We start from the raw sequence: 503707 nt of genomic DNA on the forward strand, positions 1-503707 counted from the left end.
GAAAGGATGGATGGATGGATGATGAGTGGGTGGGTGAAAGGATGGATGGATGAGTGGGTGGGTGGATGGTGGATGGGTGAAAGGATGGATCAGTGGATTGGATGGTGGGTGGGTGAAAGGATGGATGAGTGGGTGTGTGGATGGTGGGTGGATGATGGGGGGTAGGTGGATGTGTGAAATGATGGATGGATGGATTGATAAGTGCAAGGGTGAATGAATGGACATATGAGTGAAAGGGTGGGTGTAAGTATGGATGAGTGAGTGAAAGGGAGAGTAGATGGACAAAAGGATGAATAGATGTGTGAAGGAGTGAAATGATAGATGGATGAGTGATAGGGGCAATGGATGGATTCATGAGTGGATGAGTAGATGGATGGATGGGTGGGTGGATGGATGGATGGAAGGAAGGAAGGCTAAGTGAAAGGGTCGATGGAGAGAGAAAGGGAGGATGGATGGATGACTAAAAGAGTGGATGGGTGGAAGGATTAGTAAGTGAAAGGATGGCTGGATTGGTGAAAGGGTAAATGGCTGAATGGATGAGTGAATGGATGGATGGGATGAAGAGTGGATGGATAAGTGTACAGATGGATAGGGTGAAAGGGTGGATGGATAATGGAGGATGAGTGAAAGGATGGATGAGGGGATGGATGAAGGGATGGATGAGTGAAATGATAGATGGAAGGATACATGATGGATAGGTTTGCAAATGGTTGAATACTTTTGGAAATGGCTGGGCTTACTTATATACTATTGCACAACCTCTGATGTGTCTGTAAAACGTACCTATTGTCCTAAAGTTTTGTCCTGAATTTTGACCTCCTGTCCTGAATTTGTGTCCTGAATTTTGACCCTTTGTCCTGAATTTTTACACTCACCGTCCTGAATTTGCACCAATGCCAGTTGGTCACCCTAATTCTTTGTGCGGTAGAACCAAGGCTCTTTAACCCCTTCGACGCTCATGACGAGCTGGGCTCGTCATGCAGTAGCCTCCCAGCACGCTCATGACGAGCCCAGCTCGTCATGAATAATGGGTTTTTGTAAATCCCAGCGCAGCAGCAGAATATGATGAGCTTCCAAGTGGTTAACACAGCAGCATGAGAGTGACGAGAGAGAAACCTGGCAGAGTGCTGCCAAAGAGCTCTCCCACTCAGAATATTTCATTATTCAAGTGATCGTGAACAATTAAGGGTAAACTGAGATGTGAAAAACTAAACACAATGCGATGCGGCTGCACGAGACTTGAGGAGTTAATTAAGTATTAGTACTAGCAAGTGTGCTGTAAGTTAAATGAAAACATTTTACATGCACTGTGCGCCTCGTGCGTGTAGAATCAGAGTCCCACTAGACCCGGCCCTGCCAATTAAGTGCCGGCGCTAAGCACTGGCACAAATTACGCCCTGCATTGAACAATTGACACCAGGCTACAAAATGTAAGTAGTATGATGGTGTACCCTTGTGTGTTCTTCCGTGTGTCGCTGTTTCCACATGGAATGTTTAATGATGACAGCAACGCCCCCTTCTAGTTTGTGTTGTTGGTCTGAATTGTATAATTTTGTGGAATGGGGAGGTGTAGGATGGTGCTGGATTGTTCATTTAAACATGACTCCATGATGACGTCTGACTTGGCATTACGTATGTCAGTATATTTTTAATTTAGGCTCAATCCTGTCAGTGTTTGGATAATTGCACTACTGGATAGGGGGGCACAAAGTTTTGCAAAGGTTCTGCCCGCTTTCTTCAAGGGGTCCCCACAAAATGACATCATGAGCTAGGCCCACCCCGATTTTATAGTAAGTAGTCTCTGTAAAGGGGGAAACAACCATTACAATGCATGAGTCATAATCGGCCCTTTTTTTAGGAACTATCACAAAAATAAACAGTATTAATACAAAGTAAAGCAATGTTTATATTTTGTTGCACTGAAGTAAATTAAGGCAAATAAGTCAAACTAAAATATACCAAAACTAAATACATTTCCTAAAATAAATAGAAATAAATAAATCTGCTAAAATAAATACAATGGCCAGTTAATATATCTAAAATTTAGGCATTGACCCAAGCTAATGCCCCGGCAGCTCCATTGTCTTCAGCCAAGATTCCCAATGTTAGACTAATGTTCTGATTTGTTACCTTTGCTGCAAATTGTAAAGCGTTCTGATATCCTTCGGGATCAAGTTCGCGCTATATAAAACTTTATAAATAAAATAAATAAATCTAGCCACAGCTAGAGAGAGGCAGCTGGGACAAAACTATTTAATACAGAGTCGCTAGTTTACAATAGGTGGGGAGATAACATATAACACTCATCAATAGAATAACGTGAATATGGAGCCCTACTGTGTGTAATAGTCATTGTTGAGTGTGGGAAGCAGCCTCTCTGGGAACCTGTAATGTATACTAAATCTTGCAGTTAAACTTTCCTGTAGCGTTTTGAAAATGTGTTCATGTCACCTTCGCCAAACTTCATCCACATTTGGGCTGCTAATTCCTCCATGCAGGGACCTTAAGTCACAGGCTTAAGTACCAAGCAGCTTCAATTGTTAAATCTTGCATTATATGCAAATGATAGATCTGCCTTACATGTGATGTCACTTCCTGCTGTGATGCCACTTCCTGTTGTGATGTCACTTCCTGTCGTGATGTCACTTCCTGCCGTGATGTCACTTCCTGTGACCACGCCTACCTTGGAGAGTCCCCCCACTTCTTTTTTTAGGACTTGTGCCCTGGTTGTGATGCTTAAAACACTGGACTCAGCAGATAAATAACATACTCAAATGTATTCATTCCCCCAGGGCCCAGCGTGATGGCTGCTCACTCGGGGAAAAACACATTCCGATCATGGGTAATTAAACAACCCTCCCTCTGTTATGCAACAATATGCTGTGTTTTGAGGCACCTGTACAACCGCTTTGCTATCTATCTCAGCTGCACTTTTTTTATGCATTGTACCCCGGCTCCCTCTGCTGGACAAAAGTGGTATCAATCTATTCACGTACATTTTCTGCAAAAACATTAGTGAGAACTTGAATGCCCGTAACAGTTTATGATCACCAATAAACAATGATAAACATTGTTCATGCCATTGCTACCTCCATAGTGCCAATATAGGCAACCTCACCCCGCATGAAGAACATAGCTTGCACAGCGATAAAATAAACACATAAGACATGTTTGTTGGAAAACATTTTGCTGCAGGTTTATTTCATATAAGAAATATGCCAATGTGGTCAGTTAACTTACGGGCGATCCAAGGGCAGGCAGCAATGACTAACCTAAGCTGCCCTGCCACCTGAAGAGCCAACTGCACCATGGCCAACCCAATCAGTGCTACCATTTGATGGGGATTCTCCCCCTTAAATACCGTGGACCACCAGTCCATACGTTTACTCATCCATTTTTAGGGGCGGAGCGTGTCAAGGCAAGACCCCGGTTGCTCAGGCTTACAACCACCCGAAGGACTAGTGGGGTACCGTTGTTTTCCTCCATTGTCCTGCCGCAAAGACAGCTGGAGTTTGGCATAGGCACCCCTATTGTGCTCCTGAAGAGGGTACCCCTATGTACCATTCAGCCTCCGGATCACCCTGTAACTCCGCCTGCAAAACAAATTAACAAGTTAACATGTTCTTTCCCTGGCTACTGCCCCCAGCGAACACGCCGGGTATGTGGAAGGGAGGGAGATGGCGTGACCAGGAGGAACCAAAATTAAGGCAGATGGGCGGGGGCAGGCATAAGTACCTTGCCTCAACCCTCTGATGTGCCGGAAATGGCACGTAACCGTCGCTGGCCTTTGGGACTCCCAGGGGGTCCCCACCACTAGCCGTGTTGATGTACATAATGTGGCACATGGGTGGCTGCCCTCTTGAGTGGGCACACTGCGTGTGCCGCGGGCAGCCTCATAGTGGCAATATGGCAACTTCACCCCACATGAAGAACATAGCATGCACAGCAATAAAATAAACACACAAGACATGTGTGTTGGAAAACATTTTGCTGCAGGTTTACTTCATATAAGAAATATACCAATGTGGTGGGTCAACATATGGGCGATCCAAGGGCAGGCAGCAGTGACTAGCCTAAGCTGCCCTGCCTGCCTGATGAGCCAACTGCACCGTGGCCAACCCAATCGGTGCTACCATTTGGTGGGGATTCTCCCCCTTAAATACCGTTGACCACCAGTCCATACCTCATCCCTTTTTAGGGGCGGAGCGTGTCAAGACAAGCTCCCGCTTTCTCAGGCTTACAACCACCCGAAGGACTAGTGGGCGTCGTTGTTTTCCTCCAGGGTCCTGCTGTAAAGACTCCTGGGGTTTGGCATAGGCACCTCTATTGTGCTCCTGAAGAGGGTACCCCTATGTACCATTCAGCCTCCGGATCACCCTGTAACTCCGCCAGAGCCCTAGCTGTGGCTGCTGTCATATCGGGGCCCCCCCACCATGGCAGGCTTCATAACCTGCAACCTACCAAAACGAGTCCTTTCAGCTGGAGCAATTCCCTATCAACCTCTGGTTGGTGTGCCCCATCTCTATTGGGGTGCCATGTTGTATTTGTGCTAAAGAGGCCATGTTTACCAAGCCCTTCTTATTTTATTGATTTTGAATTTGAGTTGAATCAAGTCCTCCTGCTTGGTGGGCTTTTACTCGACTTTATTTACCTTTCTGTAGGAAAGTTTGATGGCATCCCCGTAAGCTGGGAACTACTGTTACCCTATTTAACCAGAGTTCCAAGATATGTCCCTCAGGTGCCCTCTGTGCTAATATGGGCCTTCCATTTAAAGGTGGCTGGGCCCTGTATTTACCCCTTACTGCCCAGGCCCCGGATTCAGGATTCGCTGGTAAGCATAGAGGTGTCCGCCTTCAAGGCCATAAGTACATATGTTTTACTAAGTTACTGTTTGTGGCCAACACATTACCCTTATCTTTATCCTCTGACCTCCATTTATATGGGAGTACAACGCCGGCAAGAAATAGGACCCCTTGGGGATTTAAAACAGCTCTCTTTGTAACCATAGTTATGTGTGATACAAGCCATTGCGCACTGTGTGCAAATTTGTGCATTTTCATTTGGAGGTTGACTTAGCCCTTGTTTGCCCCCATTTCTTGGATGGTCCCAAATATCAAGGTTCAGACTGATTACCATGTGCCTCACCAGCAAGTGAACATGTAGTCATATATTGAATTTAAGCTGTGTCATGTCAATTCGAGGACACTTAGTGATCCACTCCCTTCTAAAACAAGACAAAGGTGGATCTAAAAACAGGGGGTGAGGCCTGAGGTCCCCGAAGTGTACTCAAATATTCTACTACATATCATGTCCTTATTGCCTGCAACCCATCAGCCTGACTGCAATATGCATATGCTGTGTTGCCATTGTGGTGTTCCCATCGTATGTAGCCCATAGCCAGACTTTTGCTAAAGGAATACCAGTGTGCAGAAAAGAGGTCAATGCTTTTGGATAGTGAGAACCAAGAGTAAAACATATGAACAAAATTCACCTGCCCCTTCTCAACTAAGAATGCCAGATGTGTTCTGGTGCTAGTTAGCTGGTTGAAAGCTTTATTCGATATGCAAAGATATCTTACAAGCATAACATACATTAAAAAGACAACATTTAGAAAAAGTACAAATATGTCATAGAATTTAAGATAATAAAATTTTAGGGAACTCCCTAAGATAAATTAGCTAAAAAGGATTAAATCGATATAGACAATCTATTGCAACGAATCAACCAAAATCGTTTAAAAATTTTTGAGACACCACAGATTATAAGCGGAGAGGTATCAGACAATAAAATTCGGAGTGCCACCAAATGCATACGCGTTCCCAGGCATTTAAAGAGGGGTTTCAACCAGTATCTCCTTGGGTGGATATAGTCTGGGCACTCAAAAAGTACATGTGCCACCGTCTCAGGTCTGGTTGGACAACAAGCGCAAAAGGGAGATAAATGGGTATAGGACTTCCACTTCGATACAATTGCTCCTAGCAGAAGGGTGCCAACTCTAAACTTGAAGTAAAGGGCCCTATCCAGTGGCATAGTAATTAGGTCCATATAGGGTTCATATGATACCACATCCTTTACTTTAAGAAATGCTACAGTCGAGTTACAATGATGTGGATTCCCAATTTGTTGACGAGAGACCCAGTCCCAATATAGTTTTTTGAGGACTGCCTTGGGAGGGGCAGATCTTGTGGTCCAGCAGTCTCCTAGGCCCAATTCCCACAGGAGAGTTTTTATGTCCCTCAGCCACTTGATCTTATTCCAACCCCCGTATTCAATATTTCTGTTAGGCCGTCGGCATAGGATTTTAATTCCGGGACCCTCCATATACGGGACCATAGGAGCAATGGGCGAAGACGGCCTGGTCTCTGATGCTTTTGCAGCCCAAGTCCAAGAGCACTGGAACAGTAGGGGTGCTCAAGGGAAGAGCTAGAAGGTTCTTCAACAGCTTGTTTTCAGTCTTTGATAGGGAATCCAGGTTACAGTGGCCCCATAACTCCGCACCATACAAGGCTGAAGTGACCCCCCTTGCCTTGTAGATCTCAATTACAGGCGCCACTGAAGATCTAGGGGATGCATAATATTCCTTGAGTAAGGCACCCCCTACCCTTTTATGACAGAGGACCATCTTGTCGATGTGGGAACGCCAGCTCATTTTGTCATTCAGGCGTAAACCCAAATAATCAAATTCCGTCACTTTCTCCAGAGGGACGGAATTCAAAATGGGAGGACAACCTAATTTCCTTGGTGGACGTAGTATCAGGTATTTCGTTTTTTCTACGTTTATCACCAGCCCTCTGGTTACACAAAAGTCCTGGAACCGGGTCAACAGCTTCTGGAGCCCCTGGGGGGTCTTTGAAATTAGGAGGGTGTCGTCCGCGAATAGTAATGTTGGGATCCGCACACCCCCCAAACAGGGTGCGTCCGCAGGATCCTGTTGCAGGTGCTCCACCACACCGTTTACATATAAAGAGAAGAGTGTGGGGGCTAACACGCAACCCTGCCTGACACCCCTACAAACAGGGATCCTATCTGTAGTTTCGCCATTTCTCCCCCAGCGAACCTGGGCAAAATTGTTCGTGTGGAGTTTCATAAGAAGATACAGGATATACGGGGGCAGACCCAAGCAATGGAGAACCCTCCAGAGTTCTTCCCTGGGAACTAGGTCAAAGGCAGTCTTCAAATCGATGAAAGCTAAATAGAGACTGCCCTTGCCTAGTTCCACCACCTTCCAGTGCAGTAGAGTTAGCCTAAAGACCTGCTCAATTGTACCTGTTCCTGAGCGAAAGCCTGCTTGGAAGTCCGATAGGACTTGTCTCTCATCCACCCATTGAAGGATTCTCCCCAAAATGACTTTTCCAGCTACCTTTTGTGTAGAATCAATCAGGCTTATTGGCCTGTAGTTCCCTGGAATGTCTCTACTTCCCTTCTTATATATGGGGACTACCACTGCCCCTCTCCACGACTCTGGGACCGGGCTGCCCTCCAAGATGGCATTCAAAAGGGCCGAGATCATTTGGCCCCATTCAGATGGGTAGGCCCGCAGTAAATCCCCTGGGAGCCCCTCCGGGCCAGCAGCTTTCAGTGGGACCACGGTTTTGATGGCATTCTCAACCTCCCGGGGTGTGAACAAGCAGGAAGAGCTATCCTCCATAGGGAAGGGAAATAGAGCTGGCTCGTTTAGGGGCCCTTCTATCACTGAATAGAAGGCCCCGAAATGGCAAAACCAGTCCTGGGGTGGAATATTGCAGGTTCTCAAAGTATCATTGGGTCTGGTGCGGGAACCTATCAGTTTCCAGAACCCCTTAGCATCTTTGTCTTTACTAGCAACCAGCAACTCCGCCCAGAATTTCTCCTCCCATTCTTTCTTTGCTATCTGGATCAGTTTGGAATAGGCCTTCCTAGTCTCCTTTATCCTAACTTGGGATTTTGCCTTGACTGCCTCGACTAGGTTTTTTTTGCCTCCCCACATTTGTGGGTGTACCAACCATCTTTTTTATTGGGCCTTTCTTTCATCCCGCCATGCCTCTTGCCTGCAGTAAACAAGTTTGTCAAGGCCCCTGTTAGGCCACAAAATACTTCACAGACCTCCCCCGTGCCCCCTTCAGCTGCGCTTAGATTCTGTTGGGCTAGGGCCAGCAACTGAGACACAGCCTCAAGTTTTCCAGCAGACAAGAGAAGTTTTGACCACCTCAGGCGTCTACCGCAAGGGGATACCTCCGCCTCACCCAAATCAACTGTAGGGCTAGATACAGGACCCCCACTACTAACAGACCACCAAGGGGCTAATGTGAGGGATAACAGATTGTGATCACTTTCAACTGAAGGTAGTATTACCATATCCTTCACTGAGCTCCATAAACACACATCAAGCAAGATGTAATCAATTCTTGATGTGTGGTTGGGCCTGTTATATGTATGGGCACCCCCCCTATCCGAGCTTGACCTCCCGTTTAAGGCCCTTAAGCCATACTCTATACTAAGGGCATTTAACTGTAATGCCACCTCCGTCCATTTTTTGATCGGGGGCAGATCTAGGAGAGGTATCCCCCTCCTGCCATCCTCCTCATCCTGATCCTGGGTAACATCCGAGCCCAAGGGCTCGAACGTACAGTTTACATCTCCTGCAACCAGGGTGCAGGCTTTGTGTGGCGTAGCCCCCAACAAGTCCTCCAGCAAAGCAATTGTGGGGGACTGCCTCCCTCCCTTGGTGCCACGGGCATAGACATTGACTATATTCAGAACAACACGACCCCTGGCGTCCTTCAATGTAATGTTAAGTAAATCTGGGCTATTGGTCTTAATTTCCTCTACCCTACAGTTTAGGGATGAAGCTACCCAGATAAGAAGACCCCCCGAAGGTCGTCCTCTACCAGAGTCAGGGCAGACAGCTGGAATAGCATAAGTAGAATACCCCGCCCTGTGTACTGGCTCCCTGCTCCATGTCTCCTGGAAAATGCATATGGAATACTCTTCCACTAATGCATTCCAGTCTGGCAGTGTTAGTTTCCTAGTTATTCCTGCAACGTTCCAGCTGAAGACCTTTAAGACTTGGTCCGTCACAGCAGGAGCGCAGCAGGAAACTATTTCTTGACATGGAGCCACCCTATCAGTACCTGGCGATGCTCCCTACTGACCACTAGCAGCCAGGTCCCCCAAGGGGTCCATAGTAGCCAGCGGTATAATTTGGATTTCATTTGAGGAAGAGGAGGTAGGTGACGTTACTGAGTCGTGTAGGGGCTCGCCCATTGCCCCCCTATCTAGGCCTCCCGTTGCCTCAAGTCAGTAGTTCATGGGGCCAAAGTTATAATCGAGCCACCTAATCTGAGGATAGGGAGAGGGCTCAAACACACTACACATTCCAGCAATAGCACCCTTTCTTGATTCCCCCGCCACAGGCCTAAGAGTGGTATGGTTTGTATGCCGCGGGTAAAAGTAGGTCAGATCCACTGCACTAACCCCAGTACCCCCCACCGTTTGATCTTGACTGCATATCAATCCAGCCACTCTATTTCCTGGAAGTTAATAATGATGCAGTCCCCCTCCAGCTGCTTCTTACACTTTCCAACCCAACTCACCCTGCGGACACCGAGGATTAGTCCATCAACTCCCGCAGGGAGTGGTCTATTTGTTTTTAGCCAGTGAAGGCATTTGTTTTTTAGGGCCTGGTGGGTCTCCAGTTGGTTATCTTTTAGTGGTGGGACCTTAACCAGTACAACCACATAGGGATGGCAATCCGGAGGAAGGTCAGTGCAAGGAAAGCGGGGAGTTTTTCTCGGGGCTGGTGCAGCAGGAGTATGTGCTTTGACGGGGTTAGCTGGCAGAGCTGCCCCAATTCCCTTAGTCTTCGCACTGTTTACCTCTAGTTGCTTGGATTTTGAATTATGATTTTGCCCACCCACTGGAGCCTTTGGTTGCGTTACTATCTCATGGGCTTTGGGGACATTAGTAGAATTCCCTTGCGGTGGATTAGTTTGCGAAACAGGGCCTGGTTTGGACTTGGGTGGGGCAATATTCGTTGGGGTTGGCGCCACACTTGGTGCCATTAAGGCCACCGTCTGTAGTGTGACTAGATCTTGTAACGGAGTGGCAGAAACTGCTGCTCCCTTTCCCAACTTGCCACATGTGGGGTCCTGACTATTTCTAGTCTGTTGTTTAATCAAAGTTTTGAGTGAAAAGAAGTTGTCAAGGGTCGACTGTTCAAGACTATTTACTCTAGACTCCACCCTCTTAATTTGGTCTATGAGCGGGATCAAGGAGCGGTTAAGTGCGTTAATAAATTGGTCTAGGCACACTGGGACTTGGATTGGGGATGACATGTCATTAGTATCAGGACCCCTTTCCGGGGACAAGGACTCCCCCAACCCATCACCCGTGGCCCTTAGCCCTTGTTTCCTAGAGCGCTTGTACAGTTTATGGTGACTACCTTTACGTGAGCTCACAACTCTTTTCCTCTTAGCACGTTTCAAGGCAACCTGGGGCACACAAGGGACTGAGATGGCCACAGAGGGGACAGTGTCTAGCAACGGAGAATTTTGAATAGTAACAGGAGAAGATATAGGTGGAACACACACTCCCTCAATTTCGTAACAAGCAACACCTGGTGTTAGCTGTACTACTAGATTTTCTAACCTATCAATACTACCGCCTATTCCGAGTAACCGGGATGCTCTGGCACTTCTACAATGGATGAGGATAGAGCCCTGACTGTGGGAGGTGACAAGACTTTAGCCACAGGGCCCAGAGAGGATCGTCTAGTTGGTAAAAGATCCCCGGAGAGGCGACGTTCTGTCATTGCAATCTCCTTCTCTATAACCGCCGCTACTCTAGTAATGAACTTATCCATAGCACCTATCGTTGTGTTTCCCCCAGCCCCTTCTCCTACAGCTCTTAGTGGTTTCCCAGAGCGTGTGGACATGGTTAGTGTTTTGTCCTCTGCCAATGTCACAGTACCTTTCAGGGCCAGTTAGGACGATGTTGGGGACCTGGCCCAGCCCAGCCTCTGGCAGCCCCTGACTGCCACAGACTGCCCGCCCTTTGCCCGGGCTTCGCTCGGCGTCCCGCTCGCGTCCCGCTACGCGCGATCCAATCCTTAATAACGGGGCGTTGCGGGCGGGGGGCGTGGTGACCAGGGGGCGGGGCGGCACTTGCAGGCGTTGCGCTGAGCCTTCTGGTCAGCGTAGTTGGATGCTGCCGCTGCACCGCTTTCTCTGCCTCCTCGCAGCACCTGGACTCAGCAGCTCTTCAGCGCCCAGGGGAATTCAGAAAAACCGGGCTGCCCCTCGCTGACTGCACGAAGCGGCACCCGCGGAGCGGGTGCGGCGAGTGGTGAGGCAGTCAGCAGTAGCCCTTAGAGAGGGGAAGAGCAGAGCTCGGTCGAGGGTCCTGCTCCCAGTCCGTGTCCTCACCCTCCGGTATGTTGTCCCACAGGCTATCCTGCAACACCCGCTTTTGGCCGGGCGGGGGGCGTGGTGACCAGGGGGCGGGGCGGCACTTGCAGGCGTTGCGCTGAGCCTTCTGGTCAGCGTAGTTGGATGCTGCCGCTGCACCGCTTTCTCCGCCTCCTCGCAGCACCTGGACTCAGCAGCTCTTCAGCGCCCAGGGGAATTCAGAAAAACCGGGCTGCCCCTCGCTGACTGCACGAAGCGGCACCCGCAGAGCGGGTGCGGCGAGTGGTGAGGCAGTCAGCGGTAGCCCTTAGAGAGGGGAAGAGCAGAGCTCGGTCGAGGGTCCTGCTCCCAGTCCGTGTCCTCACCCTCCGGTATGTAGTTAGCATATCTGTTCCAAACCCAATTTCTCAACACTATAGAAGCACCAGCACACTTTTCGGAATGACAAACTAACGGAACCCACCTGGCTGCAGGGTTTAATAGCTTCCTTGCAGGAACCCTTTACCCACACTCATTCTTCCAGTAGTCTGCTTTATGTCATCATTGTCTGGAAGCTCGTCACCATCTGACAGCGATCTTTAGCTACTGAGTCACACTGCTGATGTCCCCACCCTAGCATGAGTAGCCCTGTGCTAAACTTCTGGTAATTTATACCAGAATGCAGACAAGAGGATGTAAAAGCTTCTGGATGGTGAGAACAGGAGAACCATATGTACAGAATCCACTCCCATTCTAATTGCAGACTTTAGGTGGCTGCTGTGTTGCCATACTGATGCATTCACCCTGGCGTGGTTCGCCCAGCACCCAAATTCTGATACGGATATTGCCAAGATGCAGACAGGCTTTTTGCTGGAAAAATTTGGGTAACTAGGAGCTCAAATCTTGCCTGCCCGCTCCGAAATTATGGAAATGTGAATTACTTTAATACACTTTGACAGCCATTGTCCTTCACACAAGTGTTACCCGCACCTTGAGAACCCTGCCCTCTTTCAAGGGCAACCACTCCTACACCACCTGACTGTACCTGCCATAGGGCAGTCTCTAATTTAAAAATAAGCATCGTGTGGCACACTCTGGTTTTGCTGAGAGCACATTCCTGTTGACTGGCCACTAAGTTTTTCACCCCAGCAGTTTTATTGCTGCACCTCTATTAAACCAATATTGTGCTATATCCAGTACCAGTGGGTACTTGTCTTTTGTGCATCACCAAGTCAGTCCCTTGGTTAGTTTAAACTTATTAAAATCTTGTGGTTTCTTTACACTTTCTTTTCCTTCTCAGACTGCATCCAGTCCCAGTGTTGAAATTAATTTAAATTTAAAGCAGTATTTGTCTGGGCATTTCCTCCCATTCGACCTCTACAGATGGATACTTAACTTGATCTGGTAGCTGGGATACCTAATTTGCTCCTTCTCAGTGGTAATTTGTAGTAAATCCAAGATGTTGTCAACAGCGAGGACCATGCGACAAGAAAACCCCTCATGTTCCCATAGTTCCATCTTGTGACACCTCTGCTAGCTGGGCTAACCCATCTTCTCCTATTCAGTTGTAACTTAGTAATCCCTGGAGCTTCCAACCGCAGGGGCCTATTACCGGGCTGTGTATATGCGGCACAGGATGAAAATAAACAATCAGCTTAGTGTGGATGTGTTGTCAACGTTGCCTGGCTGTAGTGCAATACCTTTGCCAAAGCAATTCCTGACAAGATGTGCCAGTACAGGTAACAGCACAAGTTATATCCAGCCCCCCTTGCTTTCCACTCATCAGTTATCTGTGTATGACGCTTCCTCCTACCCCTTTACCCTATCCCCTTACCCCTCCTTGCTCCATTCACCTTGTCCCCTATGTTCTTTAAATGCTTTTCTTGATATTTATGTAACTTTTAACTGATGTTAATTGCAACATTATTGTTCCTCATGTTATTAAGCACTCTGATTCCTTCGGGTCTAGCCAGTGCTATATAATAACTCATTAATTAAATATGTTCCCATTTAGTACTCTTTCTCTCTTTGTCTACTTCCATAGCTCCTATCCCCTCTCCCCTGAATCTCTCCCTTTGCCTGCTACTCTGCCTAACCCCCTGTCCTTTGTGCCCTTTGACTAAGCACTCCTCTCCCCTTGTTGGCGAAAGATCCAATATTTATACTCTGGAGTCTCAGCGAACACGCTGAGAGAGTCCACTGCGCCAAGGGAGCCACTCACAGCTGAGGTATGGTATAGTGATGGAGAGCGGTAATTTCTTCTGGTAGTTTCTCAATGCAAAACCCTCATGCTACCTCTAATTTACCGCTCAAAAGGTGTTGGGCCCTTCACACCATGTATTACCTTCAGGAAACTTTAAATAAAGATGAACAGTCAAAATACAATTATTATTGTAAGCCAATAAAGAGAGTTGTTGATTATTTTAAAGGGTTTTATTTTCTAGTCAAAAAGTTAATTTTTCTCTGACCCTTTATTCATTAGTAAAATATCAATCAGGTTACAGAATTTGGAAAACAGGAAAAATATCAATAATACAGAACACATTACAGTCTGCATATAAGCATTACATGTAGTTATGAAAAATGTGGCGCAAAAGTCTTAAAGAGTTTCTAAGAAAAATAGTCTTGCAAAGCTAATCAGTACTTAAATAGTTTGCAAAAATATGCTATTAAGAGAAATAAATGCATAAATCAAATAAATCTTTTCAGACCTAATTAATTAGTCAAAACATATTAGCATCTAATCCTATCCTGATCCACTGCACTCTCTGTCTGTCTGTGTCTAAAGAGGAAAGCAGCCCGCCCTTCACAGGCCTCAAAGGAATGTGGCATGAAGTGCCAAGATATGACGTGGAAGCAAGAAACCTCCCCCTGACACTCCTCGGACGCAAGCCCGCCCTTCAGCAATCTCCCGGGACGTTTCTCGTACCTAACCCATAGAAGCCAGCTGAGCTGAGAAAAAGAAGAAGGGCCAGCCCCCATCCAGAGAGGACAGTATTTATACCATAATTATTGGCAGAGTACACAAAGATGTAACATTTTTCAGTAAAACCTTTACGTGATTGGTCAGTCATGATGCATGAGGTCACACTTCCCTGACTCATTCTAAAAACCTGACTTCACTAGTCTTAACAAAAGAAGCATACATGAATAACTACATTTATAAACTTTTGCAACATTTACTAGGAAAAAATGTTTCAATCTAATTCATCCTTCCTTCCACAGTGTAGTCAGAACGGATACTTTTAACTAACTGGTACATTGGCAGAATTACAAAAATGTAGAGTTCAGGTTGTCCTTGACTTTTTGTCATGAGGAAAGCTGCCACAGTCTGCGCATGCTCCCTTCTCATTAAATTGCAAGTCATAGCCTTGATGGATTCACAGGCAGCCATGTTTTGTGTAGGCCCCAAAAATAAAACAAACACAAAGATAATATTAATTTCATGTAAATCAGTCCATTATGTATCCCAAGTGCATTATTAATTCACACACATTATAAAAAGAGGTGTTATTAACTGAAAATGTTTATCAAAATATGCAACAAGTCAAAGTCTATTAAGACAGGAATAATTAATGTAGATTATATGGGATGGGCTGGGAAGAGAGAAACACATTCTAATAATCTTCAAAGCTAAAAAGGCCACGTTTCTCTAGACTGTAAAAAATACACATGTAAATTCAGCAAAAGCATTTTCAGGCCTCACTTTCATGTTTTTCATGTGCCATGTTTTTAACCTGCACCAAAATGTGCGTTGCAATTTAAATGCAGCCTGTCTGAAGCACAAAAAAATAAACAATGCAGGACTGCAGATGAAATCTGCTCCATCAAATCCACCCTTCTGATAATTCAAATCATAATAAAATGATTTATAATTCATCACACATATTTAATTTCACAAGTGACAGTATTTTTTTTTTTTTTTTTTTAATTGCAAAAGCTGAGCATATAACAATGTTACTTCTATTTCTAAGGCAAACACAAGTTTGGTCTGTAATCAGATCATATATAGCCAAGTTCAATTGTTTTAGTGCAGAGTTCTGTAAGTAGCTTTTTGGAACAGTTAGTCTTCTTTAAAATAAGTAACTAAAATAATAAAAAAGGAATTCAATATGACAGTTTCAGCATTTCTTTGCTCTGTGTCATCAGCTTGCCATCAGAATGGCTCATAAAGTGTGGCATTCTGTACTTTTTCCATGCAAATTAGACTACTTAGGTGCTGATAAACTCTGACAGAGCACCATCAATTTTTCAACCAAGGCCTTTCACTCTTATTTTCACTTTGATCAGATTCAGATGTTTCACCACAGCATCTCTCAGATCAAAGCCGTTGCACCATCCATTATGCAGATCTTGTGTAGCAGCTGCAATCTGGTGAGAAACTGCACACTGTACATCAACCAGACCTATGTGTAAAGAGAAAAACGCATTTGATAATACAACTAGGGAACAGACCAATATGTAAAGCACAAAAATCAATTAAAAATTTAACAAATTCAATTTATTAATAAAATTACAGTTTCAAATTTTAAAAAACATAATCACTACAATGTTATTAAAAGATACACAAAATTATGTATGAAAGAAATATTCGTGACACAATTATACAAGAAAAATACATAAGACGTAGGTGGCAAACAATACAATTTATCGTAGGTGGCAAACAATACAATTTATCGACGCGCGTTTCGGCGTTGTCAGAACGCCTTCATCAGGAGCCACATTCAATCTAGTGAACACTGGATGGGTGCTCTCTATTGGTTCTGGATAAAATCCAACATCTGTTTTCTTAACGGTACTCTGAGTCACCTGGTTAAAAAGTTTTGGTCATATATATTAAAAAGTGTCGGTGTCGACGCGATCACGACCCAAAATTCTGCTGTAATACCGATATGATTACAACGTGCAAAAACACTGGCAAGGCGAGCCGTGGCTTCAACCTGTCAAGAGCCAAATAGGTCACAATCTGTGGTGTTTTAGTAGCGTCTCGCAGCCGTTGGTATCTATGTGTCAATTCCCGGGATATAAGGAATGCAAGCCGCAACTTCAGCCTGTGAAGCCCCAGGGAAGTATCCGTCTCTTTAGATCTATAGCTGCGTATCACAGCCGTTGATTTACACGTCTTTCTTCCGAAAAAGATAAGATTCGGTCCGTGTCTTCAACTTGCGCCAGGGAAATCTCAGTCTCTTTAGATCTATAGCGGCGTGTAACAGCCGTTGATTTGCACGTGTTTCTTCCGAAAAAGATAAAGTTCGGTCCGTGTCTTCAACCTGCGGGCGCCGCGCAAAAGGTCTCGATCGGCGTCCCGCATCCTTTTCCAACGGCTGCGGGACGCCGATCGAGACCTTTTGCGCGGCGCCCGCAGGTTGAAGACACGGACCGAACTTTATCTTTTTCGGAAGAAACACGTGCAAATCAACGGCTGTTACACGCCGCTATAGATCTAAAGAGACTGAGATTTCCCTGGCGCAGGTTGAAGACACGGACCGAATCTTATCTTTTTCGGAAGAAAGACGTGTAAATCAACGGCTGTGATACGCAGCTATAGATCTAAAGAGACGGATACTTCCCTGGGGCTTCACAGGCTGAAGTTGCGGCTTGCATTCCTTATATCCCGGGAATTGACACATAGATACCAACGGCTGCGAGACGCTACTAAAACACCACAGATTGTGACCTATTTGGCTCTTGACAGGTTGAAGCCACGGCTCGCCTTGCCAGTGTTTTTGCACGTTGTAATCATATCGGTATTACAGCAGAATTTTGGGTCGTGATCGCGTCGACACCGACACTTTTTAATATATATGACCAAAACTTTTTAACCAGGTGACTCAGAGTACCGTTAAGAAAACAGATGTTGGATTTTATCCAGAACCAATAGAGAGCACCCATCCAGTGTTCACTAGATTGAATGTGGCTCCTGATGAAGGCGTTCTGACAACGCCGAAACGCGCGTCGATAAATTGTATTGTTTGCCACCTACGATAAATTGTATTGTTTGCCACCTACGTCTTATGTATTTTTCTTGTATAATTGTGTCACGAATATTTCTTTCATACATAATTTTGTGTATCTTTTAATAACATTGTAGTGATTATGTTTTTTAAAATTTGAAACTGTAATTTTATTAATAAATTGAATTTGTTAAATTTTTAATTGATTTTTGTGCTTTACATATTGGTCTGTTCCCTAGTTGTATTATCAAATGCGTTTTTCTCTTTACACATTGTTCATTTCCCTGCATTACAAATCCAGTATTTGAACAGGGGGTCCTTGTTGTTCACATTCATCAACCAGACCTACACAGCAATGGCTAGTGTTCTCCTCAGTGTTTTCCACAAGTGCATTTGCATATGCATTTTCAAGCCACTTTAGTGTTGCTGAAACACAGTCTTTTGCAAAAGGTAACTCTGTGCTGCCATTGTGTTGCTTTATTATGCGTGACACTTCAGGCAGATGGCTACAATCCATTTCTTGTCCAATCTGTTGTTCTGCACTCATTATCTTTGAGACCACATTATGATCTTATTTCAGAGAAACTGGCAATCTATACCTGGGCATCAGTCTTTGCAATAACACATTTGCCACTATGCAGTTGTCATTTCTCTCAAAAACAGTTCTGATACGACCCTGTTGTGCTGCTTCAAAAACATTTTCTTGAGCCTCTTTTAATTCATCTGTGAAGATTCCATAGAATGTACATGCTAACAGAACACAAATTTGTCCAACTGAATTAGCATTTCTCTCTCCCATGACTACAGTGACTCCCAATTGAGCAGATATACTGCATGTTATGGTAAGGGCAATCAATTTCGAATTTTGGGCTGGGGTAATTACTAAAAGCCATGAAGCTTTGACAACATCATGTATAAGGAGCACAGCATGTGCTGCTTTTAATGTGTCACCTTTCAAACTTGGGCCATCTACAAAAAGGACACTGTTGGGCTGACTCAGATGTTCATCCTTCAAGTCTGAATTTGGCTTTATGCATATTTTCATGATATTTAGACACTCATATTAATTTTCATCATAATCCAATTCATTTGCTGACATTTCTGTGAAGTTAGGGTCAAAGGCCATTGGGCAATACATCACAGACCTTTGAAAACATTCATCTTTTTGAATAAGCAATGAGAGAGCGCAGCCCTCCCTCTCACTGCAAATTAGTGTATTTTCTTTCAAATAAACTTTCATTCCTAGTGCTGGGGCGCGCCATTTTTTCTCTTTCAACTCTAGGAATGCTTTTGTGCAGTTGTTGTCCAATGGAAGCGGATCAGACACACCTGAGTGTGTCAGCCTCAGTAAAGGCTTAGCCACAAGGAAAAAGTTTAGTAACCACTCTCTACAGCAGCTAACCATTCCCAAAAATTTCCTGACTTCTTTCTGAATTTGAGGTGAATTCATCTTGGAAATTATTTCCACCCTCTCTGGGGACACCTTTCTACCTCCCTTTCCAATTTTGTGTCCCAGACATTCATCTTCTTTTTGACAGTACTCCTGACTATTCTCATGCAATGGCACTGTGACATGAGCTTGGCAAAAATCAATAAAAATAAGCCATTCTTCACCACATGGAATGTGAAAAAATATATTGGCTGGATTCGGTACCACAGGACAACATGGAAAAATATGCTTTTAATCTCCTGCACTATTCTGTTCTTTTCATTTATTTTCTGTGAACCTATGATCAGAAAGTTACACAAACTTCTAATCAATTCCATCAAAAATCCTTTTATTGGTAAAATTCCTGCAACTGATTGTGTTCCTGAATACATGTCATCTGGTTCAAATTTTAATAAGACATGTTCAGCACATTTTATTAGTCTGGCATCCTTCTCTGTGAACTCTCTTATTTCTGTGTTTATTATTTTTTCCAAAGCAGAAGGTAATTTTTCAACTCTCTTTTCTGAAAATAATGCTACAGCTGTCTCTTGTTGGGCCATTTTAAAATGTACATCCTCATCAGGAATCTGAAAATGAACATTATCTGATGTACAGTAATCTGTGCTGCTTAATTTGCAAAATAATTGTTTTCCTGCTAGGCCTGAGTCACAGACAACAGTTTTGCAGTTTTCCTCAAATGGGCCTATTTTTGGTGCACATTTTTCTAAAACTAAGTTTGTAATTTCTTTCTTTAAAACTCCTGCATCTAAATCTGGACTTTCCACTGCCTTCACAATGGACTTGGTAAATTCAGAATTGTGAGTGTTAAAACTCTCATTTGCAAACAAAGCAACCTGTTTGACTAAGTTCTGTTTTTGTCTCTGGAAATAATTCACATTTGCTCTGGACACCTTATTTAAATTATCTTTAGCATTTTCCATATTTTGTGGGACCATCTGTTCTTGACAAATTACTGCCATAGGTACCTGTTTCTGAACTGACATTTGCATTTGCTTAACTGGCATAATTTGCACCTGCATTTCTCCATGTTTTTGTGCATCATGTTTAAATTTATATTTCTTCTTCCAATGCTCAAATCTGTTATAAAGATGGCAAAAGGACACATCTTCCAGCAGTACAACATCCATTCCTGAATTTGCACTAACCAAACCGCCTATACTTCCATCCTGTGCTCTTTTAATCTGTACCAAATCAACATCCTCTGCTGGCACTCTGCCCTTCAGGAAAGTAATCACTGCTATATTTTCCTCCATAACAACAGAAAATGATGGTGCATTCATGCAAACCCTTTTCACTGTCTCCTCACCTGGCCCTTGAACAACATCTTTAGATTCAAACCACAATTTAGTCAGCATGGCAATATAAAAGAACATTTCCAAATTAATGCACAACTCTTTTAAAAAGTCATCAAATCCATCAACTTGTGGGTACCACAGCACAATTTTGTCTCTCATTTGTGGGATTGTGTTCAGAAATGCTGCAAGTTCACTTTTATTCTGTAGCATAGGAACATACATTTCTCCCACCTTTTCTCTCAATGAGTAAGCAAAAGCTTCTCCCTCATTCTGCTTATTATTTTTCTCAACTAAATCTGGTGGCTTCTTTTCCTTATCCATTTTCCTTGCTATTTCTGGTTGTTTCTTTTTCTTCTCATGTTTTCTTGCCCACTTGTCTCCTAATTTTTCAAGCTCATTGCATTTAAAACCATATTTTATTTCTGCAATGTGCAAATGCATTCCTGAAGAACACATTTTCTCATTTGCTTCATCATCCATGTGTACCCTGACACTTTTCTGAAATGGAAAACTTCCTGAAACATCAGTTTCATATTTATGAGCCAAATCTGTCAGTCCATTATGTGTAGTTAATGCACATGCAGCTGTTTCCATACTCAGGGAAATTAATTCTTTTTCCTGACACTCGTTCACATTTTCATTATTTAAACAGCAGGGACAGTTAATTTCTTCATGTTCAAATGTTGAATTTAAAACACTAAGCTGTTTCTCTTTTTCAGGGCCTGTGTTGTTATGTTCTCCCATGTTCTCTATATTTTTAATCACTGCTGCTTCCTCATAGCAGGTTTGAAAAATCCCATTTTCAAATATATTTATTTTATCCTGGGCTGCAGAAGTTGTAAATACCATTTTTCCCTCACCTTTTAGTGCTTGGGGTAATTTCTGTTCACTAATCTGTGAATTCTTAGTTTCTGAAATAAACCTTTCCACAATCACCTTTTCTGCAGCTCTTTCAACCTTTTCAGTAGGGACCATATTAATTGGGACAGTCATAATTTTTCTAGGCACTATCTGTACATCTGCAGTTTGCAATTCTTGGACTGAATCAGTCATATTTAAAGCAGTAACACCTGGAGGTATCACTGTCAGTACTGAATCAACAGGTAATGGTTCAATATAAAATGTCTGCACAGTTCTCTCAATCTGTATTTCTCTCTGTTCAACAGAAGCAGTAACCCCTGTAGTATTTACTGGTTCATTATTTTCAGTCTTTTTCATGGGAACCACATAAAGTGGTGGACACTCAGTTAACAATTCATCCATTATTTCATCCCCTGAATCATTATTTATTTGAAGCTCTTTGTCAGCATTAATTCCCTTCTCCTGTATATGGTGCTTTACCTTTTCATCCTCACTTGCTTTCTCTCTTGCTGTCTTCTCCCACAGGCTTAAGGCCTCAAATTGTGCAGCTTTAGATGGTGTCTTTATTTCACATAAGACTTCCCTTAATTTGTCAATGATTTGCAATTCAAAAGTACCATCTTTTGGAAACCTCAAAGCACCCTCTTTTTCAGTAATCTTGCACCATTGGTGAACCCACATACATGTGTTTTGTCCCAAATTGGTAGACTTAAAATGCACAGGTGTTCCTTCAGGAGCATCACCAATAAAAAACGAATTTTTCACTTTACCTCCTAACAGCTTCTTTAAACCTTCAAACAGTTTCATTTTTGCAATAGTTCAATGCAATTTCTTTTCTCCAAAGCTGTCAGTCTCAATTTTAGTCAGTTTTACTCCTACCACTGACCCTCCACAAAATCTTACTGCAATATTTCTCTTAATCAATAACTCTGTTAGTAACAACATAAATACATTCGCTACTCTGTCTGTTGTGCTAAATAAAGGATAGATTTATATTCACTGCGAGTAACACATTCCGCTTACCCTTCACAAAGTAAGACCTTCCGTTTACTCTTCAAACACTACAGGTAAATCCCTTCCGCTTACCTTTCACTCAAGCTCAGAAGAACCTGCTACTCCTTTGGACTTATCCTTCAGGATATATCTTAGTCCAAAGTTTCACCAGCGAACCCTTTTGCTGTCAATCAAGCTCAGAAGAACCTGCTACTCCTTTAGTGTGACCCTTTCTAGGTGATATCAGACCAAAGTTTCACCAGCGAACTCTTTGCTATCAATCATTCACACAGAAAATAGTCCCTAAATTAACACTGCCAGCCCTACCTAGCTTCTCAGTGTTATTCCAACAGACGAGTAACCTCAGTGCAGTGTGGCTTCCATTTACCACCCGCTATTCCTTCCCGGGATTCCACAGGTGTGCATACCTGCGTGTTCCAGACAACATAAAACAAGACACTAACTTAACATGAAGAGTTAAAACATGTAATCAATAACCAAAAAATTATGTCCTATGAAATTACCAATATAATCAATAACACCATCAATTCAAAATGAGCAAAATATCACCAACAGTAAAAATCCTTACTATTTTCAACACTTCAAAAAAAACATGCTAGCATATTAACAACATTTCACAACCCTATTGATACTCACACCACTTCTTGCATCACCTGCCAGTACTGCTTTGCCAGTCTTCAGGTTCTGAGCATTGGAGTCAGGAATCAGGACTTGGACATTTATCTAACTTGGGCAATTATTTTATTTCCCTCTTAAGGTCAATGATCCATTAGTTGAGTAGTTGATGGTGAAATCAATAATTACTAATCACCAAACTAATCAATAATGACCATCCTCTGCTTACCAAAAACTGATGGAGAGCGGTAATTTCTTCTGGTAGTTTCTCAATGCAAAACCCTCATGCTACCTCTAATTTACCGCTCAAAAGGTGTTGGGCCCTTCACACCATGTATTACCTTCAGGAGACTTTAAATAAAGATGAACAGTCAAAATACAATTATTATTGTAAGCCAATAAAGAGAGTTGTTGATTATTTTAAAGGGTTTTATTTTCTAGTCAAAAAGTTAATTTTTCTCTGACCCTTTATTCATTAGTAAAATATCAATCAGGTTACAGAATTTGGAAAACAGGAAAAATATCAATAATACAGAACACATTACAGTCTGCATATAAGCATTACATGTAGTTATGAAAAATGTGGCGCAAAAGTCTTAAAGAGTTTCTAAGAAAAATAGTCTTGCAAAGCTAATCAGTACTTAAATAGTTTGCAAACATATGCTATTAAGAGAAATAAATGCATAAATCAAATAAATCTTTTCAGACCTAATTAATTAGTCAAAACATATTAGCATCTAATCCTATCCTGATCCACTGCACTCTCTGTCTGTCTGTGTCTAAAGAGGAAAGCAGCCCGCCCTTCACAGGCCTCAAAGGAATGTGGCATGAAGTGCCAAGATATGACGTGGAAGCAAGAAACCTCCCCCTGACACTCCTCGGACGCAAGCCCGCCCTTCAGCAATCTCCCGGGACGTTTCTCGTACCTAACCCATAGAAGCCAGCTGAGCTGAGAAAAAGAAGAAGGGCCAGCCCCCATCCAGAGAGGACAGTATTTATACCATAATTATTGGCAGAGTACACAAAGATGTAACATTTTTCAGTAAAACCTTTACGTGATTGGTCAGTCATGATGCATGAGGTCACACTTCCCTGACTCATTCTAAAAACCTGACTTCACTAGTCTTAACAAAAGAAGCATACATGAATAACTACATTTATAAACTTTTGCAACATTTACTAGGAAAAAATGTTTCAATCTAATTCATCCTTCCTTCCACAGTGTAGTCAGAACGGATACTTTTAACTAACTGGTACATTGGCAGAATTACAAAAATGTAGAGTTCAGGTTGTCCTTGACTTTTTGTCATGAGGAAAGCTGCCACAGTCTGCGCATGCTCCCTTCTCATTAAATTGCAAGTCATAGCCTTGATGGATTCACAGGCAGCCATGTTTTGTGTAGGCCCCAAAAATAAAACAAACACAAAGATAATATTAATTTCATGTAAATCAGTCCATTATGTATCCCAAGTGCATTATTAATTCACACACATTATAAAAAGAGGTGTTATTAACTGAAAATGTTTATCAAAATATGCAACAAGTCAAAGTCTATTAAGACAGGAATAATTAATGTAGATTATATGGGATGGGCTGGGAAGAGAGAAACACATTCTAATAATCTTCAAAGCTAAAAAGGCCACGTTTCTCTAGACTGTAAAAAATACACATGTAAATTCAGCAAAAGCATTTTCAGGCCTCACTTTCATGTTTTTCATGTGCCATGTTTTTAACCTGCACCAAAATGTGCGTTGCAATTTAAATGCAGCCTGTCTGAAGCACAAAAAAATAAACAATGCAGGACTGCAGATGAAATCTGCTCCATCAATAGCACACCTTGCCAAAGCACTCCCTCTCCCCTTTTTGGGGAAGGATCCAGTATGTAGGCCTTGGAGTCTCAGAGATCCCTCTGAGAGAGTCCACTGCGTAAAGGGAGCCTCTCGCAACAGTGACAGGGAAGTGATACCACTTCCCCTGGGATCACAGCTTACTGGACTTTGGACGTTGCTTTGACTCGTCTACCAGTTTGTGTCCCCGTCGCCCTTCCCCTCCTCTTTCCATGGGGTGTCTCTCACCCTCCTCTCCTTTTTCCTGCCTTCATTATTTGTTTACTTCACCTGCTCCTACCCCCCTCCCCTGAATCTCTCCCCTTGCCTGCTTTTCCCCTTACGTATTTGTGCCTATTGTTCATCTCGACCTTACAAGTAACTATGTTGCGTGCCCTAATAACTGTGTAACCTTTGTAATGATGTACCGTGTAACTATGATCTGATATTCATGTAAAGCGCTCTGATACCTCCGGGTCTAGCCAGCGCTATATAAAACCTTTAAAATAAATAAATAACACTAGTGAATTTGTGAAGTGCAATTGCTCCCATAGGCATGTTGGCGCTGAATAGGAGATATGTGTTACCCCGCCCACTGATACTCATTTCAACAACCTCAGGAGGATGAAAGGTAGATTCAACCCAACGGGGTTCGGACCTATGACCATGAGGTCGAACCCACCACCAGACCCAATAGATAAATCAGTCCAGGTTTTTTTTGCCATTGCCATCACCCCTCAAGTGCCCTTTGAACTCACCATTTAACCTGCAAGTGGCAATTTGGCTGACACCCCAGCGGGACCTGGCAGTCCTATTTAACCTTCATATCCTTACAGCATTGCAACCCTCACTGTTGCAGATGCGTTGGTGCACGAGCATCCACTGCTCACACTAGTTAACTCAGTAATTATTTAAATTAATTAAAACAGTGTTTATTAATAAAACGATGCACAGGCAATTGAACATTTCACATTTTCTGTAAATGTGAAGATATTTTTGACTTGTCCGTTAAAATTAACATCAATTTGTGTGAGCGGTGCAGTGCATCAAACAGAACCAAATATGGACGATAAGTGACACCAGTTAAACTTAGACAGGAGCTTAGTGTCGGTGGGATGTCCAAATGTTGCCTGGCTGTGGTGGAATTGCCCCCCCAATGTGTAGCAAATTAGTGTACGGATCTGCTCACACTCTCCCCAGGCTGTATAAATATTAACAATGTGCGTGGTTCAATGACATCAATGCCGGGATCCCGATACCCATTTTGTTCTAATGCAGCCCACCTTATTGAGTGTCCTGCAAGGAACCATGGGAAGGCATTCATTGTGTTGCACCTGCTCAATGAGGTCATCTGGTACTTTGCTATCTCAGCGTTGTGTCTGGCAGATGCTACCCTCTGTATGTGTTTCTTGTCCTTACTGGAGAAGGAGGAAAAACTGCCAATTGTGATTGCCATAAACCACGTCGAACATAACACGCATATTGGTTGGCACCTTCACCCCGAGGGATCCCTGGCGCTGATTAACATGTGTTTATTGATACCCAACTAAATGGTACTCATTTTATTGACCTCAGAAGGATGAAAAGCTGAGTGGGTCTGCTGGGCTCTGAACCTGTGACCAGGGGGTCAAGCACAGATCCCTACAGTGGGTGCCCTAGTCCGCTAGCCACTAGATCGTGTCTGCATTCTATACAGGGAACTAATGGTTTTGTATTTCTAGAGCAAGGATGGTTCATGCATGCAGTGCTCCATAACTACTGATAATAATGATCTGCACTGGCAAGTTGGAAAGGAAGTACAGGTGGGTATTGCCTGCAAAATGCTGTTGCGCCGTGCGAGGCTAACCTCAGGATGTCATGGGGTGATACGTTTTCTTTCGGGTTTTTTAGGAGAAATTGTTGCATTACCGGACCCTAGCTTCAAACATATCTGAGCAATAACCCCAAGACCCAAAGGCTACTCTCAAACACCAAGACAAGTAAGGAGTGGTCCAACTTTGGAGCTTCAGCAAGAACATACGAGCAGTCGCTGCATCCGTCAGCCTCGCAACATTCACTTGCAAATAATGAGTGCGATCCACAACCTTAACCTGCAAACAAAAAAAACGCAGGATTAACTTGGGATGAGTTTGTGCTCGTGTTGTGCAGAGGAAAGATTAAACCTGTTTGGAAGACAAGAATCATGAGAACTCCATATGGCCCTCCTTGGCAAACCCGGGATCTCCCTGCCGGTTCTATGATGACCAATACCACATTACCCAAGGCAGATATGTAGTGGAGTTGTATTTGTGAGTGGCTGCCCAAGGGAGAGACAAACTGTGTGTACATTATTGTTGAAGCAGTGACACACTAAGCAAGCTACAGAGTAATGGTGAGACAATCGAGTGTTCATCTGTTGCCAAGTAAGGTAACACGTCAGAACCGGAAAGCTTAACTATCATCATGCCCACTGCTTTGTTTAGTACAGTGGTGTCTGGCTGTGCCTGTGCAGTAGGGCAAAATAATCAACAACTTAAGTTTTGCAGTGCTTGAGTATGGATCCCGAATGAATTTCCATATCATTTTCCCAGACACCAACGTTCCATTGAAGCACAAAGACGCTAACTGTAACCTCCCAGATCCATGGGCCTCCAAGATGGAAAGGTGAGAGGAGGGGACAAGTTCTGTAGGTGCCATAGCATGTACTTGCTATCAGGTTCAGTGCACGCCACAGGCGCCTAGTTATGATAAGCCGACTATCGGCCCACCTACCCAATGTACCCCCATGTTAACCCACTAAGCGGACCATTTTGAAATGGTGCGACAAAACATTTTCAATATTTGTCCGCGATTAGCACATAGCAGCTTTACCTTTGAAAGCCTCACAAGAAATGCAAGTCCAATTCTCGTCGGCATGATATATAGGAACCATCTTCGTACTACTGCATTGAATTTTACAATTAATGAAAATATTTATGTGATAGATAAACTTAGAACAAATAGCTCATCAAATAAATTAAAAGAACATACCAAACCGCTGTAGCCTTAGATGACGCAAAGGATAGGACAATGCCCCATCTGATCACTATTAGCTAATAAATAGAATTAATCCTCCACGATCAGCCAAAGTAAGTAACAGTGCCACCAAGTGGCCTTAACACTTTATAGCACCATTGCAGTATAGTTCGATATAACCCCTTCCGTGCTCGTGACGGAACCACTCCGCCACAAGCCACGGACGCTCTGTGCTGGTGACGGAGTGGTTCCGTCACGGCGCGGCCGCCCCGCCATGCTGCAGGAATTCCACGCCTGTGCGGCAGTTTCATTGAGCGGGCGGGCCGTGATGGAACCACTCCGTCACAAGCACAGCACGCCCATGGCTCGTGACGGAGTGTTTCCGTCACGAGCATGGCGGCGCCAGGCGCCCCCCCTCCACCCCCAGCGCCACAACGGAATTACCGCCTCAGCCAAGGGGTTAAAGCGACTAATATTATTAACCTTTCTGTCGAACTCGGGCTGTGCTGCCCCAGCCAAGCCACCGCGCCCTGTACACTAACAAACTGAAAACATGCGAAGCACGTCAGCCATAATGAAATGCAGAGCAATCCTCTGCCCTGGGCAGTCGGTTCCCCCTCCCCATACCGATAATAACTTTTGCTGAAAAAAAGTTAGCTTCTTGCATAGGACCAAACCATTGACAAGAGGTAATCTACCTGGCCATCTGCATGCCTCTGCCCCCAAGCCCTACACTCAGCTGAAGATAGGGCCCAAATATATACTAGGTGATGTATCGTCCATGCATCCACATCTCGTCGGATTCGCACAGGCACGAAACACAACTCAATCGCTCTCATTTACGTTCGGCAAGATCCAAATACCACAAGCACATCTTCCATGAAAAAGCATCACATTTCAGATCCCTCCTCGATTCAGCCAAAAAAAGACCCCAAAAACTTTTTGACCTCATAAAAATCCCAAACTGCTCTCCCCAAACCATCAAGCCTGAGGATTCGTCAAAGAAAGCAGCAGAATTCACTATATTCTTTGATGAAAAGGTCAAATCACTGGTTGATCAGGTCACCCACCCCACCCCCATTGAGGAGCGAAAATCCTTAGTCACTTGGCAGAACTTTGCAACCATCTCGGAAGATGACCTCCTCAAATGCATCCTCGAAACCAAACCCTCCAACCATTCTTCTGACCCCATCCCTAGTGTCATCGCCATTGATACTGGACCAAGCTAGTTAATATCTTCCTCAGCCAAGGCTCCCTCCCAGCTGCCCACAAACCAGGACAGGTTACCCCTCTTCTAAAAAAAACCTCCGCAGATGCGAACAACCTCAACAACTTCCACCCCATCACCAACCTCCCTTTTCTTTTGAAAATCACAGAAAATGTGTTGCAAAACAACTTTCCCTACATATTATGGACAATAATCTACTTGATGTGTTCCAGTCTGGCTTCATTCAAAATTGCAGCAATGAAACAGCCCTGCTGCAAGTGATTGATGATGCGCTGCATATACTTGATTCTGGGGAATCGTGCCTTCTGATTCTTCTTGACCTCTCTGCAGCCTTTGACACTGTTAATCACAACACCATCCTTAACACTCAACAGAGAATGGGCATTGAAGGCACAATGCTTAAATGGTTTGCCTCATTCCTCTCAGACAGACCCCAAATGATCAAGATAGCAAACAGTCTTTTGTCTCCATTGGCAATTGGTCAAGGCGCACCTCAAGGCTCTATCCTGCCACCCACTTTGTTTAATCTCTATCTGGAACCATTAGGTAATCTCCTAAGTACATCTGGGATCCACTACCATCTCTATGCGTATGACACTCAAATCTACCCCAAGGTGTCTTCCTCACAAGATCTCTCACTACTCAACTCTACTCTCAACTCTATTCACAACTGGATGTTAGTTCACCAACTCATTCTCAATCCCTCCAAAATTGAATTCCTCTTCCTATCTACCTCTCTCTCCCCGCCTCCTGTTCAATCCTGGATGGATCAGCCGAATTTACCCAACAATAAACCCATCATTGTCGACAGCGCTAAATCCCTAAGTGTCATACTTGACAAAAGACTCAACCTAATCTCCCACATCAACTTCATTGCCAAGAACGCACGTTACCAGTTACGCCTTCTTTGGGGGATTCGTCAGTTCTTCCCGGAGAAAGACCTAAAAACCTTGGTTCAATTGCTAGTTCTCTCTAGACTGGATTACTGCAATTCCCTTCTGACTGGCCCACCCAATTCTCACCTCTCCCCCCTCAAATCGGTCCTCCATTCAGCAGCTTGCATTATTTCAGGGTCCAAACGAAGTTACCACATCACTCCTATCCTGTCTTCTCTTCGATGGCTTCCAATCAAGGCAAGATCTATTTACAAAACGGCCTGCATCGCCCACAAAGCCTTGCAGACTTTCTCCCCTCGTTACCTGGCGAATAAACTGAAAATGTCTGGAGGCTCAAGACCTTCTCAGAATGCGGAAAAGTTTCTTCTTGAGCCCCCCTCCTTCAAAAGGGAAAGATCGATGGCTCAATCGTTCTCAGGTAATGCGGTGAGAATTTGGAACTCGCTTCCTCCATTGCTCTGTGCCACCACCTCTATCCGAATCTTCAAAGCTGACCTCAAATCTCTTCTCTTCCAAAGACACTTTCAGAACTAATACCTTCATTCTCATACCCCTCTAGGTAGTTTGTTCATCATTGTAAATTTGTAATATTTTCTTGTACATTCCTCACCCTTGCTTGCTGTGTTCTTCCCTTCTATGGTTTTACCCTACCTCTTCTAGTCTCCTGTTTATTTTTGTAACTTTCTATTTTGTAACATTTCTCTCATGTAACGTAACTGGTTCTATTGCACAGCGCTCTGACACCTTGGGGTAAAGTCCGCACTTTATAAAAATGCATTAAATAAATAAATAAATATCTACCCTTTTGGTAAAGGCGAGGGGTAGAGAGCACTCTCAAAATGACTTGACTCTGGTCTGGGTCTGTGGCAGCTAATGCGGCAGCGCCATCCTCTCTCTGCCGGCGCAAAGCTCACCAGGAGGTAGGGGCAGCCATCCCCGAAGGGGACACTGCCAGGAGGTAGGGGCAGCAAAGACTTGCCCTTGTCGCATCTGCAGACGTCAGGCCCCACATAAGGAAACCTGCCCAGAGGCAACCATTGGTAATGGGCTTCACCAGGAGGTAAAAGAAAACTGCCCCCCCAGCTTTTCCAAGGCGTGCTCTATGTCTTTGCACCATGCCACCCACAGTGCTAATACCCATATACAGAAGCCTCCATATATATGAACAATATAAAACAGAGACAGAGCACAGCACAAATAAGTATACAACTGACTATCCCCAGTCAGAAAAAGTTATTTAATACATGGAACATGGGAACACTGTATCCAGCAAATGATCTTCACCACGGTTGTTAGATTTTTTACAGCAATGGTACAACCGATTGTCATCATCCCATATCAGGAGCTATATAACAGATCCTTCCACTGTAGCAATAAATCTTCCCCGAGATCATCAAATGGCGGGAAGATGATAACTCTTAGGCCCCTCAAGACTTGTTTCATGTCAATATATTTTCTGAGTACAGTAGCATCCCACCATTTCGATGCCTCCTGTTTCCCCAATCGTTCCAATTTTATAAATTTAGATTTTAAACCCTCTTCTTTGTTTATGGTGGGCATAGTGCCCGCATTTTTACTGCCGCTGAACAGTTCATCAAACAACTTGTCTCTGTCATCTTTAATGTTAGACATTTAAACCCTAGGCAATTTTAAAGTTGCTCAGCTCTTGCGCTATTGCGTCAACACCAACTTGTAATGTAGAAACAGAAAAACCTCTAAGATCCAAAGTAAAACTCAGTCACAACCACCTGAGTGAAATAAAGACAATTTATTAACATGCACAGAAGACTCAGTTGGGTGCTGAGTGTTCAAACAGCAGAAGTACAACACAAGCATTTATAGTCACAAACCACATTTCATTATATTTTATCCTACGTAACAGGTCATGTCCAGGTCCTTATGTCCCGGCAGATGGTGAAGAAACATTTTGTGCTCGGGAACTTTCAGTACATCATTACACAAGAATAGATTGGAAACCACCCTACGTGTATGTGACAAGTCCCTCGTACCTAATGTCGGACAGTTAACAATTACATTTAAGCCCAAATCCAAGCAATGGCCTACATTAGCTGATATGTCTGAATATACTTTTGAGGCCTACAAGGCCTGTTGCTAAGGCAAGCAGGCAGAATGCAATATTATATAGAAAGTTACTCTTTTTGCAAGCTTTGCAATGTGTCGCGTTACAGGCAGCTTACTAAAAGCAAAGTGCAAACTCTTATTAGGACTGCCACATGAGATCAAGCAATTAATATATATTTGTATATAATTCCCATCATCATTGAATTATCACAATGTCAAGTTATACAAAATGGATGCCACCATTGTTATCTAAACTTAGCTTCCACAGTATATCCCGAAAGTATATGACTAAATCATCGGCAGACAATGATATCACATGCATTTCACCCCCCAAAGGAGTACCCCCGATTCTTCCAGAGTGGCGCAGCTTCTGAGCCAAGGGTTCCATGGCCAGGGCAATGAGCAGCGGTGACAATGGACAGCCCTCGCGTGTTACCCAGCCCTCTGGAAATGGGGAAGATATAATTTGATCAATCTTTACCCTGGCCACCGGCTCCATGTAGAGCTGCTTGATTGAGCGCAACATCCTATCTCCCATGCCCACGTGTTGGAGTATTGCGAACATATAATCCCAATCCAGCATATCAAATGCTTTCTCAACATTAAAGACCAGGAAAGAGAGTATGGCCATTGCAACGGGGCCTCCTCGATAATCCAATGCAAGTGCCACAGTATAAGGGAGGTAGATCTACTCGGATGAACCCATTTTGGTCAGCGTGGACCAGATGCAGCATACTTTCCAGTAATCGGGTTACGAAAATTTTAATAACTATTTTATAATCACATTCCATCATGGCTAGGGGCTGATAGGAGGCTACATCTAAGGGGTCCCAATCCCGGTGGGGGAGTGAAACTAGAAGAGTTTCACAGATAGAATTTGCCAAGCTACCTGCATCCAGTGCTGAAGCATGTAACTCAGCCAATTTGGGAATCAGTAAGTCTGCGTACGTAACGTTACTTGATGGGCAGACCATCATGCCCTGGAGTTTTGCAAGAAGAAGAGTCTCAGATTGCATATCTAATCTCTTGCTCCAAAATCGGGCCGTTCAAGGTCAAGCCATGTTCTGCTGTCATAGCCGAGAGTTATATATTAGACAAATTCAGTTTGTCCCCTGAGCATTGCGGGCATGTCTCGAACAATAAAGGAATAGGTAATGGGTTACGAACACCTTACGGATATCTGCTTGTGAGTATACCACTATACAGGAGTCTGTACATATGGTAGTCACTGGCATGTGCTTCTTCTCTCTTTTGAGGAGCCAAGTGAGTAGACAGCCTGACTTATCACCCTTCACATGTACTTCTGCTTGTTATGTTTTATAGTCCAGAAATCGTAAGGACTCGCCCCTCCTGCTGTTTGGCACAAGCATTTAAAATGGCATTATCTTCTAGACACTATAGGGCCTTCTCAAGTTGGTCTAGATCCCGAATCAGTGCTTCTTGTGCACCAATGAGAGCATCTATGCAATACCCCCTAACCACTGTTTTCATCGCATCCCATTCCACTGCCTGTTGTTATATTCCATAGAGGTACCCTAATATAGGCTCAGGTAACATTGTAACCCTTCACCTATATTCTTCCCTGCATTACATACACAACGGTTCTTAGGGACTGGCCTTTTACCTTGATACAAACGCTGGATTTTCCCTGGTAAAAACCCTCATACATTATGCATTAGTATTCTTGGAAGCACAGCAGGACTAACATCTCCTGTATAATATCTATGTACAAAGTTTATTCTCAACGTCATCCTAAGTCCGACAAAGTAATACAGTGAGGTAGAACTCCCAGGGAGACCTATGGGTATATATACATCACATCTTGCTAAGATAGAGAGAGGAGACCAGGACTTCCCGTCAGACACACTGACGCGAGACGCTGAGTTTCCTACATGCAGACACTCAAGCTCGCAGTGGTCTAACATCCTTGGCGGGGTGTCTAACCCAAGACCAAGATGGGGTCCCACAGTCTCTTGATTCAGGTAATTGGGTTGACTTTATCCTAGAGGGATTCTTGGCTTAACGCCTAAACACATGCTAGGTACACTTAGGTACATCTAGTTAGGGAGGCATCGTAGGAGTACGCATCTTTTTATTATCATGTATTTTATATACTTGTATGTATTCATGATTATTGCAAGATGGTAGAGCTTTACCATCCGTTTACTTTCATAGTGCTTCTGATCCTATATATCAGCTACTGTCTAACGGTTGTGGCAGCTCATCTATTTTACACCAGAATAACAACTGTTCAATAAATACTTGTTGAAAACGCCCAGACTGTTTATTCTGTGTATCTCTCTAAGGCAGACAAAGAAAGCACGAGTGACTGAGCAAAAAGTTGTATTTTGTTTCCACAGTCCAGAGGGATCAGGGTTGTCATGTTCGATGGTTGCCAAGAACTATTCTCTCCTTGGTAAGAAGGGATTCTAGTGGCACTGTGAGCTAGCTGGAACAAAAGGCTAACATATGCGGTGAGGGTGTTTAGAATCAGTCTGACGCCAGTCCTACAGTGTATGTTATCCAAACGCGCAGATCCTGTATAGGTTTTACAGGAACTACACAACACCGTGTAGAGACAGTTTTTGCATTTTAAGTAAAATAAGTTGTGAGTGTATCATGCGTGATTGTGCAAAACACTTGATCCTCCAGCCTGGTGGGATGAAGATGCCACGTGGGATCTGGTGGAGTGTATCCCCCCCCAATTGAGATGCAAGAGGAGGGGTTTATGATCACAGAAGGTAATACCCAGGTATTCAGTATCTCATGCAAGTAGTTGTATAGCCAGGTGACACAGGAAATGATTGAGGTGAATGTGTAAATCATAAGGAAGGAAAAAGAAGAAGTATTCTCTAACTCCTAGGTGCATCACTCTCCAGCTGTCAACTAATGACCATTGAGTGGCCCACTGTAATAGATAGGCTGCTGCGCTGACCATGTGGGAATTCGGGAGGGGGGTGCAGGGGATCTAGTGTGGTATCAAGGATGCAATTGAAGTCCATCCCTAATATCGAAGGTAAATGCGACCAGCACAGTAAACGGGCCAATAGGGTAGCCAAGAATTGGGATTGGCCAGTATTCTGCAGATATATGCTACCCAGCAATATTGCAGTTCCATCTAAATTTCCTTCAACCAGAATATACCTCCTCTATAAGTCTATCTCCACTGCAACTCGCCAAAAAGGTGCTGCCGGTCAGATCCATATGAGCACCCCCCCCCCCCTTTCTTAACCAGAGTAACCAGTGTGTAACACTGCCCTCTCCAGAGCTTTTGGAGTTTTGTGTCTTCTCCCCAGGTAAAATGAGTTGCTTGCAAATAAGTGATAGTGTGCTCCCTAACGCTCTATGTATTGCTATACGGAGTACCGCCTCTGCGCCGTACTCATCCTGCAAGTGTTTATAGTCAGCAATGTTAATTTACCCATTCAATGTGGTGTCTAAGTGGGGTCGAAAGAAGAGGTCTTAGGGAGAAAAGGTAGGGATGAAGCACACCGGTGTTGCCCAGCCCTCCAGAGGCATCCCGGACAACACAGTACTTAGCAGGCTCCACAACTTGAACTTCCCAACTCCCAAACTCAAAGGGTGGAAGAGCAAGATCTGGCTGAAGAAAGAAAGACAGTAAACAGGTTCGTGAAGTAGATGCATCCTTTTGGGTATAGCCCCACTGGGCCATTGGCCATAGGGCTGCAATAGGGGGCCCAACAGTTGGCGCACAAGAAGGGAAGGCAGGGAAGGGCAAGGGGCCATTCTGAAGGAGATCATGTTAAAGGCAGACTATACAATAGCACTCTAATGCACACATGCGATTGTCAATGGTTATGACGTGAGAGGCCACTGAAGCGAGTGGCAGGTTATGCAGAGGGGCCACACCACCTATGGCGAGGTCAGGACCCAGCACCACCAGCAGGAGTGCTTCTTGGGCTCTCAGGTGTTGTGTGTCAATTTAGATACCGTATATAGATTTCCCAATGTATGGCCTTATATAGACATAATTCGCATTGCCCATATTTAGGCATAGAAATCCAGCCCTTATTTAGGCATTCTTCATGCTTACCAAATACAGGCATGGCCACCTACATCTGTTCATCTATGTTCTTGCAAAACCAGACTCTTAAGCCTTTAGGACTTCTCCTTGCTTGGATATTGATTTCTCTAAGAACTTATTTATTATGCATGAATATCTATTCCTTAGGGGTTCATTCATGATGTTCTTTTGCCCGACTTTTACGTCAATACTGGCATTCCTAAACATCTTCAAGGTATAAATATACCTTCACTTGCCATGGCAAACCACGGTGCGGTGCAGGTTCAGCTGCATACTTGCAAGGCGCTGTTCGCCACGGCAAGTTTGGAAGGAAGTGGAGTCCTCAACTGACGCACGGACCAGACGCTGCTATCCTCCATGCAGAGAATCCAGCTCCAGTGTTTCTGACTCCCCTTGTGGGTTGTTAGAGATCGAGACCCGGAAAGAGATTCTAACCTCACTCATTCTAAGGTATGGAGCGGACTAGAACCTACAGAGAATGTTGGCAAACTTGGCAACTATAGCTAAACTAGATTATAGCTAAACAGCACCTACTTCTTCCCTCGTACTACACTTAAGTTAGGTACACTGGGGTAGGATTATTTTAGAAGCACCAGATGAGTATTTTAGCCTGTGTTATTTATGTATGTATTTTTATGAATATATGTCATAGCTACAAGCCATGCTATTGCACTATTATTTCATTTTAGGTCCTTTGGTTAGAAACCTTTGTAGTATGGACAGAATGGATTCCAAGGCTTCAGTGGGGAGGTGCTCATAAGGCAGCAGCAATAGATAAAGCTAGACAGAAGCTGAACGAACAATGATTCATATTTAACTTACTCAGGATTTCAATAATATGTGAGGGCAACACTAAATAGTGTGAGCAAATACAAATATTTTTTATTTAGAACACCTAAAAACAGTATCAAAAGTATAACATGTTGATTCACATCCACATTCCAATCATGTCTACATTCACACTCTATTCATCCTCATAATTAAAACCGGGTAAATAAAAATATTGGTATTTGCTCACACTATTTAGTGTTGCCCTCACACATTATTGAAAGCCCAAGTATGTTAAATATGAATCATTGTTAGTTGCCCTAGGTTCTGTACACTTGGTGTATTTCCCTGCCTAGTGGAAGTTCTCCCCAAACGCAGGGGCCCCTTGTCTTTACACTATAAGGTGACACATCCTGATCTATGTTATGATGAACCACAGTTTTTCATGTGGTTGGTGTCCATTTATCCCCTATGGGAATGGATTAGTATATAATGCAATTGCAGGAGGCATTGACCGATGCATTCGGTGTACAGATGTGTAAAGGCACGTAAAGTTACTGAGGGGTAAAAAGGGGGGGGATGGAGTCATGCAAAATACCTAACAGAATGGGGTTTTTGAGTGGTGGTTTGATGAGATGTTTGGAGCTTTATAAGATTTGCATTGTCTTTTGGGGTGAGTGAATTAGCTTGAACAGAGGAGGGGGTAGATAGTCCGTTTTCAGAAGACAGGAAGTTAAAGTTTTATAGGGGCAGAAAGTTCAAAAAGTTCAGGAGGCGGGTTAGAGTTACCTCAGGGAGGTTTGGGGTGCTATTTAGGGTAAGGGAGGTGGAGGGGAAGATGATTGATAATGTTTAGTGAGCTTGCTATAGGCTGTTTGGCTTTTTTGCCTGGGATTATGTTTTTGTGATATGCATCTGCTTCATTAAAGTGGCCTTTATCAAACTATCGTGGAGTCTGTATTTCACCCTTCCACCCAAAGGTGTACTGCACAGATGCATCTTGCAGGCCTGTTCCAGTAGATTGTGCGTGGAGACTGGGTACGGGGAGGGACCAGGTGATGAGCCACATCGATCGGACCAGGGCCGAAAATACCTTTTATCACCAGACATTTCCCAGTAGGCTGGAGCCGATGGAGGACGGTTTTGAAACCGTAGGGACACTTTTGGTGCCTGTACTGCTTTTCTCCGCTCACTGAGGTAGATTGCAGAAGTCATGGACTTGAGGTTTCCATAAAGAGTAGTAGAGAGAAAGCAGTCAGAGAGAGAGGAGAGAGAGAATAGATGGAGCGTAGGAGATTGGGCGACAAAATGAAAGTGAGGCAGATTGGAGCATTTTTGCCAGAGCTGATTTTGGTTTCCCAGTCGAGCTCTGGCTCTGACCAGGCTCCGGGGAGTGGAGGTGCAGGCCAGCAGACAGAGTGTTGTGGTTGGCCACTGTGTTCTGAGAGAGGATAAAACAGCATAACAGCACAGGCAGGTATGTGTGGTCTGGTTAGGCCGGTGTCTTTCCTGAGCCCAGCAGTGATCCATGAGAACAGTGAGGCCAGATATTGACTGGTCATGACAGCCAAAAGATGACGTAGGATGACTGATCAGCCTGGCCAGTGTGAAAACTGAGGCCTAGAAAAGAGCGAGGTGCTTTGTCAACAAGCATTTACAATGCAACAGTCTCGCCTTTGCAAAAGTTAGAGCAGTTGGCATTGTAAATGTCAAAATTTTTATTTATGTGTTGGTTTTGAAAACAGATAAATAAATGGCATTGTCATTTACAATGCCAATAGCTTAATCTCTCGCAAATGCGAGACCTATTGCATTTGCGCACACACACACACAGAGCCACACACACACACACAGAGTCACACACACACAAAGCCACACACACAGAGCCACACAGAGACACACACAGAGCCACACACACAGCCACACACAGCCACAGAGTCACACACACAGAGCCACATACAGAGCCACACGCACACACAGAGCCACACACACACACACTGAGCCACACACACAGAGCCACACACACACAGAGCCACACACACACACAACGCCACACACCCACACACAGCGCCACACACACAGAGCGCCACACACACACCCACACAGAGCCACACACACATACACAGAACCCCAGAGCATAATTCCGTAAGCCAGCAAAGTCTTGAAGCATAGGAACAAGGTTACACAGTATTCCCTTTTCATGGCTGCCTGCCGCCTCCTTCCTCCTGCCCCCACTCTCCTCTCGGCAGCATGTTCTGCTCTCTGAATCAATGATCAGTGAGATTTCCAAAGCTGGTCAGTCAGTATTCAGGCAGTCATTCCCCAGTTTAGGCTGATCACCTACTTACCTACTCATTGCCCGAGTTGTCTAACCTCGTTCCCACAGCTGCCCCGCCTCAGCAAATCTACTAAATAACACAGCAGCATTGCACATTCCATAACAGCTGCACTAACACCCCATGGGTCGCCAGAAATGTACAATAGCTGCTTACGAGGCATCTGCAATTACATTTCCTGGGTGTGTAACACTCTTTAATGACATTTCCACAATCGTAAAGAATCTAGAATTATGCGGTTAGGCTTCCTTGTAACTTTTGACATTGGTAGCCACACTGCAAGCGTAACAGGATATATACAGCTACATACTATAGGGAAATTTACACACCTATCTTTCCTGGCTGTGGAGGTTACATCATCTAGTAATTCCAGTGTGTACACATGTATGGTTACATTCCATAGTCATTCCCTTGTATTAAGACATCTGGGACGGTACTTTCAGGGCATCCAGGCATCTACAGCAACAATGCTTTGGCAGGCAGCCATCTAGGCTTACATTCCCTTTGTAGGCAGCCGCTAGTTACATTCCCTTCACAGACAGGCCTCTTGGCACTGTCCCCTGTGAGGACAGACTTCTAAGGTTACACCCCCTTGGTAGGGAGCATCATTGGTTACATTCTCTGGGTATCCTGGCAACCTCCGCTACCCTCCTGGGATATTGTGGTCCCTACACTGAAGGAGACCCCGAGCCCTTTATAAGTCTGGGGCTGAGACCCCACAGGGTCACCTTGAAGGGAACAAGGTGTCGACCACCTTCTGCATATTTGCGACTTTGTGAATAGCGATCCCGTTGCTGTTTTGGCGGGAGGGGTGAAGACTTGGAACATATGAGAGTGGGGGTGGGGTGTCAAAGGAAGAGCACACACTTCAGTAGGAGAAAGCCTTGTGGCAGATTAGGAAGTGGGCATGACCGGGTCACTGGCGAGAGGCATCCACTGCAGGGTAAGAGGGGGCTGTACTCCCTTTAGCTGTGAGGAGGGGGCACAAATTAGTCAGTACATGTGAAGGCAAAGGTGTAAATTAGGACCATCAGACTTTGGATCAATCAGGGTCTGACAACGGGAGGGGGTGCTATCTGGGACATATGTCTGGATGGAGAGAGATAATCCTGGAGAAGGCGGGACAGTGAACAGTGAAGGCACGCTATACAGTGCCCCCTACAGCCCTGCAGAATGGACCAGCCGCAGCGCCTAGATGCGACTTCAGAGACCGTGGGAACTAAACACACCCTGCGCTCTCCAAGTGAAATCATAAACACACCCTGCGCTCTCCAAGTGAAATACGCAGCATTTTCAGAGAGCGGTAAAACTGTTTTGTGAGCCCAACTCTCCCCTCACGAGCCAGGAGTTTACAAGGGAAGTCGTCATCCCAGGCAAGCCATGTCGGTGAGGGTGAGGGTGAGAGGGTGTGTGAGGGTGAGTGAGGGTGTGTGAGGGTGTGTGAGGGTGGGTGAGGGTGAGTGAGGGTGTGTGAGGGTGAGTGAGGGTGTGTGAGGGTGAGTGAGGGTGTGTGAGGGTGTGTGAGGGTGAGTGAGGGTGAGAGGGTGGGTGAGGGTGAGAGGGTGAGTGAGGGTGTGAGAGGGTGTGAGAGGGTGAGTGAGGGTGTGTGAGGGTGAGAGGGTGTGTGAGGGTGAGTGAGGGTATGTGAGGGTGTGTGTGGGTGAGAGGGTGTGTGAGGGTGATAGGGTGAGAGGGGGTGTGAGGGTGAGGGGGTGAGAGGGTGAGGAGATGTGAGGGGGTGTGGGGGGGTTTGAGGGTGAGGGTGTGTGAGGGTGAGGGGGTGAGGGTGATGGGGTGTGAGGGTGAGGGTGAGGGAGGGTGAGGGGATGTGAGGGTGAGGGGGTTTGAGGGTGAGGAGGTGTGAGGGGGTGAGGGTGAGTGAGGGTGGGAGGGTGTGTGAGGGTGTGTGATGGTGTGTGAGGGTGTGTGAGGGTGAGAGGGTGTGTGAGGGTGAGGTGGTGTGAGGGTGAGTGAGGGTGTGTGAGGGTGGGTGAGGGTGAGGGGGTGTGAGGGTGTGGGGGTGTGAGGGTGAGGGGGTGTGAGGGTGAGGGTGTGTGAGGGTGAGTGAGGGTGAGTGAGGGGTGTGAGGGTGAGTGAGGGTGAGGGGGTGTGAGGGTGAGGGTGGGTGATGGTGAGGGGGTGTAAGGGTGAGGGGGTGTGTGAGGGTGTGAGGGTGAGGGGGTGTGAGGGGGTGTGAGAGTGAGGGGGTGTGAGGGTGAGGGGGTGTGAGGGTGAGGGGGTGTGAGGGTGAGGGGGTGAGAGGGTGAGGGTGTGTGAAGGTGTGAGGGTGAGGGTGTGTGAGGGTGAGGGTGTGTGAGGGTGAGAGGGTGAGGGGGTGTGTGAGGGTGTGAGGGTGAGGGAGTGTGAGGGTGTGTGAGGGTGAGGGTGTGTGAAGATGAGGGGGTTGGGGATGAGGGGGGAGAGGGTGAGGGGGTTGGGGATGAGGGGGGAGAGGGTGGGTGTGGGTGAGTGAGGGTGTGTGAGGGTGAGTGAAGGTGTGTGATGGTGAGGGTGAGAGGCTGTGAGGGTGGGTGAGAGGGTGAGTGAGGGTGTGAGAGGGTGTGTGAGGGTGTCTGAGGGTGAGAGGGTGTGCCAGGGTGAGTGAGGGTGTGAAGGTGTGAGGGTGTGAGTGTGAGGGTGTGTGAGGGTGAGGGTGTGTGAGGGTGAAGGGGTGAGAGGGTGTGTGAGAGTGAGGGGGTGTGAGAGTGTGTGAGGGTGAGGGTGTGAGGGTGAGGGTGTGAGGGTGAGGGTGTGAGGGTGAGGGGGTGTGAGGGTGAGGGGGTGTGAGGGTGAGGGGGTGTGTGGGTGAGGGGGTGTGGGGTGAGGGGGTGTGGGGTGAGAGGGTGAGGGGGTGTGAGGTTGAGGGGTGAGGGTGAGGGGCGGTGAGGGTGTGTGATGTTGAGGGGGGCTGAGGGTGAGGAGATGTGAGGGTGAGGGGATGTGACAGTGAGGGGGGGTGAGGATGAGGGGGGGTGAGTGTAAGAGGGTGAGTGAGGGTAAGTGAGGGTGAGAGGGTGCGTGAGGGTGAGTGAGGGTGTGTGAGGGTGAGTGAGGGTGAGAGGGTGTGAGAGGGTGTGTGAGGGTGAGAGGGAGGGTGAGGGTGAGTGAGGGTGTGTGAGGGTGAGAGGGTTGTGAGGGTGAGGGGTGTGAGGGTGTGAGGGTGTGTGAGGGGGTGTGAGGGTGAGGGGTGTGAGGGTGAGGGGGTGTGAGGTGAGGGGGTGCGGGTGAAGGGGTGTGAGGGTGAGGGAGGGTGTGTGTGAGAGGGTGTGTGTGGGTGAGGGGGTGAGGGGGGTGAGGGTGAGGGGGTAAAGGTGTGAGGGGGTGTGAGGGTGAGGGTGTGAGGGGGTGTGAGGGTGAGGGGGTGTGAGGGTGAGGGGCTGAGGGGGTGTGAGGGTGAGGGGGCTGGTGATGAATGGGGGTGGGGGTGAGGGGGTGTGAGGGTGAGGGGGTGTGTGAGGGTGATGGTGGGTGAGGGTGTGTGGGGTGAGGGTGTGAGGGTGAGGGGGTGTGATGGTGAGGGGGTGTTTGAGGGTGAGGGGATGTGAGGGTGAGGGGGTGTGAGAGTGAGGGGGTGTGAGGGTGAGGGGGTGTGAGGGTGTGAGGGTGAGGGGGGTGAGGGTGAGCATGTGTGAGGGTGAGGGGGTGAGGGTGAGGGGGTGTGAGGGTGAGGGTTTGTGGGTGAGGGTGTGTGAGGGTGATGGTGTGAGGGTGAGGGGTGTGAGGGTGAGGGTGTGTGAGGGTGAGAAGGTGTGTGAGGGGGTGAGGGGGTGTGAGGGGGTATGTGGGTGAGAGAGTGTGTGAGGGTGTGACTGGGTCTGTTAGTGTTTCTGTGATTGTTCTCTGCAGACTCGTGCCTGTTTTTTTAAGCTAAAAAGATTCTTGGACTGACCGCTGTAGCAATTGATGGCACTGAAGCAGAGGAGAAAGGGTTTGAGAGAGCGACCTTCGTGAAGGGGAGGCGGGGTCATGGTGGGACAGGGGAGGGGCTTCAGAGATCATATCTAGCCTTGGTGAGACCGGAACTGGCAGGGAGGTGAGAGAAGCGGTGTGTGGAAGAGGGGTCGGGGTGGGGGAAATGTTTGTCTAGGATTGGGAAAAGGGTGTGTGTGAGCTGTCAAGCCCCAATTGGCCATGAAGGGGATGGTTCATTTGGAAAGAAAGGGGAGGGGGTCGCTACAGTATGGGTTGGGTAGGGAGAGCCTAGACGAGCCCAGGAAAATGTGCTGCTTCAGTCCAGTTTGGTCTAATCTGGTGCAGTTGACTTGTGATAACATGTTACTTGTGCAACTGTGAACACATGCATAGGCAAGGACTTTGGCCCTCCTAAGCCTCACAAATTCAACCCACAGGAGTTTTCTTGGGAGGAGGCCACAGTGGAGGCTGACAAAACCTAGGTATTGGGGGTTGGCTCACTAACAAGCATTGGCGGCTGCGAAATTAAATTAAAACAAGCATTCACCATTTGTCTCTAAGCCCTGTCCTTTTCAGACTGGGCGCCCGGACTTCCTGCTGGGGTAAAAGGTTCCTTATCTTCTTTATGGGGCCACCTCGACCCATAAAGAAGATAAGAAACTTTTTACTTCAGCAGTAAGTCAAGGAACCCAATCTGAAAAGGACAGGACTTAAAGAGAAAGAAGAACGTCACTAGGAACTCTTCTCCAATGGCTGGCCACAGTTTAGGAGGCCAGCCAATGGAGAAGAGGGGCGGAGCTTAACCTCGCTAGTGATGTTCTCTCTATCTCATTAAGTCTCGCCAGCGAGACTGCGCAAGCTCAGCCATCACAGGCTGAGACCTAAAAGGGTACACCTTGAGTGGGAGAGACTACATCTACCCATTACCCAATAAGATGAATCCTAACAGCCACTGTAGAGAGGAGCTGTATATGAAGTAATTACCTGAACCTTAGACCAAACAAGAAATACTACAACACAACACTGGTACCAGGCATAAATTGACAATGAAGAGCTCAACAAGATGTTGCTTGGTGGAAGCGCCACCTGAAGTGACTTGAAGTAGGAGCAGATATCTTTTCTGCCCCAATCCAAAATGGACAAAAACATCTACATTTCTATGCAAAGCCATACAAATATCAATACACAGAGATGATGGGGGAATACAGTGACGATGATGATAACAAGATAGTAGCAGGATCCTCACAAACATAAATACTGCAAGCAATACAGATCAACACTACAAGAAAAGAGACGAAATTACATTAGATATCAGCCTACTTAGGGCTGGCCCCAAGAAATGTAACAGAAAGAGTGAAAGAAATGGATTAAAATGCCGCACACCTACTGGCTGATGTGGCAGAGTTGTTGAAGAAGCTGCTTCTGCTCATTCACGCAGTGAAGAATTAAGCTGAGGTTGTGAAAGGAAGGAATGTCGTCAGATTCTTAGCTATCCCGGAGCATGCAGAAGGCACTTCAACCGACCTGTTGGCTGAAGAGTTTCTTAACTTTTTCACTTCTAAGGACCTATTACGTCTATTTACGTTGTATGACGCACTAAGTTGATGCCTTACAAGCGTGTTTTACAATATGCAGGGCTAATACTGATGTAGAAAACATCCATAAAATGGTAATTAGTACACCAGTTAACTCATCTTGTGTGTCATCTAAACTTACCAAGTATATGTTTCACAGATAGATGCAAATAACTTTGTTTTCACGCACTAAATAATGCTTCTGTCGTCTATTATATTTTTACAATATGGAGGCAATAAAGGGCCAAAGTATTAAGCATACTAGTCTACTTTATGTTGTGCGTCATTGTGAAGCATGGAACACACATTTTACAAACGCGTTTAAAATACGCGAGGGCAACACTGATGCGGAAACTGGAATCATGGTAGGAACAAAGACGGGCTCGGCTTTGATGCGAGAACGCTAATGCAGAAATTTGGAAAATACTTGGACACAGAAATTTCAGTGAACCACATTATATTCAATTTTTCAACATGTATGCAGTAGGAAGTATTGTTTAGGGCATTTATTGGTTTTAACGACATTTGTATTGTACTGTAACTGAAAATAGTTTCGACATTGCATACCTATTTACAATGTTTACACTCTGGGATTGCATTTGTAAGATTTAATCCCTGGTGCTTTTTAAAACATTTTTTACACTTTTGCTCATTACAACTATTGTCAATGGAGTGATGGTAATCATGAATGATTTTATAACCTAGTGCCAAATGATTGATTATGGAAGGTACATTGGTTTAATTTATAATGGAGCACAAATCTGATCAAAGTACATGGTGTAGGCGTGAATTTGTCTTACTGTTGGTTAATTTTGTTTTGTAGATCTTCTTGTATTTTCCCCTTGAAAAGGACCAAGCAGGAAATGTATTGGGGATCAGGACAGAAAACATATATGAATTGGACAATTACCAATTTTGTGGATACATAATGATGAAAAACAATTGGTGTCATCACAAGTTATGTGGAACTTAATTAAAAAACAAGTGATGTGCAATCGCCACGAAGAGTATTTAAACATAAGTATAATAATTATAACTTACATCAGCAAAGAGTTTGTGTGTTGTGAGTTTAAAATTGGCCGTATTAGCATACCAAGCCAGTGCATCCGAGGACTGCACTTGAGAAAGTACAGCTAATATTAGTGAATATTTGATGTGTCAACAGGTTGGCAAACACACTGATTTGTTTACACTTGCATTTTAAAGCAATTATCTCAAAATCGATGATAACGATTTCCCCAGGTTACACTCGGAAGGTGCAAACACTTGCAAATTATTCGAAGACGTGAAACAAAAACTGCGAGCACTGTTCGTAAAGTACATTTGGTTATTCTTGGCAAAGCACAAATTATCCATGAAGGAAAATCACTGTTCTACACTGATATAGACAAAGTGTGGGAGTTGGAAATATGGAGAGAGGAAGGCAACCAATAGTCAAATGGGTTGATCTTTTCATGTCACAGGAACTAAGCCCAGCCATGCAAGTGGAAAGTATTTTTATCAGGACAAGTGTGGGAATGATGGGTGGTAGGAATTTTGTGGACCCATGCAGATTCCAAAAGTCTACATCACAGAAATGCAAGGAAAATGTGTGATTTTAGGCAAAGTTTGAAGTTTGCAGGCCATTATTGGTAAAAAATTGTCATGGAAGGCACATCACACTGGACTCCACATGGTGTCTAGTTTCCAGAAATGTCTGGGTTTGGTAAGCTTCCAAAGGTAGCGGACAACTCCAGCCCCAATTACAGCAACTACCTTATGCCAAAACAGGTGATTTTTTTAAATAGGAAAGGCTGATAGCTCCATATTGCATTTTGGGGCCTTTCGTGTCACGGTCGTCCCACTCATACAAGTGGGGTAGTATTTTTATCGGGACAAGTGGGGGAATGCTGGATGGTAGGAATTTTGTTGATCCCTGTGGTTATGTGGTAACATAATGGTTATCTGTGCACTACTTGTGTTAATATAGAGCTGAATGCTTTTTTTAAATCAACTTCAGAAAGAGAAAAAGCGGAGTCTGTATCGGCTGAAGTTAAACCTTTCATGTTCAAGTAAAGCAATTAGATGACTAGGCGTGAACAACTGATTAAAACTGAAAGCCCTATACTTCCATAGTTCACCACAAAGTTCCTGTGAAACCCAGTGAATCCTAAAAAGGCCCTTATGGCAGTCTGGGTAGTAGCCACTTTCCACCAGTGGCGGTTTTACCATTTGGGCGGTGAGGCGTTGCACCACTAATAATTATCGGGCAATTTATTGGAGCGGCGCGTTAATAAAACTTTTATTTATTAACGCGCCGCTCGAATAAATTGCCCGATAATTATTGCCCTGCGGCCGGCGTCAAGCGTCATGTCTGACTTGAACTTCATCAAATAAATTAATCACTGAGTCAGACTGTGGGTAGCGCTGGAGTGCCGGCATAATGCGCACTGCGCATGTGGTTTTTGCCCGGCTGCCTTTCTGCAGCTAGGATCCCAGTGGCTTTTGAAAAGCAAGCACCCGCTGAGTACGGGGTTTGCCTAATGCCACAGACCGCAGTGGTTGCAAAATGAGCGGCGTTTTTTTAATGCTCAGTCCAATCCTGATGCTGCTCTCTTTAGAGAGCAGCTCTCCTCTGAAGAGAGCTGCGTCAGGATTGGCTACTGTAGACCAGCATGTAGTAGTGTAGTACTGTACTAGACAGTACTACTGTGTGTTGTTCCCAGTCTAGTCTCGCACCGCGGGGGTGGGAGCATCCAACGTGGGGCAATGGCAATGCCCAATCACTGTACTAGCTTAGTGTTAAGCCATTCAGTGATTGGACATTCTTAGTTACTGGGCAAATCGGGCCGGCCCACGGCCAGCCACCCTTCCTCCTCCATGCTTTTTGCCGGGACTCGTGAGTCGTGACTCGTGCGCATGAGGAACACACTGGCCTGAGGCCTCACCTAGCCTCACCTAGCCTCACCTTCACCTAGCCTCACCTAGTCTCACCTAGTCTGAGTCACCTGCACTAGAATTTTGGAACGGTGTGAGTTGGACCGGGGACGTGTGGTGTGAAATTCCGACCTGTTACATTAACATAATTGAGTATGCGAGCACTGCAGTCCGCGCGGTCTGACATTTTGACAATGTTTTTGGGACGGGTGGGTGCGTGCATATAGCGCCATGCGCCAGCCAGAGTTATTTCACCCTGCAGTTGAGGTGGAGCCGGCGGGGCTGGGCTGGCTGGCCTTTCATTCCACCGGCTGGATCCAGAGGTCGGCTTGGAAAGTCCTGGGCCGGGGCTTCAGGTCCACACTTAAATTGCAGCAGGCACGCGAGGCCTGAAGAAGGGAGAGGGCAGAGGAATGGGAGACAAGGAGCGGAGAGAGGGGGAAAAAGAGAGGGAGGAAGGAAGCGGAAAGAGAATGGACGGACTGAAAAAGACATACATAGAGCGAGCAGATGAAGCGAGCAGGGGGGAAGGGAGATTTTTTGGCCCACTCGCTTTAGTTGAAGCTAGCAGGGGGTTAAGATTTTTTGCCCCACTCGCTTGGGCAGAGGCATGCTTTTCTCACATGTAAATTTAAAAGCACAGAAATGAAGGCCGCTGTGTGAGGAAACATATACACGTTTTGCATATTACTCGAATTATTGTTGAGTTCATTTCATTAATTACGAATAGCAGCTTCAGACAATGTATGCTCACACGGCCTGGCGATGACACGCGCATCTATACATGCATAGGTGTGTTGCAGCCAGGGTAATGTCTGCCATGTGCATGAGGCCCCTGGCACACTGGGTAGAGAGCTGCAGCTGATTAGCATTGCTGTGGAACTCAGTCTCATAGCGGTAGGAAGAGGCCTGTGAATTTCAATAAACACTGTCTACAAAAGTAACTAACATGAGCTGTGAAAACCGCTAAAGCGGTCTAGTCTGGGCACACCTAAAATAGGCTGACCCTGTTCGGTGTCCGTCCTTTCCAGTGAGTTCACATTAAGGTTTTGCATGTCTGTTATTCAACCATTCCTCCTTTCGCTGGTTTGGACCGGACGTCTGCCAGCACCTGTTCTAAAGAGCAGCTGGCCAGCATGACCCCTGGTGCGGGGTGCACCTCTCTGGACCGAGGACCGCAGTGATCGGACAAGACCCACCGCGGGGAGGTGAGTTCCGCTCCTGGGGGTCCAAGCTGTGCCTCTCATCCAGAGTAGAATTCCCTCGTGGTGTAAAGGGATCAGGAACGTGTTTCATTGAGACACTGACTGTGTGTGCCCTGGCACAGGAGCTCCGTTTTTTTCGAGCGTTATAGGGGATTGGGGAAGGGAAATCCTTTAAAGAGAGTAATTTCTCTCTGGATTTCCCTTCTCTTCTTGGAACTAAGGAGCAGCAACATTGTTGTGGTGTCACCAGGGCTTTATGTGGAAGCTTTTTCATTTTTATATACAAGCCACAGTTGCTGCTTATTTATCTTTTGCAACTAACAACCATTGACAAAGCCAATAGTCCTGACTTCTTGTAAGTATGATGTTACTTGTTGTATCATATATCTGGATGCAATGACAAAAACAACAAAATATCAGTTTTCAGTCTTCCTTTGAATTTGTATTTGTTGCATATTTTCCATAGTGCATGTATTGTTTCAAAGGAAGATTAATTTTCACTGGAGAAGATTTTACCTCTATAATTTATACATCAACTGCTAACTAAGTGCTACAGCTGTTGTGTGTTAGGCAGTACTCCAACATCCTACGCAGAATGTGTTTTTATCGTTATCGAAATTGTGCCAAAGTGCAAAGCTGTCCTCCTGGTTCCAGTGTCCGTTTTCCTAATGGAATGTCTAGGAGTGTGATCCGAGGCCTGGGGTTCTTTACAATTAAAAGTCTGTGTGTTGGGTTGACACAACTACATTTTGTTGTATTTGCTTTTCAGCATTTGGTAAAGCCTCAGGCTGCCGAACTAATTTTTAGGCAAATAAGAAGAGGCGCCAACCTCCTTTTATGCTACAACACAGCCAACAACCCCAGTGTTTAAGGTAAGGAAACTGCTGCTATATTTTACATTCTAGTAGTCAAGGGCTATGTAAGTTGTGTACATGGTGAGTGGCGTCTAAATACATGCACCAAACCTCATAGGTTGTACTTTGATTATTGACAGGTAAAACTAACATTGGTAACACCATGAATACAGTACAGCAACTACTTGCAAAGCCCTTCATTGGGCTGAAACGTGAAGAGAAACTAATTGTAAAACAATTAGGACCTCACCAGCCAGACCTAAACCTACAACAAAATTCCCTAGACAGAGGGAAGATTTACACACGTTGTTTCTCAAACACCTGGTACACAAAAGTTGATTGGCTTACAGGTTGTCTTTTAAAAAATACTCTGTTCTGCTTACCCTGCCTGCTGTTTGGTGGTGAAACTCCTTGGACCAAAAAAGAAGTAAAAGACTTGAAGCATTTGTCAGATAAAGTAAAGAAGCATGCACACACAAAAATACATATGGAAAACCTGACAAGACTGGGAATGTTGGGAGATACACCGATTGAAGCCCACATAAGCGAGGCCTACCGAAAAACAATAAATAAGCACAATGAAGCAGTTGACAGGAATAGACACGTACTATCAAAAATCATTGATTGCATTTGTTTCTGTGGTGCTTTTGAACTGGCTTTACGAGGGCATGATGAATCTGAAGGTTCTGCAAATCCTGGGATATTCAAAGGCCTTGTGGACTTAATAGCAAGCATAGACCATGAAATGGAAGCACATCTATCAAGTGCTACAGGCTTCAAGGGCACCTCTAAAATCATACAAAATGAACTGCTTGAGTGCATGCTAGAGATTGTAAAAAGCACTATCGTACAAGAGTTGAAAAACACAGACTTTGTGGCTATTCAGGCTGATGACACCACTGATGTGGCCACTAAAACACAGTCAGTATTAGTCTTTCGGTACCTTGACAGTGACAACAAAATTGTGGAAAGGTTCTATGGCTTCACCCATTTAAGAAACTCTAGTGCAGAAAGCATTTCTTCAGCTATTCTACATGAACTAAACTTGATTTTTCCAGAGCAGCCTCAAAAACAAAAACTGATTGCACAAAGCTACGATGGTGCTGCAGTAACGAGTGGAACCTCCGGTGGCGTACAAAAACAATTAGAGATGTGTACCCTAATGCCCATTACGTGCACTGATATGCCCACCAACTAAATCTGATTATGCAACAATCAGTAGGAAAGATCTCTGAGGCAAAGATATTCTTCATGGATGTAGGAGGAATGGCAGCATTCTTCTCACGCTCCCCCAAAAGAACGGAGGTACTTCATACCATTGTTAACAGAAGGATTCCAAAGGGAGGCCCAACTCGTTGGAATTTTCACATTCGTACAATCAGCCTAATATACCAATATAGGGTTGACCTTGAGAAATGTTTCGACACCATAGAAGCCAATGGAGAGCTTGACTACAAAAGCCGGAATGAGGCCTGTGGCTTTGCTAGAACACTGCAAGACAGGGAGTTTCAGTTTTTGCTGTGTTTGTTTTATGGAATAATGCCTCATGTTGACGCACTGTATGAAAAGTTACAAAAACGTGAAATAGATACTGTCTATGTGGAAACAGCTATCAACGACTTTGTCACCAGCATGAACAAAATCTGAGGAGGGGTTGACAATTTAGACAGCAGACTGCCAAATGATTCAAGTTTCTCTAACAGCAGAAAAAACATCAGCAGTCTGGTCCGAATTTCCAAAGAGATATGTGACACTATAATTATGCAGGCAAAGGAACGCTTTTCTTTTACAAAGCATTTGGTGAGTGCCACATTAGTACGAAGTGGTCTGTTTGCAAAATATGATATTTCCTTCCCTGAGCAAGCACTGAATACCACTGTGGATGCTTACCCTATGCTCAACAAAGAGGATCTGAGAACAGAATTAACTGTACTGTATGGAATGCATGCATACCGGCAGGCCACTAGTGCAATTTCTTTGCTTGCTTTAATTCTGAACCTTAACATGGAAAAGACACCAACAGAAACAGTGACTTTACTAAAAATACTCATCACTACTCTGATGACAACAGCGGAGGCGGAACGTTGCTTTTCCGCTTTCAATAGAATTCAAACATTCCTGAGAAATACCATGATTCAGGAAAGGCTGAATGCCTTAGCGATGCTTTCTATAGAGAGTGACTTAGTTAAAAGAATACCAGACTTCAATGTTCAAGTCATTGAGAAGTTTGCTTCCATTAAAAACAGACGTGCTGATTTTATTTACAAAAAGTGAACACTCTGTTTGAATGCTGCTAGTTTGCGTCCTGTTTATTTGTTTGTTATTAAAATACATCTGTGAGGTACTCAGCAATGCATTGTGTTTCAAAGTCTGTTATGAAGCTCTGTGGTTATGCTGAATAAGCAGCTACCTATGTTATATGACACCACTTTATTAATGTAATAACTGCACTTTCACAATTGCTTTATTAACCTTCTTGCTTTCTCAAATTTGCTTGAAAATGCACCATTTGTCCACTCTTTTTTCAAAATTTTCACAGGGGAAATTCCCCCAAACCCTCCTTAGGAGGTTCGTGCTCGCTCGCTACGCTCGCTCGCTACAGTGCAGTATAATTATCATTTTACGCCTCACCACCTTCAAATGTCACCAGCCGCCACTGCTTTCCACTAAATCACAGACAGAATCTTGGCATTCAGCGTGCAAATCTTCCTATTCCTCACCTCATGCCCTGTTAAATCTCACCTGTAGTTTCCGCAGGGACATTATGCAAGTTTCAGAAACAAAGGTCCCAAATTACCTTACCCACCATCTATGCCCAACAGTGTCATAGCAAAACTGGTGTAATTAGGAAAGAGGAGAAACAAGGGAAGAGAATAAAAATCTGTCCCACAACGTGCCTAGTAAAGAACGTAAGGTTCAATGTAGTCATATATATTCCCTGTATGTAAAGAGAAGAAAATGTTTGTTAGTGTATGTAATAATCTATAATGGTCATGACAATTCTAACTAAAGTGTATGTTTTGCAATGGTGTTGCTACCTGCTTAACTCCCCTCTTCCACTTATAAATCAATCACTTTATATACAGGAACAGTGTGTACTGTTTAATAAAATAGAAACGGCTTGTAATCACAGCATGGTAGAGAAAACAGAAAAAATAGAAAGGAGTATAAAAGTATAACATCTACCAACAATTAGGATGAAACAGCATTAAGTATAGACCCAAAATGTCATGAGTCCACAAGAGCATCAAGAAACAAGCATAAAAAACAGGACAGATTCCCTTGAACTAAAATCTTTAAAAAGCAAAAATATGCAGGCTATTTGTTACATCTACTTAAATTCAGGAGACTCTAAAGCACTGTTCTTATATTACAGTTACCACAGACATACATGCAGAAAACGAGATCTTCAAGTCGTGGGGACAATAATCAGATAAGTAACTCATAGGAATATATTTGTCAGCGCAGAACGCTATTACCGCAGTACAGCCGTTCTGGGTACTTTAATAGATTATTTCCCTTTCTTTTTCCATTACAGCGGAAGCCAGGTATTGGTACTGAAGAAACGTCTAAGGAGGTCCCCACCAGGGGCCAGGAAGAGAAATGCAGAACTGCAGCTGGACAAGGAACACTGACCACAGTGTAACGCGACAACCCAGAAGCAACATGGTAAGTGAAACCGGATGCAGGAGAGCCGTACGCGATCACTAGAATGTAAAGTGCTTTCTGCGTTCTCAGAGCCTCTTTATGCCTGCATTGCTCAGCCTCAGCACAGGCTGGAGGTGGGGCATTCCTGACAGCCACCCCCCCCCCCCACCGACCCCTCCCTGACGAGGGTGAAGCATTCCTGACTACCCCCTCCCAAGAACCCCCTTTACTGGTTTGAGCTTCCAAGGGTAGCATCTACGAAATAGACGCAAGAGAAATGGGGCATGTACATGGCCAGCAGGTTCCCAGGTACGATCCTGAGGATCATAGCCTTTCCAATGGATCAAGTATTGCACTCTACATTTCACCCTCCTGGAGTCCACAAAGGCACCCACTTCATATTCAAGCTCATCATCCACGGCCATCGGCGCAGGCTGGACTGACAACCATGTCTCTGTCCACCACGGACTTCAGTGAAGACACATGCAAGACTGGATGTACCTTCAGTGTAACACGGTGCTCTAATTTCATGGTCAATGTATTGACAACCTTAATAATCTTATAAGGGCCAATGAAACAAGGTTTACATTTACGGGTTCATTTTACTGCGATGTTATGAGTGGACAATCAAACCACGTTCCCTATCACATAATCAGGAACTCATAGGAATATATTTGTCGGCGCAGAGCGCTTTTACCGCAGTACAGCCGTTCTGGGTACTTTACTGGATTCTTTCCCTTTCTTTTCCCATTACAGGGGAAGCCAAGTATAGGTACAGAAGAACCGACGAAGGAGGACGCCACCAGGAGCCAGGGAGAGAGCCGCCAAACTGCAGCCAACGAGGAAAGCTGACAGCAGCGTGACGGGACAATCTGGAAGCAACAAGGTAAGTGAAACCAGACGTGGAAGAGCCATGCGCGATCACTATAACGCAAAACGCTCTTCCGCGTTCTCAGTGCCTCTTTATGCCTGCATCGCTCCATCTCCGCTACAGCGCAGGCCGGAGGCGGAGGATTCTGACAAGCCCAATGTACACTACAGAGGATTGCCCCACCTGACACTTGGTTGTCTTGATGGTCATTTTCACCTCCTGTATCCTAGTCAACACCTGTTCTAGGTCCCTCAGTTGGCCATGCCATGAACTGTTAAATTGAGCAGTATCATGCAGCCCTGCGAGAAATTGGTTTACTGGGCGCCAACCCAAAGGGCATCATTTTAAGCCCCTCAGGCATAGAAAATGTGGTCTTCTCCTTGACATTTGGTGCCAAAACAATCTGCGATTATCCACTAGCTAAATTTAAGGTGCTCAAGTACTTTGCATTACCTAACCAATCCACAAGCTCATGCTCTCTGGGAACTGGATGGACATCAGTTTTGGTTACCTCATTGATGGCTCAGTAGTCCATACAGAACTGCAAGTCAGTAGACCTTTGTTTTGGGACTAGTACCACAGGACTAGACCAAGGACTATGAGATCTCTCAAGACCCCCGTGGGCAAACATTTTGGCAACTTCTGCCTTAACGCATCTCCGAACCTGGTCAGACATTCTGTACATCCTGCACTTCACTGGCAGGCTTTCACCTGGGGCTATGACATGCACACAGACAGGTGTCAACCCTGGAGTCACTGAAAAGAGTTTGGCAAACCATCCCAACACCTCTCTACATTCTCTCGGCAGCTCAGGCATTAGAGAGCCTTGTTCAGAAGGAGGTTCGGTTTAGGAGGCAGTGCAAACAATATTTGGGGGGCAGAATAACGCTGTCCAAAATGACAATGCTACCCGGGTTTTCTACTTTTTTAATGGCATACCTGTGGTAGGGCCTTGACCATTATTAAAAAACCTAGATGCACTCTTGACAATGTTGATTTAAAACTGTGTAGGGTAACATTGGACAAACTAAGACTGCCATGACTGAAGAGGAAACTGGACCTTCCAATTATGAATCCTACTATAGAGGGGAACATCTCCAATTTGTGATGAATGCGCTCCTCCCCCCCCACTTCCCCAATTCTAAACAACTGGTGGGGAAATATCTAAGAATGGGAATCGCACCAGATACACTACTGGGCACAGTATGCGGTCCAAGATGCAATGGTGGATAAATGCAAAAACTACTCATAGTAGCAGTACACTGTTTGAATAAATACATTTGAAAAAAGTTAAACAAATGTATGCTCCTTGAATCATATTTAGATGTCTAAAATGTTGGGCTGACAACTCGCTTAGTTTGTAGTAGATGCATACGCAAACTCATTGTTTGAAACAGAAGGGGGCACATATTCAGAAGGTAAATTAAAAAATGTGGGTGAAGTACTGTTAAAGATTGCAGGAATCGCTGTTAGCATGAGCTGAAATCCATTTTGTACTTGGCAGTCATTTTAGGTAGCCATGTGCTTGCCATGTGCTTTCTCTCTCTTCCAGAGCCTTGCACATGCTCAGAAAGGCCTAGACGATAGAATGCACCTGCTCCTAGTATAGAACTGTCAGGCTATTCTTGCTTATGTAAGGAGAAATGTCTCCCATCCCACTTTGTTGAGCAAGCAAATTTTGTATACCCATATTAGTCAATTTGCATGCTGGTATGTGCCAGGACCTCCCCTTGGTTTTATGCTGACTAATGTAACCTATACATATATAAGGCACCTGTTCTCTGTACTCCTTAGACTGGCTCCTACAGTGGCCTGAGGGTACCGTATGACGTAGTCACCCTCATCTGAGGTTAATAAAAATGTTATTTTTATATTACAGCTTCTGTGCCAATCTCTTCTTTGTTGGTTTAAAAGGACCAAGTGTATCAGTGAACCCCTTAGGAGGTGGAGAAGTGTGGCTCAGTGGTTAGAGGCGGCAGACCCGGAAGCTGAGATCGGCCGTGGACCAGGGTTCGATTCCCCGCCTCGGCGGGTCTCGGGCTCTAAAATTCCACGGACTCGATAATTCTCGCTCCGGTGCCTACTCGACTCACGGGGTCACACTCTGCGACTCTGGGCAATAGCTTGCTTAATCTCCACTACGGCCCCTCGCGGCAGGATGCCTGGCTTTCACCTTGTGGATACCCTGCCGGGGTATCTCACAGGGGAATACCAGGACAGGTTCCCTAAGCAAGCGCTTAGATACCGTGTCGGTGATTTGCGCTATATAAATACATGTACATTTACATTTACATTTCTTCAAATGGCGCCCCACGTGGATCTCATCAGAAAAGCGACTATCCAAGGGAGTGGTCTTGACAGGCGACAGGAATCTACTGAGGAGGACAGGACAGGAATCTACTAAGGAGGTACCCTGCGCACGGAGATTCTCTGTCTCTGCAGCCCAGAATATTTCTGGTCTTCCGGATTTGATCCTCCAAAAGTTTACCGCTCCTGACTGAGAACCTTTTTGCCGTGAGTATTCTAAAATGACTGTTAAGTCACTCAGAACTTGGCAGTGAGAGGCTGGAGATTTGTGCTTGGAAAGGTCGTCGACAGGTGATTTGCTTTGGTTCGGCCAAAGATTTTGGAATTTGGAAATATATGAATTGCAATTTGTGTAGGCAGGTAACGAGGAGACTTTTCTCTAACTTTTGAATAATTCGTAATGGCACATATTGTGTTAAGTGCCACCTCTGTATAATATTGTATATGCTACAATATTTTTAGCATGCCTGTTTCAAGCGCACATTGAACAATGTGTGGCTTTCTTGGAGGTACCATAATAATTAGAACAAAAAAACGTATTTCTTCCTTGGTGACTCAGTACCGCATGGAATTAAAATATGTACATAAAAAAAGGGTCCTGATTTGTGCACTTTAACTTTTATAAGTAGTGATGCAGAGCGCTTTTTGAGTGTTCTGCCAGCTAAAACTAGCAAATTTGGTGTATTTTGGCTTCTTCAAAAGGGAACAGTCTTTGCGCTGTTTTGGTGCAGTTTTTTCTTGGACTACTTTTGAGAAGCTCTTCTTGTAAATATGACTTACAATTAATATTTAAAAATGGTTTGGTTTAAGTACAGTCTGTGGGCTGACTTTTGTTTATGTCCTATGTGTTGATTTGTGGGTTAAATGTGTGTGTCTAAAGTCTATGTGGTTTGTGATTTGACATTGGTGGTACTTGTGTGAGTAAGTAGCGATTGCGCTCTTTGTGTAAGAATGGTTAGCCTTAATCGCGCTGTAGTGTGTGTTCTGAGTGTATGACATCCTTCTGAAAATGTCTGGAATGAGCTCAGTGTGTTTTTTGTCATCATTCTGTTATGCAAAATGTAATTTAATTAATTACATATTAAATAAAAAATGCAGAAATTAAATAACATATGCTAAATAGCTGCATGCTACTATTAAATTGACAGAGTAAGAAACTATACATGTGTGCACATTTCTGCAATGCTAAAGATAAAATTAGAATTCACTTTCAATAGGAATACAATAGGCCTAAAAAAAACACGAAATGGTGTTCTTTGCGATAATTACGACTAAAATGCAAAATGTTACAGCATTTTCCTTAGATACATTATATTAGATATCAAAAGGCATTCACGCCATCTGAGTTAATTGGTTGTTGCTGAACTAAACACGACATTACAGAATGATAGATTTGTGCTGGCTTGAAAGGCATGAGAATTTGACGCCTGCTGGTCACAGCAACAGCTGCGTCAATAGCACATGTCTATTTCTGACCGCAGGCCACAGAGGGGAAATGCTACTAGATTTTAAGTTAGTGTAAACCTGGTATAAAAGCCTGCATAACAGACTGTTGATTTAAAAAAGTTACAAAAGATAGTTTCATTATTTTGGATAACAGAGAAAAGATTGAAAGTAGGGATTTCCTTTCTTAATGCCTTTTTACATAAGCAGATCAGTGGTTTTGATGTTAAATAATAACTGCCCTTTAAAAAGTGGCGCAGACTTTTCATATTTCAAGTAAGGCTTCTGTGCTTAGGGTTATAAATGAATGTGTTTAAATATGATAGGGAAGGAATGAGGCTTGCTTTTTATACGTGGAACCATCAAAAGAGTTGGTGTTTTTTTTTTTAAAAAGCGGGGAATTATGATGATATGAAAAAAAATGTTCATTAAAAATAAGTGCACTAAAAACGTTTTTGATCTCTATACTGCCTAATTATCATACTGTGAACTCCTAGCATCAAAGTTGAATTTAAGCGACGCTTTATTACAATGGGGGGGCCTAAAATATGCAATTGTCTCTTTACCCAGGCGTACAAAACTCATTTTTATAAGGGTGTACCCTATACAGAGAGGGGGAGACAGAGAGGGGGAAACAGAGAGGGGGAGACAGAGAGAGGGAGACAGAGGGAGACAGACAGAGGGAGACAGACAGAGGGAGACAGACAGAGGGAGACAGAGGGAGGGAGACAGACAGAGGGAGGGGGAGACAGACAGTGGGAGGGGGAAGACAGACAGAGGGAGGGGGGAGACAGAGGGAGACAGACAGAGGGAGGGAGACAGACAGAGGGAGGGGGAGACAGACAGTGGGAGGGGGAAGACAGACAGAGGGAGGGGGGAGACAGAGGGAGAGAGGGAGGGAGGGAGACAGACAGAGGGAGGGAGGGAGACAGACAGAGGGAGGGAGGGAGACAGGCGGAGGGAGGGAGACAGACAGAGGGAGGGGACACAGACAGAGGGAGGGGGACACAGACAGAGGGAGGGGGACACAGACAGAAGGAGGGAGGGGGAGACAGACAGAAGGAGGGGGGGAGACAGAGGGAGGGGGAGTCATACAGAGGGAGGGAGACAGACAGAGAGAGGGAGGTAGGTAGGGAGACAGAGAGAGGGAGACAGACAGAGGGAGAGAGGGAAGGAGACAGAGGGTGACAGACCAAGGCAGACAGACAGAGGGTGACAGTCAGAGGGTGACAGTCAGAGGGTGACAGTCAGAGGGTGACAGTCAGAGGGTGACAGTCAGAGGGAGACTGAGAGAGGGAGACAGACAGAGGGAGAGAGGGAGGGAGACAAACAGAGGGATAGAGACAGAGGGAGAGAGGGAGGGAGACAGACAGAGGTAGGGAAAGAGAGGGAGGGAGACAGAGAGATAAAGACAGGTAGACAGAGGGATACAGAGAGAGAGGGAAGGAGGGAGAGAGACAGAGACAAGGAAGGAGAGAGACAAGGAAGGAGAGAGAAAAGGAGGGAGGGAGAGAGAGAAGGAGGGAGGGAGAGAGAGAAGGGGGGAGGGAGAGAGAGAAGGAGGGAGAGAGAGAGAGAAGGAGGGAGAGAGAGAGAGAAAAGGAGGGAGAGAGAGAGAGAGAGAGAGAGAGAGGTAGAGAGAGAGAGTCTGTTGGCTTAGTGGACGAAGGCGTCCACTGCAGGGGTTTGTGTTCAACATCATGGTCACAGTTTTTTTTTTGTTTGCTTCGTTATAATAATCGTATTTTTAAATAATAATAATAAAGAATAAAGTTTCAGTAAACCATTTCTTTCCTTTGTTTGAATGTAGAATTCTTCATTGTAACAAGTTGCTTTGATTGCACCTGTTGTATCTGCTAATGCCAAATGGTATAGAACTTTGTTGTCTTGTTTAGCTGTTTTGTAGTAGGTCTTTGTTGAACATTTGGCAACATTTACTTTGATTGTTTTTGGATAATTGTTGTCTTCTGTTGGTTTGTTGATAATTTCTTGAATAGTAAGCATCTGAAATGAGAAAAATAATTAGTCATATTTCAAATTGATACCCATAATGCTTTGTGATCACTATAATAGCATTCTAGTGTTCCATAGGCTTGTAATACTTCATTTGTGTATATGCGATCTAATAATGATTGGTAGTCTGTTGTGTAAGTGTTTATAAGCTGTTTGCATTGTAATTGTTTTTCCATAAATTGTTGTAGTGTACTTTTTGGGCAGTTTGTTTTTAAATCTATGTTAAAATCTCCCATGATTATATATTTATAATTTGGGTAGAATTGGGTTATGGGTTGTATTGCTTGTAATAGTGTCTGTATTAATATATGTGGTAGTTTAAATAATATTACAACTAGGTAGCTGTTATTATTAACATGCAATGTGAAATGTACTTTGTCAATCCCTTGTTGTGTTTCATAAATAGGTAGAATGAAAAGCTCTTTTTTGGGGTCGATTCCAATCTCGGTCGGACAGCTCCCCGAGAGTTGTCTGTAGCCTTACCTTACGGCTGAATCGTACCAGGAGCGGGACCGTCCGGGTGAGGAAGTACGATGTGAAAAAGTGCCAAATTCCCGACCGACACGTATGCTCTGACTCCATCTACATTTTCTGTACGAGTCTGATTCGATAACCCACAATTCGAGTCGCACGGCACCATTATCCCTGCAATTTCCGGCCAGTCAAGTACGATGCTTACTTCCTACGCGCCGGACGGGTTGCCACGTACAGCACGTCACAGCATCCGGTAAAGCTGCACATCAGGTACGATTCGCACCAGAACACAATACATGGCTACGAGACGGACCAGCTAGCAATGGGTACGCATCATGAATCCCATCGCGCAGGTCATACCAGTCCTGTACATCTATGACTGGATCAGGAACAGATGCGGACAGCGCAGACGGTAAGTCGGACACCCCCACACAAACGAACAACACGTACCCGCCAAATGTCACACACACCCAGGGGGTCCAGACCCTGTCCACTAGCAACAAGCCTCCATAGGGCTCGCAAGGCTATCACTACTGCCCCCCGACTCATAGGGGCATGTTGCCCACCACTACTGCCACCCCCACCCATATGTGTCATGTTGCCTAACACTACTGCCCCCACTCATAGGGGCATGTTCACCACCACTACTGCCACCCCAACCCATATGTGTCATGTTGCCTAACACTTCTGCCCCCCACTCCCCCCACTCATAGGGGCATGTTGCCTAACACTACTGCCCCCCACTCAGAGGGGCATGTTGCCCACCACTACTGCCACCCCACCCATATGTGTCATGTTGCCCACCACTACTGCCACCCCCACCCATATGTGTCATGTTGCCCACCACTACTGCCACCACACTCATAGGGGCATGTTGCCGAACACTACTGCCCCCCACTCATAGGGCCATATTGCACACCACTACTGCCACCCCCACTCATATGTGTCATGTTGCCTAACACTACTTCCACCCCACACATAGGGGCATGTTGCCTAACACTACTGCCCCCCCCACTCATAGGGGCATGCTGCCCACCACCACTGTCACCCCCACCCATATGTGTCATGTAGCCTAACACTACTGCCCCCCCACTCAGAGGGGCCTATTGCCTAACACTACTGCCCCCCACTCATAAGGGCATGTTTCCTAACACTATTGCCCCCCACTCATAGGGGCATGTTTCCCACCACTACTGCCACCCCCATATGTGTCATGTTGCCTAACACTACTGCCCCCACACTCATAGGGGCATGTTGCCCACCACTACTGCCACCCCCACCCATATGTGGCATGTTGCCCACCACTACTGCCACCCCCACCCATATGTGTCATGTTGCCCACCACTACTGCCACCCCCACCCATATGTGTCATGTTGCCTAACACTTCTACCCCCCACTCATAGGGGCATGTTGCCTAACACTACTGCCCCCCACTCATAGGGGCATGTTGCCCACCACTACTGCCCCCCCACTCATAGGGGCATGTTGCCTAACACTACTGTCCCCCCACTCATAGGGGCATGTTGCCTAACACTAGTGCCCTCCCACTCATAGGGGCATGTTGCCCACCACTACTGCCACCCCTACCCATATGTGTCATGTTGCCCACCACTACTGCCACCCCCACCCATATGTGTCATGTTGCCTAACACTACTGCCCTCCACTCATAGGGGCATGTTGCCTAACACTACTGCCCCTTACCCATATGAGTCATGTTGCCTAACACTACTGCCCCCCACTCATAGGGGCATGTTGCCCACCACTACTGCCACCCCTATGTGTCATGTTGCCTACCCCTACTGCCACCCCACCCATATGTGTCACCTTGCCCACCCCTACCGCCACCCCCACCCATATGTGTCATGTTGCCCACCCCTACTGCCACCCCCACCCATTTGTGTCATGTTGCCCACCACTACTGCCACCCCCACTCATAGGGGGCTGTGTGACTATCAATATCAACACCCCCACCCATAGGATGGGTGATGTGCCACACATCCATCATACATCAACATCAGGTATGTCAGCAAAATACATCCCCCTAACATCATGACAACAGTGTGTAGTGTTTGACAATTACCCCCAACAGTGAATATGAGTTAGAACATACAATGTAACTACATGTGTGACCAAAAACAGAGTATGGACTACACAAGTCAAGTATCACAATAGCACTGTGTCAATGTGCTCTAACCCCCCATCACTGTGTAGATCCAATGTCAATTGTGTGGTTACAAACTGCAGCAAATGTTGAGCATTGTGGTAATGGGGCTAAACCCCCATCATCACAGTGACCTAAAGGTAAGTGTCATAATGGCAAAAGCAGTAAATTCCAAACAGCATGTATGATTCCTAGTCTCAACACACAAAATACGTTTGTGGCAAAGTAGTGGTTGTATCACATACCCACAGAGATGTGGTGAGGCAAACAGTGCTGTGAAAATAAATCATACTCACGGCCCTGTACAGACAAGCAACACCGATGGGGGCGGACATTGCATACAGTGTACAATGACACAAAAGCAGAAGTGACCATCATAATGCATACACACATCTCGAAAATAGACACACAAAGCAATACCTACTGTGTAGACTGTAGGTGTCACATCACAAAATCCCATTCCATGGCAGCAATGGGACACAACAACCAGGATCAATGTGCAGAATGATGAGACATGACTCAAAGGGACAGCAGGGAAAATCACTAAAACAACATCCAGACAATTGCCAACAACAGCAATACCAATGCACTGGTGCAGATGCACAAACACAAACAGGCAACCTCACACTGCACATCTCACACAACAGGTGTCTGTGTTTGTCTCAGTATCCCCAGGCAACTACACATGAGGGGGGCTGAACCACAATGACACAGATGTCAACACAGTTCCATACAAAACTAAGCCATCAATTGTGCACCCCTTAGTGGGCAATCAGGCATTGTAAGATGAGAGGGATCCCAACAGATACATGTGATACAAGCTGGAACAAACAGTAACTAAAACAGCATGAGACAGACCCACAACAGCACTACCCCAGGGACCAAAAATTGGGGTGACACAAGCCTGGATGAAAGGTCTACTGTGATGCCAAAGGGAGATGTTGTTCAAACTGGGAAACTCTGATAAGTGTCCTGTGCCACAAACGTACATCACACCTACACAAACTCAAATCACTCAGCATGGCCCATCCACCAGGGACAAAAGGGAGGTAGGGGCCCAGTCATGCAAACATTCACATCTGTCCACCCTCAACACCACACTCCCTGAACTGCAACGATGTGCATCAGTGAAGCCCACATGGACTGGTAACATTGCACAGGCATCCATGATAATCACAGTAATGTTGGGAGGATATAAGGTGCACATACACATCACACAAGGACAGTCTACAACCAAGGGGAATGACAGACATACTGCACAGTATGCGGTACATGGCCATGACGTCAAATCTCGAGTAACCTTTGGAATCCCTGACACAGTCCCAGGACAATGCAGAAGCCAAGGAGAACCACAAGGCACACATGCTGAAACCAGCCAACATTGCACCTCTGAACCTGACGAGTGGGAGCAGTGACACACACATACACATGTCTCAATAACTGAAAGGTGCCACCTATGGACATCTACATGATATTGCGAACAAACAAGTGCCCTAGGGAGCCCTGACTGTGTACCATCTGCGTGACTACTTCATCACCATTCAGAACTGACAAATCATAGTGATGACACACAAATGAACAGTAGTGTCTCATGCACCTACATATCTGGAAGACACGGACCAAGATGTGTGATGAACACAAGACAACTCAGCAAGCATCACCAACACACATATATAACGGAACACAGCCTCTTGTAGAACAAGCACTTGCAATGCAATAGGTCTCGCATTAGGAAAGTGTGAGCTATTTGTATTGTAAATGACACATTTTTTAAAATATGTGTTGGCTTTAAAATATATAAATTAATAGCATTGTTATTCACAAAGCCAATAGCTTACACTTTCCTAATGCAAGTCCTATTGGCTATGGCATTGCTTGTTAGTAGCAAGCAAGGACAGTGCTGTTGTGGTGCTGAGTGATGATGTTGTTGGGTTGAGTGATGTGGTGGTGTATTAGAGTGATGTGGTGGTGTCCCCGAGTGATGTGGTGGTGTCCCCGAGTGATGTGGTGGTGTCCCCGAGTGATGTGGTGGTGTCTTCCTGAGAGATGTGGTGGTGCCCCTGAGAGATGTGGTGGTGTCCCCGAGTGATGTGGTGGTATTCCTGAGTGATGTGGTGGTATTCCTGAGTGATGTGGTGGTGTCCCTGAGTGATGTGGTGGTGTCCCTGAGTGATGTGGTGGTGTCCCCGAGTGATGTGGTGGTGTCCCCGAGTGATGTGGTGGTGTCCCCGAGTGATGTGGTGGTGTCCCCGAGTGATGTGGTGGTGTCCCCGAGTGATGTGGTGGTGTCTTCCTGAGTGATGTGGTGGTGCCCCTGAGAGATGTGGTGGTGTCCCTGAGTGATGTGGTGGTATTCCTGAGTGATGTGGTGGTGTCCCCAAGTGATGTGGTGGTGTCCCCGAGTGATGTGGTGGTGTCCCTGAGTGATGTGGTGGTGTCCCCAAGTGATGTGGTGGTGTCCCCAAGTGATGTGGTGGTGTCCCCGAGTGATGTGGTGGTGCCCCCGAGTGATGTGGTGGTGTCCCCGAGTGATGTGGTGGTGTCCCCGAGTGATGTGGTGGTGTCCCCCCCGAGTGATGTGGTGGTGTACCCCCGAGTGATGTGGTGGTGTACCCCCGAATGAAGTGGTGGTGTCCCCCCGAGTGATGTGGTGGTGTCCCAGAGTGATGTGGTGGTGCCCCCGAGTGATGTGGTGGTGCCCCCGAGTGATGTGGTGGTGCCCCCGAGTGATGTGGTGGTGCACATTGAGTTGGTGGTGCCCCCGAGTGAGTTGGTGGTGCCCCCAAGTGAGTTGGTGGTGTCCCCGAGTGATGTGGTGGTGTCCCCGAGTGATGTGGTGGTGTCCCCGAGTGATGTGGTGGTGTCCCCGAGTGATGTGGTGGTGTTCCGGAGTGATGTGGTGGTATTCCTGAGTGATGTGGTGGTGTCCCCGAGTGATGTGGTGGTGTCCCCGAGTGATGTGGTGGTGTCCCCGAGTGATGTGGTGGTGTCCCCGAGTGATGTGGTGGTGTCCCCGAGTGATGTGGTGGTGTCCCCCCCGAGTGATGTGGTGGTGTACCCCCGAGTGATGTGGTGGTGTACCCCCGAATGAAGTGGTGGTGTCCCCCCGAGTGATGTGGTGGTGTCCCAGAGTGATGTGGTGGTGCCCCCGAGTGATGTGGTGGTGCCCCCGAGTGATGTGGTGGTGCCCCCGAGTGATGTGGTGGTGCACATTGAGTTGGTGGTGCCCCCGAGTGAGTTGGTGGTGCCCCCAAGTGAGTTGGTGGTGCCCCCAAGTGAGTTGGTGGTGCCCCCAAGTGAGTTGGTGGTGCCCCCGAGTGAGTTGGTGGTGCCCCCGAGTGAGTTGGTGGTGCCCCCGAGTGAGTTGGTGGTGCCCCCGAGTGAGTTGGCAATTTCTACCTGGAGCAAAGTGACCCTGTTCAAGCAAAGAAGTCGGTTTAAGAGGATTTATTTCTTACAAGTAGATCAATTGCACGTCTAAAATAAAGATACACGCCCCACCAAGAGCTGTACAGTTCTTCAGTCTGTCTACTATTCACTGATGCTGGTATTCTGAATCACTCGTACTCCAAAGACATGACATACTGCTAAAGACCCTTACACCAAGACTGTTGGACCCACTGCAAAACCACATTAGAGAAAAGAGATGGCAGAAAGCCCTTCCTCTACATCGACTCCCACTTTTGTGGAGAGTTATCTTTTGCACCCTTGATGCTGAATTACGTCACGTAACAGCAATAAATCGCTAAACATTTCTACGGTTGGAATTGGTCAGAACATACATTGTGAATTCCAACACGTTTAAACTTGTGAGTATGCACACTCTTCTGGAGCATTCCTGCCTCGGTATTACAACTCCACGGGAATATTAAGTGACTAAATCCATGTACGAGTGTGAAGCCAGGTTTTCTGAATTGCAAAAGGTGGCTTTGGTGCTTGCATATCAAGCTGTTAGTGTGGCAAGTTTGGCTTTGGTGTTAAAATAGTTTCAAATATTAGGCCCTGTATGTTGGACACAAACACTCCGAAAAAGCACACTCTACATTTACTGTTCGTATAACACTGAACAAATTGACCAGGCTTACGACTGAAAGGCAGGTGCTAGATTTCAAGTTTATCTTCCTGTTTTAAGTAGCAGAATAACGGAAAAATATCTCTATCGACATTTGTAACTTGAATGACCGAAAAACAGATGCACAATTGCTTCCCTCTCCTGCTGTATTGTGATATCTTGGCCATTCCGAGTTCCTTGCACGCCACTAGCACTCATTTTGCAGATACTAAAGCAGCCAGCGATAAAAAAAATGAAACCCTGAGCAATAGGATCACCTTTGAAATTTTATAAAATGCAGGGGGTGGAGCATGGACATAAATAGTGCACGGCGAGCACGGCACTCCCGCCAGAGTTAATGAAATCAAATAGCTTAAAAAAAAACGCTGAACGGCCAAACCCAACATAAAAGCACAGAGGGTGTAAATTGTAGGTTTGCTACATCGTTTCTGTACAAATTCCCCACAGTCGTAATTTGCATACCAAAACGAAAGATTTTTCGCATACTCTACCCAAATATCTTGACGATATTAGCACGGTCCGGACAAGGCGTTAAATATCCGGCATAACATTTGCTGTGCTTAGCTTCAGTACAGGCAGTGTCAAAACAGATTTACATCGCACTGAGGTGTTCTGGAGGTGTAAAGTATTAGTAGACAGACTTGGTATAGCGTGCTATGGCCATAGAGTCTCCAACTCCATACAACAAAATTAGTTAAAAATAACGTCCACGCCCATTTATTTCTTTGACGACCTGCCTCTATAGACAGTGGCGCTGCTGCCATTATGTTAAAGCACCGAACGGGGTGCTTGTAAAACCAGCAACACAGAACAGAAACAGAAAGCAGCCCGGGCTGAGTGAGAGGGCGGGGGCTGCCCGCGCATGCGCACTCCGAGCCCCGGCGCCAAAGCGGAGTGCGGTATCTGAAGTCCCGGGTCCCAGGAGGGGGCCCAGGTGAAGACCAGCGCTGCGGAGGAGACACGGAACACGCCGAAAGAGCCCGGTGAGTGGTGGGGGGGGTGTACGCGCGTGTGTCTGTGTGTTCGAGTGTGTCTGTCTGTGTGCGCGTGGGTCTGTTTAAGGGGGGGTTCGTGTGTGTATGCAGTGTGTGTGTGTCGGTGTATGCGTGTGGCTGCGTATGTGCACATGCGTGAGTGTGGCTGTGTGAGTGTTTGCACACGGGAATATGAGGCACGAGAGGGGCACGGCGCCGTGCGCGCCCACGAGGTGAAATCTGCGCTCGTGCCCCTCTCGTGTCTACATTCCCAAATACGGGCAACAATAGGTCTCGAGCAGACGCAACGTCTGCTCGACCTAAAAAGGGATTGGAACGCACACAGACATGCCCACACAACACACACCATGGGCCCAGGCAATGTCACGGAACATCACACTAACTTGAGGGGACTCAACTCCTGTGGAAGCACAGCTGTGCAAAACAAAGTTCCAGCAGATCACAGTCTTGTCAGCACAACACTTGTCCATTTAACCATCAAATACCGCTCAATGTAGGCACTAGTCACATCAGCCTGGGTATGGTAGTGTCCCTTAAGTCATCTGCACATATTCAATACATATGTCTAGCTCGTTGCACAGAGGACACAGTTGACTCCTACACCAATGATGCCCACACCTGCATCTCCAGTGGAGATAGGCCCATAGTCAGGGAAACAGACTAATTTGACAATAGGAAGCACATCATATGTGCATGGGTGCAAGCCACAGATGTGACCATGCAAATGAAATGTTGACATCACTGTGCAAAATTACTTAATCATGACACACCCAGTTAGCTGCAAAGGATGACATGGATACCAAACAGAACAGGATACATATCTCATGGACCACATGGAGTACATCACATCAACACCTCAGTATTAAACATTGGAAAACCAGCATCATAACAGCAAGGTCAAGGCAAACAGCATCAACATAATGTACAGCAAAATCAAATTCACAAGGATAACAAACAAGCATTTGCAATAGGTCTCGCATTAGGAAAGTTTGAGCTATTGGTATTGTAAATTACACATTTTTTATTTATGTGTTGGTTTAGAAAATAGCGAAATTAATAGCTTTGTAATTTACAATGCCAATAGTTATAACTTTTGCAAATGTGACACCTATAGCATTTGTAATGCAATATGTGTTATATTTACGTGACTTAGATGTATTGATATTACAAATAACAATGGCTTTTAATTTTTGTTTAATAATTAATACTTAAATAAAAGTTATTGTAATTTATAATGGCAATAGCTTAAACTTTTGAAAATAACTTTTGTGAAGATTATATTCAGTGTATTTTATTGTGACGAAAATCCAAGAACAGAAGTGAAATATTAACATCTTTTTGTGACATTTGTAATAAACCTTGAAACATTGAGAGAACATATTTGAACCAGTTGTTGTTGAATGGTTGCACAGATTGATGCTGTGGTGGCGCTGAGTGATGTTGTGGTGGCGACGAGTGATGCTGTGGCGTTCAGTGATGCTGTGGTAGCGCATAGTGATGTTGTGGTGCCCCTGAGTGATGCTGTGGTGATGCGATAGAGTGAGGGCGATAGATAGATAGAGTGAGGGCGATAGATAGAGTGAGGGCGATAGATAGATAGAGGGAGGGTGATAGATAGAGTGAGGGCGATAGATAGAGGGAGGGTGATAGAGTGAGGGCGATAGATAGAGTGAGGGTGATAGATAGATAGACAGATAACTAGAGTGAGGGCGATAGATAGATAGAGTGAGGGAGATAGATAGAGTGAGGGAGATAGATAGAGTGAAGGCGATAGATAGAGTGAGGGCAATAGATAGATAGAGTGAGGGCGATCGATAGATAGAGTGAGGGCGATAGATAGAGTGAGGGCAATAGCTAGATAGATAGTGTAATTATGTGTCGTGTAATTATGTGGCACTGAGTGGTATTTGGAGTGTATGTTTCGTTGAGCGCAGTGTAATTATGTAGCATATAATTATGTGGCACTGAGTGGTATTGTGTGGAGTGTATGTTGTATTCAGTAGAGTGTAATTGTGTGGTGTGTAATTATGTTGCACTGAGTAGTATTGTTTGGAGTGTATGTTGCATTGAGTGCAGTGTAATTATGTAGCATATAATTATGTGGCACTGAGTGGTATTGTGTGGAGTGTGTGTCGCATTGAGTGCAGTGCAATTATGTGGCGTGTAACTATGTGGCACTGAGTGGTATTTGGAGTGTATGTTGCATTGAGTAGAGTGTAATTATAAGGCACTGAGTGGTATTATGAGGAGTGTATGTTGTATTCAGTAGAGTGTAATTGTGTGGCGTGTAATTATGTGGCACTGAGTGGTATTGTTTGGAGTGTATGTTGCATTGATTGCAGTGTAATTATGTAGCATATAATTATGTGGCACTGAGTGGTATTGTGTGGAGTGTGTGTTGCAATCAGTAGAGTGTAATTATGTAGCGTGTAATTATGTGGCACTGGGTGGTATTTGGAGTGTATGTTGCATTGAGTGCAGTGTAATTATGTTGCATATAACTATGTGGCACTTAGTGGTATTTGGAGTGTATGTTGCATTAAGTGCAGTGTAATTATGTGGCGTGTAATTATGTGGCACTGAGTGGTATTTGGAGTGTATGTTGCATTGAGTGCAGTGTAATTATATGGCGTGTAATTATGTGGCACTGAGTGGTATTTGGAGCGTATGTTGCATTGAGTGCAGTGTAATTATGTGGCGTATAATTATGTGACTCTGACTGGTATTTGGAGTGTATGTTGCATTGAGTGCAGTGTAATTATGTGGCGTGTAATTATGTGGCACTGAGTGGTATTTGGAGTTTATGTTGCGTTGAGCGCAGTGTAATTATGTAGCATATAATTATGTGGCACTGAGTGGTAGTGTGTGGAGTGTATGTTATATTCAGTAGATTGTAATTGTGTGGCGTGCAATTATGTGGCACTGAGCGGTATTGTTCGGAGTGTATGTTGCATTGAGTGCAGTGTAATTATGTAGCATATAATTATGTGGCACTGAGCGGTACTGTGTGGAGTGTGTGTTGCATTGAGTGCAGTGTAATTATGTGGCGTGTAACTATGTGGCACTGAGTGGTATTTGGAGTGTATGTTGCATTGAGTAGAGTGTAATTATAAGGCACTGAGTGGTATTATGAGGAGTGTATGTTGTATTCAGTAGAGTGTAATTGTGTGGCGTGTAATTATGTGGCACTGAGTGGTATTGTTTGGAGTGTATGTTGCATTGATTGTAATTATGTAGTATGTAATTATGTGGCACTGAGTGGTATTTGGAGTGTTGAGTGCAGTGTAATTATGTAATTATGTGGCGTGTAATTATGTGGCACTGAGTGGTATTTGGAGTGGTGGTGGAGGTTGTGGCTGCGAACGTGGTGGTGGTGGGTGTGGTGGTTTATGTGGTGGTGTTAGTGGTGGACATGGTGGTGGTGGTGGGCGCAGTGGTGGTGGACGGGTTGGTGGTGGATGTGGTGGTGGTGGACGTGGTGGTGGACGTGGTGGTGGTGGACGTGGTGGTGGTGGACATGGTGGTGGTGGACATGGTGGTGGTGGACATGGTGGTGGTGGACATGGTGGTGGTGGACATGGTGGTGGTGGACATGGTGGTGGTGGTGGATGTGGTGGACATGGTGGTGGTGGATGTGGTGGTGGTTGACGCGGTGGTGGTGGACGTGAATATGGCGGGAGGGGGGGAGGAGACTCTAAAACAGTTGTAGGGTTGCTGCAGGTCAAAAGTAATGGAAGAGCGCCGGCCTAGTGATTGGTAAATTAGAGTATGCTGTTAAAAAGTGAGGACTTGCAGCAGAGGCACTAACACTATGAAAGTTTAAGCTCCAACCCTGTACTCCTAGTGCTGTAACTTAAGTCCACCCCCCTCTACCCTATGTTATGTGCTTGTACAGGCAACTGTTTAAAGTTTATACTGCAGTAGAATGAATTTGTACTGGGCAACGCTTTGCAAGTTTGTTCTTTCCCTAAAAATAAGGTGGTTTCTAACATGGCTATTAACTGTTTATTATTGTTTTGAGTAAGAGGATTTTTTTTCTTGTGTCTAGTATGTATAAGTTTTAATAGGAGCATTATACTTTTGTGACTGGCTGTGGATTGGCTCTGTTTTGAACCTGGCTGTGTGCAAACCCATATAAATGCTTTTACAGTATTATTTCATAATAATATTTTACTTTTACTGTACGCACTTTACTTTATAACAAGTATTGCAATTGTGGCAATTCACTTCTCTTGCACGAGAAAGAGGACTGCTCAATAAATAACAACTTTTATTGAAAACGCCTGTCTCTCTATTTCTCTGCACTCTGGTGAAACTAAGCATGCACGATTGACTGAGTGAAATTGCTGTCTATTGTTTTCACATGACTCTGGAGATATACTCCTTATTCTGGAGGGAGCAAAGTTGTCATGTTTATGCGAATGTCAGAAGCTAATTCCTTCTTGTCTATTCAGGGAAGTTAACACCTCCTTGTTTACTCAAGAAAGTTTCTAGTGACCTCTGAGCTAGCTGGCATTTATATTTAAGTCTAACATATTCAATAGAGACCTAGTCGACCTCAGTCCTACGTCTAAACTATCGTTTATGTTATTCCAATGCGCAGAGCCTATTGGGAGTATAGGAACTACACTACATGGCGCCCAACGTTTGCTAAGGCGATAATCTAACGCAAGATACTAGAGTAACTCAGTCGTGCTTTTCACACAGACCCCTTTTTCCCGTAAAAACTCCAATAGACGTCTGGAGTGGGTGAAAGGTTAATATCCGCCGGAACTTAGTAGGATGAGAATCCTATGTATTAGTTTTTGGTTTAGTCAACGTTGAAGGATACAGTGTTCCAAAATATTGTGCACCTAATCTTTGTTCCCTTGAAACTTGCTCTGCAACAAAACTTTCAGTCAGTAAAATGTCGAATGACGACAGAGAAAGAGAGGAATTAGCAGCTCAACTTTTAGCGGAAGACACAAGTCTTCGACAAGATGACCCGGATGCTATACTCATCCCGGTCAATGTAAGGAAGAGTATAACTTACAAACTAATAAATAATGGAGTATCACCAAGAGGTGGTACAGTCATATTTGTGGTAGAGGCCCATGAATATCGGCAGACAGAGGTATTCTATTCCTGGATACATTTTCCAGCAGCACACGCTGTGACACACGAGTTCCACTACTACAAAATAGAGGAATCTCCAGCGGAATACGCCCCTTTCGAGGTCGTTGAAATTCCACTAACATACCAAGAGCACCTGCTCTGGTTTAATGGCACCCTAAAACATCAAAATCACATCACCAGGCTCGGTCTACTAGGTAGACCAGGATCCACATGGCCGGTGCTAGCCTGCTATACACCACATCCCGACATTGAAAAAATGTCAGACCGAGAACTTTTAGCTCAGCTGATAAAAATACATAGACAATTAGTCCAATATGTCATGCGTACTGCAACAGTCCAACCAGCAATAAAAATTCCACAGCACATCCCTCACCAGGGGAACACAAATAAAATTACACCACAGAATATACAATCAGCCATTGGCAAAATACCCGCAAAACGGGAACAAATTCCAGTCTGGTTAGCTCAAAAAATTACTCAAATAGAGGCAGTATTCCCTGATACTACACCTCAGGACAAACACAGAATTCTGACTATCTGTCTTCCAATAGGGATCGCACCACATGTGGAGGACTGTGACACTTGGGGCACAGTCTTTGCTTCGATATACACAAAAACACATGGTGTTCCGTCTATGGCGGTTATACCTGACGTACTAAGACAGATTCAAAATGAATACGGTCCAGAACCTGCTTTAACTCTAGGTATGAAATTACTGAAAGACTTTAAGAAAGTCTTGGCTATACTACTAGCCAACATAAAGGAGAAGCAGCATCTGTGGCGATCCGCCAAAAATTTAAAGAAACAGATATAGCAGAACAACCTTTTGAACTTGCCAGAATCATAGAAAAATCCTATGAAGAATTAGGTAGAGATAGTTTGGGTGGGAAACCACTAAAACCACAACTAACTGAAAATCCTGAAAAAACGTTTATTAAAAATAATCTCAATACTTCAAAAAAGAAGTGGGAAGGTAATAAACAAACCACTCACAGAGAAAAACAGTTCCAGTCCAGAGGAAGGTCTCCTCAACGGAGAGATAGATCTCCAGAACGAGGAGGCAAGTCTCCCCACAGGGAGCACTCTGAAAAAAGATACAACCTTAGAGATAGGGATAAAATAAGAAAACCTGACAGATAAAGATAATGATACTCGTCCCTCTCGATCTTTTCAGACTTCCTCACAGAAATCGGAAAGAAGAGGACGGTCAGAACACAAAGAAGAGCACGTCAAGTCCAAAGACAAGGAACCTGCTCATCAAAGTAAAAAATCACAATTTCCAAAGAAGAAGGTAGCCAGTATTAAATAAAACATGCAGAGGATTTTGAGGACACAACTGAAAAACGGAGAGTGGGCCCAGACAATGCTAGGCAGCGCAGCAGAAGTGACCATAGGGTCTCTTTTGGGATAACCTTTCGAAAGGCTATGATATCTTTCTAGCAGAAAAAGACTGGCCACCATAGTTTGTCAGGGAGCGCCCACATGGCGAAGAAATGATTATGCCTGCCTTCTCAAATCAAATTCCAATTCATAAAAAATACACATTTGCTAGAAAATGGGCAGTGGCCCAAGCCCCTGCATTATATAAAAATCATGTAGGATGGGATGAGGATTCTCCTCACCACAAAATTCAGTTAAAAAAATCAACCAACTGCACAGAGGCAGTATCCTGTTAAGCAAGAAGCTAAAAAACAAGTCAGGGAGATCTTAGATCAACTTGAATATCAGGGGGTGATTGAAACATGCACCTCACAAATGAACAATCCTTTGTTTCCTGTCTCCAAGCCAGACGATTCATATCGTCTAGTTTGGAACTACAGACACCTAAACTCTTGCTGCAAAACATTTGCAGTACAAAACTCACACAGTACAGCACTAATGAGTAACATAATGCGCAAAAAATATAAAACAACATTAGATACCTCAAATGGTTTCTTTTGTCAAAACATTGCACCAGAAAGCAGGTATTTGACCGCTTTCTCCTGTATGGGGGCACAAAAACAATTCTGTCGACTCCCACAGGGATTCAAGAATAGCCCAGGATTATTCTCAGCCAGGGTAAGAGAGTTACTACAAATGTATGATGATGAGGCATTATCCTATGTCGATGACATCTATCTTACAGACGACGACCTGGAGACACACTTGAAAAGAATGAACACCATCATACTTGGGTTCGCATTTGAAGGGTATAAATTCAACTTTAAAAAGTCACGAATTGCCCATCTAACTGTCCTGTTTTTAGGATATGAATTATCAAGTGAAGGCAAAAGCCTAGCAGACAATTTCCTAGAGAAATGTGCAGTACTCCAAGCTCCAAAAACGCTGAAAAACTTACAATCAATTCTAGGTTTCTTGAATTTCGGAAGAACATACATTCTAAATTATGCAGAGAGGGTTAAACCTCTCTCCGAATTAATAAAACCTGATTTCAAACCAATCAATTGGACTCAGAAACACACAGAAATTTTACGTTTATTACAATCAGACATGTTAACTAAAACAAAACTGCAAACACGTGCAAACGAACGCAACCTTGTAATCAGAGCCATCCCAGGAAGATGCGGATTCACGTACCTGACCTCTAATGAGTGAGAAACGGTACCAATAGCTTATAAATCACACTTGTACACACAAGCTGAAATGAAATTCAGTTCTACTGAAAAAATTCTGACTGCGGTTTAAACTGCTGTAGCAAAAGAAAGAGCCCAAGCCCAAGGCAAAAGCATATCTGTTTTAACAGCAGTATCAGCCCTTGAGGCAGTAACGAGACCACGCATTCCAAATGCAGTGGCATTAGATCCAAAATGGATACAATGGGAAAGTTCTCTTGCTGCAGAAGACGTGAAACACGCTTTTGATCCAAAAATGAAAAGACTAGAAGATCTGGAATACGAACATGAATGTCCTCTGTCAATCGAAATTCTGCCTCTCGAACAATACACCTGTGTAATCTACACGGACAGATTTGCACAACACTACGTTGTGAAAAAACAAGTTTATAATGCAGCATGCGCGATTGTTAAAGGTCGTTGGCGCTTAGGTAAATTCAGACCGATGGTAACCAAAACTGAATCAATCAGAAACTGTACAGCTCAGCGCGCTGAAATAAGATCTTTAAAGATGGCGCTTGAAAATGCCGATCGCGAATTCCCCACACTAATAGTGTGCGATTCGAATTACTGCGTCCAGTCTTACAATAATGACAGGTAGACCTGGATCAAAAACGGTTACAAAGATGAGACTGGTGCCACAATAACGCATAAAAAACTTTGGGAACAAGTAGTTCTTTTACAAAAAGAACTACAAAAGACTCACGTGATACATACACTGAGTCATCAACGTGATGGCGTTCACGTTGCAGGGAATTCATTGGCTAACAGAGCCACACCGGCAGCTGTCAAACCGGCTTCCGTAGCCACAAAAAAGCGTACTAAAAAACAGATAGACGGTGAAACGCTACTAGCAGTAAAAGCTTCAATGGAAGGCAACTATGCGGCGTTACCTCTAAATTATCCACTCGGAAATAAATACATAATTGATGCGAACTCTGTTCCGTTTGCTCGAATCCCTGGAGTGGGGGATAGAGTAATTCCAAACACGAACCGGAGAGCTTACTTGATTCAAGAAGCACACATGGGAATGGGTCTGAGGCACCAAGAGATCTTGAAATCTCTAATAGAATTACAATCACAATACTGGTGGCCGGGGATGAACGTGCAAATTTACAACTTTGCAATCAATGGTCAGGACTGCAATAGAGATCACAGTGGTGAACCGGACGAGACACCAGCCCGGATACCTTTATTAGAAAGCATTAGGCTATCTATACGCAAAAATCCAGATGGGAAAAGGCGATCCCATAATTATTAAGACGAGATTCATTTAGATGAGGCCCCAGCGCTCGGCTGACGCCAGAACTGTTATAAAAGATTTGCGAGTCTTTATCGGCACATACGCAATTGGCATGCTACACTCTGACCAGGGTCCTGCGTTTAGCTCTCGAACTTACAAGGAGGCCATGGCCAGCATGGGCATTGCATTGCGGTACTTTAGTCCATTCCATCCCGAGGGAAATGCGGTAGTGGAGAGTAAAAACCGGGACATAAAGTAATCTATAACAGCGAGGGTATTAGGTTCGGGTGATGGGTGGGTCAAACATCTAACAAGTGTCCAACGTAGTCTTAATAATCTGCCAAGAAATTCTCTAAGAGGTATCACTCCATACGAACTTTTGTTCGGTACTAGAATGATAATCCAGGATTTAGATTGTCAGACTTCAGTGGTAAAAGAAAAATCCTTTGATATCAAAGATCGTTTGGCTGTTTTACAGGACTTAAGTGAAACAAGAAGAAGTCTAAGTAACACAAAACTAAAGCCAACGACCACTGAAGAAAAACCACCTGTCCCAGCAAGACCTGTCTGGATTCCAAAGATTGGGGATCTGGTCAGAGAAAAGATTGCGGTGAAGAAGGAATTTTGGCCTTCTTACAGAAAAGCAGTACCTGTCTTAGCTGTCAGCGGAACAAGATCAGTAGTACTACCGCCCCTTGCTGGTAAAAAGGAGAACAGAGTTGTATCAATCGACCTAGTAAAACCACAATCATGTGGCCAATAATAAGTAGTAGGCCCAGTGGACTCCCAAGAAATAGCAGAAGACCAAACCTTGCTACAATCCAAGAGGTTCAAACTGAGAGACTAATCACATTTGATAAACCTGCAGTGAATAAAAAAGGACTATGCAACAAAGCCATGGAACTTGTGCCTCTTGAAACCCAAATTGCAACAGTTCGTCAAGAAACACCAGTCTACAATGATGTAGCCTCTGAACATACAAATTCAAAGATTAATGAAAATCCGGAAGCAATTCCAACAATTGACAGAACTGCATCTGGCTACTTCATCAATTTCGATGACTTTTCGGATGATCCAAGTGAACATGAAGAAACGCCAGCAACAAAAACTTTGAAAGAAAAATTGACTGAACTCTTTCATCAGCTCAAAGAAACATATCTGATTTCACCATGGATTGAATTATGGATTGTGTTAGGTGTACTTTTCCTCCTACTCTGGCTCATTTTGGTTTTATGTTTGGGTAGATTTATTGATGGAAAATATAGTACAATGGACACAGCAAGCCAGAACATCAACTTGGCCCTAAAACCTCACAGATCGTCTCACATTGAAAAAAGAGTACTGCAATCAGTGAACATCATAGCCAATCCTATACCTGGGGGTGAAGCATGGGACAAAACGGATTACGAAATCTATGGCCCGGTTGAACTCTTGAAATATCCACATCAGTTCAAGGTTTCATTAAGTGACTTTGTGACACCAAGTACTTTCTCTGATGATTGGGACTTTGAAAATATTAATAATATGATGTCAGATTTAGAAATGTCAGCAAAATTCACAGAGCATGATTATTTAGAAGGCTCATCAAATTATGAAGAAATTTATTGTGATAATCATTATGGTCATACCTATTTGCATAAATCTGCTAATCCTAGAAATGTTTTTACTTAAAACCAATGGGAACATTGTCCAACACCGCCAAAAGGCAGTTCAAAAACATTTTATGAGAAATTCCCATACTTCTCAGGGTTTAATACAACGGATCCAGAAATGTTTTATTTTAAAATGTTAAATAAGACAGGAATGAAAAACATGTTGACAAATACTAAATTGATTTATTCTGAACAATTTTATGAGAAAATGTCTACATTTGGTTTTGAATTTTGGAAAAACAATATTGAGACAAAAACTATCTGGGGTACAAAAGACTGGCAGGTACAAGGTATAGAATCATTATTTAGAGCCTGCATGATCCCAGAACAAATAATATTCCTGAATGACACCATTCAACAAACAACATGTCTTGGCCTAGCCAAGATAAAGGACTTAAACAAACCGTCTATTCCAAAGCCCATACCTGATAGTAATAGCACTACAGATGTGGAGATAGACGTATCACACATTTTACACCAAAACAGAACAAATCCTGATTGGAAAAAATGGTTGATCTGGCCCACAGACACTAATAACTGTCATGAAAGATTCCTGAATAAAAAACAGGGGTTCAAACAGACCAGGCCAGACCCAAGATATTCCCAGAGACAACATACAGGGATAGTTACAACATACAGTGTAGGGAAACTATGCCTCGAATGGCTACAGAAATCCACACTGCAGGAAATTAAGCAACACTTGACTTTACTTAAAGAAGGTGCTGACTTGCGAGATTTCATATTGGGACCTCGCAAACAGCGTCAAAACGTTTCATATACGCCGGTATATACGCAGCTTGGAAAGTAATGCAAATTGAAACTGCAGAAAAAATACGAGAAATTGATCGTATTCATTTGGAAAAATCACTGTCTGTAGTGGACAGTGGGTTAACGACTCTGTCCTCCAGAATTTATTCACTGGACCGCATTGTATCATCTGCTATTGATATAATAGAGCAAGACTTGCTTATGCTACAACATGGCCAGTCCCAATTACGTTCTATTGTACAGCTAGGCTGGACGTTACAAAATCTGCATTCAGGTCACGTGCCATGGCGTCTAATCAACAAAACGTCATTATTTTCTATCTTTAACCTTACTGATAAACAAATCAGTTTGGCACAAAAAGAAGCAGATTATACGATTCTGAGCATTGAAAAACTTGAGAGACTACCATTGACAATGTCAGAGAGACCTGTCATTGAATGGATAATACATGGTACAATTACAATTCCGATAACTTTTCAGTTTCAGTATTGCCAAAAGTATATACCAGCAGGCCTGAATGAAAGGTTGGGTAAAGGATACATCAAGTCAACCTGGAAATTACCTTATACTCATAAATGTTATAGTGAAGGGAAAAAAAAGTGTTTCTTAGTGGCAACAACTGTAAAAATACACTAAGCGGTACACTTCTGTGTCAAGGTATTAACTTGCATGGAGCCTGCGAAGGTTCATCAAATAACCTTTCATGTCACCTGCATGGCACTTCTGCAACACAGATAGAACCTTTTTTCAGACAGCTTTCCAACGGCAGCTACGTTGTAATAAATGACCGCAGCTGTTGTGGCATGGTCCCAGGATTAGCCTATCTCGTGAGCGTTACTTCCAGGGTCATTTGCTGTATGCAAGTATTGTATCCAAACAGCAAACCAGACATGGAGGCAGCAATATGGCCTTCTCTGAATATCTCTTCTATTCGAATTGATACTTTAAGCAGAATGAAGTCTATTCTTTTACAGACAATTGGGCCTTTAACCTCGTCCAAAGAGACGTATGATCTGAAAGTTGCAAGGACAGCGGCAGAGATACATTCCCTATTATCGACAAATTGCCCCGTACATTTTGTAGAAATGTTAGGTCAAATTTTAAACATGTCTGATACCAGTGGCATCGCACATGTATTTAAGACCATTTTTTCGGGACTGTTAGCACCCTTTGAAACAGTTCTGGGCATCTTCCCGAATTTTGTGCATTCTGTATTTGGCGGACTGCCTCTTCTTGTGGGACTCGTAGCAGGAATTTTATTTTTGTTCCTTCTGCTCCAATATGGCAAGTCAAGCCCCAGACAAAACTCAGGCTACAATGGAGGAAACGATTGTGGCTATACGATACCGAGAACGGATCACTAATGTCCTCGGCTTTGCCCGGCTAAGAGATCTGAGTACTACCTGGTTTCTTTCATTCAGACCAATCTGGCAAGATTGCATCTTACCTGTGCTTCGATGTCTGCTATGCGGAGAAGAATGCGTGTTGGACGTATGTCTTACACTACCATCAGCAGTATCCAAGGATGTCGATACTTTGCTTGGTTCGGTAACGGCTCATGCAACGTGTTGTCCCCAGCGGCTACCTATTCTGATGACGGCATTCGTTGAGACTTCACCATTACGATTAGGTGGCGGTGAAGTACGAGATGAAAGCAGCACCACACAGGTACAGCCTTCTGAGAGCATTGCTGATCCAGACATCGATGATAGCAATCATTCTCACATATGCACAATTTCAGCTTTTTCGAACTTGGTCGAACTTTCACCTACTGTTGTAGACCAATTCTTCGCAAGCCTGTCTGATTTGATGTTCTCTCCTAACAACTAGAATAACATTTAAAAACAACGAGCACACAGCGTCCCCTGAACTCTGAATTCGGCCTTCAGTTTTGATAAACAGAACTACTGAAAACAATTGGAACTATTTTTTCCCCTGAAAACGAAATTATTTTTTTCTTTCCATTTTCCAAAATATTTACCTTTTTTCTGGCACATTGTACTCTGCTTAAAGTAGAACTATTCGAGAACAGAACTTCTATTTTGAAACTCGAGACAATATTTTGATTCAGCCTCTAGCACATGTACAGTATTGTATAAATATGTGATGAAATGGTCTCGACCTTCTTTTCTGTATTAAGAGCCATTTCATAAATGTAATTTTCGCAATTCATTCAGCAAATATTTACGTATGCATTATCTGAATGATACCACTGCTTGAAAAACGTACAGTACAAATACTCATTTTTCGTGTATATACCATATACCATTTCGAATGCATTTTATGTATTTTGGGGTGGGTTGGAAAACACATGTATCACTTTATGTTTAGTATTGCTTAGTATTTTAGTAATGATTGACATAAAATGTGGAGTGGGTGTTGTAAACGTATCTAGGACCCTAATGAAATATTCCTGATTCATGCCCTTATGTGGTTATAACAAATAATATCCTTATAAAGGCATAAGAATCACATCCATATTTAGTCATAGCCAATGCAGTCCAAATACGGCAAGGCTACTCCCATAGACTCCTAGAAAGTACAATGCGTTCTTTAAACAAACCAAGCCTCCAGCAGCCCAGGAAATCCCCTGCTTTTGTTTTGATTTGAACAAGAACTCCTGGAGTCCAGAAAGAATTGTAAGTTCTTAGTGACGTCTTATGTCCAACCTTACGCCAAACTCGGCACCTTTCAGGTATAAATATACCAACGTTGCCTTACGCAAACACACGGTGGTTTGGAGCAGAGCGGCTATCTACTTGCCCGAAGCCCAGCTGATGCGAGAGCCGAAGGAAGCCGACCCTCCCATTTGATGCACTGAGAGAGACGCTGTCTTTTCTCTTGCCGAGAAATACAGCTCCAGTGTTTCCAGTCACCCTTGCGGGTTTCTGGGAGATCGAGTCCTGAGAAAGAGATACAAGACCTCCTTCATTCTATAACCAAGGTACGGAGCTGATTAGATCCTTAGAGAATTCTTGATTCAGATTCTTGGCAAAAACTAACTTAACTTAAACTGCAGCTCACTTACTCCTTCCCACGTACTAGGCTTAGGTACACCGGGGTAGGCGTATCTTAGAAGCAATTGTGGCAATTCACTTCTCTTGCACGAGAAAGAGGACTGCTCAATAAATAACAACTTTTATTGAAAACGCCTGTCTCTCTATTTCTCTGCACTCTGGTGAAACTAAGCATGCACGATTGACTGAGTGAAATAGCTGTCTATTGTTTTCACACGACTCTGGAGATATACTCCTTATTCTGGAGGGAGCAAAGTTGTCATGTTTATGCGGTTGTCAGAAGCTAATCCCTTCTTGTCTATTCAGGGAAGTTAACACCTCCTTGTTTACTCGAGAAAGTTTCTAGTGACCTCCGAGCTAGCTGGCATTCATAAATTTTTTTTTTTTTTTTAAACCTTTATTTCAATTGCAGTATTACATTTGCGAGCCTACAACCACAGGAGCCGGCAGTCGCTAAAACAATAGAGGACAGTTGGTATTGCCAATGTACACAGCTTTCAGCTGACAGCCCGGGGTCCCAGCAGCAATTCAACGTATCGTTTCAACAGGAGCAGAATAGTGGTGTAGGATATAGTGAAGGTCTTACTGTTTTAATTATTATAAAAACAAGAAGAAACAACAATAACACACGAAACAAGAGGCAATGCGGTGAACATGCTTCTCATGGGGGAGAGTCATATCATACAAACATATAGAAATAAGGATGAAAGGTAAAGTGAGAGGGGGGGCCCCGGGTAATCGGGCACATAATACGAAAATCAAAATATTTATAGGAACGTCAGGTCACGAGGACTGTGGCAGTACCGGGGCCCCCGCGAACGGGGGGCACAGATCTCCCCACGATACGAATTCCATTGGTTCCAGACCCTACCCCACTTCTTGGGCCTACCACGTGCAACATATACCGTTTTTTCCCTGAACATGCACCAGTCCATATTTTCTTCCCACGCAGAAGTAGGTGCCCTCTGGGACCCCCATAACTGTGCTATGTCTCTTTTAGCCACCATGTTGCCAAGCGTAGCCCATTGCGTTTGTGCCACAGTGTAGTCATTCGGCTCCCATATATTCAGCAAACAACGGCGGGCCTCAGGCAGCAGAGAGACTCCCGTGACCTCTTCCATAATCGCATGCACACGGTTCCAGAACAGAGCCACAGCCGGGCATTCCCATATAATATGTAGGAAGGTACCCAGCGCACCACAGCCACGCCTACATACTCCATCCGCAGCGAGACCCATACAAACCAGACGGGGACCAGTTACATAGACACGGTGTAAAATCTTTAGTTGCACCAGCCGGAGACGAGCCGGGATCGCGACCTCTTTCGGGGAGGATACCGCCGCCTGCCAATCTTCATCGTCCAATTCCAGTCCATCGCCGGTCCACGCCTCACGGAGCTGCAGAAGCAGATCCGTTCGGTCGTTAATCAGTTTTTTATATATGAGAGATATGGTGCTGTCAGGAGTATGGCCATCAAGCACCCTATCCTCAAGGGGGGAGGATTCCGGAATGACAGTTCCGGTCGGGAAGACCGAGTGGAGCGCATGTCGGATCTGTATATAGCGGAAATGCTCCCTATTACTAAGAGCATATTCCGACTGCAGCTCCTCAAAGGTCTTGATCCTATCTTTGACCCATAGATCCCCAATCGTACTGATACCGATAAGGTCCCACTTCTCGAAGCCCTTCGTCGTCCACAGGCTACCCAGTCTCTCCGCCGCATAAAGCGGGGTCGCCCTGGTCAATTTGTCAGACCATCCCATGGCTGCGTTCGCACTTCTCCACACCCGCACGGCCACTGCGGTGGGCCCCGACACTACTTTACAATTCGATTTAGAATATAGTGCCCTGTTATAATTCCCTCCTGGCAACTGCCATTTGTCCATTTCAAACGCGGGGTTCGGCGTAGGGCCATACATGGCATGGTTAATTGCACTCAGTTGAGATGCCCAATAGTAGCGCCTTAAGTCCAGCAATGCAATGCCCCCATCGTACCAAGGCAACGTCAATTTTGCAAGAGCGATACGAGAACGCCCGCCCCAAACTAATTGCCTCTGCAGACCCTCTACCTCGCGGAACTATCGTGCTGGCACGAGATCAAGTGTATTCTGAAGGGCGTATAAGAACCGGGGCAGGGACATCATCTTAAAAAGGGCAGCCCTTCCGAGTGGGGACAACGGCAGGCCACTCCAGGCTGCCACATCAGATTTAAGCCCGAGCAGCGGGGGGAGCAGATTGCGCTCGTAACGTACAGCGGGGTCTAATGATATAAAGATCCCTAAATATTTGAATCCAATCTGTGTTATCGGGCAGTTGCGCGGTAGCGGGGACATATCACCAGTGAGTGCATAGACGCAGAATTTAGCCCAGTTAACCACCAGGCCGGAGTTTTTGCCAAATGAGCTGAGGACATCAAACAGCACTCCCAGCGATTTCCGTGGGGAGGTGAGGTATAGCAAAATATCATCCGCGTATAACGATAGGCGGTCCTCAAAGTCAGGGGTCCATCTGATTCCCTTAAGTGACGGTTCCCACCGCAGCCAAGCAGCTAGGGGTTCCAGGGCGAGCGCGAACAGCAAGGGAGATAACGGGCATCCCTGTCGAGTACCCCTCCCAAGCACAAAGGACGTCGAGACCCTACCATTAACCACAACCTGGGCAAGCGGCTCCGCATACAGGAGTCTAACCCAACCGATGAACCCGGGGCAGAACCCAAACTTCGCGAGGGCGGCCCATAGATACGGCCATTCTACGGTGTCAAAGGCCATCGTGGCATCCAAGGACACCAAGATGGCCGGCTCACGTAAGGACCCCGCCCTCACCAAAACGCCATGGAGACGACGCAAGTTGAGCGCTGTGTTGCGGTGCGGAATAAATCCGGACTGATCCGGGTGTATCAAGTCGCCAATCACCTTTATGAGGCGATTAACCAACAGTTTCGCCAAGACTTTGGGTTCGGCATTCAAAAGTGATATCGGTCTATATGAGGCACATAAATCCCGGGGTTTACCCTCTTTGGGAATCACAACGATGGATGCAAGTCGCTGGTCTCGTGGGAGTGACCCAATCTCACGCGACTCCAGGAACATCTCGCGGAGATAAGGCGCCATTTTATCAGGACGTAACTTGTACAGCTCGATAGGGATACCATTCGGGCCCATAGCCTTACCCGAGCAGATGGAGCGGATAGCGAGCGCCACTTCATCATTGGAGAATTCCGACTCCATGAGTTCTTTATCCGAATCAGACAGACAGGGCAAGGCGATATCCCTAAGCAACAGATGCAAGTCTTCCTCCGGTCTGTCTGAGACTGGTGCGTACAACTTCTGGAAATAACACGCAAAACTCTCCACAATGTCAACTGGGTCAACCACTCGCACTCCATCAGCACGTTCTACCACAGGCACAACATGACTCGCCCTTTCTTTCTTATCCAACCAGGCAATCAACTTTCCCGCTTTATCCCCTACATCATACAAGCGTCCCCGCTGCTCCAGGCTCATAGCCTTGGCAGCGTCTGTCACCAGAGCACGATAATCCGACTGTTTAAGGCGCAGCGCATGCCGTTTTTCTTGTGTCGCACCAGACTCCAACTCTCTCTCCAAGCTACTGAGGTCAGCCTCCAATCTTTTCACCTCCTCAGTCTTCCTTTTCTTAGCATCGACAATCACGGAGAGGGCTTGACCACGGATCACAGTCTTAAAAGCCTCCCACAAGGAAACAGAAGAGGACACCGACCCCACATTCTCAGCAAAGTACTGATCGATGGACTTGACCATACCCGCCCTAGTTTTGGGATTACGAAAGTGCCAGGGATTAATCGGGGCCAATCTACCCTCCGCCCCAAACTGAGCATCAATGGAGAGCCACACTGGGGAGTGATCGGATATACCCCGGGCCAGGTGTCTGACCTCCCTAACCGAGACGGCCTGCGCCGCCGGCCCTAGTATGTAATCAAGTCGGGAGAGGCTCCTGTGCGCTCCAGAGTGAAAGGTGTACTGTGCCTGCCCAGGGTGCATCAACCTCCAGCAATCCACTAGACCCAGCGTCTCCAAAAAGTTGCTCAACCAAGACTGCGATTTCGCAAGGTCTCTTGGGGGGCTACGATCCTCTGTGCCACAGACCACCGAGTTAAAATCTCCGCCCACAATTAAAATACCCTCTGGGAGTCCCAGTATTATCTCCCCCAAGTCCGCAAATGTCGTAGTTTGTAAGCCAGGCGGGACATAGACAGAGTATGGAGATCGTCTTCCCCTCCCATCTACCGGTAACAACAGCATATCTACCTCTATCATCTAGAGTGGTCACATCTATTGCAAGGGGGAGGGAGCTTCTGACTATAATCCCCGCCCCTCTCGACCCAGTGGTGAATCCGGAGTGGGCGACCAGACGATACCCTTGGCGGTTCATTGCGCGACATGTGTTCCCAATCAAATGCGTTTCTTGTAACACCACCACATCAGGGGAGAAACGTTTCATGAATTGCGACACTAAACCCCATTTGATGCCATCCCCCAGGCCATTGACGTTCCAACTGATGACCCTCAGCCCCCTACCCCCCCCCCCCCATCCCAACAGTAAGGATCGACTCCCCCTTCCAGCGAAGCAGACATCAAAATCAAAATAAATCGTAAAACATTGCCTTTAAACCCAACAAAGCCTAACAAAATTCCCCAGTCCACCCCCAAGAGAACTCCTAGAACATATCCCCCCACCCTGCACCCCTGCGCTAGTCCAAAGAACCACCCCAACTTGCAGTGTGCCTGTCGCCCTCACAAGAAACTAGTCTACAAAAAGAAAGAAACCCCAGGAGGAGGAAGAGTTCCGTACCCCCCCGCTACCCCTGGGCTCAGCAAACAAGTGTATTCACATAGAAAGTCATCAAACCACTGCTGCAAAATCCATTCACTTGGCGTGCCGTAGTCACCTCTCACTCCTGTTCCTGCAGGCCACCTTCTGCGCCCTCCGAGAGATCCGGGCGATCTCGACGCGCCGGTAAAGTGTCTAGCCAGTCACAGACGACCTCAGGCCGATCAAAGAAAAGCGTTCGCTCGTTGTGTTCAACTCGAAGCCGGGCAGGAAAGAGCATAGAGTACTTCACTCCCATGTCCCGCATCCTCCGCTTGACCCCCATAAATTCCATTCTCTGCTTCTGAACTGCTTGGGTAAAGTCCGGGTAAAAGCTGATGGTTGCATTCTCAAATTTCGTGGGACCTCCAGTTCGCGATGCCTGTAGAACAGCGTCCCTGTCCCTGAAGTTGAAATGTCTAGCTATTATGGGTCGCGGCGGAGCGCCTGGCTTATGAGCCCCACCCGGAACACGGTGGGCGAGCTCAACTGCAAAAAAGAGACTGAGGCCTTTGGGGGCCAGATGGTTCAGTATCAGGTCCTCCACGAGGAGATCTGTAGTCATCTCAAAGGACTTCTCCGGAACCCCAATAACGCGGACATTTTTGCGCCTTGCACGACTCTCGGAGTCTTCCAGCCGGCAGGCGAACAAGTCGTTAGTGGAGCGTAGGTTTCGGACCTCAGTTTGAAGATCAGACACGTCGGTCGTAAGACTGGCGGTCATGATGTCCAAAGACTTGACCCGTTCATTGGTCTTCGCCAGATCTGCCCTGATCAAGTTAATGTCGATCGCCACCGTGTCTAACTTCAAGGCCAGTGTCTCATACTGCTGGCCCACAGAAGTCTTGATCTCCGCAATGGCGCCCATGACGTCCCGCAAGGTTAGCTCCGCCGTTGACGCAGAACCATCTCTGGTCTCGTCCGGTGTATGGCACGCACCACTGGGGGAACCTTTAGGACGGGTGTAGCGATCCATGTTGTTCGATTGAGAGGCACCCCCTCGGTGCGTGTTCTTGGTCGTCCGCTTATCGCCTTCAGGCTTGCCCGCCATAGTGTGCAACGTGCCCCTGAGGGCCCTTTGAGACCTGGTATGTATGGCTCCTCGTCAGGTCAATCTCCGAAAAGTCTAAAGCACAAAGAGCGGCGGGCCAGCGCACATGCCAAGTGCAGACCTCGGGAGACTGGAGTAAGATGGAAACTGGGTTCAGCCCAGAGAGTCCGAAAATGAAACCGAAAGTACCACGGGGGCACAAGACAACCTCCACTGGCCGTTGTTGTTCAATTACCAACCGGGTACTTCGGGGACCTGAGTCCCAGGCTGCTCCCCGTTGTAGGCCGCCAACTTGCAAACAGAGTAAGTCCGGTTCCCGGCATCCAAATCAAATTCGGAAAAGAGCATTCAGATCAGCAGGGTTAAATCTTCAATAACCCGTCATCTGTGGCAGGATATATGCGGGAGGCGGCGAGGGTCCCGGGAGCCCTGTGCTCACGCGACCATCTTGGATGCGCGCTAAGCTCCTCCCCTCGGCATTCATAATTAAGTCTAACATATTCAATAGAGACCTAGTCGACCTCAATCCTACGTCTAAACTATCATTTAAGTTATTCCAATGCGCAGAGCCTATTGGGAATATAGGAACTACACTACACTATAACCTCGCCAGCATCCCTAACGGGATTGCTGAGGCAAGACCTAAAAAGGCTTTATTCAGAAAATTGAAAACTGAAACTAAAAGTCCATAATGAAATAAAGGCCAATGTCCAGTCCATTGAGAAAGTCCAAATTGGGTGTGAGTGACACATGTCACCCTATGCTTGCCTGCACTGTGAATGACAGGGGACATCCACTCTGTGGGGCATACATGGGGGCATGCCAGGCACCGTAGGGACAGGATCAGGGCTCAGCAGAAGGAGGCAGTGAAGGGGTGAAGGGTGCAGGAGAGTCACTGGCAACTGCAGTGGCGGTGTCTGTCGTGGTGTGTGCCGTCACATCTGTGGGGCACAAGTCTGAAGGGGTGGGTGCAGGAACAACTGCAGTGGGCAGGTCAGATGTAGTGGACTGGGTCCCCACTGCAGGGCCCAAGTCAGACTGGGTGGACGTGGACTCCACTGCAGTGCCTAACTCCATGGGAGCGGAATGGGGTTCAGGTGAGGTTGGCCCGAAAGAGGGGGGTGCCACGGTCCCCACACCAGTTGCACAAAAAGGCTGACTGGGGGTGGTGGTGGAGGAAGAGCAAGTGGTAGGGGGAGGACCTGAGCATTTTGGGGATGATGTATCTGTGGGTGGGGGAACCTGGGGCAGGGTGTGGTGGGGGAACCTCTGGAGTGCTTACCTGGGGGATGGAGGAAGGAGACTGTGCAGTGGAGCTGTGGGGTGGGGTCTTGCTCTTCCGGGTACAGGGAGACTTGCGGTGGGGGCCTCAGTCTGCCTGCGCCTGGGGGAGGGAGTCCGGTAGTGAGGGGCACTCCCCTCTGTGTGTGGGGACACACAGAGGGTACCCTGGACCTGCTGGATCGCTGGGGAAGAGGCCAAGGTCACACAGGAAGAACTTTTTTGGAGATGGGGTTGCAGGTGAGGCAAGGGAAGGGCTCTTGGAGAGAAATGAATCGGAGGACTGCGGAGGGGTTGTGGATGCCTATATGTGTGTTTGCAAACCATCCCCTGTGAGTGTGGTATCAGTCTCCTGACTTTGCTTGCGTGCACGTTTGGACTTTGGTTTGGGTGTTTGTGTGCTGTCCGTGTCTGTGTGTTTGGGTGACTGTGCTGGTATGTGTGTGCTTGGGACAGGTAGGGTGCTAGGAATTGTGGATGGGGCAGAGGCAGGAGGGGTGAGGGACTGTTGGAGGGGGGAAACTGCTGCCGTCAGGGAGGAGGCCATGGACTGATTGGTCCTCTGTAGGGCAGACATGCCCGATGAGATGCCCTCCATGAACGACACCAGTTGTGTCAATAGACTGGTGTGTGCATGGAGGACAATCAGCCTTGATGTCTGCCCTACATGGATCTGTTTAAGCAAGTCCACAGACTCCACACTCAGGGCAGCAGGGGACACAGGGGAGGTGGTGCGGTGCCTGGCATGAAGGAGACATGCTCCTGAACACGGGAGCCACCACGGACCTCTGGGATGGGAGCCAATGGGAGGGTGGTGGTGGTGGTGGCAGGAACAGCCTCACTAGTTGGGGTTTGCTGGCTGCAGACACCCACCCCCACAAGGGAGCCATCCTCTGAGCTGCTGTGGTCCTCAGCTGAGGTTAATGGTGTTGAGGACTCCTCTGTGTGGCTCCCCTCACCCTACGTGCCACTGGGTCCCTCCAACTCCTCGGTTGCTGGCCAGTCTGGCTCTGTGGCTCATCCTGTTCCATGGCGCTGTCCCCTCCTGTGCCCGTGGATGTATCTGGATAGAATTAGGAAAATAAGACCCACATTAGTCGCCTGCACTGACTGCACACAACATAGTGATTACAGCACATCACAGGGCAAGCTCTGGCATCGTCAGCTGATCATTGCTCAAACTGCCCACACTGGTTTACATAGGGCAATTGCCAGTCTGACCATCAACCATGGCACCCATATCTCTCCTGGACTTGCACCCATATGTCTGTTGCATGTTGGCTGCTAATTCCCCAATGTGCACACATGCACCACCTACACAGTTGTTGGACATGCAATTGAACATGTAGAAGTTTGTTACTATACATACACATCACATCTCATGCCACTCACTCAGTACAGGTGTCAGGATGGATGCCCAGAGTCTCAGTTCACATGCTTGTGATGCCTAGCAACACCACACACAACGATGTCCTCATGTCCTGATAGTCAATGACACAATGGGGTGCATGGAGCACCTTTGACTCCAATGCAGGATCCCTCTTAGCAAGTTCAATTCCCTGGCACAGGCTTGCATGGTAAGTCAGTCATCACTAGGGGCAGTGCAACCAGACAACAACAGTCTGCACTGTGTCACAATCATAGGTCATGACCAAAGCAAACTCTGCAGCTGACAAGTGCACTTGTCCGTCCCCTGCCAAAAACATATTCTGGACTATGGTGACCCCACATCACAAAAATCAGACATATGAGTGACTGCAAACACAACTCCCTGAACATGAGCACCTCACAGTCTGCTGCGAATGAAACACAGCTTCCTGAATTTCACTGTTGCAAACAGCTTTGTGCACAGTCAAGTCAAGTGATCACACACCTATATGGTGCACAGGTATTGTCTCCTATAGTCACATCTCAGATATCCTGCTGACCCAACAAATTATGGACACACCAGTTGTCCCAAAAAGGAAGCCACACCACAATGACAGAGTCAGACACCTGATGGCACATTTCACTAAGCACAATCAGTAGGTTGATACACGGGAGTGTGAGTAGAGTCTCCCAATGCCCTGGAGTGGGCATGACTGCCCAGGTAAACCTGAAACAGTGTATAGGCCTGGACAGTAGGCAGGTGTCTGGGCAAGTGTGACACACTTGATATACATACTCTTGAGGCCACTAAATGGACTCACCTGCTGCATGGGTGTGTTTTAAATACCCCAGACACATGTGGCGAGTCAGACCAGCAATTGGAACACATATCAAAGGCACACACAGAACACATGTCAGAGATCAGGCATTGTGCAAACAATTGACCCACTCACAAAGCACCCATCAGAGTCCCAGTAACGTATGCTGTCCAGAACCTTAAGCATAGCTGACTGCAGGGACACAGTGCCCAAGTGAAAAAAGTCACAGACTGTAGGGGCCACAACTGTGGATCAGATGAGGAGTGTGCATTACACAATTGAGGGACACGAGTCCAGGACTACAAGACCAACTTAATGTGGAAGGATGACCCGGCCAAAAGACTTCAAATAGTATGTCAGACATAGTTCACAGATTGGGCATGGACTTACCCCCTCCTTGCTGCTGTCTGGCCTTCAGTTGCCCATCCAGGTCCGGGAATACCACCACCAGAATCCGGAGCATGGGGGGGGGGGGTCAGGGTCCAGTGTCCCCCCTACGGCGAGAAGATGACCGCTTCAGCTGGAACCTTGCGATCCTACGGGTCCAGCCCCGAAGGTCCTGCAACCTCTTCTGGCAGTTGCGGAACTGGCGCTTGTAGACCACCACTGATCTTACTGCCCGGGCGATGGTCAGCCAGATTTCCTGCTTCTGGTGGATATCAACCTGCGAGGATGACAAAGTGAAAAGGACATTACCACACATGCCACATAATTGTGCTGCACACAGTTGAAAAAACATGTAGTCATCACAAAGCTAAAAGAGGTACACAGGTAGTGCACCCATGGAAATGGACATTTGTGCTGCAGGTCTGACATGGTAACATTTCCTGGGAAGTAAAAGCTAGCACTATTGCACTTTTGCAGCAGGACACCTGTCCATCACATGTACCTACACACTTTGGGTGCTGAAAGTACTCAGTGCATATGCTTGCCACTGCTGTACACACTTCTATTACTGCTAGTCAGACAACTTGCACAATTAGGAAGGCAGTGGACTGCACACTCACCTGCTCCCCTGGTTTCCCATACAGCTTGCTGTACTGTGGAAGGACCCTGTCCAGCAGGGCCTGGTTCTCCTCCTCTGTGAAGGCTGGGGCCCTCTCCAGAGTACATGCCATTGCAGTAGCCAGAGGATGCAGAGACAGTAGCAGTGGTAGCAGAGATGTGGTCCTGTAGCATGTAGTGCAGGCAGGTGAGCTCTCTGGGGGCCTGCCAGCCTTATATCAGTGCTGCAGAGGCAGAATCTGTGCCATGTCTCCTTACTGATAGGTCCAACATGGTTGCATTCTATGAATCTGTCCAATCCATGGAATTGTAAGACTCGTACACGTCTTCCGCATTGTTCAAATTTTCACCTTCATGACACCCTAGGATTGCAACATTGTTGTAGGCATCCAACTGAATTTCCAGCGCACGACTCGTACAAGTTTTGAATTTGCGTCCGTCTCCATGACAGTCCATAGCCAAGGAGTGCGCACGGCTCGGCAAACTGACTGTACGACGAGTATTTTGAAAATCCACACGCACCCGTCTCCATACGATTCAATGAGCTATGCGTGTGCATGTCTCGGTCCATGCCTGTACGACGTGTCTGCATAAAAGTCACCCGAGTTGGTTCACATTGCAGTCAATGGCCAAGCCCCGTGCACGGCTCGGTCCAGAACTGCACGACGCGTCTGTAGAAGTCACCCGCGTTGGTTCACATTGCATATGTGTCGTGCAGTTCTGGACCTAGCCATGCGCACACGGCTTGGCCATTGACTGCAATGTGAACCGACCCGGGTGACTCAAATGCATACGCATCGTACATGTATGGACCGAAACGTGTGCACGCCTTGGCCACTGACTGCAATGTGAACTGATGCGGGTGACTTCAATGCATACGTGTCGTGCAGTCAATGGCCAAGGCATGCGATGGACTCCGTCCATGCCTGTACGACACGTATGCATTGGAGTCACAAGCGTCGGTTCACTTTGCTGTAAATGGCCAAGCCTTGCTCACGGTTCGGACCACAACTGCACGACACGTGTCTGTTGAAGTCACCTGCGTCGGTTCACATTTGTGTGACTTGCTGACGGATTCCACACAGATTTACTTGCCAGGGACTCAGGGGCACACCTACAACACCACAGCATGTGCCACACTTCATCCCATAATACCAATGAAAAAATACATAACTACTATTTTGTGCGCCTGTATTTTATTTAAACAAGTACAACAAACAGAATCCAGCAATGTGTCTTGCATGGATCTAGTTTTTGATTAATTTTTGTTTCTTTTATCAAATTTTGACTTTGTTCGGATCTTTCAAAAGGTTGCAAGATCAGGATAAACATTAAAAACAAATAAAACATTTCATAACCAAATCGACTGTCAAAAAATACGAGACATATACATAAACATATAGAATACAAATATGCTGTAAAGCACCAATTGCCACAATATCATTTCACAAAACTTGCGAAACTTTAATTTCATTCCAATTAAACAGTTCAGTGTCTACACAGTAACACTTCTATAAATGCCAAACACTATTCTCAAAGTGCCGTTTCTTTTATCAAATGTTGACTTTGTTCGGAACTTTTAAAAGGTTGCAAGATCAGGATAAACATTAAAAACAAATAACAAAACATTTCATAACCAAATCGACTGTCAAAAAATATGAGACATATACATAAACATATAGAATACAAATATGCTGTAAGGCAGCAACTGACACAATATAATTTCACTAAACTTGCGAAACTTCCATTTCATTCCAATTAAACAGTTCAGTGTCTACACAGTAACACTTTTATAAATGCCAAACACTATTCTCAAAGTGCCGACGCGTTTCGAGTTCCAATCTCACTCCGGGAACTCTCATCAGGGCTTCTGTTATTTCTAGAATGACTGTTTTGTGTGGAGTTTTTTCTAAATGAAAATACAAACAAAACCATGTGTCAAAGTGTGCAAAAAATGTATCAACTCTTTCTATGTGCCATTAACTTCTACGTGCAAAAATGTCCTTTAATTAGAAGCGTCAATCTAATTATGATGGACTCTATGGGGGTACATATCTTTCCTCCCAAGTCGGGACAGTGCGGGAATGTTTGGACGAATCCTACAAGTCAATATTGGGGAAGTTAGGAATTGAATAATTCTCTGTTTTTGACAATCATGTTGTAGCTTAGACAACATGCATGCTGCCTCATACGTTTATGCTTTTCTTCTGGGGTTTTTTCTGTTCAAAAACTCGTCTGATTCCAAATCGTTCTTCATAAAAACAATGTGTCCAATTATTCACTAGGCAAAATTCGTTCTGAAAATACCTTGTGACATGTTGCCGGTTGACATTCACACGAACTTGTACCTTTTTGAATTGGAGTCATATCAATGCCTCTTCAACGTTTCCCGCTAACGTCTGACACGCTTCCAATCCTTTTCGGTTAATTCACCAACGTGATGCAACGTACTTGTATCTGTCACAAACAAGCAACTCATTAAAAAACCTTCTCAGCTCAGATTCACACAGTATTTTCAATATGTGACATCAGTTTACCTCTTCCTTATGTCGGCTGTGGCTCCTCGCGGTTTTACGTCCTGATCACCTCTTTTGAAAAAAGCCATCTTCTGGGCCTAGCTTATCAACACAGATTTCCGGTTAGGTCACTTCCATTCCTTTTACCCTACAGTTGCGTTGTGGGAACTGTGGTTTCATTAGTGATTGAATTTTCTAAGCCGCATTTAGTGCATTTTCCATGCTGGAACTGTGTTATGTAGTGAACAATTATCAAGCATCTTCATCCCGTGGCATGTAAGGCTGCATTACCTGTGTGTGTATGGGGGGCAACATTTGTTTTCTTGTGTGGCACTTTGGTGCAGCCACTCCAAGGCTGGGAACGGGTTCATGGGGACAGAATCCTTTTTGTGTTGTGCACCTCACCAATGTAATGTGCAACTGTTCAGTTATGGGCATGAGTCATGGACACAATAGCAGTTTGGATATGTGTATGACCTGTCACATACACCCTGAGTCCAGGGTGGGATGGTATGTACGTCACAGCAAGACCCATAGTCACAATTCTCATGTACACCCACAGTCTGTGTGCATGTTGTGTCTCAGATGTCTCTGGTTCCATGTGCTTAATGGGAGTCAGTCTCCACCATGTGCTTTGCGCATCAACATTGATGGTGTGTGTCTCAGAGACGTCCATGTATGGCCTGCAGAGACCACAGGGGCCACTACCTGTGGGACTCATGCGTTTTTGTGGGGTGTACATGATACGCCACGTCATGCCAATGTCCATGTGGCAATACAGAGATCATGGCTATCTTTTTGTCAAGCAGATGTGATGTCTGTGAAACATCAGTTCTCACTTGTGACTGTGGTGTGTGTTTTGTACAGGACAGCAGTACATAGGTACTGTGCCAGTCCAATGATTTGCCATTGCACTCCATGGAACTTATATACACATGTTTAATTGATATGTGAAATGATGGGCATGAAGGTGACATATGTGTCCATAGCGATACCAAAGGGGATGATGGACGGAGTGCTTGAGCAAATCAAACACTCACCCCCCCAGTCAACTGATCTGGGTTTAATCCATTATCATTCTTTAGCTTACTCCGCTACCCCAGTTCAGACATGGCCATATGCAAATCAGTCTGACCCTGTGTCTCATGGGAACAGTCCAGCCTGAACTGCCAAGCCAGGTCTTCCCTGGACCAGAAACAAGCATCCTGGGACTGGTTTCGGATTCATAATCCTGATCAGCCAGGCTATCTTGAATCCAGTGGTAGAGTGCGCAAGGGACCCGCGTCTGGGCATACCCTGCCAACAGCACACACCTCAGTTCATTGTGTATTGCTATGATGTATCATGTGATATTTTGCAAGGTCAGTGCCACATGGGTGGAGGAAAGTAAAATCTTACTTTGCACATCTCTGTACTGCAGGGCACCAGCTGTCCATAGACCGTTCCCAGACCTTGAAAGCATGGTGGAACGCAATTTCATCTTACAGTACCGCTTCACCAGGCCACTGATTGAGGAGTTGGCAGAACAGTTGGTGTCACATCTGCTACCTGGCCGGACATACCCTACAGCACTGACCCCAAAGGTGAAGGTGATGGCAGCCCTGTACTTCTTTGCTACCGGTACCTTCCAGTACACTGTGGCTACTGCTGTTGGGATGTCACAAAGTATGTTCAGCCGTGTGCTTTGTGATATCTTGGAGGAGATGTTGCATTTCCTTGACTTATACATCAAGTTTCTTAGCCCTGGTGAACTCACTGACATAAAGGATGCTTTTTATAGACTGGGGAGGATGCCAAACGTCATTAGAAAATTGATGGTACACATGTGGCCCTGGTACCACCACGGGCACATGAGCAGACATACCGGAACAGGAAACATTTCCACTCCATCAATGCTCTGGTGGTATGTCTATCGCACATGTGTATCACATGTGTGTGTACGTTTCCCAGGTTCTGCGCACGATGCCTACATCATGAGGAGTAGTCGCATTGCGGTGATGATGTCACAGATGCCAAACCAGCGTGCCTGGCTGGTTGGTGTGTACTGTTTACCATTGTGTGTGTTTGGCAATTTTGTATCCCACCCTCTTACAAGACTCAACTAATGCGCAATTCTTTATATGTAGGCGACTCTGGATACCCCAACATGCCATGGTTGCTGACACCCCTCAGGAACCCTGTGACAGCAGCCGAGATGCACTACAATGATGCACATGGTCGAACCAGGAGAGTGATTGAGCGGACCTTTGGTCTCCTGAAAGGCTGCTTCTGCTGCCTGGACAAGACCGGGAGGGCCCTCCCATATGAGCCTGCAAAGTTGTGCAAGATTATCATAGTATGCTGCATGCTACACAACATGGCAGTGCGGATGAAGCTGCCTCTCATACAGGATGAGAATGACCTACATCCACCACCTGTGGAGGATCCTGGCCTGGGCCACGATGCCAGTGATGATGAGGATGACGTCCGCACACAGCTCATGAACAACTTTTTCAGCTGAATGTGAGTTTACAGGGTTGTTATGTCAATGTATTGAGTTAGCCTGAGATGTGTTGGTGCTGCCTAGTTGCTGTTTGAGTTTGTCCGTGTGGTACTTGACTGGATGCATGCAGTGATGTGTCTTGTCAGATGGTCTGTAGTCCACAATAGTGTTGACATGCTAACTGTTTCTGTGTAGGTTTCTTGTGACATGTTTTGTGCATGTGTATTGCATTTCTATCCTGTTCTGATGTGGTTCTGACTGTGTCTTATGTCTGTCCTTCCCAAGGCACTTTGACTGTTGCTTGGTCAACTCTGACACCCAACAACCAGAATCCAATCCCAGGGTGGAACTTCTAGTATCCCATCATGTGATGTACCACACACCCGTGAAGCTCAATTCTACAACACTTGGTGACCGTGTGCCCACTGTCACGTGGAATTACCTTGCAACTGTTGTGTAATAAACTTGTTGCTGATGTGTAATGAACCTGTGCTTCACTTAGATATGTGTGTTGTCCGTCTTACACATCTGACTGACATTTGCTTACCTCACCTATGGGCTTGTTACCACAGACTGTGGATAGGTGTGATGGCTGTGCATTCCACTGTATTTCTGGGAAACATCTTTGTAGGCAATGTGCCACATGGCCATGGTGAGTATGTGTTGTGGTGTCCTAGTGGTGTGTCTCCCTCATATGTGTCACATCAACATGAGTCACATAACGATAATAACATTGCTGTAGTAGTTGGCATGCACTGTGTTCTTCAGCAGATCATCATCCCCATGACACATATCAAGTTTGAATCACAACATAGGCAAGTATAGTGTAATAGTGAGTTTATTTACATACATGTGTGGAGATAGTGCACAGGATTGTGGGTGCTGTACATAAGGTTTGGAATCCAAAGTTCACAGATGAGTTAGAAGTCTTGGTAGCTGAAATACCCAGAGTAAAGTCCAAATTCATCTGCTACATTAGAACGACATGAACCCTCCATGTCATGTTGGAGAGTTGGGTCATGTGCAACAAGGTGAACGATTTGCACACAAAGGCCAATATCCAAAACAGGTTCTGGGTTCCTGGGGGATGTGCATGGACATCTATGTCTCACTTGTCCTTCTTCGGACTACCCCTCTTCTTCTTCTGGGAGGGATCCTCAAGTGCAGGCATCTGCGGTGCATCAGACTCTCCACCAGATTAATCATCCCTCCCTGTGGCATTTGCAGATCTTGCAGCAACAGATGTTGTGGGCACACAGGGAGGTGTGGACATATTTGTGCTGATCTGGCGGAGACATGTCAATGTCAATGCACCGCAGTAAGGTCGTCCCACCTGGCCTCCATGCGTGCATGATGGCCAACCTGCTCCTGTTGCATGTCCTTGAGGATCCCCACTACCTGGCCGAATCCTCCGGTGCTATCCTGGAATGCATCTATGATGCGTAGCAGTTGGGGGTCATCATGCATTCCAGGCCCCTCTGCAGGGCGTGACCTCTGCCTCCCACCCCTAGCCACAAGGGCAGGACCTGCGGTGCCACGCATAGATGACCCTGGGCCCCCTTGGGTGTTGCTACTGGTGGTGTTGTCCATAGCTTACTGGCTGGCCAGTGTCCCTGTGCTGTTTGAATTCTGTTTCCTAGGTCTGTCCATGTTGGCAGAGGTGCTCGGTCTGTTGCCAGATGTTTGTGCTGCTGGGGCTGCATGATGACTCACACCGGACGTGCCAGGTTGTTCTTCATCATCCGTAGAGGACAGAGCCAGATACACACCAGAGAGCTCAGCCTCCACCAGAGTATGGGACAGGGACTCCCCTTCACTTGCTGCTGTGTCCCCAGCACCACCTGTGTTTGGAAGAGACACACATTGTCAGTTATGTTACTACAGGTATCAATAGTTCACATATGTATTTAGCAACGGGGAGGGAGGTACTGATCAATTCAGCTTGCAATGGTTCGTACTAAAAATCAAGGAGGGGGGAATGGATCACTCGTCCTGTGCAACCAGGGTATTTACGTATTTTCATTCCTTACTAAAAACCCTCATACGTACACAAGCATGGGGCGGTATGTCTTGGTTCTCTGCCTCAGTGTACTGTAGCAGCATTATCATTGGGTCTCCATTGTTGCAAATATGCTGTGCCTCTACTTGGAGGTAGACTGGTTGCTTTCCCAGTAGTGTCCAGAGAAGAAAAAGCCTCTAGGATTGCATGGGGCTGAAACATTTTGACCAACAGTGGACAACCCTAGTGCGGAGGATCAGTAGCTGGATCCACACACGCAACACCTTTGTTTGTAACTTCATACATCACAGTGTTCACCATTTAACACTAGCCTTTGAGTGATGTAAGGGATTTTGACTCACAACACTTGAGCACAGAAACACACTCTTAATTTTCATCTCTGGACACTACTGGCAAAGTAGCCGGTTTACCTCCAGGTGTAGGCACAGCTTATTTGCAACAATGGAGACCCAATGATAATGCTGCTTCAGTACACTGAGGCGGAAAACCAAGACATATACCGCACTATGCCTGTGTACGTATGGAGGTTTTCAATGAAGGTGACACAATACGTAAAGACCCGGGTTGCACAGGACGAGTGAACCATTCCCCCGCCTTGATTTTTGTATCAATGGTTCATATACATGACATTTGCAACGGTACGTCAGGATGCGTGCCTGTACACTGCATTATCTTAAGTTGTCTCAGACAGATTGATATTGTTGTTGCACATTGTCCAGCCAACATGAAGCATTTCAATGTGCATGTTGAAGTGTGTGCATGTCCAGCTCATGTATGGATTTCACTGTACATGGCCCTTGGTACTCAAGGCCCATCAGGTGGCTGACACAGGAGTGTCATCCCTGTTCACATTTGACTCTGCTTCCCTGTGAGGGGGTGTGCCTGTGCTGACAAGATGGCTGACAGTGCGGCCCTGTTTGTTGGTGGCCAGGTCCCAGCAGGGCCTTGTGCTCCCCACAACAGAGCCCAGTCACAGAGTTCTTGCCAGTCCATTTCCACCCCCTGTGAGGTGAGCGTGCTTCAGTGTGAGCTTGCTGGGCCATGTAGGTGGCTGAGGATTGTCAGTGACTGCAAATCCCACCATGCTCTTGGCTACACCCCCCTTCCCAGCATGCCCTCACTTCCCTCCTTTGGACTCTGCTTCCCTGTGAGGGGGTGTGCCTGTGCTGGCAAGATGGCTGACAGTGCAGTCATGTTTGTTGGTGGTCAGTTCCCAGCAGGGCAGTGTGCACCCCACAACAGAGCCTAGTCACAGAGTTCTTGCCAGTCCATTTCCACTCCCTGTGAGGTGAGCATGGTTTTGAGGTGTTGATGGTCCAATTGAGAGCGGGAGCATTATCTGTGACAACAATCCCATCATGCTTTTGGATACACTCACTTCACCAGCATACACACTAGTCCTTCCTGTTAGTCAGCTTCACTGTGAGGTAGTGGTTGTGGTGGCAAGAATGTCTGACAGTGTTTATTTAGATTAGTGCCACTGCCTTGCTCTATTTGTTGGTATGTTTGTACATGTCATGACCATGGGTGCCCGCAGGGAGGGCCGCTTGCCCCCCCGGAGCACCCCTCCTTGCTCCCCCTGCGGTCACCCATGCTTTTACGGATGCCTTTTGTCTGCAATTCTGGGCCCTGCAGGGAGCAGAGCTGGTCCCTGCCAGAGGCCTCAACTCCCTGGTGGGGCACCTTGCACGCCTCCTGGCAGCCCCCCGCCCATTGTCATTCGGTCTGTGGCTGATAATCACATACAGAGTGACAATGGCCAGTTTGAGCTGCTAAAGCGTACATCCCACCCTGAACCAATGAGGCAGCTCAGCGGGTTGGGTATGCGCTGCCGAGACCAGCGGACACAGAGCAGTGTTGTGTGTGCCATGATCGGGTTTTTCTCCCTAAGGCCATGAAACGAAACAGGCTCTGCCTCGAGTGTAACTTGACATCACCACTGCTAGAGTTGGTGCGGAAATACACTCACCCCCTTCAAACTCGCGCTCAATGGCATTCTGGTTCGTGCATTCCTTTCCTTAATCAGCCATAGGTGAAAGTGCAGGCTGCATCCTAAGGGGAAGTGGCAAACTAGACACCAAGACCTCCTTTTAACACTGTGTAGCCTGAGAGCAAGGGGGCTTCTGAATAAAGTCCGGGGGGGGGCGATGCATTAATCTCCCAAGTCAAAAATTGAGGTTGCAGCATAGGCCGGATTTCAGATCCCACTAAAACATACACAGTCTTGTGTCAATAACATATCTATCTGCCAGTATGCACCTTATCATGTCTGGTAGGACGTCCCGACTCTGTGTTTCACTGTCTTTTGTCCCTCTGTACCTTACATCTCGCGGTCACTGCCACAACATATCCCTCTGTACCCCACAGCTCACGCTCACTGCCACAACATATCCCTCGGGAGGGAAAGAACAACTGTCACCAGGGCATGGTCTGAGAGGTAGGCGACTCCCATTTCTACCTCCGTCGCCTGGGCATGTACCGGTGCAGATGCCATCCTATAATCGAACCCGCATATGTTTTGTGTGCATTGGAATAATAAGAAGAGTATCCACGTTCCCGAGGGTGAAAGGCACGCCATAAATCACTAAATCCTAAGTCATATAGTCTAGTCAGAGGGCACTGTGGAGAGGGCACCTGCCTGGTGCGTACGTTGACATGATCTGTCTAAGTCAGGGGTCTCCAAAGCTACTTCTGGTCAGTGAAAATCGTTGTGAGCTACTAAACCCCAAGCAACTCGCGCATTTTTCCGAGTGACCTCCCCCGCCCAGTTTCATTGGCGTTAAGCCTATTTCTTCATAGTCCATGGGCCCTATACTGTGGTTTGAACACAATAACACTGAAAGAAAAGACTTTGCATGACAGCACCTTGAAATGCATAAGTTGAAGGTGCACTGTAAAACATCTATGAGGCCACACAAAGCCACCCTGTGTGGCCTTTAATGGCCTCAGATATGGAGGCAAGGCAGCGTAAATCGATGTGCTGCGTTACTCTACCCCAGCAAGGTGTTCCATGAGTGGAGCATGGGTGCCCTTTCCTGTGTAAAAAGAAATCTGTGTGCAACACAGGAACCCTTGCACCATGGCACAGGGGTGCCTGTGTTGGCACTAGGGGGCAGCAGTGTGTGTGCCAGTGCAGGGTAAGAATAGGAATGCATCATATTATGTTAAAATGTAAATGCAGTGCATTGACTTCCACAACAGTGAGACAAACAACTAAAGCACAAGCCACAACAATGACACAACAAAAGCACAAGCTGTGCAAGCGGAGGCCAATGCTTGTTGGACTGGGACAGGAAAGAGGCCCTGGCACCAACTTAGAATAATTTGCCCCATAAGCCGGGTCTGTTGGTTCAGTGCACTAAAGCAGCCACTGCAGGGGCCTGTGTCCGACCTCATTGTCACAGGTTTAAATCCCAGCAGGTCCACTCAGCCTTTCATCCATTTGAGGTCAATAAAATGAGTACCATTGAGTTGGGTAACAATAAATATCTGTTATTCAGCGCCAGGACACCTTCGGGTAATCGTGCGCTTTACAAATAGACCTGTTCAGTTATGTTAGGTTGTTAATATAAGGCAGGCAAATCAAATAGAGGCCCACATTTGCAAACTAAGTTTTTAAACTTAGACATGTTGTATATAGGAGGTGTTTTTCAAGGTATGGAAGACTTCAGTAGGCTATTTGTGCTTTCAGCAGGCAATGTTGGTACTATCTGAAAAATTAACACAAAAAAGCCCACCAGGCAATAAAATCGGCACACAAGATGCCGGAAATCCACAGACAAGCATTGGCACAGACCACCAACCAATAAAATCGTCCCACAAACAGCCCAAAAAACAACCAACATATAACACCCCGAGTGGCCACACGACACCATGGAGCAGTCAAAGCCTCACTGTGGAGAGGCCGGAGCTGGGAAGCCAGAGCTGCCTGTGTCCCTGAAGAGCGCACAGTGGTCAGTGAGTGCAAAGTGGTGACGAAGCAAAGGACTGTGAGCTGTGTGAGGAGGTAGAGCAGGTGCAGGCTCAGGTGGCTTGATGGCCCTGTACTGAACAGTTTCTGGGGGGGGGTCGGGGGTCTGGATTGGAGTCTCTGTCTGGACTCTGGACTCAGTGTGGCCTTTGCCAATGTGGAGTGGAACTGTGGAGGACAGGGGGGATGGTGAGGAGGAGCACACTGTGACCAGGGCCAGTGGGTATCTATTGCTCCCCCACTGAAACTGAAGCAGTCAAGTGTGGTGTGGGTGAGGGGCCGAAAAAGGTCTCAGGGTGGCAATGGTGGCCCACAAAAAGAACTGAAATGAATTTGGGTGCAAAGACATAATGTAATCACCTGTTCACTGCACCACTGAGTACCCTAAAACTGTGTGTGCTGCTTTCACTGCAAAAGAGCTCACCCACCTGCTTGCAACACGAAAGAGCACCCCAGCTGCCACCGCAATGTGGGCCCAGTGCTCTGGTTACCTGTCAACTGAGACTCACTGATTGTAAAAGGCTGCACTTCACCTGGCAGCGAGAGGGCTGCGTGGTGAAGGAAGTCCTGCACAACTCAATGTTACTCAGCAAGAACCCCCCACCATGCTGCCCCTCCCAGGGCAAAATAGACAGTGATATGAACATCCACCTACCAAGAAGCACAGTTCTATGCCAAGGCTGGTGGGCCAACATCTTATTTTGCGAATGCACTTTTGATTCAGTATTTAGTTCTCACACCTAGACAATGCCTACTCTGTGACTTGGAGACCTTTTGTTTTCTACTAGTGGGCTTTCTTAGACATCTCCTTACCATTGGTTGGCTTCACTGCCACGCTCATTTGTTTGCTTGGTATTGGTCAATCGCTGTAGTCTTCCTTCCCCTTACAGTTTTTGTACCTCACACCCACTCCTCCAGATCATGGACACATTACTTGTGTCATTCCACTGCTCATTTTTATGGAGTGCTAGGTAGCTTCTTCTTTGTGTTTACAATTGTATCAGTGACTCCCCTTCAGTCTCCCCCCCAAATCTGCCCCCATCTTTACGCTGACTCCTGTGTTGCTGCTCCCTCCCCCACGCCTTCTGTTGCCCGTGTTGCTTGCCCCCTCCCTCCTGCCCTCCGTTGTTGCTGGGTCCCACCCGCCCTCTGTTGCTTGCCTCAACCATCCTCCATTTGTTGTTGATTGCCGACCCGTCATCCACCTGCGCACCCTTCCTACTTACTTGCATCCCTCTGTTGTTGCTTAACCCCACCTGCCCTCCCACCATCCGTTATTGTGAACTATTCATTACCAATTGTAAGCAATGGGACCCAAGCGAGATCTTGTGCAACTCCATTTTCTGCTTTGCAAAAGGGTATTGTGGGGGTGAGCACTGTAGAGGTGCGGTCTTCAACGGGTCAGGCAATGGCTCAAATATGCATTATTGAGGCCTAATGATAGGATAGGAACTGGAGTAGGGAGTGGAATCTGAGCCCCAAACCTGTTGTACAGTACCACTGCATTTTTTCCTCGAGTCTAGTATCTCGGGATACTAATAATTATTGCTCGCTATTATAAAGGAAGAGTCAAAGCTTGTGATGGCAAAAATGTGGTCATGGTTAACAGCTGGGAGAAAAGGAGGCGTGAATATGGGGAAAAGTATTGTAGTTTACTTAATCATTTTAGCACATTTTTCTGTTTCACTGGGAATATATTTCACCCCAACACCCAACCTCAGACACTTGCACCGTCGAGTCTGCACTAAAAAAATGACTGACAATTTTGGGATCTGCGCATATATGCAGCGCGGTGCAACGAGCAAAAAGGCATGTGTGGGTCCCAGCAGTACTTTGATGTGAAAACGAGCAAGGAGAAACCAGGGGTGCGCCATAGAGTCACAATGACAATGCATATAGGAGAGGAACCGGGCAGACGTGGCAATCGAGAGCGGTCCATGCAGGGTCATTGCACATGGTACGACGTCACTTCACTCTTAGTCTTACATTACTTTTAACGGGGGGGGCCGTCCTAAACTGTGGTATAACTAAATCTTACCTGCTGCAAATCGGGTGCAAGTTTGTACGCGCGGGTCCCGGCCTGCGAACTGCTCCTCAATGCTCCGCCCTACCGTACCTGCCTGAGCTCCGCACCCGCACAATGGACAGTGCGGTGCCAGTGACGAAAAGGCAGTGGGCACGTAAACATCACGAGACTCTGCGAGCGCTTGGTCACGAGACTCTGCAGCAGAGGAAGTCATCCTCTTCGGCCCGCCCGACCCCAGCTAAGCTCAAGCCAATCAGAGCAGCTGCTTTGGGTGAGGGCGGGCAATGGACACTGAAAACAGCCTGAATAGCCCAAATAATGCTAATATGCTACTAAATTGAGCAGCCCTCGGCGCGAGCTACCGGTAGCTCACGATCGACCGGTTGGAGACCCCTGGTCTAAGTTGTTGTCTAGGACCACATTCAGGTCTCCCTCTAGAAGGATGTGGCGGTCTGGCATCTCAGAGGTCTCTGTAAGGGCCAAGTGAAAGAATTGCCCCTGACCATCGTTGGGGCCATACACAGAACCAATAGTAAACGCCAAATTGCCTAAGGCAAACCTATAGGTCAGCAGTCTTCCCTTTAGCTAAGCCTCTTTATGCAGGAACCTACCCTTGAACCGCTGTGCCACCAGAAAAGAAACCCCCGCCGTTTTAGTGTTGCCTGAGAACAGCTGAATTGGAAACTTTCGGGACCGGAGACGGGGACAACCTCTCAATAAAAGGTGCGTCTCCTGTAGTAGGCAGATAAGAGCTTGAGATTGCTCTGAACACAAGAGGACTGCTTTGTGCTTCACTGGGTTGTTAAGACCCCTCACATTCAAGGTAAGAACTTTAAGCGTGGTGGCCGGTATTCACTCAGGAATAAAGGTTAAGAAGAAATATTGGTGCGCGGAACCGGACCTCATCAATGCACAAGGGCGTAGCAACTCTAGCAAGCCTAAAGAACGCAGGCCTATTCAAGCCCTAAGTGGAAGGTGGACAAGGAACACAGAAACCCTCCCCCCAACGAGCCCCCCCAAGAAACCCTACAATATGAAAAAAGAAAAACAACAACATATTGTCCATCATCCGTAGGTGATTGAAAAAGTACTGAATCGGGGTAGTCCGTCGAGTTCTGAAAAGCCCCCCCTCCCGCCAACGGCCCAGGAGCAAAAAACAAAAATTATTTGGCCTCATGATGCCGTACAACTCAGCCAGGTTGGGACGAGGACAATACCGTTGACGTCGCTTCCAGGGCTGCTCGCTGTCCCTTCATGATCTTTGCTGCAGGAGGCCTCCGGGCTCGTCGCCTCCGCCCCTGTTGACACCACCGGGGCTTGGAGTCGTCCACTTCTGTGGCGGAAGTCGCCGTGTCGTTCTCCTCAGCAGGGGGATCTATGCCTAACGGCCGGCAGGCCTCCGTCAGGGATCTGAGCTGAAAGAGTTTATTGTCCATCCGGAACACCAAACGAAATGGGTGATCCCAGCTGTAGAAGATGTTCCGTTGTTGTAAGTGGGCAATGATAGGTTTAAAGGTTCTGCACTTCTGTAGGATAAGAGCTGACAGATCCGGATACAGGACTGGAGATTGATCCCGGAATTGCAATGGATTCATTTGAAGTGCTTTTTAGAGGATCTCCTCTTTGGTGCGGTAGTCCTGCACACAGACCAGGATGTCTGGCGGCGGTGCCGAGGAGGCACGTGGGGGACCCACCCTGTGCGCTCTGTCTAGACGGAGCTCCGTTCCCAGAGGCCTCCCCAAGATGTGATTGAAGAGCTCTTGTGTGTACTTGAAAAGATCTTTCGTGTCATCCTGTAGCTTCACCCCACGATTCCGAATATTATGACGCCGAGAACGATTTTCAAGGGCTTCAAGATGCGTTTGTAGGTCGACTTGCTGATCATGGATTCGGATGATTTCCTGCTGAAGTGCCGCGATTTCAGTGTCTTTCCCATCGCATTTGTCCTCAAGTTCTGCAACTCGCTCTCCTATGCGGTCCACGTCTCTACGGACCTCCTTAATTTCTTCTATAAATTCTTACTTGAGTGTGTGGATGTCCTCCCGTAAAGCGACAAACATTGATTCCAAGAACGCCTTGATGATTGGTTCTGTTCCATCCTCTCGCTCAGACATGGGTTGGGACGCTCCTGAAGCCATGCCAGCTAACCGTTGAAGCGCCTGAGCCTTGGCAAACAAGTCTTTTAAAGTCTTATCTTTCCGACCTCTGAACGTAGACATTTCACCTTTTAGGCACCACATTGGATGTAAACCGACCCCGATCTCTCGAACAGCAGGGCCGCCCCTTCAGAGAGAATCAAGGCCAAGGCACCCGACAAGGACGTGAGACTCCATGTTAACGGATGAGTGGGAGCTACAATTTGCGGGGTCAGGAGATCCAGAGGCTGCACCGTCTCTCAATGTGGGGGCCCCACCGTATCTCCACTCACATATCCCCGGTAGTGATCTGGGCCACTTTGCCAAACACTGGCCAACTCCCTACTCCGCTGAGCACTCAGTGCTATCCTCAAATGGCGATACCACCTCGCTCTCACCCCTCGAAGGTGCCCGAGCCCCCTATCGGCCACCTGCTCCAAACCCCAGCTTCAGCCCGTCCAGTCGCGCTGAGGGTAATCGTCAGTTCCACCACTGCCAACCACTCTCAGGCAGGTCCAGCCGACTCTCTCCTATGTAACCCTGCCACTTGGTTCCCCAGTGCCTCAGGCTGCCGCCACAATCGTGCCTCCGGCTGCCGCCACAATCGTGCCTCCACAGCCTTCTTCAGGCTCCCCCTGCACGGTCTCCCAAGGGCAGACTCCTCTGAACTTCTCTCAGCCTCAGGCCTGGGCCGCCGCCTGTGTCACCCCCATTCACGTGCTACTGTAGACTGTCCGTTGGCGACCTCCCTTCCAACTTCCACACCAACCGCTAGGCCGCTCACCAGCCCACTTCTGCCCGGTGGATGCTTTGCGGCCTCCAGATCTGCTCAGGGTTCGGGTCTAGACCAAGACACTGACCGTCCGTCTTCCTGCCTCTCAGGTCCAGCAGGTCCGCACCCAGCTCCTCCCCCACACACAGTACCTGTCTTGCCAGGAGTCCAGTATCAGGCAACTGCTGCACCTCTAGGGGTGGACGACCATTGCGCCACCAGGCCCTCTGTAGTTGCTGTCCAGGGCCAGGAACCACGTGTGCACCACCGTAAAATGGTGGAACTGCTCACGCGCCCACCAATCAAGACCACGCTGCGTTCCCGGGGGCCCCACACCTCCTCACCGCGGCCTGCCAGCAATCCAGGGACCTCCGCACTCCTCACCAGCAGTCCACTCCCGCTGCTCCCATGAGGCCCACCGACTGGGCTTCTAGTGCGCCCCCTCATGCTCCACTGAGCCGCCGCATCTCCAGTCAAACACGGCTGCCCCTGGAATGTGCCGCCTTCTGGGACCAGGGTTGCAGTCCCCTCCAATCGGCGCACACTCCCGCTAAGCAAGGCAGGAAGCACAGACTTTAGAACCGGCAGCCCATGTGTCCCGCACCAGTCCGGGAAGCCCAGCGGGCAGCGACCGCTCCACCACTCAGCACCCAGCAGCTCGCCTTCGCCACAGGAGACGTTCCTTATCTTGTACAACGCAGCCCAGGTAAGCTCACTCTTGGGCCAGCCCCGGAGCGACAGTTTCCTTCACCAAAATGGCGGCCTAGGTCTCTCTCCGCTGTGCCCCGCAAGGCCGCAGTCGCAACAGTCCGCTGTTAGGTCCGCAACACGAGTCACCACCGGCGAATGGGGTCCCACGGTGCCAGCCGCCAGACACTCTGTTCCGCTCACCCCTTCCGAGGAGCGCCGCAGTCCCAGGTGAGCTCGCCCACGGTCTCGGACCAGCTCAGGGGCGACAGCCGCCTCCCTAAAATGGCGGCCCAGCTCTACCTCCGCCGAGCCTCACAAAGTCGCGGTTGCGACAGTCCATTGCGAACTCCGCCGACTGGGTCACCATTGGCAAACAGGACCCCACAACGCCATCCTCCGTGTCTGCTCAACGATACAAGCGCCGTCACTCCGCTCCCTGGCAGCTTGCGATCCACTTGCCGTCAAAAGGCCGCCCGACCCGGCCTCAGTGGCACGTCAGGGCCCCGTCACACTCCCTGGGGGGATACCGCAGTCCGTTCTGCTCATCCGCTCGCTGAGGACCTCTCTGTCCGATGGGGATTCCACTTTGTCCACCGGCCAACAGTAGTTTTAGACGGCCAAGAAGCCGGTGCTTAGACAGGCCGTCGGCGGGAGCTCCAGAGCAGGACGTCTGCTCACGCCACCATCTTGGCCACACCCCCGCCTACAATGTTTAAAGTAGAAAAGCTTAAAAACAGTGCTAAGCATCCCGGCACACACAACCCTAAATTAGGCTCCTTGCACGTACTAATAGTACAGCCCTAATTTGACTACGACTCAACAGATTTGCCTAATAAACTGCAAAATAGGCATAAAACTGGTAAACAAAATATGATTACGAAGGAGTATGCAGTGTTTACCACAAGCTTAATATAATGCCACAGCACGTGATAACATGTAAGGCCCCTGAACGAGATAATATTATGGTCTTTGATACAAGATTTCTTTGGGAACTACGTAATAATGTGAGGCAAGCGGGGGGAGCAGAGGAAGAGTGGGCGGGCAGATGCCAGTGAGAAGCAGGTGCTCACATGCGCAACCAACAATGTTTTATATATATTTTAATAGGCCTACCTACGTCTGTATTGTAGCCCAGACCAACCCAAACAGGACGGGGCGTGAGAGAAGCCAGTGAAGGGTAAAACTTATTTTAAAAGCCCATTTGTTTTGCTTTAGTAAGCTGGAGGAGACACAGCCTTGCTTATAAACACCTCGTTTGACTGCCTAGAAACAGCCTAAGGTGAGGTGGGTGGGGAGGAGGAGAAAAGCTTTAAAAAAATTCTAAGCGTCCCGGCACACAGCACCCTAAATTAAGTTCCTAGCACGTACTAATATTACGGCCTAATTTGACAACGACCCAACAAATTTGCCTAATACACCGTAAAATTGGTATAAAACAGGTAAACAAAATAGGATTACGGAGAAGTAGGCAGTGTTTACCACTTGCTTAATATAATGCCACAGGATAATTTGTTAATTTATGGTAGTAGGAGCGCCCGAAGCAGTGATTACATTTGCGGTCAAGTGTGGTGTTAGGTGAACTAAAGTTTATTTGAAGTGGGTGAAGTGTGCTGTGTATGCTTGCAGAAACTGTAAACGAGCTGGCTTGAAAAAGGTAATTTTAAAGGCAGGAGCCTTATAATCCTAATTAGCTTATAATTTTTAAATAGAAAAGGAGCCCAAACAAACGTAGGCGAGACCTAATGATACCTCAAGATATTTTTGAAAGTCCAGACAATAGCTGGATAAGATACTAAACAAAGCTCTGAGAACAAGCAGTCTCATATATATACAGCTTTGAGAGAAATAATGGAGCGCCCGAGGCCATGATTACATTTGCAGGAAAGTGTGGCGTTAGGTAAACTGAAGTTCATTTGAAGTGGGGGATGTGGGCTGAATATGCCTGCAGAAACTGTAAACGAGCACAATGAGAAAAAAAAACACACACACAGCCTTTCCCTTGGGGAAGTCAGCAGGGGCACCATCTGTTTGCCAGAAAATTACAAACAGTGGTCGCCAAAGCTGGCTCCCGCAAGGGAAACTCCAAACGTCCACGCGTTGCAATTGAAAGCAATGCAAAGAGTGCACGTTTTTTGGGCGAAAAAGCTGATCGATTCCAAGAGGTCCCCTCCTATGCAGCGCGCATCGCATAGGCGAGACCTAAAACTGTCAACAGGCTTTTCGGGCCATCCAGGAGCTGGTTGTCAACCATAAATTGACCAATTATCTGACCTGACACCGCGGATACACCATGTCCAGGGTCTAACCAGACCATCACTCAATCTCACCGCCCTAAACTAACCCTGTTTCAAAAACCATGAGTTGCTGCCACTGTTACATTGGCCCGCCGCCCCCCCCCCGATCCTTTTCTATATAGTGGGTGGAAGCAACTGAGTTTCAACCGGATTTCACCCAGCGCAAATTGTATTTCCCGGTCCTTGAGTGACTCACTTTATGTCTTGTCAGCAAAGTCCCACCCCCTCCAAACTGCGTTGTTCCAGCCGACTGACAGGACAGCTTTAACAGCGTGTTTCAGAGGCACGTGGGATTCCACAGCCAATAAGCGCTTAAGAATTATGTGCAGGGCGCCAGGATTTGTTCTGATGTCGGTAATGCTCCAATCCCAAGCCGCCTTACACAGTTGAGCCCCTGCCACTCCCACAAGACGCCCACGGTACGTTGCGCCATGGAGTTGGCTGTCATGCTACCCGGAAGTACTTAAATTACGGCCAAGTGTCTTGCGGAAAAGATCAATAAAGGGTAAAGGACGTTGAGCTGGATTTACGGACGGTCATGTAAGTAGCGAACAAGATTGTTGCATACCACTTTTACAACTCATCCCGTTACAAAGAGTCCTTTCTGCTAATGTCCATGTATTGTTATAACTTCATTGGGAATGGGAATGGGAATGCTACACAGCGCACATTAATCGAAGTACAGCCCATTGGTTCCTGGTACTTCCTTGTTGAAGGCGTTACATGGTTTACATAACCTGTAGGCAGCCTGGAACCGTTTAAAAGGGCACATTTTAAGTTAAACGACAGTGGGTTTCAGTACCCTTAAGCAGAACCTTCGTGGCCTCGCAAACATTTTTCAGGTGGGTTGCAGGTTCGCCATTTCTTTCGGACTAGGATAGGCTGTCCTCCCCCAACTGTGTCTCCGATGGACGTATTTTAGTCACGGCTTTCTGCTGTTGGGGGCTGTTGTGAATTTCCTGCTACACGGAATACCCCCTAAAGGACCCCATTCATGTTCCGCTAAGGGGATACAGGAACCGCTCAGCTCAACGAGAGCATGCCATTACATTGCTGAATAGGTATAGTCGTCTAGCCCAGTGCAACATTTGTGTGCGTGCGAATAAACCAGAAGATGGAAGCCCGTGTGCTGCAGAGTGAACATTAAATTAGGACGTATTGCTCAGATCTAGTTACACTGGAGCAGTAAGTGTCCTCAACAGATCGGGTGTATTCGCTCTCCTTGTTACTTCTCGTTCCCTAGAAGACTGGAGATGCATTTTTGACAGCATGCATGGGCATTTCAGTTTGTGTTTCCATGGAATCAACCCCGTACAGGAGACACGTTGACCTGCTTGTTGCACTGAAGACCTACTGCTATGAAATGCAAGTGAATTATGTTACTCCACATATTTATTCACACCTTAGAAGAACACACACTGTGTTCTGAAAGAAGTAGTGGACTGTAACCGTTGCTTTTCGTTTCCTTAAGTGTGTTTTGGGTGAATGCAACATGCACAATCTCTTCTTTTTGGTTGCCGTTCAGTTCACAAGCTTTGGATTTTTGTGCTTTGGGTGATGGGGTGGATGATTGTTATACAATTTACCAATTACCATTATCGGTCGATATCATTATTTTTAGGTTTTCCATCTGATTATTTAATGGTCGTATTGAACAACTTAATAACAGGTGTTCTTAAATCGTATTACGTTCTCCGTAACTGTATTTGAAACTTAATTTAAACAGAGCATTGCTAAAGGTAATTATATTGCTACTTGTATTTTATGTTAAATATTCTTGGTACGATGTGGGTAAATAGGCAAGCATACAGACTAAGTTAAGGAAACGTAAAGTTTAACAAGTCGATGAGTTTTCACGTTTAGACGACGGATTTTGAAGCCCTGTGGAGTATGGGGCACGCATCCTCCTCAAGTTGCAGGAAGGAATTCTTGCCAGGGCAGAACTCATCCTGTCATCATTGTCCTCTCCATACCTGTAGTAAATTTCAGTTTATTGAGAAATTTTGCTGAGTGCTGTGCTTTGCGTTATTGCAGAGTGCTGTAAGTGTAACCTTATGCGATTCGGCAGGAGGTGTGGAGTTGGAGTCTAACCCTTGACGACGACCAGTGGTGGGCCCTGCTTTACATTGTTAATCTTAGTTACTTACTAGACGTTCACTTGAAAGCGATCTGGCACATGTCTGTTTTGATGTCCCCCTTGAGGTAAAGGTAGTTGGATTCTGCTCGCGGGCTTGGATTCAAAGTTTCCATGAGTATGACCTTTTTATTAATCAATTATAGTAGACCATTCTCTTTGGAGTGTGTGCTGCACCAATGGGCGGTATGATTAATTACTATATAAATAGCTGGTGACTGGATGTAAAATCTAACATGCAGTGTCTTAGCTACTTAAGTCGGGTGTCCAGTTTAGGCCCTCAGGGGCTGATTCCATGTCAGATTAACTGGATAGACAGACTCTGTAAATCAGTTACTTTTATTATTTGTAAAAACATGACTTCCACGTTGGACTATTACCCATTAATAAATTACATTTATCAAACTTTGAAAAATGTACTGTCTAAAACGCATTTTCCCAGTATACAGGTTATTTCAAATTAAGTTCCATTCGGAGTATTTGTATGTAAATGTATCGTTTGTGGGTATCCAGAGAATCTAACGTGTATCCAATCTTGCTAAAGCTACGTTGGACACACCTTGTTTAAGTCTAATCCTGTTTGAAACTGAGAGATCCAGTTTAGGGTGAAAGGTATTCAAGAGGGTTGTAGTTTACTGCAGCTCAGAATTGTTAGCAAGGGCACCTAACTTTGCTTATGTGGTGGCAGGCATTTTAAAACGTGAGTGATCAACGTGAACATCTCCCTGTGGTCGTCACCACAGTAATCGTACCCGTAAATAAATCCAAGGCCCCCAACCAGTAATGTTTGCTTTGATGCAAATATCTTAGCACAGGAAAATAATCTGTAGGTCCAAAAGTTGTACTTTTGTGCCATATAAGGATAATTTAACACAAAGCATGCACTGCTATTAAACCGGCCAATGTCAAGTTGTACTATCTAAATTGCTTTCCAAGGTAGATATTGTGCTAGGATTAGCAGCTGCCCAACATTGTTACTGATTTGTCCTTTCAACTAATTAATGTTTCATGACTTTTGTGCTTTTCTGAATATTTGGGGGACGTTTTAAAATTACATTTATAATTTTTATGTTGGTAGTTCAACATCTATACAGAATTAAGTGTCTTCATAGTGTAATACTTGACGGTTACAATGTACATGTGATTACTAATTTGCATTCCTGTTCGGAGAAGCCACAAACTGCCTCATTAGAGCCCCACCCTTAAGGCACTTGTTCCTGAGGACATACAGTTGTTTGAGCTTTATTCTGTGTTCAGGCCTTTTAGGCTTCCGCAGCAGGTATTGAAGCACCAGTGTATGGGGTGATTCTGAATATGACTGGTACGTAGGATCTTCCTCCATATCCCTGCTTGGTTAACACTCACTTTTAGCCCCCAAAGACTTATCTGCCCACTAGAGAACATAGTTGCACATCTATACGAATCCCCGAACAGGTGATTGGGTCTTCCTGCATGCTTTTCCCATTCAGTGATGGAGGCAGTGAGCACTTTATCCTTGTGATCGTCCTCAATCAACCAGTATTATGCATGACAAGCGCAGTATCACTGTCGGCACCTTTCAACTTCACCTAGCACTAGAAGGGGCAAACACTATTCCATTTGTCAAATTCTTGAACCCATCTTCTTGATGTTGCTCTCCTAACTGTATTTTATTTGTCTTTTGCCTTCAGAATCGGATGTGACTTTGCACCCTGATATCCTGTCCCCTTGGCATCTGATCTTTGACTCCACTATGGCCAGCCAGGTACTGCTTCGCACCCTCGTATCTGCTAAATGGCTGTCTGAGGCATTACGCTCCACCCAGCTGGGCAGCCCCCTCCGGATCCTTGATGCTTCTTGGTACTTACCCAAGACCAAACGTGATGCTCGCAAAGAGTTTAAACAACGTCATATCCCGGGATCCCTGTTCTTCGATATAGATGCCTGTGCAGAACGGGCCACCCCCTATGACCACATGCTTCCTACAGAGGACGACTTTGCGGAGTATGTGGGCAACTTGGGTATCGACAACAACTGCCATGTGGTTGTTTACGATGGCAGCGATCTGGGCTCTTTCTCTGCACCTCGTGTGTGGTGGATGTTCCGCATCTTTGGGCACCGGGATGTGTCGCTTCTGAATGGTGGGCTTAAAAACTGGCTACTGGAGGGGTTCCCTGTGACTTCGGGGATGCGTCGACCTACACCAACTGAGTTCAGTGCCAAGCTGGACCATTCTCAGGTGAAGACTCATGAGGAGATGGTGGACAATATGGAGACACATGCCTTTCAGGTTGTTGATGCTCGTTCTGAGGGACGTTTCCGGGGTCTGGAACCCGAGCCGCGGGAAGGTGAGAGGCACTCTGATGTCACTGGGTTATATATACTTGGGAAATTATGTATAAGAGTATTTCACTGGTTTAGCAATTGGAGGTGTTGGTATTCTAACTAGTGGAAGCACCCCAGATGGATCTTTTGTTTGCTGCAGGTGCTGCCTAGATTCTACCAACGGGAACAATAGGAAGTACATTTGATCGATCAAGAGTGTTGGCAGCATTTTGAGGCATTGTTGGGCCTCTTGCTGTGATGGTAGAGTGCATAGATCTTTGGTGGTAGTGGCAAGAAATGCTGTACATTATTTATGATAGCAGTAGGAAGCACTGAAGACTGTTTTCAGTTGCTATAACCTTAATGTTGGGAGACCCTGCCAATGGCACCCTAATGTTACCAGTAGTTGACAACTCTGCTGAGCTTTTCGTTACTGGTACCCTCTTTCATCACTAAATACAAGAGTGAGGGGCGATTAAAGATGCAAGCGTGAAAGAGTGCAGATTGTAGGCTCTTACCGATAGCAAATTACGATGAACTGTCCCTTAGGAAAGGGCTATATTAAGCAGGCACTGCTGAAGTTACAATAATGGACAATACTGAGAGATTACAAAAAGCAGCAATAGTATTATGTGCTAATTACTGCTCCCTCTGAGTGGTCGCTGTGAAGCACAACCAGGCAAGTCCAGCAAGATCCTTCACAGTGGTGGAGGGTAGAGTGTGGCTCCTGACAGTATTATTGCTAAAAGGTACAAGCAGACTTCATGTATAAAAGACACATGGTGATCGCATTTCTGGGATTCTTGGTCGCAGTACTAGCTACCACAGCTCATAGCTCCATGGTGGTTGCAGCAGAAGTTGCTCTTTAGATTTTTCTTGCAAGTAGCACCAGGGCACATAGCTGATGGGCCTTTACTAGTGACAGCAGTAGGATAGTGTGCTGATATTCACTGCTGCGGCTGCTTTAGGAGGTTGTGCTGAGATTGGTAATGGTGGCCGTACCAACAGAAGCTACCTTCTCATTGGTGACCGTGTTAGGAGAACTGCTCTGAGATCTTCAGGAGAGTCAGTATTAAGGTCACAACTGACCGTTTATTGGAGAGGATACTTTAAGGTATTGCTTAGAGCTGTTTATGGGCAGCAGCAATGTAAGTCATGGCTAATAACGGCTGTGCAGGGAAACATCTGCTATGGACAATTAGAAATAGGAGCACTGGTGGAGTTCGGATTACCTGTAGTACTGGTGGGCGTTCCAATGACAGGTGGCAATGCTGATTGCTCTTTAAGAGTTGCAGGAGTACGTGGCACTTTTCATAGTCTTACGGGCTGTCTATTCATTGGCCCTGCTTAAAAGGCATTAGAAGTATGATGGAACGCTGATCTTTTTACTTCTGGTATACAATAGTTTGTGGCATGCAAGAGTTTGAGATGTCTAGTATTAGTCTTCAAGGATCAGAACCATGCCAGATTTTTAGAATGGCGACAGACTAAAAGAAACATGTTTCGATTTCTTGTGTATAAAGGTAACATCTATTTTATCATGAAAGTGTGGCAAGGCTTCAACCTTGTGGACTAACATTGGACTGCTCTACAAGAAGTACTATAGACAAGTCCTTCCAGGAGGCCAGAGTAGAGGGCGCTATTGATAGTGACAAAGCCTGAGGATACTGCTTAGAAGAATTTAATGAATGACGATTGCTAAGGAGGCAGGACCCCCAAAGGACTGCCATGTGACAGCAGTTGTGATCACACTTGGGTGATTTTTAAGAATCGCCTCTTTTGGTGGCACTGAAAAATCTTAGTTACCAAGCCCAGGAAGTTTTGCTGCAAAATCATTTATGCCATTAGCAGCATGGATAGGGGCCTATTCTGAGTTTCATACAGAAGGCAGCATTAAGATACGCCCAATGGTAAAATCAATAGTTCTCGCCTATGAGACCTACTGGTCTTGTCAATGTTCTATACTAGTATACAGCGGTGTGGCTGCTGTGCGGCATGGCTAAAAGTAATTAAAAAAAAATAATAATAAGTGCTCTGATTCGGGATGTGCTGGCTGCATCATAGCGCTTATTTGTACTGCCTCCTCAAGGCAACACCGAGGGATAGAGGGCGAGAGACCACAATATATGGATGGGGGAGCACACCTACTATGGCACTGGCAGTGAGTGGCTTGAGGCAAGAACACTGACAATTGAAGGCAGCAAGGAGGGGCTGTGGGCAAGCTGACTTCCAAAGGAAGGTGGGGCTGGATTTGCAAGCAGATGGACAATGTTTGGCCGGTAGGAGGAGTTGAGGCAAGCACACAGACAATGGACAGTTATAAGGAGGGGTTGGGGGAAAAACAAACCGGGGATAGATGGTCTGTGTGTGGGTCTGGTTTAAAAAAACCGGGGGAGAAATACATGACAGAGGACAGATTAAATCTTTTTTTAAACACCCTCTTGCAGAGCGTGTTAGCATTTAATTTCTTGGATGTCATCTTAAGGCCTTGCATCGGTCTGTTTCGAGTCCTAGCCACATCCCCTGCAAAATTTCGGTTAATTCTTCTCACTCCTGATACACTCGACAGACCCTGCGTAGTGTAAAATGAAGAGGCCTTTGTGACCATTCTTATTCGAGTGCTCTCACCACTAACATGGTTGAAAGTAAACCAGAGAACACAAAACGAATACTTCACCAGGAGGAGGAAGATAAAAACAATTCTAGAAGACACTTTTTCAGTTAAGCAAGGTAAACGATTAAAGTAGATGCTTTTTCAGTTAAGCAAGGTAATCTAAGTATGGCAAGACACCACCTCTAGCAAACGGTCATGGTTTGTAACAGTAATTCGACAAACAAGGAGATGATGGATGGCACCCTGAAACTAATTAGACACTCACCCCCAGTCACAGATCTGGCTTGAATCCATCATCGTTATGAGGATGCTTGTTTCCGGTTTGGGGAAGACCTGGCTTGGCAGTTTGGGCCTGCCTGTTCCCATGAGGCACAGGGTCCAGACTGATTTGCATTTAACTGGGTCTGAACTGAGGTGGCAAAGTGAGCTAAAAAACGATGATGGAGTCAAACCAGATCTGTGACTGGGGTGAGTGTCTGAAAAGTTTCAGCGCTCTGCGCATCATCTCCTTGTGTTTGTTTGTTTGCCCTAAGTTGGCAGGGTATGCCCAGACGCAGGTCCCTTGCTCACTTTGCCACTGGATTCAAGCTAGCCTGGCTGATAAGGGGTGTTATCCCGAAACCGGTCCCAGGATGCTTGTTTACGGTTCAGGAAAGACCTGACTTGGCAGTTTGGGCTGGACTGTTCCCATGAGGCACAGGGTCAAGACTGATTTGCATATAGCTGGGTCAGAACTGAGGTGGGGAAGTGAACTAAAGAACAATGATGGATTCAACCTGGATCTGTGACTCAGGGTGAGTGTCTGAAAAGTTGCAGCGCTCCATCCATCATCTCCTTGTGTGCTTTGTAACAGTTATTCTACATAGAAAAATTACTACAATAAAATGATACTTAACCGAACAGGTAAAAGGCCTTATTTCACACACAATACCTTTAACATTAAGTTGAGCCGGACTCTAAAGTATAATGTCTTGAAAGTCTGACAACTATAAACTGTCAACTTGCTCAAACAACGTAAAAACGATTCCCTCCGTGAAATGCTGTTACAAACTCCAAATTGGCAGTGAAACACACTCTATATGACCTTATAACTGACTACAATATTGACGTTCTCTGTGTATACCCGACTTTCATACTCCTCCACTTTGTCCTTGTAGCATTTCGTACCCCAGTTTTATTCCCTTACACGCACCACTAGATCCAAATACTTCAGAGGAGGGGTAGCGGCAATGCATAGAAAAACCCTTCAGACCACCCTTATTATTCTAACCCAAAGTGAAAGCTGCAATACAGGGATCCAGGTCACACAATAGCACAACTTTAACACAAACATCATTACCTGCCCCAGCCCACCGCATCCAGCCTACAACTTCACAAGCAGTCCGCCAAATTCTTAAGAGAAGTACTTCAGCTTTTTCTGGATTGATGATGGCATGCTTGGTCAAAAGAATTAGACACTTGTGAAAGCCTTCAATTGGAAATGCTTTCTACACAAGTTTCTTACTGCGAACTTTGCATGCATACTCTACTTTAGCGTAGTTTGCTTATCACCATTAACCTACCCATTACTAAGATTTGCTTCTCATACCTCTCCTAATTATATACTTTCCACTGTTGCAGAGAGCTAGCCAAAGTGGGCATAATCTGATCCAGACTTAGAATATGTAACAAGCCTTCAAAGCCAATAGGTCTTGGCAATCTGAGACCGTTGTCAATGTTATTGTCTTTTAGCTTTGTTATTGAGTGGAATGGATGTATGTGGCGTGGAATTGTTTTGTGTGGAATTGTGTATTTGAATTATTCGGCATGGTGAGCCTTGGAATTGTGACTAGTAATTATGTTGTATTGGGTGGAGTGGAATTATGTGGAGTGCGATTGTGTGTTATGTAATTATTTTGAGTGGTGTCGCATGTAGTGGAGGGGAATTGTGGTCTGGTATTGAATTTGTAGCATAAAACTTTGGAAAACACTTAATGCTTCATAAAAATATGATTACAGGACAGTAAGGCCTAATGTTTGCCGGTTTTGAAAGGACAAAAATGTTCAAGGTAATATTCCAACTGTTGGGATCTTGGTAAATTGATATGCCCATCATGGAGTGTACAAAAGGGGATGATGGACGGAGCGTTTGAGCAAATCAAACACTCATTCCCAGTCAACTGATCTGGGTTTAATCCATCACCATTCTTTAGCTCACTCCGCCACCCCACTTCAGACATGACCATATGCATCATGGAGTGTATGCAAAAATAAACGATTTTCTAGATCTTCGAGTTGAGCTGGAGAGGTTAAGCTTCCTGATTGCGCTCATGTTCTGTTTATCTCATAGAAAGCCGATTTATGACGGAGGTTATAAACAGTAAGTAACTTAGTACACGTGGGAGCTGGGCAGCAGCTGTGTGGAGGAGGGGACGGACATCTGGCACAAACCTGTTGCTTCAGATCGCCAATCCCTGTTTCACCCTGTAATATTAAAATATAGATTACTGACTGGGTGTGAATGGGGGAAGGTTAACATTAATAGCAGGAAGAGGGCAGCAACATGACTGACAGTAGGATATGAAGCAAGACCTCTTTCAACTATAAAAAACATAAGGCAGGAACCGATTGTGATCGCCATCTAATAGACCTAATGCTTACCCTAGCTTGCAAATTGATGCTACATAATTGGAAGAACTTCAAGGCGATTTCCTTCCGATTATGGCAAGAGTGGATCCCCTTCCTTAGAGGTGCTGATAACGTGACACTACAACTCACCCCCTGGGGTTCCTCTCCCAGACCAATTTGGGACTCATTGGATACCAAACTTTTTAGCTACAAGCCACCGTAAACTATTAACTCTGGAGAGTGCTATACTCTCTAAAGACCTTCTCTTTCACAGCCAATTTACATTATAACACATCTTCTATCCCGATATACTCTCCGCACAAACAGGGCCCTTGTACTTTTTTTATTCTAAAATGTTGGATTTATATCCAATTTAGAACCTACACATCACCTCCGTTATTGGTGCTCCAAATACCGCCTCCTCATAGTCAAACTGTTGACAGTGAGTGCCTTAACGTTGTCAATACGTATTCATGATTATTGTGATGTACTGTTGCTACAACCTAATACAACATGAATTTAATGATATGCACAATTTATAGTAGTCGAATGTTGTGGGTAATCTCTAAAGGAAAATAGACTAGCTATGATCCCAATTCAAATCCTACAGTAACTTTTCTCCCCCCGTATCCCTACAACACACTTTCTGTATATTTATTTTACCACTGTACTTCTATGCATATGTACTGTCTGTTCTATGTTGCAGAACATTCTATAAGAAGACTTTAACTGTAAAAACATAAGGCAGAAGGAGGTGGCCTCAAGACAAACAACTTAAATATTTTGTCTTAAAAATGTGAAGTTCTGTGAAAAGCCAAATAGAACTGCATTGTCAGGCTATTATTTCGTATTTAAATCCAGCTTCCTTATTCTGCTGTTATAACCGTCCCAGTGCCAAGAACAATGGGAATGGCATAACTAAATGCGCACAGTCGTGTGTGTGTGTGTGTGTGTGTGTGTGTGTGTATGTCTATCTATTGTGTAAATTTCTATCAAATTTCTATCTATGGGGAGATACATGGACACTCTGTGGCGGGATTGAGAAACACATGTGGTGGTAAACTGGCAAGCAAAGAAGGCCACCCAAATGGGGACGACATATACAATCATGGGTATGAGTAAAGCAAATCTGTTGAAAGAAGCAATTCAACACCGGGCACAACAAGTTAATCTAAAGTGAGCAATTGCCTCTGGAAAGATTCTCCACTTCTCTTCAGCCTGTCAGAATCATAACTTTATTAATGGGTGAAATATGACTCACTCGTGATTGTGTGGCGTACAAATCTCAGGTCAATTTAATTTCTGGAATAAAATGCTTTTGGTGGTAGAAAGGTGCCAGGTAGAAGACTGCATTTACCATACAGTGCAGTAAATCATCTGTCAAAACTACTAAAGGTTTCCTGAGTTCTGTACCATACAAGGGACTTTTTTGCAGTGTTTCATTTCCAATTAAACCATTGCATGTTTAAACATAATGGTCAGATTTAATCTGGTTTTCAGGCACAAGTTTGTTTTTAGGTCTTGCGCCTAGCGATACACTGCGCAGGGTTTTGAAAATGGACCTGGAAAATGCACACGCTTGTGCGTGTGATTTTCCATTTGAGGCCTGCTATTGGCCTTTCCCTGCATGTTGTTTTGTCAAATAGACACCAATAGGCCAGAGTCTCGGTCCACCCTTTGGGTGTTTGATCCTGTGGACGTCGTGTTTTCTCTCTGTGGCTTTTTTTTTTTCTCGGAGTTTGGATGAGTTTGGTTCCCAATCCATTTCGTACCGTCAGTAAGACAGTTCCCGGGCTTGGGAGCTGCATTCTGTGTGTATACTAGAGATTAATTCTGTTTTTCTTCCCCCTCCCCCCAGCTTCCAACCTCTCCCTGCCCCCTACTCCCCTCTTTCAGCTACTGAAGTCCGTGTCAAAGGTCTTCCCTTATCTCATCCTCCATCGCTGTCTCTTGCCTTGCCCGTCTCATTTCTCCTCACCTTCCATCTCTTCTATCCCTCGCTCTGCCCCCTCGATCCCCTCACAACTCGTCCGTTCTCTCACCCTCCACTGCTATCTTTTAATAGAAGGCTCACAAAGAAGCGGACTAGCCTGTAGGGGTGTCCAGGAGGTGAGGCTGGTAGGGCTGGGAAAGGTCCCGTCACTTGTTGGTAATATTGGCACAGCTGAGCAAAGAACCATTCTGGTGATTTTAAAAGACGACGAAGCTCACCGAAGCGAATTATCATTGTCGTTCGGAAGGGGGAAAAAATCCATGGTAAAAAGTTGGCATGAGTTTTTGCCGGTGCTAACTGGCAAGAATTTTCCATTCCGTAACTACCACATCAGTCACAATAGTAAAACTGTGCTAACTGAACGGAAATCCACTACCTCACATATACAATCTTTTGCAACTTTCCTGGCCTTTTCTAAAGGTGGGGCACAAATAATGAAGATGACCTCCCTTCCAGGGCGGGTGACTCTCAAACTTCAGCATGTGGTGAAGGGTTTAGTGAAGTTAAGGAAACAAAGAACGTTCAACACAGGCACGGCGGGAGCTAGTTCTAATAAAGTAACGTATTTAATGTATTGTCTTACATGGTACTTCTATAGCTACTGCTCTATCACATAGAAGACCTAAACCGAACTTCACACCTTAGTTTGTTATCGCTTAGATGCACTGTAAGTAACTGGGGCTGCTACTAACCAGATTAACAGTGTCAGCCTAGGACTGATGAAAGTCAGTCGGCCTTGAAAGAATTCATAGCTGTAACGCACAAACCACTCTAGACATCAGCAAGGAAACTTAACTCACCTAACCATATTGCCAGCTGCTACCCCAAGAGTAGCCCAGCTGTACAAAAATGCCAACAAGTGGGCAGCACTGTCAGGCTCGGGACAGGCACAGCGCTGGGAGACCCTCGGGGAAAACTCCAGACTAGACCATTGTAGACACATCAAGCACTTTTTTGTTGAAAACAACGCTACGTGCACATTAAATAAACAATACTTCAAACACAACCTGATTTACAGCAGTAAATAGAGTTATAGAGTGGTGTACTAAAGACGCTCCCTCCTATTATAGGACTCGATTCATCATACTCTGGAGGGTGAATGGTGAGTGGGTTTTCCAGGACTGGAACCTGAATCCTGGCGGCCCACTGCAGAGGTTGCTTTTACCAACTAAGCTATTTTTGCCGAATAAAATATGAACACTGAGGGGCACATGAGCCTGTTCAAGGTCTCGCTCTCCATCCTGCAGTTGGGGCCTTGCCTCCTCATTTTTGGTTCAACAACTATGACAACTTGAATCCAAACACCACAAAGCGAATTGTCTCTGGGCAACTTAATAGTATTTCTACAATACAGACATTTATTAATTACATTATTAAAACCCAGTTACTAAAGCAACGTGCCGTTTTCTGTAAAAGCTGTTACTTTTAGCTCTGCGACGTCTACAACGCTGGAACATAGTGCTACATAAAACTAGAATAAATAAAGCACCACGAACGCTTTAAAAAAAACAATAGATAAAAAACAATGCCATTTACAATACCAACAACTTCAAACTTTGCTAATGCAAGGCCTATTGCATTGCAAACGTTTGTTTTATACAACTGTCCTTTCCTTTCTCTTTCTCCAGAGTCTAACAGCCCATAATGTTGCCTATTATGCTGCATAATTTTCCTTTTCTTGCCTTTGACACAAAATTTAGTCAACCTTGCTGCTTAATTTGGTTTATTCCTGCCACACAATTCCAATAGCATTATTAAAGTTTAAGCTATTGGTGTTGCAATTTTTAGCAATGCCAATAGCTCAAGCTTTAATAATGCGAGACCTATTGCATTGCAGATGTTTGTTTCACTTTATAATGTGTTACGGTTCTCAACATAACCTGACAGTTAACATTTTGCATTTTTACAGTGAACACAGGCTGTGGGCCTCATTAATTGTTGGACGGGTTGGTTGCCAAGTTACTTTGGATGCCAACATGGCAAAATAGGCTCACTGGAAAAATGTTTTAAAAAATATTAGCGTCCAGAGGTGTGTGTGTGAGCACGCACGTGCAATGACAGATCTACACACCGAAATGGGTCCAAAATCTGAGTGCTATACACAGTGAGGGTTATAAAAATGTGTGAACGAGAAGAGGAAAAGAGGCAAATGTGGGAACAATATTTATTAGTTTGCTTAGTTGCATTATTGCGGAGGCATGTGAACATCTTCCAAAATAGTTCTTAAAATGTACTGTAAAGTGCAATAAACCCAAAATACACGCCTCCCATGCCAAGTCTTTCAAAAATAAAAGAAAATCCAATTGGTCGCACACTGCTTGTCCTATCAGCGTGTTGCCCCAAAGCATTGTGGTCCATGAAGTAAGCATCAGCGGGTGTGCCTCTGGCAGGGTCTTGAGCAAAAAATCACTGTCGCGTTGGCCATCCCTGGACACGTGTTTCGAGGTTGTTACCTCTCGTCAGCAGGGAATAGGCATATATGTACGGGTGCTGCGTAGGCTGCCAAAAAATATCCTCAGGTCCGGTACCACTCGTGGCACGCAGGTGCGTAACCCGGGCTCGTCGGCCCCACCAGCTCAAGGGAGCTTGAATACAAAAGAAAATCCAATTGGTCGCACACTGCTTGTCCTATCAGCGTGTTGCCCCAAAGCATTGTGGTCCATGAAGTAAGCATCAGCGTGTGCGCCTCTGCCAGGGTCTTGAGCAAAAAATCACTGTCGCGTTGGCCATCCCTGGACACGTGTTTCGAGGTGGTTACCTCTCGTCAGCAGGGAATAGGCATATATGTAGGGGTCTTTCAAAAATGTTTTATTACCTGCCAATTCTGCTCGCCTTGATTTTTGATCAGAAGGCTGAGACAAAAGATATTTTACCTGTGATGGTAGCATAAACCTGGATTGGGTATTGCAACCTGTCTACTTGCCGGATATATTGTTAAGTAACTTCCCATTACATGCCGCGTTTGGACAGCACAAGGAGGCATCCCTTGATATTGGCTTTATTTCACGAATGATTGAAACCTAAAAGAAAGCATCTAAAGTTGAAAGCATGCAACTTAAAGCTGCTTCCATTTCAATAAAACTGATCAATAACAGCATGTTTACCTCTTAAATCGTATCCAATTAATCACTCTGTCAAAAGCGCAATGTAAATAGGTTGATCGTGCTGTTGGCTGTCTTTTTTTAAATTGCACTTCCATTAAGTAAGTATATTATTTAAGGTTTGGTTTATTTGAAGTAATGAAACCAAAAATTATATAGGAGGAAAAACATAGCCTCTTGCTCAAAAAGCACTTCTGCTGATCCCAACAGCTTGGTTAAATAAAACCAAAGACAGTAGAAAAACAATGGCCTTCAGGCCTTATGACACGTCTTGCAGGAAGCCTCAGCTTGTCAATTGTGTGGGGTTGCTATGATGAGAGGTAAAATCAGCATCGGGACATGAACAAAAAAAATCAGCTCACTTTGAAGTCAGACAAAGAAAAGAACATCTGACATTTGATCTTGTCTTTGAATGCACAGCAGATGGGACGAGATGAGAACAAGATTTACAGGCCAATTTATAGAGGAGCTGAGAGCAAACCACAAGCGCTCATGTGAACTGCTCTTAGTTAAAGAAAAGTCATTTGTAAAACAGATGCTAAACAGTGGATTGATGTAGTACTTGGTCGCTGCTCTCTGGGAGGGCTAAACACAGGAAAAGGCAGGAATCGTGCATGCCGTGGGCAAATGGGGAGAAAGAATGAGTGCAACAGTGGAGCCAGCAAATGGGAAGCCTATGGTTGGGGCGGAAGCCCACAAATTATATATTACATGACTCAAAGCACGGTCTAGCCGATACCTAAAAACTGGTTCCTCACTAGCCAATAGTTCACTGACCATCTAAAAAAAAAACTCAAATCAAGTTGTCAACACCCCCATTCCTCAATCCAAGGTAAGTGCAGCTCCTTTCCCTCGTTACTCAGAAGAAGAAAAAATTGCAATAAGCACAGCCTTAGAGATTAATGACTTGTCTGTGCCTAAACCCTCACTTTTAGGGCAAGTCCAACCAGTCAAGCTTCATTCCTCTGACAAAAGACCTGATGTTCCTTCTCCTTAAAAGCATGCAAACGTAAATTGCAGGTGCCCCCTACCTTACTGCTACTGCACCTGCCTATGCAACATCTCTAGCCTACCAAGTGACCAGTTATGTAAATGGTAGCCTCACACACTGGAAGATTCTTTACCCTTCTATATGAACACTCCCTCTGCCCCATCCACCCAAACACCCTAAACAACACATCACATCGCCCAGTCCTTCCATTTACCTAAAAAATATTTGAAAAAGCATCTCCAACTGACTCCAAAATCACACTGCGTCAAAGAACTATTTAAAACCCAATCTGAGTTTTGTTCCAGCCTGATTGTAAACCATATTGTGTGGGCAGATGTTTTGGAAATCCCAAGTCAGGCCACTCAGAATGCTGGCACTTCTGGACCAGTGAGCTGCTTTTGACACAGTAGATCACAACACCCTTCTCTGTCACTCTAAGTCACAGCCAACACCTCTATCAATGCTGCATGCTGTCAAAGTGCCCTCCACACATGGTCATGTCGAAGACCTCTTCAGCATTAAATAAATTGACCAGTAGGCCTGGTCCGTTTTAGCCTCCTCTAGTTCATTCCTAATCAGATGAAGCATTCCTAAGCAATTTGAAACATTAACTCCTGCCTCTACAGCATTGACTTCTTCAAATTGAATGGCTCTAAAACTGACGTTATCTGTGCTAGGCCCAGCACAACCCATCAAAAGCATTGACACCCATGCTCTCAGCCCACCTTTGGAGAACACTTGCCTATCAAAATAAAAGTAGGAATCCAGGGACTGATGTGGTTTGCAGACCTCCGCATTAACCCAAATGTGGTAAACCTCGTTCTGCCAAATCAAACTCTTTAAAAAGAAAATTCATCCCCCATTTAAATCCACCAACTAGAGTAGGGGCCCAGTTCAACTCTGAACTACATTACTGTGGAGACTTGTATACCAAATCAAAAGGATTCACAAGGTACAAAACGCCGCAGGGAGACTGCTCTTTAGGCTAAAGAAAATAAGCTAGTACAGGAACACCTCAAGCCAATACTGGCTTCGAGTAAGACCGAAACCCATTCATAATTCTCTGCCTTACATTAAAATGCATGGAAGGGCATACAGGAAAACTCCATTCCAGTGTGCAGCCTACATTCAACAGAAGACTTCGCCTGGTCGCTAGCTAAATCGGATGTTAATAGAGTGGAGATAGTTAATTCTCTGTGCCAGAACCTTGCCTCCGGAACAGCCTTGCTTAACAAATTTGCCACGTCCCATTTACTTATGTATTTTAGGTGGTGATTTAAGACAGTTTATTCTAACCACTGTGCTAGTTTACCTGGAAGTGCCCTTAATCGGTATCCTTCCCAGTACCGCCTATGAGAATGCCTATCTTACATTCACTGTCTTCTTTCTTTGCAGTCAACATCGACATGTCCAGCTCTTATTATATGTACTTAAATTCATAAAGTAGGCATCTACCCTCACTATGAATTTGGGTTTTCTTCTGAACCTAAAATACATTGAGTTTTGCACTTAGTGCCGTGTAAGGTAAATAGAGTTGGGCAAATTCTAGTTAGCCAAAATGATCTGTCCTCATTGGAAACTAGATTTAACCCTTTGGATGCGTGCGAAATTCGGACGGCTCCCGGCCGTTTGACGCACACTCCACCCGTAACGTTCGACGCATCCAAAGGGTTACAACGATTATTGCTAATTGGTCCAATATGGTAAGCTATTTTAATGCTCAGTGACCTCTAGTTAAATGAACTGAATTGTTTACAGTGATGTATTGGTCAACCTGTCTTTAAGGTACTGGTTTAGTTGTATGTATATTATGTTGAGTTAGGATAAATGGAGTATAAAATGATTTCATGGACCTGGGATGCGAAACAGGTATGTTGGTGGCGGAGAAATGGTAGCATCTGCTATCTACATACTGAAGGTTCGCCTGTTTATAAATCAGGTGGGCGGACCTCAAGTTTGGCAGAGAGGAGACTGCACCTTGCGACAGAGTAACCTCTCCGCCATACTCTAAATCAGGTACCTAGTGAAAAAAACATTTGCAGTGAAAGGTGGCGTTTATAAACTATCAGTATAATTGGTTCAGAGTACACCTGACATAACAGGTCCTTCTTGGCTAACATTAGGACCTACATCTTTGGAAAAAAATGTGCTCAGCCTGTTGACTATTGAGCAAGTATGGGGTTAATCACACTGCACTTTGTTCACTTCTGTCCATTCTGTTTGATTTGTTCATATGTGCCAGTTCCTGACTTCTGTACATGCTGTCCCACCAACGCCTCAGGAGCACATTCTGAAACCAGACACCGGTGGCAGTACATGGAAGACACCCAAGAAAAAGTGGCAGTGCCAAGGAGACCATTGTGGAGTAGTTCGTGATGGCCACACTGGAGCCATTGGTGGCTGTCTTTTCAAGAGGATAGCACTAGGAGGCACCGATGATGCCTTAAGGAAAATTTCATTAGGGGGCACTGTAGAGATGCATCCTAGAGTAATGTACACATGTGTTGATGAGATTGTAGGAACAATGTCATGAGGCACAATGGTCTTGTAATGGATGCCACGACATTTTTTTCCATTTTGTGGAAAGCTCTGTGGCATCCCCACATGTCCTCTGGGGTCGGAGTATGCTCACACCGCCCCCCTTATATATTATTTTTAATTCAGATTCTGGACGCAAACCCAGGTACCATGCCCCTGTATTGGCTCCCACAAAATATTCTATTTGTGACCAATCTGGATTCAACAGTCTCCTTTAAAGTGGCTAATCAGCGCATATCTGGACAAGTCTGCCAAGGTATCTCTATTATTTTTTTTTTTACCTTCCTTTCTCAAAAACTATGCAACAAATTTACACAATGCAAAAAGCACACCTTTTGAATAGAGATGTAGCTTTCAGCCAAATTTGGTGTAGTTCTGTTCAGCCTTTTCCCCTGTATCTCTGTTCAAAAATCCCTATTGAAATCGCATGGAGAAATTTCCCCTTTAGGCAAACCCCCCCCCCCCCCAAAAAAAAAGCTTTCCAGGAAGGAGCCGAGGTGGAAGAACATTTGTACGTGGAAGAACATTATTTGTACGTTTTGTTAAGAGTTGGCAAAGTACACCAAAGTTATTTGCGAAACAAATGTTCTTCCTATGGAAATTCGGATCGAACTATAACTAGACCGATATTTCACTGAAAAGAGCAAGGGTTAAAGTTGTGTTATAGTTTGGTCTAGGAATATGAAGAACCAAAGTTTAACACCCCCCCCCCCCCCCCCACCCCAAAAAAAACCCAGAAAGAAGGCTGTTACAGTTTATTAAACTGTCTAGAACTTGCTCCCCCATCATGCACAGCTTATGACATCGCATATTAGATCACTAGTGACATGCTAAATTACATCACGGATAATCTGTAAGTAATAAAATTGTTGAAATTACGGGACCAACTAATGATTCTGACAGTTTATTACATGCCTTGTGAACGAGGGATACTCCAACGACCTGAAATTATGGTTGGACTCTTATATGCTTGTCTGTAAGCTTTTGATAGATGCAAAAGAATTTGAATGTTTCAGAAGTGAAGCACTTTTGATGGATGTCATTGTCTCTTCACCTGTTTTCACCCAAAGAAAGGGTGCACTGGGGGTAGGTCATTTGCACAGAGCTGGCCACTGAAAATCCTTGAACAAAGACACTACGGTCAGCCTTTGCTGTGAAGAGCTGAAGGCTAAGTAAGTAAGGTGTTTGGTGGTCATGGATGGGTGGTAGCAGGATTTGGCCACAATTTAGGCCCTGCAGCTGCCTCCCCACTGCACATGGCCAAAGGCTATGCGTTTTAGGCTTAAAGAAGGGATGAGATGCACACCTTTGTTTAAAGTACTCCATTCTAACTTTACCGGCGTGCAAAACTTCTCGTTGCACTGCAACATTTACAAAATACGAAGAAACCAGTTACGGTTACGCCAAGCTGCACAGCCATGACTGCTTGAATCCAATGAATCAAAATAATCTATTTTCTCTCTTTAATTAATCGTATTCTTTCATCCATGCTTTTTAACGTCATACTTGTCTATTTATTCAATCCATTTTATCCGAGCAAAGCTTAAAGTCCACGTTCACAAAACAGCAGCAAAAGGGGGGTTCCACATGCCATGATTTATTGTAATAACCCAATGCATTTCAGGAAAAAAGGTTCCCTTCGTCAGGGGCATCTGAAAGTACAAGCACAAACACATTTTTTGTTAAGCATGTTTGTTAGGAAACAGTCTCTATCGACATAGTGCAACGCTTCAATGTAAATTATAAAACATCTGTTATTCCCAAAGGTCATGTTTAGTACAGTACACTCTATTGGTTTACTAGGTCCATGTCCAAAAGGTGACCACCAACCTGCTGCATCATTACCATGCCCTGGACACCCACGATATTCCCACAAATTCAACATGGCGCATTCAACCTGGGGTTCCCCCGAACTTAGAGAAAATAATCTTGCTGGTTTAAAACCCAGAAACTAGTAACCACTTCTGAAGGCTCACCATGGCATGCTGATCTCTCTAATATCTTGACATCACGTATCCAGAAGACTAGTCTGAATTAACACCACTCGCCGAATTTCATTCGAGCTACATTCTTTTTCTAAAGTGCCAAAGCACGTGTGTCCCAATGCCGAGCAAACCCAAATTGTCGGAACCAGCGTTTTTAACTTCCTGGCGCAGCATGGGTTGGCCACGTGGAGTGCTTGGCACAAGGTTTGTCCATGTTTCACTCTGCTTGTTAGAATGTTTTACCGAAATGGATCTAGGAAGATACTTGAACGGATAGAAAATGTCTCTTTATTTTAGCTTTCTAGAGCACTCGCCATGATTACATGGACAAGGAAATCCATCCTGTGTTAATTTACTGCAGTTTTCTCTGGGAAATTCCTTTCAGTTTGACAGCTTTGATTCAGGCAAAATGGCCTTTGTGTGTCATTTTATCGTAAATGCAGATTGTTACCACTCTAGTTGCTATTTAGAACACTGTGGTGAAACTGCAGTAGGACGTGTAAATCAGTTAAATGGCTGATGCTCCTGGAAATAAATGCTTTACTCTGAAAATTAGACCTTGTTCTCACATGGCTGAGGAAGATGGTGTGAATTTATGGAAAATGTGCTCTCATTTTAGCTTCTGGAGCACCCTCATTGAACCTCTATGGAAAAAATGGTGGAAAACTGTTTTTTCAAACATGGTTCATCCGATCCCAGCAGAGGGTCCGCATTATCACTATTAAGGATCACCTGAACTCACCAGAAATCCTAAAATGAGTATACCCCACTAGAAAACTATTTATATGGTTACTAACCCTTTATATGTCCTCCTTTTCTGTGATCCTCAAAACCTAATATTCACTACAACGCATTTCAATGAGGACCATGTCCCAGTGTCCTGTAATGGCTGCCACAATATTTTGTCTGTGTTCTGGCCAGCAAATCGAGGGAGAGGCCTTTGAGGACCCCACCCCAGTCACCAACCCCTCACATACCTCCGGGTATCGGGGTGTACCAACCCTGTCCCTTATATTATCTTTTAATTAATATTTAGGATGTAGGTACAATGTTCCTAAGTCCTGCAATGGCTGCCACAATCTATTCATGTTGTGGTCGGCCAATCTGAATCGACTATTCCGTTTGAAATTGGAGTTAAATCTGAGCATATATCTGGACACCAACAGTCCAGCTATAGTTAACTTTTTAACCTCTTCATAGCCAAGCTAATTTCTCAAATGGCTTAACAGATTTACATCACATCAAAAGAAGCACGCTTTCTGAATACATTTCTAACTTTTTCAAAAAATGTGGGCTAATTTCATTCAGACATTTTTACTGTCTGAGAACAAAGTTTTGCATCCGCATTACCATGGGAAATCACACTTTTGGGACCCCCTCACTTTTTATTGACCCCTGCTTAATGGATCAGTGTGATCCTTTCCCTGAAAGACTATAGGTGGATGACCTTCTTTGAAAATCTTAATGCACATTCGTCAAGCAGCGTCAGAGGTATTAGCAAATCAAAAAATGCTCTTATGATGGAAACTGGCCTAACCTAACTATACCAACACAGTGGCGACCGCCAATGTCTTAGACACTTTGTAGTGTGAAGAATATTGAACGTGCTATTTTTTGTAAGGTCTATGCTAAAGAACGCACATGTTGGATTATTACTCTTTGTAAACATCTTGGGTTTAGGGAACACCATACAGCTCTTAGAATATGTAAAACCAACACCAGAGACTATGTGGTGTATTTAGTCGCTAGATACTTATTGGCAAAATGGTACGTAAGGTTGAATGCTTTTTAAAATAGTTAGCACATTTCATGCATACTTAATGTACTGCTTCAATTGTACTTCTGATTGGTTTTGTACCCTTCTGTCTAGGAGTTTACTTGTTCTCTTTGTTAATCATTTTGGCTTTGGGATGTTTCATCCAAACTTCTTTTTTTATTTTTTTATTATGATAATGAGGATCTTAAATATATGATGAGACTTGGGTTTTTGGACTGAAATTTTACACATGACTTGGTTTTACCTAGAAATATTAATTTACAATGAATTTGCACATTTTATTACAGCTCTATTTTAAATGTTTATACAGTACCGTTTATGATTTTATTCAACCGAAATAAAGGAAATACGATGACACTTTGTAGTTCTCTTTGAGACTGTAATCAAATTGAACACTCCTCTCGATTTGCCTAGAAAGTTTGAGCCATTGTTCATTAAGATCCGTGCACAGGAAAAAACATTAATGGGGCGAATGGTAGAAAAGTGCATCATTTCCCATTTTAGCTCCCATAGGAAATCCACTAAATTATTTACACCAAAGCTGGATTGAAGGTACTACTTAGTGTATATTTTTTCTTTAACCTTTGTTTTGATTTGGTGCAAATGCAAATCAAGGTCAGTCGTTTTTGACATGTTCACATTTGAAAACCGTGCCATGCGAACTTGAAACAGTTGTTGTATATCTTGTTAGTTAAAAAGCCATTTGTGGAAATGTTCTAATTACTTTTGCACCACTTAGTACGTTCTGATAACTGTTGTGTTTTTTTAAAGTGTGCCGATCTACTTAATATCTTTTATTTTTCTCTGTGTATCATTCCCTCTTTCTTACACTCCATATACTTGCTCTTGTTGCCGTATTTTGAACAAACTGTCTTCTTTTCTTGCAGGTATTGAGCCGGGACACATGCCTGGTGGTGTGGTGAACATGCCCTTCTACAGTTTCTTGACGGAGACTGGCCATATAAAGGCCCCTGACCAGCTGCGCCAGATGTTTGAGGAGAAGAGAATCGACCTCTCTCGGCCCCTAGTGGCATCCTGTGGCTCTGGTGTCACTGCTTGCCACGTGAGCCTCGCTTCCTTCCTGTGCGGGAAAGAGGACACTGCCGTGTATGATGGCTCCTGGGTGGAGTGGTACATGCGGGCGCGACCTGAGGATGTGGTGTCTGAGGGCCGGGGGAAAACTGTGTGAAGATTGCAGTCCCCTTCCTAAACGTGAGGAAAGGGGAGCATGCTGAGCCTTTGCAAGACTTTTCCCAACATTGTCAATCAATGTATTTATCCAACTCCTTCTGAGTGAACAGACTTATCTGCACCACTGAGCAGATGTGGCAACCACTGTCAGCAGTTGAGCCTCTCCAAATTGTTCCCAGTGAGGGCGCTCCTCCAGCGTAATGCCGGAGAGTCGACCATCCACCTCGGTGTTGACAAACGTGCTTACCCAACTTGGACCCAACAAAAAAGTAAAGTAAAGTCCACATTTGTAAAGCGCACAATCACCCGTAAGGGTCTCTAGGCGCTGGGGGCCGTCGGGAAGATTAAGCGAGCTATTGCCCAGAGTCACATGGTGCTGGGCTAACCTGCCGCCGGAGCCGGGGATCGAACCGTGGTCCCCAGATTCCAGCGTCAGTCGCCCTGGCCGCGGCGCCACACCTCTCCCACAACAAAGGGAGTAGTACGTCTCTGGCTCCATGTGGGGCATACTCCTACTCAGTGCTAGCACGCAGGCTCGCTTAGCTTTGCCCGAGCATGGGACTTGTTCAGCTCTCCATCAGTAGATGTATATACATAACTTGCACCCAACAAATGGAGTCCTCCACCTCTCTGCCGATGAGGGGACACATCCAGCTTTCCTGCTAAAAGTACTGCGCATACTGGTGCGTTGACTCCTCAAACTCCATCTCTTTGAGGGGATTCCTTCGAACTCTGCGCTAGCGAGCCACCTCAGTGACCCTTGCAGCAATTGCGCGTATTTACACTTGCATACATGGAGTTGGACATTGGGTCTCTCAGTCAATAGCCTCCCCCTACCAGCAACAAGTACATAACGAGGGGGACATGAAGGGAACTTGTGCCAGTCTGTGGTGATCAAATGCACTCTTCTAGCATAACGGACACAGTGGCACACTAAATATGAGATTTAAAATACTGTAGTCCAGCTTGTTTTTTGTAAATTCTGCAAATAAAAGAACAGTGAATTTTTCTGGGAGTTTGCTTAATCAATTACTCTGAAGTCCAGTATCTGCACACTGTGTGGTGATCCCTAGGTGTGATATTGGTGATGCACATGTACGGAAGGTGTAGTGGTCCATGGGAATCAGTTCAGGGATGTTCAGGTGTGTGCCTCTCTGGGCAATTTAAATAACGCACAGGTACAAAAGGTGTTACGGTGTCGGAGGGGTGGGGGTCAATGCAGTTATACACATGTAGCAGAGGTGTTGTGGTGGGCAATTTTAGTAATGCATGGTCTGCTGAGTGTGAGTAGGGGTAACTCAATAAACGCTCTCATAGTGGCTTTCTAAGGGACCTCGGAGTAATTTCAGTAGTGCAAAAGGATGGAACTTGTGAGTGTATCTGGTTCATTTCGCTGATAGTGTGAATGTGAGCCCCTGGGGGTAACTTCAGTGATGGGTAGAGCGGCTGCGAGTGTTCCAGATGCCATCCATGATATTGGGGCACGTGGGTTCCTGACGGGCTTTGTGGTCCGTGATGTGCAGTTACTAAGTGTGGGGGCCCATGGGGTAACTTAAGTGAAGCACAAGTAGAGAAGGTCCCAAGGGACCCCATCAAGGATGTCCAGTAGATGTGTGGGAGGCGATGATGTCCTGGTGGACCATCACGAGTGGGATAGGCCACTTCAGTGCTGACATGTAAGGAAGGTTTGATGGTCCCAGGGGACGTTTTTTGCTGTTTAGGATGCATGCAGATGTGGTCAGTTATACACATACACAGAAGGTTATCACTTGTTAGCTGCCTTGTCAGCTTCCATCGTTCACTCCGAGCTTGGGCCCTCTACCACTGGTGCCAGGGATGAAAATGGTAAGCTTAGGAGACGCTCCATAGTGCACTCTTTTACTGTTACGACTGGTAATACAGCAGTGTGAGGACAAATAGCCTCTGGCTATGGTAAGCTGCCACACACCTAGAACCCATAACCACGTCCTCCACAGGCGGAAACACCTGCGCTTAATTTAGAGGAATGATCTCGTTCAGGCAGAGAAAAATATCAAGAGTTCCACAAGGAACAGTGGATAAGAAAAATTATTCATTTTTAAACAATCAATTAGACGCAAAGTGTACCTGGGGTTGGGAGGGGAGTCTGTAAAGATTGTCGTCGTGGTATGTGTATTGCAGTGTTATCTAGTGCATGCCCAGCTAAATAACAGCAAAGCCTTGTACATATTTATAGTGTATATAGTGGGGATCTCCGTGTAATGAGCACTACTTATGCACAATTCAAGAAAAAGATACCTTCTTAAAAATATTTTCGTTTTGGGAAAGGGGAAAACACACCCAAGAAGCAATAATGACACTTCTGCTTAAATCGAACGTGAAGCAAACCAAGTTAATTAATGTTTTAATTTCATTTCACCATAAAAATATTTTTTAATAGTTTTTCCTATTTTTATATAGTCCATTTTAATGTGAACTTTATGCAGAACAAATTTAAACACTAATTCCACAAACAATAGTACAATGATTTACAGCAACAATACATTGCTAAGCAATGCACCCTAAGATCACCCCCACACATCAATCACTACCTGTCACTCATATATCACACCCATGTATCCCATATATACAGTTGTTTTAAAATCCGTCAATTGAATTCTGGACATACCCAGTTCAAGTAACTTCAATGGAAGGCTGAAGAATAATAGTCTTGGTTGTTTGTGCAATGACTTTTGTTCTGGGATTTTAAAACCACTGTATATATGCGGTGCATGGGTGTGAGGTATGAGTGCGAGGTAGTGATTGATGTGTGGGGTGATCTTATTGTGTATTGAGCATTGTATTCTTGTAATCACTGTAGTATTTATTGTGGAATTTATGAATGTTATTTAAGATTGTTCTGCAAAAAGTTCAGATTAAAATATACTAAATGAAAATCGGAAAAGCTGTTAAAATAAGTGTCAAAATGAACATTAATGAACTTCACTGGGTTGCTTCAAATTGATTAATAAAAATACAAAGGTAGATAGGTTAAACAGGAAGTGCCATTATTTATTGTTATAAGACCTACCCCTGTTCGTTAAAAATCTTCCCACACTTCTGATATAAGTGTTGTAATAGTAACAATATTGCTTTAGTGGCATCCATATGCACAATGGCCAGCAGTGCATCACTAATGAATCCGACATGGTGGTCAGGAGTTATTTTGAAAAAAAGTCAATCATATTACTAATCTGTCTTCCCAACGCTGCCTGAATTATCACATAGCTGAAAATAAAGTTTGAGAATTCAGCCAATTGTCTCCAAACGCTTGCTGATTTCTGAAAATACAAACCTTTTCATCTTGAATGCACACTTTGGAATGTTGTACATATATTAATTCAACCAATCAAAAGCTACTAATTTAGTAGGTTAGGCTGCACACAGGAGAGCCGCCAGTAGTTCACAAGCTACTCGTTGGAGAAATCTGGTCTATAGAATCCTTCAAGAGGATATATAGGAGCAGATGCAGGGGCTGGTGGCAGATGAGGTGCTCCGTGAAAAGGTGAGGGTTTGGCTCCTTTCTCAAGTATTGGGTTGACGGCAAGAGCACAGTCTATTGTACGATTTACAGATTTTGGATGTGCAATTTGAGTAGGATTCTCGTGTGGTCTTTTAATTGATGCAGGTCTTGATGTCAAGTATGCTGCCGTCGTGGCTTCCTGTTGCATTGACCTTTTGAGATGGTTGATTTTTGGGCTACTCTGACAACCGCCCTCCACTATTGCTGAACTCAAGCTTACCAGCCTTGTATCGGCAGCCATCTTACACTCTGACTCTTGCATCGCCTTCTGCTGACTCTGGTATCAAGCAGGGTTTCCAGTGGTCTCCGGATTAGCGCCTATGGCTTTGTCTCTGCATCTTGGGTGAGTTCTGTGTCCCTTCTTTTCTGTCATCGGACTGCTGCTTGTGACTTTTTAATATATACCTTTATTTTAGGTTTCTGTGCCTCCTTGTGATTGACTGTGGTCAGCTAGTGGAAATCTGCTAACTCTCATTGCAGCTCCAAAGGCACAAGGGAACCTACCCCAGGAGTAGGAACCCACGGCCGAGTGAGATGCCAGTGTTGTCTGTACATTTTTGTAAAAGATTAGACTGAGGATACATGCCAAGGTCTGGAAGATTTTAAAGGTAGAGGGGTTACAGTTGTGCGCTGCTTGGCCCTATAGCAGTGATGTCCTCTTGTGCTGCACACACACAGAATGGCTGCTCCAGCCGGTAATTAATCTGTTAAGTGCTGAGGTTGTTGATGAGCTTTGTGCCCTCTGGGATCGGTGCACCTGTGCGAGGCTGGGCTCGCTTCCAAACTACGACTCCCAGCAGCCCCTGGGGCTGTTGCATCTGCTGCACCTACCTGTTCCCAGAGGTGGATACTGACGAAGGGAGCAGATGGAAGCAGCGGGAGAGGTGGCCGGTGCCCAGCGGGGCCCCCCTCAGAGGGGAGGCAGCGGTGGGGGCAGCCAGTGGGTACGGCTTAACGTGGGGGGCACAATCTTCCTCAGCACCCGCCAGACCTTGGCTCGTGAGCCCCAGTCCTTTCTGTGGAGGCTGTGCCAGGAGACGGACCTTCAGTCCGAGACGGTGAGTAGGGTGTGGCGGAAAGAAAATGTTATGTACTGCACCAAGCCACCACTTATTTTCATATTCTTAACCTCTCGGAAGGGTATAGAAGAAAATGATAGCCCTGCTCTGACCTATAAAGTCTTACAACAGTCATCCTAACGCCCTTACCCCCCCCCTGTTTTCCGTCTGCTTCCCATGGGGAAAAGCTGTGGAAAAATAGCGCGAAGAAGGCAGCTTAGTTTTCTCTGGCCCGCAATGCAACCTCATCCTCATTTGGTGGCAATAGAACTTGCTTAACACCCTCCTAGCTGGAGTGCGCGTTTGGAACCAGAGCAGTGTTCTTGTTTCTTCACTCGGCGCGCAACCACTTAACTCGCATCCCTTGTCAACACCTGTCTGTCCATCACACATGTGGGCGGGCACTTCCAGATGCACTAAACGTGTGTGATTTGTTCCCACCTTAAAACAAAGCTTCTCTCCGCCGATGTCTGATTACCTGCTATTTATTTTCAGCCTTGACCACTGTTCTAGGGTGACCAGAATTTTAGAGCAAAAAACCTGGACCTTTCCCAGAAATAGAAGGACTACAATTTTACTTCAACTGAGCGCACACAATGACATTGTTCCTTAGCAGAGAATTACAGAAGAGGAAGTAAGAACATAAACAAAATTAAAATTTAAAGCCTGTTAAATAAATTACTTTCTTATAACGACTGCTAACTATCACTGCTTTGCAAAACAAAAAAATACCTCCCACAGTTTTCATTCGACCCTCTCTAAAAACCGGGACTTAAGCTAAATTTCCTGAAATCTACTGGGACAGCTGGCGAAAACCCGGGACTGGCCGGGAAAATCCGGGACGCTGGTCACCCTACACTGTTAAGCACTCCACTGCCCGTATTGGAATCTTTAGCCATGGTAATAGACTTTTTAAAAATTGAAAAGTAACATTTTGCAGTTTTATCCCAGACCATCTGCCCCCGGTAGCCTCGTGACTTTGAGGTTTTCGTACACCGACACTTTGTGGGTTTGCTGCGCTAGACTTTCATTGGTGTGTGCGCAATGTACGGTCTATCATGCAAAGTTTTGACCACACAGCTCAAAATGTCAGACATTTTAAGGCCTGGCAAGTGGGCTCCGGCCCACAGACATTCAGGGGGCCCCCTGAATGATCCAGCTCTGTTCGCCACACAGTCCTTCCCTGATGACCTTGAATGATTATTTAATCCTAGATTGTTATAAACCCCATTTTTGTTTAATTTATTTTCAAGGGGGAAAACTATGTTTTGGCACAGGACCCCCAAAAATCTCAAGATGTCACTGCAAAAGATTTCAATTTGCAAAATACACATTTAGTGCAGTATGGGCGAAGATTGGATAGTTCTATGGGTCCGAACCTATCTAACCACCACATACCCAAAAGATTGGTCCGCAGTGAATACCCTGGTTTGTCTGCTCTTTTCCTAAAACCCCCTTTACTGCGTACTCTTGATATATCTGCCCTGTGCCTTTTTTGTTGTTGTCCCTTCTCCCTGCTTTTTTGTAAAGCTTTAAATAACAAGCATTTGCAATGCAATAGGTCTCGCATTAGGAAAGTTTGAGCTATTGGTATTGTAAATGACGAATTTTTTATTTGTGTTGGTTTTGAAAATAGCTAAAATAGCTTTGTCATTTACAATGCCAATAGTTTTAACTTTCGCAAATGTGACACCTATAGCATTTGTAATACAATATGTGTTGTATTTACATGCCTTAGATGTATTGATATTACAAATAACAATGGCTTTTATTTTTTTTTAATAATTAGTACTTAAATAAAAGTTATAGTAATTTATAATGGCAATAGCTTAAACTTCTGTAAAAACCATTGGGAAGATTATGTTCAGTGTATTTTATTGTGATAAAAATCCAAGAACAAAAGTGACATATTAAAATTTTTTGGGTGACATTTGTAATAAAGCTTGAAACATTGAGAGAACATATTTGAACCAGTTGTTGTTGAATTGAATTGTTGCACAGAGTGATGCTGTGGCGCGGAGTGCAGTGCTGCTGTGGCGCGGAGTGAAGCTGGGTGCTGCTGTGGCGCGGAGTGAAGCTGGGTGCTGCTGTGGCGCGGAGTGAAGCGGAGTGCTGCTGTGGCGCGGAGTGAAGCGGAGTGCTGCTGTGGCGTTTAGTGCTGCTGTGGCGTTTAGTGCTGCTGTGGCGTTTAGTGCTGCTGTGGCGTTTAGTGCTGCTGTGGCGTTTAGTGCTGCTGTGGCGTTTAGTGGAGGGATCAGCGGATGGATCAGCGGATGGAACAGCGAGGGGATGGAAGGTTGAATGGATCTATGAGTGAGTGGATGGATGCATGGACGAATAGATGGATGGTGGGTGGAGGAATGGATGGAAGTCTGAGTGGATGGATGGGTGGGTGGTAGGAAGAATGGATGCATGGCTGAATGAGTGGATACACGGATGGATGTATAGATGAATGGTAGTCACCGAGACAACTCAGAGCACAAAGTACGCAATCAGTGCCTGCGTGTATGCAAGCCTCACGCACACCTGCAATTATGCAGGATCTGGGTTCTGCCATTATGCTATCTGCGTGGCTCACACGCCCCATCTCTCCCTGCTCCCTCCCCTCCGTACAGCGGGAACAGCTGTGCGAATAAATAAGCCTCGAATTAAGGCACTTTATCGCCCCCGCCGCCACGAGTGTGCTGTAGTGGCTGAAATCGGCCTCAGTACAATGGGAGCCGCTCCGCAAGAGTAAGATAATAAGCAGCAAAGGTCCGAGAGAGGGAGAGAAAAGAAAGCGTGAGGGGGAGAGAAATGTAAACAGAGAGGAAATAGGAACCCCTAGGCAGTTTAATGCGCGGTGAATGTTCTGCAAATGGGTTAATTTAAAGGAACATATCAGAGGGGACATGAGGGAGTGGGGAGAAGGGGGAGGTTGTAAAATAAAACACGGCGAGAAGGACGACGGAAACAGAAAGGGATAGAATGACAGAAGAATAAAATAGAGAAAAGCAATGCAGAATGAAGGGGCGAGTGAGGCTGAGAGGAGAAAGGGTGTAATGGGTGTAAACGAGCAACGGAGAAAGGAGAAAAGGGAAGGGGTGAGTAGTAGAGAGGAATAGAAGAGGCTGGCAAGAGAACACGGATAGAAGTAGGGGAGAAATTAGGTTGATGCCAGAGATAAGAGGTTGGAGAAGATGGAAACCGAGAGAGGGAAGTGGAGAAGAGAATGGGTGGGAGGAAAGAGGTGGAAATGAATAATGGAGGGCAAGGGACACGTAGCGATGGAATGGATTTGCAAAAAGTGAGATACTGGAAGAGTGAAATAGAGAGGGAAAAGAAGAACATGAGTTATAACAACAAATAAGTGTCTGCGTGAAGAAGGGGTATCAACTAAGTCAAGGCGCTCAGATGAAAAAAGCGCTGTATAACAAATGCGGCATGTTAGAGAAACATGGTGGCAAGTTAAGGCGATCAATGAGACATATCGTGTGTCACGTAAGCAACGAAGTTCAAAGTGATGGGAAAGACTCTACTTCATATGGAAAAAGATAAGAATAGGCAGTGGTTTGTTGCCAGGAGACAAACGTTGCATCCAAGATCTTAAAATGCAGCGTGCCTGATGTTTCAAAAATGCGGGCTGGTATTTTATGCCGGCATTTGTTCGTGAACAAATTACAGGGTGCCTGGTGCGGGCAGAGAATTAGGCCGGCATCCATTTGTAAATACATGCCCGGATGGGGCTGGCACAATGAACCCGTATGAAAGATGGTTCAATAAATGCATGGCTGGGAGGCGCGCTGAGCCCGACGCGCAGTGAAGGCTCGTGAATGAGTTAAAAACTGGGAGAAAAAGCATTGACCGCATAAGCGCCTTGTGTGCCAGGATCTTTAAAAGTGCAGAGTGCCTGATGCTACAATGATGCGGTCAAGTAAAATAGTGCCGGTATTTGTTTTTAAAGACATGCCCAGACGGGGCTAGCAAGGTACATGTGCGTGTCTGTACAGTTGAAAATGCCGATAATCGTTTGTAAATACATGCCCAGATGGGGCTGGCACAATGAACCCGTATGCAAGATGGTTCAATAAACGCATGGCTGGGAGGCGCGCTGAGCCTGATGCACAGTAAAGGCTCATGAATAAGTTAAAAACGGGGAGAAAATGCATTGACAGCATAAGCGCCTTGTGTGCCAGGATCTTTAAAAGTGTAGAGTGCCTGATGTTACAATGATGCGGAGACACGGCCTGGCGGCCGTGAAAGTGAAAGTACCGCTGGCCGGCCGGCGGCAGTGAATAATTAGGGGAGGAGAAATGGAGGACGCGCGGGAAATGCCTGAGGCCGAGCGAGCGCATGCTGGGGGAAGCTTCAGAAGCCTGTGGGAGGGAGGCTGATTGCTTTGATGTGGACGCAGATGGCCCTGTGGGGGGAAAAGCGCGTGCTGCACCGCACAAAAATAAAATACAAAATCTGACTTAGTTTTAGTCCGGTTTATTAAACCCCACTGTATTTGGGTGATAAACTGTTACAAATCCGGGAAACTTTTGCAGACACTGCTTGTTTATGTGGTAAAATGGCAACATAATACTGGCACAGTGTTCCGCTGAATGTCCTATCTTGCTGCATTATTTTGCCAACATGCCACATGATTTTGTCCTCCATTCCTGGATGATCCCTTTATATATGCATACATTCTCTGACAGGTACTAAAACAGGAGGAGCTTGGTTTTATTACTTAGTCGCAGGACATAAGACCTTAGCCTGTCTTTGGCTGGAAAAAAAACAGGCACACCTTTAGCTATCGGTGTGCCTCAGCTGTCCGACACTATCTCGTTTCCCCTCAGTGATAGGACAGGACGAACAAATACCAATGTGGCGACATTCTTTTACACTAGTCGCACCTTGTTTACTTATATACCAAACCCATTCTTTCTTATTACAAGCTCCATTATAGACAATCAAAACATCAATCTGTTGAATTTATCAAAGAGGGCTCTGCTGTTTGGGAAGTAAAATATTATTGTTGGCACAGACCTGCAAATGTATTAAAATATTTCGCCGTGTGAGGAGGGGCGGGGCATTGGGCCGAACACAGCCTCGGGCACTTTCACTCATCAGGGCCCCCCCTGTCCCGGGGAGGTGTCGCCGCCCTCCCCCTACCCCTCTGTAATAGACCAGAGTTATGCAGAGTTTCCAAACAATTCGCTGGAGTGTCGCCCCCTTTCTGCCGGGGTCTATGGTTAGTTGTGGGCACGCGCTGTGATAGGGGTGCCTGACCGTGTGATCTTGTGCAGGACGCCGGTGTCGCAGACGCACACACGCACCGTGTAAGTTGGAAGGTATGTAAATGTCCTCATGTATTTTGGAGTGAAATACTTTTTGCTATGATCCGGAATCCGAAGAAATTAAAAACAAGGGTGAAATAGTGTAATGTGGATTTGAACAATGGACACCGATCCCTGCCTATGTAATGTGTTCATTGTGTTTCTTGTTGCCCCCTTCCTGGATCCGACCCCAGATATCCAGGTGTTTCTGTTCCTGTGCTGAACTGAGACGACATAGCGTCAGGAACCTTTCTTAGGCCCCTGAAATCCCAGCGGTGCTGGGGGCCTGCAACCTCCCAGAGCGCCACAACCCTTTCAAGGGGCACAATTTAGCCCAAGGTCAATTAATGTCTGTGAGATATCGGAGACTCGGGGGGGGGCTTCTTTCTCTGCATTTATTTGGGGTGGGTTGGGAGGGGGGGCATTATGCGTTACGCCACGCACGGCGTAGCAACCCCGAGTTCGTGCCAACGTGTCTGATGAATCATATTTTATAACGGGCCCAAATGTTTGATTCCAGGAAATGCATTACAGGCAGGTGACCGCTAGCGCCTATAGCGCAAATAGCCTGTAACTTCCGGGGTCACGACTGGGCCTGTTCTGTGTACAGGCACAGGTCTTTTTTCCCCGTGGTGCTTGAAATTCAGTACACCATTTTTTAGTTATTCAGCTCAAATCGAAAGGTGTGCATTCTGAATGCTTATCAGATCTCTCAGTCAGGCTCATTAACCCGCCGGGTTATCTTATCGGAACGGGGCCTTGCAAACAGGTTGCTAAGGCCTTTTGTGCACGTACAATAGCCAAGCGTCTACCTTACTGAGACTGGGGCCTTGGGGGCACCTAACTGGGATTTTCCAGGCGGCGAGCTTTCCCTGCCCTTCCCGCCACTGCCCCTTTTGTCTGCGGGACGAGCTGTGAATATCCGCCCCCTCAGAGGTGACGCAGTGGCACGGGTAGTGAATGCAGGCATTCCCATTCAGCAGGGCGGGTCCCATCGCCTCCCATGCCAGCACCTGCAGTCTGTGGTACAAAGGGAGGGGGCGGCAGTATGCCGCCGGCTTTGCGGTTTTAGTTTTGCATAACTCGGCCACTCGGTCACTTTAATCTATACATAAAATCCCCCTGCGACCCTCTGTGTTCCCTCACTTAACACATGCAGTCTCTGGTGGGAAAAGGCCAGAGTCTTTTATTAATTTAACTTCACGTGAACATCGTTCCATTATCACCATACAGCAACATAGTGGACATGTGATATATGTTGTCATCCTATACCTCATGTAGGGAGGCCTCCTTGTGGGTTCGAGCTTCATCAGCGATGGAAGTGCATTAAAAAACAACACATAGATGAACTGTGATCCTCAGTCTGATGGGGGCGGGGCCAGCGAGCATGAGAAGCAGGATTAAAGGTGTGGCTAAAAAGAACAAAATATTCTGTAACTGTTTTTGGTCTTTCATCTTCAAGTAAATAACTCGCACCTTAAATGAAAAATAATCACGGGTTAATAATCACGGGTTAAACTAATCCGTGAGATGTGCTCTATTTTACTTTGTGAAATTGTAGATTTGAGTAATATGCAGTGTACCTGCTGTAGATAGTTTTTATAACTGTCCTTTAACCAGTCAAAACGAAACCTAAGAGCCGCGCGCGTGAGCTTCTACCGTAGACAGCTCACGTCGCGCGGCTCTTAGGTTTCGTTTTCCTAAGCGCATGGCAGAGTCGCGCTCGCACACATGCGCGCTCACGAGGTCAAATCCGAGATCCGAGACTGAAAGCGCGTGCACCTCCCCTGTCCCAGCGCGTGCACCTCCCCCATTTACAAAGTATACTAAAGTATACACGAGGTCCCTTCGCTACGCTCGACCTAAAAACGGGTAGAATTTCTAAGTCCTATTGTTTGCACGATCCTTCTGATGTATTTTCCCCCTATCCCTTCCTTAAACTGTTTACCTCCCTTTCTCCATCCCACTGATTCCCTTTCATTTTGTTATTGGAAATGTCCTTCTCCCTCTTGTTGCAGGATGAATCCGGGGCGTACCTCATTGACCGGGATCCAACCTACTTCGGGCCCATCCTGAACTTTCTGCGCCATGGGAAGTTGGTGCTGGACAAAGACCTGGCAGAGGAGGGTGGGTGCCATTGAAGGAAATCTATGTGGTGCATGTTTATTTATTTGTTGTGCCAGTCTATGTGGTACATGTTTATTTATTTGTTGTGCCAGTCTATCTGTCTGCAGTGTGGGTTGATGCCTGGCAAGACCTGCAAGTGTGCCCTTGCCACAAAGACTAGTTTTTATCACAGCCCTCAGATGTCCGTCCGGCCAGCCCTTGTGTACACCAAGCAGCGTCCATTCAAAGTACTCCATGGTCCAGTTGTTCGACTTTTGACTAGCTGATATTGTATTCTACATTTTCACTCATTCAGCTCTTGCTATAGTCTGAGAAAGGCCAGTTTGGGTAATGTGAAGTAGGCTGCATGGCCCTTAGAGTTTCTTAGTTACATTGTGATTATTTGTGTAAGCGCTTTGTGGTCCCCTCGGTCCACCCCAAAGCGCTGATGAGGAGCAGAAGTGAAAGGAAGAGCTTCCAGGCTGGTGCACTTTTCCCTTATTCTGTGCAGTGTTCCTAGGGTGACCCTGGACTGGCCCCTCCGTGTTAAAGTCCTCAACCTCCTTTGTCTAAATTGCTTTGGAGTATATCCAACCTTGTGTGCTGTTTGACTTTGGCCTTGTTCTTGCTCAACACAGATTCCATAAGTAAATACATAAGCATCATTTTATCAAGGCAGCAAGCACACCCCTTAGTTTAAGCAACCGTTCTTTTGAGATGCTCTGTGTTCCTGGTGATGGCCACCTTGTAAGTCTGGTCAGGCGACGCCGGGTTTTCTCTATGGTTTACTGTGACTGTGTATGGTTTACTGTGACTGTGCATGTATTCATATTGCGCCACTAACCACCTTAAGAACTGTTTCAGTGTAGCTAATATTTTTTCTTCTCAATTTACCTTGCCTTGCAAAATATGAGATCTGAGGCACAGGAAGAAATGTCTTCTAAATGATCAAACCTAATGTAGTTGAGAAATTTGAAATCTGGTCTTCTGAGTCCAAGGTTGACCTTCGATCAAATCTGGAATTTTTCAAGACTATCATAACAGGACTCTATTTGTCTATGGTGTATAGTACGGTATTGCTGTGAATGAGGAATAAAACGGGGAAACATGATCATTTGGGTGGTTTATAAGTCTTAGAGAATGCTGCTCTGTCGCAATATTCTCCACAGTTAGACTTTTTTTTTTTAAAGATGTTCTGGTCTAGCAATGAGGATCCCTTTCTACTTAGTTAGCTCTCTCATTTTGTATTACTACCACATGTGCTCTGGAGATTCCTTCTACTTGTTGAATGTGCCTGATCTAGACTTACAAGGACTTGTCCTGAGGTGCAATAGTGCCATATGCACTCCACGGGTCACACCCCATTCCATGACTCCGGATTATGAGTGTTGCCGGCTGCAGGGCGCTAAGTTACTTTGGAAGTTAACTTGGCCTGTGCTGCTGGTCTCCCTCAGTTAAATACTACCCTAAGCTGGGTGCTGTATTGCTTCATCAAACTCCATATTCCAGGACAGAATTTCTAGGTTTCTATCAATTGCGCTCCATCCAGCTGACACAGACAGCTTGTTAATCTTCAACATTCCTACTAGCACCACTGTTTACATATTGCTATGCAATATGTTGGCACCAAAAGAAATAAGCAGTTATTTTCGATTGCTCCCAGTTGATAAGGGCTTGACTGTTTGACCTGAGCTATCCTAGTCCACCTGAGCTATGTTGATTGATTAGAAGTAGCATGTCCTCTTGCACTTAGCCCAGCTTTGGTCACCATGTCAGACTCGTGAGGAGAAAAGGGTGGCTTGACTTTTTAGCTTCTGGGATGGGATATATTGGAGTGTTAACCAAATTCCTTTTTCCTTTCTGAACACTGACTAGCTCTAATAAATGAAGAAACATTTGAACAGGACATTTCACAGCTATATTGTTTGTGTGCTAATCTCGGTCAGTCTGGAACACCAGCAGTTTTGAAAGAACGGATGGAAGATGGCCTCCTGTCCCGCAGGAAGGTGAATGTAGGTGGGGTAATGGAGAGGAAGGAAGGACTCCTAGCTGGTGTCCCGTGCCTGAAGCTGGGTGAGCAAGGAACTGGTAGCCGTCTGTCAATGGTATGAACATGCTACATCTGACAAGGCAAGATGTAGTACCAGGAAAATGAGGCAGTAAAAGAAGAACCTAGTCTGATCCTCTCCTCTTCAGAGGTGGACAAGTGCAAAACTTGGTTGTAATGCAGGGATGCAGTAATATCGGATACGATCCTGCTGAGGCTATAAAACTGCAAGGTTTTAGAGCACTGTGGTCTACCATGGTATGTGGTTACCTACACTGCCTTGTAGATTACTGGTGCATTCTTGTGCCATAGTGGAGCTCAGTTAGTGCACACCGGTATACTCTGAATGTTTACCTAGTCAAAACTTGCCCAAGGCAGTTTTGGCTCATAAGAGTGCAGCCTCTGTGTTTTATGACAACAGTGCGAATGCGTGCAGTGCAAATTATGATGCAGTCTTTTGAAGATGTGCCTTGTGAATGTATTCTGCTGTTTATCTCCTAGGATGTTTGCCAGCATATCTGCAACTACTTATGTCTCGGTGTGTTTTGGTTTCTAAATGTTTGACTGGTGCTGGTCCTTTTTTTTTTTTTTTTTTTTTTTTTGTCTGCCTTTTCATCGCATCTTTCTCATTTTGGATTGTGTCCCTTGTCTTTGCCTGTTCCTCCCTACTTGTTTATTTGTTCTTTCTTTCTCGCATTGTTTACCTCACCCGGAATCTCTCTTCTCCTCTGTGAATGTTTCTGCCTCAGCCACTCTTTCAGCCCATAGATGGTTTGTTCACGTTCTCCTCTAAGCATTGTTGAGTGGTCCCAGTGGCTTCTGTAGGACAGTAGACCAAACACTTCTCATGTGAACCAATCCAATAAGTACATATTTTGAGTGAATATACAGTATCTAGTACACCGAGGTATCCATGCACTTTAAATAGTACAAAGATAGCTAACTGAAACCTCCTTTACAATTTGCTTGATAAGGTAAGTTGTGCTAAGAGGGCAAGAGGGATGGAATTTGAGAGTTTTGATGGAACGAGGTGAGTCTATAATCACTGGTGAAAAGGGGAGTCTTTAGAATTGTTGTTAATTGTACAGAACCAGCCTGAGGAAAATGGGATGGTTGGTGGGATTGAGTGTTTAATCTTTGCCCCTCCTCCCCTAAATGCAGTTCACCGCCAAGAGTCCTCTCCTGCTAGCACCCCAGACGACTCCTGCAGAGACCAGACTTCTCTCTACTAGATACCCGAACCCCTCTGTTGGAAAGTGGATTATTGGTAGGGGCAAATGTAGGTCTGCCACTGGCATTAAGGCTACTAAAACAGTATAGGGCTCAGAATAGGTCTTTGAAAATTATTTCTATGCTCAACCATTGGTAACGTGGCTGCGAGCAGGCAGGCTTACCTTCAAAGACGGGTATGTAAAGCATTTTAAAAAAAAAACAATTCAGTAAATATTTAAGATGCAACACAACATAAAAATCCAACACCAATATAAAACTTGGAAATATGTTTATCTTTAAAATGACACCAAATCGAAAAAAAATCCACTGTAGGGAACCAGAGATATGAATTTTTAAAGATTAGTCCCTTTTTAGTGCTTAGAAACAAACCGTGCCCATTGTAGTCATTTTGTTTGCTCTGACAGGGATACCTTCGCCTTTAGCAATTGTTCTGGAGGATCTCTCACCCCTCCTGTGCAGCCCCCTCCAGCAGGCTGGATCCAGTTAGAACACCTTTCTGAAGTTCTTCTTGCGGGTCCCAAAGTATCCAAGAGGGTCCTTGAAAGCGTGAGACTTCAATTCCCGCAATCTACTTTAACAAAACCCTTACAAATCTACTGGTGGTACTTCTGGCTGGGGATTCTTTGTGATGATGTCCGGGTGAGCTCTGTTAACCTGTAGCTTGCAGGGAGTCCACTCTTTAGTCCTTTTGAAGCAGGTTTAATCGACAGGGCTGTAGTTTCAAATGGTGCAAAAAGGCGCAATCATCAGAGTTCAGGCCTTTGGAAATGCACATCAAACTCTTCAGCGCAGACCCTTCTGATTCTCTTAAGTTTCAAGCAGCAGATCTGAGCGGCACCGCCCCTCTCAGATACTTATTCAGTGTTCTCTGGGGTCAAGCAGGAGGGCACTCCTGTCCAATGAGCGGCAGGGTTCCACCCAAAGGTCTGACCACTTCCTGCAGAGTGTGGCAAAATGCTAACCCAGAAACCACTATTCTGACAAAATTCAATATGTCAGAATTTTCAGCAGGGAGAGAACCTGGCTAGACACACCCCTATGATGGCTTTTCTCCATAGTCCCTCCCCCTTGCATCTGCTCATTCCTTCCTTAATCCTAGCACCTGGCTAGAGGTGAATAGGGGGTCCTCCCCTTCCCTTGAAGTCCATGGTTAACGACTCCTCTGGCATTCCTGTGCCCAGCAACCTCTCCTTCCTGAGAGGCTTCCTAACCCCCGGGGTCATTTATCACTTCTTCAAAGCAGCCAAGCACACCCACTTATCTGACCAATCCGGGCAGAGCAGTACAGGGTTGAATTTTGGCTTACAGACAAACAGTCTTATAACTTCTTGTCTGTACATGTTACAATTGATTCAACGAAGCCATATTGTTGGATTTATCATTACCATTCTACTGAGTCCTTTAATCCTAGTTTTATGGCTTTTCTTTTTCCAGTTATTAACTAATAACCTTTCCAATGTTAACCTATTGCATGGGATTTGCAATGGCAAAAGTGACTTGTCCACTTTTCCAGCACCAGGGCTTATAAAAACATATTTTATAAGCACACTACATATATCTACAGGACCCCCACCCAGCAACATCTAGGTGAGACTTTAGGGGTTGTGAATATGTAGAAATATTGCAGATCCTCCCTCCACAGTGATACTACCACCAAAGTCGATTTTGGGCAGCACTTTATCACAACGTGGGGAGTGAAATGTGCAATTTCACTTTACCCAAGGCATATAAAATTCATTTTATAAGGGTCTACCTTATAGATACCGGACACCCCACCCCGGGGACCCCTAGGGGAGACCCTGGGGGTACCTAATATGCCCATACATTGTAGGTTAACCATTTATAAGTACTCCAAACATAAAAGTAGAGTTTAGGCACAATTTACTTTTTTTAAAAGCAGTCCTGCCACACAGAGCAACTTTTTAAAAATACCTTGGGCTTCAGCAGTGCACACATGCAAGTGCAGAAAGGTCTGCTGGCCTCTAAACTGCCATGCCCTATTATATACTAGAGACTGATAGGTAGTTTCAATCCCCCTGCCCTAATCTGTACTGGGGCCCTATGAGGTAAATCATGCCTATCACAGGGCATCCCCAACCCTTAGTGTGCCCTAGTGTATGTAGGTGTTTTCACTCTATTCTAAGTGTTTTCAGCATAGCAGTGGCTCTGGGCCTGGTTAGAGAGAGCCCAGGGTCAGTCAGTCAGTTACTACCAGTACCAGTCAGCAAAAAGTTGGGGGGTGCCCACGGCACAGGATGACTTTGCAACACCCTCTCAAAACGAGCACAGATAATTTTAATGGATCATAGATGTGAGAAAGTGCCATCTTTCTTGCCTTGGTATGCCCCCACTTTTTTCTGAACTGCTGATGTGCTTTGACTGAGTTGCCCTGGGTTCCTGCCAACACAGGGCCTGTGTTCCTTCCCTAAAACTGTGCTGAAACTAAAAACCCAATTGGCATCTCTGGCCACCTGTCAGCCCCTAGTAGATTGTACCCTAAGTACCCAGGGTATGGTGACCAGAGAAGACCCCTGAGGGCTGCATCACTTATTGTGCCACCCTCAGGGGCCCTGTACCCTGGCACCCACTCACTGTCTTTTCAGGCTGAGTGCCTAAGTACAGAACTAAACCAAGAGTCGACATGGCACACATCCCTGTGTGCCATGCCCACAGAACCCACTGCCCTAGCATACTTCAGTTACCCCTCTATCTGGGTGCCCTATGCCAAAGGTGTGGGCACAGGTGCATGAGCCCTGTGCCCCTACAGTACCCAGGGCCATTCCTGGGTGCTGTAAGTGCAGTGATACCATTAAGAGTATATGGTGCTGGGAGGTTGTCATTATGAACTCCACAGCACCATAATGGCTACACTGAAGACTGACAAGTTTGGTGCCAAACTTCTCAGCACATTAAACCCGCACTGATGCCAGTGTGGGATTAATGTAAAATGCACTAGAGGGCATCTTAGAGATGCCCTCTGAAATCCTAACCTACACATAGGCTACCACACAGCAGACATGTTGCTGGACCCCTGGGTGGAGAGCCCCCCGCTCTCCTGGGCCTGCAACCATGCACATCCTGGGGGAGATGCTAGGTCTCCACTCCCAGGATGGGCAGGGGGAAGCTTCAAAGGCATGCCGCCTCTGTGAGCTTCTCCAGACCATTTGCTGTACCCAGCAACTGGCCCCCACCAGTTCTAACCCCCACTCTGGCGGGGAGACTGGCGGGAAAAACTACGTCAGGAAGGGGGGGTGCCAGCCTGTGCCAACCCCACCCCTCAGGTGGGGGAGACTAGGTGAAGCAAGACCCCAGGCTCCAGCCATCTTGTAGATGGGGAGCCCTGCCCAATCCCAGCTAGGATCCTGCCCACCTCCCACAGGAGAGGAGCAGACTAGGTGGTGTACTCACCCCAGGACAGCGACCCATTGGTCCCTGTCCTTGCCCTACCTGTAACGCCCCTAAATTCAGTATTTTAGGGGCTCCCTGAACCTTCCTTCCTCAGATCCCGATACGAAAAGATCAAGAAGAAAGCCCGCCGTGCAGCTGCTAACAGGACGACAACAACTGATTTGGCCCCAGCCTTACCGGCCTGTCGATCCTGGAACCTGCTCCTGCCTAATCCCGGTGACTTCTGCGGACAGCAACCTTGGGACACCCAGAGGACCTGCCTGCCTTGACCCTCTTAAAGACTGGGACTCCCGTCAGCAGAGGCTCTGCTGCAACAACCTACCTGGTTCCAACCAGGAAGCTCTGTACCAGCTCACTCTGCACCCGCCAAGGCTGGGCCCAACCGAACCAAGACTACGAGGATGTCCCCCCCCCCCCCAGCGACTGGGACCCGAAGTCCAGTGCCCAAAGACCCTCCTCGACGAACCAGCCGATGCCTGCAGACTCGGAACCAGGGGCCACCCCAAACGCGACCAGCCGAGGGTAAGATTTTAGACACCCAAAGACACCCCTGCACCCGCTGCCCTACAGCCCCCTGTGCCTCCCTTTGGGGTACCTACCTGTGCTCCAAGATCCCAACTTATCTCTCGAAGTGCTGGTCGCCCCTGGAGAGTCTCCGCCCCGAGCCTGCAACCTTTGTTCCTTTTTGACTTTTCCCATAAGATAACATTGAGTGCCTGACGGCTCAAGAGCACCCTGCACCCAGCCGCCCAAGTGCCGCTGGCTGTGCCACCTTTGTCCGATCCTACTCCCCCCCCCCCCCCCCCCCGCAGTGAGCAAGTGACCAGGAGCTCAGCTCCCACAACCGCGTGGCCTGCTAGCCAGCAGCCACCAACTGAAGGCCCCCTTTCCCACATTGGATATCATTGGGCCTACCTACCACTGCATCCGGCCGGCCCTGTGCTGCTGGGGCGGAACGGACTATACTTGCCAAACCCTGGGGGACCCCTGAGTCTACACTCTGAACCTTAACTTCACCAGCCAAGTACTCACCTGGAAACCGGTAACTCACTTACCTGCCATTGGATAACGGACCCATTTTGAAGTTTTGAAAACTGCAAATATTCGTATAAAATCAGCCGAAGTCCAAATTCCGAAGTACTCACCTGCAAGCAAGCGAGAAGCCAGTACTGTACCTTGCAGCCCAGTACTGAACTGCAAAAGTAATCCTTACCGGGTTTACTAGTAATTTGTATTTTCTCCATAGGAACCCATTGTCTGTCTATGAAATTTCTTCTAAGTGCCTACTTTTGAAAACTTGAAATATTCTTTAAAAATAATACGAAATACTGAAACACAATTACCTACCTGTTTTAAGTTCAGACCCCAGTGCTGGCCCTAGAAGCCCAGTACTGGATTACAAAAGTAACGCGATCATACTTTACCTACAACCTGAATTTTCTCCCATTGAATAACATTGCCAGATTGTCATTGAAAAGTTTCTAAGTGTGAACTTTTAAAACCGCTTTTTATTCATGAAAATTCACCACTGTAACTAAAACGTTTTTGCTAACTTGGTTTCAGCTTAGACCCCAGGTCTGAATCTAGGATCTAGTCCTGGAACTACTAAAATAATCTGTACTGTAATCAGCAACTCCTGTACCTATTGTGTTCACCAACTTCATTGCTTCCTTGCAAAGTAATTACATGAGTTCTCATATCTAGCAAAGTATATTTTTATGCCTGTTGGTTCTAGAAATAAAGCAACTATATCTTTTGATATAACAACCATTGTCCTGGAGTGCAGTCTTTGAGTGTGTGAAATCCTTTGCTGACTGTGTACAACAAATGCTTTGCACTGCCCTCTGGGACTGCCTTACTGCTCGACCAAGCTACCACTTTTGAGAGTAAGATCAGTCCTGACTTTAACCTCTGTTATACCTTTGGGGTTTGTGGACTCTATACACCCTGTACTTCATTATTGTCCAGTATATATAGAGCCACTTTCTCACAAGAGACTTGAGATGTCACATACAGTGGTCCCATGAACGAGACATCACTAGTGAAGGCTCCTGGGGTTTTGTGTTTGAATAGGTCTTTAGAGCAATTGGTAAGTTTGCAGAGCTCTTAAGCTGCACCCTGAGATGCCATCAGCTCCCTTTGTCCCTGTAATTGATACCGGGTTCAGTATATCCCCAATTATAAAAATATTCTTGCATTTTTTAATCTCTCCTCTTTTGTACTACAGTTTTGAATGTTGTTGTTCCTAATCTTTTCCACCTATATTCGCCATTACTGTTTTCTCATTCGCTCTCCCCTCTTTCGCTGCACACTTTATTTGACTCCTCAGGTGTTCTGGAAGAGGCGGAGTTTTACAACATCTCGTCGTTGATCAGACTCGTCAGGGACCGCATTGAGGAGAGAGACTCTGATCTAACACAGGTATCAGTAATGAAAAGGGGTCGGGGGTAGCACTTTGTGCTTCGCCTGTCTCCTTTTTTTCTTTTTTTTTTCTTTGTCGTCCTCTGCCTTCTCTCCATTCACATTTAGCAATTGCACCAAATTTCCTTATCTCCTGTCTCAAATACCACTATCACCCAGTGCACACAAACTCGCCTGTTTAACAGAACCTTAGTACACACACATACAACCATATCCGAATCCATTGCAAGTTTCCTCAGAACCCCTAAGTACCAAACGCTCCATCGTCTTATAAAGTTCCCTCGATGGGCATAGTCATTCGTCAGTCACTGAGCTGCATGACCAGAGTGATCCATCAAATGCGAATGCTAGGATTCATAATTTCACCATGTGATGTGAGGTTATTTGCAATTACCGCGCCACCGCCTCATGAAAGCTGATGAGCCATGAGCATTCTTAATTAAAATGGTTTCTTGACTTGATTTAAGTGTGTACGGCAGCCTAACATTTGAGCACCTCAACTGGTGCAGACTTGTGTGAGATCCTGGTAAAAAGATGGGAGAAGATGAAACACTTAAAGAAAAAAAAAAAGGAAAAAATTGGGTTATCGGACTGATGAAGGTATTCGAAAATATTGCACCTCATGCCCCAGCTAAAAATATCTCAAGAGCAATGGAATTACACAAAGTGGATGAAGCAAAGTACAGAGATAATGGGCTGTTGAACATGTCAACTGAGGAGGGTTGGACGCATTTTCAGTAGCGAGATGAAGGGTAACGTGCATTGTCCTTGTTCTGAGGCATGTGTCAATCAGGAGTCCCCTATAATTGCCTTAACTAAACTGAAAATTATTTCGATAGGTTCTCAGAACTGGAGAGCAAAGAAGCAGTTTTTCACATTTTGGAAATCGGCAATATTCTGAAGGTCGAAAATTGTCATACTGTGTTAGCGTTCTCTAACAATGATCACATACAGGGTCGATGCAGGAAAAATGTAGGGAGATAGGTCTGTGTTAAAAGATGTACAAGATAACTGATTTACTGGCATGTTGTGCATGCTTGTGTGCTTTCTTTCCCCCATCATATCTTTCCTACTCTAGTTTGGTTTTTATCAATAGATTTGTATATTCAATTTTATAGGTGCACACGCCTATAGAAGCAGTCTTACTTAGAATGGCTAAGTCTAATATGACCTCATTCATTATTCCTTTATAGATACATTTTCTTGGGTTATTCAACTTCTACGATTGAACACCTAGTTTGTTCATCGTGTTCATATTAGTTTATCAAAGTGCACCCTCCTTTTATTTTGTTTTAAAAAAGCACATTGGTGAAATGTGTGTTTTAGTTTACACAGAAAATATTGAAAAAGGCTCCAAATGTTGAAAAAAGGACTTGTGATCCTCAAAGGTAATGCAACTTTTAACTAATTTTGTGGGTTCGATTAAAGTTTCGACCACCACCCCTCAAACTAAATTCTTGGTTTGCTGCAACATAGAGCCAACAAAAAAGTTCTCCCAAAAATGCCGTAACCCACCTCAATCTAAGCCCTTTGTAGTCTTATCGGATGATCGATCTTTGTATCGTAGTTCGAGGGAAGGGCAAAGAAGGCGGAATTCAGAATCTTTGATTTGCAGTAAAGGAGCAGGTACTTAAACTTAAATTTGGTGACGTTTATTGTGGCGACGACGACAACCTGGGAATAATGGGCTGTGTTGACTTAAGCTGCAGCAGCGATGGATATTGATGTATACAGTTTAGCGGATGACTCTTTTTACTTTGGCACCAGGAAACGACTTCGTTTGTGATGTGGTGTTGGTCATTGGCTTTAATTTAATACAGGATGAGTCCATTTCAAAATGAAAGAAAATGTCAAAATAACATAGATCCTAACTTGATCTTCAAAGCCACTTGAAAACTAACCACAATGCGTTATGCAGGTTTATGGGGTACCAAAAATTTACCCAGTTACCTACAATAATAATCTTCCTTTAAGTGTGTTTTGGGAACTCCAAGACTGTTGCCATTTAGTTTGTCTGCCAGCTATGATTAATGTCATGAATGAAAAACAAGTGTTTTGTGGCACCAGGTTAGGCTTCTTTAGAGCAGCATATCTTCTAACGTGTTAGAGTTCCTACGCTGTTGGAGCTAGGATGCTGGCATTTAATAAATTATCCATTTTTAATTTTTCTTTATTTGGGTAGAAGACCGAGAATACAGGCTGTGGGCAACTGGACTCTGAGCGATAGTGGATAGAACACAGCTTACAATTATCTCTGTCCTTTGAATACTTTTATTTTTAATTGGTATTGTGTGGTTTTCGCTCACTTGTCTCCTCAGCGGTCACATGCTATTGACTGTCCTTCGGTTGCAAAAGCTGGCCTGCAGCAGGCTACTTTTAACTCCATTATAGTCAGTGGGGGCTCTGAGACAGGCCTTCACTGCGGAAGCCTCGACTGTCACCTATAGATCCTTTGAGGCTGTACCTTCAAGCTGAAGTAAATTTCCTCTACTTACCACTATGGTGGGGTTTGATGAGCTTAAATACTGTTCTGCCCAATGGCCATCTCCAGAAGCCCCGTAATACCCATTTTCATATCTAGTAAGGCTCTGGGGTGTCTATCCCGTAACATCCCTTTAGCCTCAACAACATTTTGAGGTTCCTCTTTAGCACCTTCCTGCCCCACCAGTCCTTCCCCGTTGCTACTCCTAAAACATTCCTGAGACTCCGCCAGGGCTTGCTTGTTGTAACCTCCTCCTTTCTGTCTTCCTCAGGCTCCCCCTAAGCACGTCTACCGTGTGTTGCAGTGCCAGGAGGAAGAGCTAACACAGATGGTCTCCACCATGTCAGACGGGTGGCGGTTTGAACAGGTAACTGGGTGGGAAGTGGGATGGAGGTTATGCAGAAGGACTGGGAGGGAGGCAATTGGGCATGTCGAAAAAACAAGTCTGGGACAGTTAACGTATTTTAAGTAGGATCTTGAGCCCACGAAAATCTCAATTTCTTTCTGTCTTAGCTTGTGTTTTTAATAATTCTACACACATTTTTTGTGGTTTGACAAATTAACAATTTGCATCCTCTACTCTGGACATATCCCACGTATGTCCAGGAGAGCCTGAACTATTCCATAATCCCAGGATATCTGGGTAAAATGAATATATATGCAACTAATCTAAATGGAATTCATTTACATAGATACTGGTTCTCATGTCAGTGTAGTATCGATTTTGGTCCTCTTGACCGGCATTTGACCACCGTGCTCTATTCCCAGGTTTTCAGCAGGAGATTCCCCGTTTATATTGCTTATGGCACAAACTGAATTGTCTCTTGTGCTGCTAAATAAACATTCTCAATCAGTCATCCCTATTTTATCGACCAAGGGAGGATGAAAGGCGTTGCTGGTCCAAGATGATTTCAACCTGTGAGTAGGTTAAGTTCTCAGCAGCTAGTTGAACCAACCAGCTAGAACTACCCTGCATGCTATGATCATCCAGTAATCTGTTCCAGAGTCTAGGGCAGTTGATTGCGCTCCTTCCTAAAGCCTGACTTTAGAGTGCTCCAAAGTCTGCCTAGGGGCATGCAGCACTATGTCAATCCCACCTTCCTCCTGTTGGAGACCTGAACCTATCCTTGTAGCTGACTGGCAGCAGCCTGGTGATAGTTATTTTTTAATGCATTTGCTTGTTTTTGCAGCTGGTGAACATCGGCTCCTCCTATACCTATGGTGGCGAGGACCAGGCTGAATTCCTCTGTGTGGTCTCCAAAGAGGTCCAGGGATCCCCCAATGGTCTCCGCGTTCTGTCGTTCTCCCGCTGCCGTGGCAAGGTAGGTAATGTTTATCATCGATATCTGAAGAGTATGTCGGACTCTCTAAATGGTAGCCCCAGTTCTCTCGACTCCGTACCCTGTTTTCCAAACCTTATCTTTCCATTGTCTACCTCCAGGTTATACTTATGATCATTTGCTTGGCATCTCTTCAGAGCAAGAATTGTATGCTTCTAATCAATAACTCTGCACCGTACCCATGATTTTCTCCTATCAATAAGATTGATGCCACCATTTGCATTTTATCAGTAACTCCATGCTAGCTATTAGTATTGCTGCTCCGTCTTCACCCTCACAACTTACCAGTAATTGCACCCTTGGAGTTGGTAGTTTCCAAATACTTAGCCTCTTACCCCTCATCAATAATCGCACCCATCAAACCAATAGGTCTACATCTCAATACCTGCTTCCGTATGACAAATGCATCTTTCGGCTTTCTCCCTCTCTAATCAATCGCTTTAACGTTTGGAACTATCGCTGTGCATGTGCATAACTATTTTGAGATGGTTGCCTTATTTTGGTTCTCCAACACACTTCTGGTGTCGCACACCGTAGAGCACTATGGAAACCAAGAACAAGCATGGAACATACAGCTTTTCTCACAGAAAACATAATCATTAAATGGAGACCCCATCTTCCTGTCCACACTGGAGAGCTGTGGGTGAACTTAAACGTGGTAACCGATGTAGCCCATACCTATTGAATGTCCGAACATTATAACTGCTAGCTAGGCATTTCAGCTCTACAAAATGTAGAAATTCTACATTTATTCAAGTTACAATCCGATAAAAGTGGTAGCCAAATGTTTTCTCTCTTAAACATTTTTTTTTTTTTTAAGAATATTTTTGGAACCATACAACCTCTAAACGTTCACATTTTTCTTCCCTAACTTTCTGCTATGGACTCTTACTGTTCCCTTTCTGCAGCAAAGTTCTCCTCTCCAACACTCCCTTGATGATTGGTATGGAGCGGGTAAGGCTGGAGCATGCAGATTCCCTCACCTTTCTCAGATACTTTACAGGAAGTGAGGTGCTCAAGCTTGAAAGCAGTTTCAGTTTTTTAAAGATGGCTCCGAATTAAAAATAACCATATAGATGGCCTTCTCTGTGATATCCATAGACTTAAAACTCCTCATTTGGCAGGCCTTACATTTAAGTTTTCAAACTTAAAATTTATGGTAAAGAGGCAACACAACCGGTTTAACCCATAAAGTAGACTTGCCTCCTGGATTTTGATTTCTCTGAAATCTGCCCACCTTTGCTGCTTAACCACAGATTTTTTTTTCATGTCTGTACTTTTCTCCGATGCTCAAAAAGAACTGTATTGTGGCTCATGTGAACCAGTTGCACTCAGAACCGTCTCTATTTTCTACTTTTTCGCAACTTTGACAAAGGATGGAACCTTGGCTGCTGTTTTGTAAATCACCTAATGCAGTCTAGGTCCGATTTGAGTTCACCCTGAGCCAAGTAACATTGCACCAGAAGGTAAATAGGAGAAACATTACTAGGACACAGTAACAGAATTGGACAACAAGCATTTGCATATCCATTTGCAGTGCATATTGTTTCCTATAAAATTAAGTCATGTTGTTAAAAACAGACACAGAAGGTATGAGTGTCACCTGGAGGTGTAGCTGGTGAACTGTTTCCAGCTATTCGTCCATGTCACAACCATTGTATACTTGTAAAGGCAATGTATTGTACTCTATCCAGTTGTTAACACCCTAACTAGAATACTGTTTGAAATTATGGTGGTCGTGTCTGGTGTGTTGATTGATTCTGGAGGGCACACATGGCGAATGGGTTCAGATGGAGTGTTGTGGCAAGGTTTTGAGGCCCAATTTGAGGTATAATCTGATTTCTGGAGGCATTGAGTACAGGAGTGGGATGAGTTCTGATGGCCTCATATTGAGTTCTAGGCCTAGTTAAGGAGACCTCACCTAGAGACCCCACGAGCTATCGAGATGTAGGGATAACAACAATTTTAACTCAACAGGCATATAAGTAGAGAGGAGTTGAGAGCGTTCATTGCTGGAAAGAAGAGATTTCATCGGCATTTAAGTCTCTCCTGGTGTTAAATACAGTTGTGGAGATTTTCATCTTTCCTGGGACACACAGAAGTAATCCGTTGGGAACAAAGCCTGAGCGGAGGCCTTGTACATTCACTGGTGTTGCCGTATGGAGGGAACTGCGCCACCTTAATTCTACTGGTGGGTCCCATGTGCCATCTGTACTTGTCAGATCCAGAGCTGCAAGCTTCCTAAAGTTGAGGTCACAAGATCCCAGGAAGTATCTCACGCTACAGAGCCCTATGTAGAACCTGCAGGTCTCCTCCTACAATTTGGGCAGGACCGGCTTAATGTTTCAACCTTCTGTGGTTGATGAAATTAGAGTTCTGTTACAGTACAGTAAATCCCACCATTGCATCGCTGCAAGTAGATCTCCTACCAATACATAGCCTTTATGTATATTTTACCATTACATCGACCCTACCCCTAAAATACTTTTTCATCAACTTTTTTGAAATTCGTTATACCCCCTTTCTCTTTTTTTTGTGCATATGAATGTTTTTTTCCAAGTATTGTGCATATGTGAATATTCTAACCCTAACTTGCAAATATTTTTAATGTAACCTCATCCCAAGTAAGTATATGTAATTTATCATTTACTTTGGTTAATAAAAAAAAGTCCGAAATTTTTGTGTGTCCTGTCAATGATAATATTACGAATTGAGGCCATGTGATTAACAATTTTATCTGCTCTTGGAGAGCAGGAGCTTTTCATTTAGCTGTTTTGAGGTCGAGCCCGGGCAGCGCATGCACCGCTCTGCGAGGCATGCTGTATTAGAGTATGGACTTGAAGCTATACCCACTCTCCACCCATGTTTTTCATTGGCTTGTGTCATTGTCCTTTGTAAATGCTGGCTTCTGATTCGTTAATAGGCTTGTTAGTCCCTCCTTAGTACCGCCTTGTCTTCATTTGTAACATCCCATGAGGACTGGCCCTTTTGCTTCTTTTGTTACACGGTATGTCTTATTTAGTTTGTAAGCACTATTTTCTTTAACGAGTTTCACCTACTGCAGGCACAACATGCTTTCCTGCAACATTCAGCGTGCCATGCGGGCTTTCACTTTGGAAGCAGCCCGGGACAATGGTGGCCGCTTTTTTTTAAAGTGAAATAGGTCTCGTATTTACAAGAGTTTAAGCTGCTGCCATTGTAAATGACCATGCCTTTTATGTGTTAATTATCAAAACAGATAAATAAAAGGCATTGTCATTTACAATACAATAGCTTAAACTCTCGCAAATGCAAGACCTATTGCATTGCAAATGCTTGTTAGTGTCTTCAATGGCTTTAAGTAATAATTATTTAATAACCTTTTTTTGTTTATTTTACAAACCCATTAAAATTCTTGCATCAAACTTGAAGTGTTTATTCCGTATTTTTTTATTAATTTAAACCTTTAAATATTTAATGGCTATTTACATGAACAACCTCTTCCTTAACTTTCAGAGTTTTTATGTAGACCAACATTTGATTTTAGTACTCTGTTCTTACCCTATTATCTTTTTTAAGGCATTTTAATTAATAAGCATTAATTACTCGACTTTTATCTTACTTATATCTGGTTATTTTCAAGAACATTTAATTAGGTTCACTTGCCATATAAATATTTTTTTCGTTTGATTTTTATTTATTTATTTTTTGATTAATATATGTATTTGTAAATACTGTGTTTCGGGGAGAGGACCCTCCCCGAAACAGTATTTTATTTATTGCTTTGCTTAATTTATTATAATTAAAGGAAGGCGTTTTTTGATAATGGCCATAACCACATGAATTGTTAAATCAAACTTAAAGCAATTTGTTATTTTTTACTCTGACCCCAAATAATAGATTAATATTACCCTTGGCGATGCAGTTGCTATTTCGATATAGTGCGGACTTTGTAATGGTAAGGCAATATAAAGGGCGCATGCTGAAACGAGGACCTTTAGAGCGGCATTATGAAACGCCTGTTACAGTGGCTTTGAAGTTGCACATTATTAATCTCACAGCAGCCTCAATGAAGCGGTTATTCTTCCTAGTGTAGGACTTTTCAGAATTTAACTTGCCATGGGATACACATAGGTCAGTCTTCCTGAAGTGCATGCCTACCCAGGATGATTCTGAGGCAGTCTTCGGAGTGGGACTCACAAATGCAGTGTTGGAACATGGTCTGTCAACCTGGTGCCTGTAATATGGCCAGTAGGGCCATGGCAGGCTCACACACCAAGACCAGTGGGCCGGGACAGAGCTTGTCCCTATGTCAAGCCCCAGATCGTAGCACTTTTTTTCCTGCCCAGTGGCATCTGACTGTCTAGGTGACAAGTCTTGCTTTCATGTACACACCCCATTTTCTGTCGTCACGCCGTCCATTTCAGGACAAAGTCCTAAGGTGTGTATAAACATATAACCTCTGTTTTGCGGATGCGTTTTTTTTACCTTCAGTTTAATCCCTGCTAGAATCTGCATGGTGCGCACCTTGATCCCAATATACAGAAGAGCCTGACCTGTGCCTGTGTAATGATCAACTGAGCTCTGGAACAAGTCTCAATTTCTATTCCAGTTCTTCTTTCTCACCGCCTGGATTTGTTTGCTTTAGGATTTATACAGAGACAAAATGTTTGCAAGTCAGTAGTGTCTGCACGCACGCCGCAGTTACCTTGCCTCGATCTCCAGCCCTCTGATCAACCTGTCACACAACACCCTCCTTTCCTCATCTCCTTCGTCTCCCCTTCAATCAACAACTGACCTCGTCCATTTTCATTGGAGCATTTTCCTTCCGTATTGTCTCTTCCCTCTTGCTTCTTCTCGGTCAACCCTCTTGTCCATATAAGCACCAGTTGATAAACTAATACCCTGCTTCTTCTCTGTGACCTTTTTTGTTACGAAGAGCACTGCTTAAGCAATACCCTTTCTCCTCAGCCACGCCTTATCCATAGCTGCAACTCTTGATCCATACCCTCCTCATCCACTTCTCAGGTCCATAGCTGCAATGCTTGATAAATACCCTCCTTCTCCTCAGCCACTTCTTTTGTCCATAGCTGCAATGCTTGATCAATACCCTCCTTCTCAGCCACTTACCTTGTCCATAGCTGCAATGCTTGATCAATACCCTCCTTCTCCTCAGCCACTTCTCTTGTCCATAGCTGCAATGCTTGATCAAGCTGCAATGCTTGATCAATACCCTCCTCTCAGCCACTTCTCTTGTCCATAGCTGTAACGCTTGATCAATGCCCTCCTTCTCATCTGCCACTTCTCTTGTCCATAGCTGCAATGCTTGATCAATACCCTCCTTCTCCTCAGCCACTTGTCTTGTCCATAGCTGCAATGCTTGATCAATGCCCTCCTTCTCCTCAGCCACTTCTCTTGTCCATAGCTGCAATGCTTGATCAATACCCTTCTTCTCCTCAGCCACTTGTCTTGTCCATAGCTGCAACGCTTGATCAATACCCTCCTTCTCCTCAGCCACTTCTCTTGTCCATAGCTGCAATGCTTGATCAATACCCTCCTTCTCAGCCACTTCTCTTGTCAATAGCTGCAATGTGTAACCAGTGCCCTCCTTCTCCTCAGCCACTTTCTTTATGCATTACTGCAATGCATGATCAATACCCTTTTTCTCCTCCGACACCACTCTCCATAGCTCCAACTCTTGATCAATTCCCTCCTTCTCCTCTGCCACCTCTTGTCCATAGCTGCAACACTTGATCAATACTCTGCTTCTCCTCAGCCACCTCATGTCCATATCCTCACCACAGAATCAAAATCTCTGGTTCTCCTCACTCACCCACATCGCCCTCCTGTGTTTTCAGGTCTGGGTCTCTTTATGTTGCCATCATCCCTATTATCAAATAGTTAACTAAAAATTTTACTAACAACTTTAAGACCTGGCTCCTATTCCTAAACTAATGGATAGTGCTCCGTTCCTTTACAGCAAAGTTTTAGCTGAATAAGAATAAATAGATACACTTCTGTTAAAAACCCAATAACCGCTTCGTGATATAGAGAAGATTGAAAGGAGTAGAGGGAGGGGAGGGTGCAAGAATGAAGCAGAGGTAGAATCATCATGGATGAAATTGGATGCACTGCATAGGAAAAAGACTTTTAGAAAGGGTCCAATTTTGCAGGCAAAAACCTGCACGCGTTGCATTGCTTTGAATGGCAACACATGCACGTTTGGCGATTCCCTTGCGGGAACGAGCGGCACAATATGTTAGGAATTATCACGCTCGCTCCTACAAGGGAAACGCTGCCTGTTCTCGGCCGCACCAGCCCCCCCACACACCCCCCCCTTTGTTCAGCCTTATTATGTATCAATAGCCACTGGTTGTGCACTGCTCGTGTATGACCGTCCAGTTACTCTCTGGTGCCGAGTGCAAAACTCATGAATTGAGATGAGGGACAACCAATTTCGTCTCTCAGTGAGTTGATCGACATCCTCGCCAACCTCAGACTCAAACAGCTCGTAACGACACCAACCCACGCCACGGGACACACGCTGGACCCCATCTTCTCCACAAGCCCCCACGTCTCCTTCAACAACACCACCGAACCCCACTGGACCGACCACAGATGCGTCCACTTCACCTTCAGGAAACCCACCACACACCACCTCACCCAACAGCTGCCACGCCACTGCTGGGGCAAGGTCACCAAGGACCAACTGACCACCACCCTCACCCTGAGACCACCCGCCGACCCCACCGACCCAGACACCGCCGCGACCAACCTCAAACAGTGGATCAACGACTGCGTCAACACCCTCGCCCCTCTGAAGACCTCCACAACCAACCACACCAACAAGAAAGCCGCCTGGTTCACCGAATACCTCTGGATCTCCAGGCGCACCTGTCGGAAGGTGGAGAAGAAATGGCTCCAAGACCGAACACCTGACAGCCACACAGCCCACAAGAGTGCCACCCGCAGACACCAACAGCTCATCGGGGATGCCAAGAGGACCACCTTAAAGGACCACCTAGACAACAACTCATCCAACACCAAAGAACTCTTCAGCATCGTGAAAGAACTCTCCAACACCAACGACATCCCACCATCACAAGACCTGTGCGACTCCCTGGCCTCCTTCTTCCACTGCAAGATCACCGACATCCACGACAGCTTCAACTCCAACAACCCCGCATCCACAACCGAGACCACCACTCCGGCGACCTCCAGTCGCCTGACCGCCTGGTCCAACGTCAACAACTAAGACACCATCAAAACCATGAACTCCATCCACTCCGGATCCCCATCTGACCTCTGCCCTCACCACGTCTTCAACAAAGCCAGCACAACCATCGCGCCCCACCTCCGAAAAACAATCATCCGCTCCTTTGAGACAGCAACCTTCCCGGAAAGCTGGAAGCACGCCGAGATCAACTCCCTTCTGAAAAATCCTAAGGCGGACCCCAAGGACCTCAAGAACTTCCGGCCCATCTCCCTGCTCCCGTTCCCGGCAAAGGTGACAGAAGATTGTCAACAAACAGCTAAGATTGTCAACAAACAGCTAACCCGCTACCTCGAAGTCAACAACATCCTGGACCCTTCCAATCCGGTTTCCGCAGCAACCACAGCACCGAGACCGCCCTCATCGCCGCCACTGACGACATCATGATCCTGATGGACAAAGGAGAAACAGCCGCCCTCCTCCTCCTCGACCTATCAGCAGCCTTTGACACAGTCTGCCACCGCACCCTATCAGCCTGCTTCCATGACGCAGGAATTCAAGAGAAGGCCCTGGCCTGGACCACATCCTTCCTCACCGGCAGGACCCAGAGCGTCCGCCTCCCACCCTTCCGCTCGAAACCCACCAAGATCATCTGCGGCGTCCCACAGGGATCCTCCCTCAGCCTGGCGCTGTTTAATATCTACATGGCACTGCTCGCCCACGTCGCATGACCACATAACCTCAACATCATCTCCTACGCTGACGACACCCAGCTGATCATATCCCTCACCGAAGACCCCCACACTGCCAAAGCCAACCTCCACAGAGGAATGAAGGCCGTAGCCGACTGGATGAAGGATAGCAGACTGAAGCTAAACTCTGACAAGACGGAGGTCCTCATTCTCTGACCCACCTCATCAGCCTGGGATGACTCTTGGTGGCCCACATCGCTAGGAACAGCCCCGGAACCCACAGACCACGCACGCAACCTGGGGGTCATCCTCAACTCCACCCTCTCCATGACCAAGCAAGTCAACGCCATTTCCACGTCCTGCTTCAACACCCTCCGCAGGATCTTCATATGGATCCCTCCGGACACAAGGAAAACCATCACCCAAGCCCTCGTCACCAGCAGACTCGACTACGGGAACACCCTCTACTCCGGAACAACAACCAAGCTCCTGAGACGACTGCAACAAATCCAGAACGCCTCGGCACAACTGATCCTCAATGCCACTCGACGCAGCCACATCACCCCCCACCTGAAGAGCCTGCACTGGCTCCCCGTCAACAAGAGGATCACCTTCAAGCTCCTCATCCACGCACACAAAGCCTTCACAACACCGGACCTGTATACCTCAACAACCGACTCGGCTTCCACACCCCCACCCGAAGCCTCCGCTCAGCCAACCTCGCACTCGCCACAGTTCCCCGCATCCGAAGGGCCACTGCCGGCGGAAGATCCTTCTCCCACCTCGCCACCAAGACCTGGAACGCTCTCCCCATCAGCCTACGACAGACTCAGGACCTGCTGGCCTTCAGAAGACTCCTCTAGACCTGGCTCTTCGACCAGTAGGAACCCCCCTCCTCCCAGCGCCTTGAGACCCTCATGGGTGTGTAGCGCGCTTTATAAATGCAGTGATTGATTGATAGTTCAGCCTATTGCAGACCAGCACGGCTTCTTCTTTCGGGAGAAAACCTTACTTACAAGTGTCATGTACCTTAGTGAGTGGAGCACTTGTGTTCAATGAGAATTGCCTTCCAAGCCTCATCCGTTATGTGCCACTCACAGTTCCTTCCTGTAAAAATGTAATTCTTTTTATGTTGTCATAGGCACATATTTTAACTGTTTCTCTTCACTCCTTGGAGTCACATCCTGCTGGGGTTCGCAGTCACGCTCACAGCCGCAATGCATTACCTCCAGTCTCCTCTGGTTATTCACAGCTGCAGTGGACACCCGTATTTCCTCTTCCTTTTGCCCCCCCCCCCATCCCATGACAATGTCTCTGGGACACTTCTGAGTCTGTGTTCCTGAACAGTGTCACTACCTTGCGCAGCACAGATACTACCTTGTCTGAAGTTCGCCCTCCCTCAGCGCTGTCAGCAATAAATCTACCCTTTCAGGTTTTTTCATGCTGTCCCTCGACACTGTTCAACACTAAGCAGCGTCTCTAGTGCCAATTTTGCTGGGTCTTATCGTCCATTCCTACCTTCTCTGCCATGGTTCTACCCCACCTCTCCCTCACGCATCCCCACAGTTGTCTACCCTCTCTCCAGACACACCCATCAAATGCCCAGGCACACTAATTGCATTTCCAGGTATTGCTCCACATGTCAATCCACAGTCTGATTGCCAAACCCAACCATTGTATGCCCTGGCACAACCACCACTCTCAAATGCTCAAGCGTACTTACAAATGCTCAGATGCAATTCATATTAAGCCCAAATATAACATGACTTACTTATACAACAACCAGGCACATCCTCCGATATGCAGGGATGGCCCTTGAATAGCTGCCACCAACTGGCGCCTATCTATGGTCAGTGAAAAAAGGACTTCCTTGCTGACAGTTCACATGTTTCTGTGGTCAGTGAATGAAGGGTCTCTTGCTGTCAGTGTACGTTTCTATGGTCAGTGAAAGAAAGGCTTTCTTGCTGACAGTTCACATGTTTCTGTGGTCCGTGAATGAAGGGTCTCTTGCTGTCAGTGTACGTTTCTATGGTCCGTGAAAGAAGGGATTTGTTGCTGACAGTGCACATGTTTCTATGGTCAGTGAAAGAAGGGCTTTCTTGCTGATGGTGCACATGTTTCTATGGTCAGTGAAAGAAGGACTTTTTCTGACAGTAAGGACATTTTTTCTGACAGTAAATATGTTTCTATGGCCAGTGAAACCAGTATTGGCATGGCCAATAGGTCTCGCTTTTGGGTCCTTATAAGTATTTAGTTATGCAGCACAATATCCTTGGTGCAACAACATCAACTGTTGCATGGCGGGGGCCAGAACGAGTCGGACATACGCCGTGAGGGCAACGGCCAGCTTTTACTTACCTGTCCTTGCAAGGTGGTTACAACGGCTCCGGAGCAGCGCCGCGTGGGCAGCGGCAGCAGTCTCTCCCACGCCAGACCGGGACCGGGTGATAGCGGGAGAACTACACATCCCAGCTGCCCCGGGTCCCGGCGCTCCATTGGCGACGCGAGCACTGCGCCCGGAGGCGATACAAAGCAGCAGCCCATCCTACCGCCCGCGGGACGCACACGGGCGGCGTGCAGGCGGCGCCGGGCTATGCCCGGGCAAAGGGCAGGCAGTCTGAGGCAGGAAGAGGCAGGAAGAGGCAGGGCAGGGCCAGCCCTCTGACATCCATCTATGGGTAAGCGAAAGAACCCCCTTACTACTACGGAGGAGGAGGAGGAGGAGGGGGGGGGGGTGGGGGGGAAGGCTAAGGTGCCTAGACATTCCGAGTCGATAATTTCCTATCTTTCCTCGGCTGTCGGGGTCTTGACTAAGGAAATAGCAAGTGCCGAACATGAACTGGGTTTGTCTTCCTCCCCACCATCTACGGCGGTTCAAGCTACTACCTGCAACCGGAGACCCCATATTCCCTTAGAGCCCGAGGTGGTTGTTGTAAATAACAAATCTACGGGGGTACTATCTGTCTGCCCCCCATCTGTTACAACCTCAATCCTGCCCCAATACAGAGTGAACGTATCCATAGGAAATACGCAAAGAGGAAGAATGCGGAGGACAGTGTAAGCTTGCACACCGGAACTGCTGTGGACTTGGGTGAGCAGCTGGAGGTGCTATTCTCTGAGAGAATCGAGCCCTTGATAGCGGACATCGCTAAAGATATAGTGGACACTCTGAACATTTGTCTCTCTGGTCTCCTGAAGAAATATACTTTAATCGATAAAATTGCTAAAGACCTTTCAGCCTTACCGGTCTTACTCAAAGGGGACACCGGTGTAGTAGTTAGCAACACTGTGAAGGACATGACCAAATGTACCCTCGTTCCCCAACCGCTCCTACTCAGGGAGAACTCGCTTAGTGGGGCACGAATCACCAACAATGCCGACACTGTGTTAACTATAGGGGGCTCTTTGAAGGGGAATATGATGGGAAAGCCCACTCCAAACATCTCGGCTCCTTCTAGGTGGGCCACGGAAAGCAAGTTGGAATTACATTTGCCCCCCCGAAGCTGCCCCTTTAGTAGCCATTTTTTTAGGCGTACCCCCTTTGGTAGAGGGAACACTTGAAATCGCACCTGAGCTATTAAAAAAGGCCAGGTCATGGTGTGCGGAAGCTAGCAGTGGTGGGACCCATATATCAGACAGTCATATTTGCAATAGGGTGGGCTGGATTGGGAAACGTCCAAAAACAGTGCAGGGGGACTGTGTTGTAGTTAATTTTGACTGTCCTGACCAGGCAAATAGACTCTTCTGGGATGGTTCTGGTATCGAGGGGACAGCCTACATGAGACCAGTCCCCCTGGGATATTTTTATCCTCCCCACAACACCCACTCTTGCACTAACTACCCGGGTCCAATCAGCAGAAGCAGGTATTCAAGAGTAGAAAGGGCAGTTAGACATACACAGCAGAACACAAGGGGGAACCCTGGTACACAGCCTGCTTTAAACACGCAGCAGGCGAATACATGTAATGAGGGTGGAGGGTTAGCTTTGAGCAACCGTTTTTCGCCCCTCTCGGACATTGAAGAAATCGATTGACTACCACCCCAACCCCAGCTTGTTACCCAGGAGACCCAAAGCCAATCTAAACTGGCCTGCTGTAAATTGTTAACATGGAATGTAGCTGGGATCAGAACAAAGAGGACTGATCCGACATGGACCGATTTTGTGTGTAGCCACGACATCATAGCATGCCAAGAAACTTGGGATATTTCACCCAACATCTGGTTAGATGGCTTCATTTCCTATGCTACTCCGGCTATCCCTAGCCCTGCCGGAAGAGCAAAGGGCGGCCTTGTCATTTTTCTTTCACTTAACCTCAGGGGTACCTTTAGGAGGGTTCACAGCAGCTCTTTGAATATTTTAATCGTTGAATGGTCTGTCCCACCTAGTGATAAAATCCTTTAAATTAATTTTTATAATGCGTGGGGCAGGGGAAATGCTCATTTAATTGAACTTCAAAAATGTCTTATCGCATACAGTCACATGAACCACACTAATTTCGAGTTAATTTTATTAGGTGATTTTAATATACATCCCTGCAATGTGTCGTGCTTTCTAGGCGATCAGGAGGGCCCAGCAGGAATAGGGATACCCCATTTTGAGCACACTAAGTCAGGGGAGGTGCTCGAGGAGTTGCTCGCCACCCTGAACCTTTATGAACCTTTTATTAGCGAGGGAGGCCCCAGAACCATTACATTCAAAGGCTCTAGCCCTGGCTCTATTGTAGATTATATTTTTCTGACCCCGGGTATCTTAGATAGTGTTAACCTACAAGGCCAAAGACACAACCCACAGTGATCACAACCCGGTCCGTCTAACTATGCACTGGGGAGTCCACATGGAGGTTACGCACCGCCCTGTCGGCTATGTGTCACTCCATATCCCCCACGGACCAAGGGAGAAGGGTCAAATGGGTTAGTTATCCCGGGAGATTTCATGGAGAAATTACTGCCTACAATTGAGGTGGATTTGATTATCTGCCAGGACCAACAGGCTACTGCCCATGAGGTTATGAGGGCGTTCGAATCTATATGTTCCAATATTTCTGGTGCCCTAACAGTCAAAGATGTACAGAGGGGACTTACACAGCATCGCTGGTTTGATGCCATGTGCTCGAAAGCCCATAAGGCGCTAATGACTGCTTTAAAATCCACCCCGAGAGATAGGGAAGCAGGGACCAGCCTAAGAAAAGAGTACAAGGCCACTATCAATAGGAGAAAAAACGATATTAAAAAGAAGGCCTGGGAAGACTTACTCTCTTGTGAGGTCCTGCACGACAACTCACAGTTCTGGGGCATAGTTAATCAACCCTTTTTAGCTGAGGGGGATAATACAGTGATGGAATGCGTCATCCCAGATGATAAATGGTTAAGACATTTTGGGGAGGTATATGGAAACCGAGAAACTGATGCCACCGAAATACCGTGGGCGTTGGTTGACCGTGCTCCTCTGTCCTTTTCACCAGCTGAGGTAGAGAGAGCTATCGAGGAGACCTCTGAGAAGAAGGCCCCAGGGCCAGATGGCGTCCCCGCTGATTTTTATAGACACTCCCCAAATCTCTGGGCAGGGGTTTTAACAAATGTCTTTAGAGCTGCAAATGGTAAAGTTTTCCCTAAAACCTGGTCCACTTCCATCATTGTGCCCATCTTTAAAAAAGGCCAGCGGGATGACCCAGGGTGTTACAGGCCAATTTCCCTTCTATACTCTGCAATTAAGATCTTAGGCAGAGTCTTACTATATAAACTTAGAGCTAACATCGAAAGGAGTGTGGGCCTGTCAAACATGCAATGCGGTTTTAGTGGCCAAGGAGGGGTCCTTGTTTCTGGCTTTCATGGACCTCTCCTCTGCTTTTGATTTAGTGAATAGATCAAAACTGTGGGAAGTTTTGGTACAGTTTGGTGTGGACAAACCACTTGTGCATTTTTTGGCCTCACTACACCAGGAATTGTTTGCCTCAGTGAGGGTCACGAAGGGGGGGAAGATGCACAAGCCTCTTTAAATCCCTGAGAGGAGTGCGCCAGGGCTTCATCTTGGCCCCCCTCCTATTCACCATCTATATATATATGGCCTGGAAAAACATCTAGAGGCAGTGGAGGGGGACGTTCCGTGTGTAGGAGAAGTTAAGATCCCGGCTCTCCTATACGCGGACGATGCCGTACTGATAGCACGTACAGGGGTGGGCCTTCAGCGTTTGCTAGATGCTTTTGGGACCTTTATGGACCGGTTGGACCTAAAGATTAACGCCAAAAAGTCCCATACTATGGTGGTGGGTCGACACAGGAACAAGAAGAAGAAAAAAGTACTTTTTTCCTGCAAGGGAGAAGTAGTGTCCAGGGTGGAAGTCTTTCCTTATTTCGGAGTCATATTTGACGAGAAGGGCTCGTGGGGTCCACAAATAAAGGCCAAAAGCCTATCATTAGTGAGAGCGTCCTCAGCTTTGCTGTGTTTCGCAAAAAGATTGGGGGCTAGGCCAATGGAGGCTCTTGTAAAGATTTACGATGCTAAATGTATCTCTTTAGTCATATACGGCTCTTCTGTATGGGGGTACGCACCACAAGATCCAATCCAAAAAGCTGAAAATAAATTTGAGACTCCTGCTGTCCATCCCTCAGTCTACACCTACGTTTTCAACTCATGGGGAGCTGGACCTAGTCTATGTTGCAGACAGAATCAGAATGGCCCCTTGGTTATTCTGGCTAAAGACATGGCTAAATGCTGAGTTAACACTGAATCACTCCATTCTAACAGACGTTATGTCTTTAGACCATGCTACGAAAATACCTTGGCTAGAATATGTAAGATTTACTTTTGCACAGCTAGGTCGCCCAGATCTATATAATGATCCCTTGAGTATTAGGCGAGAAGATATTATCTGGACCAAAAAGAGCTTTATGGATGGGGCGAGATTGGCTCGAGAAGAACAGGAACTCATGAAACCTACTGTTAGATTACACTATTTGTTATTAACATCCCCTTCAATTGAGCCTTATCTTAGAACTGTAACCAAACCCTTCCATAGATTTTTGTTGATTAAATTCAGATTTAATTTAATTCATTATTCACTAGGCAACTATCGATCATGGTGCAAGCCAGAATGTGGCCCTCCGTGTAGATGTGATGAATTTTCTACGCAGGACTCCATGCATTTTATTATGTTTCGTAGTTTGTACACGGACCCCAGGAAGAAATATCTGACACCGCTACTGAGAGAGGCAGGGTTCATCCAGGTTAGGCCTGCCTTAGCTTATTTACAGTCCTTGGGTAGCAACCGGGTTATTTTCTGTGTAGCTAGCTTCTTAGTGGCGGCCTATAGAATTAAATCCAAAAGAGGCCACTGAGTGATTTTGTACAGTTTTAGTGCGCAATATTAGTATAACCTTTGCATGGTGTACATGTTTACATCTATTTTCACTTCTGCCCAATGTACGCACCCACAATGATTTTTATGATCGTGTATATGTATGTAATATGTGATTTTTAAATGTATATAAATGTTTTATTCCCTTTTATGATTTTAACAAATCTAATAAAGTGTATTTGACTGACTGGCATGGCTAAACACTTAAGGTCCCAATGGCGAGTCATGTTGGCTATGCCAATGCTTGTTTCCTTATTGTATTGTTGGCAGCATCGGTTTACTATACATTTTTCCTACAGCTTCTTTTTTTGTATTGTTTCTACTTTTGGCAGAATTACAGCCCTCGTCTCCGTACTATACAGATGTAGTTTGACATGAGAAATGAAATGGTGTTTCACCTACCGAAGGATGGCACTTGTTTTTCTGGTTTTAACATGGAGTGCCAGAAACACTACTTTTGAAATGTTTTGCTGATTGTTTTGAAAATTGATATTCGTGAATTACTGGAGTATTAACTTTTTCTTGAAAGATTAGATTTCCTCCAGCTCCACTGCCCCCCCTATTGGTCTGTAGTGTGCAGACACCCCAGGATCAAACTAAAGGTTCTGATTCTCAACCCACTTCAAATCTTGTCACTGGCCCTACTTTTTCTTTATTTCACCCTGTTCCTGCGGAAACAATTAACAAATACATTATCACTACTACCTCATCTCACCCCTGGACCCGTGCCCTGCATCGGTATTTAATCAACTCAGTGAACTTATTACATTTCCTCTTACCAAGATTTGTAATTCCATGTTCCTCACAGGCGAGTACCCTAAGATCTGGAAGAAAACCATAATTAAACCTTTGTTGAAAAAACCTTCTCTGGACCCTTTAGAACCAGCTAGTTATAGACCCATAGCTGCTCTTCCCTTCCCAGCAAAAATCTGTGAAGCAATCATGAATTACCAACTGTCTGACTTCATTGAACAACATCACTTGCTGGATGATACCCAATTTGGTTTCAGAAGGAACCATGGGACGGAAACAGCGCTGATAAAGGCGGCTGATGAGATCAGAGCTATTTTAGATCATAATGGGGCAGCTGCTCTCATTCTGCTTGATCTCTCAGCCGCCTTTGACACGGTCGATCACTCCATCTTGATCGACCGTGTCTCAGCATTGGGGGCCAATCTTCGAGCCAGAGACCTAATAGCTTCCTTTTTGGCCAACCGTTCCCAAGCTGTGAAACTTGGTACTTTTTACTCGCCCACTTCCACATTACCCTGTGGAGTACCCCAGGGATCCTCGCTAAGTCCGACACTATTTAACATCTATGTGTCGGACTTGGCGAGGGTCATAAAAACTTATGGACTGAATCTGACCACCTATGCAGACGACACCCAACTGGTGTTGGCGGTCCATAAGAATGGTTTGGCAGTTGCCTCAAGATTTCAGGAGGCTTTACTAGCCATAGGTTCCTGGATGTTGGGGAACTGCCTTAAATTAAATTCGAACAAAACCGAGGTGATGACCTTTGGCAACCTGTCTCCGGTGTGGTCTGACATCTGGTGGCCCACTGAACTCGGCCCCCCACCGGTACCGGTTGCCAAGGTCAGGAACCTAGGGGTCACGTTTGACACCAAACTAACTTTTATCCATCATGTCAACAATGTGACCTCCGCTTCTTTTTTTATCCTCAGGAAAATCAAAAAACTACTTCCTTTTTTACCCCTAGCTGCAGGAATGACATTGATTTCCACACTAATATTTTCGAAATTGGACTATTGCAATGCCCTCCCAACAGCAGGTTGTGGATAAATTGCAATTAGTCCAAAATGCAGCGGCCAGGGTACTTCTTTCCATCCCCAAATATCAATCTGTTGCAGCTGCCATACGTCAACTCCACTGGCTTAGAGTTAGAAGCCGCATAAAATTCAAGGCCCTCTGTATTGCATACAAGGCAATACATAACTCAGGCCCTCAATTTTTAAGAAATGCTTTTAGGATTTACACCCCTAGCAGGTCTCTCCGTTCGGCATCCAACTTTCTGCTGCCCCTTCCTCGCACCAGAACAGTTGCTTGGGGAGACAGACGCTTTCTGGTAGCTACGGCGAGACTATGGAACTCCCTTCCTCTTTGTATTAAAATCAGTCCAACCTTGTTAATTTTCCGAAAACAGCTCAAAACATGGCTTTTTGATCAATAAATTCTTTTTTTCTTTCAGTTTACTGTTTAAATCCTCTGCGCCGAGACACCCTCGGGTATTTGTGCGCATTACAAATTGAATAAACAAACTTAAACAGGATGCTGCTGGCTGCCCCAGGCATACTCTCCTGGTCTGAAAATGCTTTACCAAATTGGGAAGCACTGGATCACACCCAAGTATGGCTGCTGATTTACTTATCACTTTGGACGTTTTTTAAGTTCAAAAACGTTTAGTAAAAAGACAAGGAAATTGCCCTTGTTAAGGAAACCTTTTCAATTCCTGGCTCTGAGTTTAGTTTTTCATTTTTACCTGCCGACAAACATCCAAAAGGGATTTTGCCAAAACATTCCTTCCAAGGTCACCCTACCAGATCAATTAGTGGCTTAGTTTTGCTGGCGCCTATCGTTTTTTTTTCATCTTTTCTTTGATCAGTTTTGTTTACTGTAAGCCTGTTCTGTTTAGCCGACACAGAGGTCTCACCTGTCCTGGCTAGAAACAGGTAGTTGTCTGCGCACAGATGAAATAGGAGGTTCACGCCCATGAGTGCTGAGCCCTTCTATCTCTTATCACTTCACAAATGGGATAAAACACGAGGAAGCCTGCAGCCCCCCTGCTTGCTGCTCTGTAGGTACCAATCTTCAGGGTTCAGTAGCCATTTAGGTATGGGCTTTGTCAAGAGTTCAAGTAAGGCGCTCTATGTGAAAGAGCTACCCTTCTTTTTGAGCACGAGCACGTGACTGGTACCTTTTTAGAACATAATCTGAAGCTGGCCTCCCAGCATAGTCTCTCAACAACCATAAAAACAGCTGAATCAATTTGGGAGGTGGGGGGGGGGGATATTGAGTATTACTTCGTAAACGAAGCTCGCCTCAGGAAACTTGTTTCCAGTTGGAGATCCAATGGGAGAGATCCAATCAATCTGAAAACACCCAAAACCTACCTCTTTTACAACAAGATATTTACAACAAGGGGTGGTGAGGGACAGAGTCTCTGAATTAAGCAGAATACTCTCACCCAGTCAAGAGATCAGGGCTAGATCCAACACCGTTTTTTAGCTCATTGCACCATCCCAGTTTCAGAACCTGGCTGTATGCAAATTAGTCTGTCCCTGGCCCAGTGCATCATGGGAACAGGGCAGACCAGACTACAAAAGCCAATTCTTACACTGGGAAGGAAACAAGCTTCCGGGGACCAGTTTCTGGCATTACAGCCGTCTTCGGCCCGGCTTGCTTGAATCCTGATGGTGCAATGAGCAAGGGACTCATGTCTGAGTATACCCTTCCACGCTTAGGGTGGACACAAATATTTACAACAAGGGGTGGTGAGGGACAGAGTCTCTGAATTAAGCAGAATACTCTCACCCAGTCAAGAGATCAGGGCTAGATCCAACACCGTTTTTTAGCTCATTGCACCATCCCAGTTTCAGAACCTGGCTGTATGCAAATTAGTCTGTCCCTGGCCCAGTGCATCATGGGAACAGGGCAGACCAGACTACAAAAGCCAATTCTTACACTGGGAAGGAAACAAGCTTCCGGGGACCGGTTTCTGGCATTACAGCCGTCTTCGGCCCGGCTTGCTTGAATCCTGATGGTGCAATGAGCAAGGGACTCATGTCTGAGTATACCCTTCCACGCTTGACTGGGTGAGAGTACTCTGCTTAATTCAGAGACTCTGTCCATCACCACCCCTTGTTGTAAATAATCTTTTACAACAAGGGCGTGCACCTTAGTTGTGGCACAACTAGATTTCTCAGGGGTGAGGCATGTCATGTCAAGCAATGGAGGCGGAGCGATTTCCGCAAGCAATATCCGAAAATAGTGACAAACTAGACTTGAAACATTTTCTTTTAACTATCCGATTTGAACAAACCTATAAATGCCAGGTGTCGTCTCGAAGGTCGTCCTGAACCTTAATCCCAGATAGGCTGCAGGGAAGTTGTCACCATTAATGAAGTAAAACAAAAAAAATGCCCATTTTTGCACCATTTTTTAACACCATAAATTCGGTCGTGAGAGGTATGCGACTATACAACAGATTCCTCAGTTTGAAAAACATTAACATTGATGGTGATGATACGTTTCTGCAAAGTCCCTGGGCTGCAGTATTTTGCTGCCACACTAGATAACTACATCAGTCTAGGGATATTCTCCTCAAGAGATATGAACTGCAATGCGCATTTCTGCTCTCTACCGCCTTCTGAAATGTTTCTCCATGTGCTGCATCCAGGGGCATGCCAATGGGCACACTAAAGCAAGTTGGACCCAATACATGTAAAGTACTGCCACACCCAATAATTCTAAAGAAGTCCACCATCTCCAATGCCATGTTCCAAGTGAGGGCCCTACTCGAGACATGTAATCTTTTTCCAAATTCACTTTTTATTGAGTTGGAATAAATCAATTACATCAGCTGATGGTCGAAATGCCTCAGTCACACCTCGCATCCAGTAACATGTTAACATGAAGTTGCAATCCAAAGTATAAACGAAAACTCCAAGTGATCTGTCTCAGAGCAACATTGAATAAAAGGATTACATGTCTGGAGAATATTCTGTTCACGTTTCTCTAGACCACAGTTATGCTACAGTTCGTGAAACCTTACACAATGTTTTGAGAGTCCTGATCCTTCCAGTGTAAGGGCATGAGACACTGTCATTTCCAAAATCAATATTAAAATTTTTCAACAGCTCTTTAAGCCCCCCAATGTTGAACGAAGGTTTTCAACCAAATTTATTTGGCATGTACATAACTAGTAAATGGATACACCGTGGTAGATACTATACGTCATCCACTAAAGTGATTTTGCCATAATGTACTAAAATGGGCAAACAAATAATACCTATGCACAAGACAACCCTGTTTTTTTTTTGTTTTTTTAAACTTTATTTCTTGGCGGCGAGTAAAATAAAGAGGCACAAATCATACAAGCAACAAGGCAGTTAACACATACGGACCAGGAAGGTCAGATCCAAAAGGAGGTACACAGCCAGATACGGCCCACATCCCGGAGGCAGGGCGGCAACTCGTGAAACCTGCGAAACAATAAAAGGGATTTGCTCTTGTGCTCCCAGAATCCCCTGGGCAATATCAATTTCTTCGCCAATTTTCGTAGATGATGCTCTACCAGTCCAAACAAAAACAGAACAAGAACCCCATGAACGGCATTTGTGGCATTGATGCAATCACATAAGGAGATATAGGCAAGGGCCCATTTCAGAGCGAACCTCACAATAGAACGTGGTCGATGGTAATCACAATGACAAACAAGTGTACGCAACAAGGAATATCGGCATGACTCAGGGTACTGCTACATCACCTCAAGACACTACACCCCAGAACCCTCCCCAGCAACATCAGACTCCGAGGAAGCGGAGGAAAACAGCTCCGCGCTGGTAGCGTCAGAGTCCACCTCCTCCATCCCCTCGATACACATGGCCCTCCAAGCGAGTAAGTCATCCTGGAGCTTCCCATCCCTTCGTGAGCTCTGCATATGTGACTCCTCCGCTAAGGCCCATTCCCTAGCGTCCCGTAACCAACTGGAGATTTCAGGCGCCCTCTGTCCCATCCAAGTAATGGCCACCCGCCTTCTCGCCAGAACCAACAGGAGTTGCAGTAATTTGTAGGACAGACCCCTCTTCCTGGGTTTTGGCACTAGCGCCAGCAAACAGTGAATCGGTTCCAGATGGATCGCAAGGTGCGTAATCCGGGTAATGTGCGCCACCACCTCGACCCAAAAGTCATGTACTAAGGGGCATTCCCAGGCCAGGTGAAGGAAACCCGCCCGTTCAGCATTACACCTCGGGCAAGTATGGCTCCTGTCCGAGGAGATACGGTGGAGGGAGGCAGGTGTCATATAGGTGCGATGGAGAAAGTTAAAATGTATCAATTTGAAACGCGCATTACAAGAGACCTTACGAGTCAACATCCCTATCCGCTTCCTCTGGGCCGGATCCAACTCAATCCCCAGGTCCGCCTCCCAAGCCCTCCAAGCAGGCATCAATGGGGGAGTCGAGTCCCTGCGCATCGCTGAGTAAAGAAGGGAAATCAGTCTCCTACCTCTGCCACAGGACAAGATGATGTCCAGGGTATTAGTGAGCTCTGGCGCCTCTGGGAATTGGGGCCACGTCGTCCTGGCTACATCCCGGAGACATCCATAATGCAGGTATTGGCCCTCACGCAGTCCAAATGAGTCCGCTGCTCTCTCAAATGACACAAACGAGTCGTCCGGATAGAGATCCGCAAGTGTCTCGCAACCGCCCACGCGCCACTCTCGGAAAGACATATTCGCCTCCATCTTGAGTATTGGGGCCAGGATCCAAAGGGAGAGATCCCTATGGAATGGCGCACGGCGCAAAACGCGTTCAACGAAGCGCTGCCAAATGCGGGCCGTATGCCTGACGACATAGGGCAGCGCACCGTCGGCGCCCCGGCCCTGCATGAGAGCTTGCTGTAGCACCCTGTCCGAAGCCACTCCCGCCAACAAGGCCAACTCCCAGTTCTCAGTGTCAGCAAACCATCTGGCCGCTGGGAGAAGTTGTGCAGCATAGTAGTATAAGTCAAATCTCGGGGCCTCAAGGCCTCCCGCATCCCAACACTGCGTCACCGTGCGCAACGCAACTCTGCTGCGACCACCCGCCCAGAGAAGAGATGTAAGGAGCGAATTTAGTGTGCGAAACACCCGGGGGGGCAACGGGCAGAGGGTATTCTGCAGCACATACAGAACTCTAGGGAGCATCACCATCTTAGCAACTGCTAGACGGCCCATAAGGGAGAGAGGGAGCGTGTTCCAGAATACAACGGACTTGCGGAGGGCCACAAGAATCCTGTCCATGTTATGGGTCAAGAGAGCCTCATCAGAAGCGGCCACCTGTATACCCAGGTACCGGAACGCCAAACGTTCACACCGGAGGCCCGCACAGTGAGAATCCGTCATCGGGACGAGATCATCAGGAGTCAGTGGGAACACCAGGGACTTAGTAACATTTATGCGCAGGCCCGAGGCCGCACCAAAGCGGTCCAGGAGGCGCAACAGAGTGGGGAGGGCCTCCACCGGAGAGGTCAGGTAGAAAAGCGCATCATCGGCGTAAAGGGAGATGACATTAGTAGTATCTCCCACCACAATACCCCATTCATGTAACTCCTTACGGGCTGATATGGCCAGGGGCTCAATTGCGAGGGCAAATAGAAGGGGGGACAATGGGCAGCCCTGTCGGGTACCCCTCCCCAACGTCCACTCATCAGAGCGGGCCGAACCCAGACGCACCTTGGCCCGGGGAGTTCTATATAAGATCCGTATCCATTCTCGAAAGCCGGGTCCAAATCCCATCTTGAGAAGGACATGCATGAGGTAACCCCAATGCACTGTATCAAAGGCCTTAGCCAGGTCAACGGAGACCAGCACATGGGGAGTGTCTCGCCCCCGGACTTCGTGCAATACGTGGTTCAGGCGGCGTAGGTTCATTGCCGTATTACGACCAGGGACAAAGCCACATTGGTCTGGATGGACGAGCTGAGCCACATGTGGGGCAAGGCGATTAGCCAACAGCTTGGTCAGTATTTTCGCGTCCGAGTTAATCAAAGTGATAGGACGATACGAAGCGGGGTCTGTGCTGTCACCCCCCGGCTTCAGTATCATACAAACTTCACCCTGATTCAAGGTGGGCGGGAGGTCACCCGTGCGTAAGGCTTCATTGTAAACCTGCAAAAGGAGGGGGGCCAGGATGGGCCCGAATGTATGATAAAACTCTGCAGGGAATCCATCCCCGCCAGGGGTTTTGGCTCGTGGGAGGGCGGCAATCGCCGCAGAGATTTCACCGAGCGTCAGTTTGACATCAAGGTCCTTTGCCGCCACTTCTGGGAGGGTCGGCAATCCAATGTCCTCGAGGTAGGGGTGGTAGACCTCTTCAGATATAGTTGGGTCGGGCTCATACACAGCCCGCAGGTGGTCCCGCAGAACTGTGAGTACAGCAGCCTCCGAGTGGACCATATCACCATTGGGCGCCCGCAGGGCTACTATACGCTCAGCTGTGAACTCCCGGCGAAGTATCCAGGCCAACAAGCGGCCAGATTTATCCCCCTCTCGATGCAGTCTCTGTCTATATTGGCCCAGCGTAAAGCGATCGAGCCTCGTGAGAATATCATGGATCGACTCAAGGGCCAGGCCCTCCACACGTTGACCCGAGACGTCCGGGTCAGGGCGGGCCTGGACGCGCAAGAGCTCAGCCTCCGCAGTCTGTAAGTCCGATAGTAGTTGTTTCCTGACCCCGTACGTCAGGCCCATGCACGCACCACGGACGACCGCCTTCAGTGCCTCCCACTTAGTGGAGCAAGACAAGTCACTCCCCGCCCAGTTAAGTTCCAGGTAATCGGAGAGGGTCGCTGCCACATGATCCCGGGCCACCTGATCTTGGAGCAGATCAGGAGGCAGTCTCCACAAGCGGGGACGTTCCATCCGGTCAGGCCATTGCGCCACGCACGTGACCGGAGCATGATCCGACAGGTATCGGGCCTGGTGCGTGACCGTCAACGTGAGAGAGGAAGGGAGATTGGCCGCCAACACTCTATCCAGCCTACTATGAGTGCCATGGGTTGGGGAATAACAAGTGTAAAGTTTCTGCGTGGGGTGACACGCGCGCCAAACATCGATCGCCCCTATATTATGCATCACGTCCCGCAGACACGCCGTCATACGGGGCTTAGTTCCCGCCCGAGGTGGATCACGGTCCAGTTCATGATGTAGCACACAGTTAAAGTCCCCGCACCAAAGAAGGGGCGCGTCCAGGCTAGGAGCCACTAGGTCCTGCATCTGGGAGAAAAATGCCGGGTCATCAACGTTCGGCGCGTACGTATTAAAGACCAGAAGGACCTTATCGTCCAATCTGAGTTTCGCCAATATGTACTTGCCTTCCACATCCGCATCAATATATTGGACAGCGCATGGAACCCCAGGGGCCACCCAGATTAGGACTCCCCTAGCGTACGTAGAGTAGGAGGAGTGGAATAGCTGGCCTCTCCATTTTTTGGCCAGTCGCTGCGCACCATCATCATCCAAGTGGGTCTCCTGTAAACAAGCAACTGAAATCCCATGGCGTTTTAGGAAGGTGAGGACCCTGTGTCTCTTAGTGCACGTACCCAGGCCACGCACATTCCACGGCAAGAATTTAAACCCCATGACCACCATTCACGCCCAGCCGGGCAGCAGTATACACACAGCCTAGGCTGTCGCCAGTAGGCCCATGCTACAAAGAAGTTCAAAAATGCATCGCTCAAAGCAAGCGCCCCGCCAAGCAGAAGCAACATGCGCCAAATGCCAGTGCCATCATTAGCACACCCCAGACCCCGCCCCCCAACAACCCCAACACACGAAAATTCGACTGGAACCCCCGAAACCCCACCACCCACGAGCAATAGGATAGCAACAACCAGTAACGCCACCCCGCCCTTCCCCCGCCAGTGCCAGGACGTGCACAGCCACCCCATTCAACACTCTCTACTCACACACACACACAACAGAACAACCCAACCTACCCCCCCTCCCAGCTCCCCGAAAGACCCAACGAATCCGGTATACAACCCGGACACCTCTCCCCCCCCCCCCCCCCCCGAGTCAGCAACGCGGGAGGAGCAGCTCACACTCACCACCCCCATCACTAGGTGCACATGCAACCCATTCGCCAAGTACAGGGTACCTGATCAGTGAACAAACACTCGCAACATCCACTCCGAACGAGCAGAGGTCCAAGAGCTGCCGGGCCATAAGGAACCATACAATAACAGCAGTCGCACAGCAGAGGCAATGCAGGCAGGCCAAGGATCATCCCAAGTCCAGGGTCTGCAAGGCAGTTTCCGGGACCACCGGGGCCACAGAGTCTACGTCCACCGACGTCTCCTGTAGGGTATCCGGTACCAAAATGTCATCAGGTGCAGCCGCACCGTGGAAACTTGTCTCAGCCCCTTCAGGCGAGGCCTCCATCTGGATGGCCCCGTCCGGACCCACCGTGGGCCGAGTCTCAGGAGGACCACGGGATCCAGAACGGCGATTCCTCCTGCCACGCCGTCGTCTCTGCGGCCTGGTCCCCCACACATCTCGCGATCCCCCTCTCTCACCCGGGGGCAGATCATCTCCTCTGATCTCGAGCCACTCCCATACCTCTGCTGGCGTCTCAAAGAAGTGCGCCCGGCCCTGGGAGAGCACCTTGAGTTTAGCGGGGTATAAAAGCATATATTGCAGCTGCATGTCGCGCAACTTCTGTTTGACCCCCAAGTAGGATTTCCTTTGCTCCTGCACCTGCTGGGTATAGTCGGGATAAACGGAGATTCGGCTGTTCTCAATCGTGTGGGGCCCCGACTCTCTCGCCGCCTTAAGGATACAGTCTCGGTCTTTGTAGTTGAGGATTTTTGCGATGAGGGCTCTAGGGGCCTCTCCAGGACGCGGAGGGGGCACCAGGGCCCTGTGGGCCCGCTCCACAATGAAGACACTGGACAATCCAGTCGGACAGAGATGCTCCCGAATCCAGGTCTCCAGGAATCGTTCAGGGTTCCCTGCCTCCAGTCGCTCCGGGACCCCCAGGACACGTATGTTACTCCGACGCGCCCTACCTTCTGCATCCTCGGCGCGTCTCTCCAATGCTCGGGTAGTAGAGGCAAGCTGAGAGAGTGACTTCTGTAGGGACGCCACCTCCCCCTGCAGTTGAGTGATGTTGCCCTCCGCGTCCGAGACTTTATCCGCCACCTTGCGAAGGTCAGTCCTTAAAAGGTTCACATCCACGGACACCGTCTCGATCTGGCGTTCTAGGGCAGTGTGTGAACCCTGTATAGCTTTAAGAAGCTCCGCTCTGGACGGCTCCGGCGACTCCCCAACCCCATCGCCATCTCCAGCGCCCGTTTGGCGCGTAATTCTCTGCGGCGGCAGACGAGGGGTAGTGTACTGAGTGATCGTGTTGGGTTGGGTGGCCTTAGGGCCACGACCAGTCCGGCCCGCCATATCTGCTGCACCAGAAAGCAACGTCCTCAATGGGGCCTTCCCCGAAGCCGCCCAAGCAGGGTAGAGTAGGCGTCACCACAGCGCCGAAGGGAAACAGGCAAGCAGTGCCCGGGTCCACAAGACCAAGATCACAGGAGGCAACGCAGGTCACAAGTCAGGTGCTACCAGAGCGCAGCAGCACGGGGCCACCCCCACCAGAGAGCAGGGCAGAGCAGGCACAGACGGACTCCACTATCGGCCGCCCCCAATCCAAGGATGCCGCCCAAGACCAACTCCAAAATGGCGGACAGCCGGGTCCAGCAACAGCTCTCCGGGAGCTCCCCCGGCGTCTCACAGATGACAGGGATCCCGATCTGCCTCAGGGCACAGGATACCGGCCAGCGGGAGGGGGTACAGGAGTGCCAATTTAGTATGGTCGGACCCCGGCAGGGTTACAGCAGACCAGGGCCCCCACACGCACCTCTGCGCCAGAAGAGGGGGGCCAGTGCAGAGTGGTTCCTCAGCCCCCACTCCCAAATGAAGGCGCTCCGTCGTCCGACGTGCAGCGCTAGCAGTTAAAGATGGGGGGCCCCCTCCGCACTCCAGCCCAGCGAGGCCACGGAAGATGGCCGGCACCCCCGTCCCGCTCCCCTCCTCACCGCCTCACAGTAGAGCCTCAGTCCTCCGGCACCGCAGTTGTCCGGTCCCGGGCCGGGGATCCCACAGCAGACAGCCGGCGGGCAGCAGCTACGCACACAGGCTGGGGTCGCTGCTCCCTTCCACCGCCGTCCGGTCCAGCGAGAAGGCCAAAGCCGCGGTGCCGCGTGAAAGGGCACGCCGGCGCCGCCCACAGTAGCAGCCAGGCCGCAGGATGCGGCGGAACACCGACCACGGGTCCGTTCCTCCAGTTACAGGGGCTCGGCGGGACTCTTATCGCCTCTCCGACACGCTTTCCCCGGGACGAGAGGGTCCGGGCAGGGGAAATGACAGGATATTAACGGTCTTCGGGACGGAGCTGGTGGAGCTCACGTCCTGTCGGCCATGCTGCTTGGCCACGCCCCCGACAACCCTGTTAAAATCTATTTAATGTGCATTGGCCGGACTCCATATTTCCCGGAATTGTATTTGTGAGGTGTCCTCAATGTGTCACTTTCAGGCCCGATGGCATTTTATTCCGAACATCGAAGAGTCTCCTAGCAAAACACTTGAATAATTATTTGACTGCCTTACTCTTATTACTGTCACCCTTGATCTGTTATGAGGTACAGAGGTTTTTCATTGCAGCGCTTAAGCTAAAGAAAGAGTTGGCTAACGTGATAGCTTATTTATATCGGTTGGGAGCGCTTTACAGCGATAGCAAGTTATTTACAAGATTCAGCAATACCCGGTTAAATACAAGACTAGCAGGTGATAATGAGAAAACAGTGCAGAGATAACAAGCTATTTACAAGGAGTAGGAGAGGCGATCAAGAGTTCAGTCGGGGGAGATAGAAAGAGGACTTTGGCAGGAGCAGAGGAAGAGTGCACAACACTAGCCTTCGCCCCTTAAAATGACAGTGAGGTGAAAAAGATGCAGAGTGGTCAATGAAACCTTAATCACATGGTTTACATATATGAGAACAAAATCGGCTACCCCTTGTAGAGTTCAAGTAAAAACAATAGCAAATCGCGGGGCTGCTGAAACTATAGAAGCATTAAGAGTTTTGGGTAGGAATTTGCCCATTAGGAAAGTCTTCGCTTTCTCTTAATAGAGCTGGTATTCTTCTGATGTAGGGCAGCAGCGAATTCCAGATTCTGGGAGCAGCCCCTGAGAAAGCTCTGTTGTATGTTTTCTTCTTCCGGAAGGGCGTGGTTTCAACACCAAATCACTGGCACACCAGGAGTGCCTGCCTCCTCCTGAAACCACGGTTTTCTGAGCAAGATACACAGTAGACTTAAAGTGTAACGCTTTGTGAGTGACACAGGCTAGTTTGAGTTGGATTCTGGTTTCGTACTGAAGCCAGTTCAGCGCCTTCAGGTGCAGTGAAATGTGGTCTAATATTTTTGAGCCTGTTGTGAGTCTTGCGGCTGCGTTAAGACAGGCTTTTATAAGAGCCGTTGAGAGCTTGGGTAGACCTGATCAGCTTGTGCATTCATATTCGTTCCTAGAGATAACTAAAGCCTGAACTGCCATTTTTAGGTCCGATGTATCTAGGAATGGTTTGAGATTTCTCAGGTAGCTCAGGTGAAACCTGGCATTTTGGCAAGTGTGTTGATGTGGGCTTGCATATTCAGGTTTTTGTCCAGTGTGATTCCCAGTGATTTGGCTTAATCCGCAATGGTGGTGGTGGTGGGGGGGGTGGGGGGGGGGTGATCGAGTTGGTCTATTCAAGTATGTCAGGGGAGCTTTTCGGAGGGGAAATTAATTCATTTTTTTGCGCATTAAGTCTGAGCTGGTTGCTAGAAAGCTATTGAACAGTCTGTTTCAGAGCTTCGTTCATTGTTTAGATGTCCTCTAGGTATGACATTGTGATGTAAATCGGAGTGTCGTCTGCTTAAATGTGGTAAGAGATATTGGTGATACGTAGAATTTAAGCTAATGGTTCCAAATAGAGGTTAAAATGAGTTGGGGAGAGAGTTGAACCTTGGGGGACACCAATAATAACTGGGGAAGGGGAGGATACATTACGATTAACTAAGAATCTCTGGGAGCGGTTCTGTAGAAAGGATGTCCTTGTCTGGCTGTTGTGCAAACACAGCCTTTATGCAAGCTGATGACCGTTAAAGCAGGTAGTAATTAGGCTGGCCTTATGCAGGAGTATCCCAAAACATGGGCACTGTGAAGGATGAAGGCTGAGCTCCTAGCTCTCATTGCCCTTCCTGAATATGCAATCCGGACAGAAAAAATGGCAGGCCCTGCCAAGAAACCTAATCAGTTATAACGGAACCCACTGGCTCTCCCCCTAACCCTACCAGCCATCAAAAAGGCAGTGCTCCGGAAAATCGAATCCCTAATCCTTTGCTTAAAAGGTCCTCAAAGGTGTTCTAAGTGTAGCCATGTATCTAGCCTTCCTCACTTCCGTGTCCATGCTAAACCATGGGCGTCCAAAATGGATTCCACTGGTCCAAGGATACATACTCGCATTCAAGCAGCAATTTTCCTGAGTGAGGTGGTTAGGCAACACTTCTGCCTGTAATAGAAAAAAACATTGGTTCAGAACAACTAATTCATAAAAATAGAGTCAAATTAACAACCCTGGTAATTAATAGCCCCATGTTGATGAAGAAGGGTCACTATTGCTGCCTCCGCTCCCCATCAAAGAACCTGGTCTGAAGCTTGTCATTGCTATGGAAAGGCCTCTGCGTGCACACTAGATTGATGTGTGAGCTGGCCACAAAGTCCATTTATCCGTTTTCCATGGAACTGGGACACTCAAGACAGAATTAAATGCCTGGATACTGTGCAAAAGGCATTCTTGTCCCAACAGGACCGGATTCTAAAACGTGCAGAATGTGGGTGGGAATTACTGCTGCTCTGCGTGGCAACTTTAATCGGTGACCTAATCACCTCGCCTGAATTTTCCACTTCAGAAGGAAGCCTAACGTGGAATCTGTGATGTACAACACTAAACCTGTAGTAATTGTATTTGTTTTGTGAGCATTTTCCCGTGATGGATTTCACCAGGTTTTCCCTGGTGAAAGTTGTCAGAAGAAAATTGTGGTGTGTGGTAATTGATGTACAACTCTGAATACTGATCCATGTGCATGCTTCCTTTTGTGCATGAATACGAATCTAAAAAGCAACTTGAAATCTTAAGTACATTTAATTAAAGTCTGTATATTTAGAGAAAGCAAGGTTAGATTATGTGAAGAGAAGATCCTAACTTTATATTCCCATTATAATGGCCTTGCAGTGCCCTTGGGTATGAGTATATTCTACTATTTATTTACTTACTTACTTCTAAAGCACAACACTCATCCCAAGGGATATCAAGGCGCTGGTAGCAAAGACCAGGCATGGCTGCTGATGAGGGGATACAAGTAAGTGTTAATATTTAAGGAATAGATGAGTTTTTAGTTTTTTTCCGGAACGTCCGGTAGCTAGGAGTGAGTCGTAGGTCCAGGGGAAGCTCATTCCATTTCCTAGCTGCCAGATATAAGAAAGAGCGCTCTCCAGTCCTCTCCTTCTTGATACGCTTTGTTGTGGCTAATGCTTGATGTAATGACCAAAGGCTCCTAGTGGGGATATAAAACTCCATTTTCTCCTGGAGTATCTTAGAGCCGCTTGAATACAGTTTTCTATGTGCATGACTGAGCAGTTTAAATACTGCTCTTTGGCACATGGGTAGCCAGTGAAGATTTTTCATGTACATTGATGCAGAGCTTGATCTGTCTTTATTGCATACCAGTTTGGCTGCTGCATTTTGAAGCACCTGCAGCCGTGTGAAAAGGTACTCATTCATGCCCACAAAGAATGCGTTTCCATAATCAAGCTGACTTATGAACAGGGCTTGCGTAATTGTTCTTCTGCAATCCAGAGGAATCCAGGGGAAGAGCCTGGATAGTAGTTTCAGGGTCGCGAAACCCTTACCACAATGGGTCTGCACATGGTCCTTCATGGAAAGAGCGGCATCGATAAGAATGCCCAGGTTCCTTACACATTGCTTAGGGATAGGAGCAGCACCGAGTGTGTATGGCCACCATGTGGCGTCCCAAATTGACTTGGCACCCCAAAAGAGCAAGATCTCAGATTTCCCTGCGTACAGTTTCAAACAGTGCTCATGCATCCACTGTGCCATCTCAGAAAGACAGTTGTGGAGTTTTATTTTCGTGACTTCAGGTCTTTCCCCCAGGGCTACCATCAGCTGTGTCATCTGCATAGGAGCAAATGCCGATTCCCCACTTCCTGCTGATTTTGGCCAGGGATGATACGTAGGCATTAAATAAGGTGGGGCTCAGCGATGCTCCCTGCGGGACGCCACAACTAATGGCGCTCGCCCTGGATTGGAAGTGGCCTAGTTGGACTGTTTGTGTTCGATTGCTTAAAAACTAACTGAACCATTTCAGGGCTGTAGAGTGGATTCCATTTTCATGAAGGGTTTCCAGCAGTTTATTGTGAGAGACCGTGTTGAGCGCTGCCGACAGGTCTAAAAGTATTAGTGCTACGGCTCCTCCCTGGTCGGTGCATGATCTGATGTTATCCATCACTGCTAGCAGCGTAGCTTCTGTGCTATTGTTAGCCCTGAAACCAGTCTGTGATGAGTCCGATAAATCATAAGTTTCTAGATATAGTAGTATTTATCCAATGCTTGATAGTCCTAACGAGGTGCTAAAGTGCATTTGTGAATGAGATGCACACTATTTTATGCGTTCCTATGGATGGAGGAATATAGACTTATAGCCCGTTGCCGAGAGCTATACTGATTATTAAAGGCCCTGAACTTGACTTATAGGCCTGAGCTGCAGGCATGCGCCTATAACTAGGGTGAATGCTTTTAACAACCAGTAGGGGAGAGGAGTTGGCCTAACAGCTAGGGTGGTGGACATCTGGGGAACTGGGTTTGAGTCTCAGCAATGCCGATGAACATCCTGTGATTCTGGGCAAATCACTTCATCTCCCCGTGCCTAACAAAAATGAATGTGTCCTCCTGTAATGCAACTGGTGCTATGTAAAGTGCTCTGATACCCGATTCGGGTCAAGGTTCACGCTATATAAAACTCTGTAAAATACGAAAAAATAAACTATAGCCCAAGGCAGAAGGGCTGTAAGGCTTTTATAACATTCCACCCACAAAGGGTAGAATATTCTAAATTAAAAAGGGAGAAACATGAAGACAAACATTGGAATGTTGGCGCTCCGGGCTTATACCAGACATTATAAGCCCGGAGCCACTCCATTGTCTTCGATGGAACACTCAACATGCCGCAATGTTCTAATGCACGTTTGTTGCGCAGCCCACATAGGGAGTGTTGCGATGTGTGTGAGGACCATAACTAGGCTCTGATGTTTTATTGCAGCGTCTATACATTATTTGAAGTGAAAAGGAGTGAAAGACCTGTCGCTTAAGCATTAGACTCTGATTTATGGCCAACCGCAAGTGTGTGAATGCTGTGTGGCCAACTTTTGAAGTGTTTTGATGTTTTGCGTGTATTGCGGAAACTTCTCAAAGGTGTTACAAATATCTCAGTAGCTCAGCCTGCTCTTGCATTTAGGAGAAAAATGCATGAATAAACGAGGGCATGCATGCCAATATCTACCACCGTTGACTGGCCTGCATATACTGTACACAGACTACATGGCTAGGAAAGTGATGGTTCTTTGTATGTTCTCATGTTTGTTCTCAGATTACCTTCATCTTCTTAGTGTTCACTCTACTGAAAGCTAAATTCCAAGAGTGAGGTATACTACCAGGTTCTCCCTAGTCTAGTTTTGTTTTCAGTTAAAAATGTCAAGGTATATAAATCTATGCGTAACACTACCCTAAAATACCTTGCTCTTCCGATTACACATTTTCACATTTCTTTGCTTCTTTTGCTACCTTCGAGAACTCTTCTTTTCCCTTTAATTCAAATTTCGCTCATTTGATGTTACTACTTGCGCAGCTTGTCTTGCCAGTATGTTCAGCTTTCGATCAGCTTAACCCCTTCAGCGCTGATGACAAAGCCAGCTCGTCATGGGCGTTACCTGCGCTACGCGGATGACGAGCTGGCTTTGTCACAAACCGCGCATTTTTCAAATTTCAGCGCACAGCGGGAAAACCCGCTAGCGCGGTAGAGGTTAATCCGCTTCTCCACCTGTCCTCAATCACCATTTTTGACCCCACCCCACTGTTAACATTTCCCTAGCCACCTGGCCCTCTTTTCAGTAACTCGTACGCTGATTACCTGCTCATTCTCTTCTTTTTGCTTGTTTTTCAGAACAATGACGTTGACGTGGAGGGAGAACCGGACTTGGAGGTGCACACAGAAGAGGTGATGGTGCATAAGAAGGAGGAGGAGTATGCTGCCCATGCCGGAGGACCTCCCTAGACCATGGGGCTGTGCAGAACTTATGTGGACAAAGTTCCAGTGTCAGTTGTCCCATACTTTTCATGCTGGAGGATCGTCTTACACCATGGTCCAATGCTGGTGGACTTGCTTTGGCCAGAAATGCCTGTTGTAGGAGCCTCTTAGAACCCTACATTACCAGAAATTGCTTGCACTGTTCCATTTTCTGAACTCGCTTAGAAGGAAGCCTTTCTTTTGTTGTTTGGTCCCTGTTCTGGTATCGGGAGTAGTGGACACGCAACAAATGGGGATTGCAACTCCATCCAGACTAGTTTGTCTCCAGCCACCCCCTCTATACACTGCTTCCTGTTTGAATATCCTCAGCATTTACCTTAAATTTGTTCTGCACTTTCCTGCCCCCACACTTCCACTTCCTCCCTGTCACCCTTTTCTTTCTCCCTCACTCCTCTCCTGCTGTCCCACTGTGTTTCTCTTCTCCACGTTTCCGGTCTGTCCATTTGTTTCTCTGTCCCTGTATTTTATTCTCTCCCTTATTGTAGCCCTAGGTATTTGTTTTCCATCTTCCCCATTACACTTTTCTTTCAGTTTTCTCATGGTATGATTTCACATATTTCAGTGTTAGAACTCTTAAGTTGGCATGCTTTATTAGTTACAAACGCACCTGCCTTAAATGTCAGTAAAGGGCGCATTCAACAGTTACCGGACCCTCTACTTCCAATTGTCTATCTTCTGTTCCATTTATCAATAAAGCTCTTTCTAATCCAAACCTCTTCACTGCTAGTGTCTACCTGACATAAACCTCTCAGTTGTGCAGATTATATGTACTTCTCTACTGTGTGCTGTGGGGTACCACAAAAGACCTGAAACGTGCAAATCTCACTACCTTGTTAAATGTTGGTGCAGTGGTGCTTTCAAGCCTCTTTCAAGAAACCGACCCTCAGCTAGGAGTAGCTGGATCCATCACACATCCTTACACCTGAAAAAAATGGGTGCCACTGCTATGCTTGAATGGCTGCTAACGGTACTATCACCAGTGTGAGTGCAGCTAGTTTTGACTTGACTGTCCTATTCCCGGGTTTGTACCTTGCACTGCTGTTGCATGCTCTATGCATCTATGGGTATCTGTGAGCAAACCCTGCACTGTACCTGTCCAATTGTGTGTGTGTGTGTGTGTGTATGAAGGAAGCTTGCACTTCTGCTCCGTGTGAGAAGCATACCTGTTGAGTGAGTTGTACGTTGCATGCGTGCGTGTACATCAGTGCATGTGATCTTGCACTTGTTCAAGGGGAGAAGCTTGCACCACTGATACCTTTGCACAGGGGCGGATTGGCACTGTGGGCACTCGGGCATGGGCCGAAGGGCCAGTGTCTCAGTGCACTCTAAGGGCCGGTTTTTTCCCCCTTTACCAGTTCACAGAAGCACTGACAGGGAGAGAAAAGCAGCTTCCGGTGTTCCGTCGTGTTAATCTCCCCCATCAGGATGATCTCCCACTTCCCATAGGCCCCGTAGAGGGGGCCCAAACTGACCGGGAGAGCATCAAGTTAGCCTAAAGCTGTATTTGTAAGCTCCCCTCTGTGTACGGGGAGATCAAACCAATGGGGGAGATCATCTAGTTAGACGTGGGCCAGTTAGCTGTGGCCTCTCCTTGACCCCCTGCCCTGCCAAGCAATCATGCTGGTGGTGGTTTTTCACCTCGACCTCTGGGGCCCACACAGCCCAGAAACAGTGCTTGCATTAGTCCTCGCCCACAGACCTTCATTCAGGGCATAATGGGCGAGGAAGAATGGGCCTCACTATGGGGGCCAGGTGATGTGGGGAACTGCACCATCTTCACCTTAGCCCCCCATCCCCAGCCCCATGGATGGCCCAGAAGCTATGTTTTTGCTTTAGCCCCTCTCCTGCCAAGCCATTGCCTAGAGGCAGTGAAGGGCTAGGGAGGGTTGAGTAATTTACAAATAGCTGGGGCCTCGCTGTTTTCAGGTGCTCCTGCGCTGGAGGGCTGGGGAATAATTTGTTAAGAGAAAGGGGCCTCCCTGTTGTCAGATGCTTCTGCGCTGGAGGGCTGGGGAATAATTTTTTAAGAGAAAGGGGCCTCGCTGTTTTCAGGTGCTTCTGCGCTGGAGGGCTGGGGAATAATTTTTTAAGACAAAGGGTCCTGCTGTTTTCAGATGCTCCTGCGCTGGAGGGCTGAGGAATAATTTTGTAATAGAAAGGGGCCTGCTGTTTTCAGATGCTCCTGCACTGGAGGGGCTCGGAATAATTTGGTAATAGAAAGGGGCCCGTCTGATTTTCAGGTGCTCAGCTTGTAGGACATTGTCACCTTGGCCCTGTATCCTTCCCAGGAACAATATCCTCCCATTTACCTTCCTTGTGTGTTTCATGAAAGGCCATGGCCGCGAATGTGGGCCACGCCCCGCGAATGTGGGCCACGCCCTGCGAATGTGGGCCACGCCCTGCAAATGTGGGCCACTTTTTTCGTCAGTGCCCGGGCCAAAGTGTGATCCCAATCCGATCCTGCCTTTGCATATCCATTCCATGTATGCAAGGGAAGCTTGTTCTACCGATTCCTTTGACACCTATTGTGTGCAACGCTCGCACTGTGGCTGACACTTCAGTATCTGCTCAGTGTGTAAAGAAGCTTGCACCGTTCATGCCCATGTTGTGTGTCGATGGAGAGCAATTACTGCTGGTTCCATGGCACGAATGCTGCTTCCTGTGCTTTACAGTTCTGTGATAGAAGCTTGCATTGCTGCTCCCCATGTGATAACCTGTTGTTGTGTGTGTTTGTAAGTGAACCAAGAACTTCTCAGACCCTCCAGCTTATCGCGATTTCGCGATTTGCAAAATAATCGCGAAATCGGCAGCTGAGCCCGATTACCGCGATTTTTACCTTTCTGGCCGCGAAAAAGGGCTCCGACTGGCATAAAAAACAAGCATTTACAATGCAATGGTCTCGGCATCATAAAAGGTAGAGCTATTGGCATTGCTCATGACATTTCTTTTTTTTTCTTTAAATCATAAATAAATGGCATTGTCATTTACATTGTCAATACACACCACTCTGCACTCAACTGCACTCACCTGCACTGCACTGCACTCACCTGCACTGCACTCACCTGCACTGCACTCACCTGCACTGCACTCACCTGCACTGCACTCACCTGCACTGCACTCACCTGCACTGCACTGCACTCACCTGCACTGCACTCACCAGCACTCACCTGCACTGCACTCACCTGCACTGCACTGCACTCACCTGCACTGCACTGCACTCACCTGCACTGCACTCACCTGCACTGCACTCACCTGCACTGCACTCACCTGCACTGCACTAACCTGCACTGCACTAACCTGCACTGCACTGCACTCACCTGAACTGCACTGCACTCACCTGCACTGCACTCACCTGCACTGCACTCACCTGCACTGCACTCACCTGCACTGCACTCACCTGCACTGCACTCACCTGCACTGCACTCACCTGCACTGCACTCACCTGCACTGCACTCACCTGCACTGCACTCACCTGCACTGCACTCACCTGCACTGCACTCACCTGCACTGCACTGCACTCACCTGCACTGCACTGCACTCACCTGCACTGCACTCACCTGCACTGCACTCACCTGCACGCACTGCACTCACCTGCACTGCACTCACCTGCACTGCACTCACCTGCACTGCACTCACCTGCACTGCACTCACCTGCACTCACCTGCACTGCACTCACCTGCACTGCACTCACCTGCACTGCACTGCACTCACCTGCACTGCACTCACCTGCACTGCACTCACCTGCACTGCACTCACCTGCACTGCACTGCACTCACCTGCACTGCACTCACCTGCACTGCACTGCACTCACCTGCACTGCACTCACCTACACTGCACTCACCTGCACTGCACTCACCTGCACTGCACTCACCTGCACTGCACTCACCTGCACTGCACTCACCTGCACTGCACTCACCTGCACTGCACTCACCAGCACTGCACTCACCAGCACTGCACTCACCTGCACTGCACTGCACTCACCTGCACCGCACTCACCTGCACTGCACTCACCTGCACTGCACTCACCTGCACCGCACTCACCTGCACCGCACTCACCTGCACCGCACTCACCTGCACCGCACTCACCTGCACCGCACTCACCTGCACCGCACTCACCTGCACCGCACTCACCTGCACCGCACTCACCTGCACTCACCTGCACTCACCTGCACTCACCTGCACTCACCTGCACTGCACTCACCTGCACTGCACTCACCTGCACTGCACTCACCTGCACTGCACTCACCAGCACTGCACTCACCAGCACTGCACTCACCTGCACTGCACTGCACTCACCTGCACTGCACTCACCTGCACCGCACTCACCTGCACTGCACTCACCTGCACTGCACTCACCTGCACTGCACTCACCTGCACCGCACTCACCTGCACCGCACTCACCTGCACCGCACTCACCTGCACCGCACTCACCTGCACCGCACTCACCAGCACTGCACTCACCTGCACTCACCTGCACTCACCTGCACTCACCTGCACTCACCTGCACTCACCTGCACTCACCTGCACTGCACTCACCTGCACTGCACTCACCTGCACTGCACTCACCTGCACTGCACTCACCTGCACTGCACTCACCTGCACTGCACTACACTCACCTGCACTGCACTCACCTGCACTGCACTCACCTGCACTGCACTCACCTGCACTGCACTCACCTGCACTGCACTCACCTGCACTGCACTCACCTGCACTGCACTCACCTGCACTGCACTGCACTCACCTGCACTGCACTGCACTCACCTGCACTGCACTCACCTGTACTGCACTGCACTCACCTGCACTGCACTGCACTCACCTGCTCTGCACTCACCTGCACTGCACTGCACTCACCTGCACTGCACTCACCTGCACTGCACTCACCTGCACTGCACTCACCTGCACTGCACTGCACTCACCTGCACTGCACTCACCTGCACTGCACTCACCTGCACTGCACTGCACTCCCCTGCACTGCACTCACCTGCACTGCACTCACCTGCACTCACCTGCACTGCACTGCACTCACCTGCACTGCACTCCACTGCACTCACCTGCACTGCACTGCACTCACCTGCACTGCACTCACCTGCACTGCACTGCACTCACCTGCACTGCACTCACCTGCACTGCACTGCACTCACCTGCACTGCACTCACCTGCTCTGCACTCACCTGCACTGCACTGCACTCACCTGCACTGCACTCACCTGCACTCACCTGCACTGCACTCACCTGCACTGCACTGCATTCACCTGCACTGCACTCACCTGCACTGCACTCACCTGCACTGCACTCACCTGCACTGCACTCACCTGCACTGCACTCACCTGCACTGCACTCACCTGCACTGCACTCACCTGCACTGCACTCACCTGCACTGCACTCACCTGCACTGCACTGCACTGCACTGCACTGCACTCACCTCCACTCCACTCACCTGCACTCCACTCACCTGCACTCCACTGCACTCACCTGCACTGCACTCACCTGCACTGCACTCACCTGCACTGCACTCACCTGCACTGCACTCACCTGCACTGCACTCACCTGCACTGCACTCACCTGCACTGCACTCACCTGCACTGCACTGCACTCACCTGCACTGCACTGCACTCTGCACTCACTACTCTGCACTCTGCACTCACTACTCACTACTCTGCACTCACTACTCTGCACTCACTACTCTGCACTCACTACTCTGCACTCACTACTCTGCACTCACTACTCTGAACTCACTACTCTGAACTCACTACTCACTACTCTGCACTCACTACTCTGAACTCACTACTCACTACTCTGCACTCACTACTCTGCACTCACTACTCTGCACTCACTACTCTGCACTCACTACTCTGCACTCACTACTCTGCACTCTGCACTCACTACTCTGCACTCACTACTCTGCACTCACTACTTTGCAGAGTAGTGAGTGCAGAGTAGTGAGTGCAGAGTAGTGAGTGCAGAGTAGTGTGTGCAGAGTAGTGCACTCACTACTCTGCACTCACTACTCTGCACACTCACTCTGCACTCACTACTCTGCACGTAGTGAGTGCAGAGTAGTGAGTGCAGAGTAGTACACTCACTACTCTGCACTCACTACTCTGCACTCACTACTCTGCACTCACTACTCTGCACTCACTCCTCTGCACACTCACTCCTCTGCACACTCACTCCTCTGCACACTCACTCCTCTGCACACTCACTCCTCTGCACACTCACTCCTCTGCACACTCACTCCTCTGCACACTCACTCCTCTGCACACTCACTCCTCTGCACACTCACTCCTCTGCACACTCACTCCTCTGCACACTCACTCCTCTGCACACTCACTCCTCTGCACACTCACTCCTCTGCACTCACTCCTCTGCACTCACTCCTCTGCACTCACTCCTCTGCACTGTGCACGCCGCTGATATCATTGAATCTTCCACCACACTTTCTAAAACTCTATAGTCAGAAGCATAATAGGCACAGAACCAAAAGAAGGGTAGACATTGCTTAAAATAATCTTATTGTATTTATGAGAAGCAAAAGCGAGACTGTGAAATGTGCTGAGTATCAGTTTGTTAGGAATCAACAGAGTGGAGTTAGAGAACCAAGAAATAGTAGTTTAGAATCCGGGTTAGAAGGAGTAGTAATCACAAGCTGAGGATCAACGGGCGCGAAACAGCGTGGTGGGCGCGCACGACGCAGCGTGGGCGTGCACATCAGCTGAAGATCGCCGGAGAAGACACGAGTCTGCCTTCTGCCGTGACTGACCCGATGCGGAGGGAAAGAGCCCGGTGAGTGGGGGGGGGGGGGCGGCAGAGAGAGAGAGTGTGTGTGTGTGTGTGTGTGTGTGCGTGCGTGCGTGCGTGCCTGTCTGTCTGTCTGTCTGTCTGTCTGTGTGTGTGTGTCTGGCGCATGCCTGCCTGCCTGCCTGCCTTTGTGCGCGTCCACAGACCCTGGTCGGCTCGTCCACCTCTCTGTAGTCCCTTGCTAGCTTACTAGGCGACAATAGTTCTCGTTGCCGAGACCTAAAAAGTATTACATCTTATTGGCTGTAAGCGCACACGTCACTACGTGGCGCCGTACAGCTGTAAATACCTGCCTGCTGCTTACTGCGGCCGGCATTAGGGATTACAGAAAAGAAATGAAACGAACAGTCTTGACAGTGGGCCCTGTCTGTGGGGGCCCTGCGCAGTGACACGATTGTAAGAGGCTGCATTCTCAGACTTCTTCCCACTTCCCTTGCTGTCCCTTCGCTCTAGCCCCCTCCTTCCGTCTCCAGTTCCTATTTGTCCAAGGCAGGAGGGGTGCAGGGGAGGGGATAGAGACATGGAGGGTTTCTATATGCATGACCTTTGTCTCTAATCTGCTCAATTAGCTGCCGTTTTTACTTTGCTGTCTCCGTGTCTTATAAACACTAGTAGTTCTGTTAAAGCAAAGGGCTGGTGTTTGTGCTTGAAATAATTACCTGCATCGAGTTGTAGCTGAAGGTTACATGAGGATTTCGAGGGGTAGCTCTGCTGTCCGATTCCTGTTGTTGAGCGACATTAATCCAAGGGAGAGGCCTGCTGTTTGACACCTCGCTGAGACCAGTTTTAAACAAGAAATATTAATTGGGAAATTACTAACCACAGCGACTGCCTTCTATGGAGTTACCAAGAGCTGTGTACCATGAGTATGCATGCCAGCAAACCTGGTTCAGGCAGGAGACACCCATTTTTTAAGCCCCAAATTATTTTTTTAACTGTCTGCTGCCTAAAATTTCCTTTGCCTGGATGTACCAAAAGGAGGAAAATAAAGCCCCCTTTTTTTATTCACTATCAAAATTTCCCTCTTTCTATTTCTAAATATTGGCATGTGTGTGTGAGAGCCAGCTATACAGACCCTCCAGCTTATCGCAGACTGCTCCAGCCGGTGACTGCTGGAAGATGGAGGAAGGAGCGTCTGAAGGGGGGGACGGAGAGAGAGAAGAGAAAGAAAGACAGCAGGGAGGGAGGAAGAGACAGGGAGAGGGAGAGAGAGAGAGGGAGGAGGGGAGAAGAGAGAGAATAGAAACTAGAGGAAGGAACATCTGAATGGGGAACGGAGAGAGAGAGCAGAGAAAGAAAGAGAGACAGGGAGGGAGGAAGAGAGACGGAGAGGGAGGACGAGAGACGGAGAGAGAGAGAGAGAGAGAGAGAGAGAGGGAGGAGGGAGGAAGAGAGACGGAGAGGAGCTGGAGGAATAACCGAGAGAATAGAAACTAGAGGAAGGAACACCCGAAGGGGGGACGGAGAGAGAGGAGGAGAGAAGCTAGAGGAGTACAGAGAGAATGGAAACTAGAGGAAGGAACATCTGAAGGAGGGGAACGGAGAGAGAGAGAAGAGCAAGAAAGAGAGGGAGGGAGGAAGAGAGACACGGAGAGGGAGAGAGAGAGAGAGAGAGGGTGGAGGGAGGAAGAGAGAGGGAGAGGGAGAGGGAGAGGGAGAGAGAGAGGGGAGTCAGGAGGTCTGCAGGAGGACAGACAGGGAGAGGGGAGAGGAGCTGGAGGAGTAACAGAGAATAGAAACTAGAGGAAGGAACATCTGAAGGGGGGAACGGAGAGAGAGAAGAGAAAGAAAGAGAGACAGGGAGGGAGGAAGAGAGACAGGGAGAGGGCGAGGTATCTTTAGAACGTGTAGCCTTTGATTGTTTAACGCCAGATCAAGTTAATCGATATTAGAAACCATTAAGATATTGTTTTCTCTGCAAACAGCTCTACAAATTCTTCTTCAGCTTTCATTTTCGAACGCTAAGTTGCCAGCTGTCTCTTCTGCCCTGTGAGTTGTCACTTTAGACCTACTTCACTCTACAGCAGCACTCGGTCACTTGCCACACCTTACACCTGAGAGATTGCGCAGCTTCATGTTGGTATTTCTTAAGTCCACTAACCATTGCTTTTTCATGCACGTTACAGCTTTGATACCCAGGCTTTGATAGGTCTACTCCTACACAGGAACCTAGACTTGTGACCACTGATAGTGTAAGATAGTGTCAGTTTTATTTGTCGGTTACCCCTGCCGTTTTCTCCAACGGCAGTGTAAAGTGTTATAGAAGTCGAATCTTTAACGTTATCAGTATCTTTCCCAAGCTACGCCAGGGAGGAGCACTGTCCTTGCTTGCTACCAAAAATGGACCTGCGGCACGAGACTATTTATGATCCCTTGTCTGCAGTTCCGGGGGTGGGGGGGCTGGGGGGCTGCTTCCAGCCGCGAGTACGTTTGTTAGCCAGACCCTCCAGCTTATCGCGATTTCGCGATTTGCAAAAAAACGCGAAATCGGCCGATCTGTGCAAACGCCTGCAAGGAACACGGCACAACTCACAGCAAGAAGGGAGAGAATGCTTTTCGAGGGAAACAAAGTGTCTACATTGTAATTAAACCAAATATACATAGCTTCATATTGTTAAATAACTAAAAAAGCTAAGATATTTGTGTTTGTTGTAGGAAAAACGGCCAAATAAAATGCCGCAAAATTGCCGCTAAATTTCCATTTTTGTGCCGCTAAATTTGCGAATCCATGCCGCTATATCCTGGGGGGGTCTGACTTCTGCTCTCTCAACGGTGCCTGTTCTACGTGCAAAAGAAGTTTACATTGTGTGATCCCAGGGCAACCTTTACTCCCACCCCGTGCAACCTCTGCCCTTAACTTACGTAACTTATGTTATCAGTCATAGACAGTTAGAAAATATTGCAATGACGCACTCGACCAAGGGGCACTCGTCCAGGACCCCTTAACTTATTAATCACGAGTAACTGTATGTACCAATACACCGTTGGGAGCGGGGCGTTGCGCGATAAGCCCAAGACTGCGCATACGCACCACACTACAGTGCCTACGCACGTGCATCCTGCAGTACCACCCCCCCAAAAAATAATCACATCGAGTACACTTAATGCAGTAGTATACGATTCTTCTGTATGCGCAAATAAGAAACCACGCCTGGTACTCCGGTGCTAACTCTGTGCGTTATTGACGCCTGCGAACAGCTTTTCAGTGTACAAAAGTGGAAGGACTGATATTGTTCAAAGTTTAAGACCGCGTTCCTGCTGCTACACAAAAAGGAGGTATGTTTACTAGAGTTCTGCGGCGACATCTTTGTAGCCACAATACTAGGCAGTCTTTGACCACTAGATGTCAGTGTAGTGTTGCCTTGATCCTGGAGAGCACGCTTTCGAGTTCGTGCAAAGTGGAGATTCTAAGGACTTTGCCCTCACTGCATGGTGTTATCGTTCCCGATTTGCAGTGTCCTCCCACTTTAGCTTATTTACTTTTTTGGGAGGGGGGGGGGGTGGTAACACAAATACCTTAAAGTGTAAATTCCTTATCTCTTAGACTTTTTTTTTTTATAATAAGTCGGTTTCCTTGTACTTTTCCCTTCACGATTTGCTCTACGTGGAAAATATTTACCCCGCACGAGAATCCACGGAAGTGTTTGGGACACTTAGAAGAAGCACTCCCACGATTTTCTTCCAGCCTTCTCGTATCACATGTAAAACAACCTCACTCCACTCCTACACAACACTAGCTGTTCAATTATTCTGCAACTTATCTGAATATTACTACAATTTTGGACATCAAGGCGTATTGGCTTTACCACCACCATCCTCCTACATACATACCCACCCCATTCATACGTATTCCCACTTGTTGATAGAACATCCCCAACTTAACTCCTTAATCAAAGCTGCCAACCCATCTTGTGACCAGCTGACCAATTCAGCCATCAAAAAGCCATGTTTAAAAATCCACTCCATCTGTCACCCTTTCTCTCACATAAGGCATGTTTCCTTCTTGTCTCAAGCCTGCTTTGGTTCTACCTCTCCTTTAAATATAAAAAGAACTCCTCTCAGGCCAACCATCAACTAGTTTCTCAAACCCCCATTTTCCCCCAAAGCTCTCAGAACGACGGGTCTTTAATCCGCTTACACAGTGGCTCTCATCAAACAACCGAATCTACCTCCTCCAGTTGAGTTTCCGGGTACTCTGTGGAAAGGGCACTGTTGCATCAATCTAAACTCATCAACCTGGCAACACTCCCATTCTCATATTTGTGTGCCTACTTGTGGCCTCTTACATTGTTGATCATCCTACTGTGGTAGCATCACTGGTCCAATATATCAGTGGTTCTCCTCGAACCTCCAACTCCAGCTACAGGTAGTTGGAACTTAAGAGCTCGGCACGCACCTTTATCCCAGCTGTCTTCCCACAACACTGTCTTCTGACCCATTCTGTTATCATTCTACAATAGCTCCCTTGCTGACAACTCATTTAGGGCTTGATGTCTTTTTTTCCTCTTTAATTTCCAACTTTACGCTGTACCTCCAATCACAGATTTCGTACTGCCGCAGAGCCATCCAACAACACATGGCATTGCAGTCGCTAATGCTCAACTCTTCTAAAACAGAGGTCCCTTGCTTTCTTTCCACCACGTGACATCCCCGTTACTGACTCCATCCTCTTCCACCCCCCCCCCCTCCCTTGAAATTCAAGATATGAACCCGAAACATTAGGCTTATCTTCAGCCTTTCAATGAAGACTGAGTTCTTCATGACAAACGCAGCACAACTTAACCTCACTCGCTCTTATCATTGAACGAATTTGAGTGTTTTAGCTATAATAATCAGTCAGTGGCAGCTGGTGACATTTGAAAGTGGTGAGACGTAAAATTATTGTTGTACTGCACTGTGACAAGCGATCCCGAACAACCTACGGGGGATTCTGGTCATTCTTCCCCTCCTCCCCCCGAGAAATTTTGGAAAAAAGAGTGGACAAATGGTGCATTGTCAAGCACGTTTGAGGCAGCAGGAAGGTTAATAAAGCAATACAATTGAATTAATAATCATTTAAGAAATTGCCAATGTTTGAGCTATAGAGGACAATCTTTGTGTATGCTGATGTTATCATTTGCCCATATTAACTTTTGAACACACTGATACACTTGTAATGGTTTTAACTATACAATAAATACATTAATTGACTGTGCAGTACTTCAATATTATGACATGATTTCCTTAAATTTTTCTATTTTCATGCAAGAATCGCCATTTAAAGAAATCAGTGCAGAAAATATGAATGAATTTCAAGTACTGCTCTGTATAAAAAAATGTCTCCATGTAACAGCAAAATTTCCAGAATTATCAGTAGAAAAGCCGTCTGAGGTAGGACTTGTAAGCTTATTTTCACTCTCTGGTCCCCTTAGGTTCCTTATGTTGGTGCCCTTGGAATCCTTCTCACTCTTAGGACACATGATATCCCTCTTCTCCATTATGCCATATAGGTCTTGTGCACGATTACCTGGAGACTTGTTTACCCTCAGCTCCACTGGTGCTCTGCTCACACAAAGATCCAAAGGGACCCTGCTCAAACCCAAAACTCTGTGAGTCCTTCTCACTCCCTGTGTGCTCACTCTCAGATTAACGGCAAGAGCCCTGAGGGTCCTGGCAGAGCTTGATGGGAGAGCCTCTCCTTCTTGATGCAATGCCATAGGAGGATCAAGAACCTACATGTGTTAGAGGAAATGGTACTCATTACTGAAAACCCGTGATTGGTTATGAGTCAAGGGGACCATCAACCCTCTCTTGCCTGAACAAACAGGGCTGTTTTTTTATATGGATGGGAAAAGTGAATCTCAAAGCAGAAAAGAGAGGGATTCTGGAGTTTATGGAACAGGGAATTGCGCCATGGGGAACCTTTAGCACCTGGTTCTCTGGGGGAACTCCAATATTAGAGTTGTAGAATGGCTTTGAGGATTGCCCCACTGCAGAATCTCAATTAAATAATTTGGAAAATAATGGTGAAGTCATAGTTGAGGAAGAGCTGTGGTCTAGAGGGCAAAGTTGGTAACTTTGGCATATGGCAAACCAGGCTCAAGTCCTGATCTCGACAGAAATCCTGTGATGCTGACCAAATTTCTTAATGTACCTAAAATGAAAAAAAAGTATGGTTTGCTATATTGTGCTCCAAAGCACTTCTGCAAGGTTTGCGCTATTAAAGAACACTGTAGGGGAAACCAAGATTAACATAAGCACGGGCAACAAAGGCTAATGAGTGTCTGAATGGCAACTTAATAGGAACCTGTGCAACGGAGCACACACACTGTCAGTGTTTAAATATACGTAAAGTACAATTTGGAAACTAGAATATCCAGTAACACAATTTTTAAAGTTTTTTTTGTCATTGTAATATCACCAACCGTGAAAAACTGTTAACAGATATTGTACAAAGGAAGGCATAGATTAAATATTTGAGGACAATACTTTCCAGAAACTGATCAATGACTTGCTTGCAGTGTAACCTTTCTTTTCAAGTAGGTTCTTTACCGGAGATCCTGTCAGGTAGCAATAACTTCCCCTTTTGTAAGAAAGTCTCCAGACTGAAGTTCTCTTAATGCCTAACATGATAGGATATGTTTTCAAGATCAAAACTGGCAGATCTATTTTAGTACACCCTCGGAATTGATTATTTTGAAGCACCGAAGGGCTCATATAGAATAGCTCTTTCGCGTTCCCTAGACAGGCTGCCATGACAAGGTGCATAGCAGCTCAAGTAATGTGTCAAGGTACAGATCATAACATACGCCCAGTGTTTAGTAATCAATATGTCTGCCTTTCAGTGTCCAAGGCACGGCGTGATGCAAAATAATGTCCCCCTAAGACTGTGATGAGGGGCCCCTAAGTCTCCAATATTTCAGAGATATGTATTGGCCTTGAGCTGAATGCTGGGCTTCTTACTCCTGGTCCGAGGCCATCCTTGCCCTTTGGCAGGGCACACAAATGAAGACAAGCCTGGCGTCCCTCTTGCCCCTTTACCAACACTAGCCTGACAAAGCATAGCTTCCAGAGCTGGACTGGGAGTCAAAAAGCACAACTCAATTGGGTCAGAGCTATTGACTGCCTGCACACTATTCCACTATTTTTGGTCTAGTATCTGGTGTTTCTGTAGCCTGTGCGTATAGGTCGAGGGCGTGACCCGTAAACACCCCCTAAGTTATGATGAAAAACATCACATCCAATAATAATAGCAAGAAGACCCGCACCAGGCAGATTATATATACATTGTACTTTTTGCTCAGTAATGCAATAATGTTAACATAAATAAAACTAGAGCGCTTTCCAAAATGAAGTGAAGTCCAGATCTTGACAGGTATGTAGTAAAGCTTTTTATTCAAAGATAAGCATGGTGTTCAAGATATTGCTACAATCACAGCTGGTAGCTCGCGTTATGCTTAATGTATTAAGGACTAAATAACCCAAACTCGCAGATGATCAACATCTCTAGAGATTGTGTGCACCGCGAACAAACTTAGTTCAAGGACATGGGGCAGAGCTGGCCCGAGGCACTGAGTCATCCCCACGGACAGCTGCTTCTAGGACTAGTACTTATTGCGGTTTCATCAAAAAATGACAGGCATTTGTCAGGGTATGAAGCACACGATGGGAAAGAAAGAAAGCTTGGTTTAAAGCATGCTTCCATTTACACTTTATTCAAGGCTTAGAATTGGAGAAAGGGTGTTATTCAAATCCCTGCAACCTCAAACAGTGTTGTGGTGAACAATGCAGGCCTGGTTCTTTACCATGCTCCTATTATCAATCTCCTGGCGGACAGTTTCTTATTTTTTATAACAACGGCACGTCTGCTTGGCGTGCAGAAGGAAGGAGAAGCCAGCATTATTCCAGATTGGCCATCTAGTGTTTGTTTGTGGAAATAGTTTGCCAATAACCGAGCCCATGAAGAGAGAAGACCTTGTGCGTTAATGATACAACCAGAGTGGTCAGCTACCTTCTTTTGTTGGAGATGAGGCGAGCCCCCTCCCTGTAGCTGCGCCATTAACATGTCTGTTTCCTGTCAGCCATTTGCAGATAATGCCATGTATCTCGGGGCGGCACAAGACCAGTCATTAGCCTCAATAAAGGGCTATAGACAAAGCCTTTATCCGGGGCTCAGATGCTGCAGCTACAAATCTTATTATAGACTTGAGGGCAGCGAGGGTCTGGGAACAAACTGAGTGAGCTAAAGGCACCAGAACAGATATGTCGATGTGTGCCATCATACAGCTAGACCGTCCTTAGGGTTGGGATTAATGCCTCAAGAACCGAAGCAGAAATCATTTACTGTGCCTTTTTCCTAGAACTCTTACCCTGTGCTGTGTGGCACAACTGCAAACAAATCGAATGGACACCGCAGATAGGGTTATCTCAAGTATGGGAAGGCAATCACGGTTTACAAGAAGCTGAACTGCAACTTCGGAGTGCAGTCAAAGGCAAAATCAGGAAAAAGACAGAAACATAAGGGCGACTAAACTGGTTTCAGCTGAACAGGAGGACACCCCCACCAATCGTGTCCATTGTTCCCACGCTGGCCAAGTTAGCGGTTTATTGAAGCTGCCAATCCATTATATATGTATTATTTTGAACCAGCTCAGCGTTTGGCAGCATAAATGTTGGTAAAACTGTTTCATTCCCTTTTTCACAAGTTATGCATGCATCAGAATTTGTCTGTGCTAAAATATTACACACCAGAGTAGTTTTATAAACATGCGTGTCATATGTTTGTTGCATTACTTTCTCAATTTTGCCCTAATGGCGGGCAGCATAATTTGATTGCAAAAAAAACCCCAATGAGCTATTGCACAAGAAGCAAAAGTGGTGCAGATACGCCCGATAATGCTTCAATCCATTCCGGTACAGCACCCAGGATAATGTACTGCATGACCAACTACTTATAAGGTTCCAAAGGCCAGACTATTGGCTATGCCAATGCTGGTTATATGGATGGGAATGGTGAATCCCAAAGTAGCAAAGAGGGGGATTCTGGAGTTTGTGGAAGAGGGAATTGGGCAATGGGGGAACCTTTAGCACCTGGTTCACTGGGGGAACTCAAATATTAGAGGTGTAGAATGGCTTTGAGGCTTGCCCCTCTGCAGAATCTCAAATAATAATGTGGAAAATAATGGTGAAGTCATAGTTGAGGAAGAGCTGTGGTCTAGAGCGCAAAGTTGGTAACTTTGGCATATGGCAAACCAGGCTCCAGTCCCGATCTCGACACAAATCCTGTGATGCTGACCAAATTCCTTAATGTACCTGCGCCAAAAATGAAGAAAAAAAAGTATGGTTTGCTATATTGTGCTCCAAAGCATTTCTGCAAGGTTTGCGCTATTAAAGAACACTGTAGGGGAAACAAAGATTAACATAAACAAGGGCAACAAAGGCTAATGAGTGTCTGAATGGCAACTTAATAGGAACCTGTGCAACGGAAGCACACACACGGTCAGTGTTTAAATATACGTAAAGTACAATTTGGAAACAAGAATATTCAGTAACACAATTTTCTAAGTGTTTTGGGTTTTTGTCATTGTAATATCACTGAACATGAAAAACTGTTAAAAGATATTGTACAAAGGAAGGCATAGATTAAATATTTGAACCAAACCACGAGATGTCAAAACAAAGACCATAAAAAAATCCACCAGGATTCCTGGGAGCTGAAGCCGCTCTCTGTATGGATATACTATTATTATTTGCAAGAGCCGGGCAGGCAGCTAAAGTGGTCAGGCCAGACCTAAACAAATTGATAAAAGGTCAAAGGAGCCTGAGGTCTGCACAGAAATGCATGCTTTGCTGAATGTTGTGTGTTGCCTTACACCACTCTAACACCACAGTTTCTTTGATTGTGCAGATGTGCGGAGCCCATTAGTGCAAGTGAATCCATTGAATGAACGCCCCTGGCCACGTCGGGTTATCAATGAACAACAAAACCAGGGTTTGTTAATCTGCACAAACCTATAACTTGGGAGCCTCTGTGGACGACGTGGAGCGTTTTTGATTTATATTTTATTTCAGCTTCATAAGACCTAGCCTCGAAAGCATATCTTATGTACAACTGTTTGTTCTGATGATTGTTGGCTAATTAGGATTATCGCTGATGGTCCACTCTTTCCACGGACTATAACCCTCCGCTGGCCCAATTTAAATCCTTTGTCAGCAGAAGTGTAATCTGGTTACAAGTTGCTGCAGAATCTCTTTTCAGCTTCATTACACACCGCCACAGCCCAGTGCGAGGCACGTTTTACTGTTTGACAGCAGCAAACCCTGAACATTATTTATTACAGTTTATATTACACGCCTGCAGGTATTTATTGCGTTCTGATAGAGCACTTCTCGTAGTATTGCTTGCCTGCAGTAGTAGCATGTCACCTATTTATTAAAACAGCGCAGCCACATTTCTTCTTTGACCTTCATGTCCCCACCTTGTCTGATTTTTCCATGACGGCGAAGTCCATGCGGAAACGCCCTGGTAGGCTGGAGGACAGTGCGCTGCTCTCATTGGATGAATTATCTGGGGAATCGACAGTCCGACGTTCATGTCGAGGGAGCGTTGCACAGTTTCTTTGCAGACATGTTTTGCTGCTGTGGCAAGATACTGCTCCTATAAAAACATTCTGGAACCTGCTGTTGACTCCCAGTCCAGCTCTGGAAGCTATGCTTTGTCAGGCTAGTGTTGGTAAAGGGGCAAGAGGGACGCCAGGCTTGTCTTCATTTGTGTGCCCTGCCAAAGGGCAAGGATGGCCTCGGACCAGGAGTAAGACGCCCACCATTCAGCTCAAGGCCAATACATGTCTCTGAAATATTGGAGACTTAGGGGCCCCTCATCACAGTCTTAGGGGGACATTATTTAGCATCACGCCATCCCTTGGACACTGAAAGGCAGACATATTGATGACTAAACACTAGGCGTGTGTTATGATATGTACCTTGAAACATGACTTGAGCTGCTATGCACCTTGTCATGGCAGCCTGTCTAGGGAACGCGAAAGAGCTATTCTATATGAGCCCTTCGGTGCTTCAAAATAATCAATTCCGAGGGTGTACTAAAATAGATCTGCCAGCTTTGATCTTGAAAACATATCCTCTCATGTTAGGAATGAAGAGAACTTCAGTCTGGAGACTTTCTTACAAAAGGGGAAGTTATTGCTACCTGACAGGATCTCCGGTAAAGAACCTACTTGAAAAGAAAGGTTACACTGCAAGCAAGTCATTAATCAGTTTCTGGAAAGTATTGTCCTCAAATATTTAATCTATGCCTTCCTTTGTACAATATCTTTTAACAGTTTTTCATGTTCAGTGATATTACAATGACAAAAACCCAAAACACTTAGAAAATTGTGTTACTGAATATTCTTGTTTCCAAATTGTACTTTACGTATATTTAAACACTGACCGTGTGTGTGCTTCCGTTGCACAGGTTCCTATTAAGTTGCCATTCAGACACTCATTAGCCTTTGTTGCCCTTGTTTATGTTAATCTTTGTTTCCCCTACAGTGTTCTTTAATAGCGCAAACCTTGCAGAAATGCTTTGGAGCACAATATAGCAAACCATACTTTTTTTTCTTCATTTTTGGCGCAGGTACATTAAGGAATTTGGTCAGCATCACAGGATTTGTGTCGAGATCGGGACTGGAGCCTGGTTTGCCATATGCCAAAGTTACCAACTTTGCGCTCTAGACCACAGCTCTTCCTCAACTATGACTTCACCATTATTTTCCACATTATTATTTGAGATTCTGCAGAGGGGCAAGCCTCAAAGCCATTCTACACCTCTAATATTTGAGTTCCCCCAGTGAACCAGGTGCTAAAGGTTCCCCCATTGCCCAATTCCCTCTTCCACAAACTCCAGAATCCCCCTCTTTGCTACTTTGGGATTCACCATTCCCATCCATATAACCAGCATTGGCATAGCCAATAGTCTGGCCTTTGGAACCTTATAAGTAGTTGGTCATGCAGTACATTATCCTGGGTGCTGTACCGGAATGGATTGAAGCATTATCGGGCGTATCTGCACCACTTTTGCTTCTTGTGCAATAGCTCATTGGGGTTTTTTTTGCAATCAAATTATGCTGCCCGCCATTAGGGCAAAATTGAGAAAGTAATGCAACAAACATATGACACGCATGTTTATAAAACTACTCTGGTGTGTAATATTTTAGCACAGACAAATTCTGATGCATGCATAACTTGTGAAAAAGGGAATGAAACAGTTTTACCAACATTTATGCTGCCAAACGCTGAGCTGGTTCAAAATAATACATATATAATGGATTGGCAGCTTCAATAAACCGCTAACTTGGCCAGCGTGGGAACAATGGACACGATTGGTGGGGGTGTCCTCCTGTTCAGCTGAAACCAGTTTAGTCGCCCTTATGTTTCTGTCTTTTTCCTGATTTTGCCTTTGACTGCACTCCGAAGTTGCAGTTCAGCTTCTTGTAAACCGTGATTGCCTTCCCATACTTGAGATAACCCTATCTGCGGTGTCCATTCGATTTGTTTGCAGTTGTGCCACACAGCACAGGGTAAGAGTTCTAGGAAAAAGGCACAGTAAATGATTTCTGCTTCGGTTCTTGAGGCATTAATCCCAACCCTAAGGACGGTCTAGCTGTATGATGGCACACATCGACATATCTGTTCTGGTGCCTTTAGCTCACTCAGTTTGTTCCCAGACCCTCGCTGCCCTCAAGTCTATAATAAGATTTGTAGCTGCAGCATCTGAGCCCCGGATAAAGGCTTTGTCTATAGCCCTTTATTGAGGCTAATGACTGGTCTTGTGCCGCCCCGAGATACATGGCATTATCTGCAAATGGCTGACAGGAAACAGACATGTTAATGGCGCAGCTACAGGGAGGGGGCTCGCCTCATCTCCAACAAAAGAAGGTAGCTGACCACTCTGGTTGTATCATTAACGCACAAGGTCTTCTCTCTTCATGGGCTCGGTTATTGGCAAACTATTTCCACAAACAAACACTAGATGGCCAATCTGGAATAATGCTGGCTTCTCCTTCCTTCTGCACGCCAAGCAGACGTGCCGTTGTTATAAAAAATAAGAAACTGTCCGCCAGGAGATTGATAATAGGAGCATGGTAAAGAACCAGGCCTGCATTGTTCACCACAACACTGTTTGAGGTTGCAGGGATTTGAATAACACCCTTTCTCCAATTCTAAGCCTTGAATAAAGTGTAAATGGAAGCATGCTTTAAACCAAGCTTTCTTTCTTTCCCATCGTGTGCTTCATACCCTGACAAATGCCTGTCATTTTTTGATGAAACCGCAATAAGTACTAGTCCTAGAAGCAGCTGTCCGTGGGGATGACTCAGTGCCTCGGGCCAGCTCTGCCCCATGTCCTTGAACTAAGTTTGTTCGCGGTGCACACAATCTCTAGAGATGTTGATCATCTGCGAGTTTGGGTTATTTAGTCCTTAATACATTAAGCATAACGCGAGCTACCAGCTGTGATTGTAAAATCTCATCACATATTGGTATGGTAACCAAGAACTCCAGTGGATCACGGCGCTGACACCTCAAAGCCCTGATAATAGTGCTTACGTATGAGTTTTCGACCACACATTTAAACAAGTGCGGCCGATGTAAGGAAGACCAGAGCCCTGCGCTGTAAACAGACCCCTTCAAAGCCTAAACCTTCGCCCCCTGACCCCTCCCAGAAGTGCACATAATCGTAAACAGCCTTGTTAAAGGCACCAGCTGTGGAAGTAATGCAGCTGCCACCCTGCGCGACGCTGCTCGCTCCCGAGATCAAAACACTGTGGGAGTGAACCTGTGGAGAAGAGGTGAAACACAAACCCGCTTTTGGCCATTTGCATGCTTTCATTCTTGATGGACACACGCAAAGGCCAATCCAATGTGTGGGAGGAGTTAGACCCACACAGAGAAGTTTGGAGTGCTCATAAAAAGCCTCCCATAGAGCAGCACATGTGCGCTGCGCTAGGCTTGACCTAAAAAACAGCCATGTTTGCTCAGGCAAGAGAGGGCCGGTGGTCCCCTTGACACAAAACCAATCACTGTTTTTCAGTAAAAGGTTACCATTTCCTCTAACACATGTAGGTTCTTGATCCTCCTGTGGCATTGCAACAAGAAGGAGTGGGTCTCCCATCAAACTCTGACTGGACCCTCAGGGGCTTTTGCTGTTAATCTGAGAGTGAGCGCATTGGGAGTGAGCAAGACCTAAGGAGTTTTGGGTTTGAGCAGGGTCCCTTGGATCTTTGTGTGAGCAGAGAACCAGTGGAGCTGAGGGTAAACAAGCTGCCAGGAATCTTATGGCAAGCGTAGAGTCTCCAGGTAATAGTGCACAAGACCTACATGGCATAAGGGAGAACAAGGATATCATGTGGCCTAAAAGTGAGAAGGATTCCAAGGGCACCAACATAAGGAGCCTCAGGGGACCAGAGAGTGAAAATAAGCTTACAAGTCCTACGTCGGATCCTGGTATGGGTTTTCTACTGAGAATTTTGGGAAACGATCAAATGGGAAGCATTTGCTGTTACATGCAGGCATTTTTTACACAGAGTATTACTTGAAATGCATTAATATTTTCTGCCCTTTTTTTAAAAAGAAAGTCATTTCTTGCATGAAAACAGAAAATTAATTTAAGGAAATAGTTTCATCATATTGATGTACAGCACTGCACAATCAATGAATGTATTTATTGTATGGTTAAAACCATTTCAAGTGCATCGGTGTGTTCAAATGATAACAGCATACGCAAACATTGTCCTCTATAGCGCTTAAAAATTGGCAATTTCTTTAATGATAAATAATTAAATCGTATTGCTTTAGTAATCGTCCTGCTTCCTCAAATTTGCTTGCAAATGCACCACCGACCTCAAGAACTACCGCCCCATCTCGCTGCTCCCGTTTCCCGCAAAAGTCATCGAGAAGACCGTCAACAAGCAGCTGGCCGCCTTCCTCGAGACGAACAGATCCCTCGACCTCTCGCAGTCTGGCTTCCGGGCCAACCACAGCACCGAGACCGCCCTGATCGCAGCCACCGATGACATCCGAGCCCTGCTCGACAACGGAGAAACAGCGGCCCTCATCCTTCTAGACCTCTCCGCGGCCTTCGACACTGTCTGCCACCGTACCCTAGTGCAGCGCCTCAGCAACGTCGAAATCCAGGAGAAGGCACTGGATTGGATCATCTCCTTCCTCGCCGGAAGGACACAGAGAGTCCGCCTCCCCCCGTTCAGATCAGAAGCCACCGAAGTCATCTGCGGCGTTCCTCAAGGCTCCTCGCTCAGCCCAACCCTCTTCAACGTCTACATGAGCCCCCTCGCAGCCATCGCACGCCAACACAACCTCAACATCATCTCCTATGCCGATGACACCCAGCTGATCCTCTCCCTCACCAACGACCCCGCCACCGCCAGAGCCAACCTACACGAAGGGATGACTGACGTAGCCAAGTGGATGATGAACAGCCGCCTGAAACTGAACTCGGACAAGACGGAAGTCCTCATCCTGGGATCTTCACCCTCCGCCTGGGACGACTCCTTGTGGCCCCTCGCCCTGGGCAGCGCACCCAAACCAACAGACCACGCACGCAACCTGGGCTTCATCCTGGACTCCTCCCTCTCCATGTCCAGACAAGTCAACGCCGTCTCCTCGTCGTGCTTCAACATCCTGCGCATGCTACGTAAGATCTTCCGGTGGATCCCCACCGAGACCAGGAAGACGGTCACCCAGGCCCTCGTCACCAGCCGTCTGGACTACGGCAACTCCCTCTACGCCGGAACCACCGCCAAACTCCAGAAGAGACTCCAGCGGATCCAGAACGCCTCAGCACGACTCATCCTGGACATCCCCCGTCACAGCCAAATCTCCGGACACCTGAGAGATCTGCACTGGCTCCCGGTCAACAAGAGAATCACCTTCCGTCTCCTCACCCACGCACACAAAGCCCTACACAACCAAGGCCCAGGATACCTCAACAGCCGCCTCAACTTCTACGCTCCCACACGCCAGCTCCGATCGACCGGCCATGCCCCCGTCCCCCGCATCCGAAGAGCCACCACAGGAGGAAAGTCCTTCTCCTACCTGGCTGCCAAGACTTGGAACTCCCTCCCGACCCACCTCTGCCTGAACCAGGACCACCTTGCCTTCAGGAAGCAGCTCAAGACCTGGCTGTTCGAGCAGTAGCGGACCCCCCCCCCCCCCCTAGCGCCTTGAGACCCTCCGGGTGAGTAGTGCGCCATATAAATGCTTTGATTGATTGATTTGTCCACTCTTTTTATTCAAACTTTTCTCAGTGGGAGAACCCCCCCCCCCCACAAACCTCCGTAAGTTGTTTGGGCTCACTGGCTATGCTTACTTGCTGCAGTGCAGTCCGACAATCATTTATTCCCCACCACTTTCAAATGTCACCAGCTGCCACTGAAGACCCCTGTAATGGAACTCCCTACCACCCAACATTGGGGCCGTTCTCTCCTTCCAAAACTGGAAAATCACAGTAAAATATGTCCTGCAAGTGGAACGATACAAACGTTGGCTAACAAGTCTTAATCTGTGCATTGCATGTCATTATCCTCTGGTAGCTAGTAGATATATGCGCTTTGGCTCCACCTGTCACATACTTGGTTGATGTCTGTCTCCTCTTACCACACAGCGAAGTAATCTTTTCAGACTAAACAGTTACTCCGCCTAAGTTTAATGCCCTCTCTTGTTACTTATGTATCTCCTCTATTGCTATGTACATCATTCTATGTTGGAAATAGTTTTGCTGCTAAATAAAATAAACCAGCTCTAACGTTTGTCTTTTTGATGTTGCTAAAATAGGTTTCTTTGACTGTGCTGTTAAACAGGACCCGTTATTAAGGCACAAATTACCATTTTCTTTGCGGAGTCCATCTTAAAATGACCATTATTAGTAATAATGACAATTGTAATATAAAGTTATGTTTACTATGTTGTACCTGGTGTGGAGTGACTATTCTCAGCAGAATTGGAATACGCCTACATGGCACTGTCAGACCCTCCTAGGGCGGGCCACATGACAAGCAGGGGCTACAGGGCCTGAGCGCTGAGGGCGGGGGTCATCGCCTCTTATGTACCTGGGCCTGGCCTATTAAGTCTCTGCAAACTGGGCCAACCCCAGCCCCTTCAGCCCTTGACTCTCAATGGCAGCGATGGGGAGCAGCCACAGGCTTCTTGGGAAGAATAGAGAAGGGGTAGAACAGGAACAGCAATCCACAAACACCCAAAAACATAGTAACTTGGTTATCCAGCCAAGTGCTCATCTTCAGAAAACAGAAGTACTTTAGAAGAGTTTAAAACCTAAAACTAGACACTCCAAAAATTCAGGTACTTAGTTTCTGGCCCAGGGCCAAAGCCCTACAAGCAAGGACACTCCTGCTCCCCCTCCCCTTACCATCTCTCCATTTTTTGGTAGCTCTGCTTTGAGTAACCAGTGCAGTGCTTCACCACCCCCTGTACCCTCGACAAAGTTGTGCGTCAAGCTTCTCAGTTTTATGTTTCACACTAAATGGGACTCTCCACCGTAGGCCTTTGCCAGGCTTCCATCGACTTCAGTCGTTCTCCTTCCTGTGCAGGGAAAATGTGCACGCTGACCGGGCCTCTAATTCGACACCAGGAGCAGACACTGGGATGTGTGGCGAGTCTGGAAGCTGCGGCAGGCAGAAGTGCAACTGTCTCCAGAACAATAGTCCTCTTATGGGAACTTGTTGGAGCTGGCTGGAGGTTAGGCCCTGCAGGTGTTGACATGGCGGTCCTACACTTGGACTGGCTGGTGAGTCAGCTGGGCAGACCTCTCCGGGGATCAAGGTGGCAATGCAGTCTGCTTCCATTTTCAGGTCTGTAAGGCAACATTTGGGCTGCTTCTAGTTGCCTCACAATTCTGCTGCAGAGGTGTAGTTTGATTGGGTGCATTTCTGGTCAGCGCCTAGGTAAGCCACATAGCCGCTCAGGCAAACCGTAAACAAATGCCAAGATTCAGCCACCTCAGTTACAGAGACGTAGCTCGCTAGGGCACAGGTGGGCGATTGCCCTTGGCTAACCAATCGAAGTCCATTCAGGCACAAGTGGGCATGTATCCCACGTTTGGCAACAGTCCATTCTTCAGCCAGTCAGGCTGCTTGGAAACCCTTAGGAAGTGCACAGGCTATAAAGGCAAGGTGGGCAAGTGCCACTGACCAGCAGCAGGCAGGTTTTGTTAGGAAATCGGCTTGGGCACACTTCAGCAGTGTCACAGATCTACTGCTCCAGGTATGGTGACCAGGGCCGGCTTTAGGACAGTGCCACTTGTGCGGCCATACTTGGTGTTGACCTGGGAAGTAGGCGCTGTGTTTAGCAATAACTGTAGGTTTAAAAATACCTTCAGCAGAGTCCCTTGTGTGTCCAGTTTTCGGGCAGCATTAAAAACCTCAAGATCACTCTTAAGATTAATGTTTCAGCTAGAGAGAGTGATCAGAGTTTTGTCTATGGGCAGTTTTGACTCGTCAGAAAGTAGCAAAGAGGGTTAATATGCCAGCTGCAAAGAACGCATACTGTGCAGATCACAGATCTTTATTTTATGTGGAAAGCTGAGTGGATTACTGCTTTTGTCACAGAGATCCTTTTTTTACCGCAGTTCATAACATACAACCCTTAAAAAGAACAGTGACTTATAAACTGTCATCAAAGAGATGCATGCAAACTGCTTAAAGCAGGTTAGGCTGTTCTGTTTTTTCTCCCAGTCTTTCATTATTTTTTCCTATTGTTGCTCAAAAGTGTTTGTTTGGGTAGATATACATTCTTATTAGTAAAGTCCGCCTTTACCAGTACTTTAAAACATATAAAATGTATGTAGGAGAGGGGCTATGGAAAGATGGGGAGCACTTTTGCCTGGTAGTCATAAGGGAACCCGAAGAGGTGGAGCACCAAAAATGATTGCTGCACCTGGTGCCAACAGCTCTAAAGCCGGCCCAGAGGGTGACAGACTCCAGACTCCAAATCAGATTCCAAACCAAAAGCTATGGAGAGTCTGGTGGATAGAGCTCTGGGGTCAACTGCAGTTGTGGCCGCACGTCTGGATTTGTCCTCGCTATTAAATGTTTTGCCACACATCTGGATTCGTCCTTGCTATCAGATGTTTTGGATTAACTCCGCCACTGATGCTTACGGCCACATGAATATCAATGTCTCACACCTGGTTGGATCCATTACGTACACCCATGAAGTCTATTACAGGGACTGTGCTGATTTTTTAAATCTCTCTGCCATAGGAGCCTACGGGCCCAGTGATGTGTCTTTTTTTTCCAGGACCTTCGTGGTGGATTTAACACCTTCGGTGCTCATGACGAGCTCAGCTCGTTATGAGGCACAGTGGAGCAGAGCTCATGACGAGCTGAGCTCGTTATAACGGCTGTGGAACGCCCACGCGGGAATAATTCCCCTCCTGTGCGGGGTGTTCCATTAAGTGGGCGGAGTCATGAGCACAGCTCCACTGTGCTATGGAGAGTCTGGTGGATGAACCCTCAGCTCTGGGGTCAACTGCTGTTGTGGCCGCACGTCTGGATTTGTCCTCGCTATTAAATGTTTTGCCACACATCTGGAATCGTCCTTGCTATCATATGTTTTGGATTTACTCCGCCACTGATGCTTACGGCCACATAAATATCAATGTCTCACACCTGGTTGGATCCATTTACGTACACCCATGAAGGCTATTACAGGGACTGGGCTGATTTTTTAAATCTCTCTGCCATAGGAGCCTACGGGCCCAGCGATGTGTCTTTTTTCCACGACCTTCGTGGTGGATTTAACACCTTCGGTGCTCATGACGAGCTCAGCTCGTTATGAGGCACAGTGGAGCAGAGCTCATGACGAGCTGAGCTCGTTATAACGGCTGTGGAACGCCCACGCGGGAATAATTCCCCTCCTGTGCGGGGCATTCCATTAAGTGGGCGGAGTCATGACGAGCTGAGCTCGTCATGAGCACCGCTCCACTGTGCTGCATGATGAGCTCAGCTCGTCACGAGCACCACGGCGCTGCGCGCGGCCCCCCCTTCTCCCTGCGCCGCAGGGAAATTAGCCCCGCAGCAAAGGGGTTAAGGTGTCTCCCTTTTGTCCTGATTAGGACCAAGGTTTAAGGACACAATGTACCTTCGTTTGTCTAAGGGGTCGAAACATCGACTGTGATTTTGTACCTGTACTGGTTTTGCAGCATAGGTAACAGCAATTTATGTGACTGTATATTCAAAGTTTCTGAGCCAATTAGGAGACTGGACTGGACAGGACTATTTTAAATAGCACATTGTTAATATTGTATGAACACCCCAGTTTCACACCTTCAAACCCTCATAAGAACACTTCCTTGAGCACGATACCCCCTCCTGGAGAACCTATTTACAATTGTATAGTTTATTCGCATGACTTAAATGCTGATATAAATATATTTGAGTTCGCAAAATATTGTCTACATAGTTATTTATGGGTGATGTGATTGTTTTGATGGCTCATCCACTGTGTCCACCTTATTCTGTACCACTATTGACCCAGGTCCAGTGGAGTTTTGGGTTACTACCATTGCAGTGTAACAGGAAAACTAATCAGCAATTCTTTGCAGGAAAAGGACTTTCCTGAATTGCTAAGGGGAAGCCTATCATGTCTTTCCCCACTTTTCTATATGTCCCCTCACTCCATCAGTACTGTCTGCAAGACACTTCCTGAAAAAGTAACCTCATGGCCAGCATGTGCACATGACTGGGTCAGGAGCTACCAAAATGGTTTGCTTCACTGTGACTCAAACCAAAACGTATAAATCATGTATCACATTGGCTATCCACATACATCCAGGAACACATGCACGGGGATTTTAGCACAACCTTCTGGGTCGAGCTTGTAACAGCAGCATTTTGCAGGAGTGGGCCTGAAGCCAACCCTCATGCGACACAGACAAAAGGCCTGGCTGAGAAAGGTCTGCTTGTGAATTCAGTAAAAGGTTATTTAGATGCCAATTCAACTTCTTTAATTTCTCCTACTTTTCTCCTACTTAGGATTCAGTGTTTTAAATCCTGATTGTTAGCTTTCTGAAAGATTTAGAGAACAAGTATCCTGATTACCTTACATGTTTCTGGTTGGGATCTCAATTTTTTTTTTAATGGGTCAGAGCCCTTTTGGCAACTTTATTTGTGTTCTTTGAAATATTTCGAAGACCGCCTTTCTCCTTAATTTGGCAAAAATGGTTAGTCTGTAGGTTTTGCTTTCCTTTCCTCCCTTTACAATTAATTCAAAAGATGAAGTGCTTCTAGGGCGAAGCCCTCTTTGTTGCTTAAGGCTGCTACAGAATTTTATATCTCACAAGTCATCAGTTTGCCTTCATTTGATCCATCTCATTGTTCTAAGTAGGTTCTAAGGTTATACAGCGTAGATGCCGGAGGGGAGGGTATTAATCAGTTATAGTGCTAGGATGCAGTACTTTAGGTTTGACGAAAATTTACTTGGATTTCAATGCCTATGACTAGGTTGGGAGGTGAAAGAGCAGGCAATATCAAGGTGGTCTCTGATGATAGCACTCTGTTGAGATTGACAGGGAAACAATGCAGGCATTGTTTCTACTTTGGCCTTTTAAAGAGGTGTGCCGGTTCATACAATTTGTAAGGTGGTAACTTGGTCATCTGTGCATTAAATGGCTAGGCATTCATGTCCTACTTTATAGGAGAGAGCAGTTTCAGTTTGGCAGGATAGTATTAGTCTTTCATCTTATAGTGGCATGTTGAGTTGTTTCTCCAACTGTGTTGTAGCTGTGGGAACAAGTTGTTTACCTTCAGTAATGTTCTCTCTGAAGAATATTTGAGATCCTGCAGATTCCTTTCATCTCTCCCAACTCCTCTCTTGAGAAAATGTTTTTGTGTTTAAATTTTGTATTTCCTTTGGGTCTTCCTCAGAGTCCCTAGCCTCGATAGGCTGGACTTGGTGTCATCAACGTCATGGCATCCTTCTATAGGAAGTTAGGCATTTCCGAGACAAAATTGCAAAACTCAGACTGTAATATCATGGAGAAGCATCTGACTCAAACTGTGGAAGATTTGTATGAATCCAGCCTGGTGCCTAGGAACAGGTTCAAACTAAAAAAATCTTCTGGAGTTCATGTATTCCCCACAACAAACGTATCTAATGATAAGTAACGTGATTTGCCAGTGTAAATCTGCCCTTTGACAATGCCAAATGTGGAATTACACTTAAAAATGCAAATATTTCCCTATTCAAGTTGAAGTTGGGGATGCAAATGGATTCGCGAATTTTGCCCATCAGCTCAAGATACCAGACAACAATTCAATTTTACCTTTTAAATATACATTCACATGGCTCCAATATTGCTGATAAGCTATATGTATTTATCCAAATTCTCACCCATAGCATCTCAATTATGGCCTCTGAAAAATGGTATCTATAATATTACAGACTCTGCTTAATATTGACCCACGTGTGTATGACCCCCAACTGGAAGTATCTGCCATGCCTGACACAAAAAACATGTAAAGAAGCACCAGTAAGTTCAAGGTGGAGGTGACGGTGAGAAGCATCGCCTCTTCGGAGTTGGCCCCTGGTCAGCCTTAGTGGGTTTCTGGACATAAGCAGGTAAGCAGGTCAGTGTGTTGATGGCATCCGCAGTAGATGGCAAAAAAGGCTAGAAAGGTGGCAAGAAGAGAGGGGCAAAGGTGGCAGCAGGGCCCTGGTTACCACGACAGCCCACAAAAGAAAATTGGTCTGGGGAGGGGATGGAATGGCAAGAGACAATGTACGAAATGCAGTGGCCACACGGACCTCTCTTTGGCGCTTTACAAAAACTCGAAAATAAATTAAGAAAGAAATGGATTTTAAAGATTATAAACATGACAGCCTCCAAGTTTATAACAAAGCAGTATGACACCTTTTTTGAGTGGGAACTATGCTATTAGTGTTAAAAAAAGTCTGGTTTTATTGTATATATGTGGGGCATATTTGTAGAGGTTTTAAAACGCTTTAAAGGTGGTAAGCTACAGTGATCTTTAATTAACATAAAATCTCTCAGCCATCTACTTGGTGATTACAGAAAATCAAATCTCTTCTTTTCCATTATTCTTCACTGTGAAAATGAAAAGCTATGCGTCTCCTCATTGCCTAATGCCATCCCTGGAGACAGGCACAGCTCCGTCAATATGGAGATCTGGTTCTTTCAGCAGCAGCAGACGGCAGTCTTCATCAGCACTGTGGTGACCCAATCTGAATACCATCAGTTCACCTTCTCAAAATGCTCCTTGGAGCCATATGTGGTGGGTTTGATCGTTGGGGAATCTGGGGTCCAATTGGCAGGGGCACACCTCCCTGTGCGACTCCACGTATTGGAAGGCTTTCACCGGGCGCAGTGTTTATTTCACACTGCGGCCAACTGGGAGGTCATTCACACTCAAATGTTTCACAATCCCATATGGATCAATAATGAAGGGGCCCCTCAGTGCTACCCCTGGACCCTCCAGAAGGACTCCATAATCTCGGGAAATCTGCTTTGTAAAATTTGACAAAAGTGAGATATGCATCGTTCCCAACCCGCCATTCTTCCTTGGTGTATTGATCCAGCCGAGATGGCTGAAGTGCGAATCCACTGACACAGTCACAACTTCACAGTTCACATCATGAAATTAATTTGCTTTGTCACTGAAGGCCACAATTTCCGTACGGCACACATTAGTGAAGTCGAGGGGGTAGAAAAAGAGCACCAGATACTTTCCTTTAAAGTCGTCTAGGTTCAGGCCTTTGAACTTGCTGTTCACCACAGCTGTACCTTTGAAGAAAGGGGCATGCTGGGTGACAGCTGGCATGAACCGCGAGCAACTAGTGCTGAAGGCTGGTTTTCTGGAGGACGCAGGCTGTAAGAAGATGGGTTCGAGCGCAGGCCTAGAAGGCTACAGGGGATGGAGCGACAAAGGACACAGATCGGGCTATAAGAACCCCAGCTCGCAGTAACATTCCCCAGGAAGCAGCCATGTTGCCAATAGACAGCTTTGATGACCTCCAGCTACAGTGAATTCATAGCACCATGGGTAAAGCTAATCTTTATACCTTTAGGCCATCCATTTCCTTTCCATCCCCGCCATTGTTTTGAAGAAGAAGAGATGTTCCTAAGTCACAGATGAAGCCAAACTAGTATTCTCCCACTTAAAAAAGAAGCAGCAGAAAAGGTGAAGAGAAACTTTTGCAAGTCAAAAGAAAGCTGATGAAAAGGATGGGAACTGTTGGTGTATTAAGAGAAATGCAGCTGGTTTAAGACTTCACAGCAGGCAGAGATACCTCAAGCTCTAAAAACAATGTACTGTTGCTGGTTTTCAGCTCTTTGTCTGCCTGGTGAACTCTTTTGTATTCCTTCTGAAGGTATATTATGTCAGGTGGACTCGTAAGCCTCAGATGCAAGGAAAGGCTGTCTCATGGCTGCTTCATACAGAGCACTAGGGTCTGAAGTTAGAGAGTCTTCAAAAGTTGGGCCACTCTGTGACAAGTAATGAGCAGTCAGTTTAGTAATGATGCCACATAAAGGATGTCAGTGATTGATGGGACAAGCCAAAAGTTTGAGATTTGGGAAACACCTATGAGATGACATGCTTGATCCAGCCGACCATCCGTGTGACCCTGGTGTAGACACCATAGTATTTGGGCACTCCACAGCTGGCACCCCAGCTCACCACACCAGCCAGGAACCACCTGCCAGATGACTCCTTGCAGACGAGCGGGCCACCAGAGTCACCCTAGAAGACATGAGAAAAAAACATTAAAAACAGTCGAATGCGAGGGACGATGAGCCCTGGCGCGGAAAAGTTACTTACGAGGCCTAGTAATCCAGACTTTTGTCCTTCCATCCCTCACTTACAAGGCAGTTTTGAGGGCACAGATTGGTTCAGTGTCTTTCCCATTCACCCAGACTTTTGTCTCTCCCTCAACCCTGCTCATTTTCTTACTATTTCTGTTTTGTTTGTTACTCAATGTGCCACCTTCCTTCAACAGTCTGCTGCTATATTCTCAACCTGCTGCCACAAAATTTCCTGCCCCCATTTACCTCCCCCTTCTTGATCCACCAATATATGTGGGCAATACATCTTTTAGATTAATCTTAACTAGGCCATCAGTGGACGGCTCGCATGTCAGTCAGCCATTGGCTACCGTTCTATTACTCTGCTTCCTGTTTTCAGTAAAATGTTAGAAAAACTATTAAGCAACCGATTATTAAATTAGTTAGAAGAATAGGACAATCTGAAAGATGGATGTAAGGTCTGTTTGTCCACTTGTGATATTCAGCTCACTGTCCATTTAAACTAAAGCTCTCAATGTTCCCTTGCTAAATTCCATGGCAGATTGTGAAGTGTGCAACTGGATGGCTGTGAATTATTGAAAAGATCCAACAAAACCAAAATATTGATATTAGACATGAACACAGATCCTTAGGACATATACTGGCTTAGTAGGACAGGCTCTCCTCAACTTCCAGCACTGAAAGACAAATTGCTTCGTGCTCTGACTGACAAAGATCTGTTCTTACACTTCCATTCAGCATGTGGCTCTAGTTACCGTACACTATAACTGATGAAATGCAGCTGACCGCGCGACACGCAGGGGAGCATGGGCGGGACAGCGCCCTAGTCCCACACGACGGGCGAGCAGAGCCCTTAGCACGGCGGCACCCCTCCCTGAGCCGACCTCCTACGGAAGCAGCCAATAGGGAGGGCTCACCTGGGGATGGGGGCGTCCCTTATGGTATAAAGCGGCCCAGCAACCACGCTCTGCCTCTCTTTCCCGCCAGGATTCCCTTAGGCTCTGCGCTGATTGTTCTCCTGTCCGGCCGTGGCGGTCCTGCGCCTCGTCCCCGATGCCGAGCAGCGGTTTGTGTGGCCTGGGGGGCCGAGGGAGAACGTGCCGGGTGGTGTCTGTTCCGGCGGTGTTGGAGAGATGCTCAGAGGTAGAGGTTTGGAGCCGCGGCTTTGGGAACACTTGCGCCGTTTGATGTGCAGTGGAGATTGCCCTTAAAGGGTCGGGCTGAACGCCCAGGTTGTAGACACTGGCGTTCGGGGCATTTCACCCGAAGCCGCGTTTCGAAGCGCTTGGCGAACGCTCGAGGTTTCTTGTGCGAGGTGTGCATCCTCCTGTGATGTGTCTGACTGGCCGGGAATGCGGTCGTTGCTTTAGGTTGGCCTCGCTGATTTAAGGCATTTGCGTTTTCCTTATTCTTGTTCCGAGATGAAAAGCAATTTCTCGTTTGCCAGCAAACCTCCATTGGTCGGTGATGTTTCTTGTCGGAGGGGTCGGGACGGGTGCACGATTACTTTGCAGCGGTGTTTTTACCCAGCGCACTTGGGGAGCGGTCGCCGGCACGACTTCGCCTCGATGTATAAGCACGGAGGTTTCTGTATGACGACATTTCCCCTGTAACTGGCACGATCTTGAGTGGGCGGAGAAGAACATAAACGAGCCAGTGTTCGCATGCAGACACACAATGGCGAGGGGGCTAGGTTGGCACCTTAATTCACTTGGGCTGGTCCTTTTAAGTGAGCAAGGTTAGGTTGGGGCTGTTTGCAAATGATAATTTTCGGATTTGCTTGCCGTGGGAGTTACAGGGAAGTTACGTCCTTTGATCTCGTTGTGTGGGTGGCGCTGTTGGTGGGGGAGCCCGGGACAGCAGATGTGGGGGGCGGTCTGAGCATGATGCTGCAGACGTGGCGGCGGTTTGGCGTCGGTGGAATATTTGCGGCTAGTGCTTGTTTGATTTACACTGCTGTAGAGAATAAATGACGCAATTTATATCTTCTTGATTCTCTCCGAATATCGGGCTTGCATTCGGCGGAATTCGTGCTACAGGCTGCGAATGCGTTTTCATTGTTGTCTAGGCGGTATCGCTTTTGGCTGCATTTGTCAAGACTCGGCTCGGGAAGGGCTAGCGGTTCTATCTATAGTAGAGTACTGCTTGCTTCAATGCCTTGCAAGGAAAGTAAGCGCTATGTACATACTAAAATTGTCATTTCAAGCGGCAGTCGTAAGGCATCTGCATAAACATGTGCGTTTTAAATACCGCTTAGGCTTTCTGGTTGGTTGAATTCTGGATCCGAGCGCGCGCTGCACATCCCCGTAAAATGTCTGATGTCTCCCACTTGCCCGCTAAGAATTTTGTATTAAGCCGAAGGTGTGTTTCTGTTGTCTACCGCTTTCCCGCTGATTTGGATTTAGCAGAAAGTATGTAGTTTATGGTCCCGCATCTGACCACCCTGGTGGTGAGCGCACGTTGTGCACCCCCTCTTTAAGGTTTGGGTGTTTCCCGCTACAAGATTTGTATTTAGACGACAATGTGTTGCTGTTGTCTCCCGCTGTCCCGCCATAAAATTCCGAAGGTGTGTTTCTGTTGTCTACCGCTTTCCCGCTAATTTGTATTTAGCGGAAAGTATGTAGGTTATGGTCCCGCATCTGACTGCCCTGGTGGTGAGCGCGCGTTATACACCCCCTTTTAGGTTTCTGGCGTTTATCTGCTCTAGTGGCGCAATCGGTTAGCGCGCGGTACTTATATGGCAGTACTTGCAATGAGCGATGCCGAGGTTGTGAGTTCGTGCCTCACCTGGAGCAGGTACGTTATCCCGCTTTCCAGCCCAAAAATTTGTATTTAAAGTTGTGTTGCTGCTTCCGCTTTAGTGGTGCTTGACTATAGCTTATTTGGCATCTGACCGCCCTGGTGGTGAGCACGAGTTGTACCCCCCCCTTTTTATCTTTTGGTGTTTCCCGCTTTTGGGTCTCTACATCCCCTGGTAGCACGCCAGATCTGGGAGGACACACGATCCCAGCCGTAACTCTAAATGTGCACAAGGTACACAGCATTGAGGTTCCGTGACGATTTTACTCGTGTTTATAACATTGTCGTAAATACATAATTTTGGTATCAGTGAACCGCAAATGATCCATTTAGTATATCCTGGTGTTTTCGCTATACTACGAGCAAGAGCACTCCAGTTACAAACACATTTCTGTTTTACCCGTGGCATCCATCTTAGAACACGGAAGCCATTTTGTATTCCTTGCCCTCACATAGTCAATGGACACGCAATGATCTCTTTTCATTTAAGGACACGTAGGCTTTAACCGGCAATTCACCTTGCTAGTGACACGTGCACCTTAGGCCAGCAACGCTGTAGCAGCATGACTCGGCAAGAACTGCCTCCCCAGCCTGAGGCCAGTCCTGCTATACTGGTTCTTGTGTTCGTTGACCTGATCATGATTAGGCGGCCGAAACTGGTAACCGTGCCCATTTACGACCCACAAACATTTCTTATCCTGTCTTTCTATCTTCTACACCTGGCTCTGCTCCTTTCCTTCTGGGCCTTTATTAGGGGGAGGTAACGAAATTTACGATGAGGCGGTCCGGGTCTTGAATGAAGAATTGACATGGGATTATGATGGACTAGTGGGAACCCCTCATTCGTAATGTTTTGACATCAGATACTGTTGACGATTCCTGTGCAACGCCAAATATTTATTGTTTAAGACACGAATGTTTAGAACTGTGGTAACATGTAAAGAATTTGCCTGAAGCCCAATATTTAGTATATAAGGAGCAATCCTCTTTGTACAAATCGAACAGGCTCCTAGATACTGCCCATGTGTAGTTTCTGTGACTTCTGTGTCCCTGCAGTAATAAACCTTTGGTCTTTGACGCCACCATCGAGAAGCCCGTGTTTCTGTTTGTTTGTGTACCAAGACAGGTTGAACTCCGGGGTCTTCGGGTGTTGTCCCTGACACCTCTGGACGGAACTAAAAAGTCCAGAACTCCATTTGGCGCCCAACTCGGGGCGACGTCATTCGGTACCGGTCCAAAAGCCTGAAGAGTTCGAGGAGCTTCGTGTGAAGATTTCAGAGGGAGGCGCCCCACTTCATCGATCCCGGCATATCGCAAAAGTGGCCCCGACGTCCTCTTCCACGAGGGTTCCCGTTCAGACGGCTGCAGTGCTCCGTTGCCTTGACCGTCGCCCTGTCTTGGACCCGAGGTGCAGTCCTCAGTACGGCGAAACGTGACGGGTTTCTCCTTGGTGACGTCTTCAGTGCCTCAGTTAAGTATTCAGTGGTTGCTAGTTAAATATTTTGTGAGGATTGCTCCTGTTTGGATAATCCTTTTAGTTCTCAGTTCAGTTCAGTTCTGTAAGATTATCACTGGTTATTCTGGTTACGATAATCATTCTGTTCAGTTCAGGTATCGATACATTTGTCAGTTCTGGTAGGCCTAAGTTCGTGGTTCGAGTGCGCATCTTTTCTGTTTGTGTCTTGTTTGTCTTGTGTTCCGGATTATAAAATGGTAAGTCGGAAAAATTGTATGTTGTCTTGTTTTAGTTGCAACAGTGATTCCCGGTTGGAAGACTCGTGTTTGGTTCCTCCGATTGGAACTCCCCTTTATGATCTATATTGCAAATTTGGTGTGGGCCCTATCTCTTATAATGAGGTATGGATCCGCTTCACAGAGAAAGACGGTGTCCTTAGTTGGCCACTACATGGTAGTTTTGAACCTGAAGTTCTTGATAATTTAGAAAGAAGGTTGTTTAAGAAGAAAGCCCGGCCGGCAATGTTTGATTCTTTCCGTTATTGGCGAAAAGAATCTAAACAGAGAGAAATTAAAAAGTTGAAGAAAGAACAGAAAGAGCAAGAGTTGACTTTAGAACAGTCTGCTAGGCAGCTGCAACTCAACGAGTCTGAGAAAGCGATGGAGGTGGCCGATAGAGAGCGTAATTTAGCGATAGACAAGTGCTATCCTGCTTTGCCATCGAGTACGGCTAAGACAGTAGAGGACCCTGAAAAGGATCCCCTATTGTCTTACTTGTTACGATCACCCCCACCGTATGCACAAGGTGCTACGGCTCCACCTATACCAAATGTTCAATTACCGGTTGCTGGACAACCTGGTGTCCCTGTTCCCGCTCCCCTGAATCTAGTTCCTGTACCTCCTGTGGTCAATATTAATGTTCCTTCGACAACCCCTCTTCTAGGGTTGCCGGCTTCTTTTCCTATGCCTGTGTCACTCACACCTGCCACTTCACAAGCTATTTTGCCTGCTACTCCTACTATTCCTGATCTATCTATTCCAACTACTACTCTATTCACTGCCTCTGCAAGTATTATGACTCCGCTTTCTGTTCGACGAAGAATCACTGATTCTGTCTCTAATATTCTATCTCCCTTCTATAAAACTCTGATTAAGACTCCTACCTCTGACTCTGTGCAGAGACGTAGTCAGCTTCCCAGTACTGAAGAAAGAGGAATACTAGATTCCACTGCCCTTAGATGGGTTTCGAAAGTTGGAAGATATAATGTACAAAATGTATTAGATACATTTATGCAATGGAACGAACCGACACAACGATATGTGTTCGATGAAATGTGTTTCCTTCTACGTGAGGAATTGGAAGAGGATGACCCTGAATCAAATTTAGGAGAATTAATTAATGTTCAGAAAGAGTTTGCTACAGGTATGATAGTTGGTCAAAATATAAAAGAAGCGATGGAACTAATTTTAAGTTATAGATCCGACTCATCCCTTCTTTCACCGAGAGAGTTAGAGAAACGTAGTACGAAACGAAATCGTCAATATCCAATGAGAGAGGTTCCACCAATTTGGCGCGAAGCTGTGCAAGCTAATGCACCGCTTGGTATTGCAGCCGCTCCGGCCCAATTCCAGAGAGTCTGGATACATATTCCATGGAAACGAGCTGAAGTGTTAGCAGTAAAACAGGCCTTGCCAGATCCGCGTAAAAATCCTGCAGGGTACTACAAAGAGTTGGCTCAAACAGTTGACGCTTGTGTATTGAATCTTGCTGACATAGATCTGCTATTTGGTAACGTAGTACCGCAACCAATTTGGGCTAAAATTCGTAAAGAGAATCATCCAGTTGCCCTAGGTGGTGACTGGGCAGCTATAACTGCAGCGGATGGTCAACAAATAGGTGGTTCCAAACCTGAACCTTTAATTGCTAACTTGCCTGGTAGAATAATCGATTTAATGAAAACCTTAATGCCTGCATTACGCGTTAACTGGGATAAATTGTCCGCGTGCAAACAAAAGAAAGACGAAAGCGTCTCCGACTTTTTCACAAGATTCGAAGAAACTTTCGTGGATCATAGTGGTCAGGATATGAGCACAGAAGGAGGCCAGAGATTATTTGTTGATAAATTTGTGCACAATCTGTTGCCAGAACTTAGTGGTAAATTAAAGAATTCTGAAAGTGCGTGGGCTGTCTCTACGACTGCGCAAATACTTGCGACTGCTCAGTACTACGAAAATAGGGATAAAGAAGAGAAGGAAAAATCAGATAAAAAGACGAAAGATTTAAAAACTAAAGTACTTTTACAGCAAGCTTATCCGCCTCGCATGAATCAAACTAATATGCAGCAAGGGTCATATCAAAGAACGGATTATAATTTTCAAAGGCCACAATACCAATGGAATCAATGTGCTTATTGCAAAAAGGAAGGTCATTACAAAAGTGATTGTCCAGTTCGGGCGCAAAATAATGATGCGGCCGCTCAGAGAGGTCGTGGTAGTTCTATGCAAAACTCTAGAGGTCGAGGACGAGGTGCTATGCCTCCACAGACAAGTGATCGCCCCTCTAATTATTTCGACCAGCGTAATGGACAATCTGCCCAACAGAATAGGTCTCCACAGTATCATGTTGAAGACTATTATGAAGCTAGTGAGGAAGATCAGCAAAGTGAATACTAGGACAGCCATGGACAAAGAGAGGGAGTAGTATCAGTACCAGTAGATCAGAGTGGGCCTTATGTCGCGGTAGCAACATCAGGAATAGTCGAACCGTTTCTGTTGGATACTGGTGCAGCAAAAAGTTCTATCATACATGCGAAACTCCCTGGCGCACCTTTGTCTGGCTCAACAAACGTTTCAGTAGGTTTTTCGGGCGCCCCTGTTCACAACCCTGTTTCTGGTCCTTTGTCTATTTCTGTTGGACCACGTCAATTGAAAGCACCCCTGATTTTGACGACAGGTTGTAACGAAAATCTGCTTGGTTTAGACTTGTTAAAACGCCTGTACGCGACATTGTACTGTTCTCCAGCAGGAGTACAGCTTACGTTGGGTAAAAGAATAATCTCCCCGATGTACTTGTCGATGGATGCGCTCCCACCAGAGCTGCGTTCACTCCCTGATACTCTTTGGGCGACTGGTCCTAATGATGTAGGTCTATTGGAAATTCCACCCTATGTAGTAACTTTGAAAGCAAATGTCAAACTTCCACGAATTCCACAATACAGAATCTCTAGTGAAGGTGAGCGTGCGCTCCTACTGATAGTACAAGACCTGATCAAGAAAGATGTTGTAGAAGAGACTAGAGGTAATGTCTGTAATAGTCCTGTACTGCCTATTTTGAAACGAACTGACCCTACAAAGCCTCCAGTATATAGGTTCGTAATTGATCTTAGAGAGGTTAATAAAATTGTGATCCCACAGTTTCCTGTGGTTCCAGACATTACTGCATTGTTAACGTTGATTCCTGCTACAGCAGCATGGTTTTCGGTTGTCGACTTGAAAAATGCCTTTTTCAGCATTCCGATAGCCGAGGAAAGCAGAGATATCTTCGGTTTCTCTCTAGGAGGACGAAGTTTTAGATTTAAACGCGCTCCACAAGGTTATTGTGAAAGCCCATCCATTTACAGTCAAGCATTAAAAAGCCAGTTAGATTCCTTCGTACTTCCTCGTGGTTCTGCTTTAGTACAGTATGTCGATGATCTTCTAGTGGCTGCCGATGACAAGGAAACTTGCAAAACAGCTACGATTTCTTTATTGCATCACTTGTCAGATTTGAATCACAAGGTGTCACCTTCAAAAATGCAATACTGCTGCCAAGAAGTGACCTACCTAGGTCATCTCTTGTCAAAGGAGGGAAGGAAGTTGACCCCAGAGAGAATAAAAGCAATTACACAGATGAACGTTCCTAGCACGCAGAGAGAAGTACGTGCCTTTTTGGGTATTACCTCATATTGTAGGCAATGGATCCCAAATTTTTCTCTTCTAGCAAAACCATTGGTAGCCTTGACTGGGAAAGGTGTCCCGAGTCCGGTACCATGGTCTGCTGAATGTCAGCAGAGTTTTTCTGAGTTACGAAATGCACTGTGTTCAGCACCTGTATTGGGTATTTATTTATTTTTTACCATTTATTGAGCGCACTGTTACCGGGCAGGTGTCCTGGCGCTAAAATGATGTACTTTCTCCATGCGATGTTAGTCCCTATAGATTGAAAAGCCATGTTTTAGTGTTCTTCCTAAATGTCATTAGGTCAGTGCTTTGTTTTAGGGGGAGGGGCATCTTATTCCAGATATCAGCTGCTCCGGAAATAAAACTGCGGCCTCCCCATCGGACTTTCCTAATGCGATCAGTCTTGACAAGCCATTTGTTAGATGATCTTAAATGTCGGCCTGGCTTGTACAGCTGGAAGTGTTGTTGAAGGAAAGATGGACCTAGTCCATTCACTGCCTTGAACACTATGCACAACGCTTTGAACATCATACGTTTCCGTACTGGGAGCCAGTGCAATTTCCTCAGTTCCCCGGAAACGGAGGCAAACTTGGGTAGACCCGTGATTAAGCGAACAGCAGCATTTTGCAGCGTCTGTAGCTTATTCAGGATCCCTTGCTGTGCTTGTAAATACAGACTGTTGCAGTAGTCGAGGCGTGACAGCACTAATGCTGTCACGACAGTTTTCCTACTGCTAATGGAGAGAAAGGGGAGAATTTTCCTTATTGTTTTTATTATCCAGTGGACTGAGGAGGAGAGGGCATTGACTTGTGTCTTAAAAGTAAGTTGTTTGTCAATGAGTATCCCTAGATTTTTTACTGTCGTGGCAGGTATGGGAAGATCTCCCATTTCTTGCGGCCACCAGTTGGGGGTCCATAAGTTGGTCTCATTGCCAAAGAGAAGAACCTCCGTCTTCGAAGAGTTCAATTTAAGGCAATTCCTGGCCATCCATGAGCTTACTGCGGTCATGCAGTCCTGAAATCTTGCTGCTATTCCCTCCTCTCGACCCGGGAGCAGAGATACCACAATTTGTGTATCATCTGCGTAAGATGTAAGTTCAAAGCCAAATGACCGAATCACCGGGGCGAGGGAGGAGATGTAAATATTAAAGAGGGTAGGGCTCAGGGAAGAGCCCTGGGGAACCCCTCCTGGGAGTGTGAAAGGAGTGGATTCAAAATCTCCCAGGGCCACCACCTGAACCCTATCCGAGAGGAAAGACTTCAGCAAGCTCAGCGCAACTCCCCGCACTCCGCAGCCTTCCAGGCGGTCCACCAAGATGTTGTGGTGGACCGTATCGAAGGCCGCGGACAGGTCGAGAAGTACCAAGACCGCCCGTCCGCCCATATCCATCACCTTCCTAATTTCTTCCGTGGACTTGATGAGGGCAGTCTCAGTGCTGTGGCCCTCCCTAAATCCATGTTGCGCCATGTCAAGCCCCTGAGAGGATCTAAGGAAATCACAGAGCTGAGCATTCATGGCCCTCTCAATAAGCTTGGCCGGTAATGGGAGTCTAGCTATGGGCCTGTAGCTGTTGGGATCAGAGATGTCCAAAGTAGCCTTTTTAAGCAAAGGTGCAATAGAGACCTGCTTCCAACACAATGGATATTCTCCTCCTTTAAACATCATGTTAAAAACTTCAGTCAACATAACTGAGATGGGAGTGGCTGCAAGTTGGGCCACAGCAGCTGGACAGGGATCGTGGGGTGAGCCTGATTTAGTTTTTAGCAATAACTTTATAATTTCTTCTACTTTTACTGGGCTAAACTCCACGAATTCCGGGGACTGCGAGTTCTCTTGCATGGACTTATGGGTTCTCTCACTGAGAGTGAGCCTCACTTGATGTTCCAAGGCGGAGAATATTAGCTCTACCTTTCCCAAAAAGAATTTTGCAAGAGTCTCGCATAGCTCCAGACTAGGGGGGATAGTGACTGATTTCAAAGCACTTAAATTGGTCACAGTTTTAAAAAGTTCTTGGGAGGAATTCTTCGCAATCTCAATTTTTGCGGAAAAATAGACGCTTTTAGCCTTTTTAATCATTCCTTTGTATATCTTAAGTCTGGCATTAAGTAACATTTTGTCTGCCTTTGAATATTTTGTGCGCCATTGGCGCTCTAATTTTTTACACGACACCTTATAATCGCGTAGTTCCTCGGTGAACCAAGGGGCAGAGGGTATTATACGTGTTGGGCGGCAGTGTTTGGACTGGACTAGGGAGGTACAAGCTTGATCTAACCAATTTGTATAGTTTTCCGCTGCTTCATTTATATCTATAGGTGGCAAGAAAGTGGAAGCTAGCAAGTAGTCCTCCAATACTTTGCCATCCAAATCCTTCCAGAGCCTACACCCGACTACAGTAAGCCATTCACGCTCTATGTCCACGAGAGAGAAGGTTGTGCATTGAGTGTTTTGACGCAGAAATTTGGTGATAAACAACGCCCTTGCGCGTATTTTTCATCAACATTAGATCCAGTAGCTAGAGCATTGCCTAGTTGCTTGAGAGCTACAGCCGCAGCTGCAGCTTCCATTCGACAATCTGCTGGTTTAGTAATGAACAACATGCTAGTAGTCATGGTTCCTCATGCTGTGGATACACTCATGAACCGAACCAAGACGCAACACCTTACCAGTGCTAGATTATCAGGTTATGAACTGACACTGTTAGCTAGTCATATTCAGATCAAAAGATGCAATGTATTGAATCCAGCAACATTGTTGCCGACTAGCGAAGAGTCGAGTGATTCCGAACCACACGACTGTTGTTTCAGAACTGAGGAAGAAACAAAAGGACGAATCGACTTAAAAGACACTCCGTTGTCAGAACCAGATGGCACGTTGTATGTTGACGGGTCTTGCTTCAAATTGGAGAATGGTGATGTGACTGCTGCTTATGCAGTAACGACTTTGAGTACGATTGTGGAGACTGCAAGAGTGAGTCAGAATTCTGCCCAGGCTGCAGAATTGATCGCGCTAACAAGAGCGTGCGTTTTAGCTAAGGGAAAGAGAGTGAACGTGTTCACAGATAGTCAGTACGCGTTCGGCGTGGCCCATAGTTTTGGCCGTTTGTGGAAAGAGAGAGGTTTCATTACGTCCCATGGGACTAAGATTCAACATGGTCAGCTAGTTAATGACTTGTTGGAATCTCTAACCTTACCGACTGAAGTTGCGATTGTGAAATGCAGTGCTCATAAAGCAATCACGGATGATGTTGGTCGTGGGAATGCTTTAGCTGATGAGACTGCAAAACAGACAGCCAGAAATATGATGAGTAGAATGTATGTTGCAACGTCTGCAAGATGGATTTCTGAGTCTGGAATGTGTGAAGACACAGTGGAAAGCGTGAAAGAAATTTAGAAAGAGGCGACTGAGGAGGAAAAACTTGCATGGAAAGAGAGCACGGGTAAATTGGACTCGAGTGGGTGTTGGATTGACTTGTCGGAACAACAGCGTTGGATGTTGCCTAATGCGTATGTGCTTGCAGTAGTGACGATGGCACATGGAACAGCGCACATCAGTTCAAAAGGGATTTGTAAGATGTTGGCTCCGGTCTGGAAGAATGACGGGATTAGTAGATGTGCAGAGAGAGTGGTGAGGAATTGTATGGTATGCTTGATGCATAATCCTGGCAAGGGAATCCCCACACCTGCAGGTCACTTCGCTCCTCCTTCCTGCCCCTTTGAAGTGATCCAGCTAGACTTCATTCACATGGATCGTTGTAATAACCTGAAATACGTCCTAGTGGTAGTTTGTGCTTTCTCCAGATGGATCGAAGCATACCCACTGAAGGACAATACTGCCTTATCCACTGCCAAAATTCTTCTTAAAGAATACTTCCCCAGATACGGAATGCCACGGATTGTATGGTCAGACAACGGAAGTGAGTTCATAGGGAAAGTTATGCAGAGTGTGTGTGCCGGCCTAGGGATTAGACAGAAATTTCATAGTGCGAATCATCCCCAGTCCGCGGGTTTAGTCGAGGGTTACAATGGCACCCTTAAACTGAAACTCGCTAAGATACAAGCATCCACGGGTTTGTCCTGGCCAGACGCATTGCCTTTGGCTTTGCTATCAACAAGAGCAACTGTACATTCTAGAGTAGGGCTTAGTCCCTACGAAATAGTTTTCGGTCGTCCTGCAAATGTTTGGGGGGTACCTAGACCGAAAGAATTTAAGCAGCTGGAATACCCAATGTTAATTGATTACCTTTTCGACTTGACTGCTAAATTGAGTCTTATTCACCAACAGGTTTTCGACGCATTGCCAAAGCCATCGGAGAGTCCAGGCCATCAGCTGAAACCGGGTGATCAGGTGGTCATCCGAAATTTTGCAAGAACGAAAAATCTTCAGCCCAGATTTATTGGCCCGTTCCAAGTCCTGCTAGCAACGAGAACTGCTATTCGTGTGGCCGGAAGAAGAAATTGGATCCATACGACTCATGCTAAACGTGTGCCTCTGCCACTTCCTTACGACAACTGGGTAAAGAAAGGAATCGGTGCCTCTGAAACGGAACAAATCCCCAGGTTCATACCTTTCAGCGATGCAGAACTGATCACGGATTCACCAAATTCTGACTCTCCTCCTGAAACTGCTCTTTTGAACCCTGAACATTTGTCATCTGTACCAAAAGAACATTTGTCATCTGCGAACGTGAACATTGCAACGTCAGCTGAAAATACATTGTTCCCAGATCAGACAGCTCCTGCAAAACTGAGATACAACTTACGTTCTTACAATATGGACAAATAAAGCAGGAAACTGCCTATTTTCAGATTTGAATTTGCTATACATTGCCTCCAGCCAGGAAGTTTGCTAATACTATGTATTGTTTCTTTTTGTTTTAAAATTGCCTTGCCGTCTGGGTAGCCGTAGGGTCGTGGCTGTGTGCCTAGTTGAATCTGCGGGGGTCCGACACAAGGTCGATCTTTCTGTTAGTTCTGGGAACTCCCAGGGCTGGTAGAGGCATTTTCATCTACGTACACATCATCAGTGGTCGCGAACGGTCGTAGAAGATGGAGCTTCCTGAGCTACAACGAGAAAATGTAATTTATGTTCGCAGAAATAGACTGAACAGAATACTACACAGCAAATGCTTTCTAATGCAATGTGCAGTTACATTTTTTATCGTTTTAATAACGTTGGTGGGTGGAATCGTCTTTGGTGTACATTTGATTTTTATGCCAGTAACTACAGTACCTTCCCTTGATCCTACTACTTCTACGGTTTCTTCTATGCATTCTTTCCACTCATTTCCTGAACACGAACAAGCTCGACGCTCAGAATTTATGAACAATACATTTGTACAGCTCTTGCATCAACACCAACTGATAGTTAATACTACAGACTGCTGGGTGTGTGGTTTGATACCTCACACCATGGATAAAGGCATTCCCTATCTAGTCTTGCCTTTCAGCTATAATGGATCATTTCAGGCTTTTCAGACCATTTTTTCATATGCCCTTGAGACTTATCCTCCGCGTCCACCACGGTCCACTAAATACAACTCAGCCAACAAAGCTTTAGTCCAGGGAATTATTGATATGATTAAAGACGTCAATAATACTCCATCTTATCCTAGAGATGAATTACTGGTGTATTTGAGTTGGAACTCTACAGAGTATCGCCTTGGTTTGGGAGAAAGCAAGCGTAAAAGCTCCACTTCAGTTTGGGTCGTGCCTCACCGAGGTCAGGTCTGCTTGCAAGGAAATGGGAGAAATCCGAGAGCTCAGCTAGGGAGCAGTGAGTGCGTTGAGACTTACGTATTTCCGTCTGACTCCTCCCCTGCCTTTCTGACTGCTAGGGGTACCTACTTCATTTGTCAGGACAGAGCATATACATGGCTGCCTGCTGACTTTTCAGGTTCATGTTATATTGCTCGATTGTTACCTCCGACATACACTGCTTCTTCAGATTATCACAAAACCAGAGTAGCAAGAGGTGTCTTCAGCAAGGAAGATACCGCTGGTCAAGAAGCTGGAGACTTTTTCAAAGGTTTCCTTCCGTTTTGGGGGCCTATGGCTAATAGTAGAAGTATACGTCAACTAACACGAGTAGTTGAATCTACTATTACAGAAACTGCTGGTGCCCTTAGTAACTTAACAGCTGAGCTTCAGGCGGATCGTCTCATGACGTTGCAGAACCGTATGGTTCTAGACGTAATACTTGCAGATCGAGGTGGGGTATGCAGAATGATCCAATCGAGCTGCTGTGTCTTTATTCCAAATAATGCTCCAACAGTCTATGAAGCGATCTCTAAGCTACATAAGATTTCCGACTCCATACACGTAGATAAGGGAAACTGGTCCTTCATGGAGTGGTTTTGGACTCTGGTATCAGAGTGGGGATGGAAGGTTCTGATGGTCATTGGTGTCATCCTAGTATGTCTGTTCTCGTGCTGTCTTATTATCCAATGTGGTCCCGCTCTGTGTAGCCTCTGTGCTGCAACCTGTTTCAGAAAACCACCTACATTAGGAGAAAAGACACGAGACAGGATGATGATACAACAACATGTCACTGACCTAATGAGCATAGAATTAGACTCTGACTCTGATATAGACTGAGTAATTGCCTATGTAAGGGCAAAAGGAGGGTCTGAGGTTCCGTGACGATTTTACTCGTGTTTATAACATTGTCGTAAATACATAATTTTGGTATCAGTGAACCGCAAATGATCCATTTAGTATATCCTGGTGTTTTCGCTATACTACGAGCAAGAGCACTCCAGTTACAAACACATTTCTGTTTTACCCGTGGCATCCATCTTAGAACACGGAAGCCATTTTGTATTCCTTGCCCTCACATAGTCAATGGACACGCAATGATCTCTTTTCATTTAAGGACACGTAGGCTTTAACCGGCAATTCACCTTGCTAGTGACACGTGCACCTTAGGCCAGCAACGCTGTAGCAGCATGACTCGGCAAGAACTGCCTCCCCAGCCTGAGGCCAGTCCTGCTATACTGGTTCTTGTGTTCGTTGACCTGATCATGATTAGGCGGCCGAAACTGGTAACCGTGCCCATTTACGACCCACAAACATTTCTTATCCTGTCTTTCTATCTTCTACACCTGGCTCTGCTCCTTTCCTTCTGGGCCTTTATTAGGGGGAGGTAACGAAATTTACGATGAGGCGGTCCGGGTCTTGAATGAAGAATTGACATGGGATTATGATGGACTAGTGGGAACCCCTCATTCGTAATGTTTTGACATCAGATACTGTTGACGATTCCTGTGCAACGCCAAATATTTATTGTTTAAGACACGAATGTTTAGAACTGTGGTAACATGTAAAGAATTTGCCTGAAGCCCAATATTTAGTATATAAGGAGCAATCCTCTTTGTACAAATCGAACAGGCTCCTAGATACTGCCCATGTGTAGTTTCTGTGACTTCTGTGTCCCTGCAGTAATAAACCTTTGGTCTTTGACGCCACCATCGAGAAGCCCGTGTTTCTGTTTGTTTGTGTACCAAGACAGGTTGAACTCCGGGGTCTTCGGGTGTTGTCCCTGACACCTCTGGACGGAACTAAAAAGTCCAGAACTCCAGCATAGACAGTAGTCTGTATACTTTCTATGTAAAGCAGGTAGATGCATGCAGGTTTCGGAGCGGCGCTATAATTCGGCCACCATTAGCTGGCCACCATTGTCGGTCCTTTGCCCCAAGCCCTGCGGTAAGTGCGCTGTGGTGAGCGCGCTGAGGTCGGTGGCGAATATTGATCCATCTTAGCGGCTGTCCGAGTTGACACGCGGCGACTGCCTTTTAGGGAAGTCGGTACCAGCGGTCTGTCCTGCAGTTACATAAATATCGAATCCAACTGAATAAATGAATTGCAGGTACTGTGACCAGTGGGCTGCTGGCTGTAACACTGTACAGTCTCCATTCTCCCCATCTTTTGTCCTTTAATTCATACACCAACTCGCCCCTGCTTGTATCAGGTCCCCTTACAGGATTAGACTGTTCGTGTGCCCGTAGTGCAAGGCCGCCTAGGCATATTCGGTTCTCGGGGGCGGCGGGGGAGAATGCAAGTGATGATCGTTTCACGTGATGATACATTACACAGTACCTGAATCTGTGTCATGTAAGAAATAACTGGCGGAAGAGAATGTTCTTTTGTATTGAAACCTCTTGGGGGATAGCACATGTACGTCTGTCTCCGCACGGGTAAAACGTAAAAGTCTGTATTGCATTTTATATTATAGACTGAGCTTATGATTTAAACTGCTAGCGTTGGCTTTGCCAATGATTGTTGTCCTTCAATCAGGCTGACAGGACCAATGCTTGTTTCCTTCAATCAGTCCGATAGGAAGTTGAGCTATTCATAGCAACAGCACAGCAGCAGCGCGTGCTGAAGGGAGTCAGGGCAGAGGTGCTCGCATCGTGTATTCCTCAGGTTATAAGCTAAATTACTAAAACAAAATGCGACGGAGGGAGTAGCATTTTAACTAACGGAACGCCGAAGAGTGCTTAATGCAGAACACAATATGACTGATTGGGAGCAGCGTATTCATATTGTGTTTTAATCCACGCTTTCCCCGAAAACAAGAGTCACGGAGCAGGTAATCGACCGCTCCATTACTCAGCATGAGTACATGTCCTCTGCTGATTTTTTGCACTTTCTGAGTACTTTCCAGTGTAATACAGTTTGTTAATTATTAGCCTGGTTTCATATGAAGCCTGCAGGATGCTAGTCTGTTGAATTCGTCACTTGGGGAATCTACAACAATTAAGGGAAATATTTACACTGTGAGATAAATCTCATCTATTAGCAGTCTGCAGAGATATAGTATTGTGAGGGCTGAAGGTAGTGTTACGATTCTGGGGCAATAAATACATGCATGTTTTACATCGTACACGCTGCTTAATTCATGCCAAAATATTGAGATATAATGTAGCAATTTCTCGGTAGCGATTCAATAGTAGAGAGAGGACCACTTGTCGTAAAGTACTGATGCATTGCTGTTTGAGACTGTTCGGTGTTGTTAATGATTAAATGGCTTTGCTATCTCGCAGCCGTCTAATTCTTGCACGTGGAGGTCCCTACAAAATACTAATACTATCTTCACAGCAGAGACTGCTTTACAAATACTTTGATTAAGGCGTGCGTCATGAACTGCATTTATAAAAAGTATTTTATTTTATACTGCCTCCAATACCAAACACGTAGGTAGATCCCTGGGACTACAAGGTCTGTGGTTGTGGTCCCGGCAACGCCTCACCGTGATCAGAACTCATCATATGCTCTGGAGGAAACTTCTAAAATTGGAGCTTTTCTTACTCTCTTTCCAGAGAGACCACACACAAGCAACAGAGAGACAGCATTTAGCATTTTAATTAATAAAAGCAACCCCGAAGGGATGTAAAGGCTGTCCGCGATTGGTACTACTTATCTGAAGGGTACTCATGTTACAAACATTATCGGGATGGAGAGGAGAGAGCCCTTTTGGAAGTCAAGCGTCTACCCGCAGGTTCAGAACTGATAAGTGCACCCTCTGAGTAGCCGTACCAGCTGAATGTATGGACTTAAGAAACAATATCCAATTGTTTAACAAACCACAACCTTGGACATTAAAGTAGTGACAGACACAAAGTAGGCACGGCTCACGGACATGCAGAGACACATAGTGGGAGTGGGTATTGGACAGACAGAGCAGGGTCACAATGTTTTGCCATCTATAAAATGATCCTAAGCGTGCAAATAACAGATACCTATTTAGGGAGAATAACGAGCGACAGAATTTTTATTTTAGAACTTGAATCCATTCTGTCTTCTGGGCTAAACGGATAAGCGCATTTCACGCTCCTCAGGAAAAGTTTCCAAAAATACAGATATTTGCACGGACTGACATGTCCTCATGGAATCACAATAAATGCTTGGACGTCGGGCCAATATGACTGATATAGAATTGCTGTTAGCTATCTCTCACTTCCAAGGTACAGAACATGTTTCTTGCAGCTTAGCTTCGCCTGTCAGTTACCATCCCTGATGCAGTTTGTGAACATGCCCTGGTTCAATCTTCTGTTGTGTACTAATAATAGTTCAGTCCCCTTGTTATACTGGAGAACCAGAGTATTGCAATCCCTTAGTGCGGAGTCCCAGACACTGCCATCACTAGACAGTCAAAAAACCTGCCAATTAAGGACCGATAGTGTAGATCTCACCCCACGACTGAAATCACAGGCACATCATCCTCATGACGAACATTTATTAGATACATAGCTTTATGATACCCTGAAAAGCTGTTGTGAGAAATCCCCCGAAACAACACAACCAGCTACTTCCAACCGAAACAGATGTGCAATTACACACACAAAATGCAATGGTCATTACCAGGCCTAAGCATCTAAATAATGGGCTTACTTTAAATGGTTACAACGGTAATGCTGGGTTCAAGGTGAATGGTGCCTCTGTAATAGATCCCGAATGTGATGTGTAGGGGTAAGTAACGCCACTAGGAAACAAAATACATGAGGTAGCTAACAAGGCATTACAGAAGGGAAAAGTGACAAGGGTGCAGGTCACAAGAAACAAAGTACAACTGGAGGCAAAACACCAATTTATGCTAGACACTCAGGCACTAGAGCAAAAGTAACATAGGCGATGGTGGCACTTGTGCAAGCAGAAAAGGCAAACACATGTGAGAAGTAGCAAACAGTGTGTACAAGGATAATTGTTGGGTGCGTGTTACGAAATAGCACCAAACTCAGGTACAGGGACAATGCGGCAATAAATGGCAAATGCTCCACAGGGACTTAAGAGAGGCTTCCCTGTGACGGGTTCATGCTATATATAAGTTCAGGCACTGTAAGATTACCAGATGTCTTTGTCGGTCCCTACTCACCCAAATAACGATTTATTAGCACTATTTGGGGCTTGTCACTCTATATATAAGCGAGGCCTGTAAGATTCCAGATGTCTTTGCTGTCCCCTGTCCTACCCAATTAACGGGCATATTCAGCGGAACAAGGAAAAGTGAACAAAATGTTAATTTTCAGTACCCTCCTTCCAAGTACAGAATGAGGAAGATTTAAGTAATCAGACTTCAGGCGAGCAAAGACATAACTTCTGAGAAGAACCAGAAAGCGAATTTCTGAGGGTTAAATTCGAACTGGGGTAATTGTAAATGCTTAAGAACCCCTGGAGTCAACAGTACCCCTATTAATTGGGGCAGGCGAAGGGAGTGTAGGTAGAGCCACTCAAATACGCAGTGGGGATAGGAGGAATGTTGCAATTTGTCTAACCGCTGGCAGTCGCTCGGGTTAGTAGTTGAAGCCAGAGGCTTTTTGACCACCATGCCACTTTTAGTTGGGTGGGTCAACGGATCCAGGCAAAACAATCCCGCTGGAGGGTCAATAGGTCCATTAGCATAATCGAGTGCATGCAGGTTCAGTGTGGCGTTACCATGCGATAACCGTCAGGTACCAATACGAAGAGAAAACGGAAGGGAACTATGATAAAGGTGCACTAAACAGCGACCGAAAGTAGCTAGGTGGGTGGGGGGCTCTGTCATCGACGTGGGCCTCCTCCAGAGCTGTGGGGGAGTACAGGGCGATCTGGAAGCAGATGGACAGTAAGGGTACCTCTGCGGCAGAAGGATACAGTCTAGATACCTCTGCCTGGCACAGTAAGGGTGCCTGAGCCAAGCACCTGGAGCCGAAGGAGGTTCCAGGAAACAGCGTCGGCGCCCCGTTAGTCCTTCGGGCGGTCGGGGTGCCTGAACCGACCGGGGGTGTGCCTCATCTCTCCACCCTGACAGGGGGGGCGGGAGTATAACGAAATGGTAATTTACTGCACCGTCAGAGCATCGTCTCGCCGTGCAAGATGGCTCCTTAGGCATGCGGGTCAGCGAGGGGCTGCCGCATTGGATCGCCTGTAAGATGACCCACCTTAACAGCTACCTGTGTTGTACGAAATAAACCTGCAGCACTGCTTTCCCACAAATATGTCTCATGAGTTTCCTTTGGTATGTAAGTGGATAACGTGCAATGCGGGGCGAGCGCTGGCGGTGTGGGCACTATGCCGCTGACCGCGCGACACGCAGGGGAGCATGGGCGGGACAGCGCCCTAGTCCCACACGACGGGCGAGCAGAGCCCTTAGCACGGCGGCACCCCTCCCTGAGCCGACCTCCTACGCAAGCAGCCAATAGGGAGGGCTCACCTGGGGATGGGGGCGTCCCCTATGGTATAAAGCGGCCCAGCAACCATGCTCGGCCTCTCTTTCCCGCCAGGATTCCCTTAGGCTCTGCGCTGATCCCACCCTGAACCCTGACCCAGCTGCAGAGCGGCGGGGTAAAAGTTGTGAATTTTTAATGGTCATGTTTTGTGTTGCAGGCGGAGTCACAGGACGATCTGGAAGCAGATGGACAGTAAGGGTACCTCTGCGGCAGAAGGATACAGTCTAGATACCTCTGCCTGGCACAGTAAGGGTGCCTGAGCCAAGCACCTGGAGCCGAAGGAGGTTCCAGGAAACAGCGTCGGCGCCCCGTTAGTCCTTCGGGCGGTCGGGGGGCCTGAACCGACTGGGGGTGTGCCTCATCTCTCCGCCTTGACCGGGGGGCGGGAGTATAACGAAATGGTAATTTACTGCACAGTCAGAGCATCGTCTCGCCGTGCAAGATGGCTCCTTAGGCATGCGGGTCAGCGAGGGGCTGCCGTATTGGATCGCCTGTAAGATGACCCACCTTAACAGCTACCTGTGTTGTACGAAATAAACCTGCAGCACTGCTTTCCCACAAATATGTCTCATGAGTTTCCTTTGGTATGTAAGTGGATAACGTGCAATGCGGGGCGAGCGCTGGCGGTGTGGGCACTAAGAGCAATTTCTGTTAATCCAAATAATTTGTATCTCTAAAGACTACTACCTGTGTGATATCAAAATTAGAATATTGTATCAGCCTGCACGTGGGCCTTACAACTGAGCTCAGATCAAAATTGCAGAGTACACAGAATGTAACATTTTTCTTAATCTGCTGAAGCAGGAAATACAACCATGGATCTGAGGCTAGGAGAAAACTTCAATGGCTGCCCCTGGATTATAGAATACAGACAGTTTGTGTCTGTGCCTCATGCATAAACTGATTATTCGCTCAAAAAATTACATCTGACTAAACTAATCAAACCACAAGTTCCTTGCTGAACGTTATGGCAAGGACTACTGCGAGTACTAACTACAGAAACAAGTAGGAAGGTTGGTGGCTCCTTCAGATTCTTAGGAGTCAAAATCTAGAATCAATTGCCTTCAAAACGAAGATAAATCTCACACTTTTAAAATAAATAAATAAATAAATAAACTGTAAGTGCGTTTCAACGAGAGAGTCTGTTATGCATTAAATAGGTCTTTAGATAGCGTTGCCCACCCCCCTCCCGAAATGCAGAGAAAGTAAAGGATTGTAAAGCTGGCTTGTTTGACAGAACGTTTGTAAATTTCACTAATTCCTTTGAACACTTCATGCACAAAAGCGCACCGATCGGATTGGAAGTGTCCAGCTGTGGCGGCCATGTTCAGCCGCTGCCTGAGCAAGAAACGAGGCCCGAGGGAGGGAGCCTGCATCTAGGGCCGAGGAACTGCTAACCCCCTGCTGTGCTGCTTGAAGGAGGAATCGCTTTAATGATTTCACGTTAGAGGCGAAGGTGGAAGTGAGCGTGCTGGTACCCATGCTCACTCGACCGTCTTCCCGAAAAAAACACACTCGTAATTAAAATTGTCAGAAGTAACAGATCTGAAAACGAGAATGTTCCAGGATATTCAAGGCGCCTGGACATTTCTCTACGTTCACGTCAACTGTAAAGGAGCAAAGCCTTCTGGGACTGGGCACTGAAGAAGGTGCGTGCAGCTTTCTCTTTTGACTGTTCGGGAAAACGGACTTTGGGAGCCATTTTATGGACCCAGTCACTGCAAGGAGTAGGATATATGAAAGGTGGAGAATGTCTCACTTCTTGGGATGCTAACGCTCCCATCCCACCTCAGGCTGGATACTCCAGTGTGCATTCAAGGGCTGTGCTTGCAGAGCTCACCTCCCGAACCCTCCAATATCTTATGTTCTGTTTGTGTTCCTTTGAGGATTGCCAGTTATCACCACTATTATTAACTCCTGGTCCTAAATGCAGGATCCCTTGTCCAATGCACAGCCCGGAGGAGCTGGCCAATCATGCCTTTAGGGTGAAGGTGTTTAGGGGTTCACAAATTTGAAAATCATCTTAAACTTAGTTCAGAATAAATAGATGGGGGTTTCAGAGCTGGATTGCCTGCACTGAAACGGGTTTGCACCCAATTTGTGCTCTTTAAAAGAAGACATCACTTGAGGATCTAGTACTGCGCTGGTAAGGGGCCTTGACCTACTTAACCTCATATGGTGGACAGCCGAAGGCCATTTGGGCCTTCTTAAAACCATGGGTATCTCGCTCTTACTCTTAGTATGAGGGGTGACTGCCACTTGTCACCTGAAAACAAGCCTTGTCCTTCCTCAGCGTCTTTCATGCAGCTCAGTCCGCTTGAAGGCCTCGCCTCAGCGGCCTCATTCACTATTATGATACCATATTGGTACCATTGCACACCGTAGCCACAAGCAGTACTTCACACACATCCAAAGACGAGAGGTGTCCAATACTTTTGCACCAATTATGGAATCGCAAGGACACACCTAAACACTGCATAGGTTATAAACCCCTCATCAAATATACGTAGCACCTGAAGCCATACGTGGTCGGCTACAGGCTTAGATACATGGAGGTCCTACCTCCTCTAAGCCAACTGAGGAGGTAAGCGGCCTAAGTTATAAGATCTATTTCCCCACTTAACCAAACTAGTCTCTTATGTGCTAACATTTGAGGGAGCTTGGAAAGCAGATAACAGTATCAAGTGTAAATAAAAAGAAGAGGTGCATATAAATTTACTTTTGAGTTGAACTGCTATACTACCAAACAACCACAGCTAAATCTTGTATGTCTTAGTAGTCAGAGGACCTCATTTATGTCTTCTTTCATTGCGATGCCACAATGGTGGCATTGTCCTCTTGGATTTACAGCCGCTATATTCCATACACGACAAATGGTGAGGATACAAGCCTTGCTGGGACGCTTGTGTATGCTGCCACCATTAAAAAGGATCAGAGGAAATGATGCCACCTCACCTGACAGGCGTCCTTCTTGCCCTCTTGGTATCCAGCGCAGAGCATTCTAGGAGAGATCTGGTAGCGGTATGACTGCATGCAGGCATCATGTGGAACAAGCTGGACGTCCACTTTCTGGAGCACATTGGTGACAGGACCTGTGAGGCACAGTAGAGTTATTTCTTTTTTTAATACAACATATTTACCACCATCTAGAAAGTACTAGAACAAAAGGTACAAATACAAAAATTCAATTAATACAGTAACAGTGCATTCTTCAATATAATATTTAATACAAAATAAAGTACAAACGTTAAAGACGTAAGGTTTGTTAAACAATTAGTTTCATAACAAAACTTTTGGGGGACATTGGGAACAATAACATGTATTTACAATAAAATACTTTAGTAATTTGAGTTTTTGTTAGAGAAATTTTAAGGATTAGACTTTTGAGTGCGGTTCATAGTTAGTAAAAGAGTTTGGGAAAAGGGTTAGCTTCATGGTTAGGGGTAGGCCCGGTTTGAGGGTTTGGGGTACTTGTAGGGTTATTCTTAGGTATAGGAATGGAGTGAGTGATAGAGTTACTATTTGGGTCAGTGGGTGAGAATTAGGGAACCCTACAGCACTAAATAAAAATGAAAACATTTCTAAATTGTGTCTTTCAATATAATTGAAATAAAAGATGGCTTTTAATTTCTCAGTTTCTGATGCAGATATTTGGGCTTTCAAATGTAAAATTTTGAATGTTCAACCTAGATTCTTGTTTGTTATTTCTATAGTACCAATAGCAATACTACCTAATTATTAGCAATCATAATAAGATGAATATGGGCCTGATTATGAGTTTGGCGGAGTGGGCTGCCATGCCTTCGCCCCGTTCCCACACCCCCAAACCTCATAGCCGGCAGCTGCCAGATTACGAGTATCTTGTGGTCTGGCAGGCGGTCCTTTGGCGTTCCCACAGTAGCGTCTATTAGAAAGGCGCCGCAATGGGAGCGCCAAAGCCCGTCCTGCATGGTATGGACTGTAAGATTCAATGCTCTACAGGACAGGCAGTGCAGGTAGACAGGGGGGCACGCCATGTGCCCCCCCTGCAAGCATCCCGTGGCCCTGAGGAAATAGGTGGCCCTGTAGGGTCCCCTATGTTTCCTCACTGACACCCTTTTCATGGCATGCTCACCATCATGAAAAGGGTGGATGTGAGGAAACTCTTAATAAGCTTGGCAGTGCCACAGCGGCACAGCTAGCAAATTGTAGCCTTCAGGTAGCTGTGCCACCGCCAGGGTTCACAGACCCCTGGCGGTTGCGGCAGTCCTATTGGAGTCTGACCGCAAGACTTGTAATATGGCAGCCAGATCACTGGTGCATTGGTTCATGACAGCCACCGCACCTCCACCATAAGTTTGGCAGTCCTATGGACTGCCAAACTCATAATCGAGCTCTATGTTCTTTTGCCATATTAGTTTATGAAGCATTGCTTGTATATGCTCTTCCAAACAAATCAATATGAATAACAATTTGGATCCTCATGTAAATAGTTCTATAATTCTGTACCCTTCTAATAATAATTCCAATTAAGTTAGTAATTCTACAAGAATGATTACTTACTTGTAGTCTAGGTTCTGCATCATCATTTTTATTGCCATCATAAACCTGAGAATAATTCTCAGCTGTGTGCAGAGATCCCGGGAATATTTTAGTAAAAGGAACACTTTACATCCAACTATATGTAAATATGTAAATCCATAAATACTACAGAGGGTGGAGAAGGCAGCATGCCAATCCAAGATGAATTATGGTACTTTTCTGTGATGTTAGTTTCTGTTACAACCATCTGCAAGGTGATTTTAAGTTAAGGATGCGTTGCAATATATATGTATTTATTTTTGTTGCATTCCTTGTCCTCTTGCTTCTATTTTAGTCCCTGACTTTTTTTACTTCACAGCTGGAACTTTGTACTGGATTCTACTTGTCTTGCATCTTTTCACCCTCCTTTTCCTCAGGAGGAGTTAGGTGATTTGTTATTCTCTTCATTTTGAGGCTTCATTTAAATCAAGATTATACGATTGCCAAAGATGTCTTTCTTCCTCATTTGTGTTTTTTTTAAATGTGGGCCCCTCTTAAGTAGTTACGGAACACCTTTCACATATACTGTACTTTTCTATTCTTTGCCTAGTGGTAAGAGTTGCTCTTCCTTTAGACAGTCTAGAAGAGTACTCAAGAGAGTGTTCAAGCAACCTTTTTGTGCATGCTAATAAGAAAGTTTGGTGTCTGATTCCACCAGAGGGAAAGCCGCAACTATGACCTGGTAAAGAAACGTCCCTCTAACAACAATTTGAAAGGTGGCCACTTGGAAATCTGACTACACTTTTACAAGACACTATTACGTTGATTCTGATAGGAGGGTTGGTTTAAGCACAGGTCACTCTTTAGAATCTGTGCTCTCAGACCTCTTTAGAGAACTGTATATGAGTTTGTAAAATTTTCTGACTTTATCCGTTATGACTGAGAGAGGGATTTGCTTGCTATTCTACTCTGTTGTTTATGACTATCAATGGAGATCCTATAATGCAGAAGACATGAACACTGAGGTCATTAATGGTCTGAAAGCCATGAAGTTTATTTTTCAGTCAATTGTACATATGTTTCAAAAATGAAGTGAGTGGCTCTTTCAAGCAATTGACAGTTCAAGTCACCATGGGGTTGCTAATCTCCGGATTATTAAAAGGATGCTTTTTAGCTCTCTCAATGGTAAGTATATCAGGCTTTTTATCTTCCTCATTTCTATACTTATTAGGTAGCAGTTTTAATTTTAGGGTCCTGCAATGTAGGTTTGGAAAACAAGTTTTTTTGGACAGTCTGTAATTAAAAAAACCTTCTAACAGGCTTTGAAGGGTGTTTCTCTGCCATGGCATGCTGGATTCTTATATATTAAGATTTAAAGTGTCCTGGAGTCGCCACACACAGCTGGAAATGATTCTAACATTTATGACTATCAATAAAGATTCTACAATGAAGAAAAATAATTTTCTCTTGTCATCCTATAGCAGTAACTAGAACAACAGCACAATCAGAACACATTGCAACATAATGGTGAGCAATTTTAGAAAGTTGCCTGGTGTAGAGTGCAAACTCCTCCTTACTCAAACTAGAGACTGATATATTGTACTGAATTTCAGTGTATGTCACTATTGCCCAAAAGTCCAAGAAAAGTTCAGGGTGACTTAGCATAACAGTAAATCAGCCGAAATCAGGAGTAGCAAAATCTAATAGGCGTCATTTGAGAAGTGCCTGGAAAAGGTCCTTTTCCATGCAGACTCTGTGTAGATTCCTGTTCTTACAAATCGGAGGAATTACCCCCTAAATTAAGTACAGACAGTTGCTTATCTGTGCATGTTCTGTTACTGAGACATCTTGAAGACACCTTCCAAAGCACTGGATACCATTGATTAAAGACAAAAGGATGTTTAGATAGCGACCAAATATTGTGTAAAGGATATTCTTTGCTGTTCTGGTAAGCCATAGTTTCAATGTGGCCCCGACATGACCAATTACTAGGGTGAATTATAGTGTAGAAATATTTAAGGAAGGCACCACCTTGTCCTGAAATATTGTCACAAAGGGAAAGAGCTAAATCTACAAATTTACTTTGTGTAGTTTCAAATGATGTGGTCAAATACTAATTGCTATATAGACATAGGAACTCCATTGACCCTTCTGGTACATTGCGCAGAAAGACCATACAAAGACAAACCTATAGATTCTTAACTGAAAAAGTATTCTCCTGATGGGTCATTTACTGTAGGTTCATATAGCCTTAGTATTTGTCTTTGTGTAAGGGGCTAATCCTGGATTTGCAACAGGCCACTGATGGGAGGCACTATTATAGCAACTTCATATTTTTCAGAATATCCCCACAGTGTGCAACTATTAATAGTGTTTTATCAAAATATCGAGAAAGACATGTTACCATAATATTGGTAGATTTATATCGTGATAACCAAACTATCATTTGTTTAAATAGTGCATATATTTTTGTCAAGAATATTGTTGTATATAATATTGATAGATGTAAGAACAATTATTCTACATTCTTTGATTTTTTTTTCTTATTTTTAATTTTATTTAAAATAGTTAAATGTTTTAGGAAAGGATTTTTTTTATAAAGGAATGGGGTGGTTCGTTTTATAAAAGTGAACTTTTTTTAAAGGAGTAATCTTTTATTTTTCAATTGAATTAAAGTATTGACTAATATTATTTATCTATGTTGCATTGTTAGTTTTTAAGTGTAAACGTAGTTTTTTGCAATCTGTGTTATATTTTCATTATTTTAAAGGGTTTGTAGAGGGAAAAGTTGAGAGTGTTTTAGATTATTTTTATAGCAATTCATTTTATTATTTTCAAAAGTTAATATTTTTCTAACATTAAAAAGATAGATATTTAATATTTTGTATTTGTGTACTTTACTATATTATTTACTTTTAGTTTTAAATAGTAAATTATTTAAATACAAAATATGTTGATATCATTTTGTATGATTTTAAGATATGTTGGTGTTTTTTATATTTAATGGCAGTTTTTTTAAAGAATCAAATATTAATATACATTACATTAGATATTTTATTTTATACATACTTTTCAAAGAAATGTTGCTGTCGTTTTTGAATAATGTATGTTTAATGAACATTGTTTTTAAAATTATTGTAAAACGTTTTTATAGATGTTTTTATAATTGTTAATTCTTAAAATTGTTGCAATGTTTTTCTAGTGTTTTTATAACTGTATATAGACACACACACACATATAAAAGCTTATTGTCAGGAAATCTTTGATTTCCCTAAATAAATCAAACTTAAACTACGCAAACTTTTCTAAAAATTTTAAAGTTATAGATTTAATTTACAATGTATCCACTACCTTTGACAAGTGTCATACAGTGTAGAGTGGAATTGCATACAGTGTAGTAGAGTTTCACTGACCGGCTTCTCCAATGAATAGTTTGTGAGCTACTGGTTGCTCTCCAGCTGCATTTGAATAGCTCTCTTGTGTGTGGCCCAGTCTACTAAACTCGAAGATTTTGCTTGAGATAATAAATATATTTATACCAAAATTGAAAAGTATGTATTTGAAATGAAAGTGTGTTTACTTTCAGAACGCATAAGATGGTGTCTATAGAAAAATGGTTGAATTTCTAAAATAATTTTAGTGATCAATTATGTGGTGTTGGGGAGATTTATTACCAATATGGCCTTATTCCACGAGCACTGCTGCTATGGCTGTTAAGTATTACTTATGTGAAGGCATTCTAAATTGACAGCACCTTTTTTACATTGCTGCTGGTAACACTTTGTGACGCACTTAGGTGATATCTGCTGGTAATCCTGTATAAGAAGGCCACTAATCTTGTATGATGTTGTCACTATTACCAGTAGCGGCTGCTTCCGATCCGACGCGGTAGGGCGGTAAGGAGGGAAGGGGAACATAAATATATTAAAAAAAATATGAACAAAAAATTACGACTTACACGATGCTGCGTCTGCCCCGTCTTCTGCCTCTCCCGATCCTTAACTGGTGCACACTGCCCAGGCTCCCAGATGCCAATCCTAATGCTTCTCTCATGCTGGGAATTATATTCCCAGCATGAGAGAAGCACTGGGATTGGTCTGAGTGGCCTGGTTTGCTGCTCAGACAGTGCTTGGGAGCCTGTGGCTTTTCTCCACCCGGCTGAACAATATAGCCGGGTGGAGAAATGCTAAGTGTGCATGTCGGTTTGGCATCATGCTCACTTAATAGTGCCCACAACGCCTCCTCTTGAAGCTCAGGAGGATGACCCGGCCCTGCCCCGTGACTCCGCTAACCAGCAGAGGCAACTGTGAAAAAGAAAATGATAATAAAATTACGTTATTATCATTTTCTTTTTGACTGTTGCCACCATAGAGGAGGTGCCGCCCCTGACAATTACAACACTAATAATATTAGTAGCTCAGAATAATTTTCATTGAACATAAGTAGCTCTTGTTACAGAAAAGTAGAGTGGAGTAGGGTATAGTAGATTAGCGTAGACTGGAGTGGTGTTCATCAAAGTGGCATAACGTAGAGTCAAGGAAACTCTTATAAATTAGAGTGTCGTCTCATACAGTAGAGTAGATTGCTGTGTTGTACAGTGTTGGAAACTGTTGTAGAGTAGAGTAGAGTAGAGTGTTGTTCGATAAAGTGTACAAGCATAGAATCGAGTACAAATTTGGAGAGTGGGTTGTATCGGGATCGAGTGGAGTAGAGCCTAGTAGAGTGGCATAGATTGTACTAGAGTTTTGCCGAGTTTAGTTATATATAGAGGATGAGAGTACAATGGAGTGGTGTAGAGTAGAGTAGCGTACAGCAGAGTGGCATTCATTGGATCAACATAAAGTGGTATAGCATATAGTCTAGTAGCGTACAGCGGGATGGAGTAGCGTAGACTGGAGTGATGTAGAGTGTACTAGCATATAGTGTAGCAGTGTACAGTGGAGTGGCATACAGTGGAGGGGTGTAGAGAGGAGAGGAACAACATACAGTGGAGTGGCATAGAATAGAGTTGTGTCCAATGGACTAGCATACAGTGGAACGCCGTACAGCAGAGTGGAGTGGCATATGGTGGAGTGGCATACAGTGGAGTGGCATACACTGAAGTGGCATAGAATGGAATTGCGTACAGTGTAATAGCGTAGAATAGACTGGCGTAGAGTGGAGCTGTTTACAGTTTAACCACTTGGATGCTAAGGGGTTAACAGTGTAGAGTGGAGTGGATTGGCATACAGTGGAGTGGCAAAGATTGTAATTGCGTATAGTGGAGCAGCAAACAGTGGTGTGGTGTAGACTGGAATGGCAAACAATGGAGTAGCGTCCAATGGAATAGAAAATAAATTTGTGATGTACAATGGAGTGGCATACACTGGAGGGGTTTAGAGAAGAGTAGTGCACAGTGTAGTGGCATACAGTAAAATGACATATAGCGGAGAGATGTGAAGTGGAGTGGCATGTATTGGAGTAGCATATAGTGGAGTGGCATACACTGAAGTGACGTAGAGTGGAATTGCGTACGGTGTAATAGCGTAGAATGGACTGCCATAGAATGGAGCTGTGTCCAGATTAACAGCGCAGTGTGGAGTGTTGTACAATGGAGTCGCATAGAGTGTAATAGCCTATAGTGGAGTAGAATACAGTGAAGTGGCGTACAGTGGAGTGGTGTAGACTGAAGTGGTGTACAGTGGAGTGGTGTGTAGATTAATGGCGTATAGTGGAGTGATGTACGGATGTATGTGAAATTTAGCAGCAATGTAGTATATAGTGGGCAGAAAAAATGCTAAATTGCGCTGCCTTGCATTTCTCAAGATTTACCAATCATGGCAAGGCCACGCATGGTGGCCTTGTTGTTTTGTAAATCTGACTTAAGTATGGTGTCGGCAATACCGTATTACAGCTAGGCCTTTAGTTATATTTTGGCCCATTGTATACCGCAGTTACTTTCCGGTATTGCATGGTATATGGTGACGACAAGCCAGTATATAATTGAGTAATGGCTATTTTTAGAAAATGGGAGGGCACACATATTGTTTTTACTACACTTTGGCTGTGTTCATGTTAGGGCCTTAAATATAGGAAGTAGTTGGGTTTTAGTGGGCTCTATTGTATCTCCCTAAGTATTAGCACTTTATTAACGTGGTAATAGGTAGTGATTTTTTTTACATATGTTTAAATATGTGGTTTATGGAGTACTTGCTTGTGTTCTGGTTCAGGGAGGACCTGGCCTGACAGTTGGGGCTGAACTGTTCTCATATTCCAATGTTATTTTTGCATTAAACTTTTGTAAAGGCAGTCATTATCCAATCAGATAATGACTTATCATCGTCATGTACTGCAGTAGTTTCACGAAATTTCGTGAAAGTCCACAAATATACTGTGGTCACGGATATCACTATGCTTAAATTACTTATAGCTTAAAAAATACTTACCCTACTTGCCTGCAGTTCCAAAAAAAGATAATCTGTGCAAAATAATGTATAATCCTGCCAAATGCCATGGAAATGTTTACAGCCATTTTTGCTCTACGTCAAATACAATAGTCTATGGAAAATGCATTGGTGGAAAAACACGTTTTAGGAGCTGCCTATTATCTTAGCACCGCCCTAGCAATTCACCACAAAAATGTATATCATCACAAAATGTAGAAAATGCTACAACTCTGGAAGTTTGGTGGTGAATCATCAAACAGTTGTAAAGTTATTAGGGAGCAAAAATCAGAGGAATTCCTATCTCTGGGAATCCTAACAAAATCTACAGAGTGGCAATCAGATTTAATGTGATTTCATTCTTTTTATCTATTGCTTTTGTTATGTGTTTGTTCATTGGTTAGCATGATCATGTAAACATAAATGTATATTTTAGTTGTTCATGTAGTAATTCTGAAATTTTCTTGCCAGTTGTAGTATAATTGTGCTACATATAAAGCCCAAAGTAAATGAAAGGCAATTATTGTTGTTATAAAAATTGAGATTTTTTTATCCTAGTGGCCAAATATCATATCCTCCATATAATAGTTTGTGTAGCTCACTGGTAAGTCACGTTTTCATTTTTTTGCACCGGAGTGCATAAGGAAGATGGTTTCTGTTTGGCTTGTTGGGCCCAGTGTTAATTTTGTGAGCCAGAAAACAAGCAAAGAAAATGTATGTATATTAAGATGTATTCTATTTGTTATGTATTCGCATTTTGTTTAACTTAAAGCAATGCTCATACAAGTAGGTTAGAATTGTTATATTCCCTAGACTTAATATGCAATTCTTGAACAAATGTCCATTGCAGTTACCAGCATGTCAAATTTTAGCTAGCTGGAACACTGAGCATGAAGAGGTTGTGGTGTTAGGCCAGAGCTGATGACTTAGAGCTGAGGAACTAGGTTTGAGTCTCTGCACCGGTTCAATATCCGGTGATTTTCGGCAAATCACTTAATCTCCCCATGCCTGAAAAAATGAATGTGTTCTGGTGTAATGGAACTGGCGCTCATGTGAAGCGCTCCTAGTCCAGCCGGTTGTCTTTACTCTATATAAACCAAGCTATGCGGGGTGGGGAAAGGGCATGCAGTGACAGGAGTGAGATGGTGGAGGAAAAGGCCAGCAACAAACAGAATTTGGATGCTGGAAATCACACAGAAAAACGTTGCACATACAAACATGTTAAAATTTAGATTTTTCCCTAGATTTAATATGTAGTGTATATTCTTGAATGAATGCCCACTGCAGTTACCAAAATGTCAAAATGTAGCTACCTGGAACCCTGAGCATGGAGAGGCTGTGGCGTCATGGCCAGAGCTGCTGACTTTGGAGCTGGGAAACCAGGTTCGCGTCTCTGCACTGCTTCAACATCCTTGACTCTGGGGAAATCACATAGGGCCCGATTATGATGTGGGGCGACAACCTCCGACCAGCTGCCGGAGGCTTTCCACCCGACATTGTTGGTTTTACTCTGACCGCCGTATTAGGATGACGGCGGTCAGTGTGAAACCTGCGGGGATTCCGCTGGGCTTCCAACAGGCTGAAGCAGCCCGTCGGAAGGCCACCATAATCCCATAATGAAGGTGGAGCCAGCCTCAGCTCCGCCACCAGGATTATGATGGCAACATGGAAAGGCTGTTGGAAGGTGACATTGGAGGCCCCTAGCAGGGCCCTCTTCCGACTTCCTCCACTATGAGGCCTGGGGGACAACTATTGTGGCCCCCCTAAACATCACTGCCCCATGTGGCAGGACTGCATGGTGCCTGCCACACGGTGCAGGGATGCTTAAAAACATACATTTTTCAATGGCAGCTGCCATCCATAGGGTGGTCGCATCCAAATTGTACAGTCAGAACCGCCGACCTATGGTCGGGTGGTTTCCAATCTGCAACTGTCGACCCGGCAACGTAATGAGGCCCTTAATCCCATGTGCATGTAAAATTAGTGTGTCCTTGTGTAATGTAACTAGCTCTCATGTAAAGCACTCCAAGTCCTTCCAGTTGACTCTGCGCTATATAAAATAATCTATGACTAGTGATGTGGTGGGTAAGGGGCATGCAGTGAGAGTAGCGGGATGGTGGGAGGGGCAGGCCACCAATGAACAGGGAAGGGGCATACAGCGACAGAAGTGAGGTGGTGGAAGGGACAGGTAAGCAACAAACAGAATGTGGATGCTGAAAAGTAAAAAAAAAAAATATGTTACAAGTGTTCGGCTAGTGGATTTACACTGTCCGCCAGAAGCAGTACTTGGCCCATGCTCCTCAGCAAGAAAAAAGACGTGAAGCAGCACAGGGGGCGCTGACCAAAAGGTAGAAAAGCGACTAAAGTGACATAGGAGCCAACTAATGGTAAGTAACAGGCACACTCTAAGCCCCTTTTAAGATTTTTTTTGTTACAAGAGATTTTGCAAGAATGACTCATGCGCTGTGTAGGCAAAACCAAAAAAGGATCATCTGCATAGGCTAATGTACATTACTGTGAAATGTCATTATAATTCGTTCAGCCATTTTTTCACTATGTCTAATACAAAAAGTCTATGTAAAAGCATTGGCGTCAAATCTTGCTTTGGGACCCCCCCTTTTTTGGTTCCACCCCCTTGACCAAATGTTGCAAAACGTTCCATCCTCCACCAATTTAACGAGAGCGATAGGTCTATAAAGTTTTGCAGAGATTTGTCAAATGGGTGCAAAGTTATTAAGGGACTAAAATACGAGGAATTCCTATCTCTGGTAGTCCTAACTATGACTGCAGAGTAGCTACTATCAATTCTGTAATACACACACACACATACACATATATATTTTATGTATTTATATATATATATAGTGCATCTAACGTTCCTGAAAATACTGATTCAGATAGTGCCTCCCTAACATCAAACAGTGGCTCGGATGATAATAGACCTGGCACGTCTTTAGATCCAAATGAGCTAATTAACTTTACTGTCGTTGACGAACTGAATTTTGTCAGCGAGGACCAGAGGTATTCCTTGCGCCCCCGCAATCCTCCGCAACAGCAAGGCAATGTACCAGCAAGAAACAGCGCACCAGGAGGCGCAAATGCAAACAACGGTACGTCGCGAGGCAACACGCGAAGGAATTGGAAAAAATAAGCACAACAATACAAAATACAGTGATCAATTTGACTGATGTTACACTCTCTAAAGCGGAAGAGCAACTCCTCTCTTTGGGACTGACATTTTGCCCAAAAACAACTTTTCTTATTTTCAGGCATGCATAGATGTTTTTAAATTCATTCGCAAGATTAAACTTATTAAATATTTTCAATTGCATCCTATGCTGAAAGCCAAGGAGTCTGCTAGTACAACTATTGACAATTCCGCTATCCCTCTTCAAATCAGGAATCTAGGGGGACTTCAATCACTCCTTGATTTGGCTCATGAGGACAGTTCGCAGGGTGTTCCAACGGTCAGCCAAATAACCACTGTCAATAAATCTGCTTCCAGTCCTTTCCGTGTGAAATCAACATTTTTACCTCTTATGCCTAAGGACGCGGTGGATGTCTTTAGCGATAGAGTCATCACGGAATTAAAAGAGCTGAACAGGGCTACTTTGGGGAAAAAGAAGCAAATGGACTACAATAACTTTCAATACCATCAGTTGATCAGGAAAATACAGAGTAATCCAAATGTTATTGTTAAAAACGCTGATAAAGGTGGCAATACCGTTTTGTGGTCTACAGTTGACTATTTAAAGGAGGCAGAGAGACAACTCTCAGACTGTTCTTGCTATACTAAAACCACTAAATTTGCCATGTGCAAGAGCAATGAGACCACACACAAATCCATCCATCAGTGGCAAAGAAAAGGTTTTCTGTCTAAAGAAGAAGCTAAATTTCTTAGTGTTGAACATCCCATCACTCCAGTTTTTTACCTTCTCCCCAAAATTCACAAACTAATTACCCCTGTTCCTGGTCGTCCTATAATTTCTGCACAAGGAAGTATAAATGAAAATTTGTTGAAGTATGTTGATTTCTTTCTCCAACCCCACATGACCTCACTACCATCTTTTCTCAAGGACACTACTGACTTTTTAGTTAAAGTTAAAAATGTGGAATGGTGTTCTGATTATTGTTTTGTGGTAATGGACATTGAGTCACTTTATACTAGTATTCATCACCGTCAAGGATTAGAGGCGACCAAACACTTTCTGGATCACCGTGATGCTGTCCTGAGGGATCATAATACAATGCTCCTCCAAATGATTGAAATATCTCTGAATAACAACTTTTTTCAATTTCAAAACGATATATACCATCAACAACGAGGTGTTGCAATGGGCTCGTGCTTCTCCCCCAGCTATTCATGTTTACATGTTGGCTGGTGGGAGGAGCATGAGCTGTGTGGCACCCATCGCCAGTGGGGACCCTATTTGGCCCATTACTGGCGTTATATTGATGATATCTGTATCATTTGGAAAGGGTCTCAGGAACAAGCCTTTGATTTTGTGCGTGAAATTAATAACAACGACCGTAATTTAAAATTTACGGCTTCAATCACTACTGACTCAGCTGAGTTTTTAGATGTGCACTTATACATTGAGCAAGGCAAACTTCACACTAAATTACACAGAAAGTCCACGGCGGGCAACTCTATTTTACATGCTCGGAGTTCGCACACCATTCACACCACAAATAGTGTACCTTACGGTGAATTTATTCGCATTAGGCGTATATGTAGTGACACAACTACCTCTAACCAATGTCTGGCAGAATATTTTTCTAGGTTCCTTCAACGTGGTTATAAACCCGAACTTCTTAATCAGGCACTCTCGAAAGCTAAATCTAGATCGAGAGATGAGTTGGTAGAACCGAAAATTACCACAGCTACTGACCCTAACACCATTGGCCCTATCCGCCTTATTACTACCTTTTGTGTTCCGGAGAGTAAAATAAGGCGTATTATTAATTCTGAGTGGCCAATTGTCCTCACTGATAATATTCTGGGTCCTATTTTGCCAAGGCAACCGGCAATTACTTTCAGGAGGGCACCCTCTATGAGGGATTCACTCGATAGATCTATGCCTGAAATAGTATCCAAATCTACTTGGTTATCTAAGACCGGGTTCTTCAAATGCACTTCGTGCTGTGCGTGCACTTTTGCTAAGAATGGCACTCATTACCAATCTGCTTTTAGCGACAAACAGATAGCGATCAAAGAGTATTTAACATGCCGCTCTGAGTTTGTCGTGTATAAATTGAAATGTACTTGTAATCTCAAGTACATAGGCAGTACTAAGTTGCCAGTGAATAAACGAATTCTACAACACGTGCGAGCTATTATCAATTTGGATAGTAACTATCCAGTAGCTCGTCACTTTAAAGCTGTGCACTACAATAAACTTAAGGATTTGGAATATACGGTCCTGGGCTCGGTCCCCAATCCCGGACGGGGGGGGGAGATCGTGAAAAACTCCGTAGACAGAGAGAAACTCAATTTATTCTGTTATTAGACACCAGAGTTCCCAATGGGCTAAATGTCAATGAGGAATTACACAGTTTTTTATAAAACAATGTAGCTGTATTGAGATAATGATAAATTTTCATTTGGAGTCATGTATTTGATAAGTCAGTCCATTGTTTATCCTTTATTTCGATCTAACTGTATATGGAGTAATGTTGCATTCACATGAGATCTTTATATCTTGTATTATAGGTTGCTAAACATTGAGCCTCAGCTTTGCTGTTCACGTGCTAATTGTTATTTAATTTTTTTTGATTCTGCACTTTATATTTATGCACTGTATACGACTTGATTATATTTAATTGTACTGTTGATAATCTTTTTGAGATATGAAATTAAACCTTGTATCACTTCCCACCTCCACCCCCCTGAAGGCCCTGTTCTATGACACTGGGAGGAGACACATTCAGGACATTGCCAGGCTTCGTCCTTTGCTTTTCTGGGCCCGGCTCAAGAGGACGGAGGAGCTCTGTATGTATGCTGCGGTGTTTGATGAATTAGTGGCGGCAGACAAGGGAGGCAGGATAAAATGGCTGGCTGACCTGAAGCACCTTTTGGGCCTCATCGGCCTAGACGAGGCATGGGCGACCCATATTCCCCCTTCTAAGTTGGACTTGAAGCGGGCATATTGGGATTGGGTGTCAAAACGCGAGCTATCATGCCAACAGGCAGGGAAACTCACGGAGGGATTCTTTGAATTTAAAAGCATTCGCAGACTAGAGACCTATCTCAACTTTATACAGGTCCCTAGGGACAGGACCCTGTATATGAAGCTGAGATTTGGCACCCTACAGGTTAATTCAGTGATATCCTCATGGAAGGGGTCGCACTCAGTCCCTGCACCCTGTCCTAGCTGTGGCCATTCCGATGAGTCCATTGCCCACTTTCTCTTGGCGTGCCCTGCCTATACAAATGCCAGAGAAAAGTGGCTTAAGCCAGTTTGCAAAGCGCTAGGCCTCATGAGCCAAGTAGCTGCCCTACGCATCATGAAAACAGATACCTCCTCATCGACACTGATCTGCAGACTAGCAAAATACCTGGGGTGGGCCTGGTTACTCAGACTAAAGGCGGCAGGCAAGAGTTTGGCAGGCCCCCAAATGGAGGTTTTGGGATGAATGACTGACCTGATCTAATAGCACAATGACCGACCTGATCTAATAGCACAATGCAGGGGGCAATAAGTGAGTGTCGCCCCCTGATCATATGAAATGGTGATTAATACTCGTGAATGAAATTATTTTAAACTGTATATTTTATACTGATTTTATTGGATTTAATGGATTAACCTTTTGATATGTGCACTGTGCTCCTTTTTTAACTGTGGTTATATACTGTATTCTTTCAATGCTTTTATGATAATTTTTTATCGAATAAAGCTTATCATCATCATCGAAATTCTATAATGGGCTGGGCGGTTGTCAGATTATCATCTTAATTATTTTATTACTATGAACTCACTGTTATACAGCTTATGCAGTATGGATATTTTAGAAAATTCTTGCACTTGCACTTTATTCTCAGATTGACTCTATATTTCTGCTGCTATTTGAAAAGATTATTTTCTTATGTGAATATTCGTTGTGATGGGGCACTTGCCATAATCTTTCTTACTGATGTATACGTATGAGTTCAGTAATTTCGCATGAAACAAAAAATAATTTTTTTATGTGATATTGTTTATACTTCCTGCTTTCATACAACCGCCTAATGTCATTATGTGTCACTGTGCATTATAGTTGTTAACCACTTCGACGCTAATGACAAAGCCAGCTCGTCATGGGCGTTACCTGCCCTGCGCTCATGACGAGCTGGCTTTGTCACAAACAAGCCATTTGCTTCTCTTTCAGCGCACAGCAGGTAAACGCGGTAGCGCTGAAGCAGTTAAACTTTTGCCCTTCAGACCTGTTTCTTTGGCTGTTTGGGCTTTTAATTTGCTTTAAAAATTGCACACCTGCGTGAGGCGCGCCATGTGATCAAGCTCTGTCCGCGGAGCGAAACGCGTTATGGAGGACATCTGTCCTATGATTTTGCAATAAAGCTTTCACTTCTGCTTACACAACTTTGTGTGTTGATGGCCTGTTATTGAAGTCACTTACTCTCTTTTGGGGAAGAGGCCTACACCTGCTTGGCTCTGCTTCGATAGCGGTCAGGATTTCGCTTTGGATATATATATATATATATATATATATATATATATATATATATATATATATATATATATATATATATATATACATATATATATATATATATATATATATATATATATATATATATATATATGTATATATATATATATATATATATATGTATATATATATTCACTGAAAAAACCATAGGTTATAGACCATATATAGTTAGGAATTAGCATTTACAAAACCTTGAAAATTCACTGAAAAAACCATAGGTTATAGACCATATATAGTTAGGAATTAGCATTTACAAAACCTTATTTTACTCACACAAAACCATTGAAATTCCATATATAGTTAGTTGCACTAACTATATATCGCGCACCCGCAATCCACTGCTGATGATGTCACATATTACATCATTCATGACATGGTCAGTGACATCACTGATGACATCACTGATGACATCTCAAATGACATCACTGATGACATCACTGACGACATCTCAAATGACATCACTGATAACATCTCAAATGACATCACTGATGACATCACTGATGACATCTCAAATGACATCACTGATGACATCACTGATGACATCATCCAGTCACTGTGTGTTTCTGTAAAGTTAAAATGTGTCTTACATATTGAAGAATGAGTGGAAGTATAAGTGTCTGGACAAAGGATTTAGTAGGTGCATGACTGAATGTATGAGTGAGTGATTAAATGTGTCTCACTGAGTGCATGGGTTAGTGACTAAACTGTCTTAATTTGTGCATCATTATGTCTGTTGTTCTGTAAACTGCTGCATGTGTTGATCAGTAGCTATATGGGTTACTGATTGATTGTCCAAGTATTTGTATGGGAGACTGAGTGTGTGTGTGGCTGGCTGGCTGGGAGGTGTGTGACTCTGTGCAGATCAATGTGTACTTGTATCAATGATTCTATAAGAAGGTAAGTATGTGTTAGTATATGTTTGAAAATGTAAGGTGCTCTATGTTTAACTGTATAGACAAGAAAATGGAAGTGTCATTGATTCTTTAACAGGACTGACTACGTGTGTGACTAACTCCATGGATGAGTGGCAGACTGTGAGTGTCTGTATAGGTGTATGAGTGCATATGATAGTGTTGTAAAGATGAGTGATTGTATGTATGAATGATTGTATGGGTGAATGAGTGAATGTGTGTGTAGACATAGGAATCAGTGAATGCGTATGTAGTAACTAGTATTGGTGTGTCAATGGTTTCAAAAATTATACTCTGTATTTAACACTGGGTGAAACAGAGGTTATATTAAAACGTGAGGAGATGCATTGTATTGTCACATGAATGATATCATCAGTGATGTGGTCATTGATGTCAAATCAGATGTCATCAGTGATGTCATCAGTGATGTCATTTGAGATGTCATCAGTGATGTCATCAGTGATGTCACTGACCATGTCATGAATGATGTAATATGTGACATCATCAGCAGTGGATTGCGGGTGCGCGATATATAGTTAGTGCAACTAACTATATATGGAATTTCAATGGTTTTGTGTGAGTAAAAAAAGGTTTTGTAAATGCTAATTCCTAACTATATATGGTCTATAACCTATGGTTTTTTCAGTGAATTTTCAAGGTTTTGTAAATGCTAATTCCTAACTATATATGGTCTATAACCTATGGTTTTTTCAGTGAATTTCATTGGTTTTTTAACAGCTAATATCTGTAGCTGTAAAATGTATTCTTCTTTAAATCCCAAAATATATTTTATATGTTTATGAATAATTTTTTTTTAATATATTTTCTTTTCTTCGTTCCCGCTTCGCGAATCGGGAAGCTTCCCGTTAGCTGACCTTGATGCCGCGAAATAGACCGCGAGCCGGTAAACGTTTCTTTACCGCAACTGCCGCGTTAGAAAACAACATCGTGACGCCTCCCGTCCGCATGACGTTTCACGTTGTCGCGTGATACGTCATATGACGTGCTACGTTAGCGAACTGGTACGCGAAGCGAGTCGCAAAGCGCAGGTTTCTGGAAGCAAACCGGGAGGCCCTGCAAAGCGCTTAACGTAAACACAGCAGGTCATGTGACTTGGTAATAACACTTTTCATTGGTTCATTTCACTTTTGGTTTCCTAATGATGTAAGACTAGGTCATATAATCTAAAATGAACACTTTTCATTGGTTGAGAACTCTTGTTTTTCCCAAATGATGAAAATCCCTCCTTCTTTCCTCACTCTGACTTTCATCATTGTGAGAGAAAGACCCTTTGTGATCACTGAGCAATGGCTTCTTTAGTAGCTTCAGCTGGTGCTTCCCCACCACCTCCACCACATCCAAGGAAGAGTGGACCACCTGCTCAAGTTATAATTCAACAAGAAGAGGAAGAAGAGGAACAGAACGACGAGCACGAAGAGAGGCAGTTTTTGCCTGAGGAGCCCAGGACGTCTCACCGGAAAGAAAACTTCATTTGGCAATTTTTTAAAATTCCCAAAGGTCAGAAAAAAGTAAATGCAAGATACGTAACTTGCCTTATATGTCAAGATAGACTGTCCAGAGGAACCGAGAAAAAATACAGTTTCGGAAACTACACAATGCATCGCCATATGACTAGGTGGCATCCTAACAACTACAGTGCTGCACAGTTTCGGAACGACCTAGATAATCTCCCTATTATGGCCAGAAGATCTGTTGTACCGGAAGTAACGGGACCAGAGGGCAGGGAGATGGTGCCAAATATACAAATGAGATTTGGTGAAGTAAAACACACCTGCGTATATTGCGATGGATTCATTTGCTATGGAGAAAGAAGCATCACTCTGATCAACAGAGCTATTGACTATCATATGCAAGTTTGTACGAAACGCCCAAAATAATAAATACTTTTTTTTTTGTTTTGTTGCTCCTGTTGAGCCCTTTACAATGAATCGTTTTCATTGCCCCCTCCAAGAAAAACCCAAAAAAATATAAAACTGTTCAGAAAAATTCAAAAAAAGTAAAAAAATGTTCCGAAAAATAATAAAAAAAATATAAAACAACAAAAACAATAAAAAAAAAAGTTCTTTTCAGAACTACCTCCCCGTTATTAAAAAATTGGTACAATATTTGGAACTGTGCCAACCTCTATTTCTCTTAGTTCGCTTCCCAGTTCGCTCGCCGGTACGCGAACCGGAAGCGAACCAAAAACAGTAAGTATAAGGGAAGGAAACAGACACTTATGTTAAAAGAAAGACAGCTATAGGGGAGTAAACTAGAGATACTATTACCCGTAATCCACTGCTGATGATGTCACATATTACATCATTCATGACATGCTCAGTGACATCATCAGCAGAGGATTGCGGCTTTTTTGGCAACGTGCCTTATCCACGGTTTAATAACGCTGCCTTTTGCTTTATATAAGTTTTCAAATTGTATGAAATATATACCAATAGGTCGTTATAAACCTTTAGGTAGTGCTTTTCTTCATGAGGTCTGGTCGCTTCCATACACATACAGATGTTTCAAAGATGATCAAGAAGTTTATCTGAATGGAGAGGAATGCACTGAGACGCCAGATCATTCACTAATGTGTAGGCACATACAGTTACACGGTTCATGCAACAAACACCGACCAAATATGGCTTGCGTGTTGCAAGGCACGCCAGTTCCTGCTATCATCCCCACGTTCAAGTTGTTGGAAAATGGTAGTTATTTGATGCTCAATAATGAAGATTGTTCTGGGTTAATTAAAAGTATTCCTTTTATCGTAACAGTAAGTGAACGGGTTATTTGCTGCAGAAATGTTCTATTTCCTCCCACACATGAACATAGGGAGTTTTCAATCTCGCCACAAATACCAACCTTGGGAGCAGATTTCAACGGCATGGCAAGAATAAGAGCTCTTTTGTCTCAGAGAGAGGTGGCCTTGAGTTCGGCCCGTGAAACTTTCGTGCTTCACATAGCGAACACCCGTACAGAGGTGCAGACCCTTTTCAATTCAGATTTGCCTTTCCATTTCAGCAAGATGGTTCGGACTATCTTTAACGCATCCTCCACAAAGGCCCTGGCGCACTTTTTTAAAGTTGTTACCAGTGGTCTCGTGACTTCATTTGAGAAAATCTTTGGAGTCATCCCTGCTTTCTTTCATTCTATTTTTTCCACTCTGCTTCGTGGATTGCCATTTTTACTTGCATTACCAGCGGACGCTCTTGTGCTTTTTTACATTTTTAAATATGGATGTCCCTCCTATGCAACCTCCCGCCCTGCAGCTGCTGACACTGTTCCGCAATCGCATGCTAGAATATTATGGCACAATGCCGTTGGCGATATTAAGCACGGCATATGGATTATCTTTTCGATTCTCCTACTTCACCTGTGTCCAGCCTGTATTTCACTGCCTGACCTGTGATTTCGATTGGGCCATTGATTTGTGTCTCTGCGGACCGGTTTCTCCTGACGTCGACTTTAATCAGCTGATGACTCCTATCATTACTCACGAGTTGGTTTGTCCTGGCGAAAGGATTATGGCTGTGGCATTGATGCCTGGACTAATTGGTCCCTGGAATTTACTGGCGGCAACACAGTCTTTCTTGGAACAGAGCTTTCTTGAAAACCCACCGAGCTGTCCTCTGATGGTGATAGAGGATCCGGTGCTGGGAGAGCACGTATGTTCTTTTCCGCTTTTAAATTGGATGGCTGAACTCTTTTCGGATGAAGACGGTGACTTCCTATTGGAGGCTGTTGCAGCTTATTTTGCATACACAGTTATGTCATAGACCTTTTTCATGTTTGATATGCTGAGTACTAGCATTTCATTGACAATTCATTGACTTATTTGTCAAGTTTTTATTATTTAGCTTGCCTATTGGCTTAAGACTCGATAAAGTACTTGGCTGTTTTATTTTTCTTTAGCATTAAATTTTCCTAGTTTTTAATATTTTACCTTGCGGACCGTCCACATATAAAGTTGCAATCTGCTCTCATGAGATGGCACTTCTATTATCTTATTCAGTTTGTTTCCGGATCATGGGGAGGTGTCATCTAGGTCCTGGATATCTTTACACCGTGTTAAGTTAGCATGGGCTCATTACCGGTTTAAACGCCATTTTTCCTTTTTTGCAACTTCTGCACACGACACTTAGTTGTTGCTTTAGCTTTCAACCTAATAGTTCATCGTGATTTACATGAGAATAATATGTTATTGCTCTACTATCTGCTTTACTTGTTAAACTATATCTGTACAGCGAGTGCTGAAGTTTCAAGAACAACACGATACAGAATTGTTATGAGGTCTGATCTCCACGACTTCATACTCATAACATAAGTGCAGCTTCTGCCAATTCTGGGCATGAGGCGGGTTTTATATTGCTTTGCCGAACACACATACACAACACTTGATGCGGTTCACATGAAGAGAGAGCTGGTGTATGCTGATGTGATTCCTTCAAATCTAAGACACTAAAGTATGGGCACGCCCTAAACCAACACAAAGAGACCTTCTTAGCAAATAATATAATATGTGTATTAGGTAGGGTGAGATATAAGCAGCCGCGGGCCGTGGAGGGAGTTACGGTGGGGCAGGGAGGCGGGGAGGGGGAGGGGTAAGGGTGGAGCCCTCTCCACCCTGCCCCTCCCCCTCCCCGCCTCCCTGCCCCACCGTAACTCCCTCCACGGCCCGTGGCTGCTTATAAGTGTTGATAACTCTTATTCATTTACAGCATGTTAACATACTGTCACCATTCGCTTTTTATGTACTAGTAACTATGCTGGTAATTTTGCTACTGATAATATGTGTACTTCTATTATCTAAGATACTACGCCTGAGAAGACGGCATTAGTAAATAAACATTTCAAATACACATGTGTTCTTCTTAACTCCATGTTCTGGTTTCTAAGAAATATATAACGACCGACTGTTCATGAGTTCCACGTATCCTGAGGTACTATAAGTTCATATTCTGGATTGTCTAAACATTGAGAGTTTGTTATATCCAATGTGACACTGTACCTAGCTTGCTAAGGGGTTTTTGAGTACTAAGGTGAGTTTTGGGGCACCCTAATTCGCCGAGGTTCCAATCCTCTGTCCACAGTTCTGTGTGAGAACAGAAACCCTGCGACAGGGGCACCCCCGACCCTTCCTGGAGCTTCATCACACTTGCGATACAACTCCAGCAATGCGCCACCTTTACGGCACAGTTACATCACGCATCTGTGCTGTTTTTGCCCCATGATGCGCCGCATTGTAAATGCAGCACACCATAGGTGACGGAACAGCGGCACAGAATGACTAACACATCCCTGGTGATGCGCCAGTCATCATAAATCTATCCCTATGCTTCTTATCTTGTTCGAGATGAACCGCCATATGTATCATCAAAGTTTTTTGCATTTCCTAAATAGCGAACTTTAAGGAATAAATAGCGATTCTTTACCATTCCTAGTTTGCGATGAGCTATTTGCTAATTACAAATTACCCATTCATTTCCTTCATTTCCATAGGGCGGTTGGACTCACTTTTAGCTCGAACGGCTGAATGGATTTCCACGAAACTTGGCAAAATTGTAGGGACTGGTAGCCCGATGTGCCTTTGCTATGTCTCAAGATATATGCTCCAGTGGTTTTTACGAAAATTAACTTTGAAAAATATATATTGGGCTACATTGGCCTATATATATGTTGGAGCCCAAATGTAGCCCAATGTAGCCCAATGAAGCCCAATGAAGCCCAATGTAGCCCAATGTAGCCCAAAGATGGCCGCCAGAGACAAAAAAAACAAATGTAGCCCAAATATCAGCCAGATGTAGCCCAACTATAGCCCAGTGACAGAATGACCAATCAGCTTCGAAAACCTCCGTTACGCGAAGCGGAGCGCTGTTACAGAAATATATCTTTTTTTGAACGTTAATTTCTCAAAATCCACTGGAGCACATATATTGAGACCTAGCAAAGGCACATCGGGCTACCAGTCCCTAATATTTTATCAAGTTTCGTGCAAATCCATTCAGCCGTTCGATTATTATTATTATTTTTTTTTTTTGCCCCGCGGGGCCCTTTTAAAACCTCCACATCAAACCTAGGGGGTCAGCGAGGATCTACTATTCCCCCTTATGGTCATTTGCCCCTTCGCTTTGGCCTCCTCTTGTCTCTCGATCCTACCGAGAGACAAGATGGCGGCCGCTACGGACTGTTTGGAATGTTGACAGACGCCGGAGAACCAATCAGCTTCGCTTCACAAAGCTCCGTTGCGCGAAAAGTACGCGTCCTGGAGCGCTGCCCGGTCCGCTGTTACAGATATATATCTTTTTTTAAACGTTAATTTCTCAAAACCCACTGTAGCACATATATTGAGACCTACAAAAGGCACATCGGGCTACCAGTCCCTACAATTTTGCCAAGTTTCGTGCAAATCCATTCAGCCGTTCGGGCTAAAAGTGAGGCCAACCGCCCTATGGAAAACTCAATGTTAAAAACACGTTTTGGGACCCCCCTTTTTTCTTGGCCCCCCCTTGACGAACCCCCCCCAAATTTTCAAGGGCTGCTCAGAAACAAAATGTGCCATTTTCCTGAAAATTTCAGCCAATTCTGTCCACAAACTCCAAAGTTATTAGACATAGAATTTTCAAAAATCCCATAGAGAAAAAATCCTAACTATATATGCCTACTGGCGACCGCCAGTAGGTAATATGTATATGTATATATATATATATATATATATATATATATATATATATATATATATATATATATATATATATATATATATATATATATATATATATTCCCTTTCAGGGTTATATATAAAATTAACACCCCTCAAAGTACAACCCTGACTTGTCTAATATAGCTTTTACCGGCCATTAAAGGCCCACTCCAGCATTAAAGGCAAGGGCCTTTAACAAGCGAGCAGGCATTTAAGGGCCTTTATAACCCAGCTACAATGGGCTATAATGCTATTGGAACATTTACCCCCATGAAGGCAGAATGTTCTAATTAAAAAACACAAAGGCCTCTCGGAGCGCGTGGGGGTTAAAATCCCCCTTGGGTTCCGAAGACTTTGTTTTCACAGCTCTTGCTGTGAATGTTTTATAGCTAACAGCACACAAAGGGCCACAGCTGTTAGCTGTTGAACATTCAGAGCAAAAGATGTGAAATTGGGCTGAAGTCAGTCCCTGGTTCTCCCCGGCAAGACTGAACTGATTTTTGTAGTTCAGCAAAGCCAGGGAGACCCAGGAGCTGAGCAGCAGTCACCCCTCCCTCCTTCTGAAGCCCTGGTGACACTGAGCTTCATGAGGAGGGAAGGGTGAAGGCTGTGTTTGTCCTCCGGAATGAAAAACAAAGTCACTACCAAATAAACTGTTGACTGAATTGTTGTTTAGATGATAATTAAATTAATTTAATTGAGTGATTATCAATATCCACTAACACCGCTCAGGATGAACCTAGGGATTAGCCCTATAGTAGATGTAGCCTCTTCTAGACCCCTCCTATACTGGCGACACCTATGGAGTACACCCGAATTAGCTGAATACAAAGAGGAGCTAAAGGATGTTATGAGCCTTCAAGGTACAGGGAACTCCCTTGGCTAGCGTATATCAGGAACACTTGCCAGGCCTTAGGGAGTGTACACATGTGGACAACTGCAGAAGAGATCTGTCCTACGATCTCTTGAATGGTACTACTTGACTCCCATAGAGAATTTAAATTGGCTCTACTATGGCGGGGGACTAAGCCTGGTTGTTTAACTTCTAGGTTTCTGGAAATTAAGCAGCAATATAGGCTAGAATTGGCTTTAGATTACATTCTACTGCTTCTAGAAAAAATTAACTTTTTCTTCAATTTAGACATGGGGCGCTCCCGCTTCGAGCATTTACTAATAAATGGCAGGGCGCCCACACACTAGATTGCCCAGGGTGTGACCGAGCTGAGGAAACCAAAATGCATGTCCTCTTCTTTTGCCCTGCCTATGGCAAGGCAAGGTCTCGGTGGTTGCTACAATTGTGCAGAAATGTGGGGATTAGATACTACACAGAGGTGTTCAGGATCTTTAAGTATGAAACTGACACACTTATTGTGTTTTCCATCTCCCGGTTCCTATACTCTATGTGGTGCACCCGTAGAGCTATTCTAAAGAAAACCCTCTTAGGAAACTCTTAGTTCCACAGCAACCTTTACTTACGCTATGCTATGCACCAGCCGGAATAACGCGGTTTGCACACATGTACTGTATGATTCCCCTCACTGTAATTAACCCTCTCCCTAGGTGTTTTAATTATATAATTTTAGTTGTTTTAATTCGGGCTTTTTAACATTCGTTATAAATATCTATTAGATAAAGTCAACGTTTTTAGCAACTGATAGGAGTTTTATCTATTAATGAACTAGTCATTTGCTATAATATGTGCCATTCTACCTCCTCTCATACCCAATGTAGAGTATATAAACTTTGTTGTAGATCATACTATATCTAGCCATAGAACTATGAGCAGATATGAGGGAGTTGATTCAAGAATGCACTAAAAACTTGTACATTCGAAGTGTTTTAATTTTAAAACACATAAATAATGTATATAGCTTTTATGATGATATATTGTATTGTTTTTTGTCAAAATGTATTGTACTGTTTTTTACAAGTTTTTATGGCCTGTATGGTCGAAATAAAGCTTTCTTTGACCGACTGACTGACTGACTGACTGACTGACAGAATTTAATTCTGAGTCCTGTAACTTTTTTGGGACTGGAGGGAGGCCCTCCCCCAAGTCTTGAGAAGCACATAGACACCAACCATATTTATCTTTAAACTAATTAAGTAGTATGGTGAGTTATGGTGTTGGGGCCCCAACCCTCTAACTCAATCAATTCCAGTTTACGCCAAGATTGCGCTATGATTTTTTGCAATTGTTTAGACCAGAATATTTTTGTAGTTCATCCCTGCCCTCAAAATCGTTTGGTATTTTAGTGGACTTTCTCTTGCCTCATATTCTCTTTTTTCCATAATCCGGCACAGGTCCATGCCCCTTTCCCATTGGATTTGATGGGAGTGCTTCTTCTGCTCTCCGTTTTTGTGCAATATCGCTTTTTGCTCTTATCAGTGATAGTCCCATAACTGGTGTTGATATCTATTTGTGTTGTGATCTTCTAGTATGTTTAGTAAAGCAATTCTGGGTGTGAGCGTGCTCGGTGTCTATGATTTCAGATAGCGTTCAATCAATTCCTTTACAGAATTTCTGTTTGATAGTGCACTATCACACACTTTATATAAATGTACACTCTTCTGATTTGCATCTCAGGAAGTTGGGGGATGAATCTTCCTTTTAATGTCAAAGTTTGTATCTAGTATATTATATACAGTATAGGTAAATTAACTCTACAAGCCTATATCTTGCTGATATGCCACTTATGGTGGGTCCATTAACGTAGTGGTCCAATTGGAATCTTTGAGTGTACGTATATCTATTTTCTTACAGTTCTGGAAACGGGTCAGAGGAGTGTAATTAGAAGGATCTTATATAGCTTAGTGATCATTTTTCTGGAAATTGTTTTAGTGCTAACCTGGCCTTCAGTGGGGTGAATTATGGTACTGGTCTTGGCATATTTATATAAAGTTGTAGCAAGTGTGGCAGTTATAGGTAGCATAAAAATATGACTGGGACACAATCCAAATCCTGCATGCATATCTGAAACTGATTTTAAGTTTTTGGCACCTGCTACATCTTTCAGTGTGGCTATTCCCTGCATGTCTTTTTCCTCAAATCCGACTAATATAGCGACCTGTGGCAGTGTCTACCCCACCCACAGCAAGGTCACTGTTGTTAATGTCTGTCTTTGATACCATTGTTTGCAGTATTTTTTGCCAGTATCACTTTGTTTGACAGGAAGGTCCCGCAGGATGTGTGCCTTTATATACAAAAATGTAAGGTAAATTTATTTCCTAACACCCACAACTCACTGCTGTAAGGCTGGGTCAGAACAGTGCTGAATGGCCATACGTTAATCAAGATTAAGTGAGAGGCTTGAGAATAATTTGGCAAATGGACTAACTCAAGCCGCCGTCAAATGTTGACTTACAGCATTTGGTTAGTGGCACCCTGGAGCTCATACTGTTACACGTAAGATCTATAAGTATGGATATATGTATATATTTTTTGATTAGTTTGTACAGATAGTTCTGCACTACGTATAGTGGCTAGAGTTTGGCACCATTTTAATGTGTGAGTCTACCTATCACGAGACATCCAATGCTTAAAATACCTTTTCACTTTTTCAAGTACAGGGTCAGTGTATCCTGTCCATGGATAGGATTCAGATCTTGCTATCTCTGTATCCCGAGGTAATGAAAGCCCTTCCTAGTCACTGATAATCTGAATGTCTTCCTCCACTCCATTACTTCTATTGGTCGCTGGACAGGTAAAATACAGGATTTGGTCCAGTTCACTTTAAGTTCTGGCCATTTTCCAAAAGCTGTTAGTATTTTTTTCAGGCATGGGCCTTGTAAGGATGGTTTGCTGATGTATACTAGTAAGCCATCCGTGTATAACAATATTCTATCTTTCTGCTCTGAGCCCCATTAAAAGCCTGAGATCTCCTTTAACCCTCTTATGCATTCCACCAACAGCTCCATAGCCAGTGCGTAGAGCAGTGGCAATATGGGTATCAATGCCATACAGCTTTAGGTTATTCTAAATATCAGTAAGTCCTGTAATGCACCGACAAAAAGATTTGTTAAATACATGACTGCATTCAATTCTAGATAAGGTCAAGAATTTTAAATAGTCCTGGGATTCGACCATTCCAAAGGAGAATTTCATTGTCTGTGAAAATTGTTCATTTGCTCTTGAAGACTGTAAAATCTTACAACCTAGATCCTTCTACATATGCACAAATATGAACACCACATAGAAATACTGCAATCACTCTACTACCTCACAGTAGCCAAACAAGTTGAATTTATAACTTTCTATGTAATATGTGCAGAGCCTTTCATGAGCTCTGAGTTTGTTTGTTGGTTCACAAATTCTCTAAATACCAATCACTTTGTCAACTGTGAACAGAAACTCAATTTCTGTTGAACGTGTATAATTTCAGGAAAGCCAGATCTGGTGGGAGAGTTTTTTTTCCGTCTGGATGGCAGTGCTTGTGAGCGTCTGCACATATACCTTTCAATTCAACAAGCATTCAACCAAAAGATCAGTAAATCCCTTGCTGTTGAGAAACTACAAAAAGGCTGTATCTTCTTAGATACTTGATCCTTCTTTAGCTGCTCCCTTCAGCATCAGGAGACCTCATCAATGATATACATGCATCAAGCTGATATACCCACTGTCAAAATAAAGGTAGCTGGCAACAGTAGAACTTTCCAGGATATTATAGGATAATGATGTGTATAATTCCTTACAGAAGAAGAGAAAAAATGTTAGCGGGGTAGCAACAGCTGATCAACCTTGTCTTTGGTGAGTTAACAAATTGGTGGGCAGCTCCAACTCGATTCAGAAGACTGCCTGTCCCATTTCGCCAAGTTAAACCTCACTCTTATCCTAACCCAACAACATAAGCTTAACTGCAACCTGACTCATACCTAATCCTACCCCCCACTTATTTACGCATATACGGTCCACGATGAATCCTTAGCCAAACTCAACCTTTAATCCTTGACCCTGAATGTCTTTTTGATCCTACATGCCAACAAGGTGCCTAGGCAGATAATACAAGATGATTCATTATTTCACTCTCACTAATAGAGTGAAGTGCTGGTTCAGCTAGACAAGATCTGAAACAGTAAGGCACAAAAGTGTGAGCGACGGAATTGATTTAAAAAAAAAAAATGTTGCAAATTCGGCACAGTCCAACGCAGTAGCTGGCAATCTCCGGGCTTTCAATCAGCCAGTCATATTTCCTTAGAGTAGCAAAAATGCCTCTCTCAGCCATTAAGTGTCGCTACCAGAACTGTATTTGACTATTTTTTTCCCAGGGTATATGATTGTCATCGGAACAGCACTTCCTGGACTGTCCAGCAGGTGTCACTGTAAAAGTGGTACTTAATTTTCCCTTCCGATATGATGTGTTACTTATGTAGCACTCCTAGCCTGACCACTCAATCTCTGTAAAAGTTTCACATTTGCATCCTTACCCCAGGACTGTTACATCAACAGCACTCCCAGACATGGCCAATGGATGCCACTCTGAGACAATGGTACTCACCGTCCTCTTTATTGGCTCCCCAGCCGGTCACCCAGCATTTAGCACCTGCTGAGAAGAAATGTGTGCTCGGGGGCAGACATATGGGCCTTATAAAGGTTTTGCCAGACACAGGATGATCCAGTTGAAGCAGGGCCATGTCAAAGTCGTGGGAATCCTCGTCGTAGAATGGGTGGGTCACTATGCGTACCACCTTGAAAGAGATTTCATTCCTGCTGCTCGGGTTCAGACGGTACTTTCCCAGGTAGACAGTCCAGATAGTGGGTGAGGCCAGGCTGAGATGAGAAAGAAAGAAGGTATAGTAGGATGACTCAGATCTGAAGAGAGAAAGAAGGAAAATCCTTCCCACTACTACCACCAGACTTAGCTCTACCTATCTCTCTCTCTGCCTACCAATAGTAATTTGAACGGCTAGGGGATCATTGTGCATTCAACAACTCAATAATTCAAAAGTCATAATCCTTTGCATTGCACTATATTATCTACATTTTCGGACGTCATCTCCTCTGCTAAACAATGTCCTCCATAAAAATTACAAGTTTGAAGTGATACTAAAACTGTAATTGTTATCACTGTAATCCGCAATGATTGAAGTCATGCCATTTTGACAAATTACTGGAATTAAAGAATCAGTGTCAGAAACATTTTTCAAGGGTAAATCCCCTACTTTTAAGCCACAGATGCTTCCAATTGTGATGTTAGTACATATTTTATACTGTATTTTTACAGGTAATTTCCTTTTACTAAGGACAGAGACTCAATCCTGCAGAAAAGGTTTAATGTAGAGTGCTGCCTGGACCATGTTCTGCAATACGCCCAGGCTTTATTGTATACAATTCTACCAGACACCCTTAAGACCAAATCATAACAAATTCAAAGCAACACACAAGTTAAACCAAGCACCTGCGTATCAGTGACCTTATGTTTCATTTACAAATATCTTTAATGCAAGTTCCACTTGATGAGCAAGTTCAATCCTAAAAATTATCTATCATCTTTCTATTTTATAGTAATAGATCAGACCCTCCTCCAAAATTATCCCAGATTAGTCTGTAATCAATCTCCATATCCATATCTATTCGGCCCGCCTCAGTTTCCTGTCTCGATTAACCATCATTGGAAACATTTTCTGCATACATCACATCCCCTCCTAGTAGCCCCGCAAAGGAAAATGCTACTTACTAGTATGCATCTGTTCTTGGCATGTAGGGCTGCTGACATTCATATCTTAGCATAGATCACCGCCTAGTGTTGGGTCCGGATGTTTGCACCTTGTTGTCTTGGAAGAATCTTTGAAGTATCACGAGATAGGTGACTCCTCTCCTGGACTACAGTGTGCATGGGCATCTTCTCCATCTTCAGATTGTTTTTCGCCATTGTGGCAAAGATGGAGTATAGAACAGTAAGAGATGACCATGTAAATGTATGTTAAGAAGGTAACCCTGCAGCTGTGACAGGCACCGGGGAGGAGGGTGGGTGATATGAATGTCAGCAGCCCTACATGCCAAGAACAGATGCATACTGGTAAGTAGCATTTTCCGGTCGAGGCATGTGGGCTGCTGAATTCATATCTTAGCATAGATTGTATAGCAGTTTCTCCTCTAGCGGTGGTTACCTGTACCAGCTGCAGTGGTTTGAAAAAGAGTTTTAAGGACAGCCTGGCCTACAGCAGTTTGTTGCTTAGCTTGCACGTCAACACAGTAGTGTTTAGTGAAAGTGTGTATGGTAGACAATGTAGCTGCCCTACATATGTCTTCTAAGGGAATATTTCCTAGGAAAGCCATGGATGCCCCCATTTTGCGCGTTGAGTGTGCTCTTGGGGGAACTGTTAAAGTGCGCTTTGCTTTTTATAGCATATTTGAATGCATTTAACGATCCATCTGGCTATTCCTGTCTTGTAAATGGGACTACCCTTATGTTGTGGTGAAAAGGCAACAAATAGTTGTTTTGTCTTTCTGAATGATTTTGTTCTGTCAACATAATATAGCAGAGCTCTCTTAACGTCTAGTGTGTGTAGAGCTCTTTCAGCTACTGACTACGGATTTGGAAAGAAAACTGGTAATTCTATGGACTGATTGATGTGAAAAGTGGAGATGACTTTTGGCATAAATTTAGGGTTTGTACGGAGTACTACCTATTGTGGTGTATTTGCATGAAAGGTTCCTGAATGGTTAGTGCCTGTAGTTCACTTACTCGGCTAAGGGAGGTAATGGCAATTAAAAAAGCCACCTTCCATGTTAAGAATTGTAGTTCACATGAATGAAGTGGTTCGAAGGGAGGTCCCATGAGTCTGGTAAGTACTATGTTTAGGTTCCAGAATAGAAAAGGTGGATGCTTCGGAGGGATAATTCTTTTAAGTCCTTCCATAAAAGCTTTGATAGGTGGTATTCTAAACAGGGAGACATGTAGTCTGTTTTGAAGATATGCTGCTATAGCAGCAAGGTGTAGCCTTATTGATGAGTATGCTAGGTTACATCTTTGAAGATGTAGCAGGTAACAAATTAAGTTTTGGATGGAGGCATCCAATGGATTGATTTGATTATTATTACGATAGACTACAAATATTTTCCATTTAGCTGCGTAGCATGCTCTGGTAGTGGGACGTCTTGCTTCCTTGATAATGTTCATGCAGTCGGGAGGCAAGTTAAGATATCCGAACTCTAAGACCTCAGGAGCCAGATCGCTAGGTTCATCTGATTGGGATCTGGGTGCCTGATTTCTCCATGGTTCTGTGTTAGCAATTGTGGCGAAAGGCGCAGCCTTTGGTGGGGGACTACAGAGAGTTTCAGGAGTGTTGTGTACCATGGTTGTCTTGCCCATGTGGGAGCAACTAGGATTATTGTGAGTGACTGTTGCCTTAGTTTGCATGCCACCAATGGAATCAGTGGGGTTGGTGGAAAAGCGTACGCAAATCTGCCTGACCAGTTCATCCATATCGCATTGCCTTGTGACAACGGGTGTGGGAACCTGGCAGCAAAGGACGGGCATTTTGAGTTTTCGTTTGTGGCAAACAGATCTATTTCTGGATGTCCCCACTTTTGGAAGAATGGTTGAAGAACTTGAGGGTGAATCTCCCATTCGTGTACTTGTTGACTGTGTCGGCTCAGTAGATCTGCTATCTGATTGTCTATTCCTGGGAGATGTTCTGCCAGGAGATAAATGTTTTGTGGAATCGCCCACTTCCATATGCATTGTGCTAGGTGAGACAGCTGTAGAGAGCGTGTCCCTCCCTGTTTTTGGATGTAGTACATGGCTGTCATGTTGTCCGTCCGGATTAACACAGCCTTGCTAGAAATACTGCTAGTAACTCTAAGTGGTTTATATGTAGTGTCTTCTGTTTGACTGTTCAGAGACCTTGGACTGTGTATTGAAGGGGATGGGCTCCCCAACCTGTCAGTGATGCGTCTACTGTTAAAACTACTTGTGGAACTGGCTCTTGGAACAGTCGCCCCTTGGAAAGGCTCGACAGCTGTTTTCGGGTCGACGTTCTTGTTCGACTCGAAGGTCTTTTTCGGCCCTACTGTCTTTTTAGGCTCGATGTGCCTTTTCGGTTCGACGACTTTTTTCGAGTCGTGTGCCTTTTTCAGTTCGACAGCCTTCTTCGGCTCGGCTGTATTCTTTGGTTCGAGGCCTTTTTTCGGGTCGATACCTTTTTTCGGGTCGATTACCTTTATTGGGTCAACGCTCTTTTTCGGATCGACAACCTTTTTCGGGTCGACAGTCTTCGTCGGATCGACGACTGCATTCGGGTCGATGGACTTTTTTGGGTCGACGACCTTTTTCGGGTCGACGACCTTTTTCGTGTCGACGCTCTTCTTCGGGTCGACAACTTTTTTGGTGTCGGAGCCCGTTCTCGGCTCTGTGGCCTTTTTTGAATCGACAGTCTTTTGGGGAAGTGTTTTACTTGGTACCGATGTACCTGAAGGCTTAGGTGTAGTCTTCGTAGCCGAGCCGGAAGGCGGGGCTTCTGAAGCTATGTTTCGGTCTCGGCTAAGGCTTTTGGGCGATGCTTTGACCGGAGCCTTCGATGGAGGTGGAGGCAGGGTAGGGGCTTTGGTACTCATGGTTTGCCCCGGTGGGATCTCGTCATCGGAGTCCGACTGGTCTTCTACGGTGACTAGCTCTAAGTCGGAGTCCTCTGCCTCTGGAAGTTCATGTTCGTCCTCCAAAATGTTTTCTGGTTCTGGTGCCTGCCGCTGCATCTCTAGTTGGGCAGCTCTTCGGTTCCGGATAGTCTTCTTCGACCGGAACTGAGCACAAGCTGGGCAGTTTTCTTCGTTGTGCTCCGGAGATAGGCACCTGTTGCGTACTGTATGCTTGTCGCTATGTGGAAACTTGGATCGACATTGTGGGCATCTTTTGAACGGGGTCCTTTCCATCGGCAGGAGGCCCACGTGGCGTCGAAAAGGCCCAACGGCCCGCATCGACGACCAGATATAGATGGAAAGAGTTGTCGAGTCGAGGGATACCGAGCGGAAACAATACCGTCGAAAGTTGAAGGTTTTCGGCCTTTGAATTTTGCAAAACTTCGGTCCAGAAGTTGGAGATGTCGAATTGCAGCCGAACCCACTGGCGGAGAATAACAATCTGAAGATGGAGAAGATGCCCATGCGCACTGTAGTCTAGGGGAGGAGTCACCTATCTCATGATACTTCGAAGACTCTTCCAAGACAACAAGGTGCAAACATCCGGACCCAACACTAGGCGGCGATCTATGCTAAGATATGAATTCGGCAGCCCACATGCCTCGAACAGCTCAACTTTTCTTGTGATACCTTTCCTTGTAATGCCTGTCTCTCATAATTTTCCACAATGGTGTGATTTAATTTCCGATGTTTCCTACTCTGCAGTGTTACACCATCCGCAATTTTATATAGTATTGTGTATTTATAACAGCACTTTTAGCAAATAAAATAAATACATGGTAGTGCAATTAACAAATGTAATAAAAATCTTTTCTTCTTTTTTCCCTAATCTTTAAAGTGAAGGTTTTTTCCCCATATTCATATATATAAAAAATGTTGTCCGTGAAAATTTCTCCTGATAGGTAGCTTACACTGGTGTAACAGGGATTTCAAAAACCAATGTAGAGAACAACTCTTTTATAACACATGATCTAAATGTAATTTTAGGGATCGACAAGGCAATCAACAGATGACTGTTAATGCTTAATACCATCCAGCGTCTCACTTGGATGGATCTAACCTGGGACGCCGAAGAGTTTTTTGTGTAATGCTCCTTGTTTTTTGTGATTTGACCACTACTGTTTTAGGGCTTAGGAGTAAACATCTGTCTTTACTGAATACTTTGGAAATGGAATTATCAGTCGTCCATCTAGAGTGCCCTGTATAGGAAAAGGCGCAACTATCTCATGCCATTCAACAATCAAGAGCAGTTCTTTTAGCTCATGTCAGCTTCCATTTTGTTTTAGGGTGTGCATGGTTGTGAATGGATCATTACCAATTGCAATGAATCACAAATTAAACATTTCTCTGGTTGTTTTGCTATTATTGTATATACATTTGAAAACCTGTTATCATATGCACATTTCACACTGCTCTACAACTCCTATGAGTAGGAGGTCGGCAATTGACATCTTATTTTTTTAGGTACAGGCTACTGTACTTTCTAACCATAACATTTACAGTGTCCTCTGAGCTCTACAGTGCAGTGTGAGTGCACCCCTCACTCACCTGTCCAGCGAGAAGCAGTGAGCAGCTGACACCAGCCACTGGTTGGACACCAAGGTCCCTCCGCACAAGTGCTCGCCATGGGCCTGCAGACTGGCCTGCCAGGGCCATTCTCCTTCCACACAGGAGGTGCCACCGACAATTCGGCCCGCGGCTGCCTGGAATCCACAATCTGGAAAACAAATAAGGTGAACATTCTCCAGTAGTGCCCTGTCAGTGCTGCGCTGCCTTAGTAGTATAAGCTTCCACTGATGGAGCAATCTCACTGCTTCACTACCCGAGCAGTGTCAGCTACCTCCAGCACCAAGCTTCCTGCAGCAGTACCCTGTCAGTGCTACACCGCTGCTGCAGTGTGAGCTTCATCCACCAAGATAGGAAATGTGAGCTTCCTTCTGCAGTGCTCTGTCAAAGCAAACTATCACTGCAGTGCAAGCTTCCTCCAGCAGTACATTCTCAGTGCTACACCACTACTGCAGTGTGAGCTTCATCCACCAAGCTAGGAAATGTGAGCTTCCTTCTGCAGTGCTCTGTCAAAGCAAACTATCACTGCAGTGCAAGCTTCCTCCAGCAGTACCTTCTCAGCGCTACACCACTGCTGCAGAGTGAGCTTCATCCACCAAGCTAGGAAATGTGAGCTTCCTTCTGCAGTGCTCTGTCAAAGCAAACTATCACTGCAGTGCAAGCTTCCTCCAGCAGTACCTTCTCAGCGCTACACCACTGCTGCAGAGTGAGCTTCATCCACCAAGCTAGGAAATGTGAGCTTCCTTCTGCAGTGCTCTGTCAAAGCAAACTATCACTGCAGTGCAAGCTTCCTCCAGCAGTACCTTCTCAGCGCTACACCACTGCTGCAGAGTGAGCTTCATCCACCAAGCTAGGAAATGTGGGCTTCCTTCTGCAGTGCTCTGTCAAAGCAAACTATCACTGCAGTGCAAGCTTCCTCCAGCAGTACCTTCTCAGTGCTACACCACTGCTGCAGTGTGAGCTTCATCCAGCAAGATAGGAAATGTGATCTTCCTTCTGCAGTGCTCTGTCAGAGCAAAGTATTACTGCAGCGCAAGCTTCCTCCAGCAGTACCTTCTCAGTGCTACACCACTGCTGCAGTGTGAGCTTCATCCACCAAGATAGGAAATGTGAGCTTCCTTCTGCAGTGCTCTGTCAAAGCAAACTATCACTGCAGTGCAAGCTTCCTCCAGCAGTACATTCTCAGTGCTACACCACTACTGCAGTGTGAGCTTCATCCACCAAGCTAGGAAATGTGAGCTTCCTTCTGCAGTACTCTGTCAAAGCAAACTATCACTGCAGTGCAAGCTTCCTCCAGCAGTACCTTCTCAGCGCTACACCACTGCTGCAGAGTGAGCTTCATCCACCAAGCTAGGAAATGTGAGCTTCCTTCTGCAGTGCTCTGTCAAAGCAAACTATCACTGCAGTGCAAGCTTCCTCCAGCAGTACCTTCTCAGTGCTACACCACTGCTGCAGTGTGAGCTTCATCCAGCAAGATAGGAAATGTGATCTTCCTTCTGCAGTGCTCTGTCAGAGCAAAGTATTACTGCAGCGCAAGCTTCCTCCAGCAGTACCCTGCCAGCCGTACACAACTGCTGTGACCTTCCTCTAGCAGTGTCCTGTCTGTGCTACATAGTCACAGTGGGGTGAGCTTCCTCCAGCAGTGTCCTGTCTGTGCTACATAGTCACAGTGGGGTGGGCTTCCTCCAGCAGTGTCCTGTCTGTGCTACATAGTCACAGTGGGGTGAGCTTCCTCCAGCAGTGTCCTGTCAGCGCTGCACAACCCCAGCAATGTAAGCTAACTCCAGTAGTGCCCTTTCAGCGCTACGTTATCTCAGCAGTGCAACATTCCGACAACAGTGCACTTTCAGTGCTACATACTGCACAGCAGTGTGAGCTACTTCCCACATTGCCCTGTAAGTGCTCCATAACTCCCGCACTGTGAGCGACCACATGCAGTGCCCTGTGAGCACTGTGCTACCCCAGCTGCTAGAGCTTCCTCCAGCAGTGCTGAGCCCATGCTGCATTACCCCAGCAGCATGAGCTTTATCTAGCAGTGCTCTGTCAGTGATACACTACTCCTGCAGTGTGAGCTTGATTAAGCAGTGCCCTGTCAGTGCTGTATGGTCCAGCAGTGTAAACTACCTCCAGCAGAGTAGAGTTTGTGCTAGACTACACCATTGGTGTGAGATTACTTCAGCAGTGCATGGGCAACTCCTCCGTTGGAGTGTAGTAGTGTCACCCCACTTAAATGACACGCAAAGCCTCAGAGATGAAAAATAAAATGATAATTTATTACCATTTTATTTTTCTTCATCCCGTCCTGAGCCGAGTGTCAGGACGGGGCGGGGGCTGCCGTGCAAAGTTTAAAGTGCGCATGTCTCTTTGGCATTTTAAAACTCTCACCCAGCTTGTCTTAAGACAGTGGGTTGACATCAAATGCAGGCTTCCAGTGCACTGCAGAGTGGGAAGAGTGGCCGCTCCCACCAATCAGGGTGCTGCTCTCATGCTGCATGTAAGCAGTGCAAGGATTGGGCAAGAGAGTTTGTGGCTGCCCGCTCTGCAGTCGACAGTCCCACGGAACAAAAGGTCTGAGGTCCGGAGCGAGGAAAACGTGTAAGGTAAGTGGTTTTGTGGTTTTTTTGTATTTTATTTTCGCGCACACCCACTTGTCGCCCCCCGCCCTCCTCCAGGTAGATGCCAGGCCTAGTGCAGCAGTGTGATGTTCCTGCAGCAATGCCCCGCCAGCGCAAGGCTACACCCGCAGTGTGAGCTTCTAGCAGTAACCTCCTAGTGCTGTGCTACCCAGCAGTGTGAGTCCTCCAGCAGTGCCCTGTCAGTGCTACACTTCTCCAGAAAAGGAATGTAATTGTAAAAAGCTGCTGCAATATGAGCTTCCTACAGTAGTAACTTTTTTCTGCCACATGACTCCAGAAGTATGAATTTCCTCCCTCAGTGTCCAGTCAATTTAATCACCGTAATGTCCTTTGTACAAGTTTTGTTCAGTGACTTTTCCCTAGCAGAGAATCTCTATGAGTGGTACCCTTGGGATGTCTCACTCAGTGTGTCCTCAGTAGGTATCCCATCTCTTGATGCCTTCAGAGCAGTCACACTGGATGAAGTCGAAAAGACCCTGGCCAAAATGAAAAGTGGCTCCCCCCTAGATCCCGCACCCATGAGATTTCTTAAAGCAGTCGCCCCAGTGATCGTTCCTCCAGTCACGGAGCTGATCAATGCCTCTTTGTCTCAAGGCATAGTCCCTCCTAGCTGGAAGGGAGCGGTCGTCAAAGCCCTGCTAAAAAAAAAACAACTAGACCCTTCCGACCTAGCCAACTATAGACCAATTTCGCTCCTTCCTGGCATCAGCAAAATTGCAGAAAAACTGGTCAACGCGCAGCTGTCCCAATTTCTGGAATCAAACAATCTGCTGCGCCAGTCCCAAACGGGGTTTCGCCCTGGCCAGGGCATGGACACCGCCCTCCTCGCTGTCATCGAGGAGGCAAGGTGCATTTTGGATTCGGGGGGATCAGTGGCAGTGATCCTCCTGGACCTTAGTGCAGCCTTTGATACGGTGGACCACCGTGTCCTGCTCCACCGGCTGGCTAGGGCGGGACTCGGGGGCACAGCGCTGGCCTGGTTGGAGTCTTTTCTTTCGGGCCGCTCTTTCCAGGTCTGGGATGGCTGCTCCCGGTCTGACTCTCTTCCTTTGATAAATGGGGTTCCCCAGGGCTCTTCATTGAGCCCTACCCTTTTTAATGCCTATATGGCCCCTCTGGAAGATGTAGTTGCCCCCTTTGAATTTAAGATCGTGAGCTACGCGGACGACACGCAATTAGTCGTCTCACTGTCCCACTTAGACCAGCGCCCAGACAGTCTTCTGCACTGCCTCCAGAAGATCCATCACTGGATGTGCGAATCTTCGCTCAAGCTCAATGGGTCCAAAACAGAGGTCATGCTGATGGGCAAGAAATGGACAACTATCCCACCATCTGTTTGGCCCGACTCCCTGGGTTTGGTGCCCTCCCCCAGAAAAGAACTTAAGAGCCTGGGGGTATGGCTTGAACCAGACCTTACCATGAAAACCCAGGCTACTAAAACAGCCGGTACCTGCTTTGGACTCATGCGGTCAGTCCGCAAGATTCTTCCCCTACTCCCCCCACCATCCAGGAAACTACTGATTCAAGGACTAGTTCTTGCCCGACTGGATTACAGTAATGCTGTCTATTTGGGAGCCCCTGAATCCACCCTGGGTAAGCTGCAACGAACCCAAAATGCAGCTGCCCGGATGCTGCTTGGTCTCCCCTCCAGATCTTCCGCAAGACCTGCCCTCAAAGCACTCCACTGGTTGCCAGTACGAGAGAGGATCGAGTTCAAGGCTATGGACAAGGCCCCTCCATTTTGGAAGAAATGGTTACCCCGTACAAGGCCTTGAGGTCCCTTCGATCGGACAATGATCGACTGGCGAATGTTCCCAAGTTTAGGAAGGCACGTACCGGAGGCCGTCGTTTCTCCGTAAAGGCAGCCTCTCGTTGGAACTTGCTTCCCCGCAGCCTGCGATTGGAACCCTGCTACCTTCGCTTTCGCAAACAACTTAAAACGCTGCTTTTCCCCAAATAAAGAGTTCCGCTCCTCCTCTCTCCCCTCTTAGCCAACTTACAGTTTATAGTGCGGGGATGCCCTCGGGTCACCAGGCGCTCTATAAGTCCTTAAATAAATAAATAAATAAAATAACAGTACAGTCAGTGAGTACTCATTGGACTCAGTTTATCTCTCTAGGGACTGACCTCCGTTAGTATCCCACATAAAAGACCACAGTGCAGTTCCACCAAAGTGCCCCATGTGAGTATATCCTGGAAGTACTTTGTGTCTCCCTGACAGCTCTCACTGAGTGTCCTCAGTGAGCATGCTCCAGCAGTACTTTGTGTCCCCTCCAGCAGTGGCCACAGTGTGTGTTCCTCCCAGGAGTGTCTGCTTTGGGTCTCTGCTAAAGTGCCCTGAGTGTGTCTCTGTCAGCCGCGTCCCTACTCCTCTCACCGCAGTCCCTCTCATCCGACAGGTCTCCACAGTCTGCCACCGCGTCACATTCAGGGTTCGGCTTCTTGAGACAAGTTCCATCCTGGCACCTGTATGTGAAGGGCCCACACTGTACACCTATGGAGAGGAAAAGAAGAGTCTGTCAGCCCCTGGGGGAGGAGGAAGCAGCCCCTTTAACTCTTTGTCTCTGTTTGCGCCCCATCTCTCCCTCTATCTCTCCTGCTCCTTTGTTATTCTGCCCTTCTTTCTTCCTCCTTTACAACTTCTCCACTAATGCCTTTGCATCCTTGCTTTTATTCTTTCAGGCCTCCCTATTTCTTCTCCCTTTCCATCCTTTCTCTGCCCCTGTGCCCCACTCTTCCTCTATCACCCTCCATGCACCCCTCCCCCACTCTCATTTTGAAGTCTCCCATCTTTTAACCACCCTGTCTCATGTTCTTTGCTTCTTTCTCACTTCTTGAATTTGTAGATGTTTTCAACCCAGCATTCCTCCCATTTTGACACATCCCATCCAATCACTCCTCTTTATTTCTCCTGGCTCCCCAACTCTCTCCATTCATTCATCTTACCTCTCCCGGTCTTGTTCTCTTGCCTTCTTTTTCTCCTAATATCTGCCTCATTTCCATTTATATACAATTTCCCTCTGCCCTTCTCAATGTGCAACTGGAACCAAGCTACACTCAACATAATAGCCCCAATCAGGGTGAAACCGGCCTTGGGTTGTTTGTGTCCCAGTTCAGGGAGGACCCCGCATGGCAGTTTGGTCTTGACTGTTCTGGTTGGTGCAGAGTCAAGACTGATTTGCATATGGCTGGGTCCAAACTAAGGTGGAATGGTGTAAAAAATAACAATGGACTGGAATGTTGCCCCAGGTAATTACCAGTGCCTGAGATTGATTCAAGCATCCTCCCCATCACTTTTTGGTATATTCCTCTCACCTTCATGGCAGTGCTCTTCATCACTCCCATTGGTGCAGTCCTGCTGTTCATTGCACACTCTACTATAGTCCAGACAGGTGCTGTCCTCTTGACACTGGAACTGTGCTGGGCAAACTGGCGGGAGAGGAGCAGAAAGCAAGTGCCATCACTTTTTCACACTGAAGGATATCTGCATTGTACATTTCTAGCCAAGTTATACTCTCAAAGGGGTGGACTTATTTGACAAAAAAGTGAAACAGTAGTAGAAGACGTTTTCTGTAGTTTACTAAAAATAAAATCAGTAAACCGTTTTTTTGCAGGAAAAAAAATTGCATGGATGAAATTTTGCCAGTCTAATGAAAAAAGGTACATACTTCCCAACGTCATGAAGAGTAAACATTCATGAAATGTGCCTTATTTTAGTAGCAGAGCTCTGCTCACTTCTATCCTTGGACCACACTGCCATGTTGCATCACAAGGGATTACCCACTTTGGACCTTCTTCCCTTTCCGTATTTTCTAGCAGTGGCCCGAGGCAGCGGGCATCCTCCGTGTTGTGGTCTTGGAACTCGGGTGCCACTGTCCCAACTGGTCTTTCTGCAGGAACGCTGCCCAGGACCGTGGCTGGGACTGCAGGCGGATTTGACATTGTTGCCAACTTTTTTATTTTACTGACAATCAAACGCACAGGGCCTCATTTTGAATGCAATGGTAATGGAAAAATAGTTTTTGCTGTAAAAGTATCTGCCGTGTTCGTGAGAAAAAAGTCAAAACTTTTTTTACATTAATTGCAAAAAACATGTATTTCACTAACTGTCAGAATAAGAAGTTTTGACTTACCTGCAAACAACTGTTTGCGGCCTGCCATGTTGTAGAGTCACATGCTGTGCCATATCTTGCTAACCAGTGTCGGGAATGGATTATTTAACCTCGTTCACTTCAAAATGTAAATTTTAGTTTGGAGCATGACTTGCCATCATTTATGTTACAGCACCGACAGAACGAATTCAGCCCAGCGGGGCCCCTGTTGTTTTGCATTAATGCAACAAAGTAACCATTTGTGAATGTATGAGCAGATGGCCATGTTCTTGCCTTGCAAATATCCATTAGTGGGACGTTGCCAAGGAAACCCAGGTTATCCCCTTTTTATGTGTCGAATGAGCCTGCAGAATATCTGAGGGTTGGATGTGTGTGCATTATGGCTCAGTTCACCAAAATGCCAGTGGTAGCTGAAGAGACTTCACATGCCCCTTGACCTGCTTATGCCAGGGGTCGAGGAAGGCAGTGCCAGGAGTCACAAGGGGGGCATATCGGGGGTCGCAGCAACAACCCCCGGTATCCCCTAAATGACGTCCATGTTCAACCTGAATGCAACACACAGTTCATCTAGCTACCCCAGCGTTACCGATACTCAAAAGGTTTTGGGGGGACGTATTTGGCTTCATAGACAAATTACTTAACTGCAAAATAATAAGAGACTTCGCCTTGCTCACCACAGCATTCATCCGAACTGACCTCCCCTCAGAGGGAGATAGAGAACTAAGGGACCTATTACTAACTGCTGCCGTCAAGCCAGTACTTACGAACTGGAAGGATACCTCTAAAACGTCATACAGAGTGTGGCTCAGCTGGATCACCTACCTAAGAGGGGCGGACACCCTGGCATAAAGTTACTCGCCCTGGAAAGCCTCCTCCAGGAACCTCTGGCAAACTTTGGACAATAATCTTACCCCAGATGACCCACCATAAAAATGTATTGACTGAATGAACTGTGAACCATTGAACTACACGCAACCTCCGAAATGTTTGTTAGACTTAGATACTACCAGAGCTACTTCTGTACCATCCTTCTTCTACACTTATTCTCACGTTCTTCTCCTCTTCTTCTATCCTCATCCTACCACCACTGTATAACCAACAAAGGGGTTGCCATCCGAGATGTGTACCATGAACCACTTACCCTGTAAACTCAATGGCTGGCAACTCATATATCAATTTTCTTTTAAATTGTTTGTGCTTTTATAAAAGCCATACATAATAAAAAAGAAAAAAAGAAAGAGGGACCCTTTTGATAAGTGGGCAGAGAAAAGGGAAATAACATTTTTTTTTACTTATATGCCTGATTGTGTCTATGTAGTGCTTAAGAGCTCGTTTGGTGCCTAATGAACACAGTGCCCTTTCTGCCCAGCTTGAAGTATTTTGAAAGAGTGTTGAAAGTTCGATGATTTGAGGCTGCTCACAGCTCACGCAGTGTGCCACCTCAAAAGGGCGGCCACCTTAGTGCCACATTAGACACACCGCCACCCCTCTAGTTGAGGGGTCCCCAGGGAGGAGTACCCCAGCGCGGCACACCGGTCGCAGAGCTTCCGGTGCGCAGAGGGTATGGGCTAGGTATTTATACCTGCCCCCGCCGATCTCGTGCCAACTTATGGCTCTGGACCCGCCGTCTTGGAATCCAGTCGCGTCGCACTTCGCAGGCCCCGAAGTCGGTGAAGTGCGGGGGAAGGTTCGCGGTGAGTGACCTGTGCCCCATACCCCCCCCCTACATTTTGATGGTTGTCCCTTATGGCGGGACGAGTCTCCCACTACCCCGGCCATAGATGCCGCAAGTGGTGTGCGTGGTGGTGTTGGTTCGGGGTGGGGACAGCAGGGGGGTCACCAACCTCATATCCAGGCTTCCCCTCCCCACCGAGCCACAATTGCAGTGATCGGCCAGGACCGGCCGCTGGTCCGCTGGCCTGCATGGTGGTGCACAACGATTTCTTGGTCTGGCCTGGGGCGAGCTGCGTGCTTGCCTACAGGCATGCTGCACCAGCCCGGGGGTGGCGCTGCCTTACAGGTGGCTTCTCAGCTGCAGGGGTGGCACGGCTTAGCTGACCGGTCTATGTGTGGGAGTTGCAGCCATGGCTCTGGGGGATGGGGGCAGCTGATTGTAGTACCGGCTGCCCACCCACATATCTGCTCCTGGTTCCACGTTGCGTTGTGTTCTCTGGTCGGAGGCAGAGTCAGGGTTTTGCAGTGAGTCTTCGGGCCCTTTGGGCCAGTTCCTCTCGCCTCCTTAGACGATCTGCCCCCCCAGGCGTTCAAATTCCGCGCTCACTGTGTGGCGCGTTGCGTCCAATTTGTTGGTGGAGTCGGGTTGCTTGAGCGGGAGATTGGTCTCCGCTGGTGGTCCCGGGTCCCGACTTGTGTTGCAGATGGGCGTGTCTGGGGGATTTGTCACGCTGTCACTCCTACCATCTATAATAGATAGGGAAGAATGGTGGGAAAATCTGCAGAAGGGCCCACTAATGTTTTGGTCAGTGATTAATGCACTGTTTTTTTTTTAAAGATCAGCAGGCACTGTCCACAGACACTCATGTTGATCAGGCGGAATGGGTGACCCACTTTGAAGGCTTATGAAGGAGTTGATGAGACCTTATCCACCCAGCCTTGCCCCGAAATCTCAGGAGTGGCAAGGGGTGCTCTTAGTTTCAGACTAGAAGAAGTGAAGTATGCTTTAAATCAGTGTAAACAGGCAAAAGCACCAGGATCGAACGGAGTACCCATTGATCTGTTTCTGGAGAACCAAGATCTGTAGGCCCGCTTTTAACAAATGTTTTTAATAAAATTGCCCAAACATCTGCCCCTCCATCGTGGAAAACAACAGTAATTGTCCCCATTTATAAGAAGGGAGATAGGTCAACTCCAAAGAACTATAGACCTATCTCACTGATAGATTCCACTGCTAAGTTAATGGGTTGTCTCCTTTTAAATAGGTTGGAGGAATGGGCCTTGGATAAGAATATTATAATCCCATGTCAGTTTGGTTTTAGAAGAGGGAAAGGCACAGTGGATCAGTGCCTGAATTTGAGCCTAATTATAGCGAAATATACTGTAGCTAAAAAAGGCCACCTCTATTTGGCCTTCATGGATCTGTCCACAGCCTTTGACTGTGTGGCACAGTCTAGGCTGTGGCAGATCATGGAGGCATTGGGGATTGACCTGAATATTATTAACAATATTCGCGACTTATATTCAGGTGCTTCTGCCTGTGTCCGATATGGAAGGGGTGGTGATTGTACCAGACATTTTAAAATCATGAGAGGTATTAGGCAGGGATGCGTTCTCGCCCCTTTCCTATTCGCACTTTACACCAATAATGTAGAAGCTGCTCTGATGGAAACCACTCCAGATGTCCCTTATATAAACTCCAAACCGATACCAATACTACTTTATGCGGATGACGCAGTGCTTTTAGGATGTACTAGTAATGCACTGCGTCACTTAGTGTTGGATTATACGCAATACATGAACTCTCTAGATATGAAAGTTAATTATTCCGAGTCCATTATCCTTGTTGCTTATTATTTAGGGATCATGTTTGATAGACAAATTAACTAGCAAAACATGATTGTAAATAGAGCAATCCAGATGGAAAAGAATATTGGGGCTTTAATTAAGTTTATAAAAATAACAGTTTAAAACCTTTAGATGTAATAAAAACAGTGTATGAAGCAAAGACGGTGTCTGCTGCCACTTATGGAGCGGCCGTCTGGGGAGTCAGAGAATGTACAAAACTCCAACCAATTGAAGATACTTTTTTTAAAAGGCTACTTTCATTGCGGAAGTCTTGTGCCAATTTTAAATGCCATATGGAAATGGCAGCCCCTTACATTTCGGGCAAAATTTCTCTGGCGCCAATATTATTTTGGCATTCAATATGGCGAAAGGAGACTCTCACACTGACAAGAGATATTATAAATGATGTCTTGAATTTAGATGGGGCAAGTAACATAACCGGGTTACGATATGTTGAATCTACTTTAAAAGCTAATGGGCTACATCATCTTTTCTTAGACCCTATGAGTTGCTGTTCTATTTCTAAGAACGATCTGAAAGCCCAGCTATTATTTAATATGCAGACTGGAAGGGAGACTTAAATGTCAAGCTGTCAACCGTTACAATATATTTAACAGTACCGGGTATCTCACAAATGGAAACAAAATCAACGTACCTAACATTAGTTACTAACCTACAGCACAGGTATATCCTGGTGAGATTCGGTCTAAACTATATCCCTTTAATATTAGGTATCCCTGGAAATGTTTATGTTGCTGACGATCTCCCATTTTGTACTTGTGTTAACCAGTCAATACAGAATGATATGCATTTTTTGTTTTTTGTAAACTCTATCGAATGAAAGGAAAAGGTTTATTATCCCCATTATGCGTAAAAGGAATTTTAAACAATGTCGTGTGGCCTTTTACTATTTGCAGTTATTGACTGACCCCTTTACTTGTTTATCTGTGGCATCCTTCCTCTTAACTAGTATACTTTTATGCCTTCATTATGTCAGCGAAATAAAGCTATTCTGACTGACTGACTGGTAGGGTGTTCTTTTAGGAAACGTAGGTCCCCACTGGGTGTCAAGAACATCCATGCTCGCTTGTTGCTTCAGGCCCAGTCAGTAACCCGGCATACCCATGCATGGTGAACTTCAAGGCATAAATTAAAGAGGTACAGCAAGGGTACTGGCCTGGCCCTGTAAGGGTTACCAGTGAGTAGGAGGGCTATATTCAATTATTAAATGAAGCAATACCCTCACTATAAAGCGGCAAGGCCTCCAGGCATGTACATCCTGCTTGCTGAAGCAAGATGCGGCGTGGGGAAGAGGGCACTTCCACAGGCCAGGAATGTTGACGGTAGATTACGTGGTACAGCCGTAGGTGGGATTGTGATGCCTGTTGGTTGATATGTTGGTGGCCACATCCTGGGCATTGGCGCAGTTACAGTGCAATCAGGAGGTGGAAGGGTATGGTAGGGTACCTCTTCAGGAGCACAATAGGGGTGCCTGTGCCAAACCCCAGTAGTCTTTACGGCAGGACCCTGGAGAAAGAATCTTCGGCGCCCCGCTAGACCTTCAGGCGGTTGTAAACCTGAGCACCAGGGGCTTACCTTGCAACGCTCTGCCCTTAAAAGGAGGCGTGAGTAAAGTGGTGGACCAGTGGGTTCACGGTATTGATGGGGGGAATCCTCTCATAAATGGTAGCACCGATTGGATTGGCCACCGTGCAATTTGGCTCTTCAGGCGGGCAGGGCAGCGTAGGTCAGTCACTGCTGCCTGCCCTTGGATCGCCCGTGAGTTAAACCACCACGTTGGCATACTTTTGTATGGAATAAACCTGCAGCAAACTTTTCCTAACAGAATTGTGTTGTGTCATTTTGTTTATTCCAATTGCATGCTAGGTTCTGCAAAGGTTTGGAGGGTTGCCTGTATAGGCACTATGAGGCTGCTCACGGCTCACGCATTTGGCCACCTCAAAAGGACAGCCACCTTAGTGCCACATTTGGCACATCGCCACCCCTCTAGTTGAGGGCACCCCAGGGAGGAGTCCCCCAGCCAGGCGGGCTGGCCACATCACTTCCGGCGAACAGAGGGTAAGGGCTAGGTATTTATACCTGCCCCCGCCCATCTGGCGCCCACTTTTGGCTCTGGACACACCGTCTCCTGCCCTACCACAGACCCGGCGTGTTAGCTGGTGAGCACGGCTAGGTAGGACTGTTTAATGTTTTTCATTTGTGTTGCAGGCAGAGTTACAGGGCGATCCGGAGGTGGAAGGGTACAGAAGCGTACATCTTCAGGAGCACAATAGGGGTGGCTGTGCCAAACCCCAGGAGTCTTTATAGCAGGAGATAGAATAGTCGGCGCCCAGCTAGACCTTCGGTCGGTTGTAAGCCTGGGCCACCGGGAGCTTGCCTTGCAACGCTCCACCCTTAAAAGGGCATGAGTAAAGTGGTGGACCAGTGGTTCACGGTATTCAAGGGGGTAATCCCCTCATAACGAGTAGCACAGATTGGATTGGCCACAGTGCAATTTGGCTCTTCAGGCAGGCAGGGCAGCGTAGGTCAGTCACAGTTGGTCAACTGATGGATGTAGGAGGTAGTAACTCGCCTCCCTTAAACTTCCCCAAGCCTTATTTTAACCGCTGCCGGGGGCCCAGTTATTAAAATGTAATTCACCCTCGGGTACTGGGACCCTCGCCAAGCCGTTTTAACTCACACTTCATTTTACACCTCACACTGCACTCTCAGTAAAATACCAGCTCCGCTGTAATCAGGCGTCGCAGCACAACCGGGACACATTAGGTGTCACTGGGTGGGCCCGATGATGAAGCATGCCACCAACCAGGTTGGTGGGTGAGGGCTTCATGAACTCACCAACGAGGTGCCCATGACAAATCTAATCAGAGTCCTAACAATATTGGTCATATTTAAGCTAGTCTCTTTTGATAACATAAATTGAAATCAGTCCCTGAAATGTCTCTTCTTTTTCCAGTCTTGGTAAATCGGTGTTAACTGGGAATTCAGTGTTGCTTCCAGATAATTCTGAGTCTGCAATGGTTGCAGATTGGACTTTGGTCAGCGATGTGAACCTTACCTGATGTCATTAGTCCATAGTTTCTGGGTGTGGGACAGGCATTACTTAGCAGTTTCCCCTTTTACCACCTAATTATCTAGATAATGAAAAACATGGACTCAGAAGTCCCTGGAGGTGGATATTAGCTACAACCACAGAAAGGCATATGGAAAACACCCTAGGAGCAGATTTTATGCACTTATTCTCTTAGCTTTGAGGTAGCAGGTCTGGTCACACTTCACAATCCATCTGGATATGTCTGCGTTTGATGCAGAATGGTCCTTATGATGTTAGTAAAAGCAACAAAGAGTTGTTGAGCCTTGCAAAAGGGTTTGTTCCTAACAATGTAGTACATGATGGCATGCTCAAAATCAAGTGTGTGTAAAGCTGTTTCAGCTATTGAGTCTGGTTTGTGGATGAAGACGGGAGGCCTATAATCTGACAAAGGTGAGAAGGAGATCATATTTCTGGGTAGAAACCTGGGATTAGACCTAAGAACAACCCTGTCATTGTGGACTTGGAAGAAATGCTTTTCGACTGTGAGGGTACGCCAGTGCGGTTAAAGGAAGAAATAGCGACCAGGGACGCTACCATCCTTTCGGGCTGTTATGGAAATTCTTGTTGAGGGCAAAAAATATCTCAAGGAGTGTTCAGATTCAGGGCTCACTTTGCCCATGTGTGAGCCACCAGGATGAGGGTGAGGGATGTATGCCAAAGCGTCCTGACTACATATGAGAGACAAGGGAGAGGAAGAAAAGTGTAAACAACGATCCCTGATCAGTACCCCAAGGACTGAGGGCGTGGATACCTAGAGGTGACTTTTTGGCATTTAGCGTTTTCCAGAGTGTCAAAGAGATATACGCTGTGGACACCCCAACAACGGAAGTACGGGAGCAGAACTTACGGGTGGAGTTTCCGCTTGTGGAATTGTTGATGCATCCTGCTGAGCACGTCCGCAAAGTTGTTGCCTACTAAGGAGAGGTGCTCCACTAGAAGGTGTATTCAATGGTAATTTATGGTGAAATCCAAGCTATGAAAAAGGGACATGATGGCTTGGGTGTAGGCTAGGAACTGCTACATGCCTGCGCTCTTGATCAGCCAATTGTCGAGGTAGGGGAACACATATTTGTTTTTATGCGCTGTCATTTTATGGTTGAGTAAAATATATTAAACAGAATAAAGGCTTTATTGAATTAAATTGATTTGACTTTATAGCACTGGGCATTTACGAAAAAGTGGAGGAAGCAACAATGAGTTGAATGTATGGGTATGTGGAAGTAGGCATCCTTTAGATCTGTGATCATGAAGTTGCCTAGCTGCTGAAGTGAGATGCCATCCTGCAGGGTGGTCCTGTGGGTGTATTCCAACAGGATGTACTTGTTGAGAGGCCTAAGGTCTAGTATTAGTCATAGGCAGCTTTCCCTCCTGGTAAAAAACAATTATATGCAGTAGGCCCTCTTGCCCTTGGTGCACGGAAGCTGGTTCCATGACCCCTTTGAGAGTCAGCACTTGAAACTTGTCTTGTAGTAAGAGCAGGCGTTCTGGTCAGGGGGAGTGTGTGAGGTGAGATGTTTGGTGGGGCTGAGGTGAGATCAAGGCAGTAGCAGTGCTCAATGATGAATAGAACCCACTGATCTGAGATGATTTCCTCCCAGGGGGAAAAATCCTTTAAGCCTCCTCCCTGACAGGTGTTGTGTGACTGGGGGACATGTGAGGCAGGGCAGTGTTTGGAAGTAAAGGCTCCCTTGGCTGGAGTTCCTCTTCATTTTCCCTTGGGGTTGCTGCTCCTGAAGGTACCCCGATGTATCCTCCAACCCCCTGATGGGGCTAGGCCTATTGCAGATCCTATGACTGAGTTTGGTCAGGGGGTTGGTCTTGAACTTACCCCTGGCCTGCTGCCTCTGAAAGGAACCTCTGGCTGTCAGTATTTAAAGGGGACCCATGCAATTGACTGTATACGTGTCTTCTATATTGTTTCCAATGTCGCATCAACCTGTGGGCCAAAGAGGTGATCTCTGTCGAAAGGCAGGTCGATGAGGTGTTGTTGAACTACTGGCTTGAAGCCGGAAATATAAAGCAAGGAGCAGCGGCACAGAATAATGGAGGTGTTCACTCCTCTGGCAGCTGTGCCATCCGAGTCTAAAGCATATTGTATGGTGCCATTAGAAATAATATTCCCCTCCTCTGTAATTTCCTCTCCTCTTCTTCTGTACTCATACAAGAGATGCTGCAGTAGGGTTTCCATATCTTCCCACTGGGCTTTTGTCCTAACGTGACAGGAGGCCCAGAGAATTGGCGATATAGTCCACAGGTGTGGCTGCACTGACTGCTGCCCTTTTGCCTGCTGCATCAATGCACTTGCTCTCCTTCTCAGGAGTGGGAGTGTCACCTGTAGCCTGGGATGCAGCTTGCTTACAGGTGGTAGAGACCACCAGGGAGTCGTGGGGTGAAAGGGGAACACATATCCTCTGATTTACAAGGGGGCAGAGGGAGAAAGTTTAAATTTAACCCATGATTTTACTGGCTACCTAAAGGTGCCTGGGCAGTCTTAACCATGCCCATTAGCATTGGGAAACAATGGAAGGAATGTTCTGCCCTAGATAGTGTCTTGACCAGAAAGCCATCGTCCTCAGGTGGAACATGCATGCCTACCTTATGGTAGTCAGCTGCACGCTGAATAAACCCATGGTATGTGGTGGGGTTGTCTGGGGTCTGAAGACCGAACAGAGATATGCTCGCGTCCAGGATCCCTGGGGGTTCTAAATCGTAATCCCCAATGGGTGGTCTGAGGGATGTGGACATAAAACAGCTTTGAAGTCCTCTAGTGTGGAATAGGGAATAGAGCTGCTTGTGTAAGATAAGGACTTTGGTGACCCTGTGTGGAACCTGGAGGAGGTTGTGGTTCTGTAATTCTCAAACCTGACTGCATTTTAGTTTTGCCCTCACGTAGGCCAGTGAAGTAGGCCCAACGAACAAGTGGCCTTGCCTTTCTGAGTTCGTGCATATATTAATTTGGGTTTCTCTGACTCTGAATGAACTGCAGAGAGAGTAACCCTTTTCACCTGAAACTGACCTTTTGCAAAACCAGTTTCACTAGCTGATCGTTGTCTGAGTTTTTCAATCACTGTTCAGGACCTCGTTAACCTTTAGTTTCCTTGCGAAACAAGGAAAGATCCCCTCCGAAACAAGGAAAACAGTCACCCACGCTCTAGTCACGAGCCGACTGGACTACGGAAACACCCTCTACGCAGGTACCACCGCTAAACTCCAGAAGAAACTACAACGAATCCAAAACGCCTCAGCCAGGCTCATATTAGACATCCCACGCAACGAACACATCTCTGGTCACCTTAAAGACCTCCACTGGCTACCCGTCAATAAGAGGATCACTTTCCGACTGCTTACCCACGCACACAAATCACTCTACGACATCGGACCCGATTGCCTCAACTCTCGACTTTCCTTCTACTCCCCCTCCCGCCAACTTCGCTCTTCCAGCCAAGCCTTCGCCACTGTACCTCGCATCAACAAGACCACCATGGGAGGCAGATCCTTCTCATACCTGGCTGCCAAAACATGGAACTCACTCCCCGCTTACCTTCGCCTCACCCAGAATCACCTTGCGTTCAGAAAGCTGCTTAAAACGTGGATATTTGACAAATAATCCACCTCCCCTTCCTAAGCGCCTTGAAACCCTCTGGGTATGTAGTGCGCTATATAAATGGTATGACTTGACTTGACTTGCGCATATCTTATCTTAAACAATATCTAAATGGTTTCTTTCCTTAAAACTTTCTTTTCTGAAACATGGGTTTTTGCCATGTGTCGTGACTACCATCTGGTGTTACTTTTTATGTAGGCCTCAGAAGTTAGTCTGTGAGCAAAGCAGTCTGACCTATTGTGAATCATATATATATACATTAACCAAGGATTCCTTCGTGCACTGGAGTTAATTTCAGAAGCTGGCCTTTCACCTAGGAATTGACCCTGCCAAGCCAATTTCCCTGCTAGATCGTTATCCACTTTTCCCAATCACCACTCAAGACATTTGTTAACTTTTTAGTTTCTTTACGTTTCTGTTATCTTGCACATTATCTGAAACTACTTTTCTTTACTGTTTCTTCATTTCATGGGTTACGCTTTCAATTAAGGGTTTGTTCGGCCCTTTCCAGATTATTATTCAAATATGCCTAAATATTAACTTGTGGGTTGGGACACTGTAAAATGAGCGTTACTGTATGATGCTGTGTGATGTCATGTATTTTCTATTGGTTGAATTTTGGTGCAGGGGCGTGCATTTTAAAAGTACCTTTTTGGGTATAAATAGGGATGTCTCGCCTTGGTAAAATTGAGCAGTTTCTTGAGTTGTACACCGTGTTGTATTACTGAGATTTCTGCTACTGGCTGCAGCTAATACATTTGATCTCTGACGCCACCTAGAAGTATTCAGTGTCTCTGTATACCAAGGCAAGGGAACCCAGAGGACTTTGGGCGTGTCCCTGGCGCCGCTGGGTACTTGAAATCCCAGTTCTTCAAGGTGAAGGGGGTAGGAGTAGTGAGGTGGGGGTGGTGGAGGAGGAGGTGCAGGGCTGGTAGACTTAACCCTTGAACCTATTTTTAGGCAAAGGATGTGGAGGAGCATCCAGTTGTAAAGCGCCCTTGAAGGCGAGCCTCCTCTTTTTGGGCAAAGCCTGTCCAGGGTTAGAGGAGATCTTGCTTTTGCAAGGGTGGATAGCTATCCAATTTGCCTTTCATCGGGGTCCTGTTGGAACCTTTCGAGTATGGGCCTCTCGGAGTATTTGGAGCTGGCCTTGGTTGGCGATGTCGGGGCCGATGCTAGTTTGGTGCTTGATGCCTGGACCCATAGGTGTCTGTGCTCCTCCTCAATTGATAGACTTTTGTGTGTTTTGAGAGTTTGGGTTTCGGCGGTAATCATGACTCATGGAGCGGATTTGGTATGAGGGCCGGTGGTGACTGAGGTGGACAGAACACCTTCATCTGCCCCTTCTTCTTTCTCCTCCAGCTTGGAAGAGTCAGGTACTGATGACCTCTAGGTTGGGCTGATGGGCTGGTACCAGTCATGTCAGAAAGTAGTTGCCTCTGCGATGGACTTTTTGACTTTGCCATATCTGCGGACCTAAATACATCCTACTAATGTCTTGTGCCACAGTCAATATAAAGATGTTTTTGAGTGGAGCCCTGACTGTCTTTTGTCTCATCATGTGAAGGTGTCGACGAATCATGAATTTTCTTCTCTAACTGTTTTGGGGGTCAAACATGCTTTTGGTGTTTAGAGTCATGCAGTTCAGAAGCAGCACCTCAAGAGGACACACCTTCGCAAATAGTGTTTCAAGGTAGATCCTCCTTTGGTATCAAAGGTACTTTTCGAGGCTGAACATCCTCACGTTTCAAGGCAGGCTTTCGGGAACATCTCAGGTACCCAATGCTGAGACTCCTAGCAATTGTGCTTGGACCCTTTTAATGTGGCTTGTGTTCCCAATGCTCTGTTTGTGTCTGCGGTGGTCAGTTTGTAACCTGAGCTGAAGTCTGGGTACCTCGTGGATTTTGTTTTCAGGCTGAGGCAATTTCTTGTATCAACACTCATCTTCTCAAAATCGGGCTTCTTCCTCCAGGTTGTTACCCCTGAATGATTATGGGAGGCCTTCTTGGCACAGATGTTTTCATACACCCCCAACGCATCTGGATCTTTCAGCTCCATGGCGGTGTAGTAAGCCCATTTAAAATCATGATGGCGGTGTATAGTCCATGTATATTTGGAATATGACACATCAAACGGGTTTCTTCATCCTGGTCCTGATGAAAGCACACATTTCATACATGATGACGATCGGATAGTGCCATCTTCATATAAAGCAGAGGATAAAATCTGAAGGACTGTGTTTTCCTTACCCCGTCCCTCAGGAGTCATTCTCAAGGTATCTGGAAGGCGAGTACAAAGTCTTCATGAGTTGATGATTATAAATGTGTCAATTCAATGTCTTCTGCCATAGGAGCTAGTGTAATGCACTGCCATACATGCTCCATTCAACCGGAAGTTACATTTTAAAGTAACCATCTGTCGTATTCTGAGCAAAACACAAGCTGGCAAGGTAAGCATAGCATGGGATCTACAGCAACACTTACTGCAAACAAACATCACTCACTAAAACGTTTGGAATAAACAGCTACCTAAGTAAGGCAGATGAAAACAAGGTAGGCCTAGATACAGATTGGGACAAGGTGCTCACTAGACTAACGAGAGGCCTAATGAAGAGGTATGAGACGGAAGACTGTGTGGGCAAGATAGCTCAAGGCCACCGTAACAGACTCGTATAGCCCTTGTAGTGAAGATGTAGGAAGCACAATGCTTTTTGTTCACGAGAATTATCTGCCCCAGTCTTTACATTAAAGGCAAGGAGGTTACAGAGCTCCAAGGCACTAGAGCAGCCTGGCCCATCACCAATATTAAAGGTATAAAGACAGGGAAACCCTGAATATGTCAACAGGTGCAGATAACAAGTGGGCCAGGTCACTTACTGCAATTTCTTTCGTCCAGTTCGTTGGGACAGTCTTTCACCCCATCACAAGCTGGAACACAGAGTCCATTCACTGAGCACAGGAACTCCCCAGGGCATGCTGCAAAACAAGAGGACAGCGGCGGTGTGTATTAGAGCTGAGGGGGAGTAAGATTCATCATTACACACAGCAACATGGGGGCACATTCTGGCTGAATGAAAATGACAGGGAGAGGATGAGAGCAGAGGACCATAATACAAAGAAAGACATATGAAGAGAGGAATGGATGTGGAAGAGATAAAGAGCAATGGAGAGGCAAGGAAGGAAACAGAAAGACAGGGAAAATAAGGTGAAAAGCGAGAGGGACAAAACTGTGAGAAAGACACGAAGAAGAGAGGCTTTAAATGAGAAGAAGAGGCAGGATAAGATGAATAATTGATAAGGAGAGCAGTGAAAATATCTTCAAGTAATTCAGTGATCAGCAACTGTTTAAGGAGAGTGAAAGAGGCCAGGGGACAGATGAGATGAGATAATAAGTGTATGTTTCTCTAATCAATACAGCACTACTGGACACTGCTGTCTGACAATAGCATTCAAAATGCTGACGTGACCTTTTGGAAGCTTCCCATGAAGGTGTGTTTTTAGGTCTCGTGACCTTGAATGCGCGCAAGCGCATTGAGGAGCGAGAATTTAAGTGCTCGAAATCCTCTTCAAACTAAGGGCTTCGTTCCTTGGCGTTTTCTTGAAGTTCATGTGGCCACAGGCACGCGCTTTTGGGCCATAAACTCTGTTCCCCACAGCCTTACATTCATTTCTCCTCCCCCTCCCCAGCCAGCTTCCCCCAGGCCGCAGCAGCACTCCTCCCACACCAGCACCTCCCCTCTCTCTCCCCGCAAACACAGCCTTTACATACTTCAAAGGCTTATCACTTCACACGGCCGCAGGCCGTGCAACCAGAGCACTTCAGTTGGTGCGCAGCCCCCTCCCAGCACTGCCTTGTTACTCTCGGCCAGGCTCCGCATTTCACCCATTGAAATAACTTTAGAGCAGCATAAAAGGGTATACAAACAAAGTAATGTAACTAAACAGAACATATATTCTTAACTAAATGTGGCATATACATGGATAATATATGGAACGTATGTAAGCATAACATACCATATGTAGAGTGCAGAGTGCAGATTCAGAGTGCAGTGTGCAGAGTGCAGTGTGCAGAGTGCAGTGTGCAGAGTGCAGATTGTGAGTGCAGATTGTGAGTGCAGATTGTGAGTGCAGATTGTGAGTGCAGAGTGCAGATTCAGAGTGCAGATTCAGAGTGCAGAGTGCAGATTCAGAGTGCAGAGTGCAGATTCAGAGTGCAGATTCAGAGTGCAGAGTGCAGATTCAGAGTGCAGAGTGCAGATTGACAGTGCAGATTCAGAGTGCAGAGTGCAGATTCAGAGTGCAGAGTGCAGATTCACAGTGCAGATTCAGAGTGCAGATTCAGAGTGCAGATTCAGAGTGCAGAGTGCAGATTCAGAGTGCAGATTTAGAGTGCAGAGTGCAGATTCAGAGTGCAGATTCAGAGTGCAGATTCAGAGTGCAGAGTGCAGATTCAGAGTGCAGAGTGCAGATTCAGAGTGCAGAGTGCAGATTCAGAGTGCAGATTCAGAGTGCAGAGCGCAGATTCAGAGTGCAGAGTGCAGATTCAGAGTGCAGATTCAGAGTGCAGAGTCCAGATTCAGAGTGCAGAGTGCAGATTCAGAGTGCAGATTCAGAGTGCAGATTCAGAGTGCAGATAGAGTGCAGATTCAGAGTGCAGATTCAGAGTGCAGAGTGCAGATTCAGAGTGCAGATTCAGAGTGCAGATTCAGAGTGCAGTTTCAGAGTGCAGATTCAGAGTGCAGATTCAGAGTGCAGATTCAGAGTGCAGATTCAGAGTGCAGATTCAGAGTGCAGAGTGCAGAATCAGAGTGCAGATTCAGAGTGCAGATTCAGAGTGCAGAGTGCAGATTCAGAGTGCAGAGTGTAGATTCAGAGTGCAGATTCAGAGTGCAGATTCAGAGTGCAGATTCAGAGTGCAGATTCAGAGTGCAGATAGAGTGCAGATTCAGAGTGCAGATTCAGAGTGCAGATTCAGAGTGCAGATTCAGAGTGCAGAGTGCAGATTCAGAGTGCAGATTCAGAGTGCAGAGTGCAGATTCAGAGTGCAGATTCAGAGTGCAGATTCAGAGTGCAGATTCAGAGTGCCGATTCAGAGTGCAGAGTGCAGATTCGGAGTGCAGAGTGCAGATTCAGAGTGCAGAGTGCAGATTCAGAGTGCAGATTCAGAGTGCAGATTCAGAGTGCAGATTCAGAGTGCAGAGTGCAGATTCAGAGTGCAGAGTGCAGATTCAGAGTGCAGATTCAGAGTGCAGAGTGCAGATTCAGAGTGCAGATTCAGAGTGCAGATTCAGAGTGCAGAGTGCAGATTCAGAGTGCAGAGTGCAGATTCAGAGTGCAGAGTGCAGATTCAGAGTGCAGATTCAGAGTGCAGAGTGCAGATTCAGAGTGCAGATTCATAGTGCAGAGTGCAGATTCAGAGTGCAGATTCAGAGTGCAGAGTGCAGATTCAGAGTGCAGAGTGCAGATTCAGAGTGCAGAGTGCAGATTCAGAGTGCAGATTCAGAGTGCAGATTCAGAGTGCAGATTCAGAGTGCAGAGTGCAGAGTGCAGATTCAGAGTGCAGATTCAGAGTGCAGAGTGCAGATTCAGAGTGCAGATTCAGAGTGCAGATTCAGAGTGTAGATTCAGAGTGCAGATTCAGAGTGCAGATTCAGAGTCCAGATTGAGAGTGCAGATTCAGAGTGCAGATTCAGAGTGCAGAGTGCAGATTCAGAGTGCAGATTCAGAGTGCAGAGTGCAGATTCAGAGTGCAGAGTGCAGATTCAGAGTGCAGATTCAGAGTGCAGAGTGCAGATTCAGAGTGCAGAGTGCAGATTCAGAGTGCAGATTCAGAGTGCAGATTCAGAGTGCAGATTCAGAGTGCAGATTCATAGTGCAGAGTGCAGAGTGCAGAGTGCAGATTCAGAGTGCAGATTCAGAGTGCAGAGTGCAGATTCAGAGTGCAGAGTGCAGATTCAGAGTGCAGAGTGCAGAGTGCAGAGTGCAGAGTGCAGAGTGCAGATTCAGAGTGCAGATTCAGAGTGCAGATTCAGAGTGCAGAGTGCAGATTCAGAGTGCAGAGTGCAGATTCAGAGTGCAGATTCAGAGTGCAGAGTGCAGAGTGCAGAGTGCAGATTCAGAGTGCAGATTCAGAGTGCAGATTCAGAGTGCAGAGTGCAGATTCAGAGTGCAGAGTGCAGATTCAGAGTGCAGATTCAGAGTGCAGAGTGCAGATTCAGAGTGCAGAGTGCAGATTCAGAGTGCAGATTCAGAGTGCAGATTCAGAGTGCAGAGTGCAGATTCAGAGTGCAGATTCAGAGTGCAGAGTCAGAGTGCAGATTCAGAGTGCAGATTCAGAGTGCAGAGTGCAGATTCGGAGTGCAGAGTGCAGATTCAGAGTGCAGAGTGCAGATTCAGAGTGCAGATTCAGAGTGCAGATTCAGAGTGCAGATTCAGAGTGCAGAGTGCAGATTCAGAGTGCAGATTCAGAGTGCAGAGTGCAGATTCAGAGTGCAGATTCAGAGTGCAGATTCAGAGTGCAGAGTGCAGATTCAGAGTGCAGAGTGCAGATTCAGAGTGCAGAGTGCAGATTCAGAGTGCAGATTCAGAGTGCAGAGTGCAGATTCAGAGTGCAGATTCATAGTGCAGAGTGCAGATTCAGAGTGCAGATTCAGAGTGCAGAGTGCAGATTCAGAGTGCAGAGTGCAGATTCAGAGTGCAGAGTGCAGATTCAGAGTGCAGATTCAGAGTGCAGATTCAGAGTGCAGATTCAGAGTGCAGAGTGCAGATTCAGAGTGCAGATTCAGAGTGCAGAGTGCAGATTCAGAGTGCAGATTCAGAGTGCAGATTCAGAGTGTAGATTCAGAGTGCAGATTCAGAGTGCAGATTCAGAGTGCAGATTGAGAGTGCAGATTCAGAGTGCAGATTCAGAGTGCAGAGTGCAGATTCAGAGTGCAGATTCAGAGTGCAGAGTGCAGATTCAGAGTGCAGAGTGCAGATTCAGAGTGCAGATTCAGAGTGCAGAGTGCAGATTCAGAGTGCAGAGTGCAGATTCAGAGTGCAGATTCAGAGTGCAGATTCAGAGTGCAGATTCAGAGTGCAGATTCATAGTGCAGAGTGCAGAGTGCAGAGTGCAGATTCAGAGTGCAGATTCAGAGTGCAGAGTGCAGATTCAGAGTGCAGAGTGCAGATTCAGAGTGCAGAGTGCAGAGTGCAGAGTGCAGAGTGCAGATTCAGAGTGCAGATTCAGAGTGCAGATTCAGAGTGCAGAGTGCAGATTCAGAGTGCAGAGTGCAGATTCAGAGTGCAGATTCAGAGTGCAGATTCAGAGTGCAGATTCAGAGTGCAGATTCAGAGTGCAGATTCAGAGTGCAGAGTGCAGATTCAGAGTGCAGATTCAGAGTGCAGATTCAGAGTGCAGAGTGCAGATTCAGAGTGCAGAGTGCAGATTCAGAGTGCAGATTCAGAGTGCAGATTCAGAGTGCAGATTCAGAGTGCAGATTCAGAGTGCAGAGTGCAGATTCAGAGTGCAGAGTGCAGATTCAGAGTGCAGATTCAGAGTGCAGATTCAGAGTGCAGAGTGCAGATTCAGAGTGCAGATTCAGAGTGCAGAGTGCAGATTCAGAGTGCAGATTCAGAGTGCAGAGTGCAGATTCAGAGTGCAGAGTGCAGATTCAGAGTGCAGATTCAGAGTGCAGAGTGCAGATTCAGAGTGCAGAGTGCAGATTCAGAGTGCAGAGTGCAGATTCAGAGTGCAGATTCAGAGTGCAGATTCAGAGTGCAGAGTGCAGATTCAGAGTGCAGAGTGCAGATTCAGAGTGCAGAGTGCAGATTCAGAGTGCAGATTCAGAGTGCAGAGTGCAGATTCAGAGTGCAGAGTGCAGATTCAGAGTGCAGAGTGCAGATTCAGAGTGCAGATTCAGAGTGCAGAGTGCAGATTCAGAGTGCAGAGTGCAGATTCAGAGTGCAGAGTGCAGATTCAGAGTGCAGATTCAGAGTGCAGAGTACAGATTCAGAGTGCAGATTCAGAGTGCAGAGTGCAGATTCAGAGTGCAGAGTGCAGATTCAGAGTGCAGATTCAGAGTGCAGATTCAGAGTGCAGATTCAGAGTGCAGAGTGCAGATTCAGAGTGCAGAGTGCAGAGTGCAGATTCAGAGTGCAGATTCAGAGTGCAGAGTGCAGATTCAGAATGCAGATTCAGAGTGCAGATTCAGAGTGCAGATTCAGAGTGCAGATTCAGAGTGCAGAGTGCAGATTCAGAGTGCAGAGTGCAAATTCAGAGTGCAGATTCAGAGTGCAGAGTGCAGATTCAGAGTGCAGATTCAGAGTGCAGATTCAGAGTGCAGAGTGCAGATTCAGAGTGCAGATTCAGAGTGCAGAGTGCAAATTCAGAGTGCAGATTCAGAGTGCAGATTCAGAGTGCAGAGTGCAAATTCAGAGTGCAGATTCAGAGTGCAGAGTGCAGATTAAAAGTGCAGATTCAGAGTGCAGATTCAGAGTGCAGATTCAGAGTGCAGAGTGCAGAGTGCAGAGTGCAGAGTGCAGATTCAGAGTGCAGATTCAGAGTGCAGTTTCAGAGTGCAGTTGCAGAGTGCAGTTGCAGAGTGCAGTTGCAGAGCGCAGTTGCAGAGCGCAGTTGCAGAGTGCAGTTGCAGAGTGCAGTTGCAGAGTGCAGTTGCAGAGTGCAGTTGCAGAGAGCAGTTGCAGAGTGCAGTTGCAGAGACAACTCAGCAGCACCACCACAGCACCACTCAGCACCACCACAGCACCACTCAGCAGCACCACTCAGCACCACCACAGCACCACTCAGCACCACCACAGCACCACTCAGCACCACCGCAGCACCACTCAGCACCACCACAGCACCACTCAGCGCAATCCCAGCATCACTCAGCGCAATCCCAGCATCACTCCGCGCAATCCCAGCATCAATTTGTGCAACCATTCAACAACAATTGGTTCAATTATGTTCTCTCAATGTTTCAAGCTTTATTGCAAATGTCACAAAAAGATGTTATTTCACTTCTGTTCTTGGATTTTCATCACAATAAAATACACTGAACATAATCTTCACAAACGTTATTTACAAAAGTTTAAGCTATGGCCAATATAAATTACAATCACTTTTATTTAAGTATTAATTATTTAAAAAAATTAAAAGCCGTTGCTATTTGTAATATCAATACATCTAAGTCACGTAAATACAAAACATGTTGCATTACAAATGCTATAGTCGTCACATGTGCGAAAGTTATAACTATTGGCATTGAAAATGACAAAGCTATTAATTTAGCTATTTTCAAAATCAACACATAAATAAAAAAATTGTCATTTACAAGACCAATAGCTCAAACTTTCATAATGCGAGACCTATTGCATTGCAAATGCTTGTTACTGAAACCAGTGGTGTAGGATGGCTGACATGCTTTGCGCACAGAGAGAGAGGTTGTCATGGAGTTTGCTCATAGGTAGGACATTTAAGTATGCTTTAACACACAGAGGTCACATTGTACCAAGAAAGACAACAAACTGACTAGGAAGCAGAAGCAATTAGCCAGGAAGGCTACCCAAAGGCTATTTCTGTCCCAATTTGTTGCCATGCGATTTCAGAAGGCAAATCTCACCTTTCTGCAAAGGCTGGGGGTCACAGCAATTAAAAGTCCTTACTGGATAGTTAAGGGGTTTGAAATCTCCACCAATCAAGGTGCATTGTTAAACTATGCGCCTTTTTAAAGCTGGCTTGTGTGAATAACAGCCGAAGTGATGTCTTCATACACTCAGTCCCTGTTAAACTAAAAATAGGGAGTCCCCCAGATCCTAATTATTTTGATACACTTGGGGCATATTTACAAGGTGATATTGCCACAAGAACATCACTTTTAGTAACGTTCTGGTGGCGATATCCCCTTCTCGTTGTTTACAAAGCAGTGTTAAGCCACTTAATGTGGCATACCAGTGCCTTGTAAATAAGGCCCCTTTTCGTGCTTCACTTAGCGTGAAAGGGGAATGCAATGGGTGTTGCAGGGGGCGTTCAGCCACAACACCCATTGCTTACAAGGATGGGTCAGCGCCAAAATCTAAGGCCAGGTATAAATTGGTCTTAGGGCGTTACGAGGAAATATTAATAATTTTTATATATATATTAAATATATTATATTATTAATTTCTCCTCGTATTTTACTCTTTTTATGAAACACAGAAACAGCAAATCGAGTTTCAAGATTGTTTATGAGCAGGAAGGTGTCCCTTCCTGCATATAAACAATCACCCCTGCAGCGCAGGCACTCTTGCAACATGGCGCAAGACTGCCTGCGTTCATGCTAGGCAAATTTTTTTAGCACAAGGGAAATGCAGGGGTGCGCCGTATTTTTGTATAATACGGCTCATCCCTGCATTTAAAATATGTCAGAGCGCGGCGTTACCAATTTTGAGATAACACTGTGCTCCGACATTTTGTTGTAAATATCCCTCTTAGAGTCAGGGGAAGACACTGAAACTTCAGATGGCTCTGTCATCAGAAACCCCGTGCAAGTTGTCCGTCTTCCACAGGATCTCTGGGTGAAGTGCCTTATAAGATCCACCTATTTAACCCAAGCATTGTGATGCTTATTTTTCATGTTCTCAACTCCCATTCAAACATGAAGAAAACAGAAATATCCCCTGCGTGCTGAAGAAACTCTCAGCACATTGCAGGACATGGAAGTCAACTGCGGAGACAAACAAGATAGTCTACCTGAGGCCTGGATTTATGTCCCAAAGTTCGCTGCCAATGATACAGCAGAAGCTAAAGCCCATTGCCTATCAATTTGGTACTAGGGTCAAAGGTGTGTAAAAATATAATTCTGCAGTCCAAGATTTGCAAAAGCGACAAACTCTCTTAATTTGCAAAGCTACACATCCTTTCACCTGTGCCTGAAGGCACAACTCACTTCAAAAAGGATCTGCTGTGCAAAAGTATTTTTTGCAAGAAAATTGTCCTAAAGAAAAAGGTTTTGCCTTTTTTTCCAGTGGCAAAAAACTGCTTTGTGAGATTCTTGACTAACTATTTTGTTTATAAAAAGTGAAATTATTTGTGAAGTTTAAAACTTTTTGAAAAGTTACACATGTGTAAAACCTCTTATCACACATCCCTAAGTAAGACAAATAGTGTACTAAGACTGTCATTAGGGGCACAGTGTGAAAAATACCATGATTGACAGTCCTAAAACTTTGGTGCCAGAATTACATCAGCAGAAATCAGGGAAACAACGTGTAGGACCTTTGTTTTCATAGTTACAAATGCTGAACTGCAAAAGAGCTTTTTTAGCTGACCCTCTTTCTAATACTGGTCAATGAGGATCCATGCACGCTGGCCAGTTACAAGACCAGGAAGCACTGCATTTCCGGAAGGAAAGAGAGTTTACTTCAACTGATCCCAAACAAATTAATTTGAAGTCCCACTATTTGCTGCTGACTGAACACTTCCCCATCTCTGCAGACATGTGGACAGATCCCCACTTACTAAGGCTCTCTGGTGGACACTGCAACTTTTTACAAACTGTTTATTCTGATCTGATGAGTTCTCTTCTTTTTCCTTTTGGCTGCTTGTTGGACATGGCCCTCTCTGCAGGGTCATCCCCAAACATTTTGCCTTTATCCTTCATTTTGTTGCTGAACTCGTTTTTGTTGGCTTTAGGACTCTGTGCACTTTACCATTATTAACCAGTGCTAAAGTGGCTGTGCTCTCACCCCAAAGCATGGTTTAATTGGTTTATACCCAATTGACATATGTAATTTACAGATAAGTCCCTTGTAGAGTGGTACACCATACACTCAGTGTCTGTAAATTAAATGCTACCAGTGGGCCTGCAGTACTTGTTGTGCCACCCACTTAAGTAGCCCTCCAAAACATATCCCAAGCCTGCCAATGTAGCCTGAATGCAGTGTTACATGTCAACTTGGCATTTAAACCTCTTTGCTGGGCCTTAAACTCCTGTTTTATTACATACTAGCAGCCCGCCCCAGTGTTGCCTGGGGCAGAAAGGGGCTGGGGGCAGTACACCCGCTCCCGCCCCGACCCCCTCCCGTCCCGAATCCCTCCCGCCCCCACTCCTCCCGCCTGCCCCTTAAACACTTACTGAAAATAATATTGAAAGCGATCCTTGAAGTTATCTAGCCAGCATGGTCTACAATCCTTTCTTTTTTTAAAGTTATACGTGTTTTGGGCAAAGATGAGGACGTAGTTGATGTTAGGTTTGTTCTTAAGAACAGCTGAATAGTGACTTGGTGTTCTGATAAAAGATGTGTTGCGGACCCACTTGCTCAAAGTACCGATTAATTACTGTGAATCTGTACTTTGGAGCCATCACTTTACTCTGGTATTGCTGCCCTCTCTCTGACATATTGAATCTCTGGGTCCAGACCAGAGCTACGCTCCCACCCCGCCCCGTCTCCCTCCCGCCCCGTCTCCCTCCCGCTCCGACTCCCGCTCCCGCTCCGACTCTCTCCCGCCCTGATTTCAAGGTTTACTTTACATGAGCTGCCGCTCCGCTCCTCTTCGCCATGACGCGCCCGCGCTCCTCACTTAACCGCAGCTCCATGTCCGCCGCTCCAACACGTCATCATCACGCACGTCGTCGCGTCGCGGTCATCACGCACGTCGCGTCACGGCCAGCGCTAGGTCCCGGCCGGCGCTACTTTCAGGGGACTACTTTGTTTACTAACTTAATTTTTGTAATTAGCTTTTTTTTTTAATTTATATAGCCTATGTCCATCTACACACCCTGACATTTTCATAGATGTATAGGGTGTATAGATTGGCGCTGTGGTTCCCGAGTTTACCTGGCCAAAAGGTGCAAGTTCTCTCTTTATAATAGTAGTATAGATAAGTCACCCCTAAGGTAGACCTTAGGTAGCACATCGGGCTGTGTAATCCAAAGATTGGACATGTACTTTTAAGTTTTACATGTCCTAGTAGTGAAAAACTTCTAAATTAATTTTTCACTACAGTGAGGTTTACCCCTACTACAGGATAACATTGGAGCTTCCTTATTACACTTAATAGACTGTAATTTCCAAACGGCAGCTGGTGGCTATGTCATGTAATGTCATGAAATTGTAATGAAAACCCTCTTTAATTTTAAAGTCATATTTTTCATTTCAATTTTAAAAATACCACTTTTTGAAAGTTGGCATTTTCCTGCCCTTAGCCCTTTTGTGCCTGTATCCTGTCATGGGTCACATGGCTGGCTGTAGCTGACAGTTACACTTTGGGAATTACTCTCAGACAGTCACACAGTACAGGGCCTTTCTGTGCCTGAATTGGCTATCTGTTAGCAGGATGGGGGGTGGAGTTCAGCACAGCCCCACTTACAACTGAATAGCCTGTGCTCTATCTTCACACAAAGGGTCTAACAACCCTGCATTGTCACTTCAGCCAGCTTGGAGCCACAACAGGGGAGGCAGGGAATTCCATGCATTTCTAGAAGCTTCTCACACCTTCCAGAATCAGGGCACCAGGGAATAAAAGAAGGACCATAGACACCAACTCTTCCGTACACTTCTGGACCTTTGGATACTCTGCTATGAAGAAAGACTGAAGTACAGCTACTAGGACTGCCACTCTGCTGGACTGCAGCTCTAAAGGAACTGCTGCCCTGCTGCGAAGACTCGCTGCCCACTTGCCTGGGGAAGAAAACTGGACCTTCATCTTGAGCCCAGGACCCCAGAGTGACTCAAAGGGCTAGTCTGCTAGCCTCCTGATCTGAGACTCAGGGGCATAACAGGCTCCCCACCAGCTCCTAGACCCAGCTGCAGCAAATTCCTGACCCCCAAGTGGTGCTTCTCAAGTCCTGGACCATTAGTGTGGCTCACAAGCTTGTGAAATCAAGCTTTTGGGCTATTTGCGACTGTGAACGGGCCAGTTTGCACCAGTACTACGCCGCTCGCACCCAAATCCATCGCGAGCTGCCAATTGCCTGTTTCTTCACACAACAGCATCATCAGCCCACGGGGGAAAGCCAATGCGAAGCTCCAGCCTGCCCATCCACCATGCCTGGCCAACTATTCACAACACGCCGACTGCCCACTGTGACGCTCTCCTTGCTTCTCGTGCACCTCTCCAACACAAACGGGACTCTTGGCACAAAGTTTGAGAATGTAAAACTTCAGTGGGAGTAATCTGGGACTGTATCCGACCGCGCTCTTTATGGTCAGCCTGAACTTTTGCCTGCAACCCGATCCAGCGCAACCAGATAGCCGCAGTTGGCACTTCTACTTTTAGGTGCTATTTTTTAGTTTATACTTTGAAAATGTATACCTCCTCTTCTATAGATTGCAGTTTTGTCATTTTGGCGTTGAATCATTTATCAAAATGTACTCTATTTTTCTAAATTGTGTGGGATTTTTCTTGTGTTGTGATTTCACTTTATTACTGTTTGTGTGTTTCATAAATACTTTACACATTGCCTCTAAGTTAAGTTCGCCTGCTTTTTGTGCCAAGCTACTCAGTGTTAAGCACAGGTTAATTTAGCGACTTTTGGTGGGTCACCCTGCAAGGGATTGTGGCTCTTGTTTGACCAGGGCTCACAACCCAATAAACCAACAACCCAATTTCTCACACTGGTTTTGCTATTTAGTAAACCTTTTAATATATATATATACATTTGTAACAAAATAGACTATGTTTGATGTTTTAGGTCTATATCTATTTTTATATATCAGTTACCTTTCCGTTTATATTCTGATTCCTCCCATTTTAATCTCTATCCTCTTGGTGGTTTTATCCAATACATTTGTACTATTTCCAAAGCTATCTTTATTTGGGTCTAATGTTCTTTACTTCTTAACAGAGCTGAATGTTTGTGTTGATTCTGTGGCTGTAGCAACCTTTATGAAATTGTGAAGTGGACCTGGTCTGCTATTTCAAACCCTTACAGGCGCATTGCAACATTTCTTTGCCCACCAATGCCAGTGGACAGCCGGTTTCAGTTATGCTGAAAGTGCACAAAATGGCTTTATGCCTCTTGCCACTCTACCACTTTTGTCATAATAGCAGTGTCTTCGGAGAAAAAGTGACCGGGTGAATATTTGAATGAATCCATATATGAGTGAATGAGTATGTGAAAATGAATGAGGGAAATGCATGAAGGAGAGAATTACAAGTGGAGGAACGCTATTTGACTAGGTCACAGAATACATTTGTAAGAAACAGAAAAACAATAAGTGAACAAATAGATGTCTGACATTGAATATCTGAGTTAGTGATTGAATTGAGGTCTGAGTGAGCAAGGAGATGCCACAAAGCTGCTTCTTTCTCCACATCATGGACAGATGAGAGTGGAGGTGAATGCAGGCAGACAAGTGGTCAGCAAGCTTAGCTGGGTACTCACGGTCGGTCTGGTTGTAGAGACTGTAAGACACCTGCAGGCCTGGCCCCGTCAGAGTGATCTGAGAGCTGAAAGAGACAGTGGTGCTGGTGGAGGCCATTGCAATGCGCTCAGCATAGGGCAAGAGGACCCGCATGCCACACATTCTGCAGAGAGAGAAAGAGAGGAGGCAGGGCATGAGCAATGACAACACAACAGGACACCATTCTAGCAGTGACAGGTCCCCTCCCCACTGGTAAAGAGGTCTTTAGGGCAACAACACACAGCACATAATTATTTAATACTGACATCCCCTCCATGGCTACACAACATGAGGCTCAATACTGCAAACTACAACACTTTGTTCACTGCTTTAGCTGCAGGGCATCCATGAAGCTCGTTACTTTCCCGGTGATCCCAAATGTCCCTTTATCTCACTTCATGCAGAACCTACTCTTTAAGGTTTCTGAAGTCCCTTCTATGTCTTAAATATGTTCAACCCCATTTGAAGGAAGTTGGGATGTCTGTCAGTCAAGCTGAGCCAACAGAATCAAGTGGGAACAGGAGCCTCCTGCAAAGGTTACATAACGTTCCCAGGAGTACGGCTGAAAACCTGCGCATGGCGCATCTTTCTAAGCATAGTGCCGAGAATGTTTCTGAATATGGAAAAGTCACAAAAGTACGTGCAAGTGGAAGAAGGGTTTGTCTTCAATGCTTTTCTACCTTCCTTTGTCCTGATTTTCAGAAAAATGAGCCTTGAGTGACCTCAGGCCTCCTCCTGCTACTCTCTGTAGTTCTGAAATACCACCTCTGCACATATAGGAAAGGTTCCTTCCCGCCTTTACGTCTGGTAGGAACTGAGGGAGGCATAGGATTCTGACGCATTCCCAGCTTTACAAAATGTTGTAAATCTGGATATGCGTCAGGTTCCATGAATGTTGCGTGGGAACACCCAGCGCCACACCCATAGAACACTCTCTGAATGCAGAATAATGCGTAAAAGGGGCCCATATTTACAAGGCCATGAAAAGTAATGCAGGGGTGACTTTACGTGGCCTTGTAAATATGGAAAAGCCCATTGAGCCGTCAGCACGTCAAAAAAAGTGACACACCTGCGTCGCAATGGGCTTCTTAATGAGGCCTTGAATGTGCGTCTCTTCAAGCAGCACCATGTCCATATGTTACACTCACAAATGCCTGATGTCTATCGAACTGACCCCAGACTTACATGCTTGTGAAATCCCCAATTTAGGTAGTATTCCATTGTTTTGCAATTTGTTTCACGCTCTGTAAATGCTCTTGCATACACACATCCACATTTTTTTAATTTGTAAAAAAAATGTTTTTTCCATAAGAGCCTGTTGCCAGTGCTGCTATATGCTGGGTTTGACAAATATCTGTCCCACCCAGCATCTTCCACCACAATATACTTTCTTTCTGTCTATCCAATTCTTGCAGGTTCTTTTTTATCAACCTTCTTTCTCCTTGGCCTTTCTCTCTCTTACTCTGGGTCAAAGTCTGATGATGAAAAATAAGTCCCAGTACCCAAAAATAATGCTGGTGCGTACCACCTGCAACATCGGCACAAATATAGCACTGATGCATACACACACACACATATGACAAGGCGGGAGAGAGAGGTGTGACAGTGGACTTACCTCCGGTTCTGAATCAGCCACTGGCCCTGGGTGCAAGGCTTGTCATTATTCCGCCGATCCAGCCAATAGGCATCAAACCACAGGACAACACCATAGTCGAGGGAGGGAACCTGGTAGGGGACAGAGGAAAAGAAGGGAGATTTGGGACACCTCAATTGAGGCCATGCCTTATAGTGATAGAGATGAGGAAAACGACAAACACCCAGGGTTGAGCAGACACTGCTCTGAAATACACACTGATATCTACATACAGTTCAACCAAAAATGCTGAGTTGGTTGAGCGTCATCACTAGAGACCTTCGTCTAGTCTGCAACACAGGCTATGTATGACTCAGGAATAACAGAGGACTCAGCCTGTCATCTTTTGGAGGTAAGTAACATAAGCAGTTTCATAAGAAAGACACTACCTAAACTCCAGGGAATGTCTAAGTCTGTTGTGCTGTGTAAATTGTCAAGGGAAATAATAAGAACAGATCTGAATTTTGTATGTTTTGTCGTGCATACTGTCACGTCATTTTCCTTGAAGCAAACCTCAGCCTGAAACAAATCAGACATTGCAATAAATGGTGACCAAAATAAAAATGAGGATAGCATATATATTTTCCATTACTGTCTGGTAGGGTAGTGATACAAAATATCGAAATTAAAATATTGATATACATTAATATCGAAGTTTTAATATCGATGGTATAGAATATCGATGTGTAAAATATCGATAGACAGAATATTGTTTTTTAAGGTATGTATGTTAATAATATCGAAATGTACTAATATCTAAATTTTGTTTAGTGTTATGTATTTTATTATGTTGTTTATATGTTTGTTAAATATGTTTAGTAATGTATGTTTGAAAATTAGTAATTTTGTTTACATTTTGTGTTTTAGTATCAGAGCGGGTTGTGTGTTTATAGGGGAATAGGGTGGGAAGTAATTTAATAATAATTAATTAATTAATATATTTTTGTAAATATTTTTAATTAATAATTAATTGGTGATTAATTAATATTAATTAGTTAATTACATTAATTAGAGTTAATGTGCTAATATATTTAATTTTGTGTTATTGTTAATTAATAATTAATTGGTAATTAAATAATATTAATTAGTTAATTAAATTAATTAGAGTTAATGTGCTAAAATATATAATTATTTGTTATTGTTAATTAATTAATTGGTAATTAAATAATATTAATTAGTAAATTGAATTAATTAGAGTAAATGTGCTAATATATTACATTATTTTATATGGTTAATTAATTAATTGATAATTAATTAATATTAATTGATTAATTACATTAATTAGAGATAATGTGTTAATATATTTAATTTTGTGTTATTGGTAATTAATAATTAATTGGTAATTCATAATTAATTAATGATTACATGATGTGATTTATTTATGTGTAGTGTGTTGTGTGTTTATAGGGGAATAGGGTGTGATATAATTAAATGTAATTAATTATAGAGATTGTATTTATTTATTGGTATTTATTGTTAATTAATTGGTAATTAATATGTGTTAATTAGTTCATTTATAATTACATCAATTTAATAATATTAATTGTTATTAATTGATTAATTGAAATTAATATTAATTGGGTATTTTTTGTATGTGTAGTGTGTGTTAAAGGGGGAGTAGTGTGGGAAGTAATTTTTAGCCCCATGCTATCCAACGCTTTCCCTACTGTTGCACCTTCTGGAGTGGGAATAGTAGTTTAAACCCCTACGCTATCCAACGCTTTCCCTACTGTCGCACCCTCTGGAGTGGGAATAACAAATTTTACCCCTACGCTATCCAACGCTTTCCCTACTGTTGCACCCTCTGGAGTGGGAATAGTAATTTTTACCCCTACGCTATCCAACGCTTTCTCTACTGTTGCACTCTCTGGAGTGGGAATAGTAATTTTTACCCCTACGCTATCCAACGCTTTCCCTACTGTTGCACCCTTTGGAGTGGGAATAGTAATTTTTACCCCTACGCTATCCAACGCTTCCCCTACTGTTGCACTCTCTGGAGTGGGAATAGTAATTTTTACCCCTACGCTATCCAACGCTTTCCCTACTGTTGCACCCTTTGGAGTGGGAATAGTAATTTTTACCCCTACGCTATCCAACGCTTTCCCTACTGTTGCACTCTCTGGAGGGGGAATAGTAATTTTTACCCCTACGCTATCCAATGCTTTCCCTACTGTTGCACCCTCTGGAGTGGGAATAGTAATTTTTACCCCTACGCTATCCAACGCTTTCCCTACATTTGCACCCTTTGGAGTGGGAATAGTAATTTTTACCCCTACGCTATCCAACGCTTTCCCTACTGTTGCACCCTCTGGAGTGGGAATAGTAATTTTTAGCCCTAGGCAATCCAACGCTTTCCCTACTGTTGCACCCTCTGGAGTGGGAATAGTAATTTTTACCCCTACGCTATCCAACGCTTTCCCTACTGTTGCACCCTTTGGAGTGGGAATAGTAATTTTTACCCCTACGCTATCCAACGCTTTCCCTTCTGTTGCACCCTCTGGAGTGGGAATAGTAATTTTTACCCCTACGCTATCCACCCCTTTCCCTACTGTTGCACCCTCTGGAGTGGGAATAGTAATTTTTACCCCTACGCTATCCAAAGCTTTCCCTACTGTTGCACCCTTTGGAGTGGGAATAGTAATTTTTACCCCTATGCTATCCAACGCTTTCCCTACTGTTACACCCTTTGGAGTGGGAATAGTAATTTTTACCCCTACGCTATCCAACGCTTTCCCTACTGTTGCACTCTCTGGAGTGGAAATAGAAATTTTTACCCCTACGCTATCCAACGCTTTCCCTACTGTTGCACCCTTTGGAGTGGGAATAGTAATTTTTACCCCTACGCTATCCAACGCTTTCCCTACTGTTGCACCCTTTGGAGTGGGAATAGTAATTTTTACCCCTACGCTATCCAACACTTTCCCTACTGTTGCACCCTCTGGAGTGGGAATAGTAATTTAAACCCCTACGCTATCCAACGCTTTCCCTACTGTTGTACCCTCTGGAGTGGGAATAGTAATTTTTACCCCTACGCTATCCAGCGCTTTTCCTACAGTTGCAATATGTGGAGTAAGTATATATATTAAATTATATGTAGAGTTATTAATTCATTTTAAATTTATATGTATTAGTTATATTTTATAAAATATGTTTTAATGCTTTTATTTCATATTTGTAAAATTATATGTATTTTGAAATTATTTTTACATTATTATTAATACATTTTAAAAAAACGATATTTTTGATTCCGATATTTTTGTACTACGATATTATATTTTCGATATTTTTGTACTTACCATTATGAAGATATAACTCCGATATTTTTGATGCCGATATTTGTGTCGATATTTTTGTATGTGGATTTTCTGTCTGTCGATATTATGTCATAGATTCGTCTGGTAGCAATAGAGAACTCGGAATGAGTAGTTAGTACCGGAGGACTACCTTCGCGAAACTCATGAAGTGATCAGAAAATAGAACCCAGAACCCAGAAAATATTCTGCCATAGGATGTGGTAGCTCTTACTTCACGACCATGACCTGCCACTGTTTCAAAGGCTGTGCATATTTACTGGTCTAACTCCAGCCTTAACCAACATGGGCAATCAAGATAAGTTGTGCTAATAATAGTGACAATGGTCAAAGTGAAAGTAAAAAATGTTTCAATCTTTATTAAGGGTTTCAAATTAGAGGGTTTCTGCTAGTGGAGCCCTGCGGCCCACCTGCCACAGGACTGCAATGTCACAATGGAGATAGCTCTTGCACCATTTAGGCCTTAGTGACGCCCATAGGGCTAAAAGGTCTTTGGGGTATGGTGCTGTATTGAGGATCGTGTGACACCTTCAGCCATTCCTGGCCTTTCATTCACCACAATGCTTCATTCTGAGACATGTTGTTTTTTTACATTGTAAGTTGGGCCTCAAAAACCAAAAGTGTTACTGGATAAAATCCATGGTTGCCAAAGAGGTCAAGCATTTCATAAGATCGCTTGGATGCTGTGATATTATATGTTTACAGGTGGATTTGTTCATTTCCAATACAGTAGCTGCTTGATCCACACATGAAACCAAATATGGGCCACATACAGCTATTTTAAGGAAGTGTACTTTTCATTCACATCATACTTGTAACAAACATTGACAAGGCAATATATTATTATTTTGGAAAAGTGTATAGAAAATATGTTTTTATTAAGCTTAACTAAAAGGCAAAGCAGCAAAGCAAACTTTTGTAATACAATAAACGCAGATTGACTAATGGAAGTGTGAGTGGCAGTGTGTCTGTGTGTGAGTGCGACACAGTACAAATTTATGCAAGAGTGCAAGAGATATAGTGAGAATGTGTGTTTGAGAGAATGTGTGTGTGTGAGTGTATTTGTGCTATGCATGCAAGTGTGCAGCTGGTCTGGCATACTGGAGGTTATTCTTGCCTTAAGGACAGAAGCACTAATAGCCTAGGGATGGGAGGTGTTACCTAGGGCAAACTGCAGGCCCTGACATACTTCTATTAAGACACCATTATTGACTGTGGGGACTTGAAATGTGTAACTGAGAAAGCCGCTAGCCCAGTCATACCCAGTGGCAAGGACACAGAACGTGCACTACCACAGCTGGCCGAAGGCCCTAACATGATGCACTTAATTCTTAGCATAAGGGGTGGATCCATAGCAAAATGTTGGAACTGATATTTGAGGTAACAATTGTCACAGGATTTGCTGTACTCATTTTATAGGGGGTGTGAATGGCAAAATTCAGACCCTTGCACACCGGAGGGAATTTTAGAGGTACTCAAGACTGTGGCTGAAGTATCAGCAGTAAACTTCTGCCACTCTCATATTGAATGTACTTCTTGGCATAAAGGGCTCTCCCATGAAAGAAATATGACCTTGGTATAGTGTAAGTGATTTCTGACTCAAGCCATTTGAAAAAAACAAGATCTACTTCTAGGAAAGGCCAGGCTTCCCTTGTGCACCATGAAAGTACTGGAATATTTCATGAATGCCCTATAAAGGTCTGCGCTGGTATAGCAAATTTGATCCCAACAGTTAAAAAAAAAATTTAAGGGATGAAGTCTACTCTCCGTTAAATCATCTATAATAAATCTGTTAACTTGTTTTGCTTGCTCGAATTTAGGGAGGTATTCCACCCCACCACTTACAAAGATATATGGCTATGAGGTTTGCTCTGAGCCTATTTCTGGAAATGCTTGTCCTGCCCCATCGCTGGGACCAGGACTGGCTTCAGGGAGGTGTGATCAGTGCAGCCGCACCTGGCATTGACATTGGTGGCGGGCCCTGTGGTTAAAAATAATTTTTGGTTTAAAGCACATGAACTTCCTTATGCATCAGGCAACAATAAAAATGTCTGGTGATTAAAGTTCCTACTGGTAAGAGTTCGGAATTTTGTCCAGTTGAAGTTTGGCTCCTCGTAAAGCAGCACGGAGGACAATGTGCCTGCTGCAAAGAACGTGTACCATGCAGATAACAGAACTGAGTGTGAGTGAACTATGAGTAGCACTATAAAAAATTAAATGTACATCAGAGAGCGACTATGGATTGATGAGGTGCATTGTTGGAGAGTAGCAGTGATGCAGCCCTTCTCAGTGCGCCCTCCTTGTGACACGTTGGATGCATCATATCTACTGTATGACACATCATGTCGCAACGAATGACAGATGAGTCAGTATTACTGACGTATCTGTCAGCGCAAAACTGACGCATTGCTGGAGTTGTGTCGGAAGCATGACGCAACTCCAGCAATGCAGGGGGAGGGCTATGATTATAGCACTGAGTCATCCTTACGCCTCCTATGAGACAGGTGTAAGGATTTGACGCAATAGGGTACTAGAAGTGGTGCCCTGAAATCTTACAGATTTCAATGAGCCACTTGTACCAGGCTTAGCTGCGAGGAAACGCCTACCCTGCATACATTGTACCTGACGCAGGAATAATGTAGTGCAGGGGTTTACAAAGTGACACATCTGCCTAGATGCGTCCATTTAAAAATAGGGCGCAACAGGGCAAAGTTTTTACGCCGTCCATACGTCACAAAAAGTAATGCACCTGCGGAGCAAAAGTGTCGCAGGGGCTCCTAAATAAGCCCTTGAGACTATCTGAATGGCTGCCACTAGCGCTCCAGCCTGTCCTGACTAGGAATCTTACCCCAGCCTACTCCGAAGTTCAGGTCTAGTTGCGCGCCTAGTGACTGTTAGTGGCTTTCCTTGTCTTGGAATGCCATGCGAGGGACAGCAGTACCGGGCTAGGAACAGAAACTATGGCCTGATTCAAAACGAGAAAGCTTCTTGCATTTCAGAGTCATGGTCCTATTTAACTTTTCTGACAGAAAATACCACTTTGGATCTTTTTTCCAGAAAGACATAAAGAATGTAGAACTGGGCCAAAAAATATGGAGCCTACATGGCATTCTCGTATGTCTTTAGTGCAACCGCGGCATCAATTGATGCACTGGTGGCATAAAGCAGGCTACCCCCTAGTCCATCGACTCAGACGCCACCAATGTACGACCAGTGAGTGTCCATGAATGTCGGGGAACAGACTTAGTAGCACCGGGGCTGAGAGGGGATGCAGTCTGCGATTATGCCGGTACACTGATATGAACTCCGCCATTGCTAAATCAAGACTCTGTGACCTACTGGACCGCAGTGTAGGCCGGAGGCAGCGTTCAGCAGTGGCCCACCGCCTCGTGTCGTTGGCTCGCGATGCACAGAGTTAGTGACATCAGGGCAGTTGTCAGTAGTGTTCGATCACCTCCGTAACGATGATCCTTTTTTGCTCCTGACTGCAACGCGTCATCTTTTTAGACCTCTCCTTGCATGCCTTATGTACTCTGCCATTGAAAAATTGATGCTCAGTTCCAATTGTGCGACCAACTCAACTGCAGGGTAGGCGGTAGGCGTTTCCAGCAAGGGGCCACAGAAACGTGTGGTTGTGATGCTATATATACACACTTGGTGTCACCAAATCCAAAGGAGTATAGTGACTTCAGCTCAGCCATACAAATCGTCCTCAACCATAGTGTAATACAGACTCAGTTCCAAATGGGTGACCTACTTGTCTGCTGTGTGTGCCGGTACAGTACGTCAACGAGAAAGGACTACTGTGGGCCTTGCTTGCAGAGGATGTGATGGTCGTAGCAGGTTGGCAGGGTCGCGGGCCACGGGCCTGGAGCTTGCACTGGCACGTGGTGGGCCTTCTTCGAGACACGCCTGTGTCGGTAGGTGGGCATTGATGTCTGTGTGAGCAGGTGCGGGTTCGACTGGCTCGGGGACCAATGTCCCAGGGTGCAGCAGGTGCACAGGACCGCAGTCAACCCCGCTAATGGTGACCGCGTCGGCCTCGTGGCGGGCTGAGGGGCGCAGCCCTGGCAGAGGCGTTGGGCATTCCAGAAGAGAACCACGCCCAGAGCTATGTGCCTTTTATTAACACCCCTACGCTAGCTTGGCGTACACCAGACCAACCCACTCCGCTCACGCTTTCAGGGGGGACGGGGGACGTAACAAGCTACATTTCCGCGTTCCTCCCCACTGGCAGGGGTCACATGGTTGCATCCACTGTCCACTACACTCCATACACCAGCGAGGTATGTCGATATGGATATGTGTGTGGTCTGCATACTGCAGTCTGTCCAGCACATCCACGCCACACTTTGCATTGTGTACATTCTCATTCATGGATAACTTGCCTCCTTCGCACATGCCTGGTCCCCACCTCTTCTCACATCCTGCTGTTGTGTGGCTAAGGTGCCATGCCGTTGATGGCTAATGTACATGGCTCGCCCAGGTTCCCACAGTAAGTTGTTCTGTCGTGTCTGGTGGGTGTGCATGTTGTATATGAGCTTGTGACGTGAGCATTTCTTGTGTTGTGAGTTGCATGATTGTGGAGTTGAGGAGAGGTGTGGTGTGTTCATTTGGTATTGGCCAACGAGCAGTGCATTTCCGTGGGTGCCATCCTCGTAGCGCAGGTTGATGATGTACTGTCGGAAGGGGTAGGGCTCATGCACACTGCCTGGGGATTGGGCGGCGATGTTGGCAGGGATTCCTAGGAGGTCCAAAATTGCCTGGATATTGGTGGAATACGTGCGCTTTCCGTTTGTTTTATTTTTTTTATTTAATGCGATTTTATATAGCGCAAACTTTACCCGAAGGTGTCAGAGCGCTTTACATGAGAACCAGTTGCAGAACATAAGGACTAAGGATTACATGCATTACATATCAGATACAAACAGAAAACAATTGCAAATGTACAAGATGTAAAGTCACACAAGGAAGAGATACAAACAGAAAGAAAAATTGCAAATGTACAAATAGTAAAGTCACTCAAGGAAGAGATACGAGTGGATATACTCAAGAGTCACATAGGAAAGGTAGAGAGTACAAAGGTCTACTGCATATACTCTATGAGTCACATAGGAATGGTAGAAAGTACAAAGGTCTACTGCATATACTAGTGATTAGAGTTATCTCTATATACATAGGGAAGCGATTGTGCGCTTATTGTGTGCAGTGTTGCCAGGGGGCCCAAGTAGGACATGTGTGCAGTCAATTGCCCCTGACATTTGCGGGAAGACAGCTGTGGCGTAGATGCCTAGCTTGGTCTCCAGCTGTCCCTGCGCAGTGTGGGGAAAATATTGATAGTGGGGTACCAAGCTGATGGTGTCATCCATGACCGTTGTGAGGGACTTGGATTGGGCTGGCAGTGTGACTCCTCCCACTCGTGCGGATGTTGGTTGGAGGGTACTAGTGGCCAACAGGTGCATCACGGCCAGCAGCTTTGTCTGCGGTGGGATGTTGGTTGTCCGCTGTGTTGGTACCGTCAGCCTGTGTGCAATGGTGGTCAATATGCGGAGGATGGTTGATCTTTTGGGCTTCTGGTGGGCTTTGAAATTCTCTGGTGTTGGGTCTGTGAGGTCTGTGCATTTTTGGAGGATCGCTGACTTTGTCTGCGCTGCCTCGGTGTTGGTCGGGCGGTGGGGGTCCGGGAGGTGGGGGGTGGTCCTGGGGGTGGTGGCTGTGGGTGTTGTGGCCCTCTTGGGTGTCCGGGCCGCATGTTCAGTGGCTCCATGGCATCTTTTGTTCTTCAGGTGTGACTCTGGGCCGGCATCGCTTTTGTGGTGTAGGCTGTGGTCCGACTTTACAGCAGGTCAGAGCAGGTGTTAGCTTCCTGCTGGTAACGCGCCTTATTGCATGTTTTGGGATCTTATCACCGATCGGGCTGGTCGTTGGGAATTTTTGGGAGTGGTGTTGTCGCAGCTTTTGGATCGGGAACGCATACTCTCATTAGCGATAGTTGCGGGGTCATCTGTGGCAATGTTTTTTGCAGTAGCTATCGCAGGTAAACTGGTGCCATGGGCTGTTAGCACCAGCTCGTGAATGGAGCGATACATTTATCGCGACTTTGGCTGCGATAATGTGCCGTTAACTCGGCGAAAGCTCCTGGAGACTATGCCCCTGAAAGTTTTGGGCTACAAAATGTTTCAAATGTTTGGTCATAGCTATCCATTCGATAATTCCTTCCAAATCGTAGGCAGTGTACAATTTTATAAAATACGTTACCTGGAAAAAAATTATTTTATTTACAATTAAGAACATTAATGATATGATGTGTGTAGGCTAAAACATAAAAGACCACAATTCTTAATTTTTTTAAGTCATAATTGAACAAAAAACAATTGACAGGCCCTTTTAAACTTCTCCCGAAGCTTCTTATATGTACAAGACCTCAGACACAGTTAGAGTCCATCTGGCGCCATTTGTAACCCCATTGTGTGTACTTTGTTTTTATTTTTCTTTGCGCCCAGTAAATTATGCCATAGTAACACTTTTAAGAAAAAGTGAAGGGTTATAATTTAGGTTGTCTTAAATATAGAGGGTCTCATTTATGAGGCTTTGCGTCACTTTTACGCCGCCGGTGCGTCACTTTTTGTGACGCACCAGTGGCGTAAAAAATGTGCCTTGTTGCGCCATATTTACAAAGTGACGCATCTAGGTAGATGCGTTACTTCGGAAAGCCCTGCGCCACATTATACCTGCGCCAGGTATAATGTATGCAAGGGGGGCGTATTGACGCAAGGAAGGGTCGTAGAAGTGACGCAGTGAAATCTATGTGATTTCACTGCATCACTTTTAGGACGCCGTTGCGTCAAAATCTTGCGCCTGCCTCACAGCAGTCGTAAGACTGACGCAGACCCTTTCACATGGGGCTTGCCCCATGTGAAAGGACGCATTGCTGGAGTTGCGTCACTTTTGTGACACACTCCAGCAAGCGTCACTTTTGCGCTTACAGATACATCAGTAATACTGACGTATCTGTAACTCCTTGCGACATGATGCGTCATACATTAAATATGACGCATCAGGAATGTCGCATGGAGTGCGCACTGAGAAGTGACGCAGCGATGCCTCATTTCTCATAAATGAGGCCCAGAGATTTTTTAATCAACACTTCAACAGCCTTTTTTCTACAAAAAACTCTCCGTCTCTCTAAAAAGTCTCTTTCTATCAGTAACATAAGTCCCTGGGAAACTGCACAGGATCTGATAGGAGTGGAAAGGGACTATATGTCTATATTTTCATTTACAAATTGGCTGCAAGACATATTAAATGCCTCCTCTCCACACAGCGAGACTAACGTCTAAGTTACCAAGAAAGAAGGAAATTGTTAGGTTGGAAACCCGTGAATGATGCGCTCTAAAATGGGGGATGCCTAGCTCGCCCTAGCACATACAGAACCTCAGGCAACACTGGGACCAGTTCAGAAAGAAAGGGAATATAAAACAGATATTTACTCTTGTTTGGAACAAATGACTGACTTTATAAAGTTCTTTAATCATTCAAGACGTACACAGTCCTAGTTCTGTGCGTGCTATTTCTGGAAAATTCGGCATTTTGAAATCTGTAGCACATGTGCATAACAACATTAATAAAATTGAACAGTGGATAAAATATTTTGTCTCCTGGAGGAACCTTTTTCCACATACTACTGATTGCACCACAAACCTCTCTAGAGAGAACCCTTCACAAAAAAGGGGCAAATTCTGTAAACCGACCAAAGGCTGACTCCAAGCAAATTCACCACCCTCCAGGCAGCTTTCAATGCTACACCATAAGAATATAGGGCCTCATTTATGAGAAATGACGCATCGCTGCGTGAAAGCAGCGATGCGTCACTTCTCAGTGCGCACTCCTTGCGACATTCCTGATGCGTCATATTTAATGTATGACGCATCATGTCGCAAGGAGTTACAGATACGTCACTATTTCTGACGTATCTGTAAGTGCAAAAGTGACGCATTGCTGGAGTGTGTCACAAAAGTGACGCAACTCCAGCAATGGGTTCTTTCACATGGGGCAAGCCCCATGTGAAAGGGTCTGCGTCAGTCTTACGCCTGCTGTGAGGCAGGCGCAAGATTTTGACGCAACGGCGTCCTAAAAGTGACGCAGTGAAATCACATAGATTTCACTGCGTCACTTCTACGACCCTTCCTTGCGTCATTACGCCCCCCCCCCTTGCATACATTAAACCTGGCACAGGTATAATGTGGCGCAGGGGTTTACGAAGTGACGCATCTACCTAGATGCGTCACTTTGTAAATATGGCGCAACAAGGCGCATTTTTTACGCCACTGGTGCGTCACAAAAAGTGACGCACCGGCGGCGTAAAAGTGACGCAAAGCCTCATAAATGAGGCCCATACTACTTAATTGTTGTTCCATGATGTTTTCCTGTTGCCACAGTATCTTTAAATTGCCTCTGTTTGTAAAACGCATTTTTTCGTTCATCTAGAAGTGCATTGATCTGTCTGAAAAAGGTCCTAATACCCCATAGGTGCAGAAACAATATAACTAAGCAACTCATTAACTAAAAAACTAAATAAATACATAAGTTAAAAGGAGAGGACTAGACACTGATATCAAACTCCAGGCAAGTACTACTAGGGAGAGCCCATCTCCCACTGATAAGCTCCAATTAACCACTTAAGCGAGTATTAACTCACTGGACTCTCGGCAGAACGTAGACGGGGAACTGTCGGAAGGTGTTGGAGATTTTGTACTAACTCGCTTTGAGAGGAGTGCAGTAGCCTAAGAATATATGATGTGTGCCTTCTTATGTGGGTATGTGTCACTGTACTACCTCTATTCTATGTATGGATACTCCAGGACTAGAGCAAAAGCCACAGGCCTGAGAACTACAAAGACATTTTGCTGGTAGATCAGGCCTGATGGACTCCAAAAAGAACACGGTAATAGGGGTCAGTTGCACCTCCACCCAAGCCTAAGCGGGAAGGCCCTGTGCGATAATTGGGGTCAATGGTGTTGTATCACTTTGGTACATGAAACACACAAAAGGAAATGGGAGGAATGCATGCAATTTGTCTAACCAGTGGCAATCGCTCGGGGTAGCATCCCAACCCATCATTCTTTTGCTCACCATGCCACCTCAGTTTGGATCCAGTCACATGCAAAATGGGAACATTCCAGCCCGAACTGCATGGCCACTTCCTCCCTGAGCCGGATCACAAGCAACCCTGAGCGACTGACAGTGATTAGACACATTGCAAATATTCCTTCCATCACCGTCGGTATGTTCCATCTCACTTTGGTAGACAGCTGATGCTGGGAACAATAAACACAGGGAACTATGAGATCTGACCTGAGAATCGGTCCTTGGGGATTGGGTGGGTAAGGGGTGCTTGCTAGGATGGGGTGATGGTATAAGTACCCTGGCAAGGAAAATTGCAGTATAACAAGGCAAGAGATACTTGGTAGTTGCCATTGGAACCCATTATATCATTATGGGAGCTGAAGTGTACAAAGCGAGCAAGAACCAAAATGCAATGTGCCAGTGTTTGGTAGGTAACAGAAGGAATGGGGCATGAGGTATGTCCAAGAAGAATATCATAAAATCATATCAAATTCCACACACAAACTACCAGAGGGTACTGTTTACATATGTGTACATTCCTAACATCAATCAACCACAGGCGCAACTCACACTGATATGTTCCAGACATAGAATAAAAGAAGTAAATCACTCACTGATATAATCATGAACCCAGCCGTTAGTGGGAGGTCATCTCACACTTATTTTCTGTTTATCTCCACATTAATCCAGGTTAATGTTATGTATGTCTTCTGTTGTTGAGATTGTACTGTAATCTATATTGCGCTTTCCATTCCTCTTGCGAAGCCTAAAGCGCTTTCCTGGTATGGAGACTACTCTTTTGGTGTTCTGGGACAATGTCCTGAGAAGTGTAGATGAGGATCACAGGGTAATTTATTATTATTATTTTCAACAGCTGCAGTTTGCTGCCAGGCCAGTCCTTTTAAAGAATGCACTTTTGCATGCATTTAACTTTTTTACCGCTCCAAGATTGGCATCCGCTATTTTGGAAGGGTGAGTAGAAAAAAGAAAAATGTTGAAATGTTGATGACATCATGCTACATGCAAACACATGGGTTCTGACGCATGCACATGTATATGTCATGACGCTGGCATAACGTAGCTTAATGACGCATGCAAACATCCCAGTGCTTAATTTGAGCCGGTGGTTTCCGGTGCTCAGCACTGGCACTTAATCAACTTCAGTGCTTATAGCACCAGCTACGGACACATGACACAGGAAGATTAAGTGGTTTGCCTAGAATCACTGGATGTTGAGCCATGCCGAGAGTCGAACCTGGTTCCCCATCTCCATAATCGTCAGCTCTTGCCATTATGCCACATCAGCTGCCCAATTGTAGGGTTTCATGGTTAGTAGTTGGTTCTGTTTTAGGCGACGCTAACAGGAGAAATGGGCTGGTGCAAGCTGCCCCCTGACGAGAGCCCCGGCACTTATTTTTTTACAAATTAACCACTGAAACACACGCAGCAAGCTTCTTTTCCTTTTCTTTTTTTGCTAAGGGTGCACAGCTTCAGCAAAAATGTTTTTTCCCTCTTGTTGCTAAACGACATCAGCAGAAATCATTGGCAAAGTCAACAGGTCTGTTGACGTGGTGTTCTATTAGCTTTACCATTGCTGGTTCTCAAAACCCAAGCAGAGGTAATCAAACAAACACTGTAGAAAACTTACTGTTGGTGAATGTTAGTGATGCGGAACAGGGTGGAGAGAACTGTGTGTGTTTCTCTTCAGTGGATGGCCCCTTTGAGGAAACGCTTCAAAGCTTTCTTTGACCACAATGCCTGTGCATTCAGGCAGCCACTAATATGCGCCTGCGTATCCCAATTCCCTGTTTGTGCAGGGCAATCATTATAATGTAAAAGGCTACAGGAAGTGCAAAATACTGCATCGCGTTTTGTTTATGGCCTGAGAACACTAGATCACGTCTCCTAGGCTCGGAGATCTCTCCCTTATGATCCTCTGAAAGATAGTAATATTTCAACAAGAGATCCAAGGATCACTGGGGACCTGGGGAAATAACTAGAACAAAACCACACTTGTTCCTAGTAACAATACTTTGGATGAAAAGAACCAAATGGCAAATAAAATGTATTCAAAGGAGTTTATGAAAAACAATTTCAAGACACATAGCAGTGAAGTGCATATCAGTGCAAAATAAACGGGCTTGGTGCTCTCTTTAGAAGTGATTCACCCAAGCAATAATTGTGATAAAAATCAACAAACACAACAACAGCACAGCCCTTTACAGCAAATTTTCAAGTAAAGATTGTCGCCACTCTCTTCAGCAAGGATTCTGCTAACGACATCAAATTTACAATGTGTTAAAAGACAGGGGCATATTAGCAAGAACCTCGTTAAAATAATCGCCGTTTTAGCGGCAGGAAACTGCCGCTAAAACGGCGATAATGGGCTTGCTAATCTGCGTTATAGAATTCCAATAGAAGCCCCGGTTAGATGTCCTGCACATCTAACCGGGGCTTCTATTGGAATTCTATAGCATATTAGCAAGCCCATTATCGCCGTTTTAGCGGCAGTTTCCTGGCGCTAAAAGGGCGATAATTTTAACGAGGTTCTTGCTAATATGCCCATGAAAGTGCAATCTGTGTATTTTGAGTAATGGACAAGAATGAATGAATCCCATCTTGATGGACTTAGAAACTTTGACTGTGCTCTGCTTAAAAACGTTTCAGAAATATATCATATTCAATACATGCATTAGAAGAATGGGCAGCACTGCCTGAAATATATAGCGACTGAGGATGATGAAAATGCATTTGTTTATGCCGGGAATAGATATTTGAGTGCTTGAGGCAAATAACATAATTTAACATCAATCAGTTAGTGGGTTCTTAAAAGGCTGAAGAAGCATCTACGATCTGTGGACCCTGGACTTGCAGAGGCCGGACGGGCACAGATGGGATATATTATTTTTATTATTATGCGTTCTTATATAGCGCTCGATTACCCGTAGGCATCTCGGCGCTTGCCTTGGGAACCCGTCCTGGCTTTTTCCCTGTGAGATACCCGTACTGGGCATCCCCAAGGTGAAAGCCAGGCATGGGGGGGGGGGGCCGTAGTGGAGATTAAGCAGGCTAATGCCCAGAGCTGCAGAGTGTGAACCCATGATTCGAGTAGGCACCGAAACGAGAATTATCGAGTCCGTGGATAATTGGGCTCAAGACCCTGCCGCGTCGGGAATTGAACCCTGGTCCCGGATCTGACCTCTGCTTCAGGGTCTGCCTCCTCTAACCAGTGAGCCACACTTCTCCACTTCTCCACCTATGATATGCATCATAGGTAGTTGGCCACATTAAACAGCGTTAGGCAGGCTGATACATGTACCCATCACTAAAGCGCCAACTTGCTACTGTCCCATGACCATCTTCAGAGCCCAGGTGGAGATGAGGAAAAAAGAGGCTTTTGTTGGTGAGTGAGAGGTTATGGGAACCCAAAGACCGTAGCACTGATTACAACCCCAAGATAACAGCAAGTTGAAAAAGATGTATAGAGTCAAGCTAAAAAGGAAAAAGTTAAATTGACAAATTAAAATGCTATCTTCAGACATGCAACCTACTCCAGACATTTCAAACTTTAGACAATAGCTCAAGGCACACCTACTCTTGGCTGCACCAATGGGTCGCCAGCACCAAGTGAACACTTCAAACTGTCAATGGTATACAAGTGTCTTATGTCTATTAATCAGTCTGACCACATACTTCAGACCAGGAGTGGAGCTCAACACAGATAATATCACATTCCACCACTAGAGAAAACGCATCACAATTAATGCTAAATTGTAGCCACTAGAGGAAACTCTCCACTCGCTATAGTTATGTTCCAAATACTAGAAAGAGTGACCTCTCCACACACTGAAGATATATTCCAGATATTAGGAGTTCCACACAGACAGATACAGGGGCAGATTTATGTTAACTGGCGCATCCCCAGGGATGCGCCAGTTAACATGCGCCACAGTGCGCCACAGCTCCGCCACCCATGGTGCGCCGCATTTATGATGCGGCGCACCATGGGGCAAAAACGGCACAGATGCGTGACGCATCTGTGCCGTAAAGGTGACGCATTGCTGGAGTTGCGTCGCAAGCGCGACGCAGCTCCAGCAAGGCTCGGGGGTGCCCCATCTCCACAATGCTGTGTCAAGACCTACGCCTGCTTCCAGCAGGCGTAGGCTTTTGACGCAGCATTGGCCTGAAAGTGACTGAGTGAAATCTTATAGATTTCACTCAGCCACTTTTGCGAGGCGCACCTGCCCCGGAACGCCCACCCTGCGCCGGAACGCCCACAAGCGGCGCAGGGCTTTACAACGTGACGCATCTGCCTAGATGCGTCACGTTGTAAATCGTTCGTAGGGATGCGCCACGTTTACGCCGCCTTGCGTGACGCAACAGCGGCGTAAACGTGGCGCAAGTGCCTCATAAATCTGCCCCACAATATTTTACCAGTAGGAGCTTTCTACACACTGATATATCCCAGACCTTAAAAGAGCTTATCACCCACTCACATCCTAATCCATCCATGATAAAGGCTTGGCAATGTTCTAGAGGAGGATCACCCCACAAATGCTGTTTTCCAACCTTTCAGAAGCAGAAGACCCTCTTCTACTTATATTCTAACACCCACTTTCACCTGCGAGTGCACAGGTAAGGCCTGTTTTACCCCTAGATCACTCTAACAAGCTAACATTTGGTGAATGACAGCAAATGATGCAGAGAAAGACTCACGGTTATGTGCCAGCTGCAATTTGTGGCTGGGGAGTAGTAGCTTGGGTAGTAAGGAGTGCTGATATTACCCTGAAGCTCCAGCCCTGGTTTCAGCACCAGCATCTTGTCACATGCTAAGAGGAAAAAGGAAAACAAGTATTAAAATACGGAGGGCACAGTATTCCCACCAAGGGCCCTATGGAGTGTAATGCCAGTTTCTCTTGATTTCCTAAAGGACCCCCTTCAAGCACCAGAGTCAGCCTCATTCTGCCCATGTTTTATAGTATAGGCAATGGTGGTTTCTAACCAACATAATATGGAGCTTTTGGGTTCCAAAAATATCTGAAAATGGATGACTGCCACTGATGCAGATCTCAGGTTGAGCATGACAACGGGGCCTGCAGCAGCCGGAGCAGGTTCCCTTAACTTTATTAATGCAAATCTCTGGAAATTTCTGCATGATGTTACAGTACAAAAGTTAGGAAGCTAGAATAGGTCTACTGCAGAAGTCAGGGTGTGGAGTTCTTGCAGGATGTCATGGTGCACAATTCTAAGGGCCAGATGTACAACCCTTTTTTGGGCACACAAACAGTAGCTTGGGTTGTTGCGACCGCAAAAAAGGGTCATGGCACATACAAACGCAATATGCAAGTCACTGACTCGCAAAATAGCGTTTGTGACTCTCGCTATTAGTAAGGGGCGTCCTTTCCTAATAGCAGGACTGAATGCCATTCACTATTCTTTTGCGACAGTATTTGTGGCTGCAAAACACTCACAGTTTGCCACCTACTTCAAGTAGGTGGTAAACCACTCGCAAATAGGAAGGGGTGCCCAGGGGACACCTTCCCCTTTGTGAATGGGCGAGTAAATAATTTTTAAGAGCAGGCAGTGGTCCCAGGGACCACTGCCTACCCTTAAAAAATGAAACTAAAACGTTTAATTTTTCTTTCTTTCTTTTATAAATCTTTTTATTAACATACATTGGCATCGTAAATTTGTTACAGAGGAAATTGCCAAAAACGTACATCATGGAGGCAATAAGCGAGAGCTAAGGACAATCTTACATTATAAGGAAGGTCTACCGGGAAAAGGTATCGTCATATTCAATATTCAATATTACAAGGCGGTTGGCATATTTCGCCACAGTAGGAGTTCCACAGGCCCCATATACGAGACCATTTTTGGGGGCAACCCCATGCCATATAAACTGTCTTCTCCCTGTACATGCACCAGTCGAGGTCTTTTTCCCAGGCCTCCACGGTGGGTGGGATGCACCCCAGAGCTGCGCGATATTCCTTTTTGCAAGCATTAAACCCAGAGTGACCCATTGCGTCAGAGAAACATTCAAGTCTGTAGGCTCCCACACATTAAGGAGGCACCTGCGGGCTTCAGGGTGAAGTTGTGAAGTCAGTACTTCATTGAGAATGTCGTGTACCTTCTGCCAATAGGGACGTATGAGGTCACATTCCCATATAATGTGCATGAATGTTCCTAATTGGCCGCAGCCCCTTCTACACTCCCCCCGTCAGCTCTTCCCATCTGCACCAGCCGGGGTCCTGTAATGTATATCCTGTGAAGGATTTTTAACTGCACCAATCTGAGTCGCGGTGGAATGGCAACCACTCTGGGGGAAGATATTGCCTCCTGCCATTCTTCATCATCCATCTCAATACCATCCCCCACCCATCTATCCCACAGTGTTTTGAGAGGATTTTCCATGTTATTTATCAACTTTTTGTATATATAGGAGATTTTTCAGGAAAGTGGCCGTCTAGTATTCTATCCTCCAGTAGGGAAGACTCGGGAAGTATGGTACCCTGCCGCAGGAGGGATCGTAATGCATGCTGGGCTTGTGTGTAGCAAAAGTGTTGCAAGGTGGCAAATGATCTAACTTCATTCTTATCCCGAAGGTCTTTGATGTGCGAGATTCTGATAAGGTCCCACTTGTCAAACCCTTTTAATTTCCATAGGTTACCCATCATTTTTCTTTTTTTAATGCATTCTGTTTTCCTTTAAGGGAAACGAGCTGCATTAAAAAAAACTTTCATTGAAAAAGCAGTCCCAGACATGGTGGTCTGCTGACCCCAGCAGGCCACCATCCCTGGGAGTGCTAGCCATTCTCAATGGGGTCGCAAATTGTGCTTGCCTCATGAATATTAATGAGGCATGCAATTTGCGACCCCGTTGGGATTCGCTGACAGTGTCTGAGACACTATTGTACATTCAGTTTGCGAGACACAATACGGCGCGATTTGCGACTCGCAAAACTCAATGGTCGTACATCTGGCCCTAAACTTAAAGATGCCTGATGCCTTAAAGTGAAACAGAGGAAAGAGTGTGAATGGGCTATACTGAGACCTGGCCTGGCAGTTCGGGATGGACTGCTATAATTGGAGCAGGATCAAGGTTGATTTGCATATCGCAGTTTCCTGTCTGAGCTGACAAGGTAGGCAAAAAAATAATGGACTGGATTGTAGCCCAGAGTATTTACCATATCTGAGATTAATTCAATCACTTTTTGGTTTTCTCAATACAATTCCCTGAGCATGAAGGGTATCCCCAGACTTGGGTCCCATGTTCACTCTGCCAGGATTCAAGCTACACTATTGACAAGGTCCAAACAGGCCACAACTAGTCGTGTTTGAGGGGAACTGGCCTGTCAGTTCCGTTTGCATTTCTCCTATTGGAGCAGGGCAAAGTTTAATTAGCATATAGCTAGTTCCTTCTGAGATAGCATGGTGGGCAAAATAATGATGGACTGGGATGGGGGCCCTAGTAATTACCAGTGGCAGAGGTTTACTCAAGCTTCAAACCATCACTTCTTTTGTTTCCCGATATTAGTATGCAGCACAGGGTGATCTGAAGTAGTGAGATGGAGCTGTGAAATAAAGCATAGACAGTAGTTGGAAGTAAATGGGATATGACCATAAGTAGGGCACCATGCTGTGGAATGGGCCAACAATTCTGGTGAGGTGTTTTTGCACAGATCAAGTCTGCTCTGTACATGGCAGTGGGTAACTTCTTAATATCTGTGCCGATTTTGATGTCACTGTATATGGCTCTGCCTCCATCTTCCTTACCTTGGAAAGGGACAGCCTGCGCAGAGAGACTGAAGGGGTCATAGTAACTGTACATCGCCTGCTTCCATTGTACTGATAGCACTTCACCAGAGGACAGGACCTCTACCACTGGTTCCTGACGGCTGCATCCATAGTGTCTGCATGAGGAGCAAAAGGTGGTTAGTAAAGTGTGAGAATGTGAAGGCAAACTATAGAAGGCACAAGACTGGGGAGTAACAGAAGCTAGTTATGGAAAGAGAAAGAGTATTAGACTGTGAGGTTGGAAAGGAATCTATCTTTTTGCGGACAACCTGGCTAAACTCCCTCCACCCAGTATGACATTTTATAGAAACACTCAATTAAAGGGGATTCTCCTGGACTTGCCTCTTTCTTTCTCAAAAGTAAGCATGGGCGTAAAATCCGTTACGCTCGCGGATTTTTCGTATTTTCGGGGAATCCGCAATCCGCGAACTCTCGCGGATGCGGCGAGAATACGCAAAATCCGCGCGAAGCGGATTTTTTGTTTGTGTTCGCACTGCTCGCGCTGCTCGCGGTCCGCGGCGCAGGCAGGAACAATCTCGCACTAGCGAAAGTACAAAAATTACTTAGTAAAGGAAGTGAAGGAACCAACTTCCTGTTCCTGTCCAGCAAGCTCCTCCCATAGGGGTGGGGTGAAGGAAGTGCCCCAGTCTCCAACTTCCTGTTCCTGTTTAGCAAGCTCCTCCATTTCCTGGCCACTTTTCGATCATTCTTGACTGGGAAGGATTACTTTTTGTGGTTGCTGCTGGATATTTGGATTTGAGGCTTTTTGGATTAATTTTGGATTCGAATTTTGATTTCACAAAGAAGTAAGTTGATGTTGTTTGTTTGTGGTGATTTTTGTGTGTGTTTTTTTTTCCGACTTTTTGGGGGGAAAATCTGCAAGTTCGCGAGCTGAGGATGTTTTTGCTTGTGTTCGCACTGCTCGTGTCCCGCGCAGCAACAATCTCGCACTCGCGAAATTGTAAAAATTACAATTCTGCTGCTTATGAATTGAAAACCACCAGGCTTATTTATGGGTGCATGGATGATACAACTGTTTTGTTGAAATTATTTTTGTTAACATGATTCTGTGCTCTGATGTCATCCATTATGCCCAGGGGGGCCCAGAAATGAGGTAACTCGCACGAGTTCGCGGCTTCCACGGGCGAGTTCGCACTACGACGCGCCCCGCGAATAGGGCGAAATTACCGAAAAACGAGTTTTGCAAAAGCAAAACGAACGAGCAGGTGCAAAAGTTCGAGCTATTCATTTGTAACCATTTACCTGTAGTGCTTCCTGAAGGGGCCCTCCAGAATCCGGTTGCCTACTTGCAACTATTGTGTGACCCTGCTCTATCAGTCACAGAATAGTTACAAGTATGCCATTGCATCCTGTTAAAAAAAATTATTTACTTTGCATTTGCAACAAAAAGGAAAGGGAGCAGACAAGCAGGTGCCAGCCTTCATTAATGTCAGTTGGGGCAGGGCAGGTGTTGTTGTTTGCAAAACTTAAGGCACTTAGCAGGTGTTTGTTCACTCAGTGGTCAATCAGAGGGTGTTGTGATGACACTGAGGGTGGCATGGGTGTGCCAGCCAGAGGGTGGCATGGGTGAACCAGAGTGCCAGTGTTGACAGAGGATGGCAGTGCTTTGCTTTGCCCCAATAATGTACACTGGTGAACTAGAGGGTGATGTGATGACACAGAGGGTGACATGGGTGAGCCAGAGGGTGGCATGGGTGACCAAAGAGAGTGCCAGTGGTGACAGAGAGTGGCAGTGATGAAGAAAGCTTAGCAAACAGACTGGGCACGTACAAACAACAAGTTCGCTAAACTGGCGACCCGACAAGTAAGTTCGCAATTTGCGAAATAGTACAAAACCCTCGCGAACTTGCAGAAACCCGTGCGAACACACACACCCCCAAAAAATCCGCTAATCCGCGAGAATTCGCGGATTTCGCGTATTTTCGCAATCCGCGAATACGCAAATCCGCAAATTCGCGGATCGCGAATCCGCAAAATCCGCCCATGCTTACTCAAAAGTCATCAGTGCTCTCTGTACTTATCCGGAGTAGGTCCATCAGCCTGCAATGTCCTGCATTAATTTCATTAGTTATATATTGCGTGACGTAGTGGCTTCCAACCCTTGTCCTGGTGGTGGGGCATGCTGGGGGGGGGGGGGGGGGTGGAACGGGGAGGGCTAATGAATACCATGCACCACCTGAGCATAAAGAACGGTGATGGATCAAACCCAGATCTTTTGACTGGGTGTGAGTGTTTGATTGGTTCAGATGCTCCATCCATCACCACCCCCTTTTGTACCGCTTTTGGCCGCCATAAGTGTGGCAGGGTATGCTCAGACGTGAGTCCCTTACTCACTTTGCCACTGGATTCAAGAAAGCTGGGCTGAAGACGGCTGTAATGCCAGAAACCGGTCCTCGGAAGCTTGTTTCCGGTCCAGGGAAGGCATGGCTTGGCAGTTCGGGCTGGACTGTTCCCATGAGGCACAGGGTCAGACTGATTTGCATATAGCCATGTCTGAACTGGAGTGGCAGAGTGAGGTAAAGAACGGTGATGGATCAAACCCAGATCTTTTGACTGGGTGTGAGTGTTTGATTGGTTCAGATGCTCCGTCCATCACCACCCCCTTTTGTACCGCTTTTGGCCGCCATAAGTGTGGCAGGGTATGCTCAGACGGGAGTCCCTTGCTCACTTTGCCACTGGATTCAAGCAAGCCGGGCTGAAGACGGCTGTAATGCCAGAAACCGGTCCTCGGAAGCTTGTTTCCGGTCCAGGGAAGGCATGGCTTGGCAGTTCGGGCTGGACTGTTCCCATGAGGCACAGGGTCTGACTGATTTGCAAATAGCCATGTCTGAACTGGGGTGGCAGAGTGGGCTAAAGAACGGTGATGGATCAAACCCAGATCTTTTGACTGGGTGTGAGTGTTTGATTGGTTCAGATGCTCCGTCCATCACCACCCCCCTTTTGTACCCCCTGAGCATAATAGCATTTTATTAAACAGGAGGCCCCGTGGATACTGGACTCTTCGTGCCACTGGCTTTCTTTGTTTCTTTATTTTTGGTGGAGGCTGGCAGAGCTGAATTGTCTACTACAGAAAAACCTGGGGCTTAATTACGTTTATTTATGCATCTACTTTCTTCACTTTATTTTTACTACCAGCCTGGTAGAAATAATATAAAGTGAAGAAAGAGTACCAGCCGCAGAAGCATGGTTTCAAGAGGGAGGTCGGAGGTGAGGTGAAGTGAAAACCTTAAGTTAGAAGAGGGTAGGGAGGAAGGGTAGGAAGCAGAGAGAGACAGAGGTAAAGAGGGGTGAGGTCAGATACCGAGAGCGAGATGACGGAGGAAGAGATGGGAAAGATAAATAGAAAGACAAGGTGTTGAGGGAGGGATAGGCAGAGAAAGACAATCAGAGTTAAAGGTATACAGGGGGGTGGGGCAGGAATTTAAGTGGGATTAAAAAACTGGGATCTCTCAAAGGGCTGTGGCCAATGTAATTAAGTGTGTGGCTTAAAAACAGGTAAGCTAAACATCTGTGTTTAGCACAGTGTGCCGTCCGACTTGTATTTTGCTGTTTCTGTTATTGCATCCAGATATATGATACTACAAGTAACATCATACCTACAACAAGTCAGGACTATTGTCTTTGTCAATGGGTGTTAGCAGCAACTAGGGCTTGTCTATAATATTGAAAATGCTTCCACTTACAGCCCTGGTGACACCATGACAATGTTGCTGCTCCTGAGTTTTAAAAAGAGAAGGAAAATCCAGAGAGCAAATGACTCTCTTTAAAGGATTTCACTTCCCTTACAACGCACACCTAGCATGATGTCATGCTGTAACTTCTCCACTAGTGAGAAGTGAGCAGTGTGAGCACGCACATCGATGTGCCTGCTGTCACTGCAGTCTGGAAAAAAACGCCAGACTGTGCCAGGACACAAAACAGAGCCCGCTAGAGACCCGTTTCAAGGCCCCCTTTAAAAAACTGCTAGTGCCCAGGACCGGTGAGACCCGGCCCACTTAAAGTCCTGGGGTGGGGTGAGAGATTTAGAGAGAAAAATAGAAGTAAGTAAGAGAGAGAAAGAATACTGGGGAGGTCCTTGAGAGGTGAGGGCCAGATTAATTGCCCACTTTTCCTTGAAGAATCTGTGGGTGACAAACCACCCCAATTACGTATACAACGTTGTGATCCTCATCCTCTCTTCGAATGCAAATTCCCTCCAGCCCAGTTGATGAGTTGAAGAAATGTAAACCCTGGCCGGACTTCAGCCATGCATGTTTGCATTTGTGATCTGTCAAGAGATGACTGCAGTGTTGTTTAGTGCTGTGCAGCAAGCTGCAGTATTTATGTACAAACTTGTACGAAATGTTCATTATTGATTTATAACTTTTAAAAGTTTGCAAGCACAAGCAATGCACATAACTAAGTGATGGCAGCACATGGCAGTGGGGGCAGGCCACAGCTTGTGATTCTAACTTGGGAATCTTGCACTGCTGTCACTGCTTTCTCTGAGTCTTGTTGTGTAACTGTTCTTTACGTTAGGGAAGCTTGCGCTCTGGTTGTCAAAGCTATACCTGTGTTTTATGCTGCAGAAGCCAAAATGATTGACTCAGTCTGTATGAGGGAGAGGGCCAGAGGTGCGCCGGTGCGGGGATGTAAAGAGGTGGAGGCGGAGCACGTGTACAAATATTGGTAGGTTTCCCTCCCACACACACAGCGGTGTGTACAGGTGGTTGTGTGCGTGTTGTCTGTGCGTGTTGCCTGTGTCTGGCTCGGGTACATTGATGCTGAAAGTTGAAAGGGGGCATAAGGTAAAGCTAGTAAGGTAAAGCTAGTAAAGACTATATCTAATTCCCACAAGCACAGCGGTTCAGCTGCCTCAAATGTCCATAAGCCTTTTTTTACACTGTGGCATTTAACATTTTCTGTATAGGTTATACAATTTTTTTCTTCCAATCCTGACCCAGCTTGCTCTTCATACAATGAAATTCCACGTACTGGAATGCCGGGAGCTCCTTTTAGGACTATTGAATGCTGATGACCAGTAACGACTGGTATAGATCAACAACATTCCAATGTTTCCACTATTCCAGTGTGTGCCTATTGTTCCCTCTTCCCCTTGTTTATTTTAGAACATCATATTATCATTGGGCGGAAATGCTGCTCTTATTAACCTTCGGTGTATGCCACTTTCTGGCGAGCAAAACCAAGCAATGAAGACGAGAGAAACCTACAAGTATCAGATATTGCACCCATTTGTGAAACGTGATTGTCAGAATCATACGTTTTGAGCTGAATGATTTAAGCACCTGCTCGTCATATTTTACAAATTAAGCACTGTGGCCTCTCCCCACATTTTACCAGACACAACACTTGCTGAGATTGGCGTCTAATCAGTGTTGGACCCCTCACCCATACACATCACACTCACACTTTCCTGGCCTTCAAGTGGTGGCCATGGTTAGAGACCCAATGATCACCTTATGCTATCCAAAGAGATTACGGAAAACATACGACAACATCTTGAACATAATGACAATGCCCCTCTACCCCTACTGTGGGACACATTAAAAGCAGTAGTTAGGGTCTTCTTTATATCGATTTTGGCTTGACCTTAACAAAGAGAGAAGAGCCAAGCGTCTCACCCTCGAAGAGTGAGTAAAAGCTTTTGGAGGGCACCCACAAAAATTCAGGTGCGTGCACAGCGTGATAGCAACTGACACTGGTGCAGAAAAAACTTAAAGCCCTAGACTATGACAGGGTGGAATACGCTTTACTCTGTACAAAACAGAAAAATTATGCTGGCTAAAATAACATGAGCGCCTTCTAACCCGAAAGTTGAGGGCCAAACACAGAGCGAAAGAGTTGATCGGGTCACTAATCTTGATGGAGCGGAGGCTAGAGCAGATGAAGACATAGCCCACGATTTTGAAGGATTTTATGTAGACCTCTACGTGGTTGAGGAGGTAAGTTGGGAGGAGATTGGTAGATATCCCACTTTCCAAAGGTCTGTTTGCCTCCTGGAGATGCAGAAGGTTTGTAAGTAGATATCTGGGTCGAGGAGGTTATCTCCAACATAGCCAAACTACAGCTCAAGAACACCAACCCCCGGGGTTGACAGGGTTACCCCAGCTTTTTATAAGATGTGTTGTGTGATTTTGGCACCACTCCTCACGCACCTCTTTAATTATTTTAGTGACTCTGAGGTACTCTCTGTCACAATGTGCTAGGCAGTAATAATGGTTATGCCAAAACAGGGTAAAAACCCCACTCGATGTGCTTATTTTTTTACATAGTTTTATATAGCGCATACTTGACCCGAAGGTATTGGGTATCAAACCGCTTTACACAAGCACCAGTTGCGTTACATGAGGACACACTCATTTTTGTTAAGCACGGGGAGATTAAGTGATTTGTACAGAATCGCAGGATGTTGCGCGTCCTTGCCAAGACTCGAGCCCAGTTCCCCAGATTTTAGGTCAACCGCTCTAGCCATTAGGTCATCTCCTCTCCCTCTTCCTACTCACCCCTCTTTACTTAATGTAGATGCTAAAATATTCACAGGCATATTAGCTGAATGGCTCCGGCAATATATGCAGGGGTTGGTGGAACCCAAAAAAATAGGGTTCATCCCTGAAAGAGGGTGTCCTGATAATACAAAACTGATACTACACCACCTAGATAAGGTCTCACAAGCCCTCAACCCAGCTCTCATTCTTTCCATTGATGCAGAGAAGGCCTTTGATCAGGTCCACTGGCTCTTCTTACAGGTGGTCTTAGAGAGGGTGGGTCTGGGCCCCTGTCTGCAGATCTGGATCAACAGCAGGTACATACATCCATCTAGAGTGTATGGAACCCTCTTAACATTGCCCTTTTAACATATCCAGGTGTACCAGACAGGGGTGCCCTTTATCCCTGCACCTAGTCACACCCTATATATGGAGCCCTTAGCTACAAAAATCTCAGATCTTGAATCTCACTATACTCATGGTGGATAGACTGGTTCTGGAGTCCCATTTAACTCTCCCTTGGGCAACTCACTGAGTACACTACCTGGGCCTCAAAATGCTCCGACCCTCGAAAAAACAGAAGAATGCAAGTACAAAGGTCTCCTTATGGCTGCACAAAAAGATCTTCATACATGGCAGATGGGAGGTCTCTCATGGTTGGGCCATATCATTTAAGATGACCCTCCTTCCCTAAATACTTAATATCATGCAAACACTTCCCTTGCAGCCACCCCACAAACTTCTCACTAAACTTCAGCAAACGATGAAAGCCTTTATCTGGGGGATAAGCGGCCACAACTGGCACAGCAAAAGCATACCTTTTGTTAGGAGATGGGGGTCCTCAGCATCCCAACCTATTATTTGGCAACCCAACTTCGCTATATGGTGGAATGGAATAAGACAGCCACCGAAAAGCACTGGCGCTTTATGGACCAGAGCATAATAGGTATTTACATTTGGAAGGTGCCCTGGTTGGCTAAAAAATCTCGACCCTGGGGCCTTTACTTCTCTCTTGTGACCAGATCCACAATATAGGCCTAGGACAGCACTTCACTAAACAGAGGATTACCAACACACCCCTCGTCACTTACTCCTATCATTGGCAACCGGACTACCACCGGCCTCAGTGTGCAATGACTATCACACATGGCAAAATGCCAACTGTAAAAGGATTGGGGACCTCTACGGCCATCGTTGTCTCATGGAACTTGAGCAAACAAATCAACACTTCGGCATGCCAGAGACGAAGTGCTGAAGGTACCTGCACATATGCCACTGGGTCACCCAACCGGCTGTAAAAGACAAATGCTGCCAGGCCTCTTACATCCTTGGCGAGGTGGTTGTTCATTAAAAAAGATTGATAAGGGCCTATTATCAGATATGTATTGCTTTTTTAATCAACCCTAACAGACATTTAAATCGCCTGCCCAACGCCGGTAAGAGACAGAACTAAAGCGCACCTTGTCGGGTCTCTAGAATATGGTCTGACATCTATCACAGAACACGATCCTAAGCATTTAGTGTATCCGCCAGGGAGGCAATGCTGAAGCTTACTCAATACTAGTATTACACCCCTGAGCGCATGGTGCAATGGAGGATTTCGGCATCAAACTTTTGATGGCAGGGTTATGGTGCACTAAGCACACTGACACACTTCGTGAGGCTGATCAAAGCTTAAGCCTTATTGGGACACAGTTCTGCAAGACTTTGATGATATCTTTGACACCACTTTTCCCTGATTCCCAAGCTGTATTCTCTACCCATCAAAACTGCTCAGGAGTAAGTCAATCACCTTGGTCTTGGGTGCGGCCAAATATGCTATAATCTCAAGGTTCCAGAGCACGTGGACAAGCTCCATCGGCTATGGGACATTCTGGTCATGGAAAAGATAACTTAAGTGTTGGGGCATACTCGGCATATATTTGACAACATGGGGGGCCATGTAAAGATTTCGTCTTGCAGGAATTTAAGGAATGCACATGCCCAGCGTATACTAAGACTTACTGCCCCTGGCGATTTTTCTGTGCACCTCCGATGACCCAATGAGCTCTGGTTATGTGACTGCCTGTCTGGCGGGATGACGTTGGCAACAACCATATGCTATTGACATTGGAACTGGATACAATCTCCTGAGTTTTTGTCACCCTTTCCTCTCACTTACCTCTGGGACTCTCCCCCCTTCTTTCCTTCCCATGAGACTTTATTACCTATCGTTTATCTCCCCACCAGCCTGCGGTTGTAGGTGGGTGTATGTGTTCATCTCCTTGAAGTTAATAAAAAGATTTAAACCATAAAGATGGTTCCCCAGAGTTTCATTCCCGAAATTCGTGCCTGAATAGGAGCTACTCACGACACATTAAATAACTCAGTAGCAAGGTCTACAATTGACTATACTTTCTGCTCTCGCTGTATGTTCTCAAAAGTAAAAGACTATCTCATTAGGAGCGTGGATTTTAGCGATCACTTACCCCAGGAAATCACGGTAGAAGAGCCATCAACACGCAAATTGCCCCCAGCAAATACACTCTGTTCAGAATTTACCAATAATGAGAAAAGAGTAAAATGCAGAACCAACGACCCCGAAGGCCTCCTTTCATTTGAGGAACAACTCCTGGAAGAAGCAGAAGCAGCCGACCCCGATATAACAGGTGGCTGGGAGGGGCTTACAAAAACCCTACGGAACATCTACAGGGACGCTCTCGAAATAGGAGAACAACTTGCCCCCAAAATCAACTGTCAGGCTCCAACCTATGGAACAATGCCGAACTAAAAAAGTTAAAAGCATTGATAAATCACACACTACAGAGGCTGAAGAAAGACCCCACGGCATTGCAAGAACTGAGGCAGCTAAAAGCCACCCGCAAAAAACTAATTTGGCAAAATAAAAGGGAAGCCGAAGAATCTCTTTTGGGCTAGACTCCTGCACAACATTAAAAACAACAATAGCGCACAATTTTGGAAGAAGAGTAACGCTCTGTCTAATCCGCAAGGCCAGTGGATTATTTCCAACGTCGCAGAAGAGGCTTGGATAACTTATCTCAAATTACACTTTAATAAAGAACAGACTCCCCAGATTTGCTTAACTAATCTTGCGTCTACCCTCGAAACTCAATCACCCCAGTTAAACTCCAATGCAGAACTGGGACACGACCTCATAATCACTAACACACAAGTTGATAAAAGAATCTTGAAAGGCAGACGTGAGGGAGCTTCCGGCCCAAACGGGATCCAGACAAGATCCAGAACAACAAGATCCAGAATTTTGGGCTTTAGTTCTAAAACCGATCTTCAACACAATTCTGCAAAGGTCAACTGTACCATCATCATGGAGGGGCTCGATAATTACTCCCATCTACAAAAAAGGCAATAGGAGTGACCCAAAGAGCTACCGGTTGGTAGCTCTTCTGGACAATGAAGCCAAATATTATGCCGGTGTACTCCTCCAAGAATTAACAACATGGGCCACAGAAATCAAAGCAATACCTTACAATAAAACCGGTTTCTGTAGAGATATGGGCACTGCCACTAACATCTCCGCCCATTTCATTAAGGATAGATGCTGCATTTGTAATTAAACAGCCCTTGTACATGTGCTTCATCGATTACAGCTCAGGGTTTGACCATATAAACAGAAATATTCTGTGGCAAAAACTAAAAAGGCTAAGAATTCCAACACTGCTTCTAAAACAACTAATTCTCGTGCATATTAACACCTGGGTACAAGTAAAGTTGGGGGCACGAGACCATCTAACGAAAAAGATAAACACAACCTCAGGTTTAAAACAAGGCTGTGTGCTTGCCCCTATACTTTTTTATCTCATTATGGCCGAGCTTTCAGTCCAACTCAATGGAAGCAACTTGCATGCCCCGAAGCTAGGAGGCCGTCAGCTATCCAATCTCCCATATGCAGATGACCTGGTACTCATCAGCCGGACACCTAAAGGACTACAACGTTTGCTTGACATCACATCTTAATACTCGGAGACCAACAAATTAAGTATTAATCAAGAAAAAACAAAAGTCATGTGTGTAAATTACCGGAAAACAAAAACAAAGTACAACTGGCACCTTGCAAAAGTCAAGCTGGAAGTTGTCCAAGACTACAAATACTTGGAGGTTATGATCGATAACAAAGGCAACTACAAAGCACAATGTGAGGCAATAAAAAAGAGGGGACTAACGACAGCGGTGGCATTAAGAAATCTGAAAAATATGACCGCTGGACCAAGCTTTCTCCCTCTGACCAGGGTGATACAGGCTAAATTAATTCCATCAATCACCTATGGAAGTGAAGCCATGAGAGGGTGAGACGCGGAAACATTGAACAGCACCATTTCAAGAGCCCAGAGAATAATATACGGGTTGCCTGGATATACATCTCCTGCGCAAATGAGGCTTGAATTCAGGATGCAAAGACAAGAGATGGGCCGTAAAGGAGCTTTCATTAAAACCTTGTATAAAATCAAAAAAGGGCAGCCAGAAACGTTAAACTCCTACTTGTGGATGGAACTAGAAGCCTCAGAGACCTGCCCAGCTAGACACTTATTGGACAGTGCACTGGACCAGCTGGGGTTACGGCAACTCTGGGCATCGTCAGGGTCCATGGCAAGCTTCAAAAAAATCGTAAACGACACTGTCAAAAAATAATCTATTATACAAGACAAAGCAGTCTTGACAGAATGAGCACACGGCTGGCTCACTGTACAGTCCTACAGCAAAGTGACTCCTCAAGCATACCTCCTATCTAACTTCTCTAAAAACCACCAAAGAAAAGTTTCAGAAATTTCGGTTAGGCTTATTGCCATCCACTTATCATCTGCCGCCATGGTTACGCCCGCCAAAGCCGGCAATCTGCCGTCTCTGTGGGGAAGGAGAGGAGGACATAGTCCACATCATAACCATATGCCGGGAACTGATGCTGGAGCGCCGGTCACTACTTAGACCAATCTTTAACAAGAAACAAATACGGTCGTGCAGAAAAGCGATGCTCGCAAGTTTCTCTGGTGAAGATATTCAACTAAGCTGCTGCCTGGTAACATTTTTAACTTCTGCGGATCTCAGACTAAAACGGATACCGCCAGATCATCAGATAAGTAGCACTGGAACCGAGATGGAGCAGGCCCGCTAACCCATCATGTAATAGCCTTAACAGCGCTTTGTACATCAAGCACTAAGCATTTCTGCACATCCAAGCCTCAAGGAAAAGCATCAACAGGCTAACCTCGGCCATTCTTGTTCTGAGCAACAAAAGTTGATGCAGCACCACGCACTGTAAACTGGTACCCAATCGCCCGCACTCATTCTGTAGCCAAGACCCTGACTAGGGGGGTAATTCTACCTCGCGAACTGCTGTTAAATTTCCGCAAACAAAAAAATGAAGAAACTGGACTATGGTGTACCAAGGCCGGGGGAGTAGATCTCTTCTGCAATTTTAAGTGTGTTCTTAACTGTGGCTATTAGCCTTTTAAATTGATGTTTTACTGTTTTATAAAAGATGGCCAACGTTTGTAGGTTTTAATTAACTGTACAATAAACACATTACTATTACTACTCACGAGGTGATTAGGTGGCTTTCCAGTGGGGCAGGTGAGTCGTACATCGCCAGACGGTCTCTGCAGTCGGAGCGCTTCCATTCCAGGCGCAGTTTCACCTTTTGTCCCTTGGGTGCCTGGATATGCCAGAGGCAGCTGGAGAATAGATAGTCGGGGCCCTTCAGAAGAATGAGCTCATCATTTCTGAGATAGATGTATCTGTAGCAACCTAAATGATTAAAATGAGGAGAATTGAGGAACTGCACCACATCGGCATAGGATGGTAGGCAGGATAAAGATATCAGAACAGGCCAGCTTTGATGGAGACAGAGGAAATGAGGAAAGGAAGAAGGGTAAGATGGCAGGAGAGAAAGGTGAAAGAGGGTATGCAGGGATGGGTGGATGGACGAATGGATAGATGACTAGTTAGATGGATGGTCAGATAGTTCAATAGCTTTATGTTGGTTTGGAGGATTGATGGGTGTATGGATTTGATGGCTAGACAGTTAACATGTTTAAAGTTGTCTCTAGACTCTGTGCCAGATTTTTAATCTGGCGGACGGCCCGTTTCTCCGCCAGGGTGATGGAGTAAATTACTCTGTTGATTGACAGAGGTACTGTCCACCAGATTTAATAATGACCACTAAGCAGGCAGTTATTTCCTGAAGGGCTGCCAGGAACCACCGTCACAGCAGTTCCTGTCAATGCTTTTTACCATGTGGTGCAGGGCTTCATCAATATGATGGAGTCCTGCACCATTCTGTTTTCTTTTTTATTTTCAAAAAGAAAATCCAGAAGCGAGATTTTCTTTTTGAAAGTAATAAATAAAATGCTCCCCTTACCATGGGAGTCCTCTACCATGGTCAGAGGATCATGTAGCAGTTTTCACTGTCCCTTACCACCAGAGTTTTCCTGGTGGTGATGGGCAGTGAAAACTGACCTCTAATTCCGCCCATCTAAATTAGGTGGGCGGAATAGATGTCTGCCTCCACAGGGATTTAATCACGGCAGAGATGGAGTAGTCTCTCTTATGATGAAACCAAAGGTCTGCCCACATCTAATTTCGTCAGGCGGACCATTATGTTGGATGTGAGCATACTCCATAGCAACTGAGTATGTTTACCGCCAACAAATAATTTGGACCCCCAGTCTCAAAATCATCTGAGCTAGAATAAATTCATATCCAGTTCTGAGTTGCATATCCTTACTTTGACAACATCTACTTCCTCTCCTGTACTTTGTCCTGCCTTTAATTTTCCCAGTGACATCATGCCACTTTCCCTCATTCACTCTCCCTAACCCTAAACGATTCTGTAATGCTTACTGCTTCGCTAATCTTAATTTAAATACAATTTAGTTTTGTTACATATAAAAATAATCCCTACCCTAGCCCATAAATTAATTGAATGTAGGTAGTGTTTAATTAAAATAATAATCTCCTATTCTAACATTAACACTAATCATGTCCGCAATCAAATGTTTTTTATGACAAATTATTGCTAACTCTTATCCCTAACCGAAAATTTTTGTTTGTTAAAATAATGTATTTAAATCATACAGTTAACACCCCTATTATAAGCTTTGGTTCTATATCTAGGAGTAGAATTGAAGTTCTACACATGTTGCTCATATACTGATTACAAAATAAAGTTGACGATTTTTTTTAACAATGTAAATTTGTTTGATACTCGAATTACAATAGATTGTAAATGCTGGATTTTCAAATTCCGACAAAGTGGTATTATTTGATATTTCAATCAAAGTAAAATGGAAGCAGTTAACATTTTATCACAAAGCACTGAAAATGTTCAATATTAAAATCCCAACAAAATATAAGTGTTGGATATTCAAACCGAGGTATTCATACAAAAAAAATAAGGGAATATAGGAGCAAGTTTTGTTACATATAAAAATAATCCCTACCCTAGCCCATAAATTAATTGAATGTAGGTAGTGTTTAATTAAAATAATAATCTCCTATTCTAACATTAACACTAATCATGTCCGCAATCAAATGTTTTTTATGACAAATTATTGCTAACTCTTATCCCTAACCGAAAATTTTTGTTTGTTAAAATAATGTATTTAAATCATACAGTTAACACCCCTATTATAAGCTTTGGTTCTATATCTAGGAGTAGAATTGAAGTTCTACACATGTTGCTCATATACTGATTACAAAATAAAGTTGACGATTTTTTTTAACAATGTACGTTTGTTTGATACTCGAATTACAATAGATTGTAAATGCTGGATTTTCAAATTCCGACAAAGTGGTAGTATTTGATATTTCAATCAAAGTAAAATGGAAGCAGTTAACATTTTATCACAAAGCACTGGAAATGTTCAATATTAAAATCCCAACAAAATATAAGTGTTGGATATTCAAACCGAGGTATTCATACAAAAAAAATAAGGGAATATAGGAGCAAGTTAGGAGGTTGTTTTTAGCTATGCCTTAAATGTATGTGCTTTTTTAAAAATCCTATAATCTTTAATGGGCTTTAGGCTGGGCAGGAGGAAATGCACAATGGTGAAAAGTCTTTCTCTTTTACATTTTCTCTGAACACACTTCAATGCCAAAACTCAAAATCAAATGAACATGTAAATGTAAATGATAAAATCAAGCAAAGGAAATGAAAAAATATAATTCCATACCCAGTGTCAAAACTAAAACGGAAAGATCTTTCTCGCTCATCTCTGAAAAGTAAAATAAATAAATAAATAATATATCAGACAACAGACAATTTAATTAAACGTTTCAACGAAAACAAACTCAAAAGGGCAACTAAAGTATGAAAGAACAAGTTACTGAACCTCTGGTGGATGCTCTATCTAACCACAGATTCCTTAAGGTTAGAATATTACCCAGGCCCTTGACTGGATCTGGAATCTTTATGGAGCAGTGATTATGGGTGCCACGCAGCTCGGCATTGGCTCCATTTTGACAGAGAAATAATGGAGCCGAGCAGCATATAAATGTCAAGCGTAAGCTCCCATGTCAGTTTCTTCCTTGAGACTTTCTGCGCCCTCGGATACAGAGCACGGAGATAGCAATGTGCAGATCCCTAATTTAGGACCTTTTTAAATGATAAGAAGAGACGACTCTCCAGACTAGGGATGCAGGAAGGCTGCGAGGAATCTGTGGTTAGATAGAGCATCTACCCGAAGAATAACTTACTTACCTTCGGTAATGCTCTTTCCGGTGGAAACTCTATCTAGCCTCAGATTCCTCACTTTGTGAATATCCCCAGGCGCTAGACTGGAACCAGAGATTTATCTCAGCAATTCCTTCACGTGACAGTAGGAGGCATTGTGTGGTCCGCACCCGTCCCAGCATGGAAGTGACATCGGAGCCACATATAACCCCCTGCACATCAATTTTTTCAGATATCTGTCTGAGCTATCGGATGCACAGCCTTGCATAATTCAGATTTCACAGTGTGCAGATCTATAACTGGGATGTTTTTTAGCAGAAAAAAGTATAAACTTTCTAGAAGGTGAAAAGGGTGACATCACTGGATTTCCCATCATCAATCTGCACAGGAAGTGACATCTTTGGATTTCAGATCATTCATCTGCACAGGAATTTACATCACTGGAATTCCCATCATCTATCTGCTGAGCAGCCAAGCAAGAGGAGTAATTTCCACCTTTCATCTACATAGAAAGTGACATTGCTGGATTTCCCAAAATCTATCTTCACAGGAAGTGACATCACTAGATTTACCATCATCCATCTGGCCAGAAAGTGACATCACTACTCTCCCCTTCCAGAATCTACTTAATGGCTGCCATAGCAGGGACGTACAGCCGACATGCGTAGCAGACACGCTGCTGGTGCACCACAGATGCACCAAAGGCAAGCCTGTCTGCGTCTGTCCCTGCCTGGACAGCACCCAGCACTAGGAACCTTGGCACTCCCACCACTACCATGCTGTGACCCTCCGTGCAGTCAACCCTAGTTGCTCCTCCACATGCTGCTGCCTCGTTGCACCACACAACACAGAGGCAGCATTCCCGTGCACTTTCTGAAAATATTCATGCACTTAGCCACACTTAAAACTCAGCGCACTGACAGCACCCAACACCCCACTCTCTGACATTCACACGGTCCTGAAATCACCCACACAACACTCCACACTCGTATGCATGCCCCTCAATACCTGCTCACTCACCTAACACGCCACAGGGATTTAGACCTGTTGCCTGACCTACTTTTTCTCATGAAAACCTTGCTGAATTCTGCATCTAATTTCTCCCCCAGAACTCGCTAGTATCAACATGTAATCATATTATTATACAATACATAATTACAGATGTCACATATTCTTGTATTGTTTGATATATTCTTGTAGTTCTTTTTTTTATGCCTTTAGTCTTCTAGGTCTGTTTTTTTAGCCAACACGTGTTTTTTCATCAACGGCAAGTAAACTGTGACTTCCTCAGGGCTAAAAAATATATACAGACAAAAACATTACTAAGACAAGGTTATACTTTCGAGTATCGTTAATAGATTCAAGTATCTGTGACTTGTGTACCTCTACTAATCTTATTTTTACGTACCAGTGACGGATCACTGACAGAATATCGACAGTCACAATATCGAGATGACAAAATATCGAGGTCAAAATATCGACTACAAAATATCGACTTCCTATCTTCAAACAGGTAAGTACAAAAATATCGACTCCAAAATATCGAGTGTAAAAAATATAGACTGTCAAAATATCAATTTTTTAAAATATCTTTAATGTAATTTTAAAGTACTATAATAATAAATATAATTAATTTAAACATACTTAAAATACATACTTAAATATACTTAAAATTAATAAATAATTATTGTAACTTAAAAAAAAAAAATATATATATATATATATACATATTATTAACAAAAAGTATACAATATTTTTTCCGTAGGATAGCGAGAGGTTTAAATTTACTATTCCCACTCCAGCGAGTGCAACAGTAGGGAAAGCATTGGATAGCGTAGGGGTAGAAATTACTATTCCCACTCCAGAGAGTGCAAAAGTAGGGAAAGCGTTGGATAGCGTAGGGGTAAAAATTATTATTCCAACTCCAGCAAGTGCAACAGTAGGGAAAGCGTTGGATAGCGTAGGGGTAAAAATTACTATTCCCACTCCAGCAAGTGCAACAGTAGGGAAAGCGTTGGATTGCGTAGAGGTAAAAATTACTATTCCCCCTCCAAAGAGTGCAACAGTAGGGAAAGCATTGGATAGCGTAGGGATAAAAATTACTATTACAACTCCAGCGAGTGCAACAGTAGGGAAAGCGTTGGATTGCGTAGAGGTAAAAATGACTATTCCCACTCCAAAGAGTGCAACGATAGGGAAAGCATTGAATAGCGTAGGGATAAAAATTACTATTCCAACTCCAGCGAGTGCAACAGTAGGGAAAGCGTTGGATAGCGTAGGGGTAAAAATTACTATTCCAACTCCAGCGAGTGCAACAGTAGGGAAAGCGTTGGATAGCGTAGGGGTAAAAATTACTATTCCCACTCCAGCGAGTGCAACAGTAGGGAAAGCGTTGGATTGCGTAGAGGTAAAAATTACTATTCCCACTCCAAAGAGTGCAACAGTAGGGAAAGCATTGGATAGCGTAGAAATAAAAATGACTATTCCAACTCCAGCGAGTGCAACAGTAGGGAAAGCGTTGGATAGCGTAGGGGTAAAAATTACTATTCCCACTCCAGCATGTGCAACAGTAGGGAAAGCGTTGGATAGCGTAGGGGTAAACATTACTATTCCCACTCCAGAGAGTGCAACAGTAGGGAAAACGTTGGATGGCGTACGGGTAAAAATTACTATTCCAACTCCAGCGAGTGCCACAGTAGGGAAAGCGTTGGATTGCGTAGAGGTAAAAATTACTATTCCCACTCCAAAGAGTGCAACAGTAGGGAAAGCATTGGATAGCGTAGAAATAAAAATTACTATTCCCACTCCAGCGAGTGCAACAGTAGGGAAAGCGTTGGATGGCGTACGGGTAAAAATTACTATTCCAACTCCAGCGAGTGCAACAGTAGGGAAGGCGTTGGATAGCGTAGGGGTAAAAATTACTATTCCCACTCCAGTAAGTGCAACAGTAGGGTAAGCGTTGGATAACGTAGGGGTAAAAATTACTATTTCCCACTCCAGAAAGTGCAACAGTAGGGAAGGCGTTGGATAGCGTAGGGTTAAAAATTACTATTCCCACTCCAGTAAGTGCAACAGTAGGGTAAGCGTTGGATAGCGTAGAGGTCAAAATTATTTATTCCCACTCCAAAGAGTGCAACAGTAGGGAAAGCGTTGGATGGCGTAGGGGTAAAAATTACTATTCCAACTCCAGCGAGTGCAACAGTAGGGAAAGCGTTGGATAGCGTAGGGGTAAAAATTACTATTCCCACTCCAGCGAGTGCAACAGTAGGGAAAGCGTTGGATAGCGTAGGGGTAAAAATTACTATTCCAACTCCAGCGAGTGCAACAGTAGGGAAGGCATTGGATAGCGTAGGGGTAAAAATTACTATTCCCACTCCAGTAAGTGCAACAGTAGGGAAAGCGTTGGATAGCGTAGGGGTCAAAATTACTATTCCCACTCCAAAGAGTGCAACAGTAGGGAAAGCGTTGGATGGCGTAGGGGTACATTTTAATATCCCCACTCTAGTGAAACTAAATTAATATAAATCACATAATTATAAATTAATCAATTAATAATTTTAATTACCAATTAAAAATTTATTAATTAACAATTAAAAAATACTTAATTTATTTAAAATAAATACCAATTAATTAATTATCATGTTTAATTAATTGTATTAAATTACTTCCCACCCTATTCCCCTATAAACCCACAACCTGCTACTAAAAATAAAAAAATATTATTCACGTAATAATCAAATAATCAATTAATAAAAATTAATTATCAATTGACAATTAATTAATTACCAATTAAAAATTAATTGACAATTTATTCTAAATGAATACCAATCAATTAATTATTCAACATATTTAATTAATTATAATTAAATTACTTCCCACCCTATTCCCCTATAAACCCACAACCCGCTACAGAAAATAAAATATTATTCACATAATTGTCAATTAAACAATTAATTTAAAATAATTATCAATTAACAATTAATTACCAATTAAAAATTAATTCACAATTTTTTCAAAATAAATACCAATCAATTAATTAATTAACATATTTAATTAATTATAATTAAATTATACCCCACCCTATTCCCCTATAAATCCACAACCCGCTACAGAAAATAAAATATTATTCACATAATTGTCAATTAAACAATTAATTAAAATTAATTATCAATTAACAAAATAATTAATTATCAATTAAAAATTAATTACCAATTAATTCAAAATAAATACCAATTAATTAATTAACATATTTAATTAATTATAATTAAATTACTTCCCACCCTATTCCCCTATAAACCCACGACCCGCTACAGAAAATAAATTACTAAAATAAAATATTTATCAATTAATCAATTGAAATGAATTACCAATTATATTTTAATTAATTACCAATTAATAATTAATTAACAATTAATTCTAAATACTTAATAAATAAAATAACATATTTAATTTATTATAATTAAATTACTTCCCACCCTATTCCCCTATAAACCCACAACCCGCTACAGATTTATATTACACAAAAAATAAAAATTACTATTAACTTACCTAAAATTCGATATTTTTGTTGTCTATATTATGTCTTGTCGATATTATGTCCATTCTATATTTTTGATTCGATATTATGTCCATTCTATTCGATATTAAAATTTTAAAGTCGATATTTTGGTAGTCTATATTATGTCTAGTCGATATTATGTCTATTCTATATTTTTGACTCGATATTATGTCTACTCGATTAAAAAAACTCGATATTTTGTCTTGACACTAGCAGGGACATATTAGTGGGCAACCCATGCATAAAGCTTAGAGCGAATTATCAAAGTTATGTAAAACATTCAACAATAAATTTGCAGACTTGTTATTTATGCATATTTCATTTTCATTTGTTTAGCATCTAGTTAGCATTATTGACTAGCATGCATAATATTTTCCATTGGGATGTTCAGTTAAAGTTTAGACTGACTAGACAATTTTGTTTTGCAAACATGCTTCCCAGTGTTGTATTGCAGGTCCTATATTTTTCGTGTCTATCAAACACCCTAATCTCGTGAAAATACCATGTTGTGATTACTTGTGACGTCCTAAAGGGTAATGTACCTGTTGCTTTGATCCGTTGTGGCTCTCTGAAACCATACTGAAAAAGAACAAGACTTTATAAGTTGGACAGTCCCTTTTCATATTTCAAAATAATTGCATCAAAATAGGTAAGTCTAGCCTGTGAAAGGTCTAAACGACCCTACCTTTAAACCTGTTTTACTTCTGTCCCGGTGTCTCAATCTTTACTTAAGTCCGATAAACTTTCCCAGGTTCAGACAACCCAATAATGTTGTCTCAAATCCATATTATGTCCGTCTTCTGTAATCTGAAAATCAAATATAAGCGATTTTCAACGTTTTGTCCTGTAAATTCCATTGCTTGTTTTATAACCTCCTCCATGATGGGCGTTGTCAGGTTATCTTACCCGAATATTAGTTGCACGGCATCAAGTGGTCCCAGCAAGTACCCTATGAAGTTTCCCATGAGTCGCCAGCGTTGGGGCTAAGTAGAACTATGAAGCGAGCGTGTGTGTAGAAAGCAGACTGTCCTCACATCTCCTCTGTGTTTCCATGACCGCCATTTTGAAGTGGCAACATTTCTAAAGCTATAGTCAAGTCGAAAATGTGTGTAACAGGTGGAAAGTCCCTTTGCCTTTACTACAGTTATAAGATTGTCATCAAGAAGTTAGCATTAAGCTGAATCTCTATTGGTTTCAGTTGATTGGCACATGTGTTTTTTATCTATCCATTTGTTTCGTTGATGTAATATAATATGTTATTCAGTCATTGAGCACTAATCGGTGGCTATTAAGCTAAGTGTGTCCTCCGTGAAACATGAACCACAGTGTTTCCCTGTTGAAGCGTTCAGTCTTTTGTTGTATCTGTCAAATCATTGTATGCTACAATGTTAATAAGCAGCGGTGCATGTTTGCCATAAGTCATACTGCGGATAAACATCCAAATGTATCTAATCTTGCCAGTGTCATAAAACTTCAACACTGGTTACATTAGATAATAATGTCTATGAGTTTAGTATCCCTAAACATTTGGTAAACATTCCACTTCATATCTCAGTAAATAATTAAGTACACATTGACATAGTATAGTCAATCCAATTGCTGAGACAAACATCCTACAAACATGTGATTTAAAAAAAAATTTCAAATACATTCTTATTCACCACGGAAGCACTGAAGCTCATGGTCTGTGTTAAGACCCATTTCAACACATCTCAGGCATAGAATCCACATAGCTTACTTCCTTCTAAGGATAAGTTCCCTGTTTCCTCCAAGCGGGTCTCTAGGAATGTGCTCCATTCAATAGAAGTTGAATGATCTATGTGTCTCTTGTTTATCACATTTCGCAATGTGTGCGGCTATGGGGTATCTCCTGTCATTCTGTATGACAGCTCTCATGTTCACTGATCCTCTCCTGGAGGGTCCTTATTGTGCTGCCCATATATCTCTGTTTGCAGTTACATTCTATTTATATATTTTAGGTATTTGGTGTTGCAATCAATGTTTGAGGTCATCTCAAATGTCTGGTTATGGATGCCCTTAAAGTCATCCTTTTTATCTGAAGCCCATTTGCACGTGACACAGTGACCACATTTAAAAAAGCCTTGTGTGTGTTCCAGCATCCAATGTTGTTGTGGAGTACAGGAACGGTAACTGGGACTCAAAATATTCCTAAGAGATGTTCCCTTGTGAAAGGTGAAGTCAGGTCTATGTGAGGTGAACCCCTATATGCTTTTCTCGCCTGATGGATATGCCAATGTTTAACCATGCTTTGTGTAAGAATTTTGGAGCTGGTGGAGAAGTCAGTCAACCTATGTACCTTGTTTGGGTTCCCTTGTTTCTTCACTTTGTCTTTCAGTGTATCTGCTCTCTGCAGATTGTGTATTCTCTTATTTGCTGTGATTAATGTGTTCTTGTCATGGAACATAGCATGTTACAACGCATGCTATTACATCGCGTACTTTTAAAACGTGGTTGTTACAACGACCGTGTTGTTAGTACGTAATACCTTTACAACGCAAGTCATTACATCGGCTTGCTGTAGGGGGCGTGCTGGACTTAGGGATAGTATTATTTACTATTCCTACTCCAGTTTGTGCAACAGCAGGGATGGTCTTGGATTTCATATCCAATACCTTAGTGCCCCCAACAGCAAGTCATTGTAATGACTTGCGAAGTAAAGGTATTGCATAGTAACACAGTTGTTGTAACAGCCCCATTGTAATAGCATTGTGTTGTTGTAACAGCAATGTAAACACTGTTTCCCCTTGTCATTACCTCTGTTTTTTTTTTTTTAGGTGTTCAAACTGCTTTATTGCATAGTTAGGAAATTACACTGCTGTGTACGCCCACATCCCGGAGGCCGGCAGCGTCAGGGTCAAAGTAATATGGAACAAAAGCTGACAGTGATAGACACAGCCGTGTTACCGGTATCCCGGAGGCCCGGCGGCGACAAATCGTATTTAGAAAGGGGTGCCTGACGAGGGAGGGGAGAGCAAAGGAGTGGATAGGAGCGGGAGGGGAGGGGAGAAAAAAAAAAAAAAAAGGGGGGGGGGGAAGAGAGGATGAGAGGGGGAGGGGAGGAAGAAAGGAGGAGAAGTATGCACCTTTCAGGATTTACAGCAGTAGAACAGGTTTTTCATTGTTTTCCCCCCAATTCTTATCAACTCGTAACAGTAAAGAACAAGAAAAAAAGAGGCCTTATACACATGTCCGAGTGAGAAAAAGAGTTCAGATCTATACGGTTGCTCATGGAAGAATATTCATAGGTCGCCACACGGCACTGTGGTAGCGGTCGTGGCATCAGTTAGGCATGTACAATAACAGGGTAGGGGCCGTGTGTTGTGTCCCAAAGGAAGTGTTAGCTATAAGAAAATGTGGGAATGTGATGCGCACTGGGTGGTGGAAAACCAGCCACTCGCACCATGTGTCGGAGCAGCGTAAGCAGTGTAGCAGGAAGGAGACATGCGTGAGATCGGGGACTTAGGACATGCGTGCGCCAGGAACTAAGGCTTCGTAGTCACCGGGGTAGATAGCCCGGTCGGTCACCCTTCCGCTGTCATTCCGAGGCTGTGTCGTCGTCAGCCTGAGCCAGCAGGTAGGAAACCAGTGGTTCCCAGATGTCTTTGGGCCTGCTTGGGAGTGGCAACAGTTCTGAATAAGTGATATGTTGGACCTGACAATAAGTCATATCCGAGAGCCAGTCCTTAAACTTCGGTGCCCTGCCACGGCCCCAACGACATGCCACACGTCGTTTAGCCAGGAGCAGAGCAGTATCAATGAATTTCCTGCTGGGTTTCGGAATATGCGGCGTGTGTCCCAACAGTGTGATACGTGGCTCCGCTCCAACAGTGACCTTAGTCATCGCTGTGAGAGCATCGGTCACCTGCTGCCAGTACGCCCGAACGGCCGGGCACTCCCAAGCAAGGTGCAAGAAGCCTGCATGATCAGCTCGACAGCGTTCGCAGTTGTCAGTATCGGCAAGATGGAACCTGTATTTTTTGACCGGAGTATAATATAGCCGTTGGAGGAACTTATAGTGGATCATCTTAAGTCTGCTACTGGCTGATATCCTGGCTGTGAGGGTGCAGCACTATTGCCATTGTTCATCAGTGAGTGCAGAAGGCAGATCCGCGCTCCAGGACGCCCTAGCACCCGTCTCAAGAGGGTCAATGTTTGACCGAAGCCGGCGGTACAGGCCAGAGACCAAATGCGCCCCATCTTGCGAGTTAAGCAGAAAATGCAAAGGGCACAGGAGTTCTGGTTCATTAGGATAATCTGGAAGGATATCCTTCATCCCCTGTCGGAGGCGAAGGTAATAGAATACGTCGAGTGGGGAATGGTCGTGAGTGGCAAAGAAGATTTCCATGGATTTGAAAACTTTATTCGCGAAAAGATCACCCCAGGTGCCAATACGTAACCGTTCGCAAAGCAGCCGGAAGCTACGTTCCTGCAATAGTGCGAGCGAGGGATGGAATGCCAGGGGGAGGAGGGGGGAGTAAGGGAAAGAGCAGGAGAGCCGCCTGGCCAGGCGGCGCCAAGCATCCAAGGTGCAGGAGACAGATGTGTTTGGAGTCTGGATCCTCGACTCCGGACAATGGAGTAAGCCATTAAGCGGTATGGGGTGTACTATCCAGTGCTCCACCGCGAGCTGCGGCATAAATGGCGTGGGAGCCATCCAGTGAAATGCATAGTGGGCCTGTGCGCAAAGGTAGTAGGCTTCAAGGTCGGGGACATCAAAGCCGCCAGCCTCGTAAGGTAATATGAGTGTAGCCCATTTCAGCCGTGGGGCCTTGCCCCCCCAGAACAGGCGACAGAGCTCCGACTTCAGGGTCTTGAAGAAGAAAGCACCCGGGTAATACGGGATGTTGAGAAAGAGGTAGAGGAAGCGGGGCAACACTACCATCTTGATGAGGGAAGCCCTACCAGCCATGGAGAGCGGTAGTGCGATCCAGCGGTCGACCATGGCTGTAAGGGTTGTGATTGCTACTCCGTAGTTGGAGTGAATTGTCTCCTCCAGATCCCGCGAGATTTGTATGCCTAAGTAACGGAGGTCCGAGGGGCACCATTCAAGTGGATAGTCAAGGGGAAAGTCGACCACGGAGTTGGTGAGGGGGAAGAACTGCGACTTGGACCAATTTATGTGTATCCCCGACATGCCCCCAAAGGCCACAAATTCTCTCAATAAAGGGTTGAGGTGAAGGTGGGGGTACTTGACATAAAGGGTGATGTCGTCCGCGTATAGGGACACATCTATTTGGCGTTGCAGGCACCGTACGGCCCTCTCCCGATGTAGCTGACGGAGCCGACAAGCCAGAGGCTCAACCGCAATCGCTAAAAGGAGGGGGGACAGAGGACACCCCTGACGTGTACCTCTCGTGATGGCTACCGAGTGAGAGAGGCGACCATTGATGAGGACCCTCGCCGTCGGCTGCGTGTAGAGGAGCTGTATCCAGGAGAGAAAAAGTTTGGGGAAACCCATGCTCGACAGCACTGAAAATAAGTAGGGCCATTCGACCGAGTCGAATGCTTTAGTAGCATCCAAAAATACAGCAGGGACTGGGAGGTCAGGATGAACCGTGCGGAGGAGCGAAAATAAGGTGCGCAGGTTATGAGAGGTGGAGCGACCAGGGACAAACCCCGACTGGTCAGGCAGTACAATCCTGGTCATGAGTAGGGACAGCCTAGTAGCTAGAACCTTGGCTAGTATTTTTACGTCGCAATTCAGAAGGGAAAGAGGCCGATAGGAACCACAGGAGCCAGGGTCTTTACCGGGTTTAAGGAGGGAGGTGATAACTACCTCGCGCATAGAGCCTGGGAGGATGCCAACAGCGAGCGATTCCTCATAGACTTCACGAAGGACCGGGCCATAACGTCTATGTATGTTTTATAGAATTCGGCCGGTAGACCGTCCAGCCCGGGCGCCTTGCCATTCTTAAGGGACATAATGGCTTCACGAATTTCGTCCAGTTCAAACGGAGCCGCCAGGAAGGCTCTGTCGCCATCGCTGAGCCAACAGAGTGCCACATCACCCAGGTAGTCAGAGTAAGGTACATCCGCTGAAGCATTGGTGGTGTATAGAGTGTGGTAATGTGAGGTGAAGGTGGCAAGTAGTGCCTCCGAATCCCTGACAGTGTGTCCCTGGTCATCAGTGAGCTCCAGAATGGCATTGCGATCACGCGGAACCCGCGTCAACACTGCCAGAGCCTTACCCGGGCGATCCCCCTCACAATATCTCCGAGCCTGCCAGTGCTTTCCCTTGAACTTCGCCTCCCTGTCAGCTTCCTCTTCATATTTGGTCAATGTGACCCTGAACTCAGCATGTAATGCAGGATTATCCTCTGTGACCATGCGATTCTCCAATGCTCGCAGCTCCCCATGTAGTTTATGGATAGTGGCCTGTATGTCCCGAAGGACCCCAAAACTTTTAGCTATACAATATCCCCTGACAGTGACCTTGAATGCTTCCCAGATATGTTCCACCGAATCAACCGACCCCTTGTTCCTCGGAAAGAAGTCCGCGATTTCCTCCCCCAGCTCAGAACGGAACAAGGCATCTAACAAGGCTGCCGGCTGTAGGCGCCAATGAGGTCTAGGGCAATCCCACCCAGGTATTCGTGTATGCATCAGGACAGGACTGTGATCAGAGTACGTCCTCGGTAGGTGTGTGACTGTCGATACTCCCGGTGCGATTCCAGGGGTGACAAGGAAGTAGTCTAGTCGTGCCCATGTGCCCGTCTGTGAAGTGAAGTGAGTGCCTTCCTGTCTGGCCGGCTGTAGGGACCGCCATATGTCTACAAGGGCCCCCTCGGCGACAATGCCTTCAAGGGCCTCCCTTGCCTTGGGTTTCTAATGGTTAGCCCCATCTGCTCTATCCATGCTGGGTACCAATGCTAAATTGAAGTCCCCACCCCAGATAATATGGCGGGAGCCCACGTCAAGGATTTTACCCCAAAGAGTAGTGAAGAAGGTAGGCGTGTCTATGTTAGGTGCATAGCAGTTCACAAAGGTGATAGTGTCGTGACCCATTCTCCTCCAAAGCAGTGCGTAGCGACCACCCACATCTATCAGTTCCCCGCATTTGTGAAACGGGACAGTACCCCGAAGTAGGATGGCAACCCCCCTGGCATACGTAGAGTAGGATGAGAAAGTGCGAGTGCCAGCCCACTTACATGCAAATGTGGTCCGCACCTGTGGTGACAGGTGTGTTTCTTGGAGCATGGCAACATGCACATTATGCCTGGTAAGGTAAGCGAGGACATCACAACACTTCCTAGCATTATTGAGCCCACGGACATTCCACGACAGACAGTGTAGCTGTACTGCAGACCCTAAGACCGCCATTGAGTGTAGAGTAATGGAACATAACTTCCTGAGCAGAATGAGTCAGCCATTCTCAAAGGACTCGAGTCCATGAAAGCAACACAATACGATATAGTCCAAAGCAACATTCGGTGTGTAGGCCTCTCCCCTCCGACGAATCCCCCCCCCCACCCACTACAGCACCCCAAACATGTCTGCAGCCATCCAATCCCGCCCTCGGTCCCCACCCCCCACCCCCTCCCCCAACATCCAATTCTAACATGGTAACAGTTAGCGTGGGGTACACCCGGTAGGGTAAAAGCATCAAGGGCGCACAGCCACTTTACCCGCCAACGGCCTCCAAAACTGTACCGCCCTCGGTGGAGGCCAGGGCTAGGCAAGCGGATCTTGGTATACATTACCACAGAAACGACCAGACACAGCCATGTCATGTTGAAGAGGCAGCCACTTCAGAGTTCGCAGGTCAAACAGGTAGTACACCTGCGCTAGGTAGTCAAAGGTTCAGTTCAGGTAGGCGCTCATAGTCAGTGTTCGTTCCCCGCAGCAGAAGGATCAGCATCCCCCAGGTCAGCAGCAGCAGCGTGATCGCCTCCTCTGGCCCTGCGGAGTGATTTCAAATAGTCTTCGGCTTTTTGGGGGTTCGTGAAAAAACGTTGTTTCCCCTGATGCGTAATCCGTAGTTTCGCTGGGTAGAGTAGGGCATAGTCTAGTTGCGCTTCGCCTAGTTTCTTCTTCACAGGGATAAATTTACGCCGCTCCTCCTGTACCATTGGGGTGAAATCCGGATAGATGGAGAAAGTAACGCCATCATATTGAAGGGATCGTTGAGTGCGAGCAGCTCTCAGCGCTGCATCACGGTCACGATAGTTTAACAGTTTAGCGATGATTGGTCTGGGCGGCAAGCCGGGTTTAGGGACAGGTGCTAGCGACCGGTGTGCTCGCTCAACAATGAATTGTGGAGAGAAGGCATCCTCGCCTATGGACCCCTTGAGGATCTTCTCGACATAGAGCTCCATCCTGCCCGTGTTGGTGGACTCCGGAATGCCCGTGACGCGGATGTTGTTGCGTCGGCTACGGGCTTCCAAATCTTCGTTCTTTGCCGCTATAATTCTGAGTAGATTGTCCATGCGGGCTAATTGAGTGGTGTGAGTGGAAGCGACGTCGTCTGCATCGGAGATACGTTGCTCCGTGGCCGTGAGTCGTTCCTCATGCCGGTCCACCCTATGGGCCAAAGCGTCTAGTCTAGCGGTCACACCATCCACCTTTTCCACCACGGTGGCAAACCCCTGTCGCATTTCCTGAAACAGGTGGTGCAGGTCGAGTTCCTTGGCAGGGGAGGAAACAGTGGAGGTGGAAGCAGCACCGGGGCCAGGGTCAGTAGGGACTGCCTTCGTGGATTTCTTGGCGCCGTCGAAGCTGATTTTTGTTTGGCGGTTCTCAGGACGCACCATCCTGGCCTCCCAGACCGGCGCCGCTGCCCGCTCAGGCCTCATCAGCGTGGCACCAGCCGGGTCCAGTCAACTAGCAGGACTATGCACGCGATTAGAGAAACCAGCCACAAGCACCTCTGCACAGAGGTGTCCAGCCGCAGTACAGGAAGGCAGTGCAGCACTCGTGCCCACGATGGTACCTAGCAAGAGGGTTCAGGCTGGCAGTCCCAGTAGGTAGCCACACAGGTCCGAAGGAGCAGAAGCACCAGTGGGCGCAGGCAGGACCGTCACAGCATGGGGGCCCCCCAGGGAGGTAGGCCCAGCGCCGGTGCAGCGTGCAGGGTAGAATGCGCAGCCCGCAGGACCGCAGCAGGGATGCGGGCTCCCGTAGCGTAGGTACCAGGCAGGCCAAGCCAGAGTATCAGGCAGCAGCGGCAGGCTCTGTGCAGCGGCGCGGCTGCAAGCGTCCAGGGGTCACCGCAAGCGCCCGGAGGCAATCGGGTGGGCAGGCAGGCACCAGGGCACACGCAGACCGGCTCAGTAGTGGCGCGGGGCCCCGCGTTCCACACCAGCCGCAACAGTCGGTATGCGAAGGGCAATCTCGGGAGGCAATTTGCCGAGGGGAGAGCGCCACTCACCGTGCTCGAGGTCGCAGCAGCAGCCTCCGGCAGCCGCCAGCAGTAGGTTTCCGCACCGCCCGGCCCTGCAACTCCTCGGCGGGCTCAGCGGTCAGACGTTTCGATGTGGGCACTCCCGGCACCCGCCCGCAGTAGGAGGCTAGTGGTCAAGCAGCGGACTCCAAGGCTGCACAGTGAACTAAAGTCCGGGCGGGCTCAGCACAGAAACCGCAAACTCCAGGGCAGACCAGGCCTAACGCCGCATGGCAAGCACCGACCTTGCGTGGGGCCTCGTAGCCGGCCTCTTCGTCCGGCAGTCACCAGGGTCACCGCCGGCTCGATTTCACCTGGCCAGATCTCCGCCTCTGATGCTGGTAACGGGTCGGGCTCCAAGACGAGTGCGGGGGACAGTACAACGCTTCGGGTGGCTGGGTCAGGGGCGATGTCGGTCGTCTGTGGTGAAGGATAGTGGAGGATCAGTGGCCAAGGTGCGGGAGCTGCAGCGTTAAGCAGCCATTCCGCATGTGCGCCCTCTAGCGCCCCCCTTGTCATTACCACTGTTGGTGAGTCTGGTATTCATATCACTCACACAGTTTTGAAATTCCAAGTCATGACTACAGTTGCGCCGTACACGTTACCAGCTTCCCATATAGGATGGCATTAATCTGATGTCTGGGATGTGAGCTGCTGGCATGTAATAATGCATTGCAGGAGCTTGGTTTATGGTAACGTTTACTATATATCCTGCCCTTGTCTATGTACAGTTCCACGTCCAAAATATTATTCTCTGTGCGCTGTGTTGGTAAGTAAATTTGATATGACTTTCATTGTTGTTTAGATGGTGACAACATTTGTGTAAGTTATCTATTGTACCAGTCCAAATCATGAGACAATCATCTATAAATCTGCCCCAATATAGGATACATTTGTTCCATTCAGATCCTTTATGTCCCCATATCCATTCCTCCTCCAATCGGCCCATGAACAGGTTAGCGTACGAGGGGGGAAATTTAGAGCCCATAGCCACTCCTTGGCTTTGTTTATACCAATCGTTCTTAAATAGGTACACATTGTTGTTTAGAATTAGTCTCGTCATTTCTACCAGCATTTCTGTGTGTTCCCATAAGCTTGCAGATCTTGTTCTTAACATGCCTTCCATTGCCTGGATTCCCAGGTCATGTTTAATGCTTGTGTATATGGCAACTACGTCCAATGTTACCAGTGTCATGTTTGGTTCCCATATTATATCCGTCAATAGGTTCAAAATGTGTTTTGTTTCTTTTTTGAGTGATGGTAAGCTGGACACTAGAAGTTGTAGAAAGATATCTACGTACCTCGAAAGTCTTTCGGTTGGTCCCCCTATGTTCAATATTATTGGTCTCCCAGGTGGAAACTGGACATTTTTGGGTATTCTTGGAAGGGTGTATATACATGGATATCTAGGGTGGTCAATTTTCAAGTACATGTATTTATTTTCATCAATAAGGCACGCATCATGCCATTGTCTTAGCGAGTGGTTCATTTTATTCATCAAGACCCATATTGGATTGTTATCCAGTTTCTCATAGCACATTGGGTCATGTAGCTGTGAGAGTATATCCTGTTCATAGTCACTTGTGTTCCTTAGAACTATGTTACCCCCTCGTATAGTGATGCTGCCATCCTCCCTTAGTAATTTTAGTGCATTCCGTTCTCCTTTAGTCAGGTTGCCTGGTCTACAATGCCGTGCTATTTTTTGGGAATTTACTTTGTCCAGTTCGCCCAAGACTAGTTTGTGAAAGATATCAATGTTATTGCCCAAAGGTAAATTTGGTGTCCATTTTGATTTCTCTTTTAACCCACTGGTAATACTGTAGTCCCTCCGTGTGTTAAAAATCCTCAAGAACTCTATTAGATGTGGTTGGGTCTCCCTCATATTCTGTTATTGAGAGTAATGATTTGGTGTCATGGATATCCTGTATGGATATATCACTCAGTACACCATCATGTTGGGATTCCCTTATGGGTTTCATTAGATGCGGGTTGAGTACAAAACATTTTTTAATTTCAAACATCATATATATTTGAAAAAATAGAATTTCATTTTGCAAATGTCTCTAACACTGTTGGGGCAAAAGCTAATTCCTTTTTCTAGAAGTGAGACCATATCTGGAGTGAGGGTTTGTCTGTTAGATGAACCTCTGTAATGCCATCTAGTTCCTTTTGTTCCAAGAATGTGTTTTCATTCCTCTGTACCCTGCCTCCTGTGCCACCCCCTTTCCTTCCCCTCTTTGTTTTCTTATAGTGTCCACTCGTGTTTGTTTGCGATTGCCATTTTTTATCCTCTGTACCTTCCTTAACAGCTTAACTGTGGCGGCAATTCCACCGCGGTGCAGCGGTTTAGCGGAGTGGGCGTGGCCGCGTCGGCCAATGGACATGTGCACTACTACGGAGGTAGTGCTCACGATGGACGTTGGCCGACCGAAGCATGGAAGGTGTTAAAAAACGATTGCTGGTGGAAATGTCACGTGAAGTACCCTGTCCTTCATCCGATTCACTCTCACTGGTCAGCGGGGTATTGAGTGAGGTAGATCTTGAACTGATTGATGTGCTGCCCGATGTTTTATTCGGTGTGTCATTAAGTATGAGATGGTCGTATTTCTTAGCGAATGTAAAGACCCTCCTGCTTTCGTAATGCATCTCACCCCTCTTTAGTTTCTTTGCCTTGCGTTGTTTGATGTTTAATTAGGATGTTGTGCAATATTTTGTCATTTGTTTCAGTGGCTTCAGGGATATTTAGATTTCTTATCTCATGTTCCAGAGTTTCTATTTCTGTCCGTAATTTTCTAACTTTTCTCTCCGAGTTCTCTATTAGGATGTTCATCAGATTATTGGAATTATATGTTAGTTCTTTTTCCCAGGCCGTTAGTAGGTCTTCATCTACATCATTGTACGTGGGGAAGATTTGTGATGTTAAACCCCTGGCGATTCTTTTAAGTTTGATATATTGTTTTAAAGTGGTCCCATCCCAATATTTTGACAGTTCACTTCTTTTGAGTCTTTCAAGTTGTGAGAATATTTTTTTTTTAGCCCTGAGGAAATTGTGGTTTACTTAGCATTGGCGACGCAACACGTGTTGGCTAAAAAAAAGACCTACAAGAATAAAGGCTAAAAAAAAGAACTACAAGAATAAATAAAACAATACAAGAAAAACAAGAATATGTGACATCTGTAATTTATGTATTGTACAATAATATGATTACATGTTGATACTAGCGAGTGCAGTGGAAGAAATTAATTGCTAAATCGGATTTATCTCCGTCTTCTAACTGGGGAGTGAGTGATCTCCCCACTTCAAAGCAACGCACAGAAGTAGAATTGCAATAACGTTATGTGTTTGTCATTTAAAGCGCCACAATCTTTCTACAAATGTTACCCTTGTTAGTGTATTGAATTCTGCATCAGCACCTCTCATCACCATAGCCATCTCCCCTGGCTACAAAATTGCAAGGCAAGACAGACTTCACAAGCGTGGAGGCAGTATCGGCATCATCCACAAAAACACCATCAGCTGCACCACATATACGGACACGTCATCCTCCGACATGGAACACCTGTTTATCAAGTTCCATGTCACAGCCAACTTCACCTTAAGTAGCACTCTCATCTACAGACCACTGGGACCAAGCACCAACTTCACCAACACCATCACTGGCTTTGTCACACCACTCACCTTCAATGCTAGCAACTACATCCTACTTGGAGACTTGAACTTCCACATGGAAGACCACGCCATGCCCCAATTCACGGTGAAACCAAAACTGGGTTAGGGCTCAGAACAGCAAGGCCAAGTCATAAATCTAAACAACAAAATAACTGCCAGTACTGCCACTCTATTCTGATATCTTTTTCAAGGGAACGTATTGATTTGAAACAATATGCACCATGGACTTCTTTTTCAGTCTGAAAATAAATCAATTTCTTTTATTTAATTTTTCATATCAAAACAACTTTTTCATTTTTCATATATTTATAAACTCATAATTGACATTTGCACCTTAACACATCCTAAAATACAAAAAGTTGAATTACATTCACTCTCTCTCCTTCTCACATTCCTTGTCATCCATTCATACATACATCCAACACTCTATCCAATATTTGTCTTTTTACAAAGGCAATATATACATTATAGAAATTATTTACAAAAAACAACCATGGGAAAACTTTTCAATTAATTATCTAGTTTGTGTCATAAGAAACACTCCTAAGGTTGTATGAAAAACTGGTCTACGCGTTTCGAACTCCCTCAGTTGAGGGGAGTTCTCATCAGGACCACGTAGCTTCTTAATAAAGTTCTGACCCGTTCTCACATGGGAGAAATGGTAGTCTTCTAGGATTCGTTCGAATTAACTGAAAAAGGCCAGGACGATGACGCTTGTAAGTTGGATTGCCAAATGATCCAGAACTTCTTGACTCCTACCATCCGCTGGCTCTGTTGAATACAGATTACAAGATATTCGCTTCAATCCTAGCTAAGAGTTTAGCTCCATTTGTACAGATTCTAATCCACCATGATCAAAATGGATTCGTCCCAACCAGAATTACCTCTCTCAATATACGTAGACTTTTTAGACTCCAGAGGTATGCATTGGAGCGCTGGCCAGGTTCAGGATGCCTAGCGCTGGATCTGGAAAAGGCCTTCGACTCGTTGGAGTGGCCTTATCTTGCAGCGGGTCTGCACAAATTTGAACTTAGAGATGGATATCTGCAAATGGTGCAACTACTTTACCAGCGCACTACGGTGGGGGTGGGCACGGGCAGGCTCATTTCTGATGCAGTCCAAATCCACAGAGGCACCAGACAGGAGTGCCTGCTATCCCCGCTGCTTTTCTCCCTCGCCATGGAGCCGCTGGCGATTCTTCTTCCAGAGAGCGGTATGGAATGGGGCATTCCTCTAGGCGATGGGCTCCACACAGTGTCTCTATAAGCAGACGATCTGCTGTTATATATCAAAGATCTGCACGCTATACCCCCAGTTATATCTACACTGTTTCGCAAGTTTAAAGCAGTGTCAGCTTAGAGTTAATTGGGCTAAATAGGGCGTCTACTTGTTTCAAACCGACGTGACGGAAGCTGACGTAATTATTAAAGGAACTGCACTTGCTTGGTATTCTACCACATTTAGATACCTAGAAGTTTACTTATATAGGTCCCCAGAGGACATCTTGGACGGTAACCCAGTGCGTTCCATTTCATCTGTTAAGGCACAGATACAGTTCTTGAAAACTCTTCCATCGAATGTCATGAGTCGTATTACATTAGTCAAAATGATAGTACTACCAAGACTATTGTATTATTTTGCGAACCTACCTGTGTATGTTCCTGTACGTATATTTCGGGAAGTGGAAGGCCTGATTCGCGGACTAATTTGGAATACGGGAAGGCCCAGAATAGCGTTGCAGAAACTATATGTGCCACCTGAGCAGGGAGGGCTAGCAGTTCCTCATTTGGAGCTCTATTACCTAGTTGCCCAGCTACAATGGGCCACGAAATGGCTGACTGGAAGGAATCTGTCAGATACGGTGACCGAATTGCTTCCATGGACCCAGTTCCGATTATACGGTTTGTTTCATCCACTGGCAAAATCTCCCCACCCGAAACAGATCCACATTGAGCTGGCTAATAGATGTTTCCGGAGGAGCCTACAGCTCACGAAAGACGTGATCCCTTATGACCCGATACTGCCGCTTGTTGGGACGCCTAGAGGCAGAGGCACGGTGACAGACGTGGAGTTGTCGGCCTGGCATGAGGCTGAGGTTGAAACAATAGGGCACCTGACAGTGCTCTTATGCCCTTTGCAACCCTAACAACAGACAGTGGCATACCGGTGGGCCAGTTTCTCCTTCAAGCGGCTATTATGCGGACGCTGTCTCATGCGTGGGGAGATCTGACAACCGAGCCGCCAACACATCAACTGATGCAGTATATGTATGTCATGAGAGAGGTGTCACATGTGGTCCATTGGCTAGTGCGGGCCTTACTTACCCACGTATTGAAACCACTGCAAGCTCTCCGAACACGCAGGGCTGAGGATAGGGGTAAACCTTGGACTGATAAGGAGTGGGAACGTGTCTTGGCTAGCGCCACGCATATACCACACAACTCGCGGTTTAAACTTATGCAGACATATATATTACGCAGGACGTACCTCTCCTCGGACAAAGTAAACAAATATTTCAACATCACCACTTCTGACTGCCCGAGATGTCGGCTTATAGATGCCGACTTCCTTCATATGCTGTGGTCCTGTCCCTTGCTATTGCCCTACTGGCTCACTGTCATTGAGACGCTCACAAACTGCACTAGTACCCAAATACCTAACACGTGGGAGGTCTGTATACTGGGATTTTATACATGCAATAAAGCCAACAGAGTGAGCTCTAGATTTTGTGATCTGGGCCTAATAACTGCAAAGCGATTAATCGCTAAAAGATGGAAACATAAGGATCCCCCCGAGACACTCAGCTAGAAAAAATCCCTAGAGGTAGGGGCGCAAGCGGAAAGCACCGTCCTCCAAAGGGAGGAAATGGTGGAACTGCGCAAATACCCCATAGCACAACCCTGGGATGATATCTTTAAGGCCCTCATGCGCCCTTGTGCTGCACCGCACACACCACCACTGCAACCAGCAGATGACATTGCCTAAGAAGCCATCATACTATATGCAGCGCTGATATGGCCTATCTCCTTAACTTTCAACAGTTTAGGGCGGGTGCAACCCGCGAGAGTACAAAGGGCATTCAAGTCACTTTGTGTTGTGATTCTTTTCCAGTAATAGAAGGAAGGACACATTGTCCTTCATTTGGGATGTCCGAGAAAGACACTCTTTCATTTTCTGAGAGCCATATTAAATCTCTGTGTGAGTCAGACCTCTTCCCTGACGTTGCCCTTAGTACCTCGGCACAACAACAGAACGAGTCCGACAAATTAACGAGGCTTAGTAAAAAGCATATTAGAACGGAATTGCACGGGCATTTTTTATTGAAGCACCTAAGGGGAGGTACCATCCCCTGGGGTCTTCAAGTAAAGAATGTCCCGGTAATATTTACGGACGACGCTGAATATAAGAAAGGATTCAGTTGCATCAATACAAAGTGTAGTCGGGACCTTATGGTCCATACCATTGAGACCGCACAACGCTTATGTAAGAAGGAACTGGAAGAAATTCAAGAACTCACCAAAAGTATTCTGGACAGTACTGTAGTCTCTGATGCAAAATCCCTAATTGAAAAAATTGAAAAGGAAATTCTGGCTTTTCGGGATATTACAATTAACAATAAAACCTCCCAGTACGAGAAAGACGCCAAATCCTTCAGTTTGGAAAAAGCATACCCCTTTCTGAAGGACGACTATTATACTCAGGCGGACTCGCGCGGCGCACTCTATAAATTTCAGGGCCGGTCACGAAATCGTTTCAAGACCTTTTCAGAAACGTCTTCCTCATCTGACTCCTCTGGGTCTGATTCGAAGGGCAATCCCAATATAAAACAGGTGTCTTTTTTAGACAAAAACCAACAGGGCAAAACAAGACACAAAGTACCGTGGGAAATGCGTACGCGCAGGAACCACTACCAATCATAGGGGCTCCAAATAATATTGTCAATTTATCTACTAAACAACTTACTGAGGACGAGGCAGCTGTGCTTAACTTGGGCCTCAAATTTGTTCCGAGCCAACAGACTGATTTTACTAAACTGAAGATGGAGATGATTGCTTTTTGCCGCAAAATACGCCTTCGAGCATTTTTTGCCAACCAACCCCCTACTGTAAACACTGAAACGACTGGGTTGAGGAACAAGTCAAACTTCATCCCACACCAAAACATTCCCAAGCAAGTTCTTGCATATGAGCAAGTATTATTGTCCTCCATCAACAAATTTGAGAAACAAAAAAAGTATGTCCCCTCCAATGTTAGTAAAGGACAAAGACAAGCACTTAAGAACTTACAAGAAGATCATTCCGTCCTGATAAAGCCTGCCGACAAAGGCGGGGCCGTGGTACTGTGGCCCAAAGACAAATACTTAATGGAAGGCCAACTGCAGGTTGAGAATACAACATGGTATAGGAAACTGCAGGGAGACCCTGTTAAAGAAATCCAAGGATTGATCATGCAACTCATCCAGGATGGTAAAGACAGTGGGTTCATAGGAGTAAAGGAAAGTGAATTTCTTGTGAAAAAGTTCCCTAGAACCCCTGTCTTGTACCTCCTCCCGAAGATCCACAAAAATTTGACTGACCCCCCGGGACGACCAATCGTCTCTGGCTGTGACTCGTGTTTGGAGCCTATTTCCAAATACATTGACTTTTTCTTAAAACCCTTTGTCAGTGGGGTAAGGTCCTATCTCAAGGATACTACGGATTTTTTAGCTAAAGTTGAGGGCATGGAATTTGATTCCGAATCTGAAATTATGGTCACAATGGACGTGACGTCCTTATATACACAGATCCCTCAAGACGAGGCACTTGAGGTGATCGAGATGTATTTGGACACTAGGGAACGACCCCATAGAGTACCAACCCAATTCATTGTAAAATTGGCTGAATTGACATTGAAAAAGAATTATTTCCGATTCAATGACCAATTCTACATGCAAATCAAAGGGACAGCGATGGGCTGTCCTTATGCGCCGGAGGTAGCCATTCTGTACATGGCACAATATGAACAAATGTTCATTGAAAACAACAATCCCTTCCAGAAACACATTAGGCAGTGGTTACGGTACATCGACGACGTGTGGCTCCTGTGGCAGGGGAGCCACGCCGAGTTGATGTCCTTCCACCAGTGGCTTAATAATAAACACCAGGATATTGCATTTTCCCTTGAACAGAGTAAAACTGTGATGACGTTTTTGGACGTCCAAATTACCTGTCCAGAGGGGCGCCTTAAATCCTCACTCTACCGTAAAAAAACGGACAAAAACACCATCCTCCATCACCGGAGTGCCCACCCGCGCAATTTGAAAAGTAACCTACCATATGGACAACTACTCCATATACGGAGAAATTGTTCAAGTTTGGAGGACTTTGACCATCACGCTGGAAAGTTTTGTGATGAAATGATTACCCGTGGGTACCCCAAAAAGATGCTTAAACATGCACATAAAAGGGCTCGGTATACACCAAGAGAATGCTTACTGCAGAACAAAACAAAAACTGAACTAGAACAGATGGTCTGTGTCACAACCTTTGGTCCTGACACACATCGTGTCAGACAAATGGTCCTAAAGAATTGGCACCTATTGGAAGAACTAGAGTGTCCCTTCCCTAGGCCGATTTTTGCCTACAGAAAAAACAGAAGTATCGGCCAACACTTGGTACGTGCCGACATTGCCACATCCAAACCCAAGGAGGATCTCTTATCCAGATGGGGCCTCAAACCAGTTGAGGGGCACCACAAATGTGGTAATTGCGTGTCTTGTGGGACCTGTCTAGAAGGCTCTGAATTTCAACACAAGCAGGTCAAATGGACCAACAAAGGGTTCTCTAACTGCAGGACCAAAAATGTTGTGTACGCCATTACCTGCGTTTGCCCTAAATTGTACATAGGGAAGACCAATCAGCAGGTCAACACCAGGATAACACAGCACCGATCCCGTATCAAAAATAAAGTTCTTAGTGCACCAATGGTCCAACACTTTCTTGATAAATCACACACAGAAACCGATTTTTCCTGGACTGTGTTGTATACAATGCCCACTAAAAAAGCTCTTGTTGATATCGAGGAAACCCTCCTGCGCAAGGAGGCGTATTTAATTATGCGTTTCAACAGTGCCCAAACTGGACTAAATACCATGTCTGAAGTATCGAGGCTTTAATCCACTTAACCTCTTTTTGAAACTACATGTCCCAGAATCCTAAGCGCTAAATAAAGGTTTATAACTCCGCCCCAAACATGGCAGTACTGATTCGGAATCGAACCTGAACAGACTGACAACGGAGCGCCTATTGAGCTGGTGAGTGCTCCACACAACATTCAATGTCATGGTTTTTTATGCGTAAATGGAGACGATGACTGAAGCGTCTTCCCCCTTTGCTTGACAGGCTACTGATATTTGGACGGGATTAAATGCCACGTTGCCACTACCTGCTTCACCCTAACGCACGAAGGATTACTGATATGTTTGTGATCCACAGATACTGAAGCCAAGGTAAACTTGCACTTAAGATCTGATATTTAAAACTCACCCCGCCTGAAATACAAATAGTTTGACTGTTGGCAGGCTTTTTATACATCACTGCGCTCTCTTGCCTCCACCAGAACGAACAGCACGCCCTTTCACCGGAGACCACGGACAAAACGCTGAGTCTCCAGGTAGGCGACTGCAAAACCTTTGACTCTGGAATATCGTTTGCGCTTTTTTAATGTTGGGAATTGGGATATTAGCCTAATGCGGCTATTATGGTTCGCATTTTACAGGTCTAAAGAAGGAATGACGGGCCATTTGAAATAAGAAAGGGGCAGGGATTTCTCCCGGTACTGTCCCAGGTATGAACACGATGATTTCTTTCTTGATGGTTCGCGGGTTTTCCCGCGTGTGTTTTCAATGATGATGCTATGCCTGACGGCATTTTAAGTTCTATGTTATCTTACAGATAACAAGGTCCTACTACAAGCTTTGGTGTTCACAGATCCCCGAGATCAGGCCTCCGGAGCCACTTTTCAGGTACTAAAAGGGCCTAGAGGGGCAGTGGGGGCAGTCACTCGGATACTGAACACAATGGTGACATGTCGCTCTCTCTTTTTGTTCTTGTTTTTAACACACACTTTTAGATCCAGATTGAATGAGCCCTGATGAGAGCCCGTTAATTGTTTCACGGACTCGAAACGCGTCGGCATCATTGGAGGAATGCATAGAGAATACATAATTGTTTTCTTGGTTTAACTGGCCATTTGATTAATTCTCCCATTGTTTTCCTAGAACGTGTCTCCTTCATTGAGTACATATTGTTTTTGGATGAGCAAATGTTCCGATCAATTGAAGTTCACTATGAAATGAATGTTGCTAAATGATCATTCATCATGAAATATGTATTACACTAATTGTGTGTTTTTTCTTGTTCAAAATTGTTTTTGTGAATTTCGTGATATATATTCTCTTTAAATTGTTTTTGTGAATCGTGATATATTTTTCTTTTGTGTACAGTAATAATTATATGTTGAGTGTCTTCCTCGGACAACTCGTTGAAGTCTATATGTTGAACTTAGTAAATAACAGGTATAAATAAATATACCAAACAGATCGGTGATTCATTTCTTGATTTGTTTGCTCGCAGTAAAGAGCACTGAAAATTGGTGGGGGTGGCACTTGTTTTTTCAAAAATTATACACGGTCCAGCCTACCCCACGTCCCAGGGCCTATCTCCTTAACTTTCAACATCATACTATATGCAGCGCTGATATTTACCGCAATTGTCAGACTAACATAGATCATTCAGGCCTTCATGACATTCCGTGGATACCTACTTAGCACTATGCAGTTCTGACATCTACATGTCCACAATCATACCAGACAATGCAACCCGCACACATCACACATAACCCGGCTCAGCCACAGCTTACTTCGTTAGGCCACTCACCTGAGTACCTTCAACTATATCTGGTGTATAATATATCTCTTCCCCCGCCCCCTTTTTTTCCTTTTTGTCATTCCTTTTCACCTTTTCTCCGTTTTCCTCTTCCCCCTTCTTTTCCTTTAGTTGGAGTTCAAGTTTTTTTTTAAATTCATGAATAACAACAAAAGTTGATATCTAGCATTACTTACTCTTATGCACACACATTGCGCATGAAGAAATGTGACTTGAGTCACAGGAGGAGTCGGGAATGCAACGGACATCTTTCGGTCACCTGCTGCGATCACACACAGGCAGTTACCGATTTAGTTATGCACACATGGGAAACATATGTTTATACGTAAATGGAGAGGACAGTGTACGTCCATCATTAGAACCTATGATACTTTGTGCATGTATAACGCTATGTGAACTGAAGATGTACACCTTGCTATATCACTTAGTGGAACTACCTGACTTTATGTACATAGGCCCATGGCAGCATTTCTTGTATTGTAAGTTGAATGTGAATAATAATGTGTTGCAATTGTATAAGAAAGGACAAAATCCAATAAAGATATTTAAAAAAAAAAAATTGGTGGGGTGCTGAAGGAGGAACGATTGGTTCCCGGGTCAGGTCTATGTTGACTCGCAATTTGCCTGTATACAGGACGGCCAGAACCAGGCTTTGTTCGAGTGCCCATTAAGTATTTTTATAGACTTTGATGAATGGGACGTGGGTCTCTGTGGAGGTCTGCTGTAGCTGTCAGATTTACGTCAAGATGTTAGTTTTCACCTAAATTTAAGGCAATTCTCCTACTCAAAAAGTTGGGAGTCACTATCTCCATCATCATAATAGAGTTCAGGGTCAGAGAACCTTTATAGTAAAGGAAGCTACTCTCGGAATGAGACTAGGGAGGTAGTGATTGAGGTCGAGGTGGGTGTGACTTTGGCTGAGTTTGCAGCAGATTTGCTTCAGAGTCTGAGAGAGAACAATCAAATCTTCCTCTAGTCTCAGTGCTGGCATAGATGCACGAGCAAGCTGACAGGATCTCAGTCCCAGGTGTGGATTCAGAGCAGGCATCAGACCTGGAAATGGGTTAAGAAGCACAGTTGGCATCGGGGACGAATCCACCGAAAGAGGCCTGACAGGAGAACTCTCCAGATCCTTTTGGTCTGCAGGCACGACAGATTGAGCCATAAGGGGGCAGAAAATATACAATAAGACCTGTTTGAAGGCTTTGACCTGTTGCAGAGTCATCGATGGACCCGCGAACTCGGGCTAGCTTTGGATGAGTTGGGAAATTGGTTCTGTTGTTGGGGACAAGGACCAAGATCAAGAGGCATCCTGACATCTTCTCAAATCCTCTTGACGAGAGTGGTGGGAAGAAGGTGAATTGTTCTATGACTTCTTGCATTTCTTGTTTGACTTTGACTTACCCAACAACTTGGAGTTGGATGATAACCTCTTGAGAAAGCAACCTCAAGCATGAGAACGTGTCCACTTTCTCAACTTCAAGTGAGACCCATCCTTATATGCTTTTCTACTGTGCTCAGCGATGTAGAGCATGGCCTCGCAGTCTCAGGTGGTCTCTAGATTCATCCGAGCATAATCGTAAAATGAGTTTGAGTTGTGTAAGGAGACCAGACATCCGAAACAGACCTTGTGCAGGTCCAGCACCAGTATCACTTATGGCAATCTCTGCAGGGGTCTGTCGTTTTAGCGAAGACATTTTCCCATGCACACTGTGAGAAATTTGATAGAAGAACTTTCCATCTCGGACAGAAAAACGAGAAAGCGAGCTGTGGATCAATGTTGGAAGGCACAGAAAGAAAGTAACTGACAACATGCAGGGGTGGCATTTATATGTGGCCCAATGTCACTTCTGGTGTGAGACGGACCAGACACAGAGCCACACAACACCACCTACTGGTGTGTAAAAGAATTTGCAGAGAACATTTTTTAGATTAATTTTGACCTGGGGTTATTCACAAAGTGAGGAATTTGCAGTTAGAAGTATCCACCAGTGTGAGCATTACCAAAGGAAACTAACTTGTGCGTTTGATGGGTACCTCTAACCGGAGAATCCTCGCCTTTAAAATAGATATCAAAGCAGTAACTCCAGAAGGTGGATGGCCTGTGGTGTGGACTCAGACTAAAAAGTCTTTCAGACAAAATGGGTGAAGTGCTCTTCCTGCTGACCGAGCTGTTAACGTAGTAGTGCTTCATGGAACAAACAGGGGTGACCACCAGGAGCATGATGAGGGAGACACAACTGGGCCCAACCAACGGTCCAACCTTATTGTAAATCTCACTGACAAGACACTCATGGAGCTCCAGATGAGGGTTCTAGAGATAACTCTAGGATTCGAATTATTCATTATAAATTCCTACATAGACTGTATTATACCTTAGCCATAATGTATAGATACAAATTAAGAGATACTGACTCATGTGATAGGTGTCGTGCTGAAGGAGCTGACTTCCTGCACCTGGCATGGAGCTGGAGGTGTATGAGTATTGGGCACAGATTTTTCAGGCCCTGTCCACTATGATTATTGCCCAGATTGACATGTCACCGCTGATGGCTTTGTTGGGGTATGTGGAACGGCTACGGGCGGAACATCGTAAGTTTGTGGCCCTGGCGTTGCTTCTAGCTAAGAGGAGAGTGGCATGTCGCTGGGGGAGAGGGAGAGCACCCAAGTTTAAGATGTGGCTTAATGATTTAATATATTGTCAGGAAAAGCTGGCGATCTATGCGGAACTGCTGCCACCTGCATCCGAGCCCCGTGATATTTGGGCACCACTGCAATGTTATTTATTGTCACACTCTCGGAGCAGTCCTCCCTTGGAGGAGTGAGCCTATTGGAGAGCAGGGACTATTACATGCAAACGTGGTTTATCAGTATTTGGTCACACCGGATGGAGTTCAATTATACAGACTAGATCGGAGGAAAGGTTTGGGTGCTGGCTGCCTCACTGAATTTTTGCCTTGCTGGGTGGTTGTGGGGATGCCTTCTTGCTCACCCATGATTTTTTTTTATGACCTGTGCCCTTGCCTGGGCTTCCATTGTTTTTATTTCCTCTGTATTGGGGGTGCACTTTGTCTGAATTGTTTGCCCTGGTATAATAACACTGCACTCTGTAAACTGGAATAATTTGTTTTGCAGAACGACCATTGCTTGTATGGTAATGGGACATTAAGATGGCTGTATGTGTATGACAACATGTGTACCACGTTTGTGGTGATTTTCAGAAAATCAATAAAAAGTTTAAACTGCATTGCGAGGTCAATGAGTTTATCAGAAAGATCAAACTAAGTGCCTTCTTTGAAGGTAAACCCATTGATGAAGACACACAAAATGACACAGGATTAAGAGCTAACCCCACCTTCACCCCATCCCCCCACTTCAGTCCCAGTGGAAATACAAGCCTTTGAAAATGCAGTACCAAAGGACAAAGGGGAAATCAACCCCAACCTTATAAGGAGCATCCACATTACAATTAGGGAGGAGGATATAGCCATAAAAGAACCAGCACACAACAAGAACATGGTGATAAAACCCGTAGACCAAGGGGGAGCCATAGTTATCGAATCAACTGAAGCTTATCGAAAGCAATGTCTCCGTCTTCTCATGGACAATGCATTTCTCAGACTGATAGTACAAAACACCAGCACTTATCTGAAGGACACAAAGGACGTATTACGCCTCTTGTGTGACATTGATTTCAACCCTGAATCCTACCTGCTCCTGGGACTTGACATTGAAAGTCTAAATACGAGCCTCCCTCAACTAGAGACACTAGATATAGTAGAGGTGGTTCTTTTCAAAGTGGTCTGGGATTACCATTCACCCAGAAATGTAGTCATGCAAATCTGCAAATAGGCCTTGACTAGGAACTTTTTTGAGTTTGAAGGCTTCCTCTTCTCACAGATGCATGGGACTAGCATGGGTAGTACTTTTGCACCCAGTATCACTGACCTTTATGTACATCATCTGGAAACCCATAAAATCCTATGTCCCAAAAATCCCTTCCTGAACCAAATCGAACTCTAGAAGAGGTACCTAGACGATATCCTGGTCATATGGGATGGCAGTGGGGAGGACAGATAACAGCTTCATGAACTGGTTGAACACACTAAACAAATTCCTTCAGTTTACACACACACTATAAGCAACAAAGAATTTGGGTTCCTTGACCTTAACATCATTGGAGATCAATCTTCTGGATGGCCCCCAGCGCCGGGACACCCCTCCGGAGGTAGCTGTGCGCTTTACAGATGCTGGTATTTCATTTAATTTCATAAGGACACTTTGAAAACAACCACACACGAGAAACCGACCACCAAGAACTGCCTGTTACTCCATAACAGTCCGGAGCTGTAGACGAGAGGTCTAGGTGGAGAACCACCCTTGGAGTAAGTGTGACTACAAGTGGTCTCTTCCTCCAACTCGCCAGTTTAAGCATGGCTAATTTGGAAACTCAAATGTTTGGAGTGAGTTACTAATTGGCCCCCTAAATCTGCGAAAAATTGGTTCCAGGGACTCAAGACAATCGGTCCTGAGGGGATTCTAATTTCTGGGATCTGAAAGGTCCTGATGAAGTTTGTGATGACTTGAAAATTGTAGGCAATAAAAAGCAGCTGAAACATGTCGACAATCTGGCAGTAAGGAGGGGTGTAGGATCTCCTTAAACTTTCCTGTCACCACCATCCTTTACGTTATTAATCCTAGTCGGTGGATCTAGGAATACAATTATTTGCTATAGATACCACTGAACTAGTTTTAACTCTCACTGCACTTTTTCTTTCGGTGATCCCAGGATCCATTATGTATATTATTATTTATATGTGTTTGTATTGTCTTCCCCTCCCTTTTGCTCCACCAGGGGCGTTGGTCTGCGCAGGGGTGTACTGAAGCAAGCCCGATGATGAAGCATGTCACAATTTTGTGAGTGAGGGCAGTATTTTTCCACTGAGCACGTGCCGCCTCTAATCTAGACATACACACACACTACTTCCCTTGGTGTGTTTACAGTTGAATCTGGGGAGGCTGGAGTAGTGGTTGTTTTTTGTCTCTCTCCTCCCTCCTTGTGTCTGAGAAACTCCTTGTCAGTTTCCATCCACGGCAACTGAAGGAAAATCTCCCCTTCAGCTAATTTTTTAGGTTAAGTACAAACTGCTTGGATATACATGACTACAAGACACAAGCAGTAGGTTTAGCAACTAAACTTAAGGCCAGAAAGTACCCAGCCAAAGTAGTGGAAAAAGCAATGAAACAGGCCCGCAACAATTACACAGATGCTCTTTTGGACCATGTCCCCAGAGGAAAAAGAAGTACAGGCCAATTTGCATCACAACATTCAATGTAGCTTCCGATAAAGTCAGCAAGATCATCAATAAACACTGGCGGATCCTGAATAGTGCCCCCTAAACCTACCCAAACCTATGTTCTCCCTCAAGCGAGGCAAAAGTCTGAGGTACTCCTTAGTGCATACATGTCCCCAGAAATCATCGACTGACACCAAACAAAACAAAAGGGATACTCCCACAAGTAGTAGGCTACTACACTTACAGTGGACATAATGTGTGCCACTTAACAAAAAATTATGAAATCAATCAATTTCAACAATAACACCAAATGGAAATTGTGAAAGTTTACTAACTGCAACACGCCGAGGCTAGAATACATGATTACCTGTCCTTGTAACATTCACCACATAGGGATGACCACTCATAAGGTGAAAATCAGACCAGGGGAACATTGCAACAACCTCCGGTGTGGTAAAACAACAACAAACATGTCTACCCACTACACTGTAAAGAAACACATGGTTCGAGATTACCATTGGGTGATCGTGGAATATGTATACGAGACAGCTAACTGTGAAAAAATACTTTTGAGAGGAAGCAAAGATGGGTTTTTAAACTCAATACCCATAAAAAAGTCCTAAATGGCAATATCCTGTGGGGCCAATTCACGATATAAGACCACCAGGCTCATCCCCTTTACAGCAAGCGTCTTTACAAATGAGTTTTATCTCCCTATATTACATGATAGGGATCCCTGGGTAATATATCAGAGCCCCCCTCTTTTTTTCAACCATTCTAGTAAAAGGATTTTTGCATAATTTTAATGTGATTTTGGGATGCGAATATGACAATATTAGTCTTTTTTTGTACTTATACCCTATCCTTTCCTCCACAGCCTCCTCAACCTTTTGTCTCCCCAACTTCTGGAATACATCCAATTTTGCAGAAGGAAACCTAACCACAGGTTTCATTTTTCTTATTATTTTTTAGCACCATAAACAGATGCCAGCACCAGCATGCACTCTAGAAGGGTAAACAGTCAAAATATCGACTACAAAATATCGAATGGACATAATATCGTGTTTAAAATATAGAATGGACAAAATATCGAATGGACAGAATATAGACATCAAAAATATCGTTTTTAAGGTAAGTAGTGTAATATCGAATGTTAAAAATATAGAAAGTTAAAATATCGAAGTATATAATATAGGTTATTAAAAATATCGAATTTTTAATTATATCGAATTTTTTATAGTGTTTTTTATGTATTATATGTGTGAAAAGTGTGTATTTATGTTATAATTTATTTTAATTAATGAATTTTGTTTTTTTAATTTTTGCGTAATTTAATTCTGTAGCGGGTTGTGGGTTTATAGGGGAATAGGGTGGGAAGTAATTTAATTATATTTAATTAAATATGTAAATTTATTTATTGGTATTCATTTTTAATTAATTGTTAATTAATTTATATTTGGTAATTAATTACATTTTAATTGGCAATTAATTTTAATTAATTAATTAATTGCTAATTATGGTAATTTTACTAATTTATTTTCTGTAGCGGGTTGTGGGTGTATAGGGGAATAGGGTGGAAAGTAATTTAATTATAATTAATTAGATATGCAAATTTATTTATTGGTATTAATTTTTAATTAATTTATATTTGGTCATTAATTAAAATGTAATAGGCAATTAATTTTAATTAATTGATTATTTGCTAATTATGTTAATTTTACTAATTTATTTACTGTAGCGGGTTGTGGGTTTATAGGAGAATTGGGTGGGAAGTAATTTATTTATAATTAATTAAATATGTAAAATTATGTATTGGTATTTATTTAGAATGAATTGTTAATTAATTTTTTATGGGTAATTATTAAGTTTGAATTGCCAATTAATTTTATTTAATTGATTAATTGCTAATTATGTTATTTTTACTAATTTATTTTCTGTAGCAGGTAGTGGGTTTATAGGGGAATAGGGTGGGAAGTAATTTATTTATAATTAATTAAATAAATCAATTTATTTAATTGTATTTAATTTGAATTAATTGTTAATTAATTTTTAAATGTTAAATTATTAATTGTTAATTTGTAAATAATTTGTATTAATAGGTAATTAATTGTAATCATTAATTTTAATTTGTACTTTTAATTGATTAATTATTATATTATATTAAATTGGTAATTACTTTTAATTAATTTTTTATAGATATTAATTTATATTTTTTAAATAATATATGAAGTATTTACTTTCCCTACTATTGCACTCTCTGGAGTGGGAATACTAATTTTTACCTCTACGCTATCCAACGCTTTCCCTACTGTTGCACTCACTGGAGTGGGAATAGTAATTTTTACCTCTACGCTATCCAACGCTTTCCTCACTGTTGCACCCACTGGAGTGGGAATAGTAATTTTTACCTCTACGCTATCCAACGCTTTCTCTACTGTTGCACTCACTGGAGTGGGAATAGTAATTTTTACCCCTACGCTATCCAACGCTTTCCCTACTGTTGCACTCTTTGGAGTGGGAATAGTAATTTTAACCCCTACGCTATCCAACGCTTTCCCTACTGTTGCACTATTTGGAGTGGGAATAGTAATTTTTACCCCTATGCTATCCAACGCTTTCCCTACTGTTGCACTCTTTGGAGTTGGAATAGTAATTTTTACCCCTACACTATCCAACGCTTTCCCTACTGTTGCACCCACTGGAGTAGGAATAGTAATTTTTACCCCTACGCTATCCAACGCTTTCCCTACTGTTGCACCCACTGAAGTGGGAATAGTAATTTTAACCCCTACGCTATCCAACGCTTTCCCTACTGTTGCACTATTTGGAGTGGGAATAGTAATTTTAACCCCTACGCTATCCAACGCTTTCCCTACTGTTGCACTATTTGGAGTGGGAATAGTAATTTTTACCCCTACGCTATCCAACGCTTTCCCTACTGTTGCACTCTTTGGAGTGGGAATAGTAATTTTAACCCCTACGCTATCCAACGCTTTCCCTACTGTTGCACTATTTGGAGTGGGAATAGTAATTTTTACCCCTATGCTATCCAACGCTTTCCCTACTGTTGCACTCTTTGGAGTTGGAATAGTAATTTTTACCCCTACACTATCCAACGCTTTCCCTACTGTTGCACCCACTGGAGTAGGAATAGTAATTTTTACCCCTACGCTATCCAACGCTTTCCTCACTGTTGCACCCACTGGAGTGGGAATAGTAATTTTTACCTCTACGCTATCCAACGCTTTCTCTACTGTTGCACTCACTGGAGTGGGAATAGTAATTTTTACCCCTACGCTATCCAACGCTTTCCCTACTGTTGCACTCTTTGGAGTGGGAATAGTAATTTTAACCCCTACGCTATCCAACGCTTTCCCTACTGTTGCACTATTTGGAGTGGGAATAGTAATTTTTACCCCTATGCTATCCAACGCTTTCCCTACTGTTGCACTCTTTGGAGTTGGAATAGTAATTTTTACCCCTACACTATCCAACGCTTTCCCTACTGTTGCACCCACTGGAGTAGGAATAGTAATTTTTACCCCTACGCTATCCAACGCTTTCCCTACTGTTGCACCCACTGAAGTGGGAATAGTAATTTTAACCCCTACGCTATCCAACGCTTTCCCTACTGTTGCACTATTTGGAGTGGGAATAGTAATTTTTACCCCTACGCTATCCAGCGCTTTCCCTACTGTTGCACTCTTTGGAGTTGGAATAGTAATTTTTACCTCTACGCTATCCAACGCTTTCCCTACTGTTGCACTCACTGGAGTGAGAATAGTAATTTTTACCCCTACGCTATCCAACGCTTTCCCCACTGTTGCACCCACTGGAGTGGGAATAGTATTTTTTACCTCTACGCTATCCAACGCTTTCCCTACTGTTGCACTCACTGGAGTGGGAATAGTAATTTTTACCCCTACGCTATCCAATGCTTTCCCTACTGTTGCACCCAGTGGAGTGGGAATAGTAATGTTTACCCCTACGCTATCCAACGCTTTCCCTACTGTTGCACTCTTTGGAGTGGGAATAGTAATTTTAACCCCTACGCTATCCAACGCTTTCCCTACTGTTGCACCCACTGGAGTGGGAATATTAATTTTTACCCCTACGCTATCCAACGCTTTCCCTACTGTTGTACTCACTGGAGTGGGAATAGTAATTTTGATCCCTACGCTATGCAACGCTTTCCCTACTGTTGCACTCTCTGGAGTGGGAATAGTAATTTTTACACTTCTGCTATCGTACGGTAATAATATTGGATATTATTTAATTATATTATGTTACTATATATATATATGTTTTAACAAATATGATTGTAAACATTTTTTTTATAACTTTCATTAATTATTTAATTATTATAAGTTAATTTAAGTATTTTTAAGTATATTTTAGTTATTAATTTTTAATATTAATTTAATTTAACACTGTTTTTAATAAAGTCAATATTTTTACAAACTATATTTTTGTAAACGATATTTTTAACTCGATATTTTTGTACTTACCTTTTTGTAGATACAAACTCGATATTCTGTCTGTCGATATTTTGTCAACGATATTTTTGCTAGTCGATATTATGTCCCTCGATATTATGTCAGTGATCCCTCTAGAAGCACCAGGCCTGCTCACTTAAACACTTAATGGAGTATCTCTTTCAGCCTGCACTGGCTTTAATCATTTCGAGGTGTTTTTTAAGCTAGTATGCATTCCGCGACTTACCTATCCTTCTGGTGTGAAGCGTTCTGTTACTCTTATATGTGCCATGTATCATGGCAGGCTGATTCTCTCCTAATATATTACAGGTGTGAAAGACTACAGCACTAAGTAGGTGAAATTTTTATTTTAGCTTGCAGAGTGTGAAGTTGCTACACTTTGCAATAATGATAAAATCTAATCAGGAGTGGAATGAGGGTGCGAGTTCCTTCGTCCTGAAGATAGCCATGGGGAAGAGTGGCTTAAAACATGTAGACCTTGTTGAAAGAAGGGGCATCAAAACCACACATACTTTCTACATTTCTTCCCTTTTTAACAATACCATCTAGAGGATGGAATACAAATTAGCTTTCCTACCAGGCGACTCCTATTCTACCATCATCTAGTGTATACCATTCAGTACTCTTCATAGAAAGCAGCACGCCCCATTCCGCAGCAGAACGGGAAGAACCCTATGATGAAGCATGCTACCAAAGGGTATCCCTGGTGGGTAAGGGTTATTTAAAAAAGCCCTGCACTTTTTTCTCCCTGTAGGAGGTGTAGCACACACTACGTTGTAGGGCTCCATATTTTTTGATTAGTTCTTCATGAACCTGTGCACTGATACCAATGTTGCGACCACTCAAATGTCAAGGACAGCTAAGCCAATGCAGTGGTGGCAGACTTGGCCCTGGTGGAATGGCCCTTTTGTCCTTTGGAGGCTGCTTTATGGTACCATATCTTAATGCAGAGGACTATCCACTTTGTCAGAGTTCTTTTCTGCACCGCCTTTTCTTTTTTTGCCCTAGAGAGCCCACAAAAAAGCTGATTGTCCACCAATCTCCTGGTGCAATCAATGTAAAAACATACAGCTCTTTTGGGGTCCAGCTGACGGGGTGTCTCCCCCTCTTTCAATGGAAGGGCACGGGCAAAGAACAGGTAGAGGGTGATGGATTCCCAATGTGAAAAGGGTCACAACATTCGTCAAGTTGATCCTCAGCACCAGTTTGCCTGGAAAAATGGTGGTGTAGGGTGGTTGCACCAACAGGACTTGGAGCTCCCTCACACAACGTGCTGAAGTGATCGTGATGAATAAGCCAGTTTTTAGGCTCAGAGATGCAACAAGCAGCTGTGTATCAGCTTGAAGGGTGGACACCTGAGAAATGTCAGGACCAAACTGTGGCATCACAAACAGTCTGTGAGGAAACGTGTGTCAAGCCTTTAGGAAAATACCTCACAGCATGTGATTAAAACAAAGACGGTTTGTATGATAAATACAGAAAGGCCAAACAAATAACCTTTAATAGTGCTTACAGTAAGACCAGCTGGGCCAAAGACAAAACAAATAACAAAATATTCAACCTTTAATGGGGCTATCTTGCGGACTCCACACCAGGCCAAAAACGTGTCCCAGTGCCTGAGGTAAAAAGACTTTGTGGAAGGCATGATGACATCAATGACTTTGAGTGGCAAAACAAATGCAGCCAACTTCCACCACTCAATCTACACACATAGAGGTGCAGATTGTGTATGTTCTGATGGAGAACCCTGCACTTCTGTGATAGAAGATCCTCCTGGAGTGGTAGCCTGATAAAAGGGAGGATGTTCACACCCAGACGTTCTGGGTACCAAGTTCTCCTGGCCCAATTCGGAGGCACTAAGATGATTTGGACCCAGTTGGCTCTGATCTTCTCCAGAACTCTGAGGCAGTAGTGGAAAATCATACAGAAGTCCTGTATTCCACTCCAGCTGAAATGCATGTCCTACTATTAGCCTCTGCTAACAGGCAAATGTTTAGACAATACGCGTTCTCGCTGGTGGCAAAAAGATCTCGCCTAGGTTCTCCATATTGTCCGAATTCAACTTCTGCCACTTTGGGGTGCAGTCGCTATTCGTGAACTGGGAGATACCGCCAGTTGAGCTTGTCTCCACTGGCATTCCAAGATCCCACTAGGTAATTTGTGATCAGGGAGATGTCCTGGCATTCTAACCAGTTCTAAGGCACAGAGCCCCTTGACACAAGGCCCAGGACCCCACTCTACCCTGCTTGTTGTGTTACCTCCTGGAAATGGTGTGGTCCTTGATAACCTGCACCACTCTCCCCTTGATTCAAGGCAGGAAGGTCTTCGGAACTAGATGAACACAGCAGTAATGCATCTGTAACTACCATGAGCTATGGGTATGAGGGATAGGGGCCCCCCGCAGTCAGATTGTGGTTGAGCAGCCACTACTGCAGATGTTGTGAAGTCTCCTCCGAAACAGGGATGGCATCTCACAGGTTTCCTTGTTGCTGAACCCACTGACACTTCACTGCAGAGCCTGCATATGCCACCTGGGTAGGCTACAAGCAGGATGCAGGAGGGCAACAGGCCAAAAGAAGATATCAAAAGATCCAGGACAAACTCTGAAACATCAAAATCATAGCCCAAATCTCTTGAACTTGTTGCAATGGAGGAAAGGGCCTGAACCACACCATGTCCAAGACAGCTCCTACAAAAGGGAGTCTGTGCAAAGGAGTCAGGTAATGACTATGGTTCGTTGTTTGAGAACAATAACAGGATGTTGCCCTCGTCTGGATGGTCCACTGCTGCAAGCTCACCTTCAACAGTGAGTCAACGAGTTAGGGGTAAACTGGTATCCCCAACCTCTTTTTTTGGACTGCGACCCCCACCCCCCATCATTTTTGTAAATACCTGAGGGGTGAATACAGGAAGGCTACATGAAAGTACACCTCTTACAGATACAAGGCCACCAATACCATTCAAACATCTGGATCCATGGCAGACAGAACCTATTCCAGCGTCAGCATTTGAATTCGCACTTCCACCGAAAGGCATTCACAGGGTGAAGGTCTAAAACTGACCGGAGAGAGTAACAACCTGTCCCAATTTCTGAGTCCAGAACCTTCTTGATACCCCTTTTGGAAGTTAGAGCTCACATCTCTTGCAGTAAGATGTATAGGTGCCTTTCTGATATAGGAGAAGCCTGCAGTGGGCTGTAAAGAAGCGGATGGACATAGCCACGCTAAATGATTTGGAGAACCCATGGATCAGATGTAATGGATTGACACCCTAGGAGAAACAGTTTGATCCTGTCTTCTTCGGACTAGTTGTGCCCCACAAAGTGGCAAAATAAAGTAGCTTGGAGGCTGCAGCCGCAGAGGAAGAGGACCGATGCCCATGGTGACATGTGGTTTGCCTGATGCAAACTTCTGGAATAGCCTCAGAAAAGCCAAATCTGATGTGGAAACTGTGTGGCAAGGGTCAAAAAGCCCAAAGAACAAGAAGTAGCATGAGTTTCCTTAAAGTGTTTTAAGTTGGGAATCAACTATTTCGCTGAATAAGTAGGATCCATTGAAAGGCATATCCATAAGGAATGTCTGCCCTTCTCCTGGGAATCAACTCCCACAGGAGCTGAACGTGAATCCGATGGAGATTGCATTCCATAGGAAACTCAAATCCTGGCTTTTCCAGTGAGTCAGTTAAGTTTGGCAGTGGTTGCGAGACTTTTAGGGTTTTCCCCACTGGTGCCAGGAGACTCCCCGGAGTAGTCATGTGCATTGCAAATCCCCATTCACTCATTCCTGAAAAACCAGAGGATTGCATACACTCATGGCGATGGAGCACTACAATAGTTCCGACTGATCGCTCCTCAGCACAATCAGTAGTATCCAAGCCAGCAAAAAATCCCATATTTAGCTTCATCCTGATCATCTTGAATGATTTGAGCCAAGGAGACCCTAATTTCTTCTGGGACCGCAGGCAAGATCTTGCTAGCCATGTCCCAGAGGGCCTGAGTACATCAGCCTAATAGGCAAACTGCATTGACCAACCTCAAGGCTCAGCTGGCCGAGGAGAACATTCGTTTTTGGAAAGCCTCAATCCTTTTCAACTCCCAGGACGGTTGTGGGAATTACATTAGGATTCAACTTGCTGGTGTAATTTTGGAGAATCAACTTCTCAGGAGTAGGATGCTGCATAAGTAAATTAGGGTTTCTGAACACCAATCTGCAGCATCAGGCCACCTGTCTCTTCACCGGTGGGTAAGAGCAAGGCTTAGAACTAGAATGTCAGTGAGGGCTTTGTTGAATGGGAGTAAGCGCTACCAGGAAGCAGGCCCAATTTGTAGTATTCTGTAAGAACATTTGTTTTAACTTCAATCGAAGGCAGTTGTAGTTCCTGGACCTCAGAAGCACATCGAATTACCACAGCACAGGAAGTACTCTATTCCGATGGAGGGCCATGGGGGAAATCAACCCTTTATCAGGGGAAGTATGAAATATACTGGCTACCTTTATGTCCATGTATAAACTGTGATCATCATAATGTGGGTAAGACATCCAATTCATCACCATTGTCATCTCTGGGTGATGGTAAACTTTGGTCAGAACCAAAAAGATGATGGAACCCCTATGGTAGTGGAGGTGTATTGTCAGAATAAGGCTATATGAGAACCGGTGCACTGGAGTGGAGTCGAAGCACAACCTCACCTGGGGTCCAGATGGATTTGGCTCAGGGTCGGCCACTGGAGTCGGCATCGGATCCCCTCCAGCCCCCACAAAATCAGCTGCTACGTTGCCGAAAGAGAGACCGGCACAGGGTTTTGGAGCCCGAGTGGAAGTCGTCACCGGAGTCTGCATGGAATCAGAGGGTACAGAGAATGGATCTTCCACTCTGTGGAGCACTGCTATGAAAACTTTGCGGATCCGGTCTGGAGCTTGGGGAATATCACAAGAGTGAACATTCTGTAGTTAGAAGCATCCATCAGAATTAAAAGCAACATGCTAATACGCTGGAACAAAGAGTCCGAGACAACTTGTTCCAAAGGTGTCTTGTGGTCAGTACAAGTACAGCAGTCAAACAGGATTTTACATGGGCACAGAATTACTTCATGAAATTGCAATTAACTTTAAAATGTAATGGTGGCAAACCAGATTGTTACTTAGAGTTTTGTAAGTGAAGTTATTTTCCAACTTACATTTTCTGAGAAGGTTATGAATTTAGCCAAATAAGATTCAAGGACAAATCCAATAAAATAAGGTTTTATGGTAAGCAATACCCCAAAAAGCAGTTTTTTAATGCCAGCTGTCTCTTCCAAAAATGTTTGGGAAACATTCTTCCCAAAAAAATGTAAAACGTTTTTACAGGATTTTTCATCCGGGCTCAACGTTGACAAACGTTAAGGGCGGCGAAAATTGGCAACTTAACCAAAAATGTTTGCGCACCCCTGATTTGTACTCAACTCTACAATGGCTTGATTTTATGAACTATGAACTAAACCAAAATCAGTTTGCTCTCATTCATTGTTATGCACGCGACGGTGCAAATGGGCCTTTGCAGCATTTCTACACCAGTTCCATTTTATTTATTTAGGCCTCAAGCATGTAGGAACACACAGGTCTCATGGTTGTAGCAAAAGAGTGGCCTGACCAAAGATTTTACTTGCGTAACACTGAAAAAAAAGCGCCTGCAAACTGATTGTGTTCACAGCTTTCGAGGAAGAGCAGGATACACCTAATAGATCCCACACTGAGATCGCCAGAGGCTGCATAAAGTTGTACAGTGCCTCTGTGTTGTTTTCATGTATTTTCAGCACAAACACTGCTACCAGCTATACCTTCAGGTATGTGGCTCTGATTACCAAAACTGCTGGCCCCGCACAAACCTTAGAGCCGAATGCAGCTGCATTTAGTTCAGGAACACTTGAAAAAAGAACTGCAGCTCGCTTACATTTATACTCCATGTACAAAATGGGCTGAGGCTGAAGAATCAAGATGACCACATTAGCAGTCAGATTCCAACGCCCCATCTGTACACTGAAAAAAGACTTTCCTCACAAGAAAGTCTGTTCTCTGAAGCAACCAAAAAGGCATATCCAGCACTTTTATAAAACCTCCAAATAAATAAATCATACTCCTTGCTGCCTTACGTGCTGCACAAAAGTCACACCCACCAGCATTTAAAGTTGATGATGTATAGCTAATGTGACCAAGATACACAAATGAGTGCCAAGTAACCATAAAAGACCAAGAAGATAGTGCTTCATACCCTTGTGGCTAGAGATCAGTGACAAGCACCCGGTGCAGGCAAATAGTAGGGGTTCTGTGCTACCTCCCCAACTTCAGTAGAGCTAGATGGCCAAGGTGAACAAGGCATAGGTATGGGCGCCACGTACCCAGTGTCACCAGGGAGTAGGGATCAATGGTGTACTCCGCGGAGTGAAAGTTCCCGGTTCCATTGGCACTTGCGTGAAGAGCTCCAGACAGGGTGAGGTTCACTGCCTTCGGTGTCAGCTCCGTCAGCTGGCGCTCTGCCACCAGGAGTTGTATCCAGAAGAAAGCAGTCAGGCTCTCCTCGCTGGGGGAGGAGACAACAAGTCAAGTCGTGTTGTTAACAAGAGAATAAAGGACAGGTGCATAAAGTGCAATGAAAGCAAAGACTATATAGATCAAGACAGGGGGGTCAGAAAGCAATGATGGGAGCAAGGAGAGAACGCCAGGAGGACAGTCAGCTGAAGTCAGGGGCATACAAAATCCGAGTGCATGGGATGCAGAGAGCTGGAAACAAAGATACCAGGGAGGCACAGAGAGTAAGGTTCATTGAGACCAGGAATTGCAAGAGATGGAGCACAGAGATCAGAGGGACGAGGGGACAGAGTGACGAAGAGGACAAGGAACAAAGAGAAAAGAAAGGGAGGGAAGCACCTACGGGTAATGTTCGCGCTATATTAAATCGCATTAAATAAAATAATAAAATATAAAGAGCAGGGGGTAGAGCATAGAGGTCGTGTGGCAGAGAGAGAAAAATGTTAGAAAGAGCCAGAAGCAGACAGAACCGGGTACAAGTGGTGAAGCCTCTGGGCTATAGGGCCGTATGATCAAAGAGACACAGAAGGCAAGGAGCAAAGAAAACAGAAAGAGCAGGAAGCAGAGAAAGGAGAATAGACGCCATGGGGACAAAAGCTGATAGATGGAAGCATATGCATTAGGGTGCATAAACAACAGCACAACCAGGGATCCTATATGAGGCTGTTTTCCTCTGTGCAGGAGTGAGTGAAAGACTATACAATGTGTTAATATGACCCTCGGGTGGATAAAGTGTGATGCATGGTATATCATAGATTATGTATACTGAGCAAGTCAGAAACCTAACCATCTCTCACTGGATTTTAACTGTTGGGTGCTTTTACCACCAAACTCAATGATACTCACTTTTATCAATCTCAAAATGGAGAGGGGCTGTTTAGGCCCTACTGGGATACATACCTGTCAATAGCCACTTACCCAAAGAATTCTTCAGTGGGTGCTCAACTCAATGAGCTATCGTATAGGTATGTGTTAGGACTAAGCTAAGCGTGAGCACACGGAGGTGGGTGACCCATGGATGTAATTTGGGGAAACACAATGCACCTGACACCAGGGGCCTTATTATCTGCAGGGTGCATGCCCTAATCACTACCACAGTACAATTAATTTTAAATGGATGAGCCGGGCACAGACCTGGCCAGTGAGCCCTATTGTAGACAATGCACTGCCGCCAGGGCAGTCACAAGCTTGCACCAACCCTGGGGACACCTCAATGCTGAAAGGCGACTGTCTGATGCACCAATTTCCTCTTTTACAGTCGGTGGCAACCAGCGTGCTTCTTAAAGAGGCCAGAGAACACCCAGCAGGTGGGGCGTGTGCGTGACTGCACTCGCCTGCAGCGGATTGTCTGAGCGGGTCCTTGGAACCCCGCGGCGTATTCTGTGCCACTTCTTTGTGGTGCACCTCCTGATTGTCTCTTTCCTCTGCGCCTGCGTTCCTAATAAAGAGTGGAGGCACATGCAAGGTTTTTCCATCATTAGCATGATGCCACCCTCCTATGCTAATGCGGGGACATCCCCTTAGAATAGCTATATGTGTACCAGTTGGATCTATATTCCAGAAGGGGCTGCACAGGCTTCTGTGGCACATCTTTATTCCAATGTGCCATGGTGACTTTTTATGTTGTACAGCCGCAAAAGCAGAAGGTTACTTAAAGTGTTCAGAACCTGCCATAATCTTTTTAGCAAAGTCATCCAGTGTAGAGTTATAAAGTTATCTAACCCAATAACGGATTCCGAACGGGCAGATCCCTGCCAGATTTTCACGGTAATCTGTGCTTAGATTTAGATTCTGATTCTTTGTATGGGAATTTATCTGCTGTGGATATCCTGGAAAGCTGGCACACAATCCTCCTTTCCTTGCAACATGGAGTGGGTTTATATTTTTCATTTGATTGGAAAAGACCTAGCCTTAACTTGAAGCATCATAACAATAGAGTTGGTTGGAATACCCACAAGTGAAACTGTGTGTTTGGTCATTTTGACCGTGCAGAAATAAAAATGTTACTTACCCTGTAAGCTTCTGTTCATATCATTTAGTGAAGTAGGTTCATATACTCTGAATCCTCTTGCCATCTAGTGTTCGGCTCGGACATTTCCAGTTTGTAGGAGACTGGCTCAGTATATGGTGCACACTTATTTAAGTGAAGCACCTTGCACTAATCCAGACAACCCTTATGGTGATTTAGTGGCCTTAGACAACTATAGAGAGCTCTCTAAGTGGTAGCTGTGGAGAGCAGCCTTCAAGCTTATCTTGAAGGAGTGTTGAGCAGGTTGTTTTACCAGATCTAATCATGTAGTGTAAGTTAAACGAAAAAGGACCACACAGTGTAGTTATAAAAATATGTCTATTTATTACATAACACTCACTAACACATTGCTATATCTCTTACCCAGAGATATCAACATAAATAGACACAATACTTCAATTGTGAAAAGGTAAGTAAGCACAATACACTGTTGTCTCCAGGGGGAGACCAAACCATGTACTAAGAAAGTGGAATGCGAACTGAGACCAAAGTCGGAACTTGAACCAGGGGACTCAGAAGAGCTGGGGACAAGGAACCACCCAAGGTAAGTACCAAGGGACCTAACAGAGGATGTGAAGAGTGGAAACACAGCTGTGTGCTCAATAGAAGTCAACAGGAAAGTCACAGTTGCAGTTTTGAAGAAAGAGGACCCTTCCCAGTGGACGCTGAAGAAAAAAGGTGGAAGACAGAAGGTTGGAGAGCCACCCCACCCATGTATAACCCAGGAACCAGGATACCTGCACCAGGGAAGCCGGGTTTATAGGTGCAAAGTGACATATGAAACCACCGTAGACCACAATGGGGGTCTTCATTAAAGGTGCCACTGGTGAAGAAGGTGCAAGAGTCTGGTGAAATCCAAGGGTGGATTCTCAAAGTGAAGAACCTGCAAGCAGAGGGGACAGAGTCTATGCCACTCTGAGCTGACCAGGGGGGACAGAAGAACAATGCCCACTGATGTTGGAGGATGCAAGAGTGATGACGGTGACAATGTCGCTGCAGCTGTGAGGACAAGTACACGGAGGAAGACCAGGACCCATGCACAAGCTGTCCCATGTTGGAAGTCTAGAACTAGGGCGTTGGAGTCTGGCGGGAGCACCAACAAGCCTTGGCATCTGCAGCAGGCTTGGAAAGTGATGAAGAGCAAGGTTGGGACCAGCAAGGTCCAAGAGACTCACCAAATGCAGGAGAGTCAGAGAAGGCCTCCCGAAGTAGAGGAGCCCACTAAAGCAGGAGAAGACCCTCAGGAGGAACCACAGGACAAAGGCACAGGAGTCGCAAGAGGACCTCAAGTAGCTCACCAAAGATGAAGGCACAAGGTGCAGAGGATGCGGCGAGGACAATGATCTTGCCAGGAAGAGATGCTAGAGGCTGGAGCTTCTTGTAGCCCAAGATCTCTGGAATGAAGAGCCAACAAGCCTTGGCAATGGCAAACTGATGCGGTGCACAGGGGTTTGGTCCGAGCGGTTCTGACAAAGGATACCGGCTTCAAAATTGCAGAAAGGACAGGTCAGGCCTCGAGGGAGTTGCGGAACCACCTCCTGTGTTGCTGAGCCTTTTGAACTCCGTGGGACATCAGGAGCAGAAGCAGGGCCTGTCAGCTTTGTTGCAGGGCCTGCGGATACAGGGAAGGGACTCCTTCACTCCAAGAGAGATTACTTTGGGTGTTCTTGATGCCCACAGGTCTGTTGAAGATCCTGGAAGAAGCACAGACACAGATGATGAAGAAGAATTGCATAACAGCGAGACCAGGAGCTGCAGGAGTCTTTCTTAATGCAGTCTCGGTTCCAGGCAAAGTCTAGCGAAGTCCAAGTGTCCAGACGGTCGGAGAGTGACGTGGTTTCAGGCTTGAGTCTTATCCCACGACAAATCTGAAGAGCCACTCACAGGTAAGCCCTTAAGTACCCTAGGGAAAGTGTTGGAACAACTCAGGGGTCCCTCCCAGAAGAGGGTCTAGATAAAGGGGAGGATACTCCCATGTCCTTTGTTCAGTTTCACACCGGAGCGGGAGCAAAGGTCTCCCTGAACTGGCTCCAGCTGGAGTATGCGAGGAGGGCACCAAATCTGCCCTTCAAAGCAGTCTGGTGGCACTGGCAAGTGCCCCCACCCCAGCCCAATACATTAAATCGTGTCTGGGGAGGTGGTCAAACCTCCCTGCGACAGGAAACCTATTGTTCTACCTTCCTACCTCCCCTGCTCGAGCTTGGCTCACTGCAGTGGGTCAGAAGCGTGTCTGTGGTCGGCAGCAGCACTAGCTTTCTGTCAGACCCTGAAAGGCTGTAACCAGGAGAACATGAGGGTACCCCAAGGGAGCCCTCAGTACATGGGATCATACTTCCAACACTGGAATCGATGTTGGGGTATGATTCCAACATTTATTAAACCAAACATGACTGGGTTTGGTGCAGACATTATATTGTTAGACATCTTGCAATGACCACTATATGTATTAAAATGGCCCGACTGCACTTACAAAGCCTGGAGAAACGACTCCGGGGTTTGTAAGGGTGTCCTGCTCATGCAGGGGCACACTCACATTTATAATCCAGCACCCTGCCTTCAGGATTGAAAGGCTTGCCTTAGGGGTGACTTATAGGTTTTAAGTGTAGTGACCTCAAATTTAAGGAAACTTATATCTGTCGTAAGTTGTGCTAGCATCAGCTTACACAGACTGCATGGCAGGCCTGTAGTCACAGTTTGAGTGGTCTCCCATGGGTGGCATAATGCATGCTGCAGGCCATGGTGGTCCCCTGGTGAACCTATGCCCTGGGTACCTTAGTACCATATACAAGGGACTTGCAAGGGTACACCAGTAGCCAATTGTGGAGGTATCAAAGTACTTACCATGTCAAATTTAGGAAAGAAGCACAGTGGCTGGGGTCCTGATTAGCAGGATCCCAGTCAGACTAGTCCAAAACACACTGACACCAGGTAAAAAATCGGGATAACCATGCTAGAAGGATCCTACCTTCCTAAACATTCCAAGTTGTTTTTCTTCAAAGAAAGTCTTTCAGCCGCTGACTCCATGATAGATTATTTTTCGCCCAGAGGGTAGGAATAGAATGGAGAAGTGATTAAAGAAAGTATGGTGAACATGTGGATTGGTTACGGAAGCTAATTAGTAAAGGACGAAATCTGTTTAGAGCCACGCGCTTTAGGGAAAGAGGGTATGAGCATGTGCATCTATAGCACTAAAATCTAAGAACAGATGGTTACAGGCTAAGTAACTTTTTCATCTCCTAGCATGTGCTGTTGTAAATACACATGCTGATACACATGCTCCGCACCGAATGTAAGACAGTACCTACTTACAAGAATTGGATAGTGTGTGAATGATACAGAAGTCTGCAACAGAGTACCGAGGACCATTTAGCCGATTGGCAGTTGTCTGACTAATTTATCCGCACAATTATGTTTACAAAAAGTGTATGCGGTTGGTCAAGAAGCTGCTTTACATATGTCAGTGAATAGGATATTCCCTTCAAAAGCCATGGTTGATGCTTTTTAACACGCAGAGTGTGCCCTGGGTTTAACAGGGAGGGCTCTTCTTGTTTTATGACAGCAGGATTGGATGCACTTGACTATCCAGACCCTCGCGGGTATGTAGTGCGCTTAACAAATGACTGATTGATTTAATGCCTGCTTTGGAGATGGAGTGGCCCTTGTGTGGTTTTGCAAAGGCTATGAAGAATTAGTCAGATTTGCGTAAGGACTGGGTGCTGTCAATGTGGCATATGAGAAGACGTTTGACAACTAGAATGTGAAGGGCCCTTCCTGTTGTGGACTCTGGTTGAAGGAAAAATACTGCAAGATCTATGGTTTGATTAAGTTGGAAAGGAGAAACCAATTTGGGGAAGAATGTGGGTTAGTCCTGAGTACTACTGTATAATTTTGAACCTGAAAAACAAGTTACTCACGTTTGGTAATGCCTTATTTGGTAAAGACTCTATCTTGCTGCAGATTCCTTACCTTAGGATTATCCCCATGCATCAGACTGGATCCAAAAGATTTTCGAGAGCAGAAACTCTGTACGCCGGTAGGTGATATTGTTCAGCTCAGCGTGGCAGCGTCCGTGTCAGAAGTGACGTGCGTGGTGCCTATACCGGCGCTACCCCAGCATGCTGACATCAGTTTCTTTTCATGACTTTTTCAAACCAGGAGAGTGAAGACACGAATAACATTGACCACCATTTAGTTATCAGATGTATAGAAGGCAATTGGCAATCCTCTTGGACGGATGGAGGGGCTCGTGAATTTACGAGAATAACCACTCTAGAGGATGTAAACCTCTGTCCTTCTATATAAATCAAGACTGTACACACGAAAAAATATTTGCGTACATCTGATAACTAAATAGGTCTAACACAGAGGAATCTCTCTTGTTTTCTCTAACAGGTGCTCGAGTCTGAGTAAGCCATGTGCCCGGTCTGTCCTTGCCACATAAAAGTGTGCGCACCCTTGCTATCTGTGTTGGGAAATGGCGCTGATTCCATGATCTGAAACATGGGTCGATTTGTCATTGCAGACCGGTGGGTGACCACTAGCATCTATCATAGGTAAACTCATGAGCAGTTTGCCAGTGTAGGCTGCTGTGAGTTCGCACCCACACCTATGGTGCCCATAACTGCATGTGCAACCTGACAACACAGGTTAGTGCGTGTGCATAGACACACGTATTGGTTAAACCTGTGTCCAGTCTGCTGTGCAGACTCGGGCAGGTGCACCGGCACCACTGGAGCTGGGAACTATGTGTGCCTCCTGCCATCGCAGATCATGGTGCGCATGTGTGCCCAGGTAGTGAGGAATACCTATGAGTGATTTCACTACCAATGAGGCCTGCTCTGTCCATAAGTTAATATGGGGAAGTGGTTGACAATACTTCACAGTACAATGGTGGATTGCAGTGGAGCAGGCTCATGACGTTTCATATCAACGGATTCACAGTGCCAAACCCTTTCCATTGGTAAAGGGGTTTTAGGCATAACTCGCTTAGAAATGTCACTTATAGAATATGGACATTTCTATTGTCCAAAAGTCTCGGGGACCATGGTGTTTCGCTGCAATGGATACCAGTGATCGGGGGAGCACATCAGTCCCCAATTGACATCCATAAAACATGAGCATCCCATGGAAATGGCCATTTGAGGGCCAAATGGGATAGATTGCAGATAGAGGTTGTGGAACTTAGCCTCTATCGGCCAGATCATAGACCCACTAAAGATTAAGAACTGTATTCCAAGGCTCCATGGCAGACAGGCCTACAGTTCAGGGGAGACATTTGTGGTTCAAAGGGAAAAGTCCTAAACCACCCCAACCTCAAAGACACACAATAGTATGACTACTGGTTAGACACAAATTTAATTTCCTGAGCAAATTATATGAAATCCAAATCATGAGTCCATGCAGTAGTTTTTTCAAGTGTTCGTCCTTGGTCCTTATTCTTTAACTTGTATCTTGTGAAGACTTTTTTGAACTCAAAATACACTTCAGTTCTTCAAGGATACAATCAACAGCCACAGTTCTTGCCAACGCGTGTTTCGTCTAATGGTGATAGCCAACGACTTCATCAGGGCATGGACTGTTACATCAGTTCAACACAACAGGTTTTGTCTGCCTCTATCATGGACAGCTTTCAGGTCAGGTGCTATTAGTCGCTAGTGTCGATATATAATCATCAATCGGTTGCGGTCTCAATAATCTCAGCCAGTATCCTCTAAGTAAGCAGCAAAGTGTAATGGCGAGTAATGCTAGTGCGGTCCTGCACGTCAATTTTCTTTGATGCAGTCTCATATAAATTAATATTTCTGATTATATACCTCACTGCCTTTCAGTAATGTTTATAACTACAGGTGCCATCTTCCAGAAAAGAGGGAGATATACTTGTGGGGATGTGGGACCAGAGAATCTGGACTGCATGGTGCACATTGTCAGAGGACTCTGTTGTGCACACAGAGGAAGTGTGGCGCCCTGAAGTGTGCTCTCCAAGGGCTTGACGGTGGGCCTCCTGTTATCCTGGAGATCTCAAGGATATCAAAGATCTCCCCTGAGGGACTTACACCATCTACTTCTGACATCTGGAGAGTGGTGTCCTCTCAAGTGCCCACCTCGGCTACTAAAGCCAAACTGGTATCGTGGTATGAGCGTGGGCTTAAGACTTGTGTCAGGAGACCAGATTGCCTAATATGGAGCCCCTAGAAATCTTGCCAGCATCTGAGGCGTCTGGTTCCCGTACTGTGGTGAACGCAACACTCATATGCATATAGTGGTGGTGAGCATATTCACCGGTTGCTGAACCCGGCGTGGCCCGTTTAGTTGATCTTGCTGCATTTCTCTTGTGTGACACGCTGACTGCATGCTCATTGCGTGCAGTGTCCGATTCGCAGGGTGCGACCCTCGGAGGTGGGGGTGTACCCCGAGTAGTGCCGCACTCTACCTCATTTGGCTCTGCTGAACTTCCGCCTGTTTGTGTGTAATAGGCCTGGTCCGGTGCAACCTGTATCATCGTGCACCAGACGTTGCGCCTCATTTCCAGAGGGGTATAAAATTGCAACTCTTTGCTGTGTTTACCGGAATTGCTTGGTGCAACCCAACTCGACGTGCACCAGTCATTGTGCCTCCTTACCAAGGTGGTGCGGAATTTTCCTCCTCACGTGTTTGAAATCAGAAGTGCCTGGTGCGACTCATCCCTACGCACACCAGTCACTGTGCCGGATAGCCTGGGCATGAGCCAGATCACTGTGTACCAATCAGGGCGCCTCATCCTACCGAGAAGCTCCCCAGTGTTAATCACCATTCATCTGTTCCCTTGTTGACTCTCATCGTGGTAGAATAACTGCTCCTTCCACACCTGGTACCTCCCGAAGATATATTGGCACCAGGTAGTAGCAAGAGAAATTGATTTAATTGGAAAAACCTTTCTGAGACAGTTCAGAAGCAGGTCAAAAGACTGTGGGATGCCTATGAGTTTTAAAACCTGTGGGTGAACTTCCTGCGTGGCTGCTAACCTCTCCTTTATTTACGTCTACCGCTTAAATAACACTGTTACATATTCCCACCTACTTCCTGAGGACCCAGACTGAGCGTGACTTCGGCAGTGTGTGGCAGTGTCCGGTAGGGAGGGCTGGTTATCTTCCATCTGGGGGTATAGGACAATAGGGGTGAGCTTGAGGGTGGAGAGCGGCTTGGGCCACGGAGTCTGCAGAGGGTGACCCATATACCTACAGGCTACTAGTGGCACCGCATTAGGGTGCTGAGTGCGTATGTGTATGTAAAAGTGTGACACATGGACTGGCTGTTACCTGTTACACTGCGTAGTGAGGGTGTGTGAGCAGGAGTGACCAGTGCGGAAGGCCTGTGATTCACAACACTGGCTGGTGGTGCCGCCTTTTATGTTGATTGGTGCCAAGAGCACAATACCTTTTGACACTGGGTTCCTCCCGCAAGGCTGCTAAAAAGCGATATATGTTTTGTATATGTACATAATCTTGATATCATGCATCGCATAAAGGTGCTCTCTCTCAAAAGAGGGGGGAGTTAGATTAAGCATTGTCCATAGTGTACATACTAGGGAAAGCATAGCAATACGAGTGGGCCTAGTACGGCTAGTATTATTTCCAGTTGTGTTTTATGTGCTAAAGTATATGATGGCAATGTTATAATGATTACCACAGGTAACGCCTGAAGGAAGGCAGGATGGGGATGTGAAAATATGTGTCCTGCAAGTCCATGCTACCATTCAGTATCACTGCTCCAGGTCTGACAGGACTTGAGCGAGCGTGAGCATTTTGAATTGCTCATTTTTGCAGAAGAAATTGAGAAGGTGCAGATGTAGAATAGGACAAAGGATTTAGTCCTTGTTGTGCACCAGAAAGTAGCGGGAATAACAATCATGACCTACTGCTGGTGTTGGCACCCTCTCTATGGCTCCCTTGGCCAAGCGAGCCGCCACTTCCTAATGGAGTAAGGAGAGATGGTTCTCCATAAGCCTGTCGCAAGTGGGTGGCATGGGTGGCGGGGTAGTCACAAAGGAGAGGAAATAGCCCCATAGGACAATCTGAAAAACCCAGCGATCTGATGTTCTTGAGCTCCAGTGGGACAGATGATGGCATATCCAAATTCCCACTAGGTGTCCATGATGGTTGGAGGGCAAACTAAAGGGGTTTGGTGGATGCGTCTGGCGGGGGTGGTGGACTGTCCAAAGCTCTGGCTGGGCCTGTCGGTACTGCACCCTCGGCCCCGCAGAAGCTGGTAAGTTTGCATCCCATGGTGGCTGGGCAGGTAAAGGCATGGCTGGAAGCCCCTTTTATGGCCACAAAAGGAGCAAAAGGCAGACTGGGGTTGGCAGGGGGCATTGAAAGCCCTGGAACTGGCCATAGCTCTGCTAGCCTTAAAGCACGGCAGTGCTAAGTCCCCCTTGTATCTGAAGAGACTACAGCCTACAAAGAGCAAATACATAAGCAAAACTTAGACAGCCACTGAAAATGTGAATTGTGAACTTCACTGCATCTCTCCCATCTGCCATACCTTGGGAGAGTAAAGCACTGGCCTCCTCTGGAACCATGCACAGCAGCTAAGCAACCGAATCCCCGGAGTGCATGGGAGTAACAGCCCCAAAGGCACATGGTGTTCACAGACCAGAGTGCCAGGCTGGTGGAAGAAAACATTTTCTTGCTTAATGTGTCCAGCCTCTTGAACTCCCTATCTGGTGGGGTGGTAGGGAATGCACCAGGATTTACAAGGAAGTGGAGGCTAGGACCAACAAGTTCTCCGAGTTTGTTGTTGCGTAATGATCCTGGGGTCCCCTGGGGCAGGACGACGGCAACGGGCAATCGTCCTGTTCACAGGAGCCCCTGTGCAGTGTTTGGACCAGGTCCCAAGCAGGATGTCCGTAGGAGCTTCAATAAATGGGAGAAGGGGTTCTGAGGGGGTTACCCCTGGCTTAAGTACCTCTGTCAAGACATTAGTCTTCTCACCACCATAGCAAAAGATGCTCCCTCTTCTGTAGCCACGCTAGGAGGAGAGATGAGGCCAGAATCTGGAGAGGTGTCCAGTCCACTGGCATCCACCAACTCCTCACACCATTCCATGATGGGGTCTAGGGGCTGGTATACTTCAGGATCCAGTGGCCCATCCCAATATTCATGTGTACAAAAATGGGGAGATAGAGGATAAGGGCTGAGGCCGCCCTCCAAGTTCAGTTCATAACACAGAAAAAAGGCACACACCCTTATTTTCGAAAAGTTCTAGTTCTTTCTCAGGAGAAAACAACATTCTCTGTTAAACCCTCACCCTCCAGGGTTTCCTCTTGGTGGCATGCTTCATCATAGGGTCCTTCCCATTCCACTGTGCAACGGGGCGTGCTGAGCCCAGACGAACTACGCAGGAGCACTATTTTTCAACTATGAGAGACAGGTTGATCTGCGAGGGAGGAGTGAAGGAAAGGACGCTATTTAAAAATACCTGGCTAGTAGGTAATGACTACTTTATTCTGACCCCTAGTGGGTATGGTTAAAAACAGGGGAAAGATTATGACTCATGGAGTTAATGTTCCAAATTCCTAATGGTCGACATGTTTCTAGCCAACCCCTCTCGGCTATTCTTCAGGACCTAGCGTATTCATTGTCTGATACCTAGTTCCACTCCTGCTGTTGTATACTAATCACAACATTCAACACTACATAATTTGTAGCTACTTTTTAGGTTAGAGCATATATACTTGATACCACCTGAACTTGTATTCTTATTGATTATATTGGGTATAAAGTTTATGGTTTCTCCAGCGGGAAGTTTGGTCTGTAGTCACACTCTCATCAAGACTACACTTCGCTTCGAGACCAGCTTGGCAGCCGCTCGGGAGCCTCCCAATATTCCCCACATCTTAGCCCAAAGGAATAGGGCTCAGGATCTGGCCTGGAGGGCATGGCACCAGTCGGTGCTGGAGTTGTGTCAGATGACACCCCTCCCTCTATGTGTTAGAGTCGGGGATGAGACTGGTGATGCCGACGCTGGAGGAACTAGAGCATCGGTACAGGAACGGCGCTGGGGAAGGTCAAGGTGGTACGAACGGTGCCGATTCATGATTATAAGGGGCTATACTGGTGCCGGGGTGGAATCGTCAGTGGGGAACCAGTAGGAGCTCCTTTCAAACCCAATGGGGCTGCCTAAAAATGAGGTGCATGGTCTCATAAAATTCGTGGAGTTGGGCCTGGATCTTTCTGGGTCCTGGAAACTCAGAGAGGCATGGAGCCAGCCCAGGCACAGGCTCTACTGTGGTGCCAGGCCTTGAATGACAAAGTTTCCACGTCTCATTAGATGACTTCGATGTATAGGGTGAAGTTGAATACCTCTGTGACTTCTTGCTTCTTTTCTTTCTGTGGGACTTACTGGAAGGAGACGTTGAGTGCAATGAAGTTCTAGGGCTCCGCCAGAGATCCCGAGACCTTCCTCTTGACCGAGATTGAGACCGATGCGGCATCACACGTCAAGCAGCAAGGAGTTTGAGGGACCGCTTTCTTAAGGCCTCGGGGTGCATAGCGCGGCGGCTGATGTAGATCTTCAAGACATGAACGCGCTCGAGGCACCAGAGGTAAAAAAGATGTGGGTTCGTCATCAACATCTGTCTGGCACCACAGGGCTTGAAGCCAGCTTTTCAAGAGGCCATCCATGCCACACCAGGAGAAAGCTTCTCAAAACAGTTGGACAAAAAGTCAAAAATGGGTAAGTCAAAAAATGACAGGGGTAGCTTTCTCCGGATCTGTTCTGACGGGCATGGAAAGAAAAGAATTGACATCAGAGCTCTGGGTTTGCGTCTATATAGGCACCGAGAACATCACTCCCAGCATGCAGGGGTACTGCTCACGAAAAATGTCTAGATCCAGTCTGACGCATGGGGTTAATTCTAGGATAAAGAATCCGCGTCTAGAAGTCTATTAGATAGAAAGTTTCTTGCAGTGTGAGGCCCTGCAGCTCTCTAACACATCTGAGAGATGTCACAGCCACAAGTAAAGCTACCTTCCAGGAAAGGGACTGGAGGGGGGCAAGAGCAGATAGGCTTCAAATTGGGTCACATGAGTTAGGTGAGGACTACATTGAGTATCACACTTGTGCATGGGAGTGCTCTGGAAGTAGGCTGTCCTGTTTTCAGTATATATTCTTGTGTGGATTTCAGTAGTGTTTTTTCAGTGCTTTCTAAAAAGATTTTATTCAGTGATTATCAGTGTTTATTCCGCTTGCCTAACCACCCAAAGTAGACAAAAACTGTGTTGTTCAAGTGTTTACAAAACATGTTACTTTTTTGTGATGATTGTTATTAAGCATATATTTAATTTAAAGGAGAAATAACTCATGGTATGTAGTGTCCGATTGACTTATGTTAGACTACTTTAAGAAGAGAAAGTCTTATTTGCCGCTTACATCACATTACCTTTCAAAAATCTCTCTGTCTGGTTTATATAACCATTAAAGAATTAAAAAAGAAAGAGTGCTGTGTTCAAATGTTTTAATAAAAAACTCTGGTCACATTTGCAGGTCACTCATCTATCCCTTACTGAACATCACGATACTGTAAGAGTGGTCAACCCTGCCAACAGCATAGTAATTTGTGAAACCCTTAAAATGTAGGATTACACCAGATTTGTAGCCCTGCAATCTGAGTAGTCTGAAATGAGATGCGTTAAGCGTGCCCACACCTGCCTTTCTGCACTCTTTGCCTGACTTCATTAAGGTGCTGCTGCTGTTCCCATGAGGCACAGGGTCAAAACTGATTTGCGTATAGCTGAGTCCAAACTGGGGTGGCATAGTGAGCTAAAGAATGATGATGGATTCAACCCAGATCAGTGACTGGGGGTGAGTGTCTGAAAGGTTTCAGCTCTGCGTCCATCATCTCCTTGTGTTTGCTGTTGTTGTCAAGACATGTATAATTGCTAAGTGTCCCTACGGCAAATGTCTCACTCTAAGTCAATCCTGATCCTTTGACTGACAATTCACTGTATTCTGGGACTTGTACTTTTGCTGTTAAAACTGTAACTGTGTGCTCAAAAACATCAGCAGTAAAGTGCAGTTGGGTAAAAATCCAGAATTAACTGAGGGATTCACACATAACAATGGGACACCTTGCAGCTATGAAGTTTGTTGGTATATAGAAAGTATTGTGCCATGTTTTCACCACTATCTCATGTAGATGGTAACAGGATTGTTTTCAGATGTACATTCACATTAAACATTTAATGCATGGGGTGTTTGGCAGTTGACCTGCTACAAATATTGACTTGTTAGAAAAGAGAGCTGATGTATTAAAGGGCTTTACCCATTCTGTGGGTAAATCTGATAGTTTACAATGGTCAAGATTCTACTGAGCGATCACTCCCCGGTGTCCCTCCATTTAGGACATCTTCTGGTGGGATCCGTATGGTCTGGCAGTTGAATGCATGGTTCTTACAAGAGGCGGAAATCAGGGACACCCTCGCAGTGGAACTAAAACAATACTTTCTGGTTCACAAGGCCTCGGTTCCTTCATCGGGTGCACTGTGGGAGGCCGGTAAGGCTACCCTACGTAGGGAGGCTAGGGGGTCTGGTTCACACGAAACGGGCAGCACAGACTGCTCTTCTGACTCAGCTTGAGGCTCAGGCCGTACGACTAGAATTGAACACGGGCGCCACGACGATGTTTATTCCGCTAGGCAGCTTGCGATGCTCCGGGAAGAGATCTGTCAGGTCTCCCTAGACTCGGTTAAGATGCTGTGGCGCTCTGCTGTGGCCCCCGTTTATGGATGGGGTGACAAAAACAGAAAGTTGCTGCATAACCTGGTCTCCTATCCCAAGGCTAGCCGCATTATCCCTGAAGTCTGTGATGCTGCCGGTACCCATCACTGTACCTCGCAAGCTATGGCCCAAGCATTCGCGGGCTACTATGCCCAGCTCTACTCAGCCCGGACCCCTCGGGCTTCTCTGACGGCACTGCTGGAACGGGCAGAGGTTCAGCTTCCCTGCCTTACACAGGATGAGTCCACGGACCTTGAACTTCTCTTCACCCCAGAGGAGATACATGGAGCCATCTCCCTGCTGCACTCTGGAAAGACACCAGGGCCAGACGGCTTTCCGAAGTAATACTATGCAACATATTGCGATGTACAGGTCCCTCACTTAGTTGACCTCTTCCAACATGTGGTGGAGACTGGCTCCTTTCACCTGAGACCGATGTGGCTACTATAGTGGTAATTCAAAAGACCCAGCAACCTTCCCTATCCTGCGCGGACTACAGCCCGATTTCTCTCATCAACACCGAGATGAAAATCTTTGCCACTGCCTTGGCTCAACACCTCCCTCCCCTATTGCACAAGTTGGTCCACCCCGGACCAGTGTGGCTTTATGCCTGTGCGTGGTACCCGGCATTGCGTACGCCGCCTTTACCTCGCCCTTGCCCACCGCCACCTCCTCACCCTGTACTTGGCGCTGCTTCTCGACTTCGAGAAGGCCTTTGACACGGTCGATTGGAGCTATTTGGAGGACATTCTCGCCACGATGGGTTTTGGTCCCTTTTTTAGACGTTCTATTCGAGTCCTGTATTTCAACCCCAGGGCACAAGTCCCGACCAACGGTGCCCTCTCCAGGGCCTTTTCTATCCGGAGAGGCACCCGTCAGGGATGCCCTCTCTCACCACTCTTATTCCCGCTGGAGATGGAGCCCCTGGCCTGCCTCATAAGCAACGACCCCAAAATTCACGGATGGTCTTGGGATCCCCATCAAATTGACAAAGTTACCCTATACGCGGACAATGTCCTCCTTTTTCTAGTCGAACCGGAGAACTCTGGGACGCACTGCCTGGAGGTCCTCCATGCCTTTGAAGATGTCTCGGGTTTACGGCTCAATCCGGCGAAGTCCACTCTGGTTCCCCTCCATTCATCAAGGGCCTGCTTCGACTGGCAGTCAACCATCCCCTTGTGACGCCAATCGTTCAAATTTTTGGGGATCTGGGTGACCTTGCTCCCGGAGCTGGAATGGGCTCTCAACCTCACACCACTAGTCACGAAGGCCAAGGCTGATCCCAAACGCTGGCAGTCTTTCCCACTCAACCCACTCGGAAGAGGGGCATTTTTTAAAATGATGATCCTCCTCCGGTTTCTATACATTATCCAAAATATTACCTTTCAACTTCCGGGTGGTTGGTTCCGCGAGTTTGATCGCATACTCACCCGGTTCTTGTGGGGAGGTGGGAGGCCACGTATGGCCCTGGCTCGCTGCCGGATACCTCGCTTTGACGGGGGCATGGGTGTGACCAACCTTCACCTCTATTATCTGGCCATTAGACTTATTGTCGTTCACGACTTGTTCGCTGGTGGCTAGTCCGACCCGGCTTATCATACAGAGGTCAGGACTATGGACTTTCCGCAGCTCCTGGCCTACTTATATGGGGCTCCCATACCCAAAACCATTCCACCTGTCACTAGAGCAGTCCTAACGGCCAGGCGCTCTGCGCTACACGCGATGGGACAAGAAACGTACTCAGCATACACCCCTGTGGTACGGCACCTGGCTCCACGAGGCGTCGGCCCTTCAGGGTTTTCGGCAGTGGGATTGGATCGGGATTTCACTCCTTGGGGACATTTGGGTGGGAGATCACATCAGAACCTTTTCTGACCTGCAGCAACCCCACTCCCTTCATAATACCCAATTCTATAAATATTTGCAGCTCCGACATGCCCGTAGTGCACACATCCCACCAGCCACCTCCCTCCCTGAATTCAGCCCACTAGAGGCCCAGGTCATGATGAAGAACTTGGTAAACAATGGCCCTGCGACCCTAGACTCGCTGCACACCCGCTGGTGAGGTTGGTTGGGACCCTTAGAAGAAGCAGATTGGGGAGACGCGCTCATGGCTCCCAAAACCCTGACGAACTCCTCTAAATTACGTCTCATCCAACTTTAGTATCTTCACACGGCATATCTCACCCCTGTGCATCTGTACAGGGCAAAACTACGCCCCTCCCGAGCCTGTACACCGTATAACCACGCTCTGACTGATTTTTATCACATGGTCTGGCAATGTCCTCTTCTTGGTTCATTTTGGGCAGGTGTTGAATCAGAGCTCACACAGAGGTTGGATGGCTAGTTCCTCACAACCCATTGCGTCTTCTCCTGGGAGTATTTGATGGCCTAGATGGCTCCAGAGCCAACAAACGCTTCTTAGGCACTGCGATTGCGGTGGCTAAACAAGACTTTGCGGCGGCCTGGTCCCAGGACAAACCCCTACTGTGCATAAATGGCGTTGAGGGGTAGAATGGTGTGTGGCCCAAGAAGAACCCCTCTTCGAAGCCAGGGGATGTCCTGAGAAGTTTGAAAGGGTTTGGGGCAAGTGGCTACATTTGTTGTTCTGATTACTGTGCACGTTTCTTTTCAGTTGTGCTATATCCACGAGGTGGCCTCTTCGGGGTCTTTGTTCCTAGGTCTGATATCCCGCTGTCTGCTGTCGATGGACTTTGATACAGTGTAGACACTCATGCTGTCTTTGTATGTTTCGTTTATTTCAAATGCCAATAAATTTGATTATCAAAATAAAAGATTCCAATGAGCCAGCCATTTCACCTATCAGTGAAATAATTAAACACTGTCAAAAGATGCAATCTAATTTTAATATAATTTTAATATGCCTAAACTTTTACTATTCCTAGACTCTCTACAGTGTCTCAAATAAAAATAATTAGATCAGATCTAAAATATGATTCTGAACATTGCACCATTATTCAAGGCTAACAAAAGGAAGAAGAAACAATATGTTACTGAAATCCGTAAACAACAAAACTCAAGCACAATAACTGATATCAATCTTTTTTGCTGCTTCCTTATGTGACAAAGCTACGTTGTGTTGAACTCTTCAGGAAGAAATAAAAATTACTAATTTTCTCTCACTTTCCTTTCTTTGAATGACATTTTAGTTTGTGGTTGTTCAGTGTTTATATATTTACACTGGTGAGGGTTGTTTGCCTTTCTGCTGGGTTTTATCAGTTTTTATAGTTTTAATCCTAAAAGAGGATAGCCTACCTTGGAGGGATGACTTTTTTTGAGGCCCTATATGAAGCTTTATTGAATGGTATGTAGAAAAGGGAGGAATGCTCCCTGTTTTGCAGGTAAGCGGATATGGCAAGGCCTGACCTTTGAAGATAAAGCAGTTAGCAAATGATGTCTTAGACTGTGGGCTTTAGGGGGTTTAGGAGGGCCAAATGTTTCTCTCACTTTGCTGCATAACAGGCTTGAGTGGTAAGCCTGTGGGACTCTTGTAGGATGCCCATGCTTTCTTATGGGAGGCAAAGTTATCCAAGCTCTGGGACCTCAGGTGCTGGAACCCTAGATTGAGCTGTTTGGGGTCCAGATGTCTGAATTGACCTTGGCTCTGGGTGAGAAGGTCTGGCATGCTGGGGAGCCTCTGGTAATCTCGGATTGGCATCTTGAGTAATGAGTACCAAGACTATGAATACCCTGACCAGTTTATCCATAGCGCATTGTCCTTTGACTGTGGATGTGGGTACCTGGAGAAAAAGTTTGGCAATTTTGAGTTTTCGGGGGTGGTGACAAGGTCTATGAGCGGTGTAATGGAGCAAGACCTGTTGGTGGAGTTCCCACTTTTGGAATTGTTGATGTGTCCTGCTGAGCTGGTTGGCCAGGTTTTTGATCACTCTCAGAAAGTACTCCACTATGAGGTGAATGAGATCATGGAGTACCCATGGCCATGTCTTTTTTGCTACTAGAGAGAGGGCAAGTAGGTGAGTAACAGCCTGTTTCTGGAGCTTGTGAATAGCTGTTATGTTGTCTGTTTAGCCATTAACCCCTCCTGTGCTCATGACGAGCTTAGCTCGTCATGAGCCACGGCGCTCCGGTGCTCATGACCGTGCCCGATTAATGGAACGCTCGCACGCTGGGCTGATTCCCCTACTGTGCTGAGCGTTCCATGAGCACCGTGGCTCATAACGATCTGAGCTCGTCATGAGCATCAGGGCGCTGTGCGCGACCCCCCCCTGCCCCCCAGCACAGCGGGGGGAACAGCCCCGCAGTGAAGGGGCTAATGATGGGGTGGAAGGTTTTCAGGGCAAGGTGTATGGCAAGGAGCTTGAGGTAGTTGATGTGGCGCCTAGTGATGAGGAGTTCGTATAGCTTGTATCATCCTATTTTCCAGATAAGCTCTCCAACCAGCATGAGAGGTATCCGCGGTGATGGTGAATGGGAAACATCCTTTACAACGAAACTTTTACAACGCACTACCATTACGACGCAACTTTTACAACGCAAACCATTACAACGCATAGCGCTGGGGGGGGCTCTAGGATAGGGAATGTATTTAATATACTATCCAACACCTTCCCTACTATCCACGGGGACTGGAGTTGGAATAGTAAATTAAATAAATCACTATCCAGCGCCTAAAAGCACTATGCATTGTAATGGTATGCGATGTAAAAACCGCGTTGTAAAGGTAGGCGTTGTAAAAGTATGCGTTGTAACGTCATACATCCGTGTGGAATAGGATCTAGGAAGGGCATGCACTGCAACAGATTGCTGCTGTTTGATAACTGCAGAGAGTGATGGGTGCTAGTGCTTACCAAGTCTATATCTTACTACTGACCCTCTGCCTGTGACCATTGAGATGAGAGGAACTGTTGTAGCAGGCACATATCAAGCTGGGCGTGGGGTACCTTGTGAATCCATCAGACTCATCAAGACCCAGTTCTGACTAAGAGTTTACGATTCGGCGGAAAAAGGGTTAAGAGCTGTTGAAAGGATAGCACCCACTGTGGGCTTGGGTAGGTGTCGCCTCTGACTGAGTTAGCACTGCCTGTAGAAAGGGCTGTATTTGAAGGGGTTGTTGGTGGGATGCGGAGACATTTATTGAAAACCCAAGGCTGTTTAGGAGAGATGGTAGCCTGGGTGTCTCCTAGGCAGTGTTTCTTGCTTGTGCTCTTGATAAGCCAATCGTTGAGGAATGAGAAATCATGGACCCCATCCTTTCTTAGGTGGGCGGCTTTTACTGCTAGTAGGCACTTTGTGAATACCCCTGGAGCACTGACAATGACAAGGGTAAAACCCTGATTTGTAACAAGTGCTGACCACTCAGCATGAAGCTGGGGTAGCGCAGGTGGGTGGGATGGATTGCGGAGATAGGCATACTTAAGGTCTAGTGTCACCATATATTCACCTTGTTGCAGTAGACGGATAATACCTTTTAGCGTGACCAATATGGAAGTATTCAGAGAGGATGTAGTGATATAGAGGCCTGAGTTCCAATATGGGGATTAGGGAGACATCCTTCTTGGGGATGAGAAGGTAAAGGTAGAACCCCTTGCCCCGCAGGTGAGGGGGACTTGCTCTATGGCCCCTTACAGAAGAAAAACTTGCACCTCTGCCTGCTGAAGGATTTGATAGTTGCTGCTAAGGGTGTTGGCATAGGGTAGGTTGTTGGAAGATGTGTTAGAAGTTTTAGGCAGTAGCCATGGCAGACCACTGCCAATATCCATTTGTCTGATGTGACTTCCATGAGGGAGGAAATCCCACAGTCTCCCCTGAAAGGTGTCCTGTGATCGAGGATAAAGGAGGGCGACAACGCTTGGAGGGGGAGCTCCTTTGTTAGAACCTCTTTTGCCCCTGCCCATGTTGTTGTTGACCCTGGAGCCAAGCTACACCTGACTGAAGAGCCCCAATCGGGGCAAAACCGGACTTGGGTTTCTAATGTTCCAGTTCAGAGACGGCCTGGCTTTCCAAAGTGGGTCCCTTGTTCACTCTGCCAATGGAGCCAAGCTACACCTGCCGTAAAAGCCCCAATCAGGGCGAAACCAGTCTTGGACTGATTATGTTCCAATTTAAAGAGGCCCTTACTTGGTAATTTAGGCTGAACTGTTTCTACTGGAGCAGGGTCAAGGCTGATTAGCATATGGCCTGTGTCTAACTGCATATGGCGCAATCTAATCTGAGGTGGCATGGTGGGCAAAAGAAAGATGGGTTGGAAGGCTACCCAGAGCGATTGCCAGAGGTTATACTTATTGGAAGCATTCTCCCATCACCTTTTATGTGTTTGATGACCCTTAATGTACCCTTATGCCACCTGCCGGTTGGCATGACTGCGGATGCTTCTGGTATGAGAGGGTTGGGGCCGATGAATTGGCTTTGAATCCTACCCTGTATTGTTGCCTGTGAAAGGAGCCCGTAGGTGATGAATTCTAAAGGGCACTTATGACTTTAGCAGTTTCGATGTCCTTCTTCATTTGCTTTCATCTGATCAACCCGCAGAACAAACACATGTTCTCCATCAAAGGGATGATTGAGCAGATGTTGCTGGACCTCCGGCTTGAAGCCTGAAATGTGGAGCCAGGTGTGGTGTCTAATGAGGACACCAGTGTTGACCCTCCTATATGCGGTGTTTGCAGCATCGAGGGTGCTGCGAATTTTGGCAATGGAAATAGTTTCCCCCGGCACTATTTCCTCACTCCTCTTTTAGAATTCCTCTAGGAGATGCATGACTATGAATTGCCTCTCGCCCCACTAAGCCCTTTCATAGTGGGAAAGGAGGCCGACAGAGTTGGCTATCCTTCAGTGGGTAGTAGCCCCCTACTGCGTCTGGTTTTCCTGACTAGCCTCCAGCCTCTTGCTCTCATTATTGGGCAGGGGAGTGACGCCTGTGGTCTGAGTGGAAGTTTACTGGAGCACTGTACTGGTGACCAGGGAGTCTGGTGGAATTTACCCCCTGATGAAGGCTGGGTCTTTGGGAAAAGGCGTGTATTTTTTCTCTACCCATGGTGTTAGCACCCTGGCCTTGATGGGCTCTTTGATGATATCAGGGGCTGATTTGAGCATGCCGTAAACAGTGGGAAGAACTGGAAGGTTCTCTCTGACTTAAAGACTGTTTCCATGAGGAAATCATCTTCCTCAATGAGGACATCCATATCCACTTTGGATGCCCGGTGTATCACCTTGTGGGTTGCTACGGTGCCGTCCGGGGAGATACCCTTACAGGGTAATGGTCCAGGTCTGGATCCCACAGGGGATTATCATTGTGGTCGTCCCATGGGTCATCTGTGGGCACCAGGTGATCAAATGTTGCCTTGAAAGGTTCAGCAGTTTTAAAATGGAGTGTAATATATGATGATTTTATTTTATGAGCATTTTCCTAGGCTTTGTTTCTCTACTACCTTTTTAACTTCTGTTTTTACAGACCAATTCACGACTACACTATATACTTTTTGTTATTGTTGTGTAAATGTTATTGTTAATTAATTGCACATTAAGCTAACTTATTACAAGTACAGGGTGGTATTTTTGAGCAATTTCTGAAGCTAGTGGTGCTACTATTATTTTTAAACAGAAAGAAGGTGGCGGCACACTGCCTCACCATTATTTTTAGTTCGTCGTTTAGATAAGTCCGTCTGACCAATGTAAATTAGACTTATGTTGTGCTATTATGTTGTGTCAGTTGATAATGGCACACTATTGAAACTACCAGAAAACTATTGCGTCAAAGCAATTACATGTTAATGAATGATGTTCAGCTCTCAGGTCTTTTTGTACCCTTTTCACATCAGTTTTCTCATGTTTGTTACATGGTATCTATTTTATTGTTATTTTTCTGATGTGCTGATCTGTTGATATCTGTGCTGCAGAGAAATTGGAAAAGGAGAAGACTCATCAGAAGTAGAGGTGTCAGGAGGCACGCGCAAGAGAGCACAAGACACAAGTTGATGCAAGGAATACTTACCCGAAGGCATAAACAGTGCTGGAGTTGAAGAACGGAGCCAGTTTTGTTGCTCGGACCAAGTCCCCCACCTGCAATCGGGGCAAAAAGGATAGAGCGCATCATTAAGCTAACCGAGGCCACATACTATGCCGTCAGCTGTTGAAACAGGAGCATAGGCTTTCGAATCACTGAAGTGGGGTGACATCTGTTGTCTTCCTAGCAACTCAAGATCCTTCCTTCTCTCCTTTGATACACGATCTCACTGTCCCCTGTATCTTCTCTAGCTCCATGTTCATCTTCCAAGCCCCTCCACTCTTTTGCATGGTTCATTGTTTCCCTCCCTCTCTTCCCCTATGTCTCTATTGTTGCCACTCTTTCCTTGTGTGTCCCTTTCCCCCTCTTTCTCTCCTAGCACATGGAACCTCAAAAGATGTGAAGGAGAGGAACATGGGACTACAAAGAATGACCCTTGTAGTTCAAAGTTCCTCAAGGTAGGGTATTTGTATTTCTATTTTCCCTTCCCTCTCTAGTTTGTGGTACAATGCTCTACGTTTCTTTCCACTTCCTTGGGGTTTCAGATCTTCCTTTTCTGTAATCACATCACCCTCCTTCTCTGTCTCTGGTTTAGTTTTCCCTCCATGCTCATTTGTGTCCTTCTCCCTTTTGTCACTTTTATAGGCCAATGTTCTCATTTTTATTCTTGTGGTTCCTTGCTCACATCTTTCTTGATACTATGTGTTCCTCTCCTACTCCTCATGTGGGTCTATGTTGTCATTCATCTCCTCTCCCTTGTGCTTCTGTGCTAACCTCCCTTGTCCATACTGTGGTTTCATCTCTTTCAGCTCATGTGATTCCATGGTTCATTTTTCTCTGTTGTTGTTGAGGTATCCCTCCCTCTCCTTTCTATGGTTTCACATCTTCTTCTTTCTCTTTTAGTTCTATGTTCCCCTCCCTCTGCTGTCTCATATTCCAGTAGGCACCTTCCTTCTGATGCATCTTTCTATTAATTCCCTATATACTATCTAGATCACGGTCTCAGGTCCCCTGTGATGGGGCTACATGTTATTTCTTTCCACTCTTGTGATCATGTTGCCTTTCCTCTTCTCTTGAGGTTCCATGTTCCCCTTTTCTTCACACTTGTGTTTATGTTCCCATTTTCGTGCTCTCTTACAGGCATATGTATCTCTGAATCTTTCTGTTTCATATCTCACCTTCTTCTGGTGCAATGTTCCCATGTTTCCCTTCCATCTAGTCCCAGGTTTCTACACCCTTCTGTCTTGTGGTGACCCGCCCCCTTCCCTTTCTTGTGGCCCAGGTTTCCTCTCCTTCTCCTCCCTTATGGTTTCCAGTTACGCTCTTCTCCTCTGCTGTGTTCCATTCTGCCGCTCCTCTTTTGCATTTCCATACTCTGTCTTCAGCATATACATCTATATTCCCTTCCTCTATGCTGTAGATCAAGTTTTAAGATTCTCCCCTCACCTCTTTTCTGATTTCAAGTTCTGCTCCCCCTCAAGTGGTCAAGACTTCCCTCAATGTGCCCTAGATCACAGCCTGAGGACATGGAAATTGATTCACCAAAATATATGGGGTAGCGGAAGTGACATCATGCACCCTTTGACCTGTGATGACATTACTGGATGGGACATCACATTACATGGCCCCAGCTGTTAACACAGGAAGTGATGCCATGTGAGTTTATGCCCTGATGACATCACAGGAGGTGTCATTGCTGGTAATAAAAACCTGAAATAAGACCGAAATTAAACAATACTTTCAAATAAAAAAGAATAACAGAGATGCTTATAAGCCTATTTCAATCAGAAGACATATATTCATTAGGATGCTACCATGATATGTCAGGCATGCAGCTGTCCCATGCTATGTGATAGGCACCATATGCCAGACAGCATAATTAACGCCTCAAGTGCTACACAAAGCCCCCAAATGCTCAGGCGCCATTACAATTGGATGTTTTTTTTCAGGTACACAGATTAGGGGCAGCATGGGCTGCAGCAGTGCAGGCTTGCCTCATACTCACAGAAAGGGCACAGCAGAGGCAGCATGAGTGTAAGCACCTCCCCCGCAACACAAAACGGATACAGAATGAGCAGAATTACTTGTGCTGGAGCTTAGGGTAAGCAATTCAGGAGGTAAGCCTAGTTACTTTTTAGCAGTGTTGTTCTTGCCTCCATACTGTGATACCAGTGTACAGTACAAGTCATAAGAGGTCCAACTTGCAAGAGCTGAGAGGATGTGCCCCTATTAGCATGTCAGTGCATAATGAAAATCAGGAGAGAGGTGAAATGTGAAAGCTCAGCAAATGTCTGATTAGAAGTATAATAGTGCATATTACAGATAAAATACTGTCAATACTACTTACAGAGGCGCACTGTGTAAGATATGGAGATATCGCAGAGCTATAAGAGTTGTGCATAATACAAGGCATGCTGGAAATGCATTGCGAAAGCTCCATGGAATTCTTAGAACTAGGATAGTGATGCCGGGTGCAAGTCAAGATATAGATGCATTACAAGAGCTTCATGGACATTTTCGGTCCTCATTCCCAGTCTGCTGGAGTGGTATCCACAGGGGGATTCTGCACTGGCTGATTATCGATGGCCTGGTGTTCTTGAATCCTAAATTACTAGTGTAAAGCCCAATTTTACCCTGTGTAGTTCCACACCTGCTAAATCCACGTGTCCGCTGACATTTTAACCTATCTGAAGCATGTGAAAAATCACATAAATTGTAAAGTCTCTAGAATTAGAAATCCATATGTGGTAAAGGACCAACTATTCCCAGATTCACATGTTTATTTTCCCATTCTGGGGAACTTAACTTGCGATGCAAATATTAGGGGTCAAGGTACCAGTCAGAATCAGTACTTTGGGGCTGGTATGGTCAACGTTTAATTACAGGCATCTTGTAAAGAAAACCTAAGTAGTGGGATAGGAATACATGGTGCAAGTGAGGATAGAAATGCAATGTGAGTGCTTTGTGAGAGCCCAGAGGAAGTCTTAGTAATGGGATAGCTGTCATGCCTGGTGCAAGTCTGGCTAGAGTTCCATTGAGAGAGCTCTGTGCTAGACTTAGTACTAGGATTGTAGCAGTGCATTGGTGCAAGTGAGGATAGCGATGTATTGTGAAAGCTCGGAGGAAGGCAGTGCATGGTACAAATGAGGATAGAGATGCAGTGTGAGCTCTATGCTAGTCTTGGTACTGGGCTAAAGAATGCCTGGTGGAAGTGAGGTTAGAGATGTACTAAAGGAGCTTTATGGCTGTCAGTACAATGAGTAGTCACTATTTAAACATTTCGAGCTTGAATGCTAGCACAATTTAAATTTCACAAATGGAAGTTTGTAATTTCCATACAATTAAATGTATTTCACCCTATGCCGGGACACATGGCAGATACAGTTTTCCAAGGTATCATCAAGAATCGCACAGATTGCAAGGTGCTCAGTGTCAGGCAGAAAAAACTCATCCAGTCCACGAATGATCTATGAATTATGTTGCTTGTAGTTTTGATTTTCCCACTGTAACTCCAGGACTACAAGTACCAGAATGCAAAGTTCAAACTCAGACTAGCTTGGCTACTTACTATGCAACATAAGGCCTCCAGAAACAATGTAGAAAAAGAGTAATTCTTATTTCCCTTTCCTCTGACTGCCTTGTAAGGGTTTAGTGGTCAACTGCTGCAGTGGGATGATTCAGCCATAGCACAGCTGTGTGTAATAAAAGGTTATTCTGGCCACTAGGCCATAGTCGTCTGAACCATTAAAGGGTGAGGTTACCAGCATTAGACCCTGGTGTTTATGATACTTTGTAGACCACTGATTTGGTCTGATGGGGAGTGCCAAACAGCACAAAGCAATGATTTATTCTTCTTCACTACCCTCACTGGTTTAGTTCTAACTTTTCACAGAGGCAGAAAGGTCTTTGGCCCCTATTACGGACTCAAACAGAAGTACTTATTTATCCACTTAAAGGTTAGCCTTTGCCTCCTCTCTCGAAACAGACAAATTAAATACAGTTTCACTTTCGAGACAGTTGACCTGCTGCAGGCTTCTGAAGATCTAAGAAAGTGGCAAGAGCGTGAGAGCTACAGAATATAACGTGCATAGCTGTCAAGGTTTGAGATTAATCATGTGGACACTTCCATAGCTTCAATTTAATTATGAGCTACATTCAACGACTATAAGTGACACTTCCTTGCGAGCAAAATCAAGCAATAAAGACGAGGGAAACATATAAATATTAGGAATTACATCCATTTGAGCAACAAAAAACTCTATGATCTTAAAACTGCTGCAAGGCACCACACTTTAACACGTCCCACAAAAACGGATCATTGTAGGAACCCCTGGCTCCCTGAGCCCTACAGCAAGACGTGCAATGAATGGAAAGTGTAATCCTGGAATCAGTTCAGATCTGAAACTCAGACACTCTCCTAAAATAGCCAAAATATAACAGCTGACCATACACGAGCCAAATGTTGCATTATGTGTTAGAAATTTGCAAAACCCTCAACAACAAACTGCAGCCCGGACAGTGACTTTCAAAATGTAAGAAACGCTAAAAGTTGTTTTCAAGGTCAAGAAATTACTTGTATGGAAAACAGTCTAAAAATAAAAACTCCAACTTTGACCCTCTTGGGTCCCTACTGTCCGGAACCTCTCTCGACATTCAATACTGTTGTGAATGTGCCATTTATCTAAACCGCAATCTGCCAATGCCATGGCAATGCAGTGAATTCAGTAGTCCGCAAATGACTTTCAAATTGGTCCAGAGGTTTCCATCACAGGCCGGAGTATGTTATGGGTCATGTGCCTAAAGACTTCATTTCCTTAGCAGACCCCGAAGGACAGAAAGAGCTAAACTGCCACTGTCGCTCCTGAACCAGTCCTTAGAAAGCTGTGCAAATCTAGGATTGACACCCCCAGATAGTCACCCCCACTTTGGGGCATATTTACAAAGAAGTGATGGAGCGCGGCATTACCCTTCTTGGCTTAACCCGTTGGCTGCTTCGAACGTTCTGCGCCAGTGTTGAACGTTTGAAAAACCGGTGCGGCCGTGTCGGCCAACGGACGTGCGCAGCACTACCGAGGTAGTGCTTGTTGTATCGTCGATCCCCCAATGATGACAGGAGACGGCGATATATATCAGGTACCTTTATTTAGTTGTTCACAGCAGCCTTGGTTGGTGTCCTGCCCTTTGCCCTGTCCGCCCTAGAATGTCCAGCCCCGTTCCCCTGACTGGAAGTGGTGTCCGGTGTCGGCCCCCTCCCACACTCCTAGCTCGGGGTCCTAGTGCCCACTGTCCAGGGCACGACATCTCTCCCTTGTTGCAAAACAAACATTTTGGTGACACTTCCTATTGTCACTGACAGAGAAATAAAAATAAATAACATACTATGATTAAACACGCAGCGTACTGCAAGTCTGTATTGCGCTGTGGTAAAAAAAAAAAAGGAAATGTGCCTCTCACTGTCTCCATTAATGAGCACGCGGCTTATTGTAATTCTGCAATACGCTCATCTATGTTAATTGTAAAAAAATCCTGGAAAACTGTAGGTACGCTTTAGGTATGTACGCCTGTGAACATTAACAAAAAAGCAGTGTATGCTTAACGTTACTAGTTGCTGCGCGGCTATCTCCTGATAATTCCCCTACATTCCAATGTCTCCAAGTGCTGAAAAAGCGCGTCGAAAAAAATAAAGAAATCGCCGCATTCAAATGTCGTGACCTGTTCCCGAGGAGCGCGACTCGATCGCTGCCTCCCTGGTATGCTGTAATGATGGCATGCCTTAAGGTGTTAGCATTTCTTTTTTTTGTGAAAGGTGCAGCAATATCCCAATATCGGTGATATAAGACAACAAATCTGGGAAATGAAATGTATCATAGTTTGTAAAGCAACTTACCCGGTGCAAATGGTCAGACGGAAGGTAATCCAAAACTTCTGCGCGGTGTAGATGAACGGCCGATATGTTTAGCAATGGGTAAAGGCTTCACTTTAAGTACAGGTTGTAGATCAGATAGCTGTCTGTAAGGGTCATAAAATAGCCGCGAACACATGCTAAGGGAACGTATAGGCAGTGTGTGAAAATGGCCAAGTGTTAATAACAAGTGATAAGATGTGCGCACGCACTCAGGAAAACGAAACTAAGCGTGGGGGCGGGACTTCCGTCTTGTGCGCGAATCAGCGCCCAGGAGTTTGTTCAAGTCCCCGCCAGGCCGCCGCGCTGCCTGCGACGACCCGGAAGCGGGTGGCCAGCCAGCCAATCCCATCGCGGCCCCAACCGGAAGTCCCGCCCCATCGCGGCGAGAGCGAGAGAGAGCTGCCCGAGGAGCCACGAAGGCTCCTGATTGAGTCCCGGTCCCGAGATGGGGGACCGGGTGAAGAGCGGCCGGGCGCATGGGGAAGTCGGGACTCTCATGTGGTGAGAGAGCCCCGCAAAGCGCTACCGCCGCCCGAGAGGCAGAACCGCCGCCAAGCACCGCCAGAACCGGTGAGTGTGTTGAGGGAGAGGAGGGGTGAGTGGGGGTGGGGTGTACGCGCGTGTGTCTGTTTGAGTGTGTCTGTGCGTGCGTCTGTCTGTCTGTGTGCGCGTGTGTCTGTTTAAGGGGGGGTGCGTGTGTGTATGCAGTGTGTGTATGGATGTGTATGTGCGCATGCGTGAGTGAGGCTTTCTTTGTGCATGGGAATACGAGGCACGGCGACGTGCGCGCTCACGAGGTACAATCTCGGCAAGAAAAAGCGCGTGGCACTTTGCTGTCCACATTCCCAAATACGGGCAACATTAGTTGTCTTGCTGACAGCTTTCAATGCTTTCGCATAGAAAGCTAGGTCAGCTCGACCTAAAAAGAGAGAGAGAGAGAGATTCTCTAGGTGAACCTCTTCACATTACATCTCTTCGATCAGTCTCTTTTGTCTCTTGCATTCCCTTCTCTGCCGTGTCTCTCGGTTGTCCATTTGTGCATCTTCATCCTGTCTGGTTTCCTCCAGCACTGGTGTCTGCTTTTCTTCTTCTTTGACCTTCAATTCCTTGAAGTGCGAGCTGTTTCTTGTGATGTGATAGTGCCCTGCTGATGCTGTTATCATGGGCCCTCTTACTTCAGTCACCATCATCGGATTCTTCGAGAACGGGCTGTCTGACTTCCTCAGCTGTCTTTGCCGCACCACCACTGTGTCTCCCTCTTTTAGTTGCGCCCGAATGGCATGCCTCCTTGCATCGGTGTACACTTTCATTTTCGCTTTTGCTTCTTCATCCTTGGTGGCGATGCTGCCTCGCTCTTTCGTTGCTATCTCTTCCATCTGCGGTATCCTTGTCCTGCTCACACGGCCTAGCACTAGCTCCGCGGGGCATCGCCCTGTGGAGGTGTGAGGAGTGTTTCTGTAGTCCCTTAGTATCTGGCACAGTGCCTGCCCTATCGATATTTGTGTCAGCTTTGCTCGTTGGACAGCCTTCTTTATTGTTCCCATGAACCTTTCTGCCATGCCATTTGCCTGTGGCCACAGCGGTGTTATTTTCCGGTGTCGGATCCCTAAGTAGTCCAGGAATTTTCTGAACTCCTCTCCTGAGAAAGGTGGACCATTGTCAGTCTTTAAAGTTTGTGTTTGCTGAGGTTGACGCCATTTGCCGTACGATGGGAAATCTGGAAAATTCGTCTATTATCACTAACAGGTAGTTTCCTGTCTCCAGGGGCCCATAGAAATCCGCTGCCAATTCAGTCCACACTGCCTTCGGAAGCTCTGACATCTGTAGCGGTTCTGGCTTGGTCAGCTGTCCTGTCACTTGACAGACGTGGCAGTGTGCGACTGCGGCTTCTACCATGTTGTCTAGTCCCGGGAACCACGCCTTTTCCCGTAGCATTTTCTTTGTTGCTACCATGCCTCTGTGTGATTCATGCGCTAGGTCCACCGTCTGTTTCCTCAGTGCTCTGGGCATCACGATTCTTGTTCCTCTCATCATTATTCCATTTTTGGTCTCTGAGAGCTCTTCATTGATATTTTTGAATGCCAACATTTCTTCTTTGATCACTCCTTTTGCCATGGTGCTGTTATTGTTGACATGCCTCCACCTCTGTTGTCTTGTCACCGTCTTGATCGCTTGCATTGTTGGATGCCGTTTTGTTTCCTGTTCCAATTCTTCCATCTTTATCGATGCCGGAGTATTATGTTTTAGTACAAAGTTCAGGTATTCTTCCGCCATTGATGTTGCCTCGAGTGCGTGCGGCAGAGGATGTCTTGACATGTAGTTCGCCGGGTTGTGCTCTTTTCCTGGTTTGTGTATGATCTTGAAGTTGTAGTCCATGAGTCTTATTCACCACCTCTCTATTCGGGGCGGTATTTTTGCATTGGGGTTTCCATAGATCGTTACCAGTGCCTGGTGATCTGTTATTATTGTGAATGGTTTCCCATATATGAACATGTGGTAGTGCTCACATGCCCATACTACTGCCAGACTCTCTTTCTCCGATGTCGGACAGGCTCTTGCTTCCCTATGCTACTACGCACCTTGGTGACTCTTTTCCTGGTCTATGTTGTGCTAGTATAGCTCCCAACCCCACTGGGCTGGCGTCTACCGTCAATTCTGTGCAAAGCAGCGGATCAAAGTATGCAAGGTGGTCTACTGCTGTCACTGCTTGTCTGATCGCTTCAAATGCTTTGCTGCATTCTTCTGTCCACATGAAGGTCTGGCCTTGTTTAGTTAGTTCCCTCAGTGGCAAGCTGACTGTGGCGAAGTCCTTTATGTATCTTGCGTGGTAGCTAGCAAGGCCGAGGAATGACCTCACTTCTGCGACATCGCTTGGATGTTTTGCTTTTTCTAGTGTGTCCACTTTGCTGCGATCTGGTCGCATCCCTTTTTTGGAGAAAATGTGCCCAAAGAATACCAATTCATCTCGCCCTAGTTCGCACTTGTCCTCGTTTAGTGTCAGCCCTGCTTGTTCTAGCTGGGAGCACACGTCCCGCAGTGCTTTGTCATATTCATCATCTGAATTGTCGAACACCAGAATGTCCTCACTGTAGTTCGGACTGTTTTTTACCGGCCTTATTATTAGTCGTATTGTCTCTTGGAATATTTCAGCAGCCGATGATATTCCAAAACTCAAACGCTTATATCGGAAAAGACCCAGGTGTGTGGAAAACGTCGTGATGTATCTGGACTGAGGGTCAAGTTCTAGCTGATGATATCCTTTGCACAGGTCTAGTTAGGAGAAGCGTTGTGTGCCTGTCAGGCAGCTGATCATGTCATCGAGGTGAGGTCCGGGGTGCCTTCACGTTCAATTGCTGTGTTCGGTATTCTCATGTCGACACAGATGCGAATTTTGGATGTGTTCTTTTTTGGCACTGCCACTATTGTCGACACCAATGGCGTCTGTCCCTCGGCTGGCTCTATGATGTCCTGACTTAGCAACGCTTCAATTTCTTCCTCCACTTGGGGTTGTAGATGTATTGGTACTCGCCGGTGATGTTGAGCTACTGGTTTTACTGCTTCATTGATGTGCAGTGTTATTTGTCGTCCTTTCAGCCTCCCTAGTCCCTGGAGCAGTCTGGGATATTCTCGCAGTATGCTTTTCTTCTCCGACATGTGGTATCTCATTTCGAGGAGGCCCATTACCTGCGCTGTGACATTGCTCAACAGGCACGGTGCCGGAATGTCACCCTTCAATACATGTATCTCTTCTTTTATTGTTTGGCCTTTGTATGTCAAATTTTCTGTAAACTTTCCCATGTTCATCACTGGCTTTTTTTACCCCCACGTGAATACGTCAACTTTTGAGGGCACCAACACTGGTTTTACTTCCATCTTCTCATATTCTGATACACACATGATGTTACAAGTTGCTCCGCTGTCTAGTACAAACCGTGTTTTGTGTGGTCCCACGTCTATGTAGAATAGAGTAGGGAACCCCTCTCAAATTACCTTCAGGTCAGGGAGTAGAGGGGAAGAAGACACCATAACAAGTAAAACACTCCCTCACGACCTATAAATGCTTTATATCACAGGGGATACCTCCAATCACAAAGGCATACACAAAACATATCAAAACCCTTTTTTAAAAATTTTACTCATTTATTTTATAAAATCTTTTTTCATTTCTTTATATCGTTTCTCTTAGTACAAAAATTCATTGGATATATATTGTACAAACATTCATTGACGATATCCTCATTAGATTCACATCATCAGTGTATATCCAGTACATAAATTCCAAAAATGTATAAAAAACTACAAAAACAATTCTACTAAACCAGGTAAAGAGCCACAACACCCATACTCACACATACATTCTAACCATACAACACATCCAAACCAGACACTAAATCATACTGTTGCATTGTATCTGTTGTCCAATATGTGACTGCAGTCATATGATCTAAATATGAAGAAAATGGTCAACGCGTTTCGGTGGAAGAACAGCAATGGAGACCACCTTCATCAGGACCCGCCAGAAACAATGGAACTCTAGACCTGGATTTTGAATCTTTCTTTTATATGTAAGCTATATCTGTCACAATGTCGTGACTATCTCACTTTTCATGGGAGCACAGAGGAACTCCTTGTCACACTAGACAGCCCATATCGCGTCATCTGATTAGAAACTGTCAACTAAGTGAACTTGAGAGTAAGGGGAACTTGATTGATACTCTTCTTGTCAGCGGTTGGAGAATTATAATACTGCTTGTATTAAACAAAAGTCAGAAGGACCCGGCTTGTAATATTCTTCATGTGAGAGAGGCACACTCTTCCAGCACACTATGGAAAAAGCGCCACACTTCCTCTTTAGTTGTTTTTAGCAATCCATTTCTTATATTTTAGGCACCACCAGATTTCTTTACACAATAATATAGAGCAGATGCTTTTCCAAACTATTCACTTCACAGTTGATAACGCCTCCGCCTCCGTCCGCAGTTCGCCTCACAATTCTAGTCTAGTTAGGAGAAGCGTTGTGTGCCTGTCAGGCAGCTGATCATGTTATCGAGGTGAGGTCCGGGGTGCCTTCACGTTCAATTGCTGTGTTCGGTATTCTCATGTCGACACAGATGCGAATTTCGGATGTGTTCTTTTTTGGCACTGCCACTATTGGCGACACCCATGGCGTCGGTCCCTCGGCTGGCTCTATGATGTCCTGACTTAGAAACGCTTCAATTTCTTCCTCCACTTGGGGTTGTAGGTGTATTGGTACTCGCCGGTGATGTTGAGCTACTGGTTTTACGGCTTCATTGATGTGCAGTGTTATTTGTCGTCCTTTCAGCTTCCCTAGTCCCTGGAGCAGTCTGGGATATTCTCGCAGTATGCTTTTCTTCTCCGACATGTGGTATCTCATTTCGAGGAGGCCCATTATCTGCGCTGTGACATTGCTCAACAGGCACGGTGCCGGAATGTCACCCTTCAGTACATGTATCTCTTCTTTTATTGTTTGGCCTTTGTATGTCAAATTTTCTGTAAACTTTCTCATGTTCATCACTGGCTTTTTTGACCCCCACGTGAATACGTCAACTTTTGAGGGCACCAACACTGGTTTTACTTCCATCTTCTCATATTCTGATACACACATGATGTTACAGGTTGCTCCGCTGTCTAGTACGAACCGTGTTTTGTGTGGTCCCACATCTATGGTCACGGTCTCTATTTTCTTTACTTCATTTTTGTTCACCAGGTGGACGCTTTCCCGACTCGTATCTACTTCAGCGGGCATGGCAACAGCGTCGGACATGAGGTACAGGCGTTCTACCTTTTCTTCTTCCGCGTCTTCTCGTGAATCAGCCGACGAGCTTCTGTTTGTTGTTTCCACATGTCTGACATGCCTGCTCGTAGTCATCCTCGGTCTTCCCGGCCTTCCTCTTTCACTTCTGAACTGCAGTCCCAGGCACGCGCTTGTAAAGTGGTTGCTCCTATTGCATTTCCTGCAGGTCTGGCCCATTGCCGGGGACGCGCCTTTGTGTGGGAATTCAAGTCTGCATCCATTCAGGTTGCTTCTTTGTTGCCTTTTCATTGTGTCCTTTCTTCCAACTGTTTGTGCGGTTGTTCTCCGCCATGCGGTGTGCCTACTCTATTCGCCGTTCCTTTCCCCTCTCCATTTGCTTCACTTGCACCGTTGCCCTTGCCTCTGCCCTTGCCAAAGACAAGATGTTCTCCAATGAGGTTGGTTCCTTCAGTATTCTTGCACGGAAGTCCGTGTCACAACATCCTTCAATGATGCGCAGGCGAATCGCTTGTTCACTAGCTTGCACAATCGGGTCGCGAAATCATCCAGCGATTCATCCGTGTGTTGAAATGCTATGGTGAAGGTATATCTCTCAAAGTCAACATTCTCTGTGGATCGAATTCGTTTGATAGGCCTTTTATCAGCCCTTTATATGTTGACGTCTCTCTTTCTGGTAGTGTTACTAGTAGGTCGTCTACTTCATCGCCGACCAGATTTAGAAACAGATCCATTTGTTTGGCTTCTATGACATCCGTGGCGCGCATGTACCGCTCGAATTTTCTAATCCATCGCTCCCATCTGATCCCTACTTGCGGTTCTGATAGATTGAATGGGAGAGGTCTGAGGTATTGGGCACTCTGCTTTTCGCTCTTTTGTTCGGCCATCTTTTGCTTGCAGCTCTTCTTCGATGAGTCTTCAAATATTTCTTGATTAATGCCCTTTTTTTTTTCTTGTGCTCTTATTGGCACTTCTGCTTTTCTGCTTTCCTTTCCTTCTTTTGCTTGCTTCTATTTTCTTTGCTTTATTTTGTTATTTTCTTTATTTGCATTTGCTTATGCTTTTTTCCTTTTTCCTGTGCTCTTTCCGGCACTTTCATTGCTTTTTCGATTCCGCCTGTCTTTAAAATGGCCGCCGATCTTTCCAGCTCCCCTATTGGTTTGTTTTGCCTGACTTTAAGATGGCCGCCGAACTCTCGCAGTATTTCGGGGCCAATCCGAGCATTGCCTGATCTTAAAACGGCCACCCGATCTTCTCCAGCGCTGATTGGCCAATCCGCCTGACTTCAAAATGGCCGCTCTCGCGAGAGTTCGCGCGCTATTTCCAGCTTCTCGCGCTCACTCGGCTGTTTTCCTATTTTTTTACCGGCGTTGCTGCAAATGCTTCCCGCTTCGCTTCTGTTGCTGTCGGGGTGGGCTCCCGCGCCGTGGCTTCTCCTCCTCACGCAAACCAGGGTGGGCTCCTGGTCTCGCTGTTCGGATCTGTCGGGCACCAGACACATGAGAGCTCTTTTCCCTTAGTCGCCAGTTGTCATATCGTCGATCCCCCAATGATGACAGGAGACGGCGATATATATCAGGTACCTTTATTTAGTTGTTCACAGCAGCCTTGGTTGGCGTCCTGCCCTTTGCCCTCTCCATCCTAGAATATCCAGCCCCGTTCCCCTGACCGTAAGTGGTGTCCGGTGTCGGCCCCCTCCCACACTCCTAGCTGGTGGTCCTAGTGCCCACTGTCTAGGGCACAAAAGTGCTCGTGACGACCGTTGGTCGACGGCAGCAGCCAATGGGTTAAAGCCGAGCTCCACCACTTCTGAAACGCAGGGCTGCACCATGTTTACAACAAGATGGTGCAGCCCCGTGATTCCCCCTGCGATGGCGCTAATTTCAGCTGCCTAGCACTAACGCAGGCACCACTGCACCATAGTGTAAGGGTTCCGGGGATGTGGGGAATGACTGTTTATGTGCAGGAAGGTCTACCTTCTGCACATAAACAATCTTAAATGGTGAATTGTAACTTCTATGTGTGCTGCTTGTACAGCACACATAGAAATTGCAACTCGTCATTTTTAAAATGATGGTTCATGTGCAGGAAGGGACGCCTTCCTGTTCATAAACAATCATGCATGGTGTTTTGCTGTTTTTATTTGTGCTGCACAAACAACACACATAAAAACAGCTAAAACGCAGAGAATTAAAGCATTTCTCCTCTTTGCACCCTGTTAACACCAGGTTTTCCTGGTCTTAATTTTGGCGCTGCCCGCTATTTGCACCACTCTTGTAAATATGGGGCAGCATAAAAATCAATCGGTGTTGCTGCGGAATGCCCACCGCGACACCCATTGCCCACCCCTTTCACACTAAGTATTGCATGAAAGGGGCCTTATTTACAAGGCAGCGCTAAGCCACATTAAGTGGCTTAACGTTGCCTTGTAAATAAGGCAAAGCCCCTATCGCCACAACTTCAAACAAAATAATTGTAATATGTCACTTTGTCTCTTAGACAATTGGTGGGAATAATGTTCCATAAGAAAAAAATACACATGGCAGACCATCTCATCTTTGGACTCAAGCGTGTCTACTTGCATCAAGTGAACAAGCAATACCAACTCAAAAACTGGGGCCAGGGGCAGCTAGTGTTTTCGACCTGGGCCATTCCCACCTAAAAACACAGCATCGTGGGACATCTTCTCAAAGCTACGCCAACCCTTCTACCAGAACAAGCCCACCTCTATGGCACACCCTGTATCGTAAATTGGAAACATCCCTAAAATCATGCCTTTCAGAAAGGCCCTGCAAAGGTATCTTTTACCCTCTCCTATCTGGCTTGGGCTATGACGTGTTATATTCCGCATCATGTAGCAACATATTCGTCATTGCTCTGGGAAGCTGGGCGGAGGCCCGCTGGTGCAATAGCCAAGTGGGCTAATGCTGTGGGTCGCAGTTTTGAGTCCTTACGTGTCTTATTCAGCCTTTTATCCTTATATAATCAGTGACATGAATACCCTTGGGTTGGACAATAGTGACATATTTCATTACAGGCTTGCCTGGTTGAAGAACGAAATAAAGAGCATGTTTACCAGTATAGGTGTGAAATCATTGATTGACGTAGAATGACCATAACAATTACTGTTATTACGGTGTATAATGATTGTCAGATATTGAAGAATGTATGACGTTACAACGCATACATTTACAATGCATGCCTTTACAACGCAGTTTTTACTTCGCAACATCCTTTACAACGCACTCCATTACATCGCATGACACTACATCACATTTTTGGAAACTACCTTTACAATGCATCCCATTACATCGCATTATACCTTTACAATGAATACCATTACAACACATACCTTTACATTGCATTTAAGGTAAGTATTGGATAGAATAGGAGTAAAAATTACTATTCTAACTCCAGGGGGTGCAACAGTAGGGTATGTGTTCGATAATATAAGGGCAAAAATTACTATTCTAACTCCAGGGGGTGCAACAGTAGGGTAAGTGTTGGATAGTGTGGGGGTAAAAATTACTATTCTAACTCCTGGGGGTGCAACAGTAGGGTAAGTGTTGGATAGTGTAGGGGTACTATCCGTTGTAATGGTATGCGTTGTAATGGTATGCGTTGTAATGCCTGCGTTGTAGTGACATGTGATGTAGTGTCATGCGATGTAGTGTCATGCATTGTAACGCCTGCATTGTAGTGACATACGTAGTAAACGATGTTGCGATGTAATTACTGCGTTATAAGTGTAGTGCGATGTAATGGTTGCATTGTAAAGGATGTTTCCCGATATTGACATTTGCTCCTCTTTACCCTCCCAGCTGCCCTTCGATTTCTTCCCGATTCTGACTTTTACAAGCATGCGGCCCCTGATGTTGTACTTCACCACCGCGTTGTTTCAAGAAGCCATTTTTGCTTTCTGGTCTTTGTGCTGCCCAGTGGCCTCTCGGAGCTAGGGGTTGCAAGGAGAGTGCCAGGGGTCGCAAGGGGAAAGAAAGCTAGGGGTCTCAGCGCCTCCCAATTGACGTCCATGACCAACGATCACTGACTTCACTCTTGTGTGGTCTATGATCTTCTTCCCTGCACTCTTACAGTTTCAGGTTCTCTTCTCTTCCCTCTCTTCTCTTGTGCTTTGATAGCCCCTTCCATTCTTTCATACATCCACGATCCTCTGACACATCTCTCCATGTTCTCTTCGTATACTGAAGATCATAGCTCCAGCTTCCAAGTTCCTTTCCTCTTTCTCTTGTGGTTCCAGGTTTCCCTCTCTCTCCTCTCATGTGACCCCCATGTAACCCTTGAACTCTAGGACACAACCCTAATTTGACTTCCCTCCTCTCTTGCGGTTCCAGGTTTCTCTCCCTCTCTTCTCTTTTGGTTCTGTGCATCCTTCCTCTCCTGAATTTCCGACATGTCACTGTACCATACCCTCTCTGCATTCTAAAAACAGCCCTAGGTTATATTCCATTTCATGTTTTGTGGTTACAAATGCCTCTCTTGTAATGCAAGATCCCCTCTCCCAGGTCTAGATCATAACCCTGGTACCCTTCCATCTCTCACCATCTTCTGCACTTTGCTGGCCTCCACTTTGAAGGCTCTTGTGTCCTGCCGGGTAAGGTCCTGGCTTAGCTGCCGGTTCTGGATCCGCAAGCTGCAGGCAAAAGTCTGGCTCACCAGAGGCTCAGATGGAGAGTTGAAGTCTGAAAAACAACAGAGACCCTGGTCAAAGCCTACAAAGATGGAGAAGACATTATTTCTCCTTTCTTAGAATCCGTCTCTTCCAAATGCCCCAGTCCATCTTCTAATTTTAAATTCCACCTTCTTTTGTCCATTGGCTTTGTTGTTGCCTTTCTCCTTCCAAGATCCGCCTGATGTGTGCAGCAAGGCTTCCATATGTATTTTTCATTTTGTACATAATACAGGCCTGGATTTAAGTTAGCATGATTAAGGTGCATTTTAAAATGAATCAGTGTATGGTGCAAGTGCAGGGCATAGAAAGCATGCTAATTTGCAGTTTGTGCAGCCCATAAACCCGTGCTTGGATTGTCATGTTGTTCATTATTCATGCTTGAAAGATAAAAAATGAAAATGTCCATTCTCCGATGCACGTACAGTTCATAATTCATATATATATATATATATATATATATATATATATATATATATATATATTCACTGAAAAAACCATAGGTTTCACACCAGTTATAGTTAGCTGAACATTTTACTCATACAAAACCATTGAAATTCCCACGTTATAGTTAGTTGGACTCACTATAACTCGCGCGCCCGCAATCCACTGCTGATGATGTCACATATTACATCATTCATGACATGGTCAGTGACATCACTGATGACATCACTGATGACATCTCAAATGACATCACTGTCTACCCTGCCCCCTTTTAATGATTTCCTCCTTTCTTTTTCTCCTCTTGTGTCTCGATTCTACCAAGACACAAGATGGCGGACTCTCCGGACTGTTTAGAATGTTGACAGACACCCGAGAGCCAATCAGCTTTCCGCTCGCGCACTCCCGTAGCGCGCCGGGTGCGCTCCCCGGTACGCGCACCTGTGAGCGCTCGGAGAGCGCCTATAGATATATATGTGTTTTTGAAGTTAATTTTCAAAAACACCACTGGAGCAATTTTCACCAAATATAGCAAAGGCACATCTGCGTACCAGTCCCTACAATTTTGCCAAGTTTGGCGTAATTCCGTTCAGCGGTTTGGGCTGTAGACTTGTCAGACCGTCCTATGGAAATTAACATGGGGAAAACACGTTTTGGGACCCCCCTGTTTTCTCAGCACCCACTTCACGAATCCCCCCAAAACTTCCAGGAAAGGAGCGGAGCAGAGCTGGCCAAAATTTTGGAAAATGACACACAAATTCCTCAACCTACGCCAGAGTTATTCCCAATAGAATGTTGCGGATTTCCTATGGTAGCCAATCCTAACTATAACTACCAACTGGCGACCGCCAGTAGGTAATATATATATACATATATATATATACACATATATAATATATATATATATATATATATATATATATATACATACATATATATATATATATATACATACATATATATATATATATATATATATATATATATATATATATATATATACATACATATATACATATATATATATATATATATATATATATATATATATATATATATATATATATATATATATATACATACATATATACATATATATACATATATATATATATACATACATATATACATACATATATATATACATACATATATACATACATATATATATATATATACATACATATATACATACATATATATATATACATACATATATACATATATATATATATACATACATATATACATATATATATATATATACATACATATATACATATATATATATACATACATATATACATATATATATATACATACATATATACATATATATATATACATACATATATACATATATATATATATATATATATATATATATATATATATACATATATACATATATATATATATATATATATATATATATATATATATATATATATATATATATATATATATATATATAGTAGAAATACATTATTTTACTATGGGGTTCTGTTTTATATCCTTGTCTCCATTACTTTCTATGCAAAGGTGTGGCAGTATCAGTGGTTGGTCTTATTGCTGGACTTACTCTTCTCCTTTTTTGGGAGTAGTAATTTACATGTGTGAACTTGGCTCCTCCACCCCTGTTTCAGGGGATGGAGACATGTAAGTCTACCCTTTTGAGTAACTTTAGACTCATAAATGGTGAACAGCTCAAAGTTGTAAGGTTGCTCAAAAGTGTACGAGTAAACTTACATGTGTACCTTACTCACAAGTATAAGTTACCTTTGTGAATAGCCCGATAGTGTGAAATACAAACTAATGTGCATTTATGCTTATTTTGGACTAGGTGGGGTTGTGCTAATACCACCTCCAGATGAGAGATTATTTGACAGGGTTTTCTGACTCACACTTCCAACATTTTGGAGCATATGTTTGAATTAACAGACTATGATATTGCTCCATCTATAATAAGAATTTAGGCCACATGTAGGGCCTCATTACAATGGCATTGCCGCAGGCAGGAACTGTCCGACAATGAGTCGGCGGTCACGCCTGACCTATTAGGATATGAAAGCGGTGCAGGCAGTCATAAAATGCTTTTTTCTAGTGCGGCTTGTGCTGCAGCCCAGGAAAAGGGGAGCAGTACAAGCAGTACTAGAAAAAAGCATTTTGTGCACATCCATGCACCCCGTGCCAGGCACCATGTGATGCCTGGCACACAGTGTATGGATGCGTGGAGGGCACTACATGTGCCCCCCAAGATACTAAGCAGTGGCCCACGGAAACAGTGGCCCTGCTTGTGGCCCCCAAGTCCCTTTCCATCTGCTTATTCATGGCGGTGGGACCGCCATGAACAGGCAGTTGGAAAGGGATGTCCTAATCCCTACAGTGGTTGCCTGTGCAGGCACAGCCTCCATTCTAGGGATTAGAGTCCGACTGCCGCCGTGATGGGCTTCTTGAGCCTGTCGGAGGCAACGGTCTCCCCCCGACACAATCACTCCACCCGCCGGTATTGTAATCCAACAAGTGGCAGTTCGCCCGACATCATAATGAGGGCCTAAGTGTTTACATGACTACTGACTTGCGTCTTCGTTAACTAATTGCATTTTGTTGGGGTGAGGGCAAACCAATAATGTTTCTAAATTCATGTTGAAAATCTATCTCTTTTAATAAATGTCTGTCTATAGAGTGATATAATCTGATGTACTAAGATGAAATGCTTCCGCAGGTTAAAGCAACACACTTTTTAGAATTTTGCAGTGACTGTATCATATTTTTACTTTATGTTTGTTGCACGATATTCAGTGAAAACATTTTCATGGCTTTGCTTGAGCACATACTCTTAGAACCAAGACCCATGGCTCGGATCACCCTATTCATTTCTTGGCATGCCCACCTTCATTTGTGACGGTCACTTGATAATACGATTTTAAAAGGCGAAGAGAGTAAACATGGAGCCCTGGCTACAAGCACAGATTTGACAACTCTATCATCAAGGCTTCTCGTAGCAGAGACAAAGAAGAGTGGCAGTAAAATCACATTTAAAATATGTGATCTCAGGGCAGGGGCTTGAGACTGTTGTGTTGTATGTGACAATAGTCATGAGTTCCCATAGTGAACTGCCAGGCCTAGGTAGGACAGACCCGAGAGTAGCTTTAGAGAGAGTTTCGGGTGTGAAACCCTACAATGCATTCTTGGCTTCGTAGTTGGGTTGGGGGGCCCTGCTTTGCCTGTGCAAATTTTTTGTGTCGTTCTCATTTTACTAAGTGTTTTTAACGTGCTCATTTTTTGGAGTGGAAACTTAAATATACATAGTGACATGTTAACCAAGCAAGCATTGGCAAAGTCAAAAGGTCCAGCCAGGCTGCTGTTCAGCATGGCAACAAGTTAGTGGGGTAAAAGGAACTAGCATGGAGAGGAATGTCATAAAGTGCAGTAGAGTGCAGTGTGACGGTGTGGCGTGGAGTGGTGTAGAGTACAGTGGTGTGCAGTGAATTGGAGTGTCATGAAGTGGTGCAGAGTGTTGTGGAGAGTCATGGGGGAGTTGTGTTGTAGAGTTGAGTAGCATAGAGTGTCGTGGAGTGGTGCAGAGTGGAGTGGCATAGAGGGTGTTGCGTAAACTGAAGTAGAGTGGCTTAGAGCGGAGTACATCATTGTAGAGTGGAATAGAGTGGAGTAGTGTAGGAGAATGGAGTGGCACAGAGTGTTGTGGGGTAGAGTGGAGAGGCACAGAGTGTCATAGAGAGGAGAAGAGGAGTGGAGTGAAGTATGGTGGAGTAGTGTGTCGTAGAATTGAGTGTAGTAAAGTGGATTAGATGGAGTTGTGTAGAGCATAGTAGAGTGGAGTAGTGTTGTAGAGTGTCAGAGTGTTCCACAGTGGAGTGGTATAGAGTGGAGTTGAGTGTCAAGGAGTGTAGTACAGTTTAATGAAGTAGAGCATCATAGAGTGGCGTATTGTAAAGTGTAGTTTCATAGAAAGGCCTAGAGTGAAGTGGCGTAAAGTGCACTGGTGCAGAATAGATTGGTATAGAGCGCATTGTTTTTGAGTAACATGTTTAGAGGTAATTGGAGTAGAGTGCAATGACCAGGAGTAGAGTGGCGTAGGGTGCGGTTGTATAGAGTGGTGCAGCGTAGATTGCTGTTGCGTAGAGTGCAGTAGCATAGAGTAGATTGTTTCAGATTAGAGTGAAGTGGCGTAAAGTGGAGCAGGGTAGAGAGGAGTGTTGCAGGGTAGTGTGTAGAAGTGTAGAGTGGTGTAGACTGCAGTGGTGTAGATTAGAGTGGTGTTGAGTGCAATGATGTAGAGTGGAGTGGCACAGAGTGGAGGAGAGTGGCGTCGAGTGTAGTGATGTAGAGCAGATTGTTTCAGAGTAGAGTGAAGTGGGGTAGAGTGGAGTGGTGCAGTGTAAAGTGGAGTGGTACAGGATAGAGTGCAGTGACAGAGTAGTGACGCAGGTCACAGTGGCGTAGAGTGGCAGTAGGGTAGAGCTGAGTCATGCAAAGTGGAGTAGTGGCATAGAATTTAATGGCGTAGAGTAGATTGGTTCAGTGTAGAATAAAGTGGCAAAGAATGGAGTGGTGCAGGGTAGAATACAGTAACAGAGTCGAGGCGTAGAGTGCAGTGTTGCAGAGTAGAATGGCATAGATTGGAGCACTGTAGAGTGGAGTGGTGCAGAGTACAGTGGAGTGGCCGAGACGGGAGTGGTGAACAGCGCAGTGGCGGAGAGTGCGTGGTGCATAGTAGATTAGGGTAGAGTGCAATGGCATAGAGTAGAGTGATGCAGAGTACAGTAGAGAGCCATAGAGTGAAATGCAATAGAGGCCGACACAAATTAAAAGTGGTGGGGCAGGTGGAGGGAGCACAGGAGGGGGAATGCAGGGGGGACTGCGGAGTTAATAATAAAAATATAAAAACATACCTGAAGCTGCTGGACGCCTCGCGCCTCGGAGTTCCACTTCTTCCTAGCCCCAGCAGACACTGGGACACATAAGAGACTCCCTGTGCTAATCGCCACGCTGCTCTCATACAATGAGAGCTGCGCAGTGATTTGCCTGAGCGGGCTGGTTTAAAGCTCGCTCAGGCACAGGGAGTCTGTGCTGTTTCTCTAACCTGGCTGTGCACTTCAGCCTGGTTGGAGAAACCTAACTGCAAATGCCTAAGACGGCTAGCCAAACAGACATGCGCACTTAAAAGTGCACAGGTACACCATTCCTCCTCCCTCACGTGGCCCGCCCCGCCCTGCACATGCTGGTTAAGGCAGCTGCTGAAAAATAAAACAATAATAAAATATTGTTTTATTTTTCAGCTGCTGGCTCTAATCGAGTGGGGCGATGATCCTCTGCCATTGCGGGAGCTGCAGTTGGTGAAATGGCGTAGAGTGCAGTGTCATAGAGTGCAGTGGTGCACAGAAAATTAGAACGGGGTAGAGTGGAGTGGAGTAGAGTATAGTGGCATAGAATGTAGTGCTGTAGAGTGCAGTGGCGTGGAGTGTACTGGTGTAGAGTGCAGTAGAATGGTGTAGCGTGGCACAGAGTAGAGTGGTGCAGAATAGAGTGCAGTGGCGCAGAGTTCAGTGATGGAGACTGCAATCTTGCACAGTAGAGTGTTGTAGAGTGCAGTGGTGTAGAGTAGAGTGGCATATAGTGCACTGATGTAGAGTGCATTGGTGTAGAATGGTGCAGAGTAAAGTGACATAGAATGTAATGGTGTAGAGTAGAGAGGCGTAGAGTGCAGTTGTGTAGAGTAGTAGAGTGTTGCAGAGTAGAGTATAATGGCGCACAGTGCAGTGGTGCAGAGTAGATTGGCGTAGAATGAAGTGGCGTACAGTGTACTGTTTTTGGGTAAAGTGGTGTAGAGTGCATTGGCATTGAATGCAGTGGCATAGAGTGCATCAGCATAGAATAAAGTGGACTGGAGTGGAGCAGGATAGACTGCAGTGCCATAGAGCGTAATGGCACAGAGTTAAATAGAGTGGAGGAGAGTAGGTTGTTTCAGAGTAAAGTGGAGTGGTGTACAGTGCGGTGCCATAGAGTGCAGTGCAGTAGAATGAAGTGGTGCAGAGTAGATTAGAATGGATTGGGGTAGAGTGGAGTGAAGCAGAGTAGAGTGTTGCAGAGTAGAGTGGCATAGAGTGCATTGGTGCAGAGTACAGTAGAGTTGTGAATAGTAGAGTGCAGTAGCATAAAGTACAGTGGTCAAGAGAAAAGTGGCACAGAGTGAAATGTTGCAGAGTAGAGTGGTGTAGAGTAAAGTGGCATAAAGTGGAGTGGTGAAGAGTAGACTGCAGTGGTGTAGAGGGCAGTGGCGTGGAGTGCAGATAGCATAGAGTGTAGTGGTGTAGAGTTCATTGACATAGAGTACAAAGTTGCAGATTAGACTGTCGTAGAGTGCAGTGGTGTATAGTATAGTGGCATAGAGTGTATTGGTGTGGCGTGCAGTGGCGTTAAGTGGTGAAGAGCGCCGTAGAAAGCAGTGGCATAGAGTACAGTGTGCAGAGTAGATTGGTGTAGAGTGCAGTGGTGTAGACTGCATTAGTTTTGATTAAAGTGTAGAGTGCATTGGCGTAGAGTACAGAGTATATTACAGTGGCGCAGAGTGGATTGGCATAGAGTGAACTGGCATAGAGTGGAGTGGTACAGACTAGAGTGCATTGGTGTAGAGTGCAGTGGCACAGAGAGCAGTGTTGCAGAGTAGAGTGGCATAGAGTAGAGTGACGCATCATGGAGTGGTGTAGAGTGCAGTGGTGCATACTAGAGTAGTGTGGGGTGAAGTGCATTGGCATAGAGTACAGTGTAGTGTAGACTAGAGAGGCACAGAGTGAAGTGGCGTGGAGTGGTGCAGAGCAGAGTGCAATGACACAGTGTGGAGTGGCATGCAGTGGAGAGGTATAATGTGGAGTGGTGCAGAGTAGAATGCAGTGACCTGGAGTGGAGCAGAGTGAAGTGGAGTAAAGTAAAGTATGCATGGTGGTAGCGTACTGCCATTGAAGACAACACATCTTCAATTGAAATGACCATTACATTTACATGTGCAGTTTTATTGATTAAAGTATACAGAGCACAAATGATAATGTATGGAAATGTCATCACCTAGTGTGTTGATTTGTTTTGTTCATATTAAAATATGTTTCCACAACACTTCAGAATTACCAAAACTTTGCTTTTCTAATTCTGATATATTCTGCAATATCTGCACAGTTCATTTTCAGACATTTACATTTAGCTGTATGCTAGAAAACAAATAATATCGTACAGCTTTCCTCAAGAACACCCCAGTAGCCGGCATGATTGTCATGTAAATCATCTCACTTTGAAGTCAGAGAAAGAAAAGTAAACACCGCACTCCATGGAAGACAGAGCCTGACATCTGACCTTTGTCTCTGAATGTACAGCAACTGTGACAAGATAAGAACAAGATTACATTAATCCAATATTGATGGAATATGGTTTGGCAATGGAAGGGATGAATTTAAGCTTGACAGCTTAAAACAAATAGAGCCAGCAAATCTAAAGCAAGCATATGTGAGTTATAAACCACAAAGCCAATGATAAGCAATGGGCAGAATGCATTGCCAGGGAAGCTTACCAAATGTCCCAAAGATGCTGTCTCCTAGGGTTCTACCTAAAAGGTAGTAAATTAGCACCCATAAAAGTACTCCTTGAATGTATGCAAATGTACTGCTTTTTGGAGTTCACAAGCATTGGCAGTAGTATGTTTGGAAAGCTGAACCAGTCTCAGATTTTCAGACATACTACTACCAATCAAACACCCAAAAGTTGATGGGATGAATGCTTGTAAATAGTTTAACCAGTTTCAATCACTTGGGTAGAATTCTAAGCCATCATTTTTTGCCCACTGTGCCACTCTAGACAAAGGCCCACCTAATGCAAATCAATACTGACCAAGTTACTTATGGAAACAGTCCATCCCTAACCTTGTTCATCTCACCCCTCTGCCCTGCAACCCACTGAATTTTTAGTTGGAAAATTTCAGATTTGCATTCCTGAATCTCACTAAGCTACTCCCCTGCCAAGAATGTAAGAAGTAGGATACAAGTCATCCATTCCACCGAATGGTACAGAAGCTATACTCCAGGGGAGGGACAAAGACAAGAATAGGAAAGAAAGTAATTGAATAAGAAGGAAGCAAATGAGACTGTCAAGAAGGCCAACCAGTGTTAAGCAGTGGGCCAACCCAAAATCCTCTGTAAATATTGGCATTGTCCACAATAGGTCTGTGGCATGTTCTTCACTGTTAAGCCTTATATGATGTAATAGTTATGTGTAAGGTCATTGGTTCTCTTCATGTTCTAGATTGGAATATTGTTGTGTCTGTTTGAATGCTAAGAGCCCATTACAATGGCAGGCGAATCGCCACCGCCGGGCCGGCGGTGTCCTCCGCACCGCGATCGTAACTTTGAAAACTGCAGTTCAGATTATGATGGCGGTGGTGATAACGGCAGTGTGAAAATCCGTCAGCCGCTTTTCCGCTAGTAGCAATCCGCCCACTGGCCTGGCACGCGGAACTGGACTGCTAAAATGGGGCCGTGCCCAACTTTTTACGCCGTCCGTATTAGGATGCATGCGGAAGCCAACTTCTTCCGCAGCGGTCTCTCCGCTATGGAAAGGCTGGCGGTAGTGTGTTTGGGGGCCCGTTGCGGGCCCCCCCTTGTGTTGGGGGTGGGTGCACTGGGGGGTACCCTTGGTACCCCCCTACTTTTCATTGCACTAAGTGGCAGGCACACGGTAGTGCCTGCCACGTAGTGCTGTGAAATGCACAACATGCTCGTTTTCGCAACGCAGCGGTGCTGCTGCCCGCATCACCCGCCACAATGTTAACGCTGCGGAATGCGACCGCTTGGGTGGCGGGCCCATCATAATTCAACAGGCGGGACCGCTGGTACCATGCAGGCGGACCCAATCACCGCCATGCGTGCAGCTGTCACATCATAATACCATGGGCAAGACCGCCCCACGCATGGCGGTCGGACCCAATCTCCGCTAAGGTGACGGCCGCAAAAAGTCCGACCGTCATCCGAATAGGCCCCTTAGTGTTTCCTGGGCCCTTTGTACCAGCAGCTTATCATCTATCTCTTCAATAAAGAACGACAAAACTTTTACTGTGAAGCATCCCCTATCTTAACAAATTAGGTGACGACCAGGATATCATTGAAAACTTCGTGAATGCTTTTAACTTTCCAGCGCTTCCCTGAATCCACGTTCAAGGTTAACAAGGTAGTTTTAATTTGCTTAATTACAAGGGTCCAGGAATCTATTATTATACACGTATTCACTTCGTATGTTTGCCGCTGCTAGGTACTTCATTTTCATCTTTGAACAGACTTGTCTTGTGGTTAACGAAGCCTTATCTGTTACTGAGCACCCCGATCGAGCAAGGTCTGTGGATTCTCAGTGCCTCCACGGGGCCATTGCCCGTGCAAGACTCCGTGGACATAGTGTCAATATCAGCAACATACTCCTGCAAACACAGCAAGATCATAACAAAGAACACACAAGACACATTGTTTGTTGCGAAAATATTGCTGCAGGTTTATTTGCATTATAAAATATATACCAACGTGGTGGGTTAACTTACGGGCGATCCAAGGGCAGGCAGGAGTGACACCCCTAAGCTGCCCTGCCCAACTCATGAGCCAAGTTGCACCGTGGCCCTAACCAATCGGTGCTCACCATTTTAGGGGGATTACCCCTTGCATCACGTGGACCGCCAGTCCGTCCATTTACTCACGCCCCTTGAGGGGGCAGAGCATATCCAGGCAAGCCCCTGGTTGCTCAGGTGTACAACCGCCCGCAGGACTAATAGGGCGCTGCCGTTCCTCTAGGGTCCTGCCGTAAGGACTTCCTGGGGCTATTTGGGATTTGCTCCTGAAGAGGGTACCCTTATGTACCATTCAGCCTCTGGATCGCCCTGTAACCCCGTCTGCAACACAAAATAACAAGTTAACAGCCTACCAACCCTAGCCACCATACCAGCTGACATGCCGGGTAAGCGGTAGGGAGGGAAACGGCGTGCAACCTCAGTGAAAAAGGATCGCCAGTTGGGCAGGACAGGTATACCTGACTCCCTGACTCCTGGCGCACTGGAAATGACACGAAACGCGCCAGACACAAGAGGGGCTCAACACTAGCCCGGCTGGCTATGTGGCTTCATGTAGAACTAAGGTGGCCGCCCCTTCTATGGGGAACCCCTGCGTGGGCCTCGGGCAGCCTCATAGTACCAATATCAGCAACATACCCCTCCTGCAAACACAGCAAGATCATAATAAAGAACACACAAGACACATTGTTTGTTGAAGAAAATATTGCTGTAGGTTTATTTGCATAATATAATATATGCCAACGTGGTGGGTTAACTTACAGGCGATCCAAGGGCAGGCAGCAGTGACACCCCTAAGCTGCCCTGTCCAACTGATGAGCCAAGTTGCACCTTGGCCCTAACCAATCAGTGCTCACCATTTAGGGGGATTACCCCTTACATTATGTGGAAATCCAGTCCACCCATTCATTCACGCCCCTCGAGGGGGTGAAGCGTATCCAGGCAAGCCCCTGGTTGCTCAGGTTTACAACCGCCCTCAGGACTAACGGCGCACTGTCGTTCCTCCAGGGTCCTGCGGTGAGGACTTCCCGGGGCATTTGCACCCTTGTTGTGCTCCTAAAGAGGGTACCCCTATGTACCATACAGCCTCTGAGTCGCCCTGTAACTCCACCACAGCTCTGAGTGTTGCCCCCATCACACCCAGGGCCCCCAACCAAGGCAGGTATTCCTGCATAGAAAAATAAAATATAGGTGATTCAAATACAAAGTGATCACTAATATAGACTAGTAATTATATTACAGAGATAAGTAAGTAATCCAAGTAAATTTAGCCATGAGAATCAAATTCACTTCTTTTTTGAAGGAGGCAGTAGAAGGGTTCAGTCTTGTTTCTGTGGGAAACGTTTTCCAGATCCTGGGAGCGACTCCTGAGAAGGTCCGGTTGTAAGTTTTCTTCTTGTCAAATCGTTGTGGTTTCAGTAGAAGATTCCTGGAGCACTGGAGGATCTATTACCACAAGAGAGTACCAGTTTCTGAGCTAGATAACTCAGAGTATTGTGATGGAACTCCTTGTGCGTCATACATGCGATTTTCAGATGAATTCTAGCCTTGAACGGTAGCCAGTTGAGGGCTCTAAGGTCTTGGGAGATGTAACAATTTCTTTTTGAGCCTGTGATGAGTCTAGCAGGTGAGTTGACTGAGGCTCTTAGAGGGGCTGTCATCAATCTGGGGAGGCAGCATAGGGCGACAACCCCATATTCCACTCTTGGGATTACTAGGGCTTGAACTGCCTGTTTGAAGTCGTTTGCTGGCAGGAAGGGTTTCAGTCTTCTCAGGGTGTTCAAGTGGAAATTTGCTCCTTTTGTAGAGGCGCTAATATGTTTCTGTCCAGCGTCACTCCCAAGGATTTCACTGAGTCGACAATGAGAGGTTGCCCTTTGAATGCTGGTAGGTGCTTCATCCAGAAGAGGATGATGGACGATTGGTTGGGGGGGGGGGGGATTAAGAGGAATTCAGTTTTGAGGGAGTTTAGTTTCAAATGGTTTTCGGCAGGCCATGTTTGAGTTTTTTGTAGCATCGAGTTCACTTCTTTTGAGTCTCTCAAGTCTTGCAAATATTTCTTTTTTCCCTAAGGATGTTGCGGTCCACCCGCCATTGGTGACGGAACATGCGCTGGCCAAAAAAAAGACATACAAGAATAAAGGCCACAAAAATGAACCAGAAGACTAAATCAAACACAAGAAAAACAAGACTATGACACATCTGCAACCCATGTACTTTACAACAATATGACCACATGTTGATACTAGCAAGTGCTGGGGGAGATATTAATTGATAAATTGGTTTGACCTCGGTCTTCTAACTGGAGAGTGGGTGATCTCCATATCTCAAAGCACCGCACAGGAGTAGAATTGTAATAACTTTATGTGCACATCATTTAGAGCGCCGCAAAACTTATACAAATTTCACCCTTGTAAGTGTATTGAATTCTACATCAGCACCTGTCATCACCATAGCCATCTCCACTGGCTACAAAATTGCCAGGCAAGACAGACTTCACAAGCCTGGAGGCAGTATCAGCATCATCCACAAGAACACCATCAGCTGCCCCACATATACGGATATGTCATCCTCTGACATGGAACACCTGTTTATCCAGTTCCACGTCACAGTCAACTTCACCTTAAGTGGCACTCTCCTCTACAGACCACTGGGACCAAGCACAAACTTCACCAACACCATCATTGGCTTTGTCACACCACTCACCTTCACTGCTAGAAACTACATTGTACTTGGAGACTTGAACTTCCACATGGAAGACCACGCCAACCCCAACTCATGAGCACTCATTGAGAACCTTGGAAGCCGGGGCCTCACCCAATGGGTAAAGGGACCTAACTATCCAGCCGCATGCCTCCTGGACCTTATTTTCACCAACTTCTGTAACATCCGAGTCAATGAGCCCACACCAGTTCCCTGGACAGACCACGCCCTCGCCAAGTTTAGCATCCCCATTCCAGTAAAACACACATGCACCACCACAAGATCAGCCTGCCGAAGCTGGAACTGCATCATTGACAAGAATTGGAACACCGCTCTCAATACCCACTGACCCTAACAGAGCAACAGCTTCTCCTAAGCCATCAAGAATTTCAACAATTGGATCACCTCCATTGCTGACTCCATGCCCCCCTCCCCCTCTAACACAACAGTAAACAGTCAAAATATCGATTTTTAAATATCAAAGTACATTTATATCGTGTTTTAAATATCGTAGGGTCAAAATATCGACATCAAGAATATCGACAACCAGAATATCGAAATTAAGGTAAGAAATATCGATGTTACAAATATCAATGTTATTAATATCAATAGTTAAATTATAAATGGTGAGAATATCAATATTTATATTAGTATTATGTATTTTAGTATGTATTTTATATGTACATGTTCTATATTTTTCGCTAAGTATTGTACTGTTTTTTTAAATATATGTATATATTTTTTTGAAAATTAGTAAGTTTTTTTAAAGCACATTTTGCGTTTAAGTACTGTAGCGGTTGTGGGTTTATAGGGGAATAGGGTGGGAAGTAATTTAATTATGGTAAAATAAATAATACTTTTTAGTTATTTTTAATAAAATTTTGTGTTTTAGTTCTGTAGCGGGTTGTGGGTTCGTTGGGGAATAGGGTAGGAAGTAATTTTATTTTACTTAAGTAATGATTAATTTGTAATTATTGGTATCAATAATTAATTTATTGTTAATTAATTATTAATTGTTAATTAATTATTATTAATTGATCATTATATTATCCGTATTAATGTAATATTGGAGTGGGTTGTGGGTTTATAGGGGAATAGGGTGGGAAGTAATGTATCTGTAATTAAGTATTTAATTTAAAAAAATGGGTATGGATAATTTTTTTTTTTAATTATTAATTGGTTATTAATTTCGATGAAATATTATTCATTGGTTTTGATAATTAATGTTTTTGTTCATTATGTATTAATTGGTTATCATTGTTTATTAAATAATATGTTATGTTATGTTAACGGTATTTATTGTGCGCACAGCTGCTCCAGCAAAGGAGCGTCCTGGCGCATGACAAGGTGAAACACAACACCGCTAACAACAGGGGCAAAAGAGAACAAAAAAAGATGAACAGAGTTAGAACAGGAAAGTCTTGATAGCCCTACGAAACTGTAGAAGATCCTCCAGGAGTCGGATCTCAACCGGAAGGGAGTTCCAAATAACCGCCGCTCTCACTCGAAAGGAACGGCCGCCGGCACGGCAAAGCTTAAACCGGGGAACAATGGCGAGAGCCTGGCCCAGAGAGCGGAGGGAGCGAGACGGGACATACAAAGATAGAAGATTAGACAAGATCTGGGGGGCAGTGCCCTTCAGAATTTTAAAAGCCAAACATAAAACCTTGAACTGGATTCTCATCCTCACCGGCAACCAATGCAGGGAGCGGAGGATGTTAGAGACGGAGCAGAATCTAGGCAAACCAACTATAGCTCTGGCAGCCGCATTTTGGACGCGCTGCAGGCGAGTAAGTTCGGCCTGATTAGACCCCACCAGGAGGGAGCTGGCGTAATCAAGCCGGGAGATCACCGTCGCCTGAATCACCAGCTGCCTGGTAGGGGCATCAAAAATTTTTAGAACAGGTCTGAGGCCCCGCAGCACACCAAAGCAGCAGGACGCAATTTTCTTAGTATGGCCAACAAAGATGAGGCCGGAATCTAACCAAACTCCCAGTTCAGAGACCGGAGTCGGAGATGGTCCTAATTCCGGCGGCCACCACCTGTCTCCCCAGAGCTCCCCGCACTTACCGACAACCATGATCTCTGTCTTACTGGCATTAAGCTGGAGACAATTCGCAGTCATCCAGTTAGCCAGTGCCTTCAGTCCACTCTGAAACCTAGGGGCATCCAGATCCGCATCCTCGCTGAGAGTAACCGCCAGCTGAGTGTCGTCAGCATATGACACCATAGTCAGGCCCCACTGCTTGACAACCTCAGCCAGCGGTCTCACGTAAAGGTTAAATAACGTGGGACTCAGCGAGGAGCCCTGGGGAACCCCCATGGCCAGAGGATGGAATTTGGACTGGTAAGGTGGAATGGCCACTCAGAAAGAACGGTTGTCAAGAAAGGAGCGGAACCACTGCAGAGCAGACCCCCCTATGCCAATCTCCTCCAACCGGTGTAGCAGAATGCGATGGGAGACGGTATCAAAGGCGGCTCTAAGGTCTAATAATACAAGCGCCGCCGTCTGACCCGCATCCAACACCGCACGCAAGTGCTCCACCATAGCAAGAAGGGCCGTCTCCGTGCTGTGCCCAGCACGGAAGCCGTTCTGCGTGGGGTCCAGCACATTGGCCCGAGTAAGGTGGTCAGAAAGGACCAGATTAACATGGGCCTCCGTGATTTTCGCTGGCCAGGGGAGTAATGAAATAGGGCGGTAGTTCTCGGGTTTTAAAGAATCCAAATGTATTGTTATTGATCATTTATTTTTAATTACTTATTAATTGCAAATTAATTGATTTATTGACAATTAAATTAATTGCGTGAAACTGTATGTGGAGTGTGTTGTGTGTTTATTAGAGACTAGGGTGGGAAGTATTTAATAATATTAAAGTAATTATTAATTTTGATATATTTGTAGTTTTTATTTTATTTTTTGTAAATGTATTAATAAATCATTATTTAATTACAATATTGATTTGATTTATAAGTATGTTATTTTTAACACCTACGCTATCCTGCGCTTTCCCTACTGTTGCACTTTCTGGAGTGGGAATAGTAATTTTTACCCCGACGGTATCTAACGCGTTCCCTACTGTTGCACTCTCTGGAGTGGGAATAGTAATTTTTCCCCTTTGCTATTCAACGCTTTCAATACTGTTGCACTCTCTGGAGTGGGAATAGTAATTTTTACCCCTATGGTATCCAACACATTCCCTACTGTTGCACTCTCTGGAGTGGGAATAGTAATTTTTACCCCTACGCTATTCAGCGCTTTCCCTACTGTTGCACTCTCTGGAGTGGGAATAGTAATTTCTCCCCTATGCTATCCAACGCTTTCCCTACTGTTGCATCCACTGGAGTGGGGATAGTAATTTTTACCCCTACGCTATCTAGCGCTTTCCCTACTGTTGCACTATGTGGAGTAAGTATGTATATTAATTTATATGTATATGTTTAATTTATATTAACATTATATGTATTAGTTATTATTTTAAAATGTTTTACTATTTTTAACTATATTTCTTTTAATTATATGTATTATTTACTTAATTTTACATTATTATTAAAACATTTTAAAAAACAATATTTTTAGCATTGATATTTTTGACAACAATTTTTCCCCGATATTTTTGTACTTACCATTATGTAGATTGTACTTTGATATTTTTGACTTTGATATTATTGTGTTGATATTTTTGTAGGTTCGATTTTCTGTCTGTCGATATTCTGTCAGACATTCCACACAACAATACAAGATCCAGACCACAGGCCAGGTGGTACATGGGGGAACTGATGAAACACCACTGCAAACAACTCGAGCCCAATTGGAGAATGAGCCAGGACAATGCAAACAAGAGCTCGTTCAAATCCGGCCTGAGATGCTACTACCAAATGATCCGGACCACCAAACACAATGTTATAGCGGACAGCATTAATACCAGCAGGAGCAAAGAAATATTCACCATTGTGAAAAACCCAGTGGACTTGGCATTCAAAAGGCTGTGCCTAATAAAACCAAAACCCTTCTTTTCAGTGAATTTGCCCATGGCACTGTTTACTCTCCTGCACAATATTTCCCCGGCCTCGGCCGACCAGGCCCCTTGTCAACTAAACGTGGGGTCATCTTGGACCACCATAATTCGCATGCCCCCAATCGGTTGCTTAATTTACACATGGAGGATTTCATCTCTTGCAGCAGGGCCTTCCTACCTATGAAAGTTAAGTCATTGCCTCCCAAGTGTATGACCAGAATGTTGGGAGGGGATTTGGCTCCCGCTAGTCTGTGCCGCAGCTTCTTCAGCAAGCTGCGCCAGCGCATGCCTCGGGACCCCAACCAGACTCTCAGTGAATGAAAACCCATGCCTCCACTTCCTGCTTTCCGCCTATCGTGCCACTCTCGAGATGTAAGAATGGCCAATCACCCAGAACTTTGATCCTGGCAAAAAAGAAATGCAGTCTTGCAAAACGCAATTCTATCACTACTACGCAAGATTGCCCATAGTTTACTCAGAAATCACACTGCACACCTATTAGCACATGGTGCTCCGCCAAATTGTACATAGTTTGCTCAGAAATCACCATGCACACATCTTAGCAGATGGAACTGCGCAAGATTGCACTTACTTTGCTCAGACGTCTCTGTGCACACATAGTAACACATGGTGCTCCACAAGCGCACTAAGCCCTAGAAGGATTCCCCGGCGGATGTAACACTTGAATCGCTGGGATTCCCCCTTCCAACCTGCCGGCCCCCACCTGTATGGGGGTACCACTCCGGCCAGAAGTCGTGGGCAGGAATTGGGACGATAGTGTCCTTGTTAGCTGACAACTCCCACCCCAGCCTGGCTACTAACGCTATCAGGGTGGGGTATTTTTTGCTTAACTGAAGCAACCTTGTAACATGCCCTTGGTTCCAGAGTGCACAGACTTTGCTGAGTGTCACCTGAAATTTGCACAGACCTTTTTGATTGCAAAAACAAGGCAAACACATTAAGGGTGACAAATCTGGTTTGAGGGACTGCATGCCTATTCACACCTCAGAATTACCCAAATGCTTAATTTATTGCTTTCAAGACAGCTGCCCGTGCCTAGTCTCTTCCAGATAACTTCTTACGTTATCTACTTCTGACTGCAAAATAGAGGAGATAGTGTGATCTGGACTGCAATGACATGCGTCACTGAAGGCTGCGGCAAGTAATACTGTAATTTATTACATAAACCATTTTACTCAGCAGAAGACTGACAGTCGATCTAGCCATCACCCATCCTGTGCCCTTTGAAATCTTCCTGAGCAGTGCCGTTAGGCCAAAACCTGGTCGTATATCTTGAGGCATTTTGGCGCTGAAACAGATGTTTGATACCCCCACTCAATAATACTAATTTTAATGACCGCAAAAGGATGACAGGCTGAGACCACCCAACGGGGTGTGGTCCATGACCGAGAGGTCGAACCCAGGCCCGCGTAGTGGAAGCTGTGGTGCACTGAGCCACCAGACCCAGTAGATAAATAGGTCCTGATCGGCTGTCAGTAACACCTGTGTTGGTTAACAGTCCAGAGCAACAGTCCTTCTTTCCCGCATTTTATACGCTATAGAGGCTCCAGCTCGTATGAAGTCTGTGTCCATGTCATGCCAAGGCCACCCAACAGACTGCTCTCCATTGGTGATTATCCCTCTAAGATGTATGACGGCTCAACTTTAGCTGAGCTTGTAAATGTCACATTAAGCAAAGAGTATTCTAATGTAATTTCCATGTGTCACTCCCTTCGTATAGGCATTATGCATGTGCATCTGTGGTGTTCTGCCCCCAATCTTCCCAGGTTGCTCAACCACTAACAATGTGAGCGGTTGCTGACAGAAAAGGGGAATCTAATGGTTGAACATGCATCTGTACGCCGCCCTTTTAATGTGCCTCGTACTTGGGGATTTATATTTCTTCTCCCCAAAAAGATATACAATCCGCTTTGCTCATGAAACATAAATGAGCACACCTTTTTAACCTAGAGAAAACCTCTGGACGTCTCTGAGGTGGGTCAGCTGAGCAACACAAGAAACAGGCAGAGCACTAAATTAGATGGGCTCTATGTTGTAAATGTTATTTTATCTTTATTGTTATGCGTAGTCTGTTTTCCATTTCATTCTGTATTATGTCACTCTTAGCGTAGTGCCAATGTTCTTTTATGCATTCTGACACTGCTGGGATTCTAGTTGTGTCAGTTAGATCCTGGTCAGAGAAGGAGGTGCATGTTTATATCTGTGCTGCATTAAACTCTGCTGATATTCTCAAGAAGATTCCATTGCCTATTTATTCGGATCTACAACACTCTACTCAGCCAAAATGACCAGAAAGACCCATCATACCCGTAAAGACTCCTTCTAGGGTCTGGTGACCTGCTCCCAAACTCTCATTCCCCCGGCCCTGAACTGGGAACATTTTTCCTGGAGGTAACAACCTCTGAAATCACAATGAGACTCGCCGGCTAAAGTTGAGGCTAACAGCATTACAATCATTTGCCCAGGCCTCATGAAAGTACATTGTATTCCATTATACAGGGCTGGGTGATAATGGCGTTAGCGGAGTGGGGCTAATATCACACTTGACAACATACCTCGCTGGTGTTTCGGTGAATGTGCCGTACTGCCTCTAATGTGCCTGCCCTTTGATAAGACATATACCTAATGGAAGTTTACGGGGGACCACTTACATGACCAGGTCACTAAATTTGCTGTGATCTGAGTTTGTGTAATATCTTGGAGCCCCCTGTCGTATTTCCTTTTACTGGTTGGTACCAAATATTGCCTGACACATACTACGCTCAATTGAAGATCCACCAGACACAGCTAACATACCTCCTGACCTGCACCATGCCTGAAGCAGTAGTAGAAGCATATCCCCAAAGGGGCGATATCTTCTCACACAGCATCCGGAACACTTTTCAAGTCAGATGTTATTCCTATAAAACACTGTTCCTGGAACTTGTTAACGGTACCACTATCAAATTACTGGTTACTAGCATTATGTAAGCGTTTTCCCGGGGCACTGCTGGTGGCCATGTAGCTGCAACAACTTAATGGATTTTGATGACATGACTCAGTTGACGGGCAATCATGGAAAATTACAGATCGGGAGCCTAGAAAGGGTGCCCCATAAGATCTTTCATAGGCATCGCCAACCAATGGGGAACTGTGAGCCCCTCCGCTATCTGGAGGGGGTGGGGCGGCTAGCCAAGATAAACTATGGTGGGTTCTGGGTTGCTTCCGAAACTTGACCGCAGGAGACCCCATTCCCCTGAGCAACCCCATGTCCGTGCAACTTCCCTGCAACAGCAACTGCATGTACTAAGGATGCCAGATGCAGCTGCACAGTCAATTGATAATCTCACACATTCTGAAAATGTGAAACAATTTGGACTAAGTCCATCAAAATTAGGCTCGACGCATTAGAGCTATTTGTGAACAGTGCCTTGAGGGGACATCTAGGGGACATCTAGTAATGGCTTGGTCCTGCAGCTGTGTGAAATACCAAAACCACTGGCTTTGCCCGTCCATGTTCCTATGGAGGGGACAGAAATTAGCCCAATGCCCCCGGTGTGCATGCGTTGCCTGCTTGGGTTTAGAGGCGATACATACCATTTCTCGTGTGTTTGAATTAAAAAACTATAATGTTGTACCTCTATCATGACTCAATAACCCAGAGGGTTCCTTGTGTTAACTGACTTGCCAGGGTAAACGCATGTTTATGAACTACACTTTTTATTTAAGAGAGACTGTATATTCGAACGTTTGATGAGGGATGTTTTGATGAGGGATGTTTTAACGTGGATGTGTTCATACCATTAACTGGTGCTATCTCCTGGCTTCTATTAGTGTTAGTGTAAATAATGCTTGCATCATTGTGGATGCTAGGTCTCATGGCAACCCAATGTGGTGGTGCAGACCCCGGACCATGCTTTGTGTATCACTGCCCCACTGCATCTCGTTGCTAAGTGTAGGAGACGCATTTCTATACCATAACAAGGCTCGCATTGATATATAGGGTACCATGTAAAAGTACCACAAGGGGCCACAGAATGCAACCTATACGCATAATGACAAGCTGTCGGATGTACTTGTGACCTTTTGCCATTTAGGGCTATGTGTTGCTACTTGAGCTTTAATTTGTGAGCTGGACCTGTTCCTTTACGTTTCCATTTTGACGTGCTTTATGCTTCCTGAAGAGGCCAGTAATGCTTTAGTAGGAGTGCTTCTGTATATTGGTGGGTCAAGGGTGTGTTCACCGCTGATGCCGTTACCTAGTGCTTCAGACTGTGCTTGGTCATCTCGGAGCTGTGATTGGCAGGTGCAACTATATCTGCATGCATTATTGTCTTTATGGTCCAATTTGGGAACGTATAAAGAGCAGCAAATGGGGGACCATTGTGTCCTATACTATGTCTATAAGGACTGAGCGATGTGAGTTTGCATATGATTATTTTTTTTAACATCATAATGAGTGGGGTAAATTTCGTACCAGTTCTACAGTGTAGGCTGGTGGGGAGCTGTGGACCTACTTATGACAAATCTGCCTATGCTCCATCTGAGTTTTTGTTTTTGTTTGCCTCTGAGGCAAGGAGGGGTGATCCAAAACGTGCCTGAGCGAGAATATTCGACCAAATGGCTGCTACATGTCCCCTCGCAACATTATTTACATGTATTGCCAACCTTTTAGTGCGATCGGGAGCACGAGACCCCTGTCGGTCAGGGAATGCAAATTGGCGGAGCCCAGGCAGTAACCTTAATCCCTTCCACGCGGGGCTAATTCCCCCGCAGTGCAGGGGAGAGGGGTCGCACGCGTCGCCGTGGTACTCATGACGAGTCCAGCTTGTCATGCTGCACAGTGGAGCTGTGCTCATGACGAGCTGGATTCGTCATGACTCCGCCCACTCCAATAGAACGCCCGCACAGGCGGGGATTTAGCCGCGCGTGGGAGGTCCGCGGCAGGTATGATGAGCTCAGTTCGTCATGAGCACAGCTCCACACATACAAACCATTTCTGGTAAACATCGAAAGTTCACAACCCTTTTATGCTGTTGCAAGACAAGATTAACTAAAAGACACAGTTTTCAAAGTCTCTTAAAAGAAACTTTAAAATTGACTTGAGAAACCTTTCAACAATTTCGAACACAGCTATCATGTTGTATTCTCGGTGTCCCTATTCTATGCAAGTGTGAGCTGGTGTTTGAACTTCTGTGATTGAATGAGGTAATGACATATTGGTGTATGGGCTGGAGTTGAAGCTATGCCATAGGGACAGTTGGAGGGAGAATGGAGACCTGGCATGACCTACTTGCTGTTGATCTATTAATGTAACCTCAACATAGCCTATGCAAAGAAACATAACATGCTATGGCGCAGACCTGTGAAAAGTTGGGGCAACTTGGGATCCACACCAAATAAGAATGACAAACCCATTTCTCACAATAATTCTACAGTATACCGCTCTGATCACATCTACTAATTCAAACACTGTTAAGTTCCGTTGTTCCTATTAAAAATCCAATGCGTGGCTGCCAACTGGCATTGGAAGCTGTGTTTCCCTAAAAATTGTAAAAGGAGAGGAGGGGGAGACACTAAGGTGGGTGGGGGCTGATATTGCCCACCCACCACTGAAACAAAACCAGTGCACCCACCCCCCAAGCTGTCGATAAGTCCTTGCGCCCGGATTCACACAACAAACCGCTGGGGACAACCGGCCCCAAAAAGGGGGGGCGTCCACAAACTGTGCTGGGTTTCATGTGGCAGGCCGGATGCACATATACCTGTTCAGTAAAGGCATATCCCCACTGAGTTGTCTTGCCTCAGGCTTAATACTTATTCAAGCTGGCAGCGTTTAGGAGCAGCCGGCCCAACTCTGAAGAAACGAATGCCGTCACATTGAGGCCTTCTCACGCACTCCCTCGACTGCCAGTCACCACTCACTTGACCATTCAGTCTCTTCTTTCTCTATGCCCCTGTAGCCTGGCCCTTATCCAGGATAGACGGTCAGTGGTTTTCCCGACTGAGACCCCATTCATCCAGCGGGAGGCCAATGCATGCGGTGAGGCAAAGTACCATAGACCGATCCCTAGATCCCCACGACAAATAAACATTGTGGGTATGTAAAGCAGGGCTGTCGTGAAATCCTGCATAGCATGAGACCTATGTGGACTTTGCGGCTCGAATCATAACAACACAATTGGGGGCCCGTGCACCGACAGGGCTGCGTGCCACCCAACACGCTGCTTAACTGTTCCCCTGCTGCGAACATGCAGCGCTTAAAACTCCCATATCGCACCGCCAGACTGGATGCCGGATCCAGCAGACACACTCCCTCCACAACACAAGCTGGCCCGAGGCCTGAAAAAGTGCTCCAGAACCGGGTCCCGAACTCCCGCCACAGCTCTACCTGGAACCGGACTCCCCAACCAAAAGGTCAAAGCCACAAGATGGATGGGTGGGGTATGATTATGGTGTAGGGGCTATTAAAGCCCCCACACTCGCCGCAGTACAAACACAGCCTCTACCATCTTACATTGGCCCAATATGGCCGCCCCTGGATAGCCAGACGTGATCCCTACAGGAAAAGGACCAAGACGTGCCATGTCCACATTGCGATGCCTGTCTCTCTCCAGCACTAAGTCTCAAAAACCAGAGCACACGTGCAATCCGGCAAGGCCTGGAACACAACCACATTGCCTCCAACGTGCAGACCCAGCAAACTGTAACAGGCAAATTCCTATCAATGTCAGCATAAAAGTACAAGAAAGCTGCCCACACTGTAACACATTCCTCAGTTGCTATCCAAACCTGTCTTGGGCACGAGTGTAATGCACTCTACCATTCCACCGCAAATCCTCTGCTAGCGTGATGTGGCACTGTTCAAACGGACTCTACAACAGCAAAGACACAGCGACCACCATGGGGGCCAGAACTCCCATCCCAGCAGGAGCGGCGAGCTCAGCCCCGATTGCCCTTAGCCCAGGCAACCCCCGCAAATCGCTGCAGGCGGGGCTACTCAAACCCACACCTCCGTGACGCAATCCACCCACCCATGATCGCCGTGAGCGGGAGGACGGCATGCCGTGACCCCTTCCCAAACACCTGCCATCCATGGGGCTGTCCCCACCACAGGGAGGCAGGGATCCCGACTCACCGCAAATAAAGACGCCTATCAACGACGCCAAATCAACCGACACCTCTCCCACGACAGGGGTTGCACATAGATGCCATCAGCACGCCGCAGACGCCAGACCAAGGCCTCTGAATACTGTGACCAGGATGAAACCAAACAGAGTGCAACCTCAGCAAAAAAGGATCGCCAGTTGGGCGGGTCAGGTAGATATACCTGGCTCCCCGCCCCCTGGCGCACCGGAAAAGAAGCAAAATGCGCCAGACCCAAGAGGGTCTAAACACTAGCCCGGCTGGCTATGTGCCTTCATGTAGCATTAAGGTGGCCGCCCTTCTGGGGGGGGTCCTCCGTGGCCCTTTGAGCAGTCTCTCTCTGCTGGCTAGCGATCTCATTATACGCGCAGGCTTCTTTTCCTTTACACCTTGTGTTCTGGGTGCAAACTGCTGGCTGTTCTCGTCTGTCAGTGTGGTTAATTCATACACCTGCTGACTCAAAGGAAACAGTTTAAACAGAACAAGGGGAACCCTATAAATAGTCAAGGACCAGGGTAGCAGTCTGCCAGTGTAGTGACACATCAGTTTCCAATGTGACAAAATTGTGTTATCTACATGTACTTAGCTAGACCAATTGTTATCTTTTAACTAGTGGCTCTATATATAATTGCCTGTTGATTCCCTGTCTTTATGGTTTAAAATCTGTCTCCTTTCTTAAATGTTGTATGTATAGGATACAGGACTGTATCCCACTGTATAATTTGTGTCTTATAAGTGTTATTCCCTCAATCAATTAAATTAGTGTCCGGCTGGGCACCTTATTTATAGTACAGATTCTTGTCTATAATTTATCCTTAACTTGTATTTATTGTGCTTAATCAAGGACCTTTTATTACTTGATAAGACTCAAAGTAAACAAGCATATTATTGAACTTACCTCGGAGCTGCTTCGCTCTTCATTACTGTCGTCTTTAGTTTCAGTAGGAGTTTCCGGATATTATTGTCATAGTGCCATCTACTGGACGCACATCGCAGTGATTGGCACACTTTTATTTCATTTCTTCGAAATGGAGGCCACCTGCTGGTTTCAGTGATCAGCACACTTCATTGGTTCCATTTTATGGAAACGCACGGCACCTGCTGGTTTCAGTGATCAACACACTTTGTCATTTCATAATTGTTAGCATACTTTTCAGGTCTTTCAACACTTTCTGCTGGTATCAGTGATCAGCACACTTGCATGTCCTTCCAGTAATTAGTTTAGTTGTATTTCTATATTGTCAAATTCATAATGCAATCTGTCACACCACCTAGTCCTTTCTTGCAAGATCCTGGTGAACCTCATTTGGGATGGAGGTTGTGGTTCAGGTCTTTCAAGGCTTATCTTGGAACCATCGATGGTTTGAAATTTGAAAACTGATTGTAAACGCAATCTCCTGTATTATTATCTGGGTGTCGAAGGACAGAACATCTTTGATCATTTTCCAGGGTCCCTAGGTGATGGTAGAGAAGATTATGATGGATTTGAAGCAGCTGTGAAGCAACTAGAAGCACATTTCGAAAGGCAAGGTGAACTTGGTGGTACAACATCACACATTTTTTACGTGTGTGCAAGCTCCCAATGAATCTATGGACTCTTATGTGACAGTTCTAAAAGAACTTGTGGCATACTGCGAGTTTGAGGGTTTTACATCTCAGTTAATAAATTATCAAATTGGGTCACGGTGTTATTCCAAGAAAATACAAATACAAATACAACAAAGATTGCTTGCTTGTACAAATCCCTCACTTGTTTAAACAATGTACATTGCCAAGAGCATAGAGACTTCCCTCAAAGACTCTACACAGTTAGGTAACTGTGACATGCAAACGTCTGTGGTAAAGGTCAATATACAAGGGCAAGATGTTTCTCACAGCAAAAAATATTTGAAACAAAGTTCTTCTAACAATGCTAACAGAGGTAGAGGGTATGTTTGTGGTCCTACCAAACAAATGTGTTTCAGATGTGGGTCATATTTCCATTTATCTAATTTTAAAAATTGTCCTGCAATTGCACAGGAATGTTGGAGATGAAAGAAAATCGGCCTTTTTGGTAAAGTGTGTTGGGGAATACGTTTTGGTATGAGGAGTGTACAAGAACAAGCCTTGGTTGGGGTTAAGAACATAGAAAAAGTAGTGGAGGAGTTGGTTTTATCTGTAAATTGTGCGGAGATTGGGTGTGTCCACAGTGATAAGAAATATAGTGATCCACGCATTCCGTTATTTATTGATGGGATACACATTCCTCTGCTCTTGGATTCATGGGCCAAAATTACAATTATTTCATGTGGAAAATAAAAAACATTGGATTGACATAGAATTGTTATTAGAGGATGTAATTACTACTGCTTTCAATGGCAGCAGAATAGATTTAGATGGCTACTTTTGGACAAACATTACGTTTGAGACAAGTAAAAGAAATGTTTACGTTGCTCGTAAGGGCATTAATGTTTTGTGGTGGTGGCACCAGGCTGATTTGAATCTTATGATTAGACCTGGCCATGTGGAACCTGTCACAATTGTCAATGCTATTTCAGGTCAGAAGTGTGGAAAGAGTCTTTCAAAACTGTTTTTTTGGATAAGGTGGGCAAAATCAGTAACTTTGTCCACACTATTAAAGTCAAAGAGAACATTGTACAGTGTTAGGAATGAGTTATCTGCAATTTTGAAGAAAATGCAAGATGATGGTATCATTGAAAGAGTGGACGCCAGTTTGTGGTTTTCTCCAGTTGTACTTACTAAAAAGAAGTCTGAAGAATTACGCCTTTGTGTTGATTTAAGGTCTCTGAATGATTCCATTTGGGTAGAAAATGTTTCCCTTCCATACATTGAGGACTTGATTAAAACTGTTGGAAAGGCTAAACCGTTTTCTAAATTGGACCTTAGAGCAGAATACCATCAGGTTGTGTTAGATGAGCAGTCTCGCCATCTTACTGCGTTTATCGCACCTGATGGTGTGTTTCAATGTTGCCGCATGCCATTTGGATTGGCTTCAGCAGCATCCGTTTTTCAAAAAGTGATGTCAAGGATGTTGGACAAGATCGCTAATGTGGCTGTATTTCAGGATGATATTCTGCTTTATGCTGACTCGAAATCGGAGCATGATTATAGTGTCAAAAAAGGGCTGTCTGTGTTAGGAAACGATGGTGTGACTATCAGAGACGACAAATGTCTTTTTGGAGTGAATGAAATAGAATATCTGGCTCATGTTCTGACGTCTCAAGTTGTAAAACCTAAGCCCAGTATTGTTGAGGATAGTGTCAAAGCTCCACATCCCACAGATAGAGAACAACTCTGATCATGTTTAGGTCTATGTGAGTTTTATGCTAGATTTAAACAATTTTTTTGCTGAAATGACTGCTTATTTCAAGGACCACCTTTAAAACAATACTGAATTAATTTGGTCTGATGTATGTCAACGGAGCTTTGATCGCTTCAAGCAAAGTATTTTGTCAGCACCTGCATTACAACCACATGTGGAGGGTTGTGATATTAGTGTAACCGTGGATGCTAGTGCTTACAAAATGGGGGCTGTGTTGTCACAGATGTGTAATGGCACTGAAGTCACTGTGGGATATGCATCCAGAAGATTAGGAGATGGGGTATCCAGGTATTCTGTTATAGAAAAAGAGATGTTAGCTTGTGTATAGGGTGTGGAAATGTTTAACCTTATTTGTGGGTTAGAACATTTGAGCTTAAAACTGATCACAAACCATTAGTTGACATTTTATTTGGTTCTAAGATTTTACAAAACTACAGCTAGATTGGCCAGTTTTGAGGCTGCCCGTGGCACACGCAGTGTGCCCTCTTAAGTGGACGGCCACCTTAGTGCCGCATTCCGGAACATCCCCGATCTTCACTCACTGGGACCCCCACGGGAGTCCCCCATGGGAGTCCCCCACGCTGGCACCTTAGCCGGGTCATTTCCAGTGCACATGGGGCAGGGGTCAGGTATTTATACTTGCGCCCACCCACTGGCTGTCCTTTTGGTTCCCCCGCGGCACACGCAGTCACCCTCCCTACCGCATACTCAGTGTTCTGGTGGGATAGCGGGGCAATCTCCTGTACATGTTAATATATTACTTTGGGTCGTAGGTGGAGTTACAGGGCGATCCGGGGGGCTAATTAGTACATAGTGGTACCCTCTTCAGGAGCACAATAGGGGTGCCCTGTGCCAAAGCCCAGGAGTCTCTATGGCAGGGCCTGGATGAAAACGGTGGCGCCCCGCTAGTCCTCTGGCGTTTGTAAGCCTGAGCGACTGGGGGCTTGCCTTGCAAGTCTCCGAAAAAGGTGTGAGTAAAGGCATGGATTGGTGGTCCACGGTACTTAAGGGGGATAATCCTCACATAAATGGTAGCACCAATTGGGTTGGTCACGGTGCAGTTTGCCTCATCAGACGGGCAGGGCAGCTTAGGTCAGTCACCGCTGCATGCCCTGGGATCACCTGTGAGTTAACTCACCATGTTGGCATACTTCATGTATGAAATAAACCTGCAGCAAATTGTTTTCCAACAAAATCTGTGTGGCGTGATTATTTATCACTGCGTGTACTAAGTACCTTACTATGCTGCCTTCGGGGAAGATTGGAGATATCGGTACTATGCACTATGACAGAATTTTGTTTGGAGGAATACATGTCAGAGGCAGGTTTGTTATGGCTGGGCTGCAGTGCTAGTCCTTTATTTTTAGGTCGAGCGTGAGCCAGCGTGCAAGCGCTGCTCTGCGAAGAGTTGTTGTAGTTCAGTACGGGAGAGAAGCCCTGCCCACTCCCCGCCCCCTTATTTGTCATTGGCTTGTGTTTTTTTCCTTTGCAAATGCTGTCTTCTGATTCATTTTGAGGCTTGTTAGTCCCTCCTTAGTACGGCCATGTTGTCATGTGTATCCTCCCATGGCTATTGGCCCCTTTACTTGCTTGTTACACAAGACCTGTTCTATTTTCTTTTTTGAGTTTCTCCTACCTCAAGCACGGGGAGGTGATTTGCTTACATTCAGCTGGCCACGCCCGCTTTCCCTTTCGCCTCACTCGGGAAAATGGCTGCCGTTTGTTTGCAATGCCATAGGTCTCGCATTTAAAAGCGAGACCTTTGGCATTGTTTTTGTTTGTTTCTGAATGCCATTGCTTAGTTACTGGCGAATTCTGTCTTCTTTCATTCCGCTGCCTGTCATTGCTTTTTACCAGCCTTTTCTGTTTTTCCGTCAGTGATAATGCTTCTTGGCACGACTTCCATCCTGTCACTGAACTTGATGTCCTTAATGTCATTTCCAGACTGAAGCCATCTTCTCACACTAATGATCCTCTCCCAACCAACCTTGTCCAAGACCTTAAATATATCATTACCCCCCTACTGGACCTCCATCATCAACTCCTCCTTTACCTCTGGTTGTGTCCCTGCTTCCCTCCAACTGGGACAAATCACTCCCATCCTCTAAAATCCCGCTGGTGACTCTAATGACCTAAATACCCTTCGTCCTATCTCTAACCTTCCTATTCTCTCAAAAGCCCTTGAAAAATGCGCCCTGTTACAACTAGATAGGCACATTGATTCATCCAATCTTTTAGACTCGTTCCAATCTGGCTTCAGAAAGGGCTGTAGTACAGAAACGGCAATACTAAACATAATTGATGACATCCAACACATCCTTGACAAAGGCTTCCTCCCTACTCATTCTCCTTGATCTCTCTGCTGCTTTTGATACTGTAAGTCACTCTACGCTACTTAACACACTCAAAGATCGTTTTGGCCTCAACGGTTCAGTCCTCAAGTGGTCCACCTCCTTTTTCCAACATAGAACCCAGCAAATTTAAATCCATGACTGCCTTTCTAAACCTCTGCCCATCTCCCTAGGGTTCCCTCGGGGCTCTATCATCTACCCTTCTCTATTTTTTTTCTTCTTTTTTTAAAAACTTTTTATGAAAGAAAAATAAATTATACACAAGGCAATAAAATTGTACAGTTGGACATGTGCTACAAAGGGGGGAAAACCCGCCATACAATATAATACAGAAATCATTGATGCAAGGGGGGGGGGCAGTGAGGAAACAGGAGCAGTAGTCAAATAAGTTACACAAGACATGGAATGTCGGATCAGGGGGAAAGGGGGACCTCTGGAGTCTCAACTAAGGGAGGCGTACATATGTTACCACGGTAAGAGTTCCACTGGCTCCAAATTTTATTCCACTTCCTAGGTCTGCCCCTAGCCACATACACCGCCTTCTCTCTAAACATGCACCAGTCCATGTTTTCCTTCCACACCGATACCGTGGGCGGCCGCTGGGAACCCCACAACTGTGCGATGTCTCTCTTAGCAATCATATTCCCAAGGGTCGCCCACTGCTTCTGTGCCACACCGTAATCATTCGGCTCCCAGACATTCAACAGATAGCGCCTGGGCTCGGGCAATAATGCCACTCCCATGACCCTTTCCATCACAATGTGGAGATGATTCCAATACACCACTGGCTCCGGACACTCCCAAATTATATGGAGGAAAGTTCCGACCAGTCCACATCCACGCTTACATAACCCATCCAAGGAATAGCCCATACGAATCAAGCGCGGGCCAGTGACATATACACGATGTAGGATTTTGAGCTGCACGAGTCGGAGACGGGCCGGAATCGCAACCTCCTTAGGCGAGGAATGCGCGGATTGCCAGTCCTCGTCGTCCAACTCTAAGCCGTCACTGGTCCAAACCTCCCTGAGACGCACCAACAAATCCGACCGATCATTAATCAATTTCTTGTATATCAAAGAAATAGTGCTGTCGGGCACGTAGCCGTCAAGCACCCGATCTTCGAGTGGGGAAGATTCGGGGATGTTAGTGCCCCCAGGAAAAACCGAACTCAATGCATGGTGAATCTGTGCATAACGAACGAATTCCCTGTCACTCAACTCATACTCTGTCTTCAATGGCCCGAAGGTCTTGATTTTACCCTTGACCCAAAGATCACTCCCCCTACTGATACCAATCATATCCCACTTTTCAAATCCTTTCGTCTTCCAAAGGCATCCCAGTCTTTCAGATGCATACGACGGAGTCGCTCGGGTCAGTCGATCACTCCATCCCATTGCCGCATTCGCGTCCTCTCACACTCGTACCGCAATCTTGGTGGGTCCTGATAGTTCCCTACCTGCTGCTTTGGAATAAAGCGCCCTATTGTAGTTCCCGCCCGGTAACAAATATTTATCCATCTCAAATGCAGGGTTAGAGGCCGGCGCGTACGTTCCATGATTAATCGCTCCCAGCTGAGAGGCCCAGTAATATCGCCTGATATCCGGAAGGGCTATACCCCCGTCATACCAGGGGAGTGTAAGCTTAGGAAGGGCAATACGCGGGCGTCCATCCCAGATCAATTGCCTCTGAAGACTCTCCACCTCCCGAAAGTAACTCGCCGGAATAATATCAAATGTATTCTGGAGAGCGTATAAAAATCGCGGTAGGGACATCATCTTAAAAAGAGCTGCGCGCCCGAGTGGCGAAAGCGGTAGCTTGCGCCAACCCACAACGTCAAGTTTTAACCTCTGAAGAGGAGGGAGCAGATTACGTTCATAGCGAGCCACTGGATCCAAAGATATAAAAATCCCCAAGTACTTAAATCCGGTTTGCGAGACCTGGACGGGGCACCCGCGCGGCAGGGAGGGGGCACCACCCGAAAGCACATCCACACAGGACTTGGCCCAATTGATCACTAGGCCAGAATTTCTACCAAACGAGGTGAGCACATCAATGAAAACATTCAACGATTTTCGAGGGGACGTAAGGTACAACAGAATGTCGTCTGCGTAGAGCGATATGCGATCTTTGAATTCCGGGGTCCATTGAATACCCTTCATCGAAGGCTCCCATCGCAACCAGGCGGCCAGAGGTTCCAGGGCCAGGGCGAAAAGAAGTGGGGACAACGGACAGCCCTGCCGCGTGCCCCTCCCGAGGACAAAGGGTCTAGACACTCGACCATTCACTACCACCTGCGCCAATGGCACCTCATACAAAAGTTTCACCCAGCCAATGAACCCGGGACCAAAGCCGAATTTCGCAATAGTGGCCCGGAGATATGGCCTTTCCAGTGTATCGAAGGCCATCGTAGCGTCCAAGGAAACCAAAATGGCCGGCTCGCGCAGAAACGCGGCCCTCGCGAGAACACCGTGCAGACGCCTCAGGTTGAGTGCAGTATTGCGGTGTGGGATAAAACGCGACTGATCCGGGTGAATCAAGTCACCAATTACTTTTATCAAGCGGTTTGCCAACAACTTGGCAAGAATCTTTGATTCGGCGTTTAAAAGTGAAATGGGCCTGTAGGACGCACAGCGATCCCTCGGTTTCCCCTCCTTATGGATCACCACGATGGTAGCGAGACGCTGATCACGAGGGAGGGAGCCGATGTCCCGCGACTCTAGAAACATGTCGCGGAGGTACGGCGCCATTTTATCAGGACGCAACTTGTATAGCTCGATGGGCAGACCGTTAGGACCCATGGCTTTGCCCGAACGCACGGAGCGAATAGCAATGGCCACCTCTTCCGCTGAGAGTGCTGCGTCCATTAGGTCCCTGTCCACTTCAGACAGGCAGGGCAATGCAATGTCACGCAGCAACAGATGAGAGTCTTCCTCAGGTCTATCAGAAACTGGGGAGTATACAGTTTGGAAATGGTCCGCGAAACACTCAACGATCTCAGTCGGATCAGTCACACACACTCCATCAGCTTTCTCAATCACTGGAACCACGCGACTCGCCCTCTCTTTTTTATCTAGCCAGGCAATCAATTTCCCTGCCTTATCTCCCACATCATACAGTCTGCCCTGTTGCTCTCTACTCATGACTCTCGCAGCATCCGTAACCAGGGCTTTTTAATCTAGTTGTTTGAGGCTGAGGGTATGAAGCTTATCACGAGTCACTCCCAGTTCCAATTCCCTTTCAAGCTCAGCTATTTCAGTCTCTAAACGGATCACCTCCTAATTTTTACTTTTCTTGGCACCAGCGATTAACAATAGTGCCTGTCCACGGATGACCGTCTTAAATGCCTCCCACAGTGATACAGAAGAGGACACGGACCCCTCATTCTCAGCAAAATCCTGATCCAGGGACTTGATCAACTCTGCACGGGTTTTGGGATTGCGAAGATACCAGGGATTGATCGGAGCAACCCGACCCTCGTTACCCATACTAGTGTTCATCTGGAGCCACAGTGGGGAGTGATCTGATATGCCCCGGGCCAGGTGTCTAATCTCCATGATAGAGGAGGCCTGTGCCGACGGCATCAAAACATAGTCAAGTCTAGAAAAACTGCCGTGGGCCCCAGAGTGGAAAGTGTATTATATCTGGTCCGGGTGCATCAGCCGCCAGCAATCTACCAGCCCCAGTGTATCCAAGAACCCACTCAACCAGGATTGCGACCTAGTGAGATCTCTGTGGGGGTAGCGATCTAGGGTACCGGAGACAACCAAGTTGAAATCTCCGCCTATTATCAGGATGCCCTCTGGAAGCCCCAACACTAAACGCCCAAGATCTGCAAAGGTCGAGGTCTGTAGACCGGGCGGGACATATACAGAGATCAGCAAAACGGTCCTCCCCTCCCATCTCCCAGTGAGAGCGGCATAGCGCCCCCTATCATCAAGAATCACCTCGTCTATTTCAAGGGGGAGAGAGGTCTTGACTAGGATGCCCACGCCCCTAGAGCCAGAGGTGAACCCAGAGTGTACAGCGAGACGGTATCCTCGCCGATTCATGGCGTGACAAGTATTTCCAATCAAGTGCGTCTCCTGCAACAACACAACATCAGGGGAGAGGCGTCGCAACAACTGTAGCACTACTCCCCGCTTTATCCTATCCCCCAACCCATTGACATTCCAAAACAATAGTTTCAACCCACTACCCCCATCCCAGAAATGAATGCAGAATCCACCCCATCGCGAACACAGTGACCAGATCCAATAAGTAAACAATACGTTGCCTTGAGAAAAGCTAAAACACACCCAAACACTCCCCTCCACCCCCAACTTGAACCCGTTACAATACCCCCCACCCTGCACCCCTGCGTTAGACTCAAAAGCCACCCCAACTTGCATGTGCCTGTCGCCCTGACATTAAACTAGTCTACAAAAAGAAACCCGGAGGAGGAAAGAGTCACACTCCCCCCCCCACCCACGGGTATGCAACAATAAATCAGGTTAGTACGAAAGTCATCGAACCCAGCTGTACAGTATGTTAATTGTTCGGAAGTCGGGAACCATACTGTCATTCTTGTTCTGACACGCCACCCTCAGCTCCACCCGAGTGCTCCGTTCGGTCGCTCCGCTTTGGTAATGTATCTAGCCAGTCACTCACTTTCTCGGGACGATCAAAGAAAAACGTCCGGTCCTCATATTCGACACGAAGCCTAGTTGGAAATAGCATCGCATATGTTAAGTCCATGTCTCTCAACCTTCGCTTCACCCCCTGGAACCCCATCCTTTGTCTCCGAACGAACTGGGTGAAGTCCGGGTAAAAGCTCACCGTTGTGTTTTCGAACTTCATGGGGCCGCCCACCCTCGATGCCTGTAGGATAGCGTCTCTATCTCGGAAGTTAAAAATTATGGCGATGATCGGCCTCGGAGGGGCACCCGGCTTCGGTTTCCCACCCGGCACTCGGTGCGCACGCTCCATAGCATAGAATTTACTCAGTCCCGTGGGGGCGAGATGATTTAGGATGAGGTCCTCCACAAGGAGATCTGCAGTAGGATTTTTCGAGTTTTCAGGGACCCCGATAATATGTACGTTATTGCGTCGGGCCTCATTGTCAAACTCCTCCAGTCGACGAGCCATGAGATCATTGGAGGATCGCAGGTTGCCGACCTCCGTCTGCAAGTCGGACACATCGGTCGTGTGGCTGGAGGTCTTCAGATCTAACGATTTGACCTTCTCATTAGTCTTTGATAAGTCCGCTCTAATCAAAGTGACGTCAATGGCTACAGTCTCGAGTTTAAGGGCGAGAGCCTCATATTGCTGGCCAATGGAGATCTTCATATTGGCAATGGCGCCCATGACATCTTGTAGAGTCAAGTCGATCGGCGTGGCTGGGTCTTCCTTAGCCTCTTCCAGGGTCCTACTCGTACCTCCGGGTGACCTCTTGGGATGGGCATATCGATCCATAACATTCGTTTGGACAGTTCCCCCCCGAAGAGGCGTCTTGGTTTTCCGCTTCTCGTTGTCGGGCCTGCCCGCCATATTGGGCTGTGTGCCCCCGAGGGGCCCGTGAGACCTGGTGAAAATGGATATTCGCGGTCAACCCGCCAGAATCTTAAAAAACGGGTGCCAGTGGCAGTAGAGGCAGCGTAGCTCAGCACACAGACACTCGCGATCAGTGGCACACAATGGACCTGCTGAGTTCAGCTGGACCTCGGGCAATCGGGTCAGTCTGGCGATCGAATGAGGCCAAAGATACACAAAACGAAAACGAAAGTTAACTCCAAGGCAATGAGCAGAACCCCTTGGGCCGTTGTTGTTCAACTACTTCCCGGGCGTCTCCGTGACTCGAGCCCCAGGTGTCGCCGTAGGGTGGGCCTCAAAAGTTCAAATCGTCGTTGTGACGGTTCCCGAAGTCCAAATCGATTTTTGAAAGCAACTAAGATATCAGCTGAGTTTCATCTCCAAGAACCCGTCTTCATAATCAGGATATCTTACAGGATATATGCGGAGGGCGGCGAGGGTCTCAGGAGCCCTGTGCTCACGCGGCCATCTCGGATGCGCGCGAAGCTCCTCCCCCCTCCCCTTCTCTATTTAATCTCTTCATGGAACCCCTCACCCTCATCCTTAAACAAGCGGGTATCAATTACCACCTATACGACGATGACACTCAACTTTACTATAAAATTCAATCCCGCTCAGATGTTCTTCACCTCAATGATTTTTTTTTTTTCTGATTAGGGGAAAACGGTGGTGCTGTTTTCAAAGGTGGTGTGCACTTTAGTACAAAGACCAAAGAGGTCTTACTCCATTATATTCATTTTCAATGAAGATTACTCCAAATTGAAGTGGTTTCAAACCATATTAGTTTATTGATTTTTTCTTTCACTTGTTGATTCTTCAAAACTTTTTGTTAATGATTTTCAATTCATCATAATTCACATTTTATATCTTCCCAATGCATTTCGGGTCATATAGGACCCTTCCTCAGGGGTCTAAATTGAAACAAGGAAATATTATGAGCCGTCCGGCCTGATAATATAACACATGGTACGTTACATATGCAAAATTAAAAATTAACATACTCAATCCTATTTTTCTATTGAAACAGTAAACGTGATATCATACATTCATAGCCACCTAAGATCTCTTCCCTATGCTTAAACATTGAATGTCACATAACCAATCTTATCAAGCTCATGGGTTGAACAAAACCTAAATGAAACAACTATAATGAAAAAAGCTCGATTGTTTTTCATAGCCCTCGGTTACGCTATTAAGATGACATATTATTATCCGGTACGAGCCGCTCTGTCGTTTATGAATACCAACTCTCGCTTAGTGCAGAAACAGCTAACATACTGTCAAGGGGCAGCGCACTGGGTTTCTTGATACTTGACTAAACTAACCGGTTAAAGCGGGGACATTTTACTTACAAGATTGTGGTCTTCCAGCGTTTCGCGTTCGTTAACCAATGGGAACTCGACTACTTGGCCCTCGAGTCCTATAACTTTAAATATGCGCTCCGATTGGCTTAAATTACGATCACGTGATCGCAGTGATCTTTAGTTAATATTGAATGTGTAAAAAGCGCATATTATATTTCGATAAATGTATTCCTGCGTATAAATTAATTCCTGCGTATAAATTAACTAGAAATGGGATTCACACAAGATTTTGTTTCGACATGATGTTTTCGAGTCGGCGTAAATTAGTCACAGCTTAAGCTCTGTAAATTCAATTCAACGTTTAGAAGTTTGTAAAAACCCATCGAATAACGAAATGAATGCATAAAAACCCAAACAAAAACAAAACAATGATCATTCTGGTCACATGTAGATATTGTAAAGTTGTTTTTGGTCGGCCATCTTGGAATGGGTTGTAGAAGCCAAAGTTGAACACAGGAGCCAAAGTCTACTGTCCTAGATAAGGTTATAGAAAACATGATAGTTCGATCCTCTCATTTAAAACCTGTGGCTGTAGACTGTCCATTTTGCAAATCCAAAAATATTCAGCTCTTAGTCTCTGTTTGTGTGGGTCACTGTCTGTTTGTGGTTTGATTACTTCAAGTATGGTGAATCTTAACTGTGAAATGTTGTGGCCCGCTTCTGTCCAGTGCATTGCTAATGTTGATTTTTGGTTTTTTTGACGAATGTTACTCTTGTGTTCCGTTATTCTTACTTTAACCTTGCGCTCAGTTTGTCCCACATATAATTTACCACATGGACACTTTATTCCATAAATAACACCTTTGGTATCACAAGTGCTAGTGTGATATAATGGAATCTTTTTCCCTGTCATAGGGTGGGTGAAGATTTGACCTACCATTACATTGTTGCAATGGGTACAGTTTTCACATTTTCGCATTCCTTTATGTTGTGTAACTGTGCTTTTTGACTGTTGCTTCTTTAGTAGTTTTTTCAAGTTTTTAGATCTACTATAGGCAAATGTAATTTTATCAGCAAATAACGGTTGCAGGTCAGGTTCTTCGGTAATTAAGGGCCAATGTTTTCTCATGATGTTGGTTATTTGTGTCGTTTGCATGGAATATTTTAAGAAAAAAGAAAAAACTACTTCACAAAAGACAGTATGTGTGTTAAAATATTCCATGCAAACGACACAAATAACCAACGGTTAGTTAGCGTCAAGTATCAAGAAACCCAGCGCGCTGCCCCTTGACAGTATGTTAGCTGTTTCTGCACTAAGCGAAAGTTGGTATTCATAAACGACAGAGCGGCTCGTACCGGATAATAATATGTCATCTTAATAGCGTAACCGAGGGCTATGAAAAACAATCGAGCTTTTTTCATTATAGCTGTTTCATTTAGGTTTTGTTCAACCCATGAGCTTGATAAGATTGGTTATGTGACATTCAATGTTTAAGCATTGGGAAGAGATCTTAGGTGGCTATGAATGTATGATATCACGTTTACTGTTTCAATAGAAAAATAGGATTGAGTATGTTAACTTTTAATTTTGCATATGTAACGTACCATGTGTTATAATATCAGGCCGGACGGCTCATAATATTTCCTTGTTTGTTTCAATTTAGACCCCTGAGGAAGGGTCCTATATGACCCGAAATGCATTGAGAAGATATAAAATGTGAATTATGATGAATTGAAAATCATTAACAAAAAGTTTTGAAGAATCAACAAGTGAAAGAAAAAATCAATAAACTAATATGGTTTGAAACCACTTCAATTTGGAGTAATCTTCACTGAAAATGAATATAATGGAGTAAGACCTCTTTGGTCTTTGTACTAAAGTGGAAACAACATGAAAGGGGTGTTCCCAGATAAAAAGGATCAAAGTTTAATTAATATTAACAGTGTACCCACCACACCACAACGAGAGTAAATTTATTCAAAAGAAGTTTTTAATTTTCATTTTGGCAATCAACATGATTTTTTGGGGATAATAAATAAAGTGATTTCATTTAAACAGTACATAACATTTCGAAAAGATGTACATAATCAGAAACATACAAAAATAGTCTAAAAAACTAGGACACGCAGAAACACTTCAAACCGGGCAGAAAAATAAATCCACTCATACATCCAAACATCCCTTTTATACAATCAAATTCATACTCAGACATTCACATCCATATCACTACACACAAGGACAAGAAAAGCGCCGACGCGCGTTTCGGACAAGTGCCAAGAAAGGCTACCTTCATCAGGGCGCACTTCAAATATTGTACAGACAAACAGAGTAGATAATGTCTGTAACACGGTCCTGACAAGCGGTCCTAGTAGCAGCAAGGCTGTGGGTGGGTATTCTAAAAACCCAACAATAACGAAGCCCCTTTAAATATGTGGTTCGCAATCCCAGGGTTTCATCGGTCATAAATAGCGCATTTTAGAATATGCCCACAGGGGATCCAAACGTACGAGGAAACCAGGCATAAAAGCAATACAACGAAATAAATTCCAGGTATCTCAAAAAGAATAGCAGGCACTGATGCAATTCAGTTAGTAACACCGGGGCCAGCAATGAAAAACGACCTTTAAACAGCAGAATTGTGCCATCCTTTAAATGAGGTGAGACGAACACCGAAGATATCCTAATTTGGCACAACTTCAATCCCGGGGAATAAGGGGCCTGCAAATGGCCCGGCGGTGCACGTAAAGTGGTGTCCTGGGTCGACGGAACCGGGTGACTCCTTCACCTGCCTGTGATACGATAGGTCGGTAGCTTTGTACTAAAGTGCACACCACCTTTGAAAACGGCAACACCGTTTTCTCCTAATCAAAGTATTCAGAACATTGTCTCTAGACAAAACACTAGGTAGGATGAGCACGCAAACAAAGAAGATAAAAACTTGAGTAATCACAAAAAAAGAGAGTGCCGGATGGACTATCAGTAAGTTCTTCACCTCAATGATACCTTGAGTAAGATTCAATCCTGGTTCCTCTTCAACCATTTCAAACTCAACCCAAAAAAGACCGAAATCATTCTTTTCTCCCCTAAGAACAACTCGCTCCCCATTCTATCCTGGTTCTCTGACCTTACTGCACTCAACTGCTCTCTCACCATATCCAACTCTGTTAATCACTCGGTTTTAACATTGACCTGAACCTTACTCTTATCCCCCACATAAAAAATTCTGCCAAAAGCGCTCTCTGCACACTCCATCACTTAAAGAAAATAAAACCCTTCATTCCAGAAGACGACTTTAAATTAGTTGTCCAATCGCTGGTTCTGTCAAAAATCGACTATGGGAACGCCATCCTCACTGGAACTCCTAAAGCAGACCTCGCCCCTATCAAATTGGTTCTGAACCTTGACGCTAGGCTCATTAGCGACCTTAAACGGTTTGATCATATCTCCCCTGCCCTTAAAGCCCTCAAGTGGCTGCCCATTGAAGGAAGAGCCTCCTACAAGACAGCGTGCATTACGCACAAAGCCCTGCATCAGCGCTCCCCGTAGTACCTCACAGATAAACTTCACATAGCCGGCTGCTCTAGATCACTGAGGAGCTCCAACACCTTCGCTCTTGTACCTCCTCTATTAAACAAGAAAACCACACAATCTCGCTTCTTTTCCGGGAACACACCGAACATCTAGAACTCCCTCCCCAAAGATCTTCGTTGCAACCCCTCTTACGCCAGCTTCAAAAAAAGACCTCAAAGTTCTCCTGATGAACAAAAACTGGGGTCTTTAAATCCGCCGCTGGGCGCTCATCCCACCCCCACCTCCTATTGTTCTCCTCCCCCTCTCTCATCTTCCTTCTCCCACTAACTACTCCCTGCAGTCCTCCCTATAGGACCTGCGCCGTTCCACCAGATATTACAGAATACTCCCCTCCTTCTCAGCCACCCCCATTCACTTACCGTTCCCCCCTCTTCTCCATGCTTTCCCTCCCATGCTAGGCTAATCTCTCAAGACTCGCATGCAACCCTTTTCAACTCATGTAATATGACGATGTTAATCTAGAGCTGTTTTGACCCTCTTGTTGGGTTTTGAATTATACCTCATTGTTATCCTGTTACATTCAATTAATCCTATCTATGTATAGCTGTATGATATTGCCTTAACTAGCCCCCTCCCTTGCCTCCCCCGTTCCCCTACCCTTAACCCCTCATTTATAATCCTCTCCCTCTCTCACTAGCCTAATCTCTCTTGATTTTCTGTAACTCTTTTGGCTACTTTTTTTTGTATAGATTGTGTAATATGTAAATTGCTTTCTACAGTTTGTATTGGTTTCTGAATACTACCTCATTGTAATTTTTCCTATATTTTAATTGTATTGTATTGTAATTGCATTTATATAGCGCTTACTACCCCTGACGAGGCGTCAAAGCGCTTTTTCGGCAGGTAGCACGCTACTTCGGGACCCACAGAGGATTAGTGTTGAATTAGTATAGTGAAACATGCAAGTACATTTTAAGTGGTGGATAGGTTAGTCAGTTATTTGGATTTGGAATGATAGCAGAAGGATAGAGTAGGACAAAGGTTTTATTTATTTATCGCTCGCTTGTTGACGCATGCTATTCAGGGAGCCTATAAAGGATTAGTGGTGAATTAATATGGTGAAATATGAGGTAATTTCAGTGGTGGATATTAGTCTGTTACATGGAGTGAGAAGGATAGCGGATGGATAAAAGGGGAAGAAAGATTTGCATTTATATAGCACTTGTTACCCCTGATGGATGTTGAAGCGCTTTTTTGGCGAGTAGCATGCCATTAATGCATTAGTGAGGCTCACTGTGAATTCAACAACATTGTTGTTTTGCCCCCACCGTCCACTGAGCTCCGACTCTGTAGCATACATTTATACATTAAGAACATATTGTATACGCTGTTTAATGGTGTTTGATTATTATTCATCTGGATTTTAGTTCACCTTATGGAATTCCACAGCAGAATGCATGCTTGTATTTTTATTTCAGATTATTAGGAGAGGCACCCTGATTGAATTAACTTCTTCAATAATGCAAGTCATCTTTTTACCCAAACCTTGTTGATTGGTGTAGATTTACAAAGAACGCAATTAAAGTGCGAGCAGAAGTAGCTGTTAATTGTCACTGTAAATCGATAGGTCATTTCTAACACCGGTCGCACTCCATTTGAGACCACGGCAGAATTTGTTTTCTCCTTGCCAAGGATTTTTCTGTACTTTTTTTTGTTCCAAAACCTTTATTTTATTTTTTTACAAACTTTATTGAGCTTTCAGTCAGAGTGGAGTGGTGTGGCTCACTGGTTAGAGGCGGCAGACCCGTAAGCAGAGGACGGCCCGGGACCAGGGTTCGATTCCCGACGCGGCAGGGTCGTGGACCAGGGTCAGCGGGCTCGATAATTCTCGCCTCGGTGCCTACTCCAGTCAGGGACCACACTCGGCATCTCTGGGCATTAGCTTGCCTCATCTTCACAACGGCCCCCCAGACCGCCGGGGATGCTTGGTCGCACCTTAGAGATACCCATTAGGGACCATCTCTCAGGGTGAGCCAGGACGGGTTCCCCAGCGGTCGAAGCGCGGAGATACTCCTCCGGGAGTTGATTCTAGCGCTATATAAACCCACAATTAAATTAAATTAAATACAATACATCATTTCAAATATCAGTGGCATTTTCATAACCTGTAGCAACTACCCTCTCCCCTCCCCTTCCTGGTCCGTCTGCGTTCTGTCTTCTATTCTGTCTCACCATCTTGAGTTATCAATGGTCTCTGACCTGTATTTCCCATGTACCTTGGACCATTCATTGTAATTTGATCTAGCTGCCACTAACTATGCAATCATTGCTGTAGTTATTTATAAGGTGGGGTCAGCAAATGTAAGTGGGATGTCTAGTTGTGTAAATTCTTCTAGCATAGTGTCCCAGTCCAAGGAGATGGGACATTTTCTCAGTCCTCGCGTCTCCTCCCATCTGAGCGCCGCGCTTTCAGCACTACCCCATCTAACCACCTCCTCGCACCAAATGTGTAGTGGGGGCTCATCTGGGACTTCCATCTCATAGTAATCGCCCTGATAGCCAATATAATAGCTAGGTCCAGAAAACGCAAGTTAACTTTCTGTTTTTTTGCTCTTCCAAAAGCTTTATTGATCTTTTTAAACAGGTCAGGAAAAGGAAAGAGCTCCCCTAGCACATTAGAGTGAAAACAATTGTTATCCGGTGTTCATTTAGATTGATACGACATTAAACATAATGTTATGAGGTAACAGTCATATGATGACATCTTAGTAAACAACTCTTAATGACTGTAAAGTCAAGCCATATACTACAGGTAAGATAAAAAGCAAATGTTTATTCATCCATTTCGCGTCCTCTAGAAGTCAATACTCAAGGACATCTTCAAAATCACAGAATTGTGCTTGGAGATAAAGGAAACAAAACGTGCAGTGGGAATCAAGGGGTGTGAAGTAGAAAGAGAGAGTGGAACAGCGTAAGAGAGAAAGTAGGAAAAGGGTATCCAAGAGGGTACAGCGCAAAAAAGAAAGACAGCCGAGTAATAGGTTGCTAGGGCCAAAATCACGACTTCGTCCACCCATGATGACGGGCAATGGGCGCAAAGGGAAGCCAAGAGTCGGCTACTACGTCTTATTACTGAAGGAGTCTAAGGATTCCCAAGAGCGCCAAGACAGGGTAGGGATGCTACAGTGATGAGATTGGGCCATGTGTGTATTTCTAAGGTGTGTGACCCAAGCCCACCCAGTATGAAAAGAAACAGGTTTGAAGTATTTCCAATCAAGTGGGATAACTTTAAGCGCAACGGTGGTCAACAAATCAAACAGAATGAAATTGTTGTTTGTAAGCAGGGGTGGATTCCCAGCTGCATGTGGTCTGAGCACGATAGTTGGAAAATCCAACAGTGTTATTCCAAATATTTTTCTTATTTGGGTTGGGATGTCATACCAGTATGAGGTGAGGTAAGGACATGAAACAAACATATGTTCCGAGTCCGTTTTTTATATCTAGGACACATTACAGGCTCGTCCATTAACTGTTTTATGAACATTTCATTAAATTACTACCGATATTTTTTTCCATTTAACATCTACCACCTTGATATAATTTATGAGAGTAATACTAGGTGGTTCGAAATTTTGCACGAACGAACCATTGCAGATCTAGATTTCAGTCCTATTTCTATGTCGGTATCTATCGTGTACTTTGAACCACTTTGGTTACGTCATACCCAAAGCGACTGCATCTAGCCGGAGTCCTTTCCACACCGGGTTTCAATTAGAATCCGAGTTTAGCATTTAAATAGACCGGGTAGTTGGCCCCGCTCGTCACATGTCTTTCGAACGCGGATGGCGGCGCCTGTATCTCAGAACCCCAGCTATATAGAAATACCCGTAGAATTATATGGTAAGATCAACGACATCAGCTCCCTGACATACATCACCCTAGGAATCTTTAACTTTTAATACATTTCTCTATTGTATACTAGTTGTCGGGAACGCCGTGATATTCATCATTGACTTCACAAATGACGGCGGTTGCCAAATAACCATTAGAAGACATCCTTCATAAATTCAGCCACCATCTTAATCAAGGTATACGACTTTGGGCATCTGGCCACTCATGACACGCAGTGGTTATACCACACATTGAATTGCAATTTATCACTAATTCTGGTACTCCTATTTTTGTCATCTATATAGGCAATCCTACCCATCAATCTAAAATCGACTGACGTGGTAGCTGTATTCACGCCGCGTTCTGAAAACTTTAGAATTGTTGAAATGATACAATGCTGGACGATTGATAGACTTATTACAGGTACATATTTCATCCATGTAATACTATGTATCCATGTTGGTCTTTAACTTAAAACCATCATACAGCTAGACAGTTTCGCTTATGCCAAATTTCTTTATGTATAGGAAATCAATTAAAGTAATTTAGAAGTTGACGGGTGACCTAACAGCTCAGACGCTGTGCTTCTTTACATCTGGTGTATCAACAACAATCCATTATGCCGTAACATAATATACTGGTAAATTACAATAATTTCTCTTTGACCAACTTATAGTGTAACCTTTTGAGACATCAATGCTTAGCTAATAAATTGGATGGTAACCGAGGTACTATTTTACTCAGACACCTATCTAAGCTAATCCAGTAAACTAAAAGAAGAAGTCCGAACCTTTGATCATTGAAAGCCCATATACTACTGGGGCAATTACAGAGTAAGTCATTTATCAGTGATTGATACCCTTGTCTGGACCTTTTTGAGATCTGAAATGCTATAATGTGATAGTGTCACTATTTGTCTGTCGTTGTACAGACAATGGATAGTGGGGAATCAAGAATGATCCTCTACTATACATTAGTGTGTATAAATTTAAAAAAAAACTATTGGGGGGACATATGCAGATATATATTAATTCTATACTTGGCATTGGTATAGTCACCCTGTACCACCGTACATTTCCTTCTTTTGCGGCATATATAACTAAACAAAAATCGACAAATTGGTCAACATATGCTCTAATGATAATGATGATTCGGCCATACAGTAAGAACCTATCGAAATTTCTTAAGGGACGATTTTACGATCACTTATGTTCTATTCTCAATTCTTTTCTTTTACTCCTCTTTTTTGTATATAGTCATTGTTTCCGTTTTTTTTGATGGAGCCCTAATATATGAGGGTCATGTCAATGAATTATTTGCTAGTATTTTCTAATAAGTCCATGTTTACAAATAGTCTAATAAATGTCCATACCTACAAATAGAATTCATTCTGAGCAAATATGAAATAAACAATGATAATTGAATGAAATGTCAATTTGTTTTATAAACTACAAAATCAAGATTCCATAACAACAGTATCAATTTGAATCAGATTGTGATATGTTTAGCTGCTAAATTGTAAATATAAATGTACACATATTGCCTTGTTGGCTACATGTATATAATGTATATTTTTTCAAAAAAATGACCATGCCTAGAGGTGGAATATAAATGTACATATTAACACTATGTAACAAGAACGTACACCACTGAATTTCTGATATATAACTTTTTTACTTTTTGCAGTGTTGTCTTTTTTGTTATGTTGCAAATGACGGTCTCCTGATGAAGGCAGTGGCCGAAACGCGCGTAGTGTTCCAACCCACCGCATTGCCAACCTCTATAGTCCCTTATATCTACTAGTCATTTGGTGTTGATTTATGTTTCCTTTTGTATGTTTATTAATGATCAGAATTGCTTGATATCATGTGAATTTTTAAAATTAAGTATAATTGAATGAAGATAAATAAGAAAATATAAATAAACATAATATATTTTTGTAAAAATTCTCTTAGTGATTCTTGGTTTTTCTATGTTGTCATGTGCACTGTATTGATACAGAAGTCCACCTTATAGGATATGGCATATAAAATGTAATCTGTTTGCTACAGTTCTTCTTTTTTCAAATGATCATATGTTCCGAGTCACCACACACTATTCCGCATGCCCAGCAAGTGTCAGTATCTTTCAGCTTAAGTTTAAAAAGTGTATTAATTATCCAGTAGAGTGAGTGAATAATTAAGAATTTAGTTTGTAGCAACGAATGGATACGTATACATAGAACAGGAGAGACCCAATCTTGCTCTAAGTGTCTTAAGAGGGAGGAGTAATACCTTTGTAACTGAAGTACCTGGGGCATTTATTGCACAGGGAGAATTTAGCAGGGGTACAATCCTCACATATTAATTTATAAAGTTGGAGGCCACATGTCCACCTTTTTTGATACAATGGAGGGTAGAGAAACAAGCATTTGCAATGCAACAGTTCTCACATTTACGCGAGTTTGATTTATTAGCATTATAAATTACAATATCTTTTATTTATGTTTCGGTTTTTTAAACAAATAATACGCATTGTCATTTACAATGCCAATAGCTTAAACTCGCGTAAATGCGAGACCTGGTGCATTGCAAATGCTTGTTATACTGTGTGTGCCGCCATTTTTGCATATTGCATGTTTGCATAAACAAAATAAAAACTACACAATAGCCAAGGCTAGAACTATGGGTTTTGAATTTTTTTGTTATTTATGACTTTGGCGAGAGTGTTTAAACTGCTTCTAGAGAGACCTAAAAAACGGGAGTGTTTCGCCAAACACTATCGTCAGACTCATCTCCCCTCCCCTCCGTTCATGTTTCTCTGACCCCTCTGGTGCTCCTCTGACCCCTCTCATGCTCCTCCCCAACACTCCACTCCGCCCTCCTCTGTCTGCAATGTCCTCACTCCCATCTACCTTGGTCAATCTGTTGATCCAGCCATTTTAATCATTCATCAACTGAGGTACCTACCGCCCCCAACTCCCTCCATTCATCTGTGCATTAGCTGGTCCACAGGGTGATGCACTGCCCTCACCTCCCCACGCACAGTCCTTCCTCCGAACCTCGCCCACGCCAGACGGAGAAAACTTACACAGAAAGTACCACACCAGGGTCCCGGCTCCGGCCAGCAGCAGCGCGACCACCACGGGGGCGAAGCGGACGAGGTCTCGAGCCGCCTTCTTCTCCTCCTTCCCGCCCGGCACGTGCAGCTCCTCGGCACCTGTCTGAAGGGCAGGAAAAGGGCCATGAACTTTAACCCAACACCTGTAATTGATCACCGACTGTCAGAGGCACTGAGCTCCCTCTTCCTCCGGTTCCTGACCACTCAGCTCCTCAGACCCTCCCGTGCTTAAGTTTACCCTGTATGAGACTAGTCTATCCTGTAAGAGACAGCGCCAGCCGATTTAAAGCACGGACCCGTGCTCTCCCTAGCTGGCACGCATCTCCTCTATTTACTTCAGCCTCCCCCCACCCCCACGGTCCAGGTGTCCTCCTGTGCTTGGGACTAGAGTTTCTCCTATACTTGGCTTGCACTGGGCCGTAACTCTGTGTGTGCGTGGGCGCTGGACTCCTCCTATGACTGACACTTCACTGCTCCTGTGCCTGCACGCGCTGCTTATCGTGTCCCTGAGCGCTTAGTGCCTGCTCTAAAGTCGCGGCTTTGCGGTACTCACCCTCCCGCCTCCACGGCCCGGGGGTCTCACTCCGGGATCCATGTTCTGCGGGTGTCGGCGGCGTTGCTTCCGATTAGTGAACGGGCCCCATCGTGTTCCGTGTGGCTCGGGGTCGATGCGACCTCTTTCTCCCGGCAGAAGCTACCTTTGTAACTTGGCCTTCTATCATCTGTGCGGGCATGGCCCTGGGGCAGGCATGTTTGCAGCGGCTCAAGGCCTGCCCTCCCCCACCCGGGTCGATACCTGACCCGCTCTCTGCCTTTTAGCCGGGCCAGGGGCCAGGAAGCGTCAACGAACTTCAGTCCGGCGTGTGGGAATGCCTACCACAGACACAGCTCCACTCTGTCTGGAGTGTGTACTCAACACAATCTCCCTTAAGCGCCTAGACGCAAATCGACGTTGCCACACCCGTTGTACTCGACGCAAACACCTAAACGTAACACAAAGCCGCCTTACGAGTTTGTACACATCACACTCTCTGAAAACCCGTAGATCTACCCAGTGCTGTCTGCAAATGTGTGCACTAACACAATCGCAACTAAGTGAATAGGCTAAACTGGACGTCGTTTTAGGCCTATCGACCCAGTCCGATGCCTTATGTGCACGTTGACTCAATCCAACTCTGCCCTCACTTTGTGTACTGCCCAATTCAACACTGCTATTAGCTCTAGCGGTGAAACCAGTAGGTCACTGGGGCCTGTACTAAACCTAAAGCATCCCTAAAAGTGCACATTTGAACTCAATGCCATCAGACATGTCAATACACATCCACTGGAAACCCTTGTATCAAACCTAGCTCTGTTATAGACTTTAAAACGTGACCCCAGTTACCAATAGTAAAGGCCTACTTTATAATAAGCTTCAACACTGGACTCAACCACGCCATTGTTACCACCTGAAATGGAGCCAGCACCACCTACATATTTATACGCAAGCAACTTCCCTCCGAGTCATTTATACTTAATCTAACCCTGTCACAATCTACTGATCTTAACCCAACCCCACGGCCAGCTTCTAAATTCACCTCAGCCTTTTCAATGACAGCTTGTAAACAAACTCAACGCAATACTGGGCAAATGTATATTTAAAACCAAGCTTTATCAAAACTGCATATAACAGACAAATACTAAAGCATACGCTTGTAAATTCGGGCTAACCCCACATCCAGCAGATTGTAAACGTACTCAGCGCTCCGAGGTAACCAAAATATGAAATGCTTTATATTAAAAAAAAATCATACCTAAACACATAAACCCAACACCATTACAGATGTTTACACATAATCTAACTGCATTGAAATTGAGAACCCAACTTCCTCACAACCAGGTCATAAACTCATAAATTCAAGTAAAACTGATCAAAGTCACATAGTACACTAGTCCCAATGCTGTCGTAAAAGTCTCTACACAACCACGCCCCACTGGAATCGCTTTTAGTAACTCAACTCAAGCATAAACCTTCTAACCTTCTAAGATCAAACTAGGTCACCTTCAACAGCTTGTAAACGGAATTTATCGCCCTGAAGTAACGCAAAGAGACATACAGCGCTTCTTCTTAACACGCCAACACGCGTAAATACTTAAATAAACCCTTCACTGACTCAAATGTCTACACACAAACGATAGCGCGCTCTGCAAATCGAAATATCAACATAACATCACAATTTCTTGTTGTAAATTCAACTCAAGCATAAGCTTCTAAATTCACGCTAAACCGACTCCATCAGCTAGTGAACCGTATACAGCGCTCTGAAATAAATGAAAGGGGACGCGCTCACTTCTTAAAACACCAAAATCAATAAACTCCACACTGTTAAACGTCAATAAAAAGACCGAACTCCGTCAGAATCGCACACGGCGAAGTCAACTCCATCTTAAGCATTAAAACGCAAGGTAACCCTTTCATCACCTTCTTGTATTTGAACGCAGCTCTGGACTCCACAGATTACCATCGGAAGCGCACTGAACCCAGTCCAACCCTAAGTGTGTATGAATATGAGCCACCCACCGCTTGTGCATAAGTACAAGACCCAAAGAGGTCGTCGGACGACGTCTTCAACACCCTGCTCAGTATAAACTACGAACCTACGTTGTCTTGAGGGCGACCCAGTCGTCTCTGCATCCCACCCAGCGCTACCGGATTCGTACTTTCATCCGACCCCTGAGAAGCGCAACCAGTTACAGCCGAATATCTGTTTGTAGCAAGAAGATAGCGCTCCCTTTGAAAGGCTCATGGGATCTGGTCACCCATGACAGCAGGTGGGGAGCAGGTGCAGGCAGCCTCGCGCGAGCCTCCAATACCCGGGAGATGTTACCAGCCTTTCTCTGCCTACAAACCAGGGACGGCCGCGGCGCTGCTCCAACCACCTCGGCTTCAGAGGAGTCAACCACTTAAGCACAACCACGGATGCAGTCAGTTCCGTTCCGCGCCGATCAGCTGAGGCCACCACTTGAGCCCCACTCGAAGGACAGGACCACTTATGGTTGACCACTGTAGAGGCTGTCTCTTCCGGGTAATGCTGTTCCTTCTGGGAGTTCTGCTGTCTACTAGTGGTGGGGTTGGAGTTGTTGCCTCTGGCATGGGAGGTAATATCCTCCATCAGGTGAGGCCCAGAGAAGTTGTTTCCTGGGACGAGTGTAGACATGTATTGTCTTTCTACAGGTAAGTAATGCAGTGGGTGTCTCTCCTAGGACATGCAGTTTTAGTTGTGTTAAGTAGTAATACTCTCTTTTGATCGATGTAGGGTCCTGCAATAAGCGAGGGCTGTGCTGGCTGTCTCTGTTGGATTTTGCTGGGGCAAGAATTTCTTCTGCAAGGTGTACAGTCAGCCCCCTACACTGAGTGTCCTCTGTGATTATCTGATATGATGGTTTGGATTTTGGCCTCACCCTTACCTGCTTGTGTCTGAGAACGGCCGGTACTCTCCAATTAAAAGTATTGCATTTCTCCTGAGAGGTGCCGGTACTCTACTCAAAATAAAAAAGTGCTGGTACTCAGTACCGGAGAGTACTGGCCCATTTAAAGCACTGGTCCTGTGACCCCGAAGGGCGCTTCAAGTGTGCTCTCCTTTCAGTGTGGACTTCTGTCCCACCTATGGGTTAAGCCTGTAGAACAGTGGTGGGAGGTATCATGTTTTGTGACCAGACCTTTTTAGGTTTTGCCTAGCAAATGCGTACGAAGTACGCATACGCTAGGAAAAATCTTATGTTTTTCTCTGTGGGGTCGGGTATCCGCCCACTCCTCCCTTTGGCTAGCTCCATAAATGGAGGCTAGCCATTGGGAGAGGGCTCTGTTCGTCAATCCCGGACCAGATTCGGGGGCGTTCCCGAGAATTTTTCGCTTTTGGCCCACGTCATGCGGCTGTGGGCGGTGCTTTTTTTTTGGGGGGGGGAGGTTTGTTTTGTTCATTTCTCCTGGAAGGCACGCAACGAGGGACGTCTGCCTGGCATCGGCTATCAGGTAAGCGGCATATTTTATTCGTGTTTCCCGCCCCCCCTCCCGCTGTTCGTTCCTTTCACGCCCCCCCCGCTGTTCGTTCCTTTCCCGCCCCCCCTCCCGCTCTCGTGTGCTCGTAGGTGCTTGTTCTCATTTGTTTGCAGGAGTCTCGCTCGCAGCTGGGAGGGAGCGCGTGGAGTGAGCGCTGCAGCAGTGCGAGGGAGGCTTCGAGGCGGCGCTTGTGTCTTCATAGCGTCTGCGCTCCCAGGGCTCCTGCCCACAGCTCATCCGGAGGGTCCTCTCCCTGTGAGGTGCCACCGCCTCTACCCTCGCAGATCTGCCCGCAGGAGGGTCACCGGCGTCGCTGCCTCTCCTGCCCGCCGGAGGACTTGAACCCGCGCCTCGGATCCGGGCCGCTCTCTGGTAGCTGCTGCCGGCTCAGGGATCACCATGGGGGACGTAATTTCCACTCACCTGGACGAGGGCAGGCGGCAGTACATCTCCGGTAAGAACCAGTGCCACGTGCCCCTGCCCCCACTGGGAGGGGGCTGTGAGGAATGGGGGTGAACGCACTACAGACCATGCACACATGTTCATTAATGTATCCGCTGTGCTGGGCCCGCCCAAGGAACGTGGCCGGTTTCTACTCCAGACATACGGGCAGGGCACCTTCAGTTCTCCAGGCTGTGCAGGGAGTCCGGTCGCTGAGAGACGGGCACTCTGAGCGCAGCATTGTAAGATTGCATAGTCTCCGAAACGTACTCAGACCGGCCCCTGAGATGTAATCACTGTGATCATGTTTAAAGGTACTCTGTGTGCAGTGAGTGTTATTCACACTGTACAGTGGGGTGAGTAACACCGCTGTTGCTCACTATGAGAGGTGTCGGGGTGCGCCAAGAGTAAGTGACCACGGAGGGTTACTCGCAGTGAGACTGTTCATAGGCATGAAGGGTGCGCTCTGACAGCGTCATTGAGGATTACTAGGATGCGCAATCGTACTGAGAATTTCCCTGGCTGGTCACTTCGAGTTCTTTAGACTAGTCACTGGGGGTTATTTATTCTCGCTGACATGTCCCTAGGATGGGATCTCCAGACAAATTGAAACTGGTCACCGAATGTTGCCCAGAATGCTCACAGGGATTTATGCAGCATGGCCAGTAAACAGCTCGCAGTGGTCACTGAGAGCTGCAGAGTGGTCACTGAGCTCTGTACAGAGTGCTCACTGAGAGAGGCAGAGCGCTCGTTGTGATTTGGATTCAATCTTACACCACACGGCATACATTTAACTGACGTCACAATCATGTCAGTAGTGCCTGTCAATGGATACTACCGACATATTCAACAAGTGAGGTCTGAGCTTCTGTCAGACTCGTAGTTAGCAGCGAGTGGAGCCATTACGTAGGCTGCCGCCCGTGATGCGAGCAGGAGGTAGTTGAATTTAGATTATTGGCTGCTGCCTCACCTGCAATGAGTTCGCACTGCAATGAATCCCGTGACCGACACCGAACCAATGCATCGGGCGGCAGGCAAGACAGTGACTGAACATGGTCTGGACTCACTGCAGTGGCTGTCATGGTGGTTCATTCCCAGTTCACCTGCCCAGAACACCGCCGGGACCCCTTACTGTGCAGCTAGCTGAGCCGGCCCAAGCGAGCCTGATGGCCGGCGGAGATAAGGCACAGAGATAGAGGCAAGCCAGGAAGCTGGGTTGTACGAAATAATAATTGCAGCTGCACTCGGTCGCTGCTGCAAAAAAGTAAGTGTGCCTAGTCTTGGAATGAGGGGCTTCATTCAGTTGCTGACGGGCTAATGCTTAACTTAAGTGTCCCATATAATGTGCTTGCACGCACAAACGACTTGAGACAATGCATGCAGCACCTAGTGTGCTGCAGCTACTAACAGACACCATAGCCGACCTCTCCGGCGGTGCAGGAGTCAGTCGTCACCTTTGTTCCCTTCTGTCCGCTGACCCTGTGGGTTGGAGGGGAAACCCCATCTGCGATGATCCCGAATTTTCTCACCTAACATCCGTTGTCTTCTGTGCCAGTCAGTAGATTGTTTTTCACACTGTACTGAAGACGCCCCGGCGTCAATGAGGCCGGATACAACTTTACAATGTGGTAAGGAGGGGCGGTCAGTGTCACTCCACTGACCTTCATTAGCTCGGTGGGTTACTGGAGGGGCGCGCTGTGCGGGGTAGGGGGGTGCATGACAAGCTGCCGCCTGCTGTCTGACATATGGTTAAGAGCCGCGCATGTGCGCACTGCTCCAGAGTGTGTGCGTGCATGTGACTGCTCCAGTGTGTGCATGCATGTGACTGCTCCAGAGTGTGTGTGTGTGACTGCTCCTGGGTGTGTGTGTGTGACTGTTCCAGGGTGTGTGTGTATGTGACTGCTCCAGAGTGTGTGTGTGTGTGTGTATGTGACTGCTCCAGAGTGTGTGTGTGTATGTGACTGCTCCAGAGTGTGTGTGTGTGTATGTGACTGCTCCAGAGTGTGTGTGTGTATGTGACTGCTCCAGAGTGTGTGTGTGTGTGTGCGTGCATGTGACTGCTCCAGAGTGTGTGTGTGTGTATGTGACTGCTCCAGAGTGTGTGTGTGTGTGTGTGTATGTATGTGACTGCTCCAGAGTGTGTGTGTGTGTATGTGACTGCTCCAGAGTGTGTGTGTGTGTGTGTATGTGACTGCTCCAGAGTGTGTGTGTGTGTGTGTGTATGTGACTGCTCCAGAGTGTGTGTGTGTGTGTGCGTGCATGTGACTGCTCCAGAGTGTGTGCGTGCATATGACTGCTCCAGAGTGTGTGCGTGCATGTGACTGCTCCAGTGTGTGAGTGCATGTGACTGCTCCAGAGTGTGTGTGTGTGTGTGACTGTTCCAGGGTGTGTGTGTATGTGACTGCTCCAGAGTGTGTGTGTATGTGACTGCTCCAGAGTGTGTGTATGTGACTGCTCCAGAGTGTGTGTGTGTGTGTGTGTGTATGTGACTGCTCCAGAGTGTGTGTGTGGGTGTGTATGTGACTGCTCCAGAGTGTGTGTGTGTGTATGTGACTGCTCCAGAGTGTGTGTGTGTGTGTGTGTATGTGACTGCTCCAGTGTGTGTGTGTGTGTGACTGCTCCAGTGTGTGTGTATGTGACTGCTCTGGTTGTGTGTGTGGGGCTCTGTGTGTGTGTGTGTGTGTGGCTCTGGGTGTGGCTGGCACTGGGTGTGTGTGGCTGGCTCTGGGTGTGTGGGGCTGGCTCTGGGTGTGTGTGTGTGTGGCTCTGGGTGTGTGTGTGGTAGTAATTGCTGTCTGCTGAGCTCGTCCGTAGGGTACAATAGTTCTCACATTTGCGAGAGATTAAGCTATTGGCAATGTAAATGACAATGCCATTTATTGACCTGATTTCAAAACCAACACATAAATACAAATTTTGTCATTTACAATGCCAATAGCTCTAACTTCTCCAAAGGCGAAACCGTTGCATTGTAAATGCTTGTTATCTTTGTCAGTGAAGAGGAGGCCTACTGGTCCATTCGTGTAAAGTTCAGATTCTATGCACTAACCCAGACTCCAGTGCAAACATCCCCAAGTGCATCTTATGCTTGTGTGTGTATATGGTGCAGGTGGCAGATGCACTGAATGGATGAGTGAACCAGAGTAATAGAGGCCTGTGGGTTCCACTTTGGAACCCACTGGCCGAATACTGTGCACAAGATGAAGGTGAGGATGACTTCCCAGACAATAGAGTGTGTCTGAGCGGACTGTGCTGCTGCATCAACAAAGTGTGCTCAATGATACTGTGCTGCTGCATCAGAAATCAGGGACCATGGAGACGGTTGCGCTGCTAAGAGGTTGTACTAAAGCGCACTGTGACCTTTGACCCCACAGCCCAAAAACCTATATCACCCAAAGCACAGAAACAGGCTCATCGGCAGCAGGAGGCCTTTGTCTTCACCAGAGCCCTGCACGCCCACACAGAACTCTGGGCTGCGGCCTCAGTTGCAGTCGCGACCTGAGTGGGGGGGAACATCCAGCCAGCCTGTCTCCTCCTGGAAGAGGGAGCACGCCAGATGCGTGCTGCGGGTCCACGTTGGCTGCCTATGAAGGATGTGGTGTCTCTGCTGTGGTGACTGCTGAATGAACTGAGCCTATAAACTAGTAAAACAAGCATATGCATGCAATAGGTCTCGCATTTATGCGAGTTTGAGCTATAGGCATTGTAAATGACAATGCCTTTTATTTATGTTGTTTTTTTAAAACATAAACAGCATTGTCATTTACAATGACAATAGCTTGAACGTGCGTAAATGTGAGTCCTATTACATAGCAAATGTTATAACGTTGTGCTACACCCTTGCTCGGCCCTAACGAAAGCGGCCTGCAGCATTAATAAAATTAATAAATAAGCGTGTCCGCTACAGTTAAAGCGGACGCACTATAATTTTAATAAATACATTAGGAAAGCGGCTAGCGTTAAGTAAATAAATAATTAAGCGCTGCCGCTATAGTTAAAGCGGATGCACTATAATTTAAATGTACACATTAGTAAACCCAGAGGACCTGCTGAGATGTCGTAGGTGGAATAGGAAAGATCATTAAAAAAGTGCTTATCGATCTATGAAGGAGACCGTGTAACGCCACAAGTAAAAGATCCAGTCCTCATGGGAGGTAACAAACGGCGACAAGGCGGTAACAAGGAGGGACTAACAAGCCTCATTATCCATCGGAAGCCAGCATTTACCAAGGACAATGACACCAGCCAATGAAAAATATGGAAGGAGAGTAAACAAGGATTCCACAGCATACTCGACTACTGCATGCCTCGCAGAGCGAGCAGCACACGCGTGCTGCCTCTAGGCTCGACCTAAAAAAACATGTATTTGGTCATTTGTGGATGTGTTACATTGCCCGTTGATGGTTTTGCTGCGGTGTAGAAAATACGCAAACCACTCTCACACATGCTCTTAAAAGATGCTTGCATTAAATCTGTCGGAGAAATTACTACATATTTTCTCACGCCAATAATTATCTCATTGCCTGTAAAATTTGGGGTCAACACATATCTAATTGCTTAAATTGAGGATAATTTCATGCAAAACAAATTAAAACAAAGTAGCCTCTTAAAAACATTCATGCAGGCACACCAGTTGTGGCCAGATTTGCATTGGCACCAACGGAAATGAACTGGCGCAAATCCCTTGCATTACAAATTTCAGGACGCGCAGTTAATTTTTGGCAAATCGCTACGTACTCAATGTTTATATGCTTGTATAGCGCTCGATTGCCGTGGCGCTGAAATGTGTGAGCAATAAGTGTATTAACGTGGAAGCGAGCTTTTCACCTTGACTAATGAGGGACTTCCTTATTATATAAATAAATGTATCTCTGTTAATTGCCTATTATTGTAATACAAGACAGTAAGTACAGCGGGCCGCCGGAGCTGCCCTGGTTGCACAAGTGATGACTACGGAAGGTTTTTATTGCACCGAGGCCTCAAACGCAGCCATCTTTCCCGCGCAGCGGAGGGCTCCGTTAAGGCGGTCTGCGCAGACGGGATCAGAATCCAACATCGAATTATAAAGCTGCAAACTAACAGCCAGATTCATCATTGTCCCGTTTTGCGAGTCCTTAATAGCGATTATTAAGGAATCGCTATTAAGGACTTGCAAAACGGGATTCATGTAGGAATCGCAAAATAAATAGCGATTCCTACAGCTTCCTTATTTGCGATTAGCAAATTGCTAATCGCAACTAAGGAATATCAGCCTGATTCATCAAGCTAAATTGCACTCGCAAAGGGCTTGCGAGTGCAATTTTTGCATTTGGGATTCATCATCCCAAATGCAAAATTCGCTATTAAAGAATTCGCACATTTGCGAAGAATTGCATTTAAGGAATCTCTATTTGAGATTCCTTAAATGCAATTCATGAATCATTTTAAAATTGCGAAATCACAATTTTGGGCCGCTATTTACCGAGAGGTCAGACCTCGTGGTAAATAGCAAAAACTTAGAAAAAATGCATTTAAATGCATTTTTCTAAGTTGCATGTTACACACACACATGTCCTTTGGACATGTGTGTGCGCAACACCAATGTAGATTACATTTCAGGGGTGCTACAGGGTGTCCTTTGGACACCCCTGCACCCTTGAAATCGCATCCTTATTTGCGAGTAGCTAATTGCTAATCGCAAATAAGGAATAACTCCCCATTCATTCCTATGGGCCTGTAGGCCCATAGGAATGCATGGGGAGTTATTCCTTATTTGCGATTAGCAATTTGCTACTCGCAAATAAGGAACATGTAGGAATCGCAATATTTTTTGCAATTCCTACATGAATCCCGTTTTGCAAGTCCTTAATAGCGATTCCTTATGAATCGCTATTAAAGACTCGCAAAACGGGTCTTTGATGAATCAGGCTGTAACTCCTCATTCATTCCTATGGGCCTTCATTCCTATGGGCCAAAGGCCCATAGGAATGAATGGGGAGTTATTCCTTATTTGCGATTAGCAATTTGCTAATCGCAAATAAGGATGCGATTTCAAGGGTGCAGGGGTGTCCAAAGGACACCCTGTAGCACCCCTGAAATGTGAATTTACACTGATGTTGTGCACACACATGTCCAAAGGACATGTGTGTGTGTAACATGCAACTTAGAAAAATGCATTTAAATGCATTTTTCCAAGTTTTTGCTATTTACCACGAGGTTTGACTTCGTGGTAAATAGCGGTCCTAAATTGCGAATTCGCAATTTTTAAATGTTTCATGAATAGCATTTAAGGAATCTCTAATAGAGATTCCTTAAATGCTAATCCTCGCAAATTTGCGAATTCTTTATTAGCGATTTTTGCATTTGGGATGATGAATCCCAAATGCAAAAATTGCACTCGCAAAGGGCCAGATTCTCAGAATCTGGCCCTTTTGCGAGCGCATTTTGCTTGATGAATCTGGCTGTATACCTTTTGAAGTGTGATACGCAATACAGCAGGGAATCTGTCATGGGAACAGCTTGCGAGGGGCCGACGGGTGATGCTGACGTTAGACAAAAAAAATGTGGAAAAAAAATTGTAGCGCAGAGAGAATGGAGACAGCATTCTGGAAATTAGAATAACAAGCACGAACCCTTGTGACAACAGCACGCTTCCTCCCACTGTGCAGCGGACATTCAAGCAGTCAGACGCGTAGCAAGCGAGAAGTACCCCACCGCAACCCTCCATCCGCTGGGTTGATAGAAAAATTACAGCCACTAATAGGGAGCGAAGGGAACCCGGCGGTCTGCTTGGTTCCGGTGCCACGGTACCTGATGCAGTATTGAAAGCTACACCCTTGGTAATTAGTTGTAACATAACCCCAGTCCTTTAGAGGAGCTTGTTTCGTTGCTCCACTCATGAGAGCCGTACAGCCCATGTCATGCCCCCACTAGTAAGCACCAGCAGCAGGAAACAGCAAATTAATGAAATACCCAAGTGCGGCCGCTAAAGTGAGCGGACAGTGCTACAAATTAATGAAATACCCAAGTGCGGCCGCTAAAGTGAGCGGGCAGTGCTACAAATTAATGAAATACCCAAGTGCGGCCGCTAAAGTGAGCGGGCAGTGCTACAAAGTAATGAAATACCCAAGTGCGGCCGCTAAAGTGAGCGGGCAGTGCTATCTAAAGTGAGCGGGCAGTGCTACAAATTAATTAAATAAACAAGCATGGCCGCTAAAGTGAAAGCGGAACGCCCTGCAAATAAAAAAAAGAGTGCTCTTAGCCATCATAAAGCAGACCGTGTAGCATGACCAGTAAACGGTCCAGTCCTTATGGGCAGCAACAAAGGGAGACAGGTGAGGTGAAGGTGTGGCTGACTTCCCAGACAATAGAGTGTGTCTGAGCGGACTGAGCTGCTGCATCAACAAAGTGTGCCCAAGGGTACTGTGCTGCTGCATCGGCATTCAGGGACCATGGAGATGGTTGCGCTGTTAAGAGGTTGTACTAAAGCAGACTGACCATTGACCCCACAGCCCAAAAACCTATATCACTCAAATAACAGAAACAGGCCCATCGGCAGCAGGAGGCCTGTGTCTTCACCAGATCCTTGCACGCCTACACAGAACTCTGGGCAGCGGAAAGAGAGAGGGGGAACCTGGACCCCATGCGTAGTTGCCCAGCGCCAGTGAAGCATTTGTACCTGTAGCCGATCGGTGATGTACTTAGTTTTCTGTGTATTAAAGTACATTTCTCTACCAAAGTACAGCACTGGGTAGGACAACTGTTATTGCGCTGCTGTGTGATTGTTGAGGTTTGAGCTTGAGTACCCCCACAATAGCTCCCTGAGAATCATATGACTGCTCGCCATCGCTACCACTGAGAGTCAAGTGCTGAAGGGGTTGTACATGGCCCAGTTTTGCAGAGCCATAGTAGGGAACGGACCCTGGGACATCATAGGCAAATGACTCCAGCCCCACTGCTGAAGCCCAGTAGTCATTGCATGTCTCGAGTTCCCCCCCGAATAGGGTCTGACAGATGTGGATTCCTCTTACAAATGGTGCAGAGGTGATGGTCTTCTTTGATGTTGTAGGCCTCATACAGGTTATCTCCTTTACATAAAGTGCTGTCCTCCTAAAGGTGAGGCCAGGTGTCATGGCTCCCCCTCTAGGTTTGTTAACATAGGAAAGGGCTTGAGTGGCTGCCTCGTCTGTGGATGTAGAAACCTGCTGCAGAAGAGTTGTTGTCACCTCTTTAGGATGTGCTAAGTCACAGAAGAGGGCTGTAGTTGTTGCCTCTGACGGGGTGGTAACTGACTACAGGTGAGTGCTGGGTTGTTTGTCTCCTCTGACCAAGGTGCCCTACATATGCAAGGGCTGGCATAGTTATTGTTTCGTACAGATGTTAAAACATCCTGCATCTGATGTCTGGAGTGCCTTATACCTGTAATGGGAATAGTAACCCATTACAAATGAGGATTCAAGTGTTTGTTTCCTCTGAATGAGATGCTCTACATATGTGAAGATTGGAGTGATTGTTGCCTCTTAGGGATGCTATAACTTCGTATAATGAGGGCTGGAGTAGTTGTCGCATCTGATGGGTGTGATAACCTAGTGCAGATGTGGGCTGGGGAGTTTTCTCCTCTGACCATTGAGGTATTCTACATATGCGAGGGATGGACTGGTTGTCCCTCTTAGAGATGTGATAGCTTCCTGCTTATGAGGAGTGGTGTGGTTGTTGTTTCTGATGGTGTGGTACCCTATCACAGATAAGGGTTGGGACGTTTATCTCCTCTGACCGAGAAGGTGTTCTATGTGTTTGAGGGATAGAGTGGTTATCTCCTAATAATCATGTGGTAACTTACTGCATATGAGGGCATGAATAGTCACCTCTGATGGGTTGGTAAATAACTATAGATAAGGGTTGCAGTGTTTGTTTCCTCTGACTAAGGAGGTATTCTGCATATGTGAGGACTGGGATGTGGTAACTTCATACATATCAATCAGTCAATCAATCAGTACACTTATAAAGCACACTACATGCCCATTAGGGTCTCAAGGTGCTGGGGGGGGGGGGGGGGATGGGTGCTGCTACTGATCGAAGAGCCAGGTCTTGAGGAGTCTTCTGAAGGCCAGTAGGTCTTGGGTCTGCCGTAGTTTTGTGTGGAGAGTGTTCCAGGTCTTGGCGGCGTGGTGGGATAAGGATCTGCCGCCGGCGGTCGTTCTTCGAATGCGAGGGACTGTGGCGAGGGCGAGGCCTGCAGAGCGGAGCTGGTGGGTGGGGGTGTAGAAGCTGAGCCGTCTGTTGAGGTATGCTGGGCCAGTGTTGTGGAGAGCTTTGTGGGCGTGGAGGAGGAGCTTGAAGGTGACCCTCTTGTTGACTGGAAGCCAGTGCAAGTCTCTCAGGTGGGGGATGTCAAGGATCAGTCGTGCCGAGGCGTTCTGGATGCGTTGCAGCCGTCTCAGGAGCTTGGCCAATGTTCCTGCGTAGAAGGCGTTTCCGTAACCCAGCCTGCTGGTGACGAGGGTGTGGGTGACTGTTTTTCTTGTTTCGGTGGGGATCCACTTGAAGATCCTGTGGAGCATTCGGAAGGTGTTGAAGCAGGATGAGGAGACGGCGTTGACCTGCTTAGTCATGGAGAGGGTGGCGTTGAGGATGACCCCTAGGTTGCGTGCGTGGTCTGTGGGTGTCACTGCTGTTCCCAGGGTTGTCGTCCACCAGGAGTCTTCCCAGGCTGAGGGGGTGGGGCGGAGGATGAGGACCTCCGTCTTGTCTGAGTTCAGCTTCAGTCGGCTGGTCTTCATCCATTCAGCGACGTCCTTCATTCCTTCGTGGAGGTTGGTTTTGGCGGTGTGAGGGTCTTTAGTGAGGGAGATGATTAGCTGGGTGTCGTCGGCGTAGGAGATGATGTTGAGGTAGTGCTGTCGGGCAACGTGGGCGAGCAGTGCCATGTAGATGGCTGAAGGAAAATCCCTGGGGTACGCGCCAGATGATCTCAGTGGCTTTGGAGCGGAAGGGGGGAGGCGGACGCTCAGAGTTCTGCCGGAGAGGAACGATGTGGTCCAGTCCAGGGCCTTATCTTGGATTACAACGTCGTGTAGGCGTGTTCGTAGTGTGTTGTGGCAGACCGTGTCGAAGGCGGCTGACAGGTCCAAGAGGATGAGGGCCGCTGTTTCACCATTGTCAACCAGGGTCCTGATGTCATCGGTGGCGGCAATGAGGGCAGTTTCTGTGCTGTGGTTGCTGCGGAAACCGGACTGGGATGGGTCCAAGATGTTGTTCTCCTCGAGGTAGCGGGTCAGTTGTTTGCTGACGATTTTCTCCATGACCTTCGCTGGGAATGGAAGCAGGGGGATGGGTCGGAAGTTCTTGAGGCCCTTGGGGTCCACCTTGGGTTTCTTGAGTACGGTGGTAATCTAGGCGTGCTTCCAGCTCTCCGGGAAGGTTGCTGTCTCGAAGGAGATGTTGATTACTCTCCGGAGATGAAGTGCAATGGCTGTGCTGGCTTAGTTGAATATGTGGTGAGGACATGGGTCTAACGGTGATCCGGAGTGAATGGTGTTCATGATTTTGCTGGTGTCCTCGTCGTTGACGCTGGTCCAGGATAGCAGGCGGTTGGTGCGGGTGGTGGTCGTGGGGGTGGTGGTTGTCGGGGTGGTCGTGGCGCTGAAGCTGTCGTAGATGTCGGCGATTTTGCGGTGGAAGAAGGTGGCCAGTGAGTCGCACAGGTCTTGCGAAGGCAGGATGTTGTTGGTGTTGGAGCTGGGGTTGGAGAGTTCCTTCACGATGTTGAAGAGCTCTTTGCTGTTGTGCGCGTCGTCATCTAGGCGGTCCTTGAAGGAGGCCCTCTTGGCGGCTCTGATGAGTTGATGGTGTCTGCGGGTGGCATTCTTGTGGACTGTGTAGCTGTCCGGTGATGGTTCGCGGAGCCAGTTCTTCTCCAATTTTCGGCATGTTCGTTTGGAGGACTGGAGGTCTTCGGTGAACCAGGTAGCATTCTTGTTGGTGCGGTTGCTGGAGGGTGACTTGAGCAGGGCAAGGGTGTTGGCACAGTTGTTAAACCATTGCCTGAGATTGCAGGCGGCGGTGTCGGGATCGGTGGAGTCGGCGGGAGGGTTCTGGATGAGGGTGGCGGTTAGCGGGTCTTCGGTGACTTTGCTCCAGCAGCGTCAAGGCCTCTGTTGAGTGCAGTGGTGCGTGGTGGGCTTCCTGAAGGTGAAGTGGATGCAGTAGTGGTCTGTCCAGTGGGGTTCAGTGGTGTGGTTGAAGCAGTCGTTGGGGCTTGCAGTGAAGATGGGGTCGAGCGTGTGGCCGGCGGCTTGGGTGGGTGTTGTCACGAGCTGTCTGAGTCCGAGGTTGGCGAGGTTGTCGATCAGGGTGGTGGAGTTGGCGTCATTGTTGTTCTCGAGGTGGAAGTTCAGGTCTCCTAGGAGGATGTAGTCTGTGGAGGCGAGGGCGTGCGTGCTGATGAAGTCGGCAATGGAGTCGCTGAACTGCAGTCGGGGTCCGGGGGATCTGTAGATGAGGGTTCCTCTGAGGGTGGTGTCTTGGTCGGTGTGGATCTGGAAGTGCATGTTTGCTCAGAACAATACCAAATTGCCACCGTTTTTGCTAAACTTTGCACAGGACATGTTTACTGCTATTTAGAGGAGATAATTCACTGTTTTTACTCGTTTTTAAAAATCTTGTGTAACTTGTTGCTTTTGGCTCCTAATTGAGGACATAAGTAGTCCTAAAGTCAGGTCGGTATTTTTTAGGATTTTGAAGTTCCAGAAGGGAGGGAAACGCGATCAGGCACTCACCTGGACGGCCGCCATTTTGAGTGGGCCAAGGTGAGCGCTCTAGTCTTTTCCCTCCCAGACCTTCAAAAAGCGGGCTGGCACGACTGCGCCGAAGGCGCGCCAAAGGCAAGCCCGTCTGCGCCCGTCCACGCTAAGGCAGCGCCCAGCGCCAGCCACGCTGTCCGTTTTGTTGAGAGAAGGGCTTCTTCTCTAAAAACGGACTCCAGACATTACTCTAGTGAGACCTTGCTTAACATTGGGGAACGCCATGCCAACAAGGGTAATCTTGCCTTTGCTGACTCAGCTCTCCCCTTGAGCGATTTCCTTGCTGGAAGTCTTCTATTGTGGGGACTTCTTAATGTGAGGTCTCTGCCAAAACATTGTGTTGAAATTCAATTGTTAGTAGATTCTCACCAGCTCGATGTTTTATTCATGACGGAGACCTGGACTCGCCCTGACTGCGAGATCGAGCCAAGTTGGGCCTGCCCGCCAGGTTGTAAAATTCTACATCTCCCCAGACCTAACGGTAGGGGAGGCGGGGTGGGGCTAATCTATAGGGCCTCCTGGTAAAATCGGGACCATTGATATGGATCCGGTTAATGGTGTGGAGCTACTTGGCCTGGCTATAAAAAATGCCTCTGGGCTTATCTTTACTGGGGGTAATCTGTTATAGACCCCCTGGGGCCTTTACTGTTCAACAACAACAATCTTTGTCAGCCACTCTCACTAACATGGCAGCCACTCACAACAAATTGATAGTCTTAGGGGACTTTAATCTTTGGCTAAATGGTTCCCTTGACGTGGGGTTCCGTAATCTACTCCACTCGTGCGAAGGCCTCGGCCTTTTTCAGCATGTTATGGGTGCTACTCATAAGGGGGGTCATAGCCTTGACCTTCTCTTTTCGGGTCCTCATCTGCTGCACATGGGGGAAATCTCACCCATGGACTGGACAGACCATTTCCTAATTAAATTTTATGTTAATTTTAATGTTGCCCAGACCCGGCCTGCGCGTACCACCACTGAAATTCTGTGTAGGGACTGGAAGGCCCTTGCACGACTGAGATCCTCAGATTCGGTGTTTAGGGTCGGAGATTGTTTTTCCTGGGACAAACAGGTCGACGAGAATTTTGCCTCGTTATGCCTTAGGATTACCGCGACGGTAGACTCTCATGACCCTCTAAAAAAACTTAGATGTAAGGGCAGAGCCTCCACCCCTTGGTTTAATGATACTCTGAAATCCATTAAATTAGCATGTAAACAGGCAGAGAGGAAATGGAGGCGGGGCTACAAGGAATCAGACAGGCTGCTTTGGAAGCTCAAAATTGTTGAGTATAAGACCTTGATTCATAAATCCAAAGCAGAATATTTTTGCTCCACGATCTGCAATGCTTCAAACAGTTCTAGGAGCATTTTTAACATTCTGAACAGCCTTACCAGTCCTGATTGTTCCAAGAACTCGATACCCCCTTCGCAGGAGCTCTGTGAGAACTTGGCTAAGTTCTTCAGAGAATAATTTAGATAATTATCAATGATCTCAAAGCTTCCTCTGGCTCGCCCTTGGACCCGGTCCCGCACAAGATCTGGAAAGAATATGAGGTGGAATTATTTCCTACTCTTCGCCTGATTTGCAACCAATCTCTGGCCAGCGGTATAGTACCCGCTCGCTGGAAACAAGCTCTGGTATCCCCGCTGCTGAATAAACCATCATTGAATCCAGAATGATCTAAGAACTACAGACCAATCTCTCTGCTACCTTTTCCTGCAAAGATTGTCGAATGCAGGGTCAGTGTATCACTTTCCAAACATCTGGAGCAACATCAGCAGCTTGAAGAATTGCAATTTGGCTTTCGCCCTGCCCATGGGACGGAGACGGCCCTGGTTACTGCCATGGATGAGCTTGAAATGCGTGCAGACAGGGGACAGGCAGCAGCTCTGATTCTGCTTGACCTGTCTGCTGCATTTGATACGGTCAACCATGAGACCCTCCAGAGCAGACTGCGTGAGGCTGGGGTGAGAGGCTAAGCCTTACGCTGGTTTCGGTCCTTTCTGGAGGACAGACAGCAGGATGTGTCCCTTCCCCATTTCCAATCCGCGTTTTTCCCTGTGCTGCATGGGGTCCCTCAGGGTTTGGCAATCAGCCCCATACTGTTCAATCTTTACTTAAAACCCTTGATATTTTTGATTAAATCATATAAGATCAATACGATTAACTATGCGGACGACACTCAACTGATCCTCTCCTTTGAGGGTGAGGACTCGACTCCGGTGGAGGTGTTTCATGAGTGTCTGCGGGATATTGCCGGTTGGTTACAGAACAACTCCCTTCAATTTAACGCTGGCAAAACTGAGGTGCTTTTCTATGTGGGGAACAGGATCCCGTATCCCTTTCCTGACCATTTCTGGCCTCCAGAAACATCAATTAAGGTTTTGCCGGTTAAAACTGTGCGTAACCTAGGCATTATGCTAGATAATAAGTTGACCATGGAGGCTCAGGTTGCGAAAACCATGTCTTGTTGTTTTGCCCTGAGCATGCCATTATTACCTACCCACGCTCGTGCTTTGGTGGCCAAATGTACAATCTTAAGTAGACTCGATTACTGCAATGCCCTCCTACTTGAGTCCCCCAGCTTTCTGTTAGACAGACTTCAAAGAATTCAATCAGCGGCTGCCAGAATGGCCTTGGGATGGCCTAGAAGAGCGTCTGCATCTGCAGCTCTGGCCGAACTCCACTGGCTTTCCCTCAGGCAGAGAGTACAATTTAAGTCTCTCTGCCTTGTGTTTAAAGCCCTTCATTGGCTAGGCCCGAGAGCACTGCAATCTAAATTTGCTTGGTACACTCCCACCAGGGCGCTTCGTTCTTCTTCGGCCCGGCTGGTGAGAGTACCTAGATTCAAGAAAGTCAGGACAGGGGGTAGATCCTTTGGGGTGGCTGCGGCCAAACTTTGGAACAGTCTACCTTGGGAGATTAGACAAGTTGACAAACTTCTCCCGTTCAGAAAAGGTGTGAAGACCTGGCTGTTCCCCAGGGTCTGAGTTCTTTGGTACCTTCTGGACACCCCTCTTCCTCACCTCTCATGGAGCCCCAGCGCCAGGATGCCTGCAAGGCGACAGTGCGCGTTATAAGACTTATAAATAAATAAATATAAATAAAATAACATCACTGATGACATCTCAAATGTCATTATGGATTACGTAACTGATGACATCATCCAGTGATTCTGAGTATTTTATAAAAGTTACTGAGCGTTAAACATATAAACTAAGGTAAGTGGCTGACGGAGGGCCAGTATGGGTGAGTGAGTGGATGTGTAAGTGGTGTATAGAAGAGTGGGTATGTAAGAGACTGCATACATGAGTGAGTGGCTGTGTGAGGTTTTGTATGGGTGAGTGAGTGGGAGCATCTGTGGCTGTAAAAAGTGAATGAGGGTGCATGATTAGCTGAATGGGTGACTAAGCAGGTACATAAGTATCTGTATGGGTCAGTAACAGGGTACACAAGTGACTGTATGGGTGCATGAATTGGTGAGTGAGTGGGTGTGTGAGTGGCTACATGGGTGAGTGAATGGGTGTATGAGAGACTGGGTAAGTGAGCGTGAGAGAGTATGTGCTTGTCTCAGTGACTGTATAGGTGAGTGAGTAGATGTGTTAGTATAACTGAGTAATTGAGAGGATGTGTGAGTAACTGTTGGTAAGTGGGGTTCAGTGACTAAATATCGAGGGACAGAATATTGACTGCCCAGAATATAGATTCAAAAATATCGAGGGACAGAATATAGAATCCCTATCTACAAACAGGTAAGTACTAAAATATTGAGTACAAAATATCGATAGTTAAGATATAGTTAACTAAAATATCTAATTTTTTAAATGTATTAAAAATAATATAAAAGTAATTAAATAATAAACACAATTAAGTAAAACATAGTTAAAATAATGTAAAAAAGCTTAAAATGTAAAAATAATAAATGTACTGTAAAAAACATAATTGTTTTACCATATATATTTACGTAATAATATTATAAAATAGTTATTAATGTTAATTATAAAATATTTAAAACATTAAAATATATATATATATATATATATAAACCCATTACCCAAATATAAAAATAGATAATATATAATAATTTAAATAATTAAAGTAACACTTTTTATGTTAATTAATAATTTACACTACATTAAATATACCACAATGAAAAACATTACATAGCTAAGGGAATAAAATTAGTATTCACACTCCAACAAGTGCAAAAGTAGAGAATTTTTTGGATAGTGGGAGGGTAAAAATTACTACAACAGTAGGGAAAGCGTTGGATAGCAAAGGGGTAAAAATTACTATTCCCACTCCAGTGAGTGCAACAGCATGGAAAGGGTTGGATAGCGTAGGGGTAAAAATTACTATTCTCACTCCAGAGAGTGCAACAGTAGAGAAAGCGTTGGATAGCGTAGGGGTAAAAATGACTGTTTCCACTCCATAGAGTGCAACAGTAGAGAAAGCGTTGGATAGCGTAGGGGTAAAAATTACTATTCCCACTCCAGTGAGTGCAACAGTAGGGAAAGTGTTGGATAGAGTAGGGGTAAAAATTAAATTACTATTCCCACTCCAGTGAGTGCAACAGTAGGGAAAGTAATGATTTAAAATGTAAATAAGAATAAATGAGTTATCAATACCAATAAAAAATTAATTAAAATTAATTACCAATCACAAACTATTTAATAATTCATTAATTATAAATACCAAAACATATAATTTATTAAAAATTAACTACCTATTAATAATCAATTAACAACCAATTAATTGTCAATACCAAAAATGTCATAAGTAATACAACATTTAATTACCAATTAATAATCAATTAACAATAAATTACTTATCAATACACAACAATAATTTCAATAAATATTTAATTACAATTACTTTACTTCCCACCCTATTCTCTATAACCCACAACCCACTCCAAATAATAAATTAATACAATTAACATAATTATCAATTAAACAATTAATTAAAATGAGTTACCAATAAATACAAAATAATGACCAATTAATAATTAATTAACAATCAATTAATTATCAATACATATAAATAAAAATAAATATTTACTTATTTACAATTAAATTACTTCCCACCCTATTTCCCTATAAACCCACAACCCGCTACGGAATTAAATTACGCAAAAATTATATAACATAAAATTCATTACTTTAAAAAAATTAAACATACATTACAAAAATAATATATAGTTTAAACACATATACTAGCATACATAACACTATTTTGTTTTCTCGATATTATGGAAAACGATATTTCTAAATTCGATATTATGGAAAACTATATTTCTAAATTCGATATCATGGAAATCGATATTTCTTACCTCAAATTCGATATTCTATACAACTATATTTTGGGAATTCGATATTCTGGCCTCTCTATATTTTTGATTCGATATTCTGGACAGTCGATATTAAAAATTCGATATTTGGGGTGTTTACCAAGTAAGTGGATGTGTGCATGACTGTATGGGTGAGTGAGTAGGCATCTGAGTATGTGTATGAGTGACTGATTGAGTATGAGAGTTGCTGAATGGATGCGTAAATGTCTGTATGTATGTATGTGTGAATGTACAAGTGGCTGTATTGGTAAATTAATAGGTGCAGGAGTGGCTGTATATGTGTTAATGGTTGTGTTAGTGGCTCTATGGGTGAGTTGATGAGTCAGTGGCTCTATGGATCAGTGAGTAGGTGTGTCACTGTATGGGTCTGTGAATGGGAATGTCAGTGGTTGTGTGGGATTGGGTGTATGAGATGTAGTATGAGGGTGTAACTGTGCGTGTGACTGGTCCTGTAGATGATGTTACGAGTGATGTCATCGGTGGTCATTTCAGATGTCATCAGTGATGTCACTGACCATGTCATGAGTATATTAATATGTAAGGTCAGAAGCAGTGCATTGTGGGGGCATAATTTATAGTTAGCTCAGCTAACTATAAATATTGAATTTCTCCGGTTTTATACGAGTGAAATGTGAGCCTAACTATAATGTCACAGTAACCTTTATTTTCTTCAGAGAATTTCAACGTTTTTTTTAACTCTATTTCCTAACTACAAGGTCCCTATAACCTTTGTCTTTTTTCAGTGAATCTCTAAGTTTTTTTAAAATGTTTATTCCTAACTACAATGTCCCCAAAACCTTTGCTTTTTTCAGTGAATTACTAAGGTTTTTTACACTCTATTTCTTAACTAGTGGAGAAAGGGGGCGGGCCTCCGACCAGCTCTCAGCAATGCCACTGTTTGGGACATACCTCTGGTAACAGGAAGTCTTATTGCCCCCCAAGGACCCTTAACATCCAAACTGACTTCATCCCCCAACCAGTTGTGTACAAGGAGGCGCATCTGCAGAGTGGTGGAGAAAGGGGGCAGGGCTTTGGATGACCTCTCAGCAATCCCGCTTTGTGGGACTTACTGGAGGTAACAGGAGGGATTGCTGGTCCCCCAACCAGTAGTGCATCAGGAGGACTCTTTGCAGAGTGGTTGAGAAATGGGGTTGGCTCTCTGGCGACTTCCCCTGGGACTGGGCTTTTAAAAACATTTATTTTTAAATTAGGGGAGGTGGGCTGAGCAGCACCCTTCCCCAGGCCCATTTCCACACCGGGGACCCGCCCTTTTTATATGTTTTATTTTTATTAGGGGAGGAGGTCATGCAGCCCCCGTCCCCAGGCCGATTTTGTCCCCAGGAACCCCATCCTGGGGCCCAGCCTTTTTGCAATGGTGAGGGAGGCCGCGCTGCTCTCCTCCCGGGCTGATTTCGGCCCCAGGGACCCCATCCCCCAGGGTCCAGCCTTTTTGCAATGGGTGAGGGGGCCGTGCAACCCTTCCTCCCTGGGCCGATTCCAGCCCCAGGGACCCCATCCCCTGGGGCCCAGCCTTTTAAATAAACTTTACTATTAGGGGAGGGAGGGAGGCTGCAAGGCCCATATCACCAGGGCAATTTCAGCCTCGGGGACCCAATCTCCTGGGGCCCGGCCTCTTTATTCTGGTTGACCCTAGAGCATCCAGTGAACTGTGTTAGGGACCTTCAGGCCCGGGAGGTCCCTATCGCTCCCAGCCTCCTAAGGGAGCTTGCATTAATGTGACAGGCAGGGGACTGTTGAAAGGCAGCACACTGTCTGTTAGATCAATGTTTTCATCTGTTTCTCTGCACGCATATTTGCGTGCAGAGGAACAGATGAAAACTCTGCTTTTTGCAAGCTAGAGCTGTTTGACAGCTCTGGCTTGCAGAAAGCATAGCTATGTTTGCTTTTGCTGTCAGCTCCCTCCAGGCAAAAGCAAACAGCTACCTCCCGAATGTGGGCACCTCAGGAGGTAGCAGGAGCTGGCTCTGGGGGGTGGCGTCCCCAGGGCTTAAATGGCACAGCGAGGTGGGTCACGCACCCCCCTCCATTGCACAAACTATCACTGGGGAGGTGGTGGGCCCCTACATTAATGTATTTCAGCCCTGGGAAGGTGGCAGTCCCCGGGGCTGCGTGCCCCACCCCTATTTTTGATATATTGCTCCAGGGAGGTGGCACTCCCAGGGCTGCAGCGGGGGCCATGTGGGCCCCCCCACATTCATTTTATGATTAGCCCTGGGGAAGTGGGGGTCCCCGGGGCTGCGCAGGCCCCCACATTCATTGTATGATTTGCTCCAAGGAGGAGGCAGTCCCCAGGGCGCATGCAGGATATATATTGTTAAGTGCCCCGGGGAGGTGGCTGTCCCCGATGCGTGGTGTTTGCCGCCGGGGCACTGCCCGCATAATTAAAAAACAATGCCCCGGGGAGGTGGCGGTCTATGGAGCATTCATAAGCCCTAGGAAGGGTGTCCCATTCGCCCCCCTCCTATTTCATTGGCATGCCTCTGTGACCTGGCACACCTGAGGGTTACGTAAAAACAAGTGCAGGAGTTGTTTTTTTTTCTTTAATTTTACAGCAAATTTGCTAGTATTGTGATTTCGCAGTACTTATTTTTTTAAATACTTTTTGGGCCTGTCAGGGTCCCTTTGGGACCCCAGGACCAACTTTATGGGGTCAGGATATTCCTACCCTGCCCACTTTTCAAAATTTGTTGGGTG

The 503707-nt window shown here is 45.5% G+C and overlaps 3 protein-coding genes, 1 long non-coding RNA gene, 1 other non-coding gene and 1 pseudogene across 6 annotated transcripts; 4 read left to right on the plus strand and 2 right to left on the minus strand.

Moving 5' to 3' along the window:
• Nucleotides 1-111293: 111293 nt before the first annotated feature.
• Nucleotides 111294-135100, plus strand: LOC144824942 (3-mercaptopyruvate sulfurtransferase-like). 2 transcript variants are annotated; one of them, XM_078683889.1, is made up of 4 exons: nucleotides 111294-111397; nucleotides 114662-115318; nucleotides 133789-134361; nucleotides 134568-135100. In XM_078683889.1, the coding sequence occupies exons 2-3, from the start codon at nucleotides 114724-114726 to the stop codon at nucleotides 134088-134090; spliced, it is 897 nt and encodes a 298-aa protein (XP_078540015.1). In that variant the 5' UTR covers nucleotides 111294-111397; nucleotides 114662-114723; the 3' UTR covers nucleotides 134091-134361; nucleotides 134568-135100. The 2 variants fall into 2 exon arrangements, with proteins under 2 accessions (XP_078540015.1, XP_078540020.1); XM_078683894.1 differs by lacking the exon at nucleotides 111294-111397 and adding an exon at nucleotides 111493-111699.
• A 3391-nt stretch (nucleotides 135101-138491) lies between these two features.
• Nucleotides 138492-193128, plus strand: KCTD17 (potassium channel tetramerization domain containing 17). The gene is made up of 6 exons (XM_078657772.1): nucleotides 138492-138691; nucleotides 146013-146121; nucleotides 155118-155209; nucleotides 157963-158058; nucleotides 158882-159013; nucleotides 192320-193128. The coding sequence occupies exons 1-6, from the start codon at nucleotides 138500-138502 to the stop codon at nucleotides 192428-192430; spliced, it is 732 nt and encodes a 243-aa protein (XP_078513898.1). The 5' UTR covers nucleotides 138492-138499; the 3' UTR covers nucleotides 192431-193128.
• Nucleotides 193129-221964: 28836 nt separating this feature from the next.
• Nucleotides 221965-223109, minus strand: LOC144824963 (thioredoxin-dependent peroxide reductase, mitochondrial-like; annotated as a pseudogene).
• TMPRSS6 (transmembrane serine protease 6) lies at nucleotides 222781-480406 on the minus strand. Its single transcript, XM_078650238.1, has 18 exons — nucleotides 480393-480406; nucleotides 479354-479526; nucleotides 432268-432407; nucleotides 416018-416085; nucleotides 393071-393252; nucleotides 350852-350893; nucleotides 348218-348422; nucleotides 336136-336272; nucleotides 333077-333189; nucleotides 315906-316015; nucleotides 314272-314414; nucleotides 301802-301900; nucleotides 287888-288001; nucleotides 286950-287066; nucleotides 281919-282087; nucleotides 276229-276500; nucleotides 247443-247579; nucleotides 222781-224030 (listed from the first exon to the last, which is right to left on the minus strand). The coding sequence occupies exons 1-18, from the start codon at nucleotides 480404-480406 to the stop codon at nucleotides 223872-223874; spliced, it is 2394 nt and encodes a 797-aa protein (XP_078506364.1). The 3' UTR covers nucleotides 222781-223871.
• Nucleotides 226793-226887, plus strand: TRNAI-UAU (transfer RNA isoleucine (anticodon UAU)). Its single transcript has 2 exons — nucleotides 226793-226830; nucleotides 226852-226887. It is a non-coding gene; the product is annotated as a tRNA-Ile (tRNA).
• On the plus strand, nucleotides 476375-478100 carry LOC144773022 (uncharacterized). Its single transcript, XR_013599904.1, has 3 exons — nucleotides 476375-476481; nucleotides 476590-476707; nucleotides 477971-478100. It is a non-coding gene; the product is annotated as an uncharacterized LOC144773022 (long non-coding RNA).
• Nucleotides 480407-503707: the final 23301 nt, after the last annotated feature.

The sequence above is a fragment of the Lissotriton helveticus genome, chromosome 1_1 (assembly GCF_964261635.1).
Source record: "Lissotriton helveticus chromosome 1_1, aLisHel1.1, whole genome shotgun sequence".
NCBI lineage: Eukaryota > Metazoa > Chordata > Amphibia > Caudata > Salamandridae > Lissotriton > Lissotriton helveticus.

Excerpts from the sequence above, each read along its gene's own strand:
- LOC144824942 (XM_078683889.1), top strand. The coding sequence starts at position 114,724 with ATGGCCAGCCAGGTACTGCTTCGCACCCTCGTATCTGCTAAATGGCTG. Across the intron at positions 115,319-133,788 it reads GGAACCCGAGCCGCGGGAAG|GTATTGAGCCGGGACACATG; the intron begins GTGAGAGGCACT and ends CTTTTCTTGCAG.
- KCTD17 (XM_078657772.1), top strand. The coding sequence starts at position 138,500 with ATGGAAGCAGCGGGAGAGGTGGCCGGTGCCCAGCGGGGCCCCCCTCAG. Across the intron at positions 138,692-146,012 it reads CGGACCTTCAGTCCGAGACG|GATGAATCCGGGGCGTACCT; the intron begins GTGAGTAGGGTG and ends CTCTTGTTGCAG. Across the intron at positions 146,122-155,117 it reads CAAAGACCTGGCAGAGGAGG|GTGTTCTGGAAGAGGCGGAG; the intron begins GTGGGTGCCATT and ends TTGACTCCTCAG.
- TMPRSS6 (XM_078650238.1), bottom strand. Across the intron at positions 416,086-432,267 it reads CCAGCAAAGTGCAGAAGATG|GTGGGGGACTTGGTCCGAGC; the intron begins GTGAGAGATGGA and ends CCCCGATTGCAG. Across the intron at positions 247,580-276,228 it reads GGGAGCCAATAAAGAGGACG|GTCCTGTCACCAATGTGCTC; the intron begins GTGAGTACCATT and ends TGTGCCTCACAG.